General features: G+C 49.7%; 1 protein-coding gene across 2 annotated transcripts; it reads right to left on the bottom strand.

Moving 5' to 3' along the window:
* Positions 1-33,562: 33,562 nt before the first annotated feature.
* Positions 33,563-362,774, bottom strand: RNF220 (ring finger protein 220). 2 transcript variants are annotated; one of them, XM_073357946.2, is made up of 16 exons: positions 362,634-362,774; positions 355,439-356,178; positions 226,988-227,062; positions 157,009-157,138; positions 133,595-133,640; positions 117,342-117,437; positions 103,314-103,356; positions 93,160-93,281; positions 91,979-92,111; positions 71,913-72,009; positions 70,544-70,630; positions 68,599-68,654; positions 66,261-66,339; positions 48,013-48,121; positions 46,569-46,643; positions 33,563-33,735 (listed from the first exon to the last, which is right to left on the bottom strand). In XM_073357946.2, exons 2-16 carry the CDS (start codon positions 356,061-356,063, stop codon positions 33,664-33,666), a joined length of 1,845 nt encoding a protein of 614 aa, XP_073214047.1. In that variant the 5' UTR covers positions 356,064-356,178; positions 362,634-362,774; the 3' UTR covers positions 33,563-33,663. The 2 variants fall into 2 exon arrangements, with proteins under 2 accessions (XP_073214047.1, XP_073214046.1); XM_073357945.1 differs by lacking the exons at positions 117,342-117,437; positions 133,595-133,640; positions 157,009-157,138; ... (1 more) ...; positions 355,439-356,178; positions 362,634-362,774 and adding an exon at positions 103,652-103,864.
* Positions 362,775-404,010: the final 41,236 nt, after the last annotated feature.

A 404,010-nucleotide genomic window follows, 5' to 3' on the forward strand; every position in this document is an offset into this window, starting at 1 on the left:
GTATGACTGGCACGCGAAACCTTAAATTAGAGTGAATAAATGAAGATTAGGCACGCCGCTTCTGAAAGGTTGCCGACCCCTAATGTAGAGTCTGTCCAGTGAATCCAGTCTAACACAAATACTAAAAACTCATTCCTTCTTCCTAATGGAGAAGCAGATTGTAGCATCACGTTTCCAGCTGTTGAGCTATTGGTGGAGATAAAAGCAGGGCCTGTCAGTACATTTTTCCCCTCTTCCCCCCTCTCCCTCCCCCCAGCATTGCAAGCAGGTGCAATGGGAAGGAAGAATGCAGGGTCCAGTGGCAATGGAACACTCTAAAATCAATCTGGAGAGAACAACTTGCACTTTTAAAAAAGTATCAATATATCATGGGTTGTTACCAATCCCTGAGACGGCAGGAGGGAAAATGAGGTTGCTTTTATGTGAACTATGAAGGAAAAGAACAACAAACTATGTAGCAACACAACCCTGTCCTTACATTTTGTGTATAAGCAGTGTGTGAATTAACTGGAAAGGTGACACTCAAGTGCTGACTTAATTGGATTAATTTTAATGAGCTTGTTACAATTTTTTTAATAGGTAGTTTTCTCCCAGCATTGGGGTATATTTTTCTGTGATTTGGATTATCTTTTTCCCCTTCAGAAGTCTTCAGCTCAGATTTTTCCTCCCATTCTGCTTGTGAAACTTGGACATAACTAAACCCTCCTGCCTGTATCCCGAACAATGTCTTCAGTGGAGTGTATAGACCGGAACATTTGTTTATGGTGTATTTTTAACTTTAGATGCCAAAAACAGTCAAGAAGCCGATCTGCATATGCAGTGTTCTTTTGGTAGCAAGCTGCTTTCTCTAGCATTCTTGTTCATCAGGGGAATCCACATAGCCAAGGCTGTATTTTTGTTTCTGAACATCAAACCAAAGAGTTGCAGAATTGTAAAAGCTCCCTCTTAAGGAACAGAGATATTAAAGAAAGGTTATTAAACTATCACTTGCCTCAGCAGTGGCTTCTGGAGGCATAGCTTTTATAGAAACATGTAAGCACATTCCACTGAGCACACCTCATGAATTAATACAATCACAGTGAGTGGGAAATGTAGTACGCGGATTTGACAACTGAACATTGTGGAGCATCTATTTGTGTGGCTATTCCACAACATGGCCAGCAGGTGGCAGCACTAAACCAACTATTTGGCTGCTGTATTGTCTATTAGAGAAAACTGCTGAAATCTATTTACATGAATTTCCATGATTAATGAGCCCTATTTAAAATTAAGGACTAATGTGCTAGAGGGAAGCCCAACATTGGAATGGGAGGTCCAGATGCAGGCGTGTTTGCAGAGCTGGAAGATCCTGGCACTAGACTAGTGTGGGGGTATTGCAGGTCAGGGCTAAGGGGTGAAGCCTTCACAGTAGAGGCCCTGGTCACAAAGGGGACTTTGGTGCCCAACTATCTCTTTAGGGGCCTAAAAACAACTGTTAGATGCCACTGGCATTCACAAAACCCTTGCTTAGCTACTGCCGAACCCTGCAGGCACCTAAATTTCCTCTGTGCCTAAGTTTCCACAGGTAAAGTCCCCTAGGCCCCTACATTTCTGCTAGTGGGCATGCATGCAGCCACTGGGGTCTTGCATGCGGCTGCTCCTGACCCATGCTTAAGTCCCATGGGGATTCCCAAAGCAGGGAATGCCACTTAAAACTCCCTTGTGAAGCTGGCCCTAGCTGGTTTTACAAGATAAGGAGTAGTGAGTGTCACGAGCTCCAAATTTACCTACAAACTAAAAAACAAAACAATTATTTTCACTAGACTTGATCCACCTGGTTTCAGAGTATCAGCCGTATTAGCCCTGGTCTACACTAGGACTTTAGGTCGAATTTAGCAGCGTTAAATCGATGTAAACCTGCACCCGTCCACAGGATGAAGCCCTTTATTTCGACTTAAAGGGCTCTTAAAATCGATTTCCTTACTCCACCCCTGACAAGTGGATTAGTGCTTAAATCGGCCTTGCCGGCTCGAATTTGGGGTACTGTGGACACAATTCGATGGTATTGGCCTCCGGGAGCTATCCCAGAGTGCTCCATTGTGACCGCTCTGGACAGCACTCTCAACTCAGATGCACTGGCCAGGTAGACAGGAAAAGAACCGCGAACTTTTGAATCTCATTTCCTGTTTGGCCAGCGTGGCAAGCTGCAGGTGACCATGCAGAGCTCATCAGCAGAGGTGACCATGATGGAGTCCCAGAATTGCGAAAGATCTCCAGCATGGACCGAACGGGAGGTATGGGATCTGATCGCTGTTTGGGGAGAGGAATCTGTGCTATCAGAACTCCGTTCCAGTTTTCGAAATGCCAAAACCTTTGTCAAAATCTCCCAGGGCATGAAGGACAGAGGCCATAACAGGGACCCGAAGCAGTGCCACGTGAAACTTAAGGAGCTGAGGCAAGCCTACCAGAAAACCAGAGAGGCGAACGGCCGCTCTGGGTCAGAGCCCCAAACATGCCGCTTCTATGATGAGCTGCATGCCATTTTAGGGGGTTCAGCCACCACTACCCCAGCCATGTTGTTTGACTCCTTCAATGGAGGTGGAGGCAACACGAAAGCAGGTTTTGGGGATGAAGAAGATGATGATTGATGATGCGGTTGTAGATAGCTCACAGCAAGCAAGCGGAGAAACCGGTTTTCCTGACAGTCAGGAACTGTTTCTCACCCTGGACCTGGAGCCAGTACCCCGAACCCACCCAAGGCTGCCTCCTGGACCCAGCAGGCGGAGAAGGGACCTCTGGTGAGTGTACCTTTTAAAATACTATACATGGTTTAAAAGCAAGCATGTGAAAGGATTACTTTGCCCTGGCATTCCCGGCTCTCCTGGATGTACTCCCAAAGCCTTTGCAAAAGGTTTCTGGGGAGGGCAGCCTTATTGCATCCTTCATGGTAGGACACTTTACCACTCCAGGCCAGTAACACGTACTCGGGAATCATTGTACAACAAAGCATTGCAGTGTATGTTTGCTGGTGTTCAAACAACATCCGTTCTTTATCTCTCTGTGTTATCCTCAGGAGAGTGAGATATAATTCATGGTCACCTGGTTGAAATAGAGTGCTTTTCTTCAGGGGACACTCAGAGGAGCCCGTTCCTGCTGGGCTGTTTGCCTGTGGCTAAACAGAAATGTTCCCCGCTGTTAGCCACGGGGAGGGTTGAGGGGGTAGCCACGCGGTGGGGGGAGGCAAAATGCGACCTTGTAACGAAAGCACATGTGCTATGTATGTAATGTTAACAGCAAGGTTTACCCTGAAAGAGTGTAGCCACTGTTTTATAAAATGTCTTTTTAAATACCGCTGTCCCTTTTTTTTTCTCCACCAGCTGCATGTGTTTCAATGATCACAGGATCTTCTCCTTCCCAGAGGCTAGTGAAGATTAGAAAGAAAAAAAAAACGCACTTGAAATGTTTTCCAAGCTCATGCTGTCCTCCCGCACTGACAGAGCACAGACGAATGCGTGGAGGCAAATAATGTCAGAGTGCAGGAAAGCACAAAATGACCGGGAGGAGAGGTGGCGGGCTGAAGAGAGTAAGTGGCGGGCTGAAGACGGGGCTGAAGCTCAAATGTGGCGGCAGCGTGATGAGAGGAGGCAGGATTCAATGCTGAGGCTGCTGGAGGACCAAACCAGTATGCTCCAGTGTATGGTTGAGCTGCAGCAAAGACAGCTGGAGCACAGACTGCCACTACAGCCCCTGTGTAACCAACCGCCCTCCTCCCCAAGTTCCATAGCCTCCACACCCAGACGCCCAAGAATGCGGTGGAGGGGCCACCGGCCAACCAGCCACTCCGCCACAGAGGATTGCCCAAAAAAAAGAAGGCTGGCATTCAATAAATTTTAAAGTTGTAAACTTTTAAAGTGCTGTGTGGCATTTTCCTTCCCTCCTCCACTACCCCTCCTGGGCTACCTTGGTAGTCATCCCCCTACTTGTGTGATGAATGAATAAAGAATGCATGAATGTTAAGCAACAATGACTTTATTGCCTCTGCAAGCGGTGATCGAAGGGAAGAGGGGAGGGTGGTTAGCTTACAGGGAAGTAGAGTGAACCAAGGGGCGGGGGGTTTCATCAAGTAGAAACAAACAGAACTTTCACACCGTAGCCTGGCCAGTCATGAAACTGGTTTTCAAAGCTTCTCTGATGCGTACCGCACCCTCCTGTGCTCTTCTAACCACCCTGGTGTCTGGCTGCGCGTAACCAGCAGCCAGGCGATTTGCCTCAACCTCCCACCCCGCCATAAACGTCTCCCCCTTACTCTCACAGATATTGTGGAGCACACAGCAAGCAGTAATAACAGTGGGAATATTGGTTTCGCTGAAGTCTAAGCGAGTCAGTAAACTGCGCCAGCGCGCCTTTAAACGTCCAAATGCACATTCTACCACCATTCTGCACTTGCTCAGCCTGTAGTTGAACAGCTCCTGACTACTGTCCAGGCTGCCTGTGTACGGCTTCATGAGCCATGGCATTAAGGGGTAGGCTGGGTCCCCAAGGATACGTATAGGCATTTCAACATCCCCAACAGTTATTTTCTGGTCTGGGAATAAAGTCCCTTCCTGCAGCTTTTGAAACAGACCAGAGTTCCTGAAGATGCGAGCGTCATGTACCTTTCCCGGCCATCCCACGTTGATGTTGGTGAAACATCCCTTGTGATCCACCAGAGCTTGCAGCACTATCGAAAAGTACCCCTTGCGGTTTATGTACTCGGCGGCTTGGTGCTCCGGTGCCAAGATAGGGATATGGGTTCTGTCTATGGCCCCACCACAGTTAGGGAATCCCATTACAGCAAAGCCATCCACTATGACCTGCACATTTCCCAGGGTCACTACCCTTGATATCAGCAGATGTTTGATTGCGTGGGCTACTTGCATCACAGCAGCCCCCACAGTAGATTTGCCCACTCCAAATTGATTCCCAACTGACCGGTAGCTGTCTGGTGTTACAAGCTTCCACAGGGCTATCGCCACTCGCTTCTCATCTGTGAGGGCTGCTCTCATCTTGATATTCATGCTCTTCAGGGTAGGGGAAAGCAAATCACAAAGTTCCATGAAAGTGCCCTTACGCATGTGAAAGTTTCGCAGCCACTGGGAATCATCCCAGACCTGCAACACTATGCGGTCCCACCAGTCTGTGCTTGTTTCCCGAGCCCAGAATCGGCGTTCCACAGCATGAACCTGCCCCATTAGCACCATGATGCATGCATTGGCAGGGCCCATGCTTTCAGAGAAATCTGTGTCCATGTCCTGATCACTCACGTGACCGCGCTGACGTCGTCTCCTTGCCTGGTATCGCTCTGCCAGGTTCTGGTGCTGCATATACTGCTGGATAATGCGTGTGGTGTTTAATGTGCTCCTAATTGCCAAAGTGAGCTGAGCGGCCTCCATGCTTGCCTTGATATGGCGTCCGCTGTTGCTCTGATGGAGGGAGGGGCGACTGACAACACGGCTTACAGGATTGGCTTCAGGGAGCTAAAATCAACAAAGGGGGTGTCTTTACATCAAGGAGTATTTCAGGCAGGACTTCACGGAGGGTTCCAATAAGAAATGGTGCACCTAAGTTATTGTTCTTATTGGAACAAGGAGGTTAGTCTGGCCTCTGATTGATACATGGCTAGATTTACCTCGCTGCACCTTCCCTGTGAGCGACTGCAGTGTGACCTAGAGGAATGAGTCCCCTAGACGGGGGAGGAGGCAAATGAGTACAAAACAAATCTGGTCTATTTCTTGTTTTGATCCACTCCATCTATCTTTTACATCTTTGGCTGGCAGCAGACGGTGCAGAAGGACTGCATGCCAGCCACATCTCATGGCTGCTTGGCAGAAGATGGTACAGTACGACTGCTAGCCATCCTCATCTCTTGCCTGCCCGGCAGAAGATGGTACAATACGACTGCTAGCCATCCTCATCTCTTGCCTGCTCACCATAAGACGGTTCAATAGGACTGACTGCAGGACTAAAGAGAATGACCTGGTCAAGTCACTCCAAATTTAGTCCCTGCACCCATGTCTGCCCAGGCGTTCCCAGCCGACGTGGCCAGGAGCACCTTGGACACAACAATGACAGCTACCAGTCGTATTGCACCGCCTGCTGCCAGAAGGCAATGGGTTGCTGCTACTGTGTAGCAATGCCGTACCATGTCTGCCAGCACCCAGGAGACATACGGTGACGGTTACCTGAGCGGGCTTCATGCTTGCCGTGGTATGGCGTCTGCACAGGTAACTCAGGAAAAAAGGTGCGAAACGATTGTCTGCCCTTGCTTTCACGGAGGGAGGGAGGGAACGGGGGCCTGACGATATGTACCCAGAACCAACCGCGACAATGTTTTAGCCCCATCAGGCATTGGGATCTCAACCCAGAATTCCAATGGGCAGCGGAGACTGCAGGAACTGTGGGATAGCTACCCACAGTGCAACGCTCCGGAAGTCGACTCTAGCCTCGGTACTGTGGAAGCTCTCTGCCGAGTTAATGCACTTAATGCACTTAGAGCATTTTCTGTGGGGACACACACACTCGAATATATAAAACCGATTTCTAAAAAAACGACTTCTATAAATTCGACCTTATTCCATAGTGTAGACATACCCTTAGTCTGTATTCGCAAAAAGAAAAGGAGGACTTGTGGCACGTTAGAGACTAATCAATTTATTTGAGCATAAGTTTTCGTGAGCTACAGCTCACTTCATTGGATGCATACTGTGGAAAGTCTTTGCTCAAATAAATTGGTTAGTCTCTAAGGTGCCGCAAGTACTCCTTTTTTTTTTTGATTCACCTCCAGATCCAACCCATCAAATCAGGTCTGTGGTAGCAAGCGAGGGAGCCTGGAGCCCTCTAGAGGTTAATGACAGTAATGCAGATGGTCCAATTTTGATTAATTTCACAAGTGCACGCCTGCAGGTACATAAATCACAACAAGCTTGTCTCTGTTGTTAGGTTGGCTGTCTATTCAGCCAATCTTCCCTTGTGTGGCTTTTCCTTTACAGCCAGTAATGAAGTTAGAAAACCTGTCAACTGAAGAAAGTTTAGTGTGGTAAAAATGGATATATACTTTCATTGCAGTATGTAACCCACAGTGACTAGCTATATAAACTCTCAACCTTGACCAGTGTATTGCAAATTCTAGTCCTAAAGGGGATTGCTTCTGAGAGGACACTGACCCATTAGAGCACTTAGGGGTTCCGGGGTGGTTATTCCTTTTATACTCTGCAGACCAGGGTGATATTTCCCAGATTACCAGGGAAATAATGTCAAGCCAGACATTAGTGGCCATTGGTCCACACCAAAAGTCACTGCAGAATTTGGCACAAATGGCCAGCCTTGCCCCACCAAGCCACAGAACTGGGACAGTAGGGGGCGTGCAGAACAGAATGGAAATGCAATGGCAAGAGCTGTTCTCTGGGAATTACCTATGTAAAAGGTTCTCCTAATGTGTGCTGCTGGCCTTTCACATTTGACGACCACCACATTCACCCAAGCTTTTGTGTGGGAGAGGTGGATGGGCGATTCAGTTCACATTTCTTTATTTGATGTGATGATGCGATGTATAAATGTTAAAGCTCAGCTGAAGTTGGACAAAGGGAATTTCCATGGACCTAACTTAATATTCTACATTTACAATAATGGTATCATCCAATAACTAACAGACCCTGGAATTTATAACCATATATTGCATGCACAAACATTTTTTGAGATCACTGTTCTCATGGTTATCATTGTTTTGATATAAGATCAAGATCCAGCAAAACACGTAAACATGTGCTTAACTGAAGGCATGTGAAGTCAAGTTAAGCATGTGCATGAGTACTTTACTTGATCAGAACCTAAAGCTCTGTCAATTTCCATGAAACCAGCAGAGCATGCGCTGTAGAGACTGTAGTAAGCATAAAAAATGGATTAAGTTTTGAAGTGGTGGAAAGATTGTTACAGAGGCAGGATTTAAAATAAGGTAAATAGGCAAGAGTTAAACTATGCACACAACTAGGAAAGGAATTTTGAAAGGTCTTCTGATGCGTTCCCTTCCTCTCCTCCAAACTGTCTTTTGTCTATTTATTTGGCCTGTAAACTCTGTAGACTGGGGCCCAGTCTTCACATGTGTCTGGAAAGCTCCATCCATGCCATTGGGGATATATAAATAATTTAAAAAAGATAAATCATGGAGGACCAAAAAACCTCCATAACCCGCCTCCCAACAAAACAAGGCCCTCCCGCGCACACACCTTGTCTCCCGTGGAGAGGATTAGAGAAAGAATGAGCCAAACATGGCAGATCTTCATCACGTTGCTTAACGCACAGCTGGAAGGTGCTCAGATACAGTGGTGAAGGAGGCAGGAGAACCCAGGTAGGATAGACGTGTACTATAAATAGTGGCACTTTATGAAAAAGATGCCTGCCATTCCAAGAAATGAGCAACGGGTGGCAGCACTACACCTATTCCTCCTGTCTGCGACAGTGTGACTGATGTTGATACTACTGTGTAATCAATTTTTCTGCAAGTCAGACGTAAAAGAAAGTTTGATAACATTCCTCCGGTGACTCTTGCGAGGTCATGTGCTTTCCCTTTGCATCTGAGTAGCTCCGTGGCAACAGAGCACTATAGATGTCATGTTTGCAGGCTGAAACCGAAAAGGTTTATGAGAGGCAAATAAAACATAAGAGGGCCTTCTTTTCCAGGCCCACACGCTACCCACATGTCCTGAGGACAACCACCTGCAGTGGGTGCTCTGTGCACTGCCTAACAGGAACTGTGCATAGGTTGCAAAAGTGGTAGGGCAGGTTTCGGGGGGGTGGCTTTGAACTGGGTGAGAGTTGGGAAGCTTTCATGTCACACAGGTGATTGGGCCTGCATAGCCACCACAGAGAATAAGAAAGGTGGGGTTGTTCCAAAATAGGGGAGAAGACTGGGATTGTTTAACTTAGAGAAGACATGAACACAAGGGGCCAGGATAATAACGAATGCTCTGGAGATGGTCGATCAGGAGCTTGCATTCACCCAGCCTCATAGCACCAGAACAAGGGGATACTTTCATTGGAATTGAAATGTGGAAAATTTAAACTAATAAAAGGAAATACCTTTTCACACAATGCATAGTTAGTTTATGGAGCTCGCTGCCACACAATGCATAGTTAGTTTATGGAGCTCGCTGCCACAATATCTCACTGGGGTCCAGAGCTTGGGGTGCTTTTAAAAAGAGTTGGAGAGTTTAGATGGATAACAAGAGTTTTGATTATATGGATTAAAAATAACCAACAGTTTTGGCAGGGCTCTAAACCCTCTTGGTTCACGGCTCAAACCCACCTCTAACTATTGGGAGTTAGGATGAAGCTTTCCCTACAGGCAGATTACTCTATAACTGCCTGACACACGGTTTCTTGCGCTTTCTTCGGAGGCATCTGCTATTGATGATGTCAGAGACAGGATTCTGGACCAGGCAGATCACTAGTCTGAGTCAATCTGGCAATCCGTATGTTCGTAAGTGTATTCCTGTAAAAAGTGTCTTTTCAGAAATGAAAGGAGCGGGGAAAAAGTATCAAGAAGAATTACAAGTGCTGAGAAATAGGGAGATCCTGACTCCCTTTGGAGTAGCTGGGATATTTTTAAGGCTTCTCTGCACTTGAAAGTTATTTCAGGGTGTGGTTTTTGGCTTTAACTAATCAGGAATAATTTCCCACAGTTGGGCATCCACCCTATTTTGTTATGCTGATTTAAGGTATTTCCCTTTTGAATCAGTGCGTCCACACAGTGCTGCACTATTTCAGAATAAACGCACAGTATTCTGAGCAGATAGACCAAAACTGGGGATAGTGGAGACACCAGGATTCTGCACCCAGAGAGAATTTGTCTCCAACAAACAAATCCCAAAACACGCAGCATCTCAGAGGTTCCTAGTGCAATATTAGGTTGGAGTCACCAGAGGGTGCTACAAATCCTAGTTTGACAAGCTCTGGAGCTTGGGGGGCGGGGGGAGGGGTCTGTTCTGTGCCTCAGTGAGGGGGCTGTGTTCAGAAGTAGTTGCAGTAAATTTGGCTCCCTTCCTGAGTCTCCCTGGTGAGAATCATTTCACAGGTGCAGAGCTGCTGACCAGAGCAAATCACCACAGTAGTGAGGGTCTCTGCAAAGACACAACAGGTGGGACATGTGAAGGTATTTAGGTGCCCAAGTCCCATTGAGATCCCTGGGAGTTAGGTGCCTAAATACTTTTGTGACTCTCCCAAGGAGAGATGGGGATGACTTAGGATGGCAGAGGGTCTAGATTGGTACACAGGGGTGATTGTATGAAAGGGAACATGTCAGTTGCATATCAGGAAGAACTTATTTGCAGGTGTGTCTCCTGCACTGATGGTGTGGTGTACTGGGCTGGGCGGTATCACTTCAGGGAATGGGTGGGAACCTCATCGCCTAGCCCTGGAGTCCTGCACTAGCCCAGGGGAGGGGCTGGGCTGTAGAGCCCCTCACCCTGGCACAGAACAGGCGGTCTCCTTCTCTGTACGTGTCAGTAAGGATTTTGTCACTGCGTGGGTGCTTGTGTCCGTGTGTGTGTGTCCGTGACACTGTATGTGTGCCGGCCTGCTTGTAGCGATGCACATGAGTGTGTGGGCGTGGGTGTGCAGGTCTGGATGTGAGCAGGCTTCTGTGGGCGTGTGTGTGGAAGGCACACAGGAGTTCCAAGCTCATGTGGGGGCCCAGAAAACACATAGCTGCAGACCCCTCCCTGGTGATGTTTTGAGATTCTCTAATGATCAGAGGTATTTTCAGTTTCATTTAAATAAACAGTAAGTTTCTAGCCCAGGCCTGGAATAGCAGAGGAGCCCTGACCTGTGGGGACAGAGCTGTGTGTATGGGGGAGGGCCCAGGCAGGGCTGGGGTGGGCCTGCGGGTGGGGATTGAGCCCTGGGAAGGCCAGGCCTGGAATAGCAGGGAGGCTGCAGGCTAGGACGAGACGCATCTAAACAGTAAACATTGGCCATACACCTCAGCGGACCATAGCAAACCGGAAGGGCTGAGGTTCCCCATGTCCCCAAAGTCCTGCCATGTGCTGGGACTGGGAGAGGAGATGCCATCATGCCTCAGCACCTCCACAGCCTCTGACCTCCTCCTTTGATTAACGAGCTGACAATAGCGTATTGATAAGGAATTAACCTTGAGCCCTGGCTGCCTGAGTGTCAATAGACCAGGAGCCAAGTACATGCATTGGATTGGAAATCTGTGTTTAGACTCTCGGTGCCTCTGTGCACGTTGATGCGTGAACCCATGAAGCCAGGGTCTGGGGGCCAAGGGTTAGGGGACGGGACGAATTCCAGTCTGGCGTGATGTGCATGGGAATGAAGTCCTTCTCTCCCATCCCCCCAGCCGTCAGGGAGCTCCACAGACCCTGCCCAGGTACCCCCCCCCCCGCGCCCCCAAGGGGCTGGCTTAAGACATAGGGCTCCTTACCCGCCGGAGGGTAGCCATGTTCTGTGATTATAAAGTAGCTTCTGCCCCGGCAAATCCCCACATGGATACAAGCAAATACAACAGGGCCTGGCTTCACCCACCACTGAAGTGCAGCCACCTCTGAGGGTGAGACGCAGCAGCAGGTTAACAGTTGTGTAGAGACGCTGCCCGACATTTCAGAGCAGGCAGTGGTGACTCCTGTTCTCAGCTAGACGTGCAGGGGGATTTAGGAAGGCTGAAGGCAGTGCCTGGGGCATGGGGGATCTCTCGCCTGGGCTGAGCTTCGGGGTCTGCAGTGAGCATGGTCCTCGGGGCTGCCTCACTCTGCAGGGTGTCAGAGGCTGGCTGGGGGTCAGACTTTTGGGTACGTCATGTACCCTTTGTAGCTGGTTTCACCCCCTCCCCACTCAGGGATCAGCAGTATTCCTTATGAAGCGCGAAGTAGCTCCCCCATTTTAACCCCACATTCAAAACCTCAGCCCATCAGCCAATAAGAGCGACATGGGGCGCCCTTTGGAGCCAGGCTGTGCTGTCCCTGGATCAGCCAGAGGGGTCGCTGTGGAGTACACTGGACTGAGCTCACCCTGCAGAGCACCAAGGGTGGGCCGGGGAGCTGGTCCCTTTGTCCCATCAGCTCCAGCACAAGCCCTCAGAGGTCCCCCCACAGAAGCCTCCTTCCGGTCCACGGGTGGCGGCGTTGTGTGTGCGTGGGCCGTGTGTCTGCATGGGGGGGGGTTTATACGTGGTGTGTGTGCGTGGGCCGTGTGTCTGCATGGGGGGTTTATACGTGGTGTGTGTGCGTGGGCCGTGTGTCTGCATGGGGGGGTTTATACGTGGTGTGTGTGCGTGGGCCGTGTGTCTGCATGGGGGGGGGTTTATACGTGGTGTGTGTGCGTGGGCCGTGTGTCTGCATGGGGGGTTTATACGTGGTGTGTGTGCGTGGGCCGTGTGTCTGCATGGGGGGGGGGTTATACGTGGTGTGTGTGCGTGGGCCGTGTGTCTGCATGGGGGGGGTTTATACGTGGTGTGTGTGCGTGGGCCGTGTGTCTGCATGGGGGGGTTTATACGTGGTGTGTGTGCGTGGGCCGTGTGTCTGCATGGGGGGGGTTTATACGTGGTGTGTGTGCGTGGGCCGTGTGTCTGCATGGGGGGGTTTATACGTGGTGTGTGTGCGTGGGCCGTGTGTCTGCATGGGGGGGTTTATACGTGGTGTGTGTGCGTGGGCCGTGTGTCTGCATGGGGGGGGTTTATACGTGGTGTGTGTGCGTGGGCCGTGTGTCTGCATGGGGGGGGTTTATACGTGGTGTGTGTGCGTGGGCCGTGTGTCTGCATGGGGGGGGTTTATACGTGGTGTGTGTGCGTGGGCCGTGTGTCTGCATGGGGGGGGTTTATACGTGGTGTGTGTGCGTGGGCCGTGTGTCTGCATGGGGGGGGTTTATACGTGGTGTGTGTGCGTGGGCCGTGTGTCTGCATGGGGGGGTTTATACGTGGTGTGTGTGCGTGGGCCGTGTGTCTGCATGGGGGGGTTTATACGTGGTGTGTGTGCGTGGGCCGTGTGTCTGCATGGGGGGGTTTATACGTGGTGTGTGTGCGTGGGCCGTGTGTCTGCATGGGGGGGGTTTATACGTGGTGTGTGTGCGTGGGCCGTGTGTCTGCATGGGGGGGTTTATACGTGGTGTGTGTGCGTGGGCCGTGTGTCTGCATGGGGGGGGTTATACGTGGTGTGTGTGCGTGGGCCGTGTGTCTGCATGGGGGGGTTTATACGTGGTGTGTGTGCGTGGGCCGTGTGTCTGCATGGGGGGGTTATACGTGGTGTGTGTGCGTGGGCCGTGTGTCTGCATGGGGGGGTTATACGTGGTGTGTGTGCGTGGGCCGTGTGTCTGCATGGGGGGGTTATACGTGGTGTGTGTGCGTGGGCCGTGTGTCTGCATGGGGGGGTTTATACGTGGTGTGTGTGCGTGGGCCGTGTGTCTGCATGGGGGGGTTATACGTGGTGTGTGTGCGTGGGCCGTGTGTCTGCATGGGGGGGTTTATACGTGGTGTGTGTGCGTGGGCCGTGTGTCTGCATGGGGGGGTTATACGTGGTGTGTGTGCGTGGGCCGTGTGTCTGCATGGGGGGGTTATACGTGGTGTGTGTGCGTGGGCCGTGTGTCTGCATGGGGGGGGGTTTATACGTGGTGTGTGTGCGTGGGCCGTGTGTCTGCATGGGGGGTTTATACGTGGTGTGTGTGCGTGGGCCGTGTGTCTGCATGGGGGGGTTATACGTGGTGTGTGTGCGTGGGCCGTGTGTCTGCATGGGGGGGGTTTATACGTGGTGTGTGTGCGTGGGCCGTGTGTCTGCATGGGGGGGTTATACGTGGTGTGTGTGCGTGGGCCGTGTGTCTGCATGGGGGGTTTATACGTGGTGTGTGTGCGTGGGCCGTGTGTCTGCATGGGGGGGTTATACGTGGTGTGTGTGCGTGGGCCGTGTGTCTGCATGGGGGGGTTTATACGTGGTGTGTGTGCGTGGGCCGTGTGTCTGCATGGGGGGTTTATACGTGGTGTGTGTGCGTGGGCCGTGTGTCTGCATGGGGGGGTTATACGTGGTGTGTGTGCGTGGGCCGTGTGTCTGCATGGGGGGTTTATACGTGGTGTGTGTGCGTGGGCCGTGTGTCTGCATGGGGGGGTTTATACGTGGTGTGTGTGCGTGGGCCGTGTGTCTGCATGGGGGGGTTATACGTGGTGTGTGTGCGTGGGCCGTGTGTCTGCATGGGGGGGTTATACGTGGTGTGTGTGCGTGGGCCGTGTGTCTGCATGGGGGGGTTATACGTGGTGTGTGTGCGTGGGCCGTGTGTCTGCATGGGGGGGTTTATACGTGGTGTGTGTGCGTGGGCCGTGTGTCTGCATGGGGGGTTTATACGTGGTGTGTGTGCGTGGGCCGTGTGTCTGCATGGGGGGGTTATACGTGGTGTGTGTGCGTGGGCCGTGTGTCTGCATGGGGGGTTTATACGTGGTGTGTGTGCGTGGGCCGTGTGTCTGCATGGGGGGGTTATACGTGGTGTGTGGGGGTGGGCCGTGTGTCTGCATGGGGGGGTTATACGTGGTGTGTGTGCGTGGGCCGTGTGTCTGCATGGGGGGGTTATACGTGGTGTGTGGGGGTGGGGGTGTGTACATGCTGGCTGGGGGATGTATGTGTGTGCTGTGCGGGTATATGAGTGCTGAGCTCTGATGGTTGGTTAGTGTTTATAATATGGTGGGGCCTACAGGCCCCCACGGGGGTGGGTCTCTGTCTGCCGGGCCCTGTAGGAAGGGACAACCTCACACAAGCTGCCAGTCGCTGCCTGAGCACCGGGCTGACGAAGGCCTCGCCGTTTACCTCAGTGCGAGACGGGCGCCGGGCCCCATCCAGCCCGTGACTCCACTTGGAGGCTGGTTTGTTTAATTAAGTGTTTTGCCTAATGGGACTGCCTTATTTCCATAACAAACTGGCGGGCTGTCGGCTGCCCAGCTCCCTCATTCATTACTGTTAATTAGATATGGATCCCCCAGAAGGCGGCGCGGGGTGATGGACGAGCCCCCTGACACACACTACTACACATTAGCATTTTCTCAATACATTCAATACATCACTGCCCTCCACTTTTTAAAGATATTTTAAATAAAATATCAGCAGCCCATTGGGGAGAGTCCTGCCCGCAGACGGGCCCCACGGCCCTCCCTTGCCCTGGAAGCAGTTGGCCCCTCAGATTGCCTCCCTTTGCAGCCCTTCTCCTGCCTGCTCTTTTCAGACCTCTCCCCACGCTCCCTTTCTTTCTGATCTCCCCTTCCTGCTTTGGAGTAACTCCCAGCGGGTAAAGCGGCACCTCACTGGGTTCCTCTGGCCACAAGACTCAGGGCCTCACCCCTGGGCCTCACGCCTGCCTTGGAAGGATCCACCTCTATGGGGCAGAGGAGAGCTCAGGCTTGAGACCCCCCTTGATTCTTGCTCTCTGCTGAGGGGTCTCCAAGGGGGACCTCCCTCCCACCAGGAGCTGGACTAAGAATCCATCAACTTGTTTCAGGTGGCAGCACCTTCCAGTGACTGCCGACCCGTGCCAGATGCCAGCAGATGGCCTGGAGGTTTCCCTTGCTCCCTCTGTAATTTCCTCAGGTCACACCGGCCCCTGCCACATCCCGCATCCCACGGGGAAGTGGGGCCTACTCTCTCCAGATAAAAACACAGAGCCATTTATAAACCCAGACCAGAGGCAAGAAGGAAGGTTGCACCCACAAGCCCAGTGCTACCAGTGAACCCCAGCTGATGCCCAGAGCAGCTGACAGGTCAGCCAAGGCAGACAAGTCACTTGATGAACCACTGGAAGAAAGATGGGCAGACACCACAGTGATGGGGCTATTTAGTGTGTTTCTTAAAGCCCCAGCTCCTGGAGTCCTGTGATGATGTGAGACTCTCAGCTTGCTTTTTTTTGAAAAGTGAGTTTCTAACCCTCCTAGTTGTGGGGAAAAGCTTGAAAACATGACACAAATGACACCTCTGCCAACAGCCCAGAAATCAGGCAATAAAGAAAACGACCCAGCATTTATTATTTTATGTGTGTCTCAAACCAATCTCATCAATTTGAGGGGGCCTGGCTCCTGATTTCTGTGTGCTTGGGGGTGGGGGGGGGGGGTGGCAATTCTGCAGGAGAACAACCTGTAAAGAATGGACTGGACTCCAGCAGGCTGGCTGGAAGGGCAGGGGAACCTTTCACAATCACATGAAGCAAAATGCTATTGACAGAGACCAGCAGAGGAGCTAAGGGAGAACAACTCAGAGCCATGATGGCCTTAGCTCTCCTCTGTTGAGTCCCTTCCCCAGTATCCCTTCAAGCCCCCTTGGTTAGCAAAATGGAAAGGATTCGAACTGCCCTAGTCTGCTCCTCAGCTCTCTGGCCGTTTGCTTTTTGCCCAGAGGCCTGGTTTCCCTTCCTGTTTCTAGCCTGCTGCACGTCTAGTTTGTGCGTGCCAGCCACATGCTGCTGCAAACACCACAGAGGAAAGTTTGAACAGGAACAAACAATAAAATTAATAAAACCAGTCTATTTTAAATTAAATAAAAAGATCCTGAAAATGTGTCTATTCATATTGCACTGGGTGTGTGTCTGCCCTCTACTGGATAGAGTCAGACCAATCATTTGTGTGTCATAAGCCCTGTACTGCAAAGAGCAACTGAAGATTCTCCTTGCCCCCAGGGCCTGTGTTTTTGGAACAGGCCGATCAGCATTCTTGTCCCTGCTGTCTGGGAAGTTCTGAGTGGGCACAGACTTCAGCATAGCCACAGCTGAGACATCCCGGTTGACTATGGGTTTGTGACAATACTGCTCATTCACACTGCAAGTGACAGAAAGCCGCGCCCTTCACATGGCTGGTCAGTGGCCCCTTGTGTGACATGAGTTGAAGGGTCTCAGCCCAGTTCCCAGGTGTCCTCCTCATGCTGTGGCTCCTGTCCCTGCTCCGTGGAGAATGACAGAGCAATCTGGCTAAGGTATTTCATGACCCCCAGTACCATGGCCTCTGAGCACATTTACCCTCACACCCCTCTGAGAGGCAGGCCAGGGCTGCTAGCCCCTTCGGACAGATGGGGACCTGAGGCACCGAGAGGCTAAGTGACCACCCCAAGGTCACACAGAGAGTCTGTGACTGAGCAGGGAATTGACCCCCAGAGCCCCTGAGTCCCAGGTTGGTGCCCTACCCCCTGGGCTACCCTGGGCATTTCCAGGCTTTCCGTCCAGCTCCTCTGAACACTCCCCACACTCAGTTACGGAGCACCGCGTTCTCTGCTCCCAGGTCTGGACCTACCCAGCCAGCTTGTTCTGCCACTGCCTCTTCTTCCCAAGGACACAGCCCGGCGACCACACCCTCACCTGCGCAGTCACGGCTCCCCTCTGCCCCTCCATTACGCCTGCCAGACAGGGCTGGGCAGGTGCTTGGCAAACAGCGAGGCAATGCCACGGCTCCCCTCTGAGGTGGGTTTTGCAGCAGGGGAAGTCGAGGCACAGAGTGGTTAAAGTGACTTGCTCAAGGGCACCCAGCAAGTCAGTGTCAGGGCTGGGAATAGAACCCAGGAGTCCCAGCTTCCACTCCCTCTTGCCCTCCTGGAGCCGGGAACAGGACCCAGGAGTCCTGCTTCCCAATCCCACGCTACACTAACACAGAGAGCCCCCACCTGTCAGGTGAGGAACATGCACATTCAGGGCTTGACTCCTGGTGTGAACAGAGCCTCCAGCCAGCAGCCAACTCCCCCACTAGGCGAGGGAGCCAGGGACGGGGAGGTGAAGCCGGATCCCAGCGTGGGGGGCAGCGCTGTGCCTACTGGCTGGCATAGCCTAGGCCAGGGCGGAGCTCAGCCTCTGGCTTTCCCCCAGCTGCCGTGGCCCAGACCGGGGCTGCGTCAGCGGCAGCCGGGAACAGGGCGAGTGCTGGGGGGGGCTCGATCGACCCGTCTGCCCAATGTTTGTAAACTAGCAATTCTGGCGCCACCTGCATCCGCCCAAGTCAGCAGAGCCGGTGACCTCCAGCCCCTGCGGCCCAGCCTGCTCCCCACGGCCCTGGCACTTAGCCCCGGGGCGGGGGGTAACTCTACACCAGGACCTGCGGGCTCCTAATGCAGGCGTATAGATCTGTTTGGGCTGCCCCCTGCCGCCCCCCTCCCCCCGCTGGGCGCGGGGAAAAATGACAAAATAATGCAGCTGCTCTGACTTCATTACCAGGGCGTTTAACGAACCTGACGCCCCATCCTTTGCTCTCCCCGGGCCGTATCGATGGGGTCAAAGGGCAGCCGGGACACGCACATGCTGGTCAATGATAATTGGGTTCTGGGCTCTCGGCTGGGAGCGGGACTCATGAGGGAGCCAACGCAGCGCTGCTTGCTGTGGTGTGCAGCCAGTGACGGCGCGGCGAGGCTGGCCAGGCCGGGCGCCCACGCCTGGGGGGTGGATGGTGCCGGCTGGGCCGTGGTCAGGACAGGGACTCGCCCACGCCACGGGACAAAGGCTACTGGCTGGAGCGAGGGCCAGCGGCGATGCTGCATTAGCAGCTGGATTCCTCCAGGCTGGGAGGTGCCACCCCACGTCCATCGTCCCCCGGGGGATCCCCGGTGCTTCCACCCGCATTGCCAGCCTCGCTGACCCCCTCACAGTGCCCCGTGCCCATGGCGCGAGGGACGAGCCGGCTCAGAGGAAGGAATGAGGTGTCAGGCTGAGAAGCAAGGGGGAGCCGATTGCCCTGCTGGGGCTCACGCTGACTGGGGACCGCACTCCTCAGGGCCGCGGGGACTCCTGCAAACTGAACGCTGCCGTGCTGCCGGGGATTGAGCACATGGGTTGTGGCTGCCATCTTCAGGTGCCCAACTACCCCTCCCCACTGGGACCTGGGTTACTCACCTCCCTCTGATCCCACCCTGTGGGGTGCCTACCTCCCCCTGCTGGGACTATTGGGTTCACCTCCCTCTGATCCCGCCCCCTCCCTGGGATGCCCCCCCCCACTGGGACATGGGGTGCTCACCTCTCTCCAATCCCACCTGTGGGGTGCCCCCCACCGGCACTTGGGGTGCCCCACCAACTGGGACTTGGGGTGCCCACCTCCCTCCAATCCCTCCCTCGGGGTGCCCACCTCTCCTGTCCTGGATGCTCCTGAAGACTCAGCCGGTTGGCTCAGTCGCACTTAGGTCTGCCTTCGCTGCTAGGTGTCACCCTAGATCCAGCCCCACCCGCTCCTGGGAACAGGTCCCTGTGGTGTGTGGGCGCACTGGGACCCCCCCCAACACACACACACACACACGGTGGTGCAGGCTGGCATGGCTCCAGCAGGGGGTGCCCCCCCCCCCAGTGCAGGCTGAATCTGGCCAGGTCACGCGATGCCACAGGTCAGAGGTTCAAGTCCAAGTGAGAGAGGTTCCCTCAGCAGCTGGTTTACTAGCTCCAGTGCCCAACGGATTGGGGGTGCCCCCCCGGGCGTCTCGGAGCTAATGGGCCCGAGGGAGAGCACGGCACCCCCCTTGGGCGTCTCAGAGCTTTGAGCGTCTTCCCTGGAGTCAGAGTGAGAATGTTTTCAGCCAGACGCGTCGCTCAGAGCAGGGATCAGTCGCAGGGCTGGGACCCCAGGAGCCATGACAGGGCAGAGGTCACGCCAAGCCCTTTCCTGCCCAGCCCCAGTTAGCAGTTCCTGGCCCTTTGTCTGGTTGGAGGCCTCGCCGGTGTGGCTCCTGTTCATCGACTGGAAAATCCGGACTCCAGGCATCCGTTCCAGTGACAATGCTCTGCCTCACCACAACCCTCCCCTGCTCAGTGCAATGCCAGGCTTGCCTCCTAGCTAGCAGCTCGCTGCTCACCGTCGCCCTCTGGGGGCCAGTCCCGCCTGGGGCAGAAACGCCTCCCTGCAGACACGTCTTGCTCCTTTCGCTGCATGTCAGTGGCATGGGTGGGTCTGTCGCCCAGGGCCGCGTGCAGCGCCGAGGAGGGCTGCCAGTGACGCCTAGAGCCAGGGCTCATTGTCTAGTGGCAAGTCTGGCTGAGAACATTAGCAGGCCTGAGAGCCACTTCCAGCCACCCTGGGCTAGTGAGATGGTCGTTGTAATGGGGGGGGCTGCAGAGGCGTGCCTGGGACCTCCTGGGTACTGGCACAGAGGGGAAGGGGAAGGGGAAGGGGAAGGGATAGGGATAGGGATTGGGATTTATTTTCTAGGCTTTCGGTTATGCTGCTCTTCCTGCAGCTGTGCAGTATGTCCCAAGCGGCCTATGGGCTGGCATTGCTACTCCCCTGTCCCGCCCTTCTCCCCCTGGCAACTTCCCTTGCCCCCAACCCTGGCCATCCCTCCTCCGCCCCCCCCTCCCCCCACGTCCTGGGGTGTTGTGTCATATCAGCAACTGCTCCAGGGACAGCAGCTAAAGCCACCATCACGCTGGCCTTAGTAACTCAGCGTGGTCATTGCAGGGGACTGGGAGGCAGGACTCCTGGGTTCTTTCCCAAGCTTGCCGGGACGGGGGCGGGGAGGGCTGCTGTCTGCAATCAGTGCGGGGACTCAGCGCTCTAATCCTGACTCTGACACAGACCCCCTCCCTCTCTGTGCCTCAGTTTCTCTGCCAATAAAGGACACAGACAGGGCAGATGGATTCTCTGCAGTTTCTACCGGAGACGGGACTGGCTCAGTCTTGCTGGGCTCCGAGCAGTTACTGAGCGAGATGTGCCAAATTCTGGGGCGGACCTCCCTCTCCCCAAGCCACTGAAAGGCGACATGAAAGCGCAAGACAAATAACAACGCGACAGCCGGTCCCCCCCCCCACCCCCGCTTGCTTCTGTGCCATTGTCAGTAACACCCCGCTCCCGCCAGCAGGTGTCAGCAACCCCCCAGCCAGAACCCCCTGTCCCCGCAGTCGCCCTGCGCCCCCCCCCCCCCGCAGTGCAGCCCCGCCCCCGTGCGCATCGAGGGGGCACCCAGGCGCCTCCTCCCGCCCCAGCGTGCTCTGGTCCTCGAGCGCACATGGGCGAAAGTGGGGTCCCGCTGCTCAGGGAGGAGTCCGGACTCCTGGGTTCCGTTCCCCAGCCGGCCACTTGCCTGTCCCGCTTCGCGCGTAAGCTCCTTGGGGGCAAGGCTCGGCTTCCTGTTCTGTTTGTACAGCGCCGAGGCCCCGGGGGCTCCGAGCCCCTACCCTGCTACGGGCAGCCAGCGCTGTGCTGGCCACGCACCAGACCCACCCAGGGACTTGTGGCTCCGTGCCCCCAGCTGTGAAATGGGGACAATGAGCCCCACACATCTCTCGGCAGCGGGCGGTGAAGAGTCTTCCCGGTTTACACGGTGCTTCGGGACCCCGCCACGGCCAGCGAGTGCGAATTCTCCAAGCGGGCGCCGGCCCAGGGGAACGCCGTCTCCGCTCGCCCTGCGGTCGGTTCTCCAGCCCGCTGGGACGGGGAGGAAAAGAGCCGCAGGGCTCCCGCTCGGCTCGGCGCCCGGCTCATCGCGCCCGCGGAGCTGGAGCCGCCGGCCACGCCAGGGCGTGGGAGCCGGGGGCGCTGCTCAGCCGCGGGCCTCCCCGGCTCCGCCAGAGGTTCCCCGCGCACCGGGGGGCAGCAGCGGCTGGCAGGGCCTGGCGGGGGACTTTCCACGCGCTTTCTCGGGGCGACGCCCCCCCCGCCGGGCTCTATCGCCCACTCCCCTGGCTCTATCGCCCCCCCTCCGCCGGGCTCTATCGCCCCCCCGCCGGGCTCTATCGCCCACTCCCCTGGCTCTATCGCCCACTCCCCTGGCTCTATCGCCCCCCCCCCGCCGCCGCCGCCGCCGGGCTCTATCGCCCCCCCCCCGCCGGGCTCTATGGCCCCCCCCGCCGGGCTCTATGCCCCCCCCCGCCGCTGGGCTCTATCGCCCACCCCCCTGGCTCTATCGCCCCCCCCCGCCGCTGGGCTCTATCGCCCACTCCCCTGGCTCTATCGCCCCCCCCCGCCGCCGGGCTCTATGGCCCCCCCCCGCCGGGCTCTATGGCCCCCCCCCGCCGCTGGGCTCTATCGCCCACCCCCCTGGCTCTATCGCCCCCCCCCCCCGCCGCTGGGCTCTATCGCCCACCCCCCTGGCTTTATCGCCCCCCCCCCCCGCCGCTGGGCTCTATCGCCCCCCCCCCGCCGCTGGGCTCTATCGCCCCCCCCCCCCGCCGCCGGGCTCTATCGCCCCCCCCCCCCGCCGCCGGGCTCTATCGCCCCCGCGTGCGAACGGCTGGTCCTGAGGCCTGAGCAGCGGCCCGGGGCGTGTGTCCAGCCCAGCCCCGCCCGCGGCCCGGTCTGTCCGCCCGCTGCCGCCCCAGGCCCCGCCTCAGCGCTCCCTCGGGCCGGGCACAGACCTCAGCTGCTCTGCGGGTCCGGCCTGCCGCGCCCCGGTCGTTACAGGGCACCTGCCGTGCCCCGGTCGTTACGGCGAGCGCGGGCTGCCCTGCGTGGGACGCGGTGGGAAGGGGGGCAGCCCTTTGGGTGCCCTCCAGGCTGCTCCTTAGCGCAGGAAATCGGGCCGGGCCAAGCGTCAGCGCCCAGGTGCCGCGGGGGCTCAGGACCAGGAGGAAACCGCAGCTGCCTGGATGTGGGGTCGGGAGCCGGGGGGGCTCCAGCTCCTTGGGGGAACTGTAGGGAGGGGGCTGCTGTTCCCAGGGGAGAGACCCGGCCCTCGCCTCCCTTTGAGTCCAATGGGAGCCTCCGATGGAGGCCGCCTGGCCCAGCTTAGCGGGGAGGGATAGCTCGGGGGGGTTGAGCCTTGGCCTGCTAAACCCAGGACTGTGAGTTCAATCCCTGAGGGGGCCGTTTAGGGATCTGGGGCAAGAATTGGGGTTTGGCCCTGCTTTGAGCAGGGGGTGGGACTAGATACCTCCTGAGGTCTCTTCCAGCCCTGAGATTCTAGCGCGAGTCAGGACAGCTGGGTTTTATGCCCTACGCTCTCCTGCAGCGTGACCTGGGGCAAATCCCCTCCCTTTCCCACTTTGTGTCTGTTTAAACTGGAAGCTCTTTGGGGCAGGGACTGTCTCCTGGGGCCCTGATCTGAGTTGGGGCGGCAACTGCCGTGTTCCTAAAGGCACAGAGCACACCACGAGGCGGCTGAGCCAGCTCCGGGACTTGCCTTTGCTTAGGACCGGGCTAGTGTAATGCGGCTGGAAGCTCAGTTCTGCGGTGTCTCTGGACGAGCCGAAAGCCAGAGTGGCTTCTCGCTGCACCGAGCGCCCCTTGTGTGGTGACGTCCCAGCACAGGGCATGGTATCAAAGGGAAACCCTGTTACCCTGCCTGGGAAATGCTGGGCCCTACTAACAGGACTCACGTTAACCTGCGTTAGGCCAAGCACCCCCTCGCCCGGCTCGCTCTCTGTATTGATCAGGCTCGCAAAGGTGCTCCGGCCACGCAGCATGGCACTAGGATCCATACCGCCGCTTGGCTCGTTCACCTCCCTAGTAGCAACAAATAAATAAATAAAGGAGCAGCTTGGAAGGCTGAGGCAATTAGGAGTTTTAAAATCTTGTTTACTTGCAAAATAAAGTGCCCAGTTCATTGCTTGCCACGGGAGACGCGTCGCCCCCTTCACTACTTATGTCTGGGGTGGGAGCGCCGGCCATATTTATGATCTGGCTAGTCAGCGGCTGGGTTTTAGATCGGTGTGTGAGGATCCTGGTAGCGGCTTCCTGCCTGCATGAGACGGGAATGAGAACGTGGCGGTTGTGCGATAGGCCATTGCAGGGTTCCTTCACGGGGCAGGGCCCAGGCAGACGCAGGTACGGCTCTACGGTCTCCTGCTGACACCAGCCTGGGCACAGTGGCTGACAGGCCCTGCTAGGGTGCATGTCCCTGCCACCGGAGGGCAGAGCACCTGCCAACTGTGCCAAGCACGTCTCTTCTTGCAGGACGGCGCAGCGTACACTCTCCTGGAGAATGGGCTCCAAAGGGGAAGCAGTTCAGCTCCCACTTCACCTGGTCTTGTATGTCGTAACAGGTGCTCAGAGGCAATGGTGATGGGCACCCTAGAAATGCAAATAGATAGCCAGCTCGTCTGCACGTCAGCAAAGGTGGCTGCCCCGTGTCTCCTGGGGCTCTGGTCCTTGCACTGACTCCTCACCAAACGTAGAGTTCCAGCCCATGGTCCCGGTTATTCCACCGCCACGGCATTCTAGCAGAGCAGTGTTCCACCAGGATGGTGACACTGGCAACCAGGATTGGGGCGACAGGAGCGTCAAGCTGTGGGGGTTGACTTTGGAACTCACTGCCACAAGAGAGAAGTGACCACAGGCCTCACTGCATGCAGAACAAGCCGTAAAACTCAGCTCTGAGACCTAGCTTCCCCTGAATAAGATCTATGTACACACAGCATGGATGCTAATCTGTCAGAGCTCTGTGACCCTACGAGCATCCCAGTGCCAGAAGGCAAGGGGCTCCCTGGTACCTAGCAATGCAGCTGACCTCACCAGCTCAGTGTAACCCAGCTCCCTGGTGTATGTAAAAGGTGCCATGTAAGGTATCATATGTGAACTGGTAACACTGGGCATTAATATTACATGGCATATGTACAGATGACGTATAAAATTATAAAGATGTATGTTGGGTACTAGCCCATAGGGGAAACCGGGGGGTGGGAGGGCCCCTCACCTTCTGAACAGTGGGTCCCGGTGGCTACAGTCCATAAAGCTGGTCCGTGGAGCCCAGTATCTATAGCCTTGGGCAGCATTGCCCAATATTCCCAGTATGGGACAGTTGAACCTAATCTCGTGGGTGGTCACCCCACACTGTAATAGATGTGGGAAGTGTGGGAAGGGGTAGGGGGACCTGGGCCTCCCTACTCCATCAGGTCCCGACCCAGGGCCCTGTAAACCTGATTTCAGGTTCCAGTTCCGATCTCATTAAACACGTTCCCTGGGCTGCTTCTGACCGGGCACTCCAGCTCCGGCAGTTCCTCTTGGGGTGGCGACTGCCAGTCTCCCTCTGGCCCCGTGGGCTCCCGCTGTAGACGTGGTCTGCTCAGGCTCTGCAGTTGGGGGCTCTGGCAGTTTCCTGGCAGGGGCTGGTACTGTGTGTCCGCTCTTCTCCCCAGTCAGCGCAGACTCACCTGACCTGCATCCTTTTATACCCTGCTTCCAGCTGGAGCATGGCTAGCAGGGGTGGGGGGCATGGCCTCCTGAGCCCACAGCCAGGGCGTAACCCTTGCTGACCCAGTGCGGGGTTGATACACCCTGTCACAATGTTCCAGAAATATGTTCTTAAACAATGTGTTTGACAGGTAGGGCTTAAAGCAACCCCTAGACAACCTGCTTGAATGTGTCTCCAGTGTAAACAGAGCAAGGAGAGACAATGGAAGTACATGTACATAAAACGTGGAACGAGCAAGTGGAGGGAGACAGCTACCTAACCATCACAAACCAGGGCGGAGCCTGCCAAAATTAACATGGTGGCAGCTCCCTGATGGCCACAGCAAGCTGAGCCCACCCCGGCTGCCTGACTCTGAAAACAAAAAGAAACACGGAGGCTACCAGCAGCCAGCGAAAGCAACTTTGGCAGCCTTCAGCTGCGGTGCCAACGAAGCCCAGCGCGTCGGGCTCTGTGCTGGAGCCTGGCGAAGGCCTGACCAGCCATGCTGGAAGAACGACTGTGGGGAGAAAACGACACTGAACCAACAGCTCGAGTTTATGAAGTCCAGTTTTTGGCTTTGCCACGTATTTCTCCTTTTGTTTGAAAGCATTTCGCTCCCCACTCTTTCTGCCTGGGATCCCTTAAACAGCTATTGTGAATACACTGAATCTTGTGCTATCGCACACCAATCTCAGAGCACTGTCAAACTGATGTGTAAACTCCCCAGCCAAACTCACAGGCTGGGGCCGTGCGCTGGCTCTTTAAAGGACCAGTGACCTCCATAAGGAGTTGAGAGTGCTACCGTGAGGCGGGCTGAGTACGTTGAGGAGCTGATTTTGGGGAGACTCAGGACTGGGAGGTGCTGGGGCCAGGGCGAGGTCATGGCGCCATGAGCAGGCTTCTGGGGCCAGGGCACTGAGCCAACCCCACACAGCACAGATGCACCCAGGGTTACAGGGCTGGTGGCGACAGACCCCCTTTCCTGCCTGGATGAACCCCCAAAGCGTCACAATGGCCTCCCACAGGCAGAGCAGACAGAGCATGAGCGACTGTTGTTATTACTCGACAAACACCTCAATGCCCTGGGGATGGGCGGTTTAAGGCCCTCACTTGGCTGCTAAACCCCATGCCCCGCACTCCAAAGGGGACCCTGGCGTGGCCCTTTCTCTTTGAGGGCCGACACCGTCAACGCTTGCTCGCATCCAGTGAAACATACACAGCCGCAAACTGGTTCTCTCTCCCTCTCAGGTATCTTGGAAATCCCCTGCCATGCAGTGGCCAGGCAGCATGGCCGGCACCAGCCCCAAAGCCCACGACAGCAGTGGCCGTATTTAGGAACCGGACCACGCTTACCTGACCTTGGTCTTGGCTCATTCTTGCTTGGTGCTGAGATGCTGGCTCTGAAATGGGCAGCAATGTCTCTGTTCCCTGCGATGCTGATGTCTGGGGCCAGTGTTCTGGCTTTTGAATCTAGGTCCATGAATGGACACGAGAACGTGTGGAGTGGGCCCTATATATGTCTGACGTGGCCTCCGTCCTGCTCACATCCTACGGGCCTGATCCTGTGAGGTGCTGAGGTGGCTCTTGAGGGCACCCAGCATTTAACGCGCTCCCCAAGTGTTTGCAAAGTTAACCCAGTCAGCCTCCCGTCAGCACAGCCATGTTGAAAACACGTGTTTCTCTCCCCCTTATTCTTTCCAACATGTAGTTTAATAGCAATAATGAGTAGTCTAGCCTGGCTGTGTCACCACTGCCCTCTACTGCCTGGAATCAGAACTGATTGATTCTGTGTGTCCTATGCCCCATACTGCTACCAGTTCACAGTGCCGTGTCTTCAGTCTGCCTGCGAGGCGGGGCCTCTGCTGCTGGCTCTGACATGCTGTCACCACTATTGCTGTGATGTTGCTGGTGACCATAAGGTGCTGCAGGGACACTGGTGAAGTCTAGGTTACACTTCATGTTGTTACTACACAAGCCGTGCAAGGGGCTGAGCGAATGTTATGCCAAGACTCCTCACCATTAGGTTTCTAAGCATTTGCATCCATAACCCTAACAGTCAACTTGGTTTTCTAATATGCCATTTTTTGGTCATGTTCTCTGTACTCTGTCATGTTGCCCCAGGCCAGTGGCTTCAAGCAACCCTACAATAACAAACCAGCATGTGCCGCTCTGTGTTGGTGAGCGATCAGCCACTCAAACCAGGGGCAGGGTGGGAGCGATCTTCGGCATGGCAAAATCCCAGCTTCAGGGGGGGTATTATTAACAGTGTGAAATTTACTAATGTGATTTAATTCCCTCGCTAACAGCCTTTCAGCATGTGGAGAAATGACAGGGTTCAGGCCTGCGTGTTCTCTCTTTGGCAGGCTGAGTCCTTCCTGCTCGTGTCCCCCCCGTCCCCAATCGCTCCTAACTAACCAACAAGGCAGCTTTATTTTCTCTCTCCTTTTGTTCCTTGCATAGTGACATAAGTCTCCCCATGACATGGGGCCATTCTTCATCCCCACAGGACATGATTGATCTCGGCCGATTACCATTTTCCATTTATCTGCACAGGAGTTAACCTCGTTTTCTTGGTAACCGCATTAGACATTTCATGAATCCTGACTTCTCGGGGAGTTTCTGGGAACGGGTGGGGAGCACAGGGAGGGATTAGATTCCAGGGGAAGGGGGCGGGGAGGAAGAGAGCTAATTGGCAGGAATTGACAACAGGATGAAAGGATCAGATTGGTGCCATGGCAGCTCTTCCCAGAAACCACCCCGCTGAGAAATCCTATGTTCACATTAGCTGCCTCCCAGCACCGCCCCTGCAGTTCTGGGCTAGGGGGACCACATGCCCACCCTGCCTCTGCCAGCCTTTCGCTCCCAGGTTAGAAGGCGGGCAACAGCCCAGAATGCAGGGTTCTGTCTTCCTGATGAGCGGTAACAATCCTGCGACGTTTTAAACCACATTCCATTGGCAACCGTTTAGTCCCTGCGCTTTGGTGTTGCGGCCCCAGAGTGGGCGTGGACCCCCAGCACCATTGGCACCAAACCCAGAGAACCGGGCGCTAGCCTGGTACTCCTGAGACCTGGGTGCGGCACCCTATTGGGCCACAGGTGCTGGGTACGTCGCTTAGGCTCACAAACGACTGCTGATTTCAATGGAACGGGGAAGCTGGCCTTAGCCTCCCTGTGCCTCATTCCCCAGCTATACCCCAGGGAGAAGAGCTGTGTTCTTACTCCAGGAATGTGCTGAGGATAAATGCGTTAGAGCACGCAAGGCACTCAGATATTACAGTAATGAGGCTACATAAATACCTTAGGTAGCCCTCTATAGCGTGAGCTAAAAGGAGCACGCTATCTGCTAGCACTAGTAGGCCATCACCCCTGCATGAGGTATCTACTGGAAAGGGGACACAGTGCACGTTACAAGTGTGATCTATTTGCAACCCACCCAAAAAATGACAGCTGGTTTGTGGTTAAAGTGCAATTCTGTCTCAAGCCAGCCTGGCCACCTGGGGATCAGGTCATTCATATGCATACAGAATTCCGAGCCCCTCCGGGGCCATGATCCAGGTTTATCACAAAATGTCGTGGCCTCAGGCTGGCGCATGAGCGCCGGAAAATGAGGCCGGCTCATCCACGTTTCAGTGTTTGCTTTTTGGCACCTCACTCAAAGGTCATATCTGAAACTTTTCAGTGGTGATAATAAAAGCGTTGAGAAAAGTCTGAGATGGCTCAGGAGAAAGGGACAGGTCTCACGGGAGATGCTGTCTAATCTCAGGTAGGTCAGGGATTGTATTTTCTCACGGGTGCCCAGCACTTAGCAGAACGGGGTCAGATCCGGTTGCCTGGTCACTCCTCCCGTACTAGAAATAAAAGGTCAGTGCTTGGGCTGGGCAAAACCTGGACCTTAACTTTCACAATGACACTGATTTTCTTACATACCGCCAGAGCTCTCCCTACGCCTGCTCCAGTTCTTCATTACTGGAGTCTGGAGGGTCTGGGCATCTGCACACAGTAGATTTTGCTGTGGAAAGTTCCATTGGCACAAGCTAGGTAAGTTACCTGCAGCACAGAACACTGTTAAGGAAAAGATCACAGCTGGACTAAATATGCATCTCTTCTGCATGGGGGGCGTTGTTCGGAGTGAGAATTTATTATAGTCCCCTTTGACAAGCTGGGAAATCTTAACCATTAAAAAGCAATTTTTCCAATCTGAAACTTGCACATGGGAGCACACACGCACGGCAAATCAGGGAATCTGGACTCAAGAAGTAGTTTAAAAAAAAGATCAATGAAGTAGTCAAGCAAAGAGCAACTGCCAACTCCACTCGCAGGATATGAATATACAATGTGGATTTTGCACTGTTTGCAAATCTAAGGGGAACCGGTGCATTGTGTGCTGGGATGAGCTCAGAAGGAAAAATGCCCACTTAGTAGTATGTGCAGATACATCCAGGCCCTCTGCATCAAGGAAAGGATGTATGTGGGGAACAGATATTTAACAACAGGCTCTTCAATCTAGCAGAGACAGGTCTCACATGATCCAATGGCAGGAAGCTGAAGCCAGACAAATTCAGACTGGAAATCAGGCATACGGTTTTGATGGAGAAAACGACTGGAGCAATTCACCAGGGCCAGGGTGGATTCTCCATCACTGACAACTTTTAAATCAAGGTTGGATCTGCTCTGGGAATTATTTTGAGGCTGGTCTGTGCTCTACAAGAGGTCAGACGAGCTCATCACAACGGTTCCTCCTGGCCTGGGAATCTATCAGTGTCTGACAGGTTTGAATGGGAAGCTGTCTGCTTATGATCATCTCCGTTCTGATTAGTCCAGAAAAAAGACAGGACGTGGCTGGAGAAGTGTCTATCTCCCATTGTACTGCTGACACCCATTGTCTCCCACCAAGGTCACCTCCCATTCCAATTGAGGAATGGCCACCTCGAGACTCTGCAGTATATTGCTAACATCCTCCGACCCCACAACTTGCGCGTGCCTGGGCCTAGGAGCAACAGCTGTCTCAGTGCTCAAAGCCCTCGGCCACAGGCCAGTACCGGGTGCAGGAGCAAAGGTGCATCACAGTCACATCCCCACCCGCTCCAGAGAGCCAAGACGGAGAGAGGGAAGGAAGGCGAGACCGGGAAGATTTATACTCGTTTAATTAATGTCAAATGTAGTTTACAAACGGGAATGACAAGTACCTTTTTATATAATATACATTGACACACAATCATTGACACAACTGGAATATCACCTTGTGCAATTGGGATTCTTTGGGCAAAGAGAGTTAATTTCTTTTTTTGTTTTTTGTTTAAGCTCATTGTGGAAGAGGAGAAAGCGATCGTTGGTTACAAAACGCGGCTGGCTCCTGAGAAGGCCAGAATGAGACTCTTCTCTCTCCATTCTCCCCTCAGATCCCCACCCTTCTTAAAAACAGGGACGGCTTTACATTAAAAAAAAAAAACATTACTGGTTACATATGGTTTTACAGATACGTACACAGCACATTGCTGCTCCACAACACACGAGAGAGAGCCTGGCTCTCAGTGCCTCCTTGCAAGGCAGAGCTCGGGCACTGGGGAACCTGCCCTCCCCACTTCCCCATTCCCAACTGCCTTAAAAAAAAAAAATCACTGCGCATTCTCCAGTTCCATTCACAGAGAGATCCCAGCTCTAGTACCAAGGGCACCCGCAGCTAGTGCTGGGCAAGGCGGCCCCCCCTTGCAGAGTTTATTATTCCAATTTAAAAACCAACCCTACTGACTGCCTTTCCCAGGGCTTAAGTGCTACAGGCAGGGCTACTTCCCAGCAGAACGAATGGCGTTCCAAGGCTTAACTGCACGTGCAGCCCCTCCCGCTGCTCTCACAGGCCTGTCTCTGCAGGGGAGAAACTTCCAAACTTGGAATGTTAGAAGAGTTTTCTCTCGCAGTCACAGATTCTTCATCTCCCAAAGACCGCCCAAGAAGGTACACATGTGCAGCATGTTAGCTACCAGGGAATGGCCACGGACGCCCGGGATAGACTCACAGGGGCAACAACTGTACTATAGGTAAAGGTTGCTGCCTTGAGAGCGTAAGGACCCAGGAAGCTCAGAGTTAAGTGATATCATCTTTGTTGGCGGAGGGGGAAGAGATATAATTCCATCAGGAGACAGATTTATTTTGTGCAACAGGGTCCTTTAGACATCAAACAGCAAGACACTGACCAAAATGGCAGCTCCCAGGAGAAGAAATCAGACACTCAGGCAGGGAAGTTGCGATAGAACTATCATCACTGAGAAAAGCTGCCTCCTCAAATATTCTGTTACTGCAAAACACAAACCATCTTTGCAGTGCTGGGGAGGAGTCCGGAGACCCTCTTGATGTCAGCACACCCTATAGTGGCCAGGTGGCCAACACCAAGAAATCCAGCAAGTAGGAGGCTTCCAAAAGGCCTTCAAATGACCCCTGGAGGTATAATATTCCTGTGTCTAGCTTATTCTGGTCTCTCACCTGGGTTCATGAAGTGAGACAGCTAGTGAGGGGGGGCTGCCTGGTGAACACCACCACAAGGGTAACTTCACCAACTTCCCTCCTCCCACATTTCAACTCTGGGCTACTGTCCTGCAAGGTCACCACCCTGGCAACAACAGCCACCAGTGAGAACCTTTAAACAACGCTCACGCAGCCTTGCAAAACTCAAGTGGCTCGAGAGGCGTACGTTGCTTTTTGGTAGGTAAAATCGTATTAGTTTCTTTGTTCCCAAGGTAATAGGGGAGCAGATGGCAACCCTCAGCTAGTGACAGCTGTGTGCGGCTGTGGACCTGGAAGCTAAGGACAACTGAGAGCTGCTGTAGGTGCTGCTGTGGAAGAAGCTGGGAGAAATCTCCTGGGATAAGGTCATTGGGGATCTCTGGCACTGACTGGAAGTATCTGAATCTTTGCTCATCTTAGTCAGTTCGGTGAGGCTGGGTTCTCCTTGCCAACTCAGTGGCCTGAGAGAGGGGCCCTAGCAACACCCTTTACTTAGATGCGGAAGTTACTTTGCATTATTTTAGGAGGAGGAACGTGCACCATGTCCTAGGAACCCCGGCCCAGGCAGGCTCTGGAAGAGATCGGCGATCTAAAGCAACCTTCCACTGTAGCAAAGAGCTCATACGAGAAAGTCAGTGCAATTCTGAGGCCTCTCGTACTGGCAAAGCGGTAGAACAAGACAGCAGGATGGACGGAGATGGTAAAAAAGGCAGCACAGCAGCCTCCCCAGAGAACACCTCTAGCAAGAGTCTTCCTTCCCTGCACTGTAGTCACCCCCTACTACTCAGCCTGCAACGGTCTCAGCCAGAAGGGAGAGCACAGACTGAAGCCTTGGCCCCGAGCCTGTGCCATGGTCCCGAGCCTGTGCCATGGCCCCACCTCTCCTGTGGGCATAGGAGGCGCTCTGGAGCAGAGAGAGCACCCTGGGCCATTGGGCAGTGAATTCCTTTCCAGTGGGAACAAAACAAGCCAGTGGCACGTTTTTGCTCGGACAAGGGCATGGCCTTTGGTTTTCGTGGGCAATGGTTGGGTTAACTGAAGCTTTGGGGTGCAGATTCCCAGCCACTGGAGACAGCTGCACTTGGCCAGGTTCATTCCTGTCTCCCAGCTAATCTCAACTCCTGCCCGTGCCCCAGATGGAAAAGAGGTGAAAGCACCTGAGCCAGACCTTTCCAGCTGCCCCCCCAATGAGAAACTAAACGCTGCTGGCTTTCTGTGGGATAACGATTCTATGCGAAACAGCCCCATCAGCTACGACTAATGACAAAACCCATCTCCCCTACTCCCCATAAGTCTTGTAAGTTATGGGTGCTGCAACAGCCATTACTAAAAAGCTGTTAACTTCATATCTGACCGAGGAAATATACACCACAGAACATTAAACCATTTACATTATAGATATGTAGATATATACTTTTTTTAAACTAATGACTTTAATGCCAAAGCTTCGCAGAACCAAGAAAAATATGGATTTAATGTTCTCTGCTCATTTTTTTCTTCTTTAAAAAAAATACAACCAAAAAAAAGGGCAACTTATTAGTATGTAATGTTTGTGTCTATCCCATTTATACACAACATTGTAAACATATATAATCTATATTACATGTGCTTCATTTTCTGCCTGTGTGTTTTTTCTTTAAACCTTTTTTAATCACTAGAACACCACCAAAAAAACCAACCAACCAACCAAACAAAAAACAAACCCAAAAAAACAAACAAAAACAAAAAAAACCCAACCAACCAAACTGAACAAAGAACACAAGTTACAGGTTATTTAACATCTTTCCGTCAAGGGTCCCTTCCCAGTCGTCTGGGGTTGGAGGCGTGAACAGCACAGTCCAAAGGAAGGGCTCACAAGCCATCCGCAATGCAAAGCCAGCTCTGGGGAGAGGGGAACACTCGTTTTAAAAAAGGGTTTGGTTTTGCCTGCAGTAGAGTCGCCAAAGGAGGTCCCAAAACGACAGACATGGAAGCCGAGGCTTCCCCGCGGCTCCTTTATCCTCGAGTCCATGTCTGGAGTCTATTGGTTTTAAACGTCTTTTTTTTATCATCGTTTTCCCCCCTCGGTGTGATTAGCTGATCCGGGTAGCTGTGTCCCGCCCTCCAGCTGTGTCCTTCATAAGTAGATGCGCCTGAGGTCTCCGGGAGACGTGATGGTGTTACACTGGGGGCAGAGCTTCTTAGCACCCTGCAGCCAGCGGAGGAACAGAAAGAGAAATGTCAGCTAGGCAGACGCAGGACAACGGCGTGAGTTTCCCCTCGGCTGTGATGCTGGGGATGACAATATGGAAGCAGGAAAGGCCAAGGCCTCCCAATACCCAGGACCCCTGCCATGAAGGAAACAGGACAGAGAGGGGATGCCCTCTGAGCAGCAGGTATGAGCCCTCTGAGGGGAATCAGGCACCCCCTTCCCCAACACAATCCCTGCTAATACGGTATGCACCTAGGAGGTCCCCGGCCACAGGCTCAAGGAAGAGGAGAATCCAGCCTGAGTGCATCTCATTCATGCTTTGACTCATCAGGGGCATTCATTCTGCATCCTTTTAACCCCCTGCCCACATGCCAGCTCTTCTCGAGAGTCCCCATCTACAGACGCTGCTTGGGCAGCACCAGCTCCGAGGAAACAGCCAGGAGGCTTGGAGCTGGATTAGCGCTCGGCAGAAAACTGAAATTCAGTGCAACAGTTAGCCGATTCTCCTCCATCCCCTTCTTTACAGCACCAACTTTGGCTCCAACTGTCCCGCTCCATCCTTCCCACCCGACCGAGCTGTGTGCTGGCCCCTGGGTGTCAGATGTAGCCCACCCTGGGTGTAGCTCTGTCTTCACTGACCGCTGGCCCAGTGAGGGGAATATCAATTGCTTAGAGCCTTTGTGCTAATGGACCAGTAGAGGTGCATGCTTTTAGCACCAGAGGTCCTGGGTCTGACCCCCACATCTGCCAACCCAGCATGGGGCGTTGTGTTACACAGAATGACGCTCTCATGGCCACTGTGGCATTCACTGAACAGGACGACAGGGAGTGTGGGGAAAGACACTGGTCCTAAGGCTTCAGTGCTGCTCCTCTAAGCAGCAGGAGCAGCATGGGGAGTGCCAGCCCCAGGGAGCGTTCTTACTTTTCCCCTGACCCTTTAGAAGCCCCTTCATGGGATCTGGAGGGGATGGAGTGGCTGTCTGCAGCTTGCAACCTTCCTTGGGCTGCAGATAGCGTCCCTAGGTCAGGGCTGCTCCAAGAGTTAATGCCTCCTCCACCATCGCTCCCCACCTGCTGTGCAATGCTCCTGTGGATGCTGTTACACCTGGGCGGTGGGGGGCCAGCTCAGCATCATGGAGCCCCCAATGCCCTGCGGGGCTGGAAGTTCTCTTCCTGACACAGTGGCTCAGGGGCCTTTGGAGGCTGCACTCTTGCTTCCTAGGAGCCACGCAGCAAGGAAGATCGAGGCAATGTGGGGGTTCAGCTAGCTGCATTCCAGGACCTCTCAAACCCCGTGTTCAGAGCACAACACAATCCAAGTCTCGGAGCCCCAGAACTATACAGATCGAGGTCCTGTTCAAACGCCCCAGCCTGCCTTGGGCAGCCAATGGGAACAGGAATTCCAAGCCCTCTGCCCCACGCTACAGAGGAGTCTGTATCTGCTGCCACGGTGAACTGAAACAAGCAAACTCCAAACCCCGGCGAGGTAACGGAAGGATGACACCAGCACTGCATGAAATGAAACAATGGCTGGTGCGCCATCTGTCATGGATCCTGACAGGCAGAGGGTGTTAATAAGCCTCCGAATCGGGGGCAACCTAAGCTGCTCATCATTAGATTGGCAGGTGTGACAGACAGCTGACGAGAAAGGGACAAAGATGGCTCTGTGGCTACTGATCCTCCGCTACACGCAAGCAGGGCTGCAGTAGGCCTGGAAATCAGCCGTGCTGGCTTTGGACACTAACAGATGGCCTCAGAACACAACCTCCTGACTCCTGCGTCAAAGCAGCAAGCACAGGCTCCGTCTGAGCATCCCAACTCTTCTGCCTGCTGCTGTCAACCTGCTTCCCAGCCGTTCCTTTCCAGCCCAACTCCCCAGACAGCATGCCCGGCAACAGGCCCTGTGGAATCCGACAGGCACCCAGGGCTGTACGAAGCGGGGAATGCCAGCCGGCTGCTACGGCTCGCACAGACTGACCCAGAGGAGGCAGATTCTCTTGGGAGGAAGAGCGGTGCTCCCAAGAGGGGCTTGTTTTGACCTCTGCAGCCAGGGCAGAAAGTGGGCGTTAGAGCAGTGCGCTCAGCAGGTTTGCAGGATCCGGGCTCCGTGGAAGGGCAGGTTCGGATCTGGCCATGCTGCACTGATTGCTGCCAGTGGCAGCTCTGATGACGAGAGAAGAGTTGGATGCTCTCTCTGACGCTACAATTAGCATCAGCTGTGCTCTGCACAACGAGCACCCACGGGGCAGGGAAACCTCAAACCCAAGTAGGAAACGCCTCTGACTTCCAGGACAAATTCAGGCTATGTCTACACTGGGTTTGTAGCCACTCGTGCAACCCGCTTAATGAGGACAAATTACATCAGTGCAGAGGAATTTGGATCCTCGCAGCTTACCCCAGCGTTGAACAGGTGTAAGGTGTGTCTGCCCTAGGGGCTTGTACCTGTGCCACTAAGAACTCAGTGCAGACAAGGCCAAGTCAATTCTCCTCGCCCTCCTGGTGCAAGCTGCCGCTGACAGGCCTCCGACCACTGAGTCGCCTTGGTTTCTGCAGCGTAGAGGTAGCCGCGCTGGCCCCAGTACACTAGAGAGACACGGGCGGGGGAGGGAATACCAATCTCTCTCCCCAGCAGAAGTTGGTCCAATAAAAGATATTACCTCACCCGCTTGCCTCCTCGTTTTCTGCCATTTGTGACCTTCGGAAGGATCGGGTGTCAAGGGGTCATTTCAGAAGGGCTGAACTCTCACCAGGCCTCACATGAGAGATGGAAATGCTTGGTGCCATTGAAGTCAGATCTAAAGCGTCACCAAAGCCCCGCCCCCCCAACCTGCCTTGGAGGCAAATAAAGCCACTAAAAACCCTCAAATCACCCAGAGCACAGGATACACTGTGCCCTTGTGGCTAGGGCAGTAGACTAGGAGTCAGGAGACCTGGGTTCTGGTCCCAGCTCTGCAGGGATCTCAGGCAAGTCATTTCCCCTCTCTCAGCCTCTGCTTCCCACCCTTTGTCTTGTCTCTGTAGAATTTAAGTGCTTCAGGGCAGGGCCTGTCTCTCATTATGCCTGTGGAGTGCCTGGCACAAGGTGGTCCACAAGGCAAGTACCTTTACAGAGCCAAGCTGCTCTCTAGGCTCTGCCACCAACACCACGCTCTGGCGGGTAGGCTTAAAAATCAGTACACGCACTTCAAGATGCCCAGGTTACAATCCAGCCTTTTGCGTCTCTCTCAGGACCTGCGCTCTGGATCCTAGAGCTGCCAAGAAGAGCCTGCTCTTGGGCTGAATGCTCGCCTACAAAGCAGGTCCCTGTTCTTGGGGGTCATGGCAGGTTGATATGAAAAGGAAGAGTGACCAATTTTTAAAGCTATTCTCTGTCATTTCAGGCTGGGGTCTGTCGCACTGCTGCTGAGATTCAGACACCTGGGGGCCCACACTGTGTGCATCAATACAATGTATTTCAATTCACATCCGACAGAACCACTGGCATGGCTGTGCAGATTCTCTGCTCGTGCAGGGGTTTCCTGCAGCCTCATGGCTGCCGGGCTCCCCACTCTCACAGGAGGGCAGGGTGTATGGTCTCTGCAGGTGCCAGAGGAGCAGAGAGGTTTGCGCACAGCGATCAGCGTTACACGGAGTGGTGGTTGGCAAGTTCTCAATTCCTGCCTGCAATGTGCCCCAGCAAGCAAAAGTGAGCATGCTAAGGATTCCAGATGTGGCTAGCTCCTGCACATCTGTCTCGACCCTTTCCTTCCCAGGAGCAGCTCATTAAGGAAGAGGCAATGAAATATTTGTCCAATCGCACCTCACCGCTGATTACACAAGGGAAGCGGATTCTTTCTGCAGCTCCCACCCCATGGAATGGCTTGGTGCTGTCACTCTGATGGGGGAGGGGAGGGGGGAGAAAGCAGGGGTGAGAGGACAGTGCTCCACAGACACTAGGTGCTCTCATGCAGTGCTGAAGAGCCTCCACAGACACGCCCTACAGCCTCACTGCAGTCAATGGGGCTGCCCGGCTCTGGCCAAACGCAGCCAGGGGAAGAACTTTAATGGACCTTTTCCTGCTCAGTTCGCCCTATTAGAGAGAGACCCCATCGCCTCTCTGCATGTGTCCCGAGAGATGGGGACCAGCACATCCTCCTGGAATACAGAGACAGGCCCCAGCGAGAGGTGGATTTCAAACTGGCAGGCTTCTCTGGAGTGACAGAGCATTGTCTGAGCAACACGTACACATAAAACTCCTAGGAAAGGGGATGAACAACTGGGGGCCCCACCTGAGAAAGGCAAGGGAAACCCTTTCCATCAAGTGCACCTGTATAACGGAGAAATTCCCACCACGCAGCCATACCCAGCCCTCACGGGGTCAACCCGGTTCACTGAACTCCAGAACTCGTTGAGAATAAAGACAAGGAGGGAAAAAGCAATTAAAACCCAAGATCACTTTGCTGTTCCAGCCTGAGCACAGAGAAGTCTCCCAGCTCCCCGCTCTTCTCCGGGATAACTGCACTAACTAGAGATCAGACAACTGAATGCTGGGAGCTTGAGAGTGACAGGGAAAATATTCTCGTCTGAAAGCAATCTGTGTATCGTGCGCGTGCATTTCAGCTCTCTCCACACACTGGACCCAGTATGCAGAGGGCCCAAAGTGCCTGGAAGTAGAACTCATCCTTCAGGCGGTCCCACTGCACTACTTGATGCCCACCAGAACACAGGACAGGGCAAGGGCTAGGAGTCTCTAAGAATTATTTGGGGACAGTTCTCTGGCCAGAATGGATCACAGTGGCCCCTCCTGGGGTTGGAATCTATGAATCTGTCCTTTCTCTACTTAGAAAAAGTATCTCAAACTCAATACCCTGCAAACTTAGGGGGGTTGATTTGAATCACTGGCTCCACACAGGCCCCTCGGTTCTATTTCCTTGGGGGTTTGTGCCTTCTGCTTCCAATGCAGATGGGATCTTGTGGGAACTGCCCTCCACGCACGAAATTTCAAGAATTTCATGAAGACAACTTTCAGCTACATAAGATGGCAGAAATCCAACCACAGGTGGTGTCTGCCATTTTGACAGTTTCTTATTCAAAGATCTAGCCCTGATTAGCCCTTGATCTGAAACTTACCCTGGATCGGAACAGAGCCTCAAAGTGACGCAAACCAGAGAAATGGGAATAGCTGTTCCAGTGGCCCAAGGAAGGCTCAGACCACAGACATGAGAATCCAGCCCTTCCAGGCAGGGTTAGTATTTCTCTTGCTCTCTCTTCAGGAACGTTCCTGCGTCAAGGCACATAGGTACAGACTACATTGCTCCAGAGTCCAAACCAGCAAGCTGGGTCCCACCAAGAGAAACACCCTAGTGTGGATAATTTTATGAGGGGGGAGAATGTTGTTTCGCTGAGCTTGGATAGGACAGCTTGTTCTGGCTCACAGGGTGGGGAGTGCCGGAGCGTGAACAATGCCATCTTAACTACCTTCTGCAGCTTAGACTTTAAGCAGGCTGGCTGCACACACACAGCTGGAAGGCCCAGGGTCTCTAGGTCCCCCTAGTATCTATGTTTAGTGTTAAACAGTCCAGAGAAAAATAATGACTTTAGTCTCCTGGGAAGAGCTTATTTTTTTTAAGCTGATGTCCCTGCACACATCAGCATGTGCGCTACATTCAGAACCCCACGTTCTAAGCGTGGAGTTGTATTTTAAGCACTAAAATCACTTACAACCTTGTTCCTTGCATTTGACCACATTTTTGGCGGTGTATAGTATTTATTACTATAGGCAATTAAGCTATTCTCACACACACATGTCCTGGCACAGGGACAATGAAAAAGTATTTGTTCCCCCCTTCTCACCTGCCAGCTGGGGTTACTAAACTTTTCCCTTGAAATAAAAATGGTGTGGAATAATAAGTCACACCTGTCGGCCGTTCCCCCCCACCCCGTCCTTCTGCTCCTTTCATCATTGCTCCATGGAAAAGCCTTGATGTGTTATAGCAGCGTGTGCTGCAGAAAAGCATCTCAGCTTTTCCCTTATAAACCTCAGTTTTCAGTGGTTTATAAAACTCTGCCGCAAGAAGTTTGCTCCGGGGCTGAAACACGGTAGAGAAAAGGGGCTGGGATCAAGACGGGATTTATTTTTTCCCCTCCCGTCTTAATTAAAATTTGGCAAGTGATTGATCCACAATATGGGCTAATCACTTCGGGTAGTCTGAAAAATAAATTAACAAGAGCTGCGATGTTGAGAAGTTGTTAAGGCTCACTTGGTGCCAGGAAGGACTGGAGCTTTTTGTCTTAAAGCTACCTCTTAAAAAAAGAATTACACTACATTTGTTTTCAACCAGATAAGGCAGGAAACTTGAAGTTAGGGCTTAAGCTGTTCCTGCTATCCTGTTAGTCTGTGAACAGTGATCAGTTTCCAAACAGAATGCACTACCCAGACGCAAAGGAGATGAAGGCAAATAGGACTTACATAGCCACCCACAGCATTCAAAGCACCTCACCAAAGCTCAGAGAGAGAGCTGCAGGGAGACACCCAAAGTTATGAAGAGAGCACACTGCCAGAGGTGGGAACAGAACCCAGGATCCCCTGCTTCTGAACTAGACCATACTTCCGCCCCTGTGTGTGTGTGTGTGTACACAAAATGTGCCCACACATTGTAGGCCATATTTCAAAACGTACCATTCATCTGTGCTGGTGTTTTGTCATTTATTTCCACAGCAGTAGGGTATGCATGGTGCTTTGCAGACAAATATAAAGCTAGGTCCATGCCCCGAAGAGGATGGAAGAGGGGAGAGTTGCTACCCCATGAGGCTTCAGGAAAAATCCACAAAGGACGTGGCACAAGCCAGTGAAAGGCAGGAATGAGTTATAGTTTTCTGACTGTTACGCCAGCTTTGCAAATAGCCACCCGCAATACATGTATTTTGGGACACGCACTAGTTACCTGAGGAAGGTTACAAGGCTCAGTATTAACTAGTACCATCTACAAGAAAAATATGTATTAAATCTGAGAACATGGCTTTTCTGACAGATCTGTTCAGAAGGTACTGTTAAGGCGAGTTCCAGGAATCTGAAGATTTTTTAAAAGCTCATTTTTGGTCTTGCAGTGCCATCATTTACTTACATTCAAATATGCCTTAGTCTGAGAATTGCTAACCAGATGAGTGAATGAATATGCAAAGGAGGTGCTGGGTCTAGATGCACAGAACCCAGGATAAAAACGCTCTCCCATCCTGAATTACAACACAGCTACACCTCACACAGAGCTCATGTGCTGAGAGACAGAGAGTGGTCTTGGAGCTCTAACTCATGTGAATGATAACTGGTAATCATTTAAGAACACCTAATTAGATGCTGAAAAGCCACAACCGAGGAAGGAGGGGATGGTTAAAGGGGGGAAGCGAAGGCAGCACTAAAGAAAGAAAAAGGAAGTCGATAGTAATGAATATAAATCAGATGTTAGAAATTGTAGAAAACTGATAAGGGAAGCAAAGGGACACTAAGAGAAAACTATGGCCAGCAGAATTAAGGACAATAAGGAGTTTTAAAAATATATTAGGAACAATAAGAACAAAAGGAACATTAAGAACAAAAAGAATCCTGACAATGGAATTGGTCCATCACTAGATGGAAATATTAGAATTATCAATAATAATGCAGAAAAGGCAGAAGTATTTAATAAATATTTAAGATCTATATTTGGGGAAAAAACAGATGAAAGTGTCTCATCTTATGGTGATGATAACATTCTTTCCATTCCACTAGTATCTCTGGAGGTGTTAAACAGAAGCTACTAAAGTTAAACATTTTATTATCAGCAGCTCCAAGTAATTTACAGCCAAGAGTTTTAAAAGAGCTGGCTAAGGAGATAACTAGACTGTTAATGCTGATTTTCAGTAAGTGTTGGAGCACTCAGGAAGTTCCAGAACGCTAATGTTGTTCCAATTTTTAAAAAGGGTAAATGGGCTGACCCAGGTAATTAATCCTGGGCAAGAAAATGGAGCAGCTTATATGGAACTCAATTAATACAGAACTAAAGGAGAGTACCGTCATTAATGCAAATCAACATGGGTTTATGGAAAATAGATCCTGTCGAATTAACTTGATATCTTTTTTTGACGAGATTACAAGTTTGGCTGATAAAGGTAATAATATTGATGTAATATACTTAGACTTCTGTAAGGCGTTTGACTTGATGCTGCATGACATTTTGATTAAAAAACTAGAATGACATAAAATTAACATTGCACACATTGCATGGATTAAAAGCAAACTGATAGCTCTCAAAAATGAAACTTTGAATGGGGAATCGTCCTCAAGCGGGCCTGTTTGTAGTGAGGTCCTACAGAGATTGGTTCTTGGCCCTACGCTACTTAATATTTGTATCAATGAACTGGACAAAAAACACAAAATCATCAATGATAAAGTTTGCAGATGATACAAAAATTGGGGGAGTGGTAAATAATGAAGAGGACAGGTCACTGATTCAGAGCAATTTGGATCACTTGGTAAGCTGGGTACAAACAAATCATGTGTGGTTTAATACAGCTAAATGTAAATGTATCCATCTAGGAACAAATAATGCTGGCCACACACATATGATGGGGAATTCTATCCCAGGAAGCAGTGACTCTGAAAAAGATTTGAAGGTCATGGTGGATAATCAGCTGAACATGAACTCTCAGTGTGACGCTGTGGCCAAAAGGTCTGATGCAATTGTGGGATGCATAAAAAGGGGAATCTCGAGTAGGAGCAGAGAGGTTATTTTACCTCTTTATTGGGCACTGGTGTGACTGCTGCCGGAACGCTGTGTCTAGTGCTGGTGCCCACAATTCAAGAAGGATGTTGATAAATTGGAGAGGGTTCAGAGAAGAGCCTTGAGAATGATTAATAGATTAGACAACCTGCCTTCTAGTGACAGACTCCAGGAGCTCAGTCTATTTAGCTTAACAAAGAGAAGGTTAAGGGGTGACATGATCACCGTTTATAAGTACCTACATGTGGAACAAATATTTAATACTGGGCTCTTCAATCTAGCAGAGGAAGGTCTAACATGATCCAATGGCTGGAAGTTGAAGCCAGACAAATTTAGACTGGAAATCAGGTGTAAAATTTTTACCAGCGAGGGTAATTAACCATTGGAACAATTTACCCAGGGTCATGGTGGATTCTCGATCACTGACAATTTTTAACTCAAGTTTGGATGTCTTTCTAAAAGATCTTCTTGAGGAATTCTTTTGTGAAGTTCTCTGGCCTGTGCTACACAGGAGGTCTCGTCTGGCTTTAGAATATAGGAATACTTTACTTAGAAATTCTTGGGCTAGGATTTGTAAGATCCTGGACAGGCTTCCAGTGTGACTTTGGGAAAAATCACTTAATGTTTGTACCTTGGTCTTCCTGTCTGTAAACTGGGGACAACGATACCTCTTCCTTCCCTGACTTGTGAGTGTTGCAGTGATGAGCCCCAGAGAAAAGCCTATAAGTAAAAACTAGCCCATAAATATGGTCTGAAAAAAACAAAACAAAAACTGCAGACAAATTAAGCCAGTAAAGGTTAGTCTGATTACACCGGAAACCCAAGTAGGACCACACTGGCCCTAGGATATGGACTTCTAGGATATGAATGAGCTTCCCACATCACTGTCCCTCTCCCATGTACTCAAAACCATACAGTGGCCTGACAGCTGAGAAAACTCAGACCCAGGCGCATGCCAATTGCTGACTCTTGGGCCCCAGCTGGTTAGTTATGTGCAGGCAGTGGGGTGAACAGTTAAGATGGACACTTGTTTAAAATGCTCTGACCGTTCATGTATGCACAGATGGTTTCTCCCCAACTCAGAGAGGTCTCTGCAAAGCAGCATCTAGCCTGGCATCTCCCATTAGTGTTAAGAGGCACTGACCAAATCCTTCAGTTTCTCACACTCAGGATGCACCCGTAAAGTACAGCTCTATTCTGGTGAGTAAGTAGGAAGGGCCCTTCTTACTAACCAGGCCTGCATCCTGTGTGTATGCAACCAGATCTGCTGGCTTGAATCACTAATGCAAGCTAACACAGCAATGGGACGGAGAGGGGGAGTTTGCGCTGGCTCAGGTCTCATTCACAGAACTGTTAGCTACGTTCCAAATGCAGAACATTTGTGTCCATGATGACTCTCCAACCCCGGGAAAGTCTGTGGGATCAGCTGGTAGAAAGCCATACGCAGGTTTTCACTTATAAACTCAGCAGATCTGATCCGGAGTCAGGCACACACAGCAATTAAGCCCCATGATGCCATTTTCAAAGTGCCTCTTTTTCAGAGCAGCACCTATTAAGGGCCCAATCCTGAGGGCTGCCCTGGACACAAATGGAAGTCAATGGGTGCTCAGCCCTAGGACAGTCTGGCTCTAGAAAATCTTCAGACCCTATAAGTTTTTAAAATTATTTCACCCTCCCTGCTCCATGGGGACTGATGTGGCCAGCAAGTGCCCTCCTGCGAGACGTTTGAAGCTTTGTCTCCCACTTTGATCCCTTGTTTCTAAGGCCTTAATATATATAACATAAGAAAATGTAATCTAACATTAGGTCTCAGCTGTGCATATAAAAACACAGGCATAGAAAATCTGGACTTTTCACTAAGGGGGATGGCAGATCTCCAGACAGTTCAGAAGCGGCCGGAAGCCCAACACAACTCACCCCCCCATAACTCCTATTAACTCCAACAAATTGTTTATTGCACAACAGAAGAAAAATGTTGCCCCTCTCCCCCCATCAAATCTTTCCATGTGTGCTGCACGCGTAGGCTATTTCTGCTTTCCCTGCCACCCCCACGGGGAGCTGGCTTTATACCCAGGGAAAGGTAACAGCCGCAATTATTACACACACTATCCCACAGCTCCTCGCTTGTTAAAGAAAACAAGAGTCCCTTTTGTGCCCGAAATAAAAGGAGATACCTTAATTAGAACAGTGCAGGTTGGTGAGTATTAAACACTGAGCCCAGCTGCTGTATGCCATTAAATTCATAAAAAAAAAAGGGGGTGGGGGTGGGGGAGGGCAGTCTTAACGAGATTACACACATTGACTTTGATCAAGACACAAAAGCACCAAGGCGTTCCAGGGTTTTTATTGCTGTCTTCGGGCTACATTTTAATGGTTACATTAGAAACATGAGAATGCAGGCTGGGAGATTTGGGAGAAGGGAGAGAGCCCGAGCATGCCTCATGAAAGGTCCTGGTTTAATCAACTGCGGACTACAGGAAGAGGGTAGGGCTGGGGAACAGATGAGCAGCAACTTATTAATTGCTTCCCCCACACAAGTGCCAGCACCTAACCCTACGTCCTGCTGGAATATCCCCTTCCCTCCTGCCTGGTGAGAGCCAGGCTCTGGGCGTGGCCAATACACAGCAAACCCAGTCCCCATTTACCCCACCACACAGCAGCGTGGGGAGGGAGGGGTGAGACCAAATTTAATCACTCCTCTCCTTGGAAAAGTGAGCGTTAACCCCTTAATGCCAGGAGCACAATCTTCTAGGGATTCAGTCTTATTGCAGGCCGCAGGATGCTGTGAAGTTGTCAGTGGAACAAAGGGGCTTGACAGAAATTGAAGAGTGCCTGAGCCTCTGAAGGGCTCACAATAGGAGCTGCTGGCCTAAAAGACCATCTTGGGATGGCGGGGAGCAGAGGGGTGAAGGAAACGGAGGAATAAAATCCAACATGGAATAGAAATGCTCTATTCTCCGTTTGCAGCCAGCACTGAAGAATTGGATTATACCTAGGATCAGCGGTGCATACCCTCATCTGAACACCTTACTGCTACGTAGCTGTGCAAGAGTTTTTTGCAATGTGCTGCTAAATGCCTAAAAAAGCCTGTGTAATCTAAGTAGTGACAGGGGTGTAGCTGAATAGCTAGAAAATACAGCCCCAGGACAGTTGAGTTACTGAGGTTACTATTGATACCCAGTGCTGCAGGCATTTCACCATCCCAGTAATTTTTCTCAGCCAAAATATTTAACAGGCGGTATCTAAAGGCCCATCGCCAGGTTAGCTGAAGCTCCAAATTTACAGTGTGTTCTGTAAAAATAAGACGTTACAGGACCTAACAGCAGCAGCTTTTAGAAGAGTGCTAGTCCCCATACATCATTTGCCACCCAACTCTGTAGCATCCTGCTAATGCCGGAGCACCACAAAGTGAAAGTGACTAGCTCAAATCTCCATTGCCCAGGCTGAGTGAAATGAGAGTTATGGTCAACATCAGCAGGGGATAATAAAAGTCAGGGTTAGGAAAGGAAAGGGCATCACTTTAACAAAATATTAATTTCAACACAAGCGTGTCCCTTTGAAACTAACAAAAACGCAAATTCTGGGGGCACTGGGCCACCTCTTCTACACTTCCAATAGTGCCCAATTTTCCAGACAATCAACCACACTAGTTAAAAACTGCATGATGCTGTTTCAATTATTCAGAAGAGGGGAAGGAAATAGCACCGATGGGTGCTGCACAGGCCAGTGGATCCCAGCTAAGTGGCTCTAAACTGGGGTCCAAGCTGCAGCTGCACAGTGCAGGAAACTCCTTTGGAAGTCAACAGGAATTCCACACGTGGCGCTGTTCCAACACTGAGCCCTCCCATCAGTGAGTAAAGAGTGAGCAGGACCACTCTTCAGGGAGGGTAACTCAAGCCCAGCTCCGCCCAATGAAATCAAACCGGAAGGACTTAAATCTGACCGGTGTGTTTAATAAAAGTTTGGGCACCCCACATACGCAGAACCCCACTGAGCCCATTTCCTATTAAGCAAGAACCTCTCCTGCAATGTAAGTACATGTCTGGGGAGAGGGAGAAGTCTACGAGTCAATGAGAAAGCAGCCGAGTGCCTCACCAGAGTCCGCAGCCAGCATTCTTCACAGTGCACATGCCAGCACTGAATGGAAGTCAGGGGCATTGTGTAAGAGTCCTGAAGAGAAAAAGCGAAGACATTCTCGTCACATAAAAGGCTGGCTGATTCCCAGCCTACAACTATGTCACCAGGGTATTCGCTTTGGGGAGGGGGCAGGAGAAGAGGGCAGTTACCCAGAGTAAATGCTTCCCATTCCTCCCATCTTAATAAGAACACAGCTCAGGAGTTGCTCCATATACAGTGAGCCAGATGTGATGCATCAGACAGAAACAAAGCACAGAAATCAGGCAAACTCTCACTGACTTCAGGACTGAGTGAAAACTAAGCAGGGATCTAAACTTTAGCTCAAGAGTAACAGAGGTGGAAAGTCTCCTGTAGGCCATTTGTTTGCCTGACAGAAGTCCATAACCCACCTGGTAGTGACATGGCTCATCCTGGTTAGCTAGAGTGGTACGTCTAGACTGCAATTTTATAGCCCCATGAGTCTGAGTCAGTAGACCTGGGCCAGCCATGGTTATTCCATGGGTCTTTTATAGTAGGGAAGTTGTGCCCACGTACCATTATTCCAATGGAAAGGTCACCAGATTGTGCAAGAGCAGAGATAAGGGATAAGATTAACTCTCATCACAGCTGCCCACTCTGCTGGAATAGCTTAACTAGCTACCAAGAATACTGTAGTCATTTCAGCAGCACCTATTCGCGCGCTAGTCTTTTCAAGTGATTTATTAATGAGGGCAGGAATCAACAACAGACAGTACGTCAGCCCTAGAATCAGAGATGGGAGTCTGCCTGATCCATCTTGCACCAGCCGTTTCACTGGCAACTCCATCCAAGCAACATTTTCTTCTTCTATTGACCCATGGGACAAACAGAGCTCGGAAATAAAACCAGACGAGAGAGGCAAAAATCTGCAGACTCTGAGCCATTAGAGGGAGCTGCAGCCCTTCTTTAGGGAAGCCAAAGCGACAACACACATAAAACTAACAGGACACAGGCAACTTTTAAATGCATAGGCAAAATTCTTGCCTTCAAGCCACATGGAGGGTCTCAAATCACGCATTCTCCTCTCCTTAGGGATGTGCAACTCTGCACATGCAGGAAGAGGAAAACGCAGGCACTTGGGAGTCTGCATGGTCAATTTGAAAGGGGAATGCTGTCCCATGAAGTTAGAAATTTCTGCTCCTAACACAGACTGCTACAAACACCAATGAAATGATATAACTGATACACACACACAGAAACACCTGGAAAGAAACTTGCAACGCATTTAGTCAGAAAAAGGAAGAGATTTTTTCCTTGTGTAAGGACAGGGATGGATTCACCTTACCAAATTAGTAGGATTCACCCCTTTCCCCACCTCAGCAAAGACAAGTCAAAGGTACCGAGACGTTTTCTGATTCATTGCCACAACTGGAGTGCTACTCACCATGCAAATGAGACATTTATAGCGGTCTCCACGGGAAAGCTGCCTTTCTAACTCCCGGACACGAGCCTTTAACGCTTCAAATGTTGTCACTGCAGAGTCTTCTGTAATTCTGCAAGAGATGATGAAAGTCAGGGCTACTTGGTAATGCTTTACAAAAGTTAAATTCATGGTCCTTTTGGTAGGTGCAGAAGATGCAGTGACAAGATCCAAAGAAACAAATTCAGCATATGCAAAGGACTATTTGAAATGGAGGGTTATTAAGAAGCCCATGGTTTGCATTCTTTATGCCAGAAGCTCTGGCAAACACACTGGCATGTAAAGCCTCTGCAGAGATCTGAAAAAGAGAAGGATTTTGGGTAGGTAACATTATACAGAACGTGTTTAAGCAGAAACTAAATGGTGGAAACAGGAGTCACGGCCCTTTACTCCCTTCTTTCCCTATCACTGCAAGAGGCCCCAGGTCAATGTCATCCCAACAAAGCTCAAAGTGCTGCTCTAGAGCTGGGAAGGTGTGTTTCTCTCAAGAGCAAAAAGTAGTCATATCACATGGTGGTGACAGCACTCTTTCCTTTCCACTAGTACCTAAGGAGGATGTTAAATAGAAGCTATTAACATAGACATTTTGAAATAAGCAGCCCAGATAACTTGCATCCAAGAGTTTTAAAAGACCTGGCTCAGAAGACAGCTAATGCTGATTTTCAATATATCTTGGAATACTGGAGAAGTTCCAGAAGACTGGAAGAAAGCTAATGATGTGCCAATATTTAAAAAGGGTAAACGGACTGACCTGGGTAATTATAGGCCTGTCAGTCTGACATCGATCCTGAGCAAGATAATGGAGCGGGTCATAAAGAACTTGATTAATAAAAAATTAAAGGACTTGACTAGAGGTGATTATAATTAATTCCAATCAATGTGGATTTATGGAAAAGAGATCCTGACAAATTAACTGGATACCTTTTTTTGATGAGATTACAAGTTTGGTTGGTAAAGGTAATAGTGTTGATGTAATATATTTAGACTTCTGTACAGCATTTGACCTGGTGCTACATGACATTTTGATTAAAAAACTATAGAGATGTTTAACAGGGCACATGTTAAATGGATTAAAAGCTGGCTAACTGATAGATCTCAAAATGTAATTGTAAATGGGGAATCATCATCCAGCAGGTGTGTTTCCAGTGAAGTCCTGCAGGGATCCGTTCTTGGCCCTACACTATTTAACATTTTTATCAATGATCTGGAAGAAAACATAAAATCATCCTTGATAAAGTTTGCGATGACAACAATTGGGGGAAGTGGTAAATAATGAAGAGGACAGTTTACTAATACAGAGCAATCTGAATACCTTGGTAAACTGGGCACAAGCAAACTGTAAATTTTAATATGGCTAAATGTAAATATATACTTCTAGGAACAAAGACTGTAGGCCATGCTTACAAGATGGGGGACTCTATCCCAGGAAGCAGTGACTCTGAAAAAAGATTTGGGGGGTCATGGTGGATAATCAGCTGAACATGAGCTCCCAGTGTGATGTTGTGTCCGAAAGGGCTAATGCCATCCTGGGATGCATAAACAGGGGAATCTCGAGGAGGAGGAGTAGAGAGATTATTTTACCTCTGTATTTGGCACTGGTGGAATAGTGTGTCCAGTTCTGGTACCACAATTGAAAAAGGAGGTTGATAAATTGGAGAGGGTTCACAGAAGAGCCCAGAGGATGATTAAAGGATTAGAAAAACCTGCCTTCTAACGATAGAACCAAGGAGCTCAGTCTATTTAGCTTAACAAGGAGAAGGTTAAGGGGTGACTTGATTACAGTCTCTAAGTACCTATATGGGGAACATATTTGATAATGGGCTCTTCTACCTAGCAGAGAAAGGCATGACCCGATGCTACGGCAGCAAGTTGAAGCAAGACAAATTCAGACTGGAAATAAGGAATAAATGTTTAACCATGACAGTAAGTAACCACTAGAACAATGTCCCAACTGTCGGGGCAGATTCTCCATCACTGTCAATGTTTAAATCAAGGTTGGCTGTTTTTCTAACAGACCTGCTCTAGGAGTTATTCGGGGAAGTTCTATGGCCTGTCTTATGCAGGACGCCAGATTAGATTCTCAGGGGTTCTCAAACTTCATTGCACCGCAACCCCCTTCTGACAACAAAAATTATTACATGACCCCAGGAGGGGGGGAGTAAAGCCTGAGCCCTCCCGAGCCCTGCCACCCCAGGTGGCGGGGCCGGGGCCAAAGCCTGAGCCCCCCTGCCCCTAGCAGGGAGCCTGTAACCTGAGCCCTGTCAATCAGGGTTGAAGGGGCTCAGGCTTTGACTTTGGCCCTGGGCCAAGCAAGTCTTAAGCCAGCCCTGGAGACCCCATTAAAACGGGATTTGTGACCCACTCTGGGGTTCCGACCCACAGTTTGAGAACCCCTGGGCTAGGTGATCATAATGGTCTCTTCTGGCCTTGGAATGTCTGAATCTAAAAACAGGTGGACTGCCGCTGCTGGGATACTGGCCCTGGTAGCTCGGGACATGAATGCCACACATTGCACCAGGACAGACAGGACGCAACAGGTTTCTGATCAATGAAGTCTCACTTTTCAGATTACTGTCACTGAAAAGGAGAAGGGACGGAGCGGAAAGCCAAAGCTGCAGACACCATATCAAGGAGCTAGATCTAAAAGCAGCTTTGCAAGCCCTGCTTGCCCATTTGCCTGGGGTCATTTTTGACAGGCAGCAATATATTGTCACACAGGCTCTGTCATGAGGACAGGCAAAGATGTGTTCATGATTCTGCCAGGCAGATAGAAAGAGTTAGTTGGCAACTGAGAAACAGGCAGACAGCAACAGCAACACTGAGAAAATGGGATGGAAGATGAGAGCTTCTGAGAAGGGTGGAGAGGAAGAGGAGAAACACAGGCCTTTCCACTGTGTAGACATAACTAAGCTCCTTTTGACTTTCCTCTTAAAACCTTTTACAAGATATTGCAGTGGGGCTGTGGATAGAAAAGGAGTTCACTGCTGAGGAACAGTGGAGCAGTTTATAATTCATTCTAAGTTAATTTCAGGTCAAATCTATGCAGCTTCCACGTCAGAAGAACGGCAAGAAAAACCCACAATCTGAGAATGTAGAATTTATTCTATGTACTCTAGTAACACCAGTATCAGAAGCCAGTCCCTGTCCCAAAGCACTTATTTAGCAAATTGTGAGCTAACAGGTGGACACAGCAAGTGGTTTGAGGCAGGGGCCATCGAAACCATCATGACTGGGATAGTAAGCAGCAGTCCCAGAACACCCACGTACTTGTTGCTTTGTGTATTAGTAATTACCATCTCTAGTCAAGGCTCTGGAAACATAACTTAGATGGCCATCTTTCTGTTGACTCCTTATAAGCAGAATGGAATCTAGCTAGTTTCTCCCACTGCCATGTTGGCTGGGCAGAGCCAACACGTTGAAAAACCCTGGGTGTGGCAGGAAAGCAAGCAGCTAGGAATTACAGTGGAAATGGATCTGGCAGTAAAGGAGCTTCAGAGTCACTTTTCTGAGCAAAACCAGAGCTCAAGAGGGTGTAGATGGAAGGGGTACTGTAGGCCTATGTGGGGTTAGGAACAATCAGTACAGAGCATTCTTTGGACACAATCCGTGCAGAGCTCTCACAGCTCCAATTCTAGCCTGCAATGCAGGATGGGCCACCAATGTTAAGGCTGCCAAGAGCCTTCTCACTTGCCCACCTGACCTGGGCACTGCTGCACTTGAATGCTGAAGGATACAGCGAGACGACGTTGGAGGCAAATTCTCCCCTCTATCTCATGGAAGGCATGAGGAGATTTCTGATGGCATTTGAGCTCTGCCAGAAACCAGATCCTCTCCAGGTAACCAAGCAGAGGTGGGTGACAGGGAAAACTTCAGTGCTAATTGAACTCTTCCATGTTCACATTAAAAGAGAGAGTGTTTCTCTCTCAGTCCCAGCCCAACCAGAGTCAGAGTTTGAAAGGGAAATTTACCAGTGCAACAACTGGAGGGGATAGCAAATGGCTTGTTTAAAGAAGTTGAAAGGGCTGATCCCATCAGCCAATTTTGGAAAGTCGCTGAGATAATTGCGCCTGTCCAGTAATAAATGAGTAAAAGCAGAAAAGGACGCTGAATAGAGAGAGAAGCAACAGCACTCAGAACCCGCCTGATACAATGGCCAATCAATAGGAGGGCTGCAGATCAGGGCGCTAGTTAGGTGGAAAATTACCACACGGCTGTGTGCGTCACGCTGGAAGGATCCTGGACAATCAATGTGGGAGCTATCGATTTAGTTATTATCACTTCATATGCTCCAGACATTGTTAAATATACATTTATTAACAAGGCTGGGGTGCATTCAGTAGAGAGGGAGTTTTAACAAGTGCAACCTCTCCTAGCTCTGATCAAAGCTCAGCCACTAGAGCCTTTAACCTCCCGATTCCTCCCCGTCAAGCTCTACCTCAGAACAAACCCTAAGGATCTAGTCAGTGGATAAGACCCTGCCCCATCTCGTGACTCAAGAGAGAGTATTTGGCCATAAGTGCCCATCTCGCGGTTGCGATTTTGGGAAAGCCTTCTGGAGCAGCAGAAACAAAGGACTCGAGGCTCAGGGTCCAAACAAAATGAGAGCTACTCACACTGCTGCTTCCAGAGGAAGGGAGGAAATGAGGTCCACGGGAGAACCTTAGTACGTAGGAAACTGAAGCGTCTTCCAAGGAGGGGTAAAGAGAGGAGTCACTTCCCATGTGCCTGGCTCCAGCAGCGGCCACGCCCCTCAGAACACCGGCTGTTCAACTGATGTATTTTACCATCAACCAGCTGCATGTATCCTAAAGCTAAGCATCACTCAACAGCAATTCTTCCTGCAACAGGCAAGCTGGGAACTCCATCAGACACCTCCCACCCCTTACACTTGTTTGTCTGGAGCAGGCTGGGAGTGGCTTGTGCAGTGCTTAAGAAGCAAGTAATACCAGGGATAGGGAGTCAGGCACTGAAGGGGCACTGCTGGGTGAAAGCAGGTCATGTACAATTGTCCTGCTGGCCACAGAAAGCAGAATAACTAGCAGACAGTGCACGGCACGGGAGGTCAGGACTCCTAGGTTCCAGCCACAGCTCTATTGCTGTGTGATACTGGGAGAGTCATCTGACCCTTCGGCGTGACAGTTCTAAAATTTCACCCACATGGACAACCAGGCTCCCCAACTTTGGTAAACTACTTAGAGATCTAGGATGTACTATTGCTACTGAAGCTGTGAGGGCATGCTGTCTAGGTACGGCCTCTGGCGCCAGCATTTCACCTCGTCATCACTGCCCGCTGCTTTGCTGCCATGTCTCCCTTTGCCTCTCCCAGTGGTAGGGATTCAGCACACACTTGTCTCTTGCATCCTGTAGCCAATAAAGGCCAGGAGCACCATAAAGCTGGCTCACTCAGTTTCAAGACAGAGGGTCCTATGCTCACAATGTTTACAGGTGCACAGTATCTGCCCTTTGGCTGGAGAACCACAGCAATGTGACCTGTAGCAGGGGAAAGAGGCACCTAAAGCTTCGTTGAAGATGAAGCTTTGACCAAAGCCATTCATGGTCTAGTCACTAGATTTTGTGGTCAACCAGACAGCCATGCAGCCACCCACGGCCGAGGCGGCTGTGTCTGTTGCAAGACAGGAAGGAGTTTTACGAAACTGGGGATACAGAATTTGGGAGAGTACCTAAAAATAGCACCAGAAGTATATTTCTGGAGCTTGTTCACAGAAGTTTTCTTTCTACACTGAAAAAGAGACACACTCCTCCCCACTACTATTTAGCAAACCCCAACTGAACACCTGCTCTGTTCAGGTACTGGATAGCAGAAGGACAAGGATGCACTACGCAAGAGAAAATGATCCATGTGTAAGTCAATTAGCACCATTACTCAGCTATCATGGGTTAGGAGAGTCAAGTCGTCGTCCCCCCGAACCCCCAACCCGCCCTCCACATCTCGTGGTCATTTGTAAAACGTTTGCATGCATGCGATCTTCGTTTCTTCAAATTAAACCAAGCAATTCCCACCTGACGTCCCAGTGGGCAATCACAAGCAATTCCGTTAATTAAATTATCTCTGATTCTGCAGCCCTGGAATCTCTCAATATACCGAGGATTGAGTTCTCGACAAAATACTTGACCAAAAGAAAAAATAATGCTGATGTCAGCGTGACTCACTTCTGTTATCCCTTCGCGACAGGTTACGACAGACTGCCCTTTGGGAAAAGCGGCAAGAGATGTCAGATCAAGATGAGCTCAGGAATCAGAGCTGTGTGTAGGGGGAAAAGTCTTCATCCCTGCAGGATGCCTACTGCAGCCATTCTGCAGGGATTCACTGCACAGGACAGTTACACATAACAGGCAGAGAAGAATGCCATTGCATTCAATTCCCTGTGTATTCAGAAGCCAGGCTGTGATGCAAACCACAACAACATGAGGGACAGGGAAGCCTTCGGCATGGCAGGCTCTGAAAGGGCTCCACCTCCCTTGGATTTCACTGAAGGAACTCTGTCATCAAGCGCTCTCCATAAAACATCCCTCTGGTTTGTTTATTTCAGCTGGGTATAAATTTTCCCTTCTTCATAAATAGTCACACTGTACAGAACATTCCATAAATTTTTACAGCTCCGGTTTGTATGTACCTTGTACAAACATTTAGCGCTGATTAAATGCACCACCAATAAAATTTCATGAGCTACTTTTGACACTTGATATTCTGACCTTCCTTCTCTTCCTTACACATTTATTTGTGTTTTCATTGAGGGCAGGTGGGAGAATTTACCGTACTTCAAACAAACTCATGGGCAATTGTTTTTAAATAGACTATTCATTCTTCTCAAGAAGCTTATGGGACAGAAAACACACTTCATTGTCTCTCGCTAAGGGCAGGGGTCCCGTCACTAGCCTACAATGGAATAATTTTTGGGGAAGGGAATGGATTTGATTGAATAGAATCATGATGCAACCAACAAAACAATGCAAATCCACAAGCACATAGTTGTGACCTTCCTTCCTTGCCGCAACCCCTTCTTTCCTACCACTCAGTTTACATCTGAACTAGCCTGCAAGTTCTGTGGAGCAGGGATGGTGTTTTATTAGTCCGTAAAGCCCCTGCATCGCTCTGGAGCTGTGTAAATAGTAAGGGAGGGACTTATTCAGAATCCAGGAATGGCACAGTGTGATGAGGTAGCTTTGTCTCTCACTCCCTTCCTATGTCAGTCTCAATACCAGCCACAGTCCTGCACCATCTAAAGGTCACAGCCTACTTCATCTTCTGAACCGTGAAGTTCGGTTCTTGGGGACCAAAGAGTAAAAAACATTTTAGCTGACAGGCTAGCCTGTCACCCGCATTCACCTTTGTCTGCGCTCTCACCAGTAAAGGCCCTGATCCTGCAATCCAATCCATTTGGGCAGACCCATGCGGAGTCCTGCTGAAGTCTCTGGCGCTCTGCACAGGCGCTCGTGTGGACAGGACTGCGGGATTGGAGCCAAAGGTAAACCAGCATGTGACCAACAGCCAGGCAAAAAGGAGCCTTCTACAGTCATAAATACTTTTTTATCCAGAGGGCTTTAAAAGGGGGCAAATGTGATACAACCACACAGTTTAAGAGCCTCAGGACTTTGCAGGAATTCCAGTGTCAGACATCTGTGGCAGACTGACTACCTGGCAACCCAGAAGGTGTGGGCTACCAGTGGGGCAGATAAACTGGGCTTTTATTTCACTGGATGAGCAGCCGAGACAGAAGGGGCCAGATCCTTCGCAGGTATAAATCTGCCTGTCACTGAGAATGCCAGTGTGCAAGTGACTCTTCTGGCAAGACGTCAATATTTTAGAAGCTAGCTTCCCCATTACCAAACTAAAAATCTCATTTATTGGGTTTGTTTATAAACTAGCCTCCCTTAAAAAGGCTGATTTATAATCCCGTAAAGGACTGTCACATGTATTGGCACGGAGGCTAATTTATTGTCCTCTAGGGGAAAGAAAAAAAAAAAAAAAGAAGCCCTCTTGCCTTGATTAATGTATGTTTTTGTATTGTAAGATATTAAAGAATGCTGCTTCACCTGTAATTATAGAGGAAAGTTTATTTTGGCGAAGTGCCCTGGCTCCTGGTTGCCAAGTTATGAATAATACAATGTTCCATCTTCTAATTTCCATGTTCTAAGTTGTGGATTCGGAGTGGGATGCATGCAAGGGCACACACATGTTGGGCCAAGGCTCTAGGAGTCACGAGTGCCTCTATTTTATACTTGCTTGCACAACTTGTTAATACCAGCAGCTGCTTGCCAAGCTTGGAGTTCGCTTCTGACTAATTTCATCTTGATGCAAACCAAAAACATGGTCTCTTTTCTCCCCGTAGAGGAATTATTTCTCTTACACTTGCATGCACCATCGCAATATCACTGAGGGGGGCTTACCATCGCGGGGAGGCATTCTAAGCTGCATTTAGTTGGGACCTGTGTATAGATTCCCCAAACAATTAAACTTCGGAAGAATTAATTATGCTTTCACACTCCCCCTGCACACAGAGCCCAACAACATCTTTACAGAAGCAGGGAGTAAATTCAGGCGCTGGCTGATTTCTTTGGCCTGCATTTCATCAGGACACGTGCCCAGCCCCAGTCGAAACGGAACCAGATGGCACTACTGAACATTCAGAATGCAAGGAGCCTCTGAGTCGGCATGTTTAGAGCTGTCTGTAGGGCTACATAGTATCCACTGGCCACCGAGACTGATTTAAACAGGAGGTTAGAGAAATGCTGAGCCTACGCCAAAATTCTAAGTGTGCCATTTGAGTGATTACGGTTCTACATGAAATCTGGGAGATAGACTCCAGAGGTCATCCTTATTCAGATTTACAGACTATGTCCCCTGTTCCAAAGAGAAAATAAATGCAATCGCATTGCTTTACCGAAAAACCTGAGGCGATCAAAGAAAGGTCTTACCCCAGAAGACTATTTTGATGCAGCAAGATTCTCTATTGAAGCAGCAGTGGCCATTTTAGGAAGCAATTTTCTAGGCAAAATTCCCAAATATGGATAATTTTATATCTGAGACTTTAATATGTCAGGTCGCCTTTCAATGCATTACCCATACCGGTGCTGCTAGAAGTATTTCTAGCAGGGTTCACGCACGGGCTCCCTGTTGCAACACAGGGGAAGCCTCCAAGGACAGCCTGTGCCGTTTGAAAATGCAGCTCTCCCCTTTAATGCGGCACCGTGGCACACGGAGACGACAGGTTGCCGCAGACAGTATTCCATCTTGTTCTAAGGGGATATCTAACACCGGAGCTGGAGCAGGAACTTCCAGCCTGGGTAGACAGATGCGCGCTAGCTCGGATTGAGCTAAAATACCTTACAAATAGCAGTGTTGCTGCGACGGTGTGAGCGGTGGGATGAGCCAGCTGCCCTGAGTGCGCAGCTAGTGTTTCTGACAGGACTGCGCTTGGCATAGCTGCCCCGTCGCACTGTCCAGGCATGCCTATTTCTAGTGCACTAGCATGTGGGTATATCTGCCAGAGCTGGAAATTGCACCACCACCTCCAGTGTAGACACACCCTAAGGATGAACCGATTTGGATTACAACGGGGCATGTCACGCAGAGATCTGTAGTCTAAACAGGCCGCGCTTCTATATTAGAGAACGAAGGTGGCCGTAATCTACAATCTTCCAGGCTGCTACAGTAGCATCGTGAATTCAAAGAGCTCTGCAGCTTTCTCAGGCCTTTAGCCTCTAGTTGATACATTTTGCAGAACTGCCAATTAATGATAATTGATTGGGAGTTACCAGGGCATCACGATAACATCTCCCCAAGGTAGTTTCCTGGAATCACACAGTCTGCCCTGGAACGTTTACACTTAGGCTATTGAATGTCTCCTTGTGTGCTGAATGAATGGACCAGAATTGGTGGCATTTCAGCTAGCCAGCTAGCTCCCTTGCTGTGAACAGAAGGCTGCATAATGCCACTGAAGGGGCCAATTGTATTTACATTAGGTTTCCTTATATTGAATTTTAACCAAGTGTTAGGCAAAAAGAAACCAGAAACCCTCAGAAAGAGACAAAGCTGAAGAGCAATAATGGTCCACCCATAGGGCCATTTCCCCCTCTGCTCCAACCACTCACTTCCCATTTGGGTTAATCTAGATTGTACCAGTCATAAATGTACTAGATGGTAAACTCCTGGCTCAGGGACTCTCTTTATGAGTCTGTCCAGTGCCCAGCATAATAGAGAGCATGACCGTGACCTCTGAATGCTACCATGGTAGCCGTTAAACAGCTTAGAGGGCCAGAAATCCATATTCTAAGCCTTTTATTTTCTGGAGTTAGTACACACAAAACTAAAGCACTATTTTATATAGCGGCCACATAAAAAATTGGTACATAACAGGTAAGCACAGCCAGGTCTGCTAATGAAGCAGGGCCTAGCTGACAATGTACTGCCCAGGACAGGGTGTTTGGTCACACGCTGCTGAAGCCTCCATCCTCCAGTGAGCTGAATGAATATGGGCACATTCTGATCAAACTCAGAATTCAGCCTATGATTAATAATAATTCTTATTCATTATTTGTATTACAGTAGGGCCTAGGCGCCCCAGTGTGTGAGGCAGCACACAAACTCTAAGAAGGCAGTCCTGCCCCGTCAAGCTTACAATCTAGGAGAAAACATTCAATCAAATCCTTGAAATACTGCAAACAATGCAATGGGGTCAAGAGGCCCTCATCAGAGGCATCATTAAGTGCAAAAGGCTGATTTTAGGGCCAACTCTCTGACAAGCTGCTCACACATCCAAGAGCAGAATTAAACTGCAAGAAGGCAGCTGTTTGTGTTTTATAAGCTAAAGTTTCTCTTACCTATGGAATAACCCCAATATTTCACAGGGAATCATCATCCATCTAACTGAAATACCCTCTAACGGCCCATCAGCCTCATATCCCTTTTGAAATAGCACAGCTGAGCACTTGCTGGGCCACAATTTATTTTTTACCTTCTCAGACATCTTGCTAACTCTATAGCTCAACAGTGACAGTCGAATTTCACACTGTGATAGCCCCCCATCGATTTCTCACTCTCGAGAAGCAACTCCGCAAATTAAAGTTAACAGCATTTCTGAAACTTTAAAAAAAAGAGGAGAGAGACGTGAAGGGCAAAGATGCCTGAACTGCACTTCTGACACAAAACATCCTTCCTTGATTAGTTGTGGCAGGAGGAATGTGTTGTGGCTGGGCATCACAACCTGGGGAATAGATGGCCAGCCCTCTGTGGAGATAGAGGCGGTTAGGGACTATTTAGAAAAGCTGGACGTGCAGAAGTCCATGGGGCCGGACGAGTTGCATCCGAGAGTGCTGAAGGAATTGGCGGCTGTGATTGCAGAGCCACTGGCCATTATCTTTGAAAACTCGTGGCGAACCGGGGAAGTCCCAGATGACTGGAAAAAGGCTAATGTAGTGCCAATCTTTAAAAAAGGGAAGGAGGAGGATCCTGGGAACTACAGGCCAGTCAGCCTCACTTCAGTCCCCGGAAAAATCATGGAGCAGGTCCTCAAAGAATCAATCCTGAAGCACTTACATGAGAGGAAAGTGATCAGGAACAGTCAGCATGGATTCACCAAGGGAAGGTCATGCCTGACTAATCTAATCGCCTTCTATGATGAGATTACTGGTTCTGTGGATGAAGGGAAAGCAGTGGATGTATTGTTTCTTGACTTCAGCAAAGCTTTTGACACGGTCTCCCACAGTATTCTTGTCAGCAAGTTAAGGAAGTATGGGCTGGATGAATGCACTATAAGGTGGGTAGAAAGTTGGCTAGATTGTCGGGCTCAACGGGTAGTGATCAATGGCTCCATGTCTAGTTGGTAGCCGGTGTCAAGTGGAGTGCCCCAGGGGTCGGTCCTGGGGCCGGCTTTGTTCAATATCTTCATAAATGATCTGGAGGATGGTGTGGATTGCACTCTCAGCAAATTTGCGGATGATACTAAACTGGGAGGAGTGGTAGATACGCTGGAGGGCAGGGAAAGGATACAGAGGGACCTAGACAAATTGGAGGATTGGGCCAAAAGAAATCTGATGAGGTTCAAGAAGGATAAGTGCAGGGTCCTGCACTTAGGACGAAAGAACCCAATGCACAGCTACAGATTAGGGACCCAATGGCTAGGCAGCAGTTCTGCGGAAAAGGACCTAGGGGTGACAGTGGACAAGAAGCTGGCTATGAGTCAGCAGTGTGCCCTTGTTGCCAAGAAGGCCAATGGCATTTTGGGATGTATAAGTAGGGGCATAGCGAGCAGATCGAGGGATGTGATCGTCCCCCTCTATTCGTCATTGGTGAGGCCTCATCTGGAGTACTGTGTCCAGTTTTGGGCCCCACGCTACAAGAAGGATGTGGATAAATTGGAAAGAGTCCAGAGAAGGGCAACAAAAATGATTAGGGGTCTGTAACACATGACTTATGAGGAGAGGCTGAGGGAACTGGGATTGTTTAGTCTGCAGAAGAGAAGAATGAGGGGGGATTTGATAGCTACTTTCAACTACCTGAGAGGTGGTTCCAGAGAGGATGGTTCTAGACTATCCTCAGTGGTAGAAGAGGACAGGACAAGGAGTAATGGTCTCAAGTTGCAGTGGGGGAGGTTTAGGTTGGATATTAGGAAAAACTTTTTCACTAGGAGGGTGGTGAAACACTGGAATGCGTTGCCTAGGGAGGTGTTGGAATCTCCTTCCTTAGAAGTTTTTAAGGTCAGGCTTGACAAAGCCGTGGCTGGGATGATTTAATTGGGGATTGTTCCTGCTTTTGAGCAGGGGGTTGGACTAGATGACCACCTGAGGTCCCTTCCAACCCTGATATTCTATGATTCTATGAATACAAGTGTCCCAGAGCCAGGCAGTGGACTCAGTGGAAAATGCATCTCTGGCCCCGGACTTACAGCCTGAGGCCTTTAGGATCTAAAGCATTATATAGTTCCTCCACCATGGGCACATGCAGAACATGTGTATACAGAGGAGGTGTAACCAGGGAAGCAGATTCCCCATGTTCCTGGGTGCACCTAAAGTAAAGGGAGATACCAGGCTCACTGACAGCTCTGAGTTCCCTTGGTTAGTTTGCCTTGCTGAGTTTTATACCCCGCCAGGCTGCAGATGAATTGCTAACTAAGACTAACCAGGATTTAGATAGAGCTACGTTGGCATGGTGATGATTTTGTTTTAAACTATTACCTGTACAGGCAATTTCTCTTCATAGCTCGAAGACAAGGGGCTAAGTTAAGAATCTCAGCCCGGCTCTCTCCTCCCTGGCAAAATCATTCTGAACTTCAGCCCCACGGGATACGCTAACACAGATTAACGACCCTACATGAACCCTGAAACCTATTCACCAGCCCTTCTGAAGAGCAACGTTACACAGTGCACTTATTACGTACTGGCGATGGCATTTCAAGGGAGAACCAGAACCTTTAAAAAAATCTACATGTAACCCCCCCGAGACAGGTGCAGCACTCTGCCCAGTGACTGCAGGATTCAGCCACAGCCCATCCCCACGCTGGTCACTGCTCTTGTTTTTGTCTTAACTTGCGTTTCAATCCTGCATTTGGCTGAGGGCAGGCAAATCCCTGGGGAACCAACCGCAGCACCGGGCCCTCCGAAGGTGCATTCTTCCAGGCAGGGACCTATTCTGTAGAGCCCCATGTGCACTACAGCACCAGCCCAGTGTTACTGTTACCTCTGCTTTTTCGCCTTGGCATCCAAAACCCATTAATGGTTCGACATCTACGGAGCTGGGGCTGGGAGAGATTATTCTGACATGTGAATTCATGGCATCTTCTCTCCAGTCCCCGGCAACGTGCTGATTTAAGCGCAGATCTGTCTTTTTAGGCCAGCGATAATCTTCCGACTTCACACCCTCCCTGCTCCCATCTCCAGCGCCATGTCTGAGAGGAGAGAAGCCCTCTGAAGAGAGCCATTGCTACTTCACATGCTGCTCTCAGCGATTAGACTCTTCAGGCCACACCAAGCCAACCCAGCACCTTCGTTTGCTTCAATTCCACTAGTTTTGCCAGGGCCGCCGAGCTCCCCCTGGAATCGGTGTTTTTTTAAAGCTGCTTCAGAAAGGTCGGGGGGCGGGGGGGAAGAGCAATGAAAAGAAAACAAACGCCATGGCTTTTCTTCTCTAAAGCCCTCTCCTAAACACAACAAGCAGCTCGTCCAGCGGAGCATGATGAGCATGAAGTGTTATATAAAGAAGATAATTATAAAGGGATTTAATGCTTGGTGGGCTTAAGTCGCAAGGTTTATAGCAAAGGTAGCGCACTTGCTTAAACAGCCTGGTGCTCTGGTTTGCTGTTATGTGAGCAGCACTGAGGGCGCTAACTGGAAGCCCAAACAAGATTTGTTTTATGAAAAAAAGAGCAGAGCCCCTTCCCAGCATGGATGGCAGCTCGAGTCCCACCTCCTTCCAGTTCTGTTCCATCCCTGATTAATGATGTTGTCTGCCTGATTTATGACCCACCCCAACAGATTAGAGTTTCCCCCTTCAACCTCCCCTCCGCTTCCCCCCCGCAAAAGGCAGAGCCACACTCCGCTGGAAATATTAGAGAATTATTAAATAAACATTCATACGTCATGTCTCTTCCCATACTGAGCTCATCGCAGTCAACACTCGGCAGCCTGGGCCTGTTTGCTTTCATGCTGACACCAAACAGCTGGAGTGATTCATGGAGAGGCTGGCTACAATGTTTCATGTCATATATCATGCTAGCAGCGCTCCCTGCCCTGACTGAGATAAACTGATCAACCACAACGGACTGGAATGAATTTATGACAACACAAAATTGAGGAAAACAAATGGGAGGTGACCCAGTGGGCCACTAACCCAGACTCTTTCGCTGGCCTGCAATCTAGTTTGGTGGCAGAAAGCAAAATTGAACATTGGCACTCTGAATTAAGATGTTGGCTTTTAACCCCTGGGAACCTTGATTTCAAAATGGTGCCAGGTTACTTGGGTAACGTCTTGGGAGGGAGGGGGAAGGGAGAAAAGAGGTCACAGCTTCTGCAGCTCACAGCTAGTCCTGACACACAACTACAAGTCCCAGCAGAGCATCTCCGCTAGTGGAGGAGACTGGGCACATGTCTGAACGGTTACAGGAATCGATTACTCTCTCCAAGCCCAATGCAAAGCCCTGTCTCCAGTCCAACCAGAGGTGCGTTTCATTTGCTGAGGACTTAAGCCACCCTTCTCCCTACCCTATCCCCCTTTACTAATCCTTTAGAACTAAACAGAAAATTAATGGAGTCAAGATTGGAAAGTCCCACTAAATCCCGATGCTCCGAGTGTATTAGTCCCCAGACCAATCCTAGTTCCATCTTGTCAACCAGTGGCTACCATCTGCCGTTCAAACACAGATGATGCAAGGGGCTAGGTCACTGCTAAGGGAAACAATGGAGACCTGTCATGGTACATGGAGGTGGGGAAATCAGTGTGGACTTTCCTTGCATCTCTAGGCTTGTCAATTTGCTTGCAAGAGTGTCTTCTAAGGAAGCCTGAAGTGCAAATTCCATTAACTTTCAACCAAAGTACATCAGCGGCATGCCAAAACAAGGACAGTGTACTGTATCGTATTAGCTAATTAAAAAAATACTCTCCATGCCTAGACTTATTTTTGGAATGGGGGGAAGGAATGTCATTCTTATAACAGTAGGATCAATACATGGAATCACTACTAACTCTATTACCCATTGTTCGAAATGGAGAGCACAGCTGACACAGGTGATAAACCATGTGCTTCTAAACTTTTTAAAATGCTAATCAGATGCTACATGGAGCTTAACACACCAATCAATAACACCCAGATTTAAAAGCAAAAATTAAAGTTATGAACAACGGAGCAAAGTGCTTTGGCCTAGAACTTGCTGCAAGCGCCATCCCAAACAAGAAAAATGAAACCAATTTAGCTCCAGATTAAGAAACAGGAACTGGAGATGAATCAATTTAGCCTGTTGGGCTGGGTCACCATATATCATGGCTCCTCAGCAGAGTGGGAAGCAGCCAGACAGTATGAAACACCTCCTCCCCCGCTTTCTGTAGGATTCTAGGTCTGATCGCTGTTATCAATTAATTTAACTCAAACCCCCCCAACACACACAAACATGCAGAGCATCCAGGCTCCTTAAACAGCAGGACAGAAACTATATCACACACACACGTCACAGGGGAAAAAAGGGAAAGGTGGGAATCCACCTCCAACACCATCTTACTGTCTGATCCTGACGGAAATAAAGGCCTTTAAATAAAAGCACCTCAGCACTCCTTGTTCCTTTAAACGAGGAATTTCTTGGGAAGAGTTAATAAGCCAGTAAAGCTTTACCTGTAATTTCTAAGGAGTTTTGCCTGCCTTCCAGCAGCTCCAGCAGGACTGGGAGTTGAACTGGGGCAGGGTTATGATGGGACAGGACGAATGCATATATTTCACAATATAGTTATTCTATGTGTTGTCTGGAAAGTCCTTGGGGATCCTTCAAAAGACTCTAGACCAAGCTTTAATAACCTGATCAAGGAGGTAAGGTCAATTTGTCACTTGAGCTCAAGTGTTCTGGAAAGGGTCAAATCCTTTTAGCTTTTCAGCAGGAGTGGATTTGGGAGGGTAGAGTCGCTGACTCTAAGGAGAGCTTAGGAGGTCCTACGGAAGGATGGGCAACAAACCAAAGGAGGGGGAGACAGAGGCCAATGGATTATTGCTAAGGGATTCAACACCTCTGACACAAAACACAAGAGTAGCTACTTTGAAGCTAGGTCTCCTGTTGCAGTGTTGTCAAATCCCCAAATTCTATGGTTTTGGTTTCAACCCACTGATTGAGAAGCATGAAAACATCAGATCTACATAGAGTATGAGCAGTGTGGATCACCCATGTCTGGGACACATGGGTAGAGAGGTTTTAAAACAGAAAAAAAAAAAGGTCCCAAGACCAGATGTCGGGGCAGCAGAGAATTACCTCAGCTAACACCTAACCATGCACTAGTGCTTCTTAAAGCTTTAGCTGTTAGACGTCTCCAGTCTGTAGGGGACACAGAACCTGAAGTCAGGCCTGGGCAGGTCGATGAGGAGAAGGAACTGGATTTCAAACGAATCTGAGATAAAGTTATTTGGAATCTGCAAGCACAGAGATTTTCCCCACTGCTTCGGTCTCATTCAGAGTCATTTTATTCCTTACCTGATCAGTGCTGATTTTAGGCAATAATTGACTCTCTCTTTAAAAAGGGAATTAAAATGATCCACGACAGCAGTGGAGGATCTTGAGAGTACTAAGCTGGGATTTCCAGAGGCCCTCACACGGCCAGGTGCCCAACAGCCAGGGTTTCCCCACAAGCCTTTAGAAGAGGGTCGGAAGGGGCAAGCCACTCTGAGGTGGGCGAGGGAGAAGGCATCCCCAAAAGAGAGAAATCTGAAACAAACAGTGCCAAGGGCATGACATGGCTCCATCCTAGGCCATGCGTACGTGCATGCTGTGGCTGGAAGTAGCTAGAGAAGAAGATGATCATCACACAGCTTAAATGCTGGGTCGCAGGCTCCTGAATCAGGGGCAGAAGGCTGCAGATGAAACATGCTCAGATCCTGGGAAATGGAGGTTCAGGGTGTCTCCTACTAGTGACCCTCTCTGGCTCACACAAGGACCAATGCTGACTGGCTCCATGGCGAAGAGTATTCAGCTTTTGTCCTCAAATGGCAGCCTTTGGGCTGGTGCGAGTCCTACCCATAGATAGAAGGAGGATGGAATAAATAGGTACCAAGGCAGGGTCTGAGCGGTCAAGGAGAGAGAGCATAGGGGCTTCCTTTAGGAGAGGGATTCTGAAGAACACAGGGAGCTTACCAATAAAGCACACAGCCACCCCCGCTCCATACCACATGCCTGCTGGAGATCACTGCACTGAGCGCCAAGACACAGAGGTGGGGTGTTTCCTTTGTGGACGAGGAATTGCTACGGAGCATGAAAAACAGAAGGCCTCACCCCATGATGGTGGAACCCCCAGTTATCAGCCACTTCAGACAGCGGGAGCTAAGAGCGGAGATAATGCAATGCTGATGTTTGGGACGGAAGTAGCTTATTTCAGGGATAACTGCTTCAGTGGTCAAGGGTCCAAAATATGCCAGTGCGTGCCTCTTTGAGTTACCCTGACGCTCAGAGAGCTGGGGGCAGTTGTTTCACTTCCACAGAATGGGCAGGACTGTGCGCTTTATACTCACTTTTCGATGTCGCTGTTCTTACAGGTCTTTTGCAGAGCCTCCTGTTTACTGCTCTCCCCGTTACTCGTCGAGGGCATGTCTGTAGAGGGAAGGTACAGGGCATTTAATAAAAGGAAAGAGTCTAAATGTGTAACAGGTGCAGGAGCAAAGGACCCAGGAGTCACTTTCCCAGAACCAACACTGCCTGCCTGTTCCTGGCTGTCTGAAAGGCCTAAGATCCAAGAAGGAAAATGAAAATTCCACCCTTGCCTCGCTTCCAATGGACGGCCCCGTGGCATTTGCTGGTTGTACCAGCTAAGATTTATTTCAGAAAAGGTTTGCTACAGCAGCCATGCAGACCGGGTTTCCAGCAAGGCAGGACTGGATGAAATTCCCCCCACAAGAGGGAAAAAAAAAAAAAAAAAAAAAGCCAAGATTTTCCAGTGACTGAGGGATTTTGGGCACCCAGCCAGAGATACCTTAAAGAGTCCTGACTGAAATTGCTGAGCACCTGCCCTCTGCAAATCTGGCTCCTACAAGGTATCTTAAATGGGGCACTCAAAGTCACTAGCCACTTCTGAAAATCTCGGCCCAAGAGTCCACCCAGAGCAGCTCGTGATGTGTCTGGGTGACAAGTACTATAGAAATGCAAGCGAATACCAAGCACTAGTGCTGTTGTTTCTTCACCAGCCCTCCGACACGGCTACATTTAATTCGCTGTCTGTGGTAAGTCCTCCAATTTCACTTATCTAAGGCAGTTTATTCTCTCTTCTCTTAGGAAGCTATGTGGGTGCTGTGTCACTTACAGGAAAGTGATTAAGAACGGAGAATATTTAATACACTTATTTATCATGCCCTTGGTGAGACCGTATTTCCTCACCCTTCTCTTCCCCTTCCCAGGTCCAAGCCCCACACTGGTTCGGTACTGTGCAGTTGCCCAAGCCCCTGGTTGAGGACTCTTATGAACAGAGGCCTGGGCGTCAGGTGCCCAGCATTCTATTCCCAGTTCTGCTACTGCGCTCCCTGGGCGACCGAGGGCAAGTCTCCTAACACCCCTCACCCTCAATTCCCTCTTCCGGAAAGCAGGGATGACAGCACTTACCCAATGTTGTGATGTGCTTGGGGCTCTACAGCGGGAACGTGTCCAGTTTTATTACTGGCGGGCTGCTCACACTTCCCACTAGTTTGTTATTGTAGGGCTGGGTATGTGCCTGGGGTTTAAAAAAACCCCAAAGATACCCAAATGAGTATCAACGTAAATCACAGCTCAAGCCATTTTCTTTGTTGCAGATCATTCCTGTGGGCAGCCTCTACCACGTATCCTCAGCTGGGACAGAAGCCAGGACCTTCCATGCTAAAAGCACAGGCCTCTGCCACTTGGGCTAACGGAAGAACTCCCCGGTAACAGCAACAGGAAGCACTATTCTCTTACGCTGACACCAGAGGTGACATTATTAATCTCCTTTATCCTTTTAAAAATGGGAAGGCAACAAAAAAGGGCAGCGTTAACATGTGTCTGGGTCAAGCCACCAGCAACCGAACAGCGGCACTGGGGAGTGAAGCTCTGACAGCTGCTTAAGTGAATGGAGGAGGATGACCCAAGGCAGTGTGGTTTCTGCTGGGGAGGGAGAACTTCCATTACCATGTCCATTATTGCACAGACACTTCCTGACCAGCTGGGCAGGCTCCTCAGATACCATGCTACCAGACACTCCTACCACAGAGGGCAGTGCCCCCAGGACACCACCCTCACTACTGGACTGCTGGCCAGAAAACTCCCTGTTCTCTACAGATGTGATTCCAGTCTGACCCTCAGTGCCAAGAGACAAGATATGGCTCCCAACACAAGAGACCCCACTAGTTACCAACTGGCATCCTGTGTCACCAGGCCAAGCAGTCACCAGCTGCTTTGTTCCTTTAATTCAGACGCTATTTTATGACATCATTCAGTTCAACAGGAAGTTGGTGCGGCCTAATGGTCAGAACCCAGGAGTGGGAGCCCAAAATGCCAGAGTTCTAATCCTGTCTCTGACTGACTCTCTCCAAGGCTTTGGGCACGTCTCCACCTTGGGGTCAGCCCCTCAAAGGCCCATGATGAGGAATATGTGCGGGGACCTCTGAGATCCTCAGAATAAAGGTGTTCTGCAAGTACCGAGTATTGTTAATGATACTGGTTGGGATCAAAGAACTATGTATACACAAGATGCGTCTATTGACATGCAGCTACAATGACCACCACGGAGGTAAGTGGCTGCAACTCGAAAAAAGCGTAAGATAAAACCCCCCTCCCCCATCCAAACCTGCAAGAGAAGATCTTCATGTTCAGGATGGAACAGTAATTTATGGATCTAACACTCACCATCGCTGGCCCATTTGGAAAACTCTGGCGTTATTCGGGTACTGGGTGTGCCACCACTAGAAACAGAGAAGAGAACAATGTTGAAAGCAGGTCACGGAGAGTCCGTGGCTCCTACAAGCTCACAAGCCTCACTGGCTTTTGTAGGTTTCAACAGCTTAAATACAAACATTCCCTCCCACTTAAATCTGGGCATCAAAGCGAGGGACTAGCCTTCTCTAGAACTGGGCTTTGTGCTGGCAACTCCCGCTGGTCTAGTCCTAGCCCTTGCCCACATAGTCTCTGTTAAACCACTCAGTGGTTGTGATGTTGACTGAAGGCTTTGGATCCAAATTCCTTCCCTTGTAACCTAAAGCTGAGTTTTGCACCCCAGATTGCAGAAGCAAAAGGCTTAATGGCTAAAGGCTTCTCTCTATGTTACAACAGACTCCCCCTCTAAGAATAACTGCACTTTCTCACAGGCATGGACTTATAATGCTTCAAATTTGGGACAACCATTGCACTAAAGCATGTAGAACTGGCAATCATGACCAGTCACTTGTGAGCCAACAGAATAAAGGAGGCAACAGCACAAGAGAATCTTTAAAGGAGCCTTGGTAATTATGAGCACTATGTGACATTTTCAGCTCTGTGAGCTAAGAGGGTTACATTAAAAGGGTAATCTAGCCTCCCGCTTCAAGGCATGAGCTAATAATTACACCCTGCATTTCTCCAGAGCCTTTGGCCAGAATTTCAAAGCACTTTGCAAATATTAAGTATAATCACCCCCATTTTACAGATGGGCAAATGAGTCAGAGAATGATTCAAGGACCACAAGGCAATACAGCGTCTGACTGCCAGAGCCACATATGGGAATGTGACCTCGGAGGTTCCAGGCTCCTGCTATAATCCCCAAACCACATCTCCCCACTACTGTGTGCGGGCACTGGCAAGGGATTCCCCCTCCCCCCCATCACAATGCGCTCATCTGGTGAGGGGGAATGGTTCTACTTCACTCTGAAGCATAGCGATTGGCCACTGCTGAAGGCCCAATGGTCTGATCCACCATGGCGAACCCTGTGTTTCTACAGAGTGGAACCTAATTTCAAGCCACTGTTTGTGACAGGCTAAACAGTAAGAAAGCCTCATTCCACTGCTTCATCAATCACTTCAACCTTGACCTCACTGAGGATCACTCAGTCTAAGAGACAGAGGGGAAATTTAAGCCCTATCTCCATGCAGGGCAGAGGGCTAGAAAAACCACCCTACGTCCCTGTTAACAGTCATTTTGTTATTTGCCTGAAGCACTTCCCCAAGCGCCTGGCTCACATCGCGCTCTTGCTGCCTGCATTTCTCAGCCTGGAGCAAGCCAGGCAGTGCTCTCGGCTCCAAGCACAAAGGCCTGCCACATGAGGGAGCGGCGCAGACCTGCCCCAACTCCGTGCTGCATGCAGAGGGGTCCACTGGCCTGTTCTACACCAGCCCGGGCAATCACATACACGGTGCTAGCTGACACGTACTGCACAGAGTGCTATGGCATGCAAGCGGCAGCCGCATTGACACAGATCTACTCAACTCTAGTCCGCTCCGGGGAGTGACAGAGCTCAGGGCCCCCGACCGTAAAAGGTCTGCCCAGAAAGGGATTGCAGCACCACAGTGTCTTCCCCACCAGAAGTTAGCAGCTGGCCAATGTTGCTCTCAGAGTAGGCAGCTACTGCAGGGGAGTGGGTGTGGCCAGAGTAGCTGGAGAATGTGCTTTGCAGGGACTTCTACGAATCCCTAACCATATCCTTATTTGCCCCTTCCTACAGCACGGGTGGGGAATTCAGCCCAAGCCACAAGACTGTTTCCTTGGCTGGCTTTGCCTCTCCCTTGCCATGTCACACACACACTTAGCTGAACAGGGATTTCCCCTTCAACTCACACCCAGCCAGTTTGGTGAAAACCATTACAAAGCCCACGCGCTTACTTTAAGACGGCACCGCGGAGTGCCTCACGCTCTTTGGCTTCGCCCGGCTCTTCCCCAGTGCAAGGGATGATATCTGCCTCTGTGTACCTGAGCACAGAGGGTTAAGGAGCAATACAGCCTTGTCAAGGGCGAGGAGTGGGTGCTCTGCATTACGCCTGTTTCTCGGCACTGGGGCACTCAGCCAGCTAACTTTGGCTACAAAGGATACAGAGCGAGTTCATTCGGACAATCTACCTCAACAGCTAGCTTCCCGAAGCTTTGATTTCAAAGGCAACATGGTAACAAACTTAGACAGGAAGGTAACGCCCTGGGCCATATGGAGAGATTCCTTTGATAGTAACATGTGGGAAGAGCTGTTATGAGAGAGAGAAACTCTCAATCTCTCTCTCTCTTTTTTTTTTTTTTTTTTTTTGAAGAATACAAGCCTTGGCTTACAGACACTTTAGGGCTGGATCCTCTGCAGGCATCAGTCAGCATAGTGCCATGGCCTCTATTAGCGAGATGCTGACTCACAGCAGCTGGTGCAGGTTTAATTAAATTCCAGAATAGAGACAATAAGGCTCACCACCCCCCAATGTCAGAGTGTAAACACTGCCTTCCGGGGATTCAGATCCCGTGGCTGCTCCCGCTCCTGCTAGATGCCTGCATTGAACAACTCCTGGAGATGCAAGGTACAGTCCAGTTGCTCTGGCCCCAGTTTCTGGATGGAGGAGCTCCAGTCCTAACCAAATAGTTGGAGCAGAGCAAGTGCGCCGGAAGAGGGGTGGGGGTGGGTAGACCATGGCCCCATTACCTTTTAGTGGCCTTAAGGGTGAGCAATGGGAGGGTGGGGGCGGAGAGGAGTGAGCAGGTGGTGGGATCTGGGGGGGGTGGGGGGGAGGGGAAGGTGGCCTGGGAGCAGGGACAAGGCAGTGTAGGGGCGAGGCTTGGGGGAAGGGCCACGGTTCAGGTCCTGGTGGCCCCCTGCTTTTAGGAAGCTTCTGACACTCCTGGAGCAGAATGCATCTTGGGAAAATCTGAGAGCGGGGAAAAAAGGAGATGGAAGTGTTGTGTCAGAGACATTAGGGAAAATAACCCAAAGGATCAAGTGTGTGATATTTTTCCTGTGTGCTTCACCCGCTGGGTCTGGGGTGAGAAATGACGACCAGGGGAGACTCTTTAATGGGAGTGAAAGGGAACTGTGAAGCAGATATGCGTACTGGGGACTGCTCCTGGACCAAGGAACATCTGAGCTGCAGTGTGGGGAGCTGCTGGCATTTCTCACAGGGGCTGAGCTCAACGTTACACAGAGCAATGCTGTACCACGGTCTCAGAAACATCAGACACATGGCTATGGTTCCACTGAGTAAGAACCTCTCAAAAACGATACTGTGGTTTCCCGTATTCCAGCGTGTCATCTCCATCCACGTCGAGATCAGCGTCGCTATCCGGATTCTCCTTGCCACTGCACATAATGAATCCAGAACCTGGAGGGAATAAAATGGGTGGACTATATCATGAATCACTGCGCCGTAGCAAAACATCTCGCAGAGCAACAGTAGGAGATCCCTTGAAAGAAATCCTAGGACAGAGGCTAGGCTGTGTGGGCTATCCTTCAGAGCTCAGTCATGTGTTTTGAACGGATTAGCCGCAGGAACCAGTGCCACCGACTCCTCTGGATCTCTCTCATGGGACCTCTCTAGGAACAGGACAGTACATAAACATATCGGCAGGAAATGCTTTGACATTTCCTGGGTTTATGCTGTCCATCAGAAAGAAGGAGACAGTTTAATTTTCCATTATGAAGGGAATTTGAGAGAACCCTCATCATAACTTTACTTTTGTAGCAAGGAAAAAGAGGAGCTTGAGGGTTATCGGGGGGTGTCTCTCACTCGTGGCCGAAAGCTCAAGCACCAAAATAAGTTACTGGGTGTAGCTAAGTTTGTTCATCACGTGGTATTTCAGCCAAACACGAGGAGATAAGGCCAGTGGAAAATAGTGAATTGCATCTTCATCATGAGGACTATCCATGGGGGCAAACAGACACCAGGATAATAGAACACTCATTTCTGTAACGAGTGTTGTCCTCGGCTTAATTTTGTCCAATATTAAATGCTCATGAATGAGAATAAAACTACTTCTGGGAAGCAGATAAGGAACACACGAATGTTAAGGGCGCTAACCAGCGCTTCTTATGCAGGCAAAATCCCTGTTGAAGTATGAAGTGCTGCATAGGCCCAGATCCTGTGAAGTGTTAAATGCCCCTGACTAACTCCCAGGGGAGCTGAGGATGCCCAGGCTCTCGCAAGATTGAGCCCCCTCACATACTTAGTAGAAAGTACTTCGGAAGCCACATAAGAAGTGCTAATCTTTAGGAGAGAGCCAACACAGGCAAGAAGCATCTTCGAGCATTGTTGTTAATTGCTTTATGGGCATGCCAGGCAGGATCAGGTTCTCTTGAGCTAAATGTTGTACAAACACAGCAAGAGTGTTTACACCAAACAGTTACCATTCAACATCTCTGTTGACCAGTGGGGAAACCGAGGCACGGAATAATTACGTGACTTGCCCAGGGTCACACAGGGAGTCTGTTGCAGAGCTGGGAAATGAACCCAGATGCCCTGAGTCCCAACCACAATGCCATCCTCCCTCCGTGTTGAAGGGCTGTACCAGAGTCAAAACATTTTGGTACCAGATCACTAACTCTGGCTCATGTCAGCATGTTCCTTAAGCCAATTTTAATTGGGCTTTGAGAGCAAACGCCTCTTGTGCAGTGTGAATGTGCCCAGGAAGAAAAGAGGTGGTGAGTTTCAGTTAGGGATATTGAATTTGGGGAGGATTATTAATTGCACCCTATAAAAACAGCAGTCCCTCCATCCCCCGAGTCACCCTCTTGACAATACAAGGGCCTGACTCTTCTCCCAGTCCAGTGTGCTCTCAACCCAGTTTATGCTGTCAATACCGGATCTGTGTCCCCCTCTCTGACCCCCGCCCCCGCCCCCCGCCCCCCCCCCCCCAGTGGTGGAGCAGTATTTCTAGCTGGCTATATCCCCAGTGGGAGCTAGACAGGATACAGATCTCTTTCCAAGGACACCACTCGAATGCAGTATGTCACTGTCGGCCTCTGAGAATGTACAAGGTATCAGTTAAGCTGCTAATAAAATTTGTTTATAAAGACTTGATATTTCTCTTCCCCTATATAAAACAAGGGCCTTTAAGAAGTGGCACTTTTAGCACTCCATCAGTTTTCAGGATCACCTTTCCAGACTAACTCAACCAGCCCTGCCCCCAAAGCAACGACCAGCTTTAAATTTTCACGAGAGCTGCCAAACTGCCATTATTGACACCTGGATAAGTGCAGCACCCAAACACCTGCTTCTGAAAGCAAGGCACAGCTCTGTGATAAGTGGCACAGCCTTCAGCAGCATACGGGCCAGCCCTGCAGCCTGGCTGGGGCAGCACCTTTGCCAGCCAAGCCCATCGGATGTGTTTCAAGTACAGGCTGAGTCGTGCTGTATGCTGGCGGCCAAAGTACATCCTAAGCTTCCTTCTCTCATAGCAATGCCTCATCCACTAAATCTCGACTCTTTCAGTTCATCAGAATGTTTCGGAGAAGATTTAAAGTAATACGAGAGACCTGTCAGATGAGCTGGATGTTCTTTCAATGCTGCCTGAGAACTCACAGTGAGAGATGTAGTGGTAATTTACAAGCATGACATTAAACCTCCAGTAACACCATCTTCTGCACCTGGCATTACTGTAGCCCATCACTTCTCAAAGGCCATAAGCTTTGGACGTACAGGTCTTCATTTTTCTTTCAAAGAGGTGGGAAACACAAATCATGCAAAGCTGGAGCAGTGACTGGTCAGTCCCAGAAGTGATTTGAATGTTAGCCAGATAATGAATACTTGGAACAAGTATCTGAGGGCAGCAGTGGTGGTGTCAGGGGTCAATTGAGTGTAAAAGGGATTTCTCCTTTGTTTCCTCTATCTGCCCGTCCCTCTGCAAGGATACCACGCACAGGAAACAAGCAGGTTGTCATCTATTTGGTTTCTAAATCGTCCAAGCCAAATAGTCCAGTGGCTCATGGTCAGAGTTTAAGAGTACACAGCCTGGCTTTGGTGGTGTAGCTTACCAACATTAAGGCATCTGATTTCAGAACCTGAAACCCATCCTCAACGAACTCTCATTTATGCATGAGGAAATCCTTTTAAAGGCTAATAATGATGGCACTAACAACTCCTTTGCTAGCTCCCGACCCTGCCCAGCTTTGGAGAACACTAGCTCAGAAATGTTCTCTATCACATTCACAGTAAAGGTATTACCCCTCCCATGAAGCCTGCCCTGAAACACAGCCAGAGCTCATTCCCAGCTTCTGGCAGTCAGAGTCTAGGGACACCAACCCTGTCCATCCTGGCTAAGAGCCACTGATGGACCTATCCTCCATGAACTACTCTAGTTCTCTTTTGAACCCTGTTATAGTCTTGGCTTTCACAACATCCTCTGGCAGCGAGTTCCACAGGTTGACTGTGTGTTATGTGAAGAAGTACTTCCTTTTGTTTTAAATCTGTGGCCTATTAATTTCATTGGGTGACACCTAGTTCTTGTGTTATGAGGCATAAAAACCACTTCCTTATTTACCTACACCACACCAGTCATCATTGTATAGACCTCTATCATATCCCCCCCTTAGTCGTCTCTTTAGTGCTAGTTGAGTTCAGACTAACCCCAAGAGACTAGTGATTTTGGATGCCTCAGTTTAGGGGCAGGTACTCAGAGCTTCCTGCAAGTCAGGCCCTTTAAGCCACATCAGCTTGGGTACCCAAAATTGCTACTCACTTTTGAAAACCTTGGTTTAATGGTACTAATGGGAGCAGTGCTGTCCAGATGCAGTGACGGGTAGCAGGGGCCGGCCAGCACCTCATGGGGAGGGGAGGAGGACGACGGGTGTGGGAAGCCATGAAGGGGTGTTACGAAAGAAGATACTTTATTAAGATCGGATGTAGCTAGAAAGACACGCCAAGCAGGGCAGCCTCCTCAAACCAGGAGCCCGCTGTAAACATTCAGATGTGTAGCAGCACAGGGGCATTCAGCGAAGAGGCTGGAGGGCATGTTTTCCACACTGATCAGCTGAGGGCTCCCAGTGCTGGGCCTGGAGCAGCGCACACAGAGGTTAATCCCAGGTAACCCTGCCCTAGGCATTTTTCAAACACACAATCCTGACTTCACCTAATTTTACCAAACAAGAGACAGGATTTTTGTAACAAGAATGTGAGTGGTTATAGATTATGCATTGTCAACAAAATTGAGTCAGGAACTGTATTTCACGGTCTGTGGAACAAAAGCAAACCCCATACCTAGTGGGCAAGTCAAAATATAAGCAATGCTATTGATCAGTTTTAGAAATTCACAGGTTCCTGTTCTCCGAGGGAAAAACATGTTTCTGAGAGGTATCAAGATTGAACAACAAGACCATTGATCCTGGAATTGCCACTACACATAGGAGAATGCTAGAGAATAGGAGGCAACGCACAACCTGACCCGAGATCAACTTGTGAAACCGATGGCCCATCACACACACTTTCAAACATGTTTCACCCAAGGCAAGGTTAGTTTTAAGGCCAGTTCTGACAGGTCAGGGTTTGAAGCCAGAATTTTAACTTCTCCCTCCCGATGTAACTTTTCTGGTGTTGCCTCCCTGCACAAAGCCAGCGAAAACGCCCAAGCAGCTGTTCAAATATTTGACGTCTGAACCGCTTGACATTAATTATTCATCTCAGCTCCATTCAAACCAGATTTCTGGACAAGTGCTGTTATAAATGGATCAAGAGGACCACTAAATGCAAGGAAGGCCCGATAGGATCACACCTGCTTCTAACTCACTCAGTGTAAAAAGGGCTCAGAACTCCCACCTCCTGCTTAGCCTTTGCAATGGGCATGCTGCCATCCAGAAACAGGGAAAATATGCAACGGAGTGTGGGGATGGCTGCAGAGCATAGGGTGTACTTGGTGGCACTTTTAAAATCGAGGCTGTTGTACTAGAACAAAATGTGAACCTCCAGGAGACACCACACCACGTTACACCCAGCTGATTTATGGCTCATTACAATGCGATGGAACATGAGAGGGGTTATTCTGGGCTGGCTTAGTTGTCTGTAGGCGACACAGTAATTCACGGTTATCAGCAAAGCCACCTACCGAGGTTTAACACCAATGCCTCTCTCCTCTTCACAGAGAAGACAGTTCTGAGGACTGAACTTTATGCCAACATGCTAATAAAGTCACGGCGGTCACCTGAAAGTTAAGGTGTAAGTTTGATCTGGGAATTCGTAAGAGGCCAGATCCTGCAGCCTTTACTTACATGAGAAGCCATGGATTATACAAGAAAGGAGAGTAGGATAAGGCCCAAAGTGCATTGTAATTACACTGCTTTCGGATTAAAAATGAACCCTGCAGCATCATTCCATTTTCTAGCTGAAGCATTCTTCTGCTTATGTTGTGTGTTCTGTCTGCAGCAGACACTCATATGCTGCCCTCTGTGATAACACTAACCCTCCAGGTGCTAAAGCAGTGCAATTCTCTGACAGTCTTAATCCCAGCTGCCTCTTTAAGGGTCAGACAAACAAGAGTGAGCAGGTAGGTCAGACACTGGGGCCATTAAGCCAAGAAAAAACAAAGTTACAGCTCTGTCTCCTATCCCCATTGCTCTTGTAGCCAGGTGCTCTGACAAGCAATTCCAGCACTGCTGTTGAGTGGCACCTTTATAAACCATGTGACAGTTTGGGAGACAAACTCTCCCATCAATCAGAATGTACCTATCAAGATCACTTACCTAGAGTGTCTGCAGCCCTCCGGAATGCTGTATATAGCGTTACTTTGGCTGGCCTCAGAGTAATCGCCCTTAGCACAAGATCCAGTTATTTCTGAATATTCTAGGAGCTCAGAATAAGCAACACTGCCACTGAAATACGGATGTGAAGCTTTGCAATATGAAACCAAGGAGGCCTATTTCGTACACGTCTCGGCTACCATGCAGGCCGCAGGCTCGAAGGAAAATGGAAGTGCTTCCCAGAGCCTCCTATACATGGAGATGGATACCTGGCAGAAAGTGCTCATTTCTTCTCACACAAGTTTCCACAGCACCCGTGCCTTCTCCCGAGCCTGGGGGCTGCCCCTTGTATCTGGAATGACTTTTCCAACGTTGTATGTCACATGGTCTTCCTCAAATCCCATCTCCCTCTACATGCCCTCAGAGTACAGCTCACCCTAGCATTTTCAGGGTATACAACTCAAGCTGTCTAAGATCCCAAGTCATTAACTGAATATCTGATTTAGATTACAGATTTAGAGAATAAAGAGATTTTACAAGGGACCTGAATTCAAGCTTGTGTGTTTCTCCTATAGGAGCTGACAACAGATGCTCAAAGTGACAGCGTATGCTGCTTCACTTTTTTGCAGTATCAGCAGCAGCTCTTGCAGGGAGGAACCCTGAATCTACTTGGAGGCTGGCAAAGCTGGAAACGGAATGAAGCAAAGTTGTGCAGACGGAGATGACCACAACCCAGCATGGTAGGCAAAGCCCTCCTTGGCCCAGGCTCCACCGCTCAACTCAGTCCCAGCGGGTGAGCTCGTTTATTCAGTTTTAAGTATATTTGTTTGGTGTGCGCTACAAATGCCAACCCAACAGGAGACACTAACCCTTCAGTTCTGTGCTCCCTGCCATGTTGCAGTTATTTGTATTCCTGTAGCGCCTAGCTGCCCTACTCAGGGACCACGACCTCACTCCGTTAGGCACTGTACGCAAAGAGAACAGAGACTGGACTCTAAAGGACCAAATCCCTCCTGGCATTATTCCCGCTTCCTGAAGGGTCCCACTTTTCATCTCCATTGCTCAGACCCTCAGCAAGCTGAGCTGATAGGGACTGCACTACCCAATTCTTAACTGACCAGAGGGACGGGAAAGGCAACAGCCCAAAGCATGAAACCCGGGTTGTAGGCTGGGATTGAGCTGGTGAGTGCTTGGGACACCCTCGTGAAGGATATCTGCGTTCTAGCTGCTGGGCTCCAAGGAGGGAGGGCTTGAACGCTTGTCAGAAACATTATACAATTCTCAATTCCTCCTTCAAAAATAAAAACATTTTATAAGCGGGTCTGAATCCAAACAACTCTGTAGCGCTCAGGCCTGAGTTGGCTGGAAGAGAAGCTTTTGTGCTGCTCACAGGTAATTTCCACAAATTCAAGAAGAAAAAGCCTCCCCTAAGTTTCTAAGACTGTAGGTTTTGTTAATTACCCCCAAACAACAACACCCACTGCAATAACTTGCCTCAGCAAAGCCTCCCCTTCTAGCACATGCACTATATTTTCTTAAAGAAATGTCACTCACCGGCTCCTTGGAGAGCAAAAACAAAGAAGGCAATAAAAGCATTTTATGCAGAGACACCGCCAGGCGCTCACAGGCTTCCTAAGAACAGCTCTACCCCGGGTTTATTTCCTCAGCTGCTGAAATAGCCCAAACTAGTGCTAAGAGAACAAGATGGGACAGATGTGGCTTTATTTTTAAACAGTGCACTGGAAGGAAAGAGAACGCTTTCTCTTTCTCTTTTTACAGAGGGGAGCAGAAGAGGAGGCCATCCTAATCAGCCATCTTTCTCCAGACCAATAATGTTTCACCGGATCCAATTAACAGATAGTCAAACGGTTCCTCTACTCCCCTGTACCATAGGATTTAATATACAGGTATTCTGCTAGCAACTTTCACAAGGGGAAATGTACATATCAAGATCATGGAAAGCTGTTTACAGGACAGAACTGTATTTCCAAGTGATGTCAGGAACCCAAATCCAGTTCACATGAAATTTCAATTTATCAGGGAAATGGGCACAGAAGAGCACATCTGCACAGACCCAGATCTGAGTAGTCCAGTAGATGTGTCCCTCCCGATTTACCCCCGAGCTGGTAGGTAAGAATGTGCAGTTTGGACACCAGACTGAAAATCAGTGTCCTAGAGACCTGTAGTGATCTTTACTAACAACCAGAAGAACAGATGGCTTTTATGAAAGTGCTGCATAGCATTATGGCCACTAACAACATTTGGTAGCAATACATGCCAATATAAGGGAAATAAAACACATGGGTCAGGACACGAGCTGATCACTGCAGGGGTTGGGAAGGAATTGTTTTCTCCCGCACACCACATTATGGCATTGGCTAGGAATATCGCAGGGATTTCTTTTATGCCTCCCTGTGAAGCATCAGCTGGAGGCTGCGGCTGGAGGCAGTGAAGTGGACACTCAGCCCAGTGGTCTGATCCAATATGGCAATTCCTACCTAGCTTCCTGGAGCTTTGTGCCTGTGTAACACACTGAGGGATGAGCCTGCAGCTTCGCATCTATTTGGAAAGCTGCAATTCAAACTCCACTGCTGCAATACAAAAGAAGAATCAGAACCATGGTCTTAGCAGCCATTGGCTTGATTTCCATGATCGAAAAAGGGTGGCTCTGAAAGCTTTAGTTCCCATAGCGAGAAGGTGGAAACAAAAAAAGGGACGAGGGGAATTAAAGTAATCTTGAATCACTAAGCAGATTCACATCACTGGATCAATAAGCACCGCTGACAGGGATCACAGGAATGTCGCAACTTTGCCAATAATAAAGCAGCACAGAGGAGCCAAGAGAATGCCTTTTCTAAAGCAGCCGAGCATGAAGCACCGAGGCTGCCGAACAGCTGAAAGCGACACCCCAGCTTACCAAGGCCATTGCCAGCCGCAGGCCCCATTGTCATTTGCTTTAAGTAATGACAGGCAGAGAGATTTTATTTGTGGGTGGAGGAGAGTGGGTGGAAACAGTCACGGGCTGAAATAACAAGGCCTAAATTTCATAAGCCAAACCCACATGCTCTACTCCAAACTAATTCTTTTCTAGGCCAGGAAGAAGAAAGAAAATCAGTGTTAATTTAATCAATTGATCAGCCTATTGATTGCGAAACTGGAGATGCTAGTTAGCCATGTGCAGTAATGCCCTCAAATCTGAAACCACAAAACACGCCATTGATTTCTTCACTTGCTGCTCCAAAAGAAAAAAACAAACAAACAACAAAAAAACCAAGATGCACTTTCAAAGGAAAAAGCAACTTCCCGGCCCAGGGAGAGGATGCAAGTGAATCAGACTACAAGCCAGGGAACAGGGATAGCGGTGTCTTGTGAGTTTCAAACTGAAATTAGTTACAGATGCAGTCACGGTGTCTTGTGTAAACTCTATCGATTGGGTAGCTGACAGCCTTAGAAGCCTCGATGCTAGGACAATCAATCGGGCTGCAGTGTCATCTGCCACTTTGCTGAACAGTTGACAATGCAATTATCCAGTGTGGAGGCAGGGAGTTGGCGTGTGTCAAACGCAGTTAGCCACTTTCCGGGCACTACTCGATAATGCGTTTCACCGCCTAGCATAAGAGACGACATGCAGAGACAGGAGCCGTTTAGAGCCACTGAGACCCGCACGCGCTTTTCCTTTAGAAAAATCTCACTGCCCCAGACTTAACAACTGTATTCTAAAATGCTATTAAAATCATGTCAATCAGCTACTTGGTGGTTAAGGCTGAAGTTTGACCCGAGAGTCCAAGAGGTAGGCTGCCGTTCTAGCAAAACTTCAGATGGTTTGAAAAATTATCAAATGACTATCTTAAAGCCTGGGAATTTCAAAGCAGGACTGGACAAAGCACTAGAAAAATGGATTGGAGGGAGCAACTCTGTGTGTGCAGCAGATGGGACCGGATGATCTTATACTGTATGTCTAACATCTAGGAAAATAAAAGTTTAAAGAGATGCTGTCAACTTGAAATCTAGTCAATTTCAACTACTGAGTAGTTTCAGGTGCTAGGCCTGTGCCTTGACTCTCCCTGCCAATTTTGGTAGTTTTACAACCACTTTTCCTTTTTATTTTTAATTAATTTTTCTCCCTCCCTTGTTGCTGTGTGACAGACCCACTCACACACAACAGGAGAACTGACTGCACTCAAAACACTGTCAAATGAGCCGAGCAAGTTGAAGGAGAGAATATTCCCCCTCCAAATCTCTTCCCAGCTAAGGTGATCTTAGGTGTTACACACGACAGATAAATCATTAGACATTAGTGTTTAATTGATCATCTCCCTTTAAACAAACACTGTACAGCAGTTTGAGCGCAAAATTTAAGTTCTCTTAAATTTCCATAAAGACTCTTAAACTGAAACTTGTAATAAAAAAACAAAAAACAAACACCATCATAGTATAAACAGTCTATTGAGATGTAAACCCTCCCTATGCATTGGGTCATTGACCGAGAACTCCAAAATGAAGCTGAGTAGTCTAGTTTCATTACAAAAATTGATGTAAACATACTGCATCGAATGCTGAAGAGTGCACTGGACTTTAATGTATTAGGATATGCTTCACTTTGGTTAGAAGAATTGGAAAAAAGATTTTTAACTTTGCAGTGCCCCATTAAAAAATGCATCTAAGTACAGTCAGAGCACTGATCTCACACCTTTTGCATAGTGTGTTCCATAATGAGTGTTATTAATGTTTGTGAAGTGCTATGTAAGATCTAAATGTTATCGATATGATGATATATCAATTATTTTCCACTGCATGCATCCGATGAAGTGAGCTGTAGCTCACGAAAGCTCATGCTCAAATAAATTTGTTAGTCTCTAAGGTGCCACAAGTCCTCCTTTTCTTTTTGTGGGTTATACAACACTCTTTGTGTGTAAGCTAGGGCTTTGGACAATTTCTAAGCACATCCTCCCCTTATCTCTCTGTCCTCCTCATTAAAACCAACCCTTTTACTACTACTGCCTGGCTACTTTATGGCAGAAATGGCCACTGAACAGACCTCTCCCTCAATTCCTACACACTAAGAAAACCCTTCCGAGAAAGCTTTACTCTTGCTTGTTAATTTCACTTCTATAACAAGGGTCCACAACAAACTGGTCCTTTTCTGCATTCTGAGATCAAGAACCACCTCATGGACAAAGTTCTGCCTCTCCCACTCAAGAGCAAATGTCCATGCAAGCAAGACTCAGACTTTTCCATCACTTGAGCAGCGCAAAGACAAATGTCATTTTACACAGCAGAGCTGGAGATGCGGTGTGAAGCTGTGTTAAGAACCGCGTCCCTGGAAAGAGCGCTCACTGGGGATGGGCACATATAAAGCACCAGTGCAGCACACAGAACTAGACAACAGATCCTTACCCAGAAGAACTTCAAGTCTTAGACAAAAGCAAAGATGACAAAAGTAGTTTGGGAGGCCAAGGGTTGTAACAGTGCAAGATTGTGAGAGTTGATTACATGTACATACCGTGTTAAGACATTTTAATTGAGGGGCAAAGCCAAAAGGGAGGCTGGCGATGGAAAAAAGTGACACAGAGAAGGACATTTCAAGCCAGGATCAGGAGGGAGGGGGAGATTAAAGACTTCATACCCCTCCCTGCACTCTTCTGCTGGAGACTCTTGCATCCGACTTCAGGTTCACTCTACTCTCTCAGTGGGTACCCTGTCTAGTCAATGCAGAAACAGGACTAACGATATTGGTGACTAATTCATTCATCCAGAGGGCTCTGAAGACACTACAGACACCTTCCATTTCCTGGCCAGTCTCCTGGGAAATTTCACTCTCTCGCCACTCATGCACGAGCAACGTCACTGCCAAGTCTCTCTAAATGTATTGCCCTGCTTCCTCTCTCTTTGGCTTGACCTTAACTGCAACTTTAACTCGTTGGGACAGATGGAGGGAGGCAGGGTTTTATCATCTTTGCAGGCTCTCCTGTATGCCGGGTTTGGTTTTGGTTGAGACAGAAGAAGCTGTTGATTGCTAGATGGGGTGTTCGTCAGGAATTGGAGGTGCTAACCCTGGGGCTCTGCCAGATCTCTGTGTGCATGACACAGGGGAAGCCACTGCTGTGTGCCTCAGTTTACTAATCTGTAGAACAGGAATGATAAGCACTTCAGTGAGATGTTGCGAAACTGAATGTTTTGAGATCTTGGGGGTAAAAAATGCTTTGGAAGGGCAAGAGATCCATATTTTCTCCTCGATTTTGGAGCCTGCCTTCAGATTCCATTCTAATTTACAACCATCAGTATGGAGCTACCAGACAGGCGCCGAGTGTTGTTCCATCATCTGTGTTATGGTTCACCTCAGTCCCCACGTGCGTTCATTTGGGGTGCAAGATGATTCGGGCGGAGATCTCATCTTCATGTTTGTTTGCGCTCTTCTAGTGCAACGCACATTCAAATAAAGCACAGGCCGTGGAGAAGTCCGCGGCTACTGTAACCGCGCTTCCCCTCGTTCCCAGACAAGCAGATCGGCCTTTGTTGCAGAAAGGCTGTCCCAACGACATTTGCCGAAGCATGTCTTGGTACTGCAAGGATTCACCAAGAGCTGACAGTGGGACTGCAGAAACCTGCTGGAAACTTTCAGGCATTTGTATTTTAATAAGTTCCACTTTTCAGGCAGCTGCACTGATTGCATGCGACACAAGAGCCAAAGCAAATGAGCACCCCGGAGTGACTTTGGTTTGTCACAGTATATCAGGCTTCATCAAGCCCCCTGCATACACTAACTGATGCTGTACTCAGGGAGGAGACCTGGACCGCCTGTGGGGGCGGGCTCTTCTCTTCTTAAGGACATTACTGGAGCTGGCTATAAATCCCGTGCCATCTCAGAAGGGGGGAAACAAAGAGAAAGTCAAGAATTAAATACGCCCTATGGGTTTCCCCTCAGAGTCTTGTAATCCGTCTTAGTCAGGTTCCTGTCTGGCTGATCTTCGTTAGAAAGTATCCTGTCCTGAAAATGCCTTGCTTACTGTTTTAATGAATTCAAAGGCTTCCCCTCTACGCTATTTTCTAGGCAACTGATCTGCTTGAGGAAAAGAAACCCATAAAAGCACTGGGTGAGCGGCTCACTACTGTGCCCACGGGAAGGGTGGGGGGAAATGGGCAGGTTGAGAGAACTTAGCTACAATTCTTCAATTCTTTCATATCTAAAGAGGACAGCAATCTCTGTTCTATCAGACAGGGCGGTTCGTAGTTTAAATGGTACTTGCTGCTAGCTTGCTTTTCCTGTCTCTGTCTCTCTCTCTTTGAAGTTGACTGGACAGCTTCCTCAAGCTGGCGTTATCACTCCCTCTAACCACTCTTGGCAGGCAATCTAATTCCCCCTGAAAAGGTCACCGCCATTTTAACTGCCTTTCAATCACATTAAGCACGCTGCCGCTCCTGCTCAGAGCGCTGTGCCTGCAGCTCTCCTGGCTGAGGTGCGATCGATAAACTGACATACCGTCCCCCCTCCCTGGCCTGCGCCCCCGATCGCTCCCCACCTTCCACCCTGATCCTTCCCCTCTTCTTGTGCTGAAGGAATGACAAGAGATGCCAACTGACCAAAATCCCCCCATAAATGTGATGCAGACAGGAACTGCTAACCCATCGCTCCCTGATCTACTTGCCCCATCTGCTACGAAAAGGGCGGGGGTACATCCATCTCCCACAGAGTTACAGGAACGGTGACTTCCCGAGGACCGTTTGCTCAGGCATCAGTCCAAGCACCTTTGAAGCTGCTACAAAGAACCAGCCTCCCTCAAGCTTCCCTTCATGCAATCATTACTGTTATCTCTCGCTCTCTCTCTTTTTTCCCCAGTTACCAGTTGTGTGTTCCACCCATCGATCCTTGTGTAAGACACTGTTTTAAGTCTGCTTGCCTTTTGACTGCGTTAAGCCGTTTAAGAGACGACAGCGGCTTCTATCAGTGCGAAGCTGATGCGATTCTTTTCAGATAAAGCACTTTTTTCCTCTCCCCCCCTCCTCCTTTCAAGTAACAGACACATACACACAAAAAGAGACACTGAATGTTTCAAAGAAAAAACCCCTTTTGAACTTCCCTTAGGAATTCTTTAAAGGGATAACTTTGCAGTGTAAACACTTGGGATAATGTGCATCCATTCTGGAGAGGAACAGAAGAACTGGTACAAATATGTTGAGCATTAAAAATCAGAGAGGGAAACACTCAATGCTTTCACTCGCTGAGCTTCGGCTGCTGCCTAAATACAGACTGGCTCGAAGCTTATTAGACACAGATTGCGTGAAATAATCCCTTGTAACAAAGAGCAACAGAAATGGAAGATGTAAATGACTAATGCAAGAACCTTTCCCCATTGATCAGAGTTATGTAAATGGATGGGTAGTCAATGCTAGGATATTTCAAAACAAGTTTTCGTCCCACGACACTCCTGATATTGGGCAAAATCTCTAGCCACGGTATCCCACATTGCACTTCAGGAACACGTGTTCCGACACCATTACTGCTAGGGGGAGGTGGTGTTATACCTCTTCAACAGTTTCACTAAGATGACTTCTATTTAATCTCTCACTTACAATAAGGACCTGATTAAAAGCAGCATCTGGCAGATGTTGCACATTTGTGGATTTCCCCCCACTACTCTGAGGCTGCAGGCGGAGGGGACAAAAGGAGAAAGAAGATGCCCTCCCTGTTCAAGGCAGATTCCTAGTTTAAACAAAGATCTCTCCCTGAAAGCACCACACAACCTATACCATGTCCCATTACTGCGATATCTGACCCGGCCCCTGGGAGAAGAAAAAGAACTAGAATCCTATTTAATTGTTAACACACAAGATGACAGTACCAGGTTTTAGCGAACAGATTTAGTGATGACAATTGCCAGTGTTTTACAAAAGGTGAAGGCAGCTACAAATACTAACGAATCCTGATATGAAATGCCTACCCCACTCTCCGAGGCCAGGAAGCCAGCATGCTGATGGTAACACGTAACAATCATGTCACTGTTATCTTCTCCTGGGCTTCGGCTTGTTTTTTCCACCTGTTTCTGGACATACGCTCAGCTCTTTGGGGGTGGGGACGGTCTTTATTCCATGTGTGCCCAGTGTCACACGGGGGCGGGGGGGGGGGGAAGAGAAGAGGGGTGTTCAGTCACACTTGCTTTCTGGTACTTTCTGCAAAAAGCAGAAAAATCTGGACTAGGAACATAAGATCGGCCATTCTGGGTCAGACCAATGGTTCATCCAGCCCAGTCTCCTGTTTACTGACAGTGGCCAGTGCTAGGTGCCCCAGAAGGAATGAACAGAACAGGGCAGTTATCAAGTGATCCAGCCCCAGTCATCCAGTCCCAGCTTCTGGCAGGCAGAGGTTTAGGGACACCCGGGGCATGGTTTTGCATCCCTGACCTTCTTGGCTAATAGCCATTGATGGACCTGTCCTCCATGAATTTATCAAATACCTTTTTTGAACCCCGTTATAGTTTTGCCCTTCACAGCATCCCCTGGCAACGAGCTCCATAGGCAGGCTGGCTGCACTGTGTCAAGCAGTACTGCCTTTTGTGTAAAACCTGCTGCCGTTGGGTGACTCGTCTTGGGTTACGTGAAGGGGTAAATAACAATTCCCTAGTCACTGTCTCCACCCCAGTCATGATTTTATAAGACCTCTGTCCTATCCTCTCTTCGTCTCTCTCTGTCCAAAGCGGAATAGTCCCCGTTTTTTAAAAAACTCTCCTCATATGAGAGTTCCAGGCCCTTCTCTGCACCTTCCCTAATTCTAATCTCTCTCTTCGGAGATGGGGCGAGCAGTATTCAAGGTGTGGGTCTACCATGGATTACGATATATTCCATCTTGTCTCTCCCTTTCCTCATGGTTTCTAACGCTAGTTAGCTTTTTTGGCTGCCACTGCCCATTGCGCTGATCTTTTCAGAGAGTTCTCCATAGTGACTCCAACATCTTTCTTGAGAGGCAATGGCTAATTGAGACCCCATCATTTGTACGTCTAGTTGGGATTATGTTTTCCACTGCACATTACTTTACATTTATCAACATTGAATTTCATCTGCCATTTTGTTGCCCAGTCACCCCATTTTGTCAGAGTCATTTGTATCTTTTTGCAGTCAGTTTTGGACTTAACTATCTTGAGTAATTTTATCCCATGTGCAAATTTTGCCACCTCACCGTTCGCCCCATTTTCCAGATAATTTATGAATACGTTGAACAGCACAGGTCCCAGTACAGATCCCTGGGGGACCCCACTATTTACCTCTCTCCATTGTGAAAACATTGTCCTACCCTTTGTTTCTCATCTTTTAATCGGTTACTGTTCTATAAAAGGACCTTCCCTCTTATCCCATGGCTCCTACTTTGCATAAGAGCCTTTGATGAAAGACCTTGTCAAAGGCTTGCTGAAAGTCCAAGTACTCTGTATCCACTGGATCACCATTGTCCATGTGCTTGTTGACCCCCCTCAAAGAATTCTAATAGATTTGTAAAGGGAAATCATGCCTCACCAAAGCAGTGTTGACTCTTCCACAACATACTGTGTTCATCTGTGTGTCTGATCATTTTGTTCTTTGCTATAGTTTCAACCAATTTGCCTGGGAATGAAGTTAGGCTTACTGGGTTCTAATTGCCAGGATTGTCTCTGGAGTCTTTTTTAAAAATACACGTTACATCAGCTACCCTCCAGTCATCTGGTACACAGGCTGATTTAAGTGATAGTAGTTCTGCAATTTCATATTTGAGTTTCTTCAGAACTCTTGGGTGAATACCATCTGGTCCTGGTGATTTATTACTTTTTAATTTATCAGTTTGTTCCAAACCCTCCTCTACTGACACCTCAATCTGGGACAGTTCCTCAGATGTGTTACCTAAAAAGAATGGCTCGGATGTGGGGATCTCCCTCCTATCCTCTGCAGTGAAGGCTGATGCAAAGAATTCCTTTAGCTTCTCTGCAATGGCCTGGTCTTCCATAAGTGCTCTGTTAGCACCTCGATCAGCCAGTAGCCCCACTGACTGTTTAGCAGGATTCCTGCTTCTGATGTACTCAAACAATTTTTTTGCTGTTATATTTTTGTCCTTAGATAGTTGCTCTTCAAATTCTTTCCTGGCCTGCCTTATTATACTTTTACACTTGACTTGCCAGAGTTTATGCTCTTGTACATCTGAAGAGCGTGATCACTGATGTGATTTTTGTACATTCTGACCAAAAAAATAAAAGGCTACCGATTGTTCCCAGTTTGGGAACAGTATCTCCACCCCGCCTGCTAGATCTGAGCTGGAACTGTGCAATAACTATGGATTGTTCCCGGTTTGGGGATGGTATCGCCACCCCGCCTGCTAGATCTGAGCTGGAACTGTGCAATAACTATGGATTGTTCCCGGTTTGGGGATGGTATCGCCACCCCGCCTGCTAGATCTGAGCTGGAACTGTGCAATAACTATGGATTGTTCCCGGTTTGGGGATGGTATCGCCACCCTGCCTGCTAGATCTGAGCTGGAACTGCGCAATAAACACTGGCCACAGTCTCCTACCCCCCCGGGCTGTGACATCTCCTCAGAGCAACACACGCTATTAAAAGGGAAATTGATGAGACACAGGGACAGCTATTCTCCCTCCAGTTTTATGCATTTCTCCATGTCATCTCTCTAGACACTAGCGACATCCATGTAGCCTAAAAAGGCCTTTGATTTCCACATCACTGCTCCTTCTCAGCCAAGGGAATTGGGCCAAATATGGGGTCTGGAGTGGGAAGGGTTAATAATGGTACCACCAATTCTGCATGAAGCAGTTTTTATCATTGCAGGGCATCTCCAAAATGCTGCACCACACTGCTGGGATACAAATTAAGAGCCCTTTGTCCCAGAAAGAAAGAGTCGACATTAACATAGGGAGAGAAAAATGCGAGTTACATTTAGTTCCCCTGAAACCAGACAGAGCAGGTCTATCAAAGGAAGCCTCAGCACACTGGCAGTCAGAGGACAGGCATGCAAGGGGAGCTTGGAGCCCAGACAGGAGGGAAAGGCTTACAACACTTGTAACTTGTTTCAGGCTAAGAAAAACACCGCCCCTGTCCACATTCAGGGACTGGTCCAAGCCAGGAGTTCCCATTGCCTAGAACAGGGATAACCAGCTGGCAGGCATGTTCTGGGGAAGTCTAGGCAGAGTTCTAGGGATTCTAGGCAGAGAACTGGTGGTAAAATATTCCCCTGTTGAATGGAGAACACATTTCCCTAGGGGAATGAGCCACTGGTGTTTGGCTTGCCCTGTCTAGTACACACAGAGAGAGCGGAGTACTCTTCATGAGAGATGCACAAAGACAGACCGACCCTAGGTGGGCGCTGCTGAGTCCAATGAGAGAGGGAGTATGCTGCGTTGTAGGGATCCCCGCCCCTCTTTGACTGGGGAATTCTTTCAGCCATGGAAGATCAGAGGTTTCCCCTTCTCAAAGGGCAGAGAGAGGAAACATCAGATTGGAAAGTCTCCTGTACTCAGCCTGGCCTTTTGGTAAGAACTAGGTCAGTCTGGATAGCTGGCTAGACTATCAGGGAAATGGAGTCCACAATCGATGGGTCCATTGGTGACTACTGTGATCCTATGAAGTATTCTCAGCTTGATTCCCCCCACATCATCTAGTGACAATCCCCCAGCCACCTTCTGTGCACTTTTACCATCCAGCATTCCCCCACTCTCCCCCCAAGACAGGTGGCAAGGTTCTCCAGACAGCAGAAGGAAACCCTGCATTCACTCGGAGGATGAACTGCAACATGGGACGTGACGATTATATCTGTGTTTGGAAGCGTCCATGCACGCTAGGAGCAGCCCTCTACAGGGGTAAGGGCATGGCTCTCGTTGCCGCTATGGGTTGGCTAACCTCTAACCAAGTCATACAATGGAGCTATTGCATTCTCAAGAATCCTGTGCAGCTGACCCATTTAAAAAGACAACAATGAGCAAGGACCCTGCACATTCATGAAGTTTAATCATATGGGCTGTAGAGCTCTCTCGCAACCTGCAGCATCTTTTGAAATACCCGTCCCCGCGACTGGGCTGGGACTGAAAGGTTAATATGACACTCCAGTTAATTAGCTAGAAGGACTGTGAATATTATCGGAGTGAGGTGACCCAGCGATAGCGTCAGGGGCCAAGCGACGGATTCTACCCTGCTCCCCAGAAAAGCCCATAGGACCCAGAGCGGTTGAAGAGGAGAGGTCACGCAAGCACAGAGGGGCAGGAAATAGGGCAGACTGGTCATTGTTCATTTGAAGTAAGAGGATAATCAATACTGTAGCACTGATTAGACCACAGGAACAGGCCAGCATCCCGTGCCCTGTACTACCGATGCCAATAGTTATGTTAATGAACAAAATCTAATGGTCTGCACTGCATTTCTAGTGCGCCATGTGTAGGCCTGTGAGCAAGCAAATGAAGCTGTGGGTTTGCAATAATTATTTCCAGGAGTGTGGAGCATTGCCTTCGCTAGAAACACCGAGAAGCTGCCCCATGCTGCTACTTAACCTCTGTGTTCCAGAGCATCTGCTCCTCTATTCCCGAGTTACAGCTGAATTCCAGAGGAAGGCAAGAGTAGCTCAGGAGTGCCAGGGCATCACTTAACAGCTTGGGCATGTAAATCTGACTCGTTCCCTTGGGAGTCTCTCCCCTTGAGACATTTTAAATTAAAATCCAAGCTGATGCATGAAGAGCTAGCATCCCCTCCTCTTCATCGGATGGACAGAGCCAGCAGTTTTGCTCTCGTTAGGGCTGCGTGCGTGAGACTCTCTCTCCTTAGCGCCAGCAGTTCACGCCAGAGAAGAGTTTAGTAAATCCTGCTGTTGGAGGCCAGAGGGCTGAGTGGAAGAAAGAGGCCAGGTTCCCAGCTACAATTACATTCACCAGTAAAGCTCACATGAGGTCAAATTTTGCTATAATTCTCTCTCTCCTCTGTAACTGGTTTCCCTGTCACTGGGGAAGGAACAGAAGAAGGAGGGAAAATAAAATGTGTTTGTCTGGGAGCCCTGAGGGCCTGCAGCGCTGGAGGTACACAGCAGGTTGCTGGATTCTCATTTATCAACCTTAAAAGGGATGGAGTGATAAATGCATAACCGGCCCTTTAATATTTTATGCAGGTGCTAAAGCGACTTCGCTGTCACCTTCAATACATCACCAGCGGCTGATAAACCGGCTTTCGTCATTCCAGGCTGGGAATTTTTACAATTTCATTTCTTTCTCTCCCCCACCCTTCAAATAAATCCGTGTATTTTTTAATGTGTGCAAACAAGGAATTGATTCCTTCCCAAATGATCTCCCCCTCTACCTGCTCCCAATCTCTCCTCCTATGTAGCTACATTTCCTGAATACAAAGTAAAGCAATTCTTCCGTACTTAAGGTCAGTATAAAATGTTACCCTTACTTTCCTAGGTGTGGTAAGATCTGAAATCAATCCTGTGTAGTGCTGGCAAAACTTGAAGTTCCCACCCATCTTGAAAGGTAACACTGTGGATGTTTACACAGCTTGAACCCCTCCCTCTAAAGAGAAGTGACTGATTCAGTGCTCTATTTTAAAGCACAGCACAACTGTCCTCTATGCATCTCAGATGTGCCTCAAGTCAGGGTGCCCCGAAACGCCACCCATACCTCGGAATCCCCCCTCCAGGAGGGTGGTGGCACGTATCCTCTTCTGCCCGCACCACTCGTATTCCTCGAAGCGATTGCCGTTCTCATTCTCGATGTCCACAGAGTCATCCTCAGTCATGCACGAGCCTTCTCTCTGTGCCGGGCAGAGGGTGCAGAGACTAAGACACCCTAAATTCCCATGGGGGTCAGGACCTCTCCCACGGGGAGCTAGATCAGCAGTGGGTAGCAGCATCTGCTTCCCCACAACAAGCCTGATCCTGAAAGGTGACGGGAGTGGAGAGTGCTCAGGACCTCTTAGGATCAGGAAAACGAGCAGCAGGGTTCCCATTTTACATAGGGACACTTAAGCTCTAGTTTCCAGGACAATCCTGGCGTGTGTCCAAATGCAACCTGTCTGGCACATCACAGCTCGTAAGCTGCTGCCCCTGAACTGAAATAGCACCCTCCCTTGGTCCAGGAGCACAGGGTGGATCCCTCAGCAGGGCCGAAAGCGGAAGGATTTCTCAGGACACCTGGCTCATGAAGGCTGGTCAGAAAACAGTTCTTTTAAAACACGCTTCACTTGGGACGTTCTTGTGGGGCGTTTGTAAAGCGCCCATGACTGGCAGAAACAGGAAACTACAGAAAGCCAAAAGCGCCTGCTCTCCCCCTTGCAGCACATCTATGGAGTTTACTCCTCTCTCCTCCTCAGTCTTTGGGAAGGCTAATGAAGAGACAGGGCTTACCATCCCATGGGAAGGTGGCAGAGGAGTTTTTAGAGACCCTAACTCCTGGTGTGCAATGCTCAATTGGCATTTTTAACAAATCTATTTTAAAAGGGTAACATCAAAATGGCTGTAAAGGCAGAGAACAGAAAAGAAGAACTCTTCCTGTGTTAGGGAGGAATCTTAACACATTACACAAGGCTTCAGGTAGCCAAATACCTGCAGAGTTTGGTCTATTAAGCTGGAGTTCATTAACACGGCTTGGGGGACATGAAAAAACAAAGCTTCTAGCATGAGGCACACAGGAACCTATATGGAGCAGTCTTCCAGGCATGAGGTGACTGCAGCTCCCAGACAGTGCACCCTGTGCCCTGGCCTTTAACCCAGCAGGGTTGGTTTCTGCCCTGGGTGGGAAGGGCAACTGCAGAGAGAGTAGGGAGAAGGGAATGGCAGCAGAAGGTCCTGCTGCGCCTCTACCTTTGCAAGGCATTGTTCCACATGTCTACTCATCTCCTCCTCGGATCCTGACAGAGGCCGGCTGCAGAGGGGACATACCTGCCCTTCGTCTTGCTTCCTCCGTTTCATTTTCCCAATCCGAGCTGCATGGAGAAACCGGGGAGAGAAGAAAAACACATCACCTTTATAGTCGCTAGAGCGAGCCTCTCTCACCTGCCTTCTCCCCCAGCAATAAACGCCTTAGCAGAGGCTGTGTGGACACAGGAACACTGATTCACTGACTTTAGGACAACCAGGAGGGACAATTATGATCACGCAGCCTGACTTCCTGAATAGCACAGACCAGAGAATTTCCCCCCACACTTCCTGCATCATGCCCATATCCAGGAGCTTGGTTGGAGTATGTTTTTTAGAAAGACATCCAGACTTGATGTAACGACTATGTGATGGAGATTCTACCATGCCCCTAGTTCTTCCAGTGGCAATCACCCTGACTTATGTTAGAGAACTAAAGCACTGGAGGGTCACATCAGAAACCAGGTATACATAAGTTGTGTGAGTAGCCTGCTATGTATAGATAACAGTATGGAAAAAACAAGGGCGTGAGGGTGATGGGTAAAATGGACAATGCTGCAAAGACAGATAAAACTGAGAAAAAACCAACAGGGGAATACCTAGGCCGAAGTAGTAAGCCACACAGATAACAATGTAAGTGAAGAAATGTGTGATCAAGATGTGCCAAGGAAACGTAACCCATTCAGGAGAAGGAGTGTGGGGTGACAATGCAGCATACATACGGCATGGAATGTACCAGGTATGGATAAGGGTGAAGAGTTAGGTAACCTGAGGATGGCGTATGTGTGATGGTAAGTAAGCATGGAAGGGTATAAAAGAACGTGGACTGTTGAGGACAGATAGAGCAATACAGGACCTCCACAAGACTGGACCAGCGTGCCTCGGAGGAGGACAGCAACATTCGACCAGTGTCCCAAGGTGGGGTAACTGATCACTGCCTCATCCTGCTCTGTTTTACTTATGCTTGACTGAAGTGGTGATAGTATCCCCAAATTCCTTTAATAAAGCTTTAAAACTGATGAATTTAATAACTAGGTGTGGACTGTGCTTTTTGCCCAACAGTTATAAATGCACACCTTGTTTTCTAGCCTGGACTATCTGGTGGTTGGACCTTGTTGGGCCTTTTTTCTGATAGCAGGGGGTTCTTTGATCTATCAGATATTTCCTCTTCATGCAGGTACTTGCTCAGAACCCTACAAGACTTGAGGTTTAGTTGCCGGAGATGTCCTGCTTAAGTTACACAACCGTCACTTTCAACATCTCAAGCTCCCACGCATGCCTGAATATTCCCTTCCTAGAACGTCAGATACAGATAGGCACAACATGCGCAGGGCGGGCAGGCTGGTTTTGGATCAAAGAAAGGAATTCTGCAGTCCAGGAGAGGGCCTTTAGTCTCCCTGGTTCTTAATCTGATTTGCATTTGTGTTATTTTTATTGAAAGTACATCCAAGCCATGTAGTGAAAAATTGGAAGCTACACTCTCCGCACAAGAGAGCAATCTCGGGGAAAGACACAGAGTCATGCTGATTAGGAAAAGCAGCCGAGAGAGCCTGTTACTTAATCCAATCTCTGGTTAATCTGAGCCATCGTTAAACGTGATCAAAACATCTGGAACCAAATCATTTGCATTAAAAAGAACTTCTGTCCTTTATTATGATGGCTTTAGGCAGGTATTACTAGATAACTCAATCACTGGCTGGAGAAAAGTCTCTGTTTAATTAACAAGGAAGGTCAAAATTCTGAACACGAGACAAGTAAGAGCCTAAGGAAAGCCCATGTGGTAATGAGAGATGACACCACTGAAAAGTTGTGTTATTCAGAGATTGGTATTGACATTGTAAGCACTACCATGTGCTCCAAAAGCGGCAATGTTCATGCCAGTGTCTGGATGGATAGCAGTATCAATGGTTTACTACAATCAAAGCGAGAAGGGGAAGGTGCTGCAGAGCTAGCTAGGTGATGGACAACAAAGCAGGGAGACAACAGACCTAGAATTGTCACCCATCCAGCGCATCCACCTCACAGAACGAGCTAAACTAAGATTTACTTCCCCGGTGTGGCTGATTCCTGATCTTTCTAGTAGCGGTTTCTTCATTTGCCTGGACAAACTTACTGCTATATCAGGGTGCAGCACTTACAGAGCTCTGGCCCAGAAATACTCACTGCACTCCACACGTTAGGACAGAATCAGAGTCCCTCAAACCTATTTCCTGGGAAAAACTTCCCAAAGATACTCTCCTTGCTCCTGGCATTGCTAGAGGAGATTGTGCCAAGGCAGCTGCCGCTCCTAGAGTACCATATAGCAGCCTGGAAACGAAAATGGAAGGCCTCCAGGGACCTGATCCTGTTTACAACAAGGATGTTCCCTAACCTAATACACACTGGTTTCAGCAAACATCTAAAATCCATCCACCCCTGCCTGCTCCAGAATCCTTTCCATCTGCTACAGTGGGGTGTATCTCATGTTGGCTAAGGGGTATTGACAGGCTAACAACATGCCTGCCTCCCAATATAAGCTTCAGAGGCTTCAACGTTTCTGGGGTGGGCGGGGGGGAACACTCCTCGAGTTTCAGCATCTGTTTTGTCTGCCCTAAACCAGATGTTTCACTCAATGGTTATCACCTCCTTCCTCTCAAGAGAAACTAGTATTTTAAAGTCAGCTTTGCCCAGAGAAGTGACTCTAATAAGGCACCACAGGGCCTTATTTATGATCTCAATAAGTCCAGATCAACTCTGCTCCATCCCTAAATAAATCAGTGTTTTTTCTAACTGCCTGCTTTGCAAACTCCACCTGGGGTCTGAGAGTCAAGCGGGGCATGCTCTAGCTCACACTTCATCACCCGTAAGAGAGATTTTTGCAATCCTGGTTAGGTTTTTTGGGACGATATTCCACGCAGATTAGAATCCAGCTCCCTCTCCCATAGCTCTGCAGAGGCAAAACAGTTAATAGGGATAGAAAGAAATAGCATGAACTTAGCATAGTCAGAAGATGTGACTACACATGCAGATTAGTTAAGGGAAGATAATCAGCAGTCATATATAAAGAAATGCACTCCAAATGAGATCCCCAAATCACAAAGCACTGTGTACATACTGGTGTCATTCCTCTGTCCCATCCACCTTCACTTTTTAAAAAACAGTAGGGAAACTGAGGCAGGGAAGAGTTAAAAGCAGCCTTGCAAGTTTCCTGTGGCCCAATCACCAGAGGGAAACAAATCTGTTTGCTGGGCAAGTTAAAAGTTATTAAATATCACTCTTTTTCATTGCCACCATTATCCAACTGGGACACTAACAATACACCTGGCAGGCAGGCAGGCAGTTTGCGTGTCTGGGCTGTTAAATTAACCCAGCCTTGTCAAGCAGACATGAGAGAGTGACTTGGGGCAGGTGGAGTCAGTAACAAGACTGGGAACCGAACCTAGGTCTCTCCCAGCTCTCAACAGACTGCACCCACCCCAGTCTGCCTCACTCCCTAGCAGAGACAAGCGCTCTTTTCCTTTACATTATAGTGCCATGAGTGAAACAGCCACTGGAGGAAAGAGGTGTTGAAACCAAATTCCTCTGCCATTTCCGTTCTGTGGTCATTAGCAGCGGCGTGGTGCTTTTGGAAGCGAACGGTGCCCCTGGTGAGGGCTGAGAGCAAAAGGGAATGCTGCATCCTCGAAAGCACATACCAGGCAGCATTTCCTATACATGCCACGGAGCTCAGCTATCACTTCCAATCAGCGCAGAAGGGACAGAGCGGCCCCAAAGGCAGGGGGTGATTGTGGAGCTGTCCCGAAGGGGAACGGCTCAAAAGAACACGCAAGTGAGACCACAGTATTGTTAATTAGTGCTGATAGATGCAATCATTTCTAATTAGCTCACTAATCCCTCTCCCCTGTGCTCCTGTCGCAAGAGCAAAGAGGGGGGGCCAGGGTTTTTTCCTGTCCCTAAGCCAGTAAGATAAAAGCACCAAAATCCTGCGGTAAGCAAGAGCAGAATGGAGGATTTAACTCGAGAGCGCCTGAGTGCTATTGAGAAGGTGTGTTCTAGACAAGAAGTGGCCTCATTTCAATCTCTCATTGAACAAAGCCTCTCCGGTTATTATTCAAGACTTCTGCCAAGAAGTGAGGAGTTCACAAATTTTTATTAGTATTAATAATTATTATTAGGCCATCAGAGGGCTTGTCAGCACCATCGTGGCCTCACTTTTAACGGATGTGCTTGATCGGTGTTACCCCAGACTAGACCACTCGCGCTGCTGCTGCACGTGCTCTCGCCTGTCCGGCACTAAAGAACCACTCGGCTTGCCCTTTCACGGCGGGCGTAAGCAGCACCTCAGTACCGCCACGCTCGCAAGGGAGCCAGCAGACACATCCAGGAGCAGAGACAATGGCCCATCTGCCATTCGTTCTCCGGTGGACTAGGATTGCCCAGCTGCTGGGCTGGGAGCCTGTCCCAAGAAGACAATTCCTGCCATATAGGTCCCAGAAGTGATGGAGCTTCAGCAGTTTGGGGGTTAGCAGGCCACAGCACATGGGCAAGCAAGTGGAATAGCGAAGGAACTGAAGCCTCAGCCCCTGCTAGAGAGGGGGCGAGGTCAGGCCTTTGGATCAGCCCACAGAGGCAACACAAGCAGGTGAAGTTGCTTTTCTCTTCTGCTACCAGTCATTCTGGACTGGACCAGCGGACATGCTGCTGCCAGTGTGGAAAGGGGAACCAAAGACCACTGCTTGCTAATATCAGCTCTGGGCACAGACAAAGGCCCCTGGCAGAGTGCTGGATTCCAAACTACTGTTGCTATCATTGCTCAGTTCATGCCCCTCCCACGCGTACATCAGACCCCCACCTCACTTCACGCTATTGGAGCATGCCCCCCAGCACCTCCTTCAAACCTGCTTTCACCTTGGTGATCAATGATAGTGAGGGAGGCTGGGCAGGTGAATTTCCATCTTTCTGTAACACGGTCTCCCAGATCAGTGGCTGCTCCTTTCCTGGCCTAAACATTCCCAGTCACTTCTGATCACATCTCCCACAAAGCATCTCAGCTGGAGGGTGAAGCGAATGACCTGGTTTTAATTTTCACTGCTACCTTTGTAAGATCCTTAGTATCAGAGAACATCCTCTAACCAGGGCCGTGTGTGTGTGTATATATCATCAATATATACTTATTACACACAATATCAATATAACATTATATCGTATATGTATTTCTACCAGGTACATGGCCTGAACTGGCCTATGTCTTTCTATATCCTGTTCACTTCTGCTAAGTATACCGTAACACTTTACAAAGCTGATGTCAGCTTTGGCATTAGAAAAGTTGTCCAAGGCAAAATACATTAACCTTCTGCACCAGTACAAGCTGGGGAGGGGCTTTCATAGACCAGCACCTGGAATGCTAGTATCCAAAATAAAGATAAGGAAGGTACAGAACAACATGCTAAGTAACACAGATGAACTGGTGGGTTGGATTTTAGCGATGTGTAAAGCGTTTTGTAACTTGTAGAATTATCCTATAAATATTACCAGCTGAAACGTGTAACTTTGGGAGCATACCTGTATAAGGTGAATTTAACAATGCTGCATGAGATAGCTTCTCAGAAGCTGGTATCGTATTGAACCTTTCTTCCTGTACTATACGATTATTGACTTTTAGCAATAAACCGGAGGATACTCGTTATTTGGTTTCTTGTATATATTCCATAACAAATCAAAGTGCAGTCAAGCAATTGAGTACAGAATTTATCAACCACCAGGGGAAGTTCTAGCTTATCTGAGAAGCCAAAGTGATGAGCACTACGTAAAACACTAAAATACAAAGTGCCAAAAAAGATCAATGGTACTTTGGGTGGTCTGGCGGTTCACTGAGTGCAGACCTAATAAGCAGCAGCTACTTAGGACACACTACTACAGCCCAAACAAACTAAGTACAGATATTGTCATTTTAAAAGAAATCCTATATTCTCTCCCTTAGTTTCACTGAGCTGTCATTTTTTGCCCTGACTATGGAAGCAAGAACTGCTAATGGCAGCTTCAGTCCTGCAACACAGTTCAGTGGCCCTCCATGCAGGCGCAGAAGACCATGCACACAAAGCCCAACTGGCTTCAACAGGCATCCATCAGCACAGAGTCAATAACAGGTTTTGGGTCAGTGTCAGCATAGGACTCAGCCAGACTCCCAGACTTACCTGGAGAGGGAGCTGTAAATGAGACACAGATATGAGCCTATCCACCTTTTACAGCTCTCCTGAGGTTTTTACAAAGATCCTAGAATAATAGGGCTGGAAAGGACCCCAAGAGGTCATCTAGCCCAGCACCCTGAACGGAGGCAAGACCAAGTAAACCTAGACCAGTCCTGACAGGTGTTTGTCCAACCTTAAACACCTCAAATGATAGGGATTCCATAACCTCCTTTGGAAGCCTATATCTATCCTTATAATTAGGAAAGTGTCCCTGATATCGAATCTTAATCTTCTTTATTGCAGATTAAACCCATTATTTCTTGTCCTACCTTCATGTTCAATAGCAGTCAAAAAACAAAAACACATTTAAAATATTTTGGTGTATTAGCTGGCAACGGGGCTGGAAACACTTTGGTGAGACTCACACGAAACTCTCTGGGGCCCAGAGCAGCCATCGGGAAGAATGCTTGATCCAGGAGAACATGGACAGCAGTGGTAGCGGTAAAGCCAGCTCAGGAACAGGAGAGAGCAAGAGAATGGAGAGTTCTCCAGATGGTCAGAATTTAAACTGTTTGGGATCTTGTATACATTCTGAAGGACACATAATCCCATCTACAAAAAGCGTGCACGAGACCCTCCCAAACAACACAACATGAGTTTAGCACAGGTGGAAGATGCTGGACTGGTGCTCAAAAATCAATCGGAAACTTTAGTACAGAATGTAGATTTCCACTTGGTGTCTCCCACATGAAGCATATTAAACTTGGGTTCCAGAACCTGCATCAGCTTCCATCCTGCTTGCAATTCAAAGGGTTTGACCTATAGAACTAAACTTCTGGACTATCAGGAGTTTTAGGTTAGGCCCCAATCTACTCCAACTGTAAACTCTATCATAATTTCATCGGGGATCAACTATGTTGCTACCAGGTCTATAGCTGCAGTCTAGATTTACCCTTAGAAGCCATATTTCTCTCCTGTTACTCTTCTTTGATAGCTGATATTGATAACAGACTGATTAAAGAGCAATAAGTCACCAGAACTGGATATGTATCTAAGAGTTCTGAAGGGATGTAGGAATAAGATGTCTGAGCCGTTAACAGAAAACAAACGCTCATTAAAATCAGCTACTGTGCTGGAGGAGAGCAAATCTTTTATCCCTCTCTGTAAGAGAAAGTCACTATAGATGATCCTGGAATTAGATCAGTGAGCCTTACCTTAGCATCAAGGTACAAACTGGTTGCAATAACAATTAAAAATAATTTAAAAACATCTAGATGAATACAGTACAATAGGGACACATTAGTACGGTTTCTGCACAGGAAACATCGGACTTTCTAACCTATTAGAATTCTTTGAAGCGTCAGTAAAATGATGAAGAAAGGAAAACCAGATGACAATATATTTGGATTTTCAAAAAGCTTCTGACCAAGTCCCACATAAGAAGCTAATAAGGAAACTAACTTGGAGTTTGGATGCTAAATTGTCGTATGGTGAGAAGTCAAGTTCTCTTACGGATTAGAAATTGGCCAAGAGATGGAAAACAGATTAATAAATGGTAAACATTCAACATGTTTATTAGGACTAGTGTTTAGATATGTATTCATCAATGATCTGGAAAAGGGAATGAATTGTAAGGTGGTAAAATATCACAAAAACATTTGTTAATACAAGAGAAGACTGAGCAACTCTAGAGGGAAATATGATAGCAGGTGACATTCAGTGTTGACAAATGCAAGGTAATGCACAGTGGAAGGAATAAACTGAACTACTCATGTACACAGCTGGGTTCTAAGCTAACCAACTACTTGGGAAAAGGACCTGGGCATCACTGTAAACCTTTGCTCAATCCCCAGCAATGGTTAAAGCAAACAATATTAGGATGTATAAAGAATGACCAAAATTATAATACCATTATATAAATCAACGAGACACCTTCACGTGGAATACTGTGTTCAATTCTTGTCACGATGCCCCAAAAAGGATAGAGCAGTAATAAAGGAGATTCAGAGAAAAAGTGACAAAAATAATCTACAAGTCTAACCACCCCGTTTTAAATGATCAGCCAAGTTCATATAAACAAGCCAGTAGCAGAGCGCACTACAATTTAAGAGCTCCAGGCTCCTTATCCTATACTTAGACTAAACTGCAGCCCTACCTTGGGGCAAAACCCTGGCTCTACTGAAGACAACAGCATAATTTTCGTTTCGTCAGTAGTCTTGTACTAGAGATAATATCATAACCACACAGCTTGGCTCAAAAATTTTGAGTACTTATAAGATGCAAAATTTAGGGGTGCTAAAATATCTCTCTTAGAATAAGCATTGGAAGTTTTTGCTCAGTCCACAGGTGATTTGTGTGGCAAGAACGGTTGATGGAATTCCATCTGAGACTCCCATGCATGGGAAAGAGGCATTTTCCATCACTGAACACTTATCGGATTTATTTTTTGTGTTGAAAAAATTTGAAAATGTTCATGCTTCCCCTGGATTCAGTTGACAATGAGAGCAAGTGCACAGGACTCTTAAAACAAAAAAATGACTCTGGGTTTTGAAATAAAGTTTAAAGATTTTGCTTAACACGCTTTTCGTTTCTTTAGCGCAATGCTAAGGTTCAATATTACAGATTATACGTATATACTAGTACCAAAATAGAGTTTCAGTTAGGATCTTCTGTTATTTTGTTGAAATCCTCTATTTGCTTAGAAGCAGCACAAGGTAATTCAATGTAAAAACTACATCAATGCAGCTTTGTGGGTGTATTTTTGAACCATCAAAAGTCAAGAAATTCCAAGTTAAAAATCTCCCAGGAACTGTAAATTGGCTGCATCATCTATATTTAAGCAAGTTTAATAGTAAACATCAATATAAAATTACACATTCAAATATTACTATTGCTATGTGAATAGTAACTTTTGAATTTTCTGACCTTCGTGAATTCAAGGTTTCACCGTGAAGTTGTACTGAATTGGCTTTAGTTGAATTAAACAAAACAAAGAATGTTCTACTGACTTATTTTCATGCACTGAGATGGAAATCCGATGAAGTGAGCTGTAGCTCACGAAAGCTTATACTCAAATAAATTGGTTAGTCTCTAAGGTGTCACAAGTCCTCCTTTTCTTTTTGTGAATACAGACTAACACGGCTGCTACTCTGAAACCTGTCATTTAAAGAAAATGATGGCAATATTTGATTTTTAAATGTAAAATGTTTTTCACAAAATAAAAATATTTATTATTTTCCAAAACACACTCAGAAGTACAATGAAACAGATGGATCAACATTTCTAGGGGGCTGAGGGGAGGAAATCAGAGGATCTGGATAGACACCATAGACGCAAGTACACTGAAAATTGTTAGTATAAACATTTACTGTTAAGGCCTTGACCCTGAAACTTGGTCCATACAGCTACAGCTACAGCAGCCCATCTGCATTAATCATAATGCAGGACTGGGACCTAAATGACATGTCATAGCTAAGATCCTAAACCTGGAAGATGTTCCATGCATGCAGACTATAGAAGAACTTGTAGGAGTGCAGCCTAAGTGATACACCCCAGTATTAAATGCTACTTTCAATTATTTACCAAGCAAATACGTAAAAATATACAAAAACAACTCAGTGCTCAGCAAAAGTTAGATTACTGTTCATACATGCATTTCTTCATTGTAAGTTTGATAATGGGGTTAAAGGAATCAGAAATTATTCTGTATGCTCTGTTTTTTGGGCAGAGGAGTGGGAGGAAAGTAACAGGCCTGTAAACCTGGCACAATTTGACTGGGGAAGATGATAAAAACAGGGCTTTTAAACAGCAAGGTGAAAGGAACCAAGTAATGCTTCAAAGTAACACCCAGGGAGAGAGGAAAAAAAAGGAAAGGCTGAAACTTCCTGACTGCGCCAGCGAAAGACACAGGGGCACCGTCCCCGCTGCACTCACCATTCAGCCTGGTCTGCCTGTTCGCTCTCACTCTCAGGAAGGTCTGCAAAGGGAACAAGAGCAGAGCAGTGTCAGCGCCCGGCTGGGGAGGAAGCTGGGCAGTGCCCCCACCCCGGGGCGACTCGCAGCCTTGGCCCTCCTCAGTGACCGCGGAGGAGAGAGAAGGCCGAGGACAGCCCCCCCCCCCCCCGACCCTAACACCCCCCGACCCACAGGGAGAACGAGACGCCCTCTTTGGGTTACTCCCCCCCCCCCCATGTAAACACCCCGCTCGCTCCCCGCCCCCGCAGCCCCGATGTAAACAAACCCGCCTCCCCGCCCGCAGGCCCCGCACCCACCTCCTCCCGGCCCCCGCCGCAGGGCCCCCTCCTCCCGCTCTGCATAGCCGCAGGCGCCGCGGCCGGCACGCGGTGGGGCGGGGATCCGGGCCCCGGAGCGGAGCCCCCCGGGCGGCCGGGGATGCCGGTGGATGGAGAGCGGCCCCGCCGGCGCCTCCGATCAGCTCCCAGCGGCCGCCGCCATGTTGGGCCCGGTCATGTGACCCGCCGCCGAGCGGGGTGAAAGTTCACGAGGCAGCGGGGAAGGAGCGGGCGGTCCCCATAGCAACCGGCAGGCGGCGGCAGGCCGGCCGGTGGGGACCCCCCCCCCCACCCCGGGCCAGGCTCAGCTGCACCCTAGCACCCCCTCCTCTCCCCCCAGCCAGCCAGCCAGCACATGGGGCCCGGACCCACACCCCGGCAATGCAAAGTCCTGTGCCCCTCCCTGCCCAGGTCATGGGCCTGGGCACCCATCAGGAGAGCTGGACACAAAGGAGCGCAGTTTGCTCCCCCCCCGGGGGCCTGTCTTCAAGCCTTCCTCAGTCCCACGAGGGCCAGCAACTTGCTTAGTTAAAAGTGAAAGCTCCAGTTCCCTTGGAAGGACCTGAGGGGGAGCTGGGGCATAAGGAAAACCGCCAAGTTATGGTGAAGCTGACGATAAAATGGCAGGTGCCCCGCACGCCCTGACAGTGGTGATACATCTCCACAGGCTGCCGCCACAGAGACGCGCCCGCCTGCATATTATTAAATATCGTCAGACTGCCCAGAACTTGTATGCCACAGAAACCCACCTCTAGCAACGCGGCTGTAGCCCCATTCCAGCACAACACGAACACAGAACACGCATTTCAGTCGGTTGGCACTTAGGCTCTGCTCCGCCAGAAAAATTTGAGGGTGTGACAAAGGATCTTACCAACTAAGTCGTTTGCAATTAATAAAGAGGTTATTATTCTGTGCCCTTGCTTTGAAGTCACAACTAATGGTTGCAAAAATGACTAATGCAAACAGGTGTTCTCTATTCTGCTGTGTAAGGCCCTGATCCTCAAAACACTTATATGCATAATTAGCTTTACTCACAGGAGTAAAAGTCTGTTCAAGTCAGTAGGAAGACTTGTGTGCTTAAAGTTAAGTTAAGTGAAAGTGTTTGCAGGATCAAGACCTACGTTGCTGAAGGGATGCTGAAAAAAACAGGTTAACCAATGCAAGAAAACCCCTTTTAAATCTTTAAGACCGTCCAAATGTTCTCCTAAAACCCAGTTTTTTTGAATTGCTGGAATATCGTGGAATCTCCCACACAGTGTTCCCAATGCACCCACTGCAACGGTGGGAGAATAGCAAGGTTTTGTAGCATTTTTTAAATACACTGTAAAGTAAGATGGAGCTGGGATACAGGGTAAGATGGCAGGTCAATACACTGCAGAATATCTAAACAGTCCTGAAATAATTGACCCTTTGTCTATCTTTCCTCCCTTGCTTGAGGTGAGATTACTCACAAATAGGAAGAGGAAAAAATAAAAGGAAGCATTTGGGGTTCAACTGAAGTTTATTTTCATGTTTGTACGTAGAGCAGTTTTATGCCAGTAACCCCAGTACAGACAGGTAAGAGGGGTGGACACACCCTGAATTCCAATTCCATTTGCATTTATGCCCATGCTATTCCACTGAAGTCAACTGGGTCGGGGAGATGTAACAGAGACATCGAAGTGGGATCAGCCTAGATTTGTATGGGAGGAGTTTTTTCAAACCCCTTTCAGATTTCTACCCTCTAAGCCACCAACCATCCTAAGCAATGACCGCCTTGCCTGCTTTATTCTGATTAATGAGACAACCAACAAATGACATAAGAATGTCTCTTGAGTGGCTGCACCCACCACAAGCTGCAGAGTGAATGAAATTCTCTATGGTTCATAGATTGTAAGACACTGGTTTGGTAGGTAAAACAGCTGTAAAATGCATATTATTAGGTTTTTGAAAAAGGGTAATTCTTGCTTCAAGCAAAGCCTCAGCTGCCAGATTCATTCTAGTACAGTAAGCCTCCTGCGGGTGTGTTTTATTGGTGTCTTGTTAGAAGCTTTATCCATATTATCTGATGCACACAGGTCGTTGGTGGAACCTCTCTTAGCGACTAACGCCAGAACCCAGAGCATCACAATTAGCTAATATTTGTCCTTCTGTGTATAAAAACCGCTAACACAACTTGGAGTTTAGTGGGCACCAAAGGGAATTCATTCACACTCTATCATTCAAACACACATCTGCCAGGAGGGTTTATGTGTTATCCTTGAGTAGGAAGAGAGAAGACCGTGGCCTATAAAAACTAGACAGGTTGGACTGAAGGAACTGGGGAGAGGAAAGTGGAAACGAGGCTCTGCAATAACAATACAGGATTCCTTGATCTCTTTGTCAGAGGTCATCAAAGCAATATTAGTGGTTGTGGCTGTTGGAACATCAAGGGGCTGTTAGACTATCCAAGCAGCTCATATGAAGGCAGAGGGAGTTTGGCTTTTTAGAGTTTTTTTATACAGATGCACCCCACTCAGATGACGTGCCATTTTGCTCTGTTTGGGGCTTTACTGTCCAAATCCCTGGTTTAGTATATTAGGACCAGAACCTGTGAAGTGCTGAGCATCACATGTGAGGTGTTAAGCATTCTCAAATTATCACTGATCTCAATGGGATCTGGGGTCACTGCGGCCCAGACCATCAAAGGTACAGTAGTTAGGTTCCTAACATCCATTGAAATCAATGGACGTCAGGAGCCTAATATCTTGGAGGAGTTGGGCCTCAGTGATGAACAGGATCAGGCTCCAAGCTGGTCTGTGTGTGAGAGAGATGCCAACCAAAACACTAACTGGCACATTTCCATCCATCTGTCAAGGCAGAAATACAGACATGTAACTACCTCCTATTGAAATGCACAGGGTTAGACATAAGGGGCACAGATTAAAAATCCTATTTTAAAGCAATATTTCTTTCCCTGAGTTGCTAACAACACCTCAGATTACTAAAACCCAAATAACGGCAATCATCTGATTTCATTTTCTGCTTTCTTTTCTTTTCTTTTTTTTTGCATTGTGCTCAACTTGGACACTCAAAATTGACTCCTCAGTTTCCTTCCTCTTTCTAGTCAGTTTCACCTGGAGGCGCTGGTAGACTAGCCAAAGGCTGCAATATGTGGGTTACCAATGAAGCTGTGGAAGGCTTCAACCTAAACAAAATCTGCTTCCTACCCCCAACCCCTTAACGTCACAAAAACAGTCATATTAGCTTTTCTAAAAACAACTGCCCTTTTGTTTGTTTCAACCAAACCGGCATTTTGTGCCTACTTTATGCTACATTTCTGCCTTTCACTTTTTCTAGGTAATTTTTTTATATATTTTTGCCACATAAATGCTTAGAGAGAGTTAGCAACTTAGCTTAAATCTTGCATGATGCTAACCCCTAAAGCATGCTGCAGTTTTTCTCTGGGATTTGAAATGCAGTGGTCATGTTTTTACAGCACACTCAGTTACCAAATCAGAGTTCAGAGTAACAGCCGTGTTAGTCTGTATTCGCAAAAAGAAAAGGAGTACTTGTGGCACCTTAGAGACTAACCAATTTATTTGAGCATAAGCTTTCATGAGCTACAGCTAAGCTCATGAAAGCTTATGCTCAAATAAATTGGTTAGTCTCTAAGGTGCCACAAGTACTCCTTTTCTTTTTGCAAACAAGAGTTGCTGATTCTTGTTTCTACATCGTTATTGAATTAAGCTACAGCCTGTTTCTGGGTAGAGGCTCACTCTTGCGGTTCAAATAGCAGAGAATCATAGAATCATAGAATATCAGGGTTGGAAGGGACCTCAGGAGGTCATCTAGTCCAACCCCCTGCTCAAAAGCAGGACCCATACCCAATTAAATCATCCCAGCCAGGGCTTTGTCAAGCCTGACCTTAAAAACGTCTAAGGAAGGAGATTCCACCACCTCCCTAGGCAACGCATTCCAGTGTTTCACCACCCTCCTAGTGAAAAAGTTTTTCCTAATATCCAACCTAAACCTCCCCCACTGCAACTTGAGACCATTACTCCTTGTCCTGTCCTCTTCCACCACTGAGAATAGTCTAGAACCATCCTCTCTGGAACTACCTCTCAGGTAGTTGAAAGCAGCTATCAAATCCCCCCTCATTCTTCTCTTCCGCAGACTAAACAATCCCAGTTCCCTCAGCCTCTCCTCATAACTCATGTGTTCCAGACCCCTAATCATTTTTGTTGCCCTTTGCTGGACTCTCTCCAATTTTTCCACATCCTTCTTGTAGTGTGGGGCCCAAAACTGGACACAGTACTCCAGATGAGGCCTCACCAATGTCGAATAGAGGGGGACGATCACGTCCCTCGATCTGCTCGCTATGCCCCTACTTATACATCCCAAAATGCCATTGGCCTTCTTGGCAACAAGGGCACACTGCTGACTCATATCCAGCTTCTCGTCCACTGTCACCCCTAGGTCCTTTTCCGCAGAACTGCTGCCTAGCCATTGGGTCCCTAGTCTGTAGCTGTGCATTGGGTTCTTCCGTCCTAAGTGCAGGACCCTGCACTTATCCTTATTGAACCTCATCAGATTTCTTTTGGCCCAATCCTCCAATTTGTCTAGGTCCCTCTGTATCCTATCCCTGCCCTCCAGTGTATCTACCACTCCTCCCAGTTTAGTATCATCTGCAAATTTGCTGAGAGTGCAATCCACACCATCCTCCAGATCATTTATGAAGATATTGAACAAAACTGGCCCCAGGACCGACCCCTGGGGCACTCCACTTGACACCGGCTGCCAACTAGACATGGAGCCATTGATCACTACCTGTTGAGCCCGACAATCTAGCCAACTTTCTACCCACCTTATGGTGCATTCATCCAGCCCATACTTCCTTAACTTGCTGACAAGAATACTGTGGGAGACCGTGTCAAAAGCTTTGCTAAAGTCAAGATACAATACATCCACTGCTTTCCCTTCATCCACAGAACCAGTAATCTCATCATAGAAGGCGATTAGATTAGTCAGGCATGACCTTCCCTTGGTGAATCCATGCTGACTGTTCCTGATCACTTTCCTCTCATGTAAGTGCTTCAGGATTGATTCTTTGAGGACCTGCTCCATGATTTTTCCGGGGACTGAAGTGAGGCTGACTGGCCTGTAGTTCCCAGGATCCTCCTTCTTCCCTTTTTTAAAGATTGGCACTACATTAGCCTTTTTCCAGTCATCCGGGACTTCCCCCGTTCACCACAAGTTTTCAAAGATAATGGCCAATGGCTCTGCAATCACAGCCGCCAGTTCCTTTAGCACTCTCGGATGCAACTCATCTGGCCCCATGGACTTGTGCACGTCCAGTTTTTCTAAATAGTCCCTAACCACCTCTTTCTCCACAGAGGGCTGGCCATCTATTCCCCATGTTGTGATGCCCAGCACAGCAGTCTGGGAGCTGACCTTGTTCGTGAAGACAGAGGCAAAAAAATTATTGAGTACATTAGCTTTTTCCACATCCTCCGTCACTAGGTTGCCTCCCTCATTCATTAAGGGGCCCACACTTTCCTTGGCTTTTTTCTTGTTGCCAACATACCTGAAGAAACCCTTCTTGTTACTCTTAACATCTCTCACTAGCTGCAGCTCCAGGTGCGATTTGGCCCTCCTAATTTCATTCCTACATGCCCGAGCAATATTTTTATACTCTTCCCTGGTCATATGTCCAACCTTCCACTTCTTGTAAGCTTCTTTTTTATGCTTAAGATCCGCTAGGATTTCACCGTTAAGCCAAGCTGGTCGCCTGCCATATTTACTATTCTTTCGACACATCGGGATGGTTTGTCCCTGTAACCTCAACAGGGATTCCTTGAAATACAGCCAGCTCTCCTGGACTCCTTTCCCCTTCATGTTAGTCTCCAGGGGATCCTGGCCATCCGTTCCCTGAGGGAGTCAAAGTCTGCTTTCCTGAAGTCCAGGGTCTGTATCCTGCTGCTTACCTTTCTTCCCTGTGTCAGGATCCTGAACTCAACCAACTCATGGTCACTGCTTCCCAGATTCCCATCCACTTTTGCTTCCCCTACTAATTCTTCCCGGTTTGTGAGCAGCAGGTCAAGAAAAGCGCCCCCCCAGTTGGCTCCTCTAGCACTTGCACCAGGAAATTGTCCCCTACGCTTTCCAAAAACTTCCTGGATTGTCTATGCACCGCTGTATTGCTCTCCCAGCAGATATCAGGAAAATTAAAGTCACCCATGAGAACCAGGGCATGCGATCTAGTAGCTTCTGCGAGCTGCCGGAAGAAAGCCTCATCCACCTCATCCCCCTGGTCCGGTGGTCTATAGCAGACTCCCACCACTACATCACTCCTGTTGCTCACACTTCTAAACTTAATCCAGAGACACTCAGGTTTTTTTGCAGTATCGTACTGGAGCTCTGAGCAGTCATACTGCTCCCTTACATACAGTGCTACTCCCCCACCTTTTCTGCCCCGCCTGTCCTTCCTGAACAGTTTATAACCATCCATGACAGTACTCCAGTCATGTGAGTTATCCCACCAAGTCTCTGTTATTCCAATCACGTCATAATTCCTTGACATCACCAGGACCTCCAGTTCTCCCTGCTTGTTTCCAAGGCTTTGTGCATTCGTATATAAGCACTTGAGATAATCTGCTGATCGCCCCTCATTCTCAGTATGAGGCAGGAGCCCTCCCCTCACAGACATTCCTGCCTGTGCTTCCTCCCGGTATCCCGCTTTCCCACTTACCTCAGGGCTTTGGTCTCCTTCCCCCGGTGAACCTAGTTTAAAGCCCTCCTCACTAGGTTAGCTAGCCTGCTCGCAAAGATGCTCTTCCCTCTCTTCGTAAGGTGGAGCCCGTCTCTGCCCAGCACTCCTCCTTCATGGAACACCATCCCATGTCCAACCTTCCACTTCTCGTAAGCTTCTTTTTTATGTTTAAGATCCGCTAGGATTTCACCGTTAAGCCAAGCTGGTCGCCTGCCATATTTACTATTCTTTCGACTCATCGGGATGGTTTGTCCCTGTAACCTCAACAGAGATTCCTTGAAATAGAGAGAGGTGAGGCTTTGCTGGACAAGGATTTCAGCCACTCATTTTTACTTACTTCATGTATTATTCAGCCACAAATATTCCACAGCAGGCTTACCTAACCCATTCAGGGTGTTCTCTCCCTGCAGAGAAGGCCTGAAATGTTATCCTTAAGGCAGGAGGAGTGTTTCACTCTAGAGTTTTTTGTTATTCTCCCTTGGCAATGCTGGTAGATAGATACTAGCAAGGAAACTGACAAGGCCTGATCCCTACTCGCTATGCAGGCAAAACTCCCACTGAATTCAGTGATAGGGGGATTTGAGTGCAGAAAGAGAACTGGATTGGGCCCAAAGCAAATGAACAGGGCTGAAATGCCTGTGACAACGGAAGAAATGAGACAGCTGGGAAGAGATTTGGAGCCGCGATAATCATCTCAAGTCATGCATGAACCTTCCCTCTCAGGGGCGGCAGCAAGAAGCTTCTTCCTTCATCTGCCCACGCTTCTCATCTGACCACTCCCTTTATCTCCTTCATTCACTCCCAGCTTTGCACCATCTTTCACACCTTCTCCCTACCCTGCTGTGCTTGGAAAAGCCTCCTGGTTCGTGTTTGCCAAGCACCCTCCCCTCCTCCAGAAAACACCCAGAGAGCCACTTGTTCACAGAAGCATTCTATCGAGAAAGACCTCACATCACTGTGCTTTACCAGTTTGCAACATCATGGTCAAGCCAAAGGTCCTGCACCAAGCTCTGATGAATGGGCTTGTCACAGGGGGGGAGTTCTGTGCTGGGCAGTGTTTGGGGCCAAATCTGATCATCAGACCTTGGAGCCTCTCTGTAGCCACGACTGCCTTTGCGGCTGCTCTCCCCGGGCACGTCTTCATTAGCAAGGTTAAAGCGCGGCCGCAGCACTGCTTTAATGTGGCTGTGTAGTCGCGGCTATAAAATCCCGCCCCCGCGAGGGGAGTAGCTCCCAGCGCTGGGGCACTGTTCACACTGGCACCGTGCAGCGCTGAAACGTGCAGCGCTCAGGGGGGTGTTTTTTCACACCCCGAGCGAGAAAGTTGCAGTGGTGTAAAGTGGCCCCACTCAACAGAGGAGGGTGCGTGGCAGGCAGGGTGGCGTGCCTGGGAGTGCATGTGTGAGAGGAGCTGAGAGTGAATTTCCTGAGGGCTGTTTAGCCTTGGGTTCTCCATGCATAATCTTCCCAAGGTAAAGTCCCAGATATGTGATCCTGGAATCAACAACTTTCTTTGACTCAAACCTGTTCCCTTTTAGTTCAAGTTCCAATGAACTGCATTCAGAGTTAGTCTATTTTCCTGTCTTGGTTTGGCTGGGATGGGGGGGGTTCGTTTTGGCAGGGGCCAGGTCTAAAGGCATCAGCTCAGAGGAGGGATATTTTTAATAGTTATGGGCCAAACCTTAATCTTAAATCCAAACCCCTTAGCTTTCCGGATGATTCAGGTTCGGATTTGGTTCTGGGCCCATTTTCCAGGTCAGACGCTGGTGAAATCTCACAAGAGAATAGCTGATCCCACAAGATTTGCATGGCATAAATTGTGCGCAACCATCTGATGATTAGGATCGTTTGCTGAGCGCTGACGTGCTCAGCACTGTATAAAACACAAGAGGAGATGGCTCCTGCCCCAACGAGCTTAGAGAAGAGGTGGGCAAATTACGGCCACATCCAGCCCTCCAGACATTTTAATCTGGCCCTCAAGCTCCTGCCAGGGAGCAGGGTCGAGGTCTTGCCCCACTCCGCATGGCTCCCGGAAGCAGCGGCATATCCCCACTCCGGCTCCTACGTGTAGGGGCAGCCCTGGGGCTCCACATGCTGCCCCCACCCCAAGTGCTGTCCCCGCAGCTCCCATTGGCTGGGACCCACAGCCAATGGGAGCTGCAGGGGCAGTGCAAGCGCATAGGGCAGCGTGCAGAGCTGCCTGGCCACACCTCCGCATAGGAGCCGGAAGGGGGACATGCTGCTGTTTCTGGGAGCTGCTTGAGGTAAGTGCCACCCGGAGCCTGCCCCCTTGGTGCCCTCCCATGCCCCAACCCCCTGCCCCAGCCCTGATCCCTCTCCCGCCCTCTGAACCCCTCAGTCCCAGCCCGGAGCACCCACCTGCAACCCCAATTCCTCATCCCCAACCCCACCCCAGAGCCTGCACCCCCAGCCGGAGCCCTCATGCCCTCCTGCACCCCAACCCCCAATTTCGTGAGCCTTCGTGGCCCGCCATACAATTTCCATACCCAGACGAGGCCCTCAGGCAAAAAAGTTTGCCTACCCCGGCTTAGAGTCTAAAAGATCTCATGAGATTTCCACCATTTGGAACCAAAACCCTATGAGTTTTCAGTACCATGAACCTGAACCTTCGAACCCAGCCTTCCTAAACCAGCTCCGGATCCAACCACGGCCGCAGTGGCCCATCTCTATTCTACAGGAGCGTCTCGCTCCAATCCGAATGAAAGGGTACTTAGGGTTACTGCTAAGGTAGGCGTCTCACCTGTACGCCAGGTAGGGTCCTGACATGTTGTACCTGCCAAAGGCCAGCAGCTCAGTGGCTGTAGGCTGAGGCTATGGTTGTATCAAGGAGCACGACGGAAGGTCTCAAAAGACACCAGGGCCCCAATTCAGTGGTGTCACAAAGATGATGCAAGTTACACACTGGGTATTAATTGCTTGGCAAATGGACGTTCAATATCTTCATAAATGATCTGGAGGATGGTGTGGATTGCACCCTCAGCAAGTTTGCGGACGACACTAAACTGGGAGGAGTGGTAGATACGCTGGAGAGCAGGGATAGGATACAGAGGGCCCTAGACAAATTGGAGGATTGGGCCAAAAGTAACCTGATGGGGTTCAACAAGGACAAGTGCAGAGTCCTGCACTTAGGACGGAAGAACCCAATGCACAGCTACAGACTAGGGACCGAATGGCTCGGCAGCAGTTCTGCAGAAAAGGACCTAGGGGTGACAATGGATGAGAAGCTGGATATGAGTCAGCAGTGTGCCCTTGTTGCCAAGAAGGCCAATGGCATTTTGGGATGTATACATAGGGGCATGGCCAGCAGATCGAGGGACGTGACCGTTCCCCTCTATTCGACATTGGTGAGGCCTCATCTGGAGTACTGTGTCCAGTTTTGGGCCCCACACTACAAGAAGGATGTGGAAAAATTGGAAAGAGTCCAGCGGAGGGCAACAAAAATGATTAGGGGACTGGAACACATGAGTTATGAGGCGAGGCTGAGGGAACTGGGATTGTTTAGTCTGCGGAAGAGAAGAATGAGGGGGGATTTGATAGCTGCTTTCAACTACCTGAGAGGTGGTTACAGAGAGGATGGTTCTGGACTATTCTCAGTGGTAGAAGAGGACAGGACAAGGAGTAATGGTCTCAAGTTGCAGTGGGGGAGGTTTGGGTTGGATATTAGGAAAAGCTTTTTCACTAGGAGGTTGGTGAAACACTGGAATGGGTTAGCAAGGGAGGTGGTGGAATCTCCTTCCTTAGAGGTTTTTAAGGTCAGGCTTGACAAAGGCCTGGCTGGGATGATTTAGTTGGGGATTGGTCCTGCTTTGAGCTCGGGGTTGGACTAGATGACCTCCTGAGGTCCCTTCCAACCCTGATATTCTATGATTCTATGATGTACGAAGGAAAGCAAGGCAACCTGCTCAGACAGGGCATTCAGTGGTGACCAAATTCAGCTCTTGGCAAAAGAGGGTGCAACTTACATTCAAATCAACAGATGTGCCTGTTTACGCTAATGCTGAATTTGGCCCTGTGTAGCTGGGGGGTGGGGGACGGTTTGAACAGCTTTATCACTCTCACGTTAGTTGCTTTATCAGCTGCACTCCCGTTCAGTGTGTAAGTCATGCTCATCCTTCACACCCACTGAATGCCAAACTGGTTCAAGTTACACCACCTTGCCACTTACTCCTGTTTTCTGATCTGCTTACACCTGCGGTGGATTGCACCTTATCATTTGTATCCCAGCTGCACTTGATCCACAGACTCTCATGGGAATTGCATTTGCTTACTTCAGAGTATATCTGGAAGAACGGGATCCTCCAGGGAAGTAATCAGCTCAACCTTCCCCCCAATATTTCTTTAACCTTCCTATTACCAAATCTCCATCTCCGCTAAATATTGGCTTGTAAAAAGGACCAGAGGGCTATTAAGGCCAAACCTTAGGAATTCACCTCTGAAAATCCAGAGAGCAGAAGTCTGTGCTCCAACATTTTACTAATACCTTGTATCGTCTCTATTACGTCATAAATAACCCAAGGAACTTGCAATGCAAAATTACTAGTGCTGCAGCTCTAAGAAGCAGGTATCATCACAGCACACTTCTGCACATGAAAAGCTCAGTTCTGCAGCCCTTCAATCACTGGGAGATTCTTCTGCACGAGGGCCAGTAGATCAGGCTTCACCATTCTTTGACTCCAGAGCAATTCAGAGGGGCCAAATTCTCATTTACACAAAGGATTTACACCGCTCTGGCAGCCACTGGAAGGTCCCTTTATGCTACCAGAGTGGCATGCCGCAGTGCAAATGAAAATCAGACCCCGAGGTCTTTTCTCCCTGCAGCGCAGAGTTATAATTCCCATTATGCATTTGCATTAAGGGGCTGCAACCCCTCATAAAACACACTCACAAACTTCAGATGTGTCAGGCAAGCTAGACTCAGCACATGGAGGAGGGGTGCAATGCAAATCCTTGTACTGAGCGACGGGAGAACACAAAATTATGCTGACAAATTTCACAGAGCCTAAAACTCATGAGAAGCTGAGAGCACAGGCCACTCCACATCGTCCAGGCCCAGGTTTGTACATCACAAAAAGGACCACTGAGAAAACTTCATCCGAGCTGTTTTTGAAAGTTCACTTTTTGTTTTAATAGAAAGAAGTATTGTGACAGGAGAGAGGGCAGCATATTTTGGTCAAACATTTCTCGTTCACACCTGGGCCTGCTTCTCTGCTGCCCGGTTCCATGAGCTGTTGCTTTCACCCGGCAAAGGGGGGATAAAGTTCTGCTAAATCAGAATGGAATTGTCCGACACTCCCTTAGCACTGGTGTAAGTGACTCAGGGACATGGGGAGTCAGGCTCACGTTTGATAACAGATATGGAATACATGACTGCATTGGGCGGGATGCACGGTATGTTGGCCCGGGTTTGAGATGGGCCTTCAAGAAGTGAAGGGCAGAATAGTTACCAGTGAATATTAAACAATAAATAATAATAATAATTTGCACAGTCATGATGTATGCATGCCTTGGGCCCTGATCCTAAGACAGATTCCTGCATGATGTTTCATTCAGTGGGGACCTGCCCATGAGGATCCATTTGCAGGAGCAACCTCGTGATCATATTGTCACCACCCCTTGTCCTTCCTCTCCCCTGCCCGCCCCCATCACCCTTGACCTTTACTTGTTGCATAATATCAAACCAAGGCCATCTACTCCTGCGGGCAGGGAGTATGTCCTTGCATGTCTGTGAAGTGCATGAAAATGTTTCTGGATGCTCAAGAAATAACTATCTTACGACTCAGAAGCCAGAGGTGAGTTCTGCAGACCAGTGTCACTGAGCCGTTCGCACCACTCCATGCTGGCATGTGTTCTGTGTGTGCCAAGTTCCGGATCTCACAGAGAAATCTCTTTAAAATGATTTAGAAAGTTTAAAAAAATGTTATTGGAACTAATTTTTGTATCTCTTCACATATAGGATCCTTGCAAGCCATGAACCCAACTGCATAGAGTTCAGAGGGAGAGGAAAGGTATAACAAATATGATTTTAGAAACCACTACAAATAAGCTAAGCTAGAATTTTCACGTGCAACGTGGTAATGTTAAAGTCAGATTCCTCTGGACCTTCCACAGCGAGAAGCAGGTGCTGTTTATCTCATTAGGGTGCTGGAATTCTCTGCTCCCTAATGAGGTAGAGCTCCCATTTTGATAGCCCTGACCGGGTGTGAGTTACTGGATCATAAACAGACCATTGATACATGACTGAATGTTACCTCTCTTGAGCCTTTGATCAGTGTCATTTTACAGGGAAATTGTAAATCGGGGAGGCAGCAGGAAACATTTTCCTTGACTGTACCATGCATATATGGCTATACATTTGAGTCCTATGTGCATGATTCAGGCCTGGCTATATATTAGGCATAGAGGCCACAAATTACCCTCAATCCACATCAATGAAACACACAACTGAGAGTACAATATGTCTCTTAACTTGCATTGTATTGCACTAACCCTGTGGGGTTGTGTTCTGTTGCATTCTGACCTGTATGCCCACACACCATGATGCAATGCAGCCAGAAGTCCCAGACAGTTCTATGGTGCGTAATCATGCTTTGGGGGCATCCCAGAAGACTGGCTCTTTGCTAATAATACTAAATAATATGACTTGGATGACCTAATTTTTGTAATAATTTGCATGTCTACAGCCCTTTCTAGGATCTCAAAGGGCAGTACCTTAATGTGTTATGCCTCACAGCTCCTCAGTGAGAGAGGGAAGTATTAATATCCCCCTTTTCCACACAGAGAAACAGGGGCAGGGAGGTTGAGGAGCTAGGCCAAGGTCATGGAGGGACTTGGGAGTAGTTCTTAGGAGTTTCTGGCTCCTAGTCCTGTGCTAAGACCAACGGATTGCACTGCCTGGCTGGTTCCTGGCTGCTGTCTCACCTGGTATCTGTCTGAGTGATGGATATCATCTGAGGAGTGAGGCGATGCTGTCCGAGAGTCTCCTTCCCGCTTGATTGAGGCTGACAACAAAATTGACTGCAAGAGAAAGAGAGGAAAGGAGAAATTTACACTGTGAGCAAGGCAGAGCAATGATACATCAAAGGCAGTGTCAAGGTCTTTCCCATTCCCAGCAGGAATGTATTGTCGCTGGCCAATAAACACTGTAACAGGCCCAGAGGGGGCATGTTAGCACCGGCTGACAGCGTGCTGGTTTGGCCTCTTGGGTGTGGGAGAGCACATGCCATATCACGGGAGGGCTGGGTCTGAGAGAGCAGCAACAGGGGGTCTGCTCCCACAGCCGAATCCCAGGCCCTGTACACAGCCCGTTCACATAGGAGCTGCTCTGCCCTTCAGGAGGGCTGGGATCCTCCTCCCCATCCTGGGGCCAAGGAGCAGAACATCCTCGCAGCCCTTCTGCGACCATCACTGCAGCCTCAGGGCCTGCACGACCGGTATGGAAACCCTACATATTGGGCGAGAACGGTGGTGCAATGTCATTGCAGACTGCTACGCTGTAACCTTCACCCATCCTGCCCTCAGATCCCTTCTTTGTGGGCCTGCTGCAGAGGTTGCTGTGGACATGGGCCCTCTGACCCCTTGCCCGGCCTCTCCACACCCTCCTTTTCATGGAGCTGCGCTGATTCCACTGTGTTCAGGGCCTTCCATGTGGCACGGGCATGTGGCTGGCAGTGCTGCAGAGGTAAAGCTCGAGCTCTCCAGCAGGGGCAGCAATGGGCAGGTAGGTGCCCATTGCTTTCCCACTCCCTCCTAGTGAGGCTGCGAAGATGCAAGAGGCACAGCATGGTGCTGTGTGGGAGGAGAGGACAGGAATCTGGAAAGGGGAAAGGATAGCCTAGAATGAGATGCACCATCCTAGCTTGGGGTCCTGTCTCATAACCTCCCTGTCTGATGACCTGTTTACAGAGAAAACACATCAACATGCATTCACGTAACGTGAAGGTTGCAGAATGGACACGGTCAAATGTGAGAGTTAAGTCAGCAAGTGCAATCTTAACTCTGCCCCCTAGTGCACTGGGAGAAAGTCTTTACTTTTAGGATCAGAATAGATTATCAGGTCGTTTATCTAAGGTTGTAAAAAAGATGTTTGTAGCATTTTGTAGCACTGAATAGACACATAGAATGCATGAAACCCAAAACACACACTAGAAAACATCCTCAAACAGGATACTACAGATGAAAGCATAACAATGTACAACAAGAATAAAAAGCATTGTGTACCAGCATACACTTAAATTACACTAAATGTCTCGGTAATGACATCTCACTAACAAAGATGCTTCATTAATACACATTATATTGTAATTCACTATTACTCTTGAATACATTTTAATACAAAGCATTTGGAAAAACACAAATTTTTGCACAAGGATATGGAAAAAATCAAAAAATTATTTTTATTGTGACTTAAGAAATATATTGATAGCCTTCAAATCAACAGCGGGGAAGTATAAATTCAGTGCACCCAACGCTTATGGGACATCACAGGACTAGTGTGACAATACTTAAAGGACATACATCCAGTAATAATTTAACTTTAGTAATAGGGGAGTTTGAGGAAAAAGTCTATGAAAAATACAAATTAGCTAAGGGTTGGTCTACACTAGAAAGTTACATTGACCCAACTACGTCGCTCAGGGGTGTGAAAAATTCATCCCTCTGAGAGACATAGATAAGTTGACATAAGCCCCAGCGTAGACAGTTCTAGATTGATGGAAGAATTCTTCTGTCAACATAGCTACTGCCTCTCGCAGAGGTGGATTTACTGCAGTTATGGGAGAATCCCTTCTGTCACTGTAGTGAATGTCTCCACTACAGGCCTGCAGAAGTGCAGCGGCAGTTGTTCCGCTGTAGCATTTCTAGTGTAGACCCAGCCCGAACTTCTGCGTAAGAGACATCGTAAAGCAAGCAATCTTAAAAAATATCCACTGAAAATCCAGCTCGCCAAGTGTTTGTTTCTGAGGAACATCCGGTAGGATGCAACAATAACAAATGATTGCTCAGAGGCAGGTAAGTCCGCAACGGGATAGAAGAATATCATCTGAAATGTCCAGGCCAAATGTGGGGACAGTACTGTTAAAAGACAGTAGAGGGAGGAGAACTTTCCAAAACATTTGCCTTTGGGCTGACATTAAACATGGAAACAATTGAACCCAAAATGTGACTTTTTTTGGAAAGGTATGAGCAGCTGGAAACAGCATGTAAAATGACTCAGCAGAAAAAAGATGGCCAGTTGGCAAGATGTGAGCCTCAAGGGCCCCACTGGACCCTGATCTCAATCGGGGCATGTCTACACTGCATTGTAAGCCTGGGTCTGGGGGACCTGGGCTTGTGGACTCAGTGTTTCCAAGCCCATATCTGAGCGTCCACACTGCATTATCAATTGGGTTTATAATTGCTGGACCCAGTTCTCACAGCCATGCTAATGTGTCCACACTGCATGATGCAGAACTTCTGACTTGAGCTGTGGCCACACTGCAAAATGACAGGGCTTGGACTGGGCTCTAACCCACTCCCTTAGAAGGGTCTTTTAGGACGTGGGTCCGGGGTGCTTTCTAACCCGAGTCAGACTGATTTGGGTGTGGATGGAAGGGGGGCTTGGCTCAAACCTGAGTCAGAGCCTGGGTGTACTGTGCAGTGTAGACACACCCTAAGTGGTCAACCTACGGGATTCTCATATAGCCCTTCCCTGAGCACCTTGCCAGGGGAGAGGGAAGCTGAGCTGGAGTTAATCCCTTGTTCATCAGGGAGCAGGGAATCACCCTGACCCAAGCAGAGTTTAATGGAAAGCCCTGATTGTAACCTTAATTCGATTGGGAGTCTGCGTGGATATGGCTGCCCTGGATGAGGGATGTTTGTTCACTTCAGGTGATCTTGTGACTGGAGAAAGTGGGGCAGGCTTGGCATATGGAGCATCTCTAGGCTCCTGCCTCTGGCTGTGTTTGCCACAATACATTGCCTTGTCCTGGGCTGCCAACATTGCTGTATAAGGCTGGGTCTCCTTTTCTCCTTCTTAGTGCCAAGGTTAATTATTTCTACAGCAGCTCTTTAATATTTCTCAGAAGCTGCAGGAGGAATTCTGTTGAAAAACACTGAGTTCCTGTTAGAAAAAAAAGGAACCCCACCCCCCCCAAAAAAGGGGACAAGGAGGAATTTAAAAGTCCTGAGACTGCAAACGGTGCTTTAAAATGAAGGGCTGGGGTCTCGGCTCTCGGTCTCTGAGAGCTCTGAGTCTGGGTCAGCTCAGCGATTCGGAAGCAAGACAGCCTCCTGTTGCAGTGGAACACCCTGTCCCTCCTGAAATAAGCTGACCATCCCGGTGCTGCGGGGGTTAAACACGTCATCTTCAGGCGAGAAAAATACACCACGTTCCCCCCTGCCTCCCTCGTCCCAGCAGACCAATCCCTTCCACCCCCCACTCCGCCCACAGCCGCTGGTAGCTCTAATCCAATATGATTATGTGAAAAATGGTCGGGCTAGCTCTGGAGACAGTAAATTAAACGTTATGTATTAGTTTTTAGCGTGCGGTCCCGGGAAGCATGCTGGCCCCATTTATTCCACAGCCTTCCTGAGCACCATGGCGATGACCTCTGGAAAAACGCAGGGCTAAACTAATCCCAAAGATGTCAATCTCGAGGCCTCTTCTACATACACTTGCCGTTTAGATTAATAAACTGTCTATTTTTAAATTGTGTGCAAGCACTTCAATTCTAAACCCCTCGCTGGCATGTTAAACACAGCGCTCGTGATGCCAAGTCACACTTCCCCTTTGCTGGTAGCAAACTTGACTTCATTTGGTTTTCTCATTTCCCTGAGACGTGGAGAACGCTTTGCCTTCCTGGCCGCATAGGCAGGACTGTCACCGCTGCAGATGGGGGAAAGCAGGCGCAGGGCCTAAGGATTAGAAACCCGCGCGGTCTGAGGCCAACCTTATTTCTGCATTAGGCCGACCTCGCTGCCATCCCAGTTTTGGCCTCTCTTTCCTAATCCGTCATTTCAGGGCTGTCTCCTGGCATTGGGTGGGCGGGGGGGGCACTGTCATGGCACCAGTCCCCAGGGGCATCCGCCCTCTGCAGGCAGAGCTCTTGCCTGCCCCTCTAGCCCAGCTAGTATGGAGGGGGCAGAATTGTAACCTGCCCCCCCCCTGCAGTGGTTAGTGGTGCTAACGCTGCCCTAGACTTTGTGCTCAGGGCGCAGGACTGTGGCTGCTCCATGGGGGAAAAGGCTCCTTGGTGCTCTCTCTCCCCAGCCCTCGGACATCCCCATCATCTGGCCTCTGGGAATTTCATTCCAGAATGACCAGCCTCAGGATGACCCAAGACAGCCATTTAGGGAAGGTGAAGCAATTGCTTGTCCTCCATGTCTTGGGTCAAACCACTGGACTGTGATGCAAATTCTGGTTCGGGCTTTCCATGGAGAATACAACCAGCACTCTGAAGTTGAATCTCCTCATGTTAAAAGCCTGTCAGCACCCAGGCTGGAGGTACCAGAATCACTGGATCCACCAAGGGGCCCAGAGACAATGGGTCGGATTCATTCCAATGAGTCTGAGGGCAGGGGATGCGATCATAATTCGTTAGGAGATCAGTAACAAAGAGAGAAAGGCCCAATCCAGAATGCTGAATCTAGACCCCTTTGAATGTCTGGGATCGGGGCAGGAGGGAGGTGAAACAGGACGCTAAGGAATCAAATCCTTGGGTCCATCCTTACGGGTTTGGTTCTAGGTCAGATCAAGAGCTGGAAGGGGCCTGTTGCCTTGTTTAGATGTGGCTAAAATCTCACACAAATTCCTTGTGAGTTTTTCACTATTCAAGATGATAGGAAACGAATCTAGTAAAAATGATACTTCACATCTGAGGCCTGACAAAGCACCAACAATCATTAGAAAAGTCCCAGCACCACCTACCCAGATTGGAGCTTGTGCCCCGGAACTGTCTTTAGAAACACCCAGGTTTTGCCACAGTCACCAAGTCATTATGTTTGTGCATAAGTAGCACCCAGAGTATGCAGCCAATTGCACAAACCATGTTTTCCTGTAACTACTGAAATCCTGCCGTTATTGCTAGAACCATTCATTACTTTATCTGCCTTTCCCGAGCAATGCTTGCATTTTACAGTGCTGGGGAGGACCTGGCTACAACTGAGTTCAAACACAGTTCTGTCTTGCAGTGCCACCTGGGTCAAGTCACATTTCATCTGTCTCCCCGAATCGTACTACAGTCATGGACTTTTGCATGGCAGGCGCACTGCTTTGGTAACACGGATGAACTGTGTTTTAATCCTGTCAGTGCCTGATCTGTGTTGTAACTGCATTCCCTCGCTACGGCGTAGATAGAACTATCATTTGTGAGAGAAATCTGCCTTTTTGGGGGGGCATAAATCTAGCTCAATCCCCTCATCCCTGAACTAATCCCTCATGCATGACTCCTTTTGACACGGTCTCCCACAGTATTCTTGTCAGCAAGTTAAAGAAGTACGGGCTGGATGAATGCACTATAAGGTGGGTAGAAAGTTGGCTAGATTGTCGGGCTCAACGGGTAGTGATCAATGGCTCCATGTCTAGTTGGCAGCCGGTGTCAAGTGGAGTGCCCCAGGGGCCGGTCCTGGGGCCGGTTTTGTTCAATATCTTCATAAATGATCTGGAGGATGGTGTGGATTGCACTCTCAGCAAATTTGCGGATGATACTAAACTGGGAGGAGTGGTTGATACGCTGGAGGGCAGGGATAGGATACAGAGGGACCTAGACAAATTGGAGGATTGGGCCAAAAGAAATCTGATGAGGTTCAATAAGGATAAGTGCAGGGTCCTGCACTTAGGACGGAAGAACCCAATGCACAGCTACAGACTAGGGACCGAATGGCTAGGCAGCAGTTCTGCGGAAAAGGACCTAGGGGTGACAGTGGATGAGAAGCTGGATATGAGTCAGCAGTGTGCCCTTGTTGCCAAGAAGGCCAATGGCATTTTGGGATGTATATGTAGGGGCATAGCGAGCAGATAAAGGGACGTGATCGTTCCCCTCTATTCAACATTGGTGAGGCCTCATCTGGAGTACTGTGTCCAGTTTTGGGCCCCACACTACAGGAAGGATGTGGAAAAATTGGAGAGAGTCCAGCGAAGGGCAACAAAAATGATTAGGGGTCTGGAACACATGACTTATGAGGAGAGGCTGAGGGAACTGGGATTGTTTAGTCTGCAGAAGAGAAGAATGAGAGGGGATTTGATAGCTGCTTTCAACTACCTGAGAGGTGGTTACAGAGAGGATGGTTCTAGACTATTCTCAGTGGTAGAAGAGGACAGGACAAGGAGTAATGGTCTCAAGTTGCAGTGGGGGAGGTTTAGGTTGGATATTAGGAAAAACTTTTTCACTAGGAGGGTGGTGAAACACTGGAATGCGTTACCTAGGGAGGTGGTGGAATCTCCTTCCTTAGAAGTTTTTAAGGTCAGGCTTGACAAAGCCCTGGCTGGGATGATTTATTGGGGATTGGTCCTGCTTTGAGCAGGGGGTTGGACTAGATGACCTCCTGAGGTCCCTTCCAACCCTGATATTCTATGATTCTATGATTCCTCTATGCCTGACTTAGTTCTCCGGCTCTATGGCAGGCATGACCATGGTGTGTTTGTACATGTGAAACAGGCAAAGGAGACGCAGACATGGCCCAGAGAGGCTGGATGTTCCCAGCGGGGACAGTAACACATCACATTTCACCCGCATCGCTCTCTGCCCATCACCCCGGCTACAATGATTCCTTGCCTCTGAGGCACTCTGTACTATCGGTAGAAACTGGAGCCGCTCCCCTTCCCGTATGATGAGAGCAGGTATATATGCCCATGCACTTCCCAGCGGGATTCCTTGCTGCTTGGACAATGCATCTATGCACTGAATTGTTCCCTTTCTTCCTGGGGAAACGGGTACTGGAGAGCTCAGCCCTGCCCCCATGCCCCAGGTACTGGCCTGTAATTCAGATCCAGAGCCTGGTTGGATCGTGTGTGACCAGGCTTCATCTCCCTGTGCCAAGGCCTCAGGGCAAGCTCCCCCCACCTTCCCACGGCAAGCCAAGCCACCGCTGGGGCGTTGAAAGACACAGAAAGGGCCTTGTGTAAGCACCAGCATTACCTCTCATTTCTCCCTCCCCTTTAAATCATCTCTCCGCTGGGCAACGGCGCTCTCTGTAGAGGTCATAAACCCTAAGAGGATCAGCCGCAGCATTACACCTGGGGCAAGCTAAATAAAAAAAGGTCACCGGCGCTTTTTAAACATGGACAAAAAAGCAGTAAAATGTGTTTGGGAAAAAAAAAATCTGGCATTAAATCATGACTTTTTGCCTGTCTTGCCTCATTAAAAGTGGCCTTTTGGAAGGTAAAATTATCATTGTAAGCGATAAGATCTTTAAGAAAATAATTCACGGCTTCTTCACCCTTTAATATGATAGCCGCCATCGGCTAATTTTTTGCTTAATGGCAACGAGGCCATCAATCTTGTCCAAGCCGTGTGCTCACCCTCTCCTCCCTCCCCTCCTGCCGGTCTGGGCAGCCATGTCTCTGGCGTGGCTCCCAGGAGCCATCTTTTACTTTCTTCTGCCTTCCCCGCAGTGGGCAGTGAGTGGGTAAGACAGGCCAGGGGAGGCTGAGCCCACAAAGCCTGGCGTGGCCCCACTCATGCTCCACCCCCAGGCCCTCTCCCGTCTGCTTCCAGGTCCCACTCTTCCCCTGTGGCTGGGGCTGGCCGGCCTATGGCTGGGACTTGGGGCGTCTGGAGCCAGCGCTCGTGGGAGGCTCGAGGGGTGCTCTGGGCTCTGGCAGGAGAGGGGGTGGAATGGGTGGGGGGCCTCGGGCAGAAGGGGAGGGGCTGGGGCCTAGCCTCCTCCAACGGTCTGGTCACGCGCCGCCCAGGCGGAGTGGGAAGAGGTTTGCTGTGTGTTTGGTGGAGCGGGCGCGGGCAGGACTTCATGGGTGCGATTGTGGGCATACATGAATGTGTGTGTGTGCATGGAGATGGCAGCTGTATCTGTTCGTGTTCATCAGGTGGAATTCAGTCCCTGGGCAGAGGGCTGAGCCCAAGGCCTAGGTACCACGTAAGTCCCAGAGGGTGTCTTGACCATGTGCTGGCCCTCTGCCCTCGGGTGAATTTCACCTTCTGTGTGTGTGGACCTGGCCTCTCCAGGGATTGTGCAATTCTGCAGAGCTCTGGGGCAGTGACTGGAAAGGTTGTAGCAGCTTTGTTTCAATTAAAAAATGCATGGTCTCAATTAATTAAAAATGATACTGCCATCAGCACAGAAGCCCCCATGTTTAAAACTCAATGCTCTCCCGATCCTGTGGCAAGGGTGGGCACAGCAGCTCCTCCATGCCAAATTAGAGCAGCCTGAGGGGAGCTCTAATTTACACTGCCTGAGGGCCCAAAATGTAGCCAATCATCAGTGTGTTCTGGCCATACCCCTGCTACACCAGCAATGGGGAGCAGGGGAAAGAGAGTGTCGTGTAACAGCCATAATTTCAGCACTATGCCGTGAGCACATCACTCTTGCAGAGCTCTCCCTGGGCTGGCATTAGGCCCACATTGCGGGAGCTGTGCAAAGCAGCCATGTTACATGAGAGGGTCAGGCCCTTCGTTTGTGTAAGTGAAAGCTGAATTCCCAGAGTTCCAGGAGGGGTGACTTCTTCCATGGGTGACCATGGGTGTGTCTGCGTGTGAAAGGACTGGTGTGCATGTGTATGCCACCTGTGGGAGGATGGGTGTACCTGCACGTGTGTGAGTGACTGTGCATGTGTGTTTACACAAATATGTGTTCCTGTGTACAGGCATACCTGGGTGTGCAACCACGCAGAACTGTGAGAGCTGCACGTGAGCAGTGCATGGTGCCTGCAGGTGGACACACACCCATGTGCAAACAGATCTCTGGGGCCCTGCTGCGTGTGTATATGTGCCTCAGTTGGCATGCATGTGACTCTTGGCCCTGCGAGAGGGAGGGAGGGGTGTATGTATGGGAGAGAGCGGGAGCTGGTTCCTGTCAGGATGCAGCCCTCGCACCAAGGAAATGGATTGAAATTGCCAGCACACACTAACCGTCGCCTCCCCCTCCCTTAACTACCTTCTCCCTGTGCCGCAGACGGGTCAGGTGTCAGCACAGGGAGAGGCTAGCAGATGCCTTTGACATTCTGCTTCCTTTCAAGGCCAGCCATTTGAGACTATTAAGTGCTGGACTCTGGCTTTCTGATAGCCCCAGAAAAACACAGGGAGTCTATTTTTCTTAAACAATCTATCAGAGCTGCTGTCAGCAGAACAAATACCCTAGCCCTTCTTTTTCTATATCTCGATGGCCTTTTTTTTATTTTGGCACAAAGTGTTTCCTGCTTGATGCGTTCAGCCTTAACTCTGCCGTCTAAATAGGTACTTATCACTTAACATGGAGGTGATAGCTTGACATGTTTGCTGTCTCCTGCCCTCCCCACCGTGGCAGGGAAGCAGTGGAAGTGTTGCTAATAGCTGTTATCACTTGGGAACTGTAACCCGAAAGCAACGACTGATACCAGGCCTCAACTCCACTTCCTCCCCCCGCCCCCACTCTGCAGGTTGCTTTGGATGTTAGTGCTGGAGGATCTTGGACACAAAGATGCTAATAGTCCTAGAAGTAGGGTGACCATACACCCATCCTGGCCGGGACAGTCCTGTTTCTAAGCTCTGTCCCGGCCGTCCCGCCTTCTTTTTACAAAAAGGGGCGTTTGTCCCATTTGCTCTTCCCAGCTGATTAGCTGGCAAGAGAAAACAAACAAATGCCCAATTTACCAAAAGAGTCGGGTGCGGGTATGGAGGAACGTTGCAGGGGCAGCAATGCGAGGTGCCGGGCAGTGGGGCTCAGGGACAGCCCCAGCCGCAGCCCCAGCTGGCGTGGATCTCCAAGGGGTCAGCCCCAGCGGCAGGAAGTGTGGAGGTTGGGCGAGGGGGGGGGGGTCAGCCCCAGCCCCAGCCGTGGGCAGCACAGGGCTTGAGTACTCGGCCCCAGCCCCATCCACAGGGGTGTGGCTCTGGTGAGCCCCAGCCACCCCATTTCTACTTTAGGAAATATGGTCACAATATCTAGAAACTTTCTTACAGGCCTGATCCTGCTGCCAGGAAAGCCAAGGGGAAAAACTCCTATTGTCTTCAGCAGAGGGGCAAGGCTGGCATCTTGGCTGTGCGGTGGCGTTGGGAGTGAAATGTGCAATGCAGTGACGGTATAGGAACCATCACACCTGAGCCAGGGCGTAGTCATGACATACAGATTTCGCTTTGAAGCGTTCTTCATAAACCAGTGCCGCAGCTGGGGAAGATGTGGCCCAGCTCTGTTAAATGACTTCCCCCAGTGAGTCAGTGACATGGCAGAGTTCAGACTAAGAACACAGGAGTCCTGACCCCAGTCACTTGTTCCTACCACTAGACCGTGCTCCAGAGGAGATCTTTGGCTGTGCTTGCCATCCCATTTGGAGGGAGGCAGCTGGGAAGGGTTTAAAACAGATTTTTGTCAAGGTTTAAGGCTTCACATCTTGCCTGCCTTCAAAGCTCTTTTTCCTTGGAGGGCTTTAGCGGTCAGATTTCCCAATAGGTGCAGTAACTCTTTTTCAACCTGCTCTAGAAGGCTGTAAAAAAACGGGGAGGTGGGGGGTGGGGAAATCAAAGAAATCTGGCATTGTAGATGAGTTCCCAGCGCAGCCAGGGGTCTCTGTGCTGGACCCTCACTGAAGCTGGGCATAGACCTAAACAAATCAGCCACAAACATTCTTTGGAATAAGAAATGGAAGTTGCTTCTAGTCCTTCTTCTTTGCTGTCAGGTTGCAATGACAGCCGGTTTACAGGTGGAACATTCATGTAAAGAGTAACTTTAAAGTGAATATTAGAAAATGCTGCCAGGAAATAAATTGCGAACTCACAGAACAGATCAGCCCAGTCTCCTTCAGTGGTCAGGACCAGCTGCTCCAGAGGAAGGTGCAAGAAAACCCTAGGGAGCAACTATGGAATGATGAGCCTATAGGGAATGTTTCTTTCTAGCCCCCATCATTTAGACATTTGTTAATACCCTGAATCCAGAAAGGTTAGATAATTTCTATTTACCTGTCCCTGCTGATGGTCTCATTATCCATATAAATATCTAATCCCTTTTTGAATCCTATTAAAAGCTCTTGACCTACATGATATCCTGTGGCAGTGAGTCCCATAGGTGAAATATGCATTGTGTAAAAAGCAGTTCTTTCATCGGGACTCACATCAGCAACCTGGTCCACAGAGTTACGCTCATCCAAACAAGGAACAGCAGTAATACCGTGTGACTTATGTTCCCAATAAAAACTAACAAACACAGAGTTGAGTTTTGGATATCAAATACTCAGAGCGAACTGCCCACGGACAATCCCTTCCCCAGGAAGGAACTAGTCACAGAGAGGATTCACTGGAGAATTACAAATGGGGGAAAAGGTCAAAAATCAGGAACACAAATCAAGAGAATCGTAATCTATTTGCAGGCAATTTGTGATCAAAAGGAGCAACTAGTCGATTATTGGCTGAAAACCAGCCCATCCACAGCTCACATGCGTGTGGACTTCGGGGGCTCAGTATCTCCTTTCTCGTTGCTCAAGGCAGCACTTGGAAAAGGGAGCAGCACCGAATCCGGGTGGCACAGGTGAGGAAGCAGCTAATGGGGTACACATGCCGGCGGACCCAGAGTATATTTTGCCTGTTATTAGCCTAATTACCATTTCTATTAGGGTAGTGCTAGGAAGCTCCTTCGGCGCCCCATTGGGATGGGTGCTAAGCAACCAAGCTGCACAGAAGCTAGTCCCCAGAGAGACTATGAAGGGCCTTCCTCCTCCTGCTCCTTCTCTGTGTCACCTTCCCACCCCCCCCGGCTCACTCCTCCCTCATGAAGGACGCTGTGCTCCTCATGGTCAGGAGGGTCAGCTGCTTCCTCTGAGGCCGGCAGTGTTGCCCCAGAACTGGTGGGAGGAAAGGGCCACCAGTCACCTCCAGCAAAGGGATGGGGCTAAGAGCACAAATTCCTAGGCCTGTGGAGCCGGAGCAGCACCCTGAAACGTTCTGGCCTCTAATACGGGGCCAGTGAGAACCACCTCCCTCCCTTCCTCTGGGTCCAATGGGTCCGTTCCCCCACCGCTGCAATATCCCCTCTTCAAAGACGTTTCCTCCAGCCAAACTCTCCTCCCTTTTCTTGGGACAACTCACCCAGAAAAACTGCCCCTCGGGAGGAGAAACCTGGTAAGAACCTATGACCTCGTGCTGCTGTGTCACCAGGGAGTCAGGGTGTGGGGCGCTGGGGGACACCTCAAAGCCCCCTGCTCCTGAGGAAGATCTGTCCTCAGATGCAGAGCAGATGAGGGGCGGAGGGGGCTTCATATCTGCCTGCAGAGGAGACTTACAAGGCAGCCCAGCATCAGCAAGTCCTTTTCCTGGCCCAGACAGACTCAGCAGGTGGCTCCATCTGAGAGCGCTGAGAGCTCTGGGAACAAGACATCAAGGGACATCACGGGCAGGGTGGGCTTGAGGGAGAGCAGCAGAACCAAGGCCAGCAGGGGCCGAAACGGCATCGATTCAGGACCAGGAACAGCGCCTGGGAGCAGAAAGGAGGAGACCAGGACAGTGAAGAGCTCCTATGGGCATGGAGCCTATAGGCATGTGTCAGGGAAGATCTGCTCTGAAACAGAAACAGCTGTTTGGGGCTCCGCTGAAGGAGCCGCCACCGCCAGAGGCTAAGCAGCAGCAGCTGCTACTGTCAAGCCCCCCTCCCCTCACCTGCTGGTCTAGTCTGAGCAGCAGCCACAGGCTTGGTAGAAAACTGCCCCCCAGTCGCTTGTCCAGGCGGTTACCTACAGGGCAGCACTTGCTGATAGACCAGCCTGGTCTCTCATAGAAGGAAAACAGGGAATGTGAGCTGCGAAGAACAATCTGGTTCTCAACACTGCCCTTTGCTGCAGCTGAATGGTGGGGAGGGAGAGTGAATTTGCTGCCTGCAGCCCTGCTCTCGGAGCCCTAGCCCGGCCGTCACTGTCTCTGCCAGCTCCAATAATAGAAGAATCCGATATAATAATCTTGGATTCATCACATACTATGTTGAGTGATTGGATTTTCTTTGACATGTTGCCATGAAAATTGACCCAGTGCAGTGAGTGACAGCTCTTAAGGGGCAGGGAGCCAGTGAATGAAAACACGTGTTTACATCAGGGATTTTATTTCCAGGCTAAGTCTTTGCCGGGGGAGTGGGGCAATTCTGGGGGAGTGCAGGGTGAGAAGGAAGCACACAAAAGAGTTCTGAATAAACAACAGACTCTTGGAGAAGGTCTGGAGTTAAAACAACACACCCCCGCCAGTCATGACAGGTCGGTCCCTGGCCCACCTGCCTCAGGACAGGAGAGAATCAACTCTGGTTCTCGACGGCCTACTCAGAGATCCCACAGCACTTTCCGAAGCTGCAGGTCTGATGCCAATCACTGTGTAAGTAATGCACATCCAATCCATGTCCACCAATAGCTCATACATGGCCTTGGGTGAGACCCTCTTTTATGGAGAAAGTGACCGGCAGCCAGGACACCGGGGTTATATTTCCTACACATTCTCAAATGTGCACAGCAGAGGGGACCCTGGTTTACCATCTCATTCCAAGCCTGGCCCCTCCATTGCTGTAACAGCCCCCCGGCCAGGCCCCAGCACGGCATAGGAGCCCACGGCAGGACATACATCCAAGATTTCTGGCCGAGGGGGAAGATTGTTGCTAAGTGAGTCAGACTAACATTGAATCCATCCCTCATCTCTGTGTTATTGGATCATCACACGCCCGAGTGCGGACACTTCGAAAAGGCCTGGCACTGCCCCCCCCCCCGGGGCTGTGATCCTGTTACGTTGCACAGTGCTCCTCACAGCTTGGACCTGGCCCACTGACCTTACTCCCTGCGACACAGGTGTGTCAGACTGCGCTCCTGCGGCATGCACGTCGTGGTCTGACAGGGTGCACCGGGCCAGGAAAACAATAACTCAGCCAGCCACAAAGAGACGGAGCCGCTTCATCCCCGAACCGCCTCCTGCTCCACTCCAGCACCATTACAAAGGGGCCTTTAATACCAAGCTACCATGAAGCCGAGAGCGCTGTGCCTTTCCACCCCACACAAGACTTGTCTCCCAGCAAAAGCCACCTAGAAATAATGAATCCTCCAGGGCCAAGGAGCTTTCAGGCTTTCTGAGAGGGGAATGAAAGATTTCCGGATTTCACCCTCTCTCCCCCCACTCCCAAGGCTTCTTGAAGTTAATGTTCTTAGGCCTGGACGTGAGGGGCAAAGGGAAAAGATCCATGTGGTGACAGGAGGCGACTGATCTCTTTTACATAGAATGACTCTCCAGTCCCAGTTTAATCCCCTCTCTCAAGGCAAATGGGATTCTTTGTCAATAGAAACTTCAAAAGCCCAGCCCTCCCGAGAGATGGACCCTTCTTCTTTATCTGGTGTCTGTCACTGACTCGGTGTATTTACCTCCAAACAGCTAATCTGTCTCTCTAGCCCTCCCTCTCCATCTTGGACTCTGCAGTGGGGACGGCTGAGTTATCAGCATTCAGACTTGATGACCTGTGAGAGGGGACCCTGCAACGCACAGGTCCTTTTATTTCACCTGCTCCTTTGTGATGTCAAAAGACAGCCTCAAAGATTCTTGGTTTTCAAACACACCTTGGGGATTTTTCAATGCTTGTTTTTCACATCAGAAATATCAGGACCTGACTTAGCTGAGAGATGCTGCGACAGCCATGTCTCACTCTCAACACGCAAGCTAGGAACTCCTGAGTTCTAGTCCTGGCTGTGTCACTGACTTACTTTTGACCTCAGGCAAGTCACTTACCCTCCCTGTTCATCAATTGTCCCACGTGTAAAATGCGGGCTGTGACACAGGCCTGTGAGATTCAGTAACTTCTACTGGAGGAATGTGTTTTGAAGATGCGAAGTGCTATCAAGCTACTAAGTAGTATTATGATCTCTTTTCCTGGAGGTCTTGGGAAATTGTTGGAGGATCTGGAAGGTAACATCTCGTGTGGGTGTGTGATGGATAAACTGAAGTGGCAGAGAAGAGAAATGACTCCTTAATGTCACAGTGCTGGTTAATGACAAAGTCGGGCCCAGGAGCTCCGACACCCTGTTCAATGTGATTGTCTTACCCGATTACACAGAAACAAGTGTATTTAAATGTTGAACAGTGCACAGGGCACGGCTAAAACCCAACAAAGACCTTTTCAGCTCTGGGTTCCAATCTTGCTGAATTGTCCAACTGCACAACGGAGCCTCCGCTGCCTAGTGGATTGAGCTTGGCAGCCTGGCAGTCGGATCTGCCCCTGCCCCGCCCCTTAATCTCTGTGACCTTGGGCAAGTCACTAGACTTCCCTTTGCCTCCGTTTCCTAATCCATTAAAAGGGGAAGAGCACTGCAGAGTGGCTCCTGCAGATTTCCTGGAGATGTAGCCATCTGTCTAGGGACTTGTTGGGCCCTCTTCCCTGGAGCAATAACAGTAACAGAGATGCTGCTGCGGCGTTTCGTGGGTGATAGACGTGGCTCTCAGAACTCTGTGCTGGGCCGGTGGGGCAGGTCACTGCCAAGGGAGGGAAGGAGGAAGGAGTCTACAGTATCTTGGCACCATTTCAATATGGAGCGGTGGCTCTTCTTCCTGGTCTCTTTCATTTCCCCAGGATGTTCTGACTCCCAGCTTTACAGCCACTAACTCCAGCGCATGGCTCTGTGCTGTGAGCTCAGGGAGCACAATCATGCTGTCACGAGACAGAACGTGGGGTCCCGGTGACCTGTCCGCTCTTCGGTTGCATGGTCCCACTGGCGCAAAGAGGAGTGGCCCAGCTTGCGCTGGGAACCAGCCACTCCGGAGCAGCAGGCAATCTCCTGGCAGCTGGCCAAGTAGGAGCAGCTGCCCCCCTGCTCCCCCGGTTAGACTGATGCTTGAAAATGAGCCCAGAAACTAAACAGCATTTCACCTCTGGGGGAGCATCACAACAGACGACCCCACTCAAGAGACACCCAGTATCCCGGGGACTGGTGTGTGAACCTCACCACGTGGGATGGGGAGTGACATGTGTATGTGAGGGGGAGCCGGTGTGAATCAGGTCACTTTCAGGGAGCTTGACAACAGATGACGCTTTTCCTCACTTACCTTGGGGGTGCCAGGTGCCATGGAATCCTTCAGTATGGAGTTCTTACTGCCAAGAGAGAAAAGAAGAGAGTGAGCGTCCTGGCCACCGCATGACAGCAAGGGACAGGGGTAGGGAGTGGGGTTGTGCAGGGGAACTAAAGGAGGTTAAATACCAGGGGACAGGGATCCTGGTTCTGATCCGAGATGGGGCAGTTTAACCAAACGCTCCCAAACTGGAAAGGTTTGGATCAAATGGGGCCTAGAGTGGAGCCAGTCCTGGCTTCGCAAAACCCAAATCCAGCTGATGAGATTTTGCAAAGTGAAATCCATTCCTCCCCCCTGCTGCTGCTGCCCACCTCTCTCTGTGACCGCTGCCACAGCGCCGAGGGGCCCGATCATGCGAGGTGCCCATTGCCTTCTGAAAGGAACTGAGGGTGCTCAGCGCCGCGCGGGAGTGGGCTCGAGGGAGAGCAGACCAAGAGAAAGCGAGCGAGATTAACTGCTAACAAGGAGACGTAGAAAACTCTCCCTCTTCCAACCAGTGCCGAGGAGGCGGCAGTCCTGCCACTGGCTGGAGTCATTTGTTAATTCCGCTTGTTTCCCATTTAGCGGCTCCCTCTCAGCGGGGAATGAGATCGCTGTCAGGGCCCTCCTCCCCGCCTGCTCCTCCCTGGTGTGAGATGCCGCAGATTTAATAACACTTCCCCCCTCCAGACAGGTTAAACTTGAAACAATTACATATCAAAGCCGACATGGTGGGGAGGCCCGCACTGTAATTTTTTGGTTATTAAAGTAATCTCTCTCATGTAAATTCTCCTGCTAACACGCTGCAAACAGCATTAGGAAATAAATTATTTCCCCATGATTCGATTTGTCAATGCAAAGCACCTGCAGCAGGCAAAAGGATCTTGAAATATGTTGCCAACCCGATGCCTGCACTTGTAAGTACATTGTGGCGGGGCGGCTGGCTCCCACCTCTCCATAGCCCCGGGGAGATGATGGATGGATGGATGGATGGGTGGGTGGAGGGAGGAGGTTAGCGGGTGGAGGCGGAGGTTGGGGGTGGGGGGAATGGAATTGTGTTTAATAACAAAATTTGTATGCAAGCCTGCATTCCAGGCTAAGGATGAGTGATCGGCAGCCAGAAAGTATTAAAAAGCCTCGCTAAACAGCTGCTGACAATAGAACAAGACATATCAAATCAGATCTACTTCAGAAACATTAATATACACGTGCATACAGACGCGCGTGCATAGGCGGGCCCGCACACACACTCTCCTTTCTTCCCAATCACAGCAATATGGGAGACATCAATACGTTTTTATGAGACTTTCAGAAGATCAACATGGTACTAGATGTGACAAAAAAGCAATGTGGCTGTCATGTTCGCTTTGTCGGGGACACTTTAGCCCCAGATGCTGCGCTGCAGTGGCAGTGGGGAGAAATTGAATTTGGCCGGCTTTAATCTGCCTTGATTTGGCAGATGGCTGGGTGTTATGAAATGAGAAGGGATGGAGGAAGGTGTTTCCTCCTCAGGCTACAAACCTCCGCAACCCCACGACACCCGCCCGTACCCCTCTGTGGGCCTCAGAAGGGGTGAGATAAGGAATTATTTGTCATGATCGGGTCACCAAAGTGCAAGAGATCAAGGCTTTGCTGCCTCTCCATTTCCCATCCCCAATGCACAGAAGTTAACGAGGCACTTTTAAAACATGATTCTTAGCCAAACAGCTGCAGTTACTTGGGCTCTTTGATGGACGTGAACATGGATGAGCGTCTCAGTCATTGTCTCCCTCCCATCTATCCCTCTCCAGGGCTCTGGATTGTGGCAAGCACTGGTAATGGGGGTGCTTTGCCTTCCAGAACCCCTTTCACAGCACAGCCCTGACCATGCCAGCTCTGACTGCAGTGGCCCCAGGCAGCTGAACAGGGGGACGGGTTGGAAGCTGTTTCTCGCTGTTCTCTCCTGCAGAGATTTCAGCAGCAGAGGGTCCGGACCACCCAGCTCCGCTGGGACATATTCTACCCACGCCCTGGGCAGAACAGATGCAGTTTTGCGGCACAGGGTGAAATGTAGGGGGAGCCCACGCAAGGGTTCTGCAGCCCATGCACGTCCTGGAGCACAGCTCCGTGGGTCGCCAGAGGGTTGGGTTAGGGGGAGGCTGGCGCTGACAGATTTGCAACCACACGGTAGCTACTGCAGGCACTGCTGTCACTCCACAATCTGGTGTGTGTGTGTGTGTGTGGGGGGTCCCTTCCCAATCAGACCCAGCAGATTTCCCCTTGGCACAAGCCAGTTACTGGGGATGAAGCTCAGAACATTATACTTTGTCTCCAGCAAAAACATGCTGTGTGTACACACGCTGTGTGTACCGGGGGGAAATAGGGAAGGGGTGTTGGGGGGGGGACAGAGGCAGGACAGTGTGGGGTACTGTCTGTGCTGTACCCGTCCTGCCTATGGGGCAGGCAGGGGACATCAATCTCCAGGGCTGTGAATATGGCACCTTGGAGCAACGCAGGATTCACAGAGGAGTTGTGAAGTTGATTTCACCTTTTTTTCTCTGTTCATTGATTCCTTTTGCTTTGCATTCTCTAATGTGTAGGAGACGGTCCTGTGATTCCACCTGTGTGAGTCAGAGAAGGAAAGGGGTGGGGAGGGGAGGGGAGGGATAAACGAAAAGTGGCAGCACCCCAGCTGTGAGCCTCTCCAGCACAGACCTGTCCACCTACGTACCCCAAGCGCACTAGTCCTCCTAGGAACACCTGCTTCCGCTCTACTGGTAGCCAGATCCATTCAGTGCACAGGGGATGTATGTGACCTTCTGGTACCAGCAAAGGAAAAGAGAGCTGTTATAAACTATGGCTATCAGAGAAGGTTTGGAATTTGGATCTGATGCCGGGGGGAGGGACAGCTCAGTGGTTTGAGCCTTGGCCTGCTAAACCCAGGGTTGCGAGTTCAATCCCTGAGGGGGCCATTTTGGGGGATCTGGGGCAAAAATTGGAGATTGGCCCTGCTTTGAGCAGGGGGTTGGACTAGATAACCTCCTGAGGTCCCTTCCAGCCCTGATCTTCTAGGATTGAGGGCAAACTCCAATCCAGTGCAAGCAGGTACAATTGCACTGACTTCAGTGGAGTCACACCCATTCACCACAGCTCTGAATCTGGCCCTGCAATATTATGTGACTGGCTTGATTCCTGCTTTTCAGTGTTACCTTTTTATTTAAATCATTCTGCCAGGTGTGAACAACTTCTTCCCCTTTTAGGCAAAATATTATATTTTAAAAAAACAAGTTTCATTCCCTCTGTTGTTAACGGTGCTTGAAATGATTCAACTTAAAAGCAACACTGAGAATCTCATTTATTTTTCACCAATGATACCCTTGTTTGGCTCTTCCAAAGCCTTCCACCTTTCACAAGGAAAGAAGATTAGTTAGTTTCACACTTTTTCTAGCCAGTTTCGTTTGCTGGTTCCCCTGCTCCAAGGCTGCAGCTTTGAGTTGCAAACACTAGTGAATGGGGGTGCGGAAGGAGGAATAAATTTTTGTTTTAAACAGTTGTTTCTGTAACTGCTGGCTCAGTGTGTTGCATGTGCCCCTCTCTCGTAGACAGTCCACAAAAGATAACAGCCTACGGCTGATAATTACTCAGCCCTCGACGCAGTTGACCCAAAGGCCACTGAAGTCACTGGACAGTCTTTCAGGGACTTCACCGGGCTTTGGCTCAAACCCGTGCAAGCTGCAAGTCCAACATTCAAACCCTAAAGATAACTGGGGGCTTGTTACATTTTTGCTGGATTTGGCTTTAAACTTCTTGGAAAGGTTTCTATTATTCTTAGTTTTTGTAATTTTTCAAAGTGAAACCCTTCGTTTTGGGACACATTTAGTCCTGTTGCATTACTCCTTTTAATATTAAAAATTAAAAAGAAAAAATAAAGGGAGGGAGCGACAGAGAGATTTGGAATGGACATAAACTCTCATGCTTCAGGGCGTAAGCCAATCTCCAACTTTTGGGGTTTAGGAAAAAACTTTTTCTGGAACAGATTGTTGCAAATGTGCCTGCTGTGGGGTTTCTTGTACTCTCTCCTGAAGCACCCCGTGCTGGCCTCTGTTGGAGGCCGCCTACCAGAGTAGATGGACCTTGGGTTTGATTTAGTTTGGCAGTTCCTTTGCTCCTCTAAATAATAATCTATCATAAAGGCTTTGCAGCACTCTGGGCTGCCGTCCTCCTTTGCGGGAGGCTGGGCGCTTCCAGGCAGTGAACTGTTAAGAGAAGCTGGCAATGGACTGAGAATCGAAAGGCCATCAGCAAAGAGAAACCTTCCATTCCATAAACACCGCAGACAAATTAAAAATGGTAAAAGGGAAATCAAGACCTTTAAAGTTCAAACACTTTTCGGTGCCTTTTAAAGTTTCTCGCTCTAGGCTCTTGTGGAGAGCACAATCTTTGGAGACCTCGGAATTCTCTTTAATCACTAAGCAAGTCTGCAGTGGTCTGAAATGATTACACATTTACATAGTAATAACCCCGACACTCCCCACATTATTTCATGGCTAGCATATTTCCACTCGGCAAGTGATCCATGTGTTTTAAATTATAACCTGTACATAGGAAATTAGTTACTAAGTACGATATTCACAGGCTCCTCTGACACTTCTAATTAAGGTGATTTACACAGAATTATCCTTTGAAATAAAAAAATGGTGTTTTGCTAGCTAATAAAATATAATTACTACCCGTTTTTATAAGTTACAGTTAGTTTTAATCTATTTGGGGAATTGTTTATCTAGTTCATTACAACAAAACAACTTCTTTCTCTTTTACACACAAAAATTATGAAGGAGGAGAAAAAGGGCATATGGGGGGCGGGGACACCCCACTGCTGCCCAGGGATTCAGGGGAGACCCTAATTTTTCATTTTGATCAGATAAATGGATGCTTCTATGTTAATCCATTTTTAGGGGATAAGCAGCTGCACACACAGCGTGGTATAGAGACAGTGTGTTTGTGTGTTTGTGTGTATGTGTTGGGTTACGATGGTCTCAGACTCCAGGATGGAAAGTCACTGACTTCAGATGGCTGTTATCCCTGGAGCTAAGACCCCATCAGGGTGACTATGCCCTGAGATCACTGTGAAGGCATTCAGCTGCATCACCCATATTAGTGTTAATGGGAGTCAGGTGGCCGGATACCCACGTGCTGCCAGGAACCCATATCAGCTCTCTGGAGATTTCTACCCCCTCCATTTATTACTTCACACCAGCTGTTAAGAGGAGCATTCCCTTTCAGCAAAAGTTAAAGAAACAGGCGATAAGGCATGGATGGGCAGGAGCCTTTTCAAACCAGGCTCTGACTTCCTGAGAAAAATCCCCAGTTAATATTAAACAATGCCCTGAAGTCCCCAGGGCTGCTGCTCTATTACCCAGAAGACCATGGGGCTACGTGCAGCCCCGGCACCATGTTCTAAACTGCCCAGAAGTCCAAGGGGTGGTTATCCACATCCAACACTGCATTCCCTGCAGTGAGTCCCAGGGGCGTCGGTCCAAAGCCAGTGCCACATTCGCTGTCATGTATAGTAACCTTTGCAATTTTTCCTTCCAAGGAACACTCTGCATATAAAAAACAGGGGATGTCATCTCAGGGAGTTGCTGTCCTCCAGCTGCCAACAGACAATGCGACACCTCCTGATTCCCCGAGATGACAATTCTAGCGCAATGGAAATGAAGAAGATGCTGCTCTAGGAATCTGGTAGGATGAAAACGTGTATGCTGATGTGGCATGTGTTTCTGACAAAGCATCTCTGGGGCACGTTGTGGTGACCCAAGTGCAGGGGAAAGCTATGGCCAGGCTGCCTGCAAGAGCAGGAGATTGGATTCCATGACCCAGAGGGCCCCTTTGAGTCCTATGACCTATGTTCCTATGATTCCAGCCCATGGAAGATGAGCATGGGGACAGTGGGCTCAGGACAAAATTGTTCACACCTGGGTCCCTAAAATTAGACATACCTATAGTTAGGCACCTAGATAAATGTGGCATCGTTTTCAAAAGTGCTGATCCCCTCAAGCTTCCATGGACTTCAAGATGGTCAGGGATGCAGCCCCATGCTCTGGGTTTCCCTAGCCATTGACTGCCAGAAGCTGGAACTGGATGACAAGGGATGGATCACTGGGTGATTCCCTGTTCTGTTCTTTCCCTCTGAAGCATCTGACACTGGCCACTCTTGGAAAACAGGATACTGGGCTAGATGGACCATTGGTCTGACCCAGTGTGGCCGGATACTATCAATGTTTATTTTTAAACATTTTTTAATGTTTATTTATTTAAATTTTCATAGTTGCAGGAAACGATATGGGAGGAGGTCAGACAATTATTAAATGATAGTAGATGTTGAGATTCGAAAAGTTAGAGCTTTATAGCCATTAAAGCACAAATTGTCAATACCATATGGCAAAATATACAAAGTAAACAACTTTCCATCAAACTGTAATAAGTTCTCAAGCAGCATTTGTCTTACTTTGCCTAGCTGTAAATTTCGATTATTATCAATGGAAATATTTTTAGTCAGTTTGTGTGTGTAGTGAAACCAACATTTCCTGATATTTACCCATAAAAATTCCAAGCCTTCCAATAACTGACAAAATAGAGAGAGATCTGCTTTTGCTCACTTTTTTCAGCCTAAGTCCTTTTTTCTGGTGCACCTTGTCTCTTTAGCAGGTACCATGTTTCCAGACAGAAGGGGGTGGGGGGAAGAGGGTCAAGTTCACAGTGTCCCTTTGAGAGACCCAAGTTTGAGCATTGTGGCAGCTTTCCTTGGGAAGCAGCGTGGAAATGCCAAGCTGCAGGGCTCCACCCGTAGCTGACTCAGAGAGCACCACTTAAGGACCTTTATGGAGAGAACTGTTTGCTCAACACTTTGGCTTCAGCTCGGGAGGATGGACTGGCAGTTTGGTTATGGGCCTTAAAAACAGATATGGGTTGATAATTAAAGCGAATCAATGGGCTTAAGAAGGTTGGGGGCTTGTGGCTAAGATACTAGGCTAGGACTTGGGGTGGGGGGTTCAATTCTCATCTTTCTGTGTGAGCTTGGGCAAATCATCTAATCTCTGTCTCCCTCAGTCCTCCATCTGTAAAATGGGGACAATGTTCCTTTCTCTGTCTATTTAGAGTGTCAGTTCTTTGGGACAGGGATGTCTCTCATTATACAGTGCCTAGCACAATGGAACCCTGATCTTGCTTGGCTTCTAGTGCAATACAAAGTGTTCTGCTCTAACCACTAGCCCATGCTGCCATCTAAAAATCTTTAAATGCTTCGCAAACATCAACTGACTCTCAGAAAAGTGTATTCAAGTGAGATCATGAAGTACACCCAAAAAGCAGGTTAAACATAGATGGTCGTGAAGAACGCTAATCATGGCAAGGTTTGAGATCATTAGTGCTTAGTACAATGGGTCTGGAGCCCTGGGGCCACTGTGCAAATAATTATAAATAATCACTTTGATGGAAGAAGTTCCTTGTGCTTGGGCAGCTAAGATTGTTTGTGTTTATCTCTTAATATAAAACTTCAATGAGAAGGTATTTAAGGAGATGAGTGAGGATGCGGCTGACAACTGCTGATTGCCACATACCTGTTATTCTTCTCCTATGAAACCATTCCGTAAAATAATTCTCATCAGGGCTTTGGCTGAAAAGAGACCCTGCCAGCTCGCATTTGGCTCCCAAATTAGATTTTGTAAAAATAAACTTTAAACATAAATGTGAACGATTTCCTTTAAAAGAAGTGCCAATGGAAACAATTGATTTTTAAAGCAAATGAAAAGTCCCCGGCAGCAGGATTTGCAACACAAACACCTCAGCCCTGGGGCAGAAGCACCCAAATATGAAATCTGTCAGAACCCAAAACAAAATGGGCCACTCAGTTTGCATTGCCCAAGCTGGGAGAAATGCAAAGTGAATTGAATTTTTTTAATGTCAGTTTAAATACATGGAGGTGTCATTTAAAACCTAAATAGAGAAATTAGGGGTTTTTAAAAACTTCATAGGGCCAGATCTTCAGCTGGGGTCAGTTGTCATAGCTCCAAAAGACTTTAAAGGAGCTACAGTACATCAGCTGAGTGACTGGCCCATGACTCTCAACATCACACGCTCCAAACTCCAGTGAAAACACCTGATATGCGGGGCATATTGCCTAGCACCTGATATGCGGGGCCAGACTCCCAAAGGCTCAGTGCCTACAGTCAGGTCTGGAAAGTCCGAAGTCCTCACCACTCAGCAGTGACCACTGTGCCCCTTATGGCTAGATGTTCACACGCACTCAGCCCCGGCGTGTGCCCCTGGCTTGCGTCACGCTTGAAAACCTGGCCTGTGGGGACTGAAATCCTTCTCCCTGCTCCCCAAAATAAAGGACACCCCGGCAGGAGCGTGGCATCATCCGGACTGCATGAAACCCTGCCCACGAGTCACCTGATCCCACTCAAATCCCGCCGTCTCTCTGTAACCCTCACACCCGCGGCCCTGGCCAAGCGTTCACGGCTGCCTGCGTGCATCGGCTGGTGAGCCCAGCGTAACAGGGAGCCTGTGCTGTCTCCCTAGCTCTGGGTGTCTTGCAAGCTCAGCGAAACAGGGCAGCTCGGCACGGAACCTCCTCCCTGGGCGCGCCCTGGTTTTAATAGGGGCTGAACGGCGGAGTGTAGCTTTGGAACAGGGGTTCTCTCCACTACAGGGCTTCATTTTCCCCTCAGTCCTAGCTTTGTGCTCCTCACACATGCTGCTTAAAACCTAGGCAAAAAAGGAGGCTACAGACATCCCCCCAAGGGAAGATAAAAGTCGGAGGGAAGAATAGGACGTGAGACTGGCCGCGGGGGCTCTTTGTTACTGCGGGGCTAAGGAGCACTAGCTGGCGGTACTAATGCCGAAAAAGGCTCCAATATCGACTGCACACTGCTTAGGGGGACAAATGGATCCCAGATTTATTCCCCGGCTCTGTTTTTTCTAGGTGTTCCTTCCACTTCCCCCTCTCACACCCAGAACCCGACTATCTGGATGCGTGATAGGATCGTCTATCTAGCACGTACATGGTCCCCTGTCACCAGAGTATCGGAGCCCCCCGCCCCATTAATGGCTTTATCTTGGGAGGCAGGGAAGTACTAGCCCCATTTTGCAGGTGCAGAACCGGCACTGAAACATTAAGGGACTTGCCCAGGGTCACACAGGGAAACTGTGGCAGAGCCAGGCATCAATCCCAGTTCTCCGAAGGTCCAGACCAGGGCCTGAACAACAAGACCATCCCACGAATTTGGGAGACTTACTTTAGGCACCAAAAGTTTTGAACACCGTGGCTAATTTAACAAGGAAATGGATTTCAGGAGAGAGCCACTACCGCAAAAATTCCCCACTGACCCCCAGCAAGGTGTTTGGAGGTCAGTGGGAGCAGCTTCATCCTTAGAAAGAGTAAAGCTGGGAGCCAGCCTGCCTCCCCTGCGGTCCTGGAGTTTGTCAGGGGCGGAGAGGAATGGGGCGTCTTTCTCTGGGCCAGGCAGCTGCATTTCTCATCCTCCTCTCTGCCCCGGAGAAAACGTGGATCAAGTGTCCAGGCCTGTTACAGCTGCCACCCTCTGACAGCGTGGGGACGACTCTCTTCTCTTTCTCTCATTCCAGGGTTAATGGGCTGCGGCGAAGGGCAGGGGCACAAATCAGAGGGGGATGGAGGAGGATAAATCCACAGCATCAGCAGCACCACAAACAGCCTCCTCTCCTGCCCTGAGCCTTTCCCCGGTGTGGCAGAAAACAAGGCTGGCGCGCAATGTGGGCATCTGTCTCGCTGGCCTGGGGGGGCGAGGGCAGTGATGTCAGTCTGGGCAGCTGGCTCTTTGCTTCCGAGGGCTCAGACCCTGGGAAGACGCACGCCCGTGCTCAGCTGTAAGTACACAAGCCGCCCCGCGGGGCTCAACGGGATCACTCCCATGCATAAGTCTTTGCAGGATTGGGGCCCTTGGTGCAGCCGGCCAGCACAAAAGCCTACACATCATCCTTGCTTTTCCTGCTCTCCAGAAACATGGGCCCCAGATCTCCCTGCACCCTGGTTTGACATCACTGAGAAGTTCTCACTTCCTGGCTGGCCCCGTAGTTCACACACTGTGGGTCTAGAGTAAATCCAGTCTGAACCAGGCTGTTAAGGAAAAGGCTGGCTAACGCAAATGGCAGGTTCCCCAGGCAACTGGAGCTCTAGACCTGGGCCTGAGCCAAAGTCCCAAATCCAGACACCTTTGAATTTTGGAGGCTGAAATCCAGAGCTGAATCTGGATTTTGCAGCTGGAGACTTTCTTTCTCTCTGATGAATCACAGCAAGAGCTGGGATTGGCAAGGCCAGATCAGTCAACCTCAGTCCCCCTCATTCTGATCCAGTAGGAGCAAGTCGCTGAAGTTCAGCCCCATCAGAGCGAGAGCTGACGTGGGGATACTGCTGGCGAGGGGCTCTTGGAGCCAGCTTGTGGCTGCTGCTGTGACAATGGGCCCAGACAAACAAACCCAACCTGTGAGCGCAACTGCAAAAAGGACATAAAAGTTCACAGGACGTCACAGTGACTTCTCATAACAAACTGTCATAAATACAACGGGAAGGGTCACCACCTTTCTGTACACAGCGCTATAAAATCCCTCCTGGCCAGAGGCAACATCCTGTTATCTGGAAAGAGTTAAGAAGCTCAGCTAACCTGGCTGGCACCTGACCTAAATGACCAATGAGAGGACAAGATACTTTCAAATCTTGGGGGGGGTGGGGGGGCTTTTATTTGTGCTCTTTGTTTACGGGGTTGTTCTCTCTTGGGACTGAGAGAGGCCAGACAGAAATCCATCTTCTCCAACCCATCCCAATCCAAGTCTCCAATATTGCAGCCAGTCTAGGTAAGCCAGGCAAGGCGGGTTAGTTTATCTCTTGTTTTATGTGAATTTTCCCTGTGTTAAGAGGGAGGTTTATTCCTGTTTTCTGAAACTTTAAGGTTTTGCCCAGAGGGGAATCCTCTGTGTTTTGAATCTGAACACCCTGTAAAGCATTTTCCATCCTGATTTTACAGAGGTGATTTTTACCTTTCTTTTTTTTTAATAAAATCTTTCTTTTAAGAACCTGACTGATTTTCCCATTGTTCCAAGATCCAGGGGTTTGGGTCTTTGATGATTTTGTAACCAATTAGTTCGGATATTATTCTCAAGCCTCCCCAGGAAAGGGGGTGTGTAGGGCTTGGGGGGATATTTTGGCGGAAGACGTCTCCAAGTGGGCTCTTTCCCTGTTCTTTGTTTAACATGCTTGGTGGTGGCAGCATACGGTTCAAGGCCAAGGCAAAGTTTGTACCTTGGGGACGTTTTTAACCTAAACTGGTAAGAATAAGCTTAGGGGGTCTTTCATGCGGGTCCCCACATCTGTACCCTAGAGTTCAGAGTGGGGAAGGAACCCTGACACAAACGTTGATGAGAAACAGTGCAGAAGGGAGATGGAAACATTGTGTTGGTCTACAGGGAAAAGGCCTCCTGGGATGATCCAAGGACTGTGTTGAAATTACGCTTGTTAAAAACAGGGGATGTGGAGCCAGAAGTTAATGAGCCAAAATGAGTATGTTGGCTATGAGAAAGAGATCTTGTGGCGAAAGAAAGAACAAAACCAGGAACAGGCAGGAAGAACAGCCAGAAGCCACTGGAGAGAGCCAGCCCACCATCTCCTGGGAACCCGGGCCTTTGTCACCCTATTCCATAAGGTGTCCTCACCAGAACGGGCTGGAGAGAGAGAGACCCAGATGACGTCACTGCCCCTGCTGGCTTCAGCTGACTCCCAAGCCCCAGCTGGGATGACGGTTATTACCAGTTTTGATACCAACTAAGCAACAGCCAAACAAGAGGGGGGTTTGCCTTCTAAACACCAGATAAAAGGAAAGGGAACAAGGGATGGTGTTAAAATGAAATGCTTATTTAATGCTTTACCTTTCAAAGGCTTTAACTGATTTTCCTTCTTTTCTGTGTTTTAATACAAGGTTAAAAGGATTTTTAATAATGTGTTTGCCATGGCGCTAGGCAGGTTCAGGTCTCTGTATACCTTATTCAACATGGTTTAATATTGGACAATGACTGGGTTATGTTAACCCCTTTGGCCCGCTTATTCCATCTAAATTAATACATCACCACCTACTGGGAGGACACCGCAGTTAGCACTAGGCTGCATGCCAGGGTCGCTTGGAGTTTCTCTAAGGCAGCAGGGAAAGAACTCAGATTCTATTGCTCCAAAAGCTCAGGCCCTGCCATTTGATTTAAAAGGGGATGAGGATCTGCACTAGTGTTTTGTAGAGTAGGGTATATGACACACAGTCAAGCAATTCTGATTCCATACACTAGAGGGTGGTGGTGCCCATAGACGCCAACCAGTTCCTCACAACTTTTTGCAGAGGTTTCCGTTCACTGCCTTGCAAACAGCACAGAATCGCTTCATGCGAACATAACTGGGCTTTGAGGGTATCGGTGTGCTCCCATGCCTGGGCTGATTCCCCACAGGGCAGATCCCAACAAACAGGCAGATAATCCACTGCAGGGCTTGGGAACTAGCCACCAGACAAAGCCGGGGTTCAGCAAAGATCCTGCCCTCTGGCTCACTAAGGTCAGCACTGTAAAGCCGCAGGGCAAAGCAAGCAGCATGGATGTGGCCCTCCCTTCACAATGCAGCAAGAGGACAGCAAAGAGCCTCACTGGGGACTTGTCCTGTTCTGTGGGAGCTGAGCAGAGGCGGGGACAGAGAACTCATGCGTGTGCCCATGACTGAGCGAGCAGGAGAGACAGCGAGCACGGGCGGACGTGTGAGCCCGTCTCAGCGTAGGACAGCATGTGAACACGTGAAAGGGGATGCAGGAGCGCGCAGGCGGGGATGTGCACGTGTGGGTGTAAGGGCGAGCACGAGTGACTGTGAGGCCATGTCTACGCTCGGGGCCACAACAGCATCGCTACAGCGCCGCAATGATGCTGCTGTTGCCCCACAGTCCAGACACAGCCCACAGCGATGAAGGGGCTTTTCCGTTACCGTAGGAACACCGAGTGATGGTAGCTATGTCAACGGTAGCCTTCATTCGTCGATTTGGCTGCATCTACCCCCAGGGTTAGGTCAGCGTAGCTAGATCAGTGTGGATTTGTTGACCTCCATTTAACGTGTAGGCCAGGCTTGTGTGGATGTGTGTGTGTGTGTGAGTGTGTCTGTGTGCGAGAGAGCGAGAGAGAGCCCTTGGGTGACAGCTTGAGTGCATGTGTCAGGGGGTGGACATGTGTGTTTCCATGTACACGTGACTCCATGCGAGCACGTATGTGGGAGCATGTGACCACAGGACCAACTGGGGGTCCAAGGGAGTGTGTCTGTGTGTGGATGTATGTGGGGTTGTGAACACGCCAGAAAATGTGTGTGTGAGACGGGGATGGAGTGAGGCTGTTGGTGTCTTTCCTTTGGCACAGGGACGGCACCAGCCCTTCCACAACACCTCAGCAGCTACATGCCGAGCTCACGCTGGAAACCCGTCTGTTCCACTGACGACTGGGCAGGAGGGAAGCACGGACAGGCAGATCAACTCGGATGCCTCTGACGGTGAAGCCTGCTGCCCCGCAAACACTCGGCTCCACTGGCACCGGGGAGCTCCTAGGTGCTGTCTACGGGAACCAAGGGGCGAGACTGCCAATGGGCGCCGTTCGAGGCGTCCCTCCCTTGTCCCTTGGTTGTGAGTCTGGACTTGTAGGGACTCTCCGGGACCCAGAAACAGCAGCAGCCCAGGGCTGAGACATTTACAGCTAGACTGGATGTAGGCCTTGGGAACTGCCTGTGGGGAACAGCCCTGCCTTGCCTGCAGCGACGGCCCAGGGGGGCGCTAAGAGATCTCTCCCCACCCCACCTCCATTTTGAACTCTAGGGTTCTGACGTGGAAGCCAAGGAGGTGCCAGTCACAGTCCACGAGAGCCCTGAGTGAGGGCCAGATCCTGAGCCAGCAGCCTCCACTCCCACCGACCCCACTGAGAGCTGAGCACCCGACAGGATATGGCCCTAAATTTCAAGCCCTTTTGCTAGGGGAAGTTTCAGCAAGTTCCCCCGGCCCGGCTGGCGGCGTCAGCTGCTTGGCTCCAAACTCTGCACCTGGCTGACCATGGTCTTAGCCGAGCTGCCTTACACAGGCTGTGGGGCAAGCTTCTGCGAAGATCAATCAGGAGATGGGGAGGGTGTCCTCGGCTGCCTGGCAGAAAGTACCGTGAGGCACTTAATAGTACCTGTCCCCAGGATCTCCCAGGCATGGATTTATGCCTTGCGAGGTCACTGCTGTTGAGACTCTAATAACATGACTTTATTAGCTTTCTTGTTCCTTCTTTAAGATACAGTAGCGGGGGGGGGGGGCGGGGGAGCTGCCATACCTGGGAGGGGGGATTGGATAGGAAGCATCTGCCCTCGCGAATCCCCTTCTCGCTGACAAGAGGGAGAGGGAGAAAAATGATGCTCCTTCGAAATTTATCATGCACCCAATTACAATGTTAATTGGCAAGTCCCAGAAATCAATTAATTCGCAAATTTTTTTCAATTAAAAATTAAGATAAATCATAAAAACGTTATTAAGCAAAGGCCAAACTCCATGAACTTTTTTTTTTTGTCGGCATCTGGATTTTTTTTTAATTTAAATAAAAAAAAAAAGAGCTGTGTTGCCAAAGCCCGATGCCCTTGAGTGTCTTTGCTGAAGCGCCGGGGGCTGTCATCAGCAGGACTGGGCTGAAGACAGATAAAAAAATATCGACCGGTCGGACACACTGCTTCTGTTTTATTGATCAGGCGGGAATTTAACTTGCTGTGCATATCCACCGTGTCAGCAAGGGCCACAGGCGAAATGAAAAATACTTGGCTTGGAGATGTCGCCTTGATATGGCGGAAGGGAGGGGCAGGGGGAAGAAGGGGAGAAAGGGAAGAAGCGATGAAAGAAACAAGCCAATGGGGGAAAAATAAGATGAAAAAAGAGGGAAAGAGCCTGGAAAGAAAGAAAGAAAGAAAGAAAGAAAGAAAGAAAGAAAGAAAGAAAGAAAGAAAGAAAGAAAGAAAGAAAGAAAGAAAGAAAGAAAGAAAAGTTAGCACACAAGGGAGAGATAAGGACAGGTTTCGATGTCTAGTTCTCTCTCTGTGACACTCATTCAGTTTCGTGCCCCCCCCCACCCCCAGAGCTATGTTCACATGTCTCGCTGCTTTTAAGGGGAGAGATTTACTATGTATTTCAATGGAGCTTTGTAAAAAAAAAAATCTCACTCATAAATGTCTCTAATCTCACTCATTCAAAGCCTTGTAAGTCTGAGGCACTGGCTGCTCGGGGAGTGCAGAAGCAGCGCCTGCAAGCTGGCTGATGTGTTTATGTCCCTGGGCATAAATCTGGGAGACCGGAGGTGAGCGCCATGACCCTGACATGACATGTGCCAACAGAACTAATTTGGGTTTTACACACTCTATTTATCCTGTTGGGGCTTGGGAGTGCGCCGCGCTTGCCCCTTGGAGACCAGTGGCTTGGTGTGATTCTTTTGGGCGGCTGAAGGGAGGGGCAGGGCCGCCAGTCAATTTTTGCACCACGCAGGTCTCTCCCTGGTCCATGCTAGGAGCCTTCTTTGGTGACATAAAGTCCAGGAACTCCCTCTGGAATTAAACCAGGCCTGTGCACGTGGGGATCAGAGCTGTGCACGCAGCAGCCCGGTGTAAATGCTGTTGTAGGAGCAGGATTCCCCTAACCAGGGTGGATGGGGTGTGAGAGCCGTGCAGTCACACCACGCTGTAGGCCCCATCTGCACTACATGTTCATACCAGCGGCAGGCCCCAGTTACAACACGGCAGCCCCCCAAGACAACTGAGGCTGGCAGTGAGGATGGGACTGAGCCATATTTGAAGCATGTTCCCAGACTCCAGTGTTCTGGTCCCAGTGGAGACAGGGCCCCATCCAGCTTCCTGGAGAGTGTGGAGATGGGGAGCTATCTCCTTCTTTCACAGTAGCCCTGGGAGACAGCCCTCTCGGCATCAGCGAGGGCGGAGGAACCGCTGCCAGGGGCTGAGGCAGCAGTTTCTGCTCCCAGCTTGCCTGCCAAAGGAGGGAAGATAAAAAAGAGAGAGAGCGGGAAAGGGAAAAGACTGCCCACCCTAAGGGGAATGAGGAGGGAAGATTTAAATCCTGGCAGGATTCACTGAAAGCCTCCGTAGGCGCGGAAGCCACTGAAGTCCTTGGGTCTGGCTTTCCCTCCCTCACCATGAATCAAAGCTGGCACAATAGGATGAGCTGCTCTTCCCCCGTGAGCACCTACCCTGCTTTGAAAGGGACCTTCCTGCCGCCCCACTGCATCCCGCTCCACTTCCCTCTCCCCAGCAGCGTTGGGTCTCCGCTTCCTGCCAACCGGAAAACCGTTGGGAGCATTTTCCCTTTGCACCTAGCTTGAAGGAGCCAGCCTCAGCTGTATTTTGGGAAATGCCTTGCAATCAGCTGGGACGTAGGAGAGCGTGTGTGCTGGGCTGGCTCTCAGCACACTGGGAACTCCGCAAGGCAGCTTTGTCTCCATGGGGCCCCTCGTTAACCCCTAGAATGCTGTGCACACCGAGACCTCACCCCCACTCTCTTCATGTGGGCCACAAAGCAGCCAAATAACAAGAGCCTGTTAACCAGGGAAGGTAGCAGCTAATGGAGGCTGCCCGGTGGGATTTTAAAGTACGTATTTATTCAAATAGCTTGAACAAAGATCAGCTGTGTTTGTTCCATAGTTGTTATTGTTTCCTGTGCACACAAATACTACAATGATGAGTGCAAGAAAGAAAGAAAGAAAAAAAGAAAGAAAGAAAGAAAGAAGCACTGTAGCTTCTTTAAGTAGCTTTGTATCCTTGTTCATAATTTTTTATCCCAGGCAAGTATCCCTGTGCCTCATGCAGCAAACGGTGCTTTAGGAAAGCTACGTTTCCTTCTTTGTCCAGCATTCCACGCACATCCCTGTAACTAAAGGCACCTGTTGAGCACCCCTACAAGGTGTTAAGAGCTGCTTATGATCAGCTGTTTCATGATAAATCTAAAGAGTCATATGTCCTCTGAGCCTACAGTTTAGCTCTTTGAATAAGAAATCTAGCGAGTCTCCTGTTGACTGAGGCCACTCACACAGAAATAATGTGACTAAAGCACAATTAGCGAGACTCCACATTAAACCAAACCAAACTACATGAGACATAATACAGCCCTTAGACCAGGGCAATGTCTGAGTGCTTGAAATTACCTGGATCCAGATAACAGAGAGACCCGATGGACACGGCTGGTTACAGTGCTGCACCAGAGACGTCAAAAGCTAATGCTGAGCCGGGCACTATGCACACATAGTGAGAGAGTCTCTACCCCCAAGAGCTACATACAGGTAAAACAAAGGATGGGACGGGAGAAGTGACTTGCCCAAGGTCAGCCAGGTGAACAGTGGCAGAACAAGGAACAGAACCCAGGGGTATAGACTCAATGTGCATTGCCCCATTCCCCAGACTATGCTGCCTACCAAATTTTAGTAATGACAGTTCACATCCGTTTACAGCTATGAACTCACAGCGCTGAAGTATAAGATTGAACAAGAGCATTAAGGTGGCAAAGTCAAGCACCAAGTCACTAAAGACTATCATAATGCAGATGCACAAGGGGGCCAAATTAAGGTGACATGGGCATCCTTAGTTCTGGCATTTCCTCGCTTTTGTGTGCTTCATTTTGCAATCTTAATGTTCTTTTAACATAGGTGGTTTTTTTTTCCGGTGTGTGTGTGTGGAGATAGTTTACATTCCTAAAATTTTTAAAAAGCAAACAGGAAAACCAGAAATTCCATCATGTGGAACCACACTGACCCCTCTCCCCCACGTGGGTCAGCAAAAGGGCACAGTGCAGTCCTCTACTACTTGAGCTAAGTTGGTAGCAGTAGAAGGCTCTTATCTTCTATATGAACCTGCCACTAGCGGGCCATGAGACACTGCTTTGCCAGTGGGTTTCCCAGCTATCTGTGACAGCAGAGGAATGTTGAGACTTGGGAATCCTAGGTTTCACTCCAGGGTTCTAGGGGCTACAGACCCTTCTGCCCCATCACTCCAGGTTCTCCCCGATCCACTTCTGCTCCTATACTCTCCTGTCTACCTCTTACACTCTCCTTCCCAGCTCCTGACATTGTTTCCCCTATTCACTTCTATCTACCCTGGCTCTTGCCCATCCCACAGTCTCCTGGTTCTCAGACCCAGTGGCACAGCTGTTTGGGAAGAACAACTGCAGTGAACGTCTTACTCAGTGTCTGTAGCCCTGGGCTGGAGCGTGCTCAGTGCAGATAAATTCTCTGGAGAATTGAGAAGCCGAACTCTAACAAGTCTTTACTGAGCATGTGCAAACTGAGAATTTTATAGAGGCTCATAACTTGGCCAGATTTGGGCATATTTTCATGCAGACAGCAAAAGCCACACCTCTGGCACCACCTGCCCTCGACCAACTTCAAGTGCTTGCTCCAAATCATGGAAGCACCAGAGCATCTCAGTTTTTATTTGTATTTTATCTCGGACACAACAATGTATTTTTCCTTTATGTCATTCTCTGAAACAGCTGACCCGTTTTAGCTTAACTTTCCCCCCAAAATTCAGTTTGAGACAGACACCCAGCATGGGAAATTTCAGCCCATGTGATTTAAGTTTGGCAAGTTATAAGCAACTAAAAAGAAGGGTCTTATAATGGAAAGTGTTAGGCAACCTTAATTATAGGCGTGTCATGACCAGCTCCACCAATAATATTCACCCAGACACACATTCTATGGCATATCCATTCATATATGTATATTGGGGCAAGTTTATGTATAAGGGGCCACCACATCAGTGGGCTGGCTGCACACAGAACAAACTGATCGTCATTCTGAGGGCACAGTGCCCAGTTAGCTCCATCAGGAGCCATGTGGACGGGAGCATGGTGGAGGCTGGAAAATTTAGCAAATAGCACCTGGTGAGGGTGTGCCGTAATGTGCCCTGCACTGTCCAGTGACCCCAGATTCATACAGGGCAGTCAAAGAGTGGGCTGCCGTTCACCCCTTTCCCTACACCACTTTCTTCCCCACCTTCCTGGGGCCACACGTTCCCGGTCAATCACACCAGGCGCGCTCTCTTCATGTGGCGGGATGGGGAGCATGGTGCTTCCCTTGGGTGTGTGCTCGCATTGCCATTGACAATCAGCAGGAGCACTGATTGTGTGCCATTGTGTGCCATTGACATCAGCAGGAGCACAAGGCTGCATGCAGGAGATGGGATTGTGGGAATCTGGACGTTACGGAGTTGCTTTTGATTCCTCAAACGACCCCCACCTCCTGGACAGGAGATGGAGATGCAACCCACGCTGCACCGAGAGACACTCAGACCGGCTTCGGGATATTACTGCCGGCCGAATTCCACAATAGACCTGATTGCTGCTTCCTGGCTACCCTGGAGCTGGTGTCAATAAATACATAACTATGGGCAAGATAGACAGGTGCAGGGTCCGATCCATGTATCTGTACAGGCTCAGTGGGACCTGGGGCACAATTACGTGCCATGCATATAGGTCTGATGTGGTACTGTTATTATTTATTATTTCTATTGTGCGAATGCCGAGAGGCCTAATCAAGGATTGGGTCCCCATGGGGCTGGGTGCTGCACACAGATAAAATGAACAGAGGGCCCCTCCCCTAAAGAGTTTCTGGGACTGGTTCTACACCCAAACCCTATTCTTCACAACTGGCCTTTGGCTCCTTGGAACGGGAGCTTCCCAAAGGTAAGCTCCTACTTCATTTCTCTGCAGAGGGAGAGCATGAATTTTCCGGTACTGAAGGAGTTAATCCCATAACGCTGAGGGCTTGTAGTTTTGTTTACTTTCAATTTATACCCTTCGCTTAAAGAGGGGAAAAAAAAGAAAAAAAGGGGGGGGGGGGAAGAAAGCCAGGTGACATATTCTAAGAGGGAGCACTGAAAACGTGTTAAGCACTTCAAAATCTCATATATTCAATCGGCCTCTGGCAAGACATCTGCCTAATGTTAGCGCTTAAATATCCTTTTCCATTTTACATGCATTCAAGTCTCATTTGAGCGAAATGAAACGGTATTATTAAAGGGAGATTTTGCACAAATGGCCTGAATTTGACATGTCAAGTTCAATGAGGCTGTTACATATGTAACGCCGAGAAGGGCTCCGAGGCTGCTGGCTCTTGAAACGCCGCCAGTGGCTCAGAAATGAAATTTGCATGCAGCCCTCTCCCTTCCCTCCCTCCCTCGAAACGCTGAGCTGGGACTCGCGGGGCGGTTCTCAGGCCCCAGCCACTTTAAGGAGGGGTTTGGACCCAGATTCAAGGCTGAACCCTTCAGGTTGGGCCCATCTCAGCTCAAACCCACGCAATGTTTGAAGAGGCTTCTGGTAAATTCCACTTCACTACGTGCCCTGTTTCAATGACTGGCCTCAAAGCTGCTTCTCCCACCCCTGGCTTCGTCTCTTCTCTAGGCACAGCCCCTCAACGCAGGTGACTGCGCTCACAGCTGGTTGCCAGCCCCTTGGGATGGCATCTAACCACACCGGCTCAGTCGCGCCCCTCCTTGCCTGAGAGTGGCTTTCCAACGGTCCCAAAGGGTGGGGTTCCCGCCCCTCCCTGTGGAGATGGTTCCACAGCCCCATAGATCTCGCCTGCAAGGAGCCTTTTCCTGCAGTTCAGCCCATCCTCCATCCCATCCCTCCTGTGAATACCCTGGGAATGCTTCCTCTTTCCACTGCTCCCCTTCCTTTGCCCCCACCCTCCCTCCGTATGGCACTAACTTCCTGCTGAGGAGCTGCCTAACCTCAAACCCAGCGTGCCAGGCAAGGTCGCCCCAGACCCAACGGTCTGTTCCACCGGCAGACCACTGCTCCTTCCAGCCCAGTATCCCACCTCTGGAAGCAGGCTGGCCTGGACGCTTTTTTGCTAAGGCTGTGATGATGCCTGCAGAGTGGGTCTGAGGGGATCAGCCTTGCCTCACTGTAAGCGCTGGCCATTTATTTTTGTTGCTGTAAATGATTCAGGTTTATTAAAACATCACCACACAAACCATGACTGGCTGTGTCCTCTGTTAAAAACTGAGCCCCGCTGGAAAGCAACCCCTCGGCATGTTTCTCCCCATCAGATTGATAAGTAACAGCTGCTCTGTCATTTTCATAATGACTCGGCATTGGCAGGGAGTGGGCTGGGCTCCTGCCCCGATCCCCATCACGTTTATAGCCCTTCCTTTATTTGTATGTTGATTGGATTATTTGAGATCATCATGAGTTTCTCTCTCCTCTCGGTGATGTGTTGCTCTCTTGCTCCCGGCTCTTCCTGTGGCCAGGCCTCCAGGGCAGGGAGCGGAAGAAGGGCCACTCGGATTGTTACAGCCAACCAGCCCTGCCTGGCTGGGAGAGCAAGGGGTTCATTCCAGGTAAGCAGCCACATTTGTGTCCCGTTCCCCGGTGCTCCTGCTCACCGCCCTGGCAGGAGTTTCGGGGGCTCCCTCCCCGGCTAGGGCGGCCGCGGCCAGGAGGCGGGGAGAGAGTGGCAGGGCGACGAGCTGCTTTGTTGGAGATTAGCCTCTCTTGCCTGAATCCATAGAACAGATTGACTGTTATCTGTCATGGCACGGTGGGAGTTGTTATTTAATAATTAATAAAGACCTCTGATTCTTCTTCACTGCACACGGGGCCGACCAGAGCCGGCCGGGGAAGAGAGGGCGAGCCAGAGAGAGCTGTCTGCTCTTTAACTGCCGCTGTTATTTAAAGGAATAATGCCATTCTTTTTCATTTGTCAGCTGGCCCACAATGGCCCTTGTCATGCTTTATGATTTAGGGTTTCCTTTCCTTTCCCATTAAACGCCACCTTCCCATCACCGCCTTGCACCAACCAGAGGCTGCTCTGCAGTTTCAGTTTCACTCTGATATTGGCCCAACTTCCTTGATGGGCTGCTCTGACCACTAATTGCTTCTGTTCATTTAAACCTGTTCACTAATTTGCAGTGGCCCTTTATTAAGTTGGATGCCGCCCAAATTACACCATAAATTACGCACACAAGGGGACTGGGTGTCGCGTGGGATGAATGGATTGGCTATTCCCTTTTTTTTTCCTCCTCTCTCTCACTGTCTCTCTTTTAAAGAGCCATGGATCTGCACTCCAGCTGAGTGCCACCTGGGTGATGAATCTGGGAGGTCTCAATCCAGCCCCAGTTCAGGAGGTCTCTGCTGAGGTTCCCTCCATTCTCCCTTCATCTGCAGCTGATCGCAGTCATTGCTTGGCTGGAAAAATATCCCAGACTCAGCTGAGTCTGAAGTGGGCTTTCTCTCTTTCTCTCTCCAAACCTCAGTGGTGGTCTGACCAGGTGCTATGGGGCAATTAATCTGAGCCACTCCCCCACCTCCAACTCCCTTCCCTATCCCCCGGTGATGTAACTTAGCTTCCAGTCGGCAGTTTGATTCTTTTTCTCACCTTTTAATGACCGGGGAATTCATTAATAATTGAAATAAACACGCTCTTTTCCAAGGCTGCTGAGTTTTATTAAGGCAGGGGCAGGGATCTGCCAACCCTTGGCTGCAGTCATTCCCTAAATAACTGCTAGCAGTTAAACTGCAATTAATTTTTTTTTAAATAGGGGAACTTTGCTGTGCTGGGGAAAGCAGCAGGCAGTGAGAGCTGAAAGGCAGCCTGGGGCAGCAGGCTCTCTGCTAAATGCCTGCTGCCTTGGGGGGTTTGGTTTTGCCCCCTTGAGCCTCATACCTGCTGAAGCAAAGTACCAGGGATGCCTCGAGCTGACAGCCGTAAGTACCTGCTCGCCCGAAAGCTTGCAGCACAGTGGGAAGCCGCATGTCCCTGGGTTTTAGCGGGGCTGGAGGAACATAAGAACAGCCACACTGGGTCAGACTAAAGGTCCATCTAGCCCAGTGTCCTGTCTGCCGACAGTGGCCCATGCCAGGTGCCCCAGAGGGAATGAACAGAACAGGGAATCATCGAGTGATCCATCCCCCGTCGCCCATTCCCAGCTCCTGGCAAACAGAGGCTAGGGACACCTTCCCTGCCCATCCTGGCTAATAGCCATTGATGGACCTATTCATTAGTTTATGTCTAAGGAGTGCTTCCAAATCTCTGTCATCCTGCTGACTTTGATGGGGGCTGGATCAGGGCCTGGGCTCCCAGGTGAAAACGAGTTTGCTGGATTTAGCCCAATCCATTGGGCGCTTCATGCCCACAACCCCTCCCCCCCCACCACACACACCTCGTTCGCTATCACTGGCAGGGCCTGCTTGGAAAGTGCCCATGGCCCGCTGGCCCCGGAGAGACGCCTGCTCCCACACCTGGATTTTAAGCTTTGGCGAGCTGGCCGCTCTGGTGGAGAGAGGATGGAAAAAAGGGCAGCCCCTTACCTGACGTTCAGCTGAGTGAGTTTCTCCAGCTCCTGCTCCATGTGTTCCTGCAGTTCGCCGGGGCGCAGAAGGACCTGGCAGATGGGGCAGATCGGGGCCTGGCTGTCGAACAAGGTTGCTTTCTTTTTGCCTGTGGGGAGAGGAGTGGAGAAAGCATTAACCCTCATGCCTGTGTAAGCCCAGTCTTGGTTGAAGCTGACATTACCCCAGCCACGTTTCTCTGCTGGCCTAATGGTAGCGCGTGGACGTGAGAGAGACCCCGTGACACAAGATGCTAACAGGGAGGTGGCGGGCGCCCTACCCAGCTCCACGGCACAGCAACCCCAAAGGGAGCGAAAAGGAAAGGTGAGGCTTTGCCATTTGGTTTCTATCGAGGCAGCTCCATGCTCTTCCCGTGAACCCTCGCAGCCGGGTCAGACACAGCCTCCAGGTCCTATTCCCTTGTTCGACCGAGACCGGGTGTCTGGGGACAGGGCTGGGTGGGAAATTGCTAGTGTGAGTGACACGCTCCCACTTCAGGCTGGCTGAATTTCAGCGTGACGATCTGAACACGACTAATAGAATACAGGCTAATGGAAAAAACTATTCCATAGCATATTTTCTAATGAATTTCACTCCCTGGCAGCAGGCACAGTGAGAGTACGAACACCCCTCCAGATTAAAGGATCTTCGGCCAGGCACGTTGTACATGTCATCACCAGTGGGAGGCAGTGGGGTCCAGTGAACCGAGCCGAGGTTCGATTTCCTTGTGCTCCCCGATCTGTCTCTCTCTCTGTATCCAGCTTGTCTTATGCAGGGCCCGGCTTTGTTCTCTCTGCACAGCACCTCACACGACGGGCTCCTAGGCACTCTGGGAATATAAATAATATTCCTGGCTCTGCCATTGCGTCCCTGTGTGGCCTAGGGCAGGACCTTATCCCCGCTCTCTGCCTTGGTCTCCCCATCTATAAAATGTGGAATGACGCCATTGCTCTGCCACTTGGAGATGGACGGACGATAAAGTGCTAATTACTATTGTTAAGCCCGACAGCCCCTGTGTGAGGTGGGCCAGGATCATTAACCCCAATGTACAGAGAGGGGAATTCCCCCAGCCCATGCAGTGAGGCAGTGGCAGAGCGGCTTACAACCCAGGGCACTGTTCTTTCTCCCCAACCCCTCAGAGATGAGTAAGTCCCACTGAAGGCCATGGGAATTTCTCATTTCCTGTGGTGAGAGGAGAAGAACCCCCGGAGCTCCTGGCTTGTTCCAGCTCCGGACTCAGAGCACACGCCTCTCCCTCCTGCCCACCCCACATGTCCAGTAACAACCTATAAAAGGAGAGCTCAGTGCCATGTGGGAGCCTGGCGGGGGCTCCCTTCTGCTCTGCAGCAGCTCCCCATTACTGAATCCCACCCTGCGCTCCCTGGAGTGCTGCACCGCGGCCATGGCCACACGCCTTGCCTGGCTTCCTGACAGCAGCTCCGCTCAGGCTGCTCCCCAGCGCTCCAGGAGGAAGGCTGGCAGCCCACTGGAAAGGTCACGGGCCAGATCCTGGCTTCGCCGTGCTGAAGTTCACTGAGTCACACCAGGAATCTGTTCGATCTCATGTGGTTCGTCTCCCCATAGGTTGATGTTATCGGGGGCCCGATAATGGGAGGTGCTGAGTGTCTCCGACTTCCCTGGGAGTTGGGGGCGCTCAGAACCCTGCAGGATCAGACTGGGGAGAGCTCAGAAAAACTCTTGCGGCTCGCCCCAGGCCTGAGAATGCTGCCTTTCTATTTTCACTGCACAACCAGTTTTCTCTGTTTAAGTCCCTGTTCCTAAGCCAATTTCCTCCAGCTCAGAAACTTTATTGCCCCCTCTGTTAGGAATATACAGCGCCTATTTAACATAAAATAAAACTCTAAAGCAAACAATGAAGCTACAATAAAGGAGAAAACCCCAACGGCCTCCAAATCCCGGTTTCCCAGCTGTATTAGCGACTGCGCTCATAAGGGGGCGTGCCGAGTCCAGGTCTGAGCACTCCTGCCAGGGGAAGCGTGCTTTATGGCTGCCTGTTGTCATCTAATGTGAACCCTCCTGCTGGATTATTTATTTATGTATTAGACACGGATCAAATTGGTGAAATCCAGGCGAGAGGCAGTAATGCACAATAAAGCAGTCTGCGCTGGATACAAGGGGCTGCATGCAACGTGGCCTTCCAATCACCAGCCAAAAGGTGCCATTTTATGGCTCCTGAGAACAGCGGAGCCCAGCTCAATGAATGCCCGTTAAAGGAAGAGACCTTCTCAAAAAATGAAATGTGGGCGCAGGCAGCTTTACTGGGTTCCTGCTGCTCACCGTATAAACAGCCTGTGCACAGATTTAACGAGAGGCAAGGTCTGAAATAAGTTTGTGACTAACCTTGGCTCCTCCTTGCCTTTGAAGGGCACAAATAGCCAGTGATGGTGCTTCCGTGGGGCTCGCAAAGCACTTTAGGAAAAGCCGTTAATTAGATCCCAGCCCCCTGTGGGGCAGGTATATAGTATCTCACTTTTCCCATGAGGAAATGGAGACAGCGAGAGGGACTTGCCCAAGGTCAGAGCCAGAGATCGGAACAACACCATGAATCCACTGACTCCTTACAGCCCCTCCTGCTCTAACCACTAGCTCATACTCCCATCCCAAAGCCAGGCAGGGAACTCAGGAGTCCTGACTCGCAGCCCCTCTCTAGCCACGAGACACAATTTCTGCCTCCAGCCCAGAACAGACTCCAAGGGCTCTGACCCCTCTCCCACGCTTCCCTGCTCCACCCAGTGTACCCCACTCCCCTCCCGGCAGATTTGCAGACATGCAGCTTTGCTATCCTAGGATGTCTCCCCCTCTCTCAGACAGAAGCTCTCTCCTCAGTCTGTCATGTTTAAATAATGCCCAAAAACCAAACTGGAGCCAAACAACCAGCGTGCGCTGACCCTGGCGGGAAAGGCCGGCATTTGAGCAATTCCAGCTTCCTGTTGGAGCCTTTCCACTTTTGTGTGGCGGGGGCTTGAAATAGCCCGGGAGGGACCCCCACCGCCTGCTATTTATAACGTTAGCCCCAGCAACAAAACAATGGCGTTGTCTGACTCTCCCTCCCAAAATAAACAGGCCGTCTTCGAGCGGACGGGAAATCCTGCTGGGTCCCCACTGGGTAAACATGCTGCCCTCCTGGATCCCCTCCCCATCCGCCTGCGCTGGGCGTGCGCCCTCCGAGACCTAGGCTGTCTGGGACGCAGAACGGTAGCAGATGCGCTGGGATGGGGCGGGCACCCTTTCCTGCCATCGCCACTAGGGACGCTCTTGAGCCACCGTCTCCAGCCGTGCTCTCAGGGCCGAGCCCGGGGGGCCTTTAGGGCGAAGGAGGGAAAGTCACCCGGGGCCATGGGGCAGCGGCACTGCTACGGTGGGCAACGGGGCAGCAGCCTGAAGAAGCCAAAGCAAAAGGAGCCCATCACGTGCCAGGGGGCGGCTTTGCTACCCTCAACCGACCAGCCTGTTTCACCCGTTCTGTGTCGGCAGCACGCTGGCTGCCCGCGGGCGGCTGCCCCGCAATTAGCTTCCTTGGGCTGCGCGTCCTGAAGGCAGCTGCGGGTTAAACTGGCTCCTCTTCCCCAGCACAGACCAGAGCTGCGGGCTGCAGGATCCTGACTCGAAGGCCGGGGGCTATGAAACGGAACCTGCCTGGCCTCCAAGGGGCCACGAGGCTTCCCCTCTGCCGGGAGACCGCCCCCTTCTTCCAGGGCCTGGGCCACACGCCACTGCCATTAATGGAAAGACTCTCATCGACTGTACTGGGCGCTGGATCGGGCCCTGTGTTCCCAAGCCCAGCCTCCCTGTCCAGGGTCCAGCAGCCCCCTCAGGCCAGGCCGGCAGGAGGATGAGCAGTGCTCCCCTTAGCTGCCAGCTACTCTGACTGAACTGAAACAAATCTGTGCCAACCAAGCACGGGGCAGCTGTCCCTGCGCTGCACGCTGTCCCACCTCGGACCAGGGTGGGGACAGCGGGGCGAGGGCTCCCACCCTCCTGCTCCGGTGAGCACAGGCGCCTGCCGCTGGCGCTGTCGGGGGGGGTCCTCCATCAGGGTTCAGCAGCGCGGGGCCTATGACACACAGCTGCGCAGGAGTGTGATTGATTGCTGCGCTGGGGCTTCATGGCAGAGAGGGAAAGACTCGGCCACTGCTCAGAGGAGCTGCCAGACTCACTATGAGCCGCAGGGAGGGGACCCATTCTGACTCCTACACACGGCTCCCAGGCCTGCAGGACTCGCGCTCCTGAGGCCAAAGATGTGTTGTCTGTGCACGAGGCCAACTGAGAACACACCCCGGACCATATTCCCTGGCCTCAGGGCCAGCCGGACTCCCACCCTTTGATCTCGTCTCTTGTCTGGGGATGAAGCCTGGGCATCGTGCAATGCGAGAGCAGGGTGCAGCGAATCCTGAGTGCAGCAGCTTTCATTTTTGGAGGGGCAAAGGAAGGCAGAGACATCCTTAGCTTGGCATCAGTCCAATCCATAGGTAGGGGCTGGCAGGGCACTCACCACCACGAAGGAGTGAGTCCGGCTCTGGGATCTCAAGCTGGTAACTGACCCAGCCCACACCACTGAAACTCAGAAGCCACCTCTGAACTGAGCTAGGGTGGTAAATCTATTCCACTGGGGGGGCAGGGGAGAGGGCATCTACCTGTGACAGGCGCTGCCCAGAGTTCCCATCCTGGGTCAGACCTGCCTGCCCATGCGGACCTGCCCGGTGCCCCCAGCTCCGCTCTCTGTGCCAAGCCTGCTCCTGGGAGACCATGAACGGCTCTTTTCAGGGTTTGTTTTTGGCAGCTGTGTTTTTGTTTTCCTTGCCTCTCTCTCCCCCCTTCGGTCCCTTGTCAAGCTGTAGGGCTCTGCTCCAGTGTTTACCTTCCTCCACTCTGCTGCGTTCCCCGTCGCTGGCTAGTGCCAGAGAGATGAAAAGGCAGACCCTGGGCTCTCCTGCTGTTTGCATGGTCTCTCAGGCTCCGAGCAAATGTTTAACTGTAAGTGTTGAAACTGAATATTTCCTGCCCTGAAAGCAGAGAGTTCTTGATACACAAATGAACCCCTGCGCTGTGGAATTTTTCCACAGGCCCCTTCAGAGGGAGCTTGCAAATGGATCACAACCCAGGTGGCTACTGGATTAATAGTAATGCGCCCTCCTCTCCCTTCTGGAGACTGGGAGCTAGATCCTTGTCTTGGTTACATCGATGTAAATCTAGAGCAAATCCGCTTATTCCCCAGATTGACACCACCATGACTGAAAGCAGGATCGGGTCCCTGGGCTCTGAACATAGCTTAGATATCTGTGAAATGAGTCTGACAATCGCAGCTCAGTCCCTGACGAGCTCCGTTGCTATAAAACAGACACAAATGCAGCCCGTGCCCAACAATTAAATCTGAAATAGCAGAGAGGGTTGTGGGTCAGGACTGAGGGGCATCGTCAGAGCTGTTGTGGGGGGAGATTCAGGGCTGGGATACCAGGGGGCTGCGGGTCGGGACTGAGGGGCATCGTCAGGGACTGAGCTGAAATAGCAGAGAGGATTGTGGGTCAGGACTGAGGGGCATCGTCAGAGCTGTCGTGGGGGGAGGTTCAGGGCTGGGATACCAGGGGGCTGCGGGTCGGGATTGAGGGGCACCGGCAGGACTGGGATACCAGGGGGCTGTGGGTCAGGACTAAGGGGCATCGTCAAAGCTGTTGTGGGGGGAGGTTCAGGGCTGGGATACCAGGGGGCTGCGGGTCGGGATTGAGGGGCACCGGCAGAGCTGTGTAAGTATGTTGCTGAAGTGACTCTAAAAAGAACAACCAAAGGAAACTCCTTCAGTGCAAACAGCAAGAGAAATGCAAAGGAAGCGACTCCTCCTCTCAGAGACTTTGGACAGTGAAGTTCTCAGTCTCTTTCAGCTCCATCTGAGCTGTAAATCGCCCCCGAACACCAAGTAAAAGTTCCTCCACTTAGCTTTGAAAAAAAGGGTAATGCAATGGAAGCTACTGGTGGGGGTTAGATGACTCACCAATAACTCATATAAGGCAGCTGAGACCTACGGCTGAATTCCCACCTGCCCTTCCCCATGGTGAAGGATGAGCTGGGTTCCTACGCAGCATTCTCACCAGATCCCAAATAGCAGGAGTAACAACTGGGATTGCACCAGACCGGGGAGCTCCGAGCTAGGCCGGATCAGCACCCAGGTCGAGCAGCCAGCTAAACACACGATGCAGTCACTGTCCCTAGCGCGTCATGATGGGAGCCATGCAGCCTCCAGGAAGTTCTGCAGCACCTCCCTGGGTCATAGAGCACTTTGCAAGGGTGGGTTGGTGTCACTATCCCCACTGCACAGATGGAGAAACAGAGGCATACCGCGGTGAAATGAATCTCACAATGAGGCAATGACTGGCCTACAACTGACTCTCAGCCTCCTGCTCCAAGCACCAGATCTCACTCTCTCCTGGATCTGGAAAAAGAACCCAGGAGTCCTGACTCCCAGCCCTTCCCCACACCACTCTAGCCGCTAAACCATCCCTCCCCGCTCCCCAGGGCCAGGAATCCTAAATATGATAAATATCCATGTCATATAAATGGACAACTAAAGCACCTCAGCTCCCGGAGCCGCAGGCAGATCAGATCTACCTGAGCTAAAGATGGACGGGAGAAGAGACGAGGCCACTAGGGCACTACAGAAAAGCCTAGACTAATTTAGACGCACAGAGAAGAGCCACAGACCCCACAAAGGCCCCAGGAACTCTGCTATTTCTATGGTACTTTAGGTGGGAGTGGCTCAGATCCCGCCGTGATGGCCAGCAGCACAAAACCCGAGAATAGAAAGATCAGCAAAAGGACAGCTGGGAACAGCCCCGCTAGGAAGCGTTGGGAGAACACTGCAAACGATGTCCTAGAAACATTGGCTAGATCCTCACATACATTTGCTGTGACGGACTCTGACCCTTTTTGGGTCTGCGAATGTTGGTGGGTCACGTGTTATTAGCACTGGCACCAAGGAAAGTCAACTTCAAACTCCCCCCTCCCAGAGTGCACGCAGAAAGCAAAACCGGGAATTCGTTTTCGGTGGGTGTTAGACCAGAATGACCGTCGTCCAGTCAGCAAACAAAAACAATTCCATGTGACTTACGGAATGAGGCAGCCACTGGGTAAGAGAAATTCACACGCAACTTTGAATAAACAAACTTGAGAAGAATCACGCATCGGTTCATTCCGGGAACACAATAAGATGCAAAATTAGTTGAATAAATTGTTTGCAACTGGATTATTTGTTTGGAACTACCACCCCTTCATCTAGCCCCTGCCCCAGCCAATGCGTCTCTCCGGGTCTCCCTGTCTAGGGGTGTAAATTGGGGCCCCTATGGTATGTTCAGGTGGGCAGGGGCAGCCAGGAGGAAAAGCAGGGCTGTTCGCTCCAGGCTATTTGCTCGTGTTTTGCCCATTCTACTTTGAAGTGCCCCAGCAATAGGGCTCCGACCCCCTCCCTAGAGATCGCATCACCAGTTGTGCCCAGTTGCTTTTCTCCCACTGACACGTCTTAATGATCAGAAAACGCCTTCCCCGCATTTAATTGTCGTCAGCCCAAGCCATGTTCCAGGCGCGTGAGTGCAACGGAGACCACTCCTCCGTTTCCTTTTCTTATTTCCGCCTTCCTTTTTTCTAAAGACGCCTCTGTCGCTTAAAATCAATCAAAATCATTTGACCTGAAACGCCTCTGAATAAAAACAACCCCACGCTGGGACCCGAGGTGCAACAGTTTATGCTGCGCCTCTCGGGCTGCACCGAAAACAGGTGGGTGGGAAGGGTCACAGTGCCCCAGCCTCCCTGGGGGTGTCACGGCTGCAAGCGCCTCTCCTGCACCCCCCACGCACGCCTACACATGGCTCCGCAGCAATTCGTTTCTGCTCTGTGATGGGCCTGGTGTTATCTGTGTCCTGATAGCAGGTATCGTGCGTGACAGGCCTCCTTTCCTTCCAGCTCACAAAACAATCATTCAAAGCAAGCCCCATATTAGCTCTGAAGCAGGCAAACGCTCGCCCTCCTCCCCGTGAACTGGGCAACGCCGTCCATTGCAAACAGCTCGGCAGTGACAGTAAGTGGTGGTGACGGGGCTGTGGTGGGCTGCTGGGCGGCGGAAAGAACACGGCGATTGAAGAGGAGATGGTTTATGTGTCAGCACAGAGTATCTGCGACCAGGCAGAAAGACGTGGGGAAGCAGAAACTGTTTGGTAATAAAGTGACAGAACATGAATAATGTTGATCTTTGCCTTCCGTATTTATTCTCTAATCAGCATATCCCTGTCTGTGGATTTGGATCATACCAGGCTATTTACTGTCCTGCTTTAGGGACGGAGCACTGTCTCTGTGGGGTTTCCAGTACCTCCCTTTGGGCCCGATTCTGGGTGGTGGTGAATGTTCGCGGCTTCAGCACATCGCAGGATCAGGACGCTCAGCTCTGAGTCAGTTTCAGAGCAAGGCCTGATGAATCAGGGGCCAGAGGGCAGTGCTGTCCCGGGGCAATGCCCCAGACTCCACCCCTTCCCCGCCTCTTCCCCCGGCCCCACCCCCTGCCCCGCCTCTTCCCCCAGATCCCACCCCTGCCCCGCCTCTTTCCCCGACCCCACCCCCTGCCCCGCCTCTTCCCTGGCTCCACCCCCTGCTCCGCCTCCTCCCCGGCCCCGCCCCTGCTCACTCCTCTCCTGGTCCTCAGACAGTCTGTGTGCTGAGCTCTGTCGGGTTCAGAGCCCTCTGAGGTTCATCCCAGCCGACGGGCAGGGCCTGGCAAGGCAGCAGCACCAAAGGGGCTGTTTCAATGACCATCAACATCAGCAGGTGCTGGGTCAGGAGCAGAAAGACCAAGGGCCTGATGCTCCACAGCCTTACACCTTGTGCCATCACCAACACACAGGCAAAGTGCTACCCGTTTTGCGCTGGGGGAAGGGAACGCACCAGGTGCAAGTCAAAGGAGAACCAGCTCCCAATGGCCAGACCTGATCTCAGCTAGATAGGTGTAAACCTGCAGTCACTTCACAGAGGGCAGCAAGGTGACTCCAGATCAACACAGCCCCATCTAACAGCTCAGAATCTAGCCCTGCGAGCACGCACACTCTGACCTCAACTATCCAAACGCCAGGCACTCAGCAAGTACGTTCAGATCCTCCCCCAGGGGGTTCTCCATGTGACCAACAGACCCTGCCGTGGATAACTGAGCCTGAACTGCACATGAATTCTGGGGAGGTGGGAGAGCTGGTTTTGATTTAAAAAATCTTTACAGGAGTCACTTGTTAGTATTAATCATTTCATTACCGGAGCAGTGAGAGGACCCCAGCAGAAACCGTCTTGAATAGGAAGGCAGAAGACAGAAAGGGTGGGTGAAAGGAGGCATTCTCCCCATTTTACAGATGGGGGAACTGAAGCCCAGAGAAATTAAATGACTTGCCTAAGGTCACACAGAGCTGACAATTTAATCCAGGTCTCCTGAGGCCCAGTGCAGTGCCGCAACCCTAACCCGATCCTCCCTTTGTAGCTTATCTAGCTAAGGCTCTGATTTACCGAGACAACATCTAGGTTCCTCTTGGGACAGGAGGGCTATGGAGGGCTCCAATGGGGAAAAGGTTGCTAAAATACTGATTTTATTGCTGCACTTGTTTGTTTCCATCTTCCTGCACTGCACAGGTGGGTCACTAGTGCAACTGCTGCTCTGGATAGATGGGGCCATTTAACTGGAAGGCCCCGATGCTCAGCTGGGACAAACCCAATTAGCACCCGATGAGGAGCTGGTCCAAAGTGACTATATGTGATGGCCTCAGATTATAATAATGCTTGGTACTTCTATAGAGCTTCCACATCGGGTGAGCTGAGCAACACAGGAACTGCCCAAGCGGATCAGACCCCAGGTCCAGCTAGGTGGCCAGTACCAGAAGGCGCAAGAAACCCCTGGGTGGGGAAGAGAACCCAAAGCCCCTGCGCTCAATCTGCAGAGAGCACAGCTGCCCATCGCAGGAGAGAGGAAGATGGATTACACTGGGCAATAATTTAAGAAACGGAGTGAGTCTGTACATCCAATCACTTTACAAATCAGGGAAAAGGGAGAGGGGAGGGGTGGGGGGGAAGAAGTGAAAAGGCCGCGCAGGGAAATGCATCACAATTACTGTCTGAGCTCTAATGAGGAGCCTGTCATGAGGCTGTCATCCTGCGGAAAGCCACCTACTCAGAAAGATTCAATAAAAAAGTAGCAGAGAGATAAAAAAGAGATATATTTCAGCCCTTGCTAATATTCTTTTCATTTGTCCCAGCACAAAATAAGATACTGCACTTAACCGGCTCGGTTAAAATGAAAAGCGGGGGGGCCCGCGTTGATCAATACCACTAAAAGCCGGGCGACACGGTGATGGAGTGCAATCTTTTTGTCTGTGCTGAAGCAGAGCAGAAAGGCCCGGGCGGTGTAATTTATGATTCGCACGCACGCCAGCTAACTAGAGGCTGACAAGACAATGAATTCTCGATGAGAGGAACGCAAGCCGCGGAAAGAAAAGAGAGGAGGAAAGGGAGAGTGTGGCTGGGCTGGGAAGGAGAAGGGAGGGAAAGGCCACCGGAGCTGGGACAGACTGCTGCCCCATCGGACCACTGCTACTTTTGTACTTGGCACAAGGAGCGGCTTCGCACCAGAGTGAATCAGCAACGCATCCCCTAGATTTACAGGCAAGAAAGAGAAATGTTAAGAAGAAACTTGGAGCCTGTCCTAGTTTCCCCTGGTTATTGGCTTGTCCCGCTTTTCCCCTGCCTGGCCTACATCTCTCAGCGCCCCAAGACCAGACTGCGTTGTGTGGGTGGCAACAGGGGTGCCGTGTTCTGTCAATGGCCGGCAGCGAATTCCCCATGGGCCGGTGAACTCTCCACTGCTGTAAATCTGGAGGAGGTGCCTCTTGTCCAGATAGGGGCGATTTCAGGAGTGGAGCAGAGCTAAACTGATCCTGTGCTGGCTTCTCTGGCTGAGACTGGGGGTTCAGTCAGGCTGGCACTGGATCGGGGAGCTGTAGCTGACTTCTCCCCTCCTCTGCGCTGAGCAGAGCTCAGAGGCTAGGGAAAAGGGAGCCCCCCCATCTTCTCTAACTAGCTGCCTCAGCACCAAAGTATTTACACACCCCGAGCAAAGCCTTGACTCCACTGAAGTCAGTGGGGGCTCTGCTACGAACGTCAGTGGGGCTGGGATCTCATGTCCAGGTGGGCTTGCCAGGAGAAATGGGGGGACGGGTTTCTCAGTGACTTCCTCCCCCGCACCTGGCTTTCCAGGTGTACTCTGCTGACAGGGTGCATTTGATTCTTTTCCGCTTGACCGCAGCGCCTCTGGCTAGGACAGCAGAAGACAGTGCCCCCATGGGGAGTCCCTTCCTGAGTCAGGGGTTGGTTGTCAAATTCAGGCGGGAGATCTTCAGCGGGGCAAACTACAGGAGACTCCAGGACAATAATTAAAGCCTATAGCAGGGGTGTGGAGCAACCATTCGCTGGGTGTCTCTGGGGGTGGGAAATGGGATGTGGACCTTTCACCTCTCGGGCTGCCGTTTCCAGCCTGGCTCCAGCTCATTGGTGACTAAAAGTTGTTGGTATGAGAGGCCGTTTTCGTGGCCCCTCGTGAAGCAAGGTGGGGCTCAGACCTCAGGGGGCAGGTGTCTGTGATATAAAAGCCGTGGGTCCCCTTGCTGACAGTCCCTCCTGTGAGGCCAAGGATGAATGCCACCTGTCCTCCTTCACACTCCGGCTGGGGCAAGTAGAGGCAGCTGCCATTAGCGCGTGGAGGGAGGAATTTTAGTCTCCAGAGATGTCGGCCGGGCAACTGTCCCCAGCCAGCTTGTTTTTTGATCATGAAGAGCCACAGGCCATGGAGGAACCTCCACTCATCACCAGGGTTACTTTCATGACCTCGTCCGCCACACCACTGAGCAACGGCACCTGCAGACCCAGCTGGGGGTTGGGTGGGTCTGCTCAGCTGCACTGCCCAGGCGGGAGGACCCAGTTTAATTTTCTGGGTTTGGTCTCTTGTTCTTGGGCCAAGGTGAGATGGATCTGGGCCAAAATTCCTCCGTCCGTTCCACAGAGGCAATGGCAGTAGGAGCTAGAGGCAGGAGGTGGACGTTTAATGTAGAGGCCTCCGCGCCTGGCCAGGAAGCACTCTCAGAGGCTGGAATGAAGGACAAGAAGGCACCCTGCAGAGTAGGAGAGCAGTTCTCAGGTCACAGAGGTAGGGAGCCTCTGAGCAAACGGCATCTCAGACTCTTGGTTCAGGGCTGGCATCTTTCTGGGAATCCGTTTTCTGACTGGGGCTGGCACATCCCCATGCACATGCCATCTGCCGCTTGGGTCCTCTGCTGGCCCACGTTACCTCCGTGTGGATATCCCGCCCCTTTCCAGCGGTAGCTTGTGAGACTGTCGTTCTCAGAGCTGGCTGAATGACGCAAAAGTGTGTTTGTGGCCACTCCTTCCAATCCTGGACAGTTGCTGGGTTCTCCTGGGCTCACACCCCTTACTATTCAGGGTGTGCTGATCCGGGGAGGCCTGGGAAAAGCCCAGATCTGGGAGCCAGGAGCTCCTGCTCTGATACTGACTCTGTGGCCTTGAGCAATTCACGTAGGCCCTCATTTTCCAAAGTTCCCACTAGCTCTGAGTGCTTCCATTTTGGGGAGTCCCACTGGAGACGCCTGGGGCTGCAGGAGGTGCTGAGCACCCACAATTCCAGCCAAAGTCAGGGCTTAGCGCCTCTGAAAACCAGGCTCAAGGGGACTCAAGACACCCAGAATGAGCGGCCACTTTTGAAAACGTTGGCCGTCCCTTCTGATTCCCCATCTGTCCAAAGGAGCTAATGAGACTTTGCAGGGGGCTCAGTGAGGCCAAAACCATTAAGGGGCCCAAGTGTCGCTTTGCCATGGAAACAGCAGCACAGGTACCCCTTCAAATGACAGTGACACTGGTCCAGGAGCCAGCAGATGGTAGCCACAGGCTAAGGGAATTGAGGCAAATTAACCAGCGCCTAGATGGGTGCTGGTCTCCATGTCAATTGCTTGATATAAGGAGGAAACCCCATTTTAAAAACTACTCTGGATGCAGCCACTAGCAAAATGTCCTGCAGGGGAATGACCCTGCATCGGCTCCAGGGAGGGTCTAGACGGGAACTTGTCCATCTCGTTATTTCCAGGGCTCTCACTGAGGTGCTATCTGGGCTCTTCTCTAGAGCCCATGGGGCAGATTTAAAAGGAATCATGAGGTGCCCAGCTGTCGAGGCGCTGAGCACCAGGTAGCCGAGTCCTGGTCTCCCCGCGTCTCTGGATTGCCCACTAAAGGAATTGAGCGCATCCGCAGAGACAGAAGCAGCCTGCAAATGGGGACTCTGCATTCTTCCATTGATTTCAAATGAGAACCCAGGAAAAGTCCTGTCCCTCTTTGGGAAGGGGTGATTAGCACCCGCTCTCCTTCCCTGTGCCTGCCTGCAGCCTGGAGCCGTGCAAGCTGTGCCAAAGCTCCAGCCCCTTTTCCCACAACCCCATCCCTCTCCCACAGCGCATCCTTGCAGGCAGGCTTGCAGCGCCGTGTCCTTGACTTGGAGGGCAGCCTGTTAGGTTGGTGATAAACTGATATGCCTATAATTTGAAGGGTGACGGGGCAGAGTCTTTTCCTGCCTCCTGTCCCCTCCTACCCCCTTTCCTGCTTCGTGCCCTCCTCCCTCGGGCGCGTGCGGGGGGGGGGGGCACATATCGAAAACACAGATATTGAACTGTCAAAACTGTTTCCTACAAGAAAATAGATTCATCAGCTTGCAGCAGGCAGGGTCATTGCCACATTCTCCCCCCGCGCCAGCCCCCGCACATGCCGGCGCATACCCAATGCCTCTTCGCCGCACCGGCACTTTAGCTTGTAGCTCAGGGCCCTTAAGTGACTTTGAGAAATGGATAATCGATTATAATTCCATGGGCCTCTCTGCAGATTTATCCGGAGAATGTATAAAAGCCGGGGCTTGGGAGAAGCAGGTCCTTCTGGCCAGCACGTCAATTGCCTGCACTCTCTCTCGCTGGCTCGGAAAATCGCATCCCAAGCACGACTCTGTTTAATCCATCAGTACACAATCAATGCACTCTGTAATCAACTCTTGATCACTTAATTTTACACATGTTGGCTGAATCCCTTTGTTTAATCACTAGATCAGGCTGCATTGTTGCGTGGCACCCTCCCTGCTGTCCCCTCCCTAGCCCCCCACAGCGCGGCACCAAATACAACCCAGCGCCTTCATTTCACCTTGAGGAAGAACTACTGTGAATTCAAAAAAAAAGAAAAGGAGGACTTGTGGCACCTTAGCTTACAGCTTACAGCTGTAGCTCACGAAAGCTTATGCTGAAATAAATTGGTTAGTCTCTAAGGTGCCACAAGTCCTCCTTTTCTTTTCACGAATACAGACTAACACGGCTGCTACTCTGAAACCTGTGAATGGAGAGAGCCTTGAGATCGGCTGGAAGGGGAAGAAAGAAAGAAAGAAAGAAAGAAAGAAAGAAAGAAAGAAAGAAAGAAAGAAAGAAAGAAAGAAAGAAAGAAAGAAAGAAAGAAAGAAAGAAAGAAAGAAAGAAAGAAAGAAAAAGATTTTTTTCCAATGTCATATTCTTCCTAGAACTTGTCCAAACATTTTTACTTAGATACAAAAATATCCACTGAGATTTAAGACTATAAAAATACCCCAGTTGTTGGGCCTGAAAAACAAAGGACCAAAGGCTCCAAGAGACAAAAGGGCAGCTGCTCCCTGTGTGGATCTGGGCATGACACGCAAACAGGTGACAGCTAATATCGTGTGGACTTCTATGGCTTAGCACTGGCATGGTGCTTCTCCACTCATTATTTACATTGTGTTCATAGCCAAGCTCTGGCAGATGCTCCGCAAACCCAGTTCCCTGCCCCATGGAGTTTACTATCAAAGCCAACATACTGAAGGCATGGTTCTCAATCCATCCCCTACTGGGGCAGCCTCAGAACACCTCTGGTCCCACTGCCATTTAGCAATAAGGGAAGAGCGGGAGGTCCTGACTCCCAGGTTGAGAACCCAGGTAATGCAGCTAAGCAGCATTTTTGCATTAGTTGTACCTCCAGGCTGAATGCACCTGACAAACGCACACAAGAGTCAGTCTCCAGGAGGACGCTAATGGCCTGAGATGCCTGATTACTGTCACTGAAATGTGTTGGGTATATTTTTTTAACATCCTGGGGGTCACATAATCATTTTCAGGGGGTGTCTGTGACAAAAATTTTTAAAACACGATTTAATGAGCACCTGAAATCTTAGCAGAAGGCAGACCAAGTATTTGGTATTCAAAATTTGAGGTGTTCTGATTGGATACGTAGATCACATGACAAGTTTCTGATGCCTGTTTGGATGAGTGATGACACTTACAAGCTTATTGCCAGTGCAAAATCCACCTTTTTAAAATGACCTCAACTCTGCGTCTAGGTTTTGCACGTGGAATTGCTGCTCACACTCATATGCAATCACTAATGATAGACTCTACATGAGCGAACAGGACCTGTGAGCACAAATGCCAAGTGCATGTGCAAATGTTAGCTTTGCATGGGAAACTCACACACAACACAACAGCATGTTTACAAGGAGAGGCCCTGGCTTGAAAAAGCAGGCCCACATGTTTAAAGAGAATTCCAGTTCCTGTTCTACAGCAAAAGGCCTTCAAAGAGCCCCTGCAGTTACGCATTCTCAGCATGGAAAGTTCGCACAAGATGGAACACAAATAAAGAATGGACAGCGCAGAAGATCACGAGATGCCAAGAGTTAGATGCAAAATTGAAATCTCACAGTAGCCAGCTCTGCTGTGACCGGCCCCTAAGTATAAACTATAAATAAAATAAGCCCACCCTTTTACCATCAGACTGCATGTAAAAAGCATTAAGGGGAGTCAGCACACCAAGGGGAAACCAGTGCCGGGTACATTTCCCCTCAGCCCAGTGGTCAGCTAGCAGACTATCAAGCGGATTGCTGGGCAGGTGGAGTTTTACCTTGGGATTCTGCTGACAGGTACAAACTATTCACACTTTGTTTTTGTGGCTTATATCCTCACCAGAATCTTTGAACAAAGAAATCAGTCATAGATCAAACAGGGCACTCTGGGATGCTCACATGTGAAAAGAGGAAGGATGGTGTACTGGTTAGCAACTTTGGAGACAGAGGTTCAATTCCCTCATGCACCACAGACTCTCTCTATGTGCCCTATCTCGGAATGTGTGTGTGTGTGTGTGTGTTTACAAGTACTGCCCTAAATCACAGGAGCGTTGTCGTGCAATGAAGACTGTGGTGAGGTGCTCAGATACAACACTGACGGGGGAGGTAGCTTAGAATGAAAGGCAAAATCTCCATTTTCTTAAATGGGAGCCGAGTCAGGCATGCTGATCTTCTCTGCTTCATTGTCCAACCCCTTTCCATTATATTGGATTATTTCGTTATCTCTACTGATAGTTTCTAGGTTCTGTATCTACACCGTCACACCCAGCGGAAGGGCTTGCAGTGCTGCTCTCACCGGAGAATCCACACTGGCATTTCAGCTCGGTTCGCCACGGTAACTTCTGCCCACCACACTGGGGTTGTCACGTACCCACGAGGACTCCAGCCCTTAGATTTTAACAGTACATTGACTTTGTTGTTTCCCAACCCCAGCCTCTGCTTCCTGGTAGGAGACAGGGGCGAGCTCTGACGATGCCCATGTCAGGGCACAAAGACCACAGGGGCTGGTAGGATCCCAGGCTTGGGATCCTTGTCCACCAAACCCTGTTTGCAGGGCTCAGGACCAATGACCTGTTTGGGGTCCAAAGTGAAACTCCATCCAGCTGGCCTGGTTTTCACCCGGAATCAGGCACTGGCCCGGGCTGGTTCCACATGGGTGCACCTGGCCGGTGTTTGGGCAACTTTCATCTGCTTTGGGTTCAGGGGCAAATTATGGCTGACCCATGGCAACTGAGGCCCCTTCCCCATCCCTCACCCCATCCCGCTTCCTGACTGGACACCACCCGGATTGAGTGTCTCTGCTCCTAGAGCGTCGGTGTGTGGCTGGCAGTGCCTCACGGCACCGAGGCGGTGTGGCCAAGCAGGATGGGGTGAGGGACTGTCTCCACTCCTGCAGGGACGGCACTGGCTACAAACACCTTCCTGACGAGCGCAGCCCAGGCTGCGGGGGCCTGTACTCATGCACTGCCCTCGAGGGGTCATGTCTGCTCCCTGGCATGTCTCCCTCCAACACCACTTGCCCACCGGGGCCTTGAATGGCCAAATAGGTGACTTTGGGAGGTGCCTGGCATGGAATAGAAACAGCAGACAGTGAGAGGCGACTACCCAGCACAGCCCGTGTTTATGTTTCAGTAGCAGTGCCTGGAGACCCCAGCCAAGGTCAGGGCCCCACCATGCCGGGCACTGCACAGACACATAGCGAGAGAGTCCCTGCCCTCGAGAACTTACCGTCTCAACAGACAAAGTGTGAGTGGGGAAACTGAGGCACAGAGTGGGGTGGGGACATAGTAGGTCAGTGGCAGAGATGTAAATAGAACCCAGGTCTTGTGAGTCTCAGTCCCTGGGCCCCCATTGAACCCACTCCTGATAAGGACAGAAATGAATAGGGCCAGCAACAAACGATGGCCATGGGGTAGAGAATCCACTGCCTCTGAGGGGCAAGTCTTTCTTGTGACCCACCTGCCAGCACAGCCCAGCCTCATTCGCATCCTAGCCTTCCACTGTTTTCTAGCGTGGGGGGGGGGGAGAGAAAAAAAGTAACCTGGCAAGGGCTAATTAATATTTAATTTACTGCAAAATGTACTTATTATTCCCAAGTAATTGGCCAACTGCAGAGCTGTGACCACGACTGAATACAGAGAGAGGGAGGCCAAAATGCAGGTGGCGGGGCAGGGGGGAAGGGCAGGTGGGGAAGCACAGGGGTGTCGCTGTCGTTGACCAGACCACACTGCACAGCTTCAACGTGCATAATGAGAAAACTTACACGGCTTTGACTGGGGTTTTTAGCTCTAAGATGGCTGCACTCCCGCTAATAGCTTGCGTTTAGCTTATTGCACTGTAATTGCCCTTTTACCGCGGCAACTCTAACGAGGGGAAATCGGGGGGGAAAAAGGACTTTGGAAATAGGTGTCATTTGCAAATAGGTTATTGAATAACACTGCAAGGCGGCCAAACGCAGAGAAAACAGGCAATGCCTGCTTGTGATTCCCGCATAGATTCCCAATAACTAAGGCGCTCGGTGGCCCTGTCTCTAATTCTGCGCCTCATTCCATGATCGAGCTATTGGCTCATTTAACTCTGAGGATGGGAAATATTGTTTTAGTTGCTAACAGAGGAGCGGCTCGCTTGTGACACCGTGTGGGTTGTAGATCGGTTCTTCTTGACGGCTTACTCTGCAGAGAGGGTCCATTCCCCCTCCCGTGCTGAGTGTCTCAGCGGGATGTAGGTGGTGCACCAGCCTTTTGCTGGCTCGCTCCATGGGGGAGAGTTTCAGAGCCCCGATCCTGCCAGTCCTCTGAGCTGTGATGCACACACGAAGGCCGTGCCCTGGTGTCGGCGCCTGCCAGTTGCCTGGTGAGTTTCGTTCCCTTTGGATGCCGTCATTTAACACGCAGCCCAGTCCTGTGCATATGTGACTGGGCTTTTGGGGACAGAAGGCTGCTCTCACCAGATGCGTGCTGGGCTCCAGGGAGCTCGGCCCAGTGCACAATGGAGGAGATGGAGAAATGCACCTTCCCTGCTGGAAGGACCTGTAGAGATGCTTGGAGAGGGGAGTGGAAGTTTGGTTAGGTTCTCATTCCCTGCAGCAGCCCACATTGCACATCCCTGATCTGCCTGTCCCTGTCTGCTGCTGGGTCACACAGGCACCAGTGAGGATAGCCCTAGCGTGCAGGAGGAAGAGGACAGGACTGGGGCTATTTTCCTGTCTCTCGCTGTCCCAAGTGTGAAGCCAGCTCTCTTTCCTAACATGTGTCACCAGGACTCCAATCCAAAGCCTGGCTTTGCATCCTAAGGCTCCTGCAGGTTTACAATGCACAGAAACCTCAGGGCAAATTCCCAACTCGGGGTAAATCTGGAGAAACTCCATTGACCGCAATGAAGTGACGCCCAGTGTGAGCAAGTCCAGCACTTGGCACCTTCGTGCTTCGCAGCATCCAAGCTTGTTGAGTGTTCTCCTGTTTGGAGACATCCCGTCACGGCTGCCCCTGCCTCATACGGATCGTGCCCTCTCAGGGGGACTTTGTTTCTTTGGCTAAAATAAATAACTAATCAGACACTGTCCCGTGAAGATCTACGTGGTGGCGAGGGTCCATGGCACTCACAAAAGGAGGCTAAAAACATGGTGGGGGGGAGTTATTCAGTGCTAATCATAAAAGTAAAGACCCCCTACACTGCATTCATCCCCGAAAGCGAGCGACAGACTGGAGGGAGCTCAAAGAAACTCAAAACAAAATGATCATGGGAATGGAGGGTGAAAAGAGCTAAACCTAGCTGGCTACGTGACAACTTCGGTCCCAAACCTGTAACGTCTGTCTGCATGGATCTTATTGAAGACTGAGGTTTAACAGGTCTTTGGGGGAGGGACCATGTCTTTGGTCTGTGTTCGTATGGCGTCTAGCACAGTGGGGCCCTGAGCCATGACTGGGGCCTCTCCCTGGTAGCACAGCACAAAGAATAACGAGGAGGAGGAGGAGACAAGACTATCGTCTACAACTTGCTCAAGTGACTAAGGAAGGAGAGGAGTTGTACAGGGTGGCTCTAGGGCAGAGAGCCTGGAGCGGTGGGATAAAATAAAGAAAAGCAAAATGTTGTGTGAACACTGAGAAACTTTTCCCAATGGTGAATCCTATTCGGCCACTCTGAGAGAGGGGAGGAGCAGGAGCCCCACTGCTGGGAGCTTTTCAGAAGTAGACTGAGATATATGGCCGGTAAGGCAACTCTGTGCTGATCCTCAGTGAGACTACAGCTGTGCACAAGGCTGCCTTTGTATGTGTTTGCAGGATCATGGCCCTTGAGTGAAACTCCCCTTGGATATGTGTTGCAGGTCGTGTGGACCATGCGTTCACAACCTGGTGGGGGCTCCCAGCTACATCCTGGCTAGGTCTGAGGGGGATCCAGGTATGGAAAAGGTTGAGAACCACTGGTGTAGACCAGCGGGATACATTTTAAATGCCAGTCCTTGGCAGTCTCTGAAATGGCTGCATTTAGTTTGGAAAGCAACTCCTCCTCTCCTTTTTGACTACACGTTGTGTATTATACCCGTAGTAAAACTGTAACTGCAGCAGAAAACTACACACGAACTCCATAAATAGTAACAGGCCCCCCTGGAGGCATTACAGGAGAATGTGTCAGCACAGAGTGGTGTTAACACTGAGGAAAATACACAACGCTGCACAGTCAAAAGACACATTTCTCAGCTTCTTTCTTTTATGTACAGATTAACTGAAACCTCCCTTCCTGCAGAACTGAGGGGGGGCAGGGGAGAATGAGCTGAATGTGGTGCAAAGGAGCTGGTAGAAATCAGTGGTTTGGGACAAGGACACTTCCTTGCCTTTTGCAAGGTCAAACTGACTCACTCTGTTACCCTCCCAGGGTGAAATTCCCCCTGTGGTGGGCCTGGGCACCACTGTATTCTGCTTATGCCCTGAATGTAACAATGGGAGCTGAGCATTTTGGGAACTCTGGCCCCAGTTGCTGAGCCCTTGAACATGTGGCCCGTAGGGTTTATGACATGAAGTTGAGCGGCTCTTATCAGATCCGGAGGCAGGTGGATAGACAGACAGACAGACAGACCTGATCCTCACACATACACACCCAGACAATCTACTGCCAACACAACAGCTAAAATGCAGAAGGGTTTGTGAGCACCATCGCTCCCCAGCTGAGACATGTGTTAGCCACCCGCTCTGCAGATGGAAAGAAAGACCATGATTAATAGCCACAGGTACCCCCTAGATGGATTTGGGAACGAAGAATGACGCACAAGGCAGCTATACAATTTGTCAACGACAACCGCTACAAACGGAAAAGCGGGTCAGGTGGGACCGCAGCAGCCCCGAATTGCTGTGAGTGCCCTTTCCAGCGTGTATGCTCTCTTCTCCCAGGCAAAGAACTTCTTCCTTCCTTTCTTTTCCCCCTCTACTTTTTTTGCTGGCTGGCACAGAACAGCAGGCACTACCAAAGATTTCCCCCTCAAACCACGAAAGCTCATGTTCAAATAAATTGGTTAGTCTCTAAGGTGCCACAAGTCCTCCTTTTCTTTTTGCGAATACAGACTAACACGGCTGTTACTCTGAAACATTTCTAAGTTGTTACCAAAGAGGAGATCTTGCAAAGGAGAAATCTTCCTCTGATGTGGAAGGAAAAATAATTTAGGTTTGGCTCCTGGAGGATTGAGCTGGCATTTTGCTATCTCAGTTAGATTTTCTTTGCTGTCTATTGCTCCCTCCCCCTTCAACCTGAGTTTTATTTTATTTTTTATTAACACTGATCAGAGAGAGACTCCTTCTTTTTGTTCTACCTCAAGGCGGCAGTGAGCCAAAATAATAATGACTTTGCACTTGATTAGCACTTTACGTGTGGGGAGCCCAATGTGCTTTCCAATCAGGAATCAAACCTGACAGCATCCCTGGGAGCTAGGTCAATACTGTCTCCATTTTACTGATGGGGAAACTGAGGCACAGGGAGGGGCATGATGGCTTCATATTGAAGGCACTGGCTTGGGGACTCAGGAGAGCCGGGTTAAATTACTGGCTCCACCAAAGACCCCCTGTGTGATCTTGGGCATGTCTGTTAAGCTCTTTGTGCTTTGGTTCCCCACCTGGAAAATGGGGAGCATAATCCTTCTTTTCTGCCACTCTTTTTTTGTCTTGTCTATTTGGACTGGAGGCTCTTGAGGCAGCTCTTACTATGTGTGTGTACAGTGCCCTAGCACAACGGGGCCTTGGATCGCAACTGGGGCTTCTGTATGCTCTTGTCATGCAAATAACAAGGGCAAGAGACTTTTCTCCAGGCCACACAGTCAGCTGGGAATAGAACCCAGGAGTCCTGACTCCAGTACCCTGATCTCTTGATCAAACTGTCTCCCTTCAGAGTTACCCAAGTCACTCTTTACCGCTGACAGGGATAGAGGCAAGGCACAGCTGGGTAGTCCAACTCAAACAAGCCACGCACTGTAGCAGCCGGGAGATGGGGAGGGGAGATACTGGTTTCTCATTCACACCCCCTGCACCTCCTTCTCTCAACCACCTTCCCTCCTCTTCGAAAAATAAACAAAACCCTAACACAGACCCAAAAAAATCCCCCCCCCCAAGCGACGTTAAACATCTGATGAGACAGGCACTATTGATGTAGAAATATAACTGTTTCTATCTCGGTGGCGGTTTCCAGGGCCCTAAACCTGAACTGATTGTTGGGTTCGATTTGTCAAAATCAAAGGCTGGCAAGTTTGGGCAGCTTCATAGACTGTGTTTTATAGAACCTTTCAGCAACCCTCAATAAAAAATGTATTAGATTAGTAATTTGAGTCCCAAATGACCAATTTGAAACGATTGCTTTCTTATGATTTTTCTGAAAGTGCCTGTTTCATGAGAAATGGCTGGAAAACTCAGACAGTTTTAAAGAGACAATTGTAGCAGTGCACGTTAGGGGTTGGGGACAATGGGTTATGTGATTGTGTTTGTTTAATTGTAAGAAAAAAATCCACACTTCTTTGACTCCCCCCAATCTCCCCCCATGATAACATTTTCATTATAATAATGCCTAGCTCGTAGATAGGACCATTCATGCACAGATCTCAAAGTGCTTTTCATAGGACAGTAAGAACCATTATCCCAACTCTACAGAAAGCGAAACTCCGGCTCAGAGGGGGGAAGAGACTTGCCCAAGGTCATGCGTAGTGTCGCTGGTTTGGAGTGACTGCCATCTGGCACCCAGAGGTGACTGCATTTGCCACAAGGGGTGTATGAATTAGCTCTGTATAGGTTTATATTCCATAAATATAAGATAAGATATTATAATACATATATGGAAAAGCCAGCCCCAAGCATTTAAAAATCATAATATTGGCATGAGATGGTTTGATAATTATATATACACGTGTTGGAAGCTTTTTCTTTGCCTTCTGGTTTCCAAGCCATTAGGGTGCATTCAGGGCAGGTTTCCAAACGTTCCTCCCCCGAAGCTAGATGGAAGATGAGATTCTCACCTAATCTCAGGACTCCAGGGTCTGGGGCTTTCAGAAAAATACCAAATACTGTGAGACTGGTGATAAAATTGCGAAAGTTGACAACACTGATTAAATCGCCTGGAGAGCCTGTGGAATGAAAGTTGCTACAGAGATACTTAATGGGCCCTAATCATTGTTATTATATAGGGGACAGGTCTGGTCTGGATGGGAAAAGACAGACAGAATAAGAACTGAGCAACCCAACTTTAATACCTCTGCTTTCCAAGCACCTGTATCGTTTCCACCTGAAATCTTTGCCGTCCTAACTCCTGTTATTTTTTTGTCTTCCAACCTCATGCTCCAATTAAGCTACCCCCCGCAACAGCCCCTCATTCACCTCACCCTGCCCCCCATGGACTATATAAATGAATACATTTTACGCCACGTAGCTACAGGACCTTCGCCACCCATCATCCCGATCACTCTGCTTGTATGTTGCTCCATCCTTTCTCAGGACAGGGGCCGTGTCTTCTTATGTGTTCGCATAGCACCATAGGTCCCCGGTTCCGACTGGCCCAGCTGCAGTATGCAGTAAAGTCGCAAAGTCGTTATTATTGCAAAACATTCAACCCGTTGGCATTTCCACTGCAGGCTCCAATTCTGCAGCCGTTTATGCACATGCTTCCCTTTCAGCACATGACCAGGCCCCTTCGTACGCGCGTGTTTAAGGTGAAGCATCAGCACACTTATTCGCAGGATCCGGGGCCACAGTAGGCAGCTCCCGCGTGGGGAAGGCGAAGGAACAAAACCCTGAATATTTTTATTTTTCAGGTTAGCATCTTCATGAGCAGTAACGACGTAGAAACCGACTAGTCACATATTATTACTGTTCCCACTAATTGCTCCGACTGAACCACTATAAAAGAGCCATTTTTTGTAAAGTTAGAAAAAACACGTCCGTAGGTTTTGCATAAATGGCAATTTGCAAACCTTAAAAGGTGACATTTTGACATCAACATTTAACAAAAAATTAATATTTTGTCCCTTTAATAAATGGTTATTTGCAAGAGAGAATCCATTATAAAAAAGAGAGCTAGCGGGAGGTTCTTTTAGCCATTTCCATCAGTTGCTATAAGATTTATATGTAAATATGTTAATGGTACTATTAATAATTTAATGGGGGCATGGCAAGCTGTGTTTACATAATAAATATGATTAAGTGTTTCCCTCGAATGAAGTTGCTGAACTGTCATGCTACCCCAGGTTATTATCAACATGGCTTTAAAATGTTAATCAGACAATCAGAAGGAAATATTTCCACATCCCTGCTGGACTGGACGAGTTCTTTTAAAACACTGCTCACAGTTACTGTGACAGAAAGCTGCCTGTAGAAAAACCCTGCAGATTATCAGAGTGTTACTGCAGGGGATTGGAAATTTGCTGTAGAATATGGGTGGATTTATTAAGGGTGGAGCAACACCATTGATTGGATGGTCTGAGTCCAGATTTACACCAGTATTGTTGAGAGTAAAATCTGGCCCAAGGTAATTAAATCACTGACTATCCCCCCTGCTTCTTATGTACACTCTGAAGGACAGACGCTGCACAGAGCAGCACAACTGCAAAGAGAGAATTAAACCACCATTGCACGGTGTGAACCCAGAGGTGTATGCAACAAACAGGAAGGTCACTCAAGGTTAAATGCTAAAGCCCTGATCCTGCAAACTCTTACACACTTGCTTAACTTTCCCGACCTGGATTTCAATGGGATACTCACATGCTGAAAGTTAACACGTAATTATGTGTTTGCAGGACCAGAGTTTTAAGATACTGAAAAGATGGGAAAACCCTACATTAAAAGAAGCAGGAGTTAGACCAGCAGGGATTTATTCCTGGCTCTGCCACTGATTCGTTGAGTGACCTTGGGCAAGTCATTGCTCCGCTCAGTGCCTCAGTTTCCCCAGCTGTAAAACGGGGTTAATCAGACTGAGCTTTTACAGCACAGGGTAGATCTGCTGTACTTGTAACAGCCTTCGAGAACCTCCGCTGAAAAGAGGATGGTGGAGGGGACATTGTTATGATGACTGGCACTACAGCCTCCCCAAATCCCCAGGCAGGGCGGGTGCACTATAAGCTTAGCAAATACACATATACACAAAATCGAAGAGCAGCCAACTGGTTCACCCATCCTGGGGCTTCAGTTTATAGTAGCCCGTTTGTAGCTGTCTCTCACGAGATACCCCGCTCTGACCAGCCAATTGCAGCAGGGGGGAGTCGACTGCACACTCACCCACAGACAGGTCGCTGCTGCTTTGCAATGGCTCACACGATGGAGAAGGCAGGATTCCAGTCAGCCCTGTGGCTGGCTGGACAGAGCTCCCTCCAGAGAGATGTCCAACAGCTCAGGTCGGCACCTCCAGCAGAGGCCTTTACCTCAGGCAGGCAAGGGAGAGAAAGGGTTAATTTAAACCCAAGGCAAGGCCAATCGTTTGGAGGAGTCAAGCCATAATTTTATATTCGGCCCTGTAATAGTTACTAGAGTTTTACTACAATAACTACATGTCCAAGCAGAGTTTAATGAGAAAATCTATAGTTTTCCTCTGGTATTTTCTCTTAGTTTGCATAATTCCCTGAATGCAACTCAGTAAAGCTTTTGACCCAAGGTAATAAAAAGGTGATAAAAATGGGCTGTAAAAAATGGCTTATGTACATATATGGTAACAGCCACTACAGAATTATGGACCCTTTCCACAAGATAAAAGAAAACAAAAAAGCCTCTCCAGGCAGGAATAATGCTGAGGGGAATAGACAGATATATACACATTTATTCAAGAGAAAAGAAAAGTAGAGACCGGAGGTCTAAGGACCCGATCCTGCCCCACAGAAATCACGGAGAGTTTTGCCACTGATGTCAATAGGAACGGGATCAGGCCTTCACAGAGGGGAAGGTTTTGCTTGTGGATGGGCTTAGATAGGTTTTATTGGTGAGAGTAATTAACCATTGGAACAATTTACCAAGGGTCCCAGTGGATTCGTCATCACTGTTTTTCCAAAAGCTCTGCGCTAGGAATTATTTTGGGGGCAGGTCGCTGGCCTGTGTTATACAGGGGGTCAGACTAGAGGAGCACAATGGTCCCTGCTGGCTTTGGGATCTATGGATCCATGGATCGGCCGGAATGGGAAGCTAGAAGGGTCTGAAGCTGAGGATTAGGTGGCAGACAGGCAGAGATCTGTAACCCAGAATCTTCGAGAAAGCAGAAACAACCGCCTAGGAGCGCAGATGAGCACGGCCACAGGTCAAGAATTTTATGTGTTAGGCTCGTGGAAGAGTGACAAACTGTTAGGAGAGTAGCAGCTGTGTTAGTCTGTATTCGCAAAAAGAAAAGGAGGACTTGTGGCACCTTAGAGACTAACCAATTTATTTGAGCATGAGCTTTCGTGAGCTACAGCCGATGAAGTGAGCTGTAGCTCACGAAAGCTGATGCTCAAATAAATTGGTTAGTCTCTAAGGTGCCACAAGTCCTCCTTTTCTGTTAGGAGAGTGTGTGTGAGGCAGAGTAGGTGTGTGTGTATCTGACAATGAGCATGGTCTGTATGTCAGGGCTCTGTATGCAGAAGCAGAGCATGTGTGGGGCGGGACAGGTACAAAACGTTCCCCTACCTTGTGCATGGGTGTGCGAGGACTGTTATTTGTGAGGGGCAGGGCTGTTGCAGGTGTGGGAGGAAAGAGGAGGCCTGCCCTCTGTGTGTAGGTGTGTAGGCAAGACTGTTGTCAGAGGGAGGGGACTGTTGTGAGTATACATGTGGGTGGGCCATTGTAGGAGTGTGTGTGACCAACCAGCTGCAGTCCGGAAGTCACAAAGAAATCCTCCTCCCTTTTGTTTTGCTGCCTGGCATGCCCTGTATCCCAGACGGGAATGATCTAGGAGGTCAGACCGAGTCCCTCCTCTAAGGCTGTAGGGCCTGGTTGCTCCTTGTTAGCCAGGGTGAAAAATGCTGACAATTTTGAAGGTTTTCAAACAATTTCAGTTCTTCAGGGTTTGAAAAATAAACAGTGTTTGAGGGGTTTTTTGCCAAGCAGGTTTACTGAAAATGTTTGGGTTTTTAAAAATTTTCAAAACCCTTTGTTTGTTTCCCCTTCCTCTTTCATTCCTTTTTACCCCGTTTCCAGTTTTCCCCCTTTCTCCATCTTTTCTCCTTTTGCCACTGAAAAAGGGGGAAAGGGAGAGGCAAAACCAACAAAATATCAGCCCCCCCACCCCCAATTTTCCATTAATTGAAAAATGGGAAAATTTAGAAAAAACAACTAAAAAATTGCAAAAATGGTTTTGAAAACAGGCTATTTTTTCTTTTTCTAAAAAAAGTGTTGAACAATTTGCCCAGTTCTCTGTATGTTTCCCGGTGCTCCATCCAGCCTTTTCCCAAAGCTTCCCAAGCAATAGGGCTTCACTGTCCCCTTGGGCAATGAACCCATACAGCCACACAGCTCGGGGTAGGAAGCCTTGCCTGATATTCAGCCAAGACTGCTTTGCTCAAATCCATTCCAATCCCAATTATACCCTCTCGACACAATTCCCCTGCCTCTTTGGTGTCTGCACCTCTCAGACACTTACAGACAGGTACAACATACTGTCCCCGTAACCATCCATTAACCAACCATTGCACCCAGTTATTGTACATACTAAGCTCCTTCGGACAGGGACTGTTTCTTCCCTGAGATGCGTACAGCTCCGAGTGCTCTGTCAGCGCTCAATAAATAATCAACATAAATGTAATCCTTCCTCAGGAGTCAGACCCTTGTGAACACAGTGATGGATCTGGGATGTGGGCAAATGTACGTCCGCCAAACCCCTTCCATTTGTGAACCAAGGCAACATTTGAACTCACATCTGCGTTGACCCACTTCACCAGGACCTGTCAGTCCTCGAGCGTTACTTTGACAGTTTTTGTTTTAGAGACGAACAGCGAAGTGAGGCGAGGCCTAAATGCAATACACAAATAATAGCGGGTGACGCCGCCCATGGAGCTGGAAGGGAAGCCACGCGTACTGCATGTAAGAACCATTTCCCTTACTATAGCACCTTATCCTCTGAACCCCAAAAGCCCCATGCAAAGTCAGGCTGAGATCATTATACCCATTTTACAAGCAGGGAAATGAAGGCACAGCAAGGGGAAGTGACTCGCTCAATGCCACACAGAGAGTCACCAGCAGTGCTAGCAACAGAACCCAGGAATCCTGGGATCCAGGATCTAGCTACTTGATCACGCGTCCTCCAGGGCTGTGATCCATATGGGGAGCAGTGAATGTCATGGAGCATCATGGAGAACCACAGCGGCGTGGACGGTGGCAAGCAGATCCTTCTTGATCTTTAGTGATACCTGTAGTGACAGACAGTCGTCCACCAAGGCAACAGCATCAGCTCTGCCAAGGAGTTAATGCCATTGTCAGTTTCCTAGGCGAGTACCTCTGATCTCTCTGGCTTGGGGCTGGCTCTACACATTTGCTTTATTGATTTTTTCCCCCCCAGAAAAAGTTTTATTCAAAAGAAAAGAAAAGAAAAGAAAAGAAAAGAAAAGAAAAGAAAAGAAAAGAAAAGAAAAGAAAAGAAAAGATTGCCAGGAGAGCTGAGATGCCAGCGTGGATTATGACATTGCAGTCATTTCAAGTGACCACTGCAGTGAAAGCTACTTGTAATCACCTTTCACAAAACCTAAGTGGGACAGGTAGGTAACGGGGAGGGGCAGCCCATGGGAAGGTGTGGAGACATAAATCCTGGCGGTGGCTGCTGCAGGGCAAATTGGAAGCAGACTTGGCTGTGTCCAAGACAGCGTATGTCCATGGGCACTTTGTGTACTACGTGGGGAGAGCCGTTCTGCTCTCAGTGGGTGTGCATGGGTGTTGGAGGGATCCATCCAGCACAGACAGATTTATTCCATCATTACTCCCAGGAGTACTAGTTCTTCTGCATATAACTTACATTTTGTAAATACTACAGAGACAGATAGATGCATGAACCCACAGAGCAGTAGACAGATAGAATTTGGCACTCCTATAGGATGTTTCCTCTCCCTTTAACACACACCAAGTGAGTACTTTATACTAGCAATTCAGATTCTCACCTTGAGCCTGTCACACCGCAGTATCTGAGAGCCTCGTTTAAGACAGAGATGTCAGTCTTGTGTATTTCTGACTGCAACCCCTATGGCACCATATGAATGATATAAATTACAATGAACGCCCATAGTCCCCTGTGCTATCATCACCATTGGTAAGGATGGGGAAACTGAGGCATGGCGAGGGGCTGTGACTTGCCCAACGCCTCATTACACCATGGCCTCTTTATAAGGTCCACAGATTGAACATCACCCTGCACAAGGCCTAGGATCTACTTAAGTCAAAAGTATATTACACTGAAAGCCTCATCAAGGGAGGAAACAGGATCTGGGACCCAGGACTTCTGGATTCTATTCTCACCTCAGACCCTGACTTCTTGTGTGATCTTGAGTAAGTCACATACCTGTGCTGTGCCTCAGTTTCCCCTTCTGTAAAATGGGGGTGATATTATTGATCTCCATCACCTGACGGATGGCAGCCTGACTTGGTTAATGTTTGTGAAGTGGGAGGAGCTCCTCAGACAGAATATGCTAGAGAAGGACCCGCTATGATCAAATCACCACACAGTCTTCTCTGCATTTCCTTCCTATCCTGCTGCTGCTTACGAGGCTGTTGGACTGTAAATATAGCAGCAACTTGCTCCATAACATCCACCTCCTCTTTCTGCCAGAGCCGCCAAGGGATACCACAGTCCAGCGCTTATCATCTAATCATACCAGTTATCTTTCAATTCGATAGCAACTCCCATGCTGAAGTCTTCCAACATCCTTTACAAACATAGCCTGTGCAGTTGGATCTCATCACCTGCCACTGAAATGCAACCACCTCTAGGATGGAGAGCAGCAGCTGTTTAATAGCCAACAGCAACACTGTATGATGGTTGCGGGAAATATTTATCCAAAACAAACTGCAAGGGGAATTCAAGGAAGCAGAATGGAATTACCGGGAGTGGAATTTGTTCAAGATTAACATCAAAAGCACCTTGGGATTTTTAATAAGAAGTGGGGATGCCCTTGGGTTTTGGTGTCATTTTAAGATGAAACCGCTAGCAGCCCACTGCCCCCGAGCCTCACTCTGACAGCAGGAGTGAAAAGTGCCCCCCCGTTGAACCATCACTTCCTGCCACAACAGCACTTTCCTTGGAGTGCTCCCATCCAACCCAGGGTCACGGCCGACTGACATGGCCCTGACACCGCTATCCTGGGCCAGGCTGTGGCCGCCGAAGGAGCAGGCTGAGCAGAACGGAGAGCTCTTGGGTTGACATTTGGCAAGCAGGCGGCGTGAGTGCACTGCAGCTAAATGGTACCAGGAGAGATAAGCAAGGCAGGCTGAGTTTGCCAATCTCCATGTGCCCTAAGCAGTGGCCCCTGGGGTCTATCTCCGTTGGGTCTGTCTCTCTGGCAGGCTCCTGGCTCTCTGTCACCCTGCCAGCACTGGGCTGTCCCTCTCCCGTTGCCCCATCAATCAGCCACAACGGGGATGATGTGTTAATGTTTTTCCTATAGACAGACACATTATGTTTCCACACTGCTTCTGCACACACCGTGTTTACGCCCCTTCTCCCTCCGGGGAGTAAATCAACCAAATTGATGCGAGCCATGATTAATTGTGTATCTCGGACCAATCTTTTACCGAGTCCCTCACACGGGCAGGATTCCCCCCCTCTTCCTCCCCGACCGACAGGGGAGAGGAGCCCTGCTCCGTTTGCTCCCTCTCACGCAGTTTGACGGATAGAGCCTGCCCGGGACACGGCGAGATAAATTTGGAAGACCTGCGCTGGGCTGTCAGCGTTAAAGATGATGAATGGGGGAGGTGAGGCGGGAGGGACCCGGAGAGCTTGGCGTAATGGATAAGGTTCCTCGGGAATGGATGCTCGCCCGGTGATTCGGCGTTAATCTCCGGGCGCTGGCGAGGTGCCGCCGACTGATAACAAGGAAATAGGAATGACAACAATTTTTAGCTGAGAGATTCCTCACAAGAATGCTGGGCTGCCGGAGGTCTGACAGGCCCTGATTGAATGGGAGCGGGGACGAGGGAGCCCTCGGACGCCTCCTGCCTAACATGCAAAAGATGGATCATTTCATTCCCCCGCCTGACCATCTACATTTATTATCATTCCCCCTAATTCCGCCTCGCTTAGCTACTTGTCACCACCGTTTCTCTTCTGCTGGCCGGCTGATGGGACCTGAGCTGGGCACCAGCCCCCACGCCGCCTCCCCTTACCGAGAAGCAGAACCGTGAGCGGGGCTGGGTGGCGGGGAGGGGGGGTCTCTCCCACCGGGAGTCACAGAGCAGCATCTCAGCTGTGCGGGTCTCACCCCTAGAGGTGAAGAGAGCCAGCACGTAGCCTGCACTTATAAGGTTTAAGTGGGACGTAAGTGGTCCAGGCCTTGTGCTGGCCCCCTGCCCGGGATGGATTTCACACTAACAGCTCGCCATGGACCTGCTGACTCCTGCTGCTGTCTCTCGCGGAGTTACACCCGCTTACCCCAGTCCGAACAAGGCTCTTTCGCCTTCCGGGGGGCACAGCAGGAGGCATAGCTAGGGCCGGAGCTCTCTCCTGCACAGAGCTGGCTACGGGGCCAGCCCCATCCATCGGAGGCCTTCCCAATTACCCAGGGAGACCGGGTTACGATCAGTCACACTGGGAGCTTTCACAGAGAGGCAGTAACCACAAGAGTCCTTTTCTGGGGTCTGCTTAGTGGCTCTTGTGCTCAGGCTGCGCAGTCTGATGGGTGCTCTGAGAGCCGGGGGGCCGTCCTTCAGGACACCCCAAACTGGGGAAAGCTGCCTGACCCTGGCAGACCGGGCACGCGGCCCACGTTAGTCTAGGGTTGCCACCTTCCTAATTGCTGGCCCCGCCCCCTGCACCCCGTGCCCTGCCTCTTCCCCCAAGACCCCATCTCTGCCCTGCCTGCCCCACCTCTTCATCTCAAGGCCCTGCCCCCTGCCCTGCCCCTACCCCCAAGGTCCCCCCGCCCCACCCCTTTCCCCAAGGCCCTGCCCCTGCCCTGCCTCTTTCCCCAAGGCCCTGCCCCTACCCTGCCTCTTTCCCCAAGGCCCCGCCCCTGCCCCGCCTCTTCCCCCAAGGGCCCCCCATCGCTCGCTGGATCATCTCAAGGAGCTTGCCTGCAGGTAGGAGGCAGCCCTGGCTGAGCAGAGGCTGCATGGGTTAATGACCCGGCACCTCCCCCCACCCCGCGGTAACCGGGCTTTTGGTTCGGGTGCCATTTAGGGGTGCCAGGTCCCTGGGCACCTGGCATCCCTAAAAGGCTCCAGGACACAGAAGCCAAAAACCGGACTGTCCAGGTAAAATGCGGAGGGCTGGTGACCGATGGTTAGTCAGAATTGCTTGCCGAGGTTCAAGGAACCTGTGCGGGGGGTTCAAGCAGCCCCCTCCCAGCCCACAAGTCCTGAGCAGGTGTTTCTGGCTCCCACCCCAAATCATGGGTGGTTGCAGCTAAGCTTCCGTGCCGCAAATCCATCCCCTGCTCCCCGCTCTGCGCTGTCTGGCCCAGGGCTCCTCAGTCCCTCCCCGAGGGGTCAGCAGCGCCGGGCACGTGCTCCAGTTCCACTCCACCCAGCGCTCAGACGACGGGGCGAGACAGATCATCTCCAGAAGGGAAGCACGCCACAGTTGTTACACCTGTGGCACCAACCCGCTGCTCGCTCAGAGAAGGCCAGCCCCGGAAGATACTACAGAGTCTCCAGGTACAGAGAGCTCCTTAAATCAAAGCCTTGGACCTCAGCATTCCCCCATAATGACTGTGTGAGGGGTACTGCTCCGCTCTGCGCCGCATGGGCATGGCACCCAGACATCAGTGCCCTGCCAGAGTCCTCTCCCCGTGCACACTGGGGACAAATCTGAGGCGGGAGGGCTGGGATCTTCTTCGGTTGCTCCCAGGCCCAGGCTGGGATCTGCCGGGACCGTCTCACGCTAAGTTTGGTTCCCATCGCTCGGGAGGAGTTCCTCAGGAAGACCTGACCCGGAAGAGGACCATCTGAACATTTATTTTGATCAGATTACGACAGGAAGACCTGACCCGGAAGAGGACCATCTGAATATTTATTTTGATCAGATTACGACAGGCTGGAACATCAGAGATGAGAAACTTTGGCTGAAACCACCTGGGAAGTCCTGACCTGCGAGTCCTGATCGAGGCCTTTGCATGCCCATGGGAGACTCCAGACCTGCCACTCTCTATCTCGCTTTGCTAAATTTCCCCCTGGAGCCTGTGCCAGCCACGGAGACGCACACCTCTCCGCAGGGTCTGCACCCAGCACGTCACCACATGGAGCCCGACATACAGCTGGCCCTGCCCCATGTGGTGTCAATGTAGGACACTGGCGAAGCTGACGAGCGGTCTGCCAGCCTCTGGTCTGGGAAGCAAAGCACAGCATGCAGGGGGGAGGGAATGGAACTGGAAACCCCCTCAACCTCCTCTGGGCCTCTGGGCTCAGCAAAGAGCAAAGTCCGGATTAGCTCAGGTGTCTTAGAGGAAAACAAGGAATATGTGGGGAGGGTAAATGGAGACGGGCCAGAGCAGAGACTAGCAGTGCAGAAAAGGCCCAGCAAGGCAGAAATAACCTGCAGACAGCTCGAGAAGCTCTTGATAACGTCACCCTCATCTCCCCATGGTGCTAACGATTCCAGTGACTGTCAGGGACCCTGCCTGCTGGAAGGAGGGACCGCCAGGCAGCTCAGAGGGCTGTAGTGGCCACTCTGGGGCTGCTGCACAGGGGCTCCCTGGTCCATTGCAGACACTGACAAGCTGTGTTTGGGGGGAGGAGCAGCAAGATACCCCTGTGTCAAGCTCCCCTTTGTGCACTGCCAGGGCCCCCCGCAAAATGAGTGGTGTTGCAAGTGGGCACACGGGCTCGCAGGCCATGCAGTTTGGCAGCATGGCTCCAGAGTGGGGAGCTGGGCCCAGCCCCATGGGACAGGACCTGACGCCGTGGGGTGAGTTTGGGGCAGGCTCCCTTCCCTCCCAGGGCCTCCCCTCAGTGTTTTTGCACCCTTTGTAGTTTTGGAAGGATGGGGAGCCATGAGTTTCAGATTTCGCCGTGCCCCCAAAAGCCCCTGTGTGTCCCTGCCCTGGTAGCCAACCTGTGGAGCTCCAGGCTCTGCAAGGGGGCTCCTGGGAGGAGTGGGGTCAGCACAGACTCTCCCTCTGAAGCCAGTCGCCTTTAGCTCACTGACGAATTGACCTGCCTACCCTTTAGCAAACAGTCCGAGCGGGGTGTCAAAGCCACTGAGGGTGCCTAAACACAGCCCCAAGCCAAGACCCCCCATCCCATCTGCCCTGCGTTTCCAGTGGGGCGGTGTGCTTTCCGTTACATTCTGGGGCTCCCTGTCTGTGGGGTTCCCAGGAGAGGGCCTGAGCTAACTGGAGAGGCTCTGCAGCTCTCCACCCAGGGCAAGGCTCTGTGATCAGGCCAAAGTCAATGGGAGTTTGGCCTGGGGAAGGCCCTTCGGATTAGGCCCATGCTTGTTAATATAGCCCATCCTCTCTGCCTGGAGCCAGGCCCCTTCTTGTGTCTCTTCTTGCGGCCAGGAAGGAAGAGGAGCCAGGAGGGATTGATTCATGCCAGCCAAGCAGGCTCAGGGCGCTGCTGCTCTGCCCAGAGGAATGGGCAAGGGGCCCTCAGAATCCAGCTGAATGTTGAGGAGGAGAATTAATTATTGGGGAAGAGGGATCCAGAGCCCTGGGTTTAAACTCGTTCCTGATTGTAAACAAAATGCATGTGACTATCTCCACAGAGCCCAGCGGTGGGTTCAGACTGAGGGACATCAGCAGAGCTGCACGGAGGGACAATACCAGGGGGGCATATTACAGACCAGGCCGGGGGCAGCTTTTGCAGAGCTGTGATTGCTCGACGCTTCGGCAGCATGCGCCTAGCTCTAGCGGGTGCTATCTGGTGGCTGTGAGCATCGAAATTCAGCACCCCTCTATATAGACTGTACGTTGCTAGCCATTCCTAACGGCAGCCCGCCTTCGTGCAGGGCCAGCTTATCAGGAAGGATTCCCATTCTACATTAAAACAAGATCCACGGATAAAACACCTACCTGGAAATCAACAGACTTCCTAGGGAATGTTGGTTAAGACCAAATTCCGGATCTGAACACTGTGATGCTGGAAAATTGGAGTAGAAACTTCTCCCAGGTTTAGGGGGGGACTGAATCCAAGCCCTGTACCACACCCTATTCTTTCCCCGAGCCCTCCCCCATTAATTATCCCCTTTTTTACTGGGCTCGACTCACACCATCTCCTGCCTTTGCCAGCTTTCCAACGTTTCAAGTCAATTTCCCATCACTAGCACTTGGGCAAGTGTTGGGTCAGGCTCACGTTGGCTCCTGGACTTGTCCACATCCCCCCTCACCTGCATGCACCTTCCCTCTCCACTCCTTGGGCTTCTCCCCCTCCACAAACAGCAGCGTTTCCTTAATCACTGTGATCATGCAACTGGTTTCTGGCCACACATAGCCACTTATATCCATCCCCCTGCCCCCCTCCTGCCGTCGCTGTATTAAAAAGCAACCCGCTGCTGGGAATACATTAGTGACTTGCAGCCGATCCTTCTCCACAAGGATAATTACAAAAAATAGAGGGACAATAACTATTAATATTTTATTGCAGTATTTAATGAGCTAAAGCAAATCGCCTTGCACGCCACTGGAACGACATGCTTTGCCATTTTTACATTCTCTCCACCACTTTCCCCAGCGCCCCATCTGAGAAGCCCTCCCTACTTCCCACTCTGCTCACGCCGTGCAATTTATATTTCCTTTCAGCTGCCTTCCCCCACCTTGAAAAAACGACCTGGCTGCTTTCCGAGGCCTGTTCACTTCCCCCACCCTGCCCCCAGTTCCTCAGGCAGTTTGGCCTCCTTGCCGAAATGAGCTCTGGGTAAGGAGCGATCACCTTGATCTTGAACAGAGGATAATGCCCTTTCGTCCCAAGTGGTTATTGTCTCCCTTTCACATGTGGGGAGACTGAGGCTCAGGGAGGTACTGGATGCGATTTGCAGAAGTGCATTGAAAGTCACCAGGACTGGTGTCCCGAAATTCCTCTGAAGATGGCACTTGACAGACTCACCCAGAGCCAGACAGTGAGCCAGACACAGAAACCCCGCTCTAACTCCCGTTCCAGTGCCGTAACACCGGGCAGCCTCTAAACAACTATCAGCCCTGGAGTTTATGTCTGGTGACAGGTTCCTCGAGACAGCAAAGGCCAAATCCTGCTCTGCGCACTCAGGCAAGGAGATACATTAAAAGTCAGTGCGATCACTCACTAGCGAGAGTGGGGCCAGCCCCCAAATCGGCTCTTCATGCATGCTCCACATGACCTTAGAGGAGCTGCATAGAGGGTGGTTCTGGGACAGTGACGTCAGGCCCAAAGGAGACCGTGTGAGGCCACCTGCCTACGCGAGGGATCTGAGTTCAGTCCCTGCTCTTCTACATCATTTAGCTCCAAATCAGCAAGAAGGGTCCCCTCTAATTTTGGTTGCCTCCATTTCTGGATACCCAACCCAAGGCCAGTGTTGAACACCTATCGATCCCACTGATTTCTCAGCTGGCGTTCTGGGCAGTCAGGCCCTAGTACTTAAATTAGGCACCCAAACATGGAGGAGCCCAAAATTGGTGGACGCTTTTGCACATGTTATCCTTACCTGTCGTGCCTCAGTTTCCCCCTCTGTAAAATGGAAACAAGGATACAGACACATGTTTCCAGGTCCTTTTTTGTGGTGGTGGGGCTGAATAGTATCAGTCTCTTATTATTACTGTTATGTTTTTCTAGCTTTTCATCTCCTCTGGCTCCTACTCTCTCTGCTGAAATGTAAAATATATATATATATCTATTTCCTCCTCAGACTCCTGCATTTATTAACATAGGGTCCCCGTGAGCTCATGCTGAGCAGCACTGGGCCCTGAGTGGGCCCGTCATTCCATGCGAGCAAGGCCCCCACAGCCACCTCGAGCCTTGCTGACATGGGCTTTGTTATTTTTAAAGTCTGCTACATCGCTTTGTGCTGGTTCCATTCTCCTTCTGTGCACCCAGTGCCCTGTGTCTGAACTGTCTAGACTCGAGCGTGTCTCTTTATACTGGTAAGGCAAGCTCCAGGTATCCTCCAACTCTGTGCAGCGCTGAGAATGCTGCCGGCTCTCAGGATGGAATTCACCCCAGCACAAGGCTTAGGCATCACTAAAGTGTCACTTAAACCCCCTACCTATCCATACAGGGCTGAATTTTACCCACCAAGATCAGGAGCTGACAGAGCGAATTGGATTGTTTAAACAGAAGAGGCCCATGTGGAGATGATTGATTCATCTATTTTGCTATCACTCACTGTGTATGTAACAGATATTTATTACTGTACATACAACACAGAGTAACATGGAGAACAAATTAAAGGGCAGTTGGTGTAAGAATATGAGCAGCCTTTTTTAACACCCATAAATAAAGATATTAAATTTAAAAGGACATTGTCAGCTCAAAATGAGCCCGAATTTAAGTCTGTGTTAAAACCATGACCTCTGACAATAAATAAACCAATACGAAAGCTAACGGAAAAACTCTATGAGAGTATTTTTATTTTGTTAAAATAAAATAAAAAATAATTATTCTAAAAAATGTCCCTGGAAACAAGTCCCTTTTAAGCTACGGTTCTGTGGTGTTTACCCAAAGCCATCAATGTGGGGGTACGCATCAGAAAGCAAAACTGACAAGAAACATAACAAAAAAAGTCCAACTGACCAACCTGGTTTCATTGTTCAGAGTGATGTGCAAAAAAGCCAAGAGCCAGCATCAGTGGAGAAAAGTCCAGGAGCTTGTTACAAAGCTTTCAGCTATCATTGTTTGTGATGCCCTTATTAACACTGCGGGTCAGACATATGGGACCAGATTCTCAGCTGGTGTGCAGCTTCCGTGGAGTTGTGCCCATTCGCCCTAGCTGAGGATCTGGTCCTTGAGTTTTAATCTGATGGGACCCCTTTAAAATTTATTCCTGCTAGTTTTTATTGTTGCTTAGTGACCAAGTAAGCAAGAGGGTTAAAACCACTTTTGCCAACTCCCCCCACCACACGTGCAGTCAGGTGGCTGAGCTAACAGGAATTAGGGGGCAGTTTGCTCACACCACAGAAATAAATAATCACTCCCCCAGCCTCTGAGAGTGGAGGAGAGATTTAATGTGCTGACAGGCTGCATTTTTTACCTTTAGTCAATATGAGAAAGGCCCCAAGACTATGATTCCAAACATCTGGATTCCATCAATATGTGATCTGTCATCATGTATCGGCATTCCCCCATTCCCCCGATTGAGCAATGCGGCTGGTTTTATTAATACGTCAAATACATTATCCGTGTAATACACTTGTCTGGCTCTCCCCCCTGCTGCTCCTGTGCAGCGGATTTGAATGTATGATGAATCAGTTTGTATTACACGTCTGTACATCGTAATTTGTCAGGATTAATAGAACTGCGTGTATTGGGGAGGGGAACGCGGACGAGGGAGCTGCATCATGTGTGTTTAGCATGGGGATGTCTGTTTCACTTATTTATCTCTACCCAGCCCTCTGAGTTCCCGGAAACCAGCAAGTGCAACACATCTCGGAATCGCTGAATGACCCAGGCTGGTTTCACACGCGCCTCCCCGGCCCTCCGTAACTCTCCATGAACAGGCTCAGGCTACAAGAGAGGCTGCTATTTTTCGCATGCTTGTGACACCCCATGTTTACATCCCATTGACTGACAATGTAAAGTCACTACACAAGGCATTAGGCACAAGAGGACAGCAAGCATGGGGTGCTGGGGGGTTAGACTGCACCTGTTACAAGATCTGCAGGCGTATGAGGGGATACAAGGGAAGAGCTGGTAATTTCTTCCCTATTTCAAGACACAAGGTGAAATTTATCACTATGCAGAGGGCCGTATTTTAAGCTCTTAAGTGAAACTAAATGGTAACTAGGTCTCATGCAGTCCCACAGTACAGGTGGTACTTCGCCCACTGGGACTATTCCACTGTCACTTGTTCTTTACACGTCAGAGTCCCATGCAGAGACAATACATAGAATCATAGAATATCAGGGTTGGAAGGGACCCCAGAAGGTCATCTAGTCCAACCCCCTGCTCAAAGCAGGACCAATTCCCAGTTAAATCATCCCAGCCAGGGCTTTGTCAAGCCTGACCTTAAAAACCTCTAAGGAAGGAGATTCCTGATGAGCATGATGAGCGAGGTGTCTCTTATACAGGCTCCCAGACTGCCTGCTCTTTGTGAGTCAGTCTGCAACGGTGAGTCAGGACTCCTGGGCACTACTGCAGGTTCAGCGGGTGTGTGACCTAGGGGCAGAGCCATTTCACCTTTCAGGTTGTTCCACCCTAGTGTCTATTCCTGCCTCTACCACTGATTTCCTATGTGACCGTGGGCACATCACTGATGCGCAGTGCCTCAGTTTCCCTGTATGTAAAACAAAGACAATCAAATTTCCCTGCCTCGCGGGGGCTGTGCGGTTTAATCCAGCCCGGTGTGATGAGATAGATAGGAGGTGCCAGAGAAAGGGTTAGGGTTCTCGTTACTCTTGTATGTAAGACATTGCTACTGAGTGGAAGTTGCATGAGACATTGACTGGGTTCTCGATTCCCAGCATCGGTAGGTACCAGATTTAGTGTACAGTGTGTTTGTTTGCAGCTGGACTTTGCCTTGCCCCAGCAGAGCACTGGTTTCAGCTATAACCCTTATCTACAGTATTGTACAGGGGACGGAATGGGAACCATAAAGACCACAGGATAGAACTAATTGTGCTGTCATTTCCCTGCAGTTACCTAAAACTCACGCTTCAGCCAGCCACCAGCAGTGCTCCTGCTAGGATATTCCCCCCAATCCCCATCCCAATGTATTCTGGGAGGCTTTTTTATCTCCTTCCAGGGATAGCCATGGCTGGAGATGGGACACTGGCCAGGGAGGGCCAGGACTCTGAGGTGGCACGGAGCGTTCTCTCTCTCTTCCTCTCTCGGGTGCTTGGCTGGCTGGTTCATGCTCACAGGCTGAGGGTCTAATAAGTTGCCATGTGTGGGGTTGGGAAGGAATTTCCCCCAGGTCAGATTGGCAGGGACCTTGGGGGTTTTCCGCCCTCCTCTGCAGGGTGTGGGTGTGGGTCAGTGGCCAGGATTATCTTGGTGTCACGTAATCATTTCCTTGGGCCCTGGGGCCCTCCCATTCTCTGCCTGTGGCATGCAGCAGTCTAGTCTCCTATGGGCTGCGATACTTTGGTCTATTTTCGGTGACTAGGTTTAGTGTGCGGGTGCTGGGTGATACTGGTGGCGGGTGCTATACAGGACGACTGGATGGTCTGGGGGCCCCTTCTAGCTGTAACCTCTATGACTGCACTGCTGGTCCACCCCTCACCCCGCCCACGACACGGCACGCCCCTTACGGCTGCACTGTCGCCAAAGAATCCTGCAGGAACTCTGATGCCCGCCCGCGGGCCCAGACAGTGTCTCCAGTGCAGGGCGCTTGCACATGGGCTCTTTGCAGGCCCCACGGTCACTTGGGCAAAGGCCCCCACGTGGGGCTAGCGAAAGGCAGCTGTATGCTTTGGTGCTCAGGAGAGTTGAATAGCTGTTGTCATGCAAACTTCCCTCTCATGCAGCCCTGCTGATGCCTCTCACTCCTGACCTGATGCATCTCTACCTAGATTCTTATATGACCCTCATCACTAGGCATTGAGTACCCCCACTTCCCCCACCTTCCCAGCTCCCCACACTCAGCTCTGGGGATGGCCCTCCACCCTGACCCCTCCCCCAATACACACTGCCAGTCCCAACCCTTGTTTGGGGGAGCAGAGAGGCTGCTAATCACAACATATGAAGAGCAGTGATTTCAGGATGTGGGAACACACCCATTAGGCTAAAGCCAGTCGGCTCATCTTCCTTATCATTTCAGCATAGGTCTCAAAGGGAAAGGCTAGAGAGCTAATCCCACTGTATCAAGAAAACCCTCCCATGCCTTCCCTTAGGGCTGGCAATCCCCGCCCCTTCTGCTTCTTGAATTAGAAAGTGGCAAACCTCAGCCCTGAAGACTTTTAAAAAATCAGCATCATGATTGTTAATTTGCTTGGAGGGAGCATCAGGAAAGTGGAGACTGGAGTTCAACACACTCATCACACTGGTGATGTATGTCATCTCTGAAGAGAAGCCACATGGGCGAACAGTCAAGTCACCGATACAATGTGGATCTCTATTTCCCTGTCACTTAGGAGACCACAGCTCCCGCAGAAAAAGGAGAGCAGGGGAGTCGTCAAGATACTGGCCACGAGTGCCATCTTATCGTTTATTATATGTCTTATGGCAGCATCTAGAGGTCCCACCCCCTTTTCCAGTGGGAGAGAAAGGGGAAAACCCCCTGAAAGAACTAGATTTTTCTGATGTTCAAAAACGGAACCATTTTGTCAAAAGAACTGAAAGTTCCAGGAATTTTTTTTTAAACCCTATATCTTCTGGGTGGGTGGAATCCCGCCACACCCCCCTTTTTGTTTGACCAGCCTTACTCAGAATCTTCCTAGGAGATGGGTGAGAATCATTATCCCCATTTCACAGAGGGGGAAACTGAGGCAAGGTGGGGGGAAGTGACTTGCCTCAGCTGCCCAGGGAACAAGGCTGGAGGAGAACTGGGAACAGATCCCAGGTCTCCCAGCTCCCTGCCTGAAGGTCCTGTTCACAGCAGCTGGGAAGGTGTTTCCCAGTGTGGGGGCTGACAGGCTAAAACCAGCAGCATGGTGGTGGCAGTCCAGGAGGCGGTGTGTGCTGGCCACCCACGTACCTTCCCAGGGGGTCAGACTGGCTTGTGCTCACACCGCAAGCCTGAGCTGCTCACTGTGCTGTCATAGCCACACTGCTGTTTTAGCTTGTTAGCTCAAGCAGAGCTAACGAATCTGTGTACCCACCCTGGGAAGCGCCTCCCAAACCACTGTGCAGACATCCCCATAGCTGCTAGACCAGCCTCCCTCCCTGCCTTCGAGCAGGTTAATGCACAGGGCTATTATTTATTATCTGTATTACCAGATCGCTCAGGGGCCCTAGCCATAGGCCATTGTGCTAGGCGCTGTCCAAACACACTGCCTGCCACAATATAACTGCAGCTTGGAACAGATTCCCCTCCCTCCTAGTCCAGTTTTACAACACTGGCTCGAGTGGCGTTATCCCCGATTCACCACGGCGGAAGAGGACCTTAGTGCAATCGAAGGCGTTCCACACCAGATGGGCCAGAGCTTTGCTGGTTCACTCACCTGGCCCTTACTCCTCAAGGCCTGTGTCACTTCTGAGCCCGAAGTGGGTTCCCAGTTCAGCCCCCTGTCCACACCCTGGGGGTTCTCCACACCGGACAGCCCCGCTACCTGCATCCCTCTCCACTCCATGCTATTTCGAGAGTGGGGCTGGAGGAAGTGACGTCATCTTCCCTTAATGGGCAACAGTCATGTCGCCTTAATAACGGCTCCCAGAAACAATTGTACATTTACAACCAAGCGAGCGAGCTTGGCACGCTCAGCCCATTCCCGTTCCAAGGCTTAATTTGATTTTGACATATTGGCTCGAGATTAAAGGGCTCTCGTAAAAAAAAAAAAAAAAAAAAATCCAAACACACACACACACATCCAGCCCCCCCACTGCCCCCTCTTCAAGTCCCAAGCAAAAGTGCTAACATTGTAATATTTTAAGTAGAGAAAATCCAAGTGTGCTTTACCCCCTGCTGGGTCTTACGCTGGGCTTATAAAAATTAAGTGGAAACCTACACAGCTGTAGGCTATAAATCCTTTGTCGCTAACTCAGCCAGGCCTGGTACCGGCTTTCAAAAAAACAACCCAGAACTCAGAGCTAGAGAGACACACATGGTTGGTCGGGGATGGAAGGGCCTGTTCTGAGGGGAAATCACAGCCTGTGGGGACGTCAGATGCTCCTCGTGCGGTGTGCCCGCCGTGCGGCCGGTTACCAACACGTATGAGGGGTTGGACGTGAAGTGAGCACGGCTGCCAGGGAAATCTCAGGCTGCACAGGAAGGAGGGGAGAGAGCAGGGGGGAAAGTGCTGAAAAGATGGGTCGTGTGCGGCGACGCAGTAAGAACCCTCTCGGCTGAAGATCAATTAGCATCAATTACCGACTTCATTTAATTGTCGTAGAAGATGAATTTGTCATTTTTAGTCTTGAATTAATGGGAGACCTTCAACTTTCCCTTGGCAGCACCAGCCGGTCATTGGCTTTTTTTTTCTTCTTGCATGGGGGGAAAGCTTTTGGCGTGGGAACGAAGAAAAGTGAAAGCAGCCCCGGCGCCATATTGACAACCCAGCCACAAGCACAGGAGAGGGGGCAGGCGGGGATGGTGGAGACTGGGCTGAGGGAAACATGACACCAAATCTCATCCCTTCTCTCCCAGCAGGAGGCAGGAGCACTGGCGGTGAAGCGAGCTGATGGCTACTCAGGGCCTGGCCTCTCCCAGCAGGAGGTGCTATAAGGAACGGTTTCAGACCGCGGACTGTGGGGGAAGCTCAGAGGCGCTGCAGTCCCGTTCTCCCCCAGCAGGGGGTGCTGCAGGAGCAGAGCAGGAGAGCGGGCTGAGAGGAGCTCACGGTTCCGGCAGCCCCAGCCTGTCTCAGCAGGAGACACTACCGTGAATGATTTCATCATGCAAGCTCCGGGGAAGCTCCCAGCTACACCAGCCCCGGTTCCCAGCTGGAAGGAGAGAGGCAGGGGCCCTGGCTGCAGGGACAGCTTCCAGCTACTCCAATCCCGGCCCACCCCAGCAGCGTCATTATTCCATTGTCTACAAACACCTACCTAGGTGCTTCTACAGCCTTCAGCATAACAGCATCTGCTTCCTCTAGCCAAAGGCAGAATTACACCGGAGCCCATCAACTTTACTACACCACCCTGGGTCCTATGACAGCAGCAAACCTAGTTACAGTTACAGGCCAGGTGACAGTGTAGTAACTGAACCAAACTTCAGGGCCCAGGTCCCTGCCAAACACGAGTCACTTTGCGTTCTTTGTTTTCACCTTCTTTCCATCTTACACTTTTCTGCTCCGTTCCTGTTTTCAGCCAGAAATTAATTTCTCAGCCAAGGGCTGCAAAGTGTTTACATTTTCCAGGCAAACAGGCGACAGTAAACAATGAATGCTCGCAGAAGAAATTGAATTTATAACTGCATTACGGCGTCAGATAACGCCCTAAAATAATACAATGATAAGGAAATTCGATTTGATTGCTGCTGCGAATCAGCTTGGGCCCATCTGCGGCTGGGCCTCCTGTAATAATTTTAAATTGGGTTTGTAAACCTTATTTGTCCTTAAATATTTCTGTCATTTTTCATTGCCGGCGACAGATACTTGGGCACGTGGCTGAGGACCGGCCCTCTTTACGGTCCGCTCTTTATGTCTGTGAGTGTGTGCGTACACACAGGAGGGTGAGGGTGCATCTCAGTGAGTGTGTGTGTGTGTGGGGTGGAATTCAGAGCGGGCGGTGACAGCTGTTCTTCCAATCAATCACAGTGTCGACAGTTAGGGAGGAATGGTGCGCAGAAATTGAGTTTGCCTCACAGGGGACAATTGAACAAATTAATAGACCATTAGCCAAGCAGTGACCTGAGAAATGAGGGTGCTCTGGCTCACTCTAGGTTGGGGGGAGGGAGATTGGGACAGGAGGTTTAAAATGCACAGCCCCTCAAATAGAGTTGGATTCGTATATACTCCAATGGTTCCCGCCCCCGCCAGCCCATTCATGTTCCTGAGCTGGGTTGGTACAGCCCCTACCCAATTCACGCCACCACAGAAAGCGCTGGGCTTGCGGGAGCCGAGAGCCTGTTACACTGAACACCCATCTCGGCTTGCAAGCCACACAGCACAGTCTCCTCCAAACCCGGCTCTAATGACTTCCTGGAATGCAGATTTTACAGCAGTCGGGAGGGAGCTGGGACACAGAGCTCATGAGGTTTGGGAAACCCACCACATGGCAACAGTAATTACAGAGATGATTCATAATAATAGAAAGGGTCATTCAGATTGCAGTAAAAAAACAGAGTTAAAAAAATTATGAGCTCTTGTTTCGGAGAATTCCCACAGAGCAACAGACAGTGTGAAAAAGTCCCAGACACCCTGGGTGTGTTTTAGCATCAATATGGTAGTCCAGAGCCATTAATAAGGGAACTCTATTAAAAGGAAGGGAAAGATGATGGTTATAGCACCACACAGGGAGCCAGGAGACCTGGGGTTTAATCCCAGCTCTCAGAGGCAATGTGATTTAATGGTTAGAACAGGCGGCCAGGAGTCAGAACTCTTGGATTCTATTTCCACGGCTGCCACCAGCTTGATGTGTGACCTCACGCAAGTCATGCTGCCTCAGTTTCCTCACCTCTAGCAAGGGCATAGGAAGACGATCTACTTCAAAGGGGAGCTGGGAAGTTTAACCCATCTTCACTGGCCAGGGTTTATAAAGTGCTTCAACCGCTGCACAAGGAAGGGGCTACGAAAAGAAAAAATCAGATCCTTTTTGAATATGAAATAATAAGCCAGTGCCCTTGACTGGCACCTCTTCTTGGAGACTTGGCACGATTTGCTCCCATTGTTTCCCAGCTGCGCACCCCTGTGAAGGAAGTACGTTATTATCTGAATAGTTGTGTTTATAACATGACCTCTACTAAGGCATTATCCAGGGATCTGTAACAAATACTAAAATCACAATAAAAATCACAATGTGATTTAACCCCCCCCCCCAATATAATCAGTCTAACCTTTTGCTATTGAAACAAACAGGCTGCAGGAGTCAGTGACGAATTCACAATTACCGTTTCTCTGATGAATTTCAAATATATTCGTTATTTCAAGTGATTCAGTATTGCTTTAAATCAGGCTTGACTCCTGAATACATTTACACTCATACTTAATTTTACTCACTCAAGCAATCTGTTGTCTTGAGAGAGGCTGATCATGTCTGTAAAGTTAAGCCCGTGTAAATGTTTTCAGGATTGGGGGTTTAGACCGTAAGTTCTATGGGGCCTGGACAATATCTTCCTAGATATTTGTACAGCTCCGAACACAAACAGTCCCCAATCTCAGTTGGGGGCGCTACATCCTACAGTGAACCTTTCTTTCCACATTTTTTGTTAACGAGGGATTGATCGTGAATCGTTCTCTGCGCGTGCCGATATGCACGAGCCGAGCTGCTGTTCAACTGAGCTTGGCCAGGTAAGTGACACAGCATCTTTCTGTTCCCTGATTGGCTGAGCACACAAGCGGAGTTAAAAATCTGTTCACATTCATGCCAGTACAACAGGACCAGGTGAAAAGCGAACACCAGAGGGCGATGGAGAGTGGCTGGAGCAAAGAGAATATTAGCAGAAAAACTCCTTGAAGTATTTGCCCAACTCTAAAGGTAACAAGGCTGCAGGAGCGTTATTTCTCTTCTCGACATTTATCGGGCACAGACAGCACTCAGCACCAAAGCAACTGCATCCCAAAGGGCCGCTGCAAACCCCAGTCGCAGGGTGCTCCCCGTGTCACACGACTGCTCACCTGTCATTTTAAAGATATTATTTTAATTGTATGAAATGTGGTATTTTCATTTGAGGAACTGGGATCCCTTTGGCTCCACCAGAGATACTCAGGTCCAGATATCATGTGTGTTATATAAAAATACACACACACACACGTTACCTTTTTTTCTGAGAGCTGTAAGGGTTTCAATTACCGGATTCTGGGATTCAGCGCCCAGGGCTTTGTGGTGTGTGTTAGATTTATTAGAAGGTTTAGTATCAGTGGAGAATTCACGCATTTACTCCCAGGAGCCCAGCTTCCGTTCAGAGACCCTAAATCAAGACCTAAGATGGGCTATTGTCACTTACAGCATTAGCATCGTTAGCGCACTCGGGGGATGATTAATCACAACACACATGCAGAAGCCCAGCCTCACCCACCCCCAACGCACGCACACGTCTGCCACCCCGCCCGGATCCTGATCTGCCAGACCCACAGCAGGAAGCACAATTAAGGGCCTGATCCTGTGCGGTGCTCAGCTCCCGCAGCTCTCACTGACTTCAATGGGCACTACAGGTGCGCAGCGCTTCCCAGGATCAGCCCGGAGGGGTTGGAACAGCTCTGACACCTTTTTAATCGGCAGACTTTTATAAAATGAGCTGTTTCACACACTGGATGCTGGGAGGGGGCTGAAGGCTTTCTCCCCAGGCTGAGCTCTGATGGGAGCCTTCCCCCACTCGCTGCCTTGAGCCAGGGCAAAGAATTATTGTTCTAGGAGTAACCATAACCTCCCCTAGCAGGACAAAGCTGTCCACAGGAATCCCTTGGCAATCTCCTCCTTCCCAAAGGGAACGTCAGGTCAGATTTGCCAGCAGATGAAAGAGCATAGGAAAGAGCCTTTATCAAACAGGGAGTCGGCTACACCAGGGAGCTCCAGAGAAGAACACTCCCCTGGAAGAAACACCGAGCTTAGAAAAGCCCTGTTAGGTCATCCAGTCCCCCGCTGCCCTGGCGGGATTGATCCAAGCCCTTCTGGAGGTAGGTGAGTGCAGATATGCCGCACTCCCCAAACAGCTGGGACATGCATCTTGCAATCACATTCTTCCCCTCTTATAACCAGCTTCCTCTCGAGGATGCAACTGAGGCTGCAACTTCATCACAGGCGTGATTTGCACTGGCCTCTGGAATGCGACTGGCTGGCTACTAACCTTGTATGGCTCTGTACCTCGCAATTTCTGGGAGCCTGAGTAGCTGAGGCTTGGGGGCAAAGCTTTTCCTTTGAAGCATTCCAGAGGAGACAGAATCACGCTCCTACTGAGTGAGATCCCAATGGCTTTTGTCTTTTTGCCAATACACTGTTACTTCCATTCTTTCTTTTTTAATTAAAACATCCCCAGCTGATTTTACAAGCTTGCCACTGCTTCTCTCCCGGTCTCCGTGTCTCTCATATGCTTGAGTGCTAGTATTAATTATTAGAGCCAATTTACTGTTTATACTCTGATGTTTTAACTAATTACCACTAATGGCAGACACCAGTGGGCAATCAACTTCATTTAGTTCCCACTGCAAACCACTGGTTACCATCTGAGAGAGCGGGAGAGAGAGTGCGAGGGGCGCTTGGAGGGATAAATAAAGACGCAGCGAGATGGGCTGGTGCCTAAGACTTGTTATGACCTACAGCAGCAGGAGATATTGTTGCTTCACACTGAATTCGCTGCTGGCAACATCCTTCTGGGAAGAGCCCAACACTCAGGAGGTGCAGACGGAGGGAAAGGAAGAGAAATCCGCAAGTGAGATCTGAACTCGGGTTCCTCGTCAACACTATCTATCATTTGTATTAGAGCAGCAACAGAGGGCTCGATCAGAACTGTGGCCCCACTATCCTCAGTGCTGAGTGAAGGACAGCTCTCCCCCCCACCCCGAGTTTACAATTGAAGGGCCAGATTGTGCTGCTTGCCCACAATGGGGAGCAGTCACTCATGTGAGTAATGGGCTCAGAATCCATCCCTATGTCTTTTGCATCCCCCCCAACCGGGGTCTCATCCTGGGGGGGAGGGATAGCTCAGTGGTTTGAGCATTGGCCTGCTAAACCCAGGGTTGTGAGTTCAATCCTTGAGGGGGCCATTTGGGGCAAAAATTGGGGATTGGTCCTGCTTTGAGCAAGGGGTTGGACTAGATGACCTCCTGAGGTCCCTTCCAACCCTGATATTCTATGATTCTCCCCCTCTGCACATGATGCCGGCGTTAGCATTCCCAGCCTGCGCTCAGCACAAAGAGTCGCTGGGACCATGCAAGTCACAGTCACATACCCTGAGGGCCTCCACGATCAAAGCTGCTGTCTGGGAGGAGGAAGGTACAGTCGGTACTGCAAGCAAAGACTAACTGGGATTGGAAGGCCCAGAGCAGGCCTCCATCACATCTAGAGCAGAAATCCCATTTTGTTTTAACCACCCCTGGGGCTCGGAGTCAATGCTATCCTTTCCTTCACATGGAGCCAGTATCGAACCTGAGCCTAACCCACATCTAGATCTTCTAATGCTGTCTGGAAACCCAGGAAACCCATTAAGGAGCCTGCAGTCAACACACCCCAGACAGGATGATCCAACATCAACACAGGAGCCTACGATGCACTTGCCCTGGAGATGATTCAATGGCCTTGGCCGGGGTCCTGCATTCTTTGCCGTTTTGGCCAAAGAAACCAATGCAGCATGCAGAGAAAGCCTGAGAGGAGGAATGCTGGCAGCAGAGGAGCATGGACAGGTGCTGCAGGGTGACTGGCTGCTTGGGAGAGGAGTTAGGAATTGCCTGGCCAGCTCTGCCAGGATCAAGCCCGCTACTGGCCAGCCCAGGGCTAGGCTGGGATGAAAAGCTCTACCCGAGGTGGTCACTTTGCCTGCTCTGTGACGCCGACAGGAGAGAACGTTGTGGGGTCAGCTCAGTATGGAGTATGTGGGACCCTGCTTTCCTGTCCCCGTCTTGCAATGGGACAGCGCTGCCCTGCTTGGGTCCCAGGAATGGTGCAGTCAGGCCCAAAACTCCACGCTGAACTCACAGCCTTCGGCAGCCCAAGTCTCTCGCAATCTGTACTAATCCGGTGCCTGGGAATGCACTGCTGGTGGGCGGATGTCCTGGCTAGGGGAAGCTATGGCTCTAATGACCTGCCTGCTCATTACCAGTAATCAGAGTCCTGTGCTCACAAAAGGGACTGCAATGTCTTAGAAGTTAATATTGCTCTGACGTGTGATCTTAGCATGGTTCTACCATAATACCTCAGCTGGGGATCTTAAAGGAGGGCAAGAACCCAGCTGGTGGGACTGAGCTAGCCACTGCATTTCCAAGGGGAACGGAGAGCTCCCTCTCTCACTCCTCCCGCCCCTCTGATTTGCTTGGTTGAAGCCATAAAACTTGCATTGCTTTGGAAAGAAGGGGGAACCCCTCTGCCGTGGTGGGGATGCGGCTGGCCGTCTCCCGGGGTGTGTGTTATAATTGTGCACACATCTGAAATGTAATTGCTGTCAGCTCGCTCCAGTCTCGCAGTGCGAGGCCTTTAATCTCTCCCACCAGACCCATCGGCCCTGATATTGCAGCTCCAGAAAGGCTGGTTTTATGTACTTTAACCCCGCGACCTTTACAAATCCCATCATTCCAATCAATACGTCTCATTAGCGTTAGGTAAATGTATGGGACGGATGGGGAGCCGGGCTGGGAGGAGACCCCAGAGGGTGGGGTGGAGAGAAATCCAGTGTGCCCATCCTGTTGGCTAATAGGGCTGACTACTGCCACGTTCCCAGGTTGGGATCCTGATCCCCAATACCCACATGGCCTGAACCCCGGTCCGATCCAGCGAAGTGGGGCAGCTAATGCAGAGCACGAAACAAGCTCCCTGCCAAGCGAACAGCAGAGTCAAGAGCCCAAGTTGTTAACCGGACCAAGCTGTTAAAGTCATTTTTTTCCTCTCCTTGGGAAGCAGACATATGTTTTACAGTTTTCCACTATGTCAACTAAATGAAAACATACCGGGTCCTGTAGCAGGTGATGGGAATACAAGGCCGGCTGCATCGCAGCCCCCCAGCCCTGGGCAGCCTGCACCCCCTTCCCCTTGGGGAGAGAGGGGGGAAGGTGGCCTTGGAATGGAAGGTGCTGGCTAAGATGGCTCCTGGAAATGGCAAGACAAAGCAGTGGAGTTAAAAAATGACCGGGGGCGGCAGGGGAGGGGAGCTGTCCAGTGGGAACAAAGATCTCAGTCCCTGGCTGGTGTAAATCAGCAGGACACTGATGTCAATGGAGCAATGCTGGTTTCCACCAGCCGACGATCTGGCCCAGAGATTCCCATGGGGTGAGGGACACCTTAGACCAATATGGCACCTTAGACCAAACATCAACAAAGCCAGCACGTGCCACTGGTACACGGTGCAGCGAGAGCCTGGGACGCCCATACACATCTGAGCCCTGAGAACGCTGGATCTGCCAGGCTGGATCGAACCACTGGTCCATGGGGCACTGGTCAATATTTGATGCTTCACAGAAAGGAACAAGCCTATAATGCAGCTGGGCAGATGCGCATCCTGGTGAGAGGCAGTGGGAATTGCGACCCCTGCAGGCTATCAGTTCACACCCCGAAGCAGGGGGTTCACTGGCTCTTGCATAATTGACTCAGCCTGGATAGCTTCAAATGTTATCACTGTTCATAAAACCACCCAGCCCTCCTCCGACTCCTGCTTGAGCACTTGACTCCGTGACCCTCCTGCAGCAGTGAATTCCACAGAGGCGAAGGAGCAAATGGTCTCAAGGGTGCATCCCACATGTGGCTACCACCTTCCGTGCCACTCAGGGCACGGCACTGGCTGCTGAGAGAGGCCAGTGCCAGAGGTCCTGGGTTTCCCTTTCCCACCTCCACCAGGTGCAACACCGACCCAAAGGCAAGGACACTGTCCGCCCTGAGCCCGCTTATTACATGACATCTCTTGGGCGCTGGCAGAAAGCACTCTGCCCTCGGGAGTTCCCATGGGCGCTGGCGGGCGGAAGAGCAGCTGCTGTCGAGCAGCACGGCACGCCTTCCCTCCCCCACGCTGGCATTAAGCCCCTGGCACTCCTGCACCCCGCCAGCCTGCTCCCCTGCCCCTCAGGAGCACACCCAGCTCACACACCCAGCACTTCCCAACTCCGCCCTTCCTGCCCATCAGCATCCGGAAGCCGCACCGGCATCACCACAACGGATGATTCTCGAGCTGGGTACCAGAGGGCTGCGTGAACAGCCGGACACTCAATGCAAAACCCTCCGCAACAAATTCAGCACCCGATGAGGACACAAACCAGGAGCACCTGTTCCTCCTCCCTACCCTCAGTGGACTGAGTGACTGGCCTGGCTGGTCTAGCGGTGTGGGTTTGCTCTGAGATCAGCAGGCAGATCATCCCCCAAGCCTACTCCAGGAAATCCCACCCCAGCCTCAGCACAAAACAGGGGCACTCTTTCAAATGGGGATCGGGACCCAGGAGACACTCTGGCCTCCTTCCCCCCAGCAGCACTCGCCCCATGTGCAGACCCAGTGCAAGGTGGGAATATGCGTTACCTTAGAGGTTAGCTAGGTGGTGCGAGCACACACCTGTGGGTGCAGCACGGTCCCGATTGTGGGTTAGAAATTCCTGGCATCAAAACACTACGCAACATGGCCCAGGTGCTCCGGCCTTAACGGTTATTGTTACACACCGCCAGCGTGCTCCCTGGCCCTCGAGCGTTTGCAGCGTAGCAGCTGTCTAATTATCACAGCATATAACAATTCACTGGAGGGGTGGGGGAGCACAAAAGTAGTGCTGTAGGGTCTACAAAAACAATGGCTTCAAATAGACAGGAGAGCTACGGTCCTTAAAACAAAGATCCGTGCTTCCGAGAGACATTTCTCAGGGCCTGTCTACCTGGCAACTTTTCTCGGTATAATGTTGCTCGGGGGTGTGAAAAAACACCCCTCCAGAGCGACAACAGGTTACACCGACAGACGTGCCAGGAGAGCTTCTCTCACCAACACTGCTCCTGCCCCGCCTGGAGGTGGTTTTATGATGTCGAGGGGAGATCTCCCTCCCGTCGGCACAGAGCAGATCCATGAGCTATCTCACAGCAGGGCAGCCGCATCAGTACGGCTGTGTAGACGAGCCCTCAGACTCGAACAGGTTTAAACTATCTCAGATTTGGGGCTAAATCACCCTTTAAACCCAGAGGGCAGCAGCTGAATCTGGTCTACCCTTGCATGGGTATGTGATGCCCCATATGGATCAGTTCTGACACCTCCTTCTGCCCACAACCCCGTCTGATGCTGGCAACTCTCCTCTCCCCGCTGCTCTGTTTGTCTCAGAGCTTCAGTGAGATCTCAGACTGTTGACAAGCACTAAACTCCAGAGCGGCCAGAAAACCATTTAAGCCTTAATCCCCCTCGGCTTTAGCGAGATGACTGTGCAGCGCGGGCTCTTAGCACAACACCTGTCGGGCAGCAGAGGGAAGGAAAAATTAATAAATCCACTGGCCGGCCAATTTCATTTGACCTGACACGCTGCTCCTCCTGGACCTAGATGAACAGTTCCCGAGGCGCCTCTCCAGAGGGGGAGGCTACTCAGACATGCTGCACCAAGATGCCATCCCACCGCCTCCACTAACACCAAGCTGAGAGCAAGCATCAAGCCTCTGCCGGGACTGGGCTCTGCCCTTGGCCTGCAGGGAGGAAAAGTTAAGCCCCAGCTTCAGAATCATCCCCCTCCAGCGACATAACGAAAGCTACAAAGCTTCACAAAGTTCCGAGCAGCCTGCCTCTGCTCCCCCTACACCAATCTGCCGTGCAGTGCCATTTGGTCCTGAGCTGGTGTCTCAGCTGTAATGTGCCCGTCTCACCATGCTGTATGTGCCTTGGGCCAGGGGCCTTGTCCTGCCCCTGGGGAGCACCCTGCTGGATTTGGGTGAGCTGGGTTCCTTCTGGCTGGTGTCTCACCCCCAGCAATAAAGGTGCTTCAGGAAGGATTTGGGTCTGCAACTAGCATGTGGATGATCATTCTGATGCTGGGGCATCAATCCCCATCCCATTGCCGTCCTGGCTGCACGTGGCTAACAGGAGCAAGGTGGAGTCAATACTTGTTTTCGACACTCAAGTCAGCAGTGACACCAGGTGCAAATTATTGACTAAATCACTCTTCAGAGCAGCACGGCTCTGATCAGCGTAACTGGTCCCTCGCTGGCAGGCTCTGCACAGAGCCCAGAACTAGGAATCCAAGGGCACCTGCCGGTGGGCTTGTCCTTGCCTTAGCTTCCAGGGAGCTGCTGTGTTGGGGGGAGAAAAGAGGAAATGTGGATCCCCACCCAGATGACTGTCCATCCAGCAGGTCTGCTTGGATGGGTGCAGATCTCAAAGGAACAGAGCCGTGAGACTCAAGGGCCAACACGCTGCCTTGTTAGTATTCAGAAGCCAGCTTGGCAACGCAGAGCACAGCTTTGCTCCAGAATGACAGATTTAAGCCCGGCACGGCTGCAGAGGCTTGGCAACCTCGCTATTAATAAACAGGCCTGTTCTCCCTCTACAGCACCCCTACATCTACGCTCTCAGGGACCAGCTGGGCACACATGGCCTACGTAATATCCAGCACGCTCCGTACCACATGCATGCTTTGTCTACACTAGAATCAATGGTCTCCCTCCACCAGTGATAGCAACAGCGGGCAGGCTAGCGTAGAGAGAAGAACACGGCATTTTGCTCACCATGTCGCATAGCCCCGCTCTGAGCAGGAGGATCAGAGCACCGGGGGGTGGTCTGTGCTAGCCCTGGCTTTTAGAGAAGGCAGGCATCGCAGACAGCTGTATCCGTTTCACATGTGGCGGGGTGATCGTTTACAGCCACGATTTCCCCTGGGGAACAGTGCAAGAGTGCAGAGCATTCAGGGCCCCTGCCCGTGTCCCATTGTTATCTCTGATGAACGATGGGATTGCTACAGTATCATCGTTACCTTCCTGGACTCATCCGATTGAACTAAACTTTGCCGAAGGAGAGATACTGTAGACAGGCAGAGACAGACGGACCCAGATAGAGTGGAACAATAACACGGCTAGATATTATCCATGTTCCTGTATTGTCAGATGACCTTGGAATCCCAATCAACAGCTGCTAACAAACTATCGGATAGTGACCATTAGGGTTAAACAACCGCTGTCCAGTGATACAGGAATAGAACTGTAGTCTGAAAAGGCCTGATGTGACCCTCTTGTCTGACATCCTGCATAACAAAGGCCAGGGGATCTCAGCCAGCCACTGCTGCAGTGGAGGGAATTGTTTCTCAGGACAGTTACAGGTTTTCTTCTTTTGCCAGGCAAAGAGCTGCACTCAGGAGCTTTCACGGGCCTTCACAGCAGCCTTGAAACTGGGAGCTAGGGTCCTGAGCCAGCCAGACCTGGAAATCACCTCTGGATGCCTGTGGTGGGTGTGACGCCCCCCGATATGTGATTCTAGAAGTGAAAGAGCTGTCTGTCTAGCTGGGTTTGCACACTGTGCCCATCACCATGGTATCTGGGTAGCTGCAGTTCCAGTTTTCAGTGCAGGATTGCTCCCTGTGTTTTCCAGTGCCTTGCCCAGGCTAGCTTTAAAAGCCCCCAAGGGATGGGGCTTCCAGCTCTGCCCCAGGGAGAGGACTTGACAGCCTGACATATCTCACTATCAGGAAGCTTTTTCCTCTGCTGAATTTGATCCCACCCACTCCTGGTTCTATCCCCATCCCTACCCTAAATACTGCCTTTGGGGTGACCCTTCAGGGCACGCTCGCCGCCGAGGGCCATGAGATGGTTACCACCCAAAGGCCTGTAAGACGGATGACTTTCATCTCCCATTTTCTTTTTCTCCAGCCATCCTTCCCATCAGCAAGCTGTTCTACCCCGGAAGGATGCAGTGAAGGGGAGAATGTAACCCCAAGGGTCAGCCCCCAGAAGGGCAGGTGATGGGAGAACCAGACATGGTCATTACAGAAGAGAAGCGTCTGATGTGTTGGGAGACTGGTCCCAATCCCAGAGCAATCTCTGTGTGGGTTTGTCCCTGGTGCAGCCCCCCTGCCTCACCTCAGTGCCCCTTGGCGGAGCTCAGTCCCCAGCCTCTGCCCAGCCCAGCACTTCAATCCCAGCCATTACAATGACAATGGCGACAAGAGATGCTTATCACTCCTGCTGGAGATGGATTTGAAGCTGAGCCCCTCCCCACCCTCGCTCTCCCATTGCTCAGGACTCCTGAATGGGACCTGGATCATGCCACTGGTTCTGATCCATTTAGCGCTATTTTCTGCAACCTCCCTAACAAGCAGCTTCAGTTCTACCCCTCTTGGTCCAGCTGAATCACAGGGCTAGGAGTCAGGACTCTTGGGTTCTATTCCCAACGCTGCTATTCACTTGCTGGGTGACCTTGGGTAAGGCACATCCCGGCCCTGTGCCTCAGTTTCCCAGGGTGTAAACAAGGGAGAATCCTGACCTCCCTGCTGGGGATGGGGGTGGTGACGGTTAATTCCTTAATGTTTGTCCAGCAGACGGTGGGGCAAAGGATTGTCACCGTTGGAGCATGTTACAAACTCGTTAGCCTCTACGTGAGGCAGGCACCATCCTCCCTGGTGTTTGCCACTGGGGGACCAGAGGCACAGAGAGAGAGGCCAGGAGACATCTCCAGGGTCCCTCCATGAGTGAGTGGAGAGCTGGGACCTCAGGACCTGCAGGGACTTGGGAGCTCTGTGTGCTCTGCACTCCAACATGGCGGGCCTCTGTTTTCAATTCCTCTGAGCTGATTCTACCTCCTGGACATCCCTGCCTTGACCCTCCTGAGCATGGGCGTAGGGCACATTGATTCAACCTGGCTGCGGGTCCAGCGTGGTGGGCTGCAGCAGACACTTCCAAACAGCAGTGCTGGGTGGCCTTCCTCTAGGAAGTTTATGTCTGTGGTCCCCAACTGTGCCATATTAGATCGGGGGAGAGCATGTCAGAATTCCCTCCCCGCCGTCTCTCCAAATTACCACCCGCCCTTTGAAGCCAAGTCATCGCTCCTTGCAGGGAGCTGTTTGGTTTTTCTTATAAGGAAGCAGATACTGTACAAAAGGTTCACTGAGGTTAGGAGTGAAATTAACAAAGCCTTCCAGTGTCTCAGACTCCCCTTCCTCCCCCCACCCACTGCAGAGATTCACAAGGAGAACTCAGTTCCCCCAGCCACCAGCCTCAAAACATGTCTGATTCCCTGCTCGGACCAGCCCTCAGAAACCCATGCAAGGCAAGACTTCCATCTTTCACTTCCCTGTTCCCCATCCCCGTGATGGACAGAGGGGTGTTCTGCATGGGAGAAGTGTGTGTGTGGGGAGGGGGGGGGTGTCAGCTGAGGTAGGCGAGTGCATTGTGCCAATCAAAAGGTAGAGAAAATCGCCCACTCAAAGCTGACCTGGCCACCAGGTCATTCCAGCTCACCAGACTCTTGTCTTTAGCCCAGGGGTGGCCAACCTGAGCCTGAAAAGGAGCCAGAGTTTACCAGTGTACATTGCCAAAGAGCCCCAGTGACACGTCAGCAGCCCCCGTCAGCACTTCCCCCTCCCTCCCCAGCACCTCCTGCCTGCCGGCAGCCCTGCTGATCAGCACTTCCCCCTCCCTCCCCATGCCTCCTGCCTGCCACAATCGGCTGTTTCGCAGTGTACCCGAGGCTCTGGGATGGAGGGGGGAGGAGCAAGGGTGCAGCAGGCTCGGGGGAGGGGGCGTGAAGGGGCAGGGGCCGTGGGGTAAGGGGTGGAGTAGAGGCAGGGCCTGGGGTTGAGCAGTGGAAAGTTGTTGCCCGTAGCTCCAGCCCCAGAGTCGGTGCCTGTAAAAGGAGCCGCATGTTAACGTCTGAAGAGCCGCCTGCGACCCCAGGAGCCCCAGGTTGGCCACCCCTGCTCTAGCCGCTCAGCATGAATACTACACACTCACGTAAGATTTCCATCCATAGATCCCAAAGCACTCGGCAAAGGTGGGGGCAGGATCATTAGACCCATTTACAGAGGCGGAAGTTGAGGCACAGAGCAATTGCAAGTTGCCCAAGATCACATGACAGGGCTGGTAAAAGACCCCAGGAGTCAGAGGCGACGTGTGTGTGTGGGGGGCAATGCAGGGTCACGTCCCCACCCCCAGATTTGCTGCTTGGCTTGTACTGAGCATGCTCAGTAACACGGCGTGAAGCCGGCTGCCCTCACTCTGGCCCCCCCCTGCAATCAGCAGGCACAGGTGGTCTCTGCCGGGAGTCATGGCGAGCAATCCACCAGGGCACTGCTGGCTCCTTTCAACTTGTCACCCAAGGCCAATGAAATCCAAAGGGCTCTTGACACGCTGCAGTCGAAAGTTCTCTCTTTGTTTCGGGTTAAAACAAGAAACACAAGGCGGCGGCAGGGAAAGCGTCCGAACAATCAGCACTTGTGTGCTGGCAAAGAAAGGCAGCTTTGTGCTGGCTGGAGCACTCAGGGCGAGCTCAGGGGTGCCTCGGGATGGCACTGCAGGTACCCCAGCTGGGCCAGTCGGGACAGGGTCACAGAGACCGGCCTGTGCCGGGCCCAGCCCCTGGCACAGTCTGTTACTGCCTGCGTTTATTCATGGAAATGCCGCCTCTGCCTTTGTGTTTGTTGGTTTCTGCTCTGCTGCCCCGCCTCACGCCTGCTATCGCACCATCCATCAGCACTGCCAGCCCCAGCGATTCCAGGGCTCTGAGCCTTGACTCCCAGGGGGGTCAGGACTTTTTGTGGGGAGGGATAAGTGCTTTCCCTTCTGGCAAGCGGTTACTCTCTCCAGTCTCCCTGCCTTCCCAGCTCAGCTGGTGGCTCTCTGCCGCAAACCTCCGCCCTAGAACAACAGGTCCAGTGGGAAGGCACATCCCACGCCGTCTGGGCAGAGCTCCCCGGAGCGTGGCACCACCACAGGGATTCAACGTGAGCCCATCTCCGTGGCCTCTGGCAGGGAGGGACAGCCCCATTTGAATTGTACGTAGAGAGGGAGTGAAACTGTGTAGTAAGCTCAGCTCCCAATCTTCCCCAATTTAGAGGGGTTTGGGTGCAGAGCTCTGATTTGGCCCAGTCTAGAGCTAGAAGTTAATCACAAAACCTGAGCTTTCCCTGAGGCAGGGGGCCACTGCTGAGGATAACACAGGTCCTGGTTCTGCAGCTAATGGAGAGTTGGTCTGTGTTATTTTTTAGTCTGTCTGATCAACTCGGTGTCCCGTCGGCTGACTCTCTTACCATTCCTACACTCCAGCTTGTCGCCCTGGCCTCCGAGATCCCAGGCGCTGCACGGGGGCTCTGGGACTGGCCCAGAAGGGTCAGGCACCAAGCTGAGATCTGGAGAGGTGAGCAGCTGCAGATCCCCATGCCCAGGCTGCAGACACCCTGCAGTTCTCAGAGCCAGGTGCATTATTACATAATCTCTTGTACAGCACAGCATGTTCACAAGAAGTACAGTAAGCCCAGCTAGTAATAATACTGGGCAGGTATGTTGCACTATTCACCCATTGGCCTGGATGCACTTTACAAAGGTGGGCTCGTATTACTGTGCCCATTACACAGATGGGGAAAGTGAGGCCCAGAAAGGGACCATTGCACTGTGAGTCAGTGGTGGCGCTTGGAATAGGACCCAGTAATCCTCACTCCCAGCTCCTGTGCTAACCACTGGCCTTGCAAGCAGGATAAGGAAGGGAAAGATCGTGCAGGGTGGTGGAGTCGTGATTTTAAACATCTTTTCTAAGAATGCCTCCACCAGGAGGTGGCGCCCTTTGGGGAATTTATGTGAGTGCTGGGTCCCTGAGCACAGGGATGCCCAGAACTGATGCCCTCTGCCCTGGCACCAACGGAAAGGTCCAGGAGCTCTGGCGGATCATCCATCCTGGCTGGAGAGTGAACTGGGGCAAAGTCACACCCAGGCTTGTGCATAGATTCCAAGGGTCGGGTGTCCTGGGCAGGAATCCAGAGAAGGGTGTATGGCAAACAGGATGTTACAGCACTGGAGATACCGATTTACCCCTCCGAGAGTAAGGAGGAGCCTGGGGCTCCCATGGTCGGTCTCCCCCGAACTACCACCTTGCCAGGTCCAGGTTGCACTGCCAGTGTGATGGTTACCCAAGGTCTCTGCAGAATGGCATGGGCTGCTGCCCTGCAGGCCTAGGCTAAGTTGGTGGGGATAGGTTGGCAATCACAGCCCATCGTCAGACAAGAGGTGTCCTGCTGCCTCCCAACCAGAGCCAACTTCCACTCGCTATCGGACGCTCCACAGCTCTGCTTCCCACACACAGACTCGTCCCAGGAAGGAAGGGCGAGGGTGGGGGGCTATGGGGAAGCTGGAGAAGCCCAAAGGAGACACCATGGGGCAGGGACCCTGAGTCCCTCCTGCAAGAGGTCCTTTCCTTGGAGTCTCTTCCTCTTCCTCTCCCCTGGCCCCTGCAATCCCAATCCAATAACAGAGACATCTGCCTCACCTCTTCAATCAATACCCAGCTCTTAATAGTCCTGATGATTCGCAAAAAACCATGGGCATTAAATGTTAATTATATCTATTTGGATTCAAAAAATTTTATTACTCAAGTTAATTATAGCCAGAGTCGTAAAAAGGTGCAGAGCAAAAGGGCCACTGCCTTCCCAGGCCTGAGAGACGCAGCCAGAGGAGACTAGGAAGGGAGCTGCTCAAAACCCTTCTTGACTGGCTTGGACACGGACTGTTCTGGTATGGGGAGGCCGAGCTTTGGGGGGGGGTGTTTTTTCCAGCACAACATGCCGGGTACAAAGGAAGCACACACGGCCCAGAGAGACAGCAGGGAAAACCCTTCTGAACAACGCCCTGTGTCCCCTGGGAGAGCCCGCGGGGGCAGCATGGAGTCAGTGGGCGAGGAGAGCTTTTCCCATCCGCAGCGAGGAGGAACCGGGGCTCTCCCAGCAGCACAGAAAAGGCTTCTAGCCCTGTGCCCCTCCTTGGTGCTAGCCCTTAGTCCGGGAACGGGGAAGGGCTGAGCTGCCACAGCTCCACTGACCGCACAGCTGGACAGCATGATCAGCGGTACGGGGGCCTGGGCCTGTTTTCTCTTGGGGGCAGCAGGGCAGGTACCCCAGGTAGACGAGGCTGGGCCTGCACCAAGCCCGGGGGCCTCTAATTTACTGCTTTCCTTTTACCGTAAAACTAAAGGGGAAGGTGCACCCTTTAATCACTGCCTCCAGGGCCCCGCCTGAAACCACCCAGAGACTGAGCGAAGGCTCGGAGTTAATGCGCCTTCCGACACCTCTTTATGATTCACGGGCCTGACCTTGAGCTATAAACTGCTCAACCTCCCTGACACGCCGGCAGTATTTACAGCCTACAGGGGCCGGCACACACACAGCTGCAGAGACGGACGCACGCCGCCATGTACCTACATACAAAGCCCCACGTGCACACTCGGAGATGCATGTCCACACCCGTACACCCGGGTACACACCAACACCCCGATGTGAACGTACAAACACACATGTGCACACACTGCCGTGCCAGTAGAAAAGCAATGGGAGCCATGCTGCAGGAGCTGAGAGAAGGGGAGAGTAAGACAGAGATCTCCCCCTGCCTGCTGCGACGGGATGGACCTGGCAGGACAGAGGGGCAGGGGCTCTGGCCACTGGCAAAGCAGTGAGGCTGCCAACGCGGGGAAGGGAACAGCCGCTCTTAACTCCCTAACCAGGGTTTGACACTACAGCCGTCAACATGGGATCTGACCCCCTTGCTCGGAGTCTCTCCTGTCCCCAAGCTAACTGGCCCCCTGCTCTCTGAAACCCAGTGCCCTCTCACTTCTCCCTCTGCAAGCCCATTGCGCAGGCGCTGCCCTGATTACCAGGGGGGCCAAAGTCCGTACACCCAATGCCCACAAGTCTGGGCAGGTTTCGTCTCTTTCGTTCAGCCCTCAGCACCACCATGCCAGGTGCCACTGAGTTCATCCGGCTGCATTCCCAGCAGGGACTCTACCCGCTGCGGGGGGAACTGAAACCCCCTCTGCATTCAGATATGCAGAATCGAAGGCTGGTGACACATCGCCAGGCTGGGTACAGCTGGGCAGGGCGTCTCAGAGTGCCTGCCAGGAGCAGAGCTCAGGTAGCCAGAGCTGAAGGGCTAGAACGCTAACTAACCTTCCTGCTCCATCTTGGACACTAAGCACAAGGTCTGTGCTACGCTAGAACTGAACAACCTCTGTCCCCTTGGGAGAGATACAGGATTCCCCCTGGTGTGTCCGCCTAGGACTTCTCCTGGGCATTCCAGCAGCTGGGACGCTAAACAGGAGTGAGGCCAGCTTTACAGAGCCCTAGGCATACTCAAGGTATCTTCAAAACAGAATGGATGTGCTGTCTAGTGGTTAGAGCAGCCAGGAGACCTAGGCTCTATTCCCAGCTCTGCCCATGACTCATTACATGATCTTGGGCAGGTTACAGCCCTTCTTTATGCCTCAGTTTCCCATCAATATAATGGGGAGAATAAAACTGACCCATCTCGTTTTAGGGGCTCAGGAGGCTAGGAATAATAATTGTAATGATTAATATTAGATCTTGTGTTAGTGAGGTAAGGAACGTTGGTGAGGATGGTCAGGTTCAAAAAGTGCCTGGAGTACTTTAACTTCCACTTTCACCTGGGTGGCGCCCTCACCGTGCCCCCGGCAGGGCCCACACCCAGTATCTGCACAACTCCGAGTGGGGACCAAACTCAGAACTTTCTAGCAGAGAGGTGACCAATCACCTGGGATCTGTCTGAAAGGTAACAGCCAGTCACCCCACCCAAAAGCCCAGAAAACTAAAAAAATAATCCCTCACTTTTTTGTTAAGTTTACAGGTTGTTGGAGGTGATTTTTGTTTTGTTTTGTTTTCCCCTCCTTACAAAACAAAAGAGGGAAAAACTGCCCTTATCTCGGAAAGCAGAGTTCAGGAAAAAGCTACTGGTCTTTTGGACTCAGTAAGTCCCCTCGGTAGCCTTGCTTGTCATCTAGAATTTATCAGCCCAGCACAGATCTGGTATAATGTGCCATATAACTAGTGCATAAACAAACTTCAGCATGATAAATGCCTTGCTTTGAAGCCATAAAGTTATTAGCTAGTGGCTGTTAGCTACTGCTTAGCATGGGGCATGTTCTTTCCGTTAACCCCTGACTGCCCACACTGCGCTTACCAATCTGCCGGCCCTGAGGAGGTCTCTGAGTCTGGAGCGGGGGCGGGGGAGACTAAACATGGTGAAAAGACCCTCACTTGGCCTTGCAAACCTGCTCCCAGGTTTGGCTGGGACAGATGCCCTGTGCAGAAACTTATCAGTGCACTTTGTACCTGCCAAGGGAAAAGGCTGAAGACTGAAAGGAGGAAAGCACTGCCAGGGAATGAAGCCCTGGAGAAGCTGACATCCTGATGCACCTCTCACCTTTCTCCTGCAGCCCCGAGGAAGCCAGGGAGAGGGGAGGCCTAGATTGTAAGCGAGCTCTGGTCTGACCCACGCACCAAGAAGAGGTGGCTTTTCAGGTGGCTCTGTCCAGGTTTAATCCCCACTACTCCTGACCAAATAACGGTGCCTACCCAACACTCAGATGGAAGCGCATCGCAGACATTAACCAGCAGAACCCAGAAAACCACTGTCCGCACTCCTGATCAGACAGAGACACCCTCAAACCAATTCCCCAGCAGCCAACCCTTTGGTGAGCTTGCTGTGTCTCCCCAGCCAGGCCAGGGAGAGGTGCAGACAGGAGACACAAGGACGAAGGGGCAGCCGGGGGCAAGGAGGCCAGGTTCTCTCTCCAGCACTACCATGGATTCCCATTAAGTGAAGCGCTGATGAGGTCTCTTAAGCAGAAGGGCCCTAAATCATGGCTCTTGTTCTTTGGATCAGCCGGAAATGGCCAGGAGACGAAGTCACACTGGACTTTAAAAATCCCCACGGTTAGCAGCGCCGGGGCAACGCCCCCAGAGGGGTGCTGACACAGAGGAGCACAGGCCTAGACGCTAGATGACGCAGTGGTTAAAATGCCGATGGTCCCTCGGGGTGTAGTGGAAACAGCTGCAATCGGTGAACCTGCATGCTCAGCCGTCGCAGTCACTCCATGGGCGGGGTGACCCCGAGGCTGGCCAGGAACTGCTCCACTGGCCTTCCCTTCCTCACTGGAGGCTTAATCAAAGGGCGAATGAATTGCAGAGTGAGGATGTGGGTGGAAGCTCAGTCGGTTTAGGGACCTCCTGTCCCCATTGTGGGGAGCCCTTGTCAAATGGTAAGTCCTCAACTCCCAGGCCACTTCTTGATCCCCGTGGCTGGGCTTGGGGAGGGAGATATCCTAGCCGCTCTGTGGAGCGAGTACTCCGTTGGGCCCAATACGGCTCTGCAAAGCACAGAGAGCGGAGGTACTTTTCTGGGCACCCTGCTAGCTCAGCCAAATTCCATGCAAAGCTAGCTGAACGCAGACCTATGCACTCCAGAGCACAGCCCATAGTCTGGATGGAAGTCACCACTGGGCAGTTCCCGACACGCAGCTCGATCCAGTTGCCCAATCCAGGCTCAAGCCACCACTGTAAAGGAATTGGGGAGGCGAGGGGGGGACAGAATCCCATTAAACGGACTTCCTGTCCCATCTCTCACCAGACCCTGCCCCACTACTGACGAGCATCAGCATCTAGTAGCTAGGGCACGTAACTGGGCATCAGGACACCTGGGTTCTGTTCGCTGCTCTACCACCAACCGCTGCATTCCCTTTTCCCTTGTCTACTTAGACTGTAAGTGCTTTGGGGCAGGGACTCTCCCTTACTGTGCGCGCATCACAGGTAGCCAGTGAGGTCCCAGATCTTGGTTTGGGGCTTGCAGATGCCACTGTAACACAGAGAGCAGCCACGGAGCTCCAGCAGCAAGGTATTACAAGAACCAGAACTTTTCAGGCTCCCTAGGAACTGGCCAACTGCTCCTTGGTTTTTTGTTTTTTTTTTTTTTCTTTTCTGCTGGAGCAATAAAAAAGGAAAAATCAACATCCAAATGATCTTGTTTATGGTGACTAAATAAGCTGCATGTGCTTAATCCGTTAGAGTTTAATGAATTTACGATTTGCTTTGGAATTTGACAAGGGCCGTAAAAGAGTAATTAACATTTATCAGTGTGTTTTTTACACACATCCCCACCTTCCTCCCCAACTCCAAGCGGCATTGGGTATCGGGGGGGATATAAAAGAGATCAATTAATTTTTAATAATCTCAGGGAAAGATTGTAGAGTTGAGGTATGAACTCAGGGAGTGTCAATAAATGTGCCAAAGGTTGGCCTGGTATCTGGGCTTTCTAGCACCCCCCTTCTTCACATGCTGCTCAGAGGGAGGTAGATGGCAGTGGGGGCAGGGAGTGGGGAGACAGACTGCTACTTCCATCACCACGCCTGGGCTTGGCTCCCTGCTCCTTTGCCATTTATCACACTGCGCAGTGGTACATTTATCATCTCATTCAACACATGCTCCCTACCCCAGCTGCTCCCGGGACAAACCTCTGTGCCCCCAGGATGTGATGGGAGAAAGCAAACTGCCAGGAGAGCTGGTCTCACTGCCTTTTCTCATTTAACGCAGCAAGGGGGGGGTCAATTTGAAGGGGGAAATACAAACACAAACTCCACCCACAATCCCAAACTCAGCCCAGTCTCAGAGCAGTTGAACATTTCTGTTACAATGATCAGAGTCATAAAAAATGTCACTGCTGCTGTAGTCTTTATTATCGTTACCTGTATAAATATTCCACAAGACAAGCATTATTCCACAACCATCATTAGGGTTCAGAGTTAACGAAATTGAGATGACTGGGAGATGCTTACACCCCACTTCTGATCCAATCTTTGGAGGTGCTGAGCATCCTCAGCTCCCCTGGGACTGTTCTGCTACAGCAGAGGAGGGGTACCAGACGAGACAGGCAACTGCTCTTTCCTGTGCAGCCAGGGGCAAGAGAGTGGAGGAGATGGACCATTGGTCTGCTGTGGACAACTCTGACCTTCTGATGCCCAAATACCCCACCTTGCACAGGGCAAGCCCTGCATTACAATCCTCTCTGCCCCAGCCTGTAGGTCTGCTTGGCGTGCCCAGCACAGCCTGGTGAAAGCAGCTGCTCAGAGCAGGGCAGCTCGAGGGGCCATCAGGGGTCCCACCCGCTTCCTGCACCAACCCCGGGCCAAGCCAGGGATCTGCATTTCTGGAGACCTAAACCCAGGCAGCCCTTTGGAGCAGCTCAGCTTTGAGCCCAAAGCACAAGCCCCTTCCCCGTGCATGTGTGTGTGTGTATGGGCTAGTCCATCCCCCCCTCCTCCGCCCCCCATGTGTGGGAGGAGTGGAAGGGCCCTCTTTGTGTATGCGGGGGAGAAAGAGAGAGAACAGGGCCTGTGGCTGGTCTGTGGGGCAGAGGGTCCTGGAGAGCCACAAACAAATGCTCGGGATGATGAATTCCCAAGAGGCCTGAGACTGTCCGGGCATCTGCTCTGGACAGAAACAAATTTTCCCTGTCGAATGTAATGCCCCAGAAATAAGCAATGAAGAGGGGTCTGGAGCCAGGGGGTCTGGAGCATCTCTCCCCTGGCTGCACCCAGCCCGAGCACAGCGCCTGCGTGAGCAGCCTCACCCCCTTCCCGCTGCTTGGACTCCTCACTGCCAGGAACCGCACCCACGGGCTGCTTGATGGAGCAGACGAGCACTTGAGACGTGATGCTGGGCAGGTGTGTCTAAATTCAGCTCCCTCCTGTCTAGCTGGATGGGTGTGGGACAGGAGGGCTGGGCGGGAAGGAAGGCCAGGCAAAGTGGAAGATAAAAACCCCACCCCCGGCCTGACCCCTTTCCTCAGGCCAGCTGGGGGACTGCGTGGGCTCAGTGGGATGCTCTGCTCAGCCCCTCTCTGCCTGCAGGTCCCCTGGGGTGCGAGGCTGAGATGACTGAAGCCTGCCCAGGTTCACAGGAGAGACCAGGGGTGGGGTGAGGTAAGGTAATCTCTTTTATTGGACCAATTTCTTTTGGGGAGAGAGACAAGCTTGCAAGCTACACAGAGCTCTTCTCCCGGTCTCTCTTGTCACCAACCAAGGCTGGTCCAGGAAAAGATATCACCTCACCCAGCTTGTCTCTCTAATATCCTGGGCCCAACACAGCTCCAACAACCCTGCAAACAACGGGTTGACACTGGACAGTCCTGCGACCCCCGGCAGGGTTCCCAGCTCCGGGAAGTGCTGGCAAAGCTCCTGGAGGAAGGGGTGTTCCTAGCACAGTGACATGACAGCTTGCCGCAGCACCAGCCGCTCGCAGGGAGCAGAGCTGAGACACCACACAGGGAAGAGGGAGCTCAGCTGGAAGAAGGCCCCCTTAAGGCGTCAAAGCTCTTGGGGAGCAGGGAAGAAAGCCCTCACACCTTGGCTTCCTGAGGGGAGAGCACCAGCTCTCAGCAACCTTTCAGGGCCAGGCTCTCAGCAATGCTGCACCCGGGCCTGCCTCAGAAGGAACTAGCTGAACCTGGCGAGCAAGGCCACCATGGTAGGCAGCTGACCCCACTCATCACGAGTGGAAAGGGAGAATAAAGATGACCGCTCTGACTCCCAGGGTGGAAAGGGAGTCAGGTTCCGGAGGATGGTTTCCTGAGCAGGGCCCAGAGAAGGAGTGAGGCCTGGCTCTGGGGAGGAGACATTAACAGCTCAGCACGATGCTCTCCCCTACTCTAGGGCCTTCCCTGTGCAGAGCTCCAAGAGCTCTAGGGAATCGGATGATCACAATATTATCATCCCCATTTCACAGAGGGGGAAACTGAGGCACAGAGGGATGACAGGATTTGCTCAAGGTCATACAGGGAGTCAGTGGCAGAGACAGGAATAGCCCTAGTAGACCTGACTCTGGCTCCCCTGCTCTCATCTCTAGAGACCCCTGCCTCCCAGCATGGGGTTCTCTCTACTGCATTACCCCAGCTTTTATTAGTGCGAGTTGTTGGCCAAGTTGTCCCTGACGGCATCCAGAGCCAACCCACCCAGAGCCAACCCACTGTGTACCCAAAGCCTACTTAGTCGAAGGGTCAGCACAGCTTTCATTCCTGTTCATTGCTCAGTGGCTACTTGAGGATGGAGAGAATTTGTCTAGTGATTAGCACACAGCATTGGCTGCAAAGAGCTCAGGACTCATGTGAGCAGGTCACAGCCCTGCTCTGTGCCTCAGTTTCCCCATCTGTAAAATAGAGATAACGGTATCTGACCCATCAGAGGCTGTGTGACTGGCTAAATGGGGCATGATAGGGACCCTCGCCACTGCTGCACCCCTGGCTGCAGCTACGTCCCGGCAACGGCTGCTGCTAGCAAGGAGAATCTGCTCACTCCTGCCTGCAAAGGGTCAGCTGTTTCTGTGTCAGTCTGTTTAAACATCGTCTCCTCCCTCAGAGACCCCAGAGACCTTGAGCTGGTGGGTGGGATTCCAGTGTCTCTGGGATTCATCACTGCATCTCCAGAGCTTATCGAAACACAATTTGGACAAGGCACCCAAAGGAGAGGAAGCCTGATGGAGTGGATTAGAGCAGGGAACTGGGAGCCAGGACTCCTACTCTCAGCTTGGGAGGGGAGTGGGTTCCAGGGGTTGGAGTGGGGGAGAGGGCTGGGAGTCAGGACTTCTGAGCTCCATCCCCAGCTCAAGGAAGAGTATCAGTCTAGTGATTAGAACAGGTGGGGCTAGGAGCCATGACTCCTGGGTTCTAGTCCTGATGTGCAGCCTTGGCCACCTCACTTCACCTTTCGTGCCTCAGTTTCTCCCATCAGGAATATGGAGATAATGATACTGCCCCGCCTAGCCAATGGCCAGTTGAGGCTCCCCACTGTGAGAGCTCCACTCAGGACATGTGAGTTTAAATGGCCACAGACAACCCCATGAGCACTGGGAAATTGTCGAGTCGTGCTGAGGACTGGCCATGTTCTTAGGGTTTCAATTGGGCCAGTATCAGGTCACGGAGCCAAGAAGAGGATAGGTGTTTTGCTGCTTGGGTTGGGAGCAGGGTCTGCCCTCCCGCAGACTGCCAAGAGCCACCCTGATCTCTCCTGCCTGATCCCTCCTGCTGCAGGCTCCTGGTTGATACCTCAGGGCGGGGGAGGCGGGGGCGGGTGGACTGCCCCAGGAATGAGAACTCTAAGGGAGCTGGAAGGGGGGGATCTGGAGGAAACCTTCGTGCTAACTGGAGGGAACAGAAGCGATGAGAAAGGTGGCGTTCCATGGGGAGCGGGCAGGGGTAGGCCAAGGGACTCATCTTTAGTGCTCCAAGGGGAAAGTGCAGAGAAGGGAAATAAAACGAGGAAGCCAGCATTCTGGGCACAAAGGGTGGGTCATGGCTCTGGTGCTAGCTTGGGTCACAGGAGAGCTGGGCTCTGTTCCTGGTGCTGCTACAGATGCCACGCATGACCTGGGGCAAACCAAGTCACCTCTCCGGCTGTGCTCCACCCATGAAATGGGGCTGTCTTCCTGCCTGGTCTCAAGGCGGGGGCTGGGGTGGGGCCGGGGGGGGCGTCCACGCTCTGTTCCTTGATGGCGGAGGAGTGCTTAGATGCTGCAGGAATTCCCAGGATTCAAGAGGATTTGGATACTATCAAATGAACAGAAGTGCTGTGATGAATCCGTCTGTGTCTGTCCTTGCACTTGGTAACAGAGAACACTATTCAGATGCATTTTTAGTTTGGTCTCTTTCTGTTTCTCTTCTCTACCAGTCAACTAAGACAATGTTTAAACTAATAACAAACTCCTGCCCAGCCATTTTGTAGGGTTCTTTGACTCCAGACATATTAGGATTTTGATCGTGCTTTAACTATGGTTCCCTTTATAAGTAGTTTACAAAGGGTTAATAAAGCATATTACAGGCATGTTACAGATGGGAGTAGCATGTGTTCTACATGGCTGTAAGCATATGGAGGTGCCATAGTGAGTGATAAGCTATGATTATAATAAACCTGTGACCTCTTGGACTCTCTAACGATAGATTAACCATTAATTAAAACATCTATTAATCATTATTAACCTCTTGTAAGCTATTTATTAACGGAAGTACGACCAGGAAGTGTCTCTTTCTTTCTTACTTTTTTCAAGTTTGTCTAAATAACAACAACAAGAAGAAGAATAAAATAATGAAAACTTACAGAGGGGCAGAGTTAAAACCATACGGTGGGTGGTGGTCGCAGACGCCTGTGGCCCTCTTTGGCTGTCGCTTCTATCTGGCAATCAATTGACAAGAAATTGAGATTATGAAATATTGCAACTGTGACTGGAGCAGGAGGGTTTAGTTCCCAAATTCAAGGAGAAATTGCCACTTCCATGTTGGAATAATTAACAATCCACATCAGCTATTTTGAAAAGGAGTGAAAGGGTTCCCTAGCTATTAACTGTGCTTACCCGGGAGCCAGTGACACCTGCACATATGGGACTTCTGGGAAACTACACATGAAGGGGGAGTTTCCCCAATGCACAAATCCCATTGACCTTCACAGGGGCCCACAGCATTTGTGCCTGTGAAAATCTCTGTGCAAATCCTTCCACGATTAAAGAGATGTCCCAGCGACAGGCACTTCAGCAATGTCATCAGAGAGCTGGGTCGGCGGAGAGATGGGTGGTGAGAGACAGGTAGACACAGATCTAATGAAACTCGGAGGAGAGCAGAAGCGTGGGGTTAGGCCGGTGTTTCTCTCCCTGTTGGGCTAAGGGACCGCAGACCCCATGGCGTCAGACCCTCAGAACCCTCATCTCCATCCATTTCTGTGTGTGCTGGGCCCTGCTTAGTGTGTGGCATGGAACTGGAAGCATGACCATGCGTGGCAGCAGGAGTGCGGCATGTGTGTGACCCTGTGTGTCAAGCCTCTTGCATAACAGCCTCGGGGGGCTCACTTCCTGAGCCCTTGAGCCGTTGAAGCCTCAGAAACCACGAAGTCCCAGTTGGGTTAGGAACTGCCATGGGGTCTGTGCTTCCTGCAGGTGCCCTGGGCCCATGAATCACACCTTGTCAGGGATCTGGGCCTGGGGCTTTGCAACTGCCAGCTGGAACGAAGAGGAACAGAGCTGTGTGTAGCCGCCGGCGGCAGCTGCCTGCGCCCATTGCTGCTCTGGGTCTCCGCCGAGGCGGGCTCTCCAGCCAGGCCAGGGAAGGGTTAAGCAGGCATTAATCACGCTCCCTGAGAAATGTTTCAAAGCCTCTTCCAAATATTATAAAAAATGTCTTTAATCATCTAATTGCACGAACTCTACTGGTGATGGATGGGGAGATATCTCCTCTCTCCTCCTGATCTGAACAGAAGAGGCTGAAGAGCCCCTGCTCGGAGGGGGGTGGGGGGGAGAAAAGGACGTTTCTCAACCTCCCACCAGAGCAGTTATAAATATGAGGTCATACAGCGAGAGATGATAACGCATTAAGGGCTCTTGAGATATTAGTCTGTCAGCCTCGTTAGACAGAGCTATTTGGGGCTGACTGCATAATTAGAGGCTGGGGTACCCATAACTCACTGGTGTTTATATGGCAGGAAGGGGCTCCGTTTACCATCACCCTTTGCACACTAAGTCATCTTGCAGCAGGCATCAAATTCCTCTCCCCTCCGCAAAAACCATCAGATTCTCTGCTCCCCGGGAACAGTCACTCCTCTGCTCCTTCCCCCTGAGAAAGACACGCTCCTCTATCAGACTTTGCCCTTCCAGTAAACCCCTGGGGCTTTGCATCTTCAATGCACTGCACAAACATTCCTTCTCACAACTCACCCATCTACAGGTGGGGAAACCGAGGCCCAAAGAGGGGCAGGGCCCATACTCACCCAGGCAGTTTGTATCAGAGCTGGGAGGAGAACCCAGGACTCCTGAGGCCAAGCTCCTGTGGCACACCCATAAGGTGACCTGTCAGGAGGACACACGGTAATGGCGAGGAATCCCCAGCAGTATGTAAGCGAAATTCCCCACCTCAGCTCTGGATGATATGATCCACTAGGAAAATGTACCCCCACTCCACCCTCCCCCAGGCTTCAAACAGGTGCCTGAAGTCACCATCTCCAGAGGCCTCACAAAGCAGGCTGATTTGCCTAGCTGCCCCATGTGTGTGACCTGAAGGCAGCTTTAGACTGTGATCCACAGCGATTTCCTGGGAACGGTTTGGGAAGGGCAGTGCAGGGACTAGCTGGAGGGATAGGCACAATGATGGGCATTGTATGGGAACCGGAACAGAACAGAAGGAAAGGCAAGAGCTAGGCAAACAAGCAGGTGCTAGGCACGTATTGCCCCACCCCTCTGCTAAGGAATCTCGATCCTGACCTGCAGCATCCCCCCACTATTCTTGCTTTAGGTTTCCCTGCTCTGCTGATGGCTCTCAGTCCTTACCCAGAGCCCCCTGCTATCCCAGCCCTGAGTACCACACACACTGCTTTGCCACTGCCTCTCAATCCCGACCTGCACCTTTCCCCCACCCTGAAGCTCGCTCATCTGCCCGGGATGCTCACTTGTGTGGACAAATCTCTCTGAGGAGCTCGGTTGAGACTAATCAAACTCACTGCAACCACAGCTCAGTTCAACCGCAGCTCTGCAGAAGTGAAAGCCTGGTGTATTCTGCATTGCACTCTGGGTCCCCCACCCAGAATAGGGATGAGCCCTAGAGGACTCTGAACGCCCCCCAAGTCGACGGCCCAAGTGCTAAGAGGAGTTCACCGGGCAGGCCATGCGAGGGAAGGTAGCCGTGGAGGAGCTGGGCTTCCACAGGTTTCTCCTCTCCACTCTCTCCAGGCAGCAGAGCTCACCGGAGGATCAGCCCAACGTCATGAGCTGCGAGCTGAAGGGACGCTTCAAAACCAGCGCAATGAAAAATAAAACAAGTGAAACAGGGAAGAGGTGCATTTTCGTTCTGTGTCCATGCCGAGGCAGGGCACTGCGCGGCGAGGAACAGAGACTGCAAATCACACGGGCGGGGGGGGGCTCGGATCAAAGCTCCATAACCCGCCCCCACCCCGGGGATAATGCTCAGACATTTACACAGCCACGCTCCCGACATGAGCTGTCCGTACAGAGAAGGAAGCTAAGGCCCAGGGAGGTGAGGAGGACTCCAGAGGCAGGGCTGGGATGAGAGCTCTCGGAACTCCCACCCGGCTCCAGGACCATCTGTCGCTTTGTAGGTACAGCTAAATAGCGCTGACATCACCCACTCGTATTGGATCCAGGAAGTGGGCGGGTGAAGCCCGCCCACTGCGAAAGGATCCCCCCCAGCCTAGGAGGGGGGTCCACAGGACCTGGAAAACCAAATAATTACAGGGGACAACTAATGAACAACAGGGACAGGAGTGCGGTCAAAGGGTCAAACAAAGGGAACCAGATTTGACATCACCCACTGGAGGGCAGTCGGATCTGCCTGTGAACTCAACACGAAGAGGCAGTGTTCCCCTGGAACTGCTGACCTGGAGTGGGAGATGGGTCCAGCACTTGTCACCTTTCAATCGGAACACGGCCCAGCCATTACCACCCCATCCCTGCCTGAGGCCCTGGCACTACCTGAGCGGAAATGATAAGCAAGGTGCGTAACATCACCCTCTAGTGGCTGCTCCACAGAGAGGATACAGGACCTGCTACTATGGCCAACAGAGGGAGATCCCTGTTACCTGGAGAAGCAGCAGCCTGTGCTTCTGGAGCTGCAGGGACCCCGCTGACACTGCTCAACTTCCAGCCCTACCCACGAAGCCTCTTCATCCCCTCTCTCAGCTCTCCAAATGCCTCATGGGAGGGGGCAAGGGGTCTGGGGAGGAGGGGGTAACCCGGTGGCTTCCTGGGCTGAAGCAGGATAATGAATCCTGATGGGAGAAGTGACCTTTTCCAAATGCCACATGCCATTGGATTTTATATCACACCCGGACAATGTGCCATGGGTATTAAAATCGTTTTTCCAACAGAGGTTTGTGTGTGTGTGTGTGTGAGTCAGTGAGAGAGAGAGAGAGAAGAGGGAGAAATGTGGGAAAAATAAAATTAAGACATGAAAATTAGGAAGCCTCTAACGTACAGCCTTCAGCGCAGACCAGGGTCCTAGCAAAGCAGAATTTACCCAAACTCTTGATGCATTTTACTCTTGCGACCAAGGATGATCTTGTGGTTAGAGCACAGGGCTGGGAGTCAGGATTCGTGGGTTCTTTTCCTAGTTCTGCCTCAGACTTTAGGAAACTCGCTTTCCCCTCTCTGTGTGCCCCAAATGAGCTGGAAAGCCTTGCAAAGCGTTCCAACTCCATAATGTTTCCCTGTCCTTAAGAGATGCACATGCAGAGTGCAGAATGCAGAAACACGCACTGAGTGTAAACTGTATGCATGCATTAATAAGCACGTGCATTCACGAGCATTATTGTGTGCTGCACACGCTCAGGAAAAGCAGAATCTTCCACAGTAGCAAAATCCAACATATTTTGCCTCACTTGGGTTTTAAGAAAGTAAATATACTCCTCCCCAGTAGAAATATATTTATATAGACTATTTTCTGTCTATACACATACACAAAGACACATGCACACATATGCAAGGACAAATTCCCATGAGAAAACACAATACGAAAGGGCGGCACTGGGAGCCAGCTTGTTCCCTCGATCTGCAAAGCAATTGTCCGGCTGAAATAACAACACTGGGACGAAAAAAAGAAGAGAAAAAGGGACAAGCTGTGTTTGTTTATTCAGCTTCTTTCTCCCCTCTCCCCTCGACAATGCCCTGACACCGTGTCCTGCCGCGCCGGGTCTGCAACCCCAACAGGCTAAATTGATCCCAGCTGGAGTGCTGTTTACAAGCCTTGTCCTGTTTACAGTGTGGTCCATCCTGCCCAGAACCAACCACAGGCGTTGCCGTCAGTTCAGCCCCCGGTTCTGGCTCTGATGTCCCAGGACGGGTGGAGGGACAGGCAGAAATGGAATGCTGATGGGCTTTCAAAGGGAGTCCGAGACACAGAGGGAAGTTGGCTGGCTATGTGAATAGCAGATGCTGTCCAAGCAACGGCAGCTAAACTGACCTGCGGAAGGGACCCAGGTGTCCTGTTCTTAAGTGAGGTTGGCGCATTCCAGCCTTAATTTTTCTGTCTTTACCTTTTTAGTTCTGTATCAAATTCTGCTCTCTGCGTGTGACACGTTGCAAGCAGACTGCCCTGGAAGGCCTCTCTGCCTGCACAACGCAGTGCTCTGCCAAATGAGCCTCCCCAATTGCCTGGCTGAGCCACCCAACGGTGGGTGCTGCCACGGCCCATTCAATCCCCTGCGGAGAGGGGTGGCTGTAGGGTGATCTGGGATCGCCTGTGCGCACACTTGAAGTCTTGCCAGGATGTAGCTAATCCCCAGTCGGTCTGCTTCCTGCTGTTCCTCTTTCCCCTACCCTCCACCTCTCTGCTTTGTCATTTCTAAATTGTAAGGGGCACAGACTTGGCCGCCTTCTCTCTCTGGAAAGCATCTGGCAGATTGTGGGTGCTACGGGGAGACCAACTTGTGCCAACCCTGTGATCTTCTCAGGTACACAGTAAACGGACGCCAGTTACCTATCCGGCAGGCAGAAGGATGAGAGTGCACAAGGACGGTCAATTAACAGGTGTGAAGGTGTAAGATAAAGAGGGGCCCTGCTGCCCTTTGCTGGGAAAGTCCCCGGCCACCTGAGGCTCCTCTCATCTGGGGCAGAAAAATGGGTGCAAACTGTTGGTTTGCCAGGAATCCCCTGCCATAAGGTCTATGGTCAGCAAGAGGCACCCTGAAGTCACTAGCCCCTAGGACACACGGCAGAGCCAGTGACGGGCTAAGGATCCAGATGGTCTGTACCTGTCCCCATGACCCTGACATGTCCTGGGGGAAGGGAAATCCCGGCATGTAGCCTTGATCTCCCAGTTTTATGGCTCCATTGGGCCCTTCCTGTGGCAGCCACCTCCCCTGCGATGGACCAGCATCCAGATGCTAACCCCAGGGGGCCAGGGGGCTCCCAGGAGGCCCATACTGCCTGCCTGCCTCCGGCTCCTCCACAGAAAAGGGGCAGGGGGAGACAAGCAGCTAGCTAAGGAGCCAGCCCTGCACGGGCTCTGCCAGAGGCTGCTGGATGTTTACTGGGTCCCGCGTGTCCTGACGCACAGAAGTTACATGGGAGGGGATTAAGCTGCCAAGCTCAGCAACGCCTGCTTGCTTTAGTTCCTCCTGAGCACACATCAAAGCGGCGGGAGGCAGGAGGCTTGGAGGGGTGGGTCGAGGGGATTTTAGCCCATTCCCACTTTCTCACTCTCATGCCAGGCCATTTCCCATCTGAAGCTGGGATGTAGCCAGCCCGGGGCTGTCTGGAGGGGATCAAAGAGAGGTGCAAGGTCCCTTGGCTGTCAGCTCATGTGGCCACCTTGCAGGGCAGGCCAGGCAGGGCAGCCCATTCTGCTGTCGCCTGGCTCTCTCCTGCGCAGATGGGCCTTTCCAGAGGGTCTGACTGGTTGGCTCATGAATTCCAGCTAACGAATTCAGACGTGCAAAAAAAAAAAAATCTTCTCATTGACCCTTTGGTTCCCTCTGCAGTGGCCTTTGCCACATGATCCACAACACCTTTTAATGGCTTCTGCAATGCTAGCGAATGGGAGAGCAGGATTCTCCTTGGCTGGACCTCCTGGCAGCTTCTGCTCTCACACACCTGCAATCAGCATCCCAGCGTACTCCGAGCCAGGCTGCCGCTGGCAACAGCTGAGTGCCACTTCCCGGTCTCTGCCCCCGGCTCACCCCCTAGTGCTGCCGAGGACACTCCGAAGGGAGCAGCTCCGACTGAGGCAGCTGGGTCCTGTGCTCTCTCTCAGCCAGGGCAGCTGGCCATTGCTCGGCGATGGTGGACCCTCTGCACCCACGCACGGGCTGCAAACAACCCTCCTCCTGTTCAGATGACGCAGTAGGACCTGGCATCCTCCACTTGGTGTGGGCCAGGAAGTGAAGTCTGTTATAGTCCATGGACAGCCTCCCACCGCCTCCTATGAGCTTTGGATCAGTCCCTTGGCCTGATATCCCACACGGAGGGTGTGCATGTAGCTATGGAAAGGAAGGAGGGTCTCATGGAAAGGGAGGGCTGGAAGACAAAGGGCTGTGTTCTACTCTGGCAGGTTACTTAAGTCTCTGTGCCTCAGTTTCCCCATTTGTAAAAGGGCTGCAATGCAGGGCGAGGCAAGGTTCATTGTTTGAGGTTGCTGGCTGGGGCAGGGGAAAGAATTATTACACCGTAGGAGTGGGAAGTGTGTATATGCTACATAGAGATGTGTATACACGCAGTTTATATACACACTCTGTGCCTTATGCATTCTATTCACACACATTCCTTTGTTTAACGCTCTTGAGAGACGCTGTTCTTGTTACAACTTCTAAGTACAAATTACAGTAGCTTTTGCAATCAGAATCCAAGGCCCAGTGAGTTGTAATAACAAATGTTTTCATTCTGCCTTTCCAAGTTCCCCTCTCCTGAACCAATCCCACTCCCAAGTAGCTTTCTTTAGCCTTCCCAGGGCTTCCGCTTCTTCCCCACCTAAGCTGTCTTGGGGCTCGGCTCCTTTGAGACAAGGAGATAGTCCAAAAGGAGGGTCAACATGGTGTTCCAGGTGCATGCAAATCACATTCAGAAACACCCTCCCACAAGGAGCTGGTGAATGTGCTATCACTCTCCATTCATATCTCCCCTGCCTGTTCTCTTTGACCCAACACACATTTCAGATACTCTGGCATCCGGGGTTGCCTGGAAGCTCTTCAACACTGCAGAGCATGGCCAGCCCTAAATCTCAGACAAAGACGCCCAAAGTCGCAAACAATAGCTGATCAGGGAGATCAGAAGAACAGAGAGCACCCCGCCCAGTCCAGCTCCCCACCTGGCATCTCCCAAAAGAGAGGGCAGCAGATCAGCCTGTGATGATGGTGATGGTGATGGCTGTGGTGGTGCTGATGAATTTGAGCTGTAAGAAGAAGAGGTAAGCGAGAGGTGTTTCAGCATGTAAACACCCATGTGTGTGTAATTCACACGGGTGGCTCCGCATCTCCGGAAGCGGATCCTCCAGTCAGGAAGTCATGGCCCTGATTACTTTGTCTTCCACGTTTAAGAACATCCCTAACTGCTCCTTGGATAGCTCAATTAGTAAAGTGAATATATTATATAAAGTCTAAAAGATTAAACTCTCATAGGCAGCCCATAATTTCATGAAGAAGTCAGGGGAGCATATCCCTCTTATTAACTCTATAACAAATGTGATGAAAATGTTCAAATAGAATGTTAATGCAATGTTACGTGTAATTTTCCCAGGCCATTTTCTGCTGAAATATTTCTTTATTAATAGTAATTGAGGGGATAAATTATGAATGAGGCGATTTTCTCCTTTCACTGGGAAAGACATACTCATGGCAATAATTCTTTATAATAATTTTTGGGGGGAGAGTGGGAGGGAGCTGGGGCAAGGGGTTTAAAGAAAAAAAACCTTTAAAGGGATTACAAAATATATAGACTAGATGTGAGTGTTTTATTGCCGTGCAGAGGATTTTACACCTGTGTAGGCTGAGTGCTGTGTTATGGGCACGCAGCAGGTTTGTGCGTTGTCTGGGTGTGAAGAACAAAATCCACTGCCCCTTCTATTCATTGCACTCCTCACTGTCTCTAGGCACACGGCAAATGGAGGGCTTTTCCTGACATTCACACTTTGCTCCCTGTGGCTCACGCCCCAGGGTCCTTACTCAGGCAAAACTCCCCCTGACTTTCATGGGCCTGAGTACCTACTGAGTAAAGGATTGGGTCCTATATTTGTATCCTGTGGGTTTAGTTCTTCAGACAAGGCCTGATTCTGCTCACCGTCCACTGTGAGTAAGTCTCGTTGAAATCAATGGGAGTACGGTAGCACTCGTGGTGAGTAAGAGAGGGCAGAATCGAGCCCTCAGGGGTTGGAATCAGCTGGGGCTTGGTAACAGTGAGCTCCCATCACCCCTTTCTCTTTGGAGTAGAGGGGGGTCATTCAACTGTTTGCGGCAGGCTGGAGTTTGGCCTCTTGGGCTAGCACAGATGGGGTTCTGTTGACAGGTCTGTTTGGGGGTACAGGTTCCTGCTTTTGGGGCACGGTCTGCATGACACCTCTCTGTCTTCCCTAGCCCAGCTGGGTAGGGTGGGGAAGCTGTTTCTTTGCTCTTCTGATTCTTTAAAGCCACCAGAAATACAGCCAGCCCCTCTGACCTTGGCCATTGAGCACTCTCCAGGTGCAGCTTCAAGCCAGGGGGCCTGGGAAATTCAGCGGTAAAGGCTAGGGCTCTATCCTACCCTAGCCTGGATACTGCATGGAGACACTGAGCAATCTCCCTCTGCTATGGTAACCTGGGGGGAAGAAGGTGAAACGCAGGGGAAAAGGGCCTTGAGCCTTTCCTTACTCTTTTGGGCTCCACTCAGACCGCGCATGAGCTGAGGGATGTGTCTACACAGCAGCTGGCAGCGTGATTCCTAGAGCAGGCGGGCAGACCCACACTAGAGTGGGGCAGCGTGGCAGCTCTTAGTGCACACCCAGAGGTCAGGCGGGTTTGCACTTGGTGGCTAGTCCAAGCCACCGCCTATGCCGCGGCCACGCTGAGATTTCTAGCATGCTTCCTCAAGCAGAGCTAGCATGTCTGTCTACCTGCGTGGGGATGTGCGCTCCCAGCTGTTGTGTGCAGATGTGCCCTGGGAGGCAGAGGCTACAGGAATTCACTCCCTCTGACACAATGGGGCTATCACTAGGCAGCACCCCAAGGCCATTCAGGACTCGATAGCACAGCTGGTCAAAACAGATTTCTCTCTATATTTTTTCAGTGATAAATACCTGTTAGAGGGAAACAAACATCGCAGGTAAATCAATCAATCAGTTTCTGCTGAGATTTTTCTATTTTTTGACCAAACAAAGTTTTTCAAAATTTTTCATTCCATTTCCATTCAAAATGCTTATTTTGGTTTGATTCTTCAGTTGTCCCTCCCTTTTTTCTTTCGGAAAGGAAGACGAAAGTATGTGCATGGTGGGGGGTGTGTGTGAAGGGGAGGAAACGACACAACACACAAAGTGGTTCTTTTTCATTTCATTTCAATTTGCTGAAAAATCAAAAAAATCAGTGAAAAATTTTAACCAAAACTAAATGTTTTCATTTTACTTGAAATTTCACAGAAAACACCTGACTCAGAAAGACCGGGAACAGCCCCAGCCCCTCCTGCTCCCAACCCACAAACTCTTGCCACTTGAGCTAAAGGAGAATCCTCATAAATTCTAAGCATCAGAGGGTCTATGACACACAGCTGAGTGGTTCTGACTGCATCCTGTAGGGTCAGGACTGCCACACCCACTAGCCGGTGTATAACAATATATCACATTAATGGCCAAGACTTTTAAGGGTCAAATGCTCTTGTCCATTTGGAAGACAGCAGCAAAACAGGGCAGCCCAATGAACATGTAACTGGGGAGCACCTACCCCAGGCCCATATGAACGCAGAGGGGCAGGTGGGAGCAGCAGCCAATATCAGAGGGATAAGTGGGAAGAGTATCCACTGCCAGCTCGGTATGGGAGTGGCGGCCGCGAGCCCGGGAGCAGAGGTTTATTTGGAAAGGGATGCTCCTGCTGCATTGCCCCAGGCCCAGTGTTGCCCATGGGGACCCTGTATCCACTGGGGAGCCACTGCCACCAGACCCTGGCTTTGCTTGGCCCCCTGCCCTCATGGTTAGCGAGATGGCGGTTCAAACTGAAAACAAATTTGAGCTCACGATCAAAGAAAGAAGTGGGGGGAAAGAAGGGAGGAAACGCACAGGGCAGGTATGTAATCAGCTTCCCCTGACCTCACGTGCTGCTCGGGGTACCCATAAAACAGGCCAGAGGCTGGGGTATGGTGACCCCTTGACCACCGAGCAGCTGCACGGACCCCCTGGAGCTGCTCCACCCGAGGCATTGCTGCGGAATCCGCCCGTGCCCAGAGGCGGAGGCTGCACGATGGCTGACGAGACCAGCAGGATCCGTCACCGACCCTCCTCAAAATTAGGTTAATAATTTATGATGTTAAATGGGACAGTTAACAGCTGGGCCAGACGCTTCTTCAGCTAATACAGAGCACGAGCCGAGTCCTTGGAGAGTTCATTACACGCCGTGCCCTGAGCATTAGGGCTCTGGCTCCAGAGACACCTTGGAGAGGCTTTGGCTGGTGCCGCTGGCAGCCTGCCTTAGACCTGCCCCATATCAATTAAAAAACAAGAAATAAATCATCAGGAAAATTGATTAGAAGAGAGACAATGTCTGTGACACCTTCACAGTGCTCAGAAACCCCTGGGCTTACCCATGAGGCTCGCGGCCTTGGGAAGTGACGGCATTTGGTCTCTTGCTACACAGGCTGAGGCCTGTTTATGGCATAGCTGGGTGATCACTGTTGCAGGAAGGGGTGTGGATGATTGAACAGGGGCACTCTTGCTTCCCAGTGGTTACTGGACCCCTCCTCGGTAGGGGTGCTGTGCTGGCTTTTGACTGAGATGCAAAACAAAGATCCCTGATGGCCAGTGCACACTAAAGATCCTTTTGCAACACCAGCATCCTGGCTAAATTCCAACTCAGCATATCACTGTCTCCCCGCCTACATTTCCCCTACAGGTTTAAAGAGCAACAATATTCTTTACGGTGTGCTGCGTTACACAGCGTTACGGTGTGCTGTTAAACAGCTTCCATATTCCACCCCAGAGGTAGCTGCACTTCAGGAAAGTGGTCCTGTCTATTTAATGTTTATAAAGTGATATTGCCATACAAAATCAGGGTACTATTAATAGGACATAATTCTTCCTCTGAACTGGGTATGGGGAAGATCTTTAAAAGATAACAGCCCTGTGACAGGATAAAGGCATTATTGCTACAGCGGTAAGGAATCCCAGGGCCGGAATAGCAGGGGGGCTGCAGGTCGGGATTGAGGGGCGCTGGCAGAGCTGTGTGTCTGAGTAGCTCAATGCTGGATCAGCTGGGAGGGATGTGGGGCAGGATTGAGGGGTAACAGCAGTGTTGGTGGGGGGTCCCACAACTGGAAGAGAGGGAGAGTGAGTTGAAGCAGCAGTGAGGTCCACTATAAAATCTAGGAAAGAGAAGCAGAAGCAGCAGCTACCATTAAAATTCACAACAATCACCCCCAAATTAAACACACAGCTCCTCAGCTGGGCAAAGTACACACCCAGGGAGTCGGGGAGCGTGTTGGAAGGGACAAGGCGGTGAGCGCTCTGAGCTTACACTGCTACCCAAAGAATGTCCACTGGATGTTTAGCTAGGACATAAATGTGTCTTTTCCATCATGTCCTGTCCCAGAGCCAGAGCAGGATCCATCACCTCGGAGCTTTGACTGGCCAGAGCTTCTCCGGCTCAGTTCCAGTCCAAGAGGAGACCAACCTCCGAGGCTGAGGAAGCAGAGTTTGTAGGAGATGAAAACAGAGCTCCCCTTTGGAATCTATGCATGATTTCTAGCCATCTCGTCTATCCACCCCGCACCCGGATCTACCCCCCGACTCCTGCATCCCCCTCCAGTATCCAGTTGCCATACACACAATGAGCAGGCAGGGGAACAGAGCAGAAGCAAACGCCTAGAACAAGACAACGAACAAGAGGTCCCAGGCACTGGTGGTGGTGACTGACTCTTAAAACCCCTCTCACAGTTCCCCACCACGTGCCATGCAGTGATGTGCCCCCCATTCCTAGTGGATCCGTCCAAGCCCCTCCCTCTTCCTCTGAGCAAGGCATCTGGGTGTCACTTTGTTACTGCAGACAAGCTGGGGTGGCTGGACACACTCTGTGACTTTAGCCTGGGAGAAACCCAGCAGGCAAAGCCGGGGTCGGGGCCCTGCCGCAGATGGCCTCTGGGCTCTCTTGGGAGCAGGGCTGTCCCTGCACAGAGCTCTCCTCTTAGATTTTCTGGTTCATCCTTTTACCCATTTTTAGGGGATTTCTCTGCACTTTGCTTTTTTTAAAAAGTCCCATTAGATTTCCCAGCGCTGGTGAAAGAAGCCAGAGATGCGGATCCACAGATGGCAAGGCCAGAAGGGACCATTGTGCTCTCTAGTCTGTGCCTGTGTAACACAGGCTGGAGGACTGCCCCAGTGATTACTGCCCTGAGTCCAGAACTGGCGTCTGGGCTGGAGCAGAGCTTTTAGGAAGAGACAGCCAGTCTTGATTTAAAGCCTGTCAGTGATGGCGCATCCATCACACCCTTGGGTAATTTGTTCCCATGGTTAATGACTCTCACTGGTAAAAAATTGTGCCGTTTCTAGTCCGAATTTGTCTAGCTTCCGCTTCCAGCCATGAGATCACGCTCTCCCTTTTTCGGCTAGATTAAAGAACCCTCTGCTATCAGAAATCTCTTCTCCACATAGGTACTTCTAGACTGTGATCAGGTCACTGCTTAACCTTCCCTAGACCTGCACTAGTCACTGACCCACAGACTGATGTTCAGACAGGTGCAGTTTCCCCCATGGTGTGCCATATGTGAGCTCCTGCCCTGCCCTGGGACGATCCCCGTTTAGGCAGAGAGGGGCACTCAGTCTTCATGGCCTCTCAGCATCCAAACCTTCTTTGACCTCACCTTTGCCAATATAAACCCAGCACAGCAGCAAGTACATAAATAACACCATTAATCACACTAATTAAAACAACCCTACCAAAACAGAGCACCCCACTGCACACACAATTCTCCCCTCGGGGGCAGAATGAGAGAAAGAACGAACCACAGGTGACAGATATTAGTCACGTCGTTTCGTGCATGACGGAGAGATGCTCAGATACTCTGGTGAGGAGGGTGGGATAAGTCTAGATGGGGACCCTGTTAATTCCCGCTGTGCTGTGGACGCCTGTCCCACTATGAACCAGACTGAGCGTGATCAAACTAATTTCACACGTGGGGTCTCTAAGCAGCCGCCAGATTTAACAGCTTCCACTCGCTACTGAAAGGTCTGAAGCCCGCTGCCAGTCCCCTGAATCAGCCAGCCTCCCAAACCCATTCTCTCTGCTTCCAGCACGTAAGCACCTTTCAAAGCCCATCCAACCGGACCCACCTGCTTCCCCATTAGAGGAGGCCAAAGAGAACAAGCAGGAGCAGGTCTCATCTGAATGGATCTTCTCCATCCTTACTGGGATTCTCTCCCCCCCCAGGCTATATGCAAAGAGGGCTTTGGTCTGGGCCCATGCAGGATTCACCTGCCTCCAGGTTTATCTCGTCTCTCTTTATTCAAGGGCCTGATCCTACCAGGAGCCCAAAGCCCCAGTTTCCCTCAGAGGCCAATGGGACCTGACTGTACTCAGACTTTGCGGGAAAGCCTCAAAGAAGCGACTGCTGTGAACAGCTCACTGGTCCTGGGATTGCCCCATAGCAGCCACAGAAACTGACTGAAGGACACGCCCTGTATGCCCTGCTCCCACCTGCACCTGCCGGCAGAGATCAGCCCTCTAGCTCCAGACATACGCTGCGGAACACCTCATTAGAGAGCTGTGCGGCACGACACCGGCGCTGGTTCATATCAGGAGTCTGATCACATCACTCCTCTTGCTGAAAGGGTAAATCAGACCCTGCACTTACACAGAGGATCTCAAAGCATTTTGCACGCAGGGGGATGGGGGGGGGAGGAGCATTATCCACCCCATTTTACAGATGGGGACACTGAGGCACAAAGAAGCCACATGTCTGGCTCAAGGTCACACGGTGCGTCGGCAGCAGAGTTGGGAACAGAACCCAGGACTCCCAACTCCTAACCTCTGGCACCTCTAAGCTCTAGCCCACACTGCCCCATCACCCTGTGGCTCCGAAAGTGCCATGATGTGATGCTTTCACGCTGCTATGCTATCCTGGCGCACTGTGATGCAAACAGGAGGCCTGGCCTCCAAGCAAACCAAGGGCTGCGTTTTTCAGCTCATCTGGGCAGGGTCAGGCCAAAGGAAGAACAAGTGTGGTGTCAGCCCAACGTCCCCTCTAGGGGACCTTATGGGAGATGGTTACACTTGGGGCGCCAATGGTCTTTTCCATCTCCACTCACTGTGGGAGCTTCCAACACACCAGCGCTGGGCTTCCAATCCCAGCACGGGTGCCAGATGTGCACTCATGACTGATGCAGATGTTGGCCCCTCCGAGGGTCTGGTCAATATTTCCCCTTCTCCCTTTCACATTCCTGTTGTGCCAAATTCAAACCATGCACAGTGAGAAGGGATTACCCGTAATTATAGCTTTCACACACCAGGCCTGTTTCACACGACTGGGGTGGGAGGGGACAACTGGCAGTAATGACATCCAGATGGCTGTGTCTCTGTAGCCAGTCCCCTCTGCCCTATTTGGAGCAACCTGGTTTGTCCCTGTTCCCCGTACACACACCCAACTCATGCCGAAACCACCTCCTTGCCTTGATCCTGTACGTCAGGAACACCGGGAGGGCGGGAGCCCCAGCACGAAGCTGATCAGGAGACAAGGTCACTTCCACTTCCAGCCCCTGCCCAAGAGCATGCAGGAGAAATGACAATTAGGGGGACAACAAATGGGCCTCTGGGCCCCATGGGGGAGAGGGAGACGCAGGGAGGGGAGGGGGGAATGACACGTGTGTGCAGTAACTGGAGGCTGAAGCGGAAATAGCTCCAGTCGGCCCATTTAGAAAATCATCATTACTGTAAAATTTATGGCCGACGTGAGCTCGCCTGATAGATATGACTATTTAAAGGCAGCCAGAGCCTCCATTTATAACCGCATGGAAGCCTGGGGGGAGGGGGAGACACACACCGTGGAAGGAGGTGGGGGACCGGAGAGAAGGCAGGGGAGGAGAGAGAGGGGCTGTGGCTGGCATCTGTATGCTTGGGGGCCCAGGTGGATGTGCAAGGTGGGCGAGCAGGGTTTGGGATCAGGGTGTTTGGCACTCGGGAGGCTAGAGGGGTTGTAGGCTGGGGCTGGAAGGGGACTCCCTCAAAGCACGTGGCCTTGTGCAGCTCATTCCTTTGCATGTGCTTAGCCAGGCCTGATCTGAAAAAGGGTTTTGAGACCCCAGGGGTGGGAGTGTCGGGGGAAAGGTGCCTGGCCCACTGCAGCACTTCACAAGAGCAACTGTGCCCGTCAGCCCCCCCGACCATCCCTTTCTCCTGAGCCCAGCAGGGTCACTGGCCTTGGAAAACCGATGGTGGTGGTGGCATTTTAAACACTTGTCCCAGCCCCCTAAAACAGAGCAGAATCCTGCCATTTCCTCCCCAAATACGGAGCTGCTTCACCATGAGAGGAGAGAGGACACGTAGGAGGGGACACAGCATAGGCATCACAGGCTTGAGTCGGGCCTCCTGGATTCTACTGTAGGCTGCTAATGGCTCACAGAGTGACCTTGGGCAAGTCCCTTCCCCTCTCGGTGCAGACCATTATCACTCTGCTGACAAACCTGCAGCCAGCTGGGATTTTAGGGTTCTTACACGGTGTCTGTTACGGTGCACCTGAACGTCTCTGTGCTGAACATTTTACACTTCTTCACAGCAGGGAAAGAACGCCCACCCTCGTGGTCCAAAAGCTAAGGCCCCTTTCCACTTGAACTAAAGGAAACTCTCCCCGCTAGATGTGAGCAGTATACGGCCCATGACACACATCTGAGTAGCTGTGGGTTCCATCCTGTGGGGAAGCAGCAGCACACAGACAGTAGCCTCGGTCTTTACATTATTATGTATTAACTAGGAGTTGTGTTCTAACTTGGTTTAAAAAATGATGCAATTCAAAATGAGACACCAAAGTAACCTCTGGAGGGTGACATATCACTCCTTGTGTCTTTAGACTGGATTGATTTGTTTGCTTGTATAATGGGTGAGAAAAATGGAAGTCATTTTTGCACTGGCCTAGACAACTGGGAAATGGGCTAGGTAGCACCGGTTGTGTCATCCATGCATGCCACGTCCTTGCTACTCCATGCAGAGATAACGATCATATCTCGTTTAGATTGGATATTAGGAAAAACTTTTTCACTAAGAGGGTGGTGAAACACTGGAATGCGTTACCTAGGGAGGTGGTAGAATCTCCTTCCTTAGAGGTTTTTAAGGTCAGGCTTGACAAAGCCCTGGCTGGGATGATTTAACTGGGAATTGGTCCTGCTTCGAGCAGGGGGTTGGACTAGATGACCTCCTGGGGTCCCTTCCAACCCTGATATTCTATGATTCTATGATTCTATATCCAGATCCTACATCGCACCTTACAAAGGAGAGCTGCAGCTGGCCATAATGAGGGACAGGCAGGAGAAGCAATTTGCTGAAGGTCACCCAGCCAGTGAAGCCAGGAATAGAACCCAGCACCCTGCTCACTAGACTGCATTCCTGGGCCCACCTCTGAAGTACCCTGCTTTGGGGGGTCTGCTTGCCACGGAGGTTCACCACGGCTATTGTTTGGAAAGGGTTTAGTTTCAGGCGTGTCGAGGAGGACACAGAATTACTGTAATAAAAAAGAAACTAATGATAATAACAAAACTTCTGGAGACACCAGCTGTATGTTGGAGAGATTTCCTAGGGGTGGGGGTGGCAGGGGAGAAGTGTCTATCCCTGTAAGTAGGAGCTCTCATTAATAACCAGTACTAAGCTATTCATAACCATTATTACCCACTGCTCGCTCAGGTGGAAACACTGGAACTGGAAGGAGACTGGATGGGCGTCAGGGACTCCTGGAGTCTATTCCCAGCTCTAGGAAGGCAGTGATGTCTAGTGGTTTGAGCAAGTGGGCCTTGGCATCAGGACTACTGAGCTCTGAACTGGGAGGAGAGGAGGGTCCTGTGATTAGAGCAGGGGGCACTGTGAGCCAGGACACCCGGGCTACATCCGCAACATTGCTACAGATACAGTGTGTGGCCTTGGGCAAGTCGCTTTCCGTAGATGTACAGTGTGGGTGATCGCATATCACGGTGACTAATGCGATATAAATATGCAGCCACGCAGGGCAGGCCACTGGTATCAAGCACTCTGAGAGGGGCAGCCGGCAGGTTGGGGGAATGTTATTGGCAGGAGACAGGGAAGGGTTGTTTATGGCGCTTTAAAGGCCGACCAACACCCTCTGAGCGAGGTATAACAGAGCGGTGGGCTAACAGTGGGCGCTCTCCCCATTGGGGGAGCAAGAGAAACACTCCCCTCTGGTTCCCATCCTGGCTCCCCCCTCCCCGCCCCACTGCCAGCACACGGAGCATCCTGCCGATGGGAACATCTGTGTCTTTGGGGACCGCGGCAGCCTCCTCACCTGATTGAATTTCCAGGCTATCACTTGCTCTCCCTGCAGCTGCGAGGCACGATCGGCCTCCCGGCAACCCCATGCTCACCCCATTGAAGGAGGGGCTAATTCAGTTAGCCCGGTGGCATTAGCTGCCGTGAAGGATAACCCGCCACTGCGGCCCTGCGAGCCTGACACAATATTAAAGACCCCGCTGCCCTTGCTCGGGGCAGATTAAGCTGTGCTCATCGGTTTAATGCTGCACTCCTCGCCCGGGCCTCTCCCAGGCTCGGCACCTTAACCCTATTACCCCAGCGCTGAGGTGCTTGACCTGCCAATATTGCTCCCACTGATAATTCACCTCCCAGGAAACTTTGCCTTTTTGACCTCCTCCTGGAGCAGGCTCTGTCCCCACCTAGCAGGTCCACTCTATGCATCCCCCAGCACGTGGGGGGCCTCTGCCCTCTGCTTGCCTTCCAAGCAGGGCTTCCCGCACACCCAGGCTCCCTTGCCAGCTTCCCAAGCTCAGCACCCCAAGCTTCCTGTCTGCTTCCGCCACCAAGGCCTCCCAGCAAAACTCTGGCACTATGGTGATTCTAGTGGCCTGGTTGCCCCACGTGAGACGGGCAGACATTCCCACTGCAAGGAATGGTGCACGGAAATGCACGGTGATCCCGGGACAGGGCAGCAGGGTGGAGGGAAGGGAATGTATTTACACTGCCCAGATACGTGCCCCAGCCCAGCATGGGACGTGTGTGTCAAATAGCCCACTAGTCCCAGTAGAGCAGACTGCTGAGATAACAGACAGAAACATGGTCCTGCTCCTGTTCCCATGGACAGGACTGATGTCTAATCCAGTCCAGGCAGAAAGAGAACACCCACCCCACAGCCCCTGCAGTGGGGCACCACACTACGACAGGAAACAAAAGGAAGAGCAGGGAACTGGGTGGGACAGGGGGCAGACGATCCACCCGGCCCCAGGGCTGTGACCAGCACCGGTACCTCTCTGTGACCTGACATCCCACTCTATCCCAAGCAGCTTTCAGCATCTCCTGCTTGTTCCGCTTGCTGCTTCACCCCACGGCTTGGAATGGTCAGAGGATCAGTGACTTGAGACAGGCTTATTCGAGGTGTTAGAAAAAAACAGTTTTCCTTCTATGCAAAATGTCGACATTTCAGAAGTGCTTTCTCCTCTGAATTGGTATAAAAGGTCACAATAGGGACAATGTCTGCAAAACAAAAATTTCTGAAATATTTCTAATCAGAAATGTCAAAATGGAAAATGTCAGCATTTTTGTTCGAAAGGAAACAATTCAACACGACAAAACCAAATTATTCATTTCTCTTCTCCCAACTGGAAAATCAAAATATTTAGTTGAAATTGATGTTTTCCTGCCAAAACTGTCAATTTATGATGAAATCACATTTTTCAGTCAAGAAATGTCCCTCGGCTCTCCTGTGCATCCAGTCCGGTCACTGCAGACTGGGATCTGTGCGTTACATAGAGAGAGAAGCAGAGACCCATAGTCTCAGCACAGATTTGGATGGTAGCGAGTTGTAATTCTGGCTCCCTTCTCAGCTCCCACTGTGACCTTGAGAAAGTCCCAGCCTTTCCGTGCATTCGTTTCCCCATCTGTAAAATGGAGGTACTAATACCTGTCTCACAGGCTTAGTGTCTGGACCGTGCGCTGAAGATGAAACGCACTATGTGAACCTTAAATAAGATTACTGTTACTGGGGTGGTGAACTGCTCCCAATAAGCTACAAAGCAGACACTCATCAGTCCAGTTTTGCTTTGGTTTTTTCTGCTTTTATTGTTCTAAGGGCTTTTTTTGGGGTGGAGGGAAGGGGAGTTTAAATAAAACTCAACCAAAGAAGGGGAACCAGCACCAACTTCCACCCAAAACTACACCCAAACTTTACTAAAAGCCTTGGTAAACTTCTCCTGTTTGATTCCACATGCCCTGGGCTGGGACAGGAAACAGAAATACCACCCAAAAGGAGATTGGTAGAGCATTTGAGGGGCAATGTGGTCCAGTGGCTAGGCCATGGGACCACACGGGCAGGAAACCTGGTTCCACCGCTGATCTGCTGTGAGACCTTGAGCAAATTACTTCTCCTCCCACTTTGTCTATCTAGTGGGGCATGCGCTGTCTGTTGCTACGTTAGTACCGTACCTCACAGAGTGGGACTCTGGTCTTTGTTGGGGCCACCACACACTACCATAACAAATAACAACCAGATCTGCTTGAACCGAGGAAGCCAGAGAAATCTCTCCCAAGGGCTTGCGTTCACACAAACCAGCTCTATTTCCAGCGGTGAGGCTCTGGCTCTGCTCTGGAATTGCACTGGAAGTGTTGTGCTTTTGGGGGACTATCACTGATGTTCAACACAGAAACTGTCTGGATTTGGGTCTTTTCCTAAAGAGTCCAGCTGGGTTAAAATCAAAGGCAGAAGTGTTTTCAAATGCAAATGTTCACAGATGCAGCATTACAGCAGAGCACAGCCCTGGTACAGTGAAGGTTATTCAAATAGGAATGGGGCTTGGATGTGTAATCACAGAGGAAACATGATGGTTTATTCTTTATAACTTATTCCAGCTCCTGAAAGAGGTATTGTAGCTTTCATGTATATTGCTCACCTGGGACTAAATTCTGTTCTCACTTGCGCTCCACTGACACGATCAGAGTCAATGGAGTTCCTCCAGACTCACTCTGCAGTAACCAAGAACACTGCCCTCGGTGCACACCCAGACGCGCAGAAAGCCAGGAGGGGATGTAAGATTTTATGGGGTTTTGGTTTTCTGAATTTTTTTTTTTAGAGTGAGATTGTGTTGGGGCAAATTTTGGCCCAAAATTTAGGTGTTGGAAAAAGCAAAGGTCCATGGAAATATCCCTGTTTTGCACTGCAATGAAATCCAAGTCAAAAATGTATCTTGCAGCCTTTGCAACCCAAAGCCGGCAGTACGGTGCGAACACACGTCACTTGCGTGACAGCGACTGCTCCCTTGGCACTGCCCACCCGCAGTGAGATACAGAAAGCGGACGGGCAGCAGAGACAGGGCGAGTGCATTAGATGGCAGCAATCTGGGGCATTGCTGGAAACCGAGGGGAGACCGCGTTATCCTCGCTGGGTTCCTTCAGAGCGTGCCATAGACGGGCCAATTGCTTAGGTGCCCCATCTCACCGGATGAGCCACACTAACACACAGGAAGTGCTCTGGCAGGCCGCGGCTCAGGAAGGAGCCAAACAAGTGACTGAACAAACCAGCGAGATCAGGGCAAAGAGGAGTAGCCCATCCTGTTGCAAAGGGTATTTCCTCAGCCACCTCTCCGCAGCCCCTGGCCTCCCCACACTCCACTCCCGTGCCTCGGCCCCTCCTGTGAGGGGGAGATGGAAGGCGCTCCTATATCTCCCTGCCGTAAATGGCCTCGTAAAAGTGACAGAAAGACGCTCCTAGGGATGCTTGTTAAAATTTTATTACTAATCACCTCCAAAGTCAGCCATTCTATTTAACCTGGGCGTGGGGGGAGGGGTCACCGCTTGGGCAGGATGGGGAGATCATACCTGGAATGCCAAGGGGAGGGGGGTAGCTGGCCCAGAGCTGCAGCAGCTGATTCATAAAGCCCAGGGCCTGTCGGTATCGAGACAAATAAAACCATCCACCTCTGGGTGACAGTCACAGCCTGGACTCTACAAGCTGCAGTGTGGTCTTGTGGTAAGGTACTGGGCTGAGAACCCAGGTCTCCTGAGTCAGTTTCCATCTCTGCCACAGACTCCCTGCATGGTTCTGGACCTCAACTCCTCATGCATAAAATGGGGACCATAATCCTTCCCTTCCCTCTTCTCTACTTAGACCGTCAGCTCCTCAGAGCAGGGACTGCCTCTCTCTATGCGTACGCACAGAACGGACCACCATGGGGCCCCGTCGCAGCTGGGACCACGAGGTGCTACTGGATTATGAATAACAATAAAACGTAAAAACAAGTTCCTTTCCCATGGAAATTACTAGCCAGATCCTGCAGTCCTGGCAGGTGGGAGAAGACCGTGGTGAAAGGGAAGGGGAACTCCAGAGGAACCTAGGCAAACTAGAGAAACAGGCAAGGCAATGGCAGGAGAAATCCAGTAGCCGCGAATGCAAAGCAATGCGCATTGCTGGGTTCTAAATGAACTGTCAGCATCTGGGGGGAAAGACCTGCACACCAGTGAGGAAAGCGCAGTGAAGACCGCTGCTCTACGTGCAACACTGGTCAAGAACAGTGAGCAAACCGTTAGGCCGCAGTAAGGGATGGGATGGTGAACAATGTGGAGACTGTTCCCATACCATTACACAAGCCAGGGAGTCCACCTTTTCTGGAACCCTGTTCAGTTCTAGTCTCCCCATCTCAGGACAGAGCAGAAAATAGGGGTTCGGATGGATGATGGGAATGACTCGAAGCACAGAGAGACTGAAAAGACAGGGACTGGTTAGTTCAGAGAGGAGACGAACACAAGAAATACAAAATAATGAATGGGATAGAGAAGGCCCATCAATGGCGATTAGCCAGGATGGGCAGGGATGGTGTCCCTAGCCTCTGTTTGCCAGGAGCTGGGAATGGGCGAGAGGGGATGGATCACTGGGCGATTCCCTGTTCTGTTCATTCCCTCTGGGGCACCTGGCACTGGCCACTGTCGGAAGACAGGATACTGGGCTAGATGGACCTTTGGTTTGACCCAGTGTGGCCATTCTTATGTTCTTATTTAAGGCCAGTTGGGGGTTCCTCTTTACTCATAATCCAGGAGCAAAGAGCATTCCGGTGTGAGGTTAAGGCACTAGGCTGGGCCTCAGGAGAGTTGCGTTCAGTTCCCAGCCCCACCACATCCCGAGCACCTGGGCACATCCTTAGAGTTAACTTGTGACTCGGTCTGTGTGAGGCTACCATTCCCATCCCGTAACAAGCTGAATTATCTCTAGGCACCCAGAATTCAGGAGACGACAGGGGCCGGGGTGAAGAGAACAGACCCTCTGAACCTGCAGGGAGATTAACCAAACAACAGGGAGCTTTGATGAGACATTAGCAAAGGGGCCCTTCTGCGCTTTGATAATAGGAAGGCCCGCGAGGGCTCGGCCGCTTTGCTGTTTGTCCTGAGCTGTTAGTGGTAGGAAAATATTTGATCGACACAGCGAGGAAGGGAACAGAGGGAGAACAGCTCTGTAGTGAAAATAAACAGATTGGAACCGTCTCTTCTCGCTTGATAATGACATCCAGGTGACTGTGAGTCTCAGCAGCCCAGAGGGACCTTCCAGTGCCCCACTCTGGCCACAGCTCCCCGGCACCCTCATCAGAACAAGGGGCAGATATAATACGGCACTGTCACCCCTTCTGGACAGCAGAGGGGAGAAAGGAAACGAACAGCTGATCTCTCTCTGAGGACATGCTTGGCCTGTCTATAGCACTTCCCAGCTGCGCCTCCTTTCATCCTATTATTTCCCCTGGAGCTTTCCCTCCATCCTGGTTTTTTAAGATGCATCTTCCGCCTTCTCTCACCACGGGGCATGAACCTGACAGCCTTCACCTTCGAGCCACGCTCCTCGGCCCAACCCAAGCTGGAGAGGAGACTAGGCCAAGCTTGCCCCGCCCCGCCTGATTTCTGACAGAGTCTCTCACAGCCACTGCCAGTGGCTGGCTATGCTGGGGGCCACCCCGCCCCACCCCTCACCCAAGGGCACTTGCTGCTCCCTTAGGACAAAGGTCCCGCACCCAGCCACTCCTTTGCTGGCACCGTCCATGGCAGAGAGCTCTGGCAGCTGCTCGGTCTGTCTGTCCATCCATCTTTGAGGCCCCCATATAAATCTGCTAGAAGCCTCTCTGCTCCTGAGGTATCTGTCTAATTAATGTTACTGTAAGGGAAGTGCAGCCTTTTCCCCTTAATAAGCAGAATGCTGCTTTTATTACAGGTTTTCTTTTCACTTATCGCTTCGGCGCTTTAAATCATGCTCAGGAAAGCGCTCACCAAGGCAAACGCTGCCTCCCGGCCCATGCGCCGCGCCAGGCAACGCCTCCGCCCGCGCTCGGCTGGGGGAGAGGGCAGGTGGAGGAAACGCAACAGGATGTGTCCCAAGAGCTCCGAGCTGCCAGGCGACCCCGGGTCAGGGGAAAGGCCAAAGGCTACCGATGTGTTGTCTGGCTGAAGTCAGAGCCCAAGCAAAACAAGGTGTTAAATGTCTGCTCATTAGATGTGTCAAAATATGGCAGCCAAAGGAAGACAGCCTGGGGGGAGGGAGGCGTAAACGTGCTAAATTGGGCACTGGCAGAGGCCAGCAGGAATTCCTGGGGTTCCTGGACTGAGCTCCAGGTGCACGCAGGGAAACAGGGGCTGCTGGCACAGGATATGCCGGCATGCAGCCAGAACAACTGAACCGAGCTCCTCGTTCTCCAGCAGTCAAGAGACGTAGGGGCAGGTGGGAGAGGAGGGTTGCAAGGACACTGCCATGGAATTTGGGGCTTATCTGGCAGCTTTTGATGGATTGTAAAAAGTCCTGAACGGGAGACAGGAAGAAGATGCCCACAGCGCTGCTCTGCGAGGACAGGTACTGGCAGGCTCCCTGCACACATGGCTCTGCCTCCGCCCCTCAGTCCCGACCCACAGCCCCTGCTGCTGTCCCAGCCCAGGGTCCCCCCCACAACTCTAACCCTCCACCCTGATCTCAGGCCTCTACACAGAGACCAGCACACCAGATGAATTGGCCATGTCTGTGAGGAGGACAAACACCGGCTGGACACCAGGATGAAATGAACAAACTCCCCTCCCTGGTGTCCTGAGCCCTCATTCCATCACCCCCTGATCTGCTTGTCCCTGCCAGGACCTTGATCCCCCTCTTTCCAGCTCCCACAGGAGGCTTCTGTCAAGTGTCTGCTCAACTGTCCCACATCCCCAGGCATGGGGGGCAGGAACGTGGACACTTCGGGTTCCGCCTCCCGGATAAACAACTAAAACTTGAACCATCACCAAACCGTAACTCTCCCGACACTACAGCTCCCCTGTAGCCCTCCAGAGCCACTCCCTTCCCCAGGCACGTTCATCAGCAAGGTGAACTTTGCCCAACCCTGCGCAGCTCTGTTCACCCTTTTCCCCTCCCCACCAGCCCCAAGGGCCACAGGGTGTAGCTGCCCTTTGGCTGGAAGCCTAATTTCTCCAAGGGGATGGGGAGTGTGGCCAAAAAACCCCCAGAGACACCTGAGAGAGCAGCTGTACCAGTGTCACTTGGGAAGCCACATCACAGCAGGTGTAAGGCAAAGCTTCACCCGAACACGAATGTTTCCCTGTTAAAAAAAAAATCACAAACCATTTCCCGTCCTTACAGGGACTTCAGCACCCCAGAGCACTTTCCTTCTTTCCTTGCAGAAGTTAAAATTCTGGGACTGAGTGACCTCTGCGCATCACTGCAAGTTCCCACGGCCCCGGGATTGTGGAGGGAAGGAGGACCTTAGCTCTTGATCCTTCATGGACATGATCTTCAGATGAAGTGACTCGCCCGAGGTCATGCAGTACGGGAGTGGCAGAGAATAGAACTCGGGAGTCCCGACTCAGAGACCTCCTCTGAAGGATGACTCAGTTGTCTTGTGACTCCAAATCGCTCCGCTAAACTGGATGGGAGGAGGCAGATGGGGATCCTTTCAGCACCCACGCTCCATCTGCTCTCTGTGAAGGGGATGCTAGCATAGCAAAACCGTGATCTGTCTCTGCTTCTTGCACGGACACCCCCTGGAGCCTGCTCAAGCATGTAACCCGGGAGCAAACGCCTTGCCTCCCATATGACAGGGAGGCTTAAAACCAAGGTTGCTCCTGGCTTTGCAAACCTTATCCCAGACCAGCGAGGGCACTGAGATAAATGGTTCCGGTGCTGGGCCGCCACCACCCGCATTGCTGGGGTGGGCCATAATTGTCCAGGTTTTCCAGCAGGGCGGGAGTCAGAGGCCTGCTCTGAAAGGGTTAATCTTCCCCATGCTCTGGGTGTTAAGGTGAAAGGGTTATCCGTGTTGTGCTCGATCCTTGGGCCGTAATGTGATTTCTTGGCTCTCACGTCTATATTTATTCAGTTTTGTCAACACTCCCATCCACTCCCCTTGGCCTCCCCCCATACGATGGCTATTGATCAGCCTAATGGAAGGGATCCAATTGCACATGCTCTGACGTGCTTCTGCATAGCCTCTCCGATTCTGGCCCAGCCAATCAATGCTGTGGTGCCCCCGAAAATTTGCCATAATCGGATTTGAAAATGTGTTATCACTTAATAAAATCCACGCTCACCCTTCATCTTCCTCCTCCTCCTGGGCTCTTAAAGGCACCTGCACAGGGACTCAGACCAGCTCCAATCAACCATCTACTGCACTGGCCTCCAAAGGAGGAAGGCAGAAATGCCAGGAGACAAGTGTTAAAAACGCAATATGTGGTGCATGTGGGTAGCTGAGAAAGAGAGACAACACTGGCCTCTCCTGGATAAAATCAGAACTGCCCTGCTGTGTGTCATAGACCCTCTATTGCTAAGAGCTCCTTTAGCTCAAAGGGTGGGGTAGTAGGTTGGGAATGCAACCTGAGTTCTACCCCGACTGTTGCTGTGAAATAGCCATAAAGCTGGTTGTGATTTTTTAATGAATAACATTTTTATCGAAAACGTGATTGGGGTTTCAGTAAACATAACACATAATCATTTCTGTCACATTTCTGGGGGGAAATCGCAAAATTTTTTTAAAACAATGGCGGTATTTTCTGTGAAAAGATGTTTTCATTTTTTAATCGGCTCTCTCTTCAGTGGCAATAGGAAAGCCCGAGCTGGCCACAGACAAGAAGCCAGCAGGGCCTCACAATGGATGCCCCCTTCTCTTAATCGAACAACATCCCCTCTACCGGGGAGACACAAGCTTTGTTTTGCCAGTGGCTAGCACAAGTCACAGGGTTTCCGAACTGAAGGAATTCAGAATACCTCTTCGTCCATTTCTACCACCTCCCAGCAGCGAATCTTACAGCGCTTTACATATATTAATTCACTCAGCCCCACAACTCCCTGGGAGGCCAGGTTCATGACCCCATTTCACAGAAGGGGAAACTGAGGCACAGATAGGGGAAAAGGGACTTGCCCAAGGTCACAGCGAGTCAGCGGCACAGCCAGAAAGGGAATCCCACACTCCTGACTCCCAGTGCCTTCCTCTAACCACAGCCATCTAATTAACACGTGAGATAGGAGCTAAGACAGCAGCGCAATCAGGCCACACAAGAACATAGACAGATGAGAATTAACTCCTTCCATGTCTTATTCTGACGTTCCCAGGCTTGCCAAAGGCAGCGCTGACTATGAAATATGTAGCCTCAGCGAGCCCTGCAAGCTGCTAGGGCAGGGTGGGAAGCCTTGGAAGCGCTCTTTTTCCTACAATCCTTCTCTCCCCCTGTTTTTTCCGTAGTGTTTTCTGTATTTACCACTTCTGGGCCATCCTGTCCTCCCCTCCCCCCGAGCTGGAACAATCCACCAGCCTGCCCATCACTTGCTTTCGTGGCAGGGGCGGGTTCTCCCCTGCTAAAATATAATGGGCCCCAGCCCTTTCATATGGCATTCGGTCTGAGGTCTGCACACATGCAGAGACTTTAAGGCCGGATGGGACCATGGGATAATCTCATCTGGCCTCCGGTTTAGCACAGGCCAGAGAACCTCACCCCTGGACTGAGCCCCTGGACCCCAAGCAGAGAACCTCACCTCTGTACTGAGCCTGATGACTTGGGTTCGCCTGTAGTATAACCTGTGTTTGGCTAAAAAACCACAACAGATCTTGGGGGGCAGGAGTGGAAGGGGGTATCTGTGGAGACCAGCCCCCCACCCACACTTCCACCCTGCCTCCAGGTCTCTCTGTCCCCCTTTCCTTCCCCTGTCACTGCCCCTATCAGTCCCTCTCCCCTCAGCGGGGGATTCAGCACATCAAGGAACAACAGCAAGTTATGACAGGTTTCAGAGTAGCAGCCGTGTTAGTCTGTATTCACAAAAAGAAAAGGAGGACTTGTGGCACCTTAGAGACTAACCAATTTATTTGAGCATGAGCTTTCGTAAGCTACAGCTCACTTCATCGGATGCATTCAGTGGAAAATACAGTGGGGCGATTTTATATACACAGAGAACATGAAACAGTGGGTGTTACCATACACACTGTAACGAGAGTGATCAGGGAAGGTGAGCTATTACCAGCAGGAGAGGGGAAAAAAAAACCTTTTGTAGTGATAATCAAGGTGGGTCATTTCCAGCAGTTGACAAGAACGGGTGAGGAATGGGGGGGGGGGTGGAATAAACATGGGGAAATAGTTTTACTTTGTGTAGTGACACATCCACTCCCAGTCTTTATTCAAGCCTAAGTTAATGGTGTTCAGTTTGCAAATTAATTCCAATTCAGCAGTCTCTCCTTGGAGTCTGTTTTTGAAGTTTTCTTGTTCAGAATTGTGACTTTTAGGTCTGTAATCGAGTGACCAGAGAGATTGAAATGCTCTCCGACTGGTTTTTGAATGTTAAAATTCTTGACAAAAAGAAAAGGAGGACTTGTGGCACCTTAGAGACTAACCAATTTATTTGAGCGTGAGCTTTCGTGAACTACAGCTCACTTCATCGAAGGTGCCACAAGTCCTCCTTTTCTTCTAACAGCAAGTAAGTCCATGGTGACTAGCTCATTCAGAGCTACCACAGAGTAGGTAGGGGGGTGAGGATGCAGGGAGGCTCCACCCCCAGCCCGGCCCCACAGGGAGCACCCACGGGGCAGGGGAAAGAGGTGAACAACCCTGTGGAGGCACCAGAGGCAACCCCCCAACCCTTTCCCCGCAAAGAGCCAGGATCTGTGCATTCCTGTGGACCGCAATGCACGTGGGGAGCCACAGCCGGCTGGGGCTGGGATCAAGCCAGCAGCAAGATGAACCTGAGCCCTGTGAATCAATGGTGCTCCTCACAGCCCCGTGAGCATCAGAGCCGCTCCGCTGGGGCCGAAACCCAATGCTGAGGTTCAATAATTCAGAGGGAGAACTATCAATGGCTTCTCAGCTCTTCAGAGGGGAGAGCAAATTGAAAGGCTTGTCAGGAGTCAAAACAGAGCAGGGCAGAGCTGGGCTGAATGTCAGAGAGGTTAAACAGCCCGCAGCCACAGACACGGGGACAGGCAGAGGCACAACCGACCACTGCCCAGTCCATTTCACCCGCGTTTCCTCTGGGGGAAACTGCCCAGAGCACAAACAAGCAGGCTGGGACACTGAGCCATGCGCTCCCGTGCAGCCAGAGCTGTGAAACCATCCCCGACGGTGCCTCCTTCTGGGAGAAGCTGTGATCTCCCCCATGGGGCGCCCCTGCAACCGCCCCATCCCGTGCTCCGACTGGGAGAGGCTTGGACCAAAGTGGCTGCAGGCTCCCTACACCTAACACTCCCATGTCATTCGCCTCCTGCCGGAGAAGGCGGGCTCAGGAGTAGCTGGGAATTTGCCTACAGCCAGCACGGTAATATTGCCTCTCGAAAGTGCCCCTGTGGAGAGGGGCTTGCGGGAGCTGCTGGTCCCCACAGCACCTCCTGCTGGGAGAGGCTGATACGGGATGAGCTGCGACTCATTGTCTACAGCACCTCCTGCTGCGAGGACAGGACTAGACTAGCCGAGGCCTCTGGCACAAAATAACCCCTCTCGTCCCAGGCGGGACTCTGCGCCAACTGCAGGTGATAGATAATGGTGATATTTCAATAGACACAGGTAGGAGAATGAAGCGCGCTCCTTCTTTTGCAAAGATCACTTGTAGAATTAAATATTTATAAATGATATTTAGACTCCCAACCCTGTAAAATGCCTTTTTTACACAGATAATATATGTTGACTCGTGGGAGAACCAAGCTAGTTTGATATGATTAAATACTGAGCCAAGTGACATGATTCATGCCCCTTCTTCCCTACTCCCCAGCCCGTAGCACAAACAAGACTCTCTCCATATATTTCCACAGATATCCACTGAAAAAACAGTAAATCCCCTACCGTCCCCGCTGCAAACTACACTGCAATGCTGCCCATGCTTCCAGCGCTGCTAGGACGCGTGCAGTGTCTGGCCTGTGACATGGAATGTTTCGCCCTATACCACACTGGGGTTTTTTATGGATGGAGTTTAATTCGGGTGTTAAATGGAACTTCTTGTGGGGCTTTGGAGCTTCCGGTGGGGAACCAGGGACTGAATGGGCAGAGACTGGGGGGAGAATTGGTGGCACTAGCCCAGACTCCACCCACAACTCAAGCCCTGCCCACTTAGATGCCAAAAAAAAAAAAAAAAAGACACCACTCACAGGAGATTGTGCCCCCCCCCCGTCTCCTTTCTTGGTGCTTTGGTGAAAGGAGTTAAACAGTGTCAACATTTAAATTGTCATTAGGCTTCACAGTGAAGTGAATGGGGCATTTCCCCCTCTCCCGGTGTTACTGTCCCAGGCTGTCTGCAGACTCCACACTTCACTGCATTGGTTACAGGCGGATCCCAACTGGAAGGCATTCTTCACAAGCATACGGGCTAGTAGAGATGTAATAAGAAAGCAAGCAAGCGGCAGCTGGTGATCAAGCTGAGATCCTGGGGAACAAGATGGCAGCCACTGAGCTAAACCGGAAGAAGCCTGCACGGCGCAAGCCCGCCTGACTTCAGTGAGCAGCGAGACTGCAGAATCAGGCCCTTATTTCACAAAGTGTCTTTCATACAAACCAGATCCAGAAAGGGGAGAGAGACGGAGGCGAGGCAGGAAAGCCATTTCAGCTTGGTTTGGGAAGGGAACGGAAGGAGGGTCCACGAGGCGGGGAGGGAATGGGATGATGCTGAGGAAAGCTGTTATGCCCGCACTGGGGGGCGAGGTCACGTGAAGCGAGTGGAGAGGCCAGTGATGGGTTGGTGGAGGGGAGAGAGATGAAGCCAGTGAAACCATCCTGAAGCAAATTTTATCAGCGAGGAGAGAGATTTGAGCTGTCTCCCCTGATGGCAGGAGGGGCCGATCCCGAGGATGGCATCAGGGATGAGTGTTAGGCTGTGCAGACCAAGGTCAAGTCACTAGGAAAAGAGAAAAGGAAGATGGAAGCTTTCATGGCTGCCTGGCCCGAGTGCCGGGGCTGAGAGGGGACTGGGCGTGCTCCCAACCTTGGGAATGGATGGCAGGACTGTGCAGCCAGAAGAGTTAAAAGACGCAAGCGGCACGACTGGGAGAACTTTCCGTTAATTTGCAGGTGTCAGAGGGAAAGCCAGGTGCTTTTTGGAACACCCCCTGCAACCTGCCCCCACCAGCCAGTTTCCATTGTTTTGCAGATGTCCCACACGGCTCTGCCAAGGGGGTTAACAGCCCCAGGAACGCAGTGAGTGACAGCACACACCTTATAAAACGCCTGGCAGAGCGGGCCTGGGGCCCTGCCAGGAACAGCCACAGCCAGCCCCCGCGCACAGGTAACCAAGGGGGGAGGCACACATCAAAGGCTCTGGTTTTGCAGGGCACAGCACGCAGGAGGGCGTGCATTATAGACTTTGATGTCTCAGCAGTGGCGGAGGAATCGGCATGAAGATCGTTTGTAAATCACCATTAAATGCCAGGCAGGCCCTTAGAGTAAGGGATCAGGTTTACCGGGCAGCTGCTGGGGAGAGGCTGCTGCGGCTGCTGGAAAGCCAGCCATGTCTCTGGCTGGGCTGTGGGGAGAGGGACACTTTGCGGGTGCATTCTCTTCCTCGGCAGAGGGCAGCCCACAGATCCTCTTGGGGTCCAGTCTCTTCATCTCACCCACACTCTTCCCTTGCATTGCTCACAGCATCCCTGGGATCAGAGCTCCTCCAGCTAGCTCCACAAATCTAGCCATGGGAAACTCCAGGGGAGCCTCAGGAACAGAGGCCTGCCCTCTGCAACTTGAGGGGTTCCCCCCCGGGGCTGCTTATGGAGGATGCTGTGGGGTGGGGGGACATCTCCTGACCCAGCCTCTGCTCCTAGGGGCTCCTTCTGACTCAGCCTTGTTCCTGATTCAGCTGGATGTTCCCCGCTCTCTATTTACGGTATATTCCCCTTTTGCCCCCACCCGGCTCTGACGGCCATGTTCCTCCCAAAGCAGGGGCCGTGCCACAAACAGACCAGCATCGCTGGCCTGCCATGTTCACGGACAGACCACATACCAGAGACATCTCCGGACTATGACATCTCCACGTCACACACCTCCCTTGCTATTCCAGCGAGGAGAGAGGCGCCAGCTGCTAGAGGACGCAGAGGACCGGTGGGTTATATGCTGCATGTCCGGGATTCACCATCTGCACTGCACAGCTATTGAGGCAAGCCTGCGGTCACCTAGGACTTCACCGATGTCGCTATGCTGCACACCAGAGCCATTTGGCACCTAATGACAGCACAAGGGAAAGAACTCGGATCCTCTCGCTCCAACGGCACAAGGACCCTGGTCCGTGAGCTACAACTGAGTCTCTCAGGGCTAGCAGTACATGATGCAGTCGAGCAGTTCCGGTTCCATCTTGTGGAGGGCAGGGCAGTGCACTCATTGTTCCTTTTGGTACATGCAGCGTCCGTGTGCACAGACACTGGAGACGCACCAGAACTGAAGCTTCAAATCTGAACCCCTCAGAATTCTGGGGCCATGAGAGGCTCTGATTCAAACCCCTCGATCCTAACCACCTATCCCACAATGGCCTGGGTCTGCATTGGATCCGAACTCAGAAGGGACCTCTCTCCAGCTCAGACGTAATCTGTGAACAGCTAATTTGGTGAGATGTCCACCCCGCACAATGGCAGAAACTTTGCAGACGATCCATCAGAGCAGCTGCACACGCTACCACGACTGCAGCCTTACATCTCAGAGCATTTCTTGAATGGGCAGCCTGCTTTACACAAGCCTCAAGGGATCGAACAAATCCACATTAGCTTTGAGGGCAGTAACAGCACAATGTCGCCCAAGGAAACGTCCAGTTCATCTTTGTGCTGCTTCTCTTTCAGGTCACAGAGGCGCGTTTTCACCACTAGAGTAAGTGCCCTAATATTGACAGTAGTGAAACCATGAGCCTGGGAAGACCATAACCTGGACACCTGGGCTCTTCAGCAACATGCTGTGATGCCCACAGACCCGGTGTGGGCTTTTACACTAGGTCCTTAGCACACAACAGAGCCAGGTGTTCAGAAAGCGAAGAACAAAACGCTTCACAAAGGAAGCAGAATGGAAATGCCCCCACAACACCCAGGAGCCTCTACCTGATCTAATTGCTCTGGGGTTTCAGTGGCCTCGTATGACACGGCTGACCTTCGAGCGAGCTTCATGCTACTGAGAGGTGCCTTTATTGACAGCCCTGTAGCCCAAAGCGCTCTGTCTCTCCCCAGAACTGGGATGGCATCAGTGCAACCTTCTGCCTGCCCTGCCCTGCTAATGTGCCTTCAACCCTGCACTCGGGAATTAGGGCTTAGAAGCTGAGGGATCTAACTGAGACTGCCAACAAACCCCGGGATTGGTGCTGGGGGGAGTTGTAATGTGGACACCTGCCCCGATATGAACAGGACAATGCACAGCCAGCTGATGGTAACGATGACCCCTCACTATTAGCATGGTCCAAACCGGATACAGCACAGACCAGAACACATATTCCAATGTGCAGTGGACGGTTGGAGTGGGGATGGGAGAGAAAGACAGATGGACACCACACCTCTATGTCTGCAGCCCCACTGCCCTGGTCTGCTTTGCTGCCATATTGTTGCAAACCCCCCGTCTAATGTTCTGCCCCCATGCTCCTCTCGATCACTCCTGCTTCCCGGGACTCTGCCTCCCAGAGAGAATCTGACTTTGGGATTAAGTCTCATTTTGCTATTTTCTGCCTATGCCTCCCTCTGTTATATCATCTCTCTGTCCTCACTGGTGCTCGCAGCTCTTCACAATTCCGTAGCGCCAGCAAACTTCAGCCACATGGCCTTCACTCCTTCTTCCAGATCACTAACAAAGATGGTGAATGAGACTGGACTTAATGCTGATCCCTGCCTTCCCCTGAATCCAGACACCTCCTGAATCCACAGGGCACCATTCACAGCCCTGGGCTGTGAGTGAAGTCTGTCTCCTTGGCACAGTATTTATTACCATTTAAACACCATGAAACACAACGACCTTTATCCTGCATCTTCTACAGTGCACAATCACACAATGAACAGTCAACCTGTGGAACTCCTTGCCAGAGGATGTTGTGAAGGCCAAGACTATAACAGGTTTCAAAAAAGAACTAGATAAATTCATGGAGGATAGATCCATCAATGGCTATTAGCCAGTGGTGTCCCTAGCTAGCCTCTGTTTGCCAGAAGCTGGGAATGGGCAACAGGGGATGGATCACTTGATGATGACCTGTTCTGTTCATTCCCTCTGGGGCACCTGGCATTGGCCACTGTCAGAAGACAGGATACTGGGCTAGATGGACCTTTGGTCTGACCCAGTATGACTGTTCTTATGTTGTTATGCTGAACAGCGTTGGCATTTAGGCCACTTTTTTCAAGAGCAGCCACTTCATTTTGGGTGTCCAAAATAAGACACTCAGGGCCAGGTTTGTCAAGAGCTCAGAACTCCAGTTAAAGTCAGTGGGAGCTCCTCTCTCAGAAGCTGGCATCTCTGAAAATCAGGTCCACAGTGTCATCTCAGGATGAGAACAAAATCAGTGGCCACTTCTGAAGATTTGGCCAGGAAATAAGAGTAGAAGAAAGAATTTTCAGTCCCGGTTTCAGTTTTGCCTTGTCCTTGCCTTGTGGCATCTGGCAGTAGCCATCCATGCTGCCTCCCACACCCATGCGCAAGCTCCAGTTGAGGGGAGCTGCCGGAGCATTTCTCAGGGCTGACCCTGGCCCCACTGATCAGTACATCCCAGCTGCTCGCCAGTGTGCAGCCCATGTCATCCCAACTCAAGACAGGGTGAATGGGGGACAAGGCCCCACGTTACTCAGCATTCGCAGGCCAACTTGCCCATTCCTCAGACACAGTCACTTTTATGTCTGGGAATATTTATATACTTTTCCCAACTGTTGTTTGCAGAATCTCTCTTGGCGGCTTCTACACTTCACTGCAGCCCCAGTTTGAAGTTGGACCAGATGGGAGCCTGGACCAAGGATAAATAAACCAATCAAATCTGAGAAAACAACCCCCCGACCATCCCGCCCCCTGCCCAAGCCCAGTGTGAAGATACAAGCCTGGGGGGATGGTGGGGGGGGCAGGGTGCTGCTCCTATGCTAGGACTGTTCCCCTCCATCCACTTGTGAAGCCCCTTCCTCTGGGCAGAGTTCAGTATGTGCTGTTTGCAGGGGGCTTGTTTTTCTAACATGGTGAACACATGCTCTCTCCTGAGAACCATTTATTTTACATCAAAGACCCTGGGGCTCTTGACCCAGGGTTTTGCAAGCTGGTTTTGTGCTCTCTCTCTCTCTCTCTCTTAAGGAAGGAAGAGGCATTCCTTCAGCTACCACAGCACCAAAGGCAGGTCCCGGACATATCCTCCATAACCAGACTGCGCCTCATTTCCCTCCCAATTGGCAGGTTACAAATTATGAGCTGTGCTTTGAGCATCTCCTCTTTTTCTTTTGCTCCTGATTGTCTTCTGCAGCTGTGGAGCCTGAGGATAGGGTCCGGCTGGATCAGGCTGAAGGCATTCGTTTGGAAATGTGGAGTGTGGTAACAAAGGAAGATAGGAATTGCCAGACTGGCTCAGATGTGCAGTCCATCTACTCCAGTATCCTGTCTCTAGCAGTGGCCAGCAGCACCGGATGCTTCAGAGGAAGGTGCAAGAAACCCATCTCTTGACAGATGAGATAATCTGCCTGCCATGAAGGTCTCTTCCTAGGCCCTAATCATTACAGGCTGCAGCTAGAGCACCCTCAGATCTCAACCAACCAAGCAGGGCTGGGCCAGGCCAGTACTTGGATGAGAGGCCCCCAGGAACAACACAGGATGTGTGGAAAGTGGCACTGGCGATTCCGAAGACGACGCTCTTCTCCCTGCTCAGTGCAGCACCTGGTGCTGGGGTAGAGGCCACCTAGCTGGAATTGTCCCCTTTTAGAGGAAGGGTCCCAATCACACCTGCGTAGCCCCATGGAACATCCCTTTCCCCTTCGTTCCAACAGTGAAAGCTACTGCGGGCAGGGAGCCGCCTTCTCCCACTGCACGAATTCCGACATCCGCTCTCCTTCCGGGTATGTGTGAAACAATCGTACAGGAGAGCAATGCATCTTTGAGTAACCCGATCCGTTAACGTGCAGCTCCTCTGATGTGGGCAGCTTGTGCTTTACAGCATTAGGGGAGCAACATTTCATGGAAAATTCAATAAATACCCCTGTACAGCCAGACGTCTGTAAACAAAGGCTTCCAAATTCAATCAGGCTGTGGGCTCAGAGCAGCATTTATGGGCTACAGCATGGAATATTATATAGGAGAGCAAAGGGTACAGGGGAGGGGGTGGATTCCTGGAAAATGAAAGACCTCACAGCCCTCTTCCCTACCTCCCCAATCCTCATGCGATAATAACCCTTTCTGTGCCACATCTGTGCCACATCGCAGTGCCAGGTGTGGCCAGTCTCCCCCTCCAGCACACAACGCTGTTCTCAGACTCACAGCATTCAGACTGCCATGCGGAACCTGCTTTCAGCACTCACACAGCGACAGGCACTACAGAAAAACCATGGACAGGTGGACAGGCCATGGGGCAGCTGCTGCCCGCAAGCACCGGACTGGAGCGCGTGGACTCCATCTATCGTGCAGGATCTCTGGCACTGCATGGAGGTTGGCCATGTTAGACGTAAGCCTGAAGCACAAAGCTTAGATCTGGATCTAACTGCTCCCAAAATTGGGAGGTACTTGGAGCTGGGGTTCTACCCAGGCGTCTCTCCTCAAACCTCTTTTGGGAGCGTGGAATTGTATTTCCGCTCTGTTCTTTGTGACATTGCTCACCAGTGGTCTCAGGGAAGGGAATCTTCCAACGGTGCCAGTGTCAAGAATGACAGTTTTGTTGATTGTCCAAACTGGCTGTGTGCCCTGTTTGTGCGGCCTGCAAAGCAGCTGAGCTAGGGAAGGGGACTTGCTAACAACAGGAGAACGTAACAACCAACTAAGACTATGTTGCACCCTATGACCTATGGAACTTCGTAGCCCTAGTAGGGCCAGAACGCAGCTCCTCCGGCTCCAACAGCCCAGGCTCTTACTGCCTATTCTAAAGGAGACTCTCTGTTAGCTGAGAGGAGTATAAGGCCTATGATACACAGCTGAGCAGTCCTGAGTCCACCCAGCAGAGGGCAGGGGCAACCTAAATCGCTCTCTTTCGATCTGAACTGGACGTGACTAGTTGAGTTTCCTCCCAGGACAGAGAAGACTAACACATGGAAACTCCAGAGTGGTGGATGTTCCAGGGAGACCAAGCATCCTGGAAAAGAGGAGGAACCCAAATGCTCACACCTCTGTGGCTCACTGCAGGGGTCTGGAGGGGGGATGGGGAAGGCGCAAAGGGGAGAGAGCACAGGGCAAGTGTGGATGCTGATCACTGCTACCTTAAAAAGGCACTAAGGAACCTTTCGTAACCGGTCCAACAGGCCGGCGCTGGCAGAAATCTGGTAACTCGTCCTCGCCGCAGTGACCTGTCTGTCCGGCCACTGGGCAGAGTTGAACATGGTTTGGTGTGGACTTGTCAGAGCCTCCACTACGGAGGCTTCACCATATTCCCCTACAGCTGCACCATTGCAATGGCTCTGAACTCCCTCTCCCTGAACACAGTTGGTGCTGGCCCACCTGCTCCTTACCTGCCCACCTGCTGGCCCACCTGCGATCCCTAAGTTGCTCGAGTTTTGTAACCCTTCCCCCCGCACGCACACACACTTGCCAGGGGTCTCTGTACTTGTCTAGGCGACCCAGTGTGACCGAGGGGAGAGCCACATGAGGGGCAGGCCAGAGGCTCAGAGGGAGGCCGTAGCTGCACTTCCGCACTCTTGTAGCTCTGACTGAATGTAAACCCATCCCCTTGCTCCACCGCTTGAGACCTCTGGGCCAGCCAGAGAGAACGGGCGTGGCAGGAAGAATCTGGGATATCCCGAAAGGTACCTGGGAAAGCCCTACTCCAACCAGCACGGGAGGAGGAAGTTGAGTGGTGGGGAGGATCTGTCTGGCTCTGGTTCCAGTTTGGCTGAATCTCCATGAGCAGCCTGAAACCCCAAGGGTTACACCCATGTGCAGGGCAGGCAGAACCCAGCATTCATCTCCTCCTTCCCCTCGAGTGCACTTTCCCCTGCAGCTCAATCAGGCTTTACGAACACACACAGACACACACACAAGCCAGCCTATGTAATAAATAGTGCCTAGCACTGAGGCAGCAGCGGTAAGATATTGCCCAGGGGACAGGAAGGTTAGTGGGATTGTGATCTAATACCCGAGGCTGGGAGCTCTGAGCTCCCAGGGGAGAGATTTTCACAGCTATTGCGGGGACAACAATCACCGTTTGGGTTATTACACTTCATTTACTGGCTTGGTGAAAGAACACGGTCAGGGAGGCCCCTAACTCAGGGATCCTTAGAGCAAAAGGGACCACCGGAAACTTTGCTCCACCACTTGGGAGAGACGGGGGTCGGAGAGGGTTGCAAAGTGGGGGTTTGACACCAATGAATGTAAAGCCTGGTACCAAAGGGTGAAGAAATAAACAGCCCAGAGACAGACTGGGGAGTTGTAACAAAGCAGCCGGCCCCGTCGCACTGGTGCTACTGTATTTGCTTCCGGAAGCCTGTTCTAAGAGGCCTTTTTCACGTAACCAAGTCCTTGGGCTGCCCAGGAAGGCCTGAGAATGGGACTGGAGGCATCCATGCTGCTGTGTGCTGAGAAACTCACCTGCTGTCTAGTTCCACCATCACAGATGAGCAGAGCACAGTCGGGAAACTCAGGTGGGAGATGCTGCTGAGTTCTCCCATCCTCCCATTTGAATAACCTGTGCGGTCCTTACCAACACAGATAAGGGAAATGCCAGTTCATCGCCGCCCCTGCTCCACGCAGCGAGGTCTCTGGAGTGGGATGATCGGTGCTGCTCTGTGTTTGGTGTCGGAGCATGGGCAGGAGCAGTGAGCCCCATTCCCGAGAGAGTAACGCAAAACTAGAAGTGATCAGCCTGTTTGAGCCAGGCGCACCCCTCAGTCCTAGACCAAAGCAGCCGCTGTCCCTGTAGCCCATGAAGATGAGCGCTGGTTTGCCGATGGGATTCAAGACACAAAGGGGCACATTCGCCCTTTCCCCATGTCAGCTCTCCTGGAAGTGTTCCTATAAACTCCTATTAATTAGTTGACACTTGGGCTGTCCAAACACCCTGCCCCCTCCCCCGAGGAAGCAGAACTGGAGAAGGGAAGCTTAAGTTGGGCGTTGAGTCTTGGGCACATCCTTCCAGTTAACAGCCCCCTGTTAGGAAGGAAATCAAGGCTGGTGTCTCCCCTTTCCTCCGCTCCCCTCCCAAATCACCAATGCTAAGTAGACAGCCAGGTTACTATCTCCCTCTCCCCTTGCATGCACCTGTGTGGGAACCAGGAGAGTAGATCGTCCCTCCCCACACCATCGACCATGGCTTGGGCTCAGCTGTAACCATGCTAGTGGCTGGTCAGTGTGTGTGTGTCTGTCTCTGTGCCCAATACACAGAAGCTATGGGTCTGCTGCAGCTCTGACCTAGACTAGAGCTGGGCTCTTTACTTCAGCTCCTGCTTTTAGCTCTAGAGATCCCCAGTTCAGCCACAGCTATGTCAGCCAAGATGGTGCCCATCACATAACTAGGGGCTCATCCAGGATTCAAATGGCTGCAGGACTCCGGTCCTTGGGTCTGATGGCATCCAAACAATTTCCATTGAGCTCAGTGGAGTTACTCCAGTGTAAACTGGGTCTGGGTGAGATCAGGGCCAGGCTCGATGGAGTTACTCAGGATTTTGATGGGTACCACAGAGCAGTGTCCATCCTAAAAAGCCAGGAGTCCAGCTGTCTTTGCAAGAAACCGCCACCTGCCTTTTCAAGAGAATGAATCAACCCAAAGCTTCACCAAAGTCATTGTGGTAACCTAAAAGTCTCTCTAGAAACCTGAGCTCAAATCTGTTCAAATAAATGATTAAATAAATTTGGCTGCTGGATGTTTTTCTCTATCACACCAGCACCCAACTTAGCACATTTCAGCATGATTGGCCACTGATGCTCACAAGAGGCCCATGGTTAGAATAACAGGAGTGGATGGAGGTCAGGACTGAGGCGCATTGGGCTGGCTGTTTGGAGGAGCAGAAATACAACAGCGGGGGGGATTTTCAGCTCAGGATGGAGGAGCATGAGAAGAGCTGTGTGTTGGGAGTGCGTGCAGGATAGAATAAGCGGGGGTCAGAGTAGGGGGGGTTACAGAGAACAGACTGAGGGGGCAGGGATCCCACGCTGGAATAAGAGGGGAGCTGCAGGTCAGGACTGAGGGGCATTGGCAAAGCTGTGTCAAGAGGGGGACAATCTTTCAAAACACAATAGCCCACACAAAGATGTGTCAGCCTCTAGCCAGCACTGACAGCCCTTCATGTCCACCCACATCACATTTAACCAAACACACCACACACAGAAAGGGAAGGCACTCAAGACTCATTTCTCCTTCTCATTTTAAAAAGGAAACCCTGGAGCTTGGTCCTAGACAACTGTTTCTGATAGCTTCAAAATCAAACCGAGCCTGATCCCCAGAAAAACAAATAAATGCGGGACGCTGGGCCCACTGGAGCATACTGGAGCATTTTCTCTTTGTTTAACCTGTTTTCTATTAAGCCCAAGACAAGGAGGGAAGATTCCAGGATGAGCCATAAAGCATCACCCCTTTAGACAAACTGGAGTGATTGTGGAGGGGGAAGTGGGTGGACTGAACATGCAGATTGGAGGTGAGTCCATAATTCTCCTCAGATCCATTATTTTCATTAATTCTCTTTCTTTTCCTGCTTGTGAATTCCCAATTTCATTAGCTGTCAAAAATCACCTCGCTGCCTCATTTGGGTGAAGAGCTCCTGGACCACAGAACAGCCACAAAGTGTTCACTGCCTGGACCCAATGGTCAAATACGGATCGGCGTGGGTTACCTCTGGGGGCCTTCAGGGTCACACACCATTTATTCCCATTCCAAGTCGATGAGAATCAGGTTTGCGGGGTGAATGCTCATGCTTACATTTCAGAATTCCTTCTGGAGAATAAGTTGCTTAAGTTCAGTTACTTCTGCAAATGAGCTGATGGGTGAGCTGAAGCATGGCGTGGGGTGGGCTGGGCTGGAGAACGAGCCGTGCGTGACATGGGGCACAACAAAGTCACTTCAAAAGTTAAACGGGTATTTGCAAAAAATCTCTCTCTCTCCCCCCTCCTTCAGCTGGCTCCCCTTCCTCCTCCCTCGCTCTCACACACAGAGCTGTTAGGATCAGCCCCCACAGAAAAATGCCCAATTTGTCATGTCATGTCCAGCTGTTAACCTCCCGTTGCTGAGCCATAGGGAAGATTTGCTTTCTCCTATTTATTTATTTGCCACTTGGACAATGGAAGGCCCCAGGCCTGCTGAGCTCTACATAATAAAGCCACCAACGATCTCTTCTCCCAGTCCTCCGCCCCATCCCTCCCTCCCCACCATGTCAACAGCACCAGCCAAGCTGCAGGTGTCCCTGGGTATTAACCCGTGCTTAGCTACCAGCTCCATTGAAAGGCAATCAGGCCCTGTTGAGGAAGCAGCCGGAGAGGGAGGGGCAGGGCTGGGAGGTCTCCTGGGCTTGGCTCATGTGGAAGGCTCAGTACAAAGAGGAAGCGGAGGAAAAGGCCAGCCGATAACCATCGCTCCGGAAAGCTTATTGCTCTGCTTTGGGGACGCTTAGCAAGGGAGCAACCAGGAAAAGAATGGGACTGTCCAGCCACCCAAAGAGTTTCCTGGGGGAGGACCAGGGCCCGGCGTGCTCACTGCAGCTCTGGGGACACTTAGCAACGGTGTCCAAGAGCTGGAAGCCTGTCAGCAACTAGCAAAACCAGGGTGTGGGCCAGCACCTCGCAGGCCAGTCAGGGCAACCAAACCCATGTGAGAAGAGGTGAAGCCGGTGATGCTATGTGCTAGCCTCTTGGGGTACGTCTACACTGCAGTTAGACACCCGCCGCTGTCCCATGCAAGCTGACCTGGGCCCGTGGAGCTAAGGGGCTGTTTCACGGCTGTGCCAACGTTCAGGCTCGGGCTGAAGCCCGGGCTCTAGGGCCTTAGCACAAGGCCAGAGCACCAGTCAGCTGACCCGAGCCAGCCACGGGTGTCTAAATGCAGTGTAGACGTGCCCTAAAATGGGGGGGGGGAGCATAATGGGGGGATGGGACCCTTACAAAGCCAATCTAGGACTTTATACCACAGCAGAATAAACCATTCCCCTCATCTCACCTTCAATTCTCACTCCCCATCACCCTCCATCCCCACTTCCTCCTGCCCCCTTTCTCCCCCTCGTTCTGTCTCAATCACCACAGCCCCACCAAACCCATTTTCACCTCCCCACCCCTTTACTGCCGGCTCAAGCACACACTCCGCTCAGGCCTGGGGTGTGACGGACCCAGCCCAGCCCCTGTTCAGACACACGGGGCGACGGAGACTAACCTCTCAGGCAGGCCTCCCCTCTCCAGACAGACAGACAGAGTGACTGTGTTTCATATGGCACCTGGCAGAGCCCAGGGCAGGGAGCATGGAGGCCCCAGGCCTGGGGATATTTGTTATGTTTGGAGAAAGCTCCTAAACACACGTACGTTCCACCTTTCCTGTATGGGGACTCGGTCATTTTTCCCCCAGTATTTACTCAAAGCAGCTACTGGAGCACGAACACAGGGGCCTCGGAGGGGTCGATGGAGGGAAGGGAAGAGCTTGCGCTGGGTGCACCACATGGGCCATTAACCCTTGCGGGAGGTTCAGAGACACTTCACGAGCAGCCAGCTGAACAAGGGCAACCCAGCCAAGCCCCAGCTCATTTCCTTGGCTCACCAGTCGGTCTCCAGGATCCTTCCGCTGCTGCTGACAACTGGGCTTAAACAAGATGCTCTCTCCCATGCAGCTGTCAGATTTCAGAGTGCTCCGCCAAGGTCGTCCAAGGTCTCTCTCTCCATTTTACAGACAGGGAGACTGAGGCAGGGAGTGGGGAGGAGTATAATTTCAAAGGGTCCAGAACACAGACGTTCAATTTGCACTGATGAGAGAGGAGTGCACACGGGCCAGTAACTCCTTTCTGACTGCCTGGCTGGCTCTCGGGCCTCCCTCCCTCTGTCAATGGCAGTTTATTTGCCGCTGGGGTAGTGGGCAGATTACCTTTAAAGGCACAAGTAGCAGACGTTAAAATGTATTTCATTTAGGTCAGGATAATAAAGGGGGTGGGGGGTGAATAGAAGGAAGTTTTAAGTCACTAATAAAAATCAAATGCAGGCAGTTTGCAGGGAGTGAGCAGCTCAGAGCTTCACCATTCTCTTGTTAAGGGCCCGCAGCCATAAATAACTTCCCTGAACGAAGCAGAGGAGAGCGGGAGAGCAAAGACGCAACAACACAAAATTTTTCATTTTTCTCCATAAATCATCTCAGCGTGAGATAATATTTGTTTTTTCTAATGAGTCTCCTGTGATCCATTCCAGGAGCTAACATCAGGGCTTGTCAGAAGCTGATGTGTGGTGTACTTCAACGCTTTACAAAAATGCAGGCTACACGGATTTTTTTCTCCCTCTTCCTTATGCTAAGTATGAATTTAGCCAATTTTTTTTTAGGGGCTCATGGATCTTTCTACTTGGGCACTGAGCACTTCAGTACCCAGGCATGAAAGAACCCCTCTAAGAGACACAGGTTAGGATCTCTCTCTTTCCAGTCTTGTTTATTTCCACCACTTTGATCCCTTTCTGATCACTCCAGTCTTCCCTTTCCCCTTTGGAACAGCAGGTGCCCCAGATGGGTCAGCTCAAAACGCCAAAAGCAAGTGAGGACATCAGACACAAAAGGAAATGATCCTAAGAAAACTGAAAAGGCGGGTGCCTCGGTAGGAAGGTGCTGGGAGACTGGAATTACACTGACCATCCAAGGACCAGTCAATTCCTTCTCACGGTGACATGCACCCTGCCCCAGCAGCCTCCACAGTGCAGAATTCAGCTTCGGTTCATGTAGATCTCTTCCCACTCTGTACGCCAGTTACCTTCACAATCTTCCCAATACCAGGTTTCCCCAGAAACACTAGGAAGACCAGCCGGACATTTATATTTGTGGGACGCCCTGTTTGCAATGTTGATAGAAATGGGCAGTCCTAGGCGAGCTACACTTCTGTGTTGATGGCCCTTAGTCCCAACCAGCAGCCTCCTGCTATTACAGCCCTTGACTCCCCACTTCTACATACAGCTCTGCCGATGACCCTCAATCCCAACCCACAACCCCGCCTGCTTATTCCAGTCTTGTGGCCCCTCCCGGCCACGCAGTGAGTCAGTGGCATAGCCATAGCCTGGCTCTCAGCCACCTGATCCATCTGCCACAGCAGGGTGTTCTGAAACTTCTTCAGAGCTCAGACCGTATCTTCACAAGCGAGAGACTGTACGGTGGTCACGTTCCCTCCCGCGGACACTCACAGAACACCCACATGTTATCTGCAGCCATGGCCTGCACAGCAAAGGAACACGAGGAGAGGAATTCATGTGTTTGGTGCAAGGAGTGTTTTGTCCTTTAAGGATAAAGTTGATCACACTCTGTCCCTTTTGCTCTCCAATTCATCCCCCCCTCCCAAGGGGAGCTGGGGCCCTGAGACCAGACAGCTTTCTGGGGACCAGCAGCAAGTGCTGCAGCCACCCAGTGGTCCCAGGGCCACAGGTTGGGAACCCTAGTGTTAAACCATATGGCCTCTCAGGTTAAATCCCAAAGCTTCTGTGCTGGCATATGTGGATGAGAAGGAGATGAGTTAGTTGTACACAAGCACACTGGGGAAGAAGGAAGGAGGGGTTGATTCTGAGTTGCCATCTTCATTAAGATGGCATCTCCCTTTGAAACTGACTGCAGCCATCACCTGTAAATCTGCCTCCTTCCCCTTCTGCTGTGTAACAGCCACAACGTCCAACACCTTGAGCGAAACCATTCGAACAACCTAACACGTCCCAGCGGGCAATTTCCGCTAGTGTGTGACACCTCCAAAGGAAAGAGATGGAGAACAGGGAAGGCAGGGTGGACCAGGGGAAAAGAGACCTGGCGCCTTTCAGCCGCTGGGCACCAGATCTATTACATCCTGGCTCATGGTGACTAGAAGTCAGCTCTTCCGTGTCCTAGATACCAGGGGCTGATGGTTCAGTCCTTGTGGATATGTAACCTCCCATCATCAAAAAATCGCAGCAACGGTCATCCCAGCAGGCAGTCTGAGCAGGGAGGTCAGCACCCCAGGGAGGCTGAATTCCGCTCTCACCCGTAGCTGAGCTGCCTCTGGGACAGCACCTTGCCAGGGCAGTACGGGGGATGCTCCCAGTGCCGTGACTGCCCTGCGGATAAGCCCAGGATTCCAGTCTCCCGGGAGCTCAGGCCAACACCAAACGCACGTTAGAAAAGAGAGGCCATCCCAGTATCCTGGTGTCTGAGAAGGGGAGAGAGGAGATTGCAACATGAAGTATGCAATACAGCGAATGGGAGGAAAGATGGATGGTGTCGGAAGCAAACTGGAGCCGAGTAGCTTGGAAATTTCTAAAGGGCCCAAGAATGCTCTGTGCTCAGCCAAAACCATCTGGATTCCTGACCCTGAAAGAACAAGAAACACATTGCCTCTTGGGCTAGACATCTCCAGGAGAAGGATGCCCCAGCTAGGTCTGGAAACCAGGGCCAAACCTGGGAACAGCCAACGTGCTGCCTATGAAGGGACTAACGGTAGCGGCTTTGCTCTGATCTCTCGCCTTGTTACTCGAATCACTGCCAAGGCTGCTCCCAGCATCATCACCATCAGCGTTATTATTATTATTAACATCATTGTTACAGCGCTGCCAGGCGGAGGCTCTGAACGCCAGTCGCGGGATAAAGGCAAGCTGGGGGGATCTTCAGGGAGCCGTAACATTGCAGGACCCAGCTCTGTGTGTGTTTACTCTTTGCCAGTGTATGTGAGAGAGAGAGAAAGAGAGAGGTAGTGAGATAAACACTGTCATGGGCCGTTTCCATCATCTACTCACAAGAGCATAATAAAGCCCTTGTAATATACTAGAACTTGTGTGGTCCCGGGGTCTAATTTGCATACTAATTACTCAGAGCAAATGGGAACGAGGGGTGGGGGGGAGGGCATGCGGGCGAGGGGGACTGGACTATTTGCTCTGCCATTTCATATCATGCTAACAAGCTAATCCGGCGTGCAGTTAGCTCCTGATATATAACTGCTCATTAGTATTATAATAAAGTACATGAAACAACCATAAAACGTTATATACTGCACAAGTGTTGTTTTCTTGCCAATTATCTGCGGGCGGATTTATCACCGCAGTTGTTGCAAATTCCCCTTGGTGAGGTTTGGGTCGAATAAAGAAAGGTGTTGCGGGGGGAGTAGGGGGATTGCTTTCAAGGGGGAGAACATGTGTTTTCTTAAGTAGCACTTACCGATGCGCCATTTCATATGAGAGAGAAAGGGAGACTATTGCATCCTTAGGAAACTGAGAGGGGAAAGGAGCCCAGTGCTCTGAACTCAAAACCAAAAACTTCTGTCCAATAGGGCAACAGGATACAAAATCCCCCAGCAGAGACCAGATCCTGCTTCCATTTCTAGCAGGCAAAAATCTGAAGTATTTCTGTCAATTCCAGTGGAGTTACTCCAGATTGCAGTCCAGGATCCAGAGCAGAGTTTGGATCCATGTTATCATATGCTCCATAAAATAATACCTATAATACTTAACCAGTTTTAATTAACCCACTTAGCTCTAACCGTGATGGGTGCTCGACCAAACCCTAACACAGACACAAGGCCTTGTGAGGTAGCGGGGATTCTTACAGACGGAGAACAAAGGTGCAGAGAGGGCAGCAATCTGTTCAAGGTCATAGAATCAGGCAGAATCAGGAATTGAACCCAGAAGTCCAGACTCCTGTGCTCAGACAGCACCTCTCATGCATGGTTGCAGTTCCTCACTGACAGATGTGTATAATATTACTCGCTGAGCACTGATGGCTACAGTCAAATACCAAGGGCATAGTGTCTGTTCCAAGGGGCTTACAGTCTAAGGGGTGGATCCATCCCTCACTGAAGTCAATGGACAAATGCCATCAACTTTAATGCAAGGCAGACTGGGTGCTAACATAGTCTGCGTTGACAGACACCAGTGCTCAGGGCACAGTGGATTGGCTTTAATCCTTGTAACAGGAGAGGATGACACACAGTGGGGGGAGTGAGGAGGTGAAGCTGGGGGTTCCCTACCATTCTCTTTAAGGAAAATTACTGTTGATTATTTTTTTACACCATATTTACTGTCACACCCAGCCTGACACACAAACTGCCAGCATTTGGATACGTTACCGCAAAGGTTCCCTAGATCCCTGGAGCTTCGGTTTGGTGTCTCTCTGTTCTCAGTCTCCAAACACCGGGTTGTAACATGAGAACAACACAGCTCCTTTAATCACCACACATACAGCTACACCTCCTCCAGCACACCTTACACCGGGGGAGTGATTTTCCCATTTTCTGATTCACAGAAAGCCGCGCTAAAATCAGAGCCACTGGCTGCTTTGTAGACTCCCGCAGACTCCATCCGTACGCAAAACTGACGTATTTGTTAATAAGAATTTTTCATCCTTTGTGTTCAAATTGCTTCATAAAGGTGGGTACGCATTATTATCCCTATGTCACAGAGGGGGAAACTGAGGCAGATAGAGAGGAAATTACTTGCTCAAGTTCACACTGCCAGTCAGCAGCAGAGGTAGGAGATTTGAATCCAGTGCTCGATCCACAAGCCTATCCCTTTCCAAGCTGTCTGCAGCCACGTCCTCAGAGGCTCATATGGTGAAATCTGTAGCAGAGGCCACTCTCCCTTCTGCAGAGGCCAGCCCCAAAGCATCTGCAAACACACCACACAGGATTCTGCTCCATTGTATTAGGAGCCCCACCTCTGCTCAGCCACTGACTCCTGTGGGTCACCTGAGCTCCTGTTGAGAAACATTTCTCTTTCTCACGCGGCCTTAGAATTCGTCCATCTCGCCCTGCACTACAGGGCTGGGGAAGTTTGCCTGCCCACTTCATTTTCGTTCACTGAGATATGCAGACACTGGGGAACAGCTCTTCCCAGCCAGCACATGGCTGCTACCAAGCGTCTGGACTGGTATGGGGAATCAGAGAAAACAAACACTTTCCAATTTGGCGAGGGAGCAAGGAGTCCCATGCAATCTCATGCCACACGGCATGAAGGATCATGAAGGGCCAAGGGCCTGGAGAAATGCTCCCCCTCACCTGCAGTGTTATCTTCTCACATGACACAGTCTCCACCCTTCTGGATGTCCCTGCTGGGTCAAGTCCCTCTACACCTGTACCAACCAGGGGATGGCCTCCAGGATGGTGGCTGGCCTGTCACATGAGAATAATCAGCTGCTAAATTCAGGGTAGCAACAGGGTGCTTCAGGATTGTTCCCCATATCCATTCCTCATTCCGCCCCCCAGCAACATAGGCTCTGATCTGCAAGCTGCTGGGGCTTGATCCTGAGAGGTGCTGAGCATGTATGCTTCCTCCAGACTGCAGTGAACAGCACCTCTCGGGGTCACGCCATTACTGCCTGCATGCACTCTGCTGATTCTGCCCTTCCAGATGACCCAGTGCTATGTGACTTGCTCTGGGATACCCAGGTGCTGACGAGCTCTGTACCAAAATCCATTTCTACCCCACTCTACCTTGCGGCAGGCCATAGTCAATAGCCAAGAACCTCCCCAGCCCCAGCCACGAGTGCTACACAGAGAGGTCAGCTGATTGATGTGTACCTAGTGGGGTGCAAAACATATCCAGCTAAGGGAGGGCAGGAGAAGCCAGCAGGCCCCAGAGGGTCAGTGGCACGACAGCCAGCCAGCAGAGACAGGGTGCTGTGTGTCAACCCCTGCTTCGCTCTGAAAGTGAATGGTGACAGATCCATCCCACAGCTTCCCCTGCACTGCCCTCTCAGGGCTGGGGCCCTTCACTCTTACTGACAAGGGCTCAGAAAGACTATGACAGGGTCAAGAACCCTCCCCACCCATTACAACCCACTGGGAAACAGGGAGCCCAGATTCCTGCCAGTGGCTGCTTCAAAAGGATGGACAAGCTGGAGACCTTCACAGGCTCTCAGAAAACTTGCTGACCGTTCACAGACGCACCCCCTGCCTCTTGAGATCAGCTCCCCTCTGCAAACCTCCATGCAACACCCAAAGTCACTGCCACTTTCTTGGTATTGCTGCTTTTCCTCCTCAGTCCCCACACACACACTGGTCAGATCCACAGATATTTCCTGCAGTTATTTCTAAGGCACCCACCGCCTTGCTATATCACCCTCTCAAATGTACACGCACAGAATCCCACACATACCTACCCTCATTTACCAACATACCCTCGCTCCCACAGTTCCACACACACACTTATATACACCCCGTCACTGACACAGTCCCATCCATATACCCAGTCTTGCACACGTAACACACACACATAAGGTTACATTCGCACACTCACACAGATTCTCTCTCTCTCTCTCTCTCTCACACACACACACCTTTGCTGTGAAGCATTTGCTTATTTATGGTGGGGTTTTTTTGTCAGCGAGAAGCTGGACTGACAGCTCTCAGCGATGGGGCTCTGTCTACCTAACTCTATAATAAGGGGCATGATATCCATTCTGCTGCCAGCAGGGAGCGAATCACAGAGACACAATCACCCCCTCCCCAGCACTGTGAGAGGAGAGCTTTCGCGTTCACTAACTCCACTGCTCGTTAGCATCACAATATCGGGAGCAAAGGGCGACCCCAGCACCACCACCTCCCTCTCCTCCCCCAGCCTGAAAGGACACACACACACACACACACACACACACACACACGAGGGAGGCCCACTGGGGTTTTATAGGACTTGAAACCATTTTAATAAACTCATTAAGGAGGCAGATTAAAGAGGGACCCCCCCCGGCTCACCCTCCCTCTGGGAGATGGCTGGAAAGCTGTCACCACGCACCAAATGTCAGCACTTACTGTGTTAGACTCGGTGCCCGGCACGTCGGAGCTGCTCTGAGGGGGGAATGGACCTTGGGAAAGGGGCACCAGCTTCCCTTCTAATCTCTGTCTTGTAGGGCTGGCTCAAGAGGGGACCCTTTTACCACCCTCTCTCTGTTCTTCACTGGGCACGCTGGGGGAAATTCCCAGAGTGAACCACGATTCAACACCCTTTGGCTGAGCCGGGGGCAAAAAGCAGTATGTTGAAATCAGCATCAAGCCCTGGAAGTCCGAGCAGGACCTGGAGTGCTGGGTCCGCAGCGCTTAGAGACCCTGAAGTCCCAGAACTTCCCAGCAGGAGTCACTGCAGAGAGCGATGCAGGGGCACTGGGTTACTTTACTTCGAAACTTTCCTGCCTGCAGCCCCTGATACAGGCCGCTGGCTGGCCAGTAGGGGAGCTGCGAGTTACAGTTTCTTCCCCAGGAGATAAATAGAGGGCAATAAAAAGACTGCTACATCCTTTCAATAAAGATTTTTTTCCCCTTTCCCAGACAGCTTGTGAAATGTTTTAAAAGCTTCTCACATTTCCAGTGAAAGCCACAGAGAAGAATTTTGCTTGTTATCAGCACTGGAAACCCCTGATAGACGGATGACATTTTCCCCCCTCCTTTTTCTCGCTCTCTCTCTCTCTGTCTTCTTCTTCTTTTTTTTTTTTACAAGCTGAAAAGAGAGTCACAGTGTGTTTTATAACCGGCTCTCTGCATTTCAAAAGCTCAACGAGAGCTCTCTGCTAACCCCGATAAGCCCAGGGCTCTTAGAGTCTTAAATACCTTTGACAAGCTATACATTACAGCGCTAATAATTTGCCAAATTTGCGCCCATAATATGATATCTGTAAAACGTCAAGGGCGGTAATGCGATTAGCGGCCTCAAATGAAATATCGAACATTCAGCATTTAGGCCCTGAATAGGGGAGAAAGGAAAGGAAATCAATTTCAAAAGCAGGAGGGAAAGAGGCGATAAGCGTGTAATAAAAAGGAAGAGAGGGGAGAACGGGCGGACAGAGAGAAAGAGCATCTTGTTTTCCATTCTTCCCTGTTTGGCATTCAACGCCTTTAAAAAAAAAAAAAAACTTTTGCAAATGAGTCAAATGCAAAGCTGCAAAATAACATTTGGTCACCATAACAACCCCAGGATTCGGTTGATGAGGAGGGGTGGCCATTTACTCTTTGACCCCCACCTCCACTCAACTCCCCACCCCAAACAGTTTGGGTCCATAAAACACAGGATGTGAAATTACAAGGAGTCTGAGGGTGGGCTACCCCCTCCCCTCTCCCCCGCACAAGGTGGGGGAATCATAATGTACTAATTATCTGAAACCACTCTGAGTAGAAAAGAAACTGTCACATACCAGGCCGTAGACTAAATAACAACATCCCACACCTGTGGCTTTATGAGCCCTTGCTGAGCAGGAGGGAGGGAGGAACTCCCTGCTTCCCCATGACAAGCCGGACAGTGTCCAGCAATAAAACACGAAAGCATGGCGTGACCCATTGCTGCACAGGAGCCGTGGCCTCCCGAGCATCAATCTGCATATGCAAATCCCACTTCATCTGGGGTGATTTCCTCACTTTTGGCTCAAGGTGGAGATCCAGCTCTCTCCAGGACCAGGATCTCCATGTGACCTATGAGCCTAGAAGAAGGCGGAGTCGAGGGGAGAAGGTACAGGGGGAGTCATTACGGTGCCAGGGAGAACATGGGGATTTCTGACCAACAGAGCCAAATTTGGCCTCTGGAAACATCAGGGTTATCCCAAACCCAACTTCTCCAAGACTGCCCCCTGCTGGCCATGCTCAGCACAGTGATCGCTAGGTTGGGCGCTACGGGGCAGGGGCGGCTAGAAGGCTCAAAGAGACAGGTATCCGCCCACAATCCTGTGACCTCCTCCTTACCACAGGGCTTTTAATTTCACCCTGCTACCTCTCGGCCGCCCACCCTCACGTGCCCAGCCCTGAGAGCCCGAAGAAAAAACGTGACCGCCCTGTGCTGTACCTGGGACACTAAACCCACCTTGGAAACCTGCACAGGGGGGTCTCGTGACTCCTGCAGCGCCCAGCAGAGGCACGCCCCTCGGAGACACCAGCGCGGTGTCCACCCTCCGACCGCAGGAGGTATGACTGCAGCGTGGGGAGACACACGGCACAAGCACCTACAGCAACGAAGCTCCAGCAGCACAGACATCAGCGCAAGCTAGCCGCCTGAGCCGGTGCCCAGGGTCCCAGGTGGGCCCGTCCAGCCCACCCCGAAGCCTGTACTGCCACAGCTTCACGGCTCCTGGTCCTCATGCTCGCTACCTTGGAGCTAGCTCAGGTATGTCTACGCATGCTGCCATCACCCACTGCAGATTAGACAGTACGTGCAGTGTGACCGACGGCCAGTGGGAGTCAAAATACACCGTGGGGATACAGTGCTAGTGAAGGGGGCAGGTTGCCCGCCTCTGGCCATGGAACGGATAAAGCCCAGGTAACAGCAATGTCAGAACCTGAATCCTGAACCCCGAAGTGTCACTTCTAGGGGTTCGAATTCAGTCTCCATCACCCCCTTTGATCTTTGGCCTCTGTCCAGGCTGCCAACGAGGGGCAAATTGTGCTGGTGGGTTTTTGCAACATGGACACCCGTCCACTAGGAACAGGGCTGAGACCCAGCAAACCCATTTTGCCCAGGGTTAATTGTGGCACTTTAAAGCTATAAAGGGAAGCGGGGGAGGGATAGCTCAGGGGGTTGAGCTTTGGCCTGCTAAACCCAGGGTTGTGAGTTCAGTCCTTGAGGGGGCCATTTGGGATCTGGGGCAAAAATTGGGGATTCGTCCTGCTTTGAGCAGGGGGTTGGACTAGATGACCTCCTGAGGTCCCTTCCAACCATGGTATTCTATGAAGCACAGTTGTTATTATACCCCACTGAACTGCCATCAGAAGACAGGAACTGCAGGGCTTAATTTGTAATGAAAGAGGTGCCGGGGCTCATGTAGCTTTTTGGCATTCATAACCTGATGAAGCAAGCCCAGCGGTGCCGGGGCTCTGACCTGCCAGGCCCAGCGGTGCCGAGGCTCTGACCTGCCAGGCCCAGCGGTGCCGGGGCTCTGACCTGCCAGGCCCAGCGGTGCCGGGGCTCTGACCTGCCAGGCCCAGCGGTGCCGGGGCTCTGACCTGCCCAGCCCGGAGGCATAGGTGCCAATGCTGTGGGTGCTCCAGCCCTGGAGCACTCCCAGAAAAAAATTAGTGTGTTCTTCGTGGGTCCTTCCCCCCTCAGTGCCTGCCCTCTGCCAGCGGCCCTGCCGATCCACTCCTCCTTATCCCTCCCAGCACCTCCCACCCGTTGCGATCAGCTGTTTTGGAGCATGCAGGAGGCTCTGGGAGGGAGGGGGAGGAGTGGGGATAGGGCACGGGGGCGTAACTGGGTGGGAAGAGGCAGGGCATAGCCTGGGGTGGAGTGGGGGCGGGAAGAGGTAGAACAGGGGTGGGGGCTTGGGGAAAGCGGTGGGGGTGGGACCTGGGGCGGAGCACGCCCTGGGCCCAGAGGAAGTTGGCGCCTATGAGCCCTGGTACAAATTAAGCACCGAGTAACTTTCAGAAACCGCTGACTTGATTTGAACCTAGGAGGTGAAACCCTCCACAATCCGTTTACCATCAGCTGATAAAACAGCCACATAACATAAGATAACTCCACAGCTACTCGAGATGCTGACTTTCAAAGAGAAGCTTCAAGGTTTAAGCCAATTTCTAACTATTCTAGATCCGGAGGAGGTCTATACATCTATGGGGGTTCTTACGCCTTTCTCTGAAGCATTCGGTGCTGATCACTGTCAGAGACATGGACTAGATGGACCACGGGTCTTATCCAGAATGACAATTCTTATGAGGGGATTTTACATTAAAAACAAACTGAATTCCCACCGACAGACCAATCTGTCAAAATAACGTCACCTGTCTGGGTGAAGCAGGGCTGGCCAGGTGACCCACTGGTTAGTCAGGGAGGACCCTGGTCTCTGGAAGCAGAAGTGTGGGGAGATGAAGGGTCCAGGGGACCCATGCAGGGGTAATTGGAAATGGAGATTCACAGCATTCTGGAAGGGACCCAGTCGAAAAACACTCCAAACACCTCTTAGCTCAGCCGAATGTGCCTCGGGTCTCCAGCTCCGATGCACTGTGCTAGGGCAAGGCCTTGCAGCAGCAGGCACAAGGAGGTGAGTTATGAACCTAGGGCCAAGTTCAGCCCTGGTGTAAGTGAGCTCAGACCCAGGGAAGTCAAGGGAGGTAAGCCCAGCACACGCACACACTGAGCTCTCTGCAGGCTGCGCTCCGGTGGATAAAGTTGTCAGGTCCTTACAAGGATGTAGCTAGCACTATAAAACCTGTACCCACGTCCACTAGTGGTCCATTGCCTTCCCCATCCATAGTAAACCCCTTCCCCATCGTGACCACTAATGGTGACATGCGCCACCAGTTCAGAGGCTCAGCACAAGGCCTTATGCACTACTTATGTTATCCTAACAAAGCAGGTGTGGGAGAAACCCATCGTTGCATTAATACAAGGCCAAGAACCTGCCAGTGCCTCTAAGAAATATTCCTTCCCCTTCTCAGGGAAATCCAGCATTAGGCCCTGTGTGGTACATAAGCAGTGCTAACCTCCACTACTGCACGTTTGGCTCTGGGGTTTGGATCCAGAGCTGGAATGCGGGCACCCCAAAGTTCAGAGCCATTTATTCACGTTTGGAAACTTCACTCTAAAGAATGTTGTTGGTTTGAAAGAGACAAGGTGGGTGAGGTTAGATCTGTTGTTGGACAAAGGCCTGCTGGTGAAAGAGACAAGCTTTTGAGCTACACGGAGCTCTTCTTCGGGTCTCTTTCACCAATAGAAGTTGATCCAATAAAAGATATTACCTCCCCCTACCCTGTCTCTCTATCATCCTGGGATCCGCACAGCTCCAAGAACAGTGCAAACAACACTGGTTTGAGAGACTGAGGAGCTGGTCCTCTCTCTACAATGGGAAAGGACTTGTTAAACGAAACTCCTTTGACATTATGCAGAATATCATTCATAGAAGTCAAAGCTTTGTGCAAGAAGGGGACCAGTTTTATTTTATTGCACAGGTGGGAAACCGTAGCCCAGACAAGGAGACGTGACCAGCCTGAGCGCACACCGATAGTTGGCGGCAGAGCAAGGACTGACTCCAGAAAGCCTGACTCCTAGTCTGGTATCCTGTTCACTGGCCCACTCAATCTGCCAGGCATCAGACCCTTATAGAGAAATAAATCCTTTGCAAAGTACAGCTCCAGCTCCAGATGTGAATTTCACAGTGTGAGGGGTTGCTTTCCAACAACCCAACTGCAAGAGCACTAACCAGGTGCCCAGCCATTTCATAGCCCCTCTCTCCAGGGTTAATGACTCTTCCCTTCCCCCCTTTCTGAGGACAGGTTCATACTCTGACTTGTCAGCATTTCGTACTGGCACCCCCAGTCTGTATTCCATTATACTGCTTAGCCAGCACCTAGGAACCGGCGTATTAGGGAGAGCTCACTCTGGCACGGTAATGTTGGTGGGCATAGCAGACAGCCAAACAAACACCAGGTGTACACCCCTTAAGTACACCCCCCCACACACATACACACTCCCCATACAAGAGGCACCTCACTGTAAACTGTAAATCCCTGGGCCCCCTCAGAGACGGAGCTGGAGTCTCCAGGCTGCCTAGCCTAGGGCAATCCGACAGCGGAAAGTGCCGATTCCCCAGTGGGAATGAGAAAACATGCCTGCTCCAGGGCAGAGCCTGCTCTACTCCCTTGGCCAAGCATGGAATGGCCATTACAGGGCCACTTCTTGCGGCACCACGAGTCATTAAAGCCAAGAATGCTTGGGGAGCCATCAGTGCAGGCCAAACGACTTCCCCAGATGTGGCTGGTTCTCAGGATGTGGGAGTCCCCACAGACACCCACCTCCGATCCCAGCTCCTCCAGACAAAACATTCCCAGCGTTCGATCCTCCACCCAGGACCCCACTGGCAGGAGCTTTCTAGCCCATTTAGCAGGAGGCAGTGTTTGGTTTTGAACAGATGTTTCTTTCCCCCAAATCCCTAGTATCCCTGCTGCCTTTGAGCCGAGAAGGCGAACGACTTTCACACACGTTTACAGTCAGGCAGGTGTGCACGCACACACACAGACACTGGCTCTGCAACGTGGCTGCATGGCAACATGACTTGCACACCACAAAACAAGTGCAGATAAGCATGAGTATCACGGATGCATAAACTGTCAACGCTGAGAAGTCTGTCTTTGCCAATCCTTACCACACAGGCTTGTTAGGACGGTCCCACGGTTAGGATACTAGCCTAGGACTTGGGAGACATCTGCCACTTGCTTACTCAAGTGACTTGCGCTGCGTGAGCTTGGGCAACTCACTTAGCCGCTCTGTGCCTCAGTTTCCCAGGTGTACACTAGGGATAACAGCACTGCCTTGCCTCACAGGAGTGTGTGAGGCTCTCAGTTTGGTAATATATTAAACAACACTAATGGGGGCCCTTGAGGTCTCTTAGACCAGTGGTGCACAAGCTTTTCCAGTCACCCCCCACCCTTACCGTTCATGGAATTTGTCGTCGTCCCCCCCGTCCCCTTTACTTGTAATTTGAAGTAATCCCTTACTTCTGTGCTGCCTTTAGAGCTGGGCGGCCGGAGAGCAGCAGCTGCTGGCTGGGGCGTTAATGTTGTTTGCAGCGTGAGAGAACTGGTTTTTAAATCCTGCTCCTGTTCCACCCTGCAATACCAACTCTAGTTTTATCCTGCTATTATGGCAGCAGGTCCTGTGGGACCCATGGGATCCCAGTTCTTCGTGCCCCTGCCCCACAGAACCTCTTGCAAACCCCACCCCCCGCCCCCAGTTTGTACATTGGTGGTATGTGAGGTACTGGGATGGGACAACAGGGGCTGGATCACTTGGTGATTCCCTGTTCTGGACATTCCCTCTGCAGCACCTGGGCATTGGCCACTGCCTGACCCAGTATCACCATTCTTACCGTCTGTTTTGTCCTATCCTTAGAATAGGAAACAGCTACATGGGATCTCCCGGCGAGGGCTGAACTTCTAACTGGGTCTAAACAAGAAGAACGTGCATTGACTGCGACAGGAGGCCCCTTCTGTGCGCTGCAGGCGAAAACGCGTCCCCCCCACCAAGCCGCATGGGGGTGGGTTACACATATTTTGCATGCTCACTGCTTACTGTATCATGTCACGCCAGATTTTGATCAGTCCATGCAGCTGGACCCATTTTTTGACCACCCACTCAATTTGGCTCCCACGGCTGTTGAGGCACAGTAAGAGAACAAGAGCACTTCCATTAAGAACCCCCTGTTTTCAGGGGCTCATCACTTTCAACCCACATTGTATTAATTATGAATTTCTTCTGTCTGCTCTTGGCCCAAAGGTGGATTTTTGTGGGTCAGAGACAGAAAGTTTAGGAGAGCTCCATTTGGTCATTCCTGAGAGATCCAGATGAAACATCCTTCCGCAGTATGTGTCCATACCTCCCAGCGGTGAGCTGGAGCCGGTTCACACCGGTTCGCTGGAACCAGTTGTTAAGTTTAGAAGCCCTTTTAGAACCGGTTGTCCCGCGAGCGACAACCGGTTCTAAAAGGGCTTTCAAATTTAACATCCGGCCAAAAGTGGCACCTTAGGCACTGACTCCGTGGGGGCTGGAGCCCCCTCGGGGAAAATTTGGTCAGCTCCCCGCCCTGCCCCAGCTCCCCTCTGCTCTGCCTCCTCCTCCACCTCCTCCCCTGAATGCACCGCCCCGCTCTGCTTCTCTGCCTCCCCCCCCCGCCGGCTTTCCACGGATCCGCTGTTTGCGCGGGAAGCCTGGGAGGGCGGAGAAGCAGAGCGGGGTGGCAGGTTCAGGGGAGGAGGCGGAGACGGAGCGGAGGTGAGCTGGGGCCGGGCGTGGGGCGGGGAGCTGCCAGTGGGGGCTCTGCACCCATCAAATTCTCCCCACGCGGGCTCCAGCCCCAGAGCACCCACGGAGTCGGTGCCTAAGGAGCCACTTTTGATGTGATCAGTGGGGGGAGCAGCCGCTCCCCTGCTCCCCCGCCCCTAGGAGCCAGAGAGACATGCCAGATGCTTCCTGGGAGTCGCCCCAGGTAAGCACCGCCGGGACTCCCCACGTCATCCCTTGGCAGGTCCCTCTGGCTCTTAGGGGTGGGGTGGGCACCCGCTACGGTGGCCCACGAGACCCTCCTGCCCGGTTCTGGGGGCAGTCAGGGGTGGGGGGTGGATGGGGCAGGGGTCCCGGGGGGGGGCATCAAGGAACGCAGGGGGTTGGATGGGGCAGGAGTCCCAGGGGGCGGGGGCAGGCCACAACCCCCTCGTGGGGTGAGGAGGGAACCGGTTGTTAAGATTTTGGCAGCTCATCACTGCATACCTCCCTCTAGGGGCAGCTCCACAGAGGATAGATAACAGCCTACTTGTGCTATTAGCTGATGGGACTGGGGAGTCATGAGCTGGCTGATTAGCCAGGCTTAAAGCCCCTTTGCATCAGCAGAATGATGGAGAATCTCAGCTTCTTTTTATTTTCTTTTAAAAGGATACTATTAATTCACTTCTCTCCACCTTTACGGCCAGCATCCCTTAGTGCTACGAGTCCAACTGGACGGGGCTCAAAGGGAGAAGGAAGGGAGCATTTGGCACACTTCAGAAATACCTAAATAGTCCCTGGAACAACTTTCCCCTCTATTATGATGTCAACAACTTTTTTCTTTGAAAGAAATAACTCCACGTAGCCGCTAGTTTGGGGAGCAGAAAGTCGTCCTGAGGGTGTCAGATTAGTGGGCAGAGCACAGGGCAGGTGGCCAAAGGCAAGTAATAAATGTAATTTGTCACTTGGAAGTCCCCATCATGTGTGTCAAACACACACACACACGTACACACACACACAACTATTTATTACATAGCTCCTGAAGGCCCAGTCAGGAACAGAACCTATTCTGCTAAGTGCTTACACATATTAAGAGGCAGTCTCTGTCTCAAGGAGCTCACAATCTAACCTACACACACCCGTGGATACATATACAGACTCCTATCAAAGTGACAGCAACAGGCCCGCCATGACTCCTGAGGGAGAGTAATCTGACCTGCAGGTAACGAGGAAGAAACATACATCGGAACAGCCTGTTAGACATGACCGTGCAGCGGGATACGGCAGCACAAAGAGTCAGTGTTACTCTGGAGTGCACGCTCGGGAGCATCGCAGAGCGGAGCGCAGAGTGGGTAGACTCTTTCTGTGGGGTGCTGGGGCAGCTGTATGTGGACCAGGGTGTTCTGCACACGACACTTCAATACCGGAGAGAGGCAGACAAACAAACTGGAGGGGGATGAGGGAAGAGCAAGAAAAATGATCCAGGGTCTGCGTTATGAGGAAAGACTCAAGGAGCTGACTATGTCCAGGGGATCTAAATGACCACCCGGTCCAGGGATGTATAACAGAGACGAATGAGGGGGGATTTGATAGCTGCTTTCAACTACCTGAAAGGGGGTTCCAAAGAGGATGGATCTAGACTGTTCTCAGTGGTAGCAGATGACAGAACGAGGAGTAATGGTCTCAAGTTGCAGTGGGGGAGGTTTAGGTTGGATATTAGGAAAAACTTTTTCCCTAGGAGGGTGGTGAAACACTGGAATGCGTTACCTAGGGAGGTGGTGGAATCTCCTTCCTTAGAAGTTTTTAAGGTCAGGCTTGACAAAGCCCTGGCTGGGATGATTTAGTTGGGGTTGGTCCTGCTCTGGGCAGGGGGTTGGACTAGATGACCTCCTGAGGTCCCTTCCAACCCTGATATTCTAGGATTCTAGGATTCTATGAACATCAACAGAAGAATACTCTGCACACATTCAGCACCTTTATCCACATGTCCGACAGACAATAAGGGCTATACTGTGCTTTTAAGACACTGGGGCCCGGTGCAGAATCACTAGGGCCTCTGTGCCACCCTTTACAAGGATGCAGGATAAACTCCCTTCCCTGGCCCCTTTGGAGTGCAGGGACTTCCCCTTGCATGGCGACTCAAGGAGATTGGCCCAGGGTGGAGGGAAGCCGGGCTGTCCCCCGCATGGGGACTAAAGGAAGTGGGGATGGTATAGGGTGAGAAGCTATGAATACCGTCCTGGAGGTGTGCATGGCGCCCTCTCTCCCAGATGCATCTTGCATACAATTCACCTCCTAGTATTGGGCTTCATTCCTGCAGCCTGGCCCAAAGCTGAGCCCCTCTCCACTGCTCTTGGTCCACCTGGAAATAACTTCGCACACTCCCCACACACATTTCTCTCCCAAAGAGAAGTTCAACAGCACTGGCTTTCAGCACCTGACCCGGCACTTTAATCTCCGGGCAATGAGCTGCAGGTTCTCTTGCTAGGAGAACTTGAGTTTTGGCTTTGATGAAGTGATGGACATGAAAACACACACAGACACAAATATGTTGCCAGGGCCTGTCCCTGGAAGAAAGAAGGGGAAAAAAAGAGAGAGAAAACAAACAGCCATTTTCACCCCCTAAACCGTATAATTTTGTGTAAATTTTTACTTTAAAAATCTCTTTTTTTTCCCAAGCCGTGATTTAGGCCCTGTCAAAACCAGGGCCAATTACTGCCATTAGGTTCCCATTATGTCACTGCTTCTCCCCCCATTATGAAGGTCTTCAGCACACAGAGCTATAATCTTCACTCACTCTCGCTCCATCACTCCCAGAAGGAACAAAATTGTTTAAAAAAAAATAAAGCCTTTATTTTGCCCCTGTCAACTCTGAAAAGGGGGGGGAGGGGGGAAAGACAGAAAGAAAGAAACTGGTAAAGTTTTTAACTGTGAGGTTGCCAAAAGGGCCAAGAGAAAGCAGATGATGAGACTAGGGTATGTTAAGAGCGGAGCAGGGCAGGCTAGCAATGGGGTTTCGCTCTTTTTCACTCACTACATAGACATTTGCTTCCCTTCTTCCCAAACTAAGCTTGAGCCCAGCGCTACGGAGAGAGAACCCAAGAAGGCTCTCCTAGGACACACGCTGGAAGCTACGTGGCTCATGAGAACCTTGCTGAATTCTACCTGCTACCTGATGCCATGGGTTCCCCCTACCCAACGGTGTCACACAGCGGCAGATCCACAGCCACACCCGGTGCCAGGACGGAGGCTGCGGGAGGTTTTGAAGGTAGAAGGAACTGCGATCTGCCACATCTCGCTGCCAAGACACTGTCTGTGCGACTCAAGGCTCAGGAAGTGTGAACAGCCATGGAGTGCCAACACAGCTGTGCCTGTACCATAGGCCTTCAGGATGGAGCACGTGGGAGTGTGGGAATGATCCAGGGCCTGACGTGGCAGAAGACGCTGCACGGGGGCAGCAAGCAGGCTGGTCTCCTGGGTAGTGACAACTACAGGCTCGCTGTGGCTTGAAAGAGATGCACCACACCCGTCCGCACACCTGGGCAGGGCTGGCCCATGATCACACGGGGCTCTGTACAAACAGCAGAACGGGTGCTTTGGGGGGAGGGACAGCTCAGTGGTTTGAGCATTGGCCTGCTAAACCCAGGGTTGTGAGTTCAATCCTTGAGGGGGCCATTTAGGGAGCTGGGGCAAAAATTGGGGATTGGTCCTGCTTTGAGCAGGGGGTGGGACTAGATGACCTCCTGAGGTCCCTTCCAACCTTGATATTCTAGGATTCTATGATTCTCGGACCCTCCTCAAAAGTCATGCCAATGTCACCAGTTTGAAGGCCTATTTCCATGGCAGGACCTTGGGAACTGGGGTGCCCCATGCCAGCAGGTCACTGAAGCCAGCCCCACCTCTGTCTGTTCAGAGCTGAGCTGATTCCAGATACAAGCAGCCAATAGCGCTACTTACAGTGGACCCATCCCCACGGGGTCCAGGTGCTATCTGGCCGCCTAACTGCTGTCTTTGCTGCTTGGATTCTGTGCAAGGCCCAGACAACAGAGGCAGCTCCCCCCGGGCCCAGGGCAGCACAAACACTAGAGATGGGTGAGCTGGCTCCAGCAGAAGTAAAGGGCAATGCTCAACCCTGATCCCAATTCCCCCAGAGCCTGCGCAGCTCAGATCTAGAGCTATGGTCCAGGCTGGGACCAGAAGCAGAAACCCTGTGAAAAAAAGCATGTCTCTTGCTGTATCCAATGCTCTCAAAATCAGCGTAGCAGAAAGGGCCTGAGAGAGCCTGGCCTGGGGCTGGATGCTCAGATGCTGGAGTGCTGGGGAGTCACCATTTAGCACCCAGCAATCGTATGGGATAAACCTCCCACCTAGTGTTAATAGCTCTTCCATGGCTATGCATCTCGATCCCAATGAAAATAAAGGCTCACATATGCTGGGCCCAGAACACAGCCAGAGGGTGCAGGGGAGCTCATGGCCGCAATGGGGAAAGGCCACCACAACGAATCCTTGAGCTCCTGTGCTGCTTCTCAACTGGGACCAGAGACCTAGCAGCAGACCTGCCCTCACTCCTCTCCAGTCCCCCTGCTCCCTCCCACAAGCACACCCTGTGCAACCAGAGCATGCACCCTCCCTGCCTGGCTCCCCCAAAGCCCTCCAGATAAGCATTTGAGGCTGTGGGCTTGCCGAAGAGGCCCCTAAATAAAGAAACGTCATCTCAGCTAAACATCATCTCCCTCCCTCCCCCCTTGGACCTCCCAGAACCACCCCTGCTTTGAATGCAAAGGTCTCGCCCACTCCTCCGCGAAGAGAGGGAGAGAAAGGAAGAGAAAAGAAAAGAAAAAGTGACAGACACTTTGGCTTCCCCGAGTGATGGGCTGAGCCAGTGGAATGAAAGTGCTTAACAGCAGGCCAGTGAGCTGTCACTTATGTGAGCCTGTGGTGTGTGACACACAGAGCGGGGCCTGGCCTGCCAATCGCCAGCTTTCCACCAAACCCCCTTTTGTTTTTGTTTAAATCAAATCAAGGGTTGCTTTAAGTTGCGCAGCAAAGCAATTTGCTGAGTATTCTTTCTCTCTGTCATGCCAGCAGCAACCCCTGGTAACTGGAGGCGGCCCATGTGAAGCGGTCGGGGGGGGGGGGAAATCAACCCACTCACTCAAAGGACAACAAGGGATCCCAGAAGGGGAGGGCGGCGGAGGAACTGCTCCAAGAACACCATGGGGAAAGCCGCTCAGCTGGGCGGGGGGAAGCTGCTCGGATCCCACCTTAGCTGAACTGCTGGAAGCTCCTGTCCCCGGTTCTTTGCTAATCCCGGGATGCCGAGAATTGAACCTCCACCTGATGTACGAACTACCTTGAGCAGAGGATCAGGGTGGGCAGGAGCGCTCTGCACGTGGTTGCTTTCTACCCATGCCACACGGATGCTCCTGCGAAGGAGACAGTGCTGATGGACGCAACACAGAGCAGGACTGGGCCGTTGCCTTCCCTGGGAGGGCCAGCACCCGGCTCGACCTGGCCACAGCCAGCCTCTGTGGGTTGGATCAGAAGCAGCCGCGCACGGCCTGTGATGGAGCTGATTACCCATGTGGGAAACTGCTCCCCTACCCCAGCTGCGGCTGGTGGAGTAGAGAGGTCTGTGTCTGGGGAAAGCCAAGGCCCTTTGCAGGACAGTGAGGCAGAGCCCAGGGCTGCTTTACGCTGCTCGTTTCTGGCCAGCAGGAAGCTGTTCTGCCAGGGAATCACAAGGCAGGATGGAGGGACTGAGTGCAAGAGGCGCCCTGCAGCAGCAGGACTGTCAGGGTGTCCTGGGGAGCACAGAGCGGAACGGGAGCTGCATGTCCCCTGTGCTGGCCTGGCTCTGCCAGCCAAGTCAGAAGGGAAGGGTCACAATCTCATCTGCAGCCCACGCTGCTGCTGGAGATGCTAGTCTGCCCGTCAGGGACAGTGACCCCACAAGTAAAGGGCCCCCTGTGTCCTACCCCCCTTCCCCTTCCCCACTGCCCACTCCCAGTGCGGGGCCAGGCCCAATCTGGTCAGGAGGAGACAGAGATGGGAAAGCCTAATAGTGCATCAAATCCATTTCCCTGTGGCCCATGCAGGATCATCATGAAGGCCTGAAGAAGGGAGCTAAATGAGAGTGAAGGATGGGAAGAGTGAATCCGCAGGGATTGGAGAACAACCCAAAGGACGGCTGAATTGCTGGGGAGCAACGGAGAAAGATAAGGACATTGCTGAGAGGCAAAATGATTCCTTTGCCACACAAGACATTACCCTTTGCAGGCAATGGAGATGAGGGACTGCCAGGGGTTGAGATGTAAAAAACAAGGAGGTGCTGGGACAAGCTGGTGAATGAAAGAGCACAAGTCCCCAGGCCCAAATGGGCCATACCCAGAAGTTCTGGAGGGATGTTAGAATGGAAAGTCTGAGCTGCTGCCAAAAATATCCCCTCTCTCATTAAAATCAGCTACCTCGCCAGAGGACAGGAGGGTAGCAAATACTGGAACTGCATTTTAGTAAGGCCCCACAGGTGATCTTGGGAAGTGCAAATCAAGGAGCCATCTCTCAAGGAGCAGGTAAATGGGTTGAAACAATTAAAGAATTAAACATCTAGACACTAGACAGATGATTGTGATACCAAGCAGCATGGCTTCTGCAAAGGAAAATTGCATCTCACGTATCTGTTGGAATTCTTTGAGCAATTCAGCAAAATAGCGGATAAAGGAGAACCAAAGATTACATAATTTATTTGACTTTCAAAAAGCCTTTGAGAAAGTCCCTCACAAGAGGCTATGAAGAAAACTGAGGCCTTGTCTACACTAGACAATTAGGTTAATTTAACTACGTCACTCAGGGGTGTGAAAAATTCACACCCTTGAGTAGCATGGTTAAATCAACCTAAATCCTCCCGTAGACAGCGCTAGGTTGACGGAAGAATTCTTCTGTCAATCTAGCTACCGCCCCTCAGGCAGGTGGATTAACTACAGTGGTGAGAGAACCCTGCCCGCTGGCGTGGGTATTGTCTACACTTGAGGACGACAGCAGTGCAGCTGTCACGTTCCAAGTTTAGACAAGCCCTGAGTCACCATGGGGTAAGAGGCGAAGTTCTGCCATGGATTAAAAGTTGGTTAAGAGACAGAAATGGAATAGGAATAAATGTTAAGACGTGTTAATGATCTGCCATGATTGAAGATGAGGTGTTCCCCTAAATGCCACATAAATATTTCAGAGGGACCTAACCAAGCGAGGGGGATGGGCAGCACGATGAGAGATTAAATTAAATGTTAACAAATGCAAGGTAACGCACACTGGAAGGCATAATCTGCATTCCTAATACCCCTGTCCGGGTTCTAAATGAACGGAAACCACTCAGGGGAAAGACCGGGGAGTCACTCTGGCAGTCGACAGAGAGCTCAGCTCAACACGCAGCAGCAGGCAAAACAAGTAAACAAAATGTTCAGCTGCATAAGAGAAGGGATGGAGAATAATAAGGAAAATATTGTAAAACAATTGTGTAAATCCATAGCATGCCCTTGGCTGGGATATTGTGTTCAGTTCTGGTCACCCCATCTCAAAAAGAAACCCGGGGGTTCAGCGAGGGAAGACAAAAAATGTTAGAGGCCTGGGAGGGATCCCTGTATACAAGAAGATGGAAAAGACAGACAGTTTAGGAGGAAGAGGAATACAAGTGCCCGTGATGGATATATCAAAATAACGAATGGGAGGGAGAAGGTAAATTGGGCACTCCTATTTCACACATATCCCCTGCAAGAAGAGTAAGAGGACAGTCAATTGAACTGAAAGGTGACAAATTTAAAACCGATCAAAAGACAATACTTGTAAACACTTGCATGAGAGGAAAGTGATCAGGAACAGCCAGCATGGATTCACCAAGGGAAGGTCATGCCTGACTAATCTAATCGCCTTTTATGATGAGATTACTGGTTCTGTGGATGAAGGGAAAGCAGTGGATGTATTGTTTCTTGACTTTAGCAAAGCTTTTGACACGGTCTCCCACAGTATTCTTGTCAGCAAGTTAAGGAAGTATGGGCTGGATGAATGCACTATAAGGTGGGTAGAAAGCTGGCTAGATTGTCGGGCTCAACGGGTAGTGATCAATGGCTCCATATCTAGTTGGCAGCCGGTATCAAGTGGAGTACCCCAAGGGTCGGTCCTGGGGCCGGTTTTGTTCAATATCTTCATAAATGATCTGGAGGATGGTGTGGATTGCACTCTCAGCAAATTTGCGGATGATACTAAACTGGGAGGAGTGGTAGATACGCTGGAGGGGAGGGATAGGATACAGAGGGACCTAGACAAATTGGAGGATTGGGCCAAAAGAAATCTGATGAGGTTCAATAAGGATAAGTGCAGGATCCTGCATTTAGGATGGAAGAATCCAATGCACCGCTACAGACTAGGGACCGAATGGCTAGGCAGCAGTTCTGCGGAAAAGGACCTAGGGGTGACAGTGGACGAGAAGCTGGATATGAGTCAGCAGTGTGCCCTTGTTGCCAAGAAGGCCAATGGCATTTTGGGATGTATAAGTAGGGGCATAGCGAGCAGATTGAGGGACGTGATCGTTCCCCTCTATTCGACATTGGTGAGGCCTCATCTGGAGTACTGTGTCCAGTTTTGGGCCCACACTACAAGAAGGATGTGGATAAATTGGAGAGAGTCCAGCGAAGGGCAACAAAAATGATTAGGGGTCTAGAACACATGACTTATGAGGAGAGGCTGAGGGAGCTGGGATTGTTTAGCCTGCAGAAGAGAAGAATGAGGGGGGATTTGATAGCTGCTTTCAACTACCTGAAAGGGGGTTCCAAAGAGGATGGCTCTAGACTGTTCTCAATGGTAGCAGATGACAGAACGAGGAGTAATGGTCTCAAGTTGCAGTGGGGGAGGTTTAGATTGGATATTAGGAAAAACTTTTTCACTAAGAGGGTGGTGAAACACTGGAATGCGTTACCTAGGGAGGTGGTAGAATCTCCTTCCTTAGAGGTTTTTAAGGTCAGGCTTGACAAAGCCCTGGCTGGGATGATTTAACTGGGAATTGGTCCTGCTTCGAGCAGGGGGTTGGACTAGATGACCTTCAGGGGTCCCTTCCAACCCTGATATTCTATGATTCTATGATTCTATGAAACACAAGATACAGTTAGCCTGTGGAACTCACTGCCACAAGGTATCATTGAGGCCAAGATCATAGGAGGATTTTTAAAAATGACTAGACAGGTATATGGAGAATGAGATCATCCACTGTTACATTAGTTAGGCTAAAAACTATTTTTGTTTTTTAGACCCTTCTGCTTCAGGGTATAAGCCAACCACTTATCAATGGGGTGTAGGAAGAAATTCTTCCTAAAACCAGTTTATTCCAGAATCCTATGGCATGGATTTTCTTGAACCCTCCTCTGAAGCACCTGGTGCTGGCCACTGTCACAGCCAGGAGACTGGACTTGATGGACTGCTAATCTGATCCAGTGTGTCAGTTCATACATTCCTATGACCTCCCCGCCCCCCAAAAGGAGCAAAGTCCCCAGGGAACCCAACCCCGATCCATCCTCCTCCTAACCCAGTGGCTTTAAAAGGGTTAAAATAAAACTTCCACACAACAGCAAAAAAGAGCCCGAGAGAGAAAGTTAATTGAAAATGCTGTTTAATTTTTCAGCTCCACTGGATCACACCCCAGCGCAGATGGTTCATCAAGACAGTCTCTGTCTGTCTCGCTGTCCATCCCAGGCTTCTCCCCCCTGTGTATAAGGGAGGGGGAAGGGGAAAAAACACAGCAGGCAGTAGCTCAAAAAAAAAAAAAGGCGACTTAACACAAAAGAGCATTCTGTGCAGCTCTTCTCAAGGCGCTGGGACAATGCTCCCAACTTGATCCTTTCATAAAGAAAACGTTTCGGGGTCAGAAAACAGGACACATTAAGCCTGGAGAGGCAGTGCTGGCCATTTTACTGCTGACTTTGGTGGCCGGTGAACAGTTTGTAGGAGAGTCAGATTGTTTTAGTTATTTTTATAAGGACCCATCTCCTTTATAAGGACACTCTAATTTGGGGGCTCCTAGGGCCTGAGTTCTAACCCCCGCTCCCCCTCCATACCATGCCCTAAGAACAGCCCACCACCTTTCTCAGCTGGGAAGAGAGCATCTAACCAATATGAAAGGCAACCCCTTTAACTGGATTGTCCCAGCAAGCCACCACACAAGAGACCAGCAAACATCTAATTAAAGCTGTTCAGACACACAGAGCAAATCCTTCCTCCCCCCTTTCACTCAGCCCATTTCATTCCTATTTCCACTCATGGCTTTTTATTAAATATTCTGTCGTTGTTTAGGGAGAGGGTTGGGGAGCGGAGTGGGCGAAAGGGGACCAAACCTGTTCAGGGCTCTGATTTTCAACATCAGTTTGCTCTGTGCCAGGACTGCGACCCATTGATTTGTGAGCTGAAATTGATGATTAGCACTTTCTGATTAAAATAACCCCTTGCAAAAAAACACCACCACCCTCTGTTGTATAATAATTTTGCTCCACTAATCAAGCCATTTCTCAGAGAGACTCAGGTAAGGCAGAAACCCTCCTTCTTCGGATTTCCAGTAAGTTTTGTGCCTTGATGGTGAGGTGAAAAGCTGGATTTTTGTGCAAATCCAACTTCTCAGCCTGGTTGTTGTTCGGGTTGGATGGTGCACTTCTGATAAAGGCTGGATCCAAACCTTTGGCCAAAACTCAAACCAAAGCTATTTGAAAACTAACATATGTTTGGGGGGTTATTTTTGTTCCTCTGCACTTCCTGGTATTGGGTGGGAAGAGAGACAGAAGGGTCCAAATAGAAAGGCCAGGTCTAAAACCAGGAAAAATCCTGGAAAACTCAAGAGACTGAGATCAAAGGAGGCTGGGAGAAGCTTGCAGATGCCTTTATAAATCGAACCCACCATTGACTCTCCTTTTCCAGTAGCAAAGCACTCACGATCTCAGCCACTGCTCAACAGCAAATCACGCCATGAAAAGATCCTGAATTCAAACAGAGTGGGAACAGGACTTTGTACAGTCACGCAGCATTGGCACTTATTGGACCCAAGAGGTAGTCATTTGTTCTGAAGCAGATAAAGCCCCAGATAAACATGCTGCAAGTACGGGAAGCTGGTGACTTGCCAACCGACACAGATTTTTATCCTAATCTCGAGGACACCTGAACCTTCTGTAGAAATCCATACAGCTGCGGGGGATGAGCAATCCACAGGTAACCAGTGACCAGAGATTAGCCCAAACATGGTATTTTCTGTTTTCTATAGCCACTGGGTCATCCGTTTGATTTTAAATAAATCATTGATCTTCTACAACTTAGCTCTGATTTATTATAAGATTCCATTGCAGGCCTGCATTCCTCTATTAAAGCCATTTACAGATGTTCATTAAATGAACCCTCACAACCCCAGACCTGCCAGGCAGGTAGGTGGTAATATTCCCAAATATTATTCCCTTTTACAAAGTGGGCAAAGTGAGAAGCAAAGTGACTTACTCAAGGTCATACAGAGAGTAGATGGCAGAGCTGTGAATGGAACCCAGGAGTCCGGGGCCTGTGCACTTAGACCCCTTTTCTATCAGACCTAAATTTCACAGAATCCCCTTTGCTGAAAATAAATCTCACAAGAAAGCAGCACCAAACTGCTGCAGTGTTGTCTGCTCAGAGTTGCAGGTTCCTGATGGGGAGGCGTGGGCTAGGTGAAGACCTAGGTTAACTAACAGGAACCTGGAATGACTGAGGTACCATTGGGTATGCTCCTGCTGCAGGGACCATCTCTTATTTGTAGTTTAATTGCAGCTGCCTTTTATGATTAAGAGGGCTAAAAGGGAAGCTTTGCATCAGGATCAGAAATCCACATTTAATTACTCCTAACAAGACAATTATCGTGCATGTCAGGATGGCACAAACCCTCACAAGGAGTCAGCCCCTTACGATCGTTGCTTCAAAAGACACCTGTCACTGCGACCCACTCGTCGCCGGTCCATGGTGGCATGGGCTCAGAGTCCAGGCAGCTGCCATGCTGCTGCTAGGGGCTGAAGACACTTGGGAGCATCCCTAGCTGTTGTGCACGCAAATGCTGCCAGAAATGCAGGAAAGGAATCATCATTCTTGGGTTGGGACAGGCCTTTGGATCTCAGCCTGAAACACACATTTGGCTCTAAGATGGCACTTTCCACCTTTATTTTTTCTTTGCTTTAGAGCAGGGCCTGCCGGCTTCTGCCTCCAGTCTCACCTGCCCTGAGCAGGATGCAGAGAAGCCAGCAGCCGTGATAACCAGAGAGGCCAAGAGGCAGAAGAGGGTAGTGGGGGGAGGGGGAGCAGAGATGACTGGAGGGAGGTCGAGAGAGGAACGAAGAAAGAGAAAAGAAAAGAAAAACCCAGCAGTGCACCATGTTGCATTGTTCACGCTCAGACCTTCAATTTGCTCTCTGCATTCTCCTGCAGCGGGGAGAATGTTACGCTGGCTTAAGAGACAAATCGGACACAAAATAAAGACCAAGCACTCAGCAGTAAAGCAATTATCGCAACATTTTATGCCGGGCCTGTTCCTTTTGAAGGCAGCCTGGTGCTGCCCGCATGTACCTTAACCCGTTCCTAATAACCATAAAGTCACCATTATTTACGGTACAAGACATTAAATAAATAATGAAAAAGCTGCCGGCGATGGAGCGAGGCAAGTGGGGGTGGCAGGGGAATCTCCTGAGACCAGAGCCGGCACTGGCTGAATCTGCCCTGCAGAAAACAAACAAAAGCAACTTTACTAAACCTGTGGGGGCTTTTTCTTTGGAGGGGTCCAAGACATGGGAATCGGGTCAGTCCAGGAGGCACAGAGTAAAAAAGAATATTCTTTTTAAAAGGCAAAAGCAAAACAAAGTTGCAGGAGAGCCCCAAAGCTAAACACAAATCAAACAGGCCCTGAGCTTCAAACCCACTGGCAATCACACCAAGCAGATCAAAGGCTGTGGGGCCGGATTCTGATCTCTGTTGTGCTGGTGTAAATCCAGAGTAACTGCACTGAAGCCAATGGAATTTCTGCAGATTGACACCCTGGCATAACACGGACCAGAACTAAGCCCATGACAGGTGGCCATTCATTTACACCTCAGTTAAATTCAGAGAGAAACTAGATCAAAAGTCAACTGTGAATATAAATACAGGTGTCGTGAGGAGTCCCTCCCTCCCTTTCCTAAATAAAACTGACACCCATCCAGCTGACAAACAGCGCTTCTTGACTCACTGTCTGGCCTCTGTCCCAGTGAGAAAAAGTTTTGATTAAAGAGGGAAAACACCCCATAACCCAAAACAAAGCAACAAATCCCAGCCGAGGCTCTCAGTAAATTATCCAGGTTCCTGTTCACTTGATCACACAAGGAAACATCCTGGTACACCCTAATCCTGCAACGGGATCTGCGTGGGCTGACCCACACGTCCACACAGCATCCCATTGGAATCAAGTGTTTCTGCAAGCGGGTCTGATTGCAAGTTTGGGACCCTAGTATCCAGGTTTTTATCACTCAGCGATCTCCCCCCTCAGCGCCTGTTGTTTTCTTAAACTTCCCTTATCGTAAAATCTTTTTTCCCCTGGGTGGATTTCACCACCCAAAATCATCAGCAGCTGGGATATGTGCAGGTGGTTCCTGGTCCCATGGACATACGCTACCTTTGCAGATGGACCGACTGATACAGCAGCAAAGCCATCAGACCAGCTGCAGGGCAACGCCCTTCCGCCCCTGCCCGCGTATTCGGTGACGCCAGATCTCAGTGGCAGGCTTCCCAGCTCAGCCCTGGTGACACTCCCAAGCGCTCTGCTACTGAACCAGAGGCATAGGACACCCGTCCTTGGTGGCTTCTGGCAGGACAAACCCACCCATATACACTGGATTTTCCCCACCCGTATCGCCCTGGATTTTACACACAGTAAGAGACCTGGTGCTGCAGCACATCACAAAGGTTTTGCCCCAAACAGAGAATGGGCAGGTGTGCGAAGCACGTGCACCACGAGAAAGGTTCGCCTGACCAGAGAGCCGACTGTTTTCCTTTTAACCATGTATCTGGGTCACAGAGAAACGCCTGAAAAGGGACAACAGGTCTTCCCCGCCCAGCCCCCTCATCCCTTCTTTTAATTACTGAGCACTAAACACCGGCTGAGTGGTGGACATGGATACCTGAGTGGCTGCGAATGGCTGGAAACGTTGGGGTCCCATCCACACCTGGGAACAGGAGAAAAAGAAACTCAATTAAGTGTGTTCCTCTGAGCTTCCTTTGGAAGGGAACCAGTGTGATCTCAATGCTGTTTAAGAACCCCCACATCAGGTGGAACAGGCCTGTGACAAACCCCAGTGTGGTCACCCACAGACATGGCATACTATGTACAACATTACCTGTATAGTCAGGTAGAATGGCAGACATTTTTATTCTGTTTTTAGCAATGTACAAAGGCAGTCAAGAAGCACACAGCCCGATCCCTCTCCCATGTAGACCGTGTACTGTGGCTACAGTTATGGCATAAGTGTATTTTTCGCTCTGCTCCATCGGATGTCTCACTTGCACTCCGCTACTCATCTCTGCTCGGATTACACCAAACCACCCAAATCCCTGAACAGCCTCAGCCTTTTAAAAAAGAAAATTCAACCCCAAAAATAAGAACTGCCTCCTCCTATCCCTCTAGTGTGGAATCTCCCCCCTGGTCACACGGACACAAGGTCCAGAACGGGTGTCATCAATTCTGTTCCTGGTGCAGGACTGCAGGTGTAATATCGTGAGACCCTTCAGGAGCAGAAATGGAATCTTTGTATTGTGAGCAAGGCAGAGATTTCCATATCGGATGAGTTTAGACTTTTTTTTTTGCCGTGGTTCAATGAGTGAACTTCAGACGTTTCTAAAATCGAATGATTATTTTTGTTTCTCTACCTTTCTGAAGTCTGAACACTTGGACCCATGACAGCTAAGAGAATCGATGGGAGGAGGGGTACAGCAAATAGTATTAATTTTAATTCTCTCTAAAACATTTCTAGAGTAGTTCCTTGGTAAAACGTGTGTTATATACAGACAACAGGGTGGTGCAGGGGTTTTGTGGGTAATTGCTTGGAACGATCTTCATAACTTGTTCATGTGGGTTTGCCATCTCAATGGACCTCCACTGGCACAGGACTGAATATAGCATTGCCTGGATCTTGGGCCAGTAATTCCTGCTGTGATTCAACACAGTTTAAGAAAAGGTGGATAGAGGAGCCCGTCGGTAACTTCTTTGTATTTGGTTTATTTTAAAAACGGAAGGTGGTTGAAGCTGATCGAGCCTTAGATGGTTGGAAGCAGCAGCACGAACAGGCAGAGTGAAGAAGCGGCCAGCAGCAAAGGCAGGTAATGCCGCGGTGCTGCTGTTTATAATGGGGCAGGTGAAATAAAGAAGGGATTCCATCAGTTTCACCAGTACGTACGGTTATAATACACATGCTGCAGAGACAGACTGGAACGCTTTATGCACACATAGACCACATAGACAGCTGATGTCTTAGTCAGGAATGTACTGCTCGTTCTATGGTTTAAGAACTAGAATGCAGGACCCAGAATTGAGGATTTCTATCAGTTTCTCATCCAGTTTGAATAATACGCACCCTGGGAGACTGTTTTGTTCCTCTTAATCTTCTCCATTAACGCTTCTTCATTTTAAACTCTGTGCTTGTCCCAATACAGTAGAGTAGCGCGTAAATGAGTGGAATTAGGAGAGTGGCTCAGCACATGAGTTTGAGTGAACGGGGTGTGTGTCTGAACACACAGGATTTGGAGACCTACGAGGATGTCTTTGGTTTTTTCTTTTTGTTTTTGTTTTTTTTAAACAAGTCTACACAAAACGAAAGGAAAATAATGTCTCCTGCAGCTGAATGGAAGAGTCAAACACGGACACACACAAAGGGAGAGAGGGCCATCTGCACTATGCATCTGATACAGCCTTGGCTGGTACGGGCTTCATAGACAGGCGAACAGGAAATGGAATGTTTACTGCCTTGCGATGTACAGTCGAGTGAATGTTATTAGAAGCGTACGCCTGAGAGTGACTGACAAAAGTTACACGTTAAGCTGCACCTCCTTCCTGCACCCCACGCTCCTCCTCAAACCGCCCTACAACAAAGTCTGGCTCTGGAGAGAGGGCGCTGGGTGTTTCCGCTTTGTCTCTGCCCTGGCATGGGAGCTGGCGGGGCAGGGTGAACTGGCACATGAAGGTCCTCCTCTTGGAGCTGAGCTCCCTTGTCACAGAGCTGTGAGACTGGAAATCCCCTGGTGCCCGCCCAGCGATTTTTGGAGTGTCAGATCAAACAAGCCCTTCTCAAGCCTGCTCCATGGTGGTAGCTGTGTCCTCACGGCAGGGGGCTACACACTTCACTACCGTCCAGCCCAATGGAAGGGGAGGAACACACGCAGCAGTGTGACCCGCATGCTGGAGAACCAGGCGGCTCCGGGTAGGTGCACCGCAAGTCTGACGTCACCCTGCAGCATCGCATGTGTTAATTCTCCAAGCTGTCGGTGGGGTAGAGCGTACCAGACCTGAACTCTGAACCTGCCTGACACCCTATGCCCCCCTTTCACCCAGGGGTCATAAAACAGAGCACCAGGCCAGGCAGCCGCCAAGGAACAGGCAGCTGCTCTCTCTAAGATCTGGTCCATTTCATTGCCCAGCAAAGAGGAGAAGGGGTGGGAGGCAAGGGAGGAGGCGGATTTCTAGGCATGGGTGGGTTCATTCTTCACCAGCTTACGCAAGTCAAAGCTGCCATGGGGGGGAGTGGGAGAGGAAGTCTGGTGCTTTGAGCAGGACTGGCCATTCAGAAAGGCCTGTATTTCATACACGATGCTTTACATCTACACTCCCCCAGTGAAAGTCACGAAGGAAGCAAATGGGGCACCGCCCAGCCCCCATGCGTACCCAGTAGCAAGGAGCCAGGGCTCTAAAGATGACACTTTTGTTTGGATGACTAGCCACAGAGCCACACTGAGTGTCATTAAAGCCACTGCAAAAGAAACCCTCCCCAACCCCGTCCCCAGCACCCGTCCGCCAGGCTCAGCTGAAATGTAACCCCCCCGCCACACACACACACACACACACACAACAAAAGCCAAACTCTTTCAAAGCCAAATCTGATTGAAATTCAAAAACTTCTCAGCCCCTCTCCCTCCTCCTCACCTTGAAAAGAGAGTGTATAAAACAGCAGGACAAAGAGCCCTCCCCCGCCAGCCCACCCCCTGGCATTGTGTCACACAGCCTGCTTAGGGCCAGCTACAAGGAAAACCCAGCCCTGGGCTCGCCCCATTGTTCTTTCCCCCATGGCCTCTGCAGGCCTGGATGGCGCAGGGGCTTCAAGGAGCCAATACACACCCCACACGCACTGAAAACACAACACTTCGCGCCTTTGTGAGGGGCACAAAGACAGGCCCTGCCATGATAGAGCCGGGCTGTGTGATTTACTCACTTGCCTCTCGAGAGCCAGCGTGGAGTTCTATGGCCAAGGCAGGCAAGCGGCCTTTGGTTTTACACCCAGGGCTATTCTTGCTGTGATCTGCCTCCATCCCGCTCTCTAGGAGTCAGCACCTTCAGGGTGATCCTTTAACGTTTAGCTAACTGACATTTCCCCCCTGTGTACCAGCCCCAGTGCCATGGAGCACAGCTCCCTTCCCTTCAATCAGAGAGGTTTGAGGATCTTCCTCTTGAATTGTATTCCCTTCTACGCATAGCTTTTCTTTCAGGCAGAACAGTCATCCTTCTCTCTGTGCAAAGGCTCTCCGATGTCTGTGCAATTAAGGGGTGTCCCTACTTAAGCTTCATGCCTGAGCTTCTGGTTCCCTGGGTGGCTGCTTCAGGTAACCCTTTCCGTCCCATTCCTGCTCAACCTAAGGAGTGCTGCATCTTTTTGGAACGTCACCACCTTCACAAACAAAGACAACCGCCGCACTCCACACTTCTACAGCCCTGCTCCTCTTCAAAGCCCTTTACAAATATGAAATCAATCCTCACAGCCTCCTCCAGCCTTTCCAAGAGGCAAGTCCCCATATGATGGCTGGGAAAACTTAGGTTAGGGATTAGTGGATTTGTCCAAGGCCACAGAGGGAGTCCATGTCAGATCCAGCATTAGAATGCAAAAGCTGCTGGCTCCTGGTCCTAAACGCTGACTTCTAACCCATGCCTCCTTGCGCCTGCCTTCTCCGATCTTCTTTCTCCATGCAGCCAGTTTCTGGGCAGCCTGCCAGATATTACCCACAAATCACAGTAGGGAAAGCTAGGTAGTGCAGGACCAACAGTATCCTACCCATGTCTATGTCTCACTGGTCATGAGATTCCCCCGGCTCTAGTTAAATACCATACACAATGTGGTGAAACAGGAAAGCTGTAGCTTCCGGTCTGTCTCCTCCACAGTTCTGGAGACTCGGGCAATTTTGCCGACACACCGCTCTTGGGGTAATCTTGGAGGTAACTTCATTTTTACCAGCATCTCTCATCTGGACGTGGTGGGAATGGGCTTGAAGAACACTGTGGTAAACACAGTGGGGCCAGGCCTCGAAGGAAAAGAGGGTCTTCAAGAACCTGGCAAGAAATGGATGATTCCTACTAACACCCAGCTTGAAAGAAAATGAACAGAATATGCAACAGCCCCCAGGATTTCTCTGCCCTCTTCTAAAGAGTGTATGGAAAAGCTGCGGTGACTTCTGCCTGGGGAGTTTCCATTCCAGTCTGACAGACTGAAAAGGGGTGTCCTCCAAGAAGGGGAGGCTGTATGTGCTGGCGCATGGGACTGGACTGACAATCCAGAGTCCTAGATGCTAGTTGCAGCTCTGCTGCCAGCCTGCTATGCCACTTGGAGCAAGTCACTTCACACCTCTCTTTTTCCTCCCACTTTTAGTCGGTCTTTTCGATTGAGATTGTAAACTCTTTGGGACGGGGACTCTCTCTTACTACGTCCCTGTAAAGTCTGCTGCACTTGAGCCCTGATCTCAGCTAGTTGCTCTGGTAATTAGAATAATACTTAATCAGCATCTGGAGCCTCGTGGATGCAGTACAGACGCAGAGTCAGGACTCCCAGCTTCTAGTTCCAGTTCTGACACTCACTTGAGGCAGTTCCTTCCTCTCTGTGTACCCCATTTCTAAAACGGGGATAATGATTCTGACCCACCCTTTAAACCACTTTGAGATCTATGGCAAGATGCACTGTATAAAGTGCAAAGCCATGGTTCTGGAAGCAGAGTTCATACACACTGCAGCTCCCCAAGGTGAACTACTAAATTATGCAAAACCTCCAAGAAACCACACTTAATTGAGTTTTAATTTTAGTCAATTAAAAGTGTAGGAGAGGTGAGGTCTGCAAAGGTTCACTCCTGCCTCTTGGATATTTATTTGAAAACAGGTCACCTCCTTATACAGTGACTCCCAGTAAGCTGATCTACTCAGCAAAGGTGAACGGGGGCAGGGGATCAACAGAGAAGAGGGGTTAGGCCAGCACTAGAAAGGCCTGATTAAGCAATCAACTCTGAACATAAAGATGGGAGGGCAGTCTCAGTGCTAACCCAGACAGCGCCCTACCTCCTCCTCCAGTCCTCCACCCTGGGAATGTTACATGGGTGCTCTTCAAACTAGACGAGGGTAACAGCATTGATGCTTGCAGCTTCAATTCTCCAAACCTTTGCCGTGGGTTGTGCCTTTGTGGTACACGTATAGATCTAGGATCTCCTTCATGAAGTGTCCTCCTTCTCGCTTGCAGTCTCCACTCTCAAGGCAGGGAGGTGTAAACAGGATGGACCCCTCAGAAGAGTACCAGCGTTGTTCTTTCTCTGCCAGAGGGGATCACTGCTGAGTACTCCAGAAGCAACGTCATCAGCCACAGAGCAGCCTGGGGCTTGGTATGGCTCTGAAGCCAGCATTCCAGATGATCAGTGAGCTCTCAGATAGACAGCTGGGGTCCTGAATGCAAGGAGGGCAGCCCTGCTAAACCCTAAAAACAGGATTTCACCCTTCAAAAACAGGCCCCATCCCCAGGGGGATGTAACCTGAAGATGGACTAATTTCCTCTGTCAGTGAGAGCACCTTCAGCGGCGATTATTATTATATGCACTGTGTGTACCAGTGTTTCCACTAACTGCGATCTGCAGGTTCCAGACCGTCGAAAAGCTGGATGTCAAACCATCTGTAAATAAATATGAAATGGCAATCCCCTTCCTAGCGCCGGGAAAGGCCTCAGGAAGAGACGGGATTCCAGCCGAACTACCGAAACAAGGAGGACAGCTTGCGTTTAAAGATCTGCACAATATCTTCCTTCCCTGCTGGAGGGAGCGGGAGACAGGAATAATGTTGTATAAAAACAGAGGTGACCAGAGTGACTGCAACAACTACAGAGGAATTTCCCTCCTTAGTGCTGCTGGCAAGGCATTCGCATGGGTCATCCTCAAAAGACTGCACGTTACTGCTGATCTTGAACATCCAGAGAGTCAGTGCAGCTTCCTTGCCAGTACATTTACCATTGACACAGTCTTTGCACTAAGGCAACTGCAAGAAAAGTGTCAAGAACAAGGAAAACCTCTCTACATGGCCTGCATAGACCTTACAAAGGCTTTTTGATCTGGTCAGCAGAAAGGGCTTTTTTTCAGTTGCTTGATAGAACTGTTTGCCCCCGACCCAATCATCCTCAGTCTAATTCGATCCTTCCATAGCATAGCATGAAGGCTGCAGTCCAGTATGACAGTAAGGAATCCGACAGCTTTCAAATCCACAGTGGTGTGAAACAGGATGTGTTTTGGAACAAGCACTCTTTGGTATATTCTTGTGTCTGCTGTTTCGTCATAACATAAGAACGGCCACTCTGGGTCAGACCAAAGGTCCATCTAGCTCAGTATCCTGCCTTCCAACAGTGGCCAGTGCTAGATGCTTCTGTGGGAATGAACAGGGCAGGGTAATAATAAAATGATGCATCCCCAGTTCTCCAGTTTCAGCTTCTGGCAGTCAGAGGTTTAGGGCCACCCAGAGCATGGGGCTGTGCCCCTGACTGTCTTGGCTAATAGCCATTGATGGACCTATCCTCCATGTACTTATCTAATTCTCTTTTGAACTCAGTTATATTTTTGGCCTTCACAACATCCCCTGGCACCGAGTTCCACAACATGACTGTGTGTTGTGTGAAGAAGTATTTCCTTTTGTTGTTTTAAACCAGCTGCCTATTATTTCATTGGGAGACCCCTGGTTCTTGTGTTACATGAAGGGGTAAATAACACTTTCCTATTCACTCTCTCCATACCATTCATGATTTTATAGACCTTTATCGTATCTTCCCTTAGTCGCTTCTTTTCTAAGATGAACAGTCCCAGTCTGTTTAATCTCACCTTGTGTGGAAGCTGTTCCATCCCCCTAATCGTTTTTGTTGCTCTTCTCTGTATCCTTTCCAATTCCAATATATCTTTTTTGAGATGGGGCGACCAGAACTACATGCAGTATTCCAGGTGTAGGCATACCATGGATTTACATAGTGGCACTATGATATTTACTGTCTTATGATCTATCTATCCATTTTCTAATGGTTCCTAAGGTTCTGTTCGCTTTTTTGACTTTTGCTGCACATTGAGTGGATGTTTTCAGAGAACTATCCACAATGACTCCAAGAACTCTTTCTTGAGTGGTAACACCTAATTTTGTATCCATAGTTGGGACTGTTTTCCAATGTGCATTACTTTGTACTTGCCAACACTGAATTTCATCTGCCATTTTCTTGCCTAGTCACCCAATTTAGTGAGATCCCTTTGTAACTCTTCACAGTCAGCTTTACTCTTAACTATCTTGAGTAATTCTGTATCATCTCCAAATTTGCCACCTCCCTGTTTACCCCTTTTTCCAGATCATTTATGAATATGTTGAATAGGACTGGGCCCAGTACAGACCCCTGGGGGACATCACTGTTTACCTCTCTACATTCTGAGAACTGACCATTTATTCCTACCCTTTCTTTCCTATCTTTTAACCCATTAGTAATCCATGATAGGACTTTCTCTCTTATTCCATGACTGTTTACTTTGCTTAAGAGCCTTCCTGAGGAACCTTGTTAAAGGCTTTCTGAAAATCTAAGTACGCAATATTCCCCTTGTCCACATGTTTATTTGATACCCTCAAAGACTTCTAGTAGATTGGTGACACATGATTCCCTTTACAAAAGCTGTGTTGACTCTTCCCCAGCAAATCATGTTCATCTATGTGTGTCTGATAATTCTGTTCTTTACTATATTTTCAATCGGTTTGTGTAGTACTGAAGTTAGGCTTACCGGCCTGTAATTTCCAGGATCTCCTCTGGAGGCTTTTTTAAAACTCAGCATTACATTACCTACCTTTTAGTCATCTTGTACAGAGGCTGATTTAAGTGATAGGTTACATATTGCAGTCAGTAGTTCTGCAATTTCATATTAGAGTTCCTTCAGAACTCTGGAGTGAATAACATCTGGTCCTGGTGTCTTATTGCTGTTTAATTTATTAGTTTGTTCCAAAACCTTCTTGACATCTCATTCTAGGACAGTTCCTCAAATTTGTCACCTGGAAAGACTGGCTCAGATTTGGGACTCCCCCTCACATCCTCTGCAGTGAAGACCAATGCAAAGAATTTATTTAGCTTCTCTGCAATGGCCTTGTCTTCCTCGAGTGCTTCTTTAGCACCTCACTCCTCCATTGGTTCCACTGACTGTTTGGCAGGCTTCCTGCTTCTGATGTACTTAAAAATTTTTGCTGTTTCTATCCTTTGCTATTTGATCTTCAAATTTTTTTTTGGCCTGCCTAATTATCCTTTTACACTTGACTTGCCAGAGTTTATGCTCCTTTCTGTTTGCCTCAGTAGGATCTGACTTCTGATTTTTAAAGGATGCCTTTTTGCCTCTAATCACTTCTTTTACTCTGTTGTTTAGCTATGGTGGCTTTTTTTTTTTTGGTCCTCTTACTGTTTTGTTTTGATTTTTAATTTGGGGTATACAGTGAGTCTGAGCCTCTATTGTGGTGTTTTTAGTTAGTTTCCATGCAGCCTGCAGGCATTGCACCGTTGTGACTGTTCCTTTTTACTTTCCATTTAACTAGCTTCCTAATTTTTGTGTAGTTCTCCTTTTTGAAGTTAAATGCTATTCCAGTGGGTTTCTTTGGTATTTCCCCCCCACAAATATGTTACATTTCATTACATTATGGTCACTATTACCAAGCGGTTCAGCTGTATTCACCTCTTGGACCAGATTCTGTGCGCCACTTAGGACTAACTCAAGAATTGCCTCTCCCCTTGTGGGTCCCAGAACTAGCTGCTCCAAGAAGCCGTCATGAATGGTGCCTAGAAATTTTATCTGTGCATCACATCCCGAGATGGCATGTACCCAGGCAATATGAGTTGAAATCTCCCATTATTATTGGGTTTTCTGTTTTTGTAGCCTCGCTAATCTCCCTGAGCATTTCACAGTCACTGCCACCATCCTGGTCAGGTGGTCGGGAGAATATTCCTACTGCTAGACTCTTATTATTCAAGTATGAAATTTCTATCCACAGAGATTCTACGGTACAGTTTGATCCATTTAATTTTTACTGTGTTTGACCCTATGCTGTCTTTCACATATAGTGCCACTCCCCTCCTCAGCACGACCCACTCTGTCATCCATATATATTTTGTACCCTAGTGTTACTGTCTCCCACTGATTAGCATTGTTCCACCAAGCTTCTGAGAGACCTATTTTATCATCATCCTCATTTAATGCCAGGCACTCACGTTCACCCATTGTAGGGTTTAGAATTCAAGCATCTGCATACAAGCACTTCTACAATTTGTCAATATTCAGTTGTCTGCCTTCACGTCATGTAACTGAATGGGACTCTTTTTCATTTGACTGTTTCTCTTCACTTCCTGCCTGTACTTTATCAACTTTGTCATGCTTTCTCATCTAGCACTGAGGTGTACGTCTCCACACAAGATCAGATGAAAAACTTCTCAGCACTGAACGTCTAAGAGCAAAAAGCAAAGTCAAACACCTGCTGACGAGAACTCTTTTCACCGACAACACAGTGCTCGTCACACACAGTTAAGAGGAGCTTCAGCAACTTTGCAATAGCTTTGCACTAGCTTGTGATGAATTTCAACGAACCAATGATTAGGGCACAAGGTGTGTTAACTGCACCGGAGGTTTCAGTAGCTAACACCATTCTAGAAGCTGTGCACAGGTTTTGCTATCTAAGACCAAGTGTATTGGATAACTTATCTCTAGAAGACGAGATTAATTCGTACACTGAAAGGGAGCTACCGCATTCGGCCACCTGACCAAGTGCATTTGGGATAACAGGAAACTAACACTGAACACCAAGATAGGTGTGTACCTGACGTGTGTTTTGAGCACGCTGCTGTATGGTGGTAAGACCTGGACCTCCTACAGAAGGCAGGAGAGAAGGCTAGACACCATCCATACATGCCGTCTTCATTGTATTCTAAAAATCCAGTAGGAAACCAAAATTATTGACACCAAATTACTTGAGAAAGCAAAAGTGACAATTCTAATCGCCACTTTCAAACACAGATGTCTCCTTTGTGTTGCTGGATGGATCTGCAGCAGATGGAGGATGGATGCATTACAAAGCATCGCCTGTATGGAGAACTTGCAGATGCTGCAAGGCGATGGGGCCGACCGAAACTCAGGTTCATGGACATTTGCAAGACGGGTTGAAAACTTTCAGCATCCACATCGCATGGTGGGAAGATGCAGCTCGCAACAGGCCATGCTGGAGGGCTGCATCCATGGAGACAAAGAGCCAGGAGAGAGGTAACTGAGAGAGAGGAAAGCAAATAGAGCGAAAAAGAAAGCGCACCAGGACTCAAGTGCTAGCAATGCTCCAGTTTCACCCTCCAGCCCTGTGCCCTAGGCCTGAGCTATTTGTGGCGAGGAGAGTGGCTCAAGAATTGGACTTTTTAGCCACTCACAATGCTGCAGGAGGACACACAGTAACTGAACTGCTTTGGCGTCAACACCAGAGGTTCTCAAACTGTGGTCCATGGGCCCCCAGTGGTCCGCGAGCTCCATTCAGGTGGTCCGCAGAAACTTCCCTCTAAGGTGCGCACCTGGGTGGCCGCACACGAGAGAATGAAGGGCCACCCACCTAACTAGTGGAGCCGCACAGGCGGGGCTCCACTAATGAGGTGCCTGGACCCTGGAGAAGACGCACATGTACGGTGAGGTGGTGGCCTTGGGGGGAATAGGGGGTAGGTGGGAGGGGGCAGTGGGGTGAGAAGAAGGGGTGGAAGGGATTTGGAACATACAGGGCTGAGGACTTTCCCCAGCTCCAGGGCTGTGGCTGCCAGGGAGAGACAGCCCTCCTTCCCACCCTCAGGTCTGTGGCAGGGGAGAAACCCCCCTCCTTCCCAGGGCTAGCTCAGGGACTGCCGTGGCAGCGGAGAGAGGGCCCATCCATCGCATTAGAAAGGTTAAGACTACTGATATTAAAATATGAGTTGTCTGCTTTTATTTGTAGAACAAAAAAAAACGTTAATTATTATTAAGGATTTTTTTATATAGCGCTTTTATCCAAAGTGCTTTACCATAGTTCGCTAACGGTACAAACAACATTTGGAAAGATCGTTCAGTGGTCCGCCGAGACCCTCAGCAATTTTCAAGTGGTCCGCGGAAAAAAAGTTTGAGAACCTCCGGTCTATACCATTGTCTTTCAAGAAGGGTGGTTGCCACCACACATATCGCAGCAGTGCCTAAGAGCCCAAGCCATGGCCCGGACCACATCGCGCAAGGCGCTGTATAAACAGAACAAAGAGAGGATCCATGGCTCAGAGTTCATAAGCTATGTAACGGCCACTCCTGCCAGATCCCAGGGCAGGAGATTTGTGGCTGAAACAGAGGCCAAGGAGTCAGACCTCCCTGGTTCTGAGGCCAACATGGCTCCACGCTGAAGAGCAGGCCAGCTACGGAGAGCCGCCAAGCGGGAAGAGGAAGGTTAGCAGCCTGCTTGTGTGGGTGTCTGTCGTCATTCCAGTCTGACCCTGTGCGCCTCCTTGCAGGGGGCTTCCGTTAGTAACAGACGAGCCAACACAGAACATAAACAAAACTTTCACCCCCACGTCCCAGTGAGGTGACTAGGCCAATCTTAGTCCAACTCCCCCACCTGAGTCCAATGCTCGTCTCTACTCAGGCTCTTCTCCGGGGTACCTCTTCGTTTCAGGCTCTGCCCCTGCGATTAGGCCTCTTTACCAGAGTAACGTCCTTCATTGGAATCAGCTCTTCTCCAGAGACAGCGGCTGAGACCAGGCTCTCTCGGATGCCTGCTGACTGCAGCCCTCCATCTAGCAGGCTCCCCTCTCCAGGAGCAAATCTTACAGGCTCCCCATCCTACTGGGTTCTCCAGAGAGCTCATATTCTAGGCTCCTCCTCAGCCCGCTGTCCTCCTTTGGAGTCCCCCTCTAACTGAGTCTGGGTAACCTTTTACTAGGTCCAAGTGCTCATTTACCAATCAGCCACCTGGGGAAGCCAATTACCCCCAAGTGGGGCCTTCATAAGGCATTCAGGGGCACGCTGGGCCCTAGCTCCCCATAAATAGCAGCTGCCCCTGACATATCTCCCCCAAGCTCCCCCTCCCTTTTTTTAACCTTTCTCTTCCCCGTGCAGATTCTGCAGGAAAGAGTAGGATTAGCCAACAGCGACATGTTGACACAGAGCTTGGGAAGTTCTAAGCCACCATTGGCAACTTCCATGTTGCAGTAGGTATGGCAGCAGGACTCTCTACCCTGCCACGCCACTGATTTACTTTCAAGTCTGTATTTTGCCACGGCCCACCAGCATCTGGAGCTGACATACCAATAACTGAACCTTATAGTTCTCAGTCGCTGCTCGGCAAATGTGTCCACTTTGCATTTAACCATAGCATGTATGTTTGTATTCAACCAATCGCTGTCTTTCTTATGGGGCCCCCAGGTGTCACATCAAAGGTCGGCGAGCAGTCTACTCCCTAGGGGCCAGACACCCTCTATTAGGGCCCAGCGCTTTAACCGAACGTGGACTTCCATAATGCAGTCTTGGTCTGCTGTTCCTATGCCTGATTGCTTCTGGGGACTTACACTGGGCTATTCTTCTGCCTGCTCTCATTATCATGCTTCCCATATTTCCCACTTATCGGCCTGAAGGAAGTCTGCTAGACCCCTGGCCATGCCTCCATCTTCCTCAGTGAAGTACTAGGAGGACTGTAAGTTGTGTCCCCTAGGGTCACATGTGGCCACATGCTGACTAAAGTCTCTCATATTCTTCAGCATATTGTAATTCAGGATCATATGTATGCCCTGTAAGTTAAGCCTCTTAGGGGTGACCAACAAGATCAGACTTTCCCCATTGGTGAACCAGTGGAAGGCTGCCCCGCGGAGCCATCAGGAGCACCCTTCTTGAATCAAACTCAGACAGATACCCTGCCGGGTCAAGGTCGTGTTTTACGCAGCCTATCTTCTTGTTAGTATCTCCAGTTACAATGGCTCAGAGCTCACTCCCTGACATCCTCAGTATTGAAGATCTGAGATCCAGTTTCTGATCTTCCTGTACCCACATACATTAGAGACTCTCTTGGACCCTCCAGTCCTTGAGCGCTAGTCTCTTCCATTTGGGCGAGCTTTTCACCACCCCAGCCCAGTAGGGTCCTCCGCTGCCATCTCTGCCTCTCCAACCATGGAGCAGAATCAGCCTCTCACTTTTCCAGTACAGTATCCGGGGGTAGCCGTGTTAGTCTGTATCCACAAAAACAACGAGGAGTCCGGTGGCAACTTAAAGACTAACAGATTTTTCCAGTACAGCTTCACCTCGGTTGGACATTTCTATACCACTAACAAAGGAGGTCTCCCTTTCAGAGAGCTGGGGTACTGCCTCTCTAGGATCCTCCACAGTGGTCGGTCTCCCACCCAACAGAACCCAGAAGTCTTTACATACAGCCCCCGCCCAAAAATGGTTTCATTCTTAAACATTTGTTTAAACAGTTTCCCTTAGACTCAGTGGGAAATGGCAGCAGGACTGCGATGGTTTTCTGAAAAGTTTATTCCAAAATATCAGACAGGCCTAATTTTACACTTTAAAAAAAAAAATCCCTGGTTAGCCAACTAAATTGCTGCAGCATTAAGTAGTTTACAGCTTAAACATTCATGGGGAGAAAGGAAAGATTTTGGTCCTTTTATAAATCAGATCTTAACAGCTGAATTTAAAAATAACTAGCCAATCTATAAATATCTCTCTCTATATATAGCCAATCCTACTAATTCTTAGGTGTATTCTCCACTGTTGTGAAAAAATTAGAAGTCTAGCTCCAAATGCCAAAGGTAAGGATAGGAGATGGGTGGGTGAGACTGAGCTGATCAGATTCTTGTTTTTCCTTTCAAAAAACCAACTATTTGGATTCACCTAAACCTTCCAGTGTGAACAACTTTTTGAAAAGCCACAGTTGCAAACCCCTGGTTTCGCTCAATTTGGCTGCTGACTTCCACCCTCACTGGTACCCCGGAGGGAAATCCAAGAGATGATACTGTTATTCTTTCAAATCTATTCCATCTCCTCTCAAATAAAAAAAAAAAAGTGGAAATAAAAGTCAACACTGTATCCTTAGGGCTCCAAAATAATAAATAAATAAATAAACCAAGCACTTATAGCCCACAAAGTCTGACAGCTTAAAGTGTGTGTACAAGGGAAAAAAAACAGCTAGCGAAAGAGTCAAAGCCATCCTTTGAACTTCAGCGCCCGAACACTCTCAGAGACGACGGATTTATGCATCTGCTCCAGCAAGCCAGTTCACAGAGCCCCTTTCTCAACATCTTGCCCTGATCTGATTCTCAGAAGTTCCTTGCTTTTTTCCCCAGCTTTTTGCTTTTATTGTTTAAACTCGCACTGTTTAGTTTCAGAAGAGGAAGAAGAGAAAAAAGGGGAGGTTAGGGGAAAGGGGAACCAACTTAAACTTTTACAGTTATTTTCAACAAAAAAAGAAAAATATATTTTTCTTTCCAGAAAGGAACGTTTTCATATTATTTTGGATTTTATTTTTTTTTAATAATCTGACTTTGAAGGAACTGGGCCCTTTGGCTGCCTCGATGATCTTCAGATTTTTCCCCGTCTGTTGCGTTCAGGAAAGGTGAAGAGAAACAACTTCTGTAAGGTGGAGGAGAACAAATCTCTCCGTTTGTTTTCTGGGAAAGGCTTTGCTAATTGCTACTGGCCACACTCTGCAGTTATCTCTTATCACTCCAAGAGCGGGAGGGCAACAGCAGCTTCAAAAAAAAAAAAAAAGGCAACACATTTTTCTTCTTGCTCCGTGTGGCTGGAGAGATGCAGAAACACTGAGAACGAAGAGAAGACAAGAAAGCCGTGGGTCATTTATTTATTTTTTGGCCGCTCGCGCTCTGCTTTGGAGACCCCCTTTTTCTCCTATCAGCTTTTACAGGGGGCAATACATTTCATTCATTGCCAGGTCTGACTTATCGCAGTCTTGTTTTTAATGAGGTATAATAAGGGGAACATTTTGTAACAACACGGTTCCTCTATTTTATCCGACAAACAGCTGTGTCATGGCCGTCGCTGGGAGAATGAATCATATCTCCCTGCCTGCATATGCTAACTCCCATGTAATTACCCTCGCATCTTAAATAAAGCAGGCCCTAAACCTGTCGCTCAGATTACAAGCAAACGGTGCAGACCTCGTAACTGGGGCCTCTATCATTACAATTAATTTATCACAGGAGCCGCTGAGATTAGAGACTAGAATTAAAACACAGCATGAAGGGTGCTGCAGCTCTGACAGCAAGAGAGAGGGACAGGAGCTTTACTGCTATGGCTAGGCAGGATGAACCCTTAACTGGAGCAATACAAGGGTTTTTTCCCTTTAAATTATTCACTCAGATAGTTTACTGAGGCTATATGAGGGCATCTTTCTCCCTGAAATGGCAGGAAGTAGAAAGTGAAGGGAACTTTGCCACATATGGCGCCTATTAATGAACAATAACTGTAAAAAGGGCCCCATTCAGGTATCTATATTTTCTCATATATATATTTGTGTGTGCACACGCGTGTATGTGTATTACACACACTGTGTGTGTAATTATACACACACAGACACACACACACACAACCCCTCAGAAGCTGGAAACTGAACTCTTGTGCCTTTTCTCCACTACACATGCACACAGTCAGACCCGTGGTCCATCTAGTCCGGTATCCTGCCTCTGACAGTGGCCAGCATCAGATGCTTCAGAGGAAGGTATAAGAAACCCCCAAAAAGCAGCTATGAGATAATCTGCCCGCAGTGAAGGTCTCATCGTAATCCCTAACAGAGACTGGTTTAAGCCCTGAAGCATGAAGTTTTTATCCCTTCCAGTACCCTTTGTTTGCGTTAACTATAACAACTCTGGATATTCTTGTTATCCATATAAACATCCATATAAACATCAAACATTCTTCTTTGAATCTTGCTAAGTTTCTACCCTCAGCAACACACCATGGCAATGAGTTCCACAGTCTAATCAGCCACTGAGCAAAAAAATATTTCCTCTTATCTGTTCTGAATTTGCCACTTTACAATTTCATTGAGCCTCTCCTTGTTCTTGTGATAGCCTCTTGGCGATTCATTATTTTACAAACCGCTATCATGCCCCCTCTTGTTTGTCTCCTTTGTAAGGTAACAGCCCCAATTTTTTCAATCTCTCTTTCTATGAAAGACAGGCTCACGGTACGGTTTCCCGTTATGCTTCCCTGCACTCGCTGGTTTGTTACTGCAGGGTTTCTTCTGAGCACAGGGCTGCCCACACTGGGTTGCATTCACAGGGCTGCTCTTGAGTGCCTGAGTGCACATGCTCATTTGAATGCTGCCCTTCACACATTAGTTTGTTGTTATAGGTTCTTAGGGGTTCTGGCACTGACCCTTCACCCCCCCAAAGGAAAAAAGAGGAGCACTGAAGCAGATTCAAACCTAGGCCTAGTCTGCAAATAGTTTATGTACTGGGATAACTACTTTGGCTAAGAGGGTGATAGGTTACTAAAACAGAAAGGTGCCTGATAGCAGTATGGCTTATTGTTCTTCCCGTACATATGTTAAGCATCTTTATACCAGTATAACTGCCTCCATACTTCAGGGGGAGGGAAAGGGGGCTTTCCGACTTTTGCTATGCCGGTGTAGTTAAAGCAGCACGAGTTTTGTGTGCAGACAAGACTTTATACGATAATAAAGATTTGCAACAACACAGCAAACAGATAGAAAACAAAGAGCAGAAACAACAGTGGGCTTCCTAATCTTAACCATACCCTTTTCACGCCTTCAGAATGTCGCAAAAACCCCAAAACCCCAGCCTCAGAGATTTTATTGTAACCAACACCATTGCCTAAGGCGAGCCCAGCTGTTCATTGCTTAACTCAGCCCTAAAGCAGAAAACAAAAATTCCATTAAAGTCAAGGGTTATTTTACATGAATGTGGAATGCAGAATTTTGTGCCTGGCTTTAAAATATCAGATGTGATGCATATGGATGTCCCAGGGCCCTTCTTGTCAGCATGGCCTGGAGTTGAGACAATAACAATCACTGGCCGCCATCTATCATTCGGGTATGTATTGCATCCGTTACAAAAAACTGGCAAGAGTCAAGCCCCTTCCACACCTGCACAGAGATTGCTCGCAGCAGCAGTCCTTGGGCTCTTCCACCAGCACTAGAATTGCCAGAAAATGTGTAGATCCGTGACTTTTGCTAAGGCAGTTCACAGTATCCTCTCAATGGGGGAATGGGGGCATCTTTGTGCCTGCATAGACCCTCACTGGGATTCTTCTCATGCAAGGATCTACCTGTATAGATCTGATTTCAGACTCAAAGCATCAGTCAGTAAAATAATAGATTATTGGGCAGGCTTAAAGGGACACAGTCTGGTTAAAAAATAAAATCAATCTCCTCACCTCTGTTCCCAGTAATGTCTGAGTTTACGGCACCGGAAAGATTTTTGAAAATGTATGTTTCTTTACCTTACTAATGCTGGTGAGTTTGGGGTTGGGGGGGGGAAGGGTGGGCTGAGAGGGGTGCGTGTTTTTGGTTTTTGCATTTTTCTCAGTTTGGACACTGAAAATAATTTAGTTGGTTTCACTTTCTTTCAAGTCACTTTCTAGTCAATTTGACTTTGCAGTGGGTTAAGGCTGTAGTGTTTGAATTCCTTACATTGTAGGGATTCAGGGAAGGGTTCTTAAAAAAAATACACACAAGAAAAAACAAGAAAAAGAAAGGTGGATTTCTATTGGACTTATTTATGCATTTATTTTAAATTACAGAATTTTCTCTCTTCTCGGGTTTTGTAAACTTTTTTTTACAAAACCAAAATTTGGAAATTAATCTGACCTCGCTGTGTCTTGGAACTTCATAGAAATAGTTACTAACACCTAACTCAGAGCCGGCAACGCTGAGAAAGTCACCACTTTGGAATATAGGAATTGCTGGATTGGGTCAGATCTGAAGTCCATCTAGCCCAGTATCTTCTTTGTGACACTGGCCAGTGCCAGAAGCTTCAAAGAAAGATTAAACAAAAGTGAAGCAAAACAAAAAATCATACCAATCCACTATAACGGGAAATTATAGAATAACCTGCCCACTGGGGAAGTTTCATGCTAACCGCTGTCAGTAACTGGTTTATTCTCTACTGCTGAAGAGGGAGTTTGAGGGGAGTATAGGCTTGGAGGGAGTAAACATGTCTTTTTGTTTTCTGTCTCACAACTGGCAGAGTTCCCCCCATCCACCCAAACAGACTCCGCAACGGTTTTAAAATGCAGTCAGCAGCTGGAAACTAAGGAGACTTCTGTCTCCTATTGAAAGTCTCCCAGCAAAGCTGCAGCCTTCCCTGGACCACCCTGGGTCATGTAAATTCAGCAGATTATCCATCTAACTCTCCTCATCTATCACCCGCCTCTGCTATTGATCCGTTCCTCGAGTAAGTGGGGCCCGGGCTGTCCATGGCTGAGTCCTGGAAATCCAGCCCGACACATGTGTGACTGCCCAGGAGAGCCAGGAGGACAGGTTCAATAATGCTGGGTTACTGTCATGGCCCACGCTGAGCCAAGCTGATCTGCGGTCTCTGCAATGGGAGGATGTGAAACCAGGAACGTGAAGTGGCCCTAATGCCACAAGAGTCACTATAACCCAATAGTATCCATACTTCAGGGCAGGTTTGCCAGCCATCAGCTAGGACAGGGAAGTCACTTCCATTTTAGGATACCGCATCACACAACTGGCTGAGAGCATTAGGAGCAGCAGATGCCACTGATCACTGCCAAACACACACACCCCCCACCCCACTAGAGGGAACAAAATTCTGTTCCACCATAGTAATTCTTGGGATTATGGTCATGAAATTCCCTACTCCCAGTGCTATGGGATTTATTATTTATTTGGGATTGACCACAGGCTATCAGCTAACATGCTCACTGGATCTCAGGACTCACACTCAGTGCTGTGAAATTCACCAATTCTCAACAAGACTAAATCCTGCTCTCAGTTGCAGGACACCCATGCAAACCCAAAGACTTCAATGAAGTTGCACAGGTGAACTCAGCAGAACATACCCCCTGCTTCCAGTCAGGCCCCTGAGAACTCCACAGACAGAACTGGCCACAGAGTTCACCCCTTGCCACCGAATTATCCCATAGGCCCTTAGCTTTCATCAAAAATAAGTTTCTAGCCCATCATTTTACACTGAAAACTTTGAAAATTGAACCAAGTGTAACCAGAGCAATGTCATCTTCTGGAGCCTATGGACAGCCTGAAAAAGCAGTTCAGGGAGGTCTGAACCAGTCCGTTTACCCTAATGGAGTGTTGACACTAAAACCTAAAGATGACATTTGAAATGGCAACATTGTTAACATATTTCCCAGGGGTAGTCAATTATTTTTTGTCAAGGTACAAAGTTCTTGGTCAAGGTACAGTCTAGGTCCAGACTCCAGAGTAAATAATAAAAATAACAACAGCAATGATAATAATAAGTAAATAAAAAGATTTCTGGGTCCATTCAAAAGCGTCTGGCAGTCCTGATTTGGCCTGTGGTCCGCCTTCTGACTATTCTAACTCTAAATATTGTATGTAAGCATTTATTATGTGCTCCTCGTAGTTATACGTGAGCCAAAATTTCTCCTGATTCCATCCCATTGCTATACCCTATGGTACACACTAATCCCTCTCCCCCTTCGTATTTACAAGAGTCACAGTTGCAAATGCCTAACGGTTCCCCAATCTCTGGCTTCAAGAGAGAAACAGCCATTGCCGGAGCAGGGTGGGACTCTCCCTCCCATGCATACTACGCCTTGTGTACCATACAAATGCTGCCCTTAAGACGACAACAGCATGCACACACAGAAGAGTTCCCTTCTCCATTGATCTGAGTGAAATCTGAACTTTTGGAAGAAAAGGCCCCAAAACGCAGGAAGGTGCCCACAGCATGGAGCAAAGAAACTGGCAGGATTGAAGAGGTAAAATAAAAATTAAGCCAACATCAAGTTATTGTAACAGCCGACAACATCGGCTCCAAATTTCTGACTGGGAAGAGATGAAAAGAGAAAGCTCTGATGCATCCCCAGCCCTTCTCAAGGAACATGAATAACAAGGGCCAGGAGGAGGAGGAGGAGGAGGAAGGCCTGACTTTAATTACAAAGACACACACTCACCAAATGTCACTGAAACCAAAACAAACCAGGCAGCCCCATATGTCGTAAGGATTAAAGGCACGGTTCCCACTTTCTAATGATGCTTTTACAGAAACCGTTCCACTGTAAAACTTTATGATTTGAATCTTTATAGCTGCCAGCAAAGCACATGTTCACTGCCTTAAATTATAACTTAATCTCAATAGAATTTATACTTTCCAGCCCTCTTTAGAGAAAGAGAAAGAGAACTAGAGCTTCCTGCCCCGCTGCCCACCTGTTCCCCTGGCCCACAGCCTCGGGAGGTGCCACACGCTGTGGGATGGAATTGCAGGCTTTCCAGCCAGCACACATCTGGAGATGCTCTCAAGCATGGGCACTTAAACAGCACCTAAAAGCAGAGGGATAGTGGTGCCCACAGGGCACCGTTATGGCTCTCTTTATCATTGTGATTGCTAAAAACACTGAAAGGCTACTAGAACGAGGAGGGTATCAACAAACATGGCAAAAGGGTAAGCGGAGGCAGCTGTGGCAGGGATCCCAGCCAAGCTTCCCAGTGCCATCTCACCCTCCCTGTAACTGCACAAGTGCACCCCAGGTGGGAAGGATTTAGGGATTCGCACACTCAGGGATGGCTGGAAGAGAGAAGGATGATGCCTTCAAGGTAGAAAACCCTGTGCGTGCCACAGGGCGCCAAGGAATCCCCCAGCTAAAGTCACAGAGCTGCTGCTATTGCAGTCTTGGTGTTTAATTGCCCCGACAGCTGCTGGCCTCTTCCACCTCCTCACGAGGTGGGGTGAAGGCCAGTGGATGTACACACTCATGTGTCCATTAGCTTACCCTCATTCCCTCCTGATGGTACTCCCTACTGGGCCACAGGCAGCCCCCCTGCAGAGCTGTGTTTTGTGCTACCCCAGAGGTACCGATCATGCAGGGGTCCCCTGACCACCCCCCACCCCGCAGTGGAACTGCACGGACTATGCTGCCATTCAAGCCTAGTGTACCCACACCTGGGACGCAAGATTTGACCCAGCATGATTAAAGCACATAAGGCCATTTGATTTGTAAATCAGTATGATTTCTCACTTGAGTAACCCTTGCAATAAAAACTCACGTAGGCAACAAAATATCCTGGGAGAAGTGGACTGAGAGCCAGGCTATCCATTGATGGGGTGCTGACCCTGCTAGGGCATAGTATGAGGGAGTGTGTTTGTATGCCCATCTGGGCCTGTATAACACGAGGGCTGTTGGCAGAAATGCAAAAGACCATGTAGCCACACAATCCATAGGTGCACAGTATTAGATTTTATTCAGCAAAAAGGACCCTTCCAAAAGTGTTTAAAGGGAACTCTAATCCAGTACTTCACTGTAAAATTGTACCTTTTGGAAGACCAAGTGTGTGATGCATTAAAAGTCTGGCAGCCTTCTCCTCCCTCCAAGTGATGGCCCACTCACACCACAGCTGTTCATTGCTGTGGCAATTTTAAGGTCTCTGGCTGTCCTAGGCTACCTGAAGCCAGAATGCTGGCTTCTCCTGGTCTCCCCAGTGGCTAAAAGGCAAGTGCGGCAGGGATGAAGGACTGCAACATCCCCGGGCACAGAGTACCGAACTGGTGAATGCTGGGATTTAGCTACTTTGGAAAGGGTGGCACACTCAGACTCAGTCTGGAAATGCACAGGCCTTGATTATGCAGGCACATCTGTACAGGCAGTCACAATGAGCCTCCATGCGGCAGACAGGCCCACCTGCACAGCTCGCAGGGCAGGGACAGAGCTGAAGTCATTACTCATGGACATGTACGACCCCAGACCTGTAGTTGTTCGCTTTGACCCCACACCACTTCAACTCTATGCACTCTTCATTCGTGCTCTTCTTTTTTTCTCCTCTTTCCTGTGAGCTGCCTCCCGTCATCTTTGATTTGACCGTATGCCTGTGTACGGACCTAAAACCAAATAAAAACTTCTGGGATACTGACTCTGGTCCTGCCTTGAAATGTCTAAACCCCGGTTTAGAAAAGCAGCACATCATCTGAGTGCGCTGCTGAGCCATTTGGCACTCCCAGATTCCTACTTGTTATTTCACAGTTCTTAAAGTTAGCCCGGCACTCTAGATCCTGTGTCTGTGAAACAGCAAGAACTCGACAACCAGAGAAATGGAAAGGGAGGTCCAAAGGAGACCACACAGGTAAGGGAGGGGGGAAAAACTAAACCCAGACTCTGAAAGCTGGAGGCCTTTGTTTAAACCTGACCTAAACCTCTCAGTCTTACTTAGGGTTTGGGTGCTCAGGTACCACTGTAACAGTGCACAGCACAAGAACCTAAACAGTCGGGTAAGGAATGGAGACTGCAGTGGGTCCACATTGGCTGATTATTTCCTCTTTGCAGTGGACAAGGATGAAGCATCATGCTGATCGTTTAGATCTGTCAGCCCATGAGGAACTGTTGACTTGACTGCAGACCCTGGAAAAGGTAGACAAGACCACTTGACAGATTAAAACTTTTTCACCCTAAAGAGACCTCAGAGGGTGGCACGGAGCAGTTACTCATTATCCCAGAGGGCTCTCTCTTTTCAAGCTTCTATTCTCTCCTCCCTCCTGGTCAATGGACACGGTGGGACTTCATGAGAGACAGTGAGGCTGTTTGGCAGCCATACCATCACTCGGCAGGTGGCCTGCGGCTCTGACCCTTTTCAAAGAACCCAGATAGTGCAGTATTTCTCCTTTCCCAGTGCCTGGTCCAGATTGGGGGTTCTTCATGAGAGGGACCTAGCTGAGGCTCAGGCCTGACAAATATAGAGGCGATGCTTCTCAATGGGGCAAAACATGTAGCGGGACTGGCAGATTCAGGTCTACTCCCTTATGGAGGGGATTTTCCCATCCTTTATTAAAGGGGTTTCACAGTTATGCAAGTGCTTTTGGATCCTTGACTGCTCCTGAACTCTCCAATAGGTTCAGTGGCCAAAGCACCTTTTCCCACCTGAACGTCCACGCTGCAATGTCTGAGATTGTACCCACTGAAGACCAAGATACCACCTTGCAGATTTCCTTATAGGCAGTGAACGGCTTCCCTGCTCACAATGTGCCTGTATTCCCAGTCCAATGAGCCTTTGTGCAAGCAGGAGAACCCTGTCCTTCTGCCTTGTGCTCTTGCTTTATACAGATCTTACTAGAGAAGATGTTGGTGCTCTTTTGCCTTTGACTGTAGTCTCAAGGACTTTGCCCTATTCATTTAGGCTTAGACCCAGACATCCATGTGGGTTTCCAGAAGATACTGCGTGTCCCAGTCCATACCAGTCTCTGCATATGTGAGCAAAACGCAAGTCTTCTGGTGGTGTTCAGCCCAGCAACATCTGCTGCTGGGAGTGAGATGTGTATGCAAAGTGTGTGGTCTTTTAATCAAAAGGCTAATCTGCCTTGGAAAAACTTGGAAACATGACCAAATTTGGCTGACCTGGTCTTTATTTTCTTCTCATTATGTGGATACCTGAATCATCTCAACTCCATTGCACTCACAGGTTGAGGATTTCTTCTGAAAGCCAGCAGCAAGCCTATTGCTGGAGAGGAATAGCCTCGTTTCAGTAGCAGCCTCTTCTTAACTTCCAGGCAGTGAGCCAGTCTCCTTAAGTCCAGGTGGCTCAGGGACCCTTGTAGGGTCTTTCACTTGGTTAGGCAGAGAGGAGGTTGGGAGGCCACCAAAGAATTGGGGCTTCTGTGATCAGGATGGGGCTAGTGGGATTCTGAGCATCTTCTCCTGTCTGACTGCCTGAGAGAGCTCAGAAAAAAGAAGAAAAAACATATAGAGCTCTGGGTGGGATGGGGAGGAGGTCAGGGTTGAGACAGGAAGCCCTGGGCCAGAGCTCCTGATTTTTGTGTCTGAAGAAAAAACAGTTGACCCCACCATTCCTCTTTGTTACAAAGAAGCCTACTATGGAGGGTCTGAATTCCAGGATCAATGGTCCCACTCCCTCCGCTAGATGCTGATCTTGTCTGCTCAGCCAATCTGAAGTCGAGTCAAGCTCTCCCTTGACATGAAGTACCCAAATGAAGGCCAAGTTCTTTTCCACCCAGCTCAAGAGAGATATGGCCTCTGGGCTGATGTAGCCTGTAGCTGAAGTGTCCATTGTCAGGAGGAAGCTACCAGAAAGGATGACAGGCTGTCTTCAATTCCAGGAATGCACAGAGCCTGGGAAAAAGTCTGGAGAGCCCTTTAATTACTGAGTCAGGCTTCTCCAGTGACTTTATCACTTTCCCCGGAGTATGATGGGGGTACCAAGCTCTTCTGTGGAGGATGACCTAAAACGCTTTTGGAGGATCTTGCTACGCTTCCGCTCCTGTCTCTCCTCATCTGGTTCAAACTGGACACCTATAATCTGCCAGACCTTACCTTTCACGGTGTCACATCTAACTGTAGGATAAAGCTGCTCCTGAGTTTCTACTTCCGGTTCTTCTAGGCTGGAGTCCAATAACTTTACTTCTTCAGAGGAAGTTCAACATGATCTTTATTTCCTGGTTTTTGCAGCACTTTTCCTGCTCTCTTTTTGAAGTATGTTGAATTGGATGTCTCTGGAGAGCAGGGTGAATGTCTCCCCTTGTCTTTTGGTTCCTGGACTGCCAGGATTTGATTCTTTGATATTATTTTTTGTTCAGTGTAATCAGATAGACAGAATCGAACACAGAATCTAACATGGAACCTTTTTTAGGCCCAGGAAGAGAGGTGTTTCTCTAGGTCTCTGAGGCCATACTGATCTGTGTCCAATTCCATGAGCTACCATTTAAGAGATCAGGGTCCTCCAGAGAATTTCTTGTAGACAGGTGTTTGAACATCCGTGTTTTTCCTGAGAAGGATCCAGTGGAGGGGCTCCAGACAGTTGAGAGGGGCTCCTGGTATCTTGCTGTGGGCCATAGATGGAGGTGGAGAAGTCATGGGTATAGGTCAGATTGCTGAAGCCCATCTGGAGAGATCTGACACGCCCTGGGGCAGTAGTCTAGCTATTGATGATCCCTGTTGGCTCCACCCACAGAGGAAAGGCGAAGGAGGATGGGAGACTCACTGGGGCCCCAAGAGAAGGTATCTCCAGGGTCGGGGTTCAGTCTGAGAATTCCCTCGGGTGAGTGGAAGACGGAAGGGCTGGACATGGCTGCTCCCAGGCCTGTGGCCCTGGTTCTTCATGGCAGGCTTCATCACCATGGGGGCCAGTGTGGGGCAGGGAGGTCCACCCACAGACAGCACAGCAAGGAACCCTCTCCTCTCTCAGGCCCCTTGCTGGAGGCCTTGCGTTTTAGACAGAAATGGCCCACTCGGGAATTCAAAAGCACGAGGGGGAAACACACCGTTATTTTGAAACTATGCTCTGAAGAAAAGTGACCCCAAGGTGAGAGGAGCCTGTCTGGTTGACAGGCCTGGCCCATCCGGTTGACAGGCCTGGCCCATCCTCCTATGCGGCTGAGAATGGGAGAAAATCCATCACCAGGCTGATGAGCGTGGAGGAGTTGGGATCAGCTGGGGTGCTCACGCTAATGGGCCCTCCGTCTGAATGTCTGGTGCCTCCAGGTTTGATGTTCGGGTCCTGCCAAGTGGATTGACACAGCCCAAGTCCATGGGCACTCAGGACATGGCGACAGGCTGATCTCTGCGCTCAGGCTTTTGCCCAAGTTAAAGGGTGTGGGTTATGTTTACAGCTTAACCCAGGATTTGAACTATTCTGTGACGTTCAATACCTGGTTCCACTGAAGTCAATGACAAAAGAAAGCTTTATTTGGATGTTAGTGAATGGTGTGTATTTTATTATGTTGCTTTATGTGCATCCAGGTATTACGTGACAGGGATCTTTTACAGCTGAAGAAACTGAGCCACAGAGAAATTAAGTGATCTTCCAAAGGCCACAAAGAGAGTCCGTGTCAGAGATGGGCTAACAACTCAGGAATCCATCATGCCCAGCTCTGTGCTCAGACAGCACCTCTCTGGGTATTTACTGAAACATGCAGGCATTTATTCTGTCAATGACTCTCAGTGTGTTCTATAGGGTTAACATCGTGCTAACCAATCAGGTGAAAATGAAAAGGTCTCATTTTATATTAAGAATGATCACATGGCAGTTTTATTTAAAATATTGTAACAGGGTTTATATGTCTACTTTAGGGTAGACATGGAAGATTGTTACCCTGATCTGAATCAAACATTATTTTAAGAAAATCAGCAGTGCAGTAGGCATTTTGCAGACAAGGATGAAGACAAAGGACTGGTTCAGAAATTAACCTAAGGAACCGTCTACACTTAAACCACTACAGCCACACAGCTGCGGCTAAACCACTGTAGTGCTTCAGTGTAGACACTCGCCGGTGATGGGAGGGGTTCTCCCATCGCTGTAGCTAATCCACCTCCCAGGGTGGCGGTAGCCAGGTTGACAGAAGAATTCTTCCTTCAACCTAGCTACCACCCGTCAGGCAGGTGGATTACCTACCACGACAGGAGAACCCCTCTTGTCGCTGTAGCAAGTGTCTACACCGAAGAATTACAGCGGTGCAGCTGGGCCACTGCAGCATTTTAAGTGTAGACGCCAACCTAAACTCCTCTGTAAGTGAGCAAAACATCACTCAAAGACCCTGCCCCAAAGTGCTTATGCTCTAAACAGACTGGGGCCTAGAGAGAGCCAGAAAGGCCTCACAGAGCCTGCAGGCGGCTAGATGTTGGATGTTTTTGAAGAGTTTCTGCCGAGACTTTGAGTGGAAGAATTGGAGGAATTTTGGCAGATGATATTATTGGTTCCGATAAAGGACTCACTTTCACTCTCCCTGTGCTCCCATAACTCCTGTACCTGTCAACGACAGCTACACCCACACAGGGAGACAGCTGGCCCCCAAAGAGACACACAAAAAAAGGAGGCTGAAGTTAATCTATGTGCTGGAGCAGGAAAAGAACATGTGAGGGGATTTTGAGACACCTTTGCGTTCCTTATACTCTGGGGGAGTCCCTGCTAGGACCCTAGTTTAACTATGAACAGCCCTGAGGCTGCTCTAAACTTGTGCTCTGTTCCCCATGGGAAGCAGAGAATAGTCACTGTGCAGTGCCCTCTCACCACACTCCTGCAGTGCCCCTGGCATGTCAGGGACAGGGAATGCTACAGCTGGGACCTCCACACTGGCCAGGGAGGGACCTATGCACAGAGGGCATTTTCAATTGGGCTGTTTCAGCCCATTGTAATGCCTATTTACATTGCCAGAGTGGTGCAAAGGGGACTTAATTTAAATGAGAATTGGCCCCTAAATGTTTAAACACAGTACTCTGGTCTTTCAGCCTCCAACAATCTTGAATCCTCTCTTTGTGGTTCTGTGTATCTGGAAGTGAATCTAGGCAAGAAAACCTGCCTACAGAACTATGTTCATTTCCTGTTAAAGACTTTTTTTAGGGTATTATCTTTCTTTGTTGTCAGGAGTTTGTATAAATGTGTGAGTTGCACCAGTCAGCCTCATCCCTCTCTGCATCCAGGCTGTTTGGAAGGCAAGCTCATTTATTTACAATCCATGGGATTGTCTGGTAACAAATAAAGAGCAGGCAAATTATAAATTACATATAATTAGCTGGTAATACAGATATTGGAGTCAAGGCGCATTATCATCATATCATAGAATCCTAGACCATTAGGGTTGGAAGGGACCTCAGGAGGTCATCTAGTCCCACCCCCTGCTGCAACTCCCTTATCCCACAGCGCAGCCAAGAGGAGGCGGAGGAGGAGTTGTTAAAGCACAAATATAAACGATTTTAAGTATGTTGAAAACTGTGCTCTCTGACCTCAGACCATAAAGAGAAGAGAAGGGGGAAATTATTGGGTCACACCCAATCTGCCCAGTAGGTAACTGACATGTGCACATTACAGTGATGCTGGGCAACCTAGAAATAGCTAGGACAGATAGATCGATTACTCTGGTAGCAATAACCTTGGGGTAATATTTGTCTGTCACAACCCCACAGCGGACTGACTATGCATTTAGGGCCTAATCCAGGGCTAGTCAATTATTTTCTGTCAAGGTCCAAATTTCTTGGTTGAGGTATAGTCAGGGTCCAGACTCTAGAGAAAATCATTTTTAAAAGTAACAACAATAACGATAATAATAAGTTAATAAAAAGATATTGGGGTCCGTTCAAAAGCCTCTGGCGATCTGGATTTGGCCGTTTGTCTATTGACTACCCCTGGCCTAATCTAATGCCCACAGAAGTCAATGAGAGCCTTAGCATTTGCTTCGAAGGCTGCAGGATCAGGTTGTTAGGGACTGCAAAATACCACAGAGCTCTTGATGTCAATGGAAGTTACACACGTGCAAAGAACAGAATGAAGAACTGCCAGGCTGAATTTTGCCCTTAATTTAATAATTAACAAAAACACATCGCCTGGAGTCTAAAAGGGGTTAATAATGTTAAGAAAGGGTTACGGGGATAGGAGTGAGTTTGTGCACACACACAGTACATGGCACGGAGTGAGCATGCACGCCATGTGGAATAAGAGTAGCAGGGAGTCAGAAGTATAGGGGTGCTTTCACCCACAATGACAGGTTTCAGAGTAACAGCCGTGTTAGTCTGTATTCGCAAAAAGAAAAGGAGGACTTGTGGCACCTTAGAGACTAACCAATTTATTTGAGCATGAGCTTTCGTGAGCTACAGCTCACTTCATCGGATGCATACCGTGGAAACTGCAGCAGACTTTATATACACACAGAGATCATGAAACAATACCTCCTCCCACCCCACTGTCCTGGTGGGGTGGGAGGAGGTATTGTTTCATGATCTCTGTGTGTATATAAAGTCTGCTGCAGTTTCCACGGTATGCATCCGATGAAGTGAGCTGTAGCTCACGAAAGCTCATGCTCAAATAAATTGGTTAGTCTCTAAGGTGCCACAAGTCCTCCTTTTCTTTTCACCCACAATATATGGCAGCAGGCATATCCAGAACGTGGCAGAGAGTCACAAGCTGGAACCTGATACTAACGTGCATGCATGCGCTTGGCCAAGTTCTGCTCTCATTTCCATGGGTGCAAATCCAAAGTAACTTCGCTGGCTTCTCTGGAGTTATTCTGAGTTTACACTGGTGTAAAAGAGCAGAATTTGGTTGGTCACAGAGAGAACGTGTATGTTTGCGGAAGTATCGCAGCAGAACTCCACGAGTCCACCTACTTCTGAATGAAGATGGATACTTACAGGAGGTTCTTCTCACTGGTAAATAATTCAGAACAAACAAATCTAGGTCTATTTGCATAAGAAACAAAGTACTTTTTTAAAGTGAGGTGGGTAAGCACAGGAGTGGGAGATGCCAGCTGGTGTCTGTAGCTCCTGATGAGTCACCTTCAGCCTGCCAGGGCCCGGTCTCTGGGAAGCACTGCCTTTTTACTTGTCTTTTTTTTTTTTTTTTAACCCTTTGAGATTCCCTGGAATGATCTGTCAGCAGGGTTATTAGCATTTCTCCCTAGATATCGACAGCTTGTCTTGCCTCCTTCCAACCAGTGAGTGATTTCTTCACACGCTCGCCAAATACAGCCAAATCACCATGGGAAACGTATCGACAGAATCATATTAACAGCTGCCGAGCATTTACAGAGCTGTAAATTATAAAAAAAATAAATAAATAAAGAGGCTGAGGAAAATCCGCATGGAAACAAACCAACTCTGACCAACAGTGACAAGCATTTATTTAGGAGTCACTGGTTGGAACTATGTTTTATGCTTTAATTGCTAATTATAGGCTCCCCCAAAAGGACAGCCTTGGACCAAATTATCTACCACCCTTCCTTAAACCCAGACATGTATGTTTTAAGATACCTGGCTTTGAGTATGACATACCTGGATGTATCTCAAGGAAGGAAGAAGAGAAGGAATGATCTTTTCAAAATGTTGTAGGGGTGAAAATCCAGCCCAGAGTTCAGAATTCCAACGCAAGGCAGAGATCTCTCTCTGTCTGGGATCCAATTCTAACCTGGAATGACTCATTTTTAAAAGCAGGGTTTTTGTAAACTTAGTCAAGGTATCACATAATCATAAAGGTTAGAGACAAAAGCCGACCTGCCTGTAAATCCATGTTCCAGCTAGTCCAGAATTGTTCTCCTCAACACACTTTCCAGTACTTTGTCTGGTCTGGTTTTACAATGTCTCCAGAGATGACGCTTTCCCCACATGGGAGGCCACATCAGTGTTAGACATCTCAGCAGCCAGGGAGTTTTCCCTCAGATTAAGCCTACATCTTCTTCCTCTTAATTCCAGCCCATTACTCCTAATTATATTCCATTGCCACATCCCTACACTATCTCGCTCCTTTTTAGGGTCTTGCACCTTTCAGGTAAACAATTGTGCCCTGCATTATTAGTAGTTACTTTGCCAAGCTGTTCACATTGAGTTCTTTTAATCTTCCCCGAGCTCCCGGATCACTCTTTTTCTTCTCTAAACTCCCTCCAGTCTGGTAACATCTTCAGGTAGAAAAGACTTGTCTTGTCCAGCATAAGAAGAGTTTGCTCAGTGTTTTACACCCCCTTGCCACAAATGTGAGACATGCTCACCTTAGAATCATGGGGATAGAAGTGACTGTAAGGGTCATCTAGGCTAACCCCTTCATGTTATATGTTCCCACATGAAGCACCATGGACTCACCATCATCAGTCAGTATTCTTCTAGGATTTTGTCTCTTTTATATACACTTAAAATAAAAAAGATAACACCCCTGCTACAAGAAATGTCCATCAACTCCTCAACAGCCAGTGAAGATGCATCAAACAAACTTCCCAGAGTTTTAAGTACTTTTGACTGGCTGATCAGGGAGGGGCAGGAGCAAGGAAGACCAAATGTTTTATGATCCAAAGTGAATGGTCAGTTTCTTCATTACACCAATCTGTTTCACTCCACACAGTATACAGCGCACATCCCTGCTTCCTAACCCAGAAAGACCCGCAGAACCTGTCGCAAGGGAATTTTGCCCAGCACCTTCAGGCTTGCTCCACACCGCAGGGAGCCCTGCCCAGTTCTCTGGACAAGCCCAATGTTTCTGAAAGATTCTGTACCAGGCCAAAATCACCAGGAGGGATGTTCCGTATCAGGCAAAGAGGGGGAACCCCGTGGAACACAGCCAACTCAGGGCACACGGGTGTATATGGAAAGGAAGGTTGCCTTAGAACTGGAGACTTTCAAACAGACACGTCTGGAGAACCTCAAACTCAGAACTGAGAGACAAATGCAGGGAGAAAGCAGGCAGCATTTCCCACGTTTCCTCGCCAGTTGTAGAGGACAGCTGACCCTACAATACCACACCTTAGTATAATCAGCAAGGCCCAATCAAGGCCACAACCTCGGGCTCATTCATCAACCCAACCAATCAGAGTTTTATTAAAAGGTGCCACGGACACCACAATTTTAGCATTTTGTACAGTCGGCCACCAGTACAAGTATGGCCCAGGTAGTACTTTGGGCTTTGGAAATGGGAGGTCTGCAACTCAAATCCAATGAGAGTGCACAGGACTCAGCTCCAAACAGCCAGTGATATATTATGGTTTGCTGGAGTTATTGGATGCTTGTAAAACCAACCACTCGAGTTATGAGTTGTTTAGTAAACCCCAATTGGGCAGGTTCTTACAGCACTGAATTTTATGCTACTTGTGTTCAACCCCGTGGCTTTTTCTTAAGGAGAAAAAGGACTGGAGGGGGTGGGGTGGGACGCAGAAAAAGGAGAGGGTGCATTATTAATCAACAGGGAAATCCACTGCATCCCAAAATCCAGGTACAGCTGATCAGTCTACTGGCCCTTCAACAGTAGATCTAGCCCCTTTAGAAGTACAGGTAGCAGGCCCTTGCAAGGAGTTTCTCTGACCATCTCCCTCCCAAACTGCACAACAAAGCGGGGGATAGACAGGGAGGATCAAGAAGTGATTTGCCAGCATGGAACGGAGAAGACTGCTCCAGCCCGATGGACTAGGGGGTGGAATTGGCTTTATCTGGGCCACTACCACCAGATGGGTGATTTGAGACCAAAAGAACCAGCCCTGGGGCAAGGTTCTGCTGGTCAGAGCTCTCAGAAACTGTTCCTATTCCAACACCCAGACATTTCCTTCTGCTGTTTTTTCATGTCAAACTGGACACTGGCACTTCAAAACCTCTGGGTGCTCAATTCACTCTCCTCTCACCCCATTCCCCCCTCCCAAAACACAACTTGGAGGGATGAAAAAAAAAATCTTCCAGTATGTTTCTTTTAAAATTGTGTTTTTGACCCCGACGCTTCCTCCCTCCGTCTCTCTGCCCCACCTACCGTCTTATCCTCCCTCACATTCCTTCTCTCCCACATCCCACTCTTCAGTTTTCAAACTGAAGGAAAAAGCTGCCACAGGAAAATATCCTCTGCCACTCTCCATCTCTCTCCCACTCCCCTCACTTCCTTTCCCCAGCCTCACCCACCTCGCCCGGTGGAGGCAACCGAGCTAACAGGGTCACCCAGAAAGCCCTAAGGAGGGGTCAGGGTATCAGGATGAAGGAATTCGGTAATTCCACTATAAAAACTCTCCACGGGGGCACTTTCAGCCTCCAACTTCTTTCTGTTACAGAAACATTGGTCTTTCTGTTTTTCTCATTCTCCCGTCAAACCATCAGTCGATTATTTTTACTCTAGGCCATGATGTTGTGTGTGTTGGGGGGAGGGGGGTAATATAGGGGACAGGACTGAAACTTAATTAAGCAAAATCCAATTGTCCACACAAGGAGAGAGAAATGAGGAACAAGCCGTATCCAAAGAGCAGGGCCGAAGGGGCAGCAATTCTGATGGCCTCCTTGTCATTCCTCTCCGTGTTCCCTGAGAAGTGCTTGCAGGGAACTCGGTCACTCACAAGGCTTGTGGTCTTAACAAACAACATCGCAAAAGCCAGGGCAAGGGACCACTTCCCCTCCTCTGACTCCTTCGCCACTCCACCCCATGCTCCTCCCAATCAACTGGAATCAGCTTAATAAAATAAACTCCTTATGGCCCGGGGCTGTGTGAGGGAGAGAGAAACCCCCACAATCTCCCTGACTATTAAGCCTCTTAGAAGTTAGAAAGCTTCTAAAGAAAGTGAGACTGTGCCAAGCGGCTTAGAAAAGACCTAAGGAAGGGCGAGACAGGGAGGGTTAGACATCAGCAGCAGCTTTGGTTTAAATTGTGGTGAAAAACACTGTAACAGGGTAGCTGGCCCATTCAGTGCGTCAGTCAGTTGGTTGGGGAAAGGGAAAGGCAGAGGGTTGATGGTGGTGGTGGTTCCTGGCAGGAGAGCTGCCGGAGGGGTTTGCTAGAGGCAGGGCTGGAGAGGGCCGAAAGCAGAAGCGGAAGCAGAGGGAGTTGGCTGCAGGGTCTCAGCTGGAGAGTCAGAGCCAAAGGTCGAAGAGGGCTGAAGGAAGGGGGAGCAGGAGAGGGGCCGACCAGCTGATGTCTCCTTGCTGGAGAGCTGGACCGGGAGGAACAGCGAAAGGAAGATACTTCTAGCAAAGAGGCTGTGGGGGTGTATGCAATTTCAAGTACTATTTGCACTGGGTTCAGAGGGACTCTATTTTGGGACTTCTGTTATGGACTAATTGCATAATGTTTGTTAATAAACTGTTTGATCCATCTGAAGAAGTGGGTTTTTTACCCACAAAAGCTTATGCCCAAATAAACCTTTTAGTCTTTAAGGTGCCACCGGACTCCTCATTGTTTTTGTGGATAGAGACTAACACGGCTCCCCTCTGCTGTTGGACAAGAGGACAAGGTTCCATGGAGTCACTGTGGACCTAAGAGGGAAACTGAGGCAAGGGGCCACTTTCAGAGCTGCCGCACGGGGGCACTTGAGAGGAGGCCACACATTTACAGTTACTAGAGAGAGTGTGAGGCTTCAGGCAGGCCTGAGGAAGGCCTGTTCTGATCAGAGGGCTTTCACGATTTGAGATCATGATCAAATCATGGTTGGTCAATGCTGTGCTGCAAAGCCCCTGGTGAAGCAGACGCAGGGTGCTGCACAGGGAGAAATGGGCTGGCAACGTCCGCGCCCACACACGGCCCAGCAGTATCAAGAATTCCAGGCATTCTGCCATTTCCTAGGAGTAACAGCCAGGCCCTGAACTCTCACTACCCCACTTGGGGCCATCCCCGCTGACACACTATTCAGGGTAGGGCGCTTTATGGACCTACAGAAATAATTCAGGCCCCTTTAAGGGCAAGGATGTTCTGCTAAATGCCACCTCAATCCCCCACCCCCTAGCCTCCTCGGTCTGAACTTGGGGCGAAGGTGCAGTGCTGAATTCACAGCCTGTGGAGACAGAACTTGAATCCACCCACAGCAGAGGTGGCCTCCTCTCATCTCCCACACACCTCCCGCTAATATCTCAAGCAGTTTAGACTCTGTCTTCCCCTGAGGTCAAAGGGGGTTAGGTCTGAAGTTCTGAGTTGGCTCATTAGAGAGACCGGGGCCAACTGTGACTTTCAGATCCAGATCCAGACTTTCTTGAAGAACTCAGTTGAGGGTTTGGATCAGATCCATCTCTGCCTCTGAGGCCTTCCTCATGCCTTCAGTGATCCCATCAGCCCTAACCCCATCCTGGGATGCCACCCAGCCCCCGGGAAAGGATGCATCAGTTCTTTTTAACAGACTTAGAACTGGTAGGTGAGGTTCCCATTTGAAGAAAACCTAATGGATAAAGGAGTGAGGGGAGCTGGTAGTTCCTTAAGGAGAGACAGTGTTAAAGACACAACAGCTAACTATCCCAATGAGAAGGAAAGAGAGGAAGAATAGTCAGAGGCCAATTTGGCTCGATCAGGAGCTCTTTAATGACCTGAAAATCAAAAAGGAAGCCTATAAAAAGTGTAAACATGGACCAATTGCTAGAGAAGAGTACAAAAGAATAGCACAAGCATGTAGAGATAAAATTAGAAAGGCTAAAGCACAAAATGCACCTAGCAAAGGGACATAAAAGACAATAAAAAGAGGTTATTCAAATACATTATGAGCAAGAGAAAGATGAAGGAAAGTGTAGGTCGTCTACTCCGTGGGGAAAGAGAGCTAATAACTGATGACATGAGAAAGCTGAGGTGCTTACTTTACTTCAGTCTTCACAAAAAAGGTTAATGGCGACCAGATACTCAACACAATATGAACCGGGGGAAGGAAGGCAAGTCAAAACAGGGAAAGAACAGGTTAAAGAATATTTACGTAAGTTAGATGTATTCAGATTGGCAGGGCCTGATGAAATTCATCTGAGGGTACCTAAGGAACAAGCTGAAGCAATCACGGAACCATTAGCAATTATCTCTGAGAGCTCCTGGAGGACGGGTGAGGTCCCAGAGGCCTGGAGAAGGGCAAACACAGCACCTGTCCTTAAAAAGAGGAACAAAGAGGATCCTGGGAATTATAGACCAGTCAGCCTAATTCAATACCTGGAAAAATCCTGGAATAAATTATTAAACCATCACTTTGTACGCACCTGGAGGATAATACAGTTACAAGGAATAGCCAACAGGGATTTTCAAGAACAAATCGTGCCAAACCAACCTAATTTCCTCCTTTGACAAGCTGACTGCCATAATGAATGGGGGAAAGCAACAGACGTGATATATCTTGATTTTACCAAGGCCACTGACACAATCCGACATGACATTCTCATAAGCAAACTAGGGAAATATGGCCTAGATGAAATAACTATAAGGTGGGCGCAAAACTGGTTGAAAGACCGTACTCCAAGAGTCGTTAACAATGGTTCGCTGTCCGCTGGGAGGATGTATCTAGTGGGGCCTTGCAGGGGTCAGTCCTGGCTCCAGTATCAGCCATTATTTTCAATAATGACTTGAATAATGGAGTGGAAAGTATGCTTACAAAATTGGCAGATGACACCAAGGTTGGAGGTGTTGCAAGCACTTTGAAGGACAGGATTAGAATTCAAAACAACCTCGGCAACCGGGAGCATTGGTCTGAATTCAGCAACATGAAACTCGATAAAGACATGCGCAAAGTAGCTCGCTTAAGAAGGAAAAAATCAAATGCATAACTACAAAATGGGGGATAACTGGCTAGGAGGAAGTACTGCTGCAAACGAACTGGGGGCTATTGTTGATGCATATTCAATTTGTGATCCACGATGTGACGCAATTGCAAAAGAGGCTGATATAATTCTGGGGTGTATTAAGAGGAGTGTTGTACGTAAAACACGGGAGGTAACTGTCCCGCTCTACACGGCACTGGTGAGGCCTCAGCCGGAGTACTGAGCGCCACGCTTTAGGAAAGATGTGGACAAACTGGAGAGAGTCCAGAGGGGAGCAATGAAAATGATAAAAAGTTTAGAAAACCTGACCTATGAGGAAAGGTTAAAATATCTGGACACGTTTAGTCTTGAGAAAAGATGATGGAGGGGGGACCTGACAATAGTCTTCAAATATTTGAAGGGCTGTTCTAAAGGGGACGGTGATCTTTTGTTCTCTGCTGTCCACTGAAGGTAGCACAATAAGTGATGGGCTTAATCTGCAGCGAGGGAGATTTAGATGAGATACTAGGAAAAACTTTCTAACTCAGGGTAGTTAAGCACCGGAATAGGCTTTCAAGGGAGGTTGCAGAATTCTTGTAAGAACAGGTGGGACAAACACCTGTCAGGGATAGGACAGGTTTACATGGCCCTGCCTCAGAGCAAGGGGGCTGGACTTGATGATTTCTCAAGGCCCCTTCCAGCCTACACTTCTACGATTTACACCTGAAACATCTTTATTTTGAATTTATGAGGCTGGATCTACCCACCAGCGTATGGGGAAATACCAGGGGCATTCAAGAGAAGAAATCCCAAAGGGGACTGCTCCGGGGTACATCTACACTGGAGCTGGAGGTATAATTTCCGACTCATTAACCATCCCTGGGCTAACTCTGAGCGGGCTAGAGCATTAAAAACAGAAGCGTTGTCTCAGCAGTGCAAACGGAGGGTTGGGCTAGCCACCCGTGCACGCACCCAGGGCCTCAGATGGGCGCATGCTTGCGACGGCTCGCCCATCCCACCACCTGCACCGCCATGGCTACGCTTCCGTTTTTAGCATGCTATCTCAATCAGAGCTAGCGCCGTTATGGCTCCTCAAACTGGAAATTACATCTGCCAGCTCCACCGTAGACATTCCCTGGGTCACAGGGCGACCAGTGCATTAACATCTTCTTAACGAATCAGCATGTTAACGGCTTGGTCAATAACCAACAAGAATGTCTTCCAGAGAGGAGAAACCCTTCCCCCTGCCAGTCCCACACAGACTGAGATTCAGCACCTGCTCTCCAGTCAGGGTTTCCCCGGAACAGAGGAACAGGGAACAGGTGTCTGGCATCTCAACAGATGTGACTCATCTGGGAGGGGTGAAGGCTCTATTGGGCACCCGCAAAAAATGTCATAAAAAGATCCACTCCGCCTTCCACCCCAAGAACCTCATGAGGCCAAGCTGCGATCCCTCCCATGACAGGCTGTGGGCATTCCAGAGCCCCGAGGAGAGCAGTGACACACGAGGAAGCGGTTTGCTGAAAGCACACAAAGAATAGGAGGGGATGTAAGGAGTAAAAGCTGTGTTGGCAGGCTGAGCCAACGAGCTCATTCTTCATGTAAGAGAGCTCCCTCTAGGTTAAACACGTGGGTATTTCAGAAGCCGTTGCTCAGTCTAGAGTCCACATTGTGCCCCCTACTTCTATAGCTCCCAGGGATATGTCATTCAGAAAGCTGGGAAGAAACCCTTGAAAATAGTGTTTGTTTTCTGCTTCACAAGTGCCCTGTCTGCTACACACGCTGAGCCGTACAGAACTCACTCCTCCGGCTACACACACAGGCCCGCAGGCCCCGTTTGAGAGCTCACTGATACGAATGCAATGAGATTTACTCTAGCGTAACAGAGATCATAATCCGGCCCATGACCTACGTGTATGTCTCTCTCCCCTACAGGCCATGCATATGCAGCATTTTACCGGAAGAGCTATTTTGATTCTCTGGCCAAAGGAGTTCTGCCAGGGATGAAAGCTTGGCCCTCTTTGTCCCCAGTCTTCAGCTCGGCCCTTTGCCCTGCTTTGACGAGTGCAGCTACATGCACCCCTACGCCTCTGACTCCCAGAAGCCGGGAGTGGGACACAGGGGTGGATCATTCCATAACTGCCCTGCTCTGTACACTCGCCCTGAAGCTCTGGTATGGACCGCTGTCAGAGACGGGACACTGGGCCAGAGAGACTATGGTCTGAGCCAGTCTGGCAGCGCTTACGTTCCAAACCTACAAGAAGCATCACTGCACTGAGGGGTGACAGACAGACCAGCAGAGTCCTGTAAGGTAATAGAATCACAGAAGCCGGAGTAGGGAAAGTCCACCCCTCTAGCCAGTGCAGGACTCTTCCCCACAGGTATCTTCCCAGGAGCTTTGACCAAACCCATTTGCAACACCTCAGCCTTTCGTCATTACTTCCCATTTTATTCGTGTTTTACCGAGACTGGAGTTTACTGATAAATGTCCAGCTCCCTGTATGCAGGGAGCTCCAATTTATAGAGGTATATAACTGACTGGGATGCTTAATACCCTTATTCGGCTGTGCAATATAACGCTTACAGTAAAATACGCACCAGATTCACAATTGCGTCCACTGTTACTATTCCCCCACATGACACAGACTAAGGGAATTAATCCAGAACCACAGGAAAAAGAGTTTACCAGTTACACAAAAATATGTATTGTGCTTTTCAACGGAGACCAAGAATAGTACAGCAGTGCTTTCATATCTGATACTTTCTCTTCTCTGCCCTTATGGTCTCACTAATTCACTAGGTCTTTTCCCTCTGTTACTAACAGCCTATACATTGTATACAGATTTCCTTATCCATAATGTGCTGCTTTAGTGTTTTGTTGAAATTTCACCATAGAATCCTAGGAAGTGCCAGACTGGACCAGGTCCACAGTCCCTCTAGTCTAGTATCCTGTCTCCAACAGCAGCCAGTATTTGGACTTGACATGAATTCAGCAAGGGGTATCGTTTACTACAGTCTTCCTTAGGAACAGAACTGTGTCAGCAATCATAATAATAGTTTGTGTTTACACTGTGTCTTTAACAGGAGGTTCCCAAAGGACTGTGCAAAGGTGGGCAAGCATTGTCCATTTTACAGATGGAGAAAACTGAGGCACAGGGAGGGGCAGTGACCTGCCCGAGATTATAAAAGCCAGTCAGTGGCCGAACAAAACCAGGAGGTCTAGCTCTGGGGCCCCTGCTCTAAGCACCAGACCTTGCATCCTCCCACGTAGCTCATCCATGGACAGGCATCCCAGGAACAACAAACCTCATGGAAGCTGCTCTCTGAAGAGCGATGAGGGAGCTCCGCAGGTGTCCACTATCAGTTCTCTGTTGCTCTTCTCCCAACCCGCGTGAGGGATTTTCACCTACCCTCCCTCCTTCACAAGTGAGTGTTTAACATAAGAAGTGGGGAGCGGGCAGAGGGGGTGCAGCAGGGAGACACAGCAGGCCCTCTCAGGGAGCAGTGAAAAGGCAGCTGGCTGGAGCCCAGCGAGTGAGCCAGGACCATGGGACAAGCCTTTTCACATCTGGTTAAGTACTGCTAAACCCTCCAACGAGCCACCTAATTATTACAACACTTCTGCTGAAACCTGAACGCACCCCAGTGGCCGTGCTGGGGCAGAAAGGGGAGGAAAGCAGCAGCCAGGACATGGGCAGGGACAGGAGCACCGCGGAAAGGGGCTTGCAACGTAGGCTCTGGAACAAGCAGGGGAGAACGGCAGCAGGCAGAGACCTCGCAGTTCCCCAGCGCCCCCCCGGCATTAGGAGCATTGTCTTGTCAGCGGTGTTATCAGCCTGCCCTAGGCATCGCCAAGAGGAGCCAGCCAGAGACTCCAGGAAGAAGGGGCAGAAGTTGGAACCTTCTGACATTCAGAGATGTTTGTACAGTTCTGACTGGGTTTTCTCTGCACTGTGCTGACTGGCTGTTTGCGCCCAGCCTCTGCCTCAGCTTCACACCACAATGCCTGTTACCCTCTTCTCCCTGCCCCATTCACCTCACCCCTCGTCCCTTCCCTCTTCTTGCCAGTTAGCTCAGGAAACCCTCCCACCCGCCCCAATAAACCATGGAGCTAAAGTGACGTTCGCAGCCATTGCATAGTTCACGCTACTTCTGGGTCACCTCCCTTTCCCATGTGTCTATCTTGTCTATTGAGACTGCAAGCTCTTGGAGACAGAGACCACCTGCTACTCTGTATTAGAAGAGCGCCTAGCACAATGGGGCCCCTCTCTTGGTTGTCCCGTAGGCACTGCCGTAGTAAACATGATTAAATAACCTGCTTCAGCACCTGCAGAGCAGGAGTACAAACGAGTAGACTGGATTCTGAGGAGCAGTGCCAATTTCCTGAAGTGAAACTTTACGTGTGAACTTACCACACAGGCCGCAAGCAGAGTTCAAACAGCTGCAGCAAACCGGACGTCCTCCAACATCCACCTCCTGCGTGAACTCCATGTCTCGCTTATGGATGCAAAGACACGTCTGAGTTGAGACAGAGCTCAGGATCTATCAAACCCCTCTGTTCTGCTTGTATTGTTATACAGGTCTGAAACCCAGAGCCTCCAACGGGCAGACTTGGAGTGGGGAGAGGCATTCCACATGTGCTTTCAGCACCGAATCCTGAGCCCAAAGTGGCTCCACGTGTGAAATGCCATGATCTCTCAGAGACCTGGCCTTCCTCCCATCGCTCATTACTTTCAAAAGTGGGGTTGCGTTCTCTTCTGCCACAACGCCAGCATGGACAATAACACCCCAGCACATTGTGTTCTCAAACTGACCGGTTCTGACCCTACCTGGCATCACCAATGGTGCCACCCCAGACTTTCACAGATTTGCACCAGATCTTGCAATTTTCACTCTACGATACCTGTTGTTAAACTATCAACCGTGGTCGCTTGGGCGGGTGCAAAGGTTCTCAGCAGACTGTACGTTTGATGATGATCTTGATGGTTACCACACACATTGAAGGGGGCAGGTCTGAGTCCCTCAGGGAATTGTGGTGTTTTGACTTGTTCAGATTCATTTCCAAATATAAATAGCAGCTGTCTGCGTATCTCTCGCTCAGCAGACACAGGCAGAAATTTGTGAAATCTTGAATCAGCGTGGACCAGGGCACGGCAAGACTAAAGGACAGGACAAATAGGACTAGCAACAACTTCAACCTTTGGATTTGTCCCTTTGAAAGTCTCTGGCAAATCTTAAAGTTTCTTGATCTATTCTGCCCAGGGATGACTGTCTTACAATTATTTTTTGAGTATTTGTTGGCAGGTCAGAGGAGGGAGAAAGTCATTCCACTGAAGCTGTTAGTGAAAAAGCTTAGCTCCAGCCAGGGCCCCCAACTCCACTTCAAATTATAATATTTTAAGTACCTGAAAATAAATATTTTGTCAGCTGTTGAGAATTAAGAAGTGGCTTCAGACTTGCTGAGAGTGGAACCCTGCAGAGAGTGGCCAGCCTTAGAGAGCCAGCTTCAGAGAGAGCCTTCCGCAAACTTCCCCACCCACTCACCCCATCAAGCACATTTAGGAGATCTGCACTCTTCTCCTCCCAGCAGTCTTTGCCAGTTCACCATCCCCTCCAGAATAATCCTGAATCTAGGGGGAGAAGGGTATATATTACACACCTAGCAGGTCTTTCGCATCTCTAAAGCCTATGCCAAGCAAGGATGCTGGGAAAACAATTATTAATTGTATGTCACAGCTAAAATGAGCAGCTGCGGAATAGCAATGTTTGTATTTCAACACTCGTTATTAGGATTCAGAGTTAATCTACCGACGTGTTTTTCATCCAACACTTACAGCTGTTAGTTCTCACTGCACTGGGCAATGTTCAGGGGGTCTTCTTCACAAACAAAAGAACTCGAAATAGTATTTTAGGTCTTTTTAAATGAAAGCATAAATTCTAACGAAACGGAGAGGCTCCTACATACCATTCTGGAGGCCACAAGTGAAGCACGCAAACTGTGGCCCAGGGATTGGAGAGGTTCTCAAATTCCAAAGTTCCATGTGGGGAGAATAATCCCAATAGCCTATGGAATGGAGTCTGCAGCAAAAACACACACTCAAAGGGGGCCTTTCCTCAAAAGCTCTGTGAGAAGAATGTTAAAATGAAGAACTGAACCCAGAGGAGCAGCAGAAAACTAAGCCACATGGATCTTTACTATCAGGTGCCCAGGTACTACAGTGATGAGAGTATAACAGATAGGGAGATGTTGGTCACTCAGGCTCCAGAAATGGAAGAAAATGCAAATAAAGCAGGAGAGGTCAGTTTTGCAGTAGAGCTTCTGCTTGTCCACCAAAGAGTTAAATCCACCCATCTGGCTCCTTTGGCTTGTAAATCAGACCTCCTTGCCGATGAGGACACACCGAAATGCCACGAGGCTGGGCCTGTCAGGAAGGAAACCAGCGCGTCCAGGGTTTTGTTGTTCTAAAGACTTTTTTTTTAATTATTATTATTTTACTTTACAGCTCAGGAAGGAAGCTGGAGCCTGCGCTTCGACTCCAAGAATGTCGATTACTCATCCTTCCCTGCATTATTTCTTTTATCTCTCCCTTTTATTTACCTTACTCAAAATTTTTCTCCTGTTTCTTTCCCTACTGTTCTTTAGCCACCGTTTTCAACTGTTCATCCAGGTTAAAAAAAAATTGTCAACCACTCTTTGAAGTAAATAATAATGACAATATTTGCTAAACAAGCCTCTGTCTCTCTCCCACACATGGCCAATTTCAGTCCTTGCATAACTATTGAGGTACTTCTGTGGCAATCATTACCACAGTACCTGAACACCTCCCAAACACAGAGGAACTTTTCCTCAGCAACCCAGTATGGCAGGAAAGTACTGCAATCCCTACTTACCAAGCAGGCACTGAGAAAGTAACTGATTTGCCCCCGGTGTCACAGAGGGGCAATGGCACAGTTAGGAAGTGAACCCAGGTCTTCCAAGAGCATGGCCACTGCCTTACCTGCCAGGAGCGAGTGCAGCTGCTAGCCAAGTTAACAGGAGGCTTGCTCACTTACGCCAAGAATGAATTTGTCTTGCACTGTTAATATCACTGCGATGGGCAGGTTAGAAATGTGCAATAAAAATAAAGTTAATAATAATAAATTTCCTTAGACTGTGAGCAATTTGGGGACGGGCCTGTACCTTCTTGGATATCAGTGACGTGCCTAGCACATGGTGGGGATAGCAAAAACATACAATGATCTTCTCTTAGAAGCCTGTCTGAAAAAAAAAACCCAAACACACCCTTCGACTACCCTGGAATTTCCCTTACCCCTCCCCTAGTGGTGCCAATGCCCCCCACTGGGGCATGTGAGTGGAATCAGACCCTCCCTTCACGCTGCTTCCTTCATTAACGTTACAATCCAGCAATTCTGAGACTTCCCAGCCGCAGCCCCAGCACTGAGCTGTCACAGCCTGAACTGGGGCAGGAACATCAGTAAGAGACGCCCACACGCTCCAGGGCAGGTTTTGGGCCTTCGAGTGTTTCTAAAGGAGGTGAACAAATAAGGAGAACATATCTTTATTTATGGCTCCTGTCTTCCCTGTTTATACAGGCGTGCAGTATAAACTCTGGGTCTGATCCTTACTACACTTACATCAGATTTAACGCTACTGATTTACACAGAGGGGAGGTCACCATCAGGCTCTCTCTGTACTGCTCTGTAGCTTCCACCTTCAAGAGGGGGTGGGATGAGTGTCACGTTTAGAACTCACACGGAGGGAACGTTACTATTCATTAATGCAGGCATGAGCTGCGCAAACTTCCGTTCGGCAGCTTTGCCTACACACCTCTGTCCTGACCCACCAGCCCTTCGCTGTTCCAATCCTGGGCCCCGTACATAGCTCTGCCAACTTAACTCCAAACTGACCTGCAGTCCCGTTATTCCAGTGCCGTCCCACACAACTTCCAGCCATACAGACAGAACTCTGCTAATACCTCTCGGTCCTGACCTGCAGCCCCACTGCTATGTCCTTCCTACCCCACCCCTCAGTTCTGCCAATACCGTGATCTGCAGGGGCTGTCCCCAGCTATGCCAGTCTAGGCACCCCCCACACACACACAGCTCTGTCAACATCCCTATGCCCTGTCTGACCTGCTAGCCCGTCTGCCACTGCCAACCCAAATCCTGAATGAACAGAGACTGCCAGACATGCCACGGTTTTGTAATTGGGACCAGGATGATACTACCAGACTTAATGCGCTGCGGGGTCTGAAGTCAAATATCAAGCGAGAAAGGAAAAGCCCGGCCCGGTGCTGCCTGGGCTTCTGGTTAATTTCCTCCTAATAGCAGCAGCGCTTAGAGTCCTGCGCGTACAGGCCTAGGGTGGAGACAGTGATGGGAAAAAGGGGCGAGGGGCAGAGCAGCTGTGTGGGTGCCGACCCTCCCTGTCTTCCTCACGCTCCTCTCCCCTTCGTGGGGCATCCCAGTGTAAGAACTCACCCAGGCTGGCACCATTAACCTGATTGGCCGGCTCCCTTCTCTTCACCCAGAGCTCCCGATGGCTCCTCCATCTCCCCATTAAAGAAGCCCGATGAGCAGACGCTCACAACCCCCGTGGAAGGGTTAAACACAACAGCCTGCCAGCCAGCCTCACAACTCGTCACAGCCCTGGCGGCTGGAAGCGAAACTGGTTCGCAGGCCAGCTCATCACCAGCCTCGGAGCTGCGGCCCCTCAGCGGCATTCACTGCTGTGGAGCACCCTCCCCTGCACTCTCCATCCGCGGCCGTGGAGAACATTCAGCACCGTGCAGGACCGGGCCCCTGCACACACCAGACACGGCTGTCGAAGGCTGGCCTGCGCACGCAGTGGTGGCTCAAGCTGATGCACGGCAGGGCCGCTGCGAAACGTCTGTCACTCAGTCACTCCCTCGCCCCCCCAGCTGTAGTCTCCAGGACGCCTGGGCAGCAGGTGGCTCTTTAATGAGGAGCCCTCTCCGCAACTCATGGGCCCACGTGTTGTCTCCTCCCAGGTAGACCAGGGAAGCCACAAGACCTCTGCCCCAGACTCAGCTGCCGGCCTCTGGAATCCCAACCAGGGTCCCAGCAAAAAACATTTACCCTACCAGCACGTGGGGAGAGTCCAGTGGGGAGCACCGACGGGGAGACAGGGCTTCCCTGGGGAAGATGACAGTGTACACAAAGAGAGGACTGTGGTTTTAACCCGAGGCAGCAGGAGACAGGGAGCTCTTTGTGAAGGGAGGGCAGGTCTCAGCTCTGGAACTCATCCCCCGCCCCTTCATTTTCTAGAGCCTGGGTTTGCTGAGCTTCAGAACATCTTGCAAAGCCTCTGTGTTTTCCAGTGGATTTTATTATGCTGTGGACTGGGGGCTTGTTCTTTGGAAGGCTTTTATAATACTCAGCTAGTGAAATATTTGTATTGTATATTGTTTGCATAACAGTCCCACCCACCCCGTGAGACAGTCCCTGCCCCAAAGACCTTGCAATGTAAATAGAACAGAGGCAGAGAGAGGAGACGTGACTTGCCAAAGCTGTCACACCCGGCATTACAACCCCACTCTCTTGACTCAGTGTCCCACCCTCTGAGCCACACAGCCACCAACCTAGGACTTCGATAGAGCCTTCTAAAAACACTTTTAAAATGTAAAGGTAAGGACAAAGGAATAGTCTAGTTCCCAGACTCTCCTTACGCCGGTGTTACTGTCCAAACAGGCTCTTTGCTGGAGGACTATCTTGTGGCTCCCTGTAGCAGAGGATTTTGCAGGGCAGACAATTTCACACGCCAAACAGCATTTGAGTTGTGGGTTTCAGAGATGGGTAAAATAAAAAAAAGGTATCAAAATGGAGAGTCATTTTTAAGGAGGATTGGTTTAGGGGAGAGAGAGACACAGAGGAGTTAAATTTTATTGATTAGAATCAAAATGATTCACACTGAAAAGTCCAACAGAGTGAAATGTAACTGCTCATTTCAAGTTTCCTGATCGACTTCTCATTCTATTTACAAGACCTGGTGCAGCTGTGAGTCGATGCTACAATGAGCCTTTATCCCATAAATGCATTGTTTTCCTACTAATTGATGTCCAATCACTTTTTGCTTAATTTTTCAAGAGAGAACTCTGAAGGGCACACTCATTCTGTGGCAGCCCTGCCACCCCTGTGAAACCACAGATTAAAGTAAGGTAGTGTATGTAGCTGAAGCGTATTGCTGTCCTGACCACTTTCCTTTCCAGCAGTGTAAATCAGCAACAAGTCAGCAAGCCAGCAGCGTTACACCAGCTTGTCTTTGCAAATATAGAGCTTTGGTTTTGGTCTTCTGACAAGAACAAATTCATAAGGATCTATGATACTACAAACAGACAAACTGATAATGTTTTTTGCATCTGTACAAAACCCTTGTATAAGTTTTTATATTTTCCCTCCAAAAGAAAGGTTTTAGGGTCTTTATTTTCTCTCATGAAAATGAATATATACCATAAAGCGAACACTCACATGCAACCCACAAGAATAAAGTATATTTGTGCAGTGGAGGGAAGAGATGCTGGTAAGAAAGCACATTTCTGTTTCAAGTTTCCAGAAACAGAGGACAGAGGGTGTTTAAACAAAAGTGATTTTAATAGTGTCCTAAAACGATGAAAAATACCATGATGCTGTCCCCAAACTTGAACTCTAAGAATCGCTTCACCCTAATGAAAGAGAAAAGAAAGATGGATAGCAAGAAACTCTCTCCTTGTTCTCGGAGCTACCAGCACTTAGAACATTAAATCTTTATTTGTCCCACTCTTTCCCAACCCCACTTTTCCCCTTTCCTGTAGCTCAGTGCATTGCCGCAGTACAAAATGACTGCAACCAGTTGAAGGATCTGAGAGCATTACTCTGATCTTTGGCGAATGACTGGTTTACAAAACCACAATCAATGTTTTAAAGAGGGAAAACAAAAAACCACCACCACACACACAAGATGACAGATGCAGATAGGACTTCAAAGGACGAGACCCTGCAAAGCCTTACACATTTAGTCCTCCCTGACCTGGAAAATCCTACAGAAGCCAATGAGCCAGATTCTCCTCTCAAACCAGTTTTGCACCATTGTAAATCAAATTGACCTTAACGGCCTCATTCCTGATTTACACCAGTGTAAGTAAAAGGAGAACACCACCCAGTAGGTCAATTCCTGTGGGTACAGTACTGCAGGATTGAGCCCTAAATAAGGACTGCAAGATTTGACCCATACGGCAGTAAAATACTTTACCACTCGGAAGCGGGTGGGGGGTAATCCAACTCATATCAGTAAATTATTCCTGTTAGTTAACTGGAAGGTCTACAGATCACATGTTTATATACACAAACATGACATACCATGCTTAGCACATGTCAATAGAGCTTCATGTAGATACAGTGAGAGATACACACAGAGAGGGGAGACAGACCAGACATGTAAATCCAGAAAAAAAGATATATGCCCTTTTCAGGGGGGCACTGGATGGGGATATGCTCTCATATTACAGGATTTGATGTCCCAATTAGAAATATATTTTTAGAAAGAATTTCACTTTCTCTGCACAGCAGCAAAATGTCCTCAAAAATCCCCAAATCTGCTGTTCTCTCTTGAACGGAAAAATTCATAGACTATCAAACAAATAGACATGGAGGAAGACCGTTAGTGACATGAATTGCTGGATAAAAATTGTTACAGTTCGCCTTCAGTGTCTGTTTTTTGTTCATGCACAAGTATTAAAAGAAAACTTTGCCCTCGGTGTATATTTACATCAGAAATCCTCAATAAAAATAGACTAATAGTATACAGATGGGTATAATGTATTCTCTGTAAAGATATTCATACGCAGTGCTCTTTATGCAGATCAGGGTTAGGCAGATTTTAGATGGCAGTTATTTACCTTAATCAACTATTATACAAGCATACACAGAACACATTTTATTCCTACAGATATTAATCAAATAAGGAGGGAGGTGAATCCTAAAATCTAGTATAAAACATAATTCTACCATTTTTCAGCTTCCCTGAGAGGGGCATGAAGGAGGAAAAAAATTAATATTGCTGTTCTGATGTGATGTGTCCAAAAGACATCAACCAACCAAGGGGCACCGATCAGCTCAAAGACGGCCTCAAAAAATTTCTCCCAGGAAGAGTTCCAGAAACTCCCAGATGTTAAATATACCCCATCCCTTGTAGGCTTTCAGTCTTAGGGAGCAGGATTGGGCCCTTGGACGTCTGTTAGTTTGCATGTCTGAGAATCTCCTTTTCCCTCAAGACAGTTAATGACCAAGGAATGCCCAAGAAAGTTTCTGAGATCAGTAAAGCTGAGAGAGAAAAAATACTGAAGGCAAAAATACTTATTCTTTCTTTTTTTTTGGTCTCTCACACTTACACACACACACACAGAGCAGAACCCTACTAATTCCTTATACCGTCCATGAAGAACAAGTAGGAAACTCCACTGCTAATTCCTAAATTCTGCAAGTTAGCAAATAAAATAACAGAACAATGTTTTAACTATCAGGGATACTGGCTCATTAAGTGCGCTTTGGTCATTGCTTTAATAACTGAAGTTTAGCTGTAATGGATAATGTTAGTACATATTATTATTAATATAGTATGGTTAGAATATTAACACATAGTGCTTTTTATCAGAGGATCTCAAAGCACTGTACCAGCTGCTGAGAGGTAGGTAGGTATTATCCCCATTTTATAGATGGGGAAACTGAGGTTCAGAGACTTGCCCAAGATCACTGCAAGACTGGGGACTTCCGACACCCAATTCAATGCCTTAACCACAAGGTCAGCCTCTCCTTTCCTTTGTATAATTTTGTGAAAGCAGTTAAATCTGATTAATGAGACTTCAGTCCAACTCAGCCTCTGATATAATCTTTGTTGAGAAGCAGGATTTAGCCATCAGGTTTTGTTTGTTTTTTTGTTGTTGTTTTTTAGAAACATTTGCTTTGCCAATTAACCAGTGAGATTCAGAGTTTGTCCTGTAACTGTATAATAAATACATATGCATATACACACACAGAGCAAAAGAGGATGATCAATATTTACTGTATGTGTGCCCATTTCTGCAGTTGTAGACAGATAAATATGTCGTTTACATTTTGCTCAGAGCCCACAGAGCTGCTGTCATAAGCCTTTTGGAGAGCCACATAAGACAGCTATCAGACGTCCGAAAGGGAGACCAGGGCACAAGAAATTGCTGGCTTTTCTGAGCTCACAGGAAATATGGCGGGGTGGCAGAGGCGGTGAGGGGAAACATTTTGGAGGAGAAAACAGCCCCAGGCCTCCCATCCAAATGATCCATTAAAAGCCATCCTTCTGCCCAGAGCCAGGCGGAGACGGCGAACGATGGCTGCCAGTAAAACGGTCACTTGGATCGGTTCTGCATGACAATTGATGGCAAGGGAAGGGGGGAGGGTTTGGAAGAGGCAGCAGTGTCCGTTTTCTCACCATGGTGATTAGACATTCCAAGTGCGCGAGATAGCCCCGAATAACAGAAAGAGGAATATAAACTGGAGACCGACGGATCCAAGCCAGGCCAGATGGCCCTGCAGCCGGCAGGGGCTGCTCCCATCCAGCCCTTCCCCACTTTAGCTGTTCAAACATTTCTTTATCCCAACAAGACAATTAAACCAAACAGCATGAAAAGGAGTCTCGGCAACAGTTTGCCGAGGGCACAGAAAGGTTGTTGCCAAAAAAACAAAAAGAAGGCGATTGCTGTATACTCCCGCGGCTAACGCAGGGCCAGGGTCTGACCTCCATCATACCCAGTGGAAAATCCAGAGTAACTCCACTGAATTCACTGGTGTAACAGAGATAGAAACGTGGCCTTCTCTATATCGACCCACACACACACACAGAGGAAATGTAATTGTTCCACTTGTTTTATTGTATTATTTCATGAGTTGTATTAAGCACTAGATCTCACTTGGTCATGGATGATTATTTACAACATAGCCTCACTTTGTTTTAGGCCCCTATTTTAACCTACCTGGAAAGTGGTGATTAGAGTAGAAACAGCTCTGCTCATTCAGCAGTGAATATTCCCCCTCAAATCCACTGCTGTGCCACAGAATAATTCAAAGAGGAGACACCCCCTCCACCCACACACTCCTACACAAAACTTACCAATCAGTGTAGGTCCTACTATGTAAACCCAAACACAGACAGGCACATGCCCTAAGAGGGTAGATCATATTGTGCACTCCTGGGTTTATGCTTGAGACCTATTCTAAAGGCCATCTTTGTTCCATTTTGAACAATTATTCAGAAATGAAAACTCTGATAATAGAAGTAATGCTTAGCACCTAAACAGAGATTTACATTTTCACAGCACTTTATAAATATTAAATCATTCGTTTTAAAAGCTAGAACTAACTACATTTCAGAGATTTCAAAAAAATAACCCTAAATTGGAATGAGAAACTCCCTTCCATACTGAGGCATAGCTATAATCGCAGGGAGGAGAAACGGGACCTTGATCAAATTGACAGTGTCCCAATAATCAAAGTTATTTTTGTATTTATTTTAATGTAACAGTAAAAATAATATGAATAAATACCATCGCTACTTTGGATGAAAGTCGCAGGAGAGGAGCAAAGATCTCAAAGTACTGGCAAATTAACTAATTACTTCTTAGAACAACTTCGGCAGTTAGGTGTTATCATGTTACAGATGTCAAAACTGAGGCCAAAAAAGAAATCAGTGGCAGAGCAGGAAGAAAAGATCCCTGGTCTCCTGACTCATGTGCTCGAACACTAGACCAGGCTTCTCCGCAGCGTACCGACGAAGACATATGATAAAGAATAAGTGGACGATCACCAAAAAAAGATCGCTGTGGCAGTCTTGAAATGCGGACTGTGGAGCGTTTGGAAGCATCTCCAGGTGTGGTGGAGACCGTCGTTTCTGGGAAGACTAAACGGGAAGCTCTGCGCCGCAACATGCGGAGAGATCTCTGCCAAGCCAGCCAGGCTCCAGCATGGATGCTGCCGGCCGGCTTGCTCTGCTGGAGGGGGGTAATGCCGTGGTCATGGCGAGGAGCAATCATGACGGCCTTTTATTAGAAAGCCCAGAATAAAACTGGGGATCATTTCCACAGAGGGGTTATAGATGTCTATCACACAGGGGAACGGCGCATTTATTTCCACTGCTGCTGGAAACCTACGTTAATGAAGATACATTTATTTAAAGAGCCCCATGAAATGTGTTTGTCAGTGTCTGTAACACACACTGTACAAGAAGCGCCTAAACTGTTCTATAAATATAATTATCTTCCCAGTGAGCATCTAAACAGAACGGCCCTGTCCAAAGCATGTGTCTCAACAAACAGTTACATCTCCTCCCTGGATTGAGTACGTCTTTTATACGCGCTTCCTATGGCACGCACGGCCTCTCTCGACATCCCGAGAGCAGCATCCTACCATCACAGGCAACTTGCCCAAACACAAAAAAACTCTAACAGATTTACAAAATGACCATTAACACGAACACGCTCCATCCATGCCTCCATAATTCATTAGCAGTCTGACTTGGGGCTCCAACATACACACAGAATTTGAAAGCAACATCCTGACTTAAAAATAAAACGGTGGTTCTTTCTGAGAAATATGTGATCTCTCCTAGCCCACATACATACATCAAGGGGTCAGATCCTGATCATAGTGATGTAATTAGAATGAGAATGTAGTCGCAAGAGTACGCGTGTATATATACACACACACACACACAGAGAATCTCTAGCTGCATATGGATCTAGCTCTGCATAGAGTGGGTTCCATCTGTGCTACTATACATTTACGGCTTGACATACTGTTATATATTTTTTGGGTTCCTTTTTTGAAAAAAGAAAAAAAGAAAATTTCTCAGAAAATCATCTCTAATGTTACAACAGTATAAAAATATTTAAAACCCACTTGAAAATGTTTGTTTGTGATGGTACAAGGGACGTGTGTAATGCAGTGAAGTCATTCACCCATCGCATGGTCTAATCCCTTTCAGGATTTTGAAAAATACAAATAAACAATTGAATCCCACAATTCTGAAGAGCCTCTATTGAATACATAAAGACTTTGCTGATCTGATGGAGTTTCACTACGCCCGTCTGTACACTTTTGCCTAGAAGCTTGTCCACAGAACTATTTCCCTGCAATGGACCCTACACTACGATCCTTCTTTCCCAAAGGGTTATGTATATTGTTCACACAAGGTCCCCAAGAAACTTCCTGAGGGTCCATGATGAGAAATTTAAAGACCCTTAAGTATATTTTTACATACAAGCATAAAGAAACCTGCAAATATGTATGCATGTCTCAGAACATGACAGGTTCCATGATGCAACCAGTCAGCCGTGTCAGCCCTCAAGTTTTTCCTTTCTAAAAACTGCCATATAAAGATAATTAAGACACATTTTTAAAATCCCATCCCCCCAGTAAATAAACCCACTGTGTTAACATATTTAAGATTCTGACATACATAGAAAACATGCTCTTTGGTGCAACAGCTAAATACGATGGGAAGGAGGGAAGGTCAAATTTACTTTAAATTGTCCTGGTACTTATTTTATAACTTTAAGATTAATGAAACACGAACGGATGTTGTGCTAATATGCATCTAAAGTGTATGCAGGCAATGTTATAGATGGTTATGCTAGCAATGGTGTCTAAAACCTGGGATGATATTAAAACAAATTTTAAAAGCCAGAAGAGTTAAATTAATCCAGGCATTAGAAACAAAAATAAAACCAGTTTGTCTCTAATATTTTAGTCAGCACTGTGTCCGGCTGGTTGCAATGCCTGCATTCATTTTGCTCTAGTGCAAAGGCTAATCACTTTAACCAATTTCTATTTCTCTTTTAAGGAAAGGGGGGGGGACTTTTCACATGTTCACAAGTTTTTGAAGCACCTTGCGAAGTTGTTATTCTGCCTCTCTCGTTATAATCTCCCTGTCTAATCATTCCCAGTGGGCGTGGGGAAGCCGACACACTGGCGTACATTCCGTTAGCAGCCTTACTCCTCTGTGAAGTACTTATTTATTTTTCAGGAGTGCAGCACCCACATAGAGCACACAATCTTGGTGAAGACAAGATTTATCCCTTCCACACTGGAGCATGTGCCTGTGTCTGCTGTTCTGTCCACTGCTGTGCTACCAGTGGTCTAATTCATTTAACAGATTTACTCCTTTAAATCAGCTATCTGACAGGATTTTGCTAGCAAGACACTCAGCAACTGATGTGCTTTAAATTCATTTTGCTAGCAGACCTGCTCTTCCGCTGTTATCTCCCAAAGTATTCATTTGAGCAAGCTTCATTTCCACATCCAGGTTATATTGATAAGGGGGAGAGATCCATAAACCATCAACACAGGATATCTGTAGACATTGTGATCCCACCTTCCTTCCCTCGCCCAAAATGAAAGCTCTACCCGCACCTACATGCTTCCACCTACAACAGCTGTGCCTACATATTAACAACACCGATGAGGAGACACGGAACAAGGAAAGCAGTTCTACTGCACAGAAAGTAACATAGGAGGGAGGTGGGGGGAAACAGAGACAACATTTGTGCTGTGAGAAGCACAAGGCTTCTGTCTTTAGTGGATATCGTCCCACACTTGCAAACGCTGACATAAAAGACACACTGGCAGCATATTTCAAAACCAAAGAGCGATGGATTTACAAGGCAGGTTGATTTAATGATGACTTTTATTGAAAAAGTACGCTGGGTTTAGGCAGATACCTTTTAGTGCTGGTAAGTTAACACAGCGCCTAATTCAAGGAGACAGCCTGAGGAAGCAGTGCCGACAGGGAGAGAGAGCCGCAACGTCTCTATTACTCTCCTCGGCATCATAAAGGGGAGAAGAAAAATAGTATCTGAAGGGGAGCGGGGGAGCCGGGCTGCAGTTTTCTTTGCAAAATAATAATAATTTTTTAAAAAGAAAATCCATAAGAATGTACAAAGGGGCCCACGTGAAAACAAAACCACTTTGGCACCTGAACTAAGCGTCTGTGTTTAAAGGAGATCACTCCAGCTAAATGTTGCCACATCTTATTGCTCTGAAGTAGGGGATTGCAGGCCCTTTTCTCCCGAGACAGCTCCCCAGAATGGTGTTCCCACGGTGCATGGTTCAGCTTTTCACGAAAGGAGGAGACTGGGGTCTGCCCTCCTCCAGCAGAGATACTGCAAGGGAAAAGGTGACTGAGGAACAGGGAGTTGTTACGGTAGCATACTTTAGACAGGTTTGCTTCAGTTCAATTGCTGATCCATGAAGGGACAGATAGCCTTTCAGTGGTCATGCAAAGGGGGGCTCCAGAGAAAGTACACAGCCTATTTTGGGGGTCACTTATCGAGCCATAAGAGCGTAATCAACTTTATGTCTCTAGAAAAGAGCTTGAGTGCCCAAAATACTATTACGTGAAATACTGCAAAAGGGAACTTTGTCCTGTTCTGAGGAGCAAAGCATGAAGGCTGATATCCTAGGTGTAAGAACTGAGCATGTGAGGAACAGGTCAGAGGAAAAATATCAAAGGGAGCAGTGGGTGCAGTTTTAACTGATAAACTCCCTGAAAAAAGTTCTAGTTGTATACTTACAAATGCACCCTTCTGTGTATACACACACACACACAGAGGATATCTCCCTGCTTTCACACACACACACACACACACAGACACACACACACAGGATATCTCCCTGCTTTCACACACACAAACACACACAGACACACACACAGGATATCTCCCTGCTTTCACACACACAAACACACACAGAGGATATCTCCCTGCTTTCACACACACACACACACACACACACACAGCATATCTCCCTGCTTTCACACACACACACAGACACACACACACACACAGGATATCTCCCTGCTTTCACACACACACAGACACACAGACACACAGACACACAGACACACAGACACACACAGGATATCTCCCTGCTTTCTCACACACACAGACACACAGACACACAGACACACACACAGGATATCTCCCTGCTTTCACACACACACACAGACACACAGACACACACACAGGATATCTCCCTGCTTTCACACACACAAACACACACAGAGGATATCTCCCTGCTTTCACACACACACACACACACACACACAGGATATCTCCCTGCTTTCACACACACACACAGACACACAGACACACACACACACACAGGATATCTCCCTGCTTTCACACACACACAGACACACAGACACACACAGGATATCTCCCTGCTTTCTCACACACACACAGACACACAGACACACACAGGATATCTCCCTGCTTTCTCACACACACACAGACACACACACAGAGGATATCTCCCTGCTTTCTCACACACACACACAGAGGATATCTCCCTGCTTTGAGGCATAGACATCTTTCTGTGATTAGCTGCCCCAGTTTCAAGCAGAGAAAACGGCGTCTCTCCCAAGGTGCATTTGAAAATGGGTTTCCTTCCAATACACCTTACCGTGAAATCCATCAATGTCCATTTAAGAAAAACAAGGCACCATGTTATCATGTAACTCAAGACGAAGGAAAGGACATTGCGCCCATTCCTTCAGCAGGAACCGCAGCACGACAGAACGACACACCTGTTGAGCATCTCAACAAGGCACCGCGAAGTAAAGCCGAGAGGGGTAACGGAGGTACTTACATCTGTCATTTCGGTCTTCAGGACTGGACGAGGTCTCCCGGTCAGACATGAGGCCAGAGACCGCAAAGATCTTTTTCCCTGTGTCATCAACTTTGAGTGAGCCAGGGGAGCCGGAAGGGAGCTGGGTTCCAAACTCATACTCCTTGCCATCGGCATCCGAGAAGCGCAGGTGGGGCGAGTCTGTGTCATGGCAGTTTTTCAGGCGTTTGGCCGGCGTAAAGGCCGACTGGTAGCTCTCCCTGTCTTCAGTGGAGGCAAAGGGGCGGAAAGCCCCAACGCCGCTGTGGTTCAACATACTTATTGGTGTGCAGTCCAAGTTGGGGGGTGCAAACTGGGGGTGGAGGTGTAGCAAGGATGGGGGGAAGTCACGGTTCGCGAATGCCCCTGGCACCCCACCTTGCCGGTGATACATGGAGGCAAAAGTATACGAGCCATTGGTAAAGGGGATGTGCACGTCCTTATCCACTGATACCGGGACTCCAAAAGGTCTTGGCTGCTGACAGGGGATGGAAGCGTCCCGACTGGCTTCAGCAGTGGAGGCGAGAACCATCAGGGCCGGAGATGCCAGCGGGTTGGGAAGATAGGATGAGTTTTCCATCTTGAAGGCTGCCCGGTGTAAGTCCATCGGAGACTCTTTCCTCAACAGGATCACAAGGGGAACAATCTTTCCTGGAAGGAAAGTCAAGCGAGGCCTGGTTTTGGAGCAGGGAGATCACTGAGGCATCATCGCCGTCCTGAAGCTGCAGAGAAACAGAAGGGAAGAGAGAACACAAGTGGTGAGGCTTTTGCACTGGCTACTTCTGTACATTACATGCAGTGGGAAGGCCACATGCATTACAACCAACGGCCCAGCCACGCACCAATGTTCTCATTCACAAAAATCAACAGACAGCTTCACACACGGGTGGAACCAACTTTGGCCCACTCCACATGACAGAGGGAAAAATCCTACCAAAGACATTAGTATAAAGGATCTATTTGTAATATAAATATCCCCACATGTCAATAATCTAGGCGTGGTCTAAAATTAAGAGACATTCCCCACAACGGATCATCACAATTTAAGATATGTAAAACATACCATAGCTATTGTACATAATTACATGAACAGAAATAAACATTTATACAGTTGTTTAAACTGCCTATGATGCACAAGGAATGTGTGTAACATGTCTATTTTTCTCACACATTATGTATGTGTAGGTACATACACATATGCAGGTATACATTTTACATAATCATATAACACACACACACACACACACACAGAGCATGCACACTCTTTCTTTTTTTTTTAAAAGGAGCGGAGACTTCATCAATAAAATGCCTGGCGTCTCTGACAATATTTAAAATCATAATGGGTGCCTCTGCCATGTGATCTCTGCAAATGTCTGCCTTTCGGGTCGGGGACAGCGGAGTACGCATCAGTAATTTTAGTTCCTAATGCACTAGCTCTTAAGTAGATTTGTAAACTGCTCTGTATGTGCCATTAACATTTAGAGGAAAATGTTAACAAAATTTCTGGCTTGCATTTTGCTGAGCCTCCTAGCTCGGCCAGATCCATTCGCCCAGCCACAAACCCCCTCAGAGCGAGAGGCAGAAAAATCCTTCCTTCTGTGTCTCTCTGAGTTTTCTGTTTTAATGGTTTGGTTTGGTATTTTCTTTCCCGATCAACCTAGTGCCTTTTCTTTTAAGGTTCCGCTGCCTACCATTCAGGCCCCAAGACCCTTCTTAAAATACAAGAACTGTAACTTTGAAACAACATACTAGCCTGCCAGAGCTCAAAGGGCTAAGAAAATCATATAATAATAAAAAGCTGTTACAAATTGTCTCTCTTAAATCCAGAGGGTCAAACATCTCAAATAAAACTTACTGAAAGAGTCTCTTCCTAATGGAGTGCCTTTTGTATTCCATGAATGAAGGAGCCTAGGTTAACAAACTGTATGAAATCCAGTCTATGGCTTTAATGTAGTCCAATTATAACATTTCCTTTCTCCCATCCTGTACCCAAACGCTTCAGTGACTGTTATTAATTGTAAAGATGAGTGGACATCATCTCTCGGCTTCCTCATTTGGCACTCTTCCTTATAGACATCATTGCTAAATTACCAGATTATGTATCTCACATTAACAGGTTTGCTCTCTTCCAAATTTTAAATAACTTTCCTGTCAAGTTCTAGCCACGGCGAGGGAGAGAGAGATGCCAAGGGCAGCATGTAAAAGCACAGAAAGCCTGGACACGCTTGTTTTGCTGCTTTCAGGAAAGCTGATCAACACACACACACAAAACAAAGGCACAAAACTGCATCCACAAGTGAATTTTGGGTTATTGGGGGGTTTTTCAGGCTGCTATAAAAAAAAATTAACACGCACATACAAATAAATAAGCCCTCACACAGAAATGAACTATCATTAATATGTCAGTGGGGCTAAGAGATCATTGGAAAATACGGTTTTAAAAAAAACAAAAAACAATCCAGCACCATTGCTGCCTCTTTGCCTCTTTTTCTATTTTTACTTGTTCCATCACCTCACGACATTAAACGTATTTAATAAATTAGTATTCTGGCCGCAACACTTGACACTCTTGTAGGATATTGTGAATCACTCCGGCCGCCTTATTCGTTTGCAAACTTCATTATGCCGGGAATAAATCAACACATTACAATATCTCACCCAGCCAAATTTAATTTTTTTTTAAACTCCCACTTCCTTTTTCGCTCTCTCTCGCAGTCTCTCCCCCCCCCCCCCCACCCCCATGAGCAACATGTACAGATGAAACTGCGGCGGACCAGTCATTATGAAAATCTATAGTTAATACACTCCCGATGTCAAAATGTCATGGGTTTAAATACAGAACCCAAAATAAGAAAACGAACTGACCTTCTTAATTAAAAAAATATGGATTGCTGGATAATCAGCTTGATGGACCATCGGGGCGACTGTAAGGTAGTGGGCACAAGGCAAAGTAAGTAACTGTTACTTTTCTGCCTCTATGCTGATTTTCTTTAATTTAGCACCCCGTGCAAATCCAGATTAAAATAACTCCAGCTATTGATCTGAGCAGTGGAATTGACATTAATTTTAGTTCACTTCTCACTTTGCAAAGGGATCAATAGGAAGTAATAACAGCTGACATCCCCACTGAAAGGAGGAAAAAAGACGGGCTGGAGACAGAAATCGAAAAGCAACCAAATAAATCAGCAGCTACTTTTCCACGGCATCAGACAAACTCCAAACAGATTGCAAAAAGTCTTTGTTGAATTAACTAAACAAGGAGTGGAGGGAGTAGGGGGTAGAGATCAATCTATGAAGCTACATAAACTGTCTACCAGGCATCGAAGTAAGACGGACAAACCAAAAAATATTGTGATTTTTAATTTTTTTAAATGACTGCTCTGATATACAGAGAATTTTTTAAAGACATCTTATTTAAGGTGTATACAAATTGCCAGCATACTAATTGCAAGGTTAAATATGCCAAAACCAAGACAAATTGAATCAACAGCCTTAAGTTCGATCCATTAAAAAATATCTCACCAAGGAACAACTTCTTATCAGTAATCTCTAGCTCAAGTTTGATTCCTCTGTTTATAAAAGATTGTAACACTGGTTTGAATTAGGTAAAGAGAAAGACAGACAAAAATCAGTCTATCTATGACAGGTTGGATTTAGCAGGCATCACAAATATTGTGTGAGTGGAGAAAATAGGGCTGACCACTGATACCAGCATAAAAACCTCTTTGCTAATCAGCCTGGAAGGAAAGAACAAAAAACCGTGCATATCTTAAAGCATTAAGAGTTTCAATCAACGAATCACTTCTCTGCTACCAATTAAAATAAATAAAACACACTACTTTGTTTATTACAACAGGTTGCATTTTTATGGTCTCTCAACCATGTCCAAACACCAGAAATTAAAATAAAGGGACAAATTAACATTTTTCTCCTTCCAGGAACAAATGTCTTAAAACAATTAATTGGCACACTATTTAAGAAGCTTCGAAGCATTAGCAAAAACAGAGAGGAAATCAGGACAGATTTTTTTTTTTAAAAAATCATACCATACATTTACATTAAAGTTCTCCCCCCCCCGCCCCATAAATGTCAAGTAGGAATTTATAAATATGTCCTGTGCCGAAAAGCCAAAGATTATAAAACAAAATAACAATAATTAAGTGCTCCAATGGATTGGGAATTTGAACTAAACTGGATTTCCTCATCAAAGAATAAAACAATCGCAAGCTAGACAAGGAACCCAGAGGAGAGCTCACCGGCGGGCTAAGCCGCAAAGGGAAAAGAGCTCATTTTTTAAGGGGCGCAGGAGATGCCAGGGGCCGGCACCCGAGGAGCAGCTGCCGCGAAACCCGGTTTAGAACAACCCCTAAGGGCCAGGCCGGCCCGGGTCGGGCAGGCAGACTCGGCGGGCCGTGGAAACGCCTCGGTGCAAGGCGGAGGCGTGCGGGGCCAGACACCGCCCCCGGGCTCCGAGCGGCGGCCTCCCCGCAGGAACGGGGTCGCCCCGCTTCTCCTCGCTGGGGAAGAGCCCGTCCCGGATTTGGTTTTGCTACAAAACTTCTTGCAGAAATCTGGCCCCGCTGCCAACACGATCCGCGGGCGGCAAGCGAGCCAAACCAGCAGCGGGGGGAAGAAGAAAGGCCTTTCCCCCCCGCTCCCCACCCCCCAGCAATTGTTCCCAATTAAATTGAAAAGCCGAGGGAGGAATCGCAAGGGCGCTGGGGCTGGCCGGGGGGGACAGTGCGGGGGAGACTCCCCTCGGGGGCTTGAGCACGACAGAAATGCACCGGGGGGGGGGGTTCCCGACCTGCGATTGTCAGGGACCCGTCCTCCCCCGGCTCCGAAACTGCAGCCGGACAGATCCCCCCGAAGCACAGCGCGGGTTTGTGCGGGTCTGGGGGCTCTTTCCCGCAGGAGCCGCTCATTGCGGAGTCTGGAGATGTGCACAGTCGGCGTGGGCTTCCCTCATCGCTGTGACTTTGACGATTTGCTTCACAGTTTACATGTTCATCCCCCGCAAACTCCCCCCCCCCAAAAAAACCCTCCAAGGGGGTGCGTCAAGGTTTAAATTAGAAACAACACCAAAGAAAAAGCCACTGGACTGTCTCCCGCTGCAAATTAAACAGGTGTTTTCCTTCCCCCGCCTTCCCAAGTCTGGGGCGAGGGTTTTCAGGGAGAATCCTGCTAATTTCGTTTGGTCAGAAACGAAACGTCCCCCCAGAAGAGAACAGGGACATTAATGTGGGGAAATTCGCTCTCTTCTCCCCTTTCTCTGCCTCGACCTGCCTTTGCAACACTCGCATTAAATGCCACAAACCAGATCGTGCACAAAATAATGTTGTAAAGTCGGGAAAAGAGAGCTCGGGGAAGAGCAGAGACACGGAGACTGGTTTTTCTTGTCGTCTTCGGAATTATTTCCTCTTTTCATGGTGGTGGTGGTGGGGGGGGGGCTTTCCATCCCAATTCCTACAGTCCATGAAATGGTCAGAAACAAAGCTCATCAAATGGGAGGATGATTAGAGTGGTTTGAATGTATTGCAACAATCCCCGGCCATACACGTTTCCTGTGTGGACGGAGAAGCATTCAACGCCACTCTCTGAGCAGACAGTTCCTAATGATTTCATTGTGGCAAAACAGATGGTTTTTATGTATTTAGAGCTCAAGGTGAAGAATTAGTTTCCACGCTTCCAACCTAGTTACAGACTTCCCCGCTTTCTTTTTTTTTTTTTTTTTTTTTTTTTTTTTTTTGCGGGGAGAGGGGAGAGAGGAAGTTTTCTAGAAAGGATTCAGCCCCTGTAAGCTTTTGCTAGCAGTGGCGGGTGATGCAGGAAGTTTTCTCTAGGACATCAGTGAAAACACGCTCACTGCATTTCGCCTTCTCCGGCCAAATGGTTTTCCACCGTGCATGTCACACGCGGAGCGGTTTGAGCCTGTTCCGCTGACTATTTACACGGACTCCGGCCCTTTTATTTTGTTTTCAAGAATAAAGCAAGAACAAGTAGTTGGGGCCCCGCCGAGATTCGTCAATTTGATTCCCAGCTGAGAGCGGTTTGGGGGCGAGTCTTTCGGGGGAGGAGTGGCTGGGAGGGGGGGGGAGGGAGTTGTACAAACTTCCACCGTACCCCAAAATCACGACAAGTGGTAATTTGCAAAGCACGTTTTAAAAAAAACCAAATTCAATCCTCCATGGCGGGATGTGTATTTTCCGCTCCGGATTAAAATCGAAGTTCACACGGGCACTGCGCGACTGCCAAAAGGGAAACGCTTTGGCTTCAAGCTACTCCGGGTGCCCGGCGTGCTCGCCGAGCCGGCGGGGCTGCAGGCGCTGCGATAACCCCACAGAAATAAGTCTGAGGTTTTTTTAAAAAAAGACAAAAACGATGCGGGGTGGGGGGAGGGGCGTGGAGAGAAGATTTGTTTGTTTCCTCTCAGAAAGTTTTTGGTTCGGTTCGGTTCTGCAGCCCCTGGGAAATGAAGCGGGGGCTGCCCGGAGCAAAGGCAGCCCGAGAGCCCGCGGACGGCGAGGGAAAGCCAGGCAGTAACTCCCCTGGTTGCAAAAATAAAAAGTCAATAAAATACGGTTTAAAATAACCGGCTTTGAATTAAATCTGATCCGCACCATTTCCGGCTGCATTTGGAAACCTTCTGCCCCGGCACCTGATTCCCCCTTGTGCCCACTGGTCCTCACCCCCCGCCCCCCATCGCCAGCACCCCCGCAGAATAATCAGGGGGACGGTCCCAGAGACGCGGCCCCTCTCGGGTTGCAGAAGGAGGCGGCGGCGGCGGGGCTGGATCCTCTCCTTTGATCGGACTTGAACCCACTATCATTATGATCCCCCCCTTGCCTCCCCCGCCACTCGACACCCCCCCCATCCCATCCCGGCCCCCATGGCCAGCTGCCTGTGGTGGGGGGATTCAGGAGCTCGCGGCAATCCTTGCATGGGAAAATAAAACTTGCCACGCAAAGTTTGACTCCGCAGAGAGTCCGGATTTGCAGGGAAACCAAAGGGCACCGGCCTCCGTGACTCGGCTCAGGGTCCCCGCAGCCCAGGGAGAGAGGCGTGGGGGAGCCTCTCCTCCAAAGTTAGCCCCGGCTCCTGCCCCGCACAAGCTCCCCCCGCCCGGCCCCCGCACACACAAACGCGCGCACACACCTTTGTGATCTCCAGTACTCACAGTGGAAATTCCTCTGGAGATGGCTCCACTTTGTCAGGCTCGGGAAAGCAGGAGCAGAGCGCGGTGCATGGGAAGTCCTGGGCGGGTTTGCAGGCTGTCTTGGATTGCATGGAACAGATCAAGAGACTCAATTGGTGTGAGAGAAGGAGCAACGCTGCCTCTCAGCGCTGGCTCTAATCAGTGAATGAACTTCCACTCTCAGAGGGACTGGAGCAACACACACACACCGAGCCGGGCTGAGCACGGAATACATTAGGCCACTAAGGGAGTATGGGAAATGGAGTCCACCACTGGGGCACAGAGCTGGCCAGCCCAGGCCCGGCCCATCTTGCCCACTGACAGTGGCAAAGGTTTGGCTTCTGGCTAAGGGTTTGTGGCTGGCAGTCAGATTTTTTGCATACAGTTTTCAATGTTTTATTATTTCCCTTGGGAGTTTATTTAGTTCTTGTGAAAGAGAAGAATTAATAGGACTGGTCTATGTCCCCCAAATTTCCCTCACTCCCTGCAGCCGCCCCTTGGCCCTTACATGCAGCATAGCTAATCCTACCCTATCCTGTATGATAAAATTATACCCTATATTTACAGAACACCTTTTACCCTGAAGCTTCCCAGCGCACCATACAAATTATGGGCCAGTCCCACCAGCAACCTGTGCCCAGAACAACTTTGCAGCCATTCAAAACTCATAATAACAAAACCCACGCACCACAGGCCATGCTATCATTCATTCTCTTCTCGGGTATGAGAAGAGACACGCTCTTTTTTTGTTTTTTTTTTGTTTACACACATTTCTATGGCACTCAACGCGGTGCCACCTGACCACGTCAGAACATTAACTAATTTAACCTTGCACCACCAGTGGGAGGCAGGGGAGTGTTAAAAACATGATTCAAGTGGGGAAAGACAGGCAGAGAGACCATAAGTGACTTGCCGAGACTCATACGAGAAATCAGTGGCGGAGCCAAAAAGAAAATGCACGTCTTGTGACTCTCAGACTGTTTCGTATGCACACACACAACACTGGTATTTTAAGTGTAGCAGTGAGGAACATGATTCGTCTACCCACACTAGCGCACTCGTCCCTGTACACAAAGGAATTATTTAATTCACCTAAATGAGCACCTAAAGCTCATGCTCAGATAAATTGGTTAGTCTCCAAGGTGCCACAAATCCTCCTTTTCTTTTTGCAAAGACAGACTAACACAGCTGCTACTCTGAAACCTGTCACCTAAATCAGGAACTGATGTCAGAGACATTCATTCAGTGATGGAGGGAATCATTTTTTAACATTAAAAAATGTCAGTTCTTTCCTTTTTAAAAATAAATAATATAGAGACCGGTTTTTTGGCTCCCTCTTCTCTGATTGTGCATGGACACTGTGAAGTATAATGGGGATACATTTGTTATAAAGAGGGGAAGGAGGTCAGCTTCTTACTGTAACAACCTGGGTTGTTGTCTCTGTGTGTGCGTGTATGCAGCGTGTGAGCCTGTGCGGGTGTGTATTCCTGGCCTCCTCACTCTTTCATGAAGAATAGCAACAGCTTTTGTTTAAGGTGGGACTCATTACTAAAGTTATCTAGAACTCCAGTTTTGTCTGACTCTCCCAAAATTACATACGAGCCCAAAGCCAATGGGAGTTTTGGGTGGTTAAGAAATGCAGGTTCAGACCCTACCTCACACTTTGCAGAACATAAAGGTTTGCTTCTCTTGTGGATTGAAATCTATCCACCCTTTTTATATCACCTCAGGCAGACCAATGTTTTCTTAGGTAGCCAGCATGGTTGCATGCCCAATGCATGACTAAACCTTAACAGGATAAAAGTAGCCAAACAAAGCCTTCCTCCTTTTTACACTTAATATCTCAAAATAAAAATAACCTTGACATTCCAAGCCTCTGAAATCAGCAAACGCCTGTGTCTAAAGATGCTTCAAGTGCTTGCTCCACTCCCTGTCGGCCATGTCATGGTGGAGCAATACAGATGGTGGTACTCAAGGAAATGTGTATGACACTGTTTGGAGATGCTCACTACACAGTTTGTTATAGTATGTAGTGTGTGTACACCAGAGTAAGAATGCTCCATGGACAGACAGCAAAATGCCTTTTCCATGACATCGTGGTCCATCCACAGGACACCAGGCTGGAAGTCAGGGATTATTCCTGGCGCTGCTACACATTCCCTGTGTGATTCTGGGTAACTTTCTGCTCCTCTGTTTTTCAGGTACTTCTAAGGCACTTATCTCATTGAGATCTAAGAGCGGATGCTTGGGTCACAGAGAATTTTAATTTGTACCACAGTTCACAGAATTCCCTCCTCTCTTATTCAATATTTTCTTGCCAGGATTCCTTGTGGAACCTGACTGGCAGCTTCCTAAGTGAGTGAGTTAATGCCGCATGCTGTGGCAAAGCTCCCATTGAAGTCAACAGCAGCCAGATTTTCAGAAGTGGCCACTGATTTTTGGGTGCCGCACCCCTAAGGGTGCCCAACTTCAGACACCTGGGTCCAGAGAGCACGCAACACCCATTCACTTAGTGGGAGCATGGGCGACTGACCTTTCAGAAAATCAGAACCTAGGTTTCTCAAGTTGGACAGCCAAAAAATTAGATCCCCAAATTCAGAGGCCACTTAAAAGAAAATTAGTCCAGGTGTAAGGACTGAGTCGTTAGCAAGGGGGCAGCCTGGGATATTGACAGCTGACAGTCACCGTTCTGTTTGCTTGTGAAAGAGTCAAATACTCGATCTCAAAGAAATGTGTCAAAGTTTTGGTGTCTCAAACTTTGAGGGAAATAACTGAATTTAAGGATATTGGTTTCCTACTTGCTGAGCATATCAAATGATACATACAGTATCATGTAAAGTAGTGTGTAAACAGACATATGAAATCACTTTCCAAACACAGAGGGCAGTGAGAGAATTTTTCAGACTCTCACCCCAGTCTTTCATGTGTTTAGGTACATGGGGGCAACTTTACACACGTGAGTAGTCCTATGTGAGTAAAAGTACATACTTGATTAAATGTTTGCAGGATCAAGGCCACTGGTTGGTATAATAAAGACAAAAGATCTTTGCAAGTAATTAAACATTGTAATTCTGGACTATCTAATTACTGAAGAGGAAGGACTGGTACCTCCAAAGCCCTGGGATATTGTTCTACTATTATGTAAAAATTGGTCTTTAACCATTCCAGCTGAAGATCTTTTGTCCTCATACCTCACCTGTGAGTTCTCTATACACTGGATCTAGCTATCTCTAAAAGGCACCAATTACCCCTGATTATACTTGAATTTCTCAGACTGAAATATAGATTTAGAACAATGTAGGATTTTTTAACATAAAAGTAGCGCTTTTCATATTGCTCACTTCTAACATCTTTTTTTGCAAACCCAAGTAGCTGCCAAAAAAGCTGCATATGCAAACACACACAAATACCATAGTACGATATATAAGGCACTGATCTCGCAATAAGCCCCATGCTGAGATCATTGAACAATTGGCTCCTTAGATAAATATTCCTCTAAACTCATATATATTAGCCATATTTTAAAAAAACATTAGAGTTTTGACACACACAAAGGAAATCAAGTTAAAAATGAACAGATCTCTTCCAGAAACCTTTAAAAATATTCTGTTTGAGAACAATGTTACTAATCATATTTACATTACAGCTTACAATAGCAATTATCAAATTCTGGTTTAAGAAAGTACTTTGATGATAAGGTCATATTTTCAGGTAGGTATAACGTTCTGAAAAAACGACCCTTTGGATTTAAATTTCTTACACTTTGTTCTCAGCCAAAAAGCAATTAAAACAATTTATTTTTTAAGTTTATAGAAAACCTTTCTGAGTTTCTGAGTATGGAAAAAAGGGGCCAATTCCTCACCTCAGATATAGTTTATACCAGCTGAAGATCTGGGCCCTTTGTTGTAGGCTTTAAGAAAATTGCTTTTAAAAAAAGTGCAGGGTTTTGTTTGTTTTGAGGTTGCACATAATTAGTTAAAACACTTAAAGTCAAAAATACAAATTTGGCATTTAGTTGTCTTCTGTGAGAAGTATCTGCAAAGGTAAACTTGAGAAAATGATTGAATTAATATAATCCGTTTTTTTTTTTAATTCCTTATCTGTGTTACCAATGGCGGTCCTAATCCTGCAATCAGATCCATGAGCAAGGACCCTGAAGCAAGGTGCAGCCCCATTGGCACAAAGGTCCAATGCTCCAGATGCTCATGCCTTAGCATAGTGTTGCAATGTTTGGATTGCAAACACTGTGCACAGAATGCTAAATCCAAATTAAATTAGCATATGTAGGCCCTGATCCAATAAAGCTTTATGCATGTGCTTAACTTTATGCACATTGACTTCAATGGGACTACTCAGGGTATGCAACGTTAAGCACATGTGTAAGACAGCAGGATCAGGGCCTTTGATGATATAAGCGCTTTGGGGGAGGGACTGTACTTTTGTTATGTCTGTGTACCAATGCCTAGAACAATAGAACCTGGTCCCTGACTGGGATCTCTAGGTGCTACTACATACTACAAATAATAACCGTAGCAATAATTAATTGAAAAAATACATGTTATTCTAATGTTATGAAAATACTTATACTCAATCTAGTTTACGAAATTTTAAAAAAGAAACAAAATGTGTTCCTAAACTATTGGATAGCATTCTATAAAGAAACAAAGAAGTTACCAGTGAGTGAAAACAACATACAAGGGATGCCCTATTTTCTGCTTCAATATAAGTGCATGCAGGGTGTGGCTATCTGAACAGACATGCATCTGGATGTGTCCAGATTTGTACACAGATTGAGGCCACTACCTGCCTGCCCAAACCCTGCAATGCTCCCCACCTACTTTAGAGTGGAGTTATTGTCAGAAAAGTGACTATGTAAAAATGGCACCTGCTTACTCATCAGGTGTCGTTCCCCCCCCCCCTTTTTTTTTTCTCATCTATTTTGATCACAGATGAGTCCCTTGTTTATGTTTGGGTGAGATTGCAGCTGTATTCCACAGTTAAAGACAAGAGCTTTTTGAAGCCACTTTGATTTGTCATGTCGCAGCCTCAGACCGGTTCAGCAAGAACACCGAAGATGAAGATTTACCTCTGAGGTTGGGAACATTATTCTGATCTAAGCAGCTGAGCGGGGCTTACTCTAGTGATTGACATGTGGGCTGTCCAATAGCTCAGCAGAGGTAATATGGGGTGTTTCTGTTGTAGAATCCTTCTAGCGGTACTGAATCCGTACTGTTCTCTGCCAGTCCATGCCCTCTGGTATGGTTGGGGCTGTGAGTTACATGCTTAAAATCCCAATTGCATTCCAACGTTTGGAATTCAGAGCTGGCAAACTGTCACTCCCTGTTTCTTCCAGAATGAGCCATTTACTTTTCGGTGACCTGATGACTTGCGGGACCAGTGAGAAGCAAAATTTCTACCAGTCTAGAGCAACAGTCAAAGGGAAGCACGTTGCTTTTCTTCACACAGCTCTGCTGCTGTTCTTTTCCAAGGCCTGTCAGGCAGTGCTGTGCATACGAGAGATCCTTTGAGGACTGTCTTTCTGGTCATTCTGCAAAACTCATGTGATTCCACCTTCTGGGTAGGTCCTGCCCCAGGCTGGGTCTCCACATCAACATTGCAGTTCATACCCAGCACGATACGAGTGCCATAGGGAATAGGATCAGCAGCTTTGGAGAGTCACCCTGTCCTTGCACAGGAGTTACAGAACGGATGGAAGATCACTGACAGGTAACTGGACCAACCATAGCTTGGATCCAGCCTGCAATTGCACATCAGCCATAAAGGCTGTGTTAATCAGTTCTAATTTACTGAGGTCAGGTGCATAGAATCATAGAATCATAGAATATCAGGGTTGGAAGGGACCTCAGGAGGTCATCTAGTCCAACCCCCTGCTCAAAGCAGGACCAATCCCCAACTAAATCATCCCAGCCAGGGCTTTGTCAAGCCTGACCTTAAAAACTTCTAAGGAAGGCAATTCCACCACCTCCCTAGGTAACGCATTCCAGTGCTTCACCACCCTCCTAGTGAAAAAGTTTTTCCTAATATCCAACCTAAACCTCCCCCACTGCAACTTGAGACCATTACTCCTTGTTCTGTCATCCGCTACCACTGAGAATAGTCTAGATCCATCCTCTTTGGAACCGCCTCTCAGGTAGTTGAAAGCATCTATCAAATCCCCCCTCATTCTTCTCTTCCGCAGACTAAACAATCCCAGTTCCCTCAGCCTCTCCTCATAAGTCATGTGTTCCAGTCCCCTAATCATTTTGGTTGCCCTTCGCTGGACACTTTCCAATTTTTTCACATCCTTCCTGAAGTGTGGGGCCCAAAACTGGACACAGTACTTCAGATGAGGCCTCACCAATGTCGAATAGAGGGGAACGATCACGTCCCTCGATCTGCCGACAACGCCCCTACTTATACATCCCAAAATGCCATTGGCCTTCTTGGCAACAAGGGCACACTGTTGACTCATATCCAGCTTCTCATCCACTGTAACCCCTAGGTCCTTTTCTGCAGAACTGCTGCCTAGCCATTGGGTCCCTAGTCTGTAGCGGTGCATTGGCTTCTTCCGTCCTAAGTGCAGGACTCTGCACTTGTCCTTGTTGAACCTCATCAGATTTCTTTTGGCCCAATCCTCCAATTTGTCTAGGGCCCTCTGTATCCTATCCCTACCCTCCAGAGTATCTACCTCTCCTCCCAGTTTAGTGTCATCTGCAAACTTGCTGAGGGTGCAATCCACACCACCCTCCAGATCATTTATGAAGATATTGAACAAAACCGGCCCGAGGACCGACGCCTGGGGACTCCACTTGATACTGGCTGCCAACTAGACATGGAGCCATTGATCACTACCCGTTGAGCCCAACAATCTAGCCAACTTTCTATCCACCTTATAGTGCATTCATCCAGCCCATACTTCTTTAACTTGCTGGCAAGAATACTGTGGGAGACCGTGTCAAAAGCTTCACTAAAGTCAAGGAACAACACGTCCACTGCTTTCCCCTCATCCACAGAGCCAGTTATCTCGTCATAGAAGGCAATTAGATTAGTCAGGCATGACTTGCCTTAGGTGAATCCATGCTGACTGTTCCTGATCACTTTCCTCTCCTCTAAGTGCTTCAGAATTGATTCCTTGAGGACCTGCTCCATGATTTTTCCAGGGACTAAGGTGAGGCTGACTGGCCTGTCGTTCCCAGGATCCTCCTTCTTCTCTTTTTTAAAGATGGGTACTACATTAGCCTTTTTCCAGTCGTCCGGGACTTCCCCCGATCGCCAGGAGTTTTCAAAGATAATGGCCAATGGCTCTGCAGTCACATCCGCCAACTCCTTTAGCATTCTCGGATGCAGCGCATCCAGCCGCATGGACTTATGCTCGTCCAGCTTTTCTAAATAGTCCCGAACCACTTGTTTCTACAGAGAGGGCTGGTCACCTCCTCCCCATGCTGTGGTGCCCAGTGCAGCAGTCTGGGAGCTGACCTTGTTCGTGAAGACAGAGGCAAAAAAAGCATTGAGGACATTAGCTTTTTCCACATCATCTGTCACTAGGTTGCCTCCCTCATTCAGTAAGGGGCCCACACTTTCCTTGACTTTCTTCTTGTTGCTAACATACCTGAAGAAACCCTTCTTGTTACTCTTAACATCTCTTGCTGGCTGCAACTCCAGATGTGACTTGGCCTTCCTGATTTCACTCCTGCATGCCCGAGCAATATTTTTATACTCTTCCCTGGCCATTTGTCCAATCTTCCACTTCTTGTAAGCTTCCTTTTTGTGTTTAAGATCAACAAGGATTTCACTGTTAAGCCAAGCTGGTCGCCTGCCATATTTACTATTCTTTCTACACATCGGGATGGTTTGTCCCTGTAACCTCAATAAGGATTCTTTAAAATACATCCAGCTCTCCTGGACTCCTTTCCCCCTCATGTTATTCTCCCAGGGGATCCTGCCCATCAGTTCCCTGGGGGAGTCAAAGTCTGCTTTTCTGAAGTCCAGGGTCCATATTCTGCTGCTCTCCTTTCTTCCTTGCGTTAGGATCCTGAACTCGACCATTTCATGGTCACTGCCTCTCAGGTTCCCATCCACTTTTGCTTCCCCTACTAATTCTTCCCGGTTTGTGAGCAGCAGGTCAAGAAGAGCTCTGCCCCTAGTTGGTTCCTCCAGCACTTGCACCGGGAAATTGTCCCCTACACTTTCCAAAAACTTCCTGCAGAGAGTGTGCAGAACCAGGCACGCTAGGGGCAGATGAAAGAAACCCTGTGGTAGCAACTATAGAATTGTCAGGCTGGAAGGGCCCTGGAGAAGTCACCAAGGCCAGCCCCCTGGAATAACCTGTCCTTAGGGAAAGTTCCCTCCTAACTCCCAATAGTTAGATGTGGGCTCAAGCCCTGAGGCATAAGAGTTTATATCCCTTCCAAACCATTTGTTTATATTTAAAAATATTTGGTAGTCTAACTCTGGATATTCTTGTTCGCCATGTAAATGTCCAAACCTTTTTAAAAATTCTGCTATACTCTTAACCTCAAAATATCCTATAGCAATGGGTTCCACAGGTGAATGGTTTCCTTTTGCCAGTTTCCTTTTGTTTCCTTTTGCCAGTTCTGAGTTTTGCCAGTTCTGAAGTGTTTCCTTTTGCCAGTTCTGAGTTTGCCAGTTTCTGGTTTCATTGGTGGTCTTTTCTTTTGTAAGAAAAAGGATGAACAGAACTGCCCGAGCTACTTTTGCTTTATACCATTCATTCTTGTATGTACTTTCACACGGGAAAGGAGGGAGGCAGATAAGTAGCCTGGGATGAGATCTAGAACTGGAATAGCTATAAATGCAAAGCACTCTGGGCCCGGGGTGGGGGGAGAGCATGGGGGAACAGGAGTAAGGGGAGTGCAGCCCTGAAAAGTTTGAGGACCACTGACTTAAAGGATACCCTTAAATGATGCTTCAAGCAGGCCGGACTTATGGGCTCCTGCCGCCTGGGGTCCCTGTTTCTGGGTTTCACAAGCATGGGGCTGGCGTAGGAGAATGGTCTTCTCAGAAGCCTGAATGCCCTGGCACCAGCTTCCTCCAGATGGGACTTCCCATGGTTCTGCCCCTCTCGGCCGGATGGGGCCCACGTGGCTCTGTGTCCCCGCAGGAAGCCCCACCCTGGGATATCAGTGGGGAGCCCTTGGGAGCCATGCTGGAGATGTGGCAGCTAGGCCTGGAGGCTCCTTACCACACTCCCCAGTGCTGGCAACGTCTGGGCGGTGTCCACTGCCCCCATCCACAGCGGGAGGGGAGGGTCAGGAGCGAGGCACGCGGCTGCTGGTTCGGGCTCGAGCGGCGTCGCTGTGACTTTCCCTCCGGCGCCGTTCCCCTCCCCTCCGGTTACGGGGCGGGGAACCGCTTCTGCCTGCCGAGGGCCAGGCTCCCCACCCGTCAGTCGCCGGGGGGGCAGAGCGGGCGGCACAGACTGTCCCTCCGGCCTCGGCCTTGCGGGGCCGACCTCACGCTGCAAACGCCTCAGCGGGGGCACGGAGCCACGGGGACAAGGGAAAAGCAGCCCCAGGCCACAGCTGGGACGCAGCGGGACAAACGCTGGGGCCCCGCGCCCAGGCCGAGGCTGGGGCTGAGGGCGGGCGGCGAGCGCTGGCTGAGCCACTCTCCTGCCCAGCACGGGGAGGCTCAGCCAATTTGGCGGGAACTCTAGCGGGCGCCCATGTCCTCCCCTGGTGCAGCTCCGCCTAGAGGTACCTAGGAAATAAGGCGCCGGCGGACGGCGGCTGCGGTCCCGCCGCAGTGGATCTGTGGCCCCCAGCGCGCTGAACAGCAGCGAGCGCCTGACTGGAGGCCGGGGGGGGAGGTTAGCCACAGACAGGAGCCCCGGGGGTGGCTGGGAGGAGGAGGGAGGGTAAATACAGCAACAAGGCATTCTGCTCCCAGCGAGACACTGCCAGCAGCTCCCCAGCTCCCCCGAGCTACAGAGGAGGCAGCCACCTAGAAATGTAGGGCTGGGAGGGACCTGAAGAGTATGTCTGCACTGCGGCAAGACATCCGCCCACCGTGCAGGGTCTGAGAGCACGGGCTCCCGCCTGACCCCAAACGTCTACAGCCCCCGAGCCGGAGCCCCACAAGCCCGAGTCAGCTGGCCCAGGCCAGTCGCGGGTGTTTAATTGCAGTGTAGACACACCCGGGGAGGCCGTCTAGTCCAGGTCCCCGGTGCAGAGGCAGGACCAAGTAAACGTAGGTCCCTGACAGGTGTCTGTCCAGCTTGGAGTGACGGGTTTTCCACAACCTCCCTTGGAAGCCTGTTCCAGAGCTTCACAACCCTGACAGCTACAAAGTTTTTCCTAATATCTAACCTAAATCTCTCTCGCTGCCCATTACTTCTTGTCCTACCTTCAGTGAACATGGAGAACAATTGATCACCATCCTCTTTATCACAGCCCTTAACATTTTTAAGACTATCAGGTTCCTCCTTAATCTTTTGTTCTCAAGAGTAAGCAGGCCCGATTTTGTTAACCTTTCCTCTGAGGTCAGGTTTTCTAAATCTTTGATCATTTTTGTTGCTCTCCTTCAGACTCTCTCCAATTTGTCCACATCTTTCCTAAAGTGCAGGGCCCAGAACTGGACACAATACTCCAGCTGAGACCTAATCAGAACCGCCTAGAGCAGGACAGTTACCTCCTGAGTTAACAACAATCCTGTTAATACACTAAAATAAGTTGGCCTGTTTCTTGCTTTGTCTCTGAACCAAACTAAAATAACTGCACAAAAATCCTCTTTTCCCTTTCACACTTTCACACACCCCACAGTGATATCAGACTTTTTTGCAACTCTGTCCCATTGTTGGTTCATTTCAGTGTGTGATCCACTATAGTCCCCAGATCCTGTTCAGCAGTACTGCTGTCAGGACAGTCATTCCCCATTTTGTAGCTGTGGATTTTATCTTTACTTCCTTTATTTTTTCTTGCATTTAACTTTATTTAATGTCATCTTGCTGAATTCAGACCAATTTGCCAATTTGTCAAGGTCGTTTTGAATTCTACTCCAGTCCACCAAAGTGCTTACAACCCCTCTTATCTTGATGTAATCCACAAACTGCACTTCATTACACAAGTCATTCATAAAAATGTTGAATAGCACGAGGCCCAGGACTGACTCCACTGGGCAAAGCCTGGATAACTACTCTCTGTAGTTCAATAAAGTGAAATAATTAAATTTCATATTTTTTCTAATTTTTTGCTGACACATTCAGATATTTCTGGTTTTTTTAAAATATTAATGGATATTTTTAATTAAAAATACCCCTTATTTCTCTATTTACACCCTCCGCCCCCAATTTGCAGCAAGAGAGAGGAATATTTTATTGCCGATTTTGATTTAGGCAGATGCTGTGATTTCTTTCAAAATTTCAAAATTTATTTTTTTAAAATTCTGATTTTTAAAACATTTTAATTAAATAAAATTATGCTGTGGGGGAAAATTGGAAAATAAAATGGGGCCATTACAAAAAAAACAGAACAAAAACATATTTTTCAATTTGCAAACATTTTTGCAATTATTTCCTTCAGTCCTTGAGCCAGCTCCAATCCTGACACGGTGGCAAAGAGCTTTTCACCTGGCTATTATTGTTACTTTAAGATGGTTATCATTGGTATTTTATTTATGGAGAGCTAGAGCATACACAGCATTGCACAGCACATACCAGAGGGCTTGATCCTGTGAAGTCCTGAGTTCCCTCATCCCCCACTGACTTCACTGGGAAAGGAGAGTGCTCAGTTCCTCTCAGGATTGAGACCAGCGTCTCTGCTCTGATGAGCTTATGCTCTAACACACACAAATTTGATACACAGGACAGCAATTGAGAGAGGAGTAAGGGCTGAGAACTCATTGAGGAGGTTACCTGGATTTGAAGGAGGAGAGCAGCAGCCAGCCACACAGGGACTGGGGGGCTTTTCCAGGCATAAGGGGTGGCACAGAAGAATTGGAAGAACCAAGAAGAGCAGGAAGCCAAAGGAGCCGCGTGGAGGGAGGATGCTGAGGGACACAGAGAGAGAAGGCCATGTGTTAGGTATCTTGCAGGATAGCCAGAGAGGTCCTGTGGAGGAGAGGGTACAACCCAGGATAAAGGAACAGAGATTTGGGAGGGCTCAGGCCAGTGCAGGGCCCTGGGAACTGATGTGCTGTTTGAAGGAGAGAGGAAGAGAGCGCAGGGGCTTGAGGAGGAAGTGATGGGGCTGGAGCAGCAGGAGAGGAAGCGGATGTGAGCAGTGGTATTTTGGAGGGATGAGCAGTGGGATGCAGAGAGTCCCAGAAAGGAGGAGGCTATCGCGGGCTATCCACAATACATAACACTTTCCACGGGGCCCCCAGAATTGGGACTCACTGTCCTACTCTCAGCAGGTCACTTCACCACCTTGGACAGCCTGGTCTTCTGACACTGCACTGCCCCACGTGGCGGCTGGACGTACTGGATCCGCGGCGGCCCCCGGCCCCTCGGAACTCCAGTCTCAGTCAGGTAACGTCGGCTATTGCAGCCAGCCATCAGCGCTACCTTGCAGTGCCTGGCAGAACCAATCAGTGTCCCTCTAATTTTTCCCACCCATGTGTGGAATGAATTTTGTTCTGTGCACCAATATGGAGGTGATGTGTGACACGACCCTGTGTGGCCCATCACCTCCATATTGGTGCACATAACGAAATTCATGGGGCAGGGATGGGGCCGAGGGCTTTGGCGTGTGGGAGGGGGCTCAGGGCTGGGGCAGAAGGTTGGGGTGCAGCGGGGGGGGGTGAGGACTCTGTCTGGGGGTGTGGGCTCTGGGGTGGGGCCAGGCATGAGGGGTTTGGGATTCAGGATGCGATGGGGCTACAGTGGGGAGAGAGGACACCCCCCCAGGCCTCTCTCGCCGCAGCAGCACCAGGGCTGGGGGGGAGGGACACCTCTTCTCCAGCTGCAGCAGATCATAGAATCATAGAATATCAGGGTTGGAAGGGACCTCAGGAGGTCATCTAGTCCAACCCCCTGCTCAAAGCAGGACCAATCCCCAATTAAATCATCCCAGCCAGGGCTTTGTCAAGCCTGACCTTAAAAACCTCTAAGGAAGGAGATTCTACCACCTCCCTAGGTAACGCATTCCAGTGTTTCACCACCCTCCTAGTGAAAAAGTTTTTCCTAATATCCAACCTAAACCTCCTCCACTGCAACTTGAGACCATTACTCCTTGTCCTGTCATCTTCTACCACTGAGAATAGTCTAGAACCATCCTCTTTGGAACCGCCTCTCAGGTAGTTGAAAGCAGCTATCAAATCCTCCCTCATTCTTCTCTTCTGCAGACTAAACAATCCCAGTTTCCTCAGCCTCTCCTCATAAGTCATGTGTTCCAGTTCCCTAATCATTTTTGTTGCCCTTCGCTGGACTCTCTCCAATTTATCCACATTCTTCTTGTAGTGTGGGGCCCAAAACTGGACACAGTACTCCAGATGAGGCCTCACCAATGTCGAATAGAGGGGAACGATCACGTCCCTCGATCTGCTCGCTATGCCCCTACTTATACATCCCAAAATGCCATTGGCCTTCTTGGCAACAAGGGCACACTGCTGACTCATATCCAGCTTCTCGTCCACTGTCACCCCTAGGTCCTTTTCCGCAGAACTGCTGCCTAGCCATTCGGTCCCTAGTCTGTAGCTGTGCATTGGGTTCTTCCGTCCTAAGTGCAGGACCCTGCACTTATCCTTATTGAACCTCATCAGATTTCTTTTGGCCCAATCCTCCAATTTGTCTAGGGCCCTCTGTATCCTATCCCTCCCCTCCAGCGTATCTACCACTCCTCCCAGTTTAGTATCATCCGCAAATTTGCTGAGAGTGCAATCCACACCATCCTCCAGATCATTTATGAAGATATTGAACAAAACCGGCCCCAGGACCGACCCCTGGGGCACTCCACTTGACACCGGCTGCCAACTAGACATGGAGCCATTGATCACTACCCGTTGAGCCCGACAATCTAGCCAGCTTTCTACCCACCTTTATAGTGCATTCATCCAGCCCATACTTCCTTAACTTGCTGACAAGAATACTGTGGGAGACCATGTCAAAAGCTTTGCTAAAGTCAAGAAACAATACATCTACTGCTTTCCCTTCATCCACAGAACCAGTAATCTCATCGTAGAAGGCGATTAGATTAGTCAGGCATGACCTTCCCTTGGTGAATCCATGCTGGCTGTTCCTGATCACTTTCCTCTCATGTAAGTGCTTCAGGATTGATTCTTTGAGGACCTGCTCCATGATTTTTCCAGGGATTGAGGTGAGGCTGACTGGCTAGTAGTTCCCAGGATCCTCCTTCTTCCTTTTTTTAAAGATTGGCACTATATTAGCCTTTTTCCAGTCGTCTGGGACTTCCCCCGTTCGCCATGAGTTTTCAAAGATCCGGGGCTGGGCTGGACTGGGGCAGGGGTACCTCTCCCCTGGCTACGGCAGGTCCGGGCCAGGCTGGGTTGGGGCTGGGGGCTGGGCATCTCTCCGCTGGCCGCAGCAGGTCTGGGGCTGGGGGAGAGGCATCTCTCCCTGTCATAGCCCTGAGTGCTTGTGCGGTGCTTATTAGGCTGCTGGACAGCAATGTGGCCGCGCAGCTTAGGGGGAACTTAGGAACCAATCATCACTGATCACATTCCAGGTCTCGGACTCACCAGAAAAAGGGGAAGGGCCATTCTGCTGGGAGCTGGAAACTTTTAAAGATTGGTGGCACTGTATTTCTTTGTAGCCCGGCACACCAAACTACAGCCGGGTAGACCTAGCAAGCTTTTATGGTTGCTCTCCCTTGTGGTTAGCTAGGGTATAACATGAGCTCACTCAGTGAGGGTAGAACCGATGGGACAACTAGTGTGAGTTTGGGCTAGTCTCCTGAATGAGATTTTGCAGGACCAGGCTCAATGTCATTATTAATAATATTTGTATGGATCTATCAGATTTGATGTTGCTTTACCACAATGAAAAAGACAGGATGCTTATTGCAAAGAGCTTACAGTCTAAGGACCTAATTCAGGGAGGTGCTAGGTGCCCCCAATCATTACAGTAATAATAAATGACAGCTGAGGATGTGGAAATGGACCGTGGTTTAGACAGAAATATTCTAACCTTTCGCTACAGGTGTTTTTCATGCTGCAGCGTAATACAAAGGGATTCCGTTTTGGGATTCTGACTGCAGAGCGTTCATGGCTTAGGATGTCGGCCAAATTCACCCAGAGTGAAATCAGGTGTAAGTGTGACTTCCATGGTGTAAGTGTAAGTGACTTAAGCCCTCTGCCAGGAGCTGAATTTCACCTGACTGGAGTGATGGTCCTGGAAGTCCAGCCTTCCCGATAGCGCTCACCGCTGTAACTGCTAGGGTAAGAGTGCTGCAATGCCAATGAGACAGCACCAGAAACCCCCCATGCACCTTCGCCACGTTGGCTGACCAGGGCTCGCATAATGGTCCAATGCACTGGTGCGGTGCTAATGAGCCAGCCTTCATGGTAGCCCACAGTGCTGTTGTCATGCCAACAAAATGGTATTCATCTCTGGGAAAAAAATAACCAACTAAATAAATAAATACTTTCTTTCTCTGGACGGATGTTTGTTTAATAAGAGTTGGAGGTTAAACCTGGAGGGGGGAAGCGGGGGAGAACCCAGGCTGAAAAAAACAAACTGATCTCTGGTCCAGTGTGAGCAAAATAAAATGTGTGTTTCACCCTCTCAGAAGCTCCTGGGCCTTTCGGGAGATTCCGCACAAAGCCCTCTTTCCAAACGCCTGGCTCAGCCAACCTTTCTATAGCAAAGCTCAGAGGAAGCGCTAAGGGGAGGAGTTCCTGCCCAATTATTCCCCATGGGGCCCACACTCAAATTCTGTGGATCATCTGAGAGTCACCTGAGGCCTAGGACCTCCATGCAGACGGCTGGGTCTCTACACTGGTGGTAATCTCTGTGATGGGGACAGTAGGCATCTCCTGAGCTCTGCCCCCACCCAGCACAGGGCTGCCTCCTCCCCATGCCTGGTACATCCCTACCCCTCACAGATCCCCGGACCATGAGCTATCCTCATAGGGGCTGGAGGAAGGGAAGGGGTCAGCAGCAGAGCCACCGGACCTCTTCCTCCACCAGGGAACCTCCTTTCTCCGGGGCAGAGTCTGCCGGGCTTCAGCGTCTCAGCTGTTCCTGGTCATGGAACCTGGAGCTCCAGCTCTGGAAGCAGCTGGCATGATTTATTCTTCCAAAGTTAGAATGGTGCTGTGCTTCGTATAGCGCATCCGATATCTCTGTGATGAAGGCAGGCTCTGAACAGCGGCATCAGCCAGTGAGGGCCTCATCCGGCTCCCGCTAACATCAGTGGAAAGACATGGGAGCCGATTCAAAGCACTGCAATACGGAGCATTGTGTAAGTGCTAAAGACTATAGCATGAGTCTCAAGATGAGGCATGGATGGTTCAAGCCAGAGTTTATATTAGATTTAGCATGTATCAGTCCATGTAGGTTCTTGTATGTCCTTCATCACCTTAGTATCCGAACACATGTTTTCTTAAGAGATACAAATATCATCCCAAGGGCATGTGGCAGAACTGTCATATTGAAATAGATTCCCTTCATTGCTTTATGTGCAGGGACTCTGCCTTTTCCTGACTGCTCGGTATCTGGAGTAGTCACTCTCCTCTAGCCCTGCGGCTCTCAACCTTTCCAGCCTACTGGACCCCTTTCAGGAGTCTGATTGGTCTTGTGTGCCCCCAAGTTTCACCTCACTTTAAAACTACTTGCTTATAAAATCAGACAAAAATATAGAAGCATCACAGAACATTACTGAAACATTGCTTACTTGTCTGTATGAAATTTCAGTTCATACTGACTTTGCTAGTGCTTTTGATGTAGCCTGTTGTAAAACTATCTAGATGAGTTGATGTACCGCTGTGAAGACCTCTACGTCCCCCCAGGGGTACGCGTACCCCTGGTTCGGAACTGCTGCTCTAGCATACCAGCCAGCCCTGTTATTTTCCTGCTAGCGCCTCCTAGAAACTCACTGCTTATTTTTGTTAGTCTTCTGCTCAGAGCCTCTCCTCTCCCTGCACGCACTCCACTCTCTTGCCTCACCTCAATCCTTTAATCTAGCTTGCATTACACTCCCAATGAATTATTTGCAACACAAACAAATGTGGAACTAACAAGCTGCATGCCAGACATTAACAATCCAGTCACAATGACCCACATTTCTGTATTGTCCACTATCTTTGGGTGCCTAGTTTGAGTGTCAGAGGAAATACTTTTTCACACACTGCACAATTGGCCTGTGGAACTCATTGCCACAAGATAATACTGAGGCAAAGAACTCAGCAGCATTCAGAAAGGGATTCAACATGTATATGGATAACAAGATATCCAGCATTATAATAGTAAATACTAAAAAATGAAAATCCACCGAGATTTTTGGAAGGGATATAAACTCTTCTCTGCCAGGGAAATCAGTGGCTCTTTGGCGTGAGGAGGAAACTTACTCTGAGGGCAGACTATCCCTGTAGTGTAGTTGAATCCTGCAAGATTTCTTGCATCTCCTTTGGACCATCTGGTGCTGGTCACTGTCAGTGACAAGCTATTGGTCTAGATGAACCACAGGTCTGATCCAGTCTAAAAATTCTTATGTTCCTGCCTACAGGTCCATTAGACATCAATGGGAGGTGCAAGCATGCAGCATTCCTGAGCATTAGGCCTACATTATCCCAGGTTGGGCACCCAAAACGAGTGAACACTTGAAAGTTGAAAGCCGTTACCTTTATATACCGGCCTTACTCCTCTCCTTTGTCTGTACGGAGTTTGTAAACTTATCGAGGGAGGTACCTGTCTTCACACATGCCTATGAAGCACCATGCACAACTAATACATCTTAATACTTTAAAAATGTCCAGCCTTGCGTATGCAGGTTTGCTCCTGCCACTCTAACCCAAAGGTTGGAGTGCTAGCTTGGAGGGCTCCAGGGGGGACTTGAAGCTTTTTGCAGGTCAAGTCATAGGGGAACCATGTCTCCCATGGAGAGACACCAAAAACAGAAACGGGGAACAAATCCCTTTTTCACATAACTGGAGCTTACCTGCTTTACTTGAAGGGTATTTGGTAAGATGGGTAGTGGCGAAGCCTTCTGTCCTAATGTATGTGAACTGCTGGATTAAGTCAGTTGTTTGTTAACAGATTTTTTTTCTTCTTTAGTTTCTCATGGAGACTACTTCCTAATGCACTACTTGACACTGTGCAGCCTATACCTTCTCCTCTCTACGAGATAAGGTAAACTCTTGGCATGAGGTTATGAATGTCTGCTAACTATTTTCCACAGACAAATGGAGACAGTTATTTATTTATTTACTGCTCTTTCCCTTTTTATGAGATCAAGTCATGAGAATTATAAAAGAGAAGCAACAAGGCCCCATTCTTGCCATGGGATCTGCATGGCTGAAGCTCCATTGAAGTCATGGGGCTCCCCCAGGGTGCAAGAGTCTGGCTCCAAGAATCCAGTTGGAGGAACTGGGACCTAAAGGGTTAAATGCATCACGGTTTTATGTACCTGTTATTTTCCATTCAATAATTGTTATTAGATCCTAAATGACTGGCAGTGGCAACGTACAAGTGCCTGGACAGACAGCAAAGATAACAGGTAAGGCAGAATGACTGAAATGGATATGAACATTTTAAAATCAATTAAATATTATTTTTTAAAAACCTCACCAAGTGTCTGTGACGTGTCTTTAGAGTTACAGGGATGCTTCCCTGGCCTTGCTTAGAGTTCAACCCTTCGGGCCAAATTCTCTGCTGGCGTAGCTCCAGTGAACTGGAAGAGCATCTGACATCTAGTGGCAGTGGAGGTGAATTATCAAATGGTCTTGCTAAGATACACTGTACCTACAGGAACCAGGTTTTGTGTTTGGCTTGTGAACTCATCAGCAATTGTCCAAGACCCATCATGATTTGTAAAACACCAGGTGATTTATTACATGTGTATACGGCGAGACAAACTGTTTCCAGGCTTCAAGAGTGTTCCTTCCATCCCCCCATCCAGATACTTACCATACTCACCAGAGTCTATGAGCACCTCCATGGAAGAGATAACATTGCCCTCTCTCTGCACTCCCTGTCACCATGACGTAGGCTTAGGTTTGGGGTGGGGGTGAGGGGTTAATTAATCTGTGAAAATGAGGGTGCTATTTTAGGAAACTTGAGCTAATTCAGGGTCTAATCCTGCTCCCACTGACATGAAAAGGAGCAAGGTCAGGCTAGTGTTGTCTTGGTGGCAACTGGCGAAAGCTTCCCTGGTTACTCCCTGGTGTTCTTACCACTGGGGAGATGACGCTGTTGAAAAGCCATGAGCCACAGAAGCTGGGCCACTGACACAGGCATGAACTGTGCCCAGTCTGGAGTGATTGGTTGGAAACCAGGTCTCATTTGCTCCTTCTCCTGCACATCCTGTCAGTGCAAACCACTCCACTGGTGTGCCACACGGACATATTTCAATGGGCTAATTACAAATTCCATCCATCTTGCCTTAACTGGATGCGAGTGCAGCAAGCCCGATGGCATCAGCCTCATCTCCTTCATTCATGCCACGCGCCGTTCTCTCTTGCTGCAGGCAAAAGTAATTTCCCCAGCCTGGAAATGTGATTTAATTTGACCTTGTTCACACAGGTTCGATGCCTTTTTACAGTTCCCACCCCCCGTTTAGCATGGTATTGAAGGAAATGACTTTGATTCACAACAATGTTCTCCGAAACCTCTGCTCTTCCCTCCTCCATATGCTTATCCAGTGAGGTTGAAAGCTCTGCCTCTCTTGCGAGGAGAGTCCGGGTAAAGTTGGGGCAGGTGTGAAGGGGGGGATGTGGCATTGCAGGCACATTTCTCACCTGGCAGTGTCAGGCGAGCTAAAGGGCAGGGCTTTTCATACAAGCGGTGTCGGAAGCTGAACGGTCAGAAGTGATTCGAGCAGGGGGTTGGACTAGATGACCTTCAGGGGTCCCTTCCAACCCTGATATTCTATGATTCTAAGTGGAGAACGAGGAGGAGAAGAGGAGGTGTCAGCAGAAACCACAGACATCCCGCTCGGGGGAGGGAGGGAGGCTGGGGAGAAGGTGATCTTCTCCCCATGAAGAGGATCAGCACAAGAGCTAGGCACCGCTTAAGTCCTGATTCTGGCACCAGCGGGACTTCAGTGGCGTTTGGCCATGTGGTGTAGGGGGGACTTCAGTGGCAAGGCCCTTTGTCCAGAAGTGAGTTTCACGCAGAGACGGCAAATGGGAACCTGATGGCCTGCTGTTGGGGACTGAGGCAGAGGTTCCCGCTGTCTGAGCTGGGTGAAGGCATTAACACCTGGAGAGGGGGTCTTTAACAGGTGTTTCCCCCAGCACCACCATTGCAGGAGCCCCACATCTGGTTCCATAGCCTCCATGGGGCCGAGTGGTACCTCAGGCCATGATGAGTGTGTGTCACAGGTCGCCCCCAGTACCCCATATACGGAGGATTTCAGATGTAACAGCCCCCAGCTACAAAGCCTTGGCTCGTTAGCACAAACTGTAGTTAATGAATACTTTTCACTCTGGAGGTCCACGGTTCAGCTCCTGGTGTGTTGGCCAAGAGGATGGCTGTCCCACTAGGCGTCAGCTCCCTAGTAGCCAGAGTACAGGGGAGACTCTAATCCTATCTCTCTCCTACCTGGCTGTGCTGGGAATGGCTCCTTGCAGCCTGCCTGTGCTCCAGTCCACCGGAGCAGAGCACACATATAATTTTGAAGGGGGGAGTGACAGAATAACCTAGATCCCACTGGAGTCAGTGGGAGCTCGTGACCTTCTTGGAGGGGGTGGAAATTGGGACCCTGGCAAGGACAAGATGGGGAAAGGAGAAATCAGTAAGGAGGGAGGGAAAGAGAGGACATGCAAGTGAAAGCCAGGAATGGAAATAAGAAAGATCGTGCAAGACAGGAGGGTTAAAGAGTGCAGCAAAGCAACAGAGAGAGATGAAAACTCACCTAACACACAGATTAATTGACTTATAATTACACAAAGGATCACGCAGAGGCCTGGCCAGCCCCTGTTCAATCCGTGCATCTGGCTACCTGGAACAGATCTGTAATTTAGTTGTGATTTCATATCACCCCAAAGTGCGTTAGATGCTTTGGAGAGGCACAGGCTGATCGTGTATGTTACCGTCTCCTCAGTGAAACAAGCCCTGGGGCTGGCAAGCCATTTGGCACCCTGCACCCACAAAGCCGCACGCCCTAACAGGAAACATTGGTGACCTGAAGTAATAAACTGCAGAGATGCACAGAAACACACCTGCAAGTTTCCCAGTAATGGGGATGCTCGCACCTGTCACCAAGCCAGGCAATCTCGCAGCACGTGTCACTCTGACTTGTTAACGCTTATGCTTCTCGTCTACTGGTTTTCCCTTCTTCGCTGAATTATTACTACAGACCTGGAAAATCTGCCAGAAATGTTGCCATGTTGTGTAGCTTCTTTTCCTTCAAATTCAAAGGGATTTTCAATTCATTTCTTTCTTTTGTTAAGTATGTGTGTGTGCATCTTTTTAAAAGCAGATCTACTCAGAAACATCTGAAGTCCCTGATAAAGAGGTTACTGGGTCTCTGAATAGTTTAAATCTAGATGACAGAACAAAACTTCAATATCTGATTTTTCACACTCTGCTCTGGTGATTGAGATAACATGGAACCTGGATCAGAACAGGGGCAAACCCCAAATCAGATTAATAAATTATAAGGCCAGAAGCAGGGGTGGCTCTACCAATTTTGCCGCCCCAAACAGTCGCCACCGAATTGCCGCCATGCCCGGAAGAGTGGCGGAGCTGCTGCCCAAAAGCTGCGGTGGCGGGAAGAGCGGTGGAGCTGCCGCCGAATTGCCGCCACGGGGCACGGACTGCCGCCCCATTCTGAACGCCGCCCCAGGCACCTGCTTGGAAAGCTGGTGCCTGGAGCCAGCCCTGGCCAGAAGGGACGCTTATGGTCGTCTCAACTGACCGCCTGCCTTACAGAGGCTATAGAATTTCACCCAGTGATTCCTGCATCAAACTCACAATCTTCAGTTGAGCTAGCACATGTATATTAGAAAGATAGCTGATCTCCATTTACAGACTCCGTGTGATGGCACATCCATCATGGGCCTAGGCGAGTTGTTCCAATGTTGTTCCTCCCCGTTAAAAAGTTGAGCCTCATTTCTAGCCTGAATTTGTCCAGCTTCAGATTCCAGCTATTGGAGCTTAAGATGGACCTGAACCAAACCCCTACCCCCAAACACCTTCCAGCTCGGGGAAAATTTGGATTTGGGTCCTAGAGTCGCAGCTCAGGTCTATCTCCAAGCAAACCAGCAGCAAAGGCTCCATAGCCCATCAAAAGTCCTAAATAAAACTGATTTATTTCACTCAAGTTGTCTTTCAAAAAATTCTCCCCACACCTCCACAGGAGATTACCTTGTGCATGCTGGTACCAGCTACAACCCACCCAGGTTTCGTGACCTCAGAGGTCAGTGATTACACGCAAGAAGACCCTTTTCTATCCATACAGAATCACCCAACCTAGACCTAGACTTAGCTATGACGGGCCTGATTCTCCACTCAGTTACACCGGTTTTATATCACTGGGGTAGGCATACTGAAGCCAATGCCAGCTGGTCACCACCTGGGGATTCCCTTGTGCCTGGAAACAATCTCATTCATGGAGGACAGGTCCATCAATGGTTATTAGCCAGGATGGGCAGGGATGGTGTCCCTAGCCTCTGTCTGCAAGAAGCTGGGAATAGGTGACAGGAGATGGATCACTTGAGGATTCCCTGTTCATTCCCTCTGGGGCGCCTGGCACTGGCCACTGTCGGAAGACAGGACACTGGGCTAGATGGACCTTTGCTCTGATCCAGTCTGGATGCTCTTATGTTCTTATGACCAGTCTCTTAAGAAGAGGCCCTAGAGGAGCAGCCGATGGCAGTGGTGTGTGACCCCAGTTCTCCGGGGGTGACTGGAAGCCCATAGCATGTCGTCCCAGGTGGCTTACCAGGCACCACCAAACAGAAGGAGAATGTCTGAGGAACAAACAGAGCGTAAGCCACTCCTAGCATCTTCATGTGACTTATCTCCTTGGCTCAGGCGGTTGATGCTTTTCAAGAGCTGGAGCACTTGGCAACCACGGCCAGCATGAGAGTGACCAACAGGGGCAGGATCCAGAAATGCTCTGTCGTGGCATCGCTAGCTAGAGTGACCAAATATGACTGACAGCTGAGGATGTTCCTTATTGCTGGGGATGATTCAATGCACCAGGGCATAGCACTTGATTACAATTAACAGCGAAGCTGGCTCTTCACTTTGGCGTTATCTGTTTATTCCTAGCAAGCCCTGTTGTTGTTCAGAGCCCGCTGCCAGATGACTCATGTTTCTTCAGCAAGATCCAAGCATGTCCCGCCAAGGAAGGATGGTCCTGTAATATGGCACTAGACTGCAACGGGAGATACCTGGCTTCAATTTCCAGCTTTGTCCCAGACTTCCTTTGTGACCTTGGGTAAATCACTTAATCTTTCTGTGCCTCAGTTCTCCCTTTCTCCCACCCTGTCTGTCTTGTCTGGATTGGAAGCCCTTTGGAGCGGGGACACAGTCTGTTATTATGTTTTTGTACAGCCCCTAGCACAAGCCGTAATCTTGATTGAGGCTGGTGTTATATACAGGAGGTCAGACTAGATGATCACAAGGGTCCTTACTAGTCTTGGAATCTATGAACAAATACGCCAATTATGTATCTTTTACCCCTATGTTTAACGTCTGACTCTTGCTGGGACTACACGTGGGGGAGATTTTTGGAAGGTGCCCGTGCATGTCTTATAGGAGCTATAGGACAGCCAGTTGGGGACACACAACATCCCAATAGGGCAGAATTAAGAAGGGGAGGTCTTTGCGGGGATCCCCTAAAATGACAAGTCATCTGGAAAGCAGCAACCAAGGAGCTGGCCTCTCTCATGCAAACTTTGTAGGAAGAAAAATCCCTTTATCAGTCTCCCTATCCCTGTTCTATTGCTGTTTTTTTTAAAGGGAGACCCGCTAAGATTTGCCAGGGCTTTCAGGCGAGAGCACTTATTCGCAGATTTATCAGAGGTGACTTTATAACAGCGTCTTGTTTTGGCAGATGGCTGTATGTTGTTTTAAATTTAAAGAGAAAGGCATAAATATCAGTAAAGAAAGAGGGTAATAAGAAAAATATTAAACTGCACAGTGCAAATCCCGGGGGAATTTCTATTGCAATAACTGACCTCCCATATAGCACCATTTGTTTCAGACACTGGCAGCTTTATAGGTGCTTGTACGGCTGCAGAAGAACACCAATTTGCCACTGCAGTTTGTTTTGATAACTGAAACTTTCAATAAATCTATATTAAAATCAAAGGGAAAATTAAATAGACCAAAGCCAGTGACACTCGAGATAAGGTAGCACATTACTACACTGGCCTCTTCAGCTGGGGGGACCTGTCTCTTAGTTCAGATTTGGGTCACAAGTGTGATGAATTTTTGTGGACTCAGCTATGTTCCTGCATAGCAGCCAGCATCTCCACAGAGCAACAGTGTTTAGGGGAGATCTGGCATTTCAAACAGGACTTCTTCAAGAACATAAGCCAGGGTCCTTCACAGGGAGAAGGGCCAGCTTTGCACAGAGCACCACCCAGGCCGGAGAGGATGTCTCTCTCACCTTTGCCCACTTATGCTCTTCTTGGTTTTAGAGGGACACTCAGTTTGGCTCAGGCCAGGCTTTTCCAGCCTTAGGGGCAGCCTCTCTGGGGCGGTGGGGAGAACCTGCCTCCCTGAGGTCCCAGCTACACTTGGCTGTGGGCACCACTAAACCCGCAAAACGGGTGTTGGGAGCAGTGTGTGTGGGTTTGTTAAAAAAAACCAAGGGAGCTTTGGGCAGGCAGAAAAGAGTGTCCCTTCCCCACCTCTGGTTTCTGCGAGGGAGAGGAGTGGCCGGAGCACCAAGAGACGCCAGCAGAAGTTGGAGGAAAGGAGCAGTGAAGTTGCCGCACGTATGGCCCGATACTGTATCGCTACCTCTTGGGGGCTGAAGCTGGAGAGGAGCTGGGAGCTCCTTGTAAGACTCCCACCCCGATTCTTTCCCTGTTGCCTTGAAGCAGCAGCCTCCCTGCCAAGAGGTGCTGCAGCTGTTCTTTCACAAGTGCACATGAGCCACACAGAGGGACCAACCAGCCTTTCTCATCCCCTCCCAACACAGGTCCTTCTGGTAAGTGCTGGGGGGTGGGCAGTAAAGGGAAGACCCTGGGGTGGAGTGCAGAAGATAAAAAGAGAGAGCAAAATCCAGGGAGGGGGCTGAGGGGGAGATGGGGAGTGTGATGGGGCATGTGCCCCACACTGGCAGAGAAGGGGTTAAAAGCAGCCTAGGGAGGCTGTGCAGGGAGCAGCCAATCTGAGAAAGGTTGTGAGGTGCAACCAATCAGGGCCCAGGAAGCCCCTATAAAAAGAGCTGCAGGGGCAGAGGTGGTCAGCTGCTGCAGGGAGCCTGAGGGAGAGGGCTGGGTTCCTAGAGGGCTCCAGGAAGGTAGCACCTCAGATAGGGCAGGTGGGAGCAAGGACTGGAGAGCAAGCGCCTGGCTGGCTTCTGGGACTTGCAGTCTCGAGGCCTTGAGAAGACGGCGAAGAAGGTGTTGGGGCCAGGGGAAATGGCCCAGGGAATGGAAGCAGCACGGGTGAGAAGTTAAGGAGAGGTAGCAGGAGGCTGATAGCTACAGGATCGCTGGGCCAGGACCCAAAGTAGAGGGTAGGTCCAGGTCTCCCCACCACCACGCACCACTGGCGAAGTGTCTAGACTCTTGAACTGAGATCCTCTCTGCCCTGGAAGGGGGAAAACACGCACAGTGACACGGCCGTGGGAAGAGGACACTGCAGTAGTTGGACTGAGGTGCATCTGCAGATGGTGATGATGACGGGTGAGGCACCACCAGAAGAGGGTGTACCGGCTAGCAGAGTGAATTCCTGTGACAGCCAGCAGGAGGTGCTGCAGTGGTGGGTGAACCCTGTGGCAGAGAGAAAGAAAAGGGAAAAGAGAGCAGAGAGAGAGAATGGAAGAGGAAATGGGAGAGAGACTGAGGCAGAAAAAGGGAGAATAAAAACAAGGTTGAAAACTGGGAAAGCAAATAAGAATAGATAAGATGGGGTGGGGGGAAGCAGAGCAAGGAGGAGATGGAGGCGTGAGGAACTGATTCTCATCTCCTTTGCATCAATATGAAGCAGGAGTAACTTCACTGATGTCAGTCTCTCTTGTTCTCCCTCTCTCATCCCAAGGGGACATTCAATTACATGGAGAGGTGGCAAATTCAAAACTGATAAAAGGAAACACTTTTTCACACAGTGAGTAATTAGACCTAGGAACTCATTGCCGCAGGATGTCATTGAGACCAATCGTTTAGGAAAGATCCAAAAGGAGATTGGGTCTTTATATGGATAAAAAGTATAGCCAGAGTTATAGTAGCTAATGCTAACCAAAACGTTGGAAGGGATATAAACCAACTTAGTCAGCTTCTAAATATTAGAGATGCAGATGAGACCTTCATGAGGAGTAGATTATCCCACATCTACTATTGTGGATTTCTTGCACTTTATGCTGAACCAGGTGGGGTTGTTCGCTGTCAGAGACAGGATACTGGACTACCTGGGATATGGACCTGACCCCAGCCTGGCAATTCATTGCAACATAGGACGTTGGCCTTTGTTTGCCCTGCAATTCCTTTGTTCTTATGGTGTAAGTGGAAAGCAGTTCAGATCCTGTGTGTTCTGTGTAGCGCTCAGCATACTGTCTGAGCCCGAACAAACAATGAATCCTAAAGAGTCCATATTAAAGCTGGTTGAAAATTTTCCAGTGGAACAGTTTTCCCAACAGAAAATGCAGATTCAACAAAATAAAGCATGTCTTGAACATATTGCTTGTCAAAACTTTCAGCAGAAAATAATCAGAACGTGTAGTTTTGATAACATCAATACGTTTCATCATGACTTCATTTTGACGTTATAAGACAGTACAATATGTTTAAACAAAACATTTCAACTTTATGAAAACTAAATATTTCATTTTGCAAAACATTCTTAGATTCTGACTTTTTATTCTGATTCAGGACGAAAGCACATTTAAAAATCTCAGCATTTCCTGTAGGACAGAAGTTCCACTTTTCAGCCTGCTCTGTTCCATATGATTTCACACCAAAGGTATTTTAAGTTAAATCCTACACACAAAACTGACCTTCCACCTTCCAACAGGTGTGGTTGTGCTTGGGGAGACTTGCTGTATCAGAGGTTTGTTCCTCCAGCAGAAACACTTTATTGTCCATGTTTTTTCCATTTAAACTTAGAAGTTCAAGACATGTGTGGAGTCGTTCAGTATTGGGTGGCCCAGCGAGGCATCAGAGCCAGTCCTTTATACGCTGAAAGCCTATTAGTTAAAATACTGGCAAAGGGATTTTGGTGGGGTGGGTTTTTTTTACACTTTAAAAAGTCCCATTTGAGAGCCAATGGTACCCTCACTTTGAAATACAGCTTTCCTATGACGACATAGCTGTAAAATGTATTCCACTTTTTTTTACTTAATAAGCAGTAGAATTTTTGCTATAGCCATTAAAATATAAAGAATAAACTACACCCAATAGTACAATATTTTTTTTACCAGGATTCATGGTGAAAATATAAACCATAAGGGTTAATCTTGATTTTTTTTCCTGGATGGTGGTAGAATGTCAAGATAAAAATGTAGCCTGGAATGTACAATAATTTTTTTTATTATATATACTGCAGATTAAAAAGGGCTTTATTTTTTTTAATAAGTGGACATCATGGATTGTCTCCCTTTAGGGCCTGATTCACAGGAGTTAGACTGGGAGAAGACATATCAGAACCGCTAATCTAGCTTGCTTGGACCAATATGGGATTGGCCCTGACAGGACATTTTATTGTGCTTTATTCAGTCTAGATTTAAAAGTATCAAGCAATAGGGCTCTGACCACTTCTCTGGGGAGACAATCCCACAACCTAAGACATCTCACTGTTAAGAGGGTTCGCCTGATATTTGTCCTAAATTTTCTTTTGCTCAGATTTATCCTATTCCTCTTAGCTATGCCCCAGGGTGCCACTCTAATCTTTCTTCTCCCTCTTCAGTGCTTACACCCTCCAGACATAAGTGGGAAGCTTTTGTGTCCATGCAGAATCATCACTTACCCAAAGTAGATAGAGGTAGCTCCTTTAATCTTTCCTAATCGCTCCAACTCACCAGCCGCCTCATCGTTTGGCTTGCTCTTCTCTGAACTACTTTCCATTGGTCAGTACCTTGCAGCTAATGTGGGGCCCATCCTTGAACGCAATCTACCAGGTGTGGTCTCTCCATTGCCATGCAACAAGGGACTCTCAGACCTGCTCCACGATGTGATGCTTCTGCGTGTGCAGCCCCCAAATCACATTGGTCTTAAAAAAATGAACCAACAAACAAAAAGAAGCGAAGTGGTAAATACACCTAGCTTTGCTAAGACAGGCAGCGGTAACAAGGCAACCACCTACAGATATGAAAGGTGCAACCCCTGAGAAGGGACAGGAATTATGTGGTGGGATCCAGGGAGTGTAACTAGGAGTAATGGGGTAAAAATTAAGGAGGAGAAAAATCACGTTGACCATCAGAAAACATTTCCTCACAGAGAATGTACGAGGCTGTGCAATGGCCTCCCAACGGGAGTGGGGGAAGCCCTGTTACTTGGGACTCTCTGAAATAAACTAGAGAGGACACTAGAAAATATTAGGTACTGGTCCCTGGGAGAGGGAAGAGACACATTGGATTGCCCAGGCCATTAGCCGTCTGTATATTTTCATCACTGGGTTTACCAGGGTAGTGTGTGTGATGCGCCTCTTAAGTGCTATAGTCCATAAAACCGCCGACCACGCAGGTTTGTTCTGTATTGTTTTGCATTTCATTCTACCCTCTAGTACTGTAGACACGGGGCTTTTTGAAGCGAGAACCTGTTGGTTTGACAGATTTTGTAGCACACAATGTACATTCAGTAGCTTTTAAGGCCGGGGAGATTACGATCACCTAGTCTGACCCCCTGTATGGCACAGGCTTCCTGCATAGCACAGGAATTTCACCCAGTGATTCCTGCATTGAGCCCCAAAATTTGCAGATGAACTGGAGCAGATATTTTACCAAGACTTCTATTCTTGATTTAAACACTCCAAGTCACTTAGCTACATACATTCTCTCCTATTGCAAAGCACCACGGTTATGTCACAATGAACAGTAAGCTCAGCATGAGTCACTGGCCAGAAATCTTCCTGCACATTTTGCGGTCCTCACACAGCCTTGAGAAGTGCACCATCCTGCATCCCAGCCAGGCAGCCACATTGCTGAACCACACTCACCATGGATGCCCTCTACCCCTGGCACCAGTCCCTGCCAAGCTTGCTTCGGCAATCTTCCTCCACTCATCCAACCCATGTGTCCCACACATTCAAGTTGTCTTTGTCCAATTGTCTTAACAGGTATCACTCCAGCTATGTTGTACATTTGTGTGAAATACAGCAGACGGGCCGCAATTGCCTGGAGCATTTCAATTCGAAGGCAAAAAGCTTCCTAATGTCCTGTTTCTTTAACATCTGTGTCTCTGAGGCATATGGCAAGATGCTGAAGACAAGAGACTACAGCAATTTCATTTTACACTTGCTGGTAAAACCTTTGCTACTCTAAATGTGGCCGGGTGTCACTAGAGCAGCTGTCACGAGTCCATTTCCATGTCTGATCGCTACATGCTATTTAGCCTACCTTGCCGTCATACTGCCCTGGTATTTGAAGTGTTCCACACACTCCAGTGCCTTTTCAGCTCTGGGTAGGAATACCTTTGCCTTTTCAACAGTCTGAAGTGTGATCGTGGTCTGCTTTGTTGTGTGATGCCTTTAGACCTAACTTCTTTGCTTCCACCGCTACTCTCTCTAGACATTTTTGCACCTCTTCTTGCAATGATCCAGTTGGGTCAATATCATTGGTGAAGCACAGATGAATAATTGTTCTTCCATCGACAGGTACACACCCTCCTGTAGGCTTCCATCGGCATCTCTTCTTAGGATGTCTTCAAGATAACAGTTGAAGAGGGTCAGTGAGAGCAAGCAGCCCTGTCCAAGACCTACCCTCAAGTCAAACCAACTGTGCTCACCACCCCAAAGCTATCGTGCTCCCATAGAGATGTTCAGCCTTATTACATTTTCACCATCTACAGCCAGCTGCAGGATTGCCTAATGAGGTTTGTGCCATATGCTGTCAAATGCTTTCACAAAATCCACGTCGACATGGAGCACCTCCCATTGTTCTCCAGCACTTTCGTGCATAGCACCTGCAAACTGAATTATTCCTCCACTGTCCCTCTTGTGGGTCTAAACCCAGTTCTTCAGTCAGAAAGTTCTCTATCTTGGGCATAATTCGTTGAGGGTGATGTGTGACTGTATTTTGCTAGGATGTGTCAACGAGACTGAGTGGTAATTTCCAGAAACAGACTTTTTCTTAGATTCCAAGGCTAGAAGGGACCATTGTGATCATTTAATCTGACCTCCCGTATAACACAGGCCATAGAATTCCCCCAAATAATTCCTAGAGCGTATCTTACTTTTATATTCTATGAATAGGAACCATCAGGGATTATGTCCAAGTCTTGGGCCATCTTCCAGACTGCCAAATCACATTGACAAAGTTTGCGGTATGCCGAGATGAGTGCCTAGCCACCACTTTTAATTAGCTCTGTGTGTGTGTGGGAGGTTTATTGCTCTTCAGTATCTTCACTGCATCCTCAACTTCTTCAGTCCTAGGAGGAAGTTCATTGGGATAAGCTGAGCTTCTCATGTTGACCTTCTCTGCCTCTTCCACTTCCAACTTAGAATTCATATCACTAACATTATTCAGTTCCTGACAACACCTACCCCAAGTGTTGGGTGAAATGGTATTTTTCTTGCCAGAGAAACCTTAGTGCCATATAAACCTAGTAATGGCAGCAGTCATTGCTGTCCCCACTCAAGTCTCCCCATACATGGTCTTTCTCATAGTACCACAAGCTGCCTCCTCACTTCAACTGGAAACATGGTCCTGACTCCGGCTGTCAAGTACCCACTGAAATTATTGTGTTTGAACTGAGTCAGCACATGGGAAGCTAAAACAAACCCCTGCTACACTTTTCTATTACCGGGCAAGGAGAGCCTAGAAAAACAAAGGGGGTGAGAAAGTTCTCAGACCAGACCACCCTGATGAAGGGGAGGGGGAAAAGATAATGATTGTGCCTGCTAATGTAAGTGAAGTTTATTGGGTGGTGTGACAAAAATCGTTCAATTGGGAATGGGCGACGGGATGGATCACTCAATGATTGTCTGTTCTGTTCATTCCTTCTGAAGCACCTGGCATGGGCCACTACCAGCAGACAGAATACTGGGCTAGGTGGACCTTTTGGTCTGACCCAGTATGGCCGTTCTTACGTTATGTTCAATTGCTTTTGGGATTTCTTGTATTTTTTCTGGGATGACTGTACTCACTGGGCCGGAGAAACTCTATACTACTCAAAACCTCTGTGCTTTTTTCACCCACTATCCCCATGGCTATGTGCTGAAAGCAGCCCCCAAACTTCTGGCCAAAGAGAACTGGGTGTGAATCATTAGTGCTGCTCCTGAGGGGGTCACTGTTAAGCAACATGAGGCACTCAGGAGGGCTGAGTGCATTGCTTTCCATTCAAAACACCCCTCCACTGACAGCCAGAAGTAGCTTTGCATGATGACAAGCTGTCATTAGCATCACCCTGGTGATGTGCACAGTATAAATCTTTAGAGGAAGAGAAAATCATCTGCCAGCAAATGTTTAAACCAATATATTAACTGAGTCATGGATACAAGAAACAACAACATGAATATAAAAATGTATATTGTGAATATTAGTATTCCCCTAGTACGTGTTCAAGTTGGTTAATGAGTCCCTCCGGTGGTGTTAGTAACTGAAGGATTTGGGTTGGCACATTATTAACGTGTTAAGTAGAAAATAGTGATACAAGATTACTGAACATGTGTATTAGAAGACATGTGAAAGTTGTATTCAGCATAAGCAGCTAAACAGACTTAAAGACCTTGCTTTTTAAAATGAGGTCATAATATGAGCCTGCAATATCTGAAAGCTTAATTAGAGTTGGGTAAGTCAATCCTTGGATGGGAAACTGTGACACAGATATGCCCAGGCAGGCATATTACACTTATGTCTGACCAGTTTCTTGATACCTCACCGTAGTGGAGGGTCAAGTGTGGTCTCTGCCAAAAGCTAAGAACTAGCAAATTGTCACGGTTATGGGAAGTCGTTTGCATGGGAAATATTTTATGAGACATGTAGAATATTCTGTTCCAAAGCTGCTGGAGACGAAGCATGTCACGTGAGGTACATCAGGCCTCAGAGTTAACTTAACGAAGAGTAAGAACAATCCATATCTTTCGACCCAGCCCAACCTTGTGTTTACAGTCTGGACCAGATGCAGACCTGAGCGAGCATCTACACAGCAAAGAAGCCCAAGGAAAGGCTCTGAATAGCCTCATGGCTGAGCCCAAGTTAATGAAATGCCCTGGTGATGAAAAGAGAGACACAGCCTGGGACTGCCTGAGAGAAAAGGAGAAGGCACAAGATGTTATCATTTACAGAGGCAATGCCCTGCCAAGGGAAGTGTTTTGCGAAAAGTGGATTCCAGCTTTCTGGACTGGACCTGCATTGTAAGGACTGATCAGTGGGTGAGAAATACCTTATTAGGCCAGAATTGAACTTCTCAAGTACAGGCTCTAGATTGCATTTTATGTTTTTCTTCTACCTACAACATTGTCTCCAAATCCTTTTACTTGCTTTTATTTGAATCTTCAGCTCAAGCTTTGTCAAATAAATGTCCATTTGGTTTTATGGTAGACATGTCCAAGTGCCTTGTGTGAAGGAGAGTGTTGAACAGAGGTGAAGACAGTAAACGGAGGTGCACGGCTTCCACGCAGGCAGCGGATCGGTGCCCAGAAGAGAAGGGACGGGGCACTCGAGTGTAAATTGCTAGCCTGCAGTGGAAAGAGCAGGGCCCTGTGTGGAGCGTGTGTTGCCTGCAGCTGGTAGCTTCAGAAGAGTTTTCCCAAAGGGGCACAGACAAGACTCCCTCATGCTGTAAGCAGGTGACTGCGATTCACCTCAGGACACCTTGGTCAACCCCGAAAAGTGCACAGAGACCCAGGGAAGAACAGCATGAAGCAGTCCTCAGTAGGCAGCTCCCTTCCTTCCTGGTCAGTACTGAGCCAATTTCCCTGTGCAACTCTGTACTACTGCAGGCTCCATCTTCTGGATGACGAGCTCCCAGCCTCTTCTTGTCATTAAAGATTCCCTGGCACTCTTCATGAGACGGGGTGACTTCTGACCAGCGTGACATACCTCAGGAGAGCGTCTTGTAGCCCCCATATTCCTTATCTGTATATAAGTGTGATATTGCATATACAGCAGGCCATGTGGGGTATCAGGGAAAAGGTTATGAACTGCTGAAACCCACGGTTCTACCTAAATACGTATGTCATAGATACAGATGAAGTTATGAGACCTGTGCTTTAGGGTTGTCACTAAAACATGCTGTAAGTTGGGGAATCAGCCAGATATTAGCTTCCCAGAGGCAACAGCAAGGAAAGTCACCAACGCTCAGGCGGGGTGTCAAACCACCCATCCACAGCCATTGTCCAGCAAGGCGGCTACAATTCAGTGACTCACCGGCATGAGCCCGCACCGGGGGAATTGCTCAACCTTGCCTGGAAACTCAGCAATGCCCAGGAAACATACCTGGACTTGTGTTCTCCAAGCACATGGGACTGAGGGTATAAAACTGAACACAGGGGGCCCAGCCTGGCCCCCTTTCTCCTTCACCCACCTATGCTGCAAGCAACAAGGACACTCTGAAGACTCCAACTGAGGGGACTGGCCCAGATTTCAAGGGTGAAATCTGTGTACTATGAACTGCAATATCCAGTGGGGTGAGAAACTGCTTAGTCTAGTTGTTTCCCAGTCAAATAGGATTGAGAGTTTAGACTGCGTGCCTGTATTTTATTTCTGTTGGTAACCAATTCTGACTGTTTGCCTATTACTTAGATGTAAGTGACTATATCTTTTGTAGTCAATAAATTTGTTTTACTGTTTATCTTTACCAGTGAGTTTGCCTGAAGTGTGTGGCAAATCTGCTCAGGTTTGACAAAGGCCAGTGTATGTCCACTTTCCACTGATGAAGTGGTAAGCCAATTAATAATTCTGCACTGCTTGTCTGGAGCAGTCAAGACGATATATTCCTGGGGTACAGTGCTGAGAGCTGGAGGGGTGGATTGGGCTGGTGCCTTTCTCTATGATTCATGAGTGGCTCTGGGAGCATTCATGCAGTCTAGCTGGGTGTGGGGCTCCACATGCGGTGGTGCTGAGTGATAACCTGGAGGGCTTTGCTGTTGGTCACTAGCAAGGTATTGTGAGAGACAGCCCAGGCTGGAGAGAGCTCAGGGGGCACAGTGGTCCCACGGTCCCAGGCTGCACCCCGGGGATCCCATCACAACCAGATTCTCTCTGCTTTTGCAACTGAAGACTTTATTCTGTATTTCCTGTCCTAAACTGTGCTGAGTAAAGCGATCCCTGTAATATAAGATGTGAGGATGTTAGGTAAATGCACGGTATTAATAACATGTTAAACTTAAGGTTAACTCCTTCTAACAGATTGTATATCCAATTCACTAATGTGCCTCTTGCAGTTGCAGCACAAGGAGTGGACAAGGGAGAAAGGGGGGCAAGGGAAGCTTTACGTCACCTTTTGCCACTCCTAATTTACACTGCAGGCTGCATCATAAATATAGCAGGTGTAGAAGTCACTCTGATTGATAACCGCTTGCTGTGGGCTGCCTATAAGCTGTGTCATCTCCCAAAATCTCCACTGCCCTGTGAGCGATGGACAAGCCCCACCTGCCCCTGACATGTGCTGGCCACTGTGGCCCTGCCTCCTGCATCAAGCACGCTGAGGGAGCAGCACTGGCCTCTTGTGGTGCCTTTTTAGCCCCTGCACATCTCTGGACTGGCCTATGGGGCAGAGTGGATGGGATGGATAGAGGTGAACAGGGATCTAGAAAAGCTCCACATATATTGACCCCGCCTCAAGAACTACCTTTTGTGATATAAAGGCTACAACCATTTCAGCAAATGCCAACAGCTGTGATTAGGGTGGGGTGCTACTTCATTTACAGAGGTGATTGAAACCTTGTAGCAGGCCACTCCAGACACCGTTCTGTCTGGGTGTGCCTAGTCTGGGTAGCTGAGAGAGAGCTGCTGGGGAGCACATAAGAGTGCAGGAGGTTCACAAGATATTTGTAGGGTCTTGGTAATTTCAAGCTTGTAGCAGATCACAAGGCACTGGTAATATAGTGAAGACCCACACAAGGGCCTCCTCAGATGCCAGACAGCTCATGCATCTGATTATTTAAGCCTATTGTAGATCATGGACCAGGGACGACCTTACTGGTGGGTGACACCTTGTGGATTACTAGTAATTTGTATTACCAGAGGCCCAGTCAGAGTTAGGGCCCCATTATTCTGGGTGTTGGACAAACAGAATTTGAGACAGTTCCTGCCCCAAGAGTTTACAATGCAAGAGACGAGGGACACAAAGTTGACTTGACCACTACACTGATCCAAGGGTGCACATACCTTCCAGTGCAACTGTTCTACGGCTGGCCCTTTAAGGGCGCTGGGCTCTGTCTCCCCTAGCTGCTTCCCGGGTGATGACAGTAAGCACTCAGGTGGCAGCCCTCTGACTGACTTATGAAGTATGAGGGGAAGTTAGTTCAGGGAGACTTTGTAAAGGGAGAGCTCCCAGGCAGGGACATCTGGGCCCAGACTAAAGAGCTATTAGATGCAATCTTCAAGGAGGACTGTAGAGTACCTGACACCAGGGGCTGTGATCTGGCTGAAGGGAACTTGCTTTTGAGAAACTGCTCATTAGGTTAATAAACTGGCTCTAGGAGGGGCAGAGTATCTTGAAGAAGGTACCTGTTGAGTGGCGTCTTGACTGAAGAGGATGAGGATGTGTTGGGTGAGCCCCTACTCTGCTGAATATACTTGCTAACTACACAATTTGGCAGTTTAGTTGTATTTATTTTTTGTTTACTAATAAGACCTCTGAATAAATCATTAACCAGTGACCTTCCTAGCCATTTTCATAAGGCACTTTACCATGGGCACCACCATAGCAGTGGATCTCGAGGAGTACAGGGTAGGGGCTACAAAGATAGTGTGTGGGATGCCCTCCCTCAATCAAAGGGTAGTTTGGAAGAGTCCTGCTCGTTGCCCAGATTCTCCAGAGACTGGGGATAATATGGAAATACACATGGGTGCCATTTTGAATTGCCTGTAAGACTCACATCAGAAACTAGAACTGAGTAATACTGACCCTAATACTAACCAAAAGAATCCTAGAAGATTAGGGTTGGAAGAGACCTCAGGAGGTCATCTAGTCCAGTGGTTCTCAAAGCTGCGGGAAGCAGCGCGGGCCAAGGGACATGTTGGCTGCCCTTCCCGCAGCCCACATTGGCCTGAAGCGGCGAACCGCGGCCAGTGGGAGCCGCGATCGGCCAAACCTGTGGACACGGCAGGTAAACAAACCGATCCAGCGCGCCAGGGGCTTTCCCTGAACAAGCGGCGGACTGGCTTTGAGAACCACTGGACTAGTCCAACCCCCTGCTCAAAGCAGGACCAACCCCAACTAAATCATTCCAGCGAGGGCTTTGTCAAGCTGGGCCTTAAAAACCTTTAAGGATGGAGATTCCACCACCTCCCTAGGTAACCCATTCCAGTGCTTCATCACCCTCCTAGTGAAATAGTGTTTCCTAATATCCAGCCTAGACCGCCCCCACTGCAACTTGAGACCATGCTCCTTGTTCGGTCATATGCCACCCCGAGAACAGCCGAGCTCCATCCTCTTTGGAACCCCCCTTCAGGTAGTTGAAGGCTGCTATCAAATCCCCCCCTCATTCTTCTCTTCTGCAGACTAATTACTAAGCCCAATTACCTCAGCCTCTCCTCATAAGTCATGTGCTCCAGCCTCCTAATCATTTTCATTGCCCTCTGCTGGACTCTCTCCAATTTGTCCACTTCCTTTCTATAGTATGGGGGGCCCAAAACTGGACGCAATACTCCAGATGTGGCCTCACCAGTGCTGAATAGAGGGGAATAATCACTTCCCTTGATCTGCTGGCAGTGCTCCTACTAATGCAGCCCAATATGCCATTAGCCTTCTTGACAACAAAGGCACGCTGCTGACCCATATCCATTTTCTCATCCACTGTAATCCCCAGGTCCATTTCTGCAGAACTGCCGGTTAGCCAGTTGGTCCCGAGCCTGTAGCACTGCATGGGATTCTTCTGTCCTAAGTGCAGGACTCTGCACTTGTCCTTCTTGAACCTCATCAGATTTCTTTTAGCCCAATCTTCCAGTTTGTCTGGGTCACTCTGGACCCCATCCCTACCCTCCAGCGTATCTACCTCTTCCCCCAGCTTAGTGTCATCCGCGAACTTGCCGAGGGTGCAATCCATCCCATCATCTAGATCGTTAATGAAGATGTTGAACAAAACTGGCCCCAGGACAGACCCCCTGGGGCACTCCGCTTGATACTGGCTGCCAACTAGACATGGAGCCGTTGATCACTACCTGTTGAGCCCGATGATCTAGCCAGCTTTCTATCCACCTTATAGTCCATTTATCCAGTCCATACTTTTTTAACTTGCTGGCAAGAATACTGTGGGAGACCGTATCAAAAGCTTTGCTAAAGTCAAGATATATTATGTCCACTGCTTTCCCCTTATCCACAGAGCCAGTTATCTCATCATAGAAGGCAATCAGGTTGGTCAGGCATGACTTGCTGTTGGTGAATCCATGTTGACTGTTCCTGATCACCTTCCTTTCCAAGTGCTTCAAAATGGATTCCTTGAGGACCTGCAAATCATGGATACAGTTTGCAATTGTGTTATTTTTAAGCTTTATAAATAGGGTGACCATATTTCCCAAAGGGAAAATGGGAGACTGCACAGGGCTGGCCTGAGCTCGCTCTCCTCCCTACCCCAGCATGGCACTGGCCCGAGCTGCTCACCTGAGTCCCCTTTCTGCTCTCCTGCCCCCACCATGAGGCTGGGGTTGCTGGAACCCCGCCCACCTCCGTATGAGCCTTGCCACACTTGCATCTCTGCTCATCCCCCTGCACGTTCCTCCACACTGCACACTGCTTTTTTTACAAAAGTGGGCATTTGTCTCATTTGCTTTTGCCGGCAGCGAACAGTACAACTTGCTGAGAGAATTGTACAACAAATAGACTCCCTCTCAGCTCTGCTGAGCTACTGGACAACTCACTTGTCAGTCACTGGAGTAAGCCCAGCTCACTGGAGTAAGCCCAGCTATGGCCTCTGGGCTGTCAGACTGGAACAAACAATGCTGCCAACTTCAGAGGTAAATCTTCATTTTAAATCTCTTTGCTTCAATAGATACGAGGCTGAGAGCCTTACGTTTGGTATCTATGTCTACGCTAGCCCTTTTGTTGATCAGGGGTGTGGGAAAAACACCCCCTGACCAACATCAGTTTCACTGACAGGAGCGCCGGTGTGGACAGTGCTACGTAGGCGGGAGATGCTCTCCTTTCGCCATAGCTACCGCCGCGCATTGGAGGTGGTTTATTAGAGCGGTTACATGGGAGGCCTTACAATGGCTGTGCCAGGGCTGCTGTAAGGGCCATAGTGCAGACATAGCCAAAGAGGTCTTAAGCTTTTTCTTTCACCATCAAAATGGTTGTTTTTTGTAATGTGATAATGCCTAGAAACGACATTCATGGATCAGGCCCCCATTGTGCAAGGTGCGGTACAAACAGAGCAAAAAAATGGTCCCTCCACCAAAGAGCTTACAACCTAAGCACAAGACAAGAGGCAACCGGTGTGGAGAGACAGACAGAGGAGCACAATGAGACAGTATTGGTCAGCGTGACAGGCTGGGGTGAGAACTCACCAGATTCCGAAGCTTTGTCATGTTTTTGTAGGCATTACAGCAAAGGAGAGTTTGGAGGACAATGAGGTGCCTTTGCAGATATTTGTGGGGAGCACCTCCCACAAGGAAGCACAAATGTGTTTGTCCCCCATTTGTAAAACCGACAAACCCTGATTGTTGGGATTGAACCTGGGACCTCTGTAGGTAAATGCATGAGCCTCAACTGCATGAGCTAAAAGCCACATAGCCCTTAGCTTAGGCTGTAGAGCAGACTCATTAATTTCTCTCTAAGTGGTCTCAGTGCCACTAGATGGGACAGACTACAGAGCACCACACCCAGGAGGTGTGTGGGTTATATTTGAAAAATTTAACAAGTAGGTGGTGAAGGCTGGTATTTTTAGCTGATTAGAGGCAGTAGTTGACATTGCAATATTGTATGAGAGATGATGGGCAGGGTGAAGGGCCCTGAATGTGAAGACAAGGAGCTTATACTTTATGTGATGAAGGAGAGCCTGCGGAGGAAGGCAAAGAGCGGAATGAAATGGTCAAAGTGATTAGCTAGGAAAATGGTTTTTGCATCAGCATTTTGAATGGATATGAACTGGGCAATATTGCATTTGTCAAGGGCAGAGAAGAGGATGTTGTGGTAGTCAAGCTGTGAGATGATGAAGGCCTGGATGAGTTTTAGCAGTGTGGATGGATAGCAAAGGCTGGAGGAGTTTTAGGAGTGTGGTTGGGTTGGAAAGGCAGTATCTTAGAAATGTAATACAGAAAGAATTGGCATGATTTAGATCTACAGAGGGGGCCAGATCAAAAATGATACCACATTATGGGTAGGGCCGCACCAAATTCACGGCCATGGAAAAACGCGTCACGGATCGTGAAATCTGGTCTTTTGTGTGCTTTTACCCTAGAATATACAGATTTCATGGGAGTGACCAGCATTTCTCAAATTGGGGGTCCTGACCCAAAAGGGATTTTCAGGGGAGTCACAAGGTTATTTTAGGGGGGGTCACAGTATTGCCACCCTTACTTCTGTGCTGCCTTCAGAGCTGGGCGGCTGGCCAACAGCCACCGCTCTCCAGGCACCTAGCTCTGAAGGCAGCACCCTGCCAGCCACAGTGCAGAAGTAAGGGTGGCAATACCATACCATGCCATTCTTACTTCTGCGCTGCTGCTCATGGCAGTGCTGCCTTCAGAGCTGGGCAGCCGGAGAGCAGCGGCTGCTGGCCAGGAGCCCAGCTCTGAAGACAGAGTTGCCACCAGCAACAGTGCAGAAGTAAGGGTATCAGTACCGGAACCCCCTCTATAATAACTGTCATAAATATAAAGGGAAGGGTAAACCCCTTTGAAATCCCTCCTGGCCAGGGGAAAGCTCCTCTCACCTGTAAAGGGTTAAGAAGCTAAAGGTAACCTCGCTGGCACCTGACCAAAATGACCAATGAGGAGACAAGATACTTTCAAAAGCTGGGAGGAGGGAGAGAAACAAAGGGTCTGTGTCTGTCTGTAGTCGTCTTGGCCAGGGACAGAACAGGAATGGAGTCTTAGAACTTTTAGTAAGTAATCTAGCTAGGTATGTGTTAGATTATGATTTCTTTAAATGGCTGAGAAAAGAATTGTGCTGAATAGAATAACTATTTCTGTCTGTGTATCTTTTTTGTAACTTAAGGTTTTGCCTAGAGGGGTTCTCTATGTTTTTGAATCTAATTACCCTGTAAGATATCTACCATCCTGATTTTACAGGGGGGATATCTTTATTTCTATTTACTTCTATTTTTTATTAAAAGTCTTCTTGTAAAACACTGAATGCTTTTTCATTGTTCTCAGATCCAAGGGTTTGGGTCTGTGGTCACCTATGCAAATTGGTGAGGCTTTTTATCCAACATTTCCCAGGAAAGGGGGGGTGCAAGTGTTGGGAGGATTGTTCATTGTTCTTAAGATCCAAGGGTCTGGGTCTGTAGTCACCTAGGCAAATTGGTGAGGCTTTTTACCAAACCTTGTCCAGGAAGTGGGGTGCAAGGTTTTGGGAAATATTTTGGGGGGAAGGACGCGTCCAAACAGCTCTTCCCCAGTAACCAGTATTAGTTTGGTGGTGGTAGCGGCCAGTCCAAGGATAACGGGCGTAATATTTTGTACCTTGGGGAAGTTTTGACCTAAGCTGGTAAAGATAAGCTTAGGAGGTTTTTCATGCAGGTCCCCACATCTGTACCCTAGAGTTCAGAGTGGGGGAGGAACCGTGACAATAACCTTGCAACCTCCCCCAACGCCTTTTTGCATCAGGACCCCTATAATGACAA

The sequence above is a fragment of the Lepidochelys kempii genome, chromosome 8, assembly GCF_965140285.1.
Source record: "Lepidochelys kempii isolate rLepKem1 chromosome 8, rLepKem1.hap1, whole genome shotgun sequence".
Taxonomy (NCBI): Eukaryota; Metazoa; Chordata; order Testudines; family Cheloniidae; genus Lepidochelys; species Lepidochelys kempii.

Excerpts from the sequence above, each read along its gene's own strand:
- RNF220 (XM_073357946.2), bottom strand. The coding sequence starts at position 356,063 with ATGGACTTACACCGGGCAGCCTTCAAGATGGAAAACTCATCCTATCTT. Across the intron at positions 72,010-91,978 it reads CCTGGAGGGGGGATTCCGAG|GTTCTGGATTCATTATGTGC; the intron begins GTATGGGTGGCG and ends TATTCCCTCCAG. Across the intron at positions 66,340-68,598 it reads TTCCAAATGGGCCAGCGATG|ACATGCCCTCGACGAGTAAC; the intron begins GTGAGTGTTAGA and ends TTCCCTCTACAG.